This window comes from Panthera pardus, unplaced genomic scaffold, assembly GCF_024362965.1.
Source record: "Panthera pardus isolate Hobbes unplaced genomic scaffold, ASM2436296v1 HiC_scaffold_13, whole genome shotgun sequence".
NCBI lineage: Eukaryota > Metazoa > Chordata > Mammalia > Carnivora > Felidae > Panthera > Panthera pardus.
The window spans coordinates 173,607,187-174,183,902 of NW_026526688.1; the positions used below are offsets into that span (position 1 = coordinate 173,607,187).

General features: G+C 40.2%; 3 protein-coding genes, 2 long non-coding RNA genes and 1 other non-coding gene across 9 annotated transcripts; 4 read left to right on the forward strand and 2 right to left on the reverse strand.

Annotated features, from left to right (window-relative positions):
- Positions 1-2,985: 2,985 nt before the first annotated feature.
- CUNH4orf19 (chromosome unknown C4orf19 homolog) lies at positions 2,986-89,524 on the reverse strand. 3 transcript variants are annotated; one of them, XM_053901627.1, is made up of 5 exons: positions 89,488-89,524; positions 47,256-47,309; positions 19,070-19,119; positions 5,729-5,782; positions 2,986-4,692 (listed from the first exon to the last, which is right to left on the reverse strand). In XM_053901627.1, exons 4-5 carry the CDS (start codon positions 5,758-5,760, stop codon positions 3,765-3,767), a joined length of 960 nt encoding a protein of 319 aa, XP_053757602.1. In that variant the 5' UTR covers positions 5,761-5,782; positions 19,070-19,119; positions 47,256-47,309; positions 89,488-89,524; the 3' UTR covers positions 2,986-3,764. The 3 variants fall into 3 exon arrangements, with proteins under 3 accessions (XP_053757602.1, XP_053757603.1, XP_019269984.2); XM_053901628.1 differs by lacking the exon at positions 89,488-89,524 and adding an exon at positions 44,208-44,259; XM_019414439.2 differs by lacking the exon at positions 47,256-47,309.
- LOC109246467 (40S ribosomal protein S27-like) lies at positions 57,987-58,350 on the forward strand. The gene has a single exon (XM_019414460.2). The coding sequence runs from the start codon at positions 58,029-58,031 to the stop codon at positions 58,281-58,283; it is 255 nt and encodes an 84-aa protein (XP_019270005.1). The 5' UTR covers positions 57,987-58,028; the 3' UTR covers positions 58,284-58,350.
- Positions 89,525-94,303: 4,779 nt separating the features above from the next.
- NWD2 (NACHT and WD repeat domain containing 2) lies at positions 94,304-279,380 on the reverse strand. Of its 2 annotated transcripts, XM_019414471.2 has the most exons (7): positions 277,853-279,380; positions 202,850-202,938; positions 186,406-186,522; positions 119,328-119,531; positions 110,976-111,120; positions 105,205-105,794; positions 94,304-100,523 (listed from the first exon to the last, which is right to left on the reverse strand). In XM_019414471.2, the coding sequence occupies exons 1-7, from the start codon at positions 278,001-278,003 to the stop codon at positions 96,591-96,593; spliced, it is 5,229 nt and encodes a 1,742-aa protein (XP_019270016.1). In that variant the 5' UTR covers positions 278,004-279,380; the 3' UTR covers positions 94,304-96,590. The 2 variants fall into 2 exon arrangements, with proteins under 2 accessions (XP_019270016.1, XP_019270023.1); XM_019414478.2 differs by lacking the exon at positions 202,850-202,938 and having other exon boundaries at positions 186,420-186,522; positions 277,853-277,965.
- LOC128776725 (U6 spliceosomal RNA) lies at positions 258,489-258,595 on the forward strand. The gene has a single exon (XR_008421903.1). It is a non-coding gene; the product is annotated as a U6 spliceosomal RNA (small nuclear RNA).
- LOC109246492 (uncharacterized) lies at positions 277,135-361,482 on the forward strand. Its single transcript, XR_002071367.2, has 3 exons — positions 277,135-277,904; positions 351,975-352,002; positions 361,298-361,482. It is a non-coding gene; the product is annotated as an uncharacterized LOC109246492 (long non-coding RNA).
- A 4,167-nt stretch (positions 361,483-365,649) lies between these two features.
- LOC109246495 (uncharacterized) lies at positions 365,650-420,882 on the forward strand. The gene is made up of 5 exons (XR_002071368.2): positions 365,650-365,875; positions 371,614-371,678; positions 392,940-393,089; positions 398,514-398,602; positions 420,736-420,882. It is a non-coding gene; the product is annotated as an uncharacterized LOC109246495 (long non-coding RNA).
- The last annotated feature ends 155,834 nt before the right edge of the window (positions 420,883-576,716 follow it).

The window sequence follows — 576,716 nt, forward strand, 5'->3', positions numbered from 1 at the left end:
CCTCTGTCTCCCCCTCTCTCTGCCCCTCCCATGCTCGTGCTCTGTCTCTCTCTCTGTCTCTCAATAATGAATAAACATGAAAAAAATTTTTTTTTTAAAGGCACTTGTTATAGTTGTTTTAGTTGAAAAAAAATTGCTAGCAGTCGACTCCAGGCAACTGATTTAATGTGGCAGGTGAGAATCATCTGGAATCAGCATATGTAATCGGTGCGCCTCAAGTGTTGTTTCTTCAAGTGGCCAAGAGTGCTTGGAAGGTCAGACTGTTTACAGATGTCTACTATAATCTCATGTGTTGGAGAAACTGACAAATTTAGTATACAAATGTACGACATATTTTTCCCACATATTCACAGGAGAAGCATTTACCATGAAAAACAAATGTCAGCTTGTCTCTGTTTAATTATCACTAGTTCCCAAATAGAGGATTTGAAAATAACTGAGGTTTACTCTGGAGTTAAAAATAAACAAACAGAAAGCAAGGATTTCCACATTTTCATCTGAAAGTCTAAGTAAGTCCAAGACTGGAGGCTTGGTTCCCATGACCACACAGACAAAACTAAGGGAGTCAGATCTTTGCTCACATACTTGGATTTTGTGCCTCCTTTACTCTTCCGAGGGCCTCCTGCTTGCAGATGCTGATGGAAAACTTAGGAAGAGTGAGTCTTATCCTTTGGGTCAGAGGCAGAGTGAAGCAGAAAGGGAGAAATGGCGTCTGGCCAGCAGTTGCTGAGCGTGGACAAATGGGTGTGTGTTAAGCAACCTCAAATTCTCTTTGTTCCTTTGAAGATCGGGTTTGACAGTTATAACAACTTGCTACTAATGGCCTTGGAAACCAGAGGAAAAATATCTACTTTCATATTTATATGACAGTTCAACTTCTGCCAGTAAAGAACGTGTGTGTGCATATACACATATATACACATACATGTAATATAGTAATAATCTTATATCACAATCACAGTCGAGATTTAACGTGGTAAATACCCACATGACGCAGTTTGCTAAGTTCATGGAAGACCAGGATGTCCACTCCTGACCACAGCCAGTGCCTCACGTTCAGGGCGCATTGGCGCTTTGGGGGCGTTCAGAATATTTGAAAAGTTCACTATTGGCAAGCATCACGTTTCTGATAGGGGGGTGCACCCGACTGCAGAAAGAAGACACGCTGCACGGGGTGGGACGCTTAGTCAGTTGCTAGACAACCTGGTGGCTAAAGCTACAGTCTGGAATTTCTTTTCATTTAGATTCTGACTTCCTCTGACATCCTTTGGTAGAGCCTGGATGTGGGGTTAGACAAAAGGAGCCATGATAGCTTTAAAAACAAACAAACGTAAAAAAAAACAAAAAACAAAAAACAAAAAACCTTGAAAACCTTGGCCATCTGCTAACCTTTTTGAAGCAGTTATTCACACAAAAAACAATCTTTAAAACTTAGGAGAACTGCTGATCATGGTGAATATGCAGCCGTCTCAGGATGTAAAATCGTGCACATGTTCCAAGTGCAGGAGTGGGTTTCTGTGCAAGGTACAGAGACCTGTCTGCACTAACTCCTCACCTTACCCTCCTTCTGTCTGAATTTCCTTCTTTCCTTCTTCTGTTTTAGAGACGGCAGGGGAAGTCAAGATGCCCATAGCTGTCCAGTCCTCCTTCCACCGGACCGAAGGTTGAATCCCCTTTGGGGTTATACTAAATGTAAAATATGGCCTTTCGACCTTTAGCAAACTGGCTCTATTCTGAGCTCTATTCTGAGGCTGTAAGCTGACCACCTCAACACTCAATGTCTCAGCGTGGAGCCCAACGCGGGGCTTGAACTCACGACCCTGAGACCAAGACCTGAGCTGAGATCGAGAGACAGACACTTAACTGAGCCACCCCAGCGCCCCTTCCTTTATTCTTTTTTCTGCGTGGAAAGCAAATGTAATGATTGGACTACACAGTGATCTTGAGAAGGAAGCCAAGATGATAGGAGCACTGGTTGCTGACAGAATGGGACACTCTAGCACCCTGGACTGCTACTTCCGGCCTCCTTTTACACAAGAGGTAAATACGTCTCTATTGTATAAGCCATTTATCACATGCAGCCGAATCTAATCCCAATAGATACACTTGGGGAACTGAAGGACTCATTCTCAAACATGAAGCATTGGGTGTACGAAGTAAAATAACAAACACACATACAACGCATGTAACAAGGACAACAGTTTCTATTTTAGGGGCTCTGTGTGACCTTGTAGGTACAGATGGTATGTCCCCAAACAAACCCAGGGTAATGTATGCCTGTTAAGCATTTGTCAGGGTGCCGTCCTTAAAGATGCTGGGAAATCATGTTTTCTATTAAATAATTACCAATACGCGGTGATGACGTTACAGACATTTCAGTTGTGAGGACATAAAGCCATTTTTAAAGGATTTGTTTTTAGCTAATAAGACTTATCATTTTATTGAGTGTGTCTTCTGTGCCAGGCACTGTGATAAACACCTGCATCATCTCGTTTAATCTCTACAAACACACACCATTATTACTCTGACTTAACAGATGGGAAAGGAGAAGGGATCAATTACTTGTCTAAGGTCGCATGGCAAAGCTGGAAACCAGACCAAGGTCAGTCGGATTTCAGAGCCTGTGTTATGAAATGCCATCCTAAAGCTCTTCTGGGTTCCCGTTTCTCTAGATGGACTTGACCGTGCTTTAAATTCTCCACTGGGCCATGTCAGAACGGCAGTTCTCCTTCCTATAAATTACAAGGCGGAAATGCAGAGGGGGCTGTTGTTCCTCCTTAGGGGGAGATCGGCGCGTGCGGTCACGCTGTCACGTGTTTCCAAGCAGGGACAGCCAGCCAAAGCCGTTCTCAGCAAACTGACTTGCTCTCCTCCTCACCTGTTAACTTAGTAGTGCGGCTCTTTACATGGAAGCAAACGTCAAGGCTTACTGACACTCAAGGCTGGCACATTAGAACCGCCTTGGAGTTACGACAGACACACTCACATGTTGTTATGTTTTAATCGGAATCAGACATTAAAGTGGCATAGAACACTCCATCTGATCTCTTCGCTGTTCCCAATCTCATGAATTTACAAGTCAAATGGTCACAAGCAGGTTTAAGAATTATTTTGACCGGCTTCCCCAATCCCAGAGGAGATTAAAAAGTAATAATGTAAAAAAAGTTAAGGTCAAGGTGTCTTCATATCACAGCTAACAACTAACCATTTGTTCACTAGTGGCTTCTGCCCCATCCTGAAAGCTGCTGAGCTTAACTGGATATCAAACAAGTGGTTAGTTATTAGTTCCCTGGGAGACCGTCCCTGAAGGTAAGCCACGCTCTGGGGACACACGAGGCACTTTCAGCGGGGGTAGTTACCTTTTCCGGGTTGGGTACAACGTCTGGCTCTCAGAAGCGAGACCGTGAATTTACCAACAGAACGTTCTGTGACTATGCACTCTTGGGATTCAGCACTGGGATTTCCGAGCGTTCTCAGAGGGGGGTTTGTGGGTTGATGAGCAGGCTGTTTAATTTCTGCCTGTGCTGTGGGCACCGGCGCATCGTCCCCTCTGATTTTTATTCCGGCCTCCTGAGTGACACCCCGTCTACACAGCGGGGCTTCCGATACTTCGCAACAAGCGGCCTGGCGCAGGCACTGCCAATCGCCAGAACGGACGCTGTTGCAAACAGTCGGCGAGGCTACCCGTTAAGGCTGCAGGACGCCAGCTGCGCGCAAGGAGCACGCGCACCGGGCATGCGCGGCGCGACACCAGCTCGGGGGTCCTATTCTGCCTCTTCCGTGTCTTCTCCTGCGGTGGCCGCTTCCAAAGCCGCAAGGGCTTCGGCCACGGCCGCGTCCTCGTCCCCCGCATCCCCACTCCCGTCTGCGGTGGAGCCGGGCGCATCCTCCCAGCCAGTTCTCGAATCGACCCCGGGCACGGCCTGAGCAGCGTCCTCTTCTTTGAAGCCGACACTTAGGGCTTCTGTTGCCACGGCCTCATTTAAGGAATCCCAGCTTCTCTTCAAGGGGAAGGGCATATTCAAGCCATGCCCCCCGGCCCTGGGGTGAAGGCCCGCCGGGGGTCCCTCCTCACGGTGGCTCTCGGGAAGACCGTCCTTTTCTTCCCCGTCAACTGTGTCTCCAGCCGAGCCCCGAAGGGGAGGGTAATCCGGGGCCGGCATCTGGAAGTCGTGGTCTTGTACTTCCAAGGCAGGACCTTCTGCCCTGAGAGCAGCTCTGGGGTCCCCACTTTGGACGACGTGGGTCTCTCGCAGGGCTGGCAGCAGCACACTGTCCCGTCTGCCGGGGCCCCCGCCTTCCCGGAAGGGTGCAGTCGGGGGGGCGCTGTTGGCGGTACTGACCCAGGAGCCCCTCTCGCCCTGGTGGGGCCCACGGTCCCCAGTGGGCTGCGGGGGGGCGGCGGGGCCGATGCCGTTGACCGCACTGCCAGCCTTGTCCGCGCAGTGTCCCCCCACCGTGTCCCCCAGAGGGGGCGATCCCGGAGGAGGCCAGCGGGGCTCCTGCCCGCTGCCAGCTCTGCCCCTGCTGGCGGTCCTCTTCAGGCCCTCGCTCTGCAGCTCGTTTTGATGCCCCGGGACTTGGCTGCCCTGTTTGCCTTTCCATTTACCAGCGCCCCCTTCATCCACCTTGCAGCTGTTCACCTCGTTGACGTAGCCAGAGGAGGGCACTTGAACTGGATCGAAGAGATAGCTGGCGGCGACAAGAATGAAGATCAGTCAGTTAGACATTAACTAAGGTTATTCACGAATCCCTCTATGAATAGCTTCCATTATCAACACTCTATGCTTCTACCTTCTGCTTCCTTCTACCATTCCTGTTAATTTCTGCGATTATTCCGTGAAGCCTCTGTGTATGTCTAAACCAAATAGATCTAGTTGGTATAAACCTGTTTTACCACTGGAAATAGGTCTCAGGAAGAGATCGAAGAGACCACAGAACAGGATGCAAAGTGGTTGATGGAACTGAAAACAACCAAAAAGTAAATAAATGTCCAATAACAGGGGAATAGGTGGTTAAACACTGATGGCACATCTCCTCCACAGAATAGTATGCAGTCATTAACACGATAAATAAATATGAAGTCTGGACTAGCACGAAAGACACTTACAACAAATATTTATGATAATAAATGGTTTTTGAATCACGCCCTACCATCACACTGTGAGTACAATGGAATAAAACATACACACACGTATGACTAAATGGATGTAGGTGTACAGCTATAATGGAGATCTAGAATAATCAAAAAAGTGCTATTTGTTAAGGGAGCAAATTAGTTAACTTCTTCCCCTTTATTTTGTGTGGAGTTCTAGTCAGGTTATCCAAATTTTTCTGAAATAGAATCTGGACAGAATTAAAACCCTGTATGTGACTGGGGTGATTTATTTTCAGTGATGCCAGGTCAGGCATCATCTCTGCAACCCCAGCTTGTCTTTGCACTGAAGGTCTCTGGAGAACTGCAAGGTCCACCTAAACCAAATTCCGTCTCAGAGCATGACGGCATTCCCAATGTGCTCGGAGCAGTGAGCAACAATAACAAAAAAGTTTAAATCTGGGCCACATGTCCTCTGAAATGATATCCGAGCAGTTCCAAATGCATAATTTCTTGGCAATGCTGGTCACGCTTGAGGTCGGATAAATGCAGCGAACCCATGCGGGGTCTTTAGGGGGGCCTCCACGGTAGTCCCAAAGTCCTCCTCCACTCAGGGTACTTTTCCAACTTTACCTTTGTATCATTTTACAGCACTTGCACCCCATCTGGATGAGTTTTTGTTACCATCTGGAAAAGAGAGAAAGGACAGAACATAGTGAATGACATCTGAACAGGAACTAAGTTTGCTCTTTCCTTCCCAGATACTCCAAGTTGGGAGGGTCACAATTTTTGGCAAAAGCAGAACACGTGAGGCAGGGAGACCATGGTTACCGGGAACACCTTCACGTTTCTAAAATCACCAACTCAGAGTTCTCAAACATTTACCGACGCTCGTCTCTGTGCCAGGCCCTTTCCCCATCCCGGGGCGATAGGTAGGTTGTCTCCATTTGGTGAAGGAGGAAACACAGGCTGAAGAATGCTAGGGAGAGACCTTCGGGATTGAAAAGGATCCTTGCCATTTCCACGTCAATCAATGGCCTTATGCTGGGGGCTCAGGAGCCTAACCAGGGCACAGCCATTGTGCTGCTCCAGGGGGCAGGGGCATAAGAGAGGACTCCTTACCAGGGGATTAGCTACTCAAGTATGAAAGGACATCTGGGTTGGGGTGCCTGGGTGGCTCAGTGGGTTAAACGTCTGACTTCTGCTCAGGTCATGATCTTGCACTTTGTGAGTTCAAGCCCCGTGTGGGGCTCTGTACTGACAGCTCAGAGCCTGGAGCCTGCTCCCGATTCTGGGTCTCCCTCGCTCTCTGCCCCTCCCCCACACATGCTTGCTCTCTCTCAAAAATAAATAAACATTAAAACATTTTTTTCAATCATTAAAAAGAAAGGGACATCTGGGTAAGGTGGCCGACCTGCATGCTCCACAACACAGACCCAAGGAGGTGACGGCTGTGGTCGTCATTCCAAGCTTTACGGGACTAATTGGCATCTGTTGCGCCCCTGCCGTGACTGGCCAACCCTGGCAATTCCCCAGGGGCTCCACTCTTGCAGCTCAAGGACATGGCCCTTGGGGCGTCCTGGCAGCAGATGGGTTCAGCTGCTTCTTTTCTCCTACCTGCCCCTTCCCAAGTTTCGTGTTTCCTGATGCGTCCTCTCCCACTGAAATCTTCCCTTCACGTGGAACTCACCGGGTTGTTCTGATCTCTCTTCTGAAGATCCTAAAAACTGGTGTGGAAGAATCTCTAAATCATTTCCCTTTTCTAATAGGAACAACCTTTAAAGTGACAAACCAGTAAGAGAATCTAGAGCCCCAGTCCTCCGTCTCTGTAAGACGTGTGCACGAGGAAGAGGGAGAGATCATTCACTGTTGGCGGTGTCGCTGCCTCCCTGGCCTGTCTTCTGTCTTCCTTCAATTGTAATTGAACTCCCAGGATGCCACCACAGAAACCTTTACCCACACGGAAAATGACCGGTGCTCTTTAAGAGGTTATGGACTGGCAGGTTATGGGTTTATACCGATAAATAAAGTCTACAAACAACCTCCTATGGGGGGGCTGAAAAATGGTCTCCAAAAGATATCCCCAACCTAATCTCTGGAATTTGCATGTAACAAAGAAACAAAAAAGGTCTTTGCAGATGTGATTACAGATTCGAGATGGGGAGATTTACTTGGATTATATGGTTCAGAGCCCAGCTCTGCTTCTTACTTGGCTGTATGACTTTGGGCCTCGGCTATTTCATCTGTAAATGGGGATAATGGTATGTCTACCATACGGTGTCGTTGGGGATTATATAAGTTAACATTCACAATAAGCATATACTTATTACTCAGATCTGTTTGGACATAGCACGTTCAAAAAAAATTTCTCTTTCCTTTCCTTCCTTTCTTCCCTTCCCTTCCCCTTCTTCCTCACTCCCTCCCTCCCTCTCTCTCTCTCCTTTCTTCTTTCCTTCCTTCTTTTCTTTCTTTCTTTCTTTCTTTCTTTCTTTCTTTCTTTCTTTCTTTCTTTCTCCTTCCTTCCTTCCTTCCTTCCTTCCTTCCTTCCTTCCTTCCTTGTTTCTTTCACATATGAGCAGGGAAGAGACAGAGAGAGAAGGAGAGAGAGAATCCCAAGCAGGCTCCACACTGTCAGCTCAAACCCATGAACCATGAGATCATGACCTGAGCCAAAATCAAGAGTTGGACACTTAACCAACTGAAACACCCAGGAGCCCCAACATGTTAAAAAAAAAAAAAGTATGGAGGTCTTGCACCTAAGAAAGATGTAATGTAGTTGCCACAACATACACACAGGAACAAAAGCATTGTGAATACCAAGTAATACTTGTTTTCTGGGTTAAGGGCCAAATGGTATATTTCTATTAACTGTGGCACCGACTGAAAGTCAAGTGCCACAAAACCCGAGTGCCACAAAAGTTCCTCAGAGGGAGAAATCATTGGGAGCTTGGCCAGCAGTCAGTGTGCACAACCACTTACTGTTTCAAGGCACTCTCCGTTAAATGATCCCATGTTCAGAGGCCAGAATTTTGTTCCCAGCCTCTGCTCCCACTTACGCCTATTTTCTGCTAGCAATTCCTAAATCAGCTGGAAAAACAGGACCAAGAAACAAGGACGATGTGCACCTCCCCCGCCTCCATCAGCCCCTCTCCTCCACCCTCCCCTCCCCACCATCCTGCTCTAAAACTCTGCCCCTCTACATGCTCGCAGTACCTTTATTTATCTTGGACTCTGTTTAAAAACACAATCAGTCTGGAGGATAGGAGGAAAAAAAAAAGTCAAAGGAAAGAAAAACCTGGCTTTGAGGTTTTTGAGAGGGCAGACTGTGGGTCATCATAATGTAATTGAAGCCATGGTGATCACTGTAAAATATCTGGTCGGTCAATTTTAGGATGGCAAGTTAAGAGGAATAGCAGGGGAAGGTTTCAGGAAGGAAGGAAGGAAGGGAAGAAGGAATGAGGGAGGGAGGGAGGGAAGGAAGGAAGGAAGGAAGGAAGGAAGGAAGGGAGGGAAGAAGAAAAAGGGAAGGAAGGGAAGAAGGAAGGAGGGAGGGAGGGAAGGAAGGAAGGAAGGAAGGAAGGAAGGAAGGAAGGAAGGGAGGGAAGAAGAAAAAGGGAAGGAAGGGAAGAAGGAAGGAGGGAGGGAGGGAAGGAAGGAAGGAAGGGAGGGAGGGAAGAAGAAAAAGGGAAAGAAGGGAAGAAGGAAGGAGGGAAGGAAGGAGGAAGGAAGGGAAGAAGGAAGGAAGGAAGGGAAGAAGGAAGGAGGGAAGGAAGGAGGAAGGAAGGAAGGGAGGAAGGAAGGAAGGAAGGAAGGAAGGAAGGGAAGAAGGAAGGAGGGAAGAAAGGAGGAAGGAAGGAAGGAAGGGAAGAAGGAAGGAAAGAAGGGAGGAAGAAGGGAAGAAGGAAGGAAGGAAGGAATGAAGGAAGGAAGGAAGGAAGTGAGGGGAGGGAGGGAGGAAGCTAGGAAGCATCAGGCCTTGAGCCACACCTTGTGTTCCCAGCATCTCAGAGGCTGACGGGACCCTGGGGAACCCTGGCCCAGCCACAGTCCCCACCCTGTGCCGCTGTGGCCAGGGCCACGTGAGCAACACGTTCTGCACTGAAATGACTGCAGAGCTTTAACAGGCCAACTGGAGAGCCACCACTTCCCTGTTTCTTATAGAATTTATAAGTCATCTGTGGCTTTAGGCTCCCCTCCTCCTCCCCCAGAAAAACCACAAGATCTATATTTTCCTTCAGAGCCATGTAATAGAAAGGATGTTGTAAAGGTTTTCCCCTTTCAGGATCAAGTTTCTGGTTTGGCTTCTCAGCCCAGCCCCCACTGGCCTTTGGGGCACAGCACCCGGGTTTCTGCCTGGCCTGGTCCCTCACCTGAGGGCCCTGCTCCGGGCCTCTCCCGCCTCTCTCTGCCAGTGGAGACGGCCTCTTCCTGGTCACAGGCTCTGCCTTCTCCCACCTGCCCGGAGTTTTCCCTCCCCAGGGACATTCCTTCTCTCACTGAGGTGGCTCCAGTGTCCACGGCTGTGTAACTGCGTGACTGCTGGCGGAAAGGGTGGGGACTAATGTATTCACATCCAACCTCTGCCTGCCCATATCCACGACTTCCTTCCTTCTATGAGGATTCCTAATGTCAAATTCAATTTATTCCTCTTTTCATATGTCACTTTAGTGTCCACATCTTGCTTTTGGCAAGGAGCTCTCCCATTTCCAAGAGCGAAAAGGAAATACTCCTTGTCCAGTGTGACACCTGGACATGGGGACAGGGGAGGGTGGGGTACACGCTCTTAATTAACACCTTCACAAGGGGCAGTCTACCTGCCTTCTCCCTGCTCCCCCGCCTCACTTGGACAATGGCTAACTTGGAGGTTAGAACTTAGCTGTCAGGTGCCTCGTATTACTTAGTAGAATCAAAATTTGCTTTGTCTTTGGAGTATAAAAAATCAGTCGAGAGGCAAAGGGCAAATCCCTTGCAACCATCGGCTGGTTTATACAGGAGGAAAAGCAAATACCATTAGGAGGGTATGTCCACCCACCGCGGGTGCCCACCTGCTTCTGGAGTCCTGTGTTGGGGGTTAACTCTGCCCTGTGTTTTATGTTGAAGTTAAACAGTCCTGTGTTTGAAGATGGACATGCGAATGCTCTGTCAGTTACTAATCAAGTCTCGTTGCTGGAAAATCCTGTTCCACAGGGGGGATCGTGGGGGAGGCGGGGTGGGGGAGGGGCGTGGAACAGGAAGACCACAGAGTCAGGCGTTTTCCAACCAGGCAGAGAAATGGAGTATTCATCAGGAAGACAAGACATACAGAAAAAGGCTCAAGCCGGCTGTCAAGGGCTGCCTTTGAACAGTGATTGTCCCGAAGAGTGACAGAGGCAGGTCAAAGGGCACAGGAACCAGCTTGTAAAGGTTCTACTGGTCAGATCTGGAACTATTGGAGCATCAAAATAAATACTACCGATACAAAGCGTTAGAGCCCCCTGAATAAAACGAGGATCTGTGTGTCCACGTGGATATAAATTCAGGGAAAGCTCTGCCTTATAAGTAGAAAGCCAGCTAACCCGCACACAAGGAATCATGGCACTAGAAAAATCTCCATCATAACAGTAACTGATTCAAGCAAGGGTCATCAGTGGATGCTGACATTAGCGGGCAAGGGTTCGGGGAGAACAGAACGGTTCATCTCTAAGCACGCCACCTGCTTACGGGTACAACAGTATCGGTACGGTGGAGGAACTATGCACACAGCACCTGCACCCGATACCCAAAGGTGACATTGCCCGTAATGAGACTGAACAGCTCCAGGGGCCCCTGATGGGAGGCACTGAGAACTCAGCATCACTTCTCTGGTTTTCCTGCCACGAGAATGTAACCTGGGTGGAAGCCTGAAGCCATGTCAGTCAAACCCAAATGGGGGGATATTCTGCAAAACAAACTGGCCTGTACTCTTAACGAAATGCACGACTGTTGTGAAAACCAAAGACTGCGGAGCTAGTCCAGACTAAAGAAGACTAAGGGGATAGGACAGCCGAATGAAATGTATAAGCTTTTGGCTAAAAGGTCCTTACTGACAAAATTGTTGAAATCTGAATAAGGCCTGTCGATTAGGTAACAGTATTAAATCAATGTTAATTTCCTGATTTTGATCAGTGCACTGGGGTATATAGGAGAATGCCCTTGTCCTTAGGAAATACACGGGAAAGTATTAAGGAGGAAGGGTATGATATCTGTAATTTACTAAAATGATTCAGCAAAAACGCGCACGTGCATGCGTGCGTGTGTGTGTGTGTGTAGGAAAGAGAAGAATAAAGCAAATCTGGTAAATGTTAACTTTTGGGCACAGTGAGAGGAGGGTATTTGAAAATTCTTTGCACTTTTCTTACAACTTCTCAGTAAACCTGATGTAATGTCAAAATGAAAAAAGAAAAAAAAGTGGGAAATTAAAAAAAAAAAGCACCAATCTACTGTTAATTGTTGTTCTGTCTGTCCCTGGGCTAGGACCTAGCAGGTGTGGGAAATCACTGATAATCATATTCCCTACAAAGCAGCACAGGGGGAAAGGTTGTAGAAAGGAGCTCACCAAAAGCCCCCCGATTTCTCTGGATGTAGCTGTGATCCTGAGTGCATCCTGAAGACCTTTACTCAATAGCCAGTCCCAGCCTCTGAAGGCAAAGAAGGTCTGGTTCCTGTCCTCAGCTGCCCCGCCTTCGAGAGGGACTTACAGCCTGGTGCTTGGGGGTCCATCAGCTGTCTGCCTCCCCTTCTAATCCCAGGCGCCCCTCAGGCAACACCTAACTCAGGGCGGCGTCCAGCTCACACGGAGCCCTACACACTTGACATTCAAACAAAGGGATGACTGGTGAGTGACAGCTGTGAGTGAATAAGAGGGGACTATGGGATTTTACCAGTCACTCCATTCAGGGGCCTGCCTCTTCCCGTGATCGCACTACCCAGTGGTCCAGAACAAAAAGCCAAGCGCAGGAGCTGAGAGATGGGAAGGACTGCGTTCCTCCCTCAGGTCTCGGGAAATAGCACCCACCACCCTTTGTGCAATTCCCAGGGTCAAGGGCGTTCTGCTGCAAGGGTTCTAGTCAAGGAGCTTTAGAGGCAGCCAGGAAGTGGTCTGAGTTTACAGAAGTTGGAATACTTGGAAGACAGACACCATAAAATCAAACACTTGAATTTCAGCTCCGTTTTGGAAAACCAGCTGTGTGTTCGGAGAAGAGCTGTGATTTCATGTCATGTGGTCAGCAGGTGAAGCTGACAGACATTTAGTGAGTCGTTTCTGGAACCGAGGAATGAGTGAAAATAGTTGCCAGGTGCTGAAGAAAATTACCAGGTGCTTTATACAATAAATAAGAGATGGTCTGCCCAGCTTCAGCACAGGCGCTGGATTCGTAACCGGAAAGGGACAAGAAGAGACATTCTTAGACTGCTCAATCCACTTTCTCAGCAGAACCACTGCCTCCTTCCTGGACAGCCCTTGAAAACTCTCGGTGAGTTTCCTTTTCTCCTAAAGAGGCTGAGCTTCAGTGATGGTGGAGAGCCTGAAAGCCTATATGAGGACCTTTATTATCACTGTCAATCACCTATTTTAGGCTACGATACGTGTTAGCATCACCTAGAGCTGGGCTTGATGGGATATTTATGTGCAGAGATGTGTTTTGTAGGTTTCCCCACTGAAACGGGTCCCTGGTCACAAAGGTTTGGAACAGCAGAGATTAAAGATGAACATGTTCATGGTTATGAAAAAGAGCCACTTCACCTTGTTTAGCTCTGCAGTTACCCAAATTATGTGAACACAGAATTTTTTTTTCCCCATAAAAGACTTCCTAACCACGAAACTTCGGTTTTGTGAAATGTTTTGGGAAAAACCACAGTTGAAATGACAGTCCTAATCATCTGGGGGGAGTGTTGTGCCTCAAGTGACAAGTGTAGTATGCTGTTTGGGCGACCCGAGCCAGGCAAAGTGTGCGCCAGGAGTCACGTGTTGGCAGTGGCTCCATCACCAACTGCTCATGCGTGGGAGGGTCGTGTGATCGCTTGAGTCCGCGAGGTCAAAGGTCTCTTCCAAATCTGACAACCTGAAAGGGGAATCAGTGAAGAACAGGAATGTCCCCCATAGACCCTCTATTCATCTTGGTTGACACACTGATAGTCCGGTGAGTGCCGAGGCAAGGCAGGCACCAACAGGACCCTCGTGCGGGTGAGGTTTCTCTCCAGGGCTTGTCAACCACCCCACGGTCATTCCGCCGACATGTGTCTGGGTCCCGGGGCCACATTCACCCAGCACATGATCCTGACTTAACATAAAAAGCTTCTCCTCCGTGTCCCCTGGCTCATTTCAGGTCTGCAGCTCTGTGGTAGGGGTCTCCTCAGCCTCTTTCCAGGGAGTACCGCGGGAGACAGCGTGTGTAACAGCAAAGCCCCTGGGAGGGCCGAGGCCGCAGATCACGGGGACCCTGTGAGGCTGGAAGATGTGCACTGTCGGACCCCCTTTTCCACTGGAGTGGGCTGGGGGAGACGCAGGCTACCGGTCTGGAGATTAGGGTCTCGGGAGCCAAAGGAACAAACTGGTCTCTGCGGGTGAGATGTCAGGGTTGAAATTGGTATTTCTTTTTTTTTTTTTCTGAATATATTTTTTTAATGTTTGTTTATTTTTCAGAGAGAGAAAGAGACAGAGTGCCAGCAGGGGAGGGGCAGAGAGAGACGGAGACACAGAATCTGAAACAGGCTCCAGGCTCCGAGCTGTCAGCACAGAGCCCGACACGGGGGTCAAACTCACGGGCCCGAGATCATGACCTGAGCTGAAGTCAGAGGCCCAACTGACTGAGCCACCCAGGTGCTGCGAAATTGGTATTTCTTGATGAAAGACTGCCCTGGGCCCACTCAAATCGTGCTATTGAAAGCACTGCCTGCCTGGCCTCTCCCAAGGCTGATCTTGCCAGTATATGCACCCGATGAGGGTGTCTACATGGTTTCTGTGGTGCTTCCATTCCCCGTCCCATAACTTTACTGCTGCTGGAGTCACAGGGTCCTCGGTGTCTGTATTATATGTGGAAAAACAAAAGACTTTTACAACAGTGAGAATGTCACTCCATTTTTCTGTTCTTGTGGTCCATATACTTGTATATCACAATCTTTTTGATCTTAATAACATTTCTTTTTTTATTAAAAATTTTTTAACAGTTATTTATTTTCGAGAGAGAGAGAGAGAGAGAGAGAGAGAGAGAGACAGCACAAGTGGGGGAGGGCGCGTGAGAGAGGGAGACACAGAATCCTAAACAGGCTCCAGGCTCCGAGCTGTCAGCACAGAGGCTGACGTGGGGCTCGAACCCACAAACTATGAGATCATGACCTGAGCCGAAGTCAGACGCTTAACCGACTGAGCCACCCAGGCACCCCAATCGATTTACAAACATTTCTATGACCTTTTCTTCTATTCAAAATCTAATATCATTTTTTTCTTTTCAGATGTCGTCATTAATCTGCTGTCCTTAAGACAGATGTTTTATGAGTGGTCACAGTCATCACATAGTGTCTCCACTGATACGACTCTCCATTGAATCCATGGTGTTGTATCAGGCACTGTACCAGGTTCTGGGGAAATAATGGCATTCCAGGTGCTCCCCATTAGAACTTATAGTCTTGAATGTGTGTGTGGTGGTGGGGAGGGGGGAGTATATGTGTGGGGTGGGGTGGGATGTATGCAAACATTCGGGAAGGTTCACCACACCGCACCAGCATTTCAGCATCGTGGTTAAAGGAGTAATTTAGGGTCAGAGCTGTGGGTTTCCATCTACCTCTGCACTTACTAGTTTTGTGACCTCCGGGCAGATTTCTTAGCATCTACGAGCTTCAGTTGTCTAATCTGTGTAATGGGAATGATAGCTGTTTCTGCTTGTGAAGAGTGTTCTGAAAATGGAATGAGCTAGGAGTTTGTAAGGCATTTACTATGGTGTCTGGGGGACTACCAGTAGTCTTTGACACTCAGAATAAGTAGATCACATGTGGGTGTTCTCTACTCATCAAGTACTGTTTTGGGGAACTTTCATGTACTCATTTATTTTAACTTTACAGCAACCTTTAAGGTGCGAACTGCTGTTTTACAGATAAGTAAATGGATCTAAGTTAGAAAATGGTACGATGTAGCTGTCAATGCTGTTGTTCTAGTTTTCACTAATATTAATATTTCCTGGCATCTGTCTTGGTGGGTCCTGTTGATTTCTGAGTCCACTGGATTACACAACAAGCAGCAGTTTGGGATCCCGTAACTTTTTGCACAAGGGAACTGGATCCTCTCGATCTGGGCTCTGACAGAATTTGGTAGGTGTGCTTGCTTCTATGACCACCAGATGGCAGTATACATCGGTCATTTAATTTAAATTAGAGGAAGGGACTTGGTGTGGGAAAGGCCTCTGAAACGAAAATTAGGGCACAAATAGTGTAGGTGCTTTGCCATGTGGCAAAGTTAGGGAGTAGGTGATGTGGTAAATATTTCAGACAGTGACGGTCACCTTTAAGTCTTGGTGGCCATGGCACCACCATACACGCCAGGGCCTCTTCTAGCTCTGGCGGGACATGAGGTTAGTTCTGTCATCTGGGTAGATCATGGTGGAGTCAAAAGGCTCCCACAGTTCTACAGAGAGCACTGTTGACACAATGACTGCCCGTCGGAACCCGAGATTGGAGAGTCGGCCTCGCTCCCTTCTAGTATGCTCAGACAGTGATTCTGTGGACGTTGCTGCGGAGGAAGACGCATGTGAGGTGTGCAGTTACCCTTCCTCCCGGGGGTTAGATATGATGCTGCTGGGCCTGTCCATTTGGCTGCTCCTCCTGGCCATCCTTGCGCTCTACCTAGACCCCATGGCCACCCATGTGTGAGCTGGCCGTGGGGACCCATCTTCTGGGAACATGAACAGCACGTTTTGGAGAATCTTTAGACAACAGAAATATAGTTTCTTTGGGAAGATCTTTAAAATCTGAAGTGAAGATGATGTATTTTTACTTAACACGTGCAGTTCTCTGTCTTTTCCACGGGGATCAGTGGACCCCCTTCTGTCATACCCTTGACCACCATGGTAACAGTATCATCTGACAAAACTCATCTCGACTCAGTTTGTTGGGTTGCCCTACTGACTTCGGTCCAAGCGGCAGAGGAAGCTATGTAATCTTTAGTAGGGCATCTGCTCAGAAACTTAAGAGACACCCTTGGCATTAGCACATGATCACTTTCATTTTTCTGGCCATTTTATCAGAAACCAGTCACAGAACATGTATGAAATCACAGAGGGGGTCTAGGAGAAGAGGAGGAAAAACTGAATATCCAGTACATAATGTAATGAGGGGATGGGCCCTGGCATCAAAATCTGGATTGGCCTGTTTAGAAGCCAGGTGACCTTGAGTAAGTCATTTCACTTCTCAGTTTTGCCAACCACTAAGTGGGGGGAAATAGTAACACCTAATCTCGCAGAGTTCCTATTAAGATCACATGATTAGGGGCGCCTGGGTGGCTCAGTCGGTTAAGCGTCCGACTTCGGCTCAGGTCATGATCTCACAGTCCGTGAGTTTGAGCCCCGCATCAGGCTCTGTGCTGACGGCTCAGAGCCTGGAGCCTGTTTCAGATTCTGTGTCTCCCTCTCTCTCTGCCCCTCCCCTGTTCATGCTCTGTCTCTCTCTGTCTCAAAAGTAAATAAACGTTAAAAAAAAAAAAAAAAAAAAAGATCACATGATTAGATCGTGTGCTAGGCCTGGCAAAGTGTGCCTGGCAAGTAGTAGGTTCTTAAATGTTGACTGCTGTCATGTTCACCGTCATCATCCATGAAAATATTCTTTAACCACTGGATGCTACTGAATTTTAGATACTGTGAATACAAACAAGCATTGTTCTGACCAAATCCTCCCTGGAAAGCCATGGGAATCAGGGTGCATCTCCAACACACGGTATGCCTCTTAATTGGTAAGTAGCTTTATCTGGCAGGTGGAAGAAGTCTGCATGAAACTTGAAGCATTTAGAAAAAGCCAAGTTTTGGAAAGGATGAGGAAGACTTAGAGGAGGCAATGTGGACAGAAGTTTATACAACGCAGTCTTGTAAGGCTACAAATAATGACAGCTTTCTTTTTTCTTTTACTTATTTTTTAAATAGGCTTCACGCTCAATGTGAAACCCAACACAGGGCTTGAACTCACAACCCTGAGATCAAGACCTGAGCTGAGATCAAGAGCCAGATGCTTAACTGACCGAGCCAGCCAGGCGCCCCAATAATGAAGCATAGCTCAGGGCTAGGTGCTTGGCATCACCTAGTTCTGAGTAAATCCCAGTATCCTAGAGTGCCCAAACCACAAAGAATCTTAGAGAACATCCCGCTCAATCACCTCATTTTATAAAGGTGCTCAGGACTCAAGGTTAGAAGCATGAACTGGTCATAGGATAAGAAAGATTGTCCCATACTTATAGATGACCCTGCACATGCAGAATTGAATCCCCAATGTTTCTTGGAAGTATAGTGAAAACGGCTTGTGCACTTGAAAAGATTGAACATGGTTCTAAGGCCTCAATAATCCCGAGGCATGTAACTGGGGGCCACTCTGCTAGTTATTAGGACACAAAGAGGCAGAGGACCTCTGCCATTTTGCTAAAGGGCTCACCACCCATTCATGCAACATACATTTTCTGAGCACCTATTATGTGCCAACTACTGAACTCAATTCCAGGGATCTGGAGAGAGTTTACAGTCTAGCAAGGGAAAAATACATAAATAATATCCAAGCAGATGACTAGTCTAGTGTTATGAGATTGCAAGACGTCATACGATGTTACATAAGGAGCACCTGAGTAATCTTAGGAAGATTAGGAAGAGCTTGTGGGCAGAGGTGAGCAGATAATGGTGCTGGTGGAGTTCGGAACCACATTCCAGGGTGAATGCAACGTGAAGGCAGGAATGCTATCCCTTATACTGTCTTAGACCCATCCTTTTCTCTCCTCGTGCACTGCCATTGCCCCCATCCTACAACATTATCACCTCTTTTTTTTTTTAAGTTTATTTACTTTGAGACACAGAGAAGGTGAGCAGGGGAGGGGCAGAGAGAGAGAAAGGAAGAGGGAATCCCAAGCAGGCTCCACACTGTCCGTACGGAGCCAGACACGGGACTCGAACCCACGAACCCCAAGATCATGACCCGAGCCAAAATCAAGAGTCAGATACTTAACTGACTGAGCCATCCAGGCTCCTCAAAATCACCTCTTTCTTATTTGAATTACTGCAGTTCCTCCGGCCACCTGCATCCACCCGATACATTTGCCACATGGAAGCCATGTGATCTTTTTAGGACACACATTTGAATCACATCATCCCTCATACCTAAGACTTCTCAAAGGTGCCCGATGCCCTCAGGATATTTAATAACATTTAACAACAATGATGATGATAAAAATATCAAACTTACACAGAGCTTCCTATGTACCTGGTGTTCACCTTCGTGCTTTATGGGTATAATTGATCCGCATTATTTGTGGATTTCGTATTTGTGAAATCCTCTAACTTGCAAAAATTTATCTGCAACCCCAAAATGAATACTCAGTGTGCTTTTGCAGTCATTTGTGGACAAGAGCTGAGTGTTATTGGAGTGGTCTGACGTGCACATTTCTCGCTAAGCTCAAACAAGGCAACGTTCTGCCATCTTGTTTCAGTTCCTCATATCGTAAAGCTTTCAGTGTCAAGACTCAGTTGGGTCATGCTCATCTCACATGTTTTAGAACTGCATCCCAGACCCACACAACTAGAAAGGAAATAACAAAATTCTACGCAAACCTGAACGAAGCCAGAAAGAAACAGACTTCGGGGATTGCTCTGTCTACTGGCTTTCGTGTGTCAGGTAATAAAAACTGCAGTGAAAGACCAAGTAATAGAAAATTTACTGGAAAATGGGAAGTACAGACTTTTCCCTCCAAAGCATAAAAAGGAAAAGAAAATGGCTTACCTGTTGTGGAGATTGTCCATTGGGTTTCTCTGGAAGTTTAACTTCTCTTCCTGCAACAACAAAAACGTTGCAGATTGAGTCTGCAAGTTGCCTCCTGTTCACAGCCAAGTTGTATCTTGAAAGTGACAGCAGACAGCATGTCCTGAGGGGGTGCGAGGCAGTGAGGTGGGGGAACGGAGTTCCCTTGCCTGGGAGACTAGTGTCTTGGGACTTGCCACGCCTTGGTTTGCAGCCTAGCTGCTGAATCAGCAATCAATTAACAACCACCCAACTTCAGTGTTTTCCTCTATAAAAAGGTTGTAGTGACATTTAAATGGCACAACATGTAAGTAGTTTATCACATGCTGGGCATGCTGGGATTATTCAATAACCAAAAGCTACTGTTGTTATTTATTACTGTTGGTAAATACCACATGACAATGCACTTCTTCTCTGATGGGTAAAGTTTCGACTAAACAGAAAAAAAAAGTCAAGGAATTTTCTCCCTGTAGACCTATCAAATAATCAAAGTTTCAATGAATACATATGCAGTATCTTAATAAAATACATAATTGAGAAAATAGCATTGCTTAGTGAAAATAATGGTGTGTAAGATTTGAGAAAGTAAAGCTAGTGTTCAGATTTTTACCAACTTCTCTGTGACTATTAGAATAATTCACCGACATCAAGACACGACATTTTCAGGAAATGCTCTAAGTCTGCTCCCAGGTAAATTACTTTGTGAGATACTGAATTCCACAATAGTGGAATGGTTTCACCCTTTTGGTAATTCACTTTCACTGTCCTGTAATGTCTTTTCACTCAGTATTATTTCTTATCGTTTAATTATTCCTTAATATCGAATACATTGCTGAAAGGTCAGGTGATTCTATTCTTAATTTTGACACAGCGTTCATAATTCAACTCAAATATTATTTGGTAAGAAAGACATGAGAAAGGCAAAGTCCACGGCCTCAGGGAGCTAGCCATCTGGCTGGGGAGGGCACGGAGACAACGAGAGTTTACAAGTCACTAAAATACTATGCAGGGTACAAATAATGCCATCAGAGGAACAAACAAAATCTCAGGACTGCGAGGTTGTGTCACTGGGCTGGCAGGCATTCGCTGACATTTGAGAGAAACTGTGGCAGATGGAAAAATAACGATGGTGAGATGTGGTGGGAGGGCCTTTCGGGTACAGGGAACGTGGCAAACAGAGGACAGGAAATGATGGGAGTTATTATTTAGTGAAATCACTGAATTCCTACTGTGTGCCAGGCTCCAGGAAACTGCAGGGAATGGTACACCCACATGGGGTGTACCCTATAAAATGACAGCCCTAGCTGCAAAAGAGTGAGTATTCTGGATTTCTCGGTGTTTAAGGAACTTGGAATCTGCCATGTGGTTGGTAGACTTGCCATGTGCCAAGTGCATTGAAGGAAACCAGATGGATATGGCAGTTTGGAGTTACAGTTAAGACCCTACTTAAGAGTAAAGAATGGACCTTGAAGAGGGAGCATTTAAACTGAGATCCACAGAATGAGAAGGAGCTCTCAACAAGCCATGCCCTTGTTAAGAAGCCTTAAGTGGTTCTGCATTGCCAGCCAATGTCCTTTAACGTCCTCAGCTCAGCATTCGGGACCTTCCACAATATGGCACGAGTGGCTCTGCTAGATTAGTTCTGAAGCTTCTCTAGCCACCCCTACTCTCAGCCAATCTGGATTTTCTACTCTTTTCTAAACAGGCTTACATTTTTCCTGTTTCTATGCCTTTGCACATATTATTTCTCCCAGCTGGCTTGCAAAATTCTACTGATCCTTCAAACCTCATTGCACACCACCTCCTCCATGAGATTTTTTTTTTTTAAACCTAAGTAATTACTCCACTATTTTCATTTCTGTGGAATCTTATCTTCTTGGACGGCTCCAATCACTTTTTGCCTTCATTATTACAGTGATTGGTTTATATAACGTTCCCTCCACTGGCCTGTAAACGTTTAGTAGGGAGGGGTCACGGCTTCACCATTGTTCACGCACATGTTGTGTCTTCTGACACGGTGACTTGCATATAGAGGTACACGGCATGACTTCTGAAAATATGAGTTATAAGTATCACTGGGAACTTTAAGATGCTTAATACCAATGTATTATATTATAAAACAACAGTGTACATATTTAATCAGATCTAAGATGCACATGTATTCATTCACTTTTTAACACTTCTGAAACTGAAATGCAACTTACATTCACTGGCACATCATGGTTAAATTTGAGGCATTATTTTCTATTTTTGTGGTATATAACAGTACATGTTATAATCTGTGACATCAAATATTCACTGAAATGTGGCATTTTAATACCATAATTTGTTATCTCAGGAATATATTATGTGTATATTTACTAAATATATCCTACGTTAAATAAGTGTCTACCTGGAACACAATTAGATGAATATTATATAAGACACGGTCCATTTACCCAAGAATCTTCATTTAATTAATTAATTTAATTTATTTGCTATATTTATTTATTTATTTAATATAATTTATTTTCAAGTTGGCTAACATACAGTGTATACAGTGTGCTCTTGGTTTTGGGGGTAGATTCTCATGATTCATCGCTTACATACAACACCTAATGCTCATCCCAACAAGCGCCCTCCTCAATGCCCATCACCCATTTTCACCCCCCCCCCCCCCCCCCCCCGCCGCCATCAACCCTCATTTGTTCTCTGTATTTAAGAGTCTCTTATGGTTTGGCTCCCTCCCTCCCTCTCTGTTTGTAACTAAAGATTTTATTTTTAAGTAATTTTTACACCCAATGTGGGGCTCAAACTTACAACCCAGAGGCCAAGAGTCCCATGTTCTACTGACTGAGGCAGCCAGGCACCCCTAACCGAAGAACCTTCTAAGATGAAAACTAACAATATCCAGAGATGGACTTAAGAATTTTACTTCTAAGCACTACATAAAGATCATGTATCAAAACAAAAATAATAACCAGAAATAAGACCCTTCAAATGAATTCTATTTTTTTTCCCAGAATGACTTTTTGAAACAAATTCTTTCCAAAGAAAATATTTTGGTACACCTGCTTTGTTGGTGCTTATTGGCTAATTTATTTGTTGGGCAAGATAGCATTGACATTACCTTGGGTTGTCCGTGGTGAGGACCCAGTGGCTGGTAAAACCAATCAGGCCTAAGTATTATGAGAGTTTGGGGGAAGAAGAAATCCCAGTGTGGTCGAGCTGCCAGGAAAGGCTTGATGGAGAAATGCAGACATGGGAGGTGGCAGAAATTAGACAGGGCAGGGGTAGGAGAGAATATGGGACTCGTGCAAAAGACAGTGGGGAGGCCCATGCTATGGATTTGGAGATGAAAATGGCATCTCTGAGGTTACCGGGGCCTCTGAAAGTAGGCACAGAAGACCTAATGTGACCTGATTGGTGATGCGGGTAGGTTCCCGAGCAGCAAGTGGCAGAATGGCAGCAATACATCAAAAAGCCTCCCTTGCTGGCAACAAACAAGGAACACCGCAAGAGTTCTGTGCAGAGACTTGCTAAGAGTTGATCCTTTGAATTAAGTGAGGAGATGGGACGAGCCTGGTATGTGGTGGTATCAAAGAGAAACCCAAAGGAAAGAGCAAATGTGGAAAACTAGCTTTTCAAGCTTTCTTTGGTTTTTGAGTTAGGCATTGATTTCTACTGTCCCTGGTTTCTCTTAGCGGTTTGGTGTATACACTTACTACATATAGTGTCTTGGGAAAGGTGTGTTGCCTCACTACCCATTTCACTGTGAGTAAAATAACAATTATATAGTACCTTTTTCAGAGAGCAGTTAGGGTTAAGTGAAAGAAAACAGTAGAGTATTGAGCACAGGGGTTGGTACAAACCATAATCTTAACATTAGCTATGATTTTTCATCCACTGTCATTGTCACCATCACCATGACCATCACCATCATCATCATCACCAATGAGTCAGTTTCTGTTTTTCTCCCTCCCACTCACTGGAAATTTCTTGAGTCCAATGGTCACATCTCATTATCTTTGTTTCTTCAACAAGGAATACAAAGTAGGACTTCCACAAATATGTACTGAGTTTTATGAAAAATAAAAAGCCAGATCTCCATGAAAGAAAGGATTTGCATGGCAAAAGGAGTTACTGAAATTATTCTCATTCTTGGAGGCTGGCAGATGGAAAGAATGGTGGTTCCATACACAGAACAGGTGGAAGGAGAACCTGTTATTTGAGTGCAGTATTTGAGAGTGCCTGAGTTCAGCATTTAGCCTTCTGAGTTGGAGTGATGGGTGGGGAGATGGTTAAGGGAAAGGTGGCAGACAGAACAAATGCAGCCAGCCAATTCCCATTACAAAGGAAGAGGCATGCATAGCTCACAGAGAGGGCAAAGGTCCATAAAAACAGAAAGCCCATGGATGTGAAGTTAACTAGCAAGTTAGTAGGGTAGGAAGCCAAGAATCAGCCCAATTTAGCAGAATCCTTAAAGGCTTTAGGACAGAAGGGAAAAAGAAGGGAGGGCTAGAATCAGCATGATTTGGAAGCTGTTTAAGAAGCAGTTAGGGGGGCGCCTGGGTAGCTCAGTCGGTTGAGCGTCTGACTTTGGCTCAGGTCATGATCTCACACTCCGTGAGTTTGAGCCCTCCATCGGGCTCTGTGCTGACAGCTCAGAGCCTGGAGCCTGCTTCAGATTCTGTGTCTCCCTCTCTCTGACCCTCCCTCGTTCATGCTCTTTCTCTGTCTCAAAAATAAATAAGCATCAAAAAAAAAAAAAAAAAAAAGCAGTTAGGGGGCACCGGGTGACTCATTCAGTTAAGTGTCTGACTTCTGCTCAGGTCATGATCTCGCAGTTCATGGGTTCGAGCCCTACGTCAGGCTCTGTGCTGACAAGTTAGGAGCCTGGAGCCTGCTTCAGATTCTGTGTCTCCCTCTCTCTCTGCCCTTCTCACGCTCGTGCTCTGTCTCTGTCTCTCTCAAAAATAAGCAAACATTAAAAAACAATTACAAAAAAAAAAAAAAAAAGCAGGTTCCTAAATCCCTTTCTGCACTCCCAGCTTTTGGAGTGGTTTCTGCTCTTTATCTCACCTAAAGAATGTAAGTTTAGTGTCTGGAAAGGGTAAAACAGGGTCTCTGGACTAGGAATATAGTAGAGAACACACAGCAGAGGGCAGGGGTTCTGAATCCAAAACTGGGGATTAAGTGAACGTGTGCACGTGGAGTGCTGAGAGCCTCAGCCTGCTCCCCTCCTTGGCTCTGGGAATGCTGGCAGTCACCCTCAAGTTGTCCTCCAGACATCTAAGGAAGTCTCTAATACGAAAGACAGAGATCGAAACCAACCAACCGACCAACCAAAAAGCACTTAAAACAAAAAGTAGGGAGAAGAAAACTAAAGCTAAAACAAAACGATTGACAATAATATCCTCACCATGTCACCTGTATCCAAAAAGAACAGGGGATCTTTAAAAAAAAAAAAAAATCAGAGAACAACAAAAACAACGAAAAGCTCTTGGAAACGAAATCAAGACAACAAAAATTAATATTTCACAGAATTTCAATAAAGAGTCTAGAAGAAAAAGAGGAAATCTTATAGAAGTAGGAAAAAAAAAAGATACAGAAAATCAAATGGAAGAGATAAAATAAATCTAGAGGATCAGTCCAGAAGATCCAACGTCCAAGCAACAGAAACTTGAAAAAGAGAGAATAAAAGGAAGGGAGGAATTCATCGACAAAATTATTTGAGAAAATTTCACGTAACTGAAGGACATGAGTTTCTAAATGAAAGCAGTCACCAAGTGCCCACCACAATAAATAAAAACAGACTCAATGCCAAGACACAGCATTGTGGTATTTCAGAACTGGGATGCTATAAGCTTCTAGAAAGAGAAAATCAGGTCGTATCCAAAGAGTTGGGGATCAGAACGGTTGTAGACTCCTTAAACACACACACACATACACACACGTGCGCGTGCCCACACACAACCCTCATTCTAAGCCAGGCCAAATGACCAGTTAAGTGAGAAGGTAGATAAAGATCTTTTCAGATATGAAAGTTCTCAAAAAACTTACCATTCACACAACCTTCCCCTCCCGGAAAGGAAGCTATTGGAAAATGTCACAAACAAATGAAGGAGTAAACCAAGAGGGGGAAGCAAGGGATACAGAAAACAGGACATTAAACACAGGAGAGGGACAAAGTGTCCCCCAGGATGAGAGTGGCCAAGATCCCAGAATGCCAGCAGTGGACACAGTCACAGGGACGGCTCATTTGGACTGGACAAGGCAAGAAGGCTCTGGGCAGTTTTAAGAGAGGAAATTGATAGAATCCCTGAAGGATCCCAAAGAGAAAGATATATACGATAAGAAAAGAACTTGGGGTGGGACACCTGGGTGGCTCAGTTGTTAAGTACCTGACTTTGAGTCATGATCTTGCAGTTCATGAGTTCAAGTCCAGCATTGGGCTCTCTGGTGCCGGTCACGGAGCCTGCTTTGGATCCTCTCCCTCTCTCTCTCTCCCCACCTTGCTTTCTTTCTTTCTTTCTTTCTTTCTTTCTTTCTCTCTCAAAAATAAATAAACATTAAAAAAAAAGAAAAGAATTTGGGGTTGAATCAGGATAAGTATGCAGAATATTTAACACATGAAAAAATGAGCCATTTGTTACCCCAGAGAAAATGGAATTATACTTTTCCACCTGGACTGGCTGGGAAGAACATTTACAGAGTTGTAACAGATACTTGGTATTCACCAAACTAAGACCGGAGGGGGTGCGCAGCAGGGACTGGGAACATTTCTGGTGTGCGGTAGGGCAGAGGGTAGAAGCCGAATCATCTTCCATAGCGGAATAACGTCTAAAACTGAGAGAATATCAAGACATGGTGCTAGAAACATTCATTGAGAGAAACAAATAACCAAAATAATCAGCTAAAAAAAACCTGCTTTTTCAAAAAAAAAAAAAAGTGTTTTCCTTGGAGGAAAGAAAAAATGTGCTCACAAGTGAGCAGTCAGGGCTCCCACGTATGAAGATGTGGGAACCGATCTAGTCGTAAAGAGCAAAATCTCGAGAAAGGGTACACCAGACGAGAGCAAGCAGTAACAAAGATGCTTTTGAAAGAGCTGAGTCACATCCATTTTCTTAACCTACATTAATTATTCAACATCTCGTACTGTGGGCCAGGCCATGTGCCAGTAGATGATCACAGCAGAATGAATAAGACGTAAAGCTTATAACCTAGTGAGGTAGGCAAAACGTAAACAAATAATTATGATCCAGTGATATAATAGAGCTTATAAGCAAAGTATTATGAAAATGTGGGCACCAGCAATGAGCCTTTCAGAATTTTCTAGAGTTGTGCTGTCCACATGGTAACCACTGGCCACCTGTGGCTAGTGGCTACCATACTGGGCAACGTAAGACCTAAAACATGTTCCTCGTGGCAGAAAGTTCTATTGGATGGTGCTGGTCTGGAGGTTCTTAAATGGTGATTCCTACAGTGCTTTTCAAGTACATTAAACCCCTGAAGGGATCACATTCCATGGGTCTATTAGTAAATAGAGCTTTGAAGAGCTTGATATTTAACCAGCTAAGTTATCTGTCCATGGAAAGGAATTTTTACTCTGTTACAGGTTTTGTTTTCATCTGGAGCCACTTGGGGAGCGAGGAAGGGGTATTTCTTGCATCTCCTGATACTGTTTGACCACGCACAGATGTTAGGGAGCAAATGCTACTGGTGACCAGACTCTGTGAGTCGTTGGGAAAGCACTTTTGCACAGTGGGAGGAGGGAAGAAAGAGCTCTGCAGAACTCCGAAACTCCTGAGTTTGAATTTTGGTGCCACTACTCGTTAGCTCTGTGGCCTCGAGCAAATCTCTCAACCTCTCTGGGCCTTTATGTGGTTTTTAGATGTGAGGGGCACAGGTAAAGCACGGATCAGGCTAAGCAGGTGGCAGAAACACAAAAATGGCGGCTGTCATTCTTCTCGCTGTCCTTCATCCCCAACAAGCAATAAGCACGCTGGTCAGGAAGGGCCCCATGTGAAGGAGAGGGCTGGCCCTCCTCACTTCTCATCACGACCCGGTTTCCTGGCTTTTGTTAAAGGATCTATCATTGACCAGGAAATGAAGTACCTACAACAGCATGGGAATTTTTTTTTTTTTTTTTTAGTTTATTTATTTATTTATTTTTTTTGAGAGAGAAAGAGAGAGCAGGGGAGGGGAAGAGAGAGAGGATGAGAGAGAATCCTAAGCAGACTTCATGCTGTCAGCGCAGAGATGCAGGGCTTGAACTCACGAACTGTGAGATCATGACCTGAGCCAAAATCCAGTCAGATGCTTAACGGCTTAACCCACTGGGCCACCCAGGCACCCTGGGGGATTTGTGTTCAAAGCGGGGCAAAGGGAAGGAACAGGAAGGGCAATGAGATTTGCCAAAAGCCCAGGACATGCCAGACCCACCGGCAAGTACTGTATGTCCTATAAATCCTCCCAGGGTCTAAGAGAAGTGGAAGGATGGGAGGAAGGCGGCTGGCAGGAAGGTTTGCGGGTGGTGGAGAGACAGCATGGTGGGACACAGACCCACGGGGACGGGCCAGAGTTCCATGGGGAATGCCACACCAGGGCCCCATGGGATGAAACACGCAGTTCATGATGACAGCTGGGGGCAGTGTGTGGGTCTCATGGGTGGGCCCAGGCCAGTGGTAGTGAGCAGAGGTGGCCTGGGTGACCTGAGCCAGCCCTTCACTTCTCCACAGGTGTTTGCTTAGGGTTTACACTAACCCTAAGTTAGACTGGTGGACAGTCTCCATCTCTGTTACCTTCTTCAACTTCCATGAGAAGAAAAACAAAGTTTCCAAGTGGAGTTAAATTTGAAATATGATAAGCCCGAGTTGGCATCAACACCCGGGTGCAAGAAGTAACTTTTCCTTGTAATTTGTAAGTGCATTCAGGCTTGTTTTTTTTCGGGTTCTCTTTTATGGGTTTCCCCCACCCCCACCCCCAGGCAGGGCCAATATCTGAATAGAGAGAAAAGATCCCCAGCTGGGCTCCTTTCTTCCAACAAGCTTTGCAAGCTTTGCAACATCTTCCTTGGATACGATTCAGCTGGGGGCCTTCCCTGTATTCCAGAGGAATTCCTGCGTCCTCACACAGGGGCCCTTTGTGGTCTGAGCTTATGAGAAGTTAACCAGGATTTCGCACAAGGAAGTATCTTTTCCTTGTGTGAAGCCGTGATCAAAGAGGAATATCATTGAAACCCAAACCCAAAAAACAACAACAAAAAACCCCACCAAAACAAACCCACAAAAATAAAACCCCACACCAAAACCATGATTTATATCTAGAATCTCTACAGAAAAAAAAGAAAGATCTGAGTTACGTCAGTAAAGCACAATCATCTGCAGTATAGAATGTATCATTAGCTAGTTCGTGTATTGATGGATTTTAAAGTTTAGTCCTCAGTACAAATTCTAAGTCCTGTATTTAAGCATTCAAACTTTTTTTGTTTGCTTTTGCATCTGTTTTGTTCACAAATATCCCCAATCTTTTCCAAATGCTTAAAGAAATTTTTCATTAAAAAATGATATGTACAAATATTTGTATGTATACATATTCATATAACGTACATATATAAAACTAGATATAATGCTACACACACATGCACACATATGTATCAGCACACAAAGTTTGGGAAAAGAGTGCAAAAAAAATGTCAGCAATGATCATAGCAACCTACCCATGTGCTATGTGTTCATTTTTCCCCAGATTTGTTGTGGTTTATGTCCATCTATACAGAGATTTTGCACAGTACGTAATATAAATAAGTTCACGCCATGCTTTCTCTCACTGAACATTTTGTTTCTAGCCTTTCCCGTGACAATACATAAGGTCCACAATGATTGTTACAAATGGTGCAAATTATTCCAAAAGTGAACCTCAGCCAGATAATTAACCATTCCTCGCCAACGCTTCATATTTCTAGAACTTTACATTTTTGGTAAAAGTCACCCTCCTTGCAGTTTCCAAGTTCAAAGTCTACAGTGCTGACTATAAACATGACATAATTATACTGGGTGAAAGGATTTTGATTTTCCTTGCCACTCCTTTTTAAAATTTTCTTCTGACACGAAGTAAAGAGGACCTATAGGGCCCAGCAGTTAGAGGACAGCCTCTTCATCACAAACCAGGAAATGCTGGCTCTGAGAGGCATCAGCATCACGACTGTTCCGATTCAGAAGTGCAGGAAAAGAGCAAGAAAAATCAGCCTAGCAATGACCTGTCCCAGGCAGAAATTCTCCTTTCCCCAATAATTAGAGACACTGCACACAACAGATTCCCGAGAATCAGACCCGGATTGTAACTCCTACTGAGTTCATCTTTTCTCTCTTTCTCTGCGGCACAAGCTCTTTCCGGTGGAGGCAGCAAGGTATGGCTCTCTTGGCAGCAGGGGCCCCAGAATGGGGCACAGTCATCCCACGGATGTATCCGTGGGTAGGCGCTCCAGTGCCCTTTGAAGATTATGTTTTCTATTTATAAAGTCTCATTCTGTCTCAGTTTGCTCACCTACGTGGCATAAGAGATTTGTGTCAGATGTGCAAACTGCCTCACATGTGTTCCTCTACCAAGGGCAGGTGAGGGGAACAGGAGAGGATGAGGGGGGCAGAGCCCCGGGGCCAAGTCCCTGCAGCTGTAGCACTGTCGGTACATGTGTGAACAGGAGCTCAGGGCCATGGGAGCCACAAGACTCTTCACTGGGCTCTGGCAGGCATTACCCTCAACACATTTTCAAAACTCAACTTGGGACTCTGGATCTGATGCATGAGAAAGAGAGAAAGAAAGAGAAAGAAAGGGGCGGGGGCGCTGACACTGGAGCATCCATTATGTGTTTGATACTATATACTCACTACCCCCATTTTCTTCCCAGCAACACTGTGTAGTACGTACTACTACCTCCATTTCATGAATAGCAAGCTTAACTAATTCACGTAAGTTTCATAACTGTAAATGGTAGGCAAGGGTTCAGAGTTTAAGCTTTTTTCATTAACACCATGGAGTCTTTAACATGACAGGATGTACGCAACCAAGCCTGTTATTGTGGGGGTAGGCAGGGAATATGGGATACAGGAGGTCAACGAACTTGGCCTTCCCATTCACAAAGGGCCTCAAGTGTAGACTCTTGACAAGTATCTCCAAGGACACACCCAGAACTATATTCACAGGCTTGAAAGAATGTTCATCACACAGCTTTGAACTTCAGTCTTATTTTGCTGTAACAATTCACTTGTAGTTCCCTATGAATTAATACTTAATCTTGAGAATAGGAAAATTCTATCACCTTTATGATTGTGTGCAAGATCACATTTGTACATGTAAGCATTTAAAATATTAATATTTATAATCTTGCTTTGTTATTATTTTACTACTTTAATATACTGAAAGCCTCAAAAACAACAAAAATTAAGTAACCGGGTCCCTTTCATTGCCTGAGAGATGATGATCCTATACTATACTTCCAGAAAAACCAGGTTGTAAGTTAACCATTAAGTATAATGCAAAAGTAAACATCAGGGACAGATTTCTGAAGAATTACCTTAAGAGAAATTCTTGGGTTGGGGGTCAACTCTCACCTCTTGTAGAGATTTCACTATTTGTGATTCCTTAAGTATCTGTATCTTAAGAACCTTAATAACTGATATCTTATGGATTATACACTTTATTTTTATTTTTTTTTAATGTTTATTTTTGAGAGAGAGAGACAACGTGAGCAGGGAAGGGGCAAAGAGAGAAGGAGACACAGAATCCAAAGCAGGCTCCAGGCTCTGAGCTGTCCGCACAGAGCCTGACGCGAGGGTCGAACCCACAAACTGTGAGATCGGGACCTGAGTCAAAGTCGGACACTTAACCGACTAAGCCACCTGGGTGCCCCTGGATTACAGACTTCAAATGGGCACAGGTAAACAATCAATCACCAGTAGCAATGATGCTACTGGACCTCCAGCTTCTGGACTTTTCTTTCTCATGTAGGGAGGCAAGAGCCGTGCAGCCGAGAGCCTATCACTCTCTGCTCCAAAGCTGGCCTGCCATACCATGAGTCACAGCGACTACCTGCGGTAATAGGAGGAACTTGAACATGTCAGTGAAGTTGTCCTTTAAATTTCTTCCATTCTAAAGCGAGATTTGTAAAGGATTTTGACACTCTGGTTAAGCAACTGATTTTAGCAGAGAGACAGAGACAGAGAGAACAACCGAATGACTATTAAATGGCTATGAATAAAAATTAAAGTTAAAATCACAGCATTTGTGAGTTGGGAAGTCCCCAAGAAAAAATATTAATCTAACCCAGTTGTATTAACAGATTAGGAACTGAGGTCCTGAGAAGCTAAGTGGCCATCAGTATAATTTTTGCTAAATCATGCTGCTGTCCTTGTAGAGATCCAGAGCAGGGTTTAGGCCACTTTTGTTGGTAAATCAAATTTTATTGGAATACAGCTCTACCCATTCATTCATGACTTGTCCATGGCTGCTTTTGTGCCACACAGTAGGGCCGATACTTGCGACGGACGTCGAACGACCCGCGAAGTCTAACATATTTACTATCTGGCCCTCTATAGAAAAAATGCTGACTCCAGCTCTCCAGGATGAACAAAGTCTGTGAGGAGGAACCAAAGGGTGCCGGCAACCATGCGAGCAAACTTGGAAGTGGATCTTTGGAGGCCTGCCAACAGGCACCTGAGTGAGCGTGGAAACAGATTCTCCTGGTCTTGTCCAGCCTGGAGATGACCACGGGCCTGGCCGACGGCTTGCCTGCAACCTCATGACAGACCTTCAGCCAGAGATGCCCCGTTAAGCGGTGCCTGGGTTCCTGACCCACAGAAACAAGAAACAAACGTTTCTTGTTTTAAGGTGCTAATTTGGGGATGATTACGCAGCCAATGGATAACTAATATAAGCGCATCTGTTGAGTTGGGCTCAACCTTTCAAGGTGAGCAAAATTCTATCTCTGAGATCAAAGTCTCATCGTGATCTGCTCTGTGAGGACTGTTGGACCCTTGGTCCCCAACTCCAAATGGAGTTGGCACATCAGTGCACCGTGCCAACTGGTCACTGTAAGTCTATCTCATGGCCACGTGGTCAGTTAAGATGTCTGTCTGTCTGATGCTGTGTCTTACTCAGTTTTGTAATCACAGAATCTGATTTAGCGCCTAGTAATCATGATAGAATAATAATAATACATATTCATTGAGTGCTTACTGTGTGTCAAGCACTTTATGTCCATTGTCTCATTTTACCCTTTTAACAACCCTGGGAGGTAGTACTATTTTTAAGCCCATTTAACAGGGGGAAAGGCAAAAATTACATACGTTAAGGAACTTGCCTTATACTGGCTGACAAGCAACCAGTAGAGCCAGGACTTGAGCTCTGACAGACCCTGAAGGGGCCACACTCTACTGGGATTCTGGGTCCCCAGATACATGGTTCTAGTCATGGTACTGCCACAGTTAACCGTGGACTCGGCAAAGTCGCTCATGGAGAGGAAACCAATTTCCTCACCCATAAAGTGGTGGTGATGATGATGATGATGCCCCTTTCCTATCTCTCAGGGCATATGTCCTAAAATAGTGATTTTTTTTAAGTTCACGGTAAATGTGGAATCAAAATAAAGTGACTTACTGATCTTTTGACCAAACACACCTTAGTTGGGGCAGACCTGAAAGAAGAGGAAAACAAGCAGAGGGTATTTAAGGGAAGAGCCTGAAGGAAGGGCAAAGGGCCACTGAAATCCATTTCCTACCCTTTCTCCACTTCCTGTTCTTCCCTGTCCTGCTCTTGGCATCACTATGGCTCCCGGCCCCATCTGCAAAAATCCCCGAAACAACGGTGGGTGGAGGTTGTCAGGTTAATGAGAAGAAATCCTCAATTATTTCAAACACAGCTCATGCGTTTATGCTGTGGGAGTTTTTTTTTTAAGTTTATTAATTTTTTTTGAAAGACAGAGACAGTCAGTGTGAGTGGGTGAGGGGCAGAGAGAGAGAGGAAAAGACAGAATTCCAAGCAGAGCCTGAAGCAGGGCTGGAACCCAGGAAACATGAGATCATGACCTCAGCTGAAATTAAGAGTTGGACACTTAACAGACTGAGCCACAGAAGTGCCCCTACACTGTGGGAATTTAAAAAAAAAAAATTTTTTTTAATGTTTATTTCTTATTGAGAGACAGAGAGACAGAGCATGAGCATGGGAGGGGCAGAGAGAAGGGGAGACACAGAATCCAAAGCAAGCTCCAGGCTCTGAGCTGTCAGCACAGAGCCGGACACAGGGCTCAAACCCACGAACCATGAGATCACGGCCTGAGCCAAAGTCGGACACTTAACCGACTGAGCCACCCAGGAGCCCCTACACTGTGGGAATTTTAACTGAGACTGCATATGAACAGTCTTCCCTGGAAAGAGATATTTATATTTATAGATATCTGTATTTATATTACATGGCTGACTGTGACTTCTCACTCCATCTCGGCCTCTTCTAGAAAGGAAAGAGTGCTGGATCCCTCTAGGCTGGTTTAGCTCTCACTGCAGGCTCTGCACATCTCATACAAAAGTCTGAATTTTTCACAGTTGAGCCTTTGGTATGTGGAAGAGTGCCTGAAATACAAAAGGCATTCAAACTTTTTTTGATGAATAAAGGAACGGATTTTTACCTGCTTCTATGCTGTTCTATGCTAGAATGTAAATGCCATAAAGTAGCAGGTATTCAATAAATATTTGTCAAATGACCCTAAAAATCTGGCCTCATGCTATTACATTCAGGGCAGTGTCATCGGTTTAAAAAAAGTAGAGTTCAAAGAAGGGTTTCAAGGTTAAGAAGACACCTGACTCCGGTCAAGGCCCCAACTGTGGCCATACTAGAATGGATGCCCAGAATATTCCTGAACATGAGTTCCTGGGACTTAAATTCTTGATGATGTCAAATCGCCAGTGTGGCAGGAAAAGGATTCTCTATCTATTCCGTGTGGACTGCAGCCAATGATTTAGGATTTAAATTGTATGTTTCTTGGAGCAGTGATTTCCAATAAAGAAAAAAGACTGTTACTTCTCTATGGACTTATTTCATCTTGCTTCCTTAAATGTCACCAAAAACCAACCAACCAACAAATAAGCAAACATCAATCAACACTGCTTTCCACCAACCGACAAAATCCAAAGAGACAAACACTTTGTCAGGGTTTCCTTTCAGCATTATTTGTGATGAATTAGGTAAAATGTACATCCCAAGAAAACAAAGAACCTGACATAGTCTTAATCATAAAACCAGAAAAACAATTCTGTCTAATAATCACCAGGAAAATGTGCACTGTAAGTATTTCCCACCCTTACTTGGCAATCCACCTACTTTTCTAAGAGAACCAAAGAACTCTGCAGACTTGTTCTGTCTCCATTAAGATGATCATTCAAACCTAAGTCAAATTTATATTGCAGCCATTTTTATCCCTCTACTTAAGCATTCCTCATCCTATCTAAGCAATTTCCACAAGATATTGGAAGGGCCCTAGTTGTTGTTTTTCCTTCCTTCCTACCTACTTTACTTCATCTTTTTTTCATTAGTAAATATTAGATGTTCATAATAGTAAGGTGAAAAGGACGGTAGTTCTCTAAATTTCGCATATTAAAGTTTGCTCAAAGAAAATAAAGTTCGGTCAAAGAAAACTTGCTTCTTCGGAAGCTAAAATCAACAGGGCAGCCCCACCTTGTATCGTGTGAGATGTTATGCAGAAACACACTTTGTAGAAACAGTCCAAAACCAATTACAGTTGGTTTAAGTAACTGAGAAATAAAAATATTCGTGACAATCCACAGATTTCTAGCGCATTTCTAGAGGGTGGTAGAGGGTAGAAGTAAAACAAAATCAGAAACTGGTAAGCTCTTAACCTGCTTTTAATTCACTCGACTCTGTAAATGTGAGACTGGCTTAAATTATTTTTTTTCCATCCTTAATGTTTCCTTAGTTTGATATACTAACACGTAATGTATATTAGCTTATTGTCTTCAGGGGGTAAATATCCTATTGCATAAGCCAGAGGCCGCTGGAAATGAGTCCTATAATCTTCATTAGCAAAAAAAGGTACATGTACACTCAGCAACAATGCATGACATTTCAGGAGACACTTATCTGTAACCTAGTTTTGGGTATTTAGAGATTTCTCGACAGTGTTCCCTTTCGCTGGGAGACTAATGCAGAAAATTCAATACCAGGAGCAGTCGGCATGCTTGTTAGCTTCTCTTTTTTAACAACAGGATAAAAAGCTGTGTAACTATTTCAATTATGTTCTAAAATGGTGTCCGTGTTCGGGGCGGGAGGGGAAAGGCCTGAATCTTGCCCTGTGGTTCTGGCAGGTGCAGGGGGCAGACCAGTTATGCCCTGCAGGCAGTGTTATTCTGGCAAGTATTTAACAACTGGTTCTATAGAAAAACATGTCTATCATAAATAAAGGCTGTGTGGAACACTGTTTGTATATAATAATAAAATACATTCTTTTTGTTATAAATTCCACGTAGGCAACTGGTTTTCACAGAATGCTTTCACAAGGTTTTGCCAGACTCTTCCATCAGTAATTTACTCGCGGCTACAACGAGTATAGTCCTGACATGAATGTTAGTTGATAGCATTGTTTAGCAAGGTAGACGAAAGTGAAACAATGAACACATGTGTTGGAATTTCATGTCTGTTAATGACACAAGCAAATTCTTTTCTGAATCAGAGAATAATAGTCTTTTGAACACCGGAAGAAAAAATTTCTTCAGGGTTTTTTTGTGCTATTCCCATGTAACAATTACAGACTCAGCAAAGTTCCATGTTGCATATTGAGTTAACATTTTATCATATTTTTTAAAATAAATTTTATTTATTTTGAGAGAGATTGTGCGTGCACGTGCGCACATGAGTGGGGAAGGGGCAGAGAGCAAGGAGAGACAGAGAATCCCAAGTGGGCTCTGCACTGTCCATGTGAAGTCCAGTGCGGGGCTGGAACTCAAGAACAGGGAGATCATAACATGAGCTGAAACCAAGAGTTGGATGCTTAACTGACTAAGCCACCCAGGTGCCCCTCTTTATCATATTCTTTTTTTAAAATTTTTTTTTAACGTTTATTTATTTTTGAGACAGAGAGAGACAGAGCATGAGTGGGAGAGGGTTAGAGAGAGGGAGACACAGAATCCGAAACAGGCTCCAGGCTCCGAGCTGTCAGCACAGAGCCCGACGCGGGGCTCGAACTCACAGACCGCGAGATCATGACCTGAGCCGAAGTCGGCCGCTCAACAGACTGAGCCACCCAGGCGCCCCCTTTATCATATTCTTAAGTGTAGTTGAGCAACAAAACCTTAAGTTGAGCTCTGACTTACAGTATTTGCTAATTCTATGGTGTAAATGCTCCTGTGTCTGATTTCGAGACAGAGGTTAAGTCACCCAACTCAAAGTTGGGAAGAGACGTACAGCTGTAAACCATTTTACGGTATTTCTACCACACAGACACAATAGATGTAAATATCCTCAACAGCACAGAAAACAGAAAAATAATTCGCAACTGATGAGCTTTGAGTATTTGTTAATTTTGTTTTCAATAGAAGTTTTTTTTTTGTTTTCAATATAATTATACTTTAATACAATTTAATTTTGAATATCATCTCACAAGAGTTTTGAAATTCCAAAATTCTACAGCCAGTCCCGGCTGGCTCCAGCACAAGGTTTCAGGGTCCTGAGCCCGAAGGGCAAATGCTTTTCATAGGCCGTTTTCTCTCAGCCACACACCAATAACCTCCAATTAACAGTCACCCTAAGACCCAACTTCCCCTGCTGTGAGTTAATCAGTCTCAAGAGGTGGATGTCTGGCCTTAAGTTCTCAGTAGAATATTAACATTTTGGGAGGGAGAAAACGACTTCAGGAAAGTGACATGACTTTGAGGCAGTACGCATTTTCCTCACCTGTGGAATGGGAACAACACTGTTACTAGGGTTGTCTTAAGGAATAGAGCTAACTGCGTGCAAGGCTCCTGAGTAATGCCTCAACTACAGCAGATGTGTAATAACTACGTGTTGATCATTAAGATGGGGGCAGAATCTCCGTAACAAACCTTTCTTTTCTGGACACACATGAGTCCGTCAGGCAAGCTGCTTCCTTTCCCATAGAGAAGCAATTTCCAAATATGATTGAGTGAAAAGCGAGTTTGAGAACAAGTCCAGTCATGCTCAGATTTCTTGAGTCTGTGGAAGATTGTCACCTGGCTTCCCAGGATCGCCATTTCCATCTCTTCTCCAGAAATATGGGGGTGGGGGGGGTGGGGGGGGAAGTGAGGGCAAATTTGTAACCAGAGACTTTTAGCAAGGACCCAAGGGGTAACTTCTGGCAGTCAATATTTTACGTCAGAATCATGGGCTAGAAGTTAGGGAGACTCATTTGCCTCCTGTGAAATCAGCACAGACAGCAGCAGTTTTGGGAGCATCCTGTTTAGATAAAGGATAAAATCTTTTAAAGAGTTTTTGATACTCTGAAAAATGTGGTGCTCTAGACCATTTATCCTTACTTTTGAGACTCGGGCCTCTTCAGATCCTTTCTTTTTTTTCCCCCTTAAAGCATTTTAAAAAAACAAAGTGAAACAATATAAATATAAAAAGGCTTAGCTTACCTTTTGAATATAAGGAATTGGGGTAATAATACCTATCTTACAGGTTTGTTGTGCTCAGTGAACTAAAGGACTTAGTGCATGGCACGTATGATGTGGTATATGGGGGGTGAGGGGGCATACACTCAAAGGGAAATGTATGTAGCCCAAGGCATTCTTTCCTCCTTTCAAAATCAACTCAAGGTTAACAGGTGGGGCGGGGGTTAGGAGGAGGAGTTGAAGGATAGGGTCCAGACAAAACAGCTATGCAGAGGTCACCTTCCTCCTGTCTTCTACGTGGTTGGATAAGCAGGTTGAATTGGTTCCATTTTTCCCTCTCTAGAAGACAGTATTTTCTTCCAAGAATAAAAGGACGGCCCTGTCGCGATGGTTATTAACTAGATCAAATCTCAAGGAAGTCAGAGATTCTAAAATCTCACTTGTCCTGTTATTTTATGTAGATTTATAAACCCTATTCTTTATTCAGATTTCAGGGACACCTAGGATTAATTGACAAGCCACAGGCAATTTCAGCAAACACTAAGCGTTTTGCACACAGAGATCATAAGGGAACAACCAGGAGTCAGTCTCGCCTTAAGACAGAAGATATTTAGGGGCACCTGGGTGGGTCAGTCGTTCAAGCGTCAGACTTCGGCTCAGGTCATGATCTCACAGTTTGTGGGTTCGACCCCCACGTCAGGCTCTGTGCTGACAGCTCAGAGCCTGAAGCCTGCTTCAGATTCTGTGTCTCCCTCTCTTTCTCTGTTCCTCCCCTGCTCACACTGTCTCTCTCTAAAAATAAAGATTAAAAAAAGTTAAAAAAAAAGATAGAAGATATTTATAGCATCAGTAATACACAATCATATGGTTGGGGAGAACATACAAAGGAAGGAATACGTGAGTCTCAAAGCAAGACATATTAAAAAAGAGTGGCTGTAATGTAAAGTACCTACATCTGTAATAAATATACTTATGTGGCACATTATTGAAGACTATCTGATAATGTGTTTCTGGGGAAATCACAGAATTTAGTCTAGAAACACTTGAAGGTATAAGGTTTTTAGATAACATCCTGTTAAATTCAGCATTACTCAAACTCAGTGATTTCAATCTGAGCTGCTATGTCATCTTGTTTCATAAAAACTCAAGCTAGGTTCCTGGGTAGAAAAGATCCTAAATGGAAAAAGTTTCAAAATGTGATAAACCAAATATGTCAGAATTAAAATCTCAAACCATGAGCACTGAACCAGATTACCTACACTGAATTTTTGAAAATTCAAAATTACCTACACTGAATTTTTGAAATTAATAATATTAAAATGAGTGTGTGTGTGCGTGTGTGTGCGTGTGTGTGTGTATGTGTATTTATATGTGCAAACTGAAGCTGGAACCAAGGAGGAAGGTTTTCCCTTCTGGTGGAGTTTATATAATATACACCAGGGCTAAAACTGTTCACGAGAGTAGTTCCTTCAACGGCAGCATTTTTAAATACTGCATACATACTCCTGTGTCCTTTTATGTGAATTTGGAAGGAATGCAAAGTACATTTACGGGATCAGTCTTTCTAATTCAATCTCAAACTCTTCCTTTCCTAAACTCATCGGCAGCTTTCCTGCCTAGGAGACCGCTTCAGTGAATCTGTAAGGGCTTCCTCCTCTCTCTGAGCCATTGCAAAAAACCGTTTTCTTCCTGAAGCATTTTCTCACCAGGTTTTTGACCTCATCAGACCTACAGTGCGGCTGTTCTGCCCGTTCTCCTTTCTTTGTGCCAGAGGCGCCCCAAAAGCTCACATCCCACGGCTAAAATCCTAGCAGGTTCTTAGGACTTTACACAGTTGTGCAATGGTTAAAAACCAAACAGAAAACCCAGCCCTGGGCCCTGCTGGCTGGGGTGTGGCTGCGGGCTGGCGGTGGGGCTGAGGGCTATTGCCTAACAAAACCAAACACTCAGCACTAACTGCTGCCAGGTGCAGTGATTACCTGTTAAACAGAAGGACCTGGATACCTTTCCTCCCTGGGGACAGGAGTGAAAACGTGGAAATCCCTTTAGTCAAAGCTCTTCCGGGTCAAATAGTACAGTGCTTTTCAACTATTAGCATTCGAGCAACACCTGGAATAAAAACAAATCAAGTACTAACTTCTGTCTCCCCGGAGCTGATGATCGACAGGATTACATTTGGTGGAAATGGACAAACTCAACTAAAAAAAATTCTGAAGCGAAGCCAGGTATTGCCACGTACATTTAGATATTAGGATTCATACGTTATGCTTATCACCTGATGAAGCTTAATATATCTTGGAACCAAGGCTGCGAATTGACATGAAAAGAAAACCACACAAAAAGTGGGGCGCCTGGGTGGCACAGTCAGTTAAGCATCCGATTTCAACTTAGGTCATGGTCTCACAGTTCGTGAGTTCGAGCCCCACATCAGGCTCTGTGCTGACAGCTCAGAGCCTGGAGCCAGCTTCGGATTCTGTGTCTCCCTCTCTCTGTGGCTCTGTCTCTGTCTCTCTCTCTCTCTGTCTCTCAAAAATAAACAAACATTAAAAAAAAATTAAAAAAAAAAAAAGAAAACCACACAAAATGTATAACATTTCCATTATTCGTTGCAGTCCTAAATTGCACTGGATCATTTCAAGTGAGCCAGGTGGTGTTTTGATGTCTCCGGGTTTTTGGTCCATTGAGGCACTTTAGAATTTCAAAGCAAATACAGAATCCTCAGGCCCAAACATTTGTAAGATATTGCCATAGATTTTAACAATGGAAAAGTATACATTCTACACCTCTATGTACCTGTATGTGTCTAGCACTGTGATAGCCATTGTGGAAAAATAAAAAAAGTATGTGTATGACCCACTCTTTCCAAGAATTTTATAATCTGATTAAGAAGCTTCACATGAAGCAATGTGAAGGTAACCGTACATCGAATTCGGTACTGGATTCCAACGGGATAGTATGTGTTGGTCCTCAACGTAGCTCTGCCTGTGTCCACTCTCTGGGCTGAGAATTTACAGGTCTTTTTGCTTTGATGTCTATAGCTTACTTCACCCTAAACAGTATGATGTAAATGTTTCGTTTATTAAACCCTAGCGGTAGTAAAAATTTTACACTTCAGGGGTGATCAACTAGTATCTAATCGGGAAGACCACCCCAAATGCAACTCCAGCTGCCCCCCGATTAAGATATGAGTGAGTGAATGGCATAAATGGGTTTTCATTTGTGAAATTTGTGGCTTATCGATCAGGGAATGAAATGTTACAAACAGACACCAGCTGGGTGACTTGAGGTTTGCAGGTGGGCTTCCCTGGCCCCTTATGAACAGGGAGCCTGACTCTAGAGAAGCCTGCACTCTGCACCCTTGGGCGTGTTGTCTGAAGCCAGATTCCCGGTCCTGTGACCCACACCATTGGATTCCCTAATTTCTGCTGCCTGGTGCTGACTAGGATAGTAACCGAATACTATGTCTGGAATACTGTCAGGTCATCAAGGATCTTTTCTGCAGGGTGATGGGACAATAACCTAAAAAGTTAGACAACCAGCATTTCAAGTTTACAAAACAGATACACGTATTGCTTTGCGGCTGCTTGCTAGTAAATGTGGCTTAAAAATACATGCGTGTTGGGGAGGCACCTGCGTGGCTCAGTTGGTTAAGCTTTGGACTCTTTGATTTTGGCTCAGGTTATAACCTCATGGTTCATGAGTTCAAGCCCTGCATCAGGATCTGTGCTGTCAGTGTGCAGAGCCTGCTTGGGATTCTCTCTCTCCCTGCTTTCTCTGCCCCTCCCCTGTTCTCTCTCCCTCTCTCTTTGCCCCTTCCCTGCTTGTGCTCTCTCTCTCTCCCTAATAAAAATAAATAAAGAAAGAACAAATAATCTAAAATATTATTTATTTATAAATAAAAAAATAAATAAATAAACATTAAAAAAATACATGTTTGGGGAATTTGGTCTGAGACTTGCTCTCATTGTATCTTGGGAGGGGAGATGTTGGAGAGAGGCTAGTTCTCACCCACCTTAAGCTTTCCTGTGGCTGCCCTTACCTATACTCGAACTAACTCAGTTTGATTTTTAGAGGCTGGGAAGGCCTATTTTAAAGTTAAGTGCAATTTTGGCCGCTACTAACAGGTTATGTGGCTGACCATAAATCTTCTAGGTTCAATTTTACTCCCACTAAATGAAAACAACAGCAGTGACCTCACTGGGTTCCCATAAAAACTCAAAGCAATTGTGTACCCAGCCGAGTTAGCTACTCGTTGGTAGCTTCCCTCCTCTGTGTTACTGTCCCATTGCTATTCTTTTCCTGTCCTAGAGGAAACATACAAATGTTTTGCAGAATTGAAATGAATAACCTCTTTCTATTGTCCAATTTTAGTGCCTTTGGACTGAACAAATGTTGGAACTGTTAGTTTGGCACCTGTAACTATTCCATCTTAAATCTGGATGTCTTGAATCAGCAGAGAGGCTGGAGTCCTTGGGCCTCTACCTTCTCTTCTCTTTTCTGGGACCAAGCGTCCTTCTTTACCCTCCTGGCACCAAATTCTGCTCCTTCACACTTCTTGGACTCTCCAAGAGTGACTACTGCTTTGGCCTCTGTCAACATGACCTCAGTCATCTGCCTTAGATACACGTGGGAAGAGGGTATCTAGTTAACCTTCACTTCTTAAACAAGTCCTTTCTTCACTAAGCAGTAAAAGGTGAGAAACTATAGCAGAACGGTTATTAGGTGGGGTAGTCAGCCTGCCCACTGGCCCACAGTGGTCTGTGCCTCCTGGTCTGCGTCCCTGCGTAGTTCCCTTCCCACACTGATCTGGGGCTGTCCTGTGGGATGAAAGGAATATGGTGGGAATGATGGTACATGATTAAGTCAAGGCTAGGTTAGGAAAGGCCTTACGGCTTCTGTGATGTTCTCTCCTGTTGTTCACTCTGAGGGAAGCCAGATGCTATGCTGTGAGGACACAAGCAGTAAAGAGGCCCCTTGAGGAGGACTTGTGCCATCTTGGAAGTGTAACAGTCAATCCTTAGTGACTAAAACCATGGCTGACAACTGACTGCAACCTTATGATATACCCTGAGCCAAAAATGCCCACTGGGGCCACTCTCTAATTCCTGACCCACTGAAACCATTGAAGATGATGTTTACTGTTGTTTTAAACCACTACTTTGGGGATACCTTACTGTGCAGCAATAGATAACTGATACATTAAGAATGCATTTCCTGTTCTCAAATGGCCTCATGATGGACATAATCCAATGCAGGTGAAGTATTTTCAAGCAAGAACCCACTTTGTCCCTCATCTTTACTCTTTCTGCCACTTCCTCTTTTTTGAAATGTCAGTGCTAATTCAGCTGTGAGGGAAGTGCTATGGGCTGAATATTTGTGTCCCACGTTCATATGTTCAAGTCCTAATCCTCACTATGACGGTATCTGGAGGTGGGGGTCTCTGGGAGGTGATTAGGGTTAGATAAAGTCAGGAGTGCGAAGCTGTATGGCAGAATGAGTGCCCTCGTGGGGCACCGTCTGACTTCAGCTTAGCTCATGGTCTCGTGGGTTCATCAGTTTGAGTCCTACTTCGGGCTCTCTGCTGTCAGCGCAGAGCCCACTTCTGATCCTCTGTCTCCCTCTCTCTCTGCCCCTTGCCTGCATTGTCTCTCTTTCTATTCAAAGAAAAAAAACTCAAATAAATCAATAGTTAAAAAAAAAAAAAGAAAAAGAATGAGTGTCCTTGTAAAAGGAAGAGATGGGAGATTGATCACTCTCTCACTCTGTCTTGTGCAGGAACCAAAGAGCGGCCATGTGAGCACATAACCCAGAAGGGGACCCTCACCAAGAACCTGACCAAGCTGGGATCTTGATCTTGCATTTCCAGCCTCTAGAACCACGAGAAAGAAATGTTTGTTGTTTAAGCCACCCTGTCCGTGGTGATTTGTTATAGCAGCCCCAATTAAGACAGGAATGCTACGTATGTGTGCACATAACACACGAGTGCGTAATTTCCATTTGTGGAGGAAAACATAGATGGCATATACCTCTCCTTTTGGTCTCTACTATACACCAGGTTCTCAACTTTGAGTGTTGCTCACTCACTCTCCCATCTCTCTCTGCCCTAGGATACAGATCATCACCACATTTTCCTGGAGTATCTGCTTCTTGCTATATGGTCTCTGGCCTTACCTCTATACCAAAATTGTCGGTACAGAGGTCATCCGGTGTTCAAGCACCAATCAAATGATGTATTTTCAGTCCTCAACTTCTGTTATGGACTGAATGTGTTCCCTCTAAATTCATATGTTAAAGCCCTAACCCCCCATTTTGGCTACCTTTGGAGAAAGAGCAGCTAAGGAAGTAATTAAGGTTAAATGAGAGTAGGATCCTGGTCTGATAGGATTCATGCCTTTATAAGAAGAGACACCCAGAGAGCTCTCCTCTCTCTCTCCATGCACAAGCTTAGGGCCACATGAGGTTAGAGCAACAAGACAGCCACAGCACGTCAGGAATAAAGTTCTTACCAGAAATTGAACCTCCCTGGGCCCTTGATCTTGGACTTTCTAGCCTCCTAAACTGTGAAAACACAAATTTGTATTAAAAAATTTTTTTTTCTTAATGTTTATTTATTTTTGAGACAGAGACAGAGCATGAACAGGGGAGGGCCAAAAAAAGAGGGAGACACAGAATCCCAAGCAGGCTCCAGGCTCCGAGCTGTCAGCACAGAGCCCGACACGGGGCTCGAACTCACGGACCGTGAGATCATGACCCGAGCCGAAGTTGGGTGCTTAACCAGTTGAGCCACCCAGGTGCCCCACAAATTTCTATTTTTTAAGCCACTCAGTCTCTGATATTTTGTCATGGCAGCCCAAGCTAATACAACCTCCGTGAACTCTTTCAGCAACTGCTAACAGACAGAGCAACCTTTGGAATTAGACTTCATTTTCAAACCAGGTGCTGGCTTATGGTGAACATAAAGAACTTATTTAACCTATCAGAGGCTTTGTGATCTTTGTTATAAAACATAACGGGATCCATTTCAAAGAACTGTGTGAAAAATCCGTGACTTTCTGGGGAGGGAGGTTACTGCCCCTTGGGGACACTTGGCTATACGGGAAGGACATCTGGAAATACATGGGGCGATTAGTGTTTTAGTGTCTCAGTGACAGGGCACGAATGGCATTTAATGTTTACATGCTGACCAGACTGTGACGCTTGGGCTTGTGCAGCGTAACAGAATTTTTTCTCATTCAAAATGCCAGTGGCACCCCACTGGGGAAAGAGAAAAAATGATAAAGTGACCGCAGGGCAGATAATAGATGCCAACATTCACTTTCTTGGCACTGTCTGTAGTTTAAGGAATAGTTTCTCTCACCTGCAAAAAGTCCCCAAGCCATTTTATAAATGAAATACAGTCTTAAACTTTAATCATTTGTGGCATGATAAATCTCAGTCGAGGGGTAGGGGCAAAGAGAGGGTTATAAGCTCTACAGAACAGGTCACAGTGCCATGGACCAAGCAGATATGCAATAAAGTAGTTGTTTGTTGAAAACTCCTAGAATGATTTTTAAGTTATATGTTAAACAGTGAGAGAGAAGAATTTATGTTCACAGGTGAATTAGGTTTTTGTGTTTCCTGATAAACAATTTAAAAAATCTTTTATTTGGAATCCTGTCATTTATCACAAATTAGAGTGGATAATTACATGTTCTTGGACCTCTGTGGTGTAATATGTTGGTAAATACTATCTGTATTTAAATATGTGTTGGTAGGACATCAGGTAAAGACAGTGGATCCAACATACTCACTTGGGCACCTGGGCGGCTCAATTGGTTGAGTGGCCGACTTCGGCTTGGGTCATGATCTTGCAGCTTGTGAGTTCAAGCCCCTCATCGGGCTCACAGTTGTCAGTGCAGAGCCCCCTTCAGATCCTCTGTCCCCCTCTCTCTGCGCCTTCCCTGCTTGTGTGCTGTCTGTCTGTCTGTCTCTCTCTCTCAAAAATAAACGTTAAAAAAAATACTATTCAGGGGCGCCTGGGTGGCGCAGTCGGTTAAGCGTCCGACTTCAGCCAGGTCACGATCTCACGGTCCGTGAGTTCGAGCCCCGCGTCAGGCTCTGGGCTGATGGCTCAGAGCCTGGAGCCTGTTTCCGATTCTGTGTCTCCCTCTCTCTCTGTCCCTCCCCCATTCATGCTCTGTCTCTCTCTGTCCCAAAAAATAAAATAAACGTTGAAAAAAAAAAAATTAAAAAAAAAAAATACTATTCAATTTTGGGCTACTCCTAAATCTTAATAAAACTAAAATAATTATATGTGTGTATGTACATGTATCTTTTTAACAACAGAACCAGGAGAGGTGACAATGACAGCATTTTGAAAGCTAGGAAGCAGGAGGACAGTGACCACTCATCAGGTGGACCTGAGAAAGCTAGGCCAGAAGCTGCAAGTGGACAGATGAGCACCACTGTTTACACTGCAGGGTCATCAAAAGGCTCAGCGATTGGTGGTGACTGGAGGCAGCAGGTGCCTCAGGCAGCGGGGAAGCTGGGGCCAGAGCAGTGGTAGTGGTTGAACTCTGTTTAAGAAGCAGCTGACACTCCCTTCCTTCCCCTACTGTCACCTGCGTGACAGCACCTCAGCAGGAGCCTGGAAGTTTATCCTGCAGAGGGGGCAAAACTAGAAGGTCTCTGAACTGGGGAGGGGGGTGGTGTACTGGGCAATGTTCAGGGTGGGACATCACACCAAGATAGGAGGATTCCTACAGTCTACTCCCCACGCTCATCTCCCAAACGCACACTGGCAGACAGGCTCTTACCCTCCAGGCAAGAGCTTAGAGGAGTTTTCTTAGAGGATGTGACCAATCCATGGGGAAAGCCCTGAAGATACTGACACTAGAAGTTCCCCAGCAACTGGCTCGGCCAGATCAGTATTACAAGTGACCCTCAGTGAATGTTCCCTCCCACTCCCCTTCATATTCTGAACTTCAGTTTTTACTTTCCTGCTCTTACATGTGAGCAGAACATCAGTGACTATCAAATAGCCGGAGGAAAACCAGAAACAATCTAGAGGGAGCTGGGAACTATGAGGCAAAAGAAAATTTCAAAAATTATTATTCAAAAACTCATGGATATAAGAGAGTACAGGGCATCATGAAGCAAGAAAGTGATGCTGTAAAAAAAAGGCATTCAAAAAGCAACCCCCCCCCCAAAAATAACTCTTAGAAATGAAAAACATAACCACATATATAAGAATCTCAGTTGAAGGAATCTATGTTGAAAAAGGATAAGAAAAGCAGATAAATAATCAAGGAATTCCAGAAGATCTAGAAAGTGAAGTAAAACACCCACAGGAGAAGAAAACATTAATAAAATGATTCAAGGAAATTCCTCAAAATTAGAGGGTAGATTTTCTAGATTCAAAGGGCCCACCAAGTACCCAGCACAATGAAAATAAATCCACACCTGAGGTATATTACTGTGAACTTTCATAATACTAGGATAAAGAATATTCAACCAACATCCAAAAAGAAAATACATTTATATATAAAGGACTGAGAATTGAAATGGTGGTATACCTTTCAACAGCCATATTGTGAATAAGGAGACAACGGAGCGGTGTCTTCAAAATTCTAAAGGAAAAAAAAAAGTTTTGAGTGAAAATGATTTCCAACATAGAAGTCTCTATGCAATCTATCATTCAAGCGGGGAAGTAGAATACAGACATTTTTAGACAGGCAAGTCCTTAAATAATTTTTTCCTCCATATACTTTTTCTTAGAAAGCTATTGTAGGACGTGGTCCATGAATGTTGAGGGAATAAAACAAACAAAAGTAAGGCATGACATCTAGGAAATAGGAGCTCCACCACAGGAGAGAAGGGAAGGGACTCTTTCAGATGGTGATGGCAAGAGATCTCCGCGTAACCAGGCTGAGAGGACAACCAGTCCAGATGAGCAGGTCTGAAGTCCCCGAGAGAGACATCTACCCAAGACCTCATATGAAACTGACAGAATCATGGAACATCTTGAGAGAGTATTTAGACAACTGGTAAATATTTAAGTACTGTATGGATAGTTAAATACGTAAAAAACACATACTCAAAGGGCACTTGTGTGGCTCAGTTAGGCGTCCCACTTCTGCTGAGGTCATGATCTCTCTGTTCATGAGTTCAAGTCCCGCATTGGGCTCTGTGCTGACAGCTCAGAGCCCAGAGCCTGCTTCAGATAACGTGTCTCTCTCTCTCTCTCTCTCTCTCTCTGCCCCTCCCCAGCTCAGGCATGTGCTCTCTCTCAAAAATAAATAAACATAAAAAAAAACCCACACACTCAAGAAACACAAACATACAAAAATAAACAAGTAAAAAGGAAATTATTAACTCTAGGGATAAGTTGTGCAAGAAAAAAAAAGTTTAGTATATGCCCCATTTCTGAATAGCACATACAATTGACCCTTGAGCAATGCAATGATTAGGGGCATTGGCTCCCCTGTACAGTTGAAAATCCATGTATAACTTTTGACTCCCCCAAAACTTAACTGCTAATAGCTTACTGTTTACCTGAAGCCTTACTGACAACTTAAACAGTTGATTAACACATGTTATATATATGTATTGTATTCTGTATGTTTATAATAAAGTAAGCTAGAGAAAAGAAAATGCTATTAAGAAAATCACTGGAAGGGGTGCCTGGGTGGCTCAGTCAGTTAAATGTCCGACTTCGGCTCAGGTCATGATCTCATAGTTTGTGAGTTCGCAGCCCTGCGTCGGGGTCTGTGCTGACAGTTTGGAACCTGGAGCCTGCTTCATGTTCTGTATCTCCCTCTCTCTCTCTGCCCCTCCCTCGCTCATGCTCTGTCTCTCTCTCTCAAAAGTAAATGAACATTAAAAAAAAATTTAAGAAAATCACTGGGAACAGAAAATACATCTACAGTACTCTATTCATGAAAAAAATCTGCATACAAGTAGACATGCACAGTTCAAACTCATGTTGATCAAGGGTCAACTATACAGTCAGTGTAAACCTTGCATATTTTTATAATTAAAACCAAGACAGAATTATACCGTGAGGATAGAAACAGATTGTTCATGGTGTGGATAAGAAGAAAGAGCTTAAGTTCTCATCATCCATTAGAGAGAGTCCATGTACAATGTCCCAAACTAACACAATCAGGAGGTGGCAATACTTGCTTGCCATGAAGGTATGTGGAGATGATACCAGGCTAAGAGTTGAAAATGGTTTCTCTGGGGAAGAGGAACTAAGGAGCAGGAGAACTGGGACCTGTTCTTTTTCCTGAGAACCCTTGCAGAACTAGGAGATCTTCTAACTGTACCCTACTACATAGCTGTGATGAAAAATTAAAACAATTTAAAGTGCAGTAGTACATAGAGAGCTAACATGGGACTGCTTTTTCAAAAATAACATCTATGTGATTTTGGTAAATAATATTTTGGGTATTGATTTTCCTTTTAAAAAAAATTTTTTTTAAATGTTTATTTATTTTTGAGAGAGAGACAGAGCACAAGCAGAGGAGGGGCAGGGAGAGAAGGAGACACAGAATCTGAAGCACTTTCCAGGCTCTGAGCTGTCAGCACAGAGCCCGATGTGGGGCTCGAACTCATGAACCATGAGATCATGACCCAAGCTGAAGTCGGACGCTTAACCGACTGAGCCACCCAGGCACCCCTTCATTTTCCTTTTTTTTTTTTTTATAAATTGAAAGGCTTGCATTAAATAATTTATAAGATCCCTTGACCTTTAGTGTGTGTGTGTGTGTGTGTGTGTGTGTGTGTGTGTGTGTGTTTGTATTTTGTATTTCTTTGAACATGTATCTGTACTTGTGAACCCAAACGCATAGAGATCTGATGACCAACAGTGGAATTCCTCTGATTATCGTGGTTATTAAAAATGTATCATCCACATATCTACAAAGACACAATGTGATCATACTGAATGAACAAAGTGGCACAACCATCTAGCTGATTTGCAGGGAAACATCTGAGGCTGCATTTCTGTCTTCCTCTGCCCATGTGAGAGAACACAGGAAGAGACTAAAGTTCCCTGGTATTTAGACTCTGGCCTGTGACGCATGGTGGTGCTGACCTAAAAGTTAATATTTATCCATCGTAGTTGGTTAAAGTCAGCTTGAGAACTTGGTGGGGGCGGGGGGGGGGGGGGAGAGAAGCCCTACAAAGCCGCTTAGAGATTTGTACTAAGACCAACGTTAATCTTGGTAGCAGAGCCAAGTCAGTCACATCCTCTCTAGTACATGCCAAAGAAGAGCGTGGCTAGGACTACAGACAATACCGACATTAACATGGGGAGCGGGGGGTAGAGGGCTCTGAATTAAAGAGAAAAATGAAGACTGCCCCTTCCAAACCTCCCATTACTTCCTAGCTTTGGTTGGTTAATCACCCAATCTGTCTCTGCCTTGGGTTCTTCATCCATAAACTGCAAATGGTGATACCATTTCATATGGTTGTTAGGGCAATTTTATGTGTTAACACCTGGAGAGTACTGAAAACAGTGCCTTGATATTTACCTTCCCTCAAAATAGATGCAAAGAACATAAAAGATTCACAAGGGCCTTAGATTCATGGCATCCTCTCTCTCTCTCTCTCTCTTTTTTAAAGATATGTAACCTGGTCTTAGAATAAAAGAAGACCTAGGAGGAGAGAAGGTCTCATGACAAATTTGGTAAAGTCAATCTCAAGAAGTCAAGGAACGTATTGTTCACTGACTATAATAATCCTGTTTGGTAAAATCTCAGATTACTCATGTGCACTGACGTTTTGGATCTGACACTAAAGCTTTCCTTTGGTTGCCAGATGTACTTGGCACCCTGGATTCACTGAACAAACTCTGTGCTAGTTCTGAGCCCAGGAGGGTCCAATGGTTGCTTTAGGGACGTCCTTTCATTCTTTTTGGTTATCCTGGGTCTTTGATAATATTTCACACACAGAGAAGATGCCCAATAAATGTTTGTTGAGTTAAAAATGGAAAAACACATCGGTGTGCCTCTCAGAGTCAACAATTATGTAACCATACCTCACAGTCACCCACAATTCTTTCATCGAAAAGTGTAGCCTTATTCTTCTCATTCACATTTTTGTTTGCACTAAAACTTATATAGGCTAACCCCTATTTTAATTGAACCGTAACCATATCACAGCACAGTGTGTATAACGTGCACTAAAAAATAAAGAAAATTGTCACCCTAGAGAAGTGGTACTCTTAAGTGGTGAGCTATTTTTGCCTAAAAACTCCCAAAGAGCTATGGTAAAAATCAGACATAAAAATAATATAAAATAAACATTTCTCCCCTCCCCTAAAGTGAGATCATAAGGTATATAAGCATTTAGTGTATAAAACGTGCAGAATTAAATCATGGATTTTATTTACTTACTTACTATGATAAGAACACAGTATGAGATCTACCCTCTTAGCAAATTTTTAAGAGAATAGCACAGTATTGTTAACTATATAGATCTCTAAAAGTTATTCATCTTGGAAAACTAAAATTTTATACCAATTCAACAACTCTGGAGGTCCCCCTCACCCCGGCCTTTGGCAGTCACCACTCTACTTCACGATTATATGAATTTGGCTGTTTTAGATATCTCATGTTAGTGCAACCATGCTACATTTGTCCTTCTGTGACTGGCTTATTTCGCTGAGCATAATGTCCTCCAGGCTCATTCATGTGGTCAAATTATGGCAGTCTTTTTTTAAGGCAGAAGAGGATTCAATTGTACGTACAGCTATGTATACTTTGTCTATTCATTCATCAGTGAACATTCAGGTTGTTTCTACATCTTGGTGATTATGAATAATGTTACAAAGAACATGGGGGTGCAGATATCTCTTCGAGATCCAGATTTCAATTCTTTTGGATAAATGCCCAGAAGTGGGATTGCTGGATCATATGGTAGTTCTATTTTTAAGTTTTTGGGGAACATCCATACTGTTTTCCATAGTGGCTACACCATTTTACATTTCCACCAAGTACACAAGATTCCAATTTCTATCATCCTAACACTCGTTATATTTTACTTTTTTTTTAGAACAGTCAGCCTAATAAGTGTGACTGGACATCCTACTGTGGTTTTCATTTGCATTTCCCTGATGATTAGTGGTGTTAAGCGTCTTTAAGCATCCATATACCTAGGTGGCCATTTGTATGTTTTTCTGAAGAAATGTCCATTCAAGTCCTTCGCCTGTTTTTGTTTTTTGCTATTGAGTTGTAGGGATTCCTTATATATTTTGGATATTAACTCCTAATCAGATATATGGTTTGCAAATATTTTTTCCATTCTGTCAGTTGACTGTCCACTCAGTTCATTGTTTCCTTTAGTGTGGAGAATCTTTTTTGTCTGATGCAGTCCCATTTGTCTATTTTTGCTTTTGATGCTTGTGCTTTTGGTGTCATATCCAAGAAATCATTGCTAAGACAAATGCTTTCTTCTTGGACTATTACAGTTTCAGGTCTTATATCTGTATCTCATTTTGAGTTGATTTTTGTGTATGGTGTAAGATAAGGGTCCAATTTCATTCTTTTCCATATGGATATCCAGTTTTCCCAACACTATTTGCTGAAGAGACTACTCTTTCATCACTGTGTATTCTCAGCTCCCTTGTCAAAGATAAGTTGACCATATTCTATGGACTGAATGTTTGTGTTTGTGACACCCCACATGCATGAATTTATTTATGGGCTTTCTATTCTGTTCCATTAGTCTATTTTTCTGTTTTCATGCCAGTACCACACTAGCTTAATGACTGTAGCTTGGTGATATATTTTGATACCAGGAAGTGTAATGCCTCCAGCTTTGTTTTCCTTTTTCAAGATTGCTCTATTCTGGGTCTTTTGTGGTTCCATACAAATGTTAGAATTGTTTTTCTTTTTCCTATAAAAAATCCCACTGGGATTTTGATAGGGACTGCAATGAATTTATAGATCACTTTAGGTAGTATGAACATTTCAACAATATTAATTATTCTGATCCATGAACATGGGATATTTTTCCATTTATTCATGTCTTAATTTCCTTCATCAATATTTTGTAGTTTTCAGTGTAGAAGTCTTTCACTTCCTTGGTTAAGTTTATTCAGTATTTTATTATTTTGATGCTACTGTAAATGGAATTATTTTCTTAATTTCCTTTTTAGATAGTTTGTTGTTAGCACAGCTGATTTTTATATATTGATTTTGTATCCTGCAACTTTACTGAATTTATTAGTTCTAACAGGTTTTTGTTTGCCTGCTTGCTTTCTGGTGGAATCTTTAGGCTTCTCTACATATAAGATCCTGTGAATTTTTATAATTGCTTCATAAGTGGTGCTGGGACAACAGGTTATTCAGAAGAAGTTAGATCCTGAATTACATTATATGAGAACAAAAAAAAAAAAAACTATTGGAGAAAAATATAAGCAACTATTTATCTAATTTAGGAATAGAGGGCCTTTCAGTTACTAAAGGTCTGGAAGAAACATCAAGATTAATATTAAAAGATTAATAGATTACATAAGAAGTAAACATTATTCACCTTAAAAGACACTGTTTATAAAAATGCAAAGACCAAATGAAACAATATTTGACACAGACAATAAAGGGTTACCATCCTTAACTTTAAAAGGATACTTAGTGCAATAGCATATTTATTAAAGACACCAATATAAAACAAACAAAAAACAAAGGACATGATCAATTAACAAAAGACTAAAATGACAGCCAATGAATATGAAAAATCACTCAACTATAGATATAAATAAATGTAAATCAATGGATAACACTTTTGTCTAATAAATTGGCACTTTTATTTTTTTATAAAAGCTAGTGTTAAAGAACCTTTAACATGTCAATAACTTTTGCTCCAAAATTCCAATTATTACAGTCTAACAAAAAAAAAAAACATAATCAGAGAATCAGAGAGGTGAACAAAAATCTCTGAAAAGGGGTGGTCCACTTAGTTTTTATTTTTAATACTATCAGATATTTTAAACAACTTTAATGCTCAAAAATAAAAGTATCTTTAATTAAATAATGACATATTCAGAAATTAGAGAAAGAAAAAAATACCACTAGGTGAAAATAAAGCAGGACTTTATATAAAATGTAACTTCAATTGTTTTTTTAACAATTAATAAATGTGAATATAAAGACATATGTAAATAATCAAGGAGGATATACCCAAATGAAAACAAAAAGCCACTTTAGGATAGATAGGATGAACTCATAATTTTTGTGCAAATTGACTCATTTTTTTTTTTAACCATGAAATATCTTTATTGTCAGTCTCTATATAAAGATAGCATGTGTCATATGATGCTGGTTGAGAATATTCTTCTAAAGCACATTTTGGGAAGAATTAATAAACATGATTTTTAAAATACTTGTCTATCCCACAGATTCAGGAATATCTTGGAATACTGGGAGAGTTGTGCTAAATTCTCCCTCCACATGTCTTTTTTTCAATTCCTTCTTTATTACTCTTTTTGGCTTGTATTTGAAACAGAGTTATTTGACATATACAAAACCATAATTTTATTTTGATCAAAAATTAAAAGAATATGTATGCTTTCTTTCTCCTTAAATGCATTTCTTCTGATATTAACATGCAGTCCCTAATTTCTTTTTGCTGTACTTATTTGCCTTATCTTTGCCTCCCTCTTAGTGTTTATTTTCTTCGTCACATTATTCTAGGTGAACGGCAATTGGCATTACTCCTTTCTGACCCAAGCTATAAGTCTTGGATTTTTGTTTATTTTTTTTTAAATGTTTATTTATTTTGAGACAGAGCATAAGCAAGGGAGGGAGAGGGAGAGAGAAAGAGAGAGAATCCCAAGCAGGATCTGCACTGTCGGCACAGAGCCCGATACAAGGCTAGAGATCAGGAACTGCGAGATCATGACCTGAGCCATAACCAAGAGTTGAATGCTTAACTGACTCAGCCACCCAGGCACTCCAAGTCTCTGCCTTTTAATAGAGAAGTTTAAACCATTTATATTTATACTATACACTGAATCTCTCTTTTGTTATTTTATTTTACCATTTTTTAAATGACTTCTAGTTGTTTCTTTTATTTTCAGACTTCAGACTACTTTTTTTTTTTTTTAGGTTTATTTATTTATTTTGAGAGAGATTGAGTGAGAGAGCAGGGTAGGGGCAGAGAGATAGGGAGAGAGAGGATCCCAAGCAGGCTCTGCACTGTCAGCATGGAGCCTGGTGCAAGGCTCGAACTCACTAACTGCGAGATCGTGACCTGAGCTGAAATCAAGAGTTGGATGCTTAACCGACTGAGTCACCCAGGCGGCCCTGGACTTCAGGCTACTTTTAATTTTTGCTTTGCATTTAATTTTCTCCAGCACACTGCAAAGTATAAGTTGTGTTTTAAAAATTCTCCTCATGAGATAAAACATTCTTTTTATCCTCTTCTTTAAAAAGAGTTATGCACATAAAGGGGTCCCCAAATGTAATTTTAATGCAAGCTTTCAAGTGCAGCACTAACTGGGTCACTTTTGAGGATAAAGGCAGAACTTATGTGAATTATGCAGGGACAAGGGTCCATCGGAAGCATCTTAGGTAAACAAGAACTGCGATTCACTCTGTCTCTGGGTGATAGGAATAAGGAAGTGCAGGCTTGGGAGTGAATAGAAGATTTCACTTTGGTATATTCTGTATCTAAAGGGACTGACAAGCATTCAAAGGTAGGTGTTTGTTGACAGTTGTATACACTGGCTAAAAGCTTAGGAAAGAACTGTGGGCGTGATGTAAAGATTTCACAGTTATCAAAAACACAGCTAATAAATAGGGCCATGAAACTGAATAAGAAAATAGAGGCAGTAGGTACACAGAGTTAAAGAAAAAACTGATTCCTGAAGAATACCACTTAATGTTTAAAAAAAAAGAGCCCCCCAAACTAAAACAAACAAAAAACACAAAAGAATTACAAAGGAAAGTCACAAATTGCAGTCAGAAGAGTAGGAAAAAAAAGGGGGAGGGGTTTGACTCCATTTCTTGCTGTGTCTTCTCACAAAACTTTCAGGATCCAGTGATTTTGGCCAAGAAACAAACAAAAAAAGGACTGTCCCATTCTGTAATGGATTTGGATGAAACCTGGTAAGAAAATCTGGTATAACTCCAAGAGGAGACATTGGAGAAGAACCCATGTAGGTTTCTAAGAATTGCATGTGTATTTATGCTGTTATCAAGGTTGCTAGCATCTGTCTTTCCATATCAAGCTGAAAACATCACCACTATATGGGCAGTTGGATAAGTCTTATTGGGAAAATGATTTTTTCTCTTTGTTTTTATGCCTCTGTACTAGTAGATTGGTTCAGTAACAAATATGTGAGTTCTTTTGTTTGCAAACAATTAAGGAGAAGTAAGTATAGTAATGGAAGCAGGTAAAGAGCTTTAGGGATTAAGAATTTGCCAGCAGTTTTAAATGACATTCAAGGGTCAAGTAAGAAAAGGACTGTACAGGAATATCTCCAAGATATTGCAGGTTTGGTTCCAGAACACCTCAATAAAGTGAATATTGCAATAAAGTGAGTCAAATGAAGTTTTTAGTTTCTCAGTGCATATAAAAGTTATATTTACCCCCTATTATAGCCTACTAAGTGTGCATGCAATAGCATTATGTCTAAAAAACCCATATGCATATCTTAAGAATACTTTATTGCTACAAAGTGCTAACCATTACCTGACCTTTCAGCAAGTCACAATCACTGATCACAGATCACCATAACAAATACAATAATAATAAAAAAGTCTGAAATAATGTGAGAATTACCAAAATATGACACAGAGACACGAAGTGAGAAAATGCTGTTGGAAAAATGATGCCAATAGGCTTGCTCGACATAGGGTTGCCACAGCCCCTTAATTTGTAGAAACAAAACAAACAAAACAAAACAAAACAAAATCCCACAGTATCTGCAAAGTGTAATAAAGAGAAGTGCAGTAAAGCAAGGTATGCCTGTAGATGTCTCTTAGATTTAGCACCAAGGAAGTAATTGGTAACTTGGAATAGGGGTTTTCCTGGAATAGTGACTCTGGAAGCTAGATTGTTACAGGTTAACCAGTAGGAGGAGGTGAGGAAGTGGAACCCAAGCGTAACAATCCTTAGAAGCAAACTGGCTGTGAATGAAAGAACTAGGAAGAAGGAAGTAGGATTAAGGGGAGGATTGCTTAAGTCAGGAAAGCTTTCAAGTTATTTGGATATGTTGTAAGAGACAGTGGAAAGAAAGGAGCTGAAGATGGAGGAAAGAGCATAATTAATTAAGGTCTATTAGCAGGCAGGAGGGAAGAGCAAAGAATTAACGAGCCTTAGATAGGAGAAGGGTAAGGAATAAGGTGGACCTTCAGGGGCTCAGTGTCTTCATCTGTGTCTTCCAGTTCTGCAGAGTCTAGACAGAAAAAAGGGAAGATTTCCCAGACTCTCTCGCAGTAGGGTTCCCATACAGACTTAGACCCAGACAATCCTCCGCAAGATGAGAAAGTGGAAGGAAGTGAGGCCGAGATTGTGCCAACGCTACTTCTGCTTTTCCTGTTGGCGAGTCCTTAGTGGACACGCGGATGTTTTTCTCTGACACTGTTCCAGTGTCCAGGTGCTTGGCTGATAGCAAAAGGCAGAACTGTTGCGCAGAACCGGGCACTGTTTTGTTGTTGTTGTTGTTCCTAGGTGGATCCATTAGGCATGGCATGACCCTGTGGCCACCACCTGTGACAGCTTACTGGCTAATACCAGCTAAGGCAGTGCTCCTGGGACCAAGAGTCCCATTGTCCATTTCCAATCCCCCTCTGTTTTGATTGTGTAAAAGGAAGAAGTTTCCTGGGAGGGTTAGTTCTGTGGTGGTCTTCTTAGTGTTACGAAGCTTGCCAGTCCAGTCCTTCCAGGGATATTTTGAGCATCCGGTTCCTGGTATTAGATTTCATTTTGCTTGAAACAGGTAATGTAATTTCTGTTTTCTGCAAGTGCACTCTGACAGCGAGGGACATGTATTCTTGCTCGAAGAGGGAAGGCAGAGAAGCTGGGTGTAGATATAGATAAATTCGTTTTTTTGGTAATCTCCTTGAAGGTAGGAGTTTGTAAGCTGGGGTGTGCAGAGCCGCAAGGGGTTCTTGGATAGGATTCAGGGCATCTGTGAACTTAAATGAGAAAAAAATCCCATCTCCTCTTCACGAACCACTAAAATTAGGCATTTTCTTTTATTCTAATGCAGGCCATCAAACTACAGCATCATCAGCAGTTCCTGTGACTTTGTCTCTAACAGAAATCACAGATGTTTTCACATTACATTAAGAGTTGTAATAAATACCTTTTGGCGGTGACGACCTGCCCACGAGAACATGCCCCTCGTGAAGGACCTCCTGCACCCGTCCCCAGAGGAGGAGAAGAGGAAGCACAAGAAGAAGTGCCTGGTGCAGAGCCCCAACTCCTACTTCATGGACGTGAAGTGCCTGGGGTGCTACAAAATCACCACCGTGTTCAGCCACGCGCAGACGGTGGTGCTGTGTGTGGGCTGCTCCACTGTCCTGTGCCAGCCGACAGGAGGAAAAGCAAGGCTCACAGAAGGATGCTCCTTCAGACGGAAGCAGCACTAAACGCACCCTGAGTCAACATGAGTGGGGAACTATCCCAATAAACAGATTTTGGATTCAAAAAAAAAAAGAGTTGTAATAAATAAAAACATTAAAAACATTTTTTAAAGGGGCGCCTGGGTGGCTCAGTTGGTTGAGCGTCCGACTTCGGCTCATGTCACGATCTCGCAGGTCATGAGTTCGAGCCCCGCATGGGGCTCTGTGCTGACAGCTCAGAGCCTGGAGCCTGTTTCAGATTATGTGTCTCCCTCTCTTCTCTCTGCCTCTCCCCGGCTCATGCTCTGCCCCCTTCTCTCTCAAAAATAAAGACATAAAAAAATTAAAAAAAAAAGAGTTGTTGTAGATTTCAAAATATTGTTTATCCTTGTAACTATGGTAGTTATTAGGCTTGCTGTTAGACCTTCCTTTTTAACGCATTTATAAAGGAGCAGGTGTTCCTATATCATAATTTTTTTTAATTGAAAATTACATTTCTGTTGTAATCCTGTGTATTTTATTCTGTGTATTTAAAAATATTATTGTGGGGATACCTGGGTGGCTCAGTAGGTTGAGCGTCTGACTCTTGATCTTGGCTCAAGTTGTGATTCCAGGGTTGCAGAGTCAGTGCTGACAGCACGGAGCCTGCTTGGGATTTTCTCTCTCTCTCTCTCTCTCTCTCTCTCTAAATAAATAAATAAATAAATAAATAAACTCTAAAAAAAATTATTCTGAGAAGGGGTTCATAGGGTTCAACAGACTAAAAAAACAGCCCATAGCAAAAAACATGCTAAGAAGCCCGTTCTAATGTCTTCTATTTTAGAAGCAGGGTCTCCAAACTTCAGCACTGTTGGCATTTTAGGATGGATAATTCCTCCATATGGGGAACAGTCTTCGCATCGTAGGATGGTCAGCAACCTTGTCCCGCTGTATGCTAGTAGCTTCTATCCTGACTGCGTGACAGTCAAAAGCATTGTCACTTGGGGGGCAAAAGTGACCCTGGCCAAGAACCGCTAGCGTGAAGTAGTGCTAGGAGCGAGAGGTGGAAGGTGACTGGGTCGGAGATCTGATCAGACAGAGGGTTTAAAACAGAGGCAACAGAGGATGGCAGAGGCACCTGACAAAAGAAATGTGTAAGTGGAGCGATGCTGACAGACCAGGTGAATTCGGCAGCTAAGCCCACAGATGAGAGAAGGAGGTTCTCTATTTGCTCTTTTCTGCTTGACATACCTGATGAATAGGATTCAAAGACAGAGTGTAGCATTAACAGTATTTGCGCAGTAGAGGCTACTTAAAAATGAGAGCTACCTACACAATGTCCAAAGAACTGTTTCTCCCATCAGTGCCCCCTACACCAACATGTCAACACAACGGTTGGGATATACACCATGTCCAGACAAAAGGATAATGAGAACGTTTAGAGCCTAAAAATAACTGTTATTGCCCTTTGTTCTGCTACTGTATGTAGAAGAGAATATTCTGGATTTGAATGCATGAAGGGGCTACTATTCTGAGAAAATCTGAGCCCAGTAGGCATGGATACGAAGGATAGGAAGCACCCTTGATTCGGCAATTTCACCCCTAGATATTTACCCAAGAGAAATGAAAAAAAAAAAAAAATACACACACACACATATATATATATATATATATATATATATATATATATATCTCCACATAAAGACTTGTCCAAGAGTATTGATAGCAGCTTTATTCATAATAGCCCCAAACTGGAAAGGATTCCAATGTCCACCAACAGTAGAATATGCTGGAATACTATAAATGAAATATTACTGAGCAATAAAAAAGAATATGCAGCAGCATGAATGAAACTCAAAAACATGCTGAATAAAAGCCTTACACAAAGGTGGACCTACGGATTGTATGATTCGTTTATTTGGAGTTTTGAACAAAATAGAGTGATTAAAAAAAAATCAGAATAGTGTCTGACTTGATGGGGGTGAGGAAGAGGATTAAGGGGAGAAGGAGATTTTCCTGGGGTGATGATAATGTTCTCTCTCCTGATGGGGAGTTGGGGCACACGGTTGTATGCAGCTGCCCAAACTCACCAAATTGCACACTCAGACTTGTGTATTTCACCGTATGTAAATGATACTAGAGGGACAGGTTGGGAAGCGGGAAAAGAAAAAAAGAGAACTGTAAGTAAAAATTGAACTCATGGTAATGAAATACATGCTACAATGTTTAAAATGAACTGATGTCTACAATACTCTGAAATAGAGTTTAAAGTGGGCAGTTAAAAAAAATGGATTGATGGATAATGAGGTGGTTCAAACAGAAAAGCTAACTGCAGATTCTAGGCGGTGAGTGTGGTTCGTGCGCAATTCTTCCAGCTTTTCTGCAGCTTGAAAAATTCTCATTCTGAAGGACGTGAAGGTGTGTAGGTAAACCTCTTTTTGCCTTCTGAAGTATTTCATTCATCTTTGGGCAAGGAAAGTACTTTGTGTTTTTTTTTCTTTTTTTTTTTTTTTAATTTTTTTAACGTTTATTTATTTTTGAGACAGAGAGACACAGAGCATGAATGGGGGAGGATCAGAGAGAGGGAGACACAGAATCTGAAACAGGCTCCAGGCTCTGAGCTGTCGGCACAGAGCCCGACGCGGGGCTCGAACTCACGGACCGCGAGATCGTGACCTGAGCCGAAGTCGGACGCTTAACTGACCAAGCCACCCAGGCGCCCCAAGGAAAGTACTTTGAAACAAGCAAAGCATTTCATTTGGTTCTTGCCCTACTTCAACAAATGGATCCTAGAATATCACAGGCATCGGCTCCATCCAGTGACAAGCAGCTTCGATCTCTACTACATGGCCACCAGGGCTCACGAGGGCTGTCCCAGGTGCTGCACTAATCACTTTACACTTGTTCTCTTCACGTAGAGATGCTAAGGGCGCCCTTGACTGCTTAACAAAAAGCTCTGGGCTGAGTCACATCCTCAGAAGCTGCAGACAGCCTTGGACTAGAACAAGCAGATGTCCGAGAGGAGGATAACATCTGTGACGGCAGGTATTTTTAGGAGAATGTATTATTTAAATATGTTACGAAGCCATGGCACGATGTGTGTGTGTATGTTTTGGGTATAGTGAGCTCAAGTGGGAGAAGAAGATGCACAGTGTAAGTCATAAAAAGGAACAGTAGCTTTAATCCAATTTCGACAGAGAAACAAACCTTCTTCCTTTTCGTTTTTTTTCTTAAGCTCATTCCCGATGTCATACGATATCGTCACCTGGCAAAGCGGTGTGACAAAAGCCGCCTGGATTGGACGCCCCCAGCTCTTCTGTGGCTTTCCTTTCTCAATAAACCTTTGACAAAAGTCGCGTTTCTGGTTGTTTGGTCTAAGTGTTTCTCACTCAGTAGAGTGATTCAACGTCTCTGAGTGTCACTAAATAAGGGGTTTCAGTGAAGCTTTTTGGAATCTACTTCCCTAAAGGCTGCTTGGTGGCGGGCCTGGGATTGTTTTGGTTTTGTGTGAAACTGGTAAATAAACAATGTAATTACCAGGCTGCCTAGTCCTCGTGACTCCTGATACCTGCAGAGCCACCCATGTGAGGAGAGGGCAGGGCTGTTACTTTCAACTAAGACTGACGAAAGGTCAAGGCACTAACGTGGCAGAAGCTGGATTTGAACTAACGAGACCTTAGGAGCCCTAGAGCAGTTGTGATAGCACTAAAAAGAATCTATGAAACTGGTATGTATTAGGAACAAAACAATAAACCAGCCTTGAACCAAGACAGGCGAATCTCTGATCTCCTTTATTCTGAGCCATGGTTAGAGGCCATATTCAAACCTGATCCATGAAACGGTGCCCATGAACACTGGCCACGTGTAGGGGGAACACATCAGAATTGGACTAGAGAGAGCAACCCCATGCCGAACCACTTCAGGTAGATCTGTTCCATTCATTTCATTTTCGTGGACCCTCCAGTGCTGTCATTACGGAGAGAGGCACGGTTCTTTGTAAAGCCAGGCCAAACAATCTATTCTTTTTTTTTTTTTTTAATTTTTTTAATGTTTATTTATTTTTGACAGAGAGAGAGAGAGAGAGACAGAGCATGAGCGGGGGAGGGGCAGAGAGAGAGGGAGACACAGAATCTGAAGCAGGCTCCAGGCTCAGAGCTGTCAGCACAGACCCTGACGCGGGGCTCAAACTCACAGACCGCAAGATCATGACCTGAGCCGGAGTTGGACGCTCAACGGACTGAGCCACCCAGGCGCCCCAACCAAACAATCTATTCTTGACTGAAGTGTAAACCAAGCATTTTCTGCCCGTCTTGTTGGACTAATACAGAAGCATTTCAGAAAACAACTCAATTAGTGATATCCAGGTTCCAAAAAGCAGCAGATAGACTTTGAGACTTAAGAGGACTGAGGAGGAAAAGAAATTTTGGCTCATTCCCTAACACAAATTGTATATAATCAGCAAATAAGCAGGGAGTTTTCATTGGTTTACAATTCATTTGGGACTTAATTCCAATAAAGATGATGTGATGACATTTAAAAGCGTGGATGAAGCTAGATACACAGGAAAACTGAAGGTGACTTTGGTGGAGAATATAAAATATAAGATAGTATACGAAATAATAAAATATTCACTTCTCAGGTGGCTTTTATGAGTTGCTGATTCAATACATCTGTACAGTTTTGACCATCTATACTAGTGACTTTTTTGTCTTACTTTTACATGCACAGTGTTCTGTTTAAAAACAAAAATTTTTTTAATATTTATTTTTGAGAAAGAGAGTGAGCGTGAGCGCATGGGTGGGGGAGGGGCAGAGAGAGGGAGGCACAAAATCCCAAGCAGGCTCCAGGCTCCTAGCTGTCAGCACAGAGCCCGACATGGGGCTTGAACTCACAAACCGTGATATCGTGACCTGAGTTGCAGCTGGACATTTAATCAACTGAGCTGCCCAGGTGCCCCTGTTTTTTTGTTTCTTAAAAACAGAACCATCTTTTGGCACCAACTTCTCGGCCATTCTCCCAGGAGAAGAAACAAAAACGTTGAATGACTCACCATCTGAGCAGAGAGGGAGCATCTCCCAAACTGCTTGCGTACTCCTCCCCCCCCCCCGCCCCCCCCCCCCCCAACCACACACAAAAGACCTGCCCTCACAGATGCCTGACCACGGGCTGCGGGCACAGTCCAGCTGAGCAGGACACTGCTCACCCGCCCTGGTGTGCTCTGTGCCTTCAAGGTGAAATGCTGGTCTCACCGGGTTAGAAGAAAAATCCAGAAACTCTCTTGTCCGCTAACATCTCCGTCTTTGGTATCTGGGTATGGGGTTGATCAGAGGAATGCTGAATGTTGCATTTTTGCTTACTTTTGGTTGTTTTTTTTTTTTTTTTTTATAGGGTTACTAATAAGTCTGAGTAACAAAAATCTTGCCACTGCGTGTACTGGGAGAGAGCTGATGACGGAAACATTTCAGGATGCCTCTTCATGACACAGGAACACCAGACCTTGGACGTGGTGTAGGGGTGGATGCTCAATGGTGGTTCGAGCTCTAGAAGAGAACTTTAAGCCTCTGGGGTTGTTGTGGGCCAATTCGTATGTGGGCAATTTGTATGTTACATCTATAACCCTCAGTGCCGCAGAATGCAACTGTATTGGGAAAACAGACCTTTAGGGAGGTGATTAAGGTAAAATGAGATGCTTAGGGTGGGCCTTAATCCAATCAAACTGGTGTCCTTATTAGAAGAGACTGGGACACAGACAAGCCGACTGAGGGATGAGCCTGTGCAGAGGCAGCAACAGGCTGCCACAGAGGCATCAGGAGGAGCAAAGCTGCCCACAACCTGATCTCTGACTTCCAGCCTCCAGAACCCCGAGAAAAGAAATCTGTCACTTAAGTCACTCAGTCTGTGATGTTTTATTCTGGCAGCCCTAGAAGTCTAATACAGGGGTTTCAAAAAAAAAAAAATGTGAAGAATATTTGGAATTGTTCAAAGTAAAAGCCCACGTAGGCTAACTCAATTGTCTGAACTACATTCCTAGGAAGTTTAGTAACTGAACAGGGGGATTCTGAGCTCAGATGAATGTGGGACATGCTGGCTTAGTTGCAGAACTCTGCAGAACTGTTGCAGAACTTCTCAGAGCCTTTCATGTGCTGATTTACACATTGGTAGGATTCATTCGATCTGTGTGTCATCCTCGACACCTGTCTTTCCCCCACATTTGATTTCCAATCCATCGCCAATTCCCGATGACTGTATCTTGAACAGAAATATTTCTTGAACTAGTTCACTTCTCTCTACTGAACTGCCACTGAAGCCTGGACCAAACTTCCCAGGTCTCTTGCTCAGTCCACTGTAAAGCCTTCCTGACTGGTCTGCCCACACTGGAGGGTACTCTCCCACGTGTTCTCCACAAATCCCACCAGAGTAGTCCATGCCAAGCACAGGCTGGATCATGCCAGCTCCCTGATTTTAAAGATGTCTGGGTAGCTTCCCATTGTTCCTAAGATGAGAGAGGACTAAATTCCTACTCATATCTTCAAGCTTCTCTTGAACCATCTTCCTTTCTGGGTTCCATATTCACAGCTCTTCTTTTAGACCCACATTATTTTGCTCCTGCTGTACCTTCTTCCTGGCCAACTCCCCTTATCTTCCTCCAGAAGCTTTCACTTCCCTCCTTTATTGGATCAAATCCCTCTACTACTGAGTTACACTGCACTTGTCACTATTGAAAGTTTACATTTGTGTGATTACTTGGTTAATACCTGAATCTCCCTCTTCTAAACTACAAACTCTGAATTTGTGGAACATCCTTTGTGAAATATCCAGTTAGTTTATTGATCAAGGTTTGGGAAGTACATATCTGAAATTCTGTGGCAGGAACTTTTATGCAGAAAGTGAGCAGGGTTACAGACAGAAGTCTTGGGTCCTTAGAAACATGTAGTTATTTGCTGAAATTTAGCATCCTTTGAAATAAACCACTGGAGAAGCTGAATATAGAGACGATATGACATTGGGGCTAAGTTCTGGAGATACACATAAGTGTGTAACTTTTTAAAATTTTGTAACAAAAGATTTGTATTTAGAACACACACATATCAGGGCACCTGGGTGGCTCAGTCGGTTAAGTGTCCCACTTCAGCTCAGGTCGCGATCTCACGGTTCATGAGTTCGAGCCCCGTGTCGGGTTCTGTGCTGACAGCTCAGAGCCTGGAGCCTGCTTTGGATTCTGTGTCTCCCTCTCTCTCTGCCCCTCCCCCACTTGTGCTCTGTCTCTCTCTCTCTGCCCCTCCCCCACTTGTGCTCTGTCTCTCTCTGCCTCTCAAAAATAAATAAACGTTAAAAAAAAGTTTTTTTTTTAAAAAACAACATACGCATATCATCTAACGAACCAAACATTTGTACCTAGAGCTCTTGCATTCAATAAGATGACGAACTCAGTAAAAAATGGGCAAATATGAACTGACTCATCCCAATACATGTAGAACAGCCATGAACAGAAACCATCCCAGGGGCACGTGATGCCAACGAAGGACCGAACTCATGCCTCGGCCTAAATGGCCTCTGAAGCGACACAAACAGCCCAACAGGAGGAGCGTGTCATAACTACTCCTTGTGGAGAAAACAGGCCAGAAGATCTGTCGGCTTACTACCCCTTAACGACTGGATCGCTCACAACTGTGTGCAGGTGTAGCCCACAGGGAAGTTTCATGATATCGGAAAATTCACGTACATCCACTAGGTGCAGAGCTTTTTGTTCTTAAACTTTTGATTTTGAAATGTTTCAAATCTGTAGAAGGCCTGGAAGACTGCTACAAATGAACAGCCACCTCACCACCTTTCAGCAGCCTGCCTCGTGTTTTGGTTTCGCTCTAAACAAGCTGCTTTTTCTTGCTTTCCTGTGGACAGGGTGATCCTGACCGTGCCTCCAGGAAGATAGGAAGGACTGCATGATTGGATCACAAATGCCCACAGTGCAGGAACATCCCCCCCAGGCCCACTGGCAGATAATTCATCAAGAAATATTTAGGGCTTGACCTTAAATAAAGTGCTATGAGAGATAAAAAGACATTTATGGGATATAACTTTAAGAAAAAAATTTATAACCATTTGAGAAAATAAAGCACTTTCCTGTAAAAGAATAACCAGCAATAAAAATATTAGATAAGCCTTGAGTGAGGGGGACATAGAAAGTGCTGACAGAGTTAGGATAAGATTGTTTCTAGTTATGTTTCTTCGTGGAAATGGATTCCCTATGGAAAGCAGCACATCTTACGATCAGTTAATTTCCTCATACTAAAAGACCAACTCAGGATAGTAATTTCGTAAGGTAAATTACAAATAAGTATTACAAATACTTATTTGTTCTGTTCTACTGTGAACAAACAGAAGTGTAAGAGGGCTGATGCCTTATCTGAACAATATTTACAATTATTTTAGGTCTTTACTGGAAGGATGATTCAAAGCTAGGGGAAGTTATTTGTTCCACGAAGGGCTAACCTTAGTTTGGTGGACTTAAGGCAAATAATTAACCCATTCTTCCCTCCTGACAAAGAATGGGCTACTATATTCCCCTGATGTATTAGGTCAGCCCCATGCCAAGAGCCTGCTGTGGGGACGGCATAATTCCCAGTGTCTCCTAGGCCTGGAGATCTCAGCAGTATTTCCCTAAGAGCCCATTATTTCCAGAGGTCTGCATCTAGGGCTTAGAGAAATCAGAAGCAAGTAAATACGGAGTAAGATCACAACCTGGTACAAATGTTAATAATATACAAAGAAAAACACTGTATGAATGGTGGGGTGGGGTGGGGTGGGGGAGCTCTCTAATGGCTGTGCAAAGTTAGCGGGGTGTGTTTTTAAATTAATACAGACGGTCACTGCATTTGGGCACCGTGTAACGTAGACTGGAAATTCGCCTTCAGAAGGATAGGGTTTTCAGGTTCAAGTGATCATTTTCGAGAAGGTTCTGTCAAAACGTCGTTCATGTAAGTACATGGTGTGAGAACTGGGACCTCTAAAACCTAAGTTCTAGATTACATTTTCCAACCTGGAAAGGACTCAGGAAGGAATATTGCTCTCAGAGTCACAAGGTTACCTGTTTTCTTTAATTTATGCTTTCACCTCCTTCTTTTCTGAGTTTTTCCTCAGTGTGTATATATCCGTTTTACAATCCGGAGATAAACAAAACGATTTCTTAAACAAAGACCAAAGCTGAAGCTTCTCACTTTTAAACTGCTGCTGTGGGCTAGAAAGATTATCAAAAGCTACTGGCAAGTCAAAGCCCATGGGTTGCTGGACACATCTCTGATGGGGGTACTTAACACATGTCCACTACCTGTACTCTAAAAACTTTCAAACGTCCAAGCTTACTGAAATGACTTAGAAGTCTGTTACTTTATTACCCTTTAACCGTTGTGTTGAGATATAATTCACATACCTTACCATTCTCCTACTTGTTGTGTACAATTCAATCATTTTTAGTATATTCACAGACCTGTACAGCCATCGCGGCAATTGATTTCAGGACATTCTGTACCCTTTGGTCATGAACTCCCAATCCACTATTTTCCTCAACCCGAGGCAATCACTAATCCACTTTTGTTTATTCTGGACCTTTCACATAAATGGAATTGTATAATATGTGGCCTTTTCTGTCTGGCTTCCTTCACTTCCCTTGATATTTTCAAGGTTCATCCATCTGTAGCATGTATCAGTTCTTCATTCCTTTAGTCTGCTAAATGGATGTCTCCCATTTTATTTGCCCATTCATCAGTCAATGGACATTTGGGTTGTTTCTACTTCTCAGCTATTACGAATAATGCTGCTATGAGCATTCATGTTCAAGTTTTTGCGTGGACTTAGGTTTTCATTTTTCTTGAGTGTATGCCTAGGAATGGAATTTCTGGGTAATACAGTTAATTCTATGTTCCTTAAAAGAGGAAGTGCCAGACTGTTTTCCAAACTGGATGCGTCATTTCACATTCCCACCAGCGGTATATGAAGGTTCTCATTTGTCTGTATCCTTGCAAACACCTGTTATTGCCCATCTTCTTGATTATGTAGCCATTCTCACCAGTGGCGATTATAAAGCGGTACACTTCATTATTTTTGACATGTGCTTTTAAGAATTGTTTTCTGATTACAGAAGTCATACAAGCTAACAGTCACAATTTCTTCATGTGCATGTGATGATTTGATTCCCAGCTTCTAGGCCAAAAATAATACCAGTTACGTGTTGGCACAATTATGATCCTCATTTTACAAAGAGATGGGAGGCTCAGGGATGTTAAGAAGTTCTAAAGCTGGGATTGTACCCAGGTGCTTTTCACCACAGCGTTAGCCTGTTTTCATGGCTGCTATGTGCATACATAAACACATGGAGATCAAATGGGATAATGAAGTGAACTTTACGAATTTACAGCATCTAGTACTGGAGAGTAAGATGTTGACGGGACATGGCTTTTGGATTACAGAAACAGGCAACATGTTTGTTATCTGTTGAGAGATTAAGGAACAGAGCAGGGATTTCTGTGACCACAGAGAAATTTAAAGAAGACCTGAGATTAAGGAGTATCGCATTAGTTAGGATAAACTATGGTCTCTTATCATCCCATCTGGAGAATGAGGACATTAATCATCCTACGGTTATGGTGATAAATAGCACCAAAACATGTGCTAAATGTGTTCACCTTTGGTCTGTGCACTTGAGAGAATGAGGCCGGTTTCTCTTGAATCCCTGTATTATCTGAATGCAGCAGGATAACCTTATTTTGGTTTTGTGATTATTTTCCACCTTACACAAAACAGCTCCTTTCTTTTACTCTTTGGAGTTGAGGAAAAATTATTTTGCTACAATTAAAGTTGTTTTGAGTTTTGGCCACAATCGCAAGCAATTCTAGAAATTAAAATTCCTCATGCTCTAGTTAAACATTACTAAAGTTCCCGCTCACTACAACCCCTTTTCTGGAAATTTATTCTGCAGCACTACACATATAATTATTATGTCTTTATCTAGACTCTTTCCAGTTTCCAAATTTGCGTATGTGACTCAAACAGAAGATTTAAAAAAAAAAAATTTTTTTTTAACGTTTTATTTATTTTTGAGACAGGGAGAGACAGAGCATGAACAGGGGAGGGTCAGAGAGAGGGAGACACAGAATCTGAAACAGGCTCCAGGCTCTGAGCTGTCAGCACAGAGCCCGACGCGGGGCTCGAACTCACAGACCGCAAGATCATGACCTAAGCCGAAGTCGGCCGCTTAACCGACTGAGCCACCCAGGCGCCCCTCAAACAGAAGATTTTAAGGGAACTGATCTTCTAAAAAACTAACGCATAAACACTGCTAAAGGTGGCATATTTTTATACATAATTTCCTGAAGAGAACTAGACAAAAGTTCCTCCAACTTCAAGAATCTTAGCACAAGAAACACGCTGGTTTGGGGTGGGGCAGAGTTAATTCAGGAATAAGAACTATAGACTAGAACTTTTTTTATTTTAAAGATGTATATTTTGAGCAAAGGATACTCATTGTCCCAATCTTTGGCTTGTACTTGGCAGTCTGTGTTTAGAGGGTTTATCCTCCCAGGGGGTGAGGGGTGGGGCTATGGGTGGGGTGGATGCAGATAAGATAGCAATTCCAGTTTTATCACTCTTATGAATTTTGTGCTAGGGTTGAAGTGCTCAGCAGGAGGGAAAAAAAGGAGCATTGTTTCTATGGACTGTATAAAGGAGAGGGAAGGAGGAAATGTTAGAAGGATGATTTCTCAATTTTTATTTCTTAAAAGGTGCCCTTGAGGCTGCATTTCCTCTAAACCCAGCATTTGGTGTCCACTTTGAGTGAAATGCATCCTTTTTGGAAAGAAGGATTTTTCCTGAATCAGCAGAAGGTCAAGCAGGAGAGCTGGGAGAACGGATTCCACTGATGGATCTTCAATAAGTGACAGTATTGATTTTTGAAATCATTAAACTTTGGTATTTTGATCCGTCGACAAAAGTGAAGTGAATTCTCTTATAAGGAAATGAAAAACTACGAGATGATTGTCAACTAATTTCTCGGTTTCCAGGGGTCATTTGACCTTTACAGTTACATCAGTAAGGCTACTGCATAAAAATCAGGGACATCTCACCTAATGTGGAAGCAGCCGCTCTGAAGGGTGGTGGCTAACACTGAGGAAAGAGCTGGTGAACTTGATGGAGTCACCTTGAACAACTTGCTTAACCGCTCTGAGCCACCCCTTTAAGTTAGATGCTGTAAATCACTTTGAGTGCCGGGCACATAGGAGGCGCTCGATAAATGTTAGCTATTGGGCTCACCTGACAAAGAGATTTTTTTTTTCAATTTATGAAATTTATTGTCAAAGTGGTTTCCATACAACACCCAGTGCTCATCCCAAAAGGTGCCCTCCTCAATACCCATCACCCACCCTCCTCTCCCTCCCACCCCCCATCAACCCTCAGTTTGTTCTCAGTTTTTAAGAGTCTCTTATGCTTTGGCTCTCTCCCACTCTAACCTTTTTTTTTTTTTCCTTCCCCTCCCCCATGGGTTTCTGTTAAGTTTCTCAGGATCCACATAAAAGTGAAACATATGGTATCTTTCTCTGTATGGCTTATTTCACTTAGCATCACACTCTCCAGTTCCATCCACGTTGCTACAAAGGGCCATATTTCATTCTTTCTCATTGCCACGTAGTACTCCATTGTGTATATAAACCACAGTTTCTTTATCCATTCATCAGTTGATGGACATTTAGGCTCTTTCCATAATTTGGCTATTGCTGAGAGTGCTGCTACAAACATTGGGGTACAAGGGCCCCTATGCATCAGTACTCCTGTATCCCTTGGATAAATTCCTAGCAGTGCTATTGCTGGGTCATAGGGTAGGTCTATTTTTAATTTTCTGAGGAACCTCCACACTGCTTTCCAGAGCGGCTGCACCAATTTGCATTCCCACCAACAGTGCAAGAGGGTTCCCGTTTCTCCACATCCTCTCCAGCATCTATAGTCTCCTGATGTGTTCATTTTGGCCACTCTGACTGGCGTGAGGTGATATCTGAGTGTGGTTTTGATTTGTATTTCCCTGATAAGGAGCGACACTGAGCATCTTTTCATGTGTCTGTTGGCCATCCGGATGTCTTCTTTAGAGAGGTGTCTATTCATATTTTCTGCCCATTTCTTCACTGGGTTATTTGTTTTTCGGGTGTGGAGTTTGGTGAGCTCTTTATAGATTTTGGATACTAGCCCTTCTGACAAAGAGATTTTTAACTATTATCAACACGATATGGGACTTTACCCCTCCACTCATCCTAAGACACATATCATGCCATCTATATTTTATTTGGCCTCCGCATTCACGGATTGGGGTTTGAGTGCCTACTGTTGTCAGGTAGTGGGCTTTGAGGAGCAAAAGATGCCTGACCCACAGTCCTTGCACTTGATGGGAAGGAAAACAAGGTGATGTCATCAGCTGAGAGTAACAGGAGGGAGGGAGAGAAAGAGAGCCAATTGGCGGGGGGTTGGCTGTGAGGCAGCGGTGAATGCGGTTTCTGATGGGTTAAGTTTAAAGGGCTCTGGGGATCTGCTAGTGGACCTTCCCTGCAGGCAGCTGTTACCAGGGGGTCTGTAGCTGTGTGGGGAGGCGGGGGGCTGCAGATAGGGCATTCGGTGCCATGTGCCTTCTGAGCCATGAGCGGCGCACACACTTTGATGCTGCCAGAGGTCGGTCAGGGAGCCAGAAGACGGCGATGAGGAAGGAGCCCAGGGGCACACCAATGCTTGGGGTGGAGGTGGCAACAGGGGCGCTGGGGAATTTCCTAGGGCCCCAGCTAACACGACGTGGGGCTATCTAGGTTTTTTAAATTAATATAACATAGCTAAAAAGGTAGCTTTCTCTTGAGTTATCTACAAATCTTCTATTTACTGTTCTCTAAATCCGGTCAATCCTTTTAAGAGCAGTTTTTTCAACTTGGTAATCAAAGGAAAGGACAGTTTAAATGTCTTACTTACAAATGTAACATATTTGATTTTTAAAAAGTGTCCCACTGACCAATAAACAAACCCTTTTGCGGTACTTAGGTCATTTTATAAAACGAGTAAACTCGTAAATAACATAAATCTTCAGTTGCCTTAAACATTTCAATCCAGTAGAAAACAAAGCAAATCTGAAAAGTTTCAACTTAAAGATCCCAAGTCTAAATCAATCAGCTAATGACATGACAGTTTAAAGTGGAATCACGAGATTTAACATGCTAATTAACGAAGTCATCTTACACGTTGTGAATACTGTATGTAGTCAGAACATTGAACACAAACTCTTCCACAAACTTATCTAAAAATATAAATGCTTGCGAGTTGTATTTAGTTCATCATATCTATGCTTGATTCTAAACCTTCCCAGGGTTAAAACAATATCTCATAAGAAAATAATTTGCTTTAACATGGAATCTGTACCTTACAAAGGGCTCTCAGTTTTCTCCGCTCTGTCCCCAAGATTCAAATTACAAGTTACCTAACTCTTAAGCCCTCTGATTCTTCTGCCTCCCACACAATCTGCCATTGACCCAAACTGATGAATCCAGGCACCACTTGACAGTACTCTGAATTCTTTGTACACCCTTCCCTGCTGACAGGGTCAGAGTTCCTAGGTATGCATAGGACCTGTGATTGGATCCTGCATCATCAAATCCCAGGGTCACGTTTGATAGTAGATGGCAGGCAGGGACGAGTCATGGAGTAGATGAGAAACCAGGAGTAAGAAGTATAATAGTATAAGGGAAGGCAAAGGAAGGAGAGAATTTCAAAAGGGAAGTCATCATCAATGTCAGTTTAAAATGCCACAGGGAAGTTTATAAGCTAAGGGGATGAAATACGACCGTTAGTCTTAATGGTCATAAATCTAAGATTTAAATTTTATCAGTGAAATTTTCATTACACAAAGTGGATAGAAAATAACTATAAATTAAGAGTGAACTAGGAAGTGAGAAACTGGGAACTGCATTTAAAGGCAGCAACGAGTCAAGAATTCTTTAAGACTTAAATTTCACTTAATATTTTAATAAAGGAAACTGAGGCCAGGGGGTGGGTGACCAAAAAGGAGAGGAATGAGGCTCAAAGGAAGAGAGGTCTGTTCTGTGTTTTATTTTAATTAAAAAAGAAAAAAGAAAAAAAAAAAAAAGGTTTGATGGAGCACCTGGGTGGCTTAGTTGGTAAAGTGTCCGACTTAGGCTCAGGTCATGATCTCACAGCTCATGAGTTCAAGCCCTGCATTGGGCTCTCTGCTGTCAGCACAGAGCCTGCTTCACATCTCTCTCTCTTTGCCCCCCGCCCTCCCCCCCCCCCCCTCCCCGGGTCTTGCGTCTCTCAAAAATAAATAAACATTAAAAACAAAGTTTGTTCACCGAAGAGAGAGTTGATTCCTTTTTTGAGGAAGGAGGGGTACCGACAGCTTGAAGATTTGGGATAGAGGCAACATTACTACCTGGTGAGCAGTGTCTCAGAGGATCCTGGCTAAAAGTGAAGGAGTCCATGTGAAAGGCTGACCTTGAACAGGAAAAGGAACACCTTATCCTCTGAGAATGGAGGGAATGAGGAAAGAATTGATAGGGAGATAGATAGCTGTGCGGCCTGGGCGGGGCAGGAAGCTGGGCAGCTGGGCTGAACTGCCTGAATCTGGCCCCCGTGGCCCCAGCCTGGCAGGGACACAGGCAGCACACAGTTTCTGGGAACAGACTGAATCCGGGCTGGGATGGTGACAACTCCAGAAGTGGCCCAACGGGAGCCATCAGAGCTTCCGGGTAAGGGAACAGTTCATATTAATCACAGATCAGAGACAAAACCCCAGAGGTTTCTGTGTTAAAGAAAATGAGACCAGAGGTTAAGACGTGCTCAAGAGTAGTCACCAGCGTCTCTTAAACTAGAAACTGGGTTTCTTGGCTCCCAGAATCACGCTCTCCCTGTCTCAGCACGTCACTTTCTCTGAGAAACCTTCCCTGACCCCTCTCCCCTCCTGCCTAAATCAGATCCCCACAAAGCCTGCTATCCATCCTTTTCACCCTTCCTTTGCTGCACCACAGGCTGAAATTCTAGAGTTATTTATGTGATTATTTCATGTTCCTCTTTCCCAGCTGATATCACAAGCGTCATGAGGACAGGGACTCTATTGTTCACCTCTGTATCCTGGTCAGCACACAGCTTAACGGCTAGCATGTAGTTAGCGCTCAATATATATGATGAATGAATTTATATTCCAAGTGTATGGTGTGGGAGCATGGGATTCGAGAACTCCATTTGCCCATTAAAGCCATACATTTGTGAAAAATGCACACTGTGGGGGTCCCAGGAAGGCTGACTTACACTTTCTCTGTAGGTCTGGCGTCTGGGTAATGCTCAATACATATCTGATGAGTGATTAAGACTTTTTGCACTATTGGAATTTTAATTCCCTTAAGGAAACAAGCAAAACATAGCTGCCTCCAAGCCACTCAAAAATAATTTAAAGATATTACCTGAACATGAAAAAACTTGTTTAAGAATAAACAAATTCAAAATTTCCAAACAATGTCACTCAGAATAAACATTAGAGTTCATCAGTACTTTGTTACAACCTAACTTCTAATAAAAATACTGATCATATGATAAGGCAGCTTCTGGGATAATACAGAACTAGAAAACCCAGGTTTAATTTTTGAAGTTTCACACTTTTGAAGTGTCTCAGAGACATCTTCTTAGATCCCACCCTGATACTAAATGAATTTACCAAATTTTAGTGCAGAAATTCATGCATTTGCAAACATTTAAAAACAGAAAGTATCACCAATGAATTGTCTGCCACCCTTCTCACGGAAGGAAATTTGCGAACACACGCATGAAGGTTAGTACCATATGGTAGGCAAATATTTTTCCATGTCCCACCCAAAGCAAACAAATGAAAAGAGAAACTTAAAGGACAATTATAAAATATCTCCAAATTTAAAGACACAGCATCCTTTTCTAGATTAACAACAGGGGGCAAAAACTGATTTGGAAGAGATTAAAACTGTATATAAACATGGGTGAGTGTATAGAGTCTAAAAAAATCATAAAACATGGTAATTAAAAAATGGAAATGTTTAAGATATGGAAAAAGCTGAGTTAAAATAAATTAATAAAACACTGGAAACAAGCTCACCAAATTTTTCTAATGGGAGCAGAACAGCTTCCGAAAGACAGTGGCTCATTTAGGTGATGAACGCCAGATGCCAAGTGTAGTTCATTATAGACAAAAGTATTCTGATTAGCTTCAGGGGAGAAGGAGAAAAGAATCAGGCACCAAATGGGGGAAAGCCAAACACAGCCCTCAACAGACCGCTGCGTGTGGCTCCCCAGTTGCCTCTGGGTAACTCCTGGTCTAAGGACAAAGTAGTTCTCTATCCCGCTTCTGGTCAGTGAATCCAAACACCCGATTCTATGGGTCACCACCACGCACTGTGGACAATCTGCACTCAAGTCAGGCCAGGGTCAGCTGCATTTCTGTAAGGTAAGAGACAGTCCCTGAAACCCACTCTGTGAAAAGGGTCTATGACAGCCTTAGGAAGGGAGAGTTCAGAAGCCAGCTGTGGGAAATCACTGACATTATCAACTAATTGAAGGAATCCTTGAATAGGGATTTCTCCTTTGGAAAGTTCAGGATACTGGAGTATTGTCACAGGGGAGAAATGTACTCAGTGACACCCCCCCCCCGCCCCCCCCCCCCCAATCCAAAGTCCATTTTCCCAGCATAACCAATTAGGCAACGTAGCCGAATGTCCCTAATTTTTTCTCACTGTGTGTGTGTGTGAGAGAGAGACAGTGGGGGAGCAGAGATAGGGGGTTTGAGGGTGTCCTCCTCCCCAAATTTTAGTCTTGCTTCTTAGATCTGAACTCTAAAGTCTATCCATTGCTTCAGTGAGTGTTTTACAGAGTGTTGAGCACAGCCCTGGACACTGACTGAGTCTAAGCACATCACTCACTGGCAGACAAAGATTTATTTACTTGACAGTCCAATAAAAGCCAAGTTATTCACAGATAACAGCGAGTGCTAGAGAAGACGTCGCTTGCTGTAGTAGAAAGAATTCTAGACTAAGAGTTAGCATATCCCTGGATTCCAGTCTTGGCCCTACTGATTTAGGGTCATGTGATTTTGGCCAAGCCATTAACCTGTCCGGGCCTCAGTGGCCTCAGAGGTGAAATGGAGATATTGAATCAAATGACTGATAAGGCCCTTTTTGGATCTACTGCTCTGGAATGAATATGGCCTGTGTGTTCAGAAGAGGGGTAATCATTCTGGGATAGAAGGATCAGGAGTTTTCAGAACAGAAGTAGAGTAGTTTGCTCTTTTTCTACAAAGTCTGATTTCCCTGCTGCAGAAACCCCAGAGTACAGAAATTGTCAAAATACAGATTGCAGATGTCCCTAGTAATCTTTGCCTCACAGATAAATACTGTTAACTGTTTGGAATTTTTTTCTTCCAGATGTTTTAATTACAAGTGCTGCTTACAACCATTACTATTGCTAGGTTAAGTGCTAATTATCATCATTACCATCTGTATTCATATGGAGCACCGAGTGTATGTTTCCTCACCACATTTTTATGAATTTAAAACTGTATCCTGGACATCTTTCCACCATGTCATCTTGCACATCTCATTATTTTTATCAGTGTTGGGTGTCGCATCAGGTCCATAAGCTGTACTTCATTTGACCAATGTCTATTGACAACCTATGAAATTTTTTTCTTTTTGATTATGAACAACACCGCGACAAAGTGCCCTCAAATCCAATCTTTGACATTTCCTGCCTCACTTCCCATTTCCACCCATCACCGGGTCCTAGTGTTGTCACCTAGTATCTCAGGAAGCTGTGCCCTTCTCACTGTCTAATTACCCCCATTTCATTCAAGGGTAGGTTCGGCAACATCTCATGCGACAATAGCTCCTTCACTGGTCTTCTCTCTCCCCAACTCTGCAGCCAGGGAAGCAAATCTGATTACTTCCAAGTTCAAAATCTTTATTATTTAAAAAGATTTTTTTACTTATTTATTTTGAGAGACAGAGAGAGAGAGAGAGAGAGTGAGAGTGAGAGGGGAAGGGGCAGAGAGAATCCCAAGCAGGCTCCATGCTGCCAATGCAGAGCTGGATGCAGGGCTCAAGCCCACAAACAGTGAGATCATGACCTGAGCTGATGTTGGACACTTAACCGACTGAGCCACCCAGGCATCCCCCCACCCCCAAGTTCAAAACCTCCAATAGCTTCTCACAATTCTTAAGGCCACTGACTTAGCGGTGCTCGTGCTGTCTATAATTTGCCTTAAGATACATTGGCATAGGCTCTGGGATACAGGAGTATGTTTTTAATCTGCACTCTAGGATGTACGCTAAATTAGCTGCCCCAGTCAGGAATATGCACCTCAGAGATCTTTAGTAAGAATGTTAGCGCAAGGCCGCAATCCAGAGGTGGTTGCCCGCAGGTAAGTTCGATTCTTTATCTTCAGTCAACAGAAAGGACTTTATTAATTAGCATATGGATGTTGGAAGCTATTTCCCATTAGGGAATCACTTTCATATGAGATGTACAGACTGGTTAGAAATAGCGTAGAGCCATTCACTCTCGCACCAGCACGGTAGATGGTAGCCATCGAGTTCCCTGCACCCTCCCAGTGGATCCCAGTACTTGTTTCTGAAAAACGCCTGACCAGTGACCAGCACAAAGGAGGCTTGCTGCTAAAGTTAAACTCTTCGGTTAGCTCAACCCTGCCTCTAGAAGAGTGTCACGTTTGCTTCTACTGAACTCCCCACGAGAGATAGTTGGAGAAACTAAAGGAAGGGAAGGAGAGACTTCACTAAGCCTGCACCACGGGCTGCAGGACTGTCTTGATTCCTGCTCACTGATCAGTGTTGGAAGGTGGGGCTGAATTGAGCCTGAGATTTGCTTTGGGACCACGTGTGAGGCCGTGAAGAAGAAGACCTTTACCCTCACTCAACTCTAGATACTGGAGGTTTCAACATCCACCAAAAAAACCCCTAAATAAACAGGAAGGATCACGTCGGTGGAGGCCAGATTATGCATAGCACGTGGCCTAGGCACAATCTACCTCCTGCCTGCCTCTCCTGGTACTCCCCCGGCTCAGGACATTTCTGGGAACACTGCTCCGTCCGGACGTGTGACCACGCTGTTCCCTCTCCCATCCCTGCGGCTCCTGTGCCTCCAGAAATCTCACCTCCTGGTCTCATCCGGACATCCCTTCCTCAGGGAAGCCCTTTCTGCCTTTCAGTCCAGGTCGCAGCCCCCATGCCACCCCCGGTGGTGCAGGGGACCTTTCTCCCCGCAGTCCACACAGGAACGTAGAGTGATATGTCTGTATGCTTATCACACTGACACCTATGAGACTGTGTCCAGGTCTGTTCTGTTCACCATTGTATCCCCACCGGCTGGCATGGCCTCCACAGACAATTGCTCAACAGAAGGGCATTTAGGTTTTAGTCCACACAGCATTAGTGGTGGGGGGGAGGGGCAGGGAAGCTTTTTATGCCATTAGGTTTACCAACTAGAGTGGGCCCTCCACAGTGAAAAAGCTGACAATGAAGTTCTTGAAACAATCCGATCAAACTCACAAAGTAAAGGATGAAGAATATATAAAATACCAATGGTGAGGCAAAATGGCTTTCTCTTTTAAATACTTATATAAATGCCAAGCTGGTTATTATGAAAATCCTTCATGGAAATGAGGACTGTGAAAAAGTCATCTTCTTCATGTCTCATTTCTCCCTATTTTATAGATTTCTTTAGTCTCAGCACTTACAGAATGATCATTTCAGCATGTAACTAAATTCTGCTTTCTCAAAGAAGTCTAATTTTTTTAGTTAAAAAAAAAATTTAAGTTTATTTAGAGAGGGAGAAAGTGTATGCGAGCAGGCGAAGGGCAGAGATGGAGAGAGAGAGAATCCCAAGCAGGGTCTGCACTGTCAGTGCAGAGCCCCACATAGGCCTCGAACTCACAAACCATGAGATCCTGACCTGAGCTGAAACCAAGAGTCGGATGCTTAATTGAATGAGCCACCCAGGCGCCCTTCCACTTTTTTTTTTTTTAATCCAAGTTAGTTAACATATAGTGTAATAATGGTTTCAGGAGGAGAATTTAGTGATTCATCACTTATATACAACACCCCACCCAGGGCTCATCCCAACAACTGAGCTCCTTGACACCCATCACCCATTCAGCCCATCCCCCCCCCCCCGCCCCCCCGCAACCCTCAGTTTGTTCTCTACAGTTAAGAGTCTCTTATGGTTTGCCTCCCTATTTTTATCTTATTTTTCTTTCCTTTCCCGTGTACTAAGTTCTGCCTTCTTTTTTTTTTTTTTTTAATTTTTTTTTCAACGTTTTTTATTTATTTTTGGGACAGAGAGAGACAGAGCATGAACGGGAGAGGGGCAGAGAGAGAGGGAGACGCAGAATCGGAAACAGGCTCCAGGCTCCGAGCCATCAGCCCAGAGCCTGACGCGGGGCTCGAACTCACGGACCGCGAGATCGTGACCTGGCTGAAGTCGGACGCTTAACCGACTGCGCCACCCAGGCGCCCCTAAGTTCTGCCTTCTTAAAGAACTCCACTTTTGTCTCCTCAAATGAAGTCCATGTTATCCTCCCTACTTCCCACTAATACAAACATGGGATTGTAACTACATTCCCTGCCCCCCAAGGTTCTTTCTATGCTTGAGGTACAGAGAGCATTTAAAACAGACCCTGGACAGACATTTTAGTAGATGATTGTATAATAAGGAAAATTATATATCTGGTCAGAAATTCAGCGAAAACGCCACGTGTTTAAGCCTGATGCCTGCTGTTACTTCATGTGGCTCTCATGGAAGGTAAAGGTGGAGTGAGCTTTGGGGAGAAGTGGGTCGCCTGGTCACCTCCCCTAGCCCCATCCTTTCCTTCCATTCCACACCCCATGCTGCTGCTCTGGTCCAAACTTCTCATTCTGCATTTGAGAAAACTGAAGGCCACAAGCTGAGACTCAGATTTATCAAACATTCACTACGTGCAGACACATGCTGGGGGAAATGCTCAGTTTCCGGGTGTTACGGAGAAGGAAGCTAAAATCCAGGGAGATGAAGTGAAATTCCTGAGGTCCCACATCAGATGGCCGAGTGGGGATTTGAGGCTGATGACAGTCCAGCCCTCATTCTAGTCTCTCCTGGGAGAGTGGGTCAAATGACTCAGTGATGGGAGAAAATACAACCCCGCTCCCAGTTTCTTAAAGGGCTCGCATAAACTAAGTAGATGGTAAGCACTTGTAAACAGAAGTAAGTAAAGATGTTTAATGGGACCAAATCATGCACATGATGCTGTCATCTGTGTCTGAGAGGATGATTCTGAGGATTTCTGACTTACAGGCATGCGTGTACGTGTGCCTTAATGGGTCACACCTGCCATTAGGGGCCCTGCAAAGTGCTAGGGTGGCAAATTCCTGAGTTTTTGTTTGTTTGCTTGTTTGGCTTTCTGTTCGTCTAATTAACTCTTACAGGGCAACTGTCTGTCAAGGGTGCAATTTCAGTAATTTAACTTTCTCTAAAGATACTTTAGCTTTTTTTTTTTTTTTTTTTGATTACAAAGAAGGCACACTCCTCTTGCTCCATTAAATCTCTGAATTTAGGCAGGGTATTAAAAAAAACAACCCCCTAGGCTTCTCCACACCAGCGGGCTGTGACTTCTCTACATCTGCCTTTGTTTTCGGGCTCACCTCCCCAGAACCACTGCTTAGCCCAGTACTAGAGCACCAGGAAACACTTAGCTTTGAAAAGAGAAAGCGTCAATGGAGACTGAACTAACTGAAGGGCAGGAGGGATCAGGCCTCAGGCAGTGAGCTTCTGAAGCTGGACCTCTGCCTCGGTTACAGTGTGTCACTGAAGTTTTTACTATGTCCACTTCTAGAACATTTGGCTTCCTTCACCAAAACCAAGTCCCAGTGAGGATATAAAACCTGTCCTGTCAAGTTCAAAAGAGAATGCAGATAAATTGGACTTTGTAAACTAAATCTTGACTGTCTAGCCAATAAACTCTGTTTTATGATTCTTTTTAGAAACGACTGCAGCAGTAAATGCATCTTGTCACACGGTAGATGGCCAGCAAACCACAATTCAAACCCAGGTCAACTTGACTTTAAAACGGGAGCTCTCTCAATTTCCCCACAATGCCTAGCAGAGGCTGGGAAACACAACAGGCAAAGGAATTGCTTTGAAGTCTTTTAGTCAAAGAGTACAGGGCTTGGGGGTGGAGACAAGGGTTCCCACCCTCATTTTGCCAGGGACTTGCCGAGTATTTTTGAACAAGTTGCTTTCTCTCCCCAGCCTCGGTTTTCTTATCCATAAAGCCAGGTGTGTGGATCAGTGAGGCCTCTTTCCAGGTCATGATTCTGTAAACTACAGGTATTTTCAGAGCCTTAGTTTAGTTGATTAAGAAATGGGCTTAAAAATTTATTTGGAAAAAATAAAAATCTTTTATCATGAAAAGAATCCCAAGGAAAAGGTTGTAAAATTATGTCATTTGAAGTATAAAGTGTGGTTTGTTGCCACTGGAACCAACATAGGGATTCAATGCGATAAGAAAACCAGGTAAGGGAGGAAATATTTTTATGAGGTGTTTTTAAGTTTCCATGAAATAATTACTTCAAAATCACCAATTTAAACTTTCAAGCATCTTTCTGAGTGTGGCACGGTGTATATGAAAAAAAAAAAAAGCGCATCAAAAAACCCCAAGCAAAAATCGATTGATTTAATAATTTCCTTCAAAGCCCAATTAATTACAAAACCTGCAGAGTGCTTCACTGGTAGGTCAGAAGACTGAGCTTTGGAGTTAGGAGACCTGAGTTTAAGTTTTGGCTGACATTACAACCTCTCACTGTCCTGAACTATGAAAGGGACATAATAATCCTGTCTCTACAGATGTCCTAGGGAAGATCTAATAAACTGAAGAACTACTTTATATGAAGAACTGTTTCATTAGGACTAACTCCCCTTTCAAAAAAATTCTTTCAGGAGATACAGGAAATTGACAAGGGCATTCAGATTTGGAACTCTGTTTGAACTGCTTCTTAGCAAAAGTTGAAACACTGCTACAATTCAAAGGAATGGGAGGGGCACCTCAGTAGCTCAGTCCATTGAGCGTCTGACTCTTGATTTCGGCTATGGTCATGATCCCAGGGTCGTGGGATTGAGCCTCGAGTCTGCTTAAGATTCGCTTGCTCTCTCCCTCTGCCCCTCTCCCCTGCTCTCGCTCTCTCTCTCTAAAAGAAAAAGAAAATTAAATATACAATAAAATTCTCTAAGGCAGACGCAGCCTGAAAGCAAGCAAACAGAAAATCCAAACTATCGTTCATTACCACCAAAAAGTATCTTCTTTTTCAGCAGTAAAGAATGCAAAGGGAACATCCCAGCCTAAAGGTTGGGAACAGTTCAGAACTTGGCCGTCCAGAACCATCTTCACTTCCTTTTTTTTTTTCTTTCCTCAGAATCCAAGTTGGCATCAAGTCTTGAGGGATGTGCTTTGCTTCTCAGACTACTGTACTTACGAATCATCTGGGGATCTTGTTAAAATGCAGATTCTGATTCAACAGATCTTTAAGTAGAATCTAGCCTGCCTTTCTAACCATCTCCCAGGTGACCGCTCTGCTGCTGGTCCATGGACACCACCTTGAGTAGCAAAGCTACTGGCTTACTGGAAAAAAAAAAATGGTGGATGGTTGTTTTTGGAGACATGCAGACACGGGTTCGAATGCTACCTTTATCAGGTCTTAGCTGTGTGATCTTGGGTGAATAACTTTATCTGTATAGTGGGATTAGTATCTATTCTATAAGTGATTGGAGGATCCTTTGAGATATTAATAAACAGACACAGTTCTTTTCAAATTAGTCTTTCCCTTGGCTCTCCTAAGCTCATTATCTTGTCCCCCATCACTCTTCTCTGATGATCCAGTTGGCTTATTTCTCTTTACTCTGAATCTTATTAAGTAGCTTGTGTGCACATGCACACACACCATACATTCTTTGAGGGCATGATCATATCTGATTTTATTTTAGTACAGAAATCAATAAAAAGCATTCTTAAAGTTAAATTTTGTTCATACAAAATTCTGAGTTGTACAGTAATACTATTGTTTCCTGGTGCATCATGTAGGGGCAGGGAGGCAAAGCTGTATTTTTTTTTTTTGGTGGTTACAAAAACGTGCTTTGGGTCAGATCTGAGTGCCAGCTGCACTTCCTGCCTAACTCAGACTGACATGCCTGGGGTCCAGTGTCTTCACCTGTAAAATAGGATTTCTGCCTTAAACTCAAGGGTTGTTGGGAGAATTAACTTGGTTAAGTTACGCAAAATCCTTACCTAATGTGATTGATTACAAAAATGACCCCATTTCCCCACTCCTCCCAGAATCCTTCCTGTTTTCTAAGGCGACCCTGAAGCTCCTCCCATTGAAAGGCAGAGTCTACTTCTCCACCCTTTGAATCTGGGCTGGCCTCTTCACTGGCTTTTAAAGGGGACTGGAGGAGGCGGCTCCTGGGTGGCTCAGTCAGGAGCTTCTGACTTTGGCTCAGGTCAAGATTCTCAGGGTTCGGTTTGTGGGTTCAAGTCCCATGTCAGGCTCTGTGCTGACCTGTGCAGAGCCTGCTCCAGAATCTCTCTTACTGACTCTCCCTCCCTCCCCGACTGTCTCTTAAATAAATAAACTTAAAAAAAAATAAAGGGGACTGGAGGAGAAGTAACTAGGCCTCCTTTTACAATCATGCTGAGCCAACATGTGATCAAGCCCGACGACTCAGTACAGCTGTGCAGCCCAGCTACTCCCCGGTTGCTTTAGCTAATGGTCAGCCAATATTCAAGGGCAGGGTTGCCTTGGTGACCACACAGTAGCCATAAGGGAGCCTGGACAAGACCAGTGGATTCACCAGGTCCAAACTCCTGGTCCACAAAGTCATAAACTAAACAGTAGTCATTTTAAGCCATTACATTTTGGGGTGGCTTGTTCTGCAGCAATGGATAATTAATAGTCTACAGAAGTAATTTCTCCATATGTAATGGTTGGGGAAGAAGGTACTTAACAGAAGATGAATTTCCCATAGCACCAAAATTTGTACTTTTTGGCCAATAGTAGTAGTAGGACGGTGACCAGGCTGGGAATTGGGATGCTCAGATTCTAGTCCCAGCAGCTTTTCCACTGGACAGCCATATGACCCGAGGCACATCATTTAACCTCTTTGAGCCTCAGTTTCCTCAACTGTAAATTAAGGTGCTTAGAACCAATAATTTTTAAGGTTCTTTTCTGGTTCTAAAAAGGTCTGAGGGTACATTTTTCCAGAATGCCATACTCATTTCCTTGCTATGAGATAGTTCTGAACTCAATTTTTCTTGTCTTGTAGACTCAGAATGTAATCACAGACAACCTTGATGGTATCAGCTTTGCTGTTTACAGCAGTTGGTTGTGACATTTCACACTTATCGTAATAGCCTTGTGCTGAATCTGTGAGGTGGGCCTCCTTGCCGTGGACCAGGAAGCCACATGGCCAAGCTCGTTAGGAGTCTAAAGAGAAATAATGCCATGTACGTTCTGGTGACAATCTAAGTATGTGGCTCTTAACAATTCTTCATGGGTGCAGGAAGACTTCTTTAATTCATTTTTCGGTTGCACTAGTCTGGAGGACTGATGCTGTTGGCTATCTGACCACCGAAGAAGGGGGATAATGCTTCAAAGCCATGAAGTACAGATCCAATCTTTATCACACATAAATGACCCAAGGTATGTACTCAATTATCAAATGGAAGGAAGATTTAACACCCAAATCAGAAGAAATGTCAAAACTCTTGGGTGTAGAGGCTGCTATGGGCCTAAGAAACATGTGAATCACAAATACACCCAAATACATGTTGTATGACAAAGCTATGCATGTGGCAGATGCTAAGGACACCTCCTCCCAAGTACGGGGTCCCACCTGTGTACTGGTCGCACATGCTCAGACACCGTACTTCTGCAAATGCAACAGAGCCTCCTCTGCAGACACAGCGGCCAAAAAAAAAAAAAAAAAAAGGCTGTTCTACTGTCCACTTCTACAACTGCCATGCAATCAAGTTAGGGTATTTGCTTGTTTGTTTACTTATTTTTGAGAGAGTGATTGTGTGTGGGCTCTGCGCTGAGAACCGAGGGTCTGATGCAGGACTCGAACTCACAACTGTGAGATCATGACCTGAACAGAAGTCAGATGCTTAACCCACTGAGCCAACCCAGCTGCCTCTCAAGTCAGGGTATTTTTATTCCCAGAAGGAGTTAAGCTAAATCAGAGTGCATACACTACAAGGGCAATAGTCTATTCTAACTTAGCCTTCAAATCGACATATACAAGTGTACATGAAGAAGCACTGGGTTGTGGAAAGTGTGAAATCTATTTGGCTCATTCTTTATCAAAACCTTTCTCCGTGATGGAAACAAATGATGTGCAGCTGGAGAGTAGCAGTAGTCAGTAGGGAAAACACCGCAATGAAACACGGCTCACTGCTACCTGCCTGGAAAAAATGCAGTTTGAAATGACATGGAAATGAACTTTAGAGACGAGTCATCCAGTATTTTCTCTGACTTAATAGCCTAAATACCTTTGTCCTGCTACATATACATATCTTTAGAATCAATTCACCTCGCACTCTTCTCGTGTGGATTTTTATAGCAGCTACCTTGCTGGTATCTTTCCCATTTCATTCTTCTTCTTATAGCCAGAGAGAACTTTCTAAAACACAGATCTGCTTAAAATCCTTCAGTGGCTTCTCTGAAGGCTGTAAGATCCCCTAAGGCTAGGACTGTGTCCCGGGCACTTTGCTCAGTGTAGTGCCTGATATCTCTAGGTTTACAAGCATCCTGTCTCCAAGGTCGAGGAAAGGTTTCATTTAATTTTAGAGAGCCACTTGTACACAGAATAGAATTTGCTGCTCACGGTAAAATTTGAGACATACCCCTTTTCTTTTTTATTTAAAAAGTTTTAATGTTTATTAATTGTTGAGAGAGAGAGAGAGAGAGAGACACAGAGCACGAGTGGGGGAGGGGCCAAGAGCAAGGGAGACACAGAATCCAAAGCAGGCTCTAGGCTCTGAGCTGTCAGCACAGAGACTGACTTGGGGCTTGAACTCACAAGCTGCAAGATCATGACCTGAGCTGAAGTTGGACCCTCAACTGACTGAGCCGTCCAGGTGCTCCTTCCTTTTGTCTTTTAATATTCACTGTAGCTCAGGGTCATCCTTTCTAAGATGCTTGATGACACTGATTGCATATTTTGAGTTTTTTTTGTTTTGTTTTGTTTTTGAGAGAGAGAGAAAGAGGGAGTACAAGCCTGGGAAGGGGAAGGAGGGGGGGGGGGGAGAGAGGGAGAGAGAGAGAGAGAGAAGGAACCAACTCCAAGCTGGCTCCACACCAAATGGGGAGCCTAATGGGGGGCTAGATCCCAGGATTCTGGGATCATGACCTGACTAGAACTCAAATCAAGAGTCAGACACTCAACTGAATAAGCCACCAGGTGTCCCTTCAGTTCTATTAAGTATCTACTTCAGGACACACATTCATCTGATGGCTATGTTGTGTTTGAGGATAGGGTCATCTTGATGATATATAGTCCTTCTGAAGATTCCAATTTCTGTGGGATCAGAATATTCTCAGGTGAAAAAGGTGAGCAGATAACAGATTTCACTGTCACGTTATTCTCTTAAAACACCACTCAGGTGGTAAACACGCTAAGAAAGGCTACACCTCGGTGACCCATCTGACCTGCAGACAGGTGAAGGCTGAGATCTACCCTCCCCTAGGAGAGGCTACCGCGTCTTCTGACTTGTCTAGATAGAAAGTCTACCTGCAAACCAGATAATGACAAAAAAGGGGGGCGGGGCAGGCAGCAGCTAGGTACTATTTAATGAAGATCCCAAAAGAGCCCAAGATTCAGGATTTTTGGAAACATTGTTAAACTAGGGGAATTTGCAAGTCCTGGTGAAGAAACCCAGGTACTGGGATTGAATCCTGGATTGGTATTCAATCACTGTCTTTGCAAACGGGAGTCCATTCCAAGAAGCACAGCGAGTGGGCTTTTGCACCAAAGGCAGGGCAGTTCCAGGAGCAAGGACAGCAGTACCTGCTCCGCCCTTGGGCCGGACTCAATTCTGGCCAGAACTCAGCTAGGTTGTGTTTCCAGGCTCAGAGAGATGGTAGGTGGGAAGTCAGGGGGATCATTCCAGCTTCAGGCTATGGAATATATTTAGTTGACATGCAAGTTTTTGTTTTTGTTATTTTTAAGTGTTTATTTATTTTGAAAGGACGGGGGAGGAGAGAGAGAGGAAGAGAGGGAGAATCCCAAGCAGGCTCCACACTCAGCACAGAGCTGGATGCAGAGCTCAATCTCACAACCGTGAGAGCATGACCTAAGCTGAAATCAAGAGTCGGACGCTTAACCCACTGAGCCACCCAGGCGCCCCTGTTCTAAATCCAGATATGCAAAAGCTCTTAGAACACAGCTAAGATTGGTCATATTTATCTTTAGATGTCATTGGATATCGAAATCTTCAGAACCGTTAAGGAGCAGCCGCGGGGCCAGATGCCACGAGACATGCACTCATCACATACTTGCTGAACAGAAAGAACAGTACCAGGATGGACACAGAGTGAGCAGAGAAGAGACATAAACCCAACCCCGCCTTCCCGTATTCATGTCTGCTCCATTCCTGTTCTGTGATCAAGGCAGCTTCTTGTAACTGATTCTTTACACGTTAGGAAAATACAAATAACCCCGGAATTATACTGACCCTTTAGAGCTTCAAAACACTGTTTCAATGACCTGCCTTGTGACTGCTGGGGTATTCTAGAGACACTGCTGTTTAGCCCCAGAACCTTTAACATGTCTCCTAAAAATAGTATTAACTGGAGGATTAGATGTGGGAATAAGTGGAATTTGTGTGTGTGTGTGTGTGTGTGTGTGTGTGTGTGTGTGTGAGAGAGAGAGAGAGAGAGAGAGAGAATAGAATTTATTGTGTTTAAAAGCAGCGATCGCTTTCCATTTCCATTTCTACTTTCCATTTCTAGTTCAACTCTCAAAGGTTTCTCATCTTTTCTACAGCAATTACCATAACAGCTTGGGTACAACCACTCAGGACTTTCCTAAGCCAGGGTGAGAAGCAACGTAATTCTCTCACAGTGACAGGCAGATAATTAAAACACCTTCTTTAATGATCTGAACCACCTCATGGAACACTGACTTCTTCCAAATCTACTGGGCAAAAGTCTATACCACAGTGGAAAATAAAATGTACTAAGTTACTGAGGAGAAAATAAAATGTACTAAGGAGAGTTTTTGTTTTGTTTTTAAGGTTAATTACAGTCCTGGAGGGACTGTAAAAAAAAAAAAAAAAAGTCCCACTGATTTTGAAATTTGTCTTCTATCACTGAAAAAACTTATTCAGTGGTGGTTTGTGAAAATCTCACCTCATCAGGGCTGCCAAGGTCAAGTGAGACCCAAGCCATCGCCCTGGGAGATGCCTGCCTAATTATTAAATATTCAGCAAACAGTTTGTGACCATTTAACAGTTTGCACCTGGCACGCTCTTACAGCGTGCGGCTTCCTAGAGCTGCACCCTCCCCGCTCCACCCCTTCTCACCGCCGCCCAGGGCGCCAGCACCCCAACCGGAGCAAATCCTGGGACCCAAGGACGTTTCAAAGAAACAGCGGCGGCCAACACTCCATTTCCGTTTTATTCGAAAACGCTCCGATGCTTAAAAATGGGGGAAGGGGACACTTAGAAATAAGGGGAAAATCGCTTGCAGTTTTTCCAACTCAAGTTCTCAGGCGCCGTAGAAAGTTCATTAGTTAGGGATTTAAAAACAAAAGTGTTTCATACACCAACGAGATGCCAAGCTTTCCAAACTGTCCTGGTCTTTAGTTTGGGGACTTTTTCAAGTCCCGCCGGCTCCCGCCCCCTCCCCTTCTCCCTCCTCCTCCCCGACCCCCGGGGCTGGATTTCGCCTCCCTCCCCGTGCCTTTGTTGAATTCTGTGACTTTTCCGAAGTAATCAAACTGAGAATTGCCTCACCCCATTTTTTTTTTTTTTCCACCCTGGCAGAAGGAAGTAAAGAAATAAAAACGACCTGCGAGAGAAGTCGGGGAAATAATGCCCCCAAGCCGAGGTCGGCAGGAGGCAAGCCCGCGGCGGGGCCCGACACGCGGGGCGGGGGACCGTCCCTACCTGGGGCCGGGCGGCGGCGGCGGCGGCGGCGGCGGGGTCGGGGTCGGGGCGCCCATGGCTTCGCCGGCCTCGGGCGGCGGCGCCGGGAAACGCCAGAGGCTCAGCGCCGCCCGGAGCCCGCCGCGCTCGCAGCGGCCGCCCCGGCGCCGTCATTGGGCCGGCGCGTCACGTGGCGCGGCCGGCGGGCGAGCCTCCCCGGCACGCGTAACCCTTTACCTGCGCGCCCCGGACCGCGCGGGGCCCCGGCGGCTCGACCCCCCGACCCCCGGAGCCGGGCTGGCCCTCCCTCCCCGCGCGCGGAAGCAGCAAACCCGGGCGCTCGCGACGATCCGGGCGCGTGCCCACCGCCTGCCGGTGCCGGGAGACGTCTCGGTGCCTACTTTTCTGTCGCGCTGGACAGAGAAGGGAGCCCCCTGTGAATCCGTACGTGCACGTAAGCGCACCCCCTGGCAAACAGACCTGTACCCCTCACCCCCGTGTTTTTGTGTGTTTGTTTCCTTCTCAGTTCTGGTTCATCCGCTGAGACCCGCTGTGTGCACTATCGCCTGCCTGCACCATCAGAGATGATGGGCTGACACACAGCGCGGACGCTGCCACGACGTAACTCCTAGGGAAGCTGCACACACTCGCCTGCACCCTGGACACCAAAGTGGGAGTTCGGCGAGGCCACGCTTTCCCCCTTCCCTGTCTTTTCCCGGGCTCTTGGCACCGCGGCCGCAGCCCTGCGTGCACACCTGCTGAGCTCCACGCGGTACTTTGTTGCAGTGCGTGCACCTAAGGTGGGTGGAGAGCTGGGGGCTCTTCCTTAAAATAGTAACTACTTAGGTTTTGGAGATTCTTTTCACCTGTGCTCCCAAGCGGAGTTGGGTTTGACAGGAAAATGCGTTAAGCAACTGCGCCACCTAGCTCACCCTCTTCTCTCCTCTTCCAACCATCTAGGGAGAGCCAGGATACAATAGGATGCTGGAGAAGCAGCGGGACGGAATACTATTTAAAGACGGACATGCTGTCCTTAGTTGTTAATGTGTCCACTGCAGTGATTCCTGCCCCATTTACACGTATGTCAGGATTTGTGGGAGAAAGCTCATTTTTAAAAATCTTGCCAGTTGTCTAGTACCTACATGCTTTAAAATGATAGATGGAGAGAGAAGTTCTATGCTCTTTTGCATTATTTTCTGATAAAACGCGTTGTCATAATAGAGGCCCCTCATGCTCAACGTCTAGTGGACGCTTTACTGTCCACAGAATATTGGTACATTTCTCAGTTAATTTGTTCTGACCAAAAAGCCATTGGTATTTATCTTCGGTTTCAGAGTGTGATTGGTTCCCAGACTAGCAGAATCAGCTTCATCTGGAGGAATCTAGTAAAAATGCAAATTTTGGGGCTCTACCCCAGACATACTGATTCTGAAATAGGTGGGGATAGGGAGGGTGAAGAAGTAACCTTTTTTTTTTTTTTTTTTAAAACAAATCTTCTTTTAACAAATGATGGACGTTCTAGTTTGAGAACCACTGCACTAAGGGACTCAGGTACCTTCATCTATCAGGCTGGGATTCTATACAGTCAGAAGTGGTGGTGTTATTGATTGTCTTAATTCAGTGTTACATAATTTGTCCTATTGATACACTGAGACAAAGCCCTCCCATGTGTCTATACACGAGTCGTCTGTACTCCATGCAGATCATGTAGAATGCCTCATGGAGGAGGCCTGAGGGGATCCGTGTGAAAAACACAGGCAAAAAACCTCTGGTTTCTTGATGTCTGTGGAAGTGAAATACCATGATTCAGTTAGTATTTTTAGGTGTGTTCATGTTTCCACTGGCATAGAAATCCTTCCCAACCGATGAGTCGTGAAAGATAGAAAAACCAGGGGTGCCTGGCTGGCTCGGTCGGCTAAGTGTCCGACTGTGGCTCAGGTCATGATCTCATGGTTCATAGGCTGCGTCAGGCTCTGTACTGACAGCTCAGAGCTCAGCACAGAGCCTGGAGCCTGCTTCGGATTCTGTCTCTGTCTCTCTCTGCCCCTCCCCTGTTCACGCTCTGTCTCTCTCCCTCTCTCTCTCAAAAATAAAAAACATTCAAAAAATTTTAAAGAAAAAGAAGGAAAAACTGATTTGAGTGGATTTGTCAATATAGTTCTAAATTTGTCAGCATTGTTCTAAAAAAAAGCCAGAATTTAAAAAAGTTTATGGTATTGGCTTACGTTATAACCCAGAACAGCACCATATTTATGCATTTTAGACTTTTGGGAAAGAGGTCATGGTTGGATTCTTTCCCTTTAGCTCTGGTGTCTCCACTGGGTGGAGAGCACTTTTCCAGTTGCCTGCATGGATGTCTTTACTTTTGAACTCTCTAGGTCCACCTTTATTTTAGTATTTCCTTCATTTTTGTCTCCTAACCTATTCATTTTACATCTGTAATTCTACTGTCCACCCAGTTTCAGTTGGAGCTGGAATTATGTGTGTTCTCCGTTGTCTGTCACGTAGCTCTGTCAGTTAAGCCCTGAAATCATGCCTCCTCTTAGCGTCCTCACTGCTGCTGTCCTAAGATCGAGATCTTCTACTTTCTGCCAGATTATTGCAGTAGTTTCTTTACTGGTCCCCAGCTTCTGGTCTCTTCCATCTCTGATACACCTGACATCGTACTGCCTGAGTCATTCTAAAATACCATTTCATCCAGGCCTATCCCTGTCTCAGAACCTTTTCCACAATTCCCTATGAGCTACAGAATAAAGTTCAATTTTGTGGATGTATGTTTTTATTTAAATAAGCTCTGTGCCCAATATGGGGCTTGAACTCCCAACCCCAAGATTAAGAGTTGCATGCCCTACCCAATGAGCCAGCCAGGCACCTCCAGAGTAAAGTTTAAAAAGCCAACGTAGCATCTGAAGTCACCCACAGTATATGTTGACTCTTCCTGTCTTCCTTTTTTTGCTCACACAGATTCCCTCCCCTGAAATGTCTTTTTGACATTCTGACAGCTAAGTCCTGTTTATCCTTCAAGCCTCCGCTGTCACCTCCTCTCAGCCATCCTTTTTCAAGTTCCCAGTTCAAGTTCATTGCTCCTCTGCAGTGTGTTCTCAACACCTGCCATTCACTTTATCACAGTCTGTCTTACATCTAATTTAGCTGTGTCTCCTTTAGATTGTAGGATTCTGGAGGGCAGGGGTTGTGCAGGACTCATTTTCAAATCATCCTGGGGCATAAGCATAATGTCTTGGACAAAGCGAACACACAATATTTGTTGTGTCCTTGACCCTGGGAAAGAAGATGCTTCAGTTTGTTGAACAGCAAACTGCATGTATATGAAATGCTTTTATGAAAACGATAGCCAACTCCTGTACATTTTCTCAAAACTGAAAGAACAGGTGTAATCTTCAACCTAAAGGATTTAGATCAGAATCCAAGAAGGAATTCCCCCCATGGGTAGTGGAATTGGGAGAGTTTTTGAAGGGGGCAATTTTTTTTTAATGTTTACTTATTTATTTTGAGAGAGAGAGACCACAAGCAGGGGAGAGGCAGAGAGAGAGAATCCCAAGTGGGCTCCATGCCCTGACGTGGGGCTTGATCTCACAAACCACAAGACCACCACCTGAGCAGAAATCAAGAGTGGGATGCTTAACTGACTGAGCCACCCAGGTGCCCCTCGAGGCGGCTAAATTCTAAACAGAAATGTCTAAGCTACATGAAGATGAAACCCAATAGGTAATTTCTTAATTTTTTCCCTAATGCCTTGATTTTAAGTTTCTCTAAGAATGATTGTCATGAAACTAGACACAGTTTCATCTGATTATTCCCTACTTATCATCACTTAAGCTCATCATTGCTAACTTGTTTAAAAAAATTTTTGTGTGTGTCTGTGTGTGTGCGAGAGGGGATTCTCAGTTCCAAGAGGCAAGAAACGGAAAAAGGTGCATTTGGGAAGGCTCCCCCTTGGTCCTGCCCTCTCACTGGAGGCAGTTTATGAGTGGGACAACTCCTTAGTTATCCTTCTTCCCACCTCTGCCCCAGGCCCCAGGAGGAAGCACACTGTCCTTGCACTTGCCCATAGAATCTTTTTGTTTTTCTGTTAAGACTGTGAAATCTTAGAAGGCACAGGCTACTTTACTAACCTTTGCAAAATGCCATGACCGAATAACTATTTGCTGAATGAGTACATTAACAATTGTGGTATACCTGAAAGTCCTGGGAGTTTTCAGAAACTTCCAGTGACCTTCAGAGCCTAGCCTGGTCTCTAATCTGCAAGTCAGAAAATATGTTATAGGTCATAATCTGTCAGTGCCTACTGGATACTCAATGCTATACTTTGTGTGCTTTGGAAAAGTAAACATTGATGTTATATTGACATCCTATTCAGCTATTCCCCCTGGATCTTTGTTTCTAGGTTTTTACATCTGTGAATTTAGAATAGTAACTCTACCTACATCATAAGGCCATTGTGGAGATGGCTTAGTACATACCGAGCTCCAAAAATAGCATCTGGTATACAGTAACCATGAAAAATTACTACTGGGGGCGCCTGGGTGGCTCAGTCGGTTAAGCGTCTGACTTTGGCTCAGGTCATGATCTCACGGTTCGTGAGTTCAAGCCCTGCGTCGGGCTCAGAGTCGAGCCCCAAGTCTGTGCTGACAGCTCAGAGCCTGGAGCCTGCTTCAGATTCTGTGTCTCCCTCTCTCTCTGCCCCTCCCCCACCTGCACTCTCTCTCTTGCTCTCTCTCTCACTCTCAAAAATAAATAAACATAAAAAAAAGTTTAAAAAAATTACTGACAATTTCTACCCTTGCCAAAGTTGGGGAAGAAAAACTCCACACAAATCTAAGTAGTTTATCTTTTTATTCATACAAACAATACATACACAAGACTGTACATTGTTTGAAGACCGCAATAATTTTCTAGTGTAACAACTCTGTAATAAAATTTAACTAAATGTAACATTTATGAAAATATAAATCTCTGATTGGGTAATTCTTCCCAACAATACAAAGTTTACATAAAAACATTCAATATGAGCTATCAGTTGCAAACAAGGTAGGAAAAATCATTCAAGTCACTTGTTAAACTCTATTGGCTGTTACATAGAATATTCACACACTACATTTAATCCATCTAGGCATTTAATTCTTAGAAATGTGTGGCATGGCGGTCCAACTGATCATGACAGGAATAGGAATGTGTTGCCTCAGAAGGCAATTGACTCATATAATCAACTTCAGGTGATTTCTACGTGGACTGGGCCTTCTCTGGGCTACCCCCTTTCTGGCTGGTAGCTAGACCAGGAGGAATATACTGAAAAAAAGTCTTTCACCACGGAGTAGGGTGTTTATATCTGAATCCCATCTCTGTATGCTTATGTGTCAAACTGCTTTCCAAAGTGAAATGCAATGAGCTTGGATTCCCTGTGGATCAGATCACTGCTTCTCCCACTAGCAAAAACAGTCAAGACGTCCCTACCTTTTTTTCTCACACTGGTCCTCACCATTCCTTATATAACGACTAGAGCAGAAGCTATCACTACCTTTGTTTTGCCGTTTACAAAAACGGTATAGCAGAGAGGCTAAAGATCTGTCTAGGCATACTCGGCGAGTTCCTGGTAGAGCTGGGCTGACAGCGCATCGTTTCCTTGGCCATTATCCTGCTGACACGCGTCACTGCTGTCACTTCCGAGCCAAACCAGACCCCCGCTACTGACAGACACCCTTCGCACAGTCGTCCGAGGACATGCCACGTGGAGGATATGGAAGGAAGAAAATCACTTTCCCTCTTTGGAGACGTGATTATTTTCTTTTAAATAAGTGAAGTCGTGTTTAAAAAGTGTTTGATACCATTTCACAGCTTCTGCTTTGAATGGGTGCGATTATAAAAGAGCCCCAAAGAGCCCTTGAGCAGAAAAAGGCTGACAGAGGGAGAAGCATACATAGAGTGTGGGGAAGTAAGAAAGTGATTACAAACAGGGACAATCAGGAACTTCTGGACACCCTTAAGATTTATGGAATATTTTAGCACAAAGACAGGCATATTCAGTTGTCCCCGAGTATTTGGTCATCTATCTGCGTTTTACACAGGAAAGAGGAGGAGTAAGAATAAGGCAAATGTCATCAGTGTTTCATAAGACGGCGTGTCGAGAAAGCTTTCTTTCTGGTAGGATTTACTGCAGGGATTTAGGAACTAGTGTATGCTTCCATAGAACTAACCGAGCAGCACAGGCTTGTGTTAGTCCAAGGATGGAAATGAACAGATGTCTTGACCCAATCTGTGATGCCCTCTCTGTAATTCCTCTTTACACCTGGCACAAATAGTCATTCCAAAAAGACACGAGAAGATGGCGCGTCCGTATTCAGTGTGTTCTCCTGCAGCCCAGGAAGTCGTTTAAAAATCGTTAATGTTCCATGACAGGGAAGCCCTTGCGTGCAACTGTCCCAGCTGTGTCTTAACGAAGACCGACTCTGCGTGTTCGGTAGCCCTAGGATAGTGGTTAACTTAGCTCTCGTGCTCAGTACAATTTGTGGCCCCACGTTTCACGGCCTTTCCCTTGGGACACTGGGAGTACACTGGGGGCGTTTTGTTACGTTATTTTGCACCTCTGACCTCCCATCCGTAGACTGGGTTTACACAGTTGTCAGGCTGGTAAAATGTAAGGAGAGATTAAGGCTCTGTTTACTTACGGCCACACAATCGTTACGTTCACAGCTCCCAGTGATTTCTGTAGAACTAACCCCAGTCCGAGCAGTCTGTTTATAGTTCTAGCCTCTGTCATCTGAACCCGTGGTGTGGGTTCTGCGGCTGCTTCCCACAGAGCTGATTTAAAAAATATTCCCCTGACTTTCAGTTGATGTAGCCGATTAAACACCATTTTGAGACATTCTCGGTCAAGACTTCATTCCCGGATTAATTTTGACACCCCCCCCCCCCAAAAAAAAAGAAGAGCAAACTCCAAACCAGTTCCACATTTCTGTGCCTTTGTCAAGCACGTTAACACTGGAACTTCAGTATCTGTCCTGTCTTTCAAGAAATGAGTAGTTTATCATTTGGGATACAGAAGATACTTTTTCCCCCCCCTTTTGTATGTGTATCGTTCATGTCTGCTGAGCAGGAAAAGCGTTCTGTCAGTTGTCGGGGGCATAGCTGTGGCCCCTGGATTCCAGGGCGGAGCACCCGCGGTCACAGCAGGGATTGTGTTTCTTGGAGGGTGTCGCCTCACTGGGCTCAGTGGAGTCGCTCACCGTGATGGGACTGTCTCTGGCAAAGACCTCAGTAGACTCTCTCCATAAGCAATCCACAGACACTTTGAAACAGTAACTGCTACACTTCGGCCGGGAGGCCTGTGTCGCGTTGTTGAAAATCTGCCTGCTATTTGACGTGGCGATCTTGATTTTCAGTGCAGCATCCACACGGTCGACCACCGTGTATATCCCTATACTGCCATCGTCAAAACCCACTATGATGTTCAGGTGCCTCTGTGAGAGGGCAAGAAAAGTTGGCGTTTTGTAAAGGGAACAAGCACCGATAATTTTGCCGTCAGCCAGTCTCATTACAATCAAACTGGATATCACGCCGTTCTCGTCCTCTTCCTCCCCGTTTCGGAAACAAATGTATACCAGGTAGCGACCATCTCGAGACAGCCTTTGCCGCCAGATGACCCCAGAGGCGTGAACCACCCGTAACTTACCGCTGTGCAAATCCAGTACGTTGATATTATCGTCTCCCCTGGATATAATGCCTAGCTTTCCGTTGGGAGAAATTTCGAAATCCTCCAGATTTTTCAAGAAGTTGTTGGGAAGCTGCACACGGCGACAGATCACCTCATCGGTCAGACTCCAGATATTCACGGTCTCGGCCGATGTGATAAACACAATGATGTCAGGACAGTCAGGGATCAATTTAAAACTTACAATGGTCGTGCCATCTTCACAACAAAATTTCTTGGTGATGCTTCCGGTCCAGAGACTGACCGCCAGCACTTTGCTTTTGGTCATTCCCACCACGAAGGTATTCGCTGAGGTGATAAAGGCATTCTGCAAAGTGGTCAAAATGTTGCAGACCCTGTGGCCTGTGGCCAGTCTCCAAACCCTGGAGGCATTTTCCTCACACAGAGAGACCACAAACTGGTCATTGTGTGTAATTAGCAGCTGAGATATTCTCTGCCCGTTAATTCGGAAGAGGTTTTCGCCACTGCTGGTGTGCCAGACATACTGGCTGCTTTTGTCATCTGAGGTCACCATTACATCTCCAGAGGATGTCAACACGCAGTGTTCGACTATTCCTTCATGCTTAAACACTGCTTCAAGGAACCCACTGCTGAAATTCCACTTATGGACACAATCAGAGCCATCGAGGGAATAAATGATTTCCCCTCTAGCAGGTAACACCAGGCTTTGGATGGGCTTCCCAGTCTTATCTATGTTGGACATAGCCGTGATTATATCTATATCCCAGATGGAAAGAACACCACTGGTTGATAAAGATAGCAGCATGTTGTGGTGACTAGATTTCACCAACTTGACGATGGTCCCTGAGATTTCCTGTAAGCTTGCCATACATTGTCCCGTGTCCCGCCTCCAAAAAAACACAGCTGAGGTATTTTCCATGGTCGCGATGATGCAGTCTCCATTCTTGGACAGCACGGCAGATATAAAGCGTTCATTGTGCTTAGCTCTGAACTTTTCAGCCACCTTCCACATGCCAGTATCTAAGAGCTCGATGCTGAGGGCTTTACAGATCAGAATTGCGTTTTGGTCCTCTGAAAGTTCAATGCTGACCACCTCGCTGTCTTCTCTTCTGCAGTCAAAGTCGTCAGTCAGCTGGGGACTGGAAATGTCCTCAGTATTCCAAACAGAAAGGCTTCCCTCACTATCTACCATTACCATTTCTTGAGCTGTGTCCAAGATAAGAAGAAACTTCACAAACCCACCCGAAAATTCAGATGTCACTGTACATAACTTTTCTCCACTCCCTAAATGAAATATGGTAGTGGTGTTCAGGTACTGTCCACAGAAAGCATACATGCCATCCAGAGAGCACTGGACACAGGTCACTTCGTACCAGCAGTGGAACTGGTAAAGGGGCCATCCGTAGAGCAGATCGATGACAGTGACATCTTTGCTGGCTTCAAGCCACGCAAGGGCGTGGTTGACCGACAGGGTAAATCCATTGATGTAGGTGGAGCCGCTTCCGTGCTTGGTCCCTTTGATTTCCACTTCAGACAGAAGACAAGAATTCACATTGTCATAAACCAACAAGGTGTTATTTGTCGTAGCCACCACAAGATACTTCTCGTCACTGGTGAGTTTCATGCCCAGGATGACAGACTGGGCTGTGGTGATTTGCCTGAGCAGCTGACGAGTTTCCACATCCCACGTGCTGATGGAACCATTTTCTAAAGCTGCAAGGACAGTACTCGGGTTACAGGTGGGCAGAATCTCGGTGACATGCAGGTGACTAGATGACAAAGGAAGACGCTCCGGGCTATATGTCACGTCCATGGATGAATGTAACGGCACAATGGAGCAATATTTGGGCCCGTCTTTGTCACATTCTAAAAGGAGGTGTCTAAGTTTGGGCAGGGAACTCACGACAGGCAGCAGTCTTTGCTGAAGCTCTGCTGAAAGGGAGCCCGGAAATGCAGTGACCTTGTTTTTGATGCCACGGAGAGTGCTCGCCAGGAACTTCAGCTCCTTCTCTTGAGAGTAGGTGTAAGCCAGCTCGATGTCTGAAAGCACTTTGTCGAACTGGCCGATTTTGATCATGGTGTAAAGCCAGCTGAAGTTCATGATGATTCCGTAAAGCAGGTCTTCGGTTTTTCCACACCTTGTCAGGTGGTGCAAGAGCTCAGACATTTTCCGATGATTGACGAAAAAGATGTCCGGCTCCAGGGGATTACACTGGAAAACCCAGGGCTGGTCTGGAGCCTGTCTGTCAAAGGAGGCCTGTTCCATGAAGTGCTTTTCTTCCTCCAGCAGGCTTCTGCTCTCCAAGTCAAGGCAGCCATTCAAGTAGGGGTCTTCGAGGCAGAAAGCTTTCCTCCTGCCCCCTGACCAGACTCCCAGGAAGTAGTCTGCCAGGATGGTGTGCATCTCACGCAGGTCACTGTCGTCCTGCAGATACAACTTCTGGGCTATGAGGTGCAGGTGTCTGTTGGCCCAGACCAGGAGTGTGACGTTCTTCACGTGTCTTTCTATCAAGTATCCGCTGAGACCCTCCTTGAGCCTCGCGATGTACAGATAAGGTACTCTCAGGGGATTGCTGGGCCTAGCGTTCTCATTGAGCTCATTCATGACACTGTTGTCTAGGGCCAACACATCCTCCAGTTCCATTTCACTCAAACCCATTTTGGCCATGGTGATGTAACCAAGAGCCCTAGAGACCAGTTTCTGACCACACTTCTTTTCCAAGGACCAGAATAGCTGCTCAATACTTTCATGAACGGTGACACAGAGGGAGGATTCATCGACGTCTTTATGAGATCTCCAATGCCTCACCTCCCTGAAGGTCAGGTTCACAAACATGGGCAGCGTGCACTTGGAGAATGCGTTGTTCACATAAATCTGCTGGCCTGATGTGACCTTCCTTTTGACCCGCAGCAGCTGGTGTTTGAGGACCTGGCTGCACATCTTCCTGTCCCGGGGAATCAGCTCGATGTAGTTGGCTTCTTCGTGGATAAGGCACCTCAGTTTCTGTAAGATTCCATGTCTATTGGGCAGTGTGGACAGGACTATTCGAACAAAGCGGGGAAGGTGAGCTGGGAGCCACCAAAGCTTCCTGGCCTCATCACCCTCTGAGAGCTGCTCTAGGGCATCGAATATTATTACTAGAGGTCTCTGCAATGAAGACTCATTCAAAAGGTTTATAAATAAGTCACGAAGGTCATGGATTTTCTTAGGATAGCTTTGAACCAGACACCGGTAGTTAACTGCCAATTGTTCACAAACGCTTAGAAGGAGAGTCTTAAGGTCAGTACTCATGTCTGTGGTTCCTAGAAATCTCACGACGACTACTGGGTCAGATTCTGGTCCTGTGTCTTCATGTAGCCAGCCATAAGCCTAAAACGTAAAGGTAGTGTTTAGAATGGTAATATATATTCACATATATGTACACGTATAACACGTACAACAGCATTTCCTCTCTCCAGAGGTCAGACTGCTGGTAACCCTGACCATGCAGAGAGTGGCTTAGAACCAGGAAACCTTCTGAGAAGATCAAAGAGCTATCACAAAGCTCATGCACTAAAATCTATAGGTGAGACCCTCAGGATCACTGTACTGAAGGTAATAAAATAGTGATAAAAGTATTATTCAATCACAAGGCAGCACTTAGCTTGTATTCTAAAAGTTACAAAGTATTTCACAAACAAAATCTGCATATCCAGTATGGTCAGTTTTTCATCACTGAATCCTATTTCCTGGAATGGTTGTTGGCACACAGTAGGTGCTTAGTATTTGTTCAATGAATAGATTAAGTAGTGATTTGCACATTATATTGCATCAGATATTTTCATTAATTGAGATCACGTATGGCTGATCAAATTCCTAGTTAATTAGAATGCAGTAAAAATAATACTAAGATACTGAATATAATCTTGTATGATTCAGAGATACAGGGTCATCTTTATGATTATTTATCACTGTCATAAAAATCTATATAGGGGCGCCTGGGTGGCTCAGTCAGTTGGGCGGCTGGCTTCAGCTCAGGTCATGATCTCGCGGTCTGTGGGTTTGAGCCCCGTGTCAAGCTCTGTGTTGGCAGCTCAGAGCCTGGAGCCTGCTTCCGATTCTGTGTCTCCCTCCCTCTCTGCCCCTCCCTTGCTTGCTCTCTGTCTCTTTCTCAAATAATAAACATTAAAACAAATCTATATAATGCTGGCTAAAATTTTGTTAAATTTTGCATTTTTATAACAGACAGCTTACCATATATATAAACAGTCAGTTATCAGCCCTAGCATTCTGTCACTGTAGGATAGATGGATTATAGTATCATTTTACAGCAGAGTAAACTGAGGCCCAGACTGTAGAAATGACTTGCTCAGAGTTAAATGGTTACCAAGAGACAAAGCTGGAGTTATTTATTTTTTTTCTCTTGAAATTGTAGAGTTAAGGAGATAACATATATAAAGGGGCTGCTAAGTTTAGTATTTCTCTGTCTGGAAAGGCAAAGACAAGAAGGGATATGATCAAAGTGTAAAACAGATTCCAAAGTCTATTTTTAGGGAAATAATGTCTTTTAGGAACCCTTGGAATTTACCAAGGATACTCCTTAGGAAACATATTTTATAAATGAGTAAGTAAGTGTATGAAACTTGGTTCCTCAAGATATATAGTTCAAGGCACCTGGGTGGTTCAGTCAGTTAAGCGTCCGACTTCAGCTCCAGGTCATGATCTCATGAGTTTGAGCCCCACACCCAGCTCTGTGGGCTGTGCAGTGATAGTGCGGAGCCTGCTTGGGATTCTCTCCCTCTCCCTCTCTCTCTGCCCCTCCCCTACTTGCGCTCTCTTTCTCTGTCTCAAAATAAATAAATAAATTTAGGGGGGAAAAAAAAGATCTAGTTCAGGTTAAGGTATGAGTAAGTTTGGAAAAAAGTATGGATGTCAGTTTCAGCATGAGCTATTCAGGAAAAGAAGCAGCTTATTGTTTAGCCCCAACCTTTGAGGTTGATATGGAAGAAGATAATCCTGCCGTCCTACTACAACTGTCCTTCAGTGGCAAATCAGAGAACGCAGTATTTTGTCCCTCCGTGGATTGCTTATGATGATTATGTGCATTGTCCTCTCTCCTGCTAGTCATGCGTTGTTGAGAGTATGATATCTGTAGAGAGTGCCTCTCTGATCATGAGCTTGTGTCCATGGAAATGTTAGGCATGTAGGAGATAATCTCGAGATAAACACAAGATGTCTGTCTGCATCCTGACAAGGGACATGAAGTCACAAAGAGAGCACAGGTTGTCATTGGCGGGACAGACATTCCCCAGGAGAGAGGCGAGTGGAGCAGAGGCAGTGGACGTAGAAACAGGTAAGGCTTCTTGTGGCACCAGGGTCCTGGACTGTGAGTAGACACACTGGTGGCTGAACAAAACGTCCAGAAGAATGAGAGCTCAGAAAACCATTTCTCGGGGCACCTGGGTGGTGCAGTTGGTTTAGTGTCCAACTTTGGCTCAGGTCATGGTCTTGTGGTTCGTGGGTTCAAGTCTTGCATCGTGCTCTGTGCTGACAGCTCAGAGCCTGGAGCCTGCTTTGGATTCTGTGTCTCCTCTCTTTCTGCCCCTCCCCTACTTGCTCTCTCTCTCTCTCTCAAAAATAAATAAACATTAAAAACAAAACAAGACATTTCTCAAGTTGACCAACTCAACTGTCACCACACTCTGCCCCTGGGGGGACTGTTTATCTCTACAGGCTCATCAGCACATCCTTCACAGTTCTTTACCTCCTGGGCTACAGCACGCACAGTTGCATCCCATGCACATTTAATATAGTCGAGTCCAACAACATTTGTCCCTTCAACCACCTCACCCTTCCCTCTTCCAGAGTAAAAGAGCCCTCAAGTGAACGTGAAATGGTGTGCATGGTTGTTTTCTCCTTGGATTTCAGCTCCTATGTGCTCCTCGTAGCGTTGCTGTCTTGCTTACTTGGAACAACTCTAAAGTTTGAAGGTTCACATACAAATTAGTATTCAAACATACACGCACACAAAACTTACTTTGACACAGCATGGGTCTTAAATGCAAGCCTGCCACTGCTTTTGGTATTCAATTAGAAAAGAACTATGTTATTTAACGCTAGAGGAAAAACCAGCAGCTGGGCTTGGCATATTAAGAAATGGCAAATTAACTTCCCTAAGGGCTTTTAAAAAAATGTTCATTTATTTTAAGAGAGAGAGATTGAGAGGGCGCGTGCGGATGAGCTGGGAGAGGGAGAAAGAGAACCCTTAGCAGGTGCCATGCTGTGAGCGGGAGCCTGACTCAGGGCTCGATCTCATCTGAGATCATGTCCTGAGCCCAAGTCAAGAGTTGGACACTTAAACCACTGAGCCACCCAGGCGCTCCTCCTGAGGACCTTTTAAGAGTAAGCTCATGCACCTGATTTTTGCCAGTGTGCTTACTCAGGAACCTAATCTCGATATAAGTTGGAACACAACTGTCCCCGCTCTTGTCCTCAAGATGACCTGCCTGAGATTGTGTAGCATGTGACAGATGACAAGGGTGTTTTGTGAAGGTGAAGGAAGCTGTGTTCTCGGGAGAGTAACCACAGGAACGACAGTATAGGGACGCTGAAGTAATGCCAGGATAATGTAGACCATCAGGCTTGGAGAGCAAGTGCACAGGAGCTCAAAATGGAACTAGTTTCATCCAGTTTAGACTGACATGCCAAGACAATAGACACCGCATTCCAGAGTGAGGTTCCAGACCATCATGCAAGATTTGTAAGGGACTTGTGAAAACCAGTTTTGCTGCCTTTAGTGGACTACTCACCTTCAGCCTAAAGAGGCGTTTCAAGAGGCCAAGAAAAACACTGGAGGTTAGGGTGCTGGGGGGCATATCTATGACCACTCAGTCCCAAAGGGGAGGGCTGAGAGATGTCCCCACTTCTCGCCCAGGGAAAGGGGCAGTGATGGACCACTTATGGGGTGTCCCCCAGAGCTGGGGAGACAGATGTCATCAGATGCCTGAGAAATATGGAGGTTGACCGACAAGACTGGCTAGCTGCTGGGATGGAGGAGTGATGGAGAGCTGCTGTATTGCAACTGGAGTTTCACAGGGCAAAAAGTACCTGCGTGTCCCCCATGGGTCAGATATGGGCCACTGGCAAGACTGAGCTGACAGAAGTTTTGGTTGGTTCTGTTTGCCCCAGGTCCTGTCCAAGGGAGCTTACTGGGCCATGGACCTTGGCAGAAAGGTATTAGAAGTGTGGCTGCATGTCCAGGAGCCATGGAAGTGACCAGCTGGAAAAAAAAATGCATCATCCTGTGTTTAGGGAACTGTAGGTAAGATGCTCAGTGAGTACAGGTCAAGGGATGTGGGAGGGAAAGGACATTCAGGAAACTAGAAAAAGGCCTCAGAAGAAATAGGAGGCAGCTTTGTAAGCACCTGCCAAGACTAGAGAGGGTGGAACCCAATATTCAGAACACTACTGTTCACGTAAGAACTTTCTGGCCACCTTACCTTTCCTATATCCCCGAAGCCACAACCCTATAGGAGTCACAGCCCTACAAGGGTCTAGTGCTTGAGGTTAGGGATGGAGGGGAAGAAGTACTATGTGGTGAAAGAAGGAGAAGACAATCACATCCCCACTTCCCACAGCAGGTGCCATGCTTACAGTGAGCCCCAGCTGCGGGAGAGAAATATAAACTCAAGTTTTAATTATCACCTTAGACTGGACATATTTAATTTCTGAACTGAGAATGACTCAGTGTCCAGAGTGACTGGAGGGCTTGTCTGTGGTGATAGAGCTGAGAGGAGCTGTGAGATCTGCCCTGGTTTCCATCCAAATGGGAATGAGCCCCACAACATGAGTTTGACCAAAGAGAGAAAAAAATAAAGCTGTTGCCTAACTGCACCCGATGTGCCTTATTCTTTCACTCTGACTGTTACACCAGCATAAGAGAGACACTGAAGTATCCATTCCACAAAGACGAATAAAAATTCACAGAAAATGGAAATGACTGTGACCAACTCATCTTCTCTGCAAAGTAAAAGATTGTTACAAACAAGCAGGTGAAAGAATAGGCTTTTACCTTCTTTGCCACCTCAGCCAGCAGGAGGGTCTTCCCGGTGCATGGTCCACCGTATATGACGAGAGGGTTGATGGGCCCAGTTTTGCTCGGAAGAACATATTTATGCACTATGTTGAGAGACTCACATTTGTACTCGTAGAAGGAGGCATATGTCTTACATAATGACGAATGCTGGAGGATTTCATCGTAGAGCGTGTCAGTTTCGGTGTCAAAATTCTGTTGAACGGTTGCCTGAATTATATCGATCATGTCCTCATAAAATTGCTTACCGAGTCCTTCTATGTAATGATTTTCTATTTCTTGGGAATATCCCAGTTTCATGTCGCAATGAGTAACCGACGTGTACACTCTCAGATTAGATGACGCAACAATAGTAGGAATAAATTCATCCCTGAGTTTTATCAGCTTCTCTTGGGCTTCTGCGTCCCGCATAATCCTTGGTTCTGCTCCAGTTATATCCATGTACTTTCCCATCTCTGGGATTTTCACAAAACGTTCAATGTTCGCAATTTTCCGAATGTAGCAGACACACTTCTTTAGGAATGCTGGAGTTTGCTTTCCTAGAGCAAAGTCAAACTCGTCCTCTATCGCTGAAAGAAAACATGGCACGGGGTTTATTGTCTAGAGCAAAGGAGCGGTGGGCCTGCACCCACTTATCTCTCTAGTCGCTGGGGGAGACTGTTTAGCTTGCAGTGTGGAGCAGAGTTGTCTGTAGATTACTCTCTTGACTCCTTAATTTCCTATCTGCCTTTTCCTAAACAGCTGGGAACCTAGGGGCGCCTGGATGGCTCTGTGGGTTAAGCGTCCGACTTCAGCTCAGGCCATGGTCTCACAGTCTGTGAGTTCAAGCCCTGCATCGGGCTCTGCGCTGGCAGTGTGGAGCCTGCTTCAGCTCCTTTCTCTCCCTCTCTTTGCCCCTCCCCCTTGCACGCACACACATGTGCATGTGCTCGCTCTCTCTCTCTCTCTCTCTCTCTCTCTCAAAAATAAGTAAATAAAATGGGGTGCCTGGGTGGCTCGGTCGGTTAAGCATCTGACTTCGGCTCAGGTCACGATCTCACGGTCCGTGAGTTCAAGCCCCGCGTCAGGGTCTGTGCTGACAGCTCAGAGCCTGGAGCCTGTTTCAGATTCTGTGTCTCCCTCTCTCTCTGCCCCTCCCCTGTTCATGCTCTGTCTCTCTCTGTCTCAAAAATAAACGTTAAAAAAAAAAAAAATTAAAAAAAAAATAAGTAAATAAATAAACCTGGGGGAAAAAAAAAACAAACCAGCCAGGAAACCGGGACACTGTGGGCTTTGCTTAAAATTATTTAATTGCCTTCCCAGAGAAGTTGAACATAAGCATGAAAAAGAAAGGGTACCAAGTTTATGGTTGATTCTTTTAAGTTCCTGTTCAGCTTCTCTGACCTCAGGGGTTCTAATAGCAAAGACTAGGGACCTGCTGGAGCCAGGCAGGAATGAGGAAGAGGCCAAATGACACATCCAGTTTACTTTTTGCTTGTCAGTGTCTCCTTTCCAATGTGGCTTCACCATTGTGTTTGGGGTGCATTGTACCCCAGACAGGTATGTGTAAATACTAGTATAAGAGCATGTTCAGCATATAATCATGTTCTGATTATTGATCAATATGAATTACCCATATCACTGTAAATTCCATTATATCCATTGGAGCAGGTACAGAAAAGGGACTTAGTGTGTACATTTATTTATTTGAAAATAAACCGGGTTATGGCTTACAATATGCTTACAAGTAAATACACATTATAAATCACTGAGGCCTCATAGCAACATTTGAAACTGGAGCATTAGTAACAAAAACATCACTTGTGCATGATTTTAGGGAGGAAAAATAAAAAGAAATGAAATAATTAAACCAATGGCAAGGAACTTTGAGGCAAGTAATCTTTTAAAACTGGCTCCCTCCCCACCCTCCTCTGCTTTCCTTCATCCAGTTGGTCTTAACTGAGTGTCTACTATGTGCCAGGTATGCTGCTAACTGCTCAGGATACAGTGTTGAGAGAAAATAGACAATGATGAGAGAAAAAGCCATTATGGCGTTTACAGTCTAGTAGAGGTTGGTGGACTTGAATCATTGAATCCCACAAAGAAATGTTTTATGACTTTTTTAGTCTTGTGAAGGAGAATAATATGGTACAATAAGAGCAAACCATTAGGAGGGCTACCCTACTTAGAGAATCAGGGAAGTCCTCCTTAAGGAGGTGACTACTAGGCTATGATCTGATGGAAGAATTGGGGTTTGGGGTGGGCCATGAATATGCAGGGTGCGGGTGGCCAGAAGCTGAAAATATTCTGGGATGCCTTGGTGGCTCAGTCGATTAAGCATCTGACTTTGGCTCAGGTCATGATCTCTCACAGTTCATGAGTTTGAGCCCTGCATCAGGCTCTGCACTGACAGTGTGGAGACTGCTTGGGATTCTCCCTCTGTCCCTCTCCCACTCATGCTTTCTTTCTCTTTCAAAATAAATAGATAAACCTAAAAAAAAAAAAAAAAAAGAAACTGAAAACATTTCAATGTGCTTGCTGGCCACAACTCCAACATCAAACAAAACCCAGAACATACATGTATTCTATACAGTAACTATGAAGGAAGTCGGGAACTGTATTTTTAAGTGGTGCCTTTTTGTGGAACTCACATGATAATTTTTTCAGTAATGATAGCAATCAATCAGAAGCGATGACTCAAGTAAAAAAGATATGTTTATAGCCAGCAGTGTGGAGTGAGCTGTGCTATGGTCCTCAGTACATAATACAAAGGGTTTTGATCAAGCAAGTTGGTTAATGAGGCCTGTTAAAGGACCTTATACAATCTACATCTACTCTTCTTTTTATGGGAGTAAGAACTTACTGTAATGTAGATGAGGAAGGCTGTAAGAAACCTACAGAAGGAGCCTTTGGCTCCTCTTTTCCGGCCATCTGTGTAACATGCCGGGGGGCACCCTGGATCAACCAGGTGCTACCTTCTGTGCGTCATGAGGAGGAAGGAGATGTCAACCTATAGCACGTATACCTAACAGATGATAACCAGAGATACGCACTGTTACCTCTGAGGCCCAGAAAACAAATCAACTGTAACCTGACATTGTTATCATTCCTATGGAAAGAATGTTTCAATCTGGAGTGTTTATTATAAAGGGATTGTAAGAAGAGATAGAGACAAACCAAGTTGGTAGAACCCATCTAAGCTTGGCTCAGGGGGGAAAAAAGAGGCTGTACATAAGAATGCCTGGTTGATGGTATAGACTTACTAAATACACCTGAATAAGTGAGTCACGTGAGACAAAGAAAACTCCATAGATATATTTCTAGAAACCAAGTGTATTCTTGTGATTTGGGGGGACTTTTATTAATAATTATTGATATTTATTTGCCTATAAATATTATAAATTTCTCCAGAAAATTCTTCCCGGAACACCATATTTGTTTTCTGTCTTTGCATTTTTCTAAATATCCTAAAGTTTAACTGGCCACAGCACCTGATGAAGATAACATTAGGAGAGTTCCAGCCCTGGCAACTGTCATTCACGAGATATAAATCCCCAAAACTACTGTCCCTGAGACCACTCAGTTTTAATGTTCATAGTTGGACACTGTGTTGGGGTCTAGTTTATCTCTCTTCCTCTGCTGTTATTTTATGAAGGAGAAAGTGGGAGTGTGAAAAATTACATTCAGATATAAAGAGTTCACCTTCCCAGATGCTACCAAGTATTCATATTCCAACATTTCTGAAAATATTAATCTACTATATCCCCTTCAAAACACCGACACTTCCCTGGCCATTCTTATTTGTGTAGACATGGTCTTAAAATGAGCTTGAAATATAAAACAAATAAAATTGTTAGAAGCATGCATATCTTTAAGAGATGTCTTCCAAGCAGAGAACAGTCCACAAGGAGTGTTTGTACTACATAGTATGAATATGAAGTTATTCATCTTCCTATGGTTGGCCACATGGACAGAGTTCTTTAGAGAAAATTAGGGGACAGTTTTTGCTGGTGAAATACTTGAACTGTATGATCCTAAATAAGAGGAAGCCTTCCCCAAATTGGCATCTCTTACATCACGAATAGGAAGGCTTTTGCTCTGGGCATTTTCTTCCATTACAGCACATTTTTAGGACCAGGTTTTGTTCTTGATAAACATGAAGAACTGGAGCCTCAAAATTGGATCAAAAAGATCCCAGAGGAACAAGGATATTTGTCAATCTGTGCATTCTAAAGATAGTACTTATTCTGGCCAATTTAAATATTTTCAGAGAGACCTAAAATCAGACCTAATTTTTGATAGCTTCCAGAGAATGCATTTCTCAAAAATACTTATAATTTCCCTAAGCTTGAAATACACGTATACAGAGAGAATGGTTTCAAGTGCCTTTTAGGTTTTCATAGATTCTTTGTCACGTCATTCACAAAACCAACCTGCAAACGCATCTGCCGTTGCTTTTTCCTCAATAATTCTTCATTATCAGTTTTAAAAATAAATGTTCTATATCTGATTATTTTTACCCAGTTGTGTTTGTCCCCTGGAAACTACAGCTGACATATTCCTTCGATCTGTGGCTTCCTGCGCATCCTTTAAAAATAAAGTCTCCTGGGGCGCCTGGGTGGCTCAGTCGGTTAAGCGTCCAACTTCGGCTCAGGTCATGATCACACGGTTCGCATGTTCAAGCCCCGTGTCGGGCTCTGTGCTGACAGCTCGGAGCCTGGGGCCTGCTTCGGATTCTGTGCCTCCCTCTTTCTCTGCCCCTCCCCTGTTCATGCTCTGTCTCTGTCCCTTAATAATAAATAAATGTTAAAAAAAAATTTTTTTTTTAAAAATAAAGCCTCCTTTCTGTGGCTGAGAAAGGCTGACAAGTGGGTCTCTGCTCATTTTTATTTTAAGGTTTTCATTTTAGATTTTTATTTTATTTTAAAGTTAAATGAGATCCTGCCACCACCTTCTTTATTTCTCAACCTCTAATGGCTTACCCGCTTACCCAGAAGAAAGCATAAGGTTCTTATTATGCTTCACCTCTGCCTCCCCAGGCCCGGCTACCTTTACCTTCTTCCTGCTCCCGGAACTTACTAAGCACATTCCTCTCTCTGGGATCTTGAATCTGGTAATCCCTCTGCCCGGAATTCTCTTAGAGTACAGCTGGCTCTGAATCCCATCATTCAGCTCAAAGTCCTTTCCTTACTGCCCACTCTGTCGACATCTGAACCCCCACATCGTTCAACAAAACTAAAAGGCGACTTCCTTAACCAGACCCAGTTACTGTGTCTTGTTTATTCATCCTATGTATCCTTTCCAAAATGATCCTGTTCATTTACTTGATAACTTGCCTGTCATTTATTTTCCCACACTAAAAAAAATAAGTTCCAGGAGAGACGGATCTGCCTTCTTATTCATTGTTGTATCCTCAGTGCCTGGCACATAGCAGGCTCTCAATGTTTGCTGAGTGAGTGAGTGAGTGCATGAATCAATGAACAGAATGAATGAATGAACTGAGAACACTGGCAGAGTTTGCTCTATTCTGTGCAGCCTCCTCTGACTTCTTTTAAAATCACATTTTCTGGAGAAGTCATCAAATTAAGTAAAGGCCCATCTGTGGCTTAAAAGAAAAAAACACTTGCCTCTCCAGAAAAAGGAAACATTTAGAAAAGTTAGATTTCATCAGGCAGTAAATGAAATGAAATTCGTAGACCCATAAAAGGGAAGCCATGAACACATCTCTTACTGATCTCTTCTTTAGTTTACCAAAGATGTGTGACAGTTACCTGAGACCAGGTACCTCTTAGCTTGGCTATATTTCATTTTCCCCTTTTCATGTAACAGTTTTACAGCAGCCTTGAATATCTTCTTGATCTCATCTGATATCTCTTGCCAGGTCTTCTCATTGTTGGCTTTGGCAGAAGGCTGCATCTATGGAATTGTAAAAGGGAGATATTAGTCTTAAAATCATCAAAAGATAAGTCACTATTTAAGTGCAAGAAAAGCACTATTATTTGAAGGCCCACTATGTGCCGATATTATGATAGGTGCCTAACGGGCCATATCTCATTGAGTCCCCCTATAACCCTGAAAGTTAGAAATGATGTCCGTGTTATGTGTGAATTTACCCGAATTACACAGAATTTGTTTGTTGCGCTTTCTTATTATAACAGGTATTTCCTTTTTTCTTTTTTATATATTTATTTTAATTACATTGAGTTAACACAGTGTTATATTAGTTTTACACGTATGGTAGAGTGATTCAACACTTCCATACATCACCTGGTGCTCATCACAAGTGCACTCCTTCATCCCCATCATCTATTTAACCCATCCCCCCACCCACCTCCCTTCTGGTAATCATCAGTTCTCTATAGTTAAGAGTCTGTTTCTTGGCTTCTCTCTCTCTCTCTCTCTTTCACTCTTCCTCTCTCTCCCACCCTCCCTCCCTCCCTGTCTTTCCCCCTCCTTCCCACCCTCTCTTTTTCCCTTTGCTCATTTTTCTTCCTAAATTCCACATGAGTAAAATATTATGGTATTTTGTATTTCTCTGACTTCACTTAGCATTATACTCTCTACCTCTAGCCATGTTGTTGCTAGAGGCAAGATTTCATTTTTATGGCTGAGTAATATTCCATTGTGTATATTGCATTTTTATGGCTGAGTAGTATTCCACTGTCCAACTTCTTTATCCATTCATCAATCAATAGACACTTGGGCTACTTCCATAGTTTGGCTATTATAAATAATGCTTCAGTAAACATAGGGATGCATGTATCCCTCCAAATTCATGTTTTTGTATTCTTTGGGTAAATACCCAGTAATGCGATTGCTGGATAGTAGAGTGGTTCTATTTTTAACTTTATGAGGAACCTCCATACTGTATTCCACAGTGGCTGCACCAGTTTGCATTCCCACCAACAGCATAAGAAGTTTCCCTTCTCTTTTAACCGACAACACCTGCTGTTTCTTGTGTTGGTGATTTTAACCATTAACACTAACGGGTGTGAATATCTCATATTGGTTTTGATTTGCATTTCCCTGATGATCCATGATGTTGAGCATCTTTTCATGTGTCTATTGGCCATCTGGATGTCTTCTTCAGAAAAATGTCTGTGCAGGTCTTCTGCCCATTACTTAACTAGATTACTTGTTTTCTGGGGGTTGAGTTTTATAAGTTCTTTATATACTTTGGATACCAGCCCTTTATTGGATAAGTCATTTGCAAATATCTTCTCCCATTCAGTAGGTCACCTATTAGTTTTGTTGATTGTTTCCTTCCCTGTGTAGAAGCTTTTTGTTTTGATAGAGTCCCAATAGTTTGTTTTTCCTTTTGTTTACCTCACCTCAGGGGACCTATCTAGAAAATTTGGTATAGCCAGTGTCAGAGAAATTACTCTCTGTGCTATGTTCTAGGATTTTTATGGTTTCAGTTCTCAAGTTAGGTCTTTAATCCATTTTGAATTTATTTTTGTGTATGGTGCAAAAAAAAAGTGGTCCAGTTTCTTTCTTTTGCATGTTGCTGTCCAGTTTTCCCAACATAATTTGTTGAAGAGACTGTCCTTTTCCCACTGGATATTCTTTCCTGCTTTGTTGAAAATTAACCATATAGTTGTAGGTTTATATCTGGGGTTTCTGTTCTGTTCAATTGATCCATGGGTGTGTTTTTGTGCCAGTACCATACTGTTTTGATCACTACAGCTTTGTAATTATAACCTGAAGTCCAGAATTGTGATGCCTCTAGCTTTGCTTTTCTTTTTCAAGGTTTATTTGGTTATTGGGGGTCTTTTGTGGTTCCATACAGATTTTAGAATTGTTTGTCCTAGTTTTGTGAAAAATGCTGTTGGCATTTTGATAGGGATTGCATTAAATGTGTAGATTGCTTTGGGTAGTGTAGACATTTTAACAATATTTGTTCTTCTAATCCATGAGTATGGAATGTGTTTCCTTTTCTTTGTGTCATATTCAGTTTCTTTCATTGGTTATTTATAGTTTTCAGAGTACAGGTCTTTCACCTCTTTGGTTAGGTTTATTTTTAGGTATCTTACTATTTTTGATGCAGTTGTAAATGGGATTGTTTTCTTAATTTCTCTTTCTGCTGTCTCATAATTGGTATATAGAAATGCAACCGATTTTCCTACATTGATTTTGTATCCTGTAACTTTACTGAATTTGTGTATCAGTTCTAGCAGGGTTTTGGTGGAGTCTTTCAAGTTTTCCAAATATAGTATCATGTCATCTGCAAATAGTGAAAGTCTTACTTCTTCCTTACTGATTTGGATGCCTTTTATTTCTTTTTGTTCTCTGATTCGTATGGCTAGGACTTCCAGTACTATGTTGAATAAAAGTAGTGGGAGTGGATATCCTTGTCTTGTTCCTGATCTTAGGGGAAAGGATCTCAGTTTGTCCCTCACTGAGGATATTAGCTGTGGGTTTTTCATATATAGACTTTATTATGTTGAGGTATTTTCCCTCTAAGCCTACTTTGTTATCATGAATGGATGTTGCACTTTGTCAAATGCTTTTTCTGTGTTTATTGAAATGATCATATAGTTCTTATCCTTTCTCTTGTTAATGTGATATATCACACTGATTGATTTATGAATATTGAACCACCCTTGCAACCCAGGAATAAATCCCACTTGAATGTGGTGAATGATTTTTTAAATGTATTATTGAATTCAGTTTGCTAATATTTTATTGAGGATTTTTGCATCTTTGTTCATCAGGGATATTGGCTTACAGTTTTAAATGGTGTCTTTATCTGCTTTTGGTATCAGGATAATGCTGGCCTGATAGGATGAATTTGGAAGTTTTCCTTCCATTTCTATTTTTTGGGATAGTTTGAGAAGAATAGGTATTAACCTCTTCTTTATATGGTTGGTAGAAATCCCTTGTGAAGACTTCTGGCCCTGGACTTTTGTTTGTTGGGAGATTTTTGATTATTGATTTAATTTATTTTCTGGTTATCAGTCTCTTCAAATTTTCTAGTTCTTGTTTCAGTTTTCGTAGTTTATATGCTTCTAGGAATTTATCCATTTCTTTTAGGTTGTTCGATTTGTTGGCATATATTTTTTCATAATATTCTCTTATAATTGTATTTCTGTAGTGTCAATTATTTCTCTCTCATTTGTGATTTTATTTATTTGAGTCCTTTCTCTTTTTCCTTGATAAGTTTGGATACAGGTTTATCAATTTTATTGATTTTTTTCAAAGAATTAGCTTCATGTGTGTGTGTGTGTGTGTGTGTGTGTGTGTGTGTGTGTGTGTATTTATTTGTTTTGGTTTTTATATCATTTATTTCTGCTCTAATCTTCATTATTTCCTTCCTTATGCTGGTTTTAGGTTTCATTTGTTGTTCTTTTTCTAGCTCCTTCAGGTGTAAGGTTAGGTTGTTTATTTGAGATTTTTTTTTTGCTTCTTGAGTATGCCTGTATTGCTATAAACTTCTCTCTTAGAACTGCCTTTACTGCATACCAAAGGTTTTGGACCATTATGTTTTCATTTTCATTTGTCTCCATATATTTTTTTATTTCCTCTTTGATTTCTTGACTGAACCATTCATTATTTACTAGCATGTTATTTAACCTCCATGTGTTTGTGGTCTTTCCAAATTTTTTCTTGTGGTTGACTTCTAGTTTTATAGCATTGTGGTCAGAAAAGTTGCATGGTATGACTTTGATCTTCTTGTATTTTTTGAGGTTTGTTTTGTGGGCTAATATATGATCTATTCTGGAGAATGTTCCATGTGCACTTGAAAACGTGTATTCTGCTGTTTTAGAATGGGATGTTCTTAATATATCTGTTAAATCCATTCAAAGCCATTGTTTCCTTTTTTATTTTCTGTTTAGATGATCTATTGATGTAAATGGGTTATTAAAGTCCCCTATTATTATTGTATTATTTATTAGTTCCTTTATGTTTGTTATTAACTGTTTTGTGTATTTGGGTGCTTCTATGTTGGGTGCATAAGTATTTACAATTGTTATATCTTCTCGTTGGATTGTCCTCTTTATTACTACATGGTGACCTTTGACTCTTGTTACAGTCTTTTTTTTTTAAAGTCTGTTTTGTCCAATGTAAGTATTGCTAGTCTGGCTTTCTTTTGACATTTGTTTGCATGATAAGCATTTCTCCATTCTCTCACTTTGAATCTGCAGGTGATTTAGGTCTAAAGTGAATCTCTTGTAGGCAGCATACAGATATGTCTTGTCTTTTTATCCATTCTGTCACTCTATGTCTTTTGATTGGAGCATTTAGTCCATTTACATTCAAAGCAATTACTGATAGTATATATTTATTGCAATTTTATTACTTGTTTTATGGTTGTTTCTGAAGATTTTCTATGATCCTTTCTTGTCTTCTATTATGTTTGCCAATTTGTATTCCTTTCTGTTTATTCCTTGCGTATTTATTAGTAATTTTTGATTTGTGGTTACCATTAGGTTTGTATATAACCTCTTCTGCATATAGCAGTCTATATTAAGTTGATCATCATTTAAGTCTGAACACATTCTTTTCTCCTCTCTTCCCCATGTTTTAGGTATATGTTGTATTTTATACCCATTTTTTTGTGAATTCCTTGATTGATTTTTTTTACAGAAATATTCACTTTTACTGCTCTGTCACTTTTAGTCTTTCCTTCCCACTTAAAGAGACCCCTTTACTATTTCTTACAGACCTGGGTTAGTGGTTATGAAGTCCTTAATTTTTATTTGTCTGGGAAACTGTCTCTTCTCTCATTCTGAATGATAACCTTTCTGGATAGAGTATTCTTGGCTGCAGGTTTTTCCCATTCAGCACTTTGAATATATCATGCCACTCCCTTCTGGCTTGCAAAGTTCCTATTGAAAAACCTCCTGCTAGACTTATGGGTTTTCCCTTGTAAGTAACTGACTTCTTTGGTCTTGCTGCTAAAAAAAAAAAAAATTTTATCACTAGATTTTATCAATTTAATTACAATATATCTTGGCGTGGGTCTGCTTTTGTTGATTTTGATGGGAGTTCTCTGTGCCTACTGGATCTGGATGTATTTTCTTCTCCAGAATAGGGGAGTTTTCAGCTATTATTTCTGCAAATAAAGTTTTTATCCCCTTTCTCTCTTCTTCTTCTGGGACTAGTTCCCTAAGTCTCTTCTTGTTTTGCATAATTCTTTTTTTCTTTCTTTTGTTCAGCTTGATTACTTTCCATTGCTCTGTCATCTAGGTCACTAATTCATTCCTCTGTTTCTTCCAGCCTGCTGTTCATTCCATCAAGTGTGTTTCTTATTTTGTTTATTGAGCCCTTTATCTCCGCTGTTATTCTTTATCTCTGTGTTATGGGTTTCACTTATGTCCTCCACTCTTCTCTTAAGTCCAGTGAGTATCCTTATGATCATCGCTTTAAATTCTCTATTAGTCGGATTACTTATGTCTATTTCACTTAGATCTCTGGCTGTGGCCTTGTTCTCTTCTTTCACTTGGGATAAATTTCTCTGTCTCCTCATTTTGTCTGTCTCTTTGTGTCTGTTTCTCTGTATTAAGCAAGTCACCTGTGTCTTCTATTCTTGAAAGTAGTGACCGCAAGAAGAGGTCCTGGAGTGCCCTGCAGTGCAGTGTCTCCTGTTTACCAGAACCTGGACCTTGAGAAGAGTATCCTGTGTGTGTTGCTTATGCCCTGTTGTGGTGTCTGAGTCACTTTTTCTTTTAGTGCAGTCATCTGTACTGACTCTCTGCCTGTTGTGGGCTGTTCTTTCGCTCTGTGGTGTTAGTGGAAACCAGATAGGCCATCTCTGAGGGGGTGTGCCCGCCAGGGAACTTGGGATGGGGCGTCAGTGTTAGCAAAATTTGTGCTGGGCCCCTGGGCTTACGTCAGATCCTTGAAGTGCTAAGGCAGTCGGGGACTGTGCCACACGGTGGCCGGGGATGGGAGGCTGGGTGGGCTGTGTGGTGACGGCGAGGCACGTCTGGGTCTGGTGCTAGAGGGCGGCTGAGGGCACATGGCTGGGCATGGCATAATGGCAGCTGTGGGCCAGGCAGCGGCAGGGTGTGCAGAACTTGGTTTTAACAAAATTTTCCCTGAGCTCAAGGTGAGGCTAGTGGGCCAGTCCTCAGAACTCATGGGTATGGTGCACTGCTAGCAGGTTAGGCAGCAAGTGTCTCTTGGGTTTTGATACAAATTTCATAAAAAAATGATCCCTTCAATATCCTCTAAAGAGAACCGACAGTTAAAAGAGAGGTGCTCATATGTTTCCATTCGTCTTTAGTTGTTTCTTCTTCGTTTGTTTTTATGATTCTCTAGGCAATCGAATGGGAGGACTGCCTACCAAACAAGTAACATTTATAGAGTCTTGGTGATAATCTTATTCACACCTTCATTAATTTAACAAAAATTTATGCAGAAATACCTGCATGGGTGGGGTTTAGAGAATAACTTAAGTTCCCCTGGAGGATCTTAAAATCAAATGATAAAGGAGCATCTAAAGCCAATTAAATAGTAACATATGAGCAAGTGCTCCCAAACCACTATGTAAACCTGGTTTCCTGAGGTATTATGTCTTTTGATATCTACATTTACCAGCAACTACATTTCCTCCTGGCATATATATTTAACTGAGGAATGGCTTGGATATGTCCTAATACTCCCATCCATAGAAGCAAGAATCTTGCAGATAATTACTTTGAATAATGCATGGAAGGGGACGAAGAAAAATGAAGGATCCTGACATGATTTCATATTGCATGGAGAAAATGCTTTATGTTAAATACCAGGATGACAAATACATACGGTTCTTGAATGAAGAATTGTCGCTAAGCCAGGGCTGTTGTCCTCTCAGAGATGCCTGAGCACCAAATATATCAAGGATGTTCTCTTCGGAAGAGGGATGGATATCTATGCCTTCTTTAAATTGAAAACAATGTGTTTTTTTAATTAAGTAGGCCCCACACCTAATGCGGGGCTTGAACTCATGACCCTGAGATCAAGAGTTGCATGCTTTACTGACTGAGCCAGGTGGGCACCACCATGCCTTCTTTTCAATCTGTCTAGGAATCCTTAATAAGGAATAGGCCCATCCATTTTCTCTTCCTCCTTTATTCTGTTTCAGGGGACACATAGTAGATACATTTAGGAGCCAAACTGGAGAGGAGACAATGATAACTGTTTGCATCATGAATCAACCTCACTTGAAGATTCCACACGATATACAAGAATATAAGTTATGTATGAAATGTTTAAGGACAGTTACTGAATTAATCAATGAGAGACTGTAATAGCTAGGCAGACTTTAAAAAGACACCCCCCCAAAGAAACTTCCACAAATCGAAAATACAACTGTTAAACTTGAAAATTTTATGCATGAACAGAGTGGACACAGCTGAAGAAAAAAATTACTGAGTTGGAAAAGACCTAAAATAATCTGGAAAGCAGCATGGACAGCTAAGGGAATTGATAATGTAAAAGAGAATCAAGAGACGTGGAACCTAGACTGAAGTGGTCCAGTGTAAATCCAATTATAGAGTAAAACCGAAAGAACAGAGGAAATAGAGGAAAAACATTATTTGATAAGATGATAGCTGAGAAGTTTCCAGAACAGATAAAATACATAAATTCACACATAGAGGATGTATGACATATATCATTCAGAATAACATAGGTACATTATGGCAAAATGGGAAAAATAAAAATATTTTCAGATGAACAGAGTTTATCACTAAGAGACCTCCATTAATGGAACTTCTGAAGGTATACTTGAGAAAGAACCCCCAGGAGGAAAGTCTGAGAGGCCAAAAAAGAAAGGTAAGTAAAAACTGGAAACTTTCAGGGTGCCTGAGTGGCTCAGTCCATTAAGCATCCAACTGTTGCTTTCGGCTCGGTTATGATCTCACAGTTTGTGGGTTCGATCCCTGTGTCAGGCTCTGCACTGACAGTATGGAGCCTGCTTGGGATTCTCTCTTTCTCTCTCTCTCTCTCAAATAAAATAAACTTAAAAAAATTGGAAAGTTTCTTAGCTTTGGATTGTGTTGTTCAAAAGAAATGTAGGGTCAAGGGCAGAATAATTTTCTGTCTACTGTGCCTTTTCTGTGGAGGGAAGCATCTCTGGATGATGAACAGTGGAGAGTAATGGACACATATATACTTTGGAGAGAAAGATAACTCACTGCATTTTTATTGCTTTGCAGCATTTCTGACTTAGGTCTGAGGTAATAAGCCGCTGGCACCGAGTTCTCATCGCGACAGTACCACTCTTCCAGGAGCTTCGTCTCCAGCTTCGCCTCTATGGCAGCATCCAAGATCATTTCAAACTCCGAGGCTTCGACTTCTCCAGGGATTCGGATGTTCCCATATTTTTCTCCTAATAGTCCCTGTGTATCCACAAAAAAGTTCAGGTTAGTGTATCACCAAGAAAATTCATTCTGTCGTATTCACATCCTGTAGCTACTTGATAAATAATAAATAGACACCAGGTACATTGTTCCATCAGTTGTTTTCTTTTAATCACGGCATATACTTTTTTCCCCATGGATTATTTAATAAGTAAAATCAGATCGTTTATATTGTAATCATAATAAATTCATATACTGAGAATTGAGATTGCATATCATATTAGGCAAATTCAACATACAGAATTTTGTCGCAAATTTATTTTCCCAAAATTTACATGATACAGCAAAAGTTGTTCTATTCTGACGTTTTTTGTTTGTTCATGACAAAGAAAAATGACATGCTGCACTCTATGAAATATCAAACATGTAAACTCCCAAACAAAAAAATTGCCTTGTGAAGAGTAAACAGTATATGATTCCAAGCCCCAGATTAACACAGCTACAAATGCAAGTAGGAAATCATTGAATGCAATGCTACTGTGGACCCCAGTATAACTAAAAACAATTCAAAATGTAAACAGGACACAATTTTCTCCTTATGAAATTCCCAAAGAAAAACATGCTCAGTGTTATGTGAAGGTGTGAGGGACGCCTGGGTGGCTCAGTTGGTTAAGTGTCCAACTTTGGCTCAGGTCATGATCTCACAGTTCGGTTCATGAGTTTGAGGCTTGCTTTGAGTTCTGTGCTGATAGCTCAGAGCTTGGAGCCTGCTTCAGGTTCTATGTCTCTCTCTCTGCCCTTCCCTGCTTTCACTCTGTCTCCCTCTCTCAAAAATAAATAATAAACATTAAAAAAAAAAAGGTGTGAGAAGATACCCACATAGCCTTGACAGGGGTATAAATTGATACAATTATTTCACTGAAATATTTGATTCAGGCAGACTGTATTAAAAGCCTTAAAAATCTATATAACTTTCATCTTGGCAATTTTTCTTCTGCAAAATTATCTTTAGAAGATAATTAAGGTTGTACATATAAAGACTTACCAGAATATTTATGCTGATACTGTTTTAACAGGAAAGAACTGGCATAACAACCTAAGTGTCCTGCCCATGGGAACATTTAAATAAACTCTGGGACCTCTGTTCAAAGGATGCAGCAAGTCATATTCTAGAACTGTATTGATGTAAAAAGATTATTTTTTCTTTTTCAAGTTTTTGTTTAAATTCCAGTTAGTTAACATACAGGGTAATGTTAGTTTCATGTGTAGAATTTAGTGATTCATCACTTACATAACACCCAGTGCTTATCACAAGAGCCCTCCTTAATGCCCATCACCCATTTAATGCATCCCCCCGTCCCCTCTCCCCTCCAATAACCCCCGGTTTGTTCTCTACAGTTAAGAGTCTGTTTTCTGATTTGCCTCTCTTTTTTCTTTTTTCCCCTATGTTCATCTGTTTTGTTTCTTCAGTTCCACTTTTGAGTGAAATCATATGGTATTTGTCTTTCTCTGACTGGCTTATTTCACTTAGCATAATACTTTCTAGCTCCATTCACATCATTGCAAATGGCAAGATTTCATTCTTTTTTATGACTGAGCAATATTCCATTGTATATATGTACCACGTATTCTTTATCCATTCATCAGTCGATGGACACTTGGGCTCTTCCATAATTTGGCTATTTTTGATGGTGCTGCTATAAACGTTGGGGTGCATGTATCCCTTCGAATCAGTACTTTTGTATCCTGTGGGTAAATACCTAGTAGTGCAATTGCTGAATTGTAGAAGATGTTTATAATATATTATTAAGTGAAAAGGGAAGTTACAAAACAGTATGTATGATTCTAATGTTTTATATATATATATATATTACATATATATACAAGAGAAGATTGTGTATATATGTATGTACAAACATACATATACATGTAAGAAAGGTTTTATAAGAATGCACAGAAGTATTATCAATTATTATCTTTGGGTGGCTTTAAATTTACTTAGATTGTTTTATGAACTTCTTGGGTTTTTTTTAAAGTTTATTTATATTTTGTAGTGATCTCTACATCCAACATGGGGCTCGAACTCACAACCTTGAGATCAAGAGTTGCATGCTCCACCAACTGAGCCATCCAGGCACCCCTGAACTTACTGCTTTTTTATTAAGAATTTGTGTACACATTATCACTTTGTAATGAGAAAAACAACAAGGATTAAAAATTCTTGAGGCGCCTGGGTGGCTCAGTCGGTTGAACGTCCGACTCCGGCTCAGGTCATAATCTAGCAGTTTGTGAGTTCGAGTCCTGTGTCGTGCTCTATGCCGACAGCTCAGAGCCTGGAGCCTGCTTCAAATTCTGTCACTCTCTCTCTCTCTGTCTTTCTCTCTCTCTCTCTCTCTGCCTCTCCCCTTCTCATGCTCTCTCTCTCTGTCTCTCAAAAATGAATAATAAACATTAAAAAAATTTTAAAAAGTTCTTAAACCTAGTGATGCGGTCTACCCTGCTTTGTGGAACCATACTTCCAAGCTCCTCTAAATGTCTGCTTAAGCTTGCGGTTCTTGCAGTGTGGTCCTCAGACAAGTAGCCTTGGCAACACCTGGGGACTGACTAGGCCTGCAAATTCTCACGTCCCATCCCAGACCTGCTCGTCAGAAACTCTGGGGGTAGGGCCGAGCTGTCTGTGTTTTCGCAGGCCCTCCAGGTGCATGAACCACTGGCTTAAGCTAGTAAAAATGTTAGCTTCTCTAGCATCTGGTGTTCCAATTACTTTTCAGTCTTATCTAGTAGCAACAAGGAAGGGACATAATGAAACTCCACGACAAATCTATGCTATCCAAGACAAGTTTGTCTGCTTTATAGAATCCATGGAAAGATTTCTCCTTAATCCGTGGGCACCTTCATCCTTTCCTCCTGTTGACTAGTACCTTAACCCTAAACTTCAAGCCTCATTTACCCATTGGAATGTGAATTGTGGTTTGGCTTCTGACCTTGGTCCACTTCTGAACTACCTCTACTGCTTATCACTGCAGTATCCAGAGTGTCATCTCATACAGGCAGGTGAGAGAATTCAAGTCCTGGTACATCAAAGTCCCAACTAAATTCCTAACCTAAACTCTGTTACAAGATGGTAAGCCCCATAAGGACTGAGGCCCGAGGTGTTGCTTCCTAGCACATAGAAAACATATGTATTTTTAAAACCCTATTTATTGAATAAATGAATGAACCAAGGTAGAGAAAGAAATCTTTAGACTTTGCTCTCTTCTCAGCTGAAGCTTCTTCTTGTGTTCAGAGGTAATATTTCAGCTCTCAACAGGGGGACTGATAATTTGGGAAGGTACCAGTCTTGTCTGCAACCTTTGTTTCAGCCTGTGATCTTTTAATAATTCCTGTCTACCCACATTCCTGGTTGGGCCATGCCCTGTCTCCTTGGGACATAATCTGTCTCATCTAATTGGCTTACTCAAGCTGATTGTGGCTAACTGAACTCACCTTTTCAAGCTCAGGTTTTCTCAGTACTAGCCTCAAAGACCAGAGAGGAGGAAGATACAACCCGCTCGTCCTCTTTGGCTGCATAAAGGTCCTCTGGAAGGGCCTTGAATGGAGGGACACCACCACTTTATTATTTTAGCATGGTAAACAAGGGTCTTTGGAGGGTTCTGTTGACATAAGGGTGTTCTAACTTTGACTCACTGTATCAGCTTGAAGGCCACGTGGGAACACTTTCATTATAATCTGCATTTGTTTTGGGCTATTCTTGACAACAGGCTGTAGGCAACAAAAATAATGTTATTTTGAGTTGCTTCTCACTTTCTATTTTGTGAAGGAATAATTGACATACAATGTTGCAGGAGTTTCGGCTGTACAGCATAGTGATTCAATATTTGTACACATTACAAATGGTCACCACAATAAGTCTGGTTACCATCTGCCACCATACAAAGTTGTTAGAATATTATTGACTGTGTTCCCTGTGTTGTACATTATATCCCCGTATCTTATTTATTTTATACCTGGTAGCTTATACGTCTCAATCCCCTTCACCCATTTCATCTACCCCCTCATCTCCCTCCCCTCTGGCCACCATCATTTTATTCTCACTTTCAGGATTCCTCTTCTAAAATCTCTTATGTTAAACTTGGATAAATGAGCACGTATGACTTCTCATTCTGCCACAGATACAGAAGGAGATGACATTTTTAAGGCTAACCAGCCTGAGGATTATCCTATTCCTGTTGGCTAGTCTGGATAAGGGTAGTCACCATTTTTAGTCAGGGCTCTCTATCATGAGGAGTGAGGTTTTAGTGCTGGGATGAGCTACCTAGAAAACCCATATGGGCAAAATAGGGAATACGCAGACTTCTAAGTAGTAGCCACTGGAGGAATCCAAAAAGGCATTCAGTGGAGTCTGGCCATGGGTGGAGGATATGGAGGACAGCCAGAAAATTAAATATGGGGTTAATTGACCCTTCTCCAGCTAGCGGTCAATGAAGTCCAATACCATGGACCCAGCTATCAAGGTCCAGGGCAGGACTGGCTGGATCTGGGATATGGAGTCAGGAAGAGGACAAAATAATGGCTTAGCAAAGCAAGATGGTATCCTAGCACAGGACCATCATCACTGCACTAGCAGTGAACTAACTCCTGGCTCTTTATCTTTCTGCCCTAACTAAGGCTGGTTCCAGAGCCTAGGGCCGGGTCAAATCTATGGATCGGTTTCTAAAATGTGTGCCATGGATTACCCACACCTGGATCACTCAGGGTGCTTGTTAAAATGTACGTTTCAAGATCACTTCTCAGACCTGAAGAACACTGTGGTTGGCAGCCCAGGAATATGCATTCTCAAATGAGATCGCAAATGAATCTAGAATTTGAGAACCACTTCTACGGGCAATGCATATGAGTAATGGTTAGCAAGCACTGAAGGGGCAGGATGGGGAACACGGCAGGTCAACATAAAAATCGAAGGCTATTCAAAAATAATTATTTGAGTGGAACAGCTGGCACCAAATACTACAATTATTGGATCGATATAGTAAGGCAAAATGTTTTTTAGAGGAGAGATACTAAAGAAGAAAAAATATCCTCATCCAATTCAAATAGCAAATGTATATCGAGCACCTACTATTTATAAAGTGGTAATACAGAACTTCAGAAAAGTAATGATGTGCTACAGGCTTAGAGTTTCTTATTGGATTGTTCTCCCCAAGTCTTTTCCTTCTATTGATTCTTCCTTTAGGTGGAATGCTCATAAATCATGAAGCAGTTACTTTTCAGGAGTCCGGGACAGGATTCTGTCTTAGTCTTATCTTGCTATTTCAGAAATAGCAAAAAGAGAAATAGCAAAAGAGAATTTTGCCACCACATTTTTCAGGAAGACTTTATGGGGTTCTATGTGGCTATAGTTTCAAGGTAACTCACAAAGCATGCCTATATCTACCAGGGATGGACACAATCAATTAGAGTCGGTTAACCTGGTTGCAAAGTCCAGTACATATGGTTGATGGCTCAGAGTGGGGGTAGAGATACAGGACCATACTTAGGAGGCTAGCAGTCAGATTTGAGGTGGCAAGATGGAGTCCATCTTGGTTTTCTAATTCGATGATTCCTTAGTTCTGTAGTCACAGGCAGTATCCATGAATGACTTCAGAAACTATGAGCAAGAGTCCACCGGCAATAGAATATTCACTAACTCGTCCATATCCTTCTGGCCCCAGTGCTCAAAAGCTCATTTTTTGCTTAGTTAAATCAAATTTGCCCATGTGTGGGAGAAATTTGGTGGCAAGTTGAGGGACTACATTTTTTGCATTGAGGTCCATTTTTTTTAACTATACTATATAGATCAATCTACCTGTGTGACCCTGTATGGAAGAAACGCATCATGTCTGAAATAATTTTTAACTTTTTATTGAATTGCTTAACACACTGTCAATATACATATGAACATAAATCTATGGAATTTCTCCTGTCTGCAGAATCACCATAATCACCTCTCCCACCCCCTAATCAAATGTGAATACATTTAAATTGCCCATTCTTCAACACTGAAGATAGGTAGGTGGAAACAATCCAGTTGAGTTGTCAAATAGAATCTGGGAGTTAAGTTCATTTGTCTGAACAGCCTAAGATAATCTTCTACTATTTTCAAGGTAGTTTCTGCATGTAAAATCCTAGCATAAGAAATGCTTCAAGACAGATGCTTTAGAACTAGATAGAGGTGATGGCTGCACAACACTGTAAATGTACTAAATCGTTCCACTGAATCGTTCACATTAAAGTGGTTAATTTTATGTTCTGTGAATTTCACCTCCTGTGAAAAAAGGAATGTTTTCTGAATTTTTCAGTTCTTTGCAACCAGGAACTTGAATGTAAAAGGACTCTACTTTTTGTAGCTCCCTTTCTTTATACGCTGATATAGATACATCTAATCCCATTGCTTTTAAAGGCTTAGAACATTTTCTTTCCTTTTCGTTGATGTTTCTTTTCTACTGGGCAAACACTGATCCCCACCCCCACCTCTCTCTGCTCTTCAGGTGCACTTGGTTCTTCCTGGGCTTGCAACTGAGAATCCTTGGGCTCTGAGTCTGATGGTATGCAGCTTATGTTGTAATGGAAAGAACAGAGGGATTGAAATATTGGTAAAGGTGTCAGTAAGCTCAGTGTGTCTTTTACTCTGTTGTGGGGTGCCAGGAAAGGCATGTGAAGGCAGTCTTTTTGGGGTTATGGGTGAGATGCCTTGTAGGCAGGTGGACGACTGCTCTGGGCTGCTGTTTATGAGCCAAAACTCATGGGGGCAACTGGAAGGGAAAGGAGAGATCTTCCCCACACTGGCGCTATTACAGGCTGAAGCAATACTCATAAATGCCCTGTGACTAACCCAGTCACTAATGTAAGGCAGGTGCGACTCTTCCTTCCTTCTGTAAGATTCCCTTTTATTTCTTAAAATAAAACCCACATTCATATACACAACTTCCCCTCAGGATTCTGTGAGGTAGGTAGAATCGCAGAAGAAAACCCCATCTCACAGACCTCCACTGGCTTGCCCACGACCACCTCTCTAAGAAGATGTTCACGTACCGGCAGTCGAACATGGGGCTTTTCAGTCTTTCTACTTCATCAGGTTACTGTGCTATGCTCCCTCCTAACAGTGCCTTCCAGTGGCTGATTTGCCCGTGATGGCTCTTCCAGCCAGTGCCCTTGGCAGGGCCACCATCCACGGGCACGCAGTCTGTGTGCAGCACACCCCCAGGGGGCACTGTTCACAAGGACGGCAGCATGTTCAGTGTTATGGCCCTGGCTGTTGGCATTCTTTTTATCGGATGTATTGTTGGGTGGAGGGACAAGCACGGTCGCGATGTATTCCCAGGAGCTCATAGCCAACCTTCAGAGAGCTCTGCTGTTGAGTGGGGCCCCAAAACCAAAGGGTCAGTACCTGCTTTCCATACTTAATAGTATTTTCTCAATGTTTCTTTGAAGTCAACAGGCAACTTTACAACTGACTTTTACATTTTTTAATATAAATGTAATACAAAGTACTTTATTTAGAAGTGAATTGCAACTCAAATTACTCAAACATGACATTTCATATGTCATAAGAGGCAAGAGTAAATGCAGAGAAGAGAATGTGACGGTTAATTTTATGTGTCAACTTGACTGGACCGTGAGGTGCCCAGGTGTTTGACCAAATGTTATTTCTGGGTGTGTCCTTAAGGGTATTTCTGGATGAGATTAGCATTCGAATCAGCAGACTGAATAAAACAAAAAGGTGGAGGAGGAGAGAATTTACTCTCCCTGCCTATCTGAGCGGGGACATTGGTCTTCCACCCTCTGCCTGGGACTTCCATCAGCGGTAGTGCTGGGTCTCCAGCTTGCCGACGGCGGATTGTGAAACTTCTAACTTATCTGTTAGAATTAAATTATGTCCACACTAAACACAATCTGGATAAGATCTGCAAGAAAGGTTTATCTTTTGGCGCCAAAAGACAGAAAGGTAATATCTTCAGAAAACTGGGCTTCTCTTGGTCATTAAAGATGCACTCTTGCATACGGGGTTGCCAAAAGTGGATGTTAGCAGATATGTTTAGCACATAAAGCACTTAATTATCCAGATACCCATGTTGGAATTAACAGTATATTCTCATTAGACATTTACTGGCATCTGTCTATGGGCAAAAGGATCTATCCACCTCCCACCATTTGTACATAGTGAGCCCGTGTTTCACATACCACAAAAATGAATTTCTGAAATACGACCGACAAAAAGATACACTCTTGCACGCAAATAACCTGCATGTCAATAAAGAATATTTTGAAATTAGGAAAGGCAGATGTTAAGAATGACCTTCTTTCTCTGAGTCTCAGCTTTCACATCTGTAAACGGAGGTAATACTTGAGGCTTTGTGTATTTGTCTAGCAGCACATCCACTCTGGTTTATTGTGAGAATCAAACGGCTGCTACAGATGAAATGCTTTACATTTCACAGAATGCTTGGCACACTTGGCAATATATATATAAGGCACCACTACTTTACTCGTAGTTTATAGAGAAACGTATGTATGCAATACACTCAAACATACATGTAACGGGAATACATCCTGAGAAGTACTACCGGATAGGTAGATGAATAAAATACCTCTTTTTTTTTTTAATGTTTATTTATTTTTGAGACAGAGAGAGAGACACAGCATGAATGGGGGAGGGGCAGAGAGAGAGGGAGGCACAGAATCGGAAGCAGGCTCCAGGCTCTGAGCCATCAGCCCAGAGCCCGACGCGGGGCTCGAACTCACAGACCACGAGATCGTGACCTGAGCTGAAGTCGGACGCTTAACTGACTGAGCCACCCAGGCGCCCCAATAACGTACCTCTTGATTGCAAAAAGGAAAACAGAAGATAGCAAGGAGGAAAAGAATGGGTAGCTAGTTGCTTACAGGTGTAAGATGGTAAGAAAATATATAGCCCTGGGGCACCTGGGTGGTTCAGTCGGTTAAGCATCTGACTTCGACTCAGGTCATGATCTCACTGTTTGCAAGTTCAAACTCTGCATCGGCTCACTGCTGTCAGTTCAGAGCCCGCTTCAGATCCTGTGTTTCCCTCTCTCTCTGCCCTCCCCGATCTCAAAAATAAACATTAAAAGAATTGAAAAAAAGAAAATATGTAGTCCGGTAAGGACAAACTCCTCTGTTCTTGAGCAGGGGAGGAAAAGAGGTTTCAGTAAACTATGTGGGGTTCACCATATTAGCTAGTCAGAGTACACAGATGCACGGAGTTAACCTTTGTGGAGAATTCAAGCAGTGCTTTAGGGACAGCTGACAACCCTCATGTCAAATAAGTTCTAAAAAAATGGAGCAGTTTGTGTCATCAGTGTGTTCCTAACCATGTTTGGAGGAATTGAGTTACTTAGGTTCAATCATTCTACCAAAGAAGTCCAGCATTGCTTTGGACTGAACTGTGTCCCCTGAAATTCATATGTTGAAGCCCTAACTCCCCCATGTGATTCAGGTAGGGCCTTAAGGAGGTGATTAAGGTTGAATAAGGTCATCAGGGTGGAGTTTTGTTCCAACGGAACTGGTGCCCTTATAAGAGAGAAAGAGACACAAGCATTCTCTTTGCCTTACAGGGACACAGCCAGAAGGAAGCTGTCTTTGAGCCAGGAAGTGGTTTCAACAGGATCTGATTATCTTGGCACCCTGAACTTGGACTTGTAAACTCCAGAACTGTGAGAAAAGACCTTTTTTTCCTTTTTAAAAAAAATTTATTTAAATGCAACTTAGTTAACATATAGTGTAATAGTGGTTTTAGGAGTAGAGTTGAGTGAGTCATCACTTACATATAACACCCAGCGCTCATCACAAAAGTGCCCTCCTTAATACCCATTACCCATCTAGCCCATCCCCTCACCCAACACCCCTCCAGTTTGTTCTCTGTATTTAAGCGTCTTATGGTTTGCCTCCCTCTCTGTTTTTGTCTTATTTTTTCTGAAGCCTCCCAGTCTATGGTATTTTGTTATTCTAGCCCAAGCTGATTAATATAAACCTAATGAACAAAACGAAGCAGATTTTGTCAGTGTAAGATCTGGTATTTCTGGCAATTCATCACTAAATGTCCTGAGGGGGTAAATTCATAGATTAAATGATTTACCAATTACATAAAGTATGCAACAGAATAAGTTAATGCTTCCATCTAGTTTGAGAGTCTCAGCTCATAATCAAATTATAATTTTACCTTTTTTCTTTTATGGTTTAACTATGACTATTTACATACTGAAACCCACTGCTGAACTCATTAATAATAACATATCAATAATAATTCTGCTACCTTTTACTTATTATGATGTGCTTCTGTGTGTAGGAAGTTCCATTACCTAGAAAATACTGGACACAACTCTTGCTCTTTAGAAACACCCAAGCAAAGGAAGCAAGCGTAAGTGTGAGAGGATTGGGTAATAGAACCACAGGAAACACAGCCATCCTGGAGCTGGTGGTTAATTCGCATCAGTTTCAAAGTACAGATCGTAACCCCAACTGTGGCCCGTTGCCTCACAAAACTGAGAACTAAGAAATGTGTAAGGATTACTGAAATTCTAAAATGCTAAAGGAATAATTCATTGAAAAAGTGGATACAAAAGAGCCAGGGTGTTTGGGGGGGGTGGTGTAAAAAGGAGTGGGGAGAGCGTTCTGGACACAGAAGTGAGATGCTGTTATTTCAGTGGTGCTGTCCATGAAGCAGTCACAAATAAGGATCTGTAAGTCCCAGGACTAATCTGGCTGGAAAAGTGGTCCTGGAAGTCATCATGTATTCATTCAGCAAATATTGAGCATCTAACTTGCAGGGTGACCAACCATTTCGGTTTGCTCATGACTGTCCCAGTTTGAGAAGTGAAAGTCCCAGGCAACCTGAGACCATTGGTGACATGTAGGCACTCATGGTCCTTGCTCCTTTGAGCTTTTAAAGAGAGCACTCTGCTATCTGTATGAATTAGGTACTTTAAGGGAGAATTACAGAGTGGAAAGAGAACAGGGCTGAGGACCACCACGTTTGAGTGTGGGCACAGGGCAGGAGGAGGAAGAGTGGAACAGTGTCACAGAAGTCCAGAGGGAAGGGAATGATGCTGCTGAAAACATTCATACAGAGTTCTCATAAAGCCATGGGAAAATGCATAAAGGACATGAACTGGTAATTCATAGAGGCAGAAAAGCAAGGGCCAGTGAGCATGAGAGAGAACAGTGCTCAACTCTAGCTTTATTAATGATCACAGAACTGTAAACGCAAACACATGTGATTAAGGCTTTTTGCTAATCAAACTAATACCTAATAGTGCAGAGGCAGAAGGAAACAGGCACTCTGACACAGAGAACCAGTACAAATGGGTATAACCCTGCTGAGAATGTAATCTGGCAGTAGGTAGAAGATTCTACTTTGAGAAATCCATTCTACTCTGCATAAAGATTTGTTTACTAAGATGTTCAGCAATTTTTAGCTTATATTTTGGTTTTATTCTAGAAGATATATTAAATATACCAGTGTTTGTGTAAACAAGAAAACAGAAACAAATTTCCCATCAAAATCAATTCACCTAAGGTGTGGGACAGAATTCTGCTTGAGTTTCTATTTTTCTAACTCTGAGAATTTAAAAACTAGAGAAACACAAAACATAAAATAAACAACTATGCCTCCACAGCCTAGCTTGGCCACTCAACATTTGGTCATATTTTCAAGTGACTTTTTAAAAATAGGCTTTTCCTACTGATGAATAGACTCTTCCATTTTTTAAAATACAAATAATACCATACTAAATATCCTACCATTAAGTTAGTAGATACTGAGGGCATTATGTTCATGGAAATGACATCCGTTTATATTTAACATATCGAAAGTCCCACACTCAGACCAGATTGCTACCTTCATACTTAAAAATGTGGATTCAAGGGGTGCCTGGGTGGCTCAGTCGGTCAAGTGTCTGATTCTTGATCTTGGCTCAGGTCATGATCTCACGGTCTGTTGGATGAAGCTCCGTGTTGGGCTTTGTGCTGACAGAGCAGAACCTGCTTGGGATCCTTGGTCTCCCTCTCTCTCTGCCCCTCCCCTGCTTGCACTTGCCTCTGCCTTCTCTAAATATAGTTACATAGATAGATGAATGAATGGAGTCCAGTCATGTTTTAGTGCCTGTGGAGCCTGGTTCTTGCAGCCATTGTCCAGCAGGCTGGGTCTGTATCCCGGCTTGGATACATCGCACAACGCCTCGTCCACAGGGGGCTCTCCCTTCTCTTCCTGCTGCCCTGCAAGGGTCAGCCCCGGTCAGTGTGTCTAAGGTTCTTTTAGAACTGCCCATCCGTGTGCAGATCCTGTGAGGCTTTTCAGCACTGCTTTGAAAGCCTTCCCAAAAAAGCTGAATTGCCGATGCATGCCTCTGGTCCACAGTTCCAAGCAAAGTTTCTTCTTTTGAACTGGGGTTAGAGAAGAGAGGCCTAGAAGGAAGCCTGGCATCTGCACCATGGGCCCGAGGGCTGGACAGAAGGAAAGCTGGCTTGAGTGTTAACTGTCTAAATGGCAGCATTATTAACGGGTCCCCATTAATAAATAAGGCCTGGGCTCATGAAGGTCTATGGCGACTTACAAGTGTCCCCCTCAGTATTTGCCTAATTCATAACTGATGTTTTACATTTCGAGGTTCTCCTAATATCTTGCATAATAATCTCTCCTCTTAGATGGTAGTAAATTGAGCCAGTATTCTCTTTTTGTTGACCCAGTATTTTCAAATGCATTTAAGTGGTTTTCAGTAAAAGGAATGCACATTTGAATATTATCCTTTTTCTTTCCTGATGGAAAATATTGAGTTAAATATGGAATTATTTATGGCCATCCATATTTCCTAGGCTCTAGCAACTGGTGATAAACTAGAGTCAAAATTATTGCCACAAAATAGGATTGACCTGGCTTTCTATCTACCCTCCATGGAGCTCAGAATCCTGAGTTCCTCCACAAGAGTTCTGGGAGACTCAGGCAGGGGTATTTCAGATTTGCCCTGGGGTTTAGTGGTCATGCTACTCTGCCGTTTTGCCTTTGCAAAGCCTTCCAGTGTCTCCAGAAGCAGTGGGAAAGAGCAACAGCTGGGTTGTGGGGGCCTAATCAACACTGCTACGGCAGCCAGTACCCACCATGGACCATAATGCTAGAGCTGATGCCTGAAGACCTTCATGCCAAGGGTACTTGTGACTGATGTCAAAGCAGGTGTTAAAGAGCAGGTGTCCCTCTCTCCTCCCATCCCCCACAGATGCCAGTGTTGCTGTCTGTGGTCACTGCAGATGCCTGAGCTCCTGCCATCCTGAGTTCTTAGCTGTCCACAGCTCCATTTGCTCTGACCATCCTCTTTTCTCCTTTCCCAATCTGAGGACGTGGGCTGTACTTAGACCCACCCCTCCCTTCCATGATGGCCTTTTTCCCTGGGACCAAACTCCTACGTCTGGTTTTACCCTTCCTGGATGAGAAATATCTGGAGGCTTTTCGATGTAACCATTTTTGAAGGGACCCTCCACCATTCCTCTCATGGCTGCTAACTTGTTTGAATTCTCGAGTCAGGGCAGTTTCTTAGACTCATTCTAGGGTTCGTCTTCCAGTAATTTCAGTGATTGTGCCTATTGTACAGTAACTGATTGATCCAGCACCACTAGCTCTTCCACATGAGAGGGAGAAATACGAACCAATCACATGCCATTAACTCATCTGATCCTTGTAACACCATTGTGAATTCTTGCTTCCATGTTGAAGCCGAGAAACTGGAAAATCAGAAAGGTCAAGTAACTTCCCTAAGATCCCACAGCTGGTTAAAGATGGAGTTCAACTCTGAGCCCACGTCTTCCTAATGCAAGTCCATAATCTTTCTACCGTATCATGCTTTCTTTAGGGAGACTTCCAAATGGCTAGTTTATCCCTTAGGCATCTTAAAAACTCTTTAAAATAAATTTCAATAGGAAAAAAGTCTCAGCTGTATTTTATACTTTTATTTCACCTTGATGTAGATCTTAAACAGAAGACAATGGGTGCAATTTAACTTTTATTGATGAGGTGGTACTGAGAGTGGTTAAGAACACAGTCTCCTGCTGTGTGACCTCAGGGAAGTTACTTAGCCTCTCTGTGCTCCAGTTTCTTTATCTGTAAACTGTAGATGACAACAGTGCTAATCTCCATGGGTTGCCATGTGGATTAAGAGTATTAATTTAAGGGAATTAGAAGGGTAACTGATCATAAGCATAAATGCTCAGTCAAGGCTACATTTTCATTGATGAACCAGTCAATAACCTATCACTGTGTACTACGTTGATCAAATTCTTTTATACATTTTTATTCTGTAAATGTCAGGCTGCGAGCTCTCCTTTTTCCAGCTGTCACAATACCCATTTCTAGCAGACTTCCTTTACTAGATCTAATGGGGAATGAGAAACTGTACCAGCCAACCTTTTATAGAACTGTATATTAAAGTGAGTCTGACTGACATTTGAAGAAGACAGATTATTGGTGACTTTGGTATAGTTTCATTACAGCTACTTCTGGAGCATAAAGCTAATTTATCTTTATTTTGGAGTGTCAGATTTTTATTTTTTGAAGTGTTGAGGCCACTGAAAGACTGATCTCCAGATGAGAAAAATGTAATTCTCTATAATGTGAAGAAGTACAGTGCAGGCACCGGTCATTTACAAATAAACCTTATGAAGACTTTGAAACATCCCCCAAAGTAGAGAGACCAACATAATGAGCCCACAAACCTATTTCAAGGTTCAATAATTACCAATACTTTAATAATCTTGTTTTATCCATCTTTGGCAATCCCATCATTTTATCAAACAAAAACAAAACAAAAAACCCTCAGCATGTATTTTTAACTTGCAGAAAGTTTTAAATGTCATCATGGTGCTGTTATTATCCTCCAAAGAATGAAGTATAATTTATTAATGCCTCCTCCAGCCCATATTTAGATTTCCCCAGTTGTTTCAAAACCTTTTTGTAGTCGCAGGTTTTGAAAATCGAGATCTGAATACAGCCCATATATTGCATTGGGTTTGCATGCCTTTTAAATTTATTCTATAATAGCTGCCTTCTCTCAGGCAGGTCATTGGTTGAGTAGCAGGTTATTTGTCCCATAGACCAGTTTTCAAAGTGCGGGCCCTGGACAAGTGGCTTCAGCAACCCCTGGGAATGCAGTAGCAATGCTAATTCTGTTCCCAGGCCCCATCCATCCCGAGGCAGAAACTCCGAGAATGCAGCTTAGCCGTTTGCTTTAACAAGCCCTCCAGGACCTTGATGTGGGCTAGTCAACAACAGTGGTTGGTAGGAGATTTGGCTGATTGCCACCTCTTGTTGCCATTTATCTCTAATTAGCCTTCATATTTCCAATCAGCTGGCAATTAGATTTAGAACCTTGATTATAGTCAGGTTCAATCTTTTTTTTTTTTCCACTGATCATGCTGTGCTTTTCTGCTGCATCAACCATGAGGCTCGCAAGACCTCTGACCCAGCGCGAGCAGAGTAGCACTGAGACTTCCAGAGCCTGTGTGGCGCCTGCCTGATGCCTGCTTTCCTGAATAATTGTATCAACCATTGAGAAGTGTCGTCTAGACTTACTATTTCCTTTGGGATGGTGAGATGATGTCTAGTGTCTGTCCTGCGTTTATGAATCACTTTCAGCCCTTTGTTGTTGTTGCTTACTTGGGACTATGGCCACCTCCATGGCGTAGTTACAGTTTAAAAGCAGCAGGAATCAACGTAACTCGTTGTTCGCAGATTTAAAAAAAATCATGACTTTTTGGATGACTCTTAGGACAATCCATCGCAGACCCCTGATTTGCATTTGCTCAGAAACCACTCATTAGTGAAGAAATGATAACAACGTAACAGTTTTGAATATGGTCTCTGGTTTTGAGTCAATTACAGTCTGCCTGTGTACCTGTGCACAGCCACATGTGCTGCTCAAGCAAAATGTGGTACTTAGACCAGTGTTTGGATGCCTCAGTACTCTGTATGCCGTGATGCCAGTATCACCTGTTCCTACCTGCCTGATAAGAATTTTAAGATCTCCTGAGGTAATGCCAGAGTACTTTGGGTGAAATCATAAATATGTGACTCTTAGATCTGACTCATTTAACCTATGAGACAGAGCAACATTTCTCAAACCTTTTTTGACAGAGACCTACAGAAAGAAACAGTTTTATATTACGACCCTGTTCTCTCCCTCTCTCTCACACCCATACTTTGGAAGTGGAACCATCTGTGTCCACCCCAGGCCTATGGAATCAGAAACGGAGAACATCTCCGGTAATCTGTTTCATCAAATAATTACGTTACATGCAATGCATCCCGACGCTTTCTATTTCATTCCAGTTCTATTTTATCCCACTCTATGAAAGATTGCTGGTGGTAACCCGCTATATTAGAAACTAGATTAGAATGATTTCCTGGCCCACTCTTAGATAATAACCCACATTTAAAAAGAAAATGTGTAATCCTTTAAAGAAAAACCTCTTCTCCTCCATAGTTCTAAACTCCTCTCCCCCAAGACTGCTTCATTCTTCTTTGGTTGTCTATTGAATAGAAGTGCCCCTGATCTCAGGCACACACAGTAAGGTGGTGCTGCTAATAAAAGAGAAAAGCAAAAAATGAATTCACAGGTGGGTGCCATTTATTTGAATGGCACCTTGTGTCCTCAAGTCACAAGGAAGGTCTTATGCCGAGGATAAAACTTTATTCATTTATTCATAAATGAACAGGAAGGCACAATGAGTGAAGGACAAGATTCTTTCCCTGGTTATAGGCCAGATGGGAAAGAAAACAAGACAGGAGACAGGAAGGGACAGCATGGTTGGGTCGGTCAGGACTCACAGACCTCAGAGAAGATTGAACTAATGAGAGGTTGACTGTGGATGAGGAAGGAAGCAGAACTTGAACCAGCCCCTGCTAGACAAAAAAAGGCCAAACTGGGGTGAGGGTGGGGAAATACCTTCTAGATGCTTGCGGCTATAAATGAGACAACTAGAAGCCTGGCAACAATAACAGCAAAGCTTTTATTTCTATCAATAAGAACAGCAATTACTATGAAGTTACGAGTTCGGTACTATTATTCTCAAGGTTGAGAAAGTCTGATGAACGTGGTCACAGAGCAAGTGTGGGACAGAATAAGGATCTGAGCTCAGGTCTACAGAACTCCCAAGTTCACAGTCCTGTCCTTGTGTTCTGTAGTATGACTGGGACAGAACTCCCATTAAGAGCCAGCACGTGGTGGGATGTAATGACATTTAAGGGATGGGTAGTTCAAGTGTGGATTGGCTGCGGAATGTGGGCCTAATTCTACAGGTCTCTGATTACTATGACTTGATCAGCTATGAGAGGTCAAATATCACTGAAAAGGAATTACTAAAGTTGGTGAATGAAATATTATTTGGTCTACTAACAGAAACGGTCTTACTGATTTCCAATCTGGTGTACATTCCTGAATGGGACTAAAGGGGCAGAGTACCACAAATTGCCCATGACCTGAAGCCAATCTCTTTGACACCACAGGTCATAACTATACCTGGGTCTGCTCCCAGGAGGGCTGCATAGACATAAACCCCATCTTGAAGTGTATGTATTAGAAAAACAAGTGGAGAGTTGCTGTTGTAGGGTGTCAAAGATCTATACATTTTAGCTTTGCCTTAGAGAGGATGTGAGCTTTGCATTGGGTCTGAAGGTGCCTCAACCTAAGGAAGGTCTTCTCCACTGGGCAAAATGGATCTGACTCCCAGGAGTTTCCTCGTGGACCAGACCCACTGAAACTCTTACAGTTGGGTAGATTGCCAGGTGCCCCAGATTCTGCAGGAGTAGACTGATGGGAGTCATTCTAGTCTCTGCTCAGATGTCACTCCCTCAGCTAAAGCTGCTCTATCCATTTGTGCTACATTAGCCTTTCAAGTACCCACTACACCTTGCCATATCATTTCTCATTGTGCCTTACGTTTTGAAAATGCCTTTATTTTCTTGTTCATTATAGTTTCTCTGTTATAAGCTCCGAGAACGCAGCATCCTTATCTGTCTTGCTCATTACCATATTCTCATGCCTAGAATAGGGTCTGGCGTATAACAGAAGTTCAGGAAATCTCGGCGGGTGATTAGAAGGCAGCTCCTGAGAGTAGTGTGCTGTGGTTTTGCAGTCTTCCTAGTGCTTTTTTTCCAGTAGACTTTGTTGTTGGTGATTCCACGGAAAGATCAGGAAGAAGTCAACAGCCTAATCCTTTCTCCCAGGGGGCTAACTGACTTGGGTTGAGACCTTTTACCATCAAGAAATCCTCCTTGGGGCACCTGGGTGGCTCAGCTGGTTGAGCGTCCAACTTCAGCTCAGGTCATGATCTCATGGTTCGTGGGTTCGAGCCCCGTGTCGGGCTCTGTGCTGACAGCTTGGAGCCTAGATCCTGCTTCGGATTCTGTGTCTCCATCTCTCTCTGCCCCTCCCCTGCTCACACTCTGGCTCTCTCTCAAAAATAAACATTAAAAAAAAAAATCCTCATGGCGTTTAAAGTGGATTTGCTTATGCTGTGAAAATGGTTCATCAAAGTTAATAACCAGTAGGTTTTGTATAACAGCAGCTGACAAAAGGTAATGGTAATGGCTAATAATCTTAGACTTGGTAGGAACCTTAGGGAGAGTGTAGTTCCAACTCTTCACTTTACAGATAAGGAAACTGAATCTTTCCAAAAGTTGAAATGACATGCCAGAACCTAGGCAGCCGGATTAGCAGACAGAGCTGGGAGCAGAGCTTAGAATCTCCAATCCCGGCCTTACCTTCCTTCCACTTTACACAGAACTTCCATAACGCTTTCTTCAAATGAGAATTTAACTGATTACAATAGATGCATATTCTAGATAGGGGTGGAATACATTGCATTACTTTGAAGTAATATTGCAAAGGAAGAAAATGTCTGATTCAAAATGAGCTAACATTCTTCTCTATAATACTTCCGTATTACGTCCCTGGGATTAACAGCACACAATTGAATTCAGTGCTTAAACATCTAATTATGGTAAAACCCCACGTTTCTCAATGGGGAAGTTAAAAAAAAAAAATGCAAAGGACCTTGTTCCTGGTCTCGGGCATAGACAACCCCAGTGGAAGGCTGTGTTGTAATAGAAGTATAAAATGTGTACGGAGGTGGGTGTCCTAGGTTTTCACTAGAAGCACACCAAGGAGAAGAATTTCAACAAGCACAGAGAAGACACTGCAGATGGGGAAAAGGCAAGGGGTCTGAAGGTGGGCAGCTCGGAGAACTGCAGGTTGCCTTATGAGGCTGGAAAAAGAGGTGTGGAAGACAGTTGTTCTGGAATGGAAAACCAAGCACTCGGAGGTGGATTGTGGAGGGCCTGGAGATTCCTTAAGAATTTTTTTTTTTTTTTTTTTTTTGGATACCATGGAGTTTTTGAAGAGGGGACTAACATAATCACATCCACCTTGTAACAATCAAGTAATTATGGTATAAAATGCTGAGAAAAAGAAGCCACCACTGGAGGGACTAGTCAAGGGTCCAGGTGAGAGAAGATGAAGGTCTAAAGCAGGGCGGTGTCCAAAGTACTGGAATGGGGAGAAAGGGAGTACGTGAGCCATGCTGAGGTTCCAGCAGACAGCAAGAGCAAACTGGCAGAGGGGATCTGGGGGCAGCTGAGGCAGATTCAGGTGAATCTTTGGAGAACAGCTCTTCTTGCTGACTCAGTCTGCCAACTGGGCCCAATGGAGGAGAGAGATTCTGAGGTGGAGGGAGTTGGGCCTTCAGGGGGTTTACGGTGATCTCCCGTGTTTCTCAGCGAAGAGGGAAATGAGCTAAGTTGAAGAGGTAGGTTTTGTAACTGGTAAGTGAAAGAGCTACTAGACAAAATAAACATTATGGGCTCTTCCAGGAGACATGATCCCTAATTTAGGAAGTGGTTTACTGCTATTTACTTATATATGTGCATTTTACATGAGCGTTCTTCTCACTTGTTCTGCTTGGCAATTGTCAGCGCCTCGTACAAAAGGACTACACGATATCCATTAATGACAGCACAGGTCACTGAATCCTTAATGTTCCACTTTGCTAAATAAATCCTGTTGAAGTTCCCTTTTAAGCATAACTGTTGCAACTGTAACAACAAAAAATTTATACAGCTATCATTCCTTTAAGGAAAGGCTATCTGGCTTCTCCAAACTTCATTTCAAGAAATGCAAATTGAGATTAAAATGTATACATTTTGCATTTTGTTTATAATGCATCAGTAGTAACAATAAAAGCAAAGCATTCTAGGGGCACTTGGGTGGCTCAGTCAGTTGAGCCTCTTACTCTTGATTTCTGCTCAGGTCATGATCCTATGGTTCATGCGATCGAGCCCCCTGTCAGATTCTGTGCTGACAGTGCAGAGCCTGCTTGGGCTTCTCTTTTTCCTCTCTCTCTCTGCCCCTCCCCCACTCGTGCACGTTCTCACAATAAACACTAAAACAAAACAAAGCACTCCATCGTGGCTTCAATGGAATGGCCATCTGCCAGCCACTCCTCAAGAGAAAGTGTATAAGGCAATTAGTCACAAAGTTGAAATGAAGTGTCTGAGAATCGTTCATCAGCTTTCTAAACCTTGGCAAGAATCAAGACAACTTCTATGTGAAAAATGGCACTCCATTCTAGGTGAATTGATTGACGATGGCTAGGAATTCTGCCTCATGTGAGGAGGGAATGCATGCCATCACTCCCAACTTTCTGATTAAGGATGGGAAATTGCTCCCTACTTCAGTTTGGCTAACAGCCACAGACAGATGGAAAAAAAATCCATGCCGAATAGCAAGCCCGATACCCTAAAACACAATTCAGGAAGGCAATTTCTGTTTATTTTCCCAATGGAAGATTTGATGGGGGGGAACTGAGCTGTTCCCTCTGCACATCTTCATTTCTTAAGTTATATAGGACAGACGGAACTCATTTGGAGACTATACGAGGAATATTAGATCAGTTGGAAAGGCAAACAAATAAGGGATTTTAAAAGTAGCAATTTACCCATGGGTATCTGTTTAGATTCAGTCAATTTCCAAGGTTGTTGAAGCTCTCAAGTCTCAAGATCGTTGGGGGGTGAAGAGTCTACAGTCTGCATTAGCTCTTGTTACCTGCTACTTACTGATTTAGAAAATAGGGGACAAAAAGGAAAGGCTTAAAACCTCGAGTGAGGAAAACGGGGTGCTGTGGTGTTCAACTTGAGCCTGCTTCAGAATCACTTGGAGAGGTTGTTCAAACACCGATCACTGCCCCACCCCCCACAAGTTTCTGATTCTGTAGGTCTGGGGTGGGTCCAGAGAATCTGTTTTGAAGCAACTCTCAGGTGAGAGTTGGTTGCAGCTGGTATGAGATCATACCCGAAGAAGCAGCAGTAAAGTTAGTCCTGACCGTAAGCCTGAAGACTGGACTTGACTGAAAGGCTAAAGAAATTTAACTTTATTTTGGAAAAAGAGGATGAAGAGGAAAACCAGGTCACCAACTGGAAGGACCAGATCGGAAATTCAGTTCATGTCAACAACAGACAGAATAGGAGGAAGTGGTCTAAGGGGCAAGGAGATCTATTATAAGGTTGGGTATATGGGAAATATTGGGCCACCAGAGTTACATGATGGATTCTTCAAATGAGTGACCTAAAAGGGAAACCATCATTTTAATCCAAAACTACCAACTTTAAGACTTGTAGCTCATGAAAGAAGTGCATTCAAAAAGGCAAAAAAATAAAAATTATTTTAGCCAAGACATTTGGAATTAAAAAAAAAAAATAGAATTTGGCACAAGAAGTTTGTGTTGGCTGAATCCAAGTCTTTTCCTAGTGTCTTCCTAGAGCCAGATGACAGCCAGCCAGAGAGGCTTAAATAGTGAATCCATTCGCCTGAGCCCCTTATTAGCTGAAAATGTGATTGGCCCGACCTGTGAGAGAAAGTCTGCCTGAAGTTTTCTTGAGGGGTTGAGTAGGGAAATTACAGAGACTTAAGCTTTTCATTGACCTTCATATGTGGACATCTTCTGCTTTGTCTTAAAATTTCAACTGACAACACAACTATTGCTGGGTAAAAAAGCCCCACAAAAACAAAAAAGACCTAGGATAAGTTTCTTTCACAATTCAGTGTTCTCAGATGTATACCTTTTCCCATGAACTTCCATGCTTGCTTTATCACATGAGGAAAGATGCGAAATTTACTGTTCCTCTTTTGGTCACAGCAGCCAGGAACCTCAGAGCTAAGTTTTCTGTTCAAGTCTGGTAGCTCCCCCGAAATGCTTTTCTGATATTGTTGCCTTTCCCTAGCTTCTTCTTTCTTAGCAAGTAATTTCTTTTTCTTTCTTTTCTTTCCTTTTTCTTTCTTCTTTCTTTCTTTCTTTCTTTCTTTCTTTCTTTCTTTCTTTCTTTCTTTCACATTAGGAAAGAAAAACTTACTGTTCTCTGAATGTAAATTCTTATCAAAACCTTCTTGGTGTCGATATGGTTACACATAATGAACTTAAAAATATATGATCCAATTTAGTCATAAATACTTATAAAATATATAAAAGTCTTTGTTTAAAAAGACCAGGCTGACCCTGCAGTAGGATATTCTTTTGGGGGCCACAGCGTTGTAATAAAAAACATAGGCTTTGAAGACCTATCTCTGGGATTTGAAATCTGTCCCTGCCCCATTGGCTGTGTGACCCTAGATATGTTGTTTAACCTTCAGGAGCCTCAGGTCTCTCATCTGTAAAATAGCCTCAGTTACAGTACCAACCACCATAGGTTCCTGCAAGGATGATTTAGTGCTTTGAATAAAGTGCTTTGAACAGTGCCCGGAGCATAGTTAAATATTTAGTAAACGTTAGCTATTTCAATTAGAAACAGTGGTGATGAGATTGTGTAACTCCCTCAATTGTGGAGTTAAATGGTATCATTTCAATCACGGGTTCATGTTTCTGGGCAACAGGAGCTGTGGTTTTAATTTGGACTTAATTTGAAAGATCCGCTTCCACTCAGTGAGCGCTTATTATGAGAAATGTCTATGGCCGCGGTGTGGCGAGTGCCAAACCCACAGGCAGTGGACAGAGAGCCACAGAAAGATGCAGCTCAGCAGAGAGGGGGAGACCGTTCCCAGGGAAACAGGTTGCTAGGGGTAAGCATTTGGCAAAGGGCACCGGAGAAATGCAGTTTCTTTGAACCACGTCTAATGAAAATGCTCTGTACTTACAGTGAACCTTAAGCAAGCGAACCAGAGAATGTTAGGGAATTAGAAATACGGGTTCTGAAATCACCCTCACTTTGGCACGGGCTACTTTATGGCAAGAACAATGTGGGCACACGAGAAGACAGTGAGGGTCTGGGTGGCACCAGAGAAAATCTGGAACTGAGCATGATAGATTTAATTCCCTGTTTCTGAGAGAACAATTTGGAACCAAATGTCCCAATTAGATGGTTAGTATATGTGGCTGTACCAAGTTATATGCCAGACAATTAAGTACTATTCTCACTTTATCATATGGGTTGTCCCCCTTCTAAGATATCTAGATATATCCTTGTGATATCTTCATAAAGTTCCGAGTTGAAAAACGCTTCCAGGTACTGGTAAACAGATGCTGACAGAATAGAATACACGGACTACTGGAGAGGAGAGTAAGGTTATGGTGTCCAGAGTGAGCAAAACAAGTTGTAAGTCTTTGCAGAGCTGTTATAAAATGTTGACTAGGGCTGTATTGATTAGGGTTCTCTAGAGAAACAGACAAACAGGGTATGTGAGTGTGTGTATCTCCATTTTTAGGAATTGGCTTATATGATGTGTGGGCTGGCACACAGTCTGAGATCTGTAGGGCAAGCTGGAGACTCAGACAAAAGTCAACATTACAGTCTGTAGGCAGAATTCCTCCTCCCCGGAGGACCTCAGCCTTTCTCTATTAAGGCCTTCAACCCACCCAACGATATGAAGGGCAATCTGCTTTACTCAATGTGCTGATTTCAATGTAACTAAAAATACCCTCACAGTGACCTCTAGACTGGTGTTTGGCCAAATATCTGGGTTCTAGAGTCAATTTGACACACAAAATGAACCATCACAAGGTCTCTGCCTGAAACTTAGAATTTTCACTGAAACCCAAAGCAAGAGCAGTAGGCCATTGCCAACAATGTAAAAAGGAGTTGCTGGACATACCTCTGGGCTGACTGAAAAGTGGTGTTCTTGTTCCTGTGACCCTTGTTTCAATCACCCACCTCCAGTCTACATAACCGAGAACAGGAGACTAGAAAGATTCTTTGGAGGAAACTGGAGTAGAGTCTTCTCTGCTTTTTTTCTATTTTCAGACTGAATGCTGCTTCCCCTATCCACATCCCCACAAAGTGAGGAAAGTTCTATCTATAGACTGGGGAGACCACATTCTCCTCTCTCAGACCTGCTGAGCTAGAGCAGCCATAAAATCCTCTCCAGTGAACATTGGGGAATGCAACACACTTAAATATTTCTTGAGAGAACCCAAGATGTGGCCCCAGAAGCTTTTGAAGATTCACAAGTATCAAGATGGGCTCCTTCCATCTAAGAGAAGTGAACACAGCCTGATGGGAGCTGCCCATGACAGCAGAGCACACACAGGGAAGCCTGGGCCCCCAGAGACTGGCAGGTGACGGGTAGGGATGTGTGAGTTTCCCATAAACGAAGTGGAATCATAGCAAATAGCTGGGCTCTAGCCATTTTGATAAAACTTCATCCAAGAGGGCTATATGCCAAGGTGACGAAACCACGAGTAAGAGAAAATGAGGTGGACGGCAATGGTGGGGACTGGGCTGAAGTCCCAAGAGGGCAATCAGATAATGCCACTCATGTCAGTGTGGAGGTCCCACTGAAGGCTTCCTCACAATGAGCTCCAGGGAAGAGCCAGCTGGTAGACACTAGACATGAGGGAGTGCAAGATGGCAGGCAGGGTTGAAGAAGTTTTAGTTTTTGCTCCTTTTTCTCCCTTCCCCCTTCCTTCGACCTGAAGGACCCAGAAGCCATATTCTGAGCACCACAAGGCTGGTGTGGAATGAAGGCTGAGGAGGATTGGTGTAAGAACCGACCCAGCCCCTTCTCTTTTCCCGACCTGAGAAGCTGACCCGAAGAGAAGAAAACACTAATCTAGTAGAGAAGTAGACACTTTTAGTTAGATTGACCTGGACTTTTTAGTACTCGAAAGTGAGTCTTGATAGTGTCCGGCTGAGAAAGCTTCCAGGGCAGGGAAGGAATCCTGCAAAGTGCGTTTGGAGGCAGTGATGCAAGAAAATTCTCTCATGTGTCCTTAATTGCATTCAGCCCTCTGAAGACACTGGTTGTACACACTTAAAAAGACTCGGCCCCACCTGGGCTTAGTAGGTGCGGCCACTGTCCTGGTTTAGCACACGCTTTGGAATGCTTTCTAACCCTCCACGTGTCTGGGCACTACATCTCTGCCAACTGAGGACTAGGAGGAGGGTGAGGTCCGGGTCAAGAATGAAAGGCTCCCACGAGAGGAACATGGGCCAATTTGTACGCTGTTTCAGCTACATGAGCCAATCAGGGACAAAGTTCCCATGTGTCTCCACTGCAAACACTAACTTATAAGCTTCCTGTTCCTGTAGGGTTGGGCTAGCTTTCAGGTCGGCGAGAGAGAAGAAGGAATTAGATGTGACTGCAGGACACATAGATTACTAGTGCCACGGCTTATCTGTAGTCCCTCTTCTCCCCCCCACCCCCCACCCTAATGTTTATTTTGAGAGAGACAGAGTATGACCAGGGGTGGGGTGGAGAGAGAGAATCTCAAGCAGGCTGCATACTGTCTGCACAGAGCCTAACATGGGCTCAAAGCCACGAACTATGAGATCATGACCTGAGCTGAAGTCCAGAGTCGTTTGGTTAACTGACTGAGCCAACCAGGTGCCCCACCCCTCTTTTAATTAAACGGGAGGGGTCTGCCTCTAATTGAGGAGTACTGTCAGCAAGTACTTAAATGCCTATTTATGGGGATCACTCTGTCACGGGCTGTGCTAGACCCTATTCAAAACAATAGGTTGATTTTTTTTTTTTTTTTTTTTTTTTTTTTTTTTTTTTAGCTTATGTGAATCAATAACTTATTTATGTCCAACTTCTGTTCTGAGCCATCTGGTGTTAACAGATTTTACTATCTCCCCTGCAAAACCTTGGTCTCCTGCTCCTACCCCTTTTGAGGCTTCTTGTTTAATCATGTGACAATAATAGACAAATGAAGAAGGAAAACCCTGGCAAAGATCTCAGAATAAAAACAAAGGCTAACCAGGGAACAGTGAGGTGAGATGATCATTTACTGCAGGACTTAGGGTGGGTTATGTTAGGGGATGAAAAGTACTAGGCAGATAAGAGAAGTAAAGACTTCCATATTCACCTGAAATGTTTCTCTTCCTCTATTTTTCTTAGAAGATGTCTAAAATAACGAATACTCTTATTTGGAGGCTTTTCTTTGTAATTAGAGGATAATTCGTTTTGCAATTCTTTAATGAAGCAAGGAATTATTTTTCAAAGGTTAACCTTATATTCCCAGCCTGGGGACCAAAGGAATCAGACCAACTCAAGTAGCCCAAGGCGTGGCTTTAAGCCTTAAGGAGGAGAAAGTTGTGATAGAGGAGAGAGGGATGTTGGTTAAGAGGAAAACCACAGAGGTAGGACTTGATAAACCTCATGTTACATCAGGAGCTGGGAGGAGTGTAGACAGAAGGGAACACCAGTAACTCCAAGTTCAAACAACAGAGTGCTAGCTGCTGTGCAGGGTTCAGCTTTCCAACGTATTAAAAAAAAGAGACTAAAATAGTGGTTTCTACAAAGACACTGTGGTCCATTAATGTGTCTAGGGTAGTAATAGCATCCCTTTGCATTTTTTTTTTTTAATTTTTTTTAACGTTTATTTATTTTTGAGACAGAGAGAGACAGAGCACGAACGGGGGAGGGTCAGAGAGAGAGGGAGACACAGAATCTGAAACAGGCTCCAGGCTCTGAGCAGTCAGCACAGAGCCCGACGCGGGGCTCGAACTCACATACCGCGAGATTGTGACCTGAGCTGAAGTCAGACGCTTAACCAACTGAGCCACCCAGGCGCCCCTCATCCCTTTGCATTTTTAAAATATGCCGGGGCTATCTTCTCTGGACATTTCCAAGTTGTACTGGGTTTTTATGAATTTTCTGTACTCTTAAAGTGTATTTTGAGAGAGAGCGAGAGAACGAGAGCATGTGTGGGGGGGTGGTGGGGGTGTGTCTACAAGCAGCGGAAGAGGCAGAGAGAGAAGGGGAGAGAGAATCCCAAGCAGGCTCCATGCTGTCAGCATGGAACCTGATGGGGGACTTGATCCCATGAACCATGTGATCATGACCTGAGCTGGACACTTAACTGACTGGGCCACCCAGGTGCCCCAATTTTCTCTACTCTTTATGATGCTTAGGCATTTCTTATAACACAGAGCCCAGGAAATAATAGAGTCTTGATTAAAAATATAAAAATTACTAAAGTTCCTGGAGAACCTCTTCCAAAAATTTGCTTTGAAAAGGGTCAATTGCTTCTCTTGTAAATTCAGTAATGTTGATGGTTCTAACAGAAATGATAGGATTAAAAGGCCCAACAAAACGACACTTACTCGTGGCATGAAAGACAGTTTTTCCTGAATCCCATCTTTGAATATAATCAAGGTCAATCCCCACCCCCACATCCCCACCCTCCAGAAGGTTTCCTGCTAGCCTAAAGCCAGTCTCTGTTTGGCCTTACTGCCTGCTGCTTCCCACTTTCTGTGGCTCAGTGGTGTGGGGCCAGTGGTTCCCAGAGAGGGGAACCGAAAGACTGCCTGCTCCAGGTCTGCCACTCACTTGACCGTGACCAGAAATGATTTTATGACCGACCGAGATTGGGGCCAGCAGAATTCTGAAGCATCCACAACATTCATAGACATCTCAGTGAACGAGAGAATTCCGTGGTGCTTGGAAATTCTGTAAGGCGGAGACTCTAGAAGGGTCAGACGACTCCGACTCGTGGAGACCATGTTAAGGTGAATAAATTGCCAACCGCTGAGTCTCTCTTCATTCACAGAGAGGGTTATGGAGGACCCTGCAGAGTGCAGAGCTCTGTAGGAGCAGTGGCGAGAGCTCAAGCTGTCCAAAACTGAGACATCATCGTTCAGTGAGGCACCCTGCTGGCTACTCTCTGCCCACTTCTAATCAGGAATGCTGATAGAACTGTGCCCTCAGATATCTAGATATCTCTCACATCTATATCAATAGTTCTTAATGGGGGTGGGTAGGGATTCTGCCCCCAGGAGACACTTTTGGTTGTTACAACCTGGGGGTGGTGGTGGTGGAGGTTTTTTACTGGTATCTAATCAGGAATGGTCAAGAACGCTGCTAAACATCCTACAATATACACGATCGACCCTTGACCTAAAATGTCAATAGAGCTGAGGTTCAGAAACCCTGATCTCAATGGTCTGGTCTAAGCTGTTCATGATTGTTTTATTATCAATCCTCTAGTCTTTATTTTTTTTATGGGAGATGATTAGGCTCGAGCCTGTGTAATGCATTCTCAGGCATGTTAAAAATGACAGACCCAAAATGGAGTTGCTTATGCTAAGCCCCGCCTCACCAAACTGACACTTACAGTTTCAGCTGTCCCAGAAATGGAATCTTAAACTGGTCAGGACTTGTCTGATCAGCATTACTTAGGGAATCTGCCTGACAGACTCCTGCCATCCCCTGAAGGAAAGCAGCCAACCTGATTTTTTGCTCACTAGACTTTCTTGCTCCTGTTTCCTTTTGCTTTAAAAGCCTTTGTTGTGTATAGCTACTTGGAGCTCCAGTCTGCTAGACTGGATGTTGCCCAATTGAATTTTATTTTTGCTCAAATAAACTCTTGACGTTTTAAAAACTTTTAACGGGCATATGGATTTAAGAGCTTGTTCTTGCCTTTATGTATTCATACTTTATCAAATGAGTATTTTTGATGAAGATAGGCACAGAACATACAGATTCTTTTAAGTTTATTGATTTTGAGAGAGAGAGAAAGAGAGCTGGGGAGGGGCAGAGGGAGAGAGAGAATCCCAGGCAGCCTCCGCAGTCAGTGCAGAGCCTGATGCAGGGCTTAATGTCCTCAACTGTGAGATCCTGACCTGAGCCGAAATCAAGAGTCAGACCCTTAACTGACTGAGCCACTCAGCTGCCTCAGAACATACAGATTCTTAATTATTGTTCAAATTTGGTGAGGTGAGGTCATGTACTGGAGCAGGAGGAAGAACTTGGGGTTGGGGGAGGTGGGGCCACATTGTTGAGGTCTTCATATTTCCACTTCCTCCTGTGGATGATAAGGATGAGCTTTAGCTCCACGTTCTGTTAGGGCTCTAGCATTCTACCACTAAAAACTCCTGGTGATGATGCGGCATCTGGGTGGCTCAGTCGGTTGAGCCTCCGACTCTTGATTTCTGCTCAGGTCATGATCCGAGTCTCGCTAAGATTCTCTCTCTCTCCCCCTCTGCTCATGCGTGTGTGTGCTTTCAAAAAAACAAACACCTCCTGGTGACTGAAACCTGTATACCCATTTCCCTTCTTTGTATGTCTTCATACATATTTCTCTTTCCATCTCCCCCACCTACCAAAACACCTTCCAAAATACTCTCCTTTTCTATTAGAAAATATTTTTCTTACTCCAACTTAAGACAATTATTTGCTATTTGAAGACTTAAGTCTAAACACCTCACTTCCTCCCCACTCAAAATTCTTCTTCTTGAAGCCTCCTCTGCCCCCCACACCACCCCCATTGCTCCGATATGTGCATATTATGTCCTATCTGCTGGCTGTGAGCACCTTTAACATGTAACAAGCATGCTCGGGTTATGGTCTAACACTGTTTTCCACATCCTTTTAATTCTAAAAAATCTGTCTTCTCTTTCCACACATCACAGAACTCTGGAATACGAGCGCTACCACATTTAATCATTGTAATTTATAGGGTGTGAAGTTTTCTTGATGATTTTCCCAAGTGCTTTCCTACTTATTAGTAAGAGACAAGGCATCACCAACACCAACAGTTTCTGAGAGAAAAGCAACAGAAAGGTGAAGCTATCTTACTGAATTCAGGGCTGTAGGTGGCAAATGACCTCAAGCTGGATGTTGTGAAACCAAAGCATCAGTAATGTAGATGGTATTAACACACAACTCTAATTTGAATTAACTCTGTAAATGAAAATTTACAGACGAATCCCACAAATGTATTGAAATATACAAATCAGTTTAAAACTTGGAAAACAAATTACACCCATTCTCCATTTTATTTCCTTCTCTTTTTCTAAAAGCCCTCCCCAAAATGAAACCTTTCCTGAACTTCTGCCAGATTCCAAGGTATCAAGGTCCTTCCTAAAGTTTCTCTACCAGTTACAAGTGTGACTTTTGGCAAGTCATTGAAACTCTCCACACTGCAGTTCTCTCACAGGCAGAACACATTTTTGATGGTTCTAAAGACTACAGGTGCCAACCCTGGCTGCACAGGGAATCACCTGAATCGCTTAAAAAAAAAATCCCGACGCCCAGGTGAGACCCCCCCAGACCAAATAAATCCATCTCTGGAGGGCAGAACAAAGCAACAGTATTTCTATTTTATGTATTTTTAAAGTTTATCGTTGAGAGAGTGTGCATGTGTAAGAGGGGGAGGGGCAAAGAGAGAGGGAGACAGAGAATCCCAAGCGGGCTCTGTGCTGACAGAGGCTTGAACGTAGGGCTTGAACCCACGAACCATGAGATCATGACCTGAGCCGAAACCAAGTGTTGGACGTGGGGCTTGAACCCACGAACCATGAGATCATGACCTGAGCCGAAACCAAGTGTTGGACGATCAACCGACTTGAGCCACCCAGGTGCCCCAAAGCAACGGTATTTTTAAAACTCCCCAGGTAATTCCGAATGTTCTGTCCAAGTAGGGCCAATGTTCATCCCTGACTTATGACAAACCAAATCTCTTAGATTGGTGACGTTCTGGACGTTGTTTTTTTTTTAAATTTTTTTTTTAACGTTTATTTATTATTGAAATAGAAACACAGAGTGTGAGCAGGGGAGGGATAGAGGGAGGGGGAGACACAGAATCTGAAGCAGGCTCCAGGCTCTGAGCTGTCAGCACAGGCCTGATGTGGGGCTCAAACCCACAAACTGCAAGACCATGACCTGAGCCGAAGTCAGTCACCTAACCAACTGAGCCACACAGGCACCCTGTCTGAACGTTTTAAAAATGGCCCATTGTCAGAAAAAGCATTTCATGTTGTGCCTAAGTACCCACATGAATATGTTTTAAGATTAACAAAATTTTGTGGAATGTGTCAAATTCTATAAAGCCATTTTCATGCACTCTGACGTTTCTTATTGTATAAATTAAGCAATTAAAAAAAATTTCATGACCTGCAAATTGAAAAACACTGCCCTACCCACAGGCTAGGTCCTACAATTTAGCCACTAGATGGAACCCTCACATTTAAAGAAAGGAAAGCACAAATCCACACTCTGAACTCTGCAAAGTGAAAACAAACATCCCTATGATTGAATATTTCACATCCAGACAAAAATATATTTTGTACTAAAAGGAGCATTGCTGTTGGAAAATGAGTTATGTTAACAGGTAACACTGATGAATGATGAGACCCTGTGTGGAGTGCTTTCTGGCTGTTTTTACCCATAACCACCTGACGAGGTCAAGATTCTGTCCCTTTCCCAGTCAAGGGCACTGAGAACCAGAAAGCTTAACTAACATGATCAGCACTCGAAAAATGGCAGCCCTTGTGTATGAGGAATGAGCAGAGGGGAGAGGAGGGTTTGAAATCTAGTCACAAAGTTACAGAGAGAAGCAGAATGTAAGTCCAAATGTGTTGGGCTTCTGTGATAAAAGGTAAGAGAGTTACGGCTGATAACATCAATACATAGATTAAATTCGTACAAAATGGGAGCACACTGGATTCTTTCCTGGGCATCTAGGCTTCAAAGCACACACATTTCCAGAAAAGGGGAAAAAACAGCAAGCACCACAGGGGGCAGCAGAGTGGCCTGAGGCACAGGCTCAGGTTCAGGCAGCACTTAATGGTTTTATTCAAAGTGCATGGAAATCCCACTGCAGGGTTCTGGCAGGGGAAGAACTTGGTGGGATCATTCCTCTCTCTGGGCACACGCCTTTTCCTCGGGCTTTTCCTGATCACCAAAGCATTCCTGTCGTCCACCCCCTCATGAGGCTTTCTTGTTCTCACTAGCCTTTGGCTTTAGCAGACATCAGGTTAAATATCTTCTTGCTGCCTCTCCTCAGGTAGAGGTGGGCTCCGTGATGGAAGATGGAAAGTGGAGAACTCAGACGTTGGGGAAACGGGGAGTTGTTGCTTCCTGCGTCTAGAGTTTCTAACTGGGGTGACGGTTGCACAGCACAGTAAATCAGTTACTGCCACAGAATCGTGCAACGGTTAAAATGGCAAATTTAATGTTGTTTATATCTTACCACAATAAAAAAAAAATCAAAATCACTAGTAACCCCAAATTGAAACCTGCAGGGTGACTTAAAAAAATCTCGCTATCACTTATGGAGTGCTTGCGTTCTGTGTATCAGGCACTTTACATGTGTTAGCTAAGTGGATCCTTGCAGCAACCCCATAAGGTAGATACTATTATTGTTCCCATTTACAGATGAGGAAACTAAGGCACAGACCGGTTTAGCAATTTGCCCAGGGTCACTCAGCGGGTCTAGAGGCAGGATTTACGCTTGGATAGGTTGCTTTTAACAATTACACTGCTGCTGTATCTAATACCTAGAATAGAGTCTGGCCTGTAATCATTTAATAAATATTCACTTCAAGAGCAAATACTTCCAAACGCTTCCTTTGGTTGCTCGGTGGAGAAGAGGCGTGGAGGGGTGAAGAACTTGGCGGTGGGGGTGGTGACGGTAGGAAGTCTGTAGGTGAAAGATGTGAAGGCCCCGGAGGTACAGACAAGTGGACAGTTTACATATATTTTAAGACAGAGACAACAGGATATGCTAATGTAAACATGAAGCTGAGATCAAGATTGCACTGTCCAATATGGCAGCCATCAGCCCCATGTACCTACTGAGCATTTGAAATGTGGCTGGTAAGACATGAGGTGTCATTATGTTTACTGGAATTAAACAACTTAATTAAAAAAAAAAAGATGCAGAGGGGTGTCTGGGTGGCTCAGTCAGTTAAGCTTCCAACTCTTGACTTCGGCTCAGGTCATGATCTTATGGTTCGTGGGTTTGACCCTGCATCGGACCCTGTGCTGGAAGTGCAGAGCCTGCTTGGGATTCTCTCTCTCTGCCTCTCCCCAGCTCCTGCTCTCTTTCTCTCTCAAAGTAAATAAACTTAAAAAAGAGAGATGCAGATAACTGATCTAATTTCAGGGTCTCTGGTGAGTGTTAATGATAATTAATCCTTCTGATGTTCAATGAAGCCATCTATTAAAAATATTTATATTAAAAAAATCAAATGAAGTGTACTGATGGGCACAGAATACATTTGGGATTCCAGAGGGTTTGCTTTCCTGTGAGATGTTAATGATTTTTATATTGAGGTAGCAGTGGCAATATTTTCGATATATTGACTAGATACATTATATTATTAATAAATTTAATTGTTTTAAAATGGGATTACTAGAAAATGTAAAATGACTTATGTGGCTCACATTGTATTTCTCCTGAAGGTGCCGGTTTAGGATAATGCCCTAGTTTCTTGCTTGAATAATGTAATTAATGGTGATCCATTTACTCAACTGGAAAAGATGGAGAAGGGGCTTAAGAGTGGAAATACATTATGTTCAGGACATAGAAAGTTTGCAATGTTTGCGAGATATCCAGGTGGAGATGGGGTGCCTGGGGCTTGAAGCAGAGGTCAAAGCTGGCTGGCACTGCACATTTGGATGTCACCAGCCTGTAGATAACAACACTGAGAGCCAAGTAAGAGCAGGACAGAGCCAACACGGAGAGCCGAGTGAGAGTAGGGGACCCCTTCTGGAAAGCCTGTATGTAGGAGAGCGCCCAGTAAGGACCCAGGACCAAACCCTGAGACACTTCAACATTTAGGGGTTGGGCAGAAATACCTCACTAGATATTGCAGAAATGATACCACATTTCTATGTTCAATTTTCTAGCCTAAGAAAATACCTACAAATTTGGGGCACCTGGGTGGCTCCGTAGGTTGAGCGTCTGACTTCGACTCGGGTCATGATCTCACGGTTTGTGGGTTTGAGCCCCGTGTCGAGGTTTGTGCTGACAGCTCAGAGCCTGGAAGCCTGCCTCACATTCTGTCTCTCCCTCTCTCTCTACCGCCCTGCCTCCCTTGCACTCTCTCTCTCAAACACTAATAAAATAAAATAAAAAAATACCTACATGAAACCATAGGTTTCAATGTTAATGTCATGTACTTTTGTCTAGAATTCATGTTTTTTTTTGTGTGTGAACAGCAGTTTATTTCAATGCACACACTAGGAGTGCTTTTCATTTTTTAGACTACATTAGTACAGTGTAGCAGCAGAAATCCTTGGAAAGCTTTCTTTATACAGAAATAACAAAACTCAGTATGATGAACAAGTGCCATAGAGAAATCTCACAAAATCCCTAAATATCCAACATCAAAGGAAGAAACTCCCTGAACTCTTGAATGACAACTGCTTTCTGGTGAGCACCTTGGTAGGGTGGTTGGTGTGCTTGTTGAGAGAGGAACACGTTTTTGGAGATTTTAAAAAACCAGTTAATCTCCAAAGCAGTTCTTTAGAGAACTTCGTTTTAGATAACAACTAATGATCGTGCAGTTAAGAGCCCCAGCTTTGTGCTCGGGCCCATCTGAGTTCGTGAACACCCTCAGCTGAATTCCTGGCCTGCAGTGAACACTTTAGGTAAACGTTATCATTATCGTTCTTGTTCCTAAGACCGGAAATGCTTCTGCATTGCCCCCTGTTAATTCCTATCCTGTTAAGAAGATTGTATGTGTACATAGGTCCTATAAAATAAATAGATCACATATATCAAAGCAGTTTATGGGTTTCCCACCCTTGTTCTGAGATACAGCGTGTGCTTTCTTGGTGGGTGTGTGCCTCCACTTGGTGTTAAGGTAGGACTTTGTGCTGCTGTTGTTTCCATGCGGAGGGACCCTCATTTCTCGCCCTCCTCCATTCATGCCTCCCAGGGTGGGGGAAGGACTCTCTGGAGGCTTCAGGGGATACAGCCGGGCATCTCTTTTTGGAATCCACCTGTTGGCAGAGATCACGTTCGGCTCTGCTCCTCTGAGCAGCTAGTGGCATGAGGACAGGGGCCCCTGAGGGAGGCCTGAGGCTGTCCGGTGGTGCGTGGAAGGTAATGATTGTGAAATCTGACAAGCCCGCCTACCTGGAAATCCCAAACGGCTAGATTCACAGGAAAGGTGAGGTTTTAAAATGATACGTGATTCCTGTGTCTGTCTCAGTCGGTTCAGAACTTAAGCATGGGTAATGGGACTGTCACTTATCTCCCTAAATCCCCAGGGTCTGGTACCTTCAGCTGGGAACTTTGAGAAATCGACCAAGAGTAGAGAGGGCTTTTGTGGAGCCAAGGCACATGGCTTCAGGCCTCTAGGGTGGGCAGGGAGGGATCATGCATGTTAATGTTGGGACTTGGTATCTATATTGTGACATGCAGCTGTTTTTCAGCATTTTTAAAAAATCTTATTTATTTATTTACTTATTTTATTTAGAGAGAGGGAGCACAAGCGGGGTGGGGGGGCAGAGAGGAGAGACAGAATCCCAAGCAGGCTCTGCATCATCAGCACAGAGCCTGATGCAGGGCTCAAACTCACAAACTGAGATCATGACCTGAGTCGAGATCATGAGCCACCCAGGCACCCCTCACTGTTGGTTTTTAACTGGTACGGCTGAGCCAGAAGCCTTCAGGCTTTGGCAAATGTGGGTCTTGTGGGATTCCTGCAGTGGCTTAGGATGGCTTTATCTGCAGGTGAGTGGCTATTTTTGTAGGGGTAAGAAAATAATTTTATGTTGGCAGGAGCGTAGTTGCCCACCTTGAAAAGCAGTCACGATGGAGTCGAGATGGGGAAAGTGTGCAAACAGGTACAGGCCTTTTAGATATTCATGAGCTAAATGGCTTTTTGCTGCGATTTCTCAGCTGTGCCTCCTGGCCGGGACTTGTAAGAGTAGAGCTAGCTGAGCTCCGAGTGCACTAAGAAGACTGGTAAGTTCTAGCTTTAAATTATTAGTGTCAGGCCCAGGGAGGCGGCATTATTCTGGCGGTCTCAGAATCCATGAACTACATTCAGGACCCAAAGAGGGAATTAATATGGCTAATGTCTGGTGATTATGCGCTTGCCAAAGGCTCTCAAAGGTCACCTGTGAAAGGCAGTATATTCAGAATAAACAGAACATGCCATCTTCTTGGGTTGAAGTAGAGAACTCAATATTACTGCAAACACAGAGTCCCATCACCAGGAATCAGGGAATGCGGGAAGAACTCAAGTGCTTTGGAAAATGTGCTCCAGGTTGACAATCCCTTCAGGATCAATGGAAGATTGAAAAAATAAGACAAGCTGATTAAAGGATGAAGGACAAAAAGATTTTCTTGAAGGAAAGTCTGACATCTAAAACTAAATAGGTATGAAAATCTTTGAAGGCCTAAAAAGACAGCTCTCAAACATGAGATGGGCCTAAGTCTGTCTGCTTCTAAAACAGGAGATACCTTTAAGCTGATCAGAACGAGTGACTCAAGCCCAGTGAAGAGAACAGAAGGCGAGATCCCAGAAAACAACCTGAAATCAGGGCACCTGGCTGGCTCAGTCGGTTAAGCGTCCAACTCTTGATTTCAGCTGAAGTTATGATCTCATGGTTAGTGAGTTCAAGCCCCGTGTTGGGCTCTGGGCTGACAGTGTGGAGTCTGTTTGGGATTCTCTCTCTCCCTCAAAATAAACTGAAACAAACAACTTGAAATTACTCCCCTAGAGGGCACTGGAATCCAGAACACTTTTGCAAACACCTTAAGAGCCCTGCAAAGTCCAAAGTCAAGTCATTGAGGACCCACATTCTGGTTACGGGGTTGGTGTGGAAAGTGGGTACATATGTGGAAAGATTGGATATGTAGTCTGGGGAATGCAGAAAAGAATGCCTGGGTGAATTTTCAGGTGATAGAGCCACTGTGGGAGGCATGTGGGTGTTTCATGTGCTCTAGGGACTTGCTTGAGAAGCTTGTGAGATCAGAACTCAGAGACAGAGACGAGACCCGCTATGTGTGAACAGCCAGTGCAGCAACGGAACAAGTCCACGTCAGACTCCCTGCTGATCTGATGGGAGAAAATCACCTACGTGGAACTGTCCAACTCAGCGAGGGCCAGATAGGCATGATTTGAGAAGCAGAAGCCTCTGGTTATCGAGAACTCATAAGTTCATATTTCTCACATGATGAATCTAAAGAAAGATCTTAGAAAATCAGTTGTTTTGGCTATAAATTAAAGGTGGGGGGAGGCTGTCAAATTCAGTAAACAAGGCTAGTCCTAAGCATGTTAGGACAGGGAGGGAAGCCAAGGATTAGGTTGAACTGTTAGAAACTTCCCTGAGCTTTTTTTTTTTTTTTGAAGTTTTTATTTTAGAGCAAGTGAGAGAGAGAGAACGCACTCCTGCATGCACAAGTGGCAGAGGGGAAGAGAGAGAGAGAGAGAGAGAGAGAGAGAGATACGGAATCTGAAGCGGCTCTAGGCTCTGAGCTGTCAGCACAGAGCCTGATGCAGGGCTCAAACCCACAAGCTGTGAGAGAGAGAGAGAGAGAGAGAGATACGGAATCTGAAGCGGCTCTAGGCTCTGAGCTGTCAGCACAGAGCCTGATGCAGGGCTCAAACCCACAAGCTGTGAGAGAGAGAGAGAGAGAGAGAGAGAGAGAGAGAGAGAGAGATACGGAATCTGAAGCGGCTCTAGGCTCTGAGCTGTCAGCACAGAGCCTGATGCAGGGCTCAAACCCACAAGCTGTGAGAGAGAGAGAGAGAGAGAGAGATACGGAATCTGAAGCGGCTCTAGGCTCTGAGCTGTCAGCACAGAGCCTGATGCAGGGCTCAAACCCACAAGCTGTGAGAGAGAGAGAGAGAGAGAGAGAGAGAGAGAGAGAGAGAGAGAGATACGGAATCTGAAGCGGCTCTAGGCTCTGAGCTGTCAGCACAGAGCCTGATGCAGGGCTCAAACCCACAAGCTGTGAGATCATGACCTGAGCCGAAGTTGGAAGCTTAACTGACTGAGCCACCCAGATGCCACCCTGAGCCTTTCTACAATACTAGATGATGCTACTGCAGAGAAAGATTACACAGAGAAATGCTCCTGATGCTTCAAATAGTCAAAATCTGAGGGGAGTACTTTAAGGAGAATATGATGGAAGAAATGGTTCTCAATAGGTTCCTAAGACTTCCATAACATCTCCAGCTCAGGAATCTTCTTAGGGTAGTTCTCCAGTTGAAACAGATGTGTGGATGCAGCGAAAATCCTCTTCAGGCAGCATGCTTCATAGGTGGAAGTGATGCCATGGTAAGAGATCATAATAGACATTTGTCAATAGAGTTTCACAGAGGCTTGGTTATGTCACTGACTCCATACCCTTAGTGCATCACTGGCATGTCAGAAACATGGAGCTCAAAGGGGAGCAGGGGAGGGAGAGGTGGGGAAGAGCACCATTTTCCCCATTTATAGTGCCACTGGGGAAGAATGACACCTCTCACATAGAGCTTGACGTCCAGGGCTTGCCACCATTGGAGATGTCAATTGGCAAGGGAGGAGCCCGTCAATGTTCCGTCCCGTGAGGGGAGACGGTATGTGCAAGGAGAAATGTTTTTCTGACTGTAGTAGACGGAGTGCCAAAATTAGTCTCTGGATGGGAATTTTCTCCCAAATGAATGCAGGTCATAGTCACTGGAGTGCATGCACGGACCAGCTGGCATCCTGGCGAGGTGGAAAACAGGACTTTCCTATTGTGTCTCTTTCGCTGGCAACCACTAAATCCCTGCTATGGTTTCTGGCAACGTCAGGGTTCCCAGGCTAACTTCTCCAGAGCCTGGGGTTGGCTTGTTTTCTAAATGTCATGGGCGTGGGGACAGTACTAAAACGGCTGGTTATGTTCTATCATCTCCTTGGAAACACAGAATAATAGTTCATTTCTGAGATGCTGAAGTAATAACACCCATCCAGAGGAGGACAGCCCAAGCTTGTCCCAGGCATCAAGACTGTCTATGAATGAGACTGAGCAGAATAGGACGTTAAAGGAGATCAATTCTAAACTTTACAAAATTTTATCCTACAAAAGCAAGAGCATTTCCAATTATTTTGATATTTGACTTAACTATTTTTCACTTTAATTTTTTGGACGCTCATCTTTTACCTTTAATTTCTCCTTTTAGAATTCATAATGGCATGAGATTTATGTTAATAAATACAAGTGTCTGTTAGCATTTCATCACTGGAGTGGCTATTTGCCACCTTTTAATGCCATCACAGCCCAAGGGCCAAGTTGGATGAAGGGCTATGTTCCCTTCCCAGAATTTGGGAATATAGACCGAATTCTGGATTTAGGTACAGAGTAGCCTTGGCATTAATTTAATAATTACACGTTTCGGACCTGTTTTGGGACTTTTGAGGGAAAAGAACACTGTCTGGCTACGGTCCAGGGAGAAAACCCAAAGCAGCAGCAGCTGATCTAGGTGAGTGGCCTCACGATGCCCGGGAGCAGTCCTGCCCAGACAGACGTTAATCTCCTCACCTGAGAGGTGTAGTCACAGGCCTGGATGACCCACAGCCTTAAAGGTTGAACCCGGAGAAGCTGAGAGAACACAAATCCGGGAATGTTAAGTGTGATTCCCATGCCCCCATTCCACGTGTTTCTATTTGGAGGAGCTCCATGAGTGTTGACGCCCCTGGCCTGTCTCCACCCTCACCCACTCCATCCAGGAGAGACGTCACTTACACTTATCTGATTGGTCACGTGGGAGAAAGGATGGAATTGGAATGACCTGGCCTTCTCTCTCTGGGATCTGCCTGCAGCAAATTCTCACCCAGCTCCACTCCTCCCCAGGGCGGGCTCCATGGGGTGGATGTGGGGCTTGAGGTGTTAGGATGGCCAGGAGGGAGGTCATTCTGTCTCATGAAATATTTAATCACTGGCATCAAATCGAAGTCATGTTCCTTAACAGCTTTATCCCGTAAAAGGTGATCTGCCTGATTACTGCAACCACCTCTTAACTAGTACTGGTTAAGCAGGAAAATACGGGCATTTTTCCTAACCTGCTACAGCCCTAACGCTTGGGCTCCATCTAGACTAGGAGAAGTCGATCTCAACTGGTTTGTCAGAATCAAAGATTGGCGATGAGGCCTCGGACTCCCCTCTGCCTGGGCTCACATTCTGGCTCCAGTGCTTACTGGCTATGAACATTTGAGGAAAAAAAAAATTAACATTTGCAAAATGGAAATAATGTAGCACCCACTTCATATACGTTTTGGTGAAAACAAAGTGAGATATTTAGATTATTTATAAAATCTGCTTTTTTTGGTCTCCTATCCCTGATTCCTTAGCATGCAGTTCCAACTAATAATCACAGCTAGCATTTATTTAACACACGATATGGGTAACACCCTGTGCTAAGTAAACACAGTGTTTCGTCTGATTGTCACAAAAACTGTAGTAGGCGCTAATATTATTCCAATTTTATACACGAGGTAACTTGGAACCTAGAAAGATTGAGAAATTTGTCCGAGGTCGCACATTATGTGAATAGTAGAGGAGATATTTGAACCCTGACATTCTGAGTTCAGAGTCTATACTGTTCAATAACATACTGTCTCTCTAAAATAATACCTGCCGTTTACTGGTTGCCTGAAATGTGTGTGGCATATACCGGGATCTTTATCTCATAATGTCCACAATCCTGTGTAGGTTAAGAACACAGACTTTATAGTAAAAAAATGTAGTTTTGAACTCCTATTCTGCCATTTTATGCCTTAGTAAACTGGGGGAAGATAGCTAATCTCTTTGAACCTCAAGTTTTCATCTGTAAATGGAGGATAACAATACCTACGCCTCATAGATTTGCTGGAAGGATTAAATGAAAGAGTGCTTAGTACTTGGCCTGCTAGGATCACTGAATGGAAGGCAGAAATTCTTCTTCTCACTTTACCGATGAACAGACCAAAGCGTACAAGTGCTAAGTTCAAGTCCTGACTTCTCCAACGGAATCAGCTTGTTTTTTCCTAGATGTTATTCCTGTTGCAAGTAATTTCTGGCCTCTCCAGAACGAATTTCTCCTTATACCTTTCAGTCCGTCCAGGGGAGAACAAAACCAGTCCTTACCTGTTTGAAAGATAACACAGAACAAGACCATGGGTTCCCAGCTCTCTTCTATAGAGCCCTTCTAGGGGTTTCTGGGGTTGGCATGGAAACAGGTAGAAGTAGGAGAGAAGTCTAAGCACCTGGTCATTCTGCTTCAACAGGACAGTTCTGCCTTTATTGGTCTTCTATAAAGAGATAGTTTAACTTTTCATTGAATGAAATTGTTCCTTAGGAAAACAAAAACAAAATGAGAGAAGAGTAGGAGGCTTGTGGTCAGGATGCCTGGGATTGAGACGGCTTCACATTTGCTCATGTGTGGCCTTGGTCAGTCCTGCTTCACGATTCTAGGTCTCAGTTTATTCAAGTGAAGAAGCAGAATAAAAAAAACCTTAATATCTCCTGGAGCTATTAAGAAGAGTCAGTGAAAAAACATCATACTTGCTTTGTCAAACACAAGTACATGGCACAGGAATAAGCGGACCCTGGAGCTGGACTGTCAGGTTTTGAATTCCGGCTCCCTTTCTTACTGTGTGACCTTGGGCATCTATTCAACTTCTCTGTGCCTTGGTTTGTTCTGTGAAGTGAAGGTAACAAGAGTACCTTCCTCATCATGCTGTTGGAAGGACTAAATGATTGAAAGTACAGAAACCTACTCCACAAGTATTTTGTTATTATTTATTCTTTTTTGGGGGGGGGCATTTTTTTGAGTGCAGCTGACACAGGGTGTTCTATTAGTTTCAGGTGTACAACGTAGTGATCGCTGTCCTTATCCTTCGAGGTTGACTAACTGTAGTAGCTCCATCCATCACAATTCCTGTGAACACCCTGCAAAACACATCCTAAAATGCCGCCCTTTTCCGAACCTCAAATATAACAACATTGGGTGGATTCATGAACGGTCATGGTTTTCCACCGAAGGATCAGATAACTGCAGTAAAAGAAGCTTTGGGCCCGGGCACACAGAGGAATGCATATTAGCAAGCATTTGCTAAGCTTTGGCTTTCCTTTATACAATTAATCTGAAAGTTGAGTTATAAAATGGGAATTGAAATTGTAGCCAGTTTTATAGCCCCGGTACAAAGGAAATAAAACTATTCCACTAGCGTTAGAGTTTCTAATTGAAAACCTATAAAAGCAAATGTTCATTCCCTCAGCAGCTTTAAAACAACACAACACACAAGTCCTTGTGAATTTCAGCAAAATGCCCAATTCTTTAAACTTCTTATTTTTTAAAGAAATCTGCTGTTGAGCCCAGCATTACAGAGAAAGCAGTTTAAAAAAAATGATTTACAGAATTACATTTAGAGAGGACACATGGGGGGGGGTGTATTGAAAGAAACACTTTTATAACAGTCACCAAATTATAAGTCCCTCTGACTCAAAGGTCACTCAAAAAAATAAAAAAATCAGGAAAATAAGGCAAAACGTAAGGGTCAGCAGGAGGAAGGCAATTGCATACCAGGCCAAGGAATTGTCCCAAGATCCTGGCACAACCAGGCTAGAGTCTGGCTAGCATCAGCCATGGTTCCAAGGGAAAATGGAGTCCCCTCCTAACTTTCCTGAAATTGTGGGCTGTCATCCAAGATGAATGACAGCTAGAGGATGAACTAAATGACACCCTGTCACACTGCTCACTTCTTAACCAAGAGCCTCATCATTATTTTTTGGCTTGTGTTTCACTTTTCTCTTTGAGAAAGCTTGGATAATAAAATTGAACTTAAACCTGTCTATAAAGATGATTGTTGTGTATGTCCTTTGTTTCAATTCAGACATCAGTATAGAAGCACATAATGATAGAACATTTGAAGTTCTCCAAACCAAAGCTGTTGTTAGTATTTTGTAAGAGGATTATTAACAGGGGGGCGCCTGAGTGGCTCAGTCAGTTGAGTGTCCAACTTTGGCTCAGGTCATGATCTCATGGTTCATGAGTTCGAGCCCCGCGTCGGGCTCTGTGCTGACAGCTCAGAGCCTGGAGCCTGCTTCGGATTCTGTGTCTCCCTCTCTCTCTGACCCTCCCCCGTTCATGCTGTGTCTCTCTCTGTCTCAAAAATAAATAAACATTAAAAAAAAAAAAAAAGATAATTATTAACAGGGATGTTAAGCAAACGGGCCCTTAAGTTGAAGAGGGAGGGTTGGGGATGCATAAGGGGCACAGAGAGCCAACATTTGTTTTCTTAATTATCATAACCAAAAGTAGGCTTATGAATTTATATTTTTTATTATGAAAAAGATGGCCGCCTAAGCTAAAATAGGCTTTAAGTTATTTTATTCTGAAAAGTTTCCCCCTGAACTTTTCTAATGACTTTGGTCAGTGAAAATAATTTTAAAAATCATGTTGACTTTTGCAGGTCTTTATGAAAACTTAGCAGTGAGATTCGTCGTGTGTGTGTGCTTTACTATGCCAAACATTGTGAGCTATTTTTGAAAACATTTCACTTTGAATGGAAAGAGGAAGAAGGGGGTGAGGTGAGCACTTCTCCGTTTGCTGCGGTCCACACTGTGACCACCACATCTCTTTTCATCAAATTACACTATGGTGGTCACTATGCCCTAGAGTATGGCCCATATGGCACTGGCCTGTCATTGAGTTTGCCCTAAGGAAAGTAGTTAGCAAGTAGTTAAAACTATAAAAGCTGCCTTTAAGAACTTAAACTTGATTGCTTCTATTTTTAAAAATTCTGCAACAGGATAACAATAAAATGTTTTAGAGGCTAGCTAGATGGAATCATGACATTTATTCACAAATTGTCCTTTGGAGACACAGTAATTTCATATTCAGCCCAATATAGTAGATACGTATTTCAATATATACCCCACTTCGTGTCAGTACTGGAGACACAGGACAAAGATAATTCCTGAAATTCCATAATCTATTGATAAGTATATATAAAACTGTAATTCAAGTCTAAATAGAGCTCCACGTAAGTGACATGAAAGCACAGAACAGTGTTTTAAAATAGTTACCATTTGTAGGCTGCTCTACACTAAACACTATACACTTTGTACACTAAGAACTTTGTATTATTTAATATTGATAATAAACGAAATGAAGTATTATCCCCACTTTAAAGAGGAGGAAATGAGGTTCAGTGAGATTAAAGTTTGTGGGATCAGGATTAAGTTAGATTTCCAGGAATACCTGTATGAATTTTTCATGCCAGCCTTTGTGTGAAAACAATTTATCTAGTCTAGTGATGTTCTGTTTCTTAGAAGTTGAAAGCATCTTGATCTAGAGGCTGACAAAAATGACCATTCTTAACCATGAGCTATGCTGCTTTTTTCAGGGGCAGAAATAAACAGGTAAATTAGAAAACAATATTCCAGTGGCCAATTAACGTATGAAAACACGCTTACTAGTTGGCAAAGATGTGGAATAAAGTAAGATTCCCCTTTTTCACTTATTGAATTTGCAAAAGTTTTAAACACGGTGGTACTATTCAGAGATGGACATTCTCAGCTTCTCTGGGTAGAAACACAAATTGCACATTCTTTTTGGAAAACAAGCAAAAACTCAGGACAGTTCATAAATATTAATACTTTTCACCTAGTAATTCTGCATCTTGGGGTTTATCCTCAAAGAAGCAATTTGGTAGCCTGAATTGATATGAAAATGTTAAATGCATTAATATTTATAATAATAGAAATGACCTATATATTTAAAAATAGGCAATTTAAAAATACGTAACAGTTCATTCATATGCTAGAATGTTATACAATTATTAAAATCCTAATTTTAAAACCTAGCATTGAAAAAGGCTTATGCTAAAATATTGGAAAAAATTTCTCTAAAGAGACGGTATAAGGCAATGAATTGAGGGAGTGAATTCTAGAGTAACATTCCCAGAGGTCATACCTTCACTGTGTTACTGCTTGATCGGCAACCTTGACAAACTATACAACTGTTGTAAGCATCAGTCTCATCATCAGGAGAATGGGGACTACAAAAATAATACCTCTGGCAGAAGACTGGTAGAATTAAATGGAAACATGCCAGCACTTAGAATAGGGCCTGGTACATATTAAAAATATTAGTTAAAATATTAATGGTGAGTATCTCTGGATGGTGAGATTATGGGTGACTTATATTTTCTTTCTTTCTAATCATCTGCAAATTCCTGTCAATAAGCATTGAGTTTATAATAGGCATTCCTGGGGGCGCCTGGGTGGCTCTGTTGGTTAAGTGTCCGACTTCAGCTCAGGTCATGATCTCATGGTTCGTGGGTTGAAGGCCCATGCTGGGCTCTGTGCTGATAGCTCAGAGCCTGGAGCCTCCTTCGGATTCTGTGTCTCCCTCTCTGCCCCTCCCCAGCTCATGCTCTTTCTCTCAAAAATAAATAAACATTGGGGGTGGGGGAGAGGGGAAAGTTGGTGATGAGCATTGAGGAGGGCACCTGTTAAGATGAGCACTGGGTGTTGTATAGAAACCAATTTGACAATAAATTATATTTTAATATAAAATAAATAAATATTAAATTTTTTTATATAATAGGTATTCCTATAGTCATCACAAAGCTGGTTATTAATAGATGATACTCTTAAAATATGAAAAAAGAATCTTCCTATCGATAGATTTATAGAATTCATTACTTGTTAGAAATGGGTCTTGAATTTTATTAAATGCTTTATTTGGCATAAATTAACATTTTTGCATTGATTTACTTATTGATGGGCTTTCTCATAATCTTAAATTTCCTGGATAACTATGGTAGATATACTTTCCTAAACTTACTTTTGAATTTAGTAATTTATAAAGAATTCTTGGATCTACATTAAAATTAATGAGGGACATTAATTTTTGTGGTCTTTCAGGTTTGGGGTCAGGGCTGGGCAAGTTAGAAAGTGAACAGGATGGCTTTGCATCCTGCCTTCACAGTGGAACAATTAGCAGGGGAACATGTTCCTCGAAAGCCTGTAAGAACATACAGGTAAAACAACTTTCTTTTCTGAGTTTTTGGAAGCAAAAGGAAGCTTATTTTTGGAACTTCTGCTTTGATCAGCTTTCAATTTCTTTTACAACTACCAGTTTGTCCAAGTCTTGAATCTATTTTAGTAATTTACACTTTCCAGGAAAGTGTTCGTATCATTCAGCTTTGAAACTTTCTCAGCATTGAGTTTTACACAGTATTTCAATTTTAAAAGTTTTCTTGTGATATGTTTAAAACCTTGTATATATAATTCTTAGACTTATGGCACTTAGCACTCTATTAGTATCCTGTTATTTCTATACATGTGGCTAAATTACCTTTTTTATTTCTAATTTTGCTTGTATGTATTTGCTCTATTTTATTAGATTTGCCAAAGGTCTGTTTTTACTGCTACTCAAAATCATTTGTGCCTATTTTTTTCTTCAATTTTGTCTCTGATTATGGCTTTCTGACCCTTGTGTTTTTCCCTGAAAATGCCTGTACTACTTATTTTTTGGGGGGGGGGGGAGGAGTCCATTCTCTGCTTTTTTTCTTTTTACTTCTTATTGTTTTTTTCTTCTTTCAAGAAATTATATTGATGTTTTGCATCACCGACTTGATTTTTACTGTGTTAATTCCATTCTTTGTTTTCCTCGCAAATCACCCATTCCTACCATTTAGCTGGTTGCTTGTTGTTTTTACATTACTCTGTTCATATCATACAACTTTCAGCCTCAAGAGAGTCCTTTGCATGAGATGCCAACATGTTTTTTAAAGTCTTTGGTTTCCTGGGGCAAATTATTTACAGATATATTACCCTTCTTCTTAGTCTATTTCCCTTTATCCATAAAATCATTTTCAAAAGCTTTTTCGGAAACTTGATGAATATACAGAATGTCTGGCTTGTTCTCTTGTCCTGATCTCTGTCCATCTGGGTGTTGGTCAACTCTTCCTCTCCATCTGTTGTGGGAGGACAAATTGATGCCCTTTCTCCTAATTCAGAAACCAGTGTCTAATAGGCATTTAGTAGATTGAGCTGGATCTTCTATCTACCACTGTTGCTTATTCTCTCAGTGTCTTAAGTGATGGGGTATATAGGTATTTAGAATTCTCAGAATGCAGTGCTGCTAAGGTGTTTCCAAGCAGCAACTGGTCTATTGGGAATATCTATGCCAAATTACAGTAAGCTACCAAATCTCTATCATGTTCCTTGTTGATAATGATTTGCAGCTCCTGAATTTTTGCTGATCGAACTTTGACAACCTTTCTGGAAAGTATATATACATAACCGTGAATGGCTGCTCAGTGCATTTCATGTAACTGACCCGGATTTTGAGGCAAAGGGTAGATAGTGAGGTCAGAATGAATGAAGTATCTCAGACCAAGTGGCAGGAGAAATGTTTAGACTATGAACCTCAGAGTCTGTCTGTCTGGCTTCAAATCCCAACTCTGTGTGCCCATTTCCTTATCTGTAAAATGGGGATAACAGTACCTACGTCATTACTGCTGTTGTGAGGTTACACAAATTACTATATGTAACTACATAAATAATGCCAAGTAAATGCTTGCTGCTATCATTCTTTATTACCCACATTTTGTGCCTCTTAATTTAGCTCTCCATGTCTTATAACTAGTTGAATTTCCTCCTTGATTTGTCTTGGTTTTAGCATTGTAGATTTTTATCTTTGCCTTGGATCCTCAAAGTTCGCTGTAAAGCTGGGACAGTCAGGAGGTATTTATGATGTAAGTCTGCATTCTTTCACTCCCTTTCTTGCCAAGGATTAGAGGGATGATGGCTTCTGTGGGAGATAAGGAAATGTGAACTAATCACATTTAGAAATGAGCAGTTTTCTGTGCTGCACAGCACAATGGCACATGGATGGATGTGTCTTAAAACAGAATGAAAACTATGGACTGGAACTTTGAGAAGGGTGAAGTCAGGAATGCTTTTCTTTAACCTGGATCTATATGAACTGGAGTATACTGAAAAGGTGTTACTAGTAGACAACTGTGCTCCAAGGGGAGATTAAGACCCATTGATAAAGACGGACTTGGTTCCTTAGACTAAAAACACACGTTAATTCAGGGGAAACACAAGCTGAGCAAAGACTGAGGAGCAAGACTGTGGGGTGGTTAGATCAGACCAACTGAGTTTGTGCCCTGCGTTGTTCCTTCACCAGCAGGTGTGCTAGTGGATCAGGAACCCTCTACTCCCCCTGGGGTTACCTCATCTGTACAATGGTTGTAACAGGAGCAATTTCCTCATAAGTTATTGGGAAGAGTAAATGAACTAACCCACCAATTTACTCATAGTACAGCCCGGAAAAAGTGTCCCACTAATGTTTTACATGTTTATGTGATTCATAAATCTGTAAATATACTCTGGACATTTCTAAAAAATGAAGAATATGAGTCAAACAAGTGTGTGCTTAGTTTTAAATAATAGTGTTGAGGTAGAGATAATTAAAAGAGGTAAAAGAAGATACAAATAGTTATTAAACGTACAATTATTATTCATATAAAACTTATAATTTCACCGAACAATGATTTGAAAGGACTTCCTTGCACCAGCTTTTCAGTATGCTACAGGAGTATAATACCAATTTTCTTATTAAAAACACAGTATTTGGGGATTTTTTGATTCCCTAAAATTTAGTGCATTTTTTTCTTCACACTTTATGAATGTTATTACCATGAACACAGTTCTGCTTCATTCTAGAAGGACACTGTTAAAATACAGAAAGTTTTCCATTGTAAGAATTCATTTCTGTGCATTAGAAAGACTTCTAAGAAAGGAACAATTATTCTGCACTACAGGGTGAAAGAAGATAGAATAGGAATACGTATTTCAACGTTTTCTCCAGGGGAACAACAAAGTGAAACATCTATTCAGTTGACTGGTTTGTAATGTCAAAGAAAGAGAATTAGGCGACATACCTGGTGCCCTCAAGTAAACAAGAGCCAGTGTGTGTCAGCCACAATTATTGCTTGTACACGATAAAGTGAGGAAAGGGAAGCCTCTTGCCTCACTTCCTGAGAAACGTCAACATATTTAACTAGAATAAAAGCAGAAATCATGATCACATCATTGATAAAAATTAACAAGGAAAGCCTTCCGTCCTAAACTTTATTAAAAAGCCGTTTTGGCCGTGTATTAAGAGGAAATTCAAAAACACAGTGATTATGATTAATAAGAAAGTAAAGGAACATAGGTGGTTCCATGTGGGTAGCAAGACCCCCAGCTCACACTGTAGAGGTCCTACAGACAAACTAAAAACCAAGCCCTCTCATTGGTAGGTGTGTTCACATCTGTAGGTAACTGTAGGTAACACAGTTACAAATCTAGTAAAAACTAAGGCTGGGCTGAACATTTTATAATTAAGCTCTAGTCTCATTATGATTCTGGTCTTGAAGAAATGAGGTAGAGAGATGGATGTAATGACTGCGATAGATTCTTTTTTATACTTCTCTGCTCCATTTTGGAAAAAGTTGAGTCCAGCATCTCATGAGACTGGTGTAGGCAATTAAATACAACTGCTTCCCAGTTGGTTAATCGGGGTCACCTCTATATTTATAACTGGTTCAAGTTGGAGATCAATTAATATCCATTTTCAATTCAATTCAAAGACTCATCCAAATGCTTACTCAGCTGCCTCTTACAAAGCCAGGTAAAAATCCCCAAGTCCACACCCATGTTTGGACAAGAAAATAATTTTATAGTTAAAAAAAAGTACCATGGTTCATCCACAGCATGAAAAGATACCTTTAAAATTATGTATAATAATGAGAGGTATATGAGTATTTGATTCTAGTTCAGAAACACTAATCTTAATGACAGGGTTGGAAAACTTGGAGCATTCATTTATGCCTTTTTTTTTAAATAGTAGACAATTCAGTGGAAATGCTGAACTAAGTAAAAATAAGCAGAGATTCTCTCCAAGTTAAAAAGTTAAAGCCATCACCTCTTCCATAATCAGAGACGTTATATGTAAATAAATGAAAATGTTAAAATATTTAAATTGCCTCAAACCATTCAGTTCAGTTCTGCAGGATGGCTGGGAAGATGGTTTGTCAACTTGTCCTAGCGAAGCAGGGAGGGGAGGAGAGCAACAATGATCCTATGACTAGATCTGTATTTTTTCTAGCATCTCAGGTGCTAAAGAATGAAGACAAAACAGGAAAAAGGGAAGGACGTCCTGATATTTCAGGCGCTGCTACAGACAGCTGAGAATAAAGGGGCCATAAAACAGAGAAGGCCCACAAGGCTGTCCCATGTTTGTACAGATTTTCAAGCTAGGAGAGCACCTACTTTGACCTCCAACCACAGAGTTTTCTTCGCATTTGACCCATAAGAGATGTTTAAAAAATTGCTCCTTTCTTGCTGATTTAAAGAAGTAAAAACCAGTATGAGAAGTGTTCATAGAACTCTGATGGTCCACACTGATTTTGTGATTCCATTTGCTCCTTATTCACTCTTGGTTACTGGTTTTACTGCCCCCTGCCCCCAACATGGCCCAAGATAGGGAAGAATCAGGAAGAAAACAGATTGGAATACGTATTATACATTCTTGCCGGTCTTAGGTGTTATTTTCAGCAGATAATTAGCTTTTGTAAAGCTGGATTATAGGTTATTCTATAACGTGTGTCATTTCAGTGTCTGTGACAGTGGAATGGATGGAAGAGACAATACCCTGGGTATTAGCATAAGCACCTTTGGCTCTTCATCCTTCTTCAACCCCTCCCCCCATTCTATTTCTTAAATGTCTCTAGTCTATACCCACCCCTCTATTTCACCTCTCACCACACCAGATAATCCTCCACCTGGATCACGTCAGCTGCATGACATTAGCTGGGCTCCAGTGTCTCTAGCTTTTTCCCAACACTACCTTCAGAGCTACATATCTGCAGAGAATGTCCCCCCTCACTGCTAACAAGTGTAAGCTGCAACTTATTTATAAGGTCTGGCCTCAGACGACATTTCTTGCCTCGTGTTCCCCACGGCTCTGTCATGCTGCCTGTATTCTAACTGCATTCAGGAACTATTGCTCTCTGGACAATCAAGGCACCCTCCCATTCCCTGCGCTAGATCTAGAGATGGAAAGTCCTTCTAGCTTCTTTGCAAACATCCCTTCCTCTGTAGACCTCTTCCGACCCAGAGAGTCAGAACAAGCCCCCTTCTCCCTTTGGCTCTCATAACACTTGTCTAACACCATATTGACGTGTTTGTCAAACTGGATCATATGTAACTGCATACACATCTCTTTCTGTTTAGGCGAATGCTTAGGACAGAGATAGTATATTCCTTATTTTTCTATCTCTGAGCACAGAATATTAAGCTATTAATATGTTATTCAGAGAACAAAGCACAGAGTCTTATACATGATAGACACTCCAGGAATTGCTTTTATTGAGCAACACTGTGCATTTCTAGAACCACATGGGGACTTTAGGCTGGTTTGGTATAGCCGACCTGGACCTTGTACTGTGAGTAGATAGACACTGGGTAAGTGTAAGGGGAAAAGAAATCTAAGAAATCATTGTGTTGTTTTGACAGTGTGCATGTGTGGCATTTCCAAGCACAGACTTTGGCAGCTTCCAGGTCCTCTGTCCAGGGAAATTCGGTTAACAAGTCAAAGTTTATTATAGAATTTCATGGTTAGCTTAAGCAATTTTAATAAAGCCTTGGGCAAAACAGCTACATTCCCCACTGGACATTCTATTGCACACTGGAAAGTATATTGCACACTAGATCAGCGATTACTGTACCTGACCCGCTCAACGGTGTGTGAAACAATTCCACACAATAGAAACAGAGTACTATGGTACAATTTCCGTGCTTTTATAGCGTGAGAAGAGACCGAGAGGAAGGGATGTCATTTCTAGAGCTCACTATATCCTCCAAGTAAGCCACCTAGGGGCTTGGAGGGAGAGTGTGGCCTTTGGAGTTGCAGACCTGGCTGGAATCCTGGACCCATCTCTTATGAGCTGGAAGACTTCAGGCAAATTAAAGAAACTGCCTGTGTCTCAGCATCCTCACGGACAGAACTGGAAAAATAACGGTTGCAATGGGTTAGTGTAAGAACTAGTAGATGAAACGTGCTCAGAATAGAACCTGGCATATTTTAGGTATGCAGGAAATATTGGATTCCTTCATTTCTTTGGGTCTCAATTTTTACCTGTGTGTAAAAACGTTTTTTTTTTTAACCACTTAGTTACTTGATGATCTCAAGGCTCTTTCCAGTTCTAAAGTCACATCACCCTTTTATCTTTAGAGGTGTGAACAGTACTGAGAACCTTTGAAAGTGGTTTCAAAGCTGATGAATTCTTTAAAAAAATTTTTTTTAAGCTTATTTATTTTGAGGGAGAGAGCAAATGGGGTAAGGGCAGAGAGAGAGAGGGGAGAGAGCAAATCCCAAGCAGGCTCTGCAAGGTCGGCGCAGAGCCTGATGTGGGGCTTGAACTCACAAACCGTGAAATCATGACCTGAGCCTAAATCAAGAGTTGGACACTTAACCAACTGAGCCCCCCAGGCACCCGAAAGCTGACACATTCTGATGAATGTGCTGCTGTCTTTGGATTTCCTTAGGTTTAATTTTCTCTTCTTCGAGCTTCTTTGAGATGGACAATTAAATCATTAATTGCCAAACTCTCTTCAAATAAACACATTTCTGTGCATTTCCTCCTTTGTTCCTGCAAGCACTGCTTTAGCTGAACCCCACACGTTTAGTTATGTTGTGTTTTCATTTTAATTGGTTAAGAATATTATAAAATTTCCCTTGTGATATTTCATCTTTTTTCCCTGGTTCACTTAGAACTATGTTGCTTAACTTCTGTGTATTTAGAGATTTTGCAGTTCTCTTTCAGTGATTTTATTTCTTAGTTTTTAATTCCACTGAGGTGAGTGCACACATTTAGTGGAATTTCAGTCCTTTGAAATTTGTTGATTTGTGTTATTACCCATCATATGGATGAATCACACTTTCCACTTCAGCAAACATTCTCTGTGTCACTGAAAAAAGGTACATTCTGTCATTATTGGTTATAACAGCTAGGATATAAATGTTAATTAGGTCACTGCTGGTCACGTTATTCAAATGTATATACTTACTGATTTTTGTTTTCTACTTATTAACTCCGATACTAGAAGAAGTTTATGGGCTCAGGTCATGATCTCATGGCCCGTGAGTTCGAGCCCTGTATCGGGCTCTGTGCTGATAGCTCAGAGCCTGGAGCCTGCTTTGGATTCTGTGTCTCCCTCTCTCTCTGACCCTCCCCTGTTCATGCTGTGTCTCTCTCTGTCTCAAAAATAAGTAAACATTAAATTTTTTTTTTTTAAAAAGAAGTTTATAAAAATTTCCAGCTATTTCTCTTTTAGTTCTGTCAAGTCCTGCATACCTCACTTTATTGCAGATAACTGTTTTTTACAAATTGAAGATTCATGGCAGCAAACCTACTGGTGCCCTTTAGCCAATGGCATTTGCTCATTTTTTGTGTCTCTCGGTCACATTTTTGTAATTCTTGAAATATTTCAAACTTTTTCATTATTATATTTGTTACGGTGATCTGTGATGTTTGATGTTACTATTGTAATTGTTTTGGGGTGCCACAAACCCTACCCAAAGAAGACTGAACCTAATTGATATATGCTGTGTGTTCCAGACTGTTCCACTAACAGGCCTTTCCCTGTCTCTCCCTATTCCCTGAGACAGAAAAAATATTGAAATTAGGCTGATTAATAACTTTACAATGGCTTCTAGGTGTTCAAGTTAAAGAGTCACATGTCTCTCACTTTAAATCAAAAGCTAGAAATGATTCAGCTTGGTGAGGAAGGCTCTCTCAGCTTAGTGAGGAAGGTGTGTCAAAAGTCGAGACAGGCTAAAAGCTAGGGCCCTTGCACCAGTTAGCCAAATCGTGAATGCGAAGGAAAAGTTCTTGAAGGAAATTAAAGGTGCTACTTAAATGAACACACGAATGATAAGACAGCCTTACTGCTGACGGAGAACATTTGAGGGGTCTGGATAGAAGATCAAACCAGCTACAACATTCCCTTAACCCAAAGCCTAGCCCAGAGAAAGCCCCTAACTCTCTTCAATACTGTGAGGGCTGAGAGAGGAGAGGAAGCTGCAGAAGAAAAGTCTGAAGCTAACAGAGTCTGGCTCAAGAGGTTTAGGGAAGGAAGCTGTCTCTAGAACATGAGAGCTCAAGGGGAAGAAGCAAGTGCTAATGTAGAAGCTGCATCACGTTACCCGGAAGATTTAGGTAAGATAACTAACAAAGGTGGCCACACAAAACGGATCTTCGATGCAGACAAAACAGTCTTCTATTGGAAAAAGAGGCCATCTGGGACTTTCATAGCTAAAGAGGACAAGTCAATGCCTGGCTTCAAAGGGCAGGCTGGCTCTCTTGTTAGGAGCCAAGGCAGCTGGTGACTTCACGTTGAAGCCATTGCTCATTTACCATTTCAAAAATCCTTGGGCCCTTAAGAATGATGCTAAATCTACTCTGCTTTTGCTCTGTAAAGGGAACAACGAAGGCTGGATGACAGCACATCTGTTTACATGAATGTTTACTGAATGTTTTACTGAATGTTTTAGGCTAACTGTTGGGACCTACTGCTCAAAAAGATTCCTTTGAAGATATGACTGCATGTTGACCATGTACCTGGTCACCCAACAGCTCTGATGGAGATGGACAACGAGATTAATGTCCTCTTTATGCCTGATAACACAACCATTCTGCAGCCCCTGGATCAAGGGGTCTTTTCAACTTGCAGTCTTATTAAAGAAATACATTTTGTAAAGCCATAGTGCCATAGATAGTGATTCTTCTGATGAATCTGGGCAAAGTAAACTGAAAGCTTTTTGGAAAGGATTCATGGTCTGAGGTGCCATTAAGAACATTTATGATTCATGGGGAAATTAAGCATAAGTATATAAATAACACTAACAGGAGTTTGGAAGAAATTGATTCCACCCCTCATGGAAAACTTTGAGGGGTTCAAGACTTCGGTGGAGGAAGTCACTGCAGGTGTGGTGGAAATAACTAGAGAACCAGAATTAGAAGTGCAGCCTGAAGACGTGACTGGATTGCTGCAATCTCATGATCAAACTTGAACAGATGATGAGTTCCTTCTTATGGATGAGCAAATGGAGTGAAATGGAATCTACTCCTGAAGACGCTGTGAAGGTTACTGAAATGACAACAAAGGGTTTAGCATATGACATAAACTAAGTTGATGAAACACTGACAGGGTTTGAGAGGAGGGACTCCAATTTTGAAAAAAGTTCTACTGGGGTTAGAATGCTACCAAACAGCACCTGATGCTACACAGAAGGGTCACTTGATAGGGCAAACTTCATTGTCTTCTATTAAGAAATTGCCACAGCCACCCTAACCTTCAGCAACCACCTTCCTGACGGGTCAGCAGCCATCCACATCGAGGCAGGACCCTCCAACAGCAGAAAGATTATGACTTAGTGAAAGTTCAGATGATGGTTAGAATTTTTTAGCCAAATAAAGTATTTTTAAATTAACAATTTACATTTATACAATTATATGCTGTTTTATTTTTAAGACCTAATGCTATTATGAATAGACTACAATACAGTGTAAACATAACTTTTACATGCAGTGGAAACCAGAAAATTCATTTGATTCACCTTATTTTGATATTCACTTTATTGTGGTGGCCTGGAACCGAACCTGCAATATCTCGAGGTGTGCCTGTATTTTGAAGCCGTATTATTAGGTGCTTAAAGGAATATTACATCTTCGCACTGAATTGAACTTTTTATCTTATGAAATGTCCCTATGTCCCTATGTCTTCTAAGCTTAAAGCCTTAGCTTAAAGCCTGACAAAACTTTGTTTTTGTTAGTGGACAGCACATAGTTGTATCTGTATCTTAGTTGGAGTGTTTAGTCTATTTTAAATTTAATGAAATAGTTGGGGTTAAGGCTTCCACCTTTCTATTTATTGCATCCATGCTTTATTCTTTTCTAGCCCTCTTTTAGAGGAGTTATTCTATTTAATCTCTTACATGAAATTTTTATATCATTCATTATAATGAATGAATATTATACCTATGTTTAGGAGAACCTATATAGGTATAATATTCATCCTTCACTAAATACAGATAAGCTCTAAGTTTTACTTTATCACTTCCCAAGTAATGCAAGACTACCTTTAAAAGAGGTTAACCACATTTGTCCCTTTTGCCCTTTGAGCTATAATGGGCTTATATCTGCCTTTCATGTTACCATCCCTACACAGCATTATTAGTTGCTTAATACAGTCAATACTCTTTGACATTATCCTTTTCAGTGCTCTTAATTCCTTTTTATGGATTTGAACTTCTTGTGGTCATTTTCTCTAAGGCAGAAAACCATCTTTTAGTTTTCCTTTGAATGTGGATGACAAGGTCTTTCTGTTTTTGTCTGAAAACCTCTTAATTTATTGTGTTTGCAGGATACTTTCACTAGGTATAGCCATCTAGCTTGGCTGTTTTTTTTTTTTTTTCCTTTAGCTCTTTAAAGATGTTATTTCATTGTCTTTTGACTTCAAGAATTTCTCTATTAAAAAGTCAACTGATAGGCTCTCTGTTGTTTTTCTGAAGGTAATAATTTTTTCCTCTCTGATGGATTTTAAGGTGTTTTTTTTTCCTCTTTATTTTTGCTTTTCAGCAGTTTACTAAAATGTGATCAGGTGCAATTTCCTTGGAGTTTACTGAGCTTCTTGAATCTGTGTGGGTTGATGTCTTCAAATAGTTTTGGAAAATTCTCACTTGTTACTTCACATCTTTTTTCTCGGTGTCTTTTTCTGAGACACCAGTTATACTTCTGTGAGACGATTTGTACCTCACATGTCTCTTCTATTTTATTCTGTTTCTTTTACTCTATTGAAGAAAATCTATGCTTCAATTTACATATATTTTAACTGACTTCTCTTTGAGTTCACTAATCCTGCCTTCTACTGTGTTGAGTCTACTATTAGGCCCATCAAGTAAGTTTCAACTTTTAGACACTGTATATATTTTAATTCTAAAATATTCATTTGATTCTTTCATATTTTTTATAGATTCCATGTCTTTGTTGAAATTATCCATCTTCTCATTCATTTTACCTTTTCATCTATTTTCATTAACATTTAAAAATAGTTATCCAACAGCTTTTGCCTGTCAACTCTATCTAGTCATCTGGGGGTCTGACTTCTATTATCTACTTTTTCTTGCTTATTAATCATATTTTCTTGATTCTTTGCATGGCTTGTAATTTACATTGTATTCTGCACATTACATTTATTATTTTATTACTGAAGCATAATTAACATACAATATTATAGGATTTTTAGGTGTACAACATACGGATTCAACAATTCTATACTTGGTGCTCCCACAATAAGTGTAGTCACTATTTGTCACCAAATGCTCTTAAAATTTTGAGAGCTGTACTTTTCATCTCTGTGCTGTACTTTTCATCTCTGTGACTTATTTATTTTATAACTGGAATTTTATACCTCTTAATCCCCTTTATCTATTTCACCCACTCCTGCACCTACCTCCCCTCTGGAAACTACCAGTTCTCTGTATTTTAAGAGTCTGTTTTGTTTGTCTGTTTTTGTTTTTTGGGTTTTTTTGTTTTGTTTTGCTGATTTGCTTGTTCACATTTATTTAAAATTTTTTTAACATTTATTTATTTTTGAGAGAGACAGAGACAGAATGTGAGTGGGTTACAGGCAGAGAGAGGGAGACACAGAATCTGAAGCAGGCTCCAGCCTCCGAGCTGTCAGCACAGAGCCCAACACGGGGCTCGAACTCATGAGCTGTGAGATCATGACCTGAGCCGAAGTCAGATGCTCAACCAATTGAGCTACCCAGACGCCCCGTTCAAATTTATTTTAGATTCCACATGTAAGTGAAATCATATAGAGAAGATATTTTCAAAATACACCTATGACAAATAGTATCCAAAATCTATAAAGAACTTATAAAATGGAACACACAAAAACAAGTATCCAGTTAAAAAATGGGCCGAAGACATGAACAGACATTTTTCCAAGGAAGATATCCAGATGGCTAACCGACACGTGAAAAGAGGCTCAGCATCTCTCATCACCAGGGAAATACAAATCAAAACCATGATGAGATATCACCTCACACCTGTCAGAATGGCTTAAGAAAGGAGAACCCTCTCACACTGTTGGTGGAAATTCAAACTGGTGTAGCCACTTTGGAAAACAGTATGGAGTTTCCTCAAAAAGTTAAAAATAGAACTACCCTAGGATCCAGAAATTGTACTTATTAGGTATTTACCCAAGGGATACAAAAATACCTATTCAAAGGAAACATGCACCCTGATGTTTATGACCGCATTATCAACAATAGCCAAATTATGGAAAGGTCCCAAATGTCCACTGACTGATGAATGGATAAAGAAGATGTGGGATGGACACACACACACACACACACACACACACACACACAAAATGAAATATCAGCCATCAAAAACAATGAAATCTTGCCATTTGCAATGATGTGGATGATATTATAAATAGATAGAGAGTATTATGCTAAGTGAAATAAGTCCAAGAATGACAACATGATTTCACTCATAAGTGGAATTTAGGAAACGTGACAGATGAACAAGGGGGGATAAAAGAGGCAAACCATAAAACAGACTCAACTGAAAAGAACACACTGAGGGTTGCTGGGTTGGAGGGGATGTTGGTGAGGGGATGGGTTAAGTGGGTGGTGGGTATTAAGGAGGGCACATGTTGTGATGAGCACTGGGTGCTGTATGTAAGTGATGAATCATTAAATTCTACACCTGAAACTAATATTACACTGTATGTTAACTGGAATTTAAGTAAAAATCTGGAACTACAAAAAAAGGAAAATCATATAGTATTTGTTTTCCCTGACTTATTTCACTTAGCATAATGCCCTCTAGGTACATCTATGTTGTTGCAAATGGCAAGATCTCATTTTTTATGGTTCATATCCCATTGTGATATCTATATATCTCTATATATATTTCACAGAGTCTTTATCCATTCATTAATGGACACTTGTGGTGACTGTATATCTTGGCTGCTATAAATAATGCTGCAATAAAATACAGGGATACATGTAACTTTCTGAATTAGTGTTTTTGTTTTCTTTGGCTGACTACCCAGTGGGATTACTGGATTATATGGTTCTTCTACTGCTACATATCTTCTGCCCATTTTTAATGTTTATTTATTTTTGATAGGGTACAAGCAGGACAGGGGCAGAGAGAGGGGGACACAGGATATGTAGTGGGTTCTGTGCTTACAGCAGTAAGCCTGATGTGGGGCTCAAACTCATGAACCACAAGGTCATGACCTGAGCTGAAGTCGGCTGCTCAACCAACTAGGCCACCCAGGTGCCCCTCTTCTGCCCATTTTTAAATCCTATTGCTTTTTGCTATTTTTTTAAAAATCTTCATATATTTTGGATATTAATGCTTTATCAGATATATGCATATACCTTCTCCCAGTGGGTTGCCTACTTTGTTGATGGTTTCCTTTGCTGTGCAAAACCTTATTTCGGTGTAGTCCCAATAGTTTATTTTTGCTTTTGTTTCCCTTGCCTGGGGCACATATCTAGGAAAATGTTGCTAAGCTGATATCCAAGAAATTACTGCCTATGTTTTTGTTGTTGTTGTTGTTTTGTTTTTTAATAGGAGTTTTAGGGTTCCAGGTCTCACATTTAGTTCTTTAATCCATTTTGATTTTTTGCATATGGTGTAAAGAAAGTGGTCCAGTTTTCTGGACACCGTTTTTTGAAAAGACTATCTTTTCCCCATCGTATATTCTTGGCTCCTATGTCATAGATTAATTGACCATATAAGAGTGGGTTTATTTTTGGGCTCCCTACTCTGTTCCATTTATTTATGTGTCTATTTTTGTCTGGGTATTGTATTTAGAAGAGCTGTTATTTATGGGTTCCTTTTCCTGTTAGGAGGAGAGGCTGATCACGTCAGTCGCAGTATTTGAAATGGGTACAACTAGGTTGTAGGTTTAGTTGGATTCAGTTGACTTTGAATTCAAATGTGTCAGTGGCAAGACTTGAATATTCATGTTAGGTTTCAGTGGACTTTGTTTTTCTAAACAGTAAGAGATTGTGGAAGAAGACCACTCTGCTTTTCCATCCCAGCTTTCCATTATTCCATGTTGCCCACTGAGCAGCACATGTCCCATGGAGAAAACTGTGGATACTTTTGGCCCTCCTCCAAATGTAATGCCAGCTCAACAAGAAAGGACTTTTCTCTCTGGACATGGAACTTGTCTAATCATCGATGTCTTCAAGGCTCTACTATCTCTGTAAAAGCAGGATATTTATAATTTTTTAAGTGGTTGAAATCCCACTTGGAAACATAAGTCCTTTGGACTATAGTTTCCAATGAACACTTTTTCTTACCAGTTAAGTTATACAGAGGTTGACTGCTCTCCTGTTCTCTCTTCTGTCCATAATTCTTCTTAATGTGAAACTGTGCTTAAACTATATATATTAGCAAAAATGAACTAAAGGAATCTCTTGGATTCTACAAACAAGATAACTAGCTTCCTTTTCAATAATAATTTTCAGTGTTTGCTCATTCTATCATTACTTGGGTGATAACCAGGTAATTTATTGGAACCCAACTGGAACCTATTTTAGAGCTACGGTAACTAGTTGGTTTCAACTGGACAAGCTTAATTTTATAAAAATGTCTTTAAAAATTTGTTTTTTTCTAGAGGGAGTATGCAATTCAGGGTGAGGAGCAGAGGAGTGGGGGAGAGAGAACAGATCTCAAGCAGGCTCCATGCTCAGCGCAGAGCCCCACACGGGGCTCAATCCCATGACCCCGGGATCATGACCTGAGCCGAAACCAAAATCAGACGTTCAACCAACTGAGCCACCCAGGTGCCCCTATAAAATAAGACTTTGTGTTGAAAATCTAAGGCTTCAGATTAAGTTTTAATTTTTTTAGGGAAGGACATAAAAAAAAATCTAGATTGATTAAATGGTTTTCCAGCTCAGATCAATGACTATTTTTCTATTTTTCATATGTTTTGGCTAGTAAACCTATACCTATAAATGTGAGAACTAAATCATACACAACCCCTGCATATGTTTTTAAAGTACAAGCTGAGACTAAGCACTTGTATTCTTTTTTCATGTTTCTATTTAATTTAGTATACCTAAAACGGTAAATCAATCATATACTGGAATGTGGATAAAATGAAATATTTTGCAAAGCTAAAATGTTGTGCGAACACATCTTTCAAATTCAGTGATTTCAGAACTCTCACTGTATAGTTTTCCTTCACTGAAAATTATTAAAAAACCAAAACGATCCCAAATCTGAAGCATCATGGCAGCTGGAGGAGAGTGGGGGCAGGTGACAAGGAACGGATCCGTGTGCTGTAGGCTCCATTCAGTAGTGTCCCTCTGTGATGTGCAAATATGGAAAGGTTTCATTTTTACTGGTAACAACTATGGACCTTGCTGTCTCATCTTTATTCTTCTGCCTAGTGGAAAAACTTTAAATTGCTCAATAATGATCGATTTCTTGGTCCAACCCTTTCTTTCTGTTTTCGTATTTCTGTTTTGAAATTTAGCCCAGTTGAAAATGTCTATTTCCGAGCTTCCTTCTTCCCACTTTGTGCATAGTCTCAAGTGCAGCTGCCAGGAGCCGTCTGTGGTCGGCAAGAGTGCTCTCTGCAAGTACCACTGGTGCCAGTGACGGTAGTGTGTGTGTGTGTGTGTGTGTGTGTGTGTGTGTGTGTGTGTGTAGGGGTGGGTGGGGTGGGGTGGAAGATGGGTGTGGCATCCACTTACGCTCAGGTCAGAATGATGGCAGTAGTTCCGTTCTTTTGGAATGCTTCTCTATCCAATGCTGACAGATTATGTCTGTTTACGTCTGGTACCCCAGTGAGGATGCTATATGGACTATGGCTCCCTGAGACTTCTGGAAATTGACAAAGCACGCCGCATTCTCTTTGTCCCGACTCTTAAGATACGGGGAATGGCCCTCTGAATGTGAAGTCATGGAATCACCTCTTACCTCAGTCCGTGGTAACTGGAGCTGCCTGTATTGGCTGCACAGGCCTGGCTCGAATCCCCTAGGGTAGCCTGCCAATGCCTCTCCCTCAGTAAATCTCCACATCACCCACTCTGGACTGAGGGAACGTAGCAAGACGCTGTCTGCATCTCCCACGGCTCTGACACCCTTGGCGGAAGCTCTTCTAATCCTATAAGGAAGCTTCTCAAACTCCCAGTTCCTCAAGCCAACAGTTGCTTTAATGAACTTTGGCCAAGACATAGGCCTTCACCTAAGGTCCAGGGTCAATGCTGAAATGTCACAAGCAATTCTTTTGGGGTACTCCAAATTTGGAAGGATGACAATAACAAAATGCTTCCTCTCCATAAACACGCATCACGAAGAGGCCACGGATACGGGAACTCTGCTCAAGGGCATCCCCGCTCCCCCTTCATAAGAGGTTTTTCTGGACTAAGTGGGTGGGACAGGTTGTGGGGAAGATTCTGCTAAGCTTCCCACACTTGGTGGGGGCTGAGGCAACTCTCTGAAGATGAGGACTCTGGACTCCGGTGTAAGCTGTCTTCCTGTAAACAGTGCGGTCCTGGTCAACACCCCTCCTTGGGAGCAGGTCAAGGTCTAAGTAAATTCCAGCAAATTCCTATCCAGCAAATGAATATATACTCTACGTTTTACAACGTTTGTTAAGAATGAACTCAAAACCCCTATAACATTTGACTCTATTATCTGACGGTGTGAATCGAGTCTTAGTGCTTTTCTACATTTAGACTATCATCACCATTTTCAAAGGGAAAAATGTCCAGTATCGCATAAATGTCCATTACGGGTAAAAGCGTTTTATTCTCACTTGAAAATAAATCCCACTTTAATAATAACTAATGGTTGTGCATCCCTTTATCAAGAACTATCACATTTGGTTCCTACAACAAACCTTTGATATTTGTTCTATGTTTGCTGTAGCTCACGGTTATTTCCCCATTTTATGGATGTGGTAATCAAAGCAGGGTGAGGTTAGTTAATGGCTCTGTCAGAACCAGGGCTCTAACTCAGGTTGCGAAATACAAAGTGTGGCTTTTTCCCCACTGCGTGTGCTTTCCTACAAGAAAATGATGTATTCTCAGTATGACAGGTCTCCTGAGTGGATCCTCTGAGAAACTGGACACGTGTGTAGGCACCTGATGCCATCCCATCCTGTGATCAAACGTGCACAGACAGGTGTGGAGGATTAGCCTTCTTGACTGTACGACCTCAGGCCATATCCCAAAGGACCGCTTTTGGGAAAGGATGCTGGAAAGAGCCAAGCACATAGAACGTTTAGGTCCAAGTTCCCTTTGGGTCTCAGTTCCCTGGGTACTTAAAATGAGCTTTGTTTGGTTGCGGAATTTATCTGCATCTAACATAAGGCTAGTATTTGTGAAGCCTTTGAAAAGACACAAACTTTGTCATTCAGCAATAGCGAATTTTCCTGCCAAAGACTTCAGCACTAGGGGGAATAATATGCCATGGGCTGCAAGCCACAGGGGTCATGATGACTTCTAGAAGTAACGCAAGGAAGCATTGGGCAAGGAAACTGGAGCTCAAAGGCGACACATGCACGCCTGCTGTTACCATAGTTACAACAAGAAAGGCCATAAGAGACGTACTGTATTTCTTATAAGCAGGGAGAGAAGTCTTGCCTGGTTTAGGATCACTGGGGTGAGTAATCCTGGCTGTATCCACAGGGTTTCATCCTGGTTCCCCTGAGTTTCAACATGGAACAGGAGAAGGGGTAAATCATTTGTTTACATTCAATGAAGCTGTTCTTATGTTCTCTCATTTAACCTTTATTCTCGGAACCTGCTGAAGCTGGCAGTCTTTATTCACTCCCCTACCAGCAAATTGTGAGACTTAATGGCCGTGGCTAATTTTAGTAGTTTGGGTATGATGCTCTACAGGGAGACAAAAAAGGGGGGGGGGGGGCGTGTGGAGAATGTCCCTCTCATTCCTGACTTTTCTGAGGCTGAATCAGGACAGCATAACAACTGTGATTCCCCAGGGCGGACCTCCCCAGTTGGGCTTTCCAAGCATCACGGAACCTGGTCTAACTTGTCTTCCACTGAGTCTCCTGTACAGCACCCCTACTTCTCCTTTGATGACAACTTTCTTAACGATGCACTCATTGCAGTCTGGGCCGGATGATTTCATCTTTAGACAGTTTTGAGAGGTAACAGCGATACAACACTTACTGCGGATTCCGGATATGAGACACTACAAAGTGCTCTGGAATGTCATTTCATCCTCAGAGGGACCCCAGGAGACAGAGAACTATTATCATCATCATCTCCATTTCACAGATAAAGAAACTGAGGCTGAGGGTAGTAAAGAAACTCCTCCACTGTCAGGCAGCTATGAAATGTCAGAGCCCAGGGATATGCGACCCCCCCCAAACCAGTGAGTGCTGTATCTTCCAACTTCTTCACCTGGAGCTGAAGCCTGTCGTCTTGTTCCTTCCAGCTGCCGGTCCTAATTTTGTCCTCTGAAGACCCATGGAAAAGGTCTTAATTCCTCTTTCCCTACTAAATCTTCAGATATCTTACATGGCTTTTAGGACTGTCTTGTTCTGTTCAGACCACAGGACACTGTTGTTAGATGTCCACTCTTCAACCCCTTAAGTCATGTATTTTCGTTTGGCTTCCTGCATTAGCGCTCTAAGGGGGCTCCCCGCTCTGCCCTCTATGCTACACCTGGCAGCCGTGGTGGGCCTTAAGAGAGGTTAGGTCCCTTCAGTCTTCTCAAAATACTCTGTGGCTTCTCAGGTCATTGGAAGCAAAATCTCTGCAGCCAACTTCAAGATGAGCAAGCCCAAGATCATCCTGTCCTCCCCCCTCTTGCTCATACTGTTCCCTGAACATTCCAAGCATGGTCCCAACTCCTTTCCCTGGAACACTCTGCTCTGGAAATATACCTGGTTCTTTCCCGTCCTTCCTCCTATCTCCCCTCACAGGCGCTACCCACACCTTAGCAGTAAGGCCTATCTCCAACCACTCTACCGAAAATAACAAATCTCTCCCCTCATGGGTCTTCCCTCTTCTCCTTCCTTTTTGTATTCTTTTCCATAGCACTTATTATTTTCCTTATTTTCTTCTTTTTGCCTACCCTCTCCCTTTGGGCCCACTTAAGAACATTAAGCTCTCGAAAGGGCAAGGAGTTTTTTGGGTTTTTTGTCTGATTTATTTATTTTGGCAATTTATTCTTTATTTGTATGTGCCCAATAATTATTAAAACTTTTGAAAGTGGTTAGTTTTATCAGTCTTCTGCGAACACCCAGTGTTCATCCCAATAAGTGTCTTCCTTAATGCCCCTTCCTATTTAGCCCATCCCTATACCCACAACCCCTCCAGCAACCCTTAGTTTGTGCTCTATAGTTAAGAGTCTCCTCTATTTTGTCCCCCTCTCTGTTTTTATATTGTTTTTGCTTAAGGGCAGGGAGTTTTACCTTCTTAGTTCAAAACTAAGGTTAAATCATAAGTGGCAGACAAAATAACCATTTCACATGGGTCAACCCACCATATCCCCAGCACTAAGGCAAGGCCTGGCACAGAAGCATTAAGTAGTTGGCAAATAAGTAAATAATTTATATACTGATACTAAAAATGCTGCAGAACCTTTATGCACTTTATTATCCTCAGGAAGAACTTCACTATCGCGTGGCTGGATATCTGATATCATCTCTGTCTTCCTAACCCTTTGTGGAACTGAATATAAATAGAAATGCAAATAAATATTAAAAACTCTTGCTGACACACTAACTCTAGGCTTTTAACTGTATGATATTTTCTTCGAAGCATTCACTAGTTTCAGATTCATCTATCAGCCTCAACATCTCTGTGTTGAGAGGGGTAACTTCCATATCAATTGCTAAAATCTGTCTGGATTCAGGATAAGCTAATTCTTAAGCTAAATTAAGGCAGTGATTTGACACAATCACCTGCCAGAGAGTGACCCACATATCATACTACCACTGTGTGCACATAGAAGAATACGTATTCTTTGGAAAATATGTCTCACTTGAAAAACCTGTGCATTTGTAGCCTTTAATGAGCATCTAGCTGAAAATCACTCTGAAGAATTTTTTCCTCCCATAGGGCATCACTTTCTATTGGTGGATTTGACGTCCTACATTGGTTTACTTTAACAAATGTTTGTCAGTGTGTTAAAAAAACAAAAAACAAAAAACAACCTGCCAACAATTCCGGTGTCAAGAAAGGGAGACACTGATGTAATACATTATACCCTGTAAGGAAAATCGGGCTACTTACTGTACACGGACACAGTAATCCTTACTGCTAATCACAAGGTGTGGGGGAAACTGCTGTCAGACCCAAGTCACCCCTTCGATTACCACTGCGAATTATTCACCGTGAATTTGCAGTGCTGCTTATGGAGAAGCTGAAGGTTTTGTTCTCACACATTTAGGGCAAGGAGACAGTTTATAGTTTTTCAATACGTAGAGAAAAGCCAGGATTTGTTCCTCATTCAAAATAACTAAGATCCCTTAAGAATCACAAACCAACAACAATTCTCACAGTCATCTACAATTTAATATAAAGCATTAGTGTTTTTATACCCACAACAAAACATGGACCTGCGGAAGTTTTCAAACACTCCTCCAGCTGCTTCATGCGTGTCTTCTGGAGCTCGGGGCTGTCCCACTCGTCCTCATCGATGCCCCAGTAGAGATCTATGACCTGGGAACCAATGGACGAGGCAACATTAGTTTACCTGCAGGAAAACTTAATTTACCTTATTCTTACTTTCAGTGTTAAGCTAACGTGACTTTTAACTTTTCTCTTTGCAGCACGTTTTCCCTTAAGAGGGAAAATTATATTTAAGATCCATTCAAACAGATATACTGTTTTACCCCATGATAGGTGTGCACACTGTAATGTCTTTTGTTCTTTATTATACTGTTGACATAGGCCCAGAGAAGAATGAAATGTTAACTGTCAGCAGAGGTTTTGTGGAACCAACTTTTCCTTATATTGAAATGGTAACAGGAGTTCAAAAACATGTCTGGAAGCAACTGGGATATGGCAACCACATTATTTGAGACAATTAAACAATAGTGTATAATGGTGCTGTGCATCTTAATATGAGAAGGGAAAACCATAATGGGCATTAATATATACTGACCTAGAGGGAAACATCTACATTTCTTAACAGGTGTTTTTAGGTTTTATGTATTTATTTTTATCATGCTTTATCCCACGGGAATACATATTTTGTTTATGTCTGTTTCATCTGAGAGCAGTTTGGCTTTCATCAATATATGTCTGAGAAACATGTATTGGAAACAATGAAAGGCGGTATGCCTTAATGAGAAGTGAGGATAATAGGATCATCTATTTCCTTACTTCAAAGAGTATGAGGGAAGATGCTGAGAGTCTGTGAAAACTTCTGCAAGCACACTCTTTGAAAAATCTATGAAGAGCATTATGGGTTTCCTTCCCTTTACTCAACTGATGTTCTGCATACATAAGGTAAATGTTTCCAATTGTGGCTTTGAAGATTTCCTTTTTCTTGTTTCCCACAAGCAGAAAAAGAACCTCGCCTCCTTACTGGCTGTTCGTATGGCATTCACGGAGATGCAGGCACAGAGCGTGTGTCCTCCATGGTGCCCCAAGTGGACCTCAAGGGCTCGCGTACCTCCCGTCTCCTGGCCATGGCCCTGCATGGGTGTGTCTGCACCAGTTCTTTGTCTATGTGCATATGAGTTTTTAGATGGCTGACAAAGATATAACAACTTCTTAAAAAATATCCTTATGTTTTATGATAAACGATGAATATCATATATTTTGGGAGTTCTTCCCTTTAATCTACCTTACAAAGTTTAATCACAGTATTAAGGAAGGAGTCATCTGAGATGGTAACTTCGGTGTCCCGTATGAGAGCCTATAACTTTGGCTATTTAAAATTAAATATAAATTAAAATTAATTCAGTCTGAATACTCAATAGCCACATGTGGCTACTGACTCTCATGTTGGAAAGCACAGATACAGACTACTTCACCATAACAGAAACTTTAATTTGGCATAAGTGTAAGTTACTGAGATTATTAGAAAAAGACATTTTTGGCCATCTACCAATAACTTGTCAAACGCACAGATCTGCAATGTGAATGCTGACACTTAGTTGTACCACGCACAGATTAACAGTCATTCAGAGAGCCTGCTTTCCATCCTTTTGGCTGACACTGTTTGGACATATGTGAGGAAAGGTCTGATTTAGAACAAATGAATAGAAAAAGAAATGGTAAATATAAAGGTTGATATAACAAATGCTATCAATATATACCTGCTCTCCTCTCCTCTTTAAATGACATAAAATTATATAAAATATAATTGGATATGTAACCTATATAAAAAACAGTCCAAAAAGGGAATAGAGTTATAAAGAAGTATGCTAGCTCAATGAAATTAAGTTGGTATAAATCATAGTTTCTGAGAAGATGGGTCTTAAAATAACTATGAGTAACAAATATAGTGAAAAAAATTATTAAAGAAAATATTAAACCAATAGAGAAAATCAGTGAAACCAAAAGTTTGTTCTCTGAACACAGTGGAACAAAACTTTAGCTGCATTAAAAAAAATACTCAAAATTACCAAAATCACAAGTGAAAGAGAGGCATTAGTACTGACCTTATAGAAATAGAAAAAGGATTATTAGAGGATACGATGAACAACCATATGCCAATGAATTAGATTACTTAAATGGACAAATACCTAGAGAGACAAATCACACAGACTCAAGACAAAACAAAATATGAACAGAAATGTGAAAAGAGATTAAGTAGGAATTTGAAAGAAAAGCATAGGTTCAGATGGATGCACTGTTGTGAACTCTATCAATTCTTCACAGTCTTCCAAAAATTAGAAGAGAGAACACTTCCCAACTTATTCTATGAGACCAGTGTGACCCTTGTACTAAAGGCAGACAAACATATAAGAAAATGACAGAGCAGTATCTCATGAATATAAAATAAAAGGAGAAGATTCTAGAATACTCAAATATATTCAAGAACACTTGAAAACCTAATCCGGCAGCATGTAAAAAGTATTACACAACACAACTAGGTGGTATTTATCCCAGGAATGCAAAGTTGGCTGAGCACCAGTAAATTAACTAAGGTGATGCACTTTATACCAATAGAATAAAGGGAAAAAATCAAATGATCAATCTTAACAGATACAGAAAAAACATTTGACAAAACCTAACACCCCATTATGATAAAACACACAAAAAACTAGGAATAGAAATTAACTACCTTAACCCGAATAAAGGGCATATAATAATAGCATACTTAATAATTAGGAACAAGGGAAGGATATCCATTCTCACCACTTCTATTCAACACTTTCCTGGATGTTCCAGTCAGGGCAATTAGGCAAGAAAAAGAAATAAAACGCATCCAGATAGGAAAGGAAGAAGTAGATCTATCTTTATTCATAGATAACACGATCTTATATATTAAAATCCTAAGAAAACCACTAAAAGTGTTGGAACCATTGAGTTGAGCAAGGTTGTAGGATACAAGATCAACGTACAAAAACCAAATGTACTTCTGTACACCAGCAATGAGCAAACAGAACAGCAACAGAAAGAATAAAAAACTTGGGATAGATTTAACAAAAGAAATGTAAAATTTACACTCTCAAAATTATAAAACACTACTGAAAGAAATGAAAGATGATCTGAACAAACTGGAAGACACCCCAAGTAAATGAACTGGGAGACTTAAGATGGCAATACTCCCCAAATTAATATTTAGACTCACAGCAATCACTATAAAACCCAAGCTGGCTTACCTACAGAAGTTGACATGTTGATCCTAAAACCCAGAATATTCAAGAGCTATTAGCAATTTAGCTATGCAAGAGCTATTTAGCTATTCCAGAATAGCTAAAACAACTTGTAAAGGAAGAACAAAGTTAGAGGATTCTCACTTCCAGATTCAAACTTACTACAAAGGTGCAATAATTAAGACAGTGTGATACTGGCATAAGGATATTCAATGGAATAAAATAAATCCTCACACTTCTGGTCAACAGATTTCAACATGGGTGCCAAAATAATCCAATGAGGAATGTATGATATTTTCAACAAAAGGTACTGGGACAACTGGAGATCCACATACAAAAGAATGAAGTTTGACACCCTACCTCACATCATATACAACAATTAACTTGAAAAAGATCACAGACATTAGTTTTAGAATTAAAACTAGTTTTATAGAAAACACAGGAGTATATTTTTGTGAACTGGGATTTGACAATGCTTTCTTAGAGATGATAGCAAAGTACAAGTAACCAAAGAAAAAAGGTGAGAAGTTGGACTTCCTCAAAATCAAAGTTTTGTGCTTCAAAAGATGCTGTCAAGAAAGTAAAAAGAGGGGCACTTGGGTCTCTCAGTGAAGTGTCCAACTCTTGATATGGGCTCAGGTCGTGATCTTGCAGTTGTGGGATCGAGCCCTGTGTGGGGCTCCACTCAGCATGCAGCCTGCTTGGGATTCTCTCTCCCTCTCTCTCTCTCTCTGTCCTCCCCTGCTCGTGTGCACTTTCTCTCTCTCTCTCTCTCTCAAAATTAAACATTAAAAAAAGAGAAAGAGGACCCTTTATGATAATGGAATTGCAGTTAGAATACATAAGGAACTCCTACAGCTCCATCAATGACAAGCTGATCGAAAATGGACGAAAGATCTGAGTAGACGTTTCTTCACAGAATTTATAGATTGTCAATAAGCACATGAAAAGATACTCAACATCATCAGTCATCAGGGAAACACAAATCAAAACCACAATGAGATAACGCCTCACACCCACTAGGGTGGCTGCCATTAAAAAGACTGATAATAACAAGTGTTAATGAAAATGTGGAGCAGTGTCCTACGTTGCTAGTGGGAATACAAAATGGTGCCACCACTTTGGAAAAGAGCCTGGCAGTTCCTCAAACAGTTACACAGAGTTACCACACGATCGAGCAGTTCTCCCGGAGAAATGAAAACATACGTCCACACAAAAACTAATATTCGTAGCAACATTATTCATAATAGCTAAAGCGTGGAAACAGTCCAAATGTCCATCAAGCGATCAATGGGGAAATATAATGTGGTATATCTGTAAATGGAATATTATTTGGCAATAAAAAGTAGTGAAGTACTGATGCTACAACATGGATGAGACCTGAAAACATTATTCTAAGTAAAAAGTCACAAAGGAATCCGCTGTATGATTCCATGTATATGAAATGTCTAGCACATGCAAATCTACAGAGACAAACAACAGTTTAATGGTTGGCTAGAGCAGGGAGGGAGGGGAACAGGCCAATTTGAGAGTGACAGCTAAAGGGCACAGGACTTCTGTTTGAGGTGATGACAAGGTTCTAAAATCATAATGCTTACACAACTTTGACTATACTAAAAAGTACTGAATCACACACTTTAAGGGGGACGATTCTGTGGTTGTCATCTCAACGACACTCTGTGCATCCATTTAGTACTGTGATTTTCTACAGGTCTTCCGTCCCCTACTCACAGCAGAACTGAGTGCAACAACAGATGTTTAAATCAAGCGCCTACGATTTTAAGAGTCAACAATAAAATCTAAATAAACATATGTGGAACAAATGACCAGGGTATGAGTCAAAACAAGGATTTCACTTGTATTTTCAAATAGAAGCCTAAGGGACGCATGATTTATCTGCCACCAATGGAAGTCTTTTGTAATAAGTTTTGCACCTGTTACTTTCTTCAAGTTTGGCCACCATGGCCCTCAGCCAGGGCTGTCTAATGCCACGTCTCCTTACTTTGGTCACTTTGTTTAAATGTTCTCCTGCTTCCAGCTTTTCTCCCTTACGTTATTCTTTCTCAAACGTCTTTATGGGCAGAAAATGATGAAAAAAGATAAAATCAAGCAACCATGAAGGCAGAGAGGAAATAAAGGAAACATCCAACTTATGCAACACAAAACACCATTTCAGGCAGGCAAATCTGCTGTCTATTCGCATGATCAATAGCTGGCAAAAAGTGGTTGGAATCCAAAGTGCCCAACAAGACAAGATTTATTATATACTTACAAAAATTAGTTTAGCTTTTAGCCTAATGCCCAAGCACTGCAGACACTGAATCTAATTTACTATTTATTGGAATACTAACTTGTTGACAGCACATTTTATGTGCCTTTACTTATTTCATCATGAAATATAAACACTCAGGAAAGTAATTTGATTTTATCTTTTTGTACTTAAAGCCATCTAACTTGCTTTAAAATATTCCTAGGAAAGCTAATTTATCATGATTATAATGTGCTGAATTGGTCTGAAAACAAAAAGCCAGCAAATAAAGGCCCTAACAAATTTGGCCACTCGAATCAGACATAACCATTTAAATACCAAGACTGCCCAGCAAACACAAAGCAGCCTGTAAGAAACCAAACATAACCTTATGATTTACCAGAAAAAAGGTCAAATTGGCATTTACCATGGCTTCACACTATCATTTCTTCAGAAACAACCTTTGAGTTGAAATATTTTCCAAAATAGGTTCCTTCTCGATTTTCCCATGCTATCATATGACGCTACCTGAATGCAAGACAAAAGTGTAACTACAGAGACAGTACGGCCGATTTTGGTTTCGAATAGACACAGTACTGAAACGAAGGCTGTTTCTCAAAGTTATTATAATGGGAGGCTACCTGTTCATGCCAACGATTCTGCCACTGCCCAGGGCATTTCCTCTGCAGGAATTATCTTACTTTGTATTGAAAAAACCTCTTGTCACTCTATTGTTAGATTTGTTTTTATTAAAAATGGTATTTTCCCAGCCTTACTGGCCTTTACATTGTAAGACATGGCTTTGAAAAGGCCTTAAGCTCTTTCAAAAAAATCAGACCTATTCTTAAAGGGATTAAAATCTGCCACCACTAAAAATATTCAAAAGAACACACAGCAGGTCAGAAAGTTTTGAACAAGGGCAACGTTATGGTCATATGGACATAACTTCCAAGGTCAATACAGCACTCGTTTGATTTTGATTTAGTTGTGTCTTGTTACTAGAATGTTCACCTTGCAGGAGAATGTAAACAGGGAGGAGTCTTAAACCTCAGACTAGGTTCGCCAGAAACTGGGGAGGTACGGTTTACAGGTATGGTAATTCTCGCCCTGGTTAGAATGACTTCCCTAAGATGCATAGGATATAAGAAAAACAACCCTCTTCAGCTCCGCATCATCCACGGCCACCCTTTTACTAGAACTATAGCAAATCTTGACTTTAGGTTACCTCGCAATTATTCTCTTGGTCGTGACATATAGGACAAAGATATATGGGGACATGACTAAGATGGGACTTTTCTGGGAGAGTCAAGTGCTAAATCAAGTCCAGGGAGGACTGGCTGAGACAAGTGGTCATACACAATCACCAGAAGGCTCCAAGAGTATGACGTAGGGTGATGCCTCAGCCAAAGCCTCATGAGGATGACGAACTGCTCATACCTGAGGCCTCTATGTCTTGGAGATTTAGCCTCTGGACAGCCCTAACAATTATGATGTGATAGTGAAGAAAACTAAACCATGGAGTAAGGCAGCACCTTGGACTTTTCAGGCCTAATAAACGTGGAGGCAGAGGGAAGGGAGCAGTTGTTGTTGGAGGCAGAAAAAAGAACCACAAGCTAGAAGCCAGTGTCCATGGAGTAGAAGCTGGAGAAGCCCACTCCATGAAGGAACAGCAGCTAGGCAGCAACCAGGGACCGGCTTCCTTTGGTGGCAGGTCCACAGAGCAGGTGCCCGAGTGAAAGACCCAAAGTTGGCTCTGTTCTCGTCGCTGGGATTTCAGCAAGCACCGCATCGGAGTGCACCTGTGCCTGTCTTGCTACTCCGACTCCCTGCATTACCTTCATCCTTGCTCCTTCTAATCTATTCACGACATGGCAGGCAGAGGGAGCTTTTTAGAATGCAGATCTGATCACCAGAACTAAAATTTCCTCCTACTCTACCAGATACTACACAGAGTAACTTATTTACTCCTTAAACTTATGAGACAGACAAGAATATTGTCTCTCTTCTGTAAATGAAAAAGCTGAGGCAGAGAGAAGTAACCTGTGCAAAGCCCCGGAGGTCGCAAGTATGGAGGTGGGATTTGAACCTGGGCTGTTTACTTTATGTACTTCCCATGCTTCCTATCAGCCTGAAGATCGGATCTAGAATCCCTGACTTGCTCTATGAGATCCTCCATGATCTAGTCCCTACCCAACTCCCTACCCTCATTTCATATCATGTTCCCCCCTCACTGTTCATGTTCTAGCTACGTATATGCCCTTCACACGTGTTTGTACAAGTGTATAAATATATATTGAAATGTACACATTTACATAGATGTTTATATTTACATACCTGTACCTAGCCATACACATTTTTGTGAACATGTGAACATAAGAGGCTTTTTGGTGCAATGATTGAAGAGCATGGACACTGGGGCCAAACTGCCTTGGGTCAAATCTGACTCTGCGGTTTACTAGCTATGAGATCTCTAGCAGTTATTTACTTCTGTATTTCTAAGCGTCCCCAGGCAATAAAATGGAGAAGATGGAATTTACCGGCTAGGCTCACAGCAATGATTAAACACGTTAAAGTACACACAGCACTCAGGGTAAGTGCCTGGTAGGCAGTGAGTACAGCATAATGTTCAAGTTCTTTTCCAAACTTGCCTATGCAAATATGTTTTTTCTGCCTGAACTTTTCTTCTTTTCAACGTGGGCATCTGCATCTACCCATCCTTCAGGATTCAGCTTAGACATCAGTTCCTCAGCAGCCATCCTGAGGCCTCAAAGTTTGAGGAAGCCTCCCACTGCACACGCCCAGAGCACCCTGTGTTCCCTTTGCAGCCAGCATCACTCTGGTCACCACCGTTCACGACTCCACGGAGGCAGGGACTAGGTTCGTTTTCAATACTGTGGTATCTGCTGCACCCACAACTCTGCCTCGTGCAGAGCAAGAGCTCAGTCAATGTCTGTGAATAAATACATGAGGCCCATGGGACCAATGACCTAAATCTGCCCTGAGGACTTGAGGGTGAGACATTAGTGAGGAAGTCTGGACTTGAAGGTTAAATGTACAGGAGGCTGTTCTTCGGAGAAGAGGGACTTCTAGATAGAAGCTCCCCAAAGACAGAAATGTGACAGCCTGTCCATAAAGAGATGATGAGGTCACAGCATAATTAACTGTGGGAGCCAAAAGAAAATACAGATCAAGTAGAAGAAACAAGAAAACTGAGCTGAAGTTACTTTTTCGATGGTTTACAACTAATTATTGACAAATCAGATCTCTTAAATAAGAGTGCTCTTTCTACGGTGCAGTCTTGTTAAAAGGTCTCCTCTCTCTACTATAAGAAATAAAAAATGAGGATAGGAAGAAATAGGTGCCTTGTGTTAAGAATCTGAGAAAGGCTTCACGGTGATTGTACCCAACTGGGACACGTAAATGTCACCTGCAAATGAGGATCTCTCATTCTGCTTACTGGAGGACTAATCTTGGGTGATTTTCAGCGTTGGGGTAATCAGCCAGCCACAATTTAGCAGAATTAAATGTTCAGCAAAGTATATAGCTCCTCCAGTAAATTCTGGAGCTCCCCACAGTGCCACTGCTCTATATTTAGGAGAAATATTAGGCAGAAGATTGTCTGTGCACACCAGGTAAAGGAGGAACAAGAATACTGTCTTGGGAGGTCGGGCAGGAGAATTCCAGAAGAGCCGCTCCGTGCTGCAGAAATGGTGAGCCAACACTTACAATCACACTAGAACAATGAAGGTCAATTATGACATACTGCTTTCCTTCTCTTTCTCATCTCTATTAATCTTCCTTCCCTCTTGTAACCAATGGGCTCATGGATGGGAGAAAGATGATGTCACACACTTATAATACTTCTACGGAATATCAAGTTGGTAAGACCTGTCCAGGCACTGATGGGCAGAACTGAAATGTGAAGTGAGCTAGACAAATTGAAGTGCTTGCCTGCGTGAAACAACCTGTGATTCCATAAGAGGATATACATTTCACTTAAGAAGCACGCATTTGATTAACAGGAAATGGAAAAGTCCATCGGTTGACAATGTGGAGAAAAAACCAAGGGCATCACAACACAGCCTGTCAATTATAAAGCCAATGATGTATTCTGGCAACTCAGGAGGCAAAGACATTTTGAGATTTGTGAGCAGGCAGACGGCTGCAAGGAAAAAAATCAGCATAGAGCAGGAGGCTGGGCTCGACAGAGCAGGAGGGCTGTGGCGGAGGAAGAGTGGGTGGGGGCAACCGCGGATCGACCTTCAGTGTGAGACCAAGCGATTGTTCAACTTGGTAATCGTTAGCAAGGTGAAGGTAGTGTAAAACACATGGAATTTCACTCAACCTACAACTCAGATACATACAGACAGCGCAGCTTCTTAATTCTAAGACCAGTTTGTGCCTCCTCCTGTCCAAGTCTCCACCCGCTGGCTAGCACGAGACCGTGAACTTTCAGCTTTATCCAATTTAAACCTTAGTGTAAACTGATGTTTTCCAGGACTCTGTTAGGTGCTTATTCTCTCTTGGATCAAAATGCCGAGTTTCTCAAAAGACATGGCTTCCCTGTTCCCCTGCTTCTTTTCCCTAAGATGATATCCAGGTGACCTCATATCCTGAAGGGAAAACATGAGAGTGCTTGGGCGTGGCCCCCAGGTGATGCCCACTGGCTGCTGGCATCGTGTCACCCAGGGACTGGTCTTTCCCTCTCAGATGGGTCAGAGCCTCGTGTTGCTCTCCAGCCAAGCCAGGCCAGCTTCCCCTGCTGTGGATGAGCTGCCCCAAGCCATGGGCCCATGCTCCGTCCAGTTTCTTCACCACGGCCTTTTGTGCGGCCACCTCTTCCGGTCGTGGAGACTAGCACTGGCTCTTAACTCAGAATATACGACACACGATAACTGAGAGCAGCCTGGGAAAGTTAAGCCTAGTCGTCACTTGCTGCCACGGCCATGATGTGGCCAAGCCCAGGTCTGTTTGCAGGGTTGGGGTAGGGTCGGGGAAGGGTGGTTACTATCTGGCCATCCCTTTCCAGAGTCCCAAGTAGAGAGCACAGGCAAGGTGCCCTTAGTACTACCTATTTTCCCACTCATTTTCACTTATCTAACCCATGGCCCCTTCTCTGAAGCAGAACTCAGAGGAAGGAAAGGAAAGGTATACGTGCTGACTCTGCCTTTCTCTCTCCTTCTATCACTTTCCAGGAGGCTACAGGGGGAGGGTTCTGGTTCTGCCTTATGGACAAACTCGGCCCTTTTCTCTACACTTTAGACCTCCAGGCTCAGAGTCCTACAGTACTGGTCGATGTGCTAAAGGATTAAACGAATTTAGCAAAATCTTCTCTCAAGCCAACAGCCTGACCTTTAAGGTTCTGGTCTTTCTTGTATGCGGCACAGTATTTCCTAACCATTCTTCCCGTTTGTATTCCTTCTGTACCAGACATTGAGCACCTCTCAGACAGATAGATGCCTCTGGTCAGAAGTCTCCTGCTGTACTTAGAAAGGCAAAAGAAAATGCACATAAATCATTTCATTACACCGGGTTCTTAATCAGGAGAGGAGACTTAAAAAGGCGAGAGGCAGTAACAAATGAACATTGGCGGAGTGCCTTCCACGTGCCAGGGGCTTCGTGTCATCTCGTGCCTTCGCAAAACAATCTGGGAAGATAAACACTACCCCCCATTCATTTTACAGAACGGTCAACTAATGTCAAAGAAATCAAGCAATTTGTTCAGACTCACAGAACTGGTAATTTGCAGACCCAGCATTTGAATCCTAGTCTTTCTAACAGAAAAATTCATGCTGTTTCTACTACACTCCATAAATGACATAATTCACTGTATTTTACTGAATCCAAAACATCAGGAGTTGTAGGCTGCTCCAATACTGTATGTTCCACTAAAAACAGAAATGCACTGCCAATTACATCAGGATGTGCTATTTGTAAGATGAATTCTGATTTCTGAGAAGTAAAAATGTGAAAAAAAATCTTACAATGAATTAAATCTGATAAATACTGTTTAAGGAAGATGATCTGAGCAGCTGTGGACAGTCTGGACCAGAAGACAAAATGTCCAGTGCTGGGAGAGAATTGGAAAATGCCATAGTCATTCAGCATCTAAGAAACAGAAGGCTGAATAAAGACAGAGCCTTGTGAAATGGGAAGAAAAAGGTGAATTTCTAAGAAATGCTGTGGCAGGTGAATCAACAAGAATAGGGGCAGTTTGTAGATTATAAAAGGTGAAGAATGTGCTGGAAGCTAAGATCTTGAAGTTTTGAAGACTAGAAAACAATAGCAATTGAGAAACTGGACAAAAGGAGAGGGATGGCTTCCATTTCACATATATTAACATTCCAAAAATAGAGACTTATCTTCATGTAACTCTGGAGGGAAGAGAGCCAGATATGAGGACATGGGGATCACTCAGAGGCACCAGCTTAGGGGGAAGACAGCACTCTTACTGGGGGTCTAAGGATTAAAAACACCCGGGGTGTACTGGATTTTAAAGGTGAAGAAAAGGAACAGGTTTATGAACATTGGGGAATAAGATGAAGTGAGATAAATACTAGATGCCACTGAAGAAGCTGGCTATCAGTTTTTTTTTCTTTTTTTAATTTTATTTTTGACAAGCATGCACACAAGTGGGGGAGGGGCAGAGAGAGAGGGGAACAGAGAATCTGAAGCAGGCTCTGTGCTGACAACAGAGACCCCGAGGCAGGGCTTGAACTCGTAAACAGTGAGATCCTGGCCTGAGCCTAAGTCGGATGCTTAACTGACCGAGCCACCCAGGAGAGAAGATATTCTTCAGGAAGGATACCGAGTTGAGTGGCTGGACTCACACGAAAATCACTTTCAAAATGGAGGTGTCCTAAGTGCCCATGAGTCAAGCACCCCCTTTAGAGGTTCCTGCCCTAACCTGGCTTACTCCTAGTTCAGAGTAACAGTGGGCGCTGGGCGGGGCAGATTTATATATTCTTAGTGCATACTCCAAGAATGAATGAATGAATATCTTAGTTTAAATGAATAGATTAAGGAAACAGAGAAAAAAGCCTGACCAACAGGCATATATATAAGAGAGAGAGAGAGAGTTTTAAGGCCTTGTGTAAAACGTAACTGTATATTCTACCAATTTAATAAATATTTAACTCAACAGCCTACTATGTGCCAGACACATGACTCATCACTGGGATAAGATGAGTAAGACAATTCCAATCCTGAGAACTTGCAGACCTTAGAGACAGGTGATGAAAACTTGACCTCACCAGATGTCTCGTTCTCTCCGTCGCTCATTCTAGTCCATGCCGTGATCATTTCTTAACTTGCACTGTTCTCCTGCTTCTACCTTTTCCTGCACCCCTATTCCAGTCTCCTCACAGAGCTTGAGTGACTCTCTTACATGTCTTTTTTTTTTTTTTAACATTAATTCATTTTTAAGAAATAGAGAGAGACAGAGAATGAGAAGGGGAGGGGCAGAGAGAGAGAGAGAGGGAGGGACAGAATTTGAAGCAGGCTCCAGGCTCTGAGCTGTCAGCACAGAGCCAAACGTGGGTCTCGAACGCATGAACTGTGAGATCATGAACTGAGGCGAAGTCGGACGCTTAACCACCTGAGCCACCCAGGCGCCCCTTGAATGACTCTCTTAAATGTAAATCCTGTAACGTCCTCCTTTCCCTTCTTAACCGTACAAAGTCCTTAATCTTGGCCCACAAGGTCCCATATGATCTGAACCTGATGTCCTCTCCCACAAGGGTCCTCAGACCCTTTTCCTTGTTGCCTATGCCTGGAATTCTCCTACCAAGGCATCTGTAAGACTTGCTCCTTCATTTTCTACAGACCTCTGTCCAAAGGTCTTATTAAGGAGTCCTTCTCTGACTACCTGGCATTCCCTAACCCCCTTATCCTGTCTTACTTTTCTTAAAAGCATTTACTCAAGAAAATGCATCCATAACCACTGGGATATATTGTTTATTGTCTGCCACCCCCAACAATACTGGAAGCTCCACAAGAAGAGGGTCTGATTGGTTTGTTTTTGTGTTCCCAGCACTTGGCTGGCATGTGTTCATTGGTTAACAAACACTTCTTGAACAAACCGGATGCACTGTTGAGTTATGCCTAGGATTATAGGGGAGCCAAGAGGAGGGTACATGGCATATCCCAGGAGGGGCCAGAGGATCAGAGAAAACTTCCTTAAGCAAGTAATGCTGGACTTAGACTTCATTCATTCATATGCTCAGAAAGGCATTCACTTGTTCAACACATTCCTACAGAGTTTTACTATGTGTCAGGCACTATTCTAGAACTCGGAGGGGAGCTGTCAAGAAGGCAGAGAAGTCCTTATTCTTGTGAAACTTACAATCTAGTGGGAGAGAGATAATAAGCAAGCCAATATGTGAAAAAAGGCAAATATCCAGTGTTGAGACATGCTATGCAAATAACTAAAATAGGGTGACATAAAAGAAGTCTCCTAGGTGCTCACTTTAGACTGGGTCGCTAGGGAAGTATCTCTAGGAAGTGGCATTTTTGTGGAGACCTGGAGAATAATAAGGAAACTCCCACGTGAAGATGAGGGGGGTGAACATGCTTACAGAGAAAGCGCAGCCAGGGCAAAACCCTGAAACGGGAACAGGCCTGAAGTATTCAAGGAACCACACGGAGGACACATAGCTACTGAGCGGTGGTGAGGAGAGGGGCATGACTTAAGATCTATAGGCATAGTCTTTAGAATGAGTAGGACTTAGGGGCACCTGGGGGCTCCGTCGGTTAAGTGTCCGACTCTGTCTCCGGTCTGATCTCACCGTTTGAGACCCGCATCGGGCTCTGTGCTGACCGCTCAGAGCTTGGCGCTCACTTCAGATTTTGTGTCTCCCTCTCTCTCTCTCTCTCTCTGCCCCTCCCCCACTCGCACTCTGTGTCTCCCTCTCTCAAAAATAAATATACATTAAACATTTTTTAATGTATGTAACTGAATAAGTAGGACTTATTCAGGGAGGGAAGCAGGCTGCAGAGCACTGCAGGTGGAAAGGACAGCATAAACAAAGGCAAGGAAGCATAAAACAGATCGGTGCATATTTAAGTAAACCTAGGAAATTCACTTCTTCTGGGTTCAATGCACAGCCAATGATGAAATCCAGAGTAATATATAGAGAAGTTGTTTTTGTTTGTTTGTTTTCTTCACGAATCTTCCAGCATCATATTTTGTTGCACTTGAGGGAAGAAAACCATCTCACTAGAAAACATATCCTTAGGGAGATCTATAAACAACTTACTAGAAGAGACTATACTAAGAAGTATATTTTTAGAAGATTCAGGTATTATATATTTGAATTCCTGCTAAGCTCAGAAGGTGGGAAGCAAATGCGAACTAGCAAACTTTCGTTCCAAACACAGCCTCAGACACAGAAGTGGTCACCACCCCCGTGTTTCAGACACCGGACTAAAGGAGTCACAGTGGAAAGCCGGGCTTCAGTTCCAGCTCTTTTCTGCCCAGTGTGGTTTCCACTGCTTCCTGGCATCTCAAAGACTCGTTCAATGCACCTGACTCGTTCAATGATCCTTGCTGTCAATTTATTCTATGGACCCTGCCTTCTACAGTTTTCCTTTGGCTTTATTTCTCTTTTCCTGGGACTACTTATAATTTAGAAAAATATATTTTTCTTCGTTTTCCTCTCAGCTAATCTTAATACCATGTTGTATGCAGGCTGGTCTGTAGCTCAACAACTCCCTCCCTCTACTAAAAAAAAAAAAAAAATAATGCAAATCCAAACAAACTCAAATATGGGATTAACGTGCTTGGCCACATCTTTTTCTCTATAGTAACTGAGTCCCCAAGGAGTGTCTAAGTCTTTGGGAATCTTGACAGATCAGACTTTTTGTAACAGTTGAGATCCTGTTATCAGTAGAACCAGATTCCCCAGGGAAGGCAGTGCTGAATTCACAACAAGGGATTTAATTTAGGCTCACAATTTATCTAGCAATTCGTGACTTGTGAGTAACTGTTCAATATGTGTGTCATAATGGCCTGTTGCTGACTTACAGTATGCACAGAGAATGGAGTCATTTTGAGACCAACTAATTTATCCATCAGATGAGAAAGCATCATTAAGTGTACCAAGATAAAATATTCAGGAGGAAATAAATGAAGGGTGAAGTTTTCTTCCACTAACAAAGATGCATTTTGCACTCTTATACCACAAACCTCTGGTACATTTTATTCCTCACTTAACAGTGGAAACATGTAGTTAAGATAGCACTGGAGAAATAAGATGTCCATTGTAAATGAGGTTGAAAAATTATCTGTTGCAGGAGGCATTTACTTTTTAAATTTCTGGATATTCAAGATACGCCCAATGTTTTCTAATACTTTTTATTAGGTGGCAAAATCCGTGGTATCTATAAATGCCAGGGTGTTCATGAACTTTAGCAATGACATGAAGAGTTACTGTCTCTTGAAAGGTTGATGTAATTTTTTTTTTTTAAATGGCAAATCCCTGAAATAGGAAAAAGGACATTCTACAATGTGAACAACAACTAAAAGGCAAGATAGAAGGCAAGGACTGGCCAGTTGCTCAAAACAAAACAAAACCGAACAAAGAAAACAACCACCTGTGAGAAAGCTGGTCCCAATTTTTAGATGTAAAACCTTTCCAGAGACCACAGCCTAAGACAGGTGCTCAGCAACCTTCACCTTTTTGAAAATAGAGGAGATTGCCAAGAGGCAAATAAACATGGTTACAGGGAAAAGGTGAGCCAATACCAGGCAGGGTCCAACAAACAGCATAAAAGTGCAAAGCATCAAAAATAACTAAATATTTTATTTCCATTTTCCACTGTTCTTTTTACCCATGCTTAAAGAAGTAAAATTTTGGGGGGGGGGGGGCGCTTAAAACTTGGTTTGTAACACCGAAGCTGTGACAATAAATAAACACAAACATTATTTAGCTAACATTATTAAAAATGAAATTAATGTCAGAGTTACCTGAAATTCTAATCCATAGTTTTCTCTGCAGAATTCTCTCAATTTAGGATACACATTTTCTCTTAGTGCCTGTCTTTCTGCTCCTGTGTCTGTGGTAGAAAAACAAACACATAGAGAGGGAGTTATGTCCACACATATGTATTTCTGGAAAAACAAGGTAAACTTACAATTAATATTAACATTAATATAACCAGATTGGGTGCCAACTGTGAAATGATGGGATATCTGACAAGCTGGGGAGCCCTGTTCCTAATAGGGGACGGGGAGTAGTGGCCCCTCTTCCAGACACGCACAGGAAGCCTGAGGAATGGATGGGAGTCTCACTGGTCAGTTCCGTGTATGTGACAGGGCTGGGAATTCATATTTGAGCCTTTATGCCCACGCGGACCCTCACATGAATCTCTTAAATAGCCAGATGTGCTGTCTTTGGAAGAGACAGAAGAAAAAATCATAGGGCTATTGGCTATGACGTGTTTTAGCCCCATTAAGTGTAAAAGTTACAAAATCACACACACACACACACACACACACACACACACACACACACACACATTAATTTAGTTACCAATTTCCAAAAACATTCAATCTCTATCATCATGCCTATAGTACTTAGAACTAATTAGACTTTTACAAAATTCAGTACGGCATCCATGCAATCAACGCAACAGTGAGGAGGGACAAATTGTGGGAGCCAACATCCAAATTTGGTAGATTCCACTGGCCAATGGTTTAGCAGAGTAACGCCTGCCACCCTGGGCACAGGGACTGCCTGTTTATCAGAGAGGGGAATTGTGTCACATGTTCCACACCACGTAAAAACTTCAAAATCATGTTACAATTTACGTCATTAAAAAAAAAAAAACATACAAGAAGAAACAGAGAACTTGAAACCGGAAGAACCACAGAATATGTATGTATTTAATGTCAAGTGTTTTGCACAGAAAGGGCTTTCCAAAGCCACCTGTGCTGGGTGATTATCTGCATCGATGATGACGCTGTAAAATGCTTACAGCAAAGACAGGCTGTTCCCTGCCCAACTAACTTCAGTGAAAGAGGAGAACAGAGATTTTAAAAATTAGGTTAATGTCTTATCTCATAAAAATTACCATTTGCCAAATGTACCTCAATCCCAGCCATAACTACAAAACATTTGCATACTGCATTTATAACTAAGAGCCAGTTTAAAAGACTTGCCTTATTATTCTCAAGTTCGTCTGTCCATGCAAATTCAACCATATGATGTGCTGACCTACTCTACTTTCCTACTATTCTCAAGACTATTTTGAGATGTAAATAACCAATCTCAAGAGTCTGAAATGCAGCTGGAGGCTGACAAAGTGACAGAAACCCGTATTTACAGGGAAACCAGAAACTCAATACAAGCCTTCTAAATCACCATATGGTCCAAATGGTCAGAGTCTTTTCTAACCGTAGATCCAGCATGGACCCTCAGTTTAAAGGGAAAGCTGGAGGACCGAGTGGTACATTTGAGCAGTGCCCTCGGGCTGTTAAGGCACTAGTGGAGGCAGTATGCTAAGCTTTTACAGGGTTTATATCATCTCAGGATCAGAGCCCCATCCCCTTCACCCCATTTTAAGGGCTGAAAACACTAACTTTGCAGTAAAGCTGATTAATATTCAACCAATCTCTCTAAAAGGCTGTACATGTTTAAAACACAAGTAACAAAAGTCACTTTAAAAATAAACAAATATTGGGGTGCCTGGGTGGCTCAGTCAGTTGAGTGTCCAACTCTTGGTTTCAGCTCAGATTATGATCTCATGGTTTATGGGATCAAGTCCTGTGCTCTGCACTGACAGTGTGGAGCCTGCTTGGGATTCTCTCCTCCTCTCTTTCTGCCCTTCCCCTACTAGTGCGCACATGTGCACGTGGTCTCTCTCAAAATAAACAAACATTTAAAAATTAACATTAAAATTAACTACTACCAGATGTGGAAGCTGGAAATAACATGCATAATATGATTATATTATTACATAATTAAGTAAACAAGGGCTATTAAGGCATACTAACGTAGTATCAAAATAACATGAGAAACTATGAAATGATGGAAGGAGCAGAAATTATTTCTTTAATATGTTATTGTAACTCATTACTAGGTACAGCCAGCTGAACGTGCCATATTATGAGGATAAGACAGAAATATAGTCTCTAATCTCTAATATTTACCAAATGCTTACTGTAGTCGTGTATTAAGTATTTCTATGTGTATTTTCTTAGTCCCTCTGACAACAACTCTCTGAAATGGGTAAAATTATTATTCCATTTTTTTTACAAGAGAAAACTGAAATACAGAGAAGTTAAGAGACTTGCCTGAGTCATATGACCACTAAGTTAGAGAAGCTGGATTTGAATCTAGAGAGCCGTATGCTATATAGTTCACTCTAACCAGAGGAAATATGCAACGGTGCAAAGAAACAATCTTTGAAAATGACACATAGACTAACTTCATAGAATGGTTAAGGAATGCTGAACTCACCTCTCATCTGGACTCTGCCTCTCTGTTCTCATTCTTGCCCCCTTCAAACCATTCTCCACAGAGAAGCCAGACTCCTCTTTTACAAATGCCAATCAGATCACAGAAAGCCCTCCAGGGGCTCTGCAAGGCACTGGGAATGACATCCATGCCTCTTACCTTGAATGTTCTCCCTCCCCCAAAGGGATCTCTTACCACTATTGGATTACACGCCTACTCACGGCCTTCACGCTAGCTGTGACTTCCTCCTGTAACGGTTAGTCCTGTGATCATCTCAAGGCATCTCCTGTCATTCAAGTGTCAGTTTTACAGCCACCTCCTCAGAGAGGCCTCTTTGAGCCCTCCATCTACGAACCACTCTCTGTCACATCACCTCTCAAGTCTTTTGCACATTACTCATCACTTTACTGTTGCTATTCAGTTACTGTTTGTCTCTCCTACTGCAATGTGAGCTCAAAGAGTCAGAACCCTTCTGCTGTCTCGTTTACTGCGACATCGCCAGTGATCACAGTTGTGCTCGATTAAAAAATGAGTGAATGAAAAAAAAAAAACCCACACATGCACCAGTGACCAAAATGAGCTGACAGGCAATGCTTCCTTGTAATTACCTCCGGAAACAGAAGGGCTTCCTACATCACAATTTGTCACTGGATGGACCCAGAATCAAGACTAGGGGAAATTCTGGGAAATAAACGATGTGGCTTATAAAGTTGGTTTCATGAGGTAAGTGAATGGGCTGAAATACTGGTTTCTTTTTTGGTTTTTGTGTTTCTGGCAGAATGCTAATACATTTTACCAAGTCATGTTGACCTTTCCTAAAAATAGGAAGAAAACATATGCACATATCTCACAGACATTTTGTGTTACTTATGTTACAAAAAAGTCTCAGATTTTCCTATATTTGTATTAATAGGTGATGAATGGCTCTGGAAATGGAAAAGTAATTAAGACAGAATGGATTAGTTATAATGGGTGGCAGATAAGCTGGCTTAATTATATTAAAAAACCTAATTCATACTAACAGCAAATCCGGATGGTTGGCAATTAAAAAAACATTAGAATGTCATAAACAGGAAAAATTAAGTTACAAAATGTCACACATAAAAAGAGACCTCTTTAAAAAGTGTAGGTCAAACACAAGGTATGTCATCATTTACTCTTTCTACATAGTCATTGCATCCATTTGTATCTGCCCAGCTCCTTAGCTCTTTGAAAAGATACATTAACACTTGGGCAGCACTACTAGGTTTTTAAGAAGTTGTTTTCTACAATTCTTCAATGATCTCAGAGTTAATGATCGTTTCTAATGCCGTGTCTGAGTTACCCACAGGAAAAGCCTTAGTCGAGGGAGTATTATTAATCAATACCATGTATCCCACTTCATGAGGGATTTAGATTAATGCCAAATTTCTATCAAAAATAAAAGTGCCAAGGGCCGCGCCCTGGGTGGCTCAGTCGGTCGAGCGTCCGACTTCAGCTCAGGTCATGATCTCACAGCTCGTGAGTTCGACCCTGCACCGGGCTTTGCAGTGACAGCAAGGAGCCTGCCTCGGATTCTCTGTCTCCCTGTCTCTCTGCCCCTCCCCAACTCGTTCTCTGTCTCTCAAAAATAAACATTAAAAAGAAAGAAATAAAAATGCCAACATGACCATGTTGCACTGGGACTTCTTACTGTCCCTGCCTCACCCAAACTTAAGGCCAGGGGCATTTGATTAAGTCGCTTCCATCCAGGCAGCTCAGAAAATTCATTTAGGATCCAGCCCACACCCTCTGCTACAACTGTTGTTCCAGCCCGGCCTCCCAGATTTCTGTACATCTGCTCTTGCCTGGGTTCTCTTTCTTCCCCTGGCCTGTCAGCCAGTGATTCCTCTGGACACCCTACCTGGCTTCTGTGTTTTTGTTTGGGTTGATTTCTTGTCTGATGGCTTCCAGAGGTTGGCTCCTCTCTATACCCTCTAAGCCCTCTGTGCCCAACCAGCCACGCTTACCCTTATATGTATCACCAAATCCTGTCAATTTGATCACAAACATCTTTTGAATCTGGCCACTCTCTAGTTTTGTACTCACCATCTCTCAACCCGAAGGGTCCCCAAGTCTCCTATTTGACTGACCTGTTATCTGTCCCTCCTCATTGCAGTCTTATACTCCAGAGAACAGACGGAGAGAAATCCAAGACAAAAGAAAAGCAATAACTAGTTTGATCAATGCAGGTCTTGGCTGGAATCTGGTGGCCCAGAAGATAAAGGCTGTAAAGTTCAGTAGACATAAATGTGTTTTCTAGCTAAGTTCCATGTTCTACTGCTCTCTACCATGGACCCTCCTGGGTCCATTTTCAGCTATTACTTGAACCCAACCCTTGTCCTTAATACATACTGCTTTCCATGCTCAGAATTCTTTATCCTTGCATCCCCTTTGCCTGGCAGACTTTGACCTTTCTTAGGCCCAATCAAAGGTAGTATACTTAGTGATTTCTTACTACTCAGAGGCCGGCATGCTCTGTCTAGCTCATCCCACAGCACTGTGCTCACTCCTATGTATCATCGTATACTATGTTTTAATTTTTAATTTGTCTCCCCTAATAGACTTGTGAGTTCATGACATGCTGGGACTTTCTCATTCACCTCTGCAATGTGGAAATTAAAGCAGACCCCAGTACACAGTCAATAAGTGAATGGGCAAATAGATGCTATCTACAATGAAAACATTGATTAATCCCAACTAAAGAATGTGTCTCCACAAAGCTAACACAAATCAAAATGCAATATCGTTTTCAAGTAATTCACCAAAGACCAAAGGCATAAAGCAAACTGGGAAATGACTTTCATGAAAAACCACTCAACTCTGGGTGAGAACAGTGAGAATCTATGGGACTGTCCCATTCCTCTTTAACTGCCACACCCCTTCCCATGTCAGAGAAGGTCAAGCTGTGAGTATCAACAACTTCATTGCCAGAGAGCGCTTGCTTGATCTGGAGCGGAGCATGGGAACGCTCCATGGCCATCCGTGTTGTTGGCAGCAGCCGTGGTCTCAGAGGTAGAGAGACCTCTGTGGCTCAGCCAACCTATAGTTTCACCCAAATGTAAAAAGGAGACCAAGGAAATAAACAGTCATGGAAGGCCTTGTTAAGTTCTCTGCAAATTCCTAGCTGATGGGAAGGCTACCCACAAACACAAGAGAGACTGAAAGCTACCCCCGTGTTTGTGGCTGACTTTGAGCCTCTGTACATAGGCAGTGTAAACATAAGCCTGGGTGGAAAGTAAAAGTTGGGATAGACTTAAACACTGGCTAAGCTTTGCATGTGTTCCCCAGCCCACACAAACTGGCAGAGAACAGAAGCCCTACTGGCTTGAGGCATTTGAGAAGAAACTCTTGAAGTCATTGACAGACATTAAGCTACAGGGAAAAGTGGGTGATCCCTGGGAAGTCAGGCATATCTTCATCATCACCACCATCACCATCAAATAACTGGGCAGAGACAGCAGCAGCCTGCACTGTGGGGAACCGATGCCACGGATTTAGTCCAGGCAAGTAACTAAACAGACAAACAAAAAATGCCAACAAATTAAAAAACACCACTCAGAAGTAAAAATCAGAATCCAGATTTGTTACAGTGTATTACCTAAAACGTCTACTTTTTAACAAAAAATCTTGAGATATATAAAGAAACAGAAAAATGTGACACCTATTCAGGATAAAAAAGTAGTCAACAGAAATGAGCTGTGGGTGGTTCCTATGTGAGATTTAGAGAACAAAGACTGCAAAACAGCTATTAAAGATGTATTCGGAGAACTTCAGGTCACCATGTTTAAGGAAGAAAGAAAAATAAACAAGTTCCCAGAAACCTGTGGGCAGCATCTGCTGGAGTGGTACATAGTTGTAAAGGGAGTCCCAGAAGGACAGGAGTAAGAGAAAGGAGGAAGATAATTTTGAAGAAATAATTGTGCAAATGTCCCAAATTTAATGGAAAACAGAAAACAGTAATCTACACATCCGTGAAGTTCAAAGAACCCAAATATGTAATGACTAAGAGATCCACAGTTAGACACCTAGTCAAACAGTTGAAACCAAAGATAAAGAGCAAATCTTGAAAACAGCAAGCAAAAAATGACTCATCACACTAAGGGAAACAATACAATAAGGGCTGACTTCTCATGAGAAGGCATGGAAACCAGAAGGCAATGGAATGACATACTCAAATAATGGGGGAAAAAGGTCAACCAAGAGTTCCATATCTAATAAAACTATGTATAAAGAAAAAAAGACCCGGAGGACATGATGTTAATGAAATAAGACACAGAAAATGATTCCACTTACAGGTAGAATCTAAAATAGTCAAACTCACAGCAGCAGAGAATAGAATGATCGGTGCCAGGGGCTGAAGGGAGACATGGGAAGGGGTTGGTCAAAGGGTGTAAAGTTGCATTTAGGCAAGATGAAAAAGTGGATCTAATATATAGAGAGAAACGTGAATATAGTTAACAATACTGTATTTTAGGCTTTAAATTTGCCAAGATCCTAAGCATGATCACCAAAAAAAAAAAAAAAAAAAAAAAAAAAAAAAAAAAGGAAAAAAAGGCTATGTGAAGTGATGAATATATTAATTGGCTTGATTGTGATTAATTCACAGTGTGTGTCAAAACATCAAGTTGTACATCTTAAATATTTACAACTTATTTTTGTCAATTGTACCTCCATAAACTTGAGAAAAGAAAGTGAAATAAGAACATTAACAAATTTAAACAGATTGAGAAACGCTGCGGCTAGCAGATCTGCATTAAGAATTTACAAAAGAGGGGCAGCCAAGTGGCTCAGTCGGTTAAGTGTCCAACTTCGGCTCAGGTCACGATCATGCAGTTTGTCAGCTCAAGCCCCGTATCAGGCTCTGTGCTGACAGCTCAGAGCCTGGAGCCTGCTTCAGATTCTATGTTTCTCTCTCTGTCCCTCCCCTGCTTGCACTTTCTCTCTCTCTCAAATAAGTAAACATTAAAAATTTAAAAATATTAATTTAATATTAAAAATATTAAAAATAAAGAAAGTCCTCCAAACTGAAAAGAAATGGCATCAGACGTTAACAAATCCATACAAAGAATGAAAAGCACTGTGAAAAGGTAAATAAGCATGTAAAAAAAAGATTACATAATTATGTATTTTTTTCTGTATTCCTTTATATACTTTTTACAAATTTTTAATCATTTTATCTTCTTTTTCAAAAATTTTTTTTAACGTTTATTTATTTTTGAGGCAGGGAGAGACAAAGCATGAATGTGGGAGGGTCAGAGAGAGAGGGAGACACAGAATCCGAAGCAAGCTCCAGGCTCTGAGCTATCAGCACAGAGCCCGACGCAGGGCTCGAACTCACGGACCGCGAGATCATGACCTGAGCCGAAGTCGGACGCTTAACCGACTGAGCCACCCAGGCGCCCGTCGTTTTATCTTCTTTAATCACGATAAGTGTACTCTTTAATCCCTATCCCCCATTTCCCCCATCCTCCCATCCATCTCCCCCTGGTAAACATTGGTTTGTTCTTCACAGTTAAGAGTCTGTTTCTTGGTTTGTCTCTCTTTCCTTTGTTTTGTTTCTTAAATTCTACACGAGTGAGATCATATGGTACATGTCTTTCTCTGACTGACTTATTTTGCTTAGCATTATATTCTTTAGCTCCATCCATATTGTTGCAAATGGCAAGATTTCATTCTTTTTTGTGGATGAACAATATTCCATTGTGAATATATATCACAGTTCCTTTATCCATTCATCAATCAATGAACATTTGGGCTGCTTCCATAGTTCGGCCATTGTAAAAAATGCAGCAATACCAACAGGAGTGCATGTATCCCTCTGAATTAGTGTTTTTGTATATTTTGGGTAAATACTCGGTGATGTGATTACCGGATTGTAAAGTAGTTCTGTTAATTTTTAAAGGAACTTCCATACCGTTTTCCAGAACGGCTGCATCAGTTTGCATTCCCACCAATGGTGCAAGAGGATTCCTTTTTCTCCACGTCATTGCCAACACTTGTTGTTTCCTGTGTTTTTGATTTTAGCCATTCTGAAGGATGTGAGGTAGTATCTTATTGTGGTTTTGATTTGTATTTCCCTGATGATGAGTGATGTTGAACATCTTTTCATGTGTCTGTTGGCCATGTGGATGTCTTCTTTGGATAAATATCTGTTCATGTCTTATGACCATTTAAATGGAATTATTTTTTTTTTTGGGGTATTGAGTTGTAACAGCTCTTTATATATTTTGGAAACAAACTCTTTATCTGATATGTCATTTGCAAATATCTTCTATTTAGTTGGTTACCTCTTTTACATGCTTCTTGAAAAAAAAGACTGTAACACTGCACTGTTCAGTTTTAACAAACATACATATATATATAACACATGCCAATAGTAACACAAAACAGGGAGGAGAAAATGGAGCTATAGTGGCACAAAGTATGTTTTACCAGAATTAAGTTAGTATTCACCTAAAGTGTAATAAGTTAAGATAGATTTTATAATCCCTAGAGCATTAAAAAAGTAAATAAAAACAATATAACAAAGGAATTAAAATGACACACTAAAAGGGGCGCCTGTAGCTCAGTTGGTTAAGCACCAAACTCTTGATTTCGGCTCAGGATATGACTCCTGGCTGGTGAGACCGAGCCCTGCGTTGGGCTCTACACTGACAGCATGGAGCCTGCTTGCGATTCTCTCTCTTCCTCTCTTTCTGTCCCTCCCCTATGTGCTCTCGCTCAAAATAAGTAAATTTAAAAAAAATAAAAAGATACACTCAAATATTTTACAAAGAAGAGTGTAGAGTGGGAACAGATGAAGAAGAATGACACGAGTTATGTAGAAAACAAATAGCAAAAGGAGAAATAAACCCAAACGCATCAATGATTACTTTAAGTAAGAATAAACGCTCAGATGGAAAAAGACTGTCAGTCTCCTGGATATGGATATTATCTATGGATAATGAAACCATATTCAATTATATGCTATCTACAAGTGACACACTAGGTTTAAAAACACCAATAGGTTGAGGGACACCTGGGCGGCTCCGTTGGTTAAATGCCCAACTCTTGATTTCAGCTCAGATCATGACCTCACAATTCATGGGATCAAGCCCTGTGTCAGGCTCCAGCTTAGCCTGGAGCCTGCTTAAGATTCTCTCTCTCTTTCTCCCTCTGCCCCTCTCCCCTGATCACTTCCTCTCTCTCTTTCAAAATAAATAAGAATTTTTTTAAAAGAAAAAAAACACAAGAAGTTGAAAGTAGAAGGATAGAAAAAAATAACATGAAAACAGTAACCAAAACCAGACTGAATATATAAAATCAGACAAGACAGATTTTAAGAAACAATACTAGAGAAAAAAAAGAGCCATGATATAACAATTATAAACAGAGATGAAAAATATATAAAGCAAAAATTGACAGAAGTAAAAAGAGAAATAGACATTTCAACAACAGCTAATGATTTCTATGGTCCATTCTTAATAACGGATAAAACTACAAAACAGAAAATCAACAAGGATACAGAAGATTTCAACAACACTATCAAACAACTTGACCTAATTGACATTTGTAGAACTATCCCCCGCAAAAGACAGCAAAACACATTTTTTCTAGTGCTCTGATAGGTCATATGCTAAACCACAAACAAGTCTTGTAAATTTAACAGTACTAAAATTGTAACAAATATGATCTACTATAATAGAATAAAAAATCAATAACAAAGATTTTTGGGAAACTCTCAGGTTTTTTTTTTAAGTTTATTTATTTATTCTGAGAGAGAGGTGGGGTTTAGGGGTAGAGAGAGAGGAAAGAGAGAATCTCAAGCAGGCTCTGTGCTGTCAGTACTGAGCCTGATGTGGGGTTTGATCATGACCTGAGCCAAAACTGAGTCAGATGCTTAATGGAGTGAGCCACACAGGCACCCCTGGAAACCTCCAGATATTTGGAAATTGAACTTCTAATTTCTTCTAACTTCTAAAATACTCATGTACCAAAGATCAATGCAACAAGAGAAACAAATGTTTTGAAGTGAATAAAAACACATGTTAAAAGCCATGAAATGTAGTGGTGAGAAAGAAATCTCTATCTTTAAATACCTATAACAAAAATGAAAGGTCTCAAATCAATAACTCAAGAGTCCACCTTCCCAGCAAAAGAAGAGCAAACTCAACCCAAATCAAAGAATAGGGGAAAAAATTAAGCATGAAAATCAATGAAATAGAAATCAGGAAAACAAAACACCCCCCCCCTCCCCACCAGAGAATCAGTAAAGTCAAAAGCTGGTTCTTTAAAAGATCAGTAATATTTATGAACTTTTGGCTAGGTTGACTAAGACAAAAAAAGACAAATGATCAAAATAGGAATGAAGGAGAAACCATATGGCATACTGACACTACGGAACTTTTAAAAATCGTCTCATGAAGAAAATCACCATTCTGGAGTGTTTAAATGGTAAATTATATCAATAAAGAAGAAATAATCCTTTACAAACACTTTCAGAAAACAGAGGAAGGAAAATAGTTTTCAATTCCTTTTTTAAGTCTGCTGTATTATCCTAAACCCAAAGCCAAACATATCGAAAGGAAAAAAACACAAAACAAAAATTACAGACTAATATAACCCTCATGAACATAAATGCAAAAATCCTTTTCAAAATACTAGCAACCTTAGTTCAGCAACCTATATATCATGTCCAACGGGGGTTTGTTACAAGAAGGAGAGGTTAGTTTTAATATTTGAAAATCATTAATGGAACATGCCATTACATTACACGAGGACATGACCATATGATCACTCCACAGATGCAGAAAAAAAAAAATCATTTGACAAAATCGAATACCCATTCAGGACAAAAACTTGGCTACAGGAACAGAGAGGAATCTTCCTCATTCTGGTAAAGGGCATCTGCACAAAACTCTACAGCTAGCACCACGCTTCATGGTGTAAAAACTGAATGGCTTCTACCTGTGATCAGGAACACTTCCTTGTCACATCTATTCAGCATTTTACTGGTTCCAGTCAGTGCAGTGAAAAACAATAAAAAATAAAAAATAATAAAAAAGAAAGGCAATAACATTGGAAATAAACAAACATAACCATTTTTATTCTCAAACGACAAGATCTTCTATATGGAAAGTCAGGAATCCAGAGGAAAAATTTCAGTAACTGATAAACGAGTTCAGCAAAGTTGCTGGATATTCCATACGAAATCAATCATATTTTTTTATACTCACCCCAATCCAGAAATGAAATATAAAAACTGCACTTACAGTAGCATTAAAATAATAAAACACTGAAAAATAAATATAACAAAAGAAATGCAAGACATATTGCATTTATAAACTATAAAACCTTGCTGAGAGAAAGATCTAAATAGACATTTCATCTTCAAGAGTTGGAAGACTCAAAATTGTCAGAATGACAATCCTTACTAAATACTGGCCTGAGATTCTCTAAAATCATCTACAGATCCTACACAATCCCTATAAAAATTCCAGCACATTTTGCAACTATTTTTCGAGTACCATCATTAACATGAAATAAAAGGTACACCTTAGTCGATCTTGCCCATTACCTGCTCTGGAAGGTACACCAACCGGTATCAAACAGAGAGGACAGTGGACAGACTGAGTGTGGTTCTGGAGCCAAACTTCCTAGGTCTGAATTCCAGCTCCTTCATGCACCAGCTGTATGATCTCTGCCAAATTACTAAATCTTTCTGGGTTTCCGTTTATTGTTCACTTGTCACATGCAATCAACATTACTAATATCAGCCTTATGAGGTGTTGGGAGTACTTAAACACACCTGTTGTATGATAAATGCTCAATAAATGTTTGCAATTACTTTATCACACAATTCGAGGGTCAAATATTTATTAAAGCGTTTTTTTTTTTTAAAACTTATGACAATTTTCAGTACTGAAAGAGTAACGGTAAAGTAGCCACAACAATCATGATATCTTGTCCCACATCATATTACTCAAAATGACTGAATTTTCAGGGTGCCTGGGTGGCTTAGTCAGTTAAGTATCTAACTCTTTTCTTTTTTTAATTTTTTTTTTTTTAATTTTTTTTTTTTTTCAACGTTTTTTATTTATTTCTGGGACAGAGAGAGACAGAGCATGAACGGGGGAGGGGCAGAGAGAGAGGGAGACACAGAATCGGAAACAGGCTCCAGGCTCCGAGCCATCAGCCCAGAGCCTGACGCGGGGCTCGAACTCACGGACCGCGAGATCGTGACCTGGCTGAAGTTGGACGCTTAACCGACTGCGCCACCCAGGCGCCCCCTTTTTTTAATTTTTTTAATGTTTATTTATTTTTGGGAGAGACAGAGCATGAGCTGGGGAGGCGCAGACAGACACACACACACACACACACACACAAAATCTGAAGCAGGCCGGATGCGGGAGTCGAACCCACAGACTGCGAGATCATGACCTGAGCTGAAATCGGCTGTCCAACTTACTGAGCCACCCAGTCGCCCAAGCATCTATTAATTTTGGCTCAGATCATGATTCCTGCGGGGCTCATTTGGTTGAGCATCCGTCTCTTGATTTTGGCTCAAGTCATGATCTTGCAGTCGCGAGATCCAGCCCTTTGTTGGGCTCTGCATGGAGCCTGCTTGAGATTTTCTCTCTCCCCCTTCCTCCACCTTGCTCATGTGTGCTCCCTCCCTCTCTTTCAAAAAAAAAAAAAAAAGATTAAATTATCTATTTTTTAAAGCCTTAGAGAAAACCATTAAAATATATATTTTCTTATTTTATTTTTTCAATATATGAAATTTATTGTCAAATTGGTTTCCATACAACACCCAGTGCTCATCCCAAAAGATGCCCTCTTCAATGCCCATCACCTACCCTTCCCTCCCTCCCACCCCCCATCAACCCTCAATCTGTTCTCAGTTTTTAAGAGTCTCTTATGCTTTGGCTCTCTCCCACTCTAACCTCTTTTTTTTTTCTTCTTCCCCTCCCCCATGGGTTTCTGTTAAGTTTCTCAGGATCCACATAAGAGTGAAAACATATGGTATCTGTCTTTCTCTGCATGGCTTATTTCACTTAGCATCACACTCTCCAGTTCCATCCACGTTGCTACAAAGGGCCATATTTCATTCTTTCTCATTGCCACGTAGTACTCCATTGTGTATATAAACCACAATTTCTTTATCCATTCATCAGTTGATGGACATTTAGGCTCTTTCCATAATTTGGCTATTGTTGAGAGTGCTGCTATAAACATTGGGGTACAAGTGCCCCTATGCATCAGCACTCCTGTATCCCTTGGGTAAATTCCTAGCAGTGCTATTGCTGGGTCATAGGGTAGGTCTATTTTTAATTTTCTGAGGAACCTCCACACTCTTTTCCAGAGTGGCTGCACCAATTTGCATTCCCACCAACAGTGCAAGAGGGTTCCCATTTCTCCACATCCTCTCCAGCATCTATAGTCTCCTGATTTGTTCGTTTTGGCCATTCTGACTGGTGTGAGGTGATATCTGACTGTGGTTTTGATTTGTATTTCCCTGATAAGGAGAAAATATATATTTTTTAAATCTAAGATTTTTTTAAAATACAAATTTAGTTTTAAAAATATATAAACTTATTCTTCTAATTATCAGTTTATGAAAATACTCTTAAAAACTTCCAGTAGGAATTCAGTATTATTTCTATACCTAAATACATTTTAGGAAAAAAGAAATCATAAAAGGTAATAATGCTGGACTTGTTTCTGATAATGTTTAATAAAAGAAACCTGTACAAATATCACACTAAACACAACTAAATGCAGCATAAAATATTTAAAAATATTTTTATATGTGTCACACAGATGGAAAAAACTAAGCAATGCACAGAGGTCCAAGACATAGTGAATCTCAGAAATTAGGAGCTCCCTGAGGTCAGCTTTTAGTTATTTGCTGTTAAATCACAGTCATCTCTACTGTTGGGTATTCGGTCAAAGCACAGAGCCCCAAAGTGATGGGTATAACAGGATAACTATGCAAAAGGCTATGACCCCACAGACCTGTATCTTCAATGTGAGGATGACTCAAAAATAAATCAGCAAGAAAACCTGTGACCATCATATCTGCGTAAGGTGAAAGAAAAAGCAATCTCCCTGATGCATGTAATCACAAGCTGGGCTTCCTACAGGTAGGTAGTGCAAATTCATCTTATTTACAGTCTAATAAATCTTAAGTCTATAATTTATTTTTAAATAGTCCCACTCTGATATTGACCCCTGGTGCCTGAGAAGCATACTTTTTAACAATGTCTTAATGAAATCCAGAAAATTAAATGTTCTAAGGAATATTAAGCCTTACCCATTTCCTATCAACACATATGCAAACAAAAATCAATAAAAACACGAAGAAATAACGCACCATGAATTGAAACAAACAACCCAGGTGAATCAGATCCACACAGCACTACAAAAGTATCTGGAACACAAAATAAGTACTTAATGTATTTAAAGAAAGAAAAGTAGGTGTTGAATAAAATAAGAGTATGAAACCAAGAAAAACAGTAATACTGAAGAAAGAATCTCTAAAAATGAAAAATATTTGGGGTGCCTGGGTGGCTCAGTTGGTTAAGCATCCTATTGTTGATTTCGGCTCAGGTCATGATCTCATAGTTTGAGAGTCTGAGCCTCGCATCGGGCTCTATGCTGACAGTGCAGGGTCTGCTTGGAATTCCCTCTCTCTGCCCCTCCCCTGCTTCTCTCTCTTTCTTTCAAAAAATTAACTAAAAAAAATTAAAAATAAATAAAAAAAAAAATTAAAAAATATTTAAATTTAAAATTTAATAGAACAGTTAAACAACTGAAGAAAGGTAAGTGGGCAAAAAAGTATGAATAAATCATCCAGAATGCAGTACAGAGATATAAAGAAAAGAAAAATATGGGAGATTAGCAGATAAGGGTGAAATACTGAAATCTAACAGGCATCTCTCAAGTCCCAGAAGGACAGACAAGAGAGATCAAGCAGTCCTTGCAGAGATCATGGTTAGGTATTTGCCAGATTTGTTGAAAAGATACCAGTCCTCAGGAAGGTGAACAAATCCTAGGCATGATAAGTATAAAGAATTCCATATCATAGTGAAAATGCAGAACACCAACAACAAGAGAAGATCTGAAAAACAGCCAGAGGAAGACAGATAGGTTACGTACAACATAATGACAATTATATTTGTAGCTGACATAACACCAGCAACAGTACTGAAGCCAAAAGACTGTGGAATATTTTCTTCACTCTGCAGAGAGAAAAATCAACTGTCCGCCTGGAATGAAGTAACCAACAATACTATCTTTCAAGAAAAAGGGCAAAAGGGGAATGCTTTTAGAATAACAGAAAGGGAGTTTCTGCCATCTTCCTTTAGAAGGAAATTAAAAAGAATATATTTCAGGTAGAAAAAAAAAAAAAACAAACCAAAACTGTCCCAAATGTTCAGTTTGAGATGCAAAAAATGTTGGTGTGCAAAGAAAGTGGTACATGTATAACTAAGCCTAAAAAATTCGTTGCATAAAATAATGTTTAATTTACGGAGTTAAAAAGAATTATGATCTTAAGCTAGCATGTAAATCAGAGATGGTGAAAATTAAAACCTTCATTCCCTCCCCATGTTTTCTGAGTGTCTCTATACTTTGTCTAGTCTGTTTGTTAAAATTTCTAGGAGAGCCATTAAACTGAATATTAAAGTTAAAACCATGCATGTTGTTGAAGAAGCTTAAATACCTCTTTGTGGTTTATTATAACAAAGTAAGATTTTTTTTCTTTTCAAAAATAGTTCATATTTATTACAAAATGATTCCCTAGTAACTCCGTAGTAAACAGAGTTACTGCAAAATTGGTGGCTTGGAGTTGTCAGTTTCTTTGTAATTAAAAAAAAATTCCTCAAATTGGCATAATTCATCTCTAATTATTCTCTTCCTTTCATGCCAAAGTCTATTTAAAGAACATTCAGTAAGAACTATATGTGGCATCTCAGATCTACTCAAATAATACATAATTTGAATTTCATACTCCACTAGACTTCACTCAAATGTAGTTCTCGACAAGGGCTTGCCACATTGAAATTTACTGCTATGTTGTTTCTTTCAAAATAAAAGAGGGAAGGCACAGCCTTGCTCTCAGCACTCACATATTGGATGCAGACAGCCCACTAGAATGGGATTCCTAATAATGTACAGGAAGTTCTAGATTCGACATACAAGCAAAATGTTGAAGGGCAGAAGAATTTTTTTCGGATTATCAGAGACCGTTTAACAGAGCAGACAACCATTATATTAGGCCTTGAAATATGGACAAGATTTTCCCAGGCAGAAAGGAGAAATATCTTCTAGAAGAGGCGACAGCAGGAGCAAATGAGGAAGGCTTAAAAAGCACGTGTGTCTGAGGAACATCAGGCAGCACAGTTTCCTGTAGTACAAGGTACGGGCATTACATTAGTCTATTACGAATCTTTTGAGGTTCTTCTGTGTGCTGGAAATTTGGGAATGTGACAGCTATTCTTTCTCATAATCAAATGGGAAAGAAAGTAATACATGCAGAGGAACATAAAGAAAAAAAAGTAATTTATTACATATTCCAGTCAACTATGAGAAAAATGTCTTTCATACCACGTCCAAAACGCAGCTGTTCCATTTCTGAAAGGGGTCCACCTACACCTGGCAGATCTGTCTGCTGAGAGTAATTTATCAATCAGCAGTCCTCCATCTGCCCAGACTCCATCCTGTACCCAGCACTCTACCGGGTGTCAAGGAATCAACAGAAACACCATGTAGTCCCCAGTGCAAAGGAACTTGTATTTTAGACAGAGTTACAACTAAGGTACCCGTAGAAAACCAAAAAATGACTCCACGTTAAACCAAATAGAATGTATTCTAGACCCAAGACTGACACTGAAGCCCAAGTTAGTGAAGCCTTTAGGGTAGCTATGACTTGAAAATAAGTAGAATTCAGAATAAGTAGGGTAGAAAAGAGAGCTTTACTAATGGATAAAAAGACTTAGAGCTTATTATAGGAAGAGGGGAGTGAGTGAACAAAACTTCTGAATGGAATAGGAAGAAGAAGTTATGGCATTGGGACCAAGTTACTGATGGGCCCGGATTCGATGAAGGGGCAGGGCGAGGATGCGGTAAATGTGATCTCATGGAAAGGTACAAAAGGAAACAATCGTGTAGCAGATGTGACAAAGAAGAAATCAGAGTTGGGGGGACTACTGGAAACAGGTACAGTAATCCATGCATGAGGTGAAGAGAGTTTATACCTTGATTTCAGGAGGAAAAGAAGGAGTGCAAGATAGATTAGATAAATAAAAAGGAGATGGCATAATATGGCTGTTCTTTAAGAAAAATCCTGGGTTTGAGTACTGGCTTGGTTAAACATAAGGTGCATGTCTAAGGGCTAGTTCATAAGCCCTTACAAACCTAAGGGAATGTCCATACTGTCTACTGCATCAGGATTCAATCAGTGTTTAACTTCTCAGTAAAAGTTGGCTCCACCACCACCATCTTCATCATATTAGAGTGATTAAAAATTTTTCTTGTAATTGATAAGTATCTTGTGGGGGCAATACTTTGAGACTATATAACTGTCCTATTCGCTCCTCAACCTTTCACCCACCAGAGCATCCAATGAAGATCCCTGCCTGAATAAATTGTTATAGTTGGTAAATAATGATTTTCTATTTCCATCATCTTTCACATTTACCCTTATATTGTAAGGAAGAACTCTCCCCCTTCCCATCCATCCATCCTTTCATTCACCCATCTGTGAGGAATAAGTTTAAGAATTCCCTGAGCTTGCATCAGTGGGTGAACAAGGCTTAGGACGAAAGCATCCAGAATAGGTTACCAGGGCAAAAGCGCCCCCAGCATAGAACAAAAGCATAAGAGTGGGAAGCTGCTTTCACAAGATGGAAGCATCCAGAATAGGTAAACAGGTAAACAGGATGATAGACCACCGCCTGGAAATTGTCTGGAGTGGAGCTAATTAGCAAAAGAAAGGTGCCTTGTTGACCCTGAGGTAGCATGCTCTTATTCCCTAGGCAAGTTAAGATAAACAGACAGGTGCCTGGTGCCTGCCATAAAGAGACATCTGCTTGGGGCTGGGATTTTGTTTTGTATTGACCTGCATATGCTAGAAACTCCCTCTCTCTCACACACGAGTTAATGATCACTGTTTCATTGTCTTTTTCTGCATGTCCATCACGTTTGTAAGCCTCTGATCCTCTGATCCTAATAAATATGGAGCAAGAACCCTTACTCGGGGCTCTTGTCTCCTCCCGGACATTAGCCTCTCTCGTATTCAATTCTGCATTTGCTCTCTTGCTGGACAAGAGAGAACTCCAGACTCAAAGTCTGTGACACCCACTCCATCTACCCATCTATCTACCCACTTCAGAAGGGATACTTACATTAATCAAAAAGAGAAAAAAATAGTAATAAGAAAAAAAAAACTACCCCTGAAACTGTTATCAAATAGGAGCTGACCTAGTTCTCACAGCTAAATGATGGTGTTCGATTGGTGAATGTAAATAATTTCACCTAACACCAGTATTAGACACGGTTACTCTGTGACTGTGATGGAATAGAAGAGAAATAAAACCAGTCTATAAACATAGATGGACACAGGAGAAGAAAAACAATACTGTGCAAATTATAAAAAATGACCAATATCCATCCTCTGCCACTGACATGAGTGACTGTTGCTTATCAAATACAGGTTTAGCTTTGCTCTATTTCTCTTGCCTTCTAGATACAGATTATTAACCAAGAATGAAACTACCTGTTTCTTTTCTTAGTTTTTTTTAATTTTTAAAAATTTTTATTTAAATTTCACTTAGTTAACATACAGTGCAATATTGGTTTCAGGAGTAGAATTCATGATTCATCACTTACATACAACACCCAGTGCTCATCACAAGTGCCCAAGTGCCTTCCTTAATACCCGGCATCCATCTAGCCCATCCTCCTACTCACTTCCCTCCATCAACCTTCAGTTTGTTCTCTATAGGAAAGAGTCACTTGCGGTTTGTTTCCTTCTCTTCTCTTCTTCCTTCCCATATGTTCATCGGTTTTGTTTCTTAAATTCCACATAGGAGTGAAATCATGTGTATTTGTTGTTTGCTTTAACACAATACATTCTAGCTCCATTGACATTGTTGCAAATGGCAAGATTTCATTCTTTTTGATGGGTTAGTAATATTCCACTATTTATATGTGTGTATACACACACACACACACACACCCCACATCTTATTTATCTATTCATCAGTCCGTGGACATCTGGGTTCTCTCCATACTTTGGCTACAAACCACCTTTTTCTGAAAGCATCCATTCTAGAGTAAGACCTCACTTCCCTGAAACCACCCCCAAATAATCAATTGTAAGTCTAAACCTGGTAATAAGCACTCCTTGAGACCCTTTTACTGAGATGTCCCAAAGTTCCTCATGGTATGGGCTCTCCCTCTTACTGGGAGGTTGGTTTGAAGCCAACAGACCCAGGTGTGTTCAAACACAGCTGTATTCCTGGGGGTGTTTGGCTGGAGGGCATCAGCAATAATTCTGTAGTAGAGACACCTAGAAGACACCACCTTAACCAAGCAATCAATTAGCATTACCAGACATGGAACCAATCAACGTCATATTCCTCCCGATATGGCATGCTGAGGAGAACACTCACTTTTGTAACATTTCTGCCAAAAAAGCACAATATAAATTTAATCACGAAGAAACATCAAATCACACTGAAGACAGTCTACAAAACAACTGATGATATACTCACATAAAGGGCTAAGGAACTGGACTAAATCAATGATGGCTGGAGAGACATAACGGTTGAATGCAACACATGATCTGGTATTACTGGGACAACTGGTAAATCCTACTAAGATCTGTAGATTAGATACTAGTGAATTCATGTTCATTTTCTGATTTTGATAAATATAGTGGCTATAGAAAACAATGTGCTTATTTTTAGAAAATACACACTGAAGCATTTTGGTGTGGAGGATATACATCTATGTTGTAATTTTATGTGTATATATACACACATATACACACACACACACAGAGACAGATGTGTAAAGTGAATGTTGTAAAATATTAGTATCTGGGGCACATAGGTGAAGGGTATACAGAAATTCTTTTTACTCTTCTTAAAGCCTGAAATTTTAGCTGATTCTCATTATTTGCAGTTTTATATGTTCTATGGTGTTGCTATGAACCCAAAATTAGCGAATACCAAAGCACTGCCCCTAAGAGAAACACGGGGTCAGGTTCCTGGGAGCTGCTGGTCACAGTATTTTCATCAACCAATCAATACAAAACCTTGTTTTATGGGTGTTCTCTTTAAAGACACCTTATTTAATATCTATTGTTGATTCATTCATGCTGGCCAACAGCACTAGAACTCTTGTCTGAAAGAAGCTTATCTGGCTCATAAGTGTTCTCCCTAAGGCACTTCACAGCCCTCCTGTGCTTAGTAACACTATATAGCCATCAGCACTGTAATTTGGGGCCCTTTTACATAGCGATGCCAGTGAGAAAAAACACAAAAATGTGGAACTGTGGCACTAAACGAACTGTGGAAGGAATCCTTGCTTACAGGAGCGCTGAAACAGGAAAGCACGGCATCGCCTTGGTCAACGTCAGCGGGGAATGGGGCACACTGGGGGACGCAGATCCTTCACTGCTCCACACGGGTCTACAATGGTCACCAAAGCCCTGCAAGTATTGGTTCTGGGGTTACAAATAAATTTTAGTAAGTGAATGAATTTGCAAATGTGGAATCTTTCAATAATGGAGACTACCTACATATCAAAATAAAAAATTCAGAATATATACTTTCAACCTGGAAAACTAGAAACATGGTGGTATAATAAAATGAATTTATGACCACTGGGCTGGGGAATTGTTCTGGGAGGGAAGATACTATTTAATTCAGGATAGGATAGGTCTGGAAGGTTGACCCCCAATGCCTTAGGGACATTTGGAAATCCAGCAATTGAGGAAGGCCGAGAAAGGGTAGGAGATGAAGTTTATGGGAATTATTGGTCAGAGTAGAGATAATTGATGCCATGAGCAAGGGAAAAGCCAGATTATGTGCCTAACCAGTAACACAGATGAGGATTATATAATAAGGCAGGCAGAATCAAGGCTAATGTATCAGGAATGGGGCACACAGTGATGCCTGCTTTGTTGTACGTAAGTTATTAAAATACGCACACCGAATAAGGAATGGCAGGCAGGTTTCAGTGAGAGTGTTCCAATCCAAAGAGAGAGAAAAATTTGTCTAGTTAGAGCTTTCCAGGCCAAATGGGCTGCTTTACTCATTTTAAGTTTATCTTGAGAGAAAGAGAAAGTGTGTGTGCCCGAGCAAGGAAGGGGAAGGGGTAGGGGGGAGGAGGGAGGGGGGGCGGGGAGGGAGGGAGGGAGAGGGAGAGGGAGGGAGGGAGGGAGGGAGGGAGGGAGGGAGGGAGAGAGAGAGAGAGAGAGAGAGAGAGAGAATCCCAAACAGGCTCTTCCCTGTCAGCACAGAGCACAACATGGGGCTCAATCCCACAAACTGTGAGAGCATGACCTGAGCCGAAATCAGGAGTCAGATGCTTAACTGAATGAGCCACCCAGGCTGCTTTAGAAGATGGACTTGTTCCTACTGGCAGTATTCACAGGGTTCAGGATCACTGACTGCAGTCGAAGCATCTATGTAGTACTTGGGATCATCATTAAGACCTGTGTAATTCTAGCTTTCAATGACTAATTTTTTTTTTGCTGACCCTCTGGTTTTTATACAAAGGATTCCCATACTTGATCAATCGTGAAGCAGGTCTGACATCCTTAAAAACAGCCAAGCCTATCAAGTTAAGCAAAACAATTTTTTATCACAGACAAAACCATAATCCATCTCACTGGAATATCTGGAACACAGAGAAAAAGGCAGCAGCCACATCTTAACCAAGCTGTCCACCTTGTCCCTCAGTTTGCTATCTTATGAATGGGCAAATGGCGAGGCGGACATCTGGGGCCTGGGCCACATCCTTCCAACCATGAAATGAGTCCTACAAGGTCATTAAAAAAGATTCGGACTTCAGAAAACCTGGAGGAAGCCTGTTAGTGAACATTCTTCTCCATTCTAAACTATCAAAAGCAGTTAAAGGATTGTAAGTTTATTTTGTCTTAAGTTTACTTATTTTGAGAGAAAGAGTGTGTGCAGATGTGGGGGGAGAAGCAAACAGAGACGGGGAGAGAGAATCCCAAGAAGGTTCTGCTCAGTGCAGAGCTCAATCCCATGACCCTGAGATCACAACCTGAGCTGATATCAAGAGTCAGATGCTCAGCCAACTGAGCCACCCAGGTTCTCCTTGGTAAGTTTAAATTACCTTGATCGTTACTTATTTACGGATGTGTTTATCTGGTCTCATCACTAAACGGGTGTGCTTTCTTGGTCCTATCACACCACACGAAGCACATTAATTAACGTTTACGTGGAAGGAAACAGCAAAACAACGTCTTTGTAAAGTTACCCCCTCACTCCAGTGCATTTATAAATAATATATTATTATTAGTGTGAACTTCAAACTACTCCTCACAGCTAGAGGTTGCAAAGGTTTCCTCGTAATCCATTAAAGGATGTTTTCACTTTACTTTTCTCCAGAGTATCAATATTGAATGTTACAAAAATATTTTTGCCATTTGCTTTCAAATAAAATATTCAACACTCAATGCTTTCATGGAGCATTTTCCCTTAAAAATCCATTATACTAAAAGTAAATATCTTCATGGAGCCCACTAGGCTGATGTAATTAACATTAAATTCACAAAAAGGTAATGGAGATTTTATCAGGAATGGCACACAATTCAATGCAGCAGCTCAATGACTGTGGAGTTTTTCCTACAGAATCTCACCATGTGAACAAAACATCGCATTTAAGGTATTTTTTAAAAGCCTCACGACAATCCTTATATTGGACTATTATTTTTGTTATGGGAACTTAATTTTATTATAAGGTATTAAGTAACGCAAGAAAATCAAAGTGATCCGAAGGTAAGAACTTGGCCATGTTATTTTCAAACTGCTGAACTAACTCCCCAGGGAAGACCTGCTAACAAAGTGGGGATCACTGCCCTATGCCCTGGGCGGATTCTGGGCCTCGGAAGGAGAAGGCTAAACTCAAGGGCTCTGGTTGAAGGATTCCTGCTGTCCCTTACTTTGCTCTCAGGGTTCCGGACTCAACACACAGCAGCTTATTTTAAGAAGTCTGATTAAACCAAAATCTTGTCCTATCATTCCTTAGTTCCAGAACTCTTTAGCAATCCTTCTAAGCGTTGCTTTTTTCTCAAACCGTACAACCAGTTGTAGATGATGCTCAGAAGCTAATCCAATGTATTGGTAATTGATCTGGGGTACGAACAGTGAAAATGATGATGGCTCAACTCACACCTTCTCGTGATGAACATCGTTAAGAATCTACTGGATTTGCCCCATCTCCTTCTCCAGCCTCTACTTTCTGTCCCTTTCCTCCTTGCTCTTACCCTCGACTTCCACTTTTCCAACATGCCAATGCTGTTTCCACATGTCTGTGATCAAACTTCTGCACAGCCCTTTCCCCTAGTTTATTCGTGCTTGTCCTTTAAAGATCAGCTTAGAGTCAGTTTCTTCCAGAAAGCCTTTTCTGACTATCTGCATCCTTCCAGAGGGCCTAGGAGGCTATCTCTGCCTACTGTAAGCTCCCGCAACACGCTGCACTTCTGATTTTGACACTCGGCACACTTGGAATCACTAAGGATTGCCTTTGACTCCAGCCTAAAGCTCTGGAGAGCAGAACCAAGTTTATCTTGTCTAGGGTGGTATCCCCATTGCCTGACACACAGGAGAGATTTAGTAAGTATCTTCTGAACACAGTAAGTGAATAATAGTTTCCCTGTACTGTGAGTTCTTCGTGTTTTATTCATCTTGGTATCTGCTCTGTCTAGTCCGTACCCGGCACAAAGCAAGCCCTTAGTACATACTGGTTGAATTTATTTCTGAAATGGTGTCTTGAGACGGGCACCTGGGTGGCTCAGTCGGTTGAGCATCTGACTTCGGCTCAGGTCATGATCTCATAGTTTGTGGGTTCGAGCCCTGTGTCGGGCTCTGGGCTCTGTGCTGACAGCTCAGAGCCTGGAGCCTGCTTCGGATTCTGTGTGTGTGTCTCTCTCTGCCCCTCCCCCACTATCAGTCTCTCTCAAAAATAAACATTTAATAAATAAATAGACAAATAAATAAATAAAAAGGTGAAATGGTGTTTTGGACTTCCTAAGAACTTTCCTCTTCCCTTCGCTTACCCGTGAACTAGGAGGAAGGAATTGGAACACAGTTGGATTATTAGGGAGAAGGGCAAGTGAGACATCAGGAGAGTGGAAATAAGAGACTCAAAAATTAGACCAATGTGAAAATGGAAAATGGATTGTTCATTCAACCTTCAGCCAGGGTACCTGTGTATGCTGGCCAAATCTAACCAAAGTTTTTGTTTTTGTTTTTGTTTTTAACGAGGGAAAAAGCATTTGTTACTAACTGGTTGCTTGAAGTTAATCTACAGCGGAATAAATCAGAACAGTGGTGGCCTCTGGGGGTGAGTATGGGGACTAACTAGGAAGGCGTACGAGAGCACTTCCAGGGGTTGGCGATGGATTTCTCCCATACTGATGGCAGCCATTTGTCAAAACTCATTAAGTGGTGCACTTAGGATGTGTACATTCCACTGTGTGTTAATTTTACCTCAAAAAAACAAACATAAGGTCAATATTGAACTCTATTTTTTTAAGATTTTTATTTTATTTTTGAGAGACAGAGAGCATAAGGCAGAGAAAGAGCAGAGAGAGAAAGAGGGAGACACAGGATCTGAAGGAGGCTCCACGCTCTGAGCTGTCAGCATCTAGAGCCCAACCCGGGGCTGAAACTCACAAACCATGAGATCATGACCTGAGCTGAAGTCGGTGCTCAACGTACTGAGCCACCCAGGTGCCTCATACCGAACTCTATTTAATGGCACACCAGACGTGATACACTAAGGGTGGAGTACCCGCATGATGGCAATTTACTTTGAAATGCGTGTAACAGGAAAGATGGACAGAGAAACATATGAGAAAGCGAATATGTAAAACTGTAATTGTAGGAACCGGATGGTAGGTATATTGTATTTTTAGTATATAATTCAGCATCCCTGTACGTTTGAAAATTTTCATTAAAAAATGCTTGGGAAAATGGTTCTTTGGCCTCATTTAGATGCAGGTACATTAGCACCCAAAAGTACTGAGTTGTCTTCAGGGAGTCCTTCAGCTATGTAGTCAGAAATTAAGGTCATGGATGAAAGGTTAAGATGGATAATGAAGAAATTCTAAAAGTCTCAGGAAAATAGGAAAAGTTCTTATTATCTGTGACCGATGGACTCATTCATTCATTCAATAAATATTTATGGGACTCCTAGTATGCACCAGAAACTGTTTTAGACACACTGAAGAGACAAAAACTTGGATCTTCTTGGGAGTTGCGATTTTCATCATGATTTCAAGGGGATCCCCTCCAAAGATGGGGAGAAAACTGGGGGAGGGGCAGGGGCTTAGCTGCAGACAAGGGGGCATTTCTGTTCCTGTTTCAGTCCTGACTACCCTCTGCAGGGAATACTACCACACAAGGACATTAAATGGATAGAGGCATTGTGATCTGGAATGTACTGGCAATCCACTGAGGGTAATAACACTTCCACGTGAGACCACCTTTTCGTTCACAGTGGTAAATTAGCATGCCTTCCAAAGTAGAAAGAATCAGGGTCTTTCATTTTCTTAACTCCTGTTATAGTTGGCCCTGGAAGAACGTATCATGTACAATATAGAGAAAGCTATGTGTTGCAACCTTCTAAATCTAGACATAACTGCATATTATACAGACTCACGTTCTGCTCCCTCAAGGGAAGGAGGCAGAGAGTAGTGGTCAGTATTTTAGCCACATTGATGATTTATTTCTTTAAAAAACATCTGAAGCTTATGTGGCAAGACATTTATTAAATCTGGGTGGTACATTTTCTTTATGTTTAAAATGTCTCAGAATTAAAAATGTCATAATTAAAGAAAAAAAGTTGATAAATTAAAATGGGAGTACCAATGATATCAACTAACAACACTATATGGGGTTTTCTGGAATGCACTTTAGGGGTATTCTGGAAGGCACTTTGGGGGTAAGGGAGGTGAAAAAAAAGAAAGGAATATGCAACTGTCAAAATAACATTGTAAATAAAGGTTTTTTTTTTTTCTTTAAGGATTCATTTACAAAAAAGTATTCCTTCATACAGAACAATACATTGGGGGGGAAATGGGTGAAGTGACCCTATTTAGTTAGGAAACTATAATCACTAGTATTGTACTTTCTGAAATTACTAAGTGAATTAAATCAAAATATTAATTTGTCAGTAAAATGCTTATTTTTGAAAAATAGGGCTTCTGCACAGATATGGGGTATAAGCACATTACAACTGAGACTGCAGGGGACTCATGAAAAAATACAGAAGTCATGTGGAAATTTCTAATTTATATCATCCCAAGCTAGATTATTCTCTGGAGTAGTAAAACTGGAACACTGCAACCATGTTGGAGGTATTTGTCCAAATATCCATCAACATTTGAGCACCAGCTTGAATTCTAGGTTAAGAGATTTATCATGAAAAATCACGGGAAACTTTAGCGATGAAAAAAGAAAATCAGGTGAGGCTAAAATCCTGATGTAAACCACATATGGAATTAACAAACACAATATAAAAGATCATTATTAATAATTCAGCACAAATTTATAACCTTTTTTTCCCCTAAAGCTGTTTTATTTAAATAACAAACGATTCATCCAGTATCATCAGGCCCATTCCTGTATGTTCCTACAGCAATTGGGTTCCATTAATCCCATAAAAACCAACCACTAATTTACTTCTATTGTTAAGCCTTGTGTAACAAATGGCCAGCTCACAGAGATTTCTACTTTTCTACACATTCCATGGCTATGCCTCCAGACTCTGCCAGAGGCAGCAGAAGAGACTACAATGCCTGAACTCTATTCCAGAATATAACCACTAAACCTCCATGGAAATAACAGGTTGCTGATTAAATTTCTGCACATGTGATCTTGAAAAACTGTTACATAAATCAGGGTGACAATTAGAAATGCTATAAATAACATGTTTAATTTGATAGCTCAGCTATTGTAATAAATTGAACAACTGTTTCTCCCTCTTGGTATATTCACTTTCACCTTGGGGTTAAGTGATACTGGTTTAAATGATCCTGGAACACGAGGCATTTGCAGAAGGCTAGCGTGTGAAATTAATTTTCCTCGCAGTGGCTTTATTCCTGTTGACATAAAGGATCCACGTAACACAGTACACACTAGAAAATATCCTATCTTCTTTGTACTGATTTTTTTTTTCTTTCAGTGTCATTTAAGTTAAGCTGTGTGAGAATACGAGCAGTCACGATTCAACCAATATTTATTAAGACCTCCTCGGTGACTGCTCCAGGTTCTAGGACATAAACCTCACAGTAATCATATGAAAGATGTATCTCATGATCTGTATTTCACAATGAAGAGACTCAAAGTTGCTCATCAACTTGACCAAGCACACACTAGTTGTGTTGGTCAATTCAGTGTTGGTCAATTAGTGGGTTTTTTTCCAGGGTCTCAACTCCGGAGTCCACGTTCTTTCTATTGCCCACAAATGGATTCGAATTCTTTATCCTTTCTACCCCACGTAATTGTCTTGGCACATGCGTACTACAGTGTGAACTGGCCTTCTATCTGATTAATCCCTACGTTAGAATCTTACGTAGGTAATTTCACATTCTAGGGCGCGAGGACCCATTCACAATAAGGAAGAGTTAAGGCCCTTCTCCATTTCAGACAGTGGGGGAAGCCTGACCCAATAAGCACAGTCTAATTTGGATGATATTTCAACACTAGACTATCTTGGGGATTTCATCATCATAGCTGTTATTGTTAACAAAAGTGCTACGTGAAGAAAACCCTCTAAAGCGGATGCTAGATAAGACAACACTACATAAAAATGATTAACTTGTCCAATCGTATTAGAAAGTTAATTTTTTTCACAGATGGCAATAAAAGTTTTATTTGAAAAATAACCATTATTCATTAAATGATACTCTGCAATGCTATATCCTATTTGTTCAGTCACTATATGCAGAAAATTGTTCTCTATAGATTTCTGTTGGCAATACCTTTAAATGACTTGCTTCCACACATATGGCCTAAGGCCAATGGGTGACATGATCCTAACACCAAGCAGCTCCAAAATCCTTACATGCATCTGATGAGCTTCCAAAAAATTGGAGTGAAATTCTTTTCCAGATCAGTTTGATACTAAAAACTAATTTTAAAAAATTGCTATCACTTGAATAACATAGACAGTGACACCACTGAACAGAATTATACCCTGTATTCTGAGCATTAAAGAGAATTTTCTGCACAGAAAATTTTGGATGAGAAAAATCAGCTTACTGCAAACTTCTGCATATAACTTCCAACAGAATAAAGATAAACACATACACATATATTAGAAATCAGAATGCCAAGTGATAATGTATTGTTAACAAAAAATATTTTAGAAAACACTGTCCAGTCCAAATGAAACCAAGATCTATACATTTTCTCAAAGAAAACCGTTAGGAAATAGCATCCTTCATGTGTTAATGAAGACGAATGTGTGAAAACAATGCCTATTTTTCATTTAATTTTTGGGTACTTCTAAAAATTATAAATCAGAATGGGCCTATACTCTTGTATGTTACCATAAAGATATTATTATATTGTGCATTGCTCATTACCAGAAAGTCCGGGAGATCAGCCAATGAAACCGTATTTCAAAATACAGGAGACACTTTTAGGATAATTATTTACAAATTGTTTTAGCAAGCCCAGTGGTGTTTTTTTTTTTTTTTCTAACATTCCAGAGATTTAGAAAAATAACCAAAGGTTTTTGAATTACAGGGAACACATATCTGAGATCATTAAAAAGACACACAAAATAAAAAGTCTACCTTCTTAAAAGTTACATAGTGTGCTATAAAGTTGGCCAGAAAGGGAGACACAGTTCAAGTTCTGCCAATAATTACTGTAGCTTGATCAGACTTCTGTTCCCCACTGGTAAAGGGAGAGCATTGGCACGGTGGGGGGGGGGGGGGGGGGGAAGGTTTGAGGGTAGTACATGCAAGAAGGAATGTTAAACTAATATGGCATCCAAGGTCGTATACCATTCCAAGATTTTTTTAAATCAGTCCTATCCATCTGTAGATACTGAAGTAAACGTCTACCCGTAGAACTGGCTGAAAGAGAGGTACTTCATTAGTGACACAACTACTAAGAATATCATTCCTGAAGGCAAACAGGCTACCAGCATTTCCTCCGCATCCCTCTCTGATATCCCAGCCAGCCGGTCTCCAGTCACTGAAGGGACATGAGGCAAGTACACAGCTGCAAAGACATATACCTGCAGCCTCGTTTCTGGAGCCAAGTCAACACAAGGGCTATCACAGCATCCTGGGGACCCGATACACATTGGGGCCGGGCACAGAGGTACGTGTACCACATCTACATTCTGTGTTTCCAACTGAATGTCTTCCTTTATTCCCTAATTTTACAGGATTCATGCTAAGAGCAAGTTTCCTGAAAATGGGCTGTAGAGATAGGGCCATCGGATGCACAGGGTTACTCAGGCCAAAGGAGAATCTGGAGGTCTGGGGCCCTCTAAGGGAGTCCAATGGGAACTGGAGGAGTGAAGAAGTGGAGAGCTCCTCAAGATGGGCTGTGGGCTCTTGGCTCCTGGAATACAGGCGCTCTACTGATTCACGGTAACTCAATGCTAATGACCTTCCAGGGGAGAATGCCAAAATGTTTCTTGAAGGAATTTAAATAAAACACTTGCATTGTTCCTTCACTTTTATACTGTATATACAGTAAACTAACCAAGAGCCAACCACTTAGTTTAAGTGAAAACACTGAAACCCAAGAGCTTTGGGGGCATTCTCCAGAATCTTGATCTCCTGAGCACATACCAATAAAGCACACAGAAGGGTGCTAAATATACTTTCCAGAGATGACAGTTCTCTTCATCACTTTATACCTCTCAGGCGCTCTTGAGATATATCAAGAGAAATCTCGGTCAAATTATCTGGCTTGCCCTACTACATGTAAATTTCCACATGATTCACATTAATGAAATTTAAGTTCCAATTTTTATAAGTATTATCCAAATTGTAAGACCTGTGCGTTACCGAGTCTCATTCTGTTAAGTGTAAAGTCACTCTGCTAAACGTGCAAGGTTTCTTAGAAAGATGGGATATCCTAGGCTCAGGAAGCTTAGGATTTCAATAAACCGCACTAATGATACAACTCTACATTTGTAATTGATTAAAACACTGACTGCCACAATTACCAGAAGACAGAACTCAAATCTTCCAGTATCATTAAGAGCTCTTAGCTGACATATACAAGCACACTGAATTAGTAAAAAAATTAAGCAAACACATTCAAGAGAACATAAGTGCCATATTTCAGAAATTATTTTGTCAAAAAAGTGGATTGGTCCTCACAGAGAATTTTTTCCTAAATCCATTATGTACTGAGCCAAATATTCCTCCAGAATGGTGTAAAACAGATTTCTGCCTATTACAATATTACCAATAAGAATTCCGAAAACACATTTTAGGTAAGGGAAGCCTCTTCACTGATTGCAGAAGGCTGGATCTGAGGCAAGATCAGCAGATGATTCTACAATGTCCCAGTCCAACAAGGAGCCTGGAGCTTCAGAGTCCTACTATGAATACATACGGAGTATGTGAGTCCTACTTTCACCACACCTTAACTGTGTGACTTTGGGCAAGTTACTGAACCTCTCTGAGCTTTCAGAGTTAACAGGGTTAACAGTAGTGTCTTTCTAATACTCTGTGAATAACTTAGTAATCATGTAATGTCCTGGGATTTAATTAAACAGTACCCACTGTAATGACATTACTGACATGTGTCACTTAATTTCTCACAACCCTAAAAGAGAAACTGTAATACAACATTGAAAGTTATGACAATGGGAATGTTGAGAGATTAAGTAATTTCTCCAAGGATGCTCATGGTGTAAGTTTACCCACAATATTTAGTAAATGCTAAATAAGGAGACCCAGGGAAAGAAAAGCTTGTGCCTCAAAACCAAAAAGAGAGATAAGTTACAGGAACATGCCTAGCACGATAGCTGGAGCCAAATACAAGTCCAGTAAGTGGTGAGTATGAATGATGGAATGGCACTTAATATTTTTACAACTCAGATTGTACAAGGATTTAGACTGACTGGAAGGTCAGTGGGTCTGACTTACTGAATTACCGATGCTTAACAGGGAGAGGGCTTACTATTTTTACAGCCCCAAACTGCATTCGCTGCGCAGCAAACAGTATCCAAGTAGACTAAAGTCTTAATGTGCCTTCCTAAGCACCTAAATTACTTCAAGTCCAGGAAATAAAGCAAGCTCAGTGGAGAAAAAACATTGTTATTCTATAATTTTCTTCCTACCTTAGAAATAAAATATGGCTACACTGTATGCAGTTTATAAGCAGTAATTTTTTTTTTCAGTCTAGGCAATAGATTGCATACCCTATACTTGGGGTCTTGGGAATGTTTGCGGTTTTTGTTTTGCTTTTCATTTTTAACAGTCTTCCACTGAAAGAACTGTGATTTCTACAAGAGACGTGCTAATGATTTTAAATTGAGAGACGATTAACTTATGTTATTGACCACTAAAGGTCTATACACAGCTGCTCTAAAATCTTGCCCGAGAAAAGCAATATTATACTCACTGTAATGCAGAGAAACCCTGAAGACAGTGTAGATATGAAGACAGATCTTTCTATTTCTCCCTAGGGAATTATAAGCATTGTGGAGACTTTAGGAAGCTACATTTAGTCAACTACTTTGATTTAGCTACTGGAATGCTACTGTGTGTGTGTAAAGGAGGTAATTTCTGTTATTATTTTTACATCCATAAATCCCTTTAAAATAAAAATATCTTCAGGGGTGCCTGGGTGGCTCAGTCAGTTAGGCGTCTGACTTGATTTCCACTCAGATCATGATCTTGCGGGTTCCTTGAGTTCGAGCCCTGCATTGGGCTCTGTGCTGACAGCACAGAGCTTGCTTGGGATTCTCTGCCTCTCCCTCTCTGACCCTCCCATGCTTTCTCTCTCTCAAAATAAACAAATAAACTTTAAGAAATAATAAAAATATCTTCATATAAACTCTGAGAAGGGAGATGATTTTCAGAAATAGTAAATAAAAAAAAATTGTGCTGTCCAGTTCACAGTAGTCCCCAGCCCACTAGAAATATGTACAACCCCCCGCACCCCCACCCACATGATGGAGTCCCAAACCTTTAGACACTTCACTTTCTGGTTCTTCTTCCCCTCTCTGTTTCATTGGCTTGTTTTCATGGGCTTTGCAATGAGCATGCGCCATGGAATAAAGGGAGGAGGGACTGAAAGTCTCTGTGTCACCTCAGGGAATGTACATTTGTTCCAATTAGACTACTTTTTGCCTTACGTGGGCATAGGTGACGTCCGGAAAAGGCTGGAACCTCTGTAGGACCCAGCCAATGAGGAACCAGGGGAAGGCCCTGCGTGCAAGGAGATAAATTGCCTGCTGTAACTGTCCTGAGTATGTCGGTCCTTCAGACACCCAGTCTTCCAAGAAAGTTGATTAAAGCCTTGCTTCACTGTGCTCTGAGCCTCCACGTCCCTTTGACTGGGTCAGTGGGTTTCTTTCTCACATGAACTGTGATGATTACATAGGAGATAACAGAACAGACCAAAACTGTGTAAGAAGTTGGCAGTTTTGGGGCACCCAGGTGGCTCAGTCGGTTAAGTGTCTGACTTTGGCTCAGGTCATGATCCCATGTCTCATGGGTTTGAGCCCTGCATTGGGCTCTGTGCTGACAGGTCAGAGCCTGGAGCCTGCTTTGGATTCTGTGTCTCCCTCTCTCTGCCCCTCTCCAACTCACACTGTGTCTCTCTCACAAATAAATATTAAAAAAGTTTTAAAAAAGTTGATGGTTTTTATATTAACCTTAGTATTTTATTACTAGTGTTTCTATTGTTAAGCAGTGATGAATCTCCTTGTATCATCAAATATGATGGATAAAAGGTACCCAATGCAAAGTATTCACAGAGATTTAGGGGAAGATGAGTGAATCATTACTTCATGCTTTTGACCTTTTTATTACATAGGTGGTTTGACAAGATTAAACAAACATTGATTATTTGGCACTGAAAGTTCTTGTTGAGTTACAAAGCGTAAAAGCGGTTACCACAATGCTGGGGGCATACTACAGCTGACCTTTGATCAACTTGGAGGTTAGGGGTGCTGTGCCCCCACCTTCCCTGCACTGTAAAAAATCTGCATTTAACTTTTGACTTCCCCCAAACTTTGCTCTTAGCCTAGTGTTGACTGGGGGGAACCTTACTGAAAAGAAACAAGATGATTAACACAGAATTTTATACACATATCATATACTGTATTCTTAAAGTAAGGTAGTGAAAAGAAAATGTTAGGAAAATCAGAAGGAAAACAAAGTATATTTACAGTACTGGCCCTGTATTTATTGAAAAAAAAAATCCACATACAAGTAGACCTGCACTGTTCAAGCCCATGTTATTCAAGAAGTCAGCTTGGGTTCCTCCTTACATCCTGGGAGCTATCATCATCATTAAGGACATTCCTACCACTCTTCTTCTTTTCCTCTGTGACCTTTCAGCCTTGAGTGGGCGGGAGGGCCTTGTCAAGGTCAGAATGTGGGGAGGGGCTGGGGCAGCACCACCCAGCTCAAATCGCACCTTCCTTGTTTACTGTGTGACCTTCTGTGTTACTTCGGGGATGATAACAGAATGAATCCCATAGGTGCAGGCAAAGAAATCATGATCTAATACAATAGTACTTTAATAAATAAAGAGCTTAAGAGGAGAAATGGGTCTCTGTCCTCCCCCTCTGCCCCCAAACCCCTGCATGGCTGCTCTAGTCTCCCTTGAGGGTCATCCAGACATGGCTTACAGATGCCTTTCTTTCTTCTCCTCCCATCAGGACTTTGAGGGAGTCTTTATTTTGCCAACTTTATATTATCAACTTTTAACAAAATGTCTGGAACAGAGCAGCTTTAAAAGAAAAAAAAGGTAAAATCTACCAACCCCCTCAACTGGTCCCAGAAATACTTGGTGTGGTGCAGAAGAGAGGAGGCCAAGACTGCCCCATGGGACATCCACTGTCCCAGGTAAACAGGAAGGAAATCCTTCGTAAAAACGTTTAATCAGAGTCCTGCAATAGGCATTTCTGCTTTTCTCTTTTGCGTTCATATTTAACTGCGCTGAGGTTGTTTTTACCCACATCCTTTCACTGGACTGGAAGCTCCACAGGAGCAGCGTTCTGAAATAGCATGTGGGTCAGCCTTCCTCCACCGTCCTCCAATGTCCCCCTTCATTTTTTCCCAAGCCAGGAGGTCGATCTGTAGAGAGTGTCAATTGATCCCTTGGTTCCCCTCCAGCTTCCTGTGATTTGTGGACCCTGGGAGCCACAGCAAGAGGCCAGGGGGAGAAAGGAGAGAGAGAAGTCATGTCTTTATTTCGCAGGGTCCTGCCCTGTAAAGTCCCCTCAGGAGGGGGCCTTCTCTTTGCATGATCCTGTAAACATGCTTCTCCAGGATCCTTTGGACAAGGGGTGGGTACAGCTCTATTATTATTGGCCCCAGGGGGCTGCACCACCCCTTGTAATTTCTCTCCACTCCTCCCAAAGCTTTGTTAAAAGTGCCTTTTGTAAGCCCCCCAAGAAAGGATCTAGTGTGTGCCATCTGTTTTCTGCTGGAGCCCTGACTGATACAGTACTCTAGGTATACACACAGAGAGCCATAAAACAACCATCTTCTTTCCTCCCACTAGGCAGCTAGACAGCAATGTTTCCTCTCTTAATTCCTATTTAGGACCCAGGTACTTCCCCCTTGCTGCTTACCACCTATTCCTACAAATACTTCCGTGAATTCTAAAATGATCAAGACTTCTCCATTCTTTTTCTTCCTTTAGGAAATTCTTTTGAGAGAAACAATCTTTGCTATAACTTCGGAATAATTTTCCGTATCTTAGTTTTAGTTTTAGTTTTGTTGTGTACTTTTTAGAGGCATCATTTCACTTGATGATTATACTCTGCTGTCCATGTTTAAATTTAGCTACGGGTGATAATATAATCTGAATGGAAAGCGGTAAGTTTTTCAAGATAAATTCTGCTCTTAATAGCTAAATTTTTTCAGTGAATAGTAAGAGTTTTAAATAAACTCACAAACATTCCATTAACAAGAAATGTAATATAAAATAAACTATTTTTGAGATAATTCAGATACAACAGAGATGCTTCTACTTTTCACTTCATTTTTTTTTTCAATCTAGTCCAGATATTACAGCAAGTTTAAAACGTATTTGAGAATAATCAACAGATATTTAGTTACAATAAAATTCTGTCTCTACATACCATTTTGGGAAATTCTACTGCTGAATTGTGAAATGAACAGCTAATTACTATGTTAACTTTTTCCTTCTGCAGGTACAGTCTTAGTATTACAGAATTCTTTTTTTGTTGTTGGTAAATCAACCCTCCCATTTGGTGAGGATCATTTTCCAGCAAAGGTTTTGTCCTATTTCTATTTATTTTGGCTTCCAAAGGGATGGATATTCAAAAGGAAAGCAGAGAAACATAGAGCTGGAAATCTGTAAAACAAATCATAATGAAGTTCCTTGCACAAATAGATCTAAAACCCAGAAAAGTCTAGCAGTGAATTCTACATCTTCTCTATTTAAACATATAGTCTGATATTAACCATGTGTATTTCTCCTTATTATTTTCATCTTGCTTTGCATTCTGTCTTCCTTTTTTGACTGTTATTCTTGATATCATATAAAAGAGCCAAATGCAATGGAAATAAGTGCCTATACTAAATTAGTCTGGTTTGTCCTAATGTTTGGACAGAATTGACAACAACAGAAGATTCAGGAAGCTGAAATCTTAATAATAATAAGCTGCACTTAACTTACCAAGAACGTGCCCTCCTATTTTGGGTGAGAGGGCTATAAAGCCAATTGTACATAATGGGATGGGTGAGGATGCCAGTTAAATCAGAAAATGGGCTATTCATCTTGTAGGTGTATGTGTTTTGGAAAATAGCCCATTTCTCTTGTGCCATGGCTGGGTCAATTTCACTATACATATGAATGGTCAAGGAAGTGAGTGCTAGTTTCCACAAAGATTCAGAGGATGTCAGAATGATCGAAACCCTCCCAAAGGCAGCAATGCATATGACGATTCACTTAAGTGCACTTTTCCCAACCCATATGGCCATGTTTCATCAATTTTAAGTCGCACATTTGATGAAAAAGGTCACTTAAAATTACTGGTGTCTCACAATTGCTGTTGACCAGCAAGGTGGCCATGGAGGTTGTGCCAGGGCAGGGCAGGCCGTGGGGGTGACATTTTATCTGCTGCAGGTAAAGGGGATCGCTTGTTTTGGAATACTGAGTGATGGATGGGTATGGCTCATTCCCAGTGGCGTGTTTGATGGAAATGATCATCTCAACAACAGACAAGTGGGAAGGGCCAACGGTTAGGGAAAGTCATGGCTGAAGAAAGCATAATTATGGCTACAGCTACATGTGCATCCAGGGAATACCAGACAGGACCCAAGCTATTCACATACTCCTAACCAAACCTAAGGTTAAGCAAATGTACATAAAAAACCTCAAAGGGCCTAGAAAAAGTAAAGGTCAGAGCAGAATTTAAAATAGCCTGAGCTTTGAATGCATTACTTACACCACACACAGATGCACGGATCATGGACAGAGGACTTACTGGCAAGGTGGTTGAGCATAACTTCGCACCACCAAGCTACAGAGATACATGGGAAAACCCCCAGAAAAGCAGACCTAAAAATTAAAACAAGAGAATACCTATGGTCTATGTATACATACAAACTGAGCAGTGGTATCAGTGGAAGCGTATGACAGAGGAGACAAATTTCACAAAATTAGATCCAGTAAATTACTACACAATGAAATAAAACCCAGTGACAATAACAATCTTCAGATTATTATTGTTATTATTATCAGTGGAAATATCTAAATACAGAGTTGCTAATATTATCTAAATCTCCAGTCTTCAACAAAAATATTGTGAGACATGCAAAGAAACTGGAAAGAGTGACTCGTACTCAGGAAAAAAAAGTAGTCATTAGCAAAGTTCGAACATCCCCTAATACTAGAGCAGACAAAAGCTTCAAAGAAGCTCTTAGAAAGAAGTCTCAAGTAGTAAAGGAAACCATAGTTAATGAATTACAGAAATGCATGATGGAGGGGGGGGGTCCAAAACGGTGACACAGGAACACCATGGACTTACATCCTCCACTGGGTGACTAAATCTACATGCACAAATAAAGCAATAGCTCCTGAAGAACAGAGAGATGACTGAACAGCTTCTGCACAACAAGGAAGAGAGTGACCACACAGAAAATAACAGAAGAGATGACACAAGGGAATGATGGGTAAACTCACACCTAGCACTGTGACCTGCAGTAAGGAGGGATAAGACTAAGGGACCATCAGTAGATTCACCATCCTGGGCCACAGAAAAGTGAACTAACCTTAGAGAGTCTGCCAAACAGCAGAGGAGCTGCTAGAACACTTTCCAGGGGTCAGTGGTGCTGGTGAACACCACTGTTTACATTGCCCCTGCACCTTGATAATAGATGGAAGCAGAGTCTGGGTGCCCCAACCTGCCTACTGCCCCAGTGAACGCTGGGTCCATAGCCCACACCAGCCCGAGCTGCTCCTCAAGGTCGCCCCCAACCTGTGCCACCCAAGTTCCACCTCTCTCACCAAGGTGGCCATAGTATGGCACTGACTGGGACATTCCAGGACAGAGCCCACTATAGCGTAAGTAATCTCATCAAGGCAGCACAGGTACAAAGCAATTCCAGGACCCTCTAGCCTGCACCTGCTTCAGCTCCAGTTGTCCCAGTAGGTACCCCCTCACCCCTATGTAGAGCTTCCTGAGATCCCTTGGCCTGTGCCTGCCTCAGCTTCATCCATCTTGCCACAGTTGCTCCCGTGTGGAGTGCCCGGAACCCCCCAGTCTGCACTGCCTCAGTTTTTGCCATCCTGCCAGGCATGCCCTGCATAGAACACCCTGGAACCCTCTAAGTCTGTGCCTGCTTTAGTCTCAGCCATCTTGCCAGGGTGGTTCTGGGGCAGACTGCCCTGAAAGCCCAGCCTGTGCCCACTATAACTCAAGCCAGCCAACTAAAGCTGTCAGGTATACACAGTCTATACAAGGGACATTACTACACAAGGCCACTCCCCTTTAAGACCAGGAGAGATAACTGTTTTGCCCAATTCATAGAAACAGGAAGACCAACAAAATGAGGAGACAGAGGATTGTGTCCCAAATGAAAGAACCAGGCAAAATAACTAAATGAAACACAGAAAAACAGTCTTCCTGATAAAGAGCTCAAAGTAATGGCTAGAAAGGTGCTCATAAGACTTAAAAGTGATGAACTCACTGAGAACTTCCACAAAAAGATATAAAATATAAAAGAGAACCAATCAGAGTTGAAAAAATACAATAACTGAAATAAAAAATACACAACAGTGAATCAAGAGCTGATTGGAGGATGCAGAATGGATCAGTGATTTAGAAGACAGGGTAATGGAAAGCACTCAAGCTGAGCAGAAAAAAGAAAAAAGAATTAAAAAAAAAATTAGGATAGGTTAAGGAACCTGTGAGACAACATCAAGCATGTGAACATTCATACAACAGAAATCCCAGAAAGAGAAAAAACAAGGAACAGAAAAATTATTTGAAGAATAACGAAAAACTTCCCTAACCTGAGGAATAAAACTACCATCCAGGTCCAGGAAGCAAAGGGAGTCCAAAACAAGATGAATTCAAGGATGTCCACACCAAGACACATAATAATTAAAATGTCCCAAGATTAAAGATAAAGAGAGAATCTTAAAGGCAGAGGAGAAGCAACTAGTTATGTACAAGGGAAACTCCATAAGGCTATCAGCTAATTTTTCAACAAAAACTTTTGCAGGCCATAAGGTAGTGGGAATATAATCAAACTTCTGAAAGAAAAAAAAAAAACAAAAAAACCCTACAACCAAGAACACTCCACCTGGGAAGGTTACCATTTAAAAACTTAAGGAGAGATAAAGAGTTTTCAGACAATGGTGGAAACAATCCCACTTACAATTACATCAAAAAGAATACCTAGGAATAAATTCAACCAAGGAGGTAAAAGAGACCTGTAATGTGAAAACTATAAGATGGTGACAAAAGAAACTGAAGAACACACAAATAAGAAGATACACTATACTCATGGATTAGATGAATATTGCTGAAATACCCATCCTACCCAAAGCAAGCTATATATTCAATGCCATCCCTACCAAAATACCAACAATATTTTTCAGAGAACTAGAACAATCATAACATTTATGTGGAACCAAAGAAGACCCAGAATAACCAAAGTGATCTTGAAAAAGAACAAAACTGAGGGTATCCCAATTCCAGATTTCAAGATACACTACAAAGCTGTAGTGATAGAAACAGAATGGCAGCGGTGCTAAAAAAAGACACGCATCAACAGAACAGAGAGACTAGAAATAAACCCATGTGTATGCGGTCAATTAACCTACAACAAAGGAGGTATAAACTGAAGACAGGTATCGGTTGAAGACAGTCTCTTCAACCAATGGTGTTGGGAAAACTGGACAACTACCTGGAAAACAATGAAACTGGACCACTTTCTAACACAATACACAAAAATAAACTCAAAATGGATTAGATACCTAAATGTGAGAGCTGAATCCATAAAACTCCCAGAAGAAAACAAAGGCAGTAATCTGACATCAGCTGTAGAAAAATTTTCCTAGATGTATCTACTTTGGTAAGGGAAACAAAAGCAAAATTAAACTATTTGGATTACATGAAAATACAAAGCTTTTGCAAAACAAAGGAAACCACCATCAAAAAGACAATCTACCTAATGGAAAAGATATTTATAAATGATATATCCAATAAGGAGTTAATACCCAATGTATATAAAGTCCTTATACAACTCAACTCCAAAAAACAAAACCAAAAAAAAAAAAAATGCAATTAAAAATGGGTAGAAGACATGAACAGACACTTTTCCAAAGAATACATGCAGATGGCCAACAGACACATGAAAAGAGGCTCAACATTACTCATCATCAGAGAAATTCAAATCAAAACCACAATGAGGTATTACCTCACAACTGTCAGAATAGCTAAAATCAAAACCATAAGAAACAACAAGTGTTGGTGAGGATGTGGAAAAAAAGGAACCCTCATGTATTGCCGATGGGACTGAAAACTGGTGCAGCCAATGTGGAAAACAGTATGAAGTTTCCTCGAAAATTAGAATTACCATATGTTCCAGTAATTCCACTACTGGGTATTTACCAAAAGCAAATGAAAATACTAATTCAAAAAGATATTATGTACTCTTATGTTTATTGCAGCATTATTTATAATAGCCAAGATATGGAAGTCATCAAGTGTTCATCCATACATTCATAGATAAATGGATAAAGAAACTGTAACATATATATCCAATGGAATAACACAACCATAAAAAGAATATTGCTCTTTGAAACAACATGGATGAATCTAGAAGGTGTAATGATATAAGTGAAATAACCAGAGAATGACAAATACTGTACAATTTCACTCATGTGTGGAATTTCAGAAACAAAAATAAATAAGAGACCAGCAAAAAAACCACACTCAAGGGGTGCCTGGGTGGCTCAGTCGGTTGGGCATCCGACTTTGGCTCAGGTCATGATCTTGTGGTCTGTGAGTTTGAGTCCTGCATCGGGCTTTCTGCTGACAGCTCAGAGCCTGGAGCCTGTTTCAGATTCTGTGTCTCCCTCTCTCTCTGACCTTCCCCCATTCATGCTCTGTCTCTCTCTGTCTCAAAAATGAATAAACGTTAAAAAATTTTTTTTCTTTAAAATAAAATTAAAGAAAAAACCACACTCAAATATAGAGAACTGGTGACTGCCAGAGGAGAGGTGAAGGATTGGTGAAATAAGGGATGAGCACTGAGTACTGTATAAAATTGTTGAATCACTTATTGTACACTTGGAATTAATATAACACTGCATGTTAATTATGCTGAAATTTAAAAAACAGATTAAAAAATTTTAAAGTGAAAAAAAATGAAATAAGTCTAGAAGGTGACTAGAATCCACTGAATAAAATGGAAAACACTAGAAATGGTAAACATGTGTGTTAATAGAAAATACTCTATAGGTGTATTTTTTCATTTTGTATCTACCTACGTTAAAAGATATGTTATATAAAGCAAGAATCAAAAAACTTTTACTGAGCTTATTACTTATAGAACTATAACTACATATGGCAATATTAATGCAAAAGGGGAGGGAACAGAATTATTTTCAAGTACATTTTCTACATTTTAGTGGAACAAAGTTAATAGTAATCTAAAGAGATTGTGAAAAAATAGATTTATCTTATGATCCCTAGAACAAATGCAAAGTAAACAATTTTTCAAATATAGTTTAAAAATCAATGGAGGAATTAAAATGGCATACTACAATATTTACTTAAGACAAAAGAAGGCAGTCAAGGAGGAACAGAGGCATAAAAAGACAGAAGGCACATAGAAAACAAGTAGCAAAATGGAAATCTGAATTATGTTAATTCAACTACATTTATTATTATTATATATCAACGGTCCAAAAACTCTAATTAAAAGGCAGTTGTCAGACTTGATTAAAAAAACAAGACTCAACCAACTGCATGCCGTCTACAAGAGACATACTCTAGATTCAAGGATACAACTACGTTGAACGTGGAAGCATGAAAACAGGTATGAATGCCATGACTGGCCTGGAATGGCTATAGTAACATCAGGCAAAATCAGCTCTAGAACTTTTACTAGATACAAAGAGATACTTTGAATAAAAGGGTCAATACATCTAGAGGACTTAACAATGATAAATATGTACCTAAAGTGTGTACCTAAAACAGGGCAAAAATTAACAGAATTAAAGGGAAAACCAGTAGATTTCAGTAATTGATAAGACAACTGGGAAGAATAGCAAGTCAGCCGACAGAACACTTTGCCCAATGTATACAAAATATACATTCTTTTTGAGCTTACATGGAACATTCTCTGAAACAGACCATACACTATGCCATAAATGCTTGGATTAGAAAAGTGGTTTAAAATCAATAACTTCAGTTTCACTGTAAGCAGATATATAAAGGGTAAATTAAATCTCAAGTAAATAGAGTATAGAAAATAAGAACAGAAAGGAATAAAATAGAAAGCAAACAGAGAAAATTAACACAGCCAAAAGATGGATGTCTAAAAAGATTAGTAAGATAAATAAATAATACTAAAATGATTATATTAGCAAAACTGATTAAGGATAAAAAGAAGGGAAACTCAAATTATTAGTATAAAAATAAAGGTCATACCACTAGGCACCCTATGCTAATAAATTCAACAACTTCAGTAAAACAAATTCCTTGCAAACCTCAGTCTACCAGGACTGACAAAAGACAGAAAACCTAAATTGTCCTGTATCTTTTCAATAGTTGAATTATAAAATATTCTCACAAAGAAAACACTGGCTCACATGACTTCAGTAACATATTCCGTCACACCCACTTAATGAAGAAATAGTATCAATCTTATATAACTATTATAAATAAACAGAGGTGACGGGAATAATTCTCAATTCTTTTTGAGGCCAACAGTACTGATATTCAAATCAGACAAATACAATGCAGGAAAAGAAAGCTACAGATCACTATCCTTCATGAGCACAGACTAAAGGTCCTGAAAATATCAGTAAATCAAACTCAGCCATAAATATTAAAAGGTAATATATGATGACCAAGTTAGGTTTATCCCAGAAAGGAAAAGACTAATTTAACATTTGAAAATAAACATGCAATTAACCACAACAACAGAATTAAGGACCGAGAACCCATAAGATTTTAAATGATGCAGAAAAGTCTTTAATAAAATGCAAACCCATTCATAATAAAAACCCTCAGAAAATTAGGAATTGATTAGAAAATTTTAAATCTGAAAAAGAACAACTGCCAAAAACCTACATCTAACATCACACTTTATAGTGAAATATTGAACATTTTCTCATAAAATTGGGAACAAGGAAAAAATATCTTCTCTTACCATTTCTGTTCAAGAAGTTACTCTGAAGTATAATAGGCTAGTGCAATAAAGAAATAGAAATAAAATGTGTAAAGACCTGAAAGGCAGAATTGTAACTTTTTATTTCCAAATGACATGATTACGTATCTAGAGAATGCTAAGGAATTTACAAAAGAATTATTTGAACTCATAAACGAACTTGGCATAATCATAGGGCATATAAGGTTAACGTAAAAATCAACTGTATTTTTGTATACTAGCAGCAATTAGAAAATTATATAAAATAGTTCCACTTAAAATGACATATTAAATTTTTTAAGTACTTAGGAAAGAAATTTTAAAAATGTATAAGACCTAGGGGCACCTGGGTGGCTCAGTTGGTTAAGCCTCTGGCTCTTGATTTTAGCTCAGGTCATGATCTCATTTTGTGAAATTGAGCCCCAAGTCAGGCTCTGTGCTGACAGCATGGAGCCTTCCTGGGATTCTCTCTCTCCCCTTCTCTTTGTGCCTCCCCACTCACACTCTTTCTTAAACATTAAAAAAAAAAAAAAAAAAGAAATAAAAATGTGTAAGACCTGTTCACTGAAATCTATAACGCACTGTTCAAATATCCATGTTCATAGATTGGTAGACTTAATATTGTTAGGATATCAATTATCTTTAAATTCATCTGTAGATTCAATGGAAACCCAATCAAAATCTCAGTGGGCTGTCTTATAAAAATGGACTGATTTTAATATATACATGGAAGTTAGAAAGATCTGAAATGGCCAAAAGAATCCCAAAAGAGAAAACCATGATAGAAAACTTACATTACCTTATTTCAAGACAATATGAACACATAGTGTGATACTGGAATAAGGACAAAGTGACCAACAAACCAGAACATAGTCTAGAAACATATCCACACACATGGGGTCAACTGATTTTCAACAAAGCTGTTAAAGCATTTCAGTGGGGGTAAAGAACATGTTTTAGACAAATGGCACAGGATCACTGGATAATGTATAGAAAATGAATGCTAACCCTGGTCCCACACCTTATATAAAAATTGATTCAACCTGCATCAGAGACTGAAACCTAAAAGCAAAAATTACAGTTTTCAGAAAAAAAAACTGTAAGAGAATAATTGCTATCCTGGAATAGGAAAAGGTTTATTTGGACAAAAAAAAGCACTAAATATAAAATTGGTAATTTTTCACCAAAATTAAAAACATCTGCTCATCAAAAGATATTTAGAAAATAAAAGGTACATGTTATAGACTGTGAATAAATATTTGCTATATATATATTTGATATATATATATTTGATATATATCTGACAAAGGACTTGTATCCAGAATATATAAACAATTTTACCAATTAATAAAAAGACAAAAACCCAAGCTGTTAAAGACTTGGAATACACCTCACAAAAAAATATGTACGAATGGCCAATATGCGTACGAAAATGTGCTGAATATTAGTATTCCTCAGAGGGATACAAATTAAAGCCTCAATGTGATACCACATCACACTCACTAGAAGACTGACAATATTGACTGATGTAAAGTACCTAAATCACAACCAGTTTTTACAAATTGACAGCCTTTGAGTCAGCAATGCCACTCTTGGGTATTTAATCAACAAATGAAAATATATACAATGAAAGACTCTCAAAAAATGCTAACATCTCAATTCATAAGAGAAAAAAAAAACACTGGAAACCTCAATGTCATCAAAAGAATAACAATAATATGTTTATAAGACAGAATAGTACTTAGCTGAGTGAACTATACCACACAATGATGAATCTCCAAAACCTTATGCTGAGTGACAGAACCCAGATGAAAGAGTACCTATTGTATGATTCCACTTGAATGAAGCTCAAAAATAAACAAAACTAATCACTGGCAAAGGGATTAAGAGGAGTAGTGCTCATGAAGGGTGGAAACTGACGGGTGAGGAGTCCATGAAGAGCTTCTGGGGGCAAGGGATATGTACAGCTCCATTAGGGTGTGGATACACAAGGCAATACATTGTTAAAACTCATTAAACTGTACCCTTAAGATCTACATATCTTAATGCATATAAATTTCACAAAGGATTACTGGATCATTCATAGATAAGACTGTAGATTAAACTTCCACTTTTTAGTTTAATATTGTAGACCTCAGTCTTGTGTAGCTCAGATTCTCCTTAATTAAAAAGTACAATCAACCATTAAGAGCAGCACAAGAGGAGACAGCATCTGGATGTCCAGGATCAAACCAAATTGTGACTGGCATCACCAATTTCAGTATACTCCTCTTTTTAAAAACTTATTTGTGATTGTAAAACACTTACATGTTATTTATTCTAGCCCCAGATACAGGCTATTATATTTAATTCCTATAAAATCATCCATGCTCACAACTATGTAATACTAATAAATCTGGAATGCACTCTAACTGATCCTTACTTGGCTAAAAACAGACTGTCTTTCTTTCTTTCTTTCTTTCTTTCTTTCTTTCTTTCTTTCTTTCTTTCTTTCTTTCTTTCTTTCTTTCTTTCTTTCTTAACGATTAATGGAAATAAATCCTGAGGATTTATGCTTTAACAACATTTAAATAATTATGGATGCAATTGGTTATGCTGGGTTTTTGGGAGAATCCTGGCGCAGATACTAATTTGCCGCTTTTTAAAAAAAATTTTTTTAACTTTATTTACTGAGAGAGAAAGAGAGAGAGAGAAAGAAAAAGAGAACACGTGCATGCACAAGTGGGGGAGGGGCAGGTAGAGAGGGAGAGAGCATCCCAAGCAGGCTGTGCACTGCCAGCACAAAGCCTGATGCGGGCTTCAACTCACAAACTGTGAGATCATGACCTGAGCAGAAGTCAAAAGCTCAACCCACTAAGCCATCCAGGCGCCCCCTAACTTGCCTCTTATGCTTAATATATTGCATAGTACACCTGTCTTGTGGCTCCTCTATTTGCCTCCAGTCTCTCTCACCTCATCAACTCACCATTCATATTGCTACCAGAATAATTTTCTTAAAAATGGATTTCCTCATACCAACAGTCTGCCTTCTCCTTTAAATATTACCAAGTAGCCTTTTACAAGCTCTTACCAATTACAGGACACATCACTAATGCTGATGAGTGACCTTACTGCATAAAAATATCATATATCAACCTAGTTTTGTAATTGTCTTATCAACATTCAAGCTACGTTTTGTAATACTGCATATTCATTGGATGACTTTCTGGCAAGGTACTAAGAATCAACACATGCATAGAAAAATCCCAGTTCTTTATAAGTTAACAATGAATTTGGGAAACAAGGCATAGACACTAGATAAAGTGAAGCAACAATGTGAAAGGTCTATGATTTAAAAATCAGCATTTAAGCAATAATTTTCCCAGGAGTTCATTCAGAATGGTTTCCTGCAAGTAGACCTTAAAACTGAACCACAGGGGCACCTGGGTGGCTCAGTCGGTTGAGTGTCCGACTTCAGCTCAGGTCACGATCTCGTGGTCCGCGAGTTCGAGCCCCGCGTCGGGCTCTGGGCTGATGGCTCAGAGCCTGGAGCCTGCTTCCGATTCTGTGTCTCCCTCTCTCTCTGCCCCTCCCCCATTCATGCTCTGTCTCTCTCTCTGTCTCAAAAATAAATAAAAAGGTGTGTTCCTATTAAAAAAAAAAAAAAAACAACTGAAACACAAATGCTTCATTTGGGGGAATATGTGAGGGTAGAGTACAGGAAGAAATCAGCTAGCTGGTATGATGATGCCAAAATATGAAAGCCTAGCAACTCAGATTCTTAAGTTCAGACTTTATTCCAGAGGTGGTGAGGGGTAATTTAGAGGTTTCCAAGTTGAGAAGGCGCAAGCATATGGAAATAGTTTCTTGAATACAAAGCTATAGTCTTTGTACAGAGGACTCCTACAGGAAGTAGCACAGGTCATAGGAACAGGTAAGGGTATAAGCAGATAAAGAAGAGTAGACAACCTAGGACACTGGGGTCAAATGGCTTTCACAGTTCTTATTACATGCAATTATTACTTTCTATTTCTTTGTTTCTCTCCCTCATTAGACACAAAATCCTTGGAGGCAGAATCAATTTATTATTACTTGTTACAATGCTTTCCATTATTGTTACAATATTAATTCCTGGCATATAGTAGGGACTCAACTCTTGTTTTAAAGAACACATTGGGGTGCCTGGGTGGCTCAGTTGGTTAAGGGTCTGTTCTTGACTTCAGCTAAGGTTATGACCTCATGGTTTGTGAGTTTGAGCCCTATGTGGGGCTCTGCACTGACAGGGTGGAACCTGCTTGGGATTCTCTCTCTTTCTCTCCCTCCCTCTCTCTCTGTCCCTCCCCCCTTTGCTTGCTTTCTCTCTCTCAGAATAAACTTTAAACAAATTTATAATGAACACATTAAGAGCGAGAGGTATGATTGCAGGACCCTGGTTCCAGGATCTTTATCACTCCAAACTTAAAGTCTTTAACTTTTGTAGGTCTATAGATTGTGGCTAGATGCATCCCTAGGTGAGGTGCTCAATTCAAAGGAAGAGTCTTGTCATCTACATTTTCTAGAGAAAAGGCATATAAAAAAAAAAATGGACAGAACCCCTTGATGTCTACACTAGAGGGTAAGACCTTCCTTTTGTTCTGATTAATAGATTCATAAGAATTCTTAAAAGCCACAGGCTCTGATGGAGTTGATACTGTCAAGGGCTGCAATGCTTTTCTCCTTTTCCTCAGCATTTTTCCTGCAGCTCCTTACCTCCCTCAGTGAAACGGCAATAGGTTCCTTAACATGAGTGACAGCTCCTACTATGCATACATAATCATAGTAAACCCTCAGTAAGTAATTAATTGGATGACTGCTTGTATGAATCATAGCAAGTTATGGAAAAACTCCTATTCTGCAATGACAATTTCTAATTAATGTGAACATGAAATATTTATGATTTATAGCAACACAGTCACAAGAAGTGGTCTCAGAATCAGGAGACAGTCTCCACCTAAAATTTAGTTTTCTGTTTCTGTTTCCTTTATGGTCACATGCATTCTGTAACAATTCATACTCTTTGCTATAGGTCTTTTTCTACCCTGAATTCTACTCATCTTCCAAGTTCCAGCTCAAGTGATGACATTTTTCAAGTCATCAAGCTCTTTTGTATACTTAATTTCTCTGAATTTTTAGCACTTATTTTAATTAACCTGGAGCTGCCTCAAGATATCTCTTCTTTTACCATGTTATTTTCAACTGCATTTAACACACTGACTATACATTTACTATCAGTATTGCACAGTACTAGGTGCCAGGTGGGAGGGGTGGGGTGACAATGAGAAAGACATATGCACTTCCTCTAAGGATTCAGTGTGTTGGTATAACGATCCAGAGTAATGTATGATCAATGTCATGAAAAAGAAGATAGAGGTGGTGTAAGTAACAGCAATATAAATTAAGATATATAAAGTGGGGTTTGAGAAGTAACACCAGGTTGGAGGCTACAGCAAGTATTTTTTTTCCAACACCTTTTTCCTTCTTTCACCTCTTGTGAGAATCTTTTCCCCATTTCCATTCTCCAGCTTCAATAGGTGACCATCTGGACACAGTGATTGGTCTAAAGGCTGAACATGTGACCAAAGCCAAGCCAATCGAAGTCCTTCCCACCCAAGTGTTTTCAAACTCTAGCTGAAGGAGACTGCTTTTTTTTTTTTTTCTTTCCTAGTTAAAAGTTGTAAAACTGTGAGACCAAAGTAGCCTGTGGCCACATCTACTTCCACCAAAGTCAGAAGTGCTGGTCTGAGATAATTTGGTAGGCGTGTGGAGAGAAGCAAAAAGCAGCAGCACACAGTCCTAATCATGTTCAAGCTCCTGACTGTTACAAACTGAATACCTGTGTCCCCCGAAATCCATGTTAAAATCCTAATCCCTAAATGTGCTGGAGGTAGGGTCTCTGTGAGGTAATCATGAAGTCAAGAAGGTGGAACCCATATTGGGATTAGTGCTCTTCTAAGAAGGGAAAGGGAGACCACAGCCCTCTTTCCCAGCCATGTGAGGACAGAATGAGAAGGCATCCTTCTGCAAGCCAAGATGAGGGCTCTCACTAAAAACTGAATGTGGGGCGCCTGGGTGGCTCAGTCGGTTAAGTGTCCGACTTCAGCTCAGGTCACGATCTCACACTCCGTGAGTTCGAGCCCCGCGTCGGGCTCTGCGCTGATGGCTCAGAGCCTGGAGCCTGCTTCCGATTCTGTGTCTCCCTCTCTCTCTGCCCCTCCCCCGTTCATGCTCTGTCTCTGTCTCAAAAATAAATAAACATTAAAAAAAATTTTTAAAAAAATAAAAACTGAATGTACTGGCACATTGATCTTGGATTTCCCAGCCTCCAGAACTTTGAGAAATGAATGTTTGTTGGTTTAAACCACCCACGCCTATGGTATTCTGTTGCAGCTGCCCAAACTAAGACACCGATCCTACCTATTTCTGAGGTCAGATCCACCCCTGACTTGCCCCTACACCATTAAATTGCTGGCATTAATACAACTCCAGTTCTGGCTTAAATTAGTTTGAGATAGGCTTCTGTCCCCTGCAGACAAAGTGTGCTGGCTAACCTGGGAAAGTCACAAGTACTGAAGGGAGAACAGTGCATTCAAGACCACTCTTGAAGGATGGGTAGGACTCCAAAAGGTGAACAAGAGACAGGAGGATTCACAAACAAAGGCAGAGAGGAGAGAAAGGGCAGGGCTGTGGCCAGAAACAACGCACTTAGGGAGTTTGGTGGGAAATGAAGCTGAAGGCAAAGACTGTTATTACAGCATCTTCAAATCTTGGCCGCAAGGGTGGTTTTTTGGTGGCTTAAAGTTGTGGTAGGCTAAGTAAGTAAGGCCCCTCCCCCAGAACATTCAGATTTTAATCCCTAGAACCTGTAACCATTACCTGACATGACAAAGGGGACTTTGCAGGTGTGAATAAACGCAAGAACTTGAAATGGGGAGATTATTTTGGGTTATCTGAGAGGACCCAATAATCACAAGTGTCCTTATAAGAGGCGGACAGAAAGGTCTGGTGAGAGGAGGAAGTGTGACCATAAAAACAGAGTCAGAGGCAGAGGTGTGACAATGGGAGCAGAGGTCAGAAACAGAGACCTGAAGGTGCTACACTACTAGCTTTGAAGCTGGAAGGGGCCACGAGGCAACAAATACAGGCAGACTCCAGAAGCTGGAAAAGACAAGGAAACAGACTCTCCCCTACAACTTCTAAAAAGAATGCAGACCTTGTCAACACCTTGACTTTAGCCCAGAAAGTCTGAGTTCAGATTTCTGATCTCCAGAACTTTAAGATAATATATTTGTATCGTTATAAGCCACTAAATTTGTAGTAACCTGTTAAGAAAGCAACAGAAAATGAATTCCAATCTTTTATGTTTGTTAGATACTTTCTAACTTCAGATGTCAGTGTCAGTAACTACACTGTAAGCTCCTGGATATAAATCCCATGTCACATACTTCTGTGTGTCTTTACACAGAGACTGTTCAGAGCTGGGTCAATTAAATCTCAGGAGTTTGTATAATTCACAGCAGCTGACCCTGTTTGAACTATAGCATTTGATAATCTGGATCTTGAGGACTTACTCTCTTTTTTAAAATATTTATTTTGAGAGAGAGAGGATGCATGTGTGTGCCGGAGGGGGAGGGGGAGGGGGAGGGGGGGAGAGGGAGAGGGGGGAGAGGGAGAGGGGGGAGAGGGAGAGGGGGGAGAGGGAGAGGGGGGAGAGGGAGAGGGAGAAGGAATCTCAAGCAGGCTGTGTTGTTAGCACAGAACTTGATGTATGGTTCAATCTCACAAACCAGGAGCACATGACCTGAGCTGAAATCAAGAGACACCTAGCTGACTGAGCCACCCAGGCACCCCGTTACTCTCCTTTTGAAAAAGAATTATTCAATACTTGACTATCACAAAGTATTCCTTTTTTTTTTTTTTTCCCTTCCACAGCTCCACTTTTTTTGGAAGGTAGAAAAGCTTACAATCAAGTCACGGAAGAGGCTGGACTGGGCTTGAGAGGTAATAACTTGCTTGGATCGGATTTTAATATTCTTGAAATTTGTATTATTTTGAGTATTTAATGGCAGGGAGACCTATTTTGAGATTCATTCTACCCTACAGATTCTGCAGTAAACACTCCTGCATATTTTGATAGTATAATTCTTATGGCAGAAATATTGTGCCCAAAACAAATGTATTTTTTTTAACTCTTGATGATTGAAAGATGGTATTAGAGGACTATAGTATTTTAAAATATACTATACACATCTAGGGGTGCCTGAGTAGCTCAGTTGGTTAAGTGTCCAACTCCTGGTTTTGGTTTAGGTCACAATCTCACGGTTCATGGGATCAAGCCCTGCATCAGGCTCTGTGCTGACAGCATGGAGTCTGCTTGGGATCCTCTCACCCTCCCCCACTTCCCCTATCTCCGCACGATCCCCCACTCACACTTTCTCTCTGAAGATAAACAAACATTAAAAAAAAAGATATACTATACACATCTAAATGTGATTCGTCTTTAGAACTTAAACGGGAATTAAACATTTTTATGTGTGCATAGAATATAGATGCATCAATGATACAGGGCTAGATCCTGCATATTTTGCTTATTTTATTTCTTATTTAATGAAGTCTCATTTTTCATCTTTTGAACATTTGAAAATGTCTGGTTATATGTTAAGGGTATTTGTTTTCATTTTGTTCTGTTAGGGCAGGGAATTTTAAATGCTACCACCTCACCAGCTTTCAAATATAGACTGAAATACCTGCTTGACATATGGACACGTCCAGATATAAATATATGCAGCCTCCTTGGGCAAAAATCTCCAGAACGCTGAGTTTACTGACTGTACAGCAAAATGACCTATTTAGAGAAAAGGTCAGCTGATTATAAAAAATCAAAATGATGAACAACGCAACTCCAGGATGGGGGAGGATAGAGAAACCTCATTTTACCTAAGGGAGAGAAACGATACAGACCACACATCCACCAAAAGCAAAGCAAACTCTTCTGAAGTTCTGGGAAGATACAAGGTTTATGCCAGCGATTTCACCTTCAGTGAGCCACTCAAATTCTCCATGTCTTCCTATATCATAGGAAGGGGCTGATAAAAAATCATCACCTATCCCATCTGAATTCAGCCAGGCACTAAATTAAAATTGACAGTTATCTGTTAGCTTTGGGAGTGGATAGACAGATTGAAGGAGTCCACGTCTAAAACCTCCCTGGGTCTGTTGGTGTTATTTCCATCAGAAATGAATAGAATGGCCGTTAACTGCCCTGCTGCCATAGTCTGGAATCTCCATCATAATAACGATCGGATACACCCCTAGCACTCTCTTTAATTGCTATCTTGTTTCAGGAATGCTCAGAAAGTGGTTGTTCGTCATCTCACTGTGTACAGGAACTCAGTAAACATTCAGGAATAAAAGCAATTTTTAATTAATTCCGATGATCATCCAAAGCCCTACTGGTAAAATCATTTCTTCTTTTTTTATTTTAAATAATTTAGGGCCCATTCCAGCCTATCATTCAAGGGTCTCAAATATTTTATCTTCACACACCTTGGCACACCTCTGATTTTTTTCCTCTGCTGTATTCTTCCTGAATATTCTCCCCTCCTCCTTCCCTCTCTGCTTTTTCCTCTTTTCCCCTTCTTTCCCACCCCTGATGCCATGCCACCCCCACCACGTACATGTACACACACACACACACACACACACACACACACACTCTCATTCTACTTCCGTTCTGAATTATCAAACCAACAACTAGCATTAGTGTGTCCACTACACCAGGCACAGTGCTAAGTGATTTCCATACATTATCTCATTAAACCTCACAGGAACTTTAAGTCAAATGCTATTTTCAGCCCGGTTCAGTGATGAGGAAACCAATGCTCGGGAAGGTTGAGGAGGAAGACGCACTGCCACAAAGTGGCGGAGCCCAGATACCAGACCTAGTGCTTTCGGATTCCAGAATCTGAAGCCACACAATTCTCTGTCATGGTTAACATCTTGAAATTTTCACAACCCGCGCTGCCTCAGCCTCCAAACCAGACTGGAGAAGGGAAAGAGGCAGACAGCTCCAGCCATGCAGGATTTCTCTAATGAATGAATCCACGAATGAGACTCTTGGTCACCTTGGGGATCTGCTATGAAACATGTGGCTTATGTGTTCTCCTTTGTGGACTGTTACGTTTTCTGGCCTCAGGTATAGGTCTAGTAGATACAAAACGCCCTGGGATCCTAGTAGCTGTGAAAGCTGCACCATGTAGCCCCTGGTTGTCCCTGATGGGGGTCACATCACAGCTGCTGCTGCTGGGCTGCCCGAGGCCCTAGGCGACACTCACTCAGGCCTCTAATGTTGACGGCCATCACTCTCATGGCTGCTACTGCCCTCACCGAGGCCGACGTGGTAGTGTTGATGGTCCTTGCCCCATCAACTTTATCATGGGCTCCTGAATGACTTCCCTGGTTTCTACTCTCAAAGAATTTTCAACAGGGTTCCTCAGGGCTTTAGTTCAAACACATGGCAGGGATCCACCTGAAGATATACCGAGAAGCAAAGCAGCCTGGGACGCTTTCCAGCACCCAGAGACTAAGACGGACCCCACCCTCTGCCACCTCACAGAGGACTTCCGATCTGCCCAGGTCACATGTGAGGAGGTGGCTTCTTCTTTTAAGAGTCTTATTCCCATGGTTTAGGGCACTCTGTCACCTGCTAACTCAAAAGATCCAGTAACTGTGTCTCTTATCCCCTTCTCTTTTAATTCCTAGAAGCCAGAGTAGGCAGGGGATGAAAGTTAGGTTCCACATCTTTTTACTCTAATAGGATGCTGAAGGAACTGCCGAATGAAAAACAAACAAGTACAGATCAGATTTGTAACAAATGTGCCTTGAAATTTTCTTACACTCACTTTTAAAAATAACCCGAGTCAATAATAAATGTACTCCCCCCCCAAATAGACAGTAATCCTTATCTTTTATGGATAAAGTTGGTTTCTGGAGCTAAGCCTAGAAATTATGCTAAAAGAACATGGTGGCCCCATGTGATCTGGCCTCCCTAAGTTCCCTCCAAAGACTGATGTTCAACAGAGATGCACTAAGCACAGCTTACTGGTTGCTTATAGATGGCATCTGTCCTGGTTGGTTGGTACCTGCCAATATGGGGGTACACACTTTTGTGAAAACTGCACTGCCTCCATCTATTCCCCACCACACTGATCTTGCTGCTCCTTGGGTCTCCAAAGGCATGCCTTGCCACAGGACCTTTGCACTTACTGCTTCCTCCTTCTACTTACTGCTTCCTCCTTCCACTTACTGCTTCCTCCTTCCACTTCTTGGCAGAAGTGCTTGGCTCCCTTCCACCATTCATGTTTCCGTTCAAATATTATCTCTTCAGACAGACTTTCTCTGACCACTCATTACTGGGAGACAGTCCCTGCCCAAATGCTTCCTCTTTATCTCACTCTACTTTTCCTCATAATACATACCATCACCTCCATAAACTTTACAAACAAATGTATTTGCCTTTTTATGTCATGGTCCCTCCATCTAAATGTGACAACCACAAGGGGTAGGGGTAATGTGTAGTTATTTAGCATTGCTAAATTCTATCCTCAAGGCTTAGAAGGGTGGCTTGTATGCAGAAAGCCATCAACAAACACTTGTTAAATGACTATTGTGACTCTGATTAAAAATGGGGTCTGAGAGTAAAAGGAAGAAGGCATGCCGATTCTTGTGGCTCTAAACTTCCTTCTGGTGATAATTCTATGAAAGCACTTTTTAAAACGTTTATAATAGTGCTGGCTTTGGCACCACATATACTAAAATTGGAATGATACAGAGAAGATTAGCATGGCCCCTGCACAAGGATGACATGCAAATTCGTGAAGCGTTCCATATTTTTGAGAAACTTAACAGAAGACCCTGGGGGAGGGGAAGAAAAAAAAAGGTTAGAGAAGGAGGGAGCCAAAAAAAATAAGAGGCTCTTAAAAACTGAGAATAAACTGAGGGTTGATGGAGGTGGGGTGGAGGGGAAAGCGGGCGATGGGCATTGAGGAGGGCACCTGTTAGGATGAGCACTGGGTGTTGTATGGAAACCAATTTGACAATAAATCTCATATTAAAAAAAATAAAACGTTTATAATAGCTATGGCCTCGTAAGATGTCAACCTTGATAGGCAGCTGGAAATAAACATTCTGGCTTAATACAAACAGAATATAAATGCTTCCTAATTGTGTCATCATGGGACACATCTTCCTTCTCCTACTGAGTGGGCAACAAAGGTACCATGGTGGATGAGTTGTTTTTGTTTTTTTTTTTTTTTGAATGACTGCCAGCTAGTTGAGCCAGGCTTGATGTCACTTCTTTACCCGCTGAGGTGTCAGCAACTCCCAGGTAAACAGATAATGGAGCTAATAATGGTAACAATCCTAGTTAACATTCAATGAAAGCTTATGAGGTTCCAGGCATGTGATAAGCATTTCACAAGCTTTACCTCATTTGAGCCTCATAAAAATCCCAGCATATTTTCAATTTTAGAGATAGGCAAATCTAGGATTAGAGGAACGGACTGCTTTAAGGTCACGGAGTCGGAAAACGGCAGTCAGAAAATGGCACACCGCAAGTGCTCCAACCCAAGTGTTTCCGACTCCCAATTCCGACCCCTTACCCTCTATTACTAGCCCCGGTAAGCGTTGTGTGCTGTACGTGTACACACAATGCATTCCACCACAAAATTCAGGGTAGAGAGCCAATCCCTTCCACCCAGGAGTTCACACACAACCATCTGACCCCAAAGCCCAATGATTTTATCATCCTAAAGTCTCATCTGTTGGCCTAAGGAAGGGGCCCTTTCTGCGTATTTCATCCTGCTCATGCTCCCCATCTTCCTACTGAAACTTTGGTCAGAGTTCCTAAATCCCGCCCATGTCGTCCACTGACTTGTGCCCTTTGTTTTACTTTCCACATTCAAATCAACAGGGCACATTCATGCAGTAGGTTCAGAAGGAGAACAGGCACTATTATCCCTCTTCTTCAGGAGATGGAATGGACATGGTCACCGAGTCAGGAAAAAGGGCTGTTAGACCCCACACTCCCTCTCCTTGCACAGAAATAAAACAAGACGGAATTGCCGGGGAGTTTCAAAGAAGTGGGATAATGTAATACTGGAGCTGGAAGATGTCCCAGAAGGTCCTGTTTCTCAGCCACTTCATTCTGCAGATGAGGCAAGTGTCCCAGAGAGGATGCCCAAGGTCACAGAGCTATACTGTCCAAACCAGACATTTCAGTCCCTGTTCTGCCCCCCACCCCTTACCACCTCGCAATGTCTCCAGGACAAGAACATTCTCCCATATGCGCACACAAGGCCATCAGAAGGCGAGGAGAAGGTCTCTGGTGAAAACACAGCTCTCCAACTTCTAAAGGGCTGTTACGCAAGCCTGATGGCACATGATTTAAATGGAACATAAAATGAAATTTGCCATAAAAAGGATGTTTCAGAAAGCGGCAAGGTGCCTAACTGGTCCTCAAAGACACAATGTCGCTAGCCCATACCACTGGCACTATTGCCTTCTCACTGTTCTTGTGAGAAATGCACGGGCACGTAAAGCTGCACGGCCACAGTCCGGGTTCACGACGGACCTCTCTTTACCTCACCCCCAGTCCCTGATCTCCCGGTGGGAAGGCACCCGTCTCCCCCTACTTCCTCCTCAGTGGCTACAGCAGGAGATGGGGAGCTATATGCGTGGAATGTGGCTTACTGGGAACTTGGGCCTCAGGGCTTGGGGACGCTAGGGCTGGGCCTCCATGGCCAGCCCAGTGGGCACCTAGCTGGCCTGTGGGTGAGGCCCTATCAGCCCTGGGGTGAAGGAGTAGGGGAGCCATACAGGCATGAGGAGTTTGGGTATAGTGACGGAGGGTTACTTCACGGAGGAGGGACTGGAGACAACAGGGACAGAACCACCACAGGAGGTATGGGATTTGGGAACCAAAGGTGGTCCTGGCAACAGCCGGACCTGCAGAAACACCCAGCATGGCCGGGGCATGAGGAAGACTGCCCCCACCTCACTGCCCTCTCCACTTCCATTTCTCTTCAGGGGTCTTTAAATTCAACAAGCATTTCTTGAGTACATACTATGTGAGCACTACTGTTAACACAGTTACTTAAGAGTCAGTTTCTAACTCATGTATTTGAAAGAGTTTTTTTTTTTTTTTTTTTTTAAAAAGGATGATTCTTTGTTTCTGCATCGGGCTCACTGTTTATATACTACAACAGAATTTAATGCTCAGAACTCCAGAAAAGAGACAATGGAGGGGTTTTGTTTCTGTAGAAAGGAAGACCGGGCGGCAATGCAAGCTGGTGCAGCCACTCTGGAAAACAGTATGAAGGTTCCTCATAAAACTAAAAACAGAACTACCCTACGACCCAGCAATTGCACTACTAGGTATTTATCCAAGGGATACAGGTGTGCTGTTTTGAAGGGATACATGCACCCCCATGTTTATAGCAGCACTATTGACAATAGCCAAAATATGGAAAGAGCCCAAATGTCCCTTGATGGATGAATGGATAAAGAAGATGTGGTATGTATGTATATATATGTATATGTGTGTGTATATATATATATATATATATACACACACATATACATATATATACATATATATATACACACACATATACATATATATATATATATACACACACATATACATATATATGTATACACACACACACACACACAATGGAGTATTACTCGGCAATCAAAAAGAATGAAATCTTGCCATTTGCAACTATGTGGATGGAACTGGAGGGTATTATGCTAAGTGAAATTAGTCAGAGAAAGACAATCATAGGACTTCACTCACATGAGGACTTTAAGAGACAAAACAGATGAACATAAGGGAAGGGAAAAGAAAATAATATAAAAACAGGGAGGGGGACAAAACAGAAGAGACTCATAAATATGGAGAACAAACTGAGGGTTGCTGGAGGGGTTGTGGGAGGGGGGATGGGCCAAATGGGTAAGGGGCACAAAGGAATCTACTCCTGAAATCATTGTTGCACTATATGCTAACTAATTTGGATGTGAATTTAAAAAAATAAAAAATAAAACAAGTTAAAAAAAAGGAAGGAAGATGGGGACTCATGGTTCTAGAAACCGCCTCAGTTCACAGCGCTGGTAGATAGTGGGCAGTACTGAATCGAGAACTCTGGGGTTATGATTCCTGGATGCCCGGACTCACATGAAACTCACAACCTACCAGTTTGCACGGCCATCCCCCTGGCAGACGCAGGTGCTGGCAGAGAGAAATCTGCATACCCATGTGAGGTCAGCTTATACACCCACCTGCTTACATACCCGCTGGGGCTGCCCCCCAGAGCAGAGGTCTGCTTTGATACTGCTCATGGGATTTGCAAAAGTGAAACCTGTTTTTTCCTCCCTGACAAGGTTGACACAGACTAATTTCTGAAAGGATAAAAAGAAGGAAAAACAAAACATTACACAGCAAGTACTGAATCCAAAAAAAAAAAAAAGAGTTTCAAATAGATTTTTACAATCTCAGTAAAAGAATGAAAGCACTTGGCTAAGCCCTAAATTTTGTTTTCTTCAGATAATCCTATGGGGCACATAAAGGGTGGCAGGCTCCTAGCCTTCCTCCACCAAGCACTCTGGCTCCCCTGTCCCGAGAGGGACCAGATTAAATAGCTAGCCCTTTTCTAGTATAACCCATCTCCAAACTTGAGAAACAAAACTATTTTGGTTTCAAGACTTCTAGATTCTGGAGCCTTCTCCTTCATTTCATTCTAGTCTGAAATCTGCAGAGCAGAATCAACAAAGAAATGAATGATAAGCACTCTCCAGATTGAAGTTAGCATCCGCCTGTCCCTGGACCTTGCACTGACTCAGTCAAGAGACCCATCTCCTCCCTCCCCTTCCCATCTCCTCTCTCCCCTCCTCCACCCCAAACACCAACACACAGGAATATCTAGATCATTTGCTTAGTATAACGGGGGCTTACAATGACCATTACACGCATACAATAAGAATTATCAGCTGATGTGGGGCCCCTGGGTGGCTCAGTGATTTAAGTGTCTGACTCTGGCTCGGGTCACGATCTCATGGTTCGTGGGTCTGAGCCCCATGTATGGCTCTGTGCTGACAGCTCAGAGCCTGGAGCCTGCTTTGGATTCTGTGTCTCCCTCTCTCTCTCTGCCCCTCCCACCACTCTCATTCTCTCTCTCTCAAAAATAAAAAAATAAACATTAAAAAAAATTTTTTTTAAGAATTATCAACTGACGTAACCATGGGGTCATTCTACCATAATGGCCACACAGAATGAAATAGTTTTCAAACATATGTTAGGTCTGTATTGAAATCCTCCCTAAAGAGGGATGTTCCTTTTTGTGAAGAGTGGTCCTTCTCACATGAATGTGGGCACCAAATACGCTTTGAACATTGTAGCAAACTGCACATCAAGGTCTAAAAGATTAACAGAGGTTAGAAAAAAGACAAGACTTTATGTAGATTAAAGCAACATTAAAAGGATTCTTTATGTGTGAAAGAAATTATGGTTTTTAGTTTAAGATTATAGCACACCCTACATTAAAAGGTGGAAGTGCTATCTTTTTATTCTTTCTGAATGTCATTTTATTGAAATCTGCTTGTTATCCATGGCTTTAAAAAGAGAGTTGGGGCTAATTTTTAAAAGCAGGTTTTAAGTAGATCTGCTCTATTATTTAGAGATGGAACTTAGTAATTTAATACCTTGTAATTTGGGCTGAATTCATATTTATGTGTTAAAACCATCATTTAAAAACGGTGTTTTTATGTAGTTGCCTCTAGCTAAAAGCATACGTGATTACATGGGTGGCATACTGGGAAAAGGGACCATTTCATGCTGCAATTTACAAAAAAGTAAGTTACTCAAGCAACTGTCATTCCTTTGAAACCTTTATCCCTCGTTCTTTTCTCTAATCTCCTAGGGCTTTTAGCAAATTCGGATCTAGAACTTTTGAGTCCTTGATATCTTTCAGGCATTGTGTTAGGTGCTTGCGTATTTCACTTCTTTCCCACAATGATCTTGCCAGGTAGTTATTGTGACCAACCTTCAGAAGGGAGAATGAAGTCTGAGGAAACTAAATACACAAATTTACAACAAATCTTGGGATTCAAAACCAACTGTAACCTCCAAGTTCTTTCATCTTACCCAGTACGTACTATAATGCATTTATTTTATTTTACTAATTTCTCTATTGCTGCAAAACATATCAAAATCACTGGCTTAAGACAACATTCATCTTCCCCTTACATCTGCAATTTCGGCAGGGTTCAGCAAGGAAGGCTGCCGTTTGCCTCACATGGCTTCAGCTGAACTGGGAAAGCTCAGTGCCTGTGGGCGGAGATGCACTTTCAAGGGGGCGCATTTTCCTTGACCGCAAGGTGGCTGATTTCCAGAAGCCTGGGCCCAGAAACTGGTGCGGTGCCATTTGTTCCATATTCTATTGGCCAAAACCAGTTGGGAGAGCCCAGATTCAAGGAGAAAAGTCATAGATTCTACCTCTCAGTGGGATGCATGCCAAAAAAAAAAAAATTGGGGGCCGTGTAACAAAACCCCCACACCTTCTAAGACTTCAGGTTCAATGGTGATTTTGTTAAATTGTGAGACTCCTCTTTTATGAATGCTTTCATCCTGCATGACTTTGCAGATGAATGCCCCCAAAGGCAACTCCTCCAAGGTGGGAAGGTCTGGGTCTTTTCCCTTTTTTTTTTTTTTTTACATATTCTCTCTATGTAGATTATTCAGGCTTCTGAATAGGGACCCTAGGCTTAAAAGGGAACTTTAATTTTCACATCTTCTTTTTAGTGTTCTCAGATTTTCTTTTTTCCTTTAATATGTAATATCTTTGATTAACTCTGTTGCTTTTTAATCACTGACCTCAGTAGTTTCTGAATTCTATTTTAATTCCAGAATTTTCTAGAACACTGTCAACCGAGCACGGTCTTCTGCTTGAAGCTACACCCTTTGCTTAGCAACTAACGAGCATGCAGGTCCTACCACATGCAAGTAGGTTTTCAGTCTCTTTTACAGCTAACACATTTTTCCTCCTTTAAAAAGTGGTGATTCTACCAGTTCTGTCACTTGGGCAAGAACATTTCTCACCGGTTATTTCTTGGGCATTTTTTTTTCCTATTTCACTCTGGCTTGTTCTCCTTGCTTTGGCCAAATGAACCAAAACTAAACCCTTCTGTTTGTTGCTTACCCCTTCCCCACTCAGGGTTCACAGTTGCAAATTCACTGCACAAAGAAGGATACACCCCATTTCTTACCCACAGGAGACATTACTAATCAATCCCTGAGCATGGGATGTGGCCCCAACGCATTTGTGGCTGCAAAACATTTCAGTCAACCACTAATGATTATAGCAATGAGAATAGCTTGCCTTCCAGGGTATATACTATTCTGTGTCTCTGTAATGCTTCGTCATCTTCAACTAGGCCAATCAAGTCTTTCTAATCTCTCAGTGCTCTGAATTCCTTGTTTGTATTGAATAAGGCTTCCTGCTGCCCAGCCCCAGCATGTACTCTGTGAAATATCCAGAACCACACTTCCTGCCACCTGCAGTGCTGTCTATTCTCAGCCAGGAAATGTTTCCTATTACTTTCCTAGTTCCTGTTTTCCCAACTCTCCTGAGACTCAGGGTCAGATCACTCAGACAGCAGCTGCGGCCCTGGCCTTGGATTTCAGTCCTGACAGCAGCCGGCACCTTTCTCAGGACCTGGGTCCCACCTAAAGATGAGGGGCTAGGATCCTGCCTTGATTTTGCCAGATGCTTCTTACTATCCCCTCTGTCTTCCCCAGAGTCCCTATCTTGTGCCCGAACCCCTCCAATTATTATCCGAGTAAACTCTGAAGTTATTCTGACACTCAAGGAAATGAAACAAATTTCAACATATATGTGCTCACTATGCCTCTTTGGTAACAAATGCTTTCTCTTCAAAAACAGTGCCTTTCTCTTGGATCTAGACTTACTCTCATCACCTACAACTGACCCAGTTCCCCACTGGCCACTCCTCTACAGCAGAGAGGTCCATTTCTTAGATTTGACACATCCTGGTCTTTCCCTTTTGACTAAATTTGATGAGCTCATGCCTGACTGCGATATCAGACACCACGGGTTGATCCCAATTTTTCCAAGTGCCTTTGTGTGAAATACCTCACAAGCATGGTGTTTTGTTTGTTTATTTGGGGGGGGGGGGGGGGAGAGAGAGAGAGAGTGTGTGTGTAAGGGGGAGGGACAGAGACAGAGACAGAGAGAGAGAGAGAGAGAGAGAGAGAGAATGCCAAGCAGGCTCCATGCCATCAGCACAGAGCCCGACAAGTAGCTTGAACCCATGAACCATGAGATCATGACCTGAGCTGAAACCAAGAGTCGAGTCGGACACTTAACCTACTGAGCCATCAGGGCGCCCTAAGCACAGTATACTTTTGGTAGTTATGCCTGTATTGCCTCCTAGCTGCAGGAGTCTCAAGAATGAAGACAGTATGTATCTCTTACTTCCTCTGTAACTCTCCACACCAACCAGTTAGGAGTTTGGCTGTACACAATGGATATCTAATAAATACTGCAGGTGACACTTAGAATAAACTCTGAAGGAAATCTATTCAGTGGCAAGAATCTGACACTATCCATAATGGATCAGATTAAACTTTATGAAAGATAGCTTTTTAATTTTGTGGTTTCATTTCTGAGTTAGATTCTGTAATCACTCTTGGAATAAGACACCTGACATCTGGGCTTTGCTCTTTGTTTTGATTGTACTCATGTCAAAGCCTAGCAAATATTTTGGATTGAAAATGAGATTTCAAGGAAGCATTTCATTAGAAGTGGGTATTATTCTCTTAGAAACTACAGCTTTGGATGCCATTCAATCTCTTTATTAACTTTCTATCATGTATCCTTTTCCTAATTATACATTAGCCTACTTACTTTAATTTGCAGAAGGAATCCTGTTTGATTTCAGTAAAAAATATGAAAGATAAAGCTTTGAAACAGCAACAGGAAGGAATCGGTCTTTAAGTTAGTAGCACCAGACTTTCTTTTAGATTGTCCATAACTCAGCATATACATATACTTTTGAACCACCTCCTAGGGGTTTTACATTGATTTAAATCACATGACCAGTAAGGGCAAAACATGTAAGAATTTTTTTGAGTTGCAAAGAACTCTAAGCCTTTATCAAACCCAATTACCCTGTAGATGAATTCCTGTCACACTACAGGAACTGTATCATTTGCCATTTTAAAAGGTGTTTGTGAGTTTGTTTTTTTTTTTTTTTTTTTTTTGGTTGTCTATTGCTGCCTATCAATCTACCCCAAAATGTAGTGGTTTCTAGAGAGATGAAGTGACTTACCCCAAGGCCACCTGGACCACTTGAAGCACTTATGAAAGTATCTGATACAGACAGCTGATATAGTTACTGCTATTACATACAAAGCATGTCATACCTTATAGCTTAGCATCACGTGTTAGATACCGGCCGGGATAGAATTTGGGCTATTTCAAACTAGACATCCGATATAAGTGATCCTGTGTACAAATGTTAAAACTGAAAGAGGTAAGTATCTGGGTTAGGGGAGAAGCCCTTCTTCCCCTAACTGGAGGCTTCTTCTGGAGCATGGGACTCCTGGGTTCCTTTTACCTCCTTCCTTACTTCCCGGAACAGGGGTGGGAAGGTTTAAGGGGTGACTCATTTGACTGAAAATGTGGGAAAAAATAAACCAGGCAAGCTCAGTCCACCCGCTCACTCCTTCCCCCAGGAATTGACCTGTCCACACAGAGATCATGCTCTCTTCTCCAGGCTCAGTGTTTTGTGGGGCAGACCCTCCGGTGCCAGTGTGTGGGTAGAAGAATGTCTAATTCTGGAGTTTAGTATCAAGAAGCACAAAAGCATTCTCCGTTATTACCTTTTCAGTAACAATGGTGGTATTTTAATCTATTTGCAGGCTCCGTTTTTCTCAGTTTAGAATTTGGAAGGTTCTACAAGGGCACTGTGCACGGAGTCCCCATCAGTGCTCAACAACTCACTGATCAGCACAGCTGTTAACACCTGTTGGGCACGTGCTACGTGCCAGGCCACCAGTTTACTCACTTTGCAAGCATTTACTCACTTAACCTAATTAGGACAACAACAGGCCAAAGAAACTTCACAATACAACTGGGGTTTTGGTAGCTCTTGAAGTTGGCCACCATTAACTCCTACCCCTCCCCCCACCACGTGCATCTACCTCTGCTCATCTGAGAGAGAGGGTCTATTTCCTCTCCCTCTGAATTTAGGCTAGCCTAGGACTTGCATGGACAGAACACAGTGAAAATGACATCCTGGGACTTCCAGGGCCTTAAGAGGCCTGGTGGCTGCCATTTCCCTTCTCTCGGGTAGCCAATCCCCTACAATGAATCCTGGGCTAGACCTCCGAGTGAGGAGAAAAGCTGGAGAGCAAGCCCTCGTGGAGGAGCACTGAGGAGCCGGGCACGGGAGTGAGGCCTTCCTGGACCTTCCACAGCCCAGTTCTGCCCAGGCTTAGCTAAGTGCAGTCAAGTGAGTGACTCTAGCCAACGCTCGGCAGAAGGTACCTACCTGTCTTCTTCAGGCCAAGCCCTACCTGGATTCCCCGGCAGGCACAGAACTGTGGGAAACCATAAATCATTGTTTTAAGTCACTAAATTTCAGCGTGGGCATCATGATACATGGCAGCAGACAACTGAAAAAAATAAAACGCATATATACACACACCCTTTAAAACAGTAAGTGGTGTCATTGCTACGGCATGACAAGAATCTTAAAAGAGCTGTAGATGATTGACTAAACCATAAAGTCACAATGTCTTTGTAGCCGGCCCTATATACTCTAAGTAGCACTCTTTTAAGTGGCTTTCTAAATGGGCCACCTTTAAGGGACAAACCATAGTTATCACCTCAACACATCAGCTCCATTCTCTTGTTCAAAGGGATAAAAGCTCTTCATTGAATAATAATCTCTTTCTATTCCCTCCAGAGAGCTCATCATCGCTTTGCCTCGTATTTGATTACCATGTAGGATAGTGTTTACACCCTGGCTCTGTTGGCTCCTCTGGGGAGCCCTCCCAACCCTCATTCTGAGCTCTAGGCTGGCTTACTCCTCCTCAGCGTCTCTCTACTGCTCTGCTCATATCTTTAGCACGGTGCTCATCGCATATATTATTTACATAAACTGCATGAGAACAGAGACCTGCCTGTTTTGTTACTGCTGTATTCTAGGCACCAGAACAGCCCTCCATGTGGAGTAAGTGTTCCATGAATGTCTCCTGGTTGAATAAGTCGATGCGCCTGCTTCCCCCCTGGACTAGACCCTGCGTGTTGGTGGTGAGTGTCCATCACCGCTTCCTTTCATTCTCTCTCTTGTGCTGGAAGCCTGGAAGTGCCTAGACTTACTCACTGCAAGGGTCCAAGTGCAATTCTGACTCTGCCAGGGAGCGGGGGGGGGGGGGGGGGGGGGGGTGCGCCTGCATGAGATATGGAGGACAAGGGAACAGGATAAGTTCTTCTGCCTTGAGTTGTGGCGGCTGATACGAGGCTTCAGCAGACGGGTGTGTTTGTACAAACTGGCCAGCTACACGGCTCGCAGCTAGGACAACTGGCAGTGGCTTCTACGGTTTCCTGCCCTCTAGGTGATGGCTTTTGGAAACTGCCTAGCAGTATCCCTTTCACTCCTCAGACTCTTAACAATGACTTTTGGGACTGCTGAGTTCCCTGAAGTATCTGGAGTGCTTCTTGTTTTCCTGTGGAATTCTAACTGATATGCTTCCATAGACTCCATTTCTATAAGGAGGGGAGGGTTTATCCTTCCATACCCAGGCCTGCACAGGATCTGGATCACAGTGGAAACTAATAGTGATAAAGAGAATAAGGGTGACCATGGCAAACATTTATTTCATGTTTACTATGGGCCCAGCCCTGTTGTAAGTTCTTTATTTATTCAGTAACCCTGCAAGGCAGGCACTATTACTGTCCTCTTTCTACAGATTAGGAAACTGAGAACAAAGTAGTTAAGCAACGTGCTTAAGAATCACAGCATTAAAAGGTGGACCGTGGAGGCAAGCCCGGGCAGTCCGGCTCTCTGGTCTTGTACCTGCATCTAACATCTTCCCCTGCCTGAATGATATTTGCTCCAGGACATGAAGATACAACCACTAGAAGTTGAGAATGCGGTATAAATGCTCTATGTGCATTTACCATAAAGTAGCAGTTCAGTATGTTCTCATTTAAGACTATTAACTTTGTGGTTCAAATAGCTGTGTGTATACGTGCGCGCACACACACACAGGTTTTTTTTGCTGTGATAACTTTTTTTCTTTTTCTTTTTTTTCTTTTTTTTTTTTTTTTTTTTAGCATGTATTCATTTTTGAAAGGCAGAGAGAGACAGAGCACAAATGGGGGAGGGGCAGAGAGAGAGGGAGATGCAGAATCTGAAGCAGGCTCCAGGCTTTGAGCTGTCAGCACAGAGCCTGATGCGGGGCTTGAACTCACGGACCACAAGATCATGACCTGAGCCGAAGTTGGCCGCTTAACCAACTGAGCCACCCAGGCGCCCCTTAACTTTATTTTTTTCTGATTACTCACAAAAACAATGAAAAAACAGGAAGCCTTAGATGGGGCACCTGGGTGGCCCAGTTGGTTAAGCGTCTGACTGGCTCAGGTCATGGTCTCATGGTTCATGAGTTCAAGTCCCATGTTGGGATCTGTGCTGACAGCTCAGAGCCTGGAGCCTGCTTCAGATTCTGTGTCTCCCTTTCTCTCTGCCCCTCCCCCACTCACGCTCTCTCTCTCTCTCTCTCTCTCTCTCTCTCTCTCTCTCAAAAATAAAAAATAAACATTAAAAAGAAAAAAAGAAAAACCAGGGAGCCTCAGAAATAATTGACATTTCAGGGAAGGTAAGAAGAACCACAGTGAAGAATATTCGTAGCTTTCATTTGAATTTCTTGATGCACATCTTTCTGCCTCTTGCCTGGGAGCACAAGATAAAGTAAAAGTCAAATAAACACTGGTTGCAACAACTGTAGGGAAAATATTTCTCTCTTTACTGTGGCTTCTGCCAGAACGGAGAACAAACGTTTCTACTAAGACCTCAAAAACATGGAAGAGAGAGCACGGGAACATGCAAAGACATACAAAGTCCACGTGGAAATGGACAAAGCAGCTGATCACGAATACTATGGACAAACGTGCACAACTCTCAAAGTCGACCAGTGGATAAATCGGAGCGGGTGTGAAAAGGGACAAAAATAGGTGTTGGAGAAGCTTTTTCTCCAATCCTGATGTCTCCCAACACACATAGGGAGATCCACTAGCAGAGTAGCCCTGGACAGGGCCATTACTTACTATTCAGGGCAGAAGCGCTTAATCAGATGGATGCATTTGGAAGGAAAATCTGAGCACAGTCTGTCCCCTTTGTTCTCTCTTGTAAGTGAACCTGTCATTCTTCTCTGTTCTTCCATGTCTTAAATTTTCAAAGGGCCAACTCTGTCCACCAGCGGGGGGAAGGGACAGGTTTATGCCCTGGTCCATTGCTGACACTGCCTGGGAGGATAAGTTTATGCAGTTCTGAGGTTCAGCACTGGAAAACCCTACTTGGCTCGAGTCCAAAGCCATATTTCCCCCAAAAGGTCCACAGTCCTTACCTGCACTTCCAGAATCCACAAAGTAATGAAAACAAAAAATTTTTCCCCGATTCATCTGGCAGCAAAACCTTAAGTGACCTGAGTCACCAGTGGCAAAACGTGACCCTAACAGACATGAAACTACTTAAATCCTCATTTTTCCCCTTAGAGCATTGTGTTGCATGTCGTAGCCAACAGCCCCATGTGCCTATTTAAATTTAAACTAAGTTACAATAGCTTCTCAGTCCTACCAGCCACATTTCAAAAGCTCAATAACAGCTATATTTAACTAGTACTACCACACAGGACAAGGCAGATGAAAACCTTCCAGCACTGCAGAAAGTACAGCTTAGAGTGAAGGCATGTTTCCTTACACACACATTCATACTTGCTTACGGGATATGACCCAGACCCTACATAATAAATAGCATATATACCATTTTCTTCCTAAACCTAAAAAATATGAAATTCCAAAATCGTATCTGGCCCAAAAGGTGATAAAGGAGCATGGGCCCACATCAGTTTTTACCAGTAATAAAAGCAATATCTTGACCTTCTATTTGCTTTAGACATTACCAGTTACGGACTAAATGGTTGTGTCCCCCCAAATTCATATGTTGAAGCCCCAAGCCCAAAAGTGATGGTATTGTGGGGTGAGACCTTTGGGAGGTAATTAGGTATAGACGAGGTCATGAAGGTGGCCTATGATGGGATTACTGTCCTATTTATAAGAGGAGGAAGAGACACAATAGTTCTCTCTCCACCACATGAGGACATGACCTTCTTGCCGGTGACCATGGAGGCAGAGGCTGGAGGGACAAAGCTGCAAGCCAATGGACCACACAGCATGGACCACCAGGAGCCACCTGAAGCTAGGAAGAGTCAAGGAAGGACCCTTGCCTAGAGCCTTCAGTGGGAGCACAGTCCTGCTGACACCTTGATTTGGGACTTCCGGCCTCCAGAATCATGAGACTATAAGTTCCTGTACTTTAAAACCCAGTTTGGGGCCAATGTCATGGCAACTCTAGGAAATGAAGACAGAGTTTGCTACCAAGAGGCAGGTGCTGCTGTAACAAACACCTAAAACATGGGGAAACAGCTTTGGAACTAGGTAATGGATAGAGACTAGAAGAGTTTGGGAGGTACATGCTAGAAAAAGCCACGACTGCCACAAAGAGACGGTTACTGGCAATTCTGGGAAGAGCTCAGAAAGGAAAGAGGAGAGCTGTGGAGAAAGATTCTTAGAGAATCCAGAAATTGTGAACAGAATATGGCCATTCTGCTGAACTGGCCATCCGGGCGACACCTAAGACTGAAACCAGGAACATGTTATTGCCCAAGAGAGCAGAGGCAAGTGCTGTAAAGTGGTCAACGATGTCGCTGAACTGTGTTCTAGTGTTTTGTGGAAGGTAGCACTGGTAAGCCAGGAAACTGGATGAAGGGGTGGCTTGGTTCCTCCTGCATGCAGAGGAAAAAAAAAAAAAAAAAAAAAAGGAGGAACCGAGAAAGGAATTGTTAAAACAAAAAGGAACCAGAACTTTAGGATCTGGAAAAGTCTCAGCTTATCCGTATCACACCAAAGGACAAACCGAAAGTTTTTGCTCTGAAAACCAAGAGTGTGGTCGAGCAACCCTTTGATACGGGTATAAATCACGGACCACCCCAGCAGAGGCAAGGTTCAGCTGGAACTGAGGAAGACAGGGGTTGCAAGGAAGATAGGTGGACCGAGATGCTGCAGGACTGAGCCGTAAGGCGATTCAGCTGTGGTTCTTCAACACAAAGGGAGAATGACCTCAAAGGAGATTTGGAGATCATCAGGGTTGCATCTTGGTTCAAAGGTAGGGGAAGGCATCACCTGGACTTCAACAGGGCAGATGGCGTCGTCCAAAGCCTTGAGGGCAGCGCCTCCTGGAGTCTTGGTGGGTAACTCCCTTCCACAGAGTTACAGATGTAGCACTGCCACCCCCAGGGGGTATGGAAAGCAGAGCATCAAACCAAAGACCATTATTCTAGCGCTTCAAGACCTAATGGTATTTGCCTTGCTAGTTTTTGAACTTACTTGGGACCCTTCATCCCTTTTTTCATTCCAATTTCTTCCTTTTAGAATGACAGAGTCAATCCTATGCCTCTCCCACCATTCCATTTTGCAAGCACACGACTTTTCTCGTTTCACACGCTCACAGCAGGAAAGGATTCCTGCCTCTGGATAAATCATATCTGGAATTTCACCCATATCTGATTTAGGTTGTATTTAGACGACACTTGGGGCTGTAGACTTTAGAACTGATGCTGGAGCAGGTCGAGACTTTTGGAGTTGTTGGTATGGAATGAATATCATTTGTATGCAACAAGGACATGAATTTGGGGAGGTGCAGGGACAGAATGTTATGGCCTTAATATTTCTGCCCCTCCCCCATTCGTATGTTGAAGCCCTAACAGCTAATGTGATGGTATTTTATTTATTTTGAGAGACAGACACTGCACAGGGGATGGGCAGACAGAGAGGAGAGAGAGAGAATCCCAAGCAGGTTCTGAGCTGTCAGCACAGAGCCTGACTTAGGGACTCAATCTCTAGAATGGTGAGATCATGACCTGAGTGGATATCAAGAGTTAAGCATGCTTAACTGACTAAGCCACTCGGGCACCCCTAATGTCAGGGTATTTAGAGGTAGACCCTTTGGGAGGTAATCAGATTTAGATGAAGTTATTAGGGTGGGGCCTCCATTATGGGATCAGCATCCTTATTAAAGAAAAAGAAGAAAGACCAGGGCTTGTGCTCTCTGTCATGTAAGGACACAGTGAGAAGATGGTCATTGGAAAATCACAAGGAGGTCCCGCACCAGGAATCACACTTGCCAGCACCCTGATCTTGGACTTTCCAGCCCCCAGAACTGTGAGAAATAAAAGGTCTGTTGTTGAAGCCACTCAGTCTATGGTATTTTGTTGCAGCAGCCTGAGCTAAGTAAGACATTACTGTGCTCTAAACTGATTAAGAGTTAAGGCAGGGGTGCCTGGGTGGCTCAGTTGGTTAAGTATTCGACTCTTGGTTTCAGCATAGGTCACAATCTCTCAACTCATGGAATCAAGCCTGACATCAGGCTCTGCACTGACAGCATGGAACCTGCCTGGGATTCTCTCCTCTCTGCCTCTCCCCTCCCTTCCTCTCCCTCTCTCCCTCTTTCTCTCTCTCAAAAAAAAACAACAAAAAAAAAAAACAAAAAAAAAAAAAACCAAAAAAAACCAAACGAACAAAAAAAACCAACAGGAATTGAGGCAAAGAGGATTATTTATTAGGCTCCCATGAATTTCAATACAGGGAGAGAATTATGCTGGCTCTTCTCCTCCACATATTCATGGACAATTCAGGCTCATCACAGTGGAAGATTTTATACACGTTTTAGAATCACTGTTCCAAGAAGGTGTATGTGCCATTCTGGCAGAGAAACATGGCTAAATAACTAGAAGACTCCCAAGGATTAATACAGAAGCCACAGATGGAATTTCTACCTTGGGTGGAAGGTGGGACTAGATGAAGTCCAAGGCTTATTCATGTAAGAGAATCTGGGACAATGCTATTGTCTCCCCCACACTGGTTCTTCTCCAGTGTCCTTAATGTGGCGTGGACTGGTCGTATGCAGATATACTTTTGGACCGAAACAGGTCCATTAGAGTCCAGAACATTCTGAAATTTCCTTGAATGCCCTTGAGGCTACCCCTCTGGTGTAAGTGAAGTAGGTCAGAGCAGCCATGTTCCCTCTCTGTTAGTCAGCTTCTGGCTGGCTGTCAGGATTCAAGAGTAAGGATAACACTTATCCACTATATATCCAGCTGATTGTCTTGTCCATGTGGGTGGAAGAGATTTCACAGAAATCTGGCATAAACCTAGGCTGGGCCACAGAGTACCAAGAGAGATGTTTTGAGTCCCCTGAAAGCTCCACGTTATTTTGCTATACAGGTTCAGGCAAGTAGCTTAACCTGGCACAACCTTAGTTTCCTTATCTGTGAAACAGGGAGAACAGCCCCTGGTCCATCATCCTGACAGGATTTGGGGATGGAAATCAAAATTAAAATACTGAATGAGCTAACACATGGGAAAGTAATTTTTATGTATTACCTTTATTATTGATAAGTAAAGTCCATACAAGCCTTTTAAAGCAATACGTATTAACACAATAACCTAAGGGAGACCCTAGCTGAATTCTTAAACATACTGCTAGGAGTTCAACACAAAGCAGCTTTTATCTAGAGCATGAATTGATTTCCACTTGTAGAGAAAAGCATGAGATAATGTTCTTTGTCTTAATTGGACAGTGGAGAAACTCTTGAGTATTGGCCAATAATCTAATATTGGATGGAACCAAAACACAACCATTTGCTTCCTGAATTGCATCCACAAAAATTTCGTGGTGGAGTGCTGCCTCTGATAGAGCATTAACCAAGATTGCAAGGTTTCACGCACAGGCCCCCCCAAAAATACCCGTCTCTGTCTCTTCTATTTAATATACCCTCGACTCTCCAATTTGATCAAATCTGGGTGCTAACACTGTTACAACTTCTCACATAGAAGTCACATTTCTGGTCCTTCGAGATCAATGTACAAGCTTAGCTCAAACAGTAAGCAGGAGACACGAAAGCCTCCCTTCTGTTTGCTTTCCTAAGAGTAACATATGGCAAAGCTTTTAAGAAACTAGAAAATTTGAAGAATCATATGGACAAGCTTATGAAAAAAATGACATTAATCTTAAATATTAATTCATTATTAACCTGACTTAACACACATTCATGATCATTGATTTTTATTTTAGAAATTACAAACTTAAAGGAAAAACAAACTACTGATATTAACATTTTCACAGTATTTTTGAAGGAACATGTTTAAAGAAAAACAGTAATTTTGCTGGTTCTACATCAGCAGACTTAAACACTTCTCATGAAATTTCTTTCAAGCTTAGGAGAAGTGAAAATTTTAAGACAACATTTTCTAACACAATTCTCCCAACCACTTAAAAAAATGTTTTAGCATTAAAAGAAAAACAAAAACCTTGAATACTTAAATTGCAGATTACCAGTAGTCTTTAAACAGGCTGCATATCTCCATGTTTTCCTTTATTCAGACTTAAGTAAGAATCCTGGAAGACATATCTGAGATTTTAAAAGGTTTTAAAAGGGTGGACAGTAATTTCCTAAATGCCTCAATTATTAAATTTTGTGAAAATGAGCTGCAAACTTTATTAGCACAGTTGTGCCTCTGTCTCAAAAAGTATACATTCTATTATTATAGAACTGTGAGTTACCTATTTGAGTCTTTCCCCAATGCCCTGACATAATGTAAAGTTTCCCTGAGATTTTTGTTTTGTTTTTTACTTCTTTAGAAAGTTATTTTTGTTGGTTCTCTCAAAATGCTTTTCAAAAGCAACCAGACTCTTGGGTTAAAAAGATTATATCTAGTGATTGTTAACGCTTACTTTTTGTCAGACTCAAAGCTTGTTAGAGTGCATGAAAAAGGCTCCTGCAAAACTTATCTTATGGCCACACATTTACTTTTTCTAGAAAAGAGCAATTCCTGCAGTTTTATCCAGCTTAAGTCAAATGCTTCCTACTTCTTCACTTACTAGTAAGGAAAGTTAATATTCAGGTCCTAAAACTCAAAGGCAGTGTTGAGCAAAAAAAGAAATGAACCATCCAGCGCTCAGCCGCTGTGATTTGCGAATGCGAGAAATCAACAAGTTTGCGTTTGGCGCCTATCAGGTGCCCAGCCTTGAGCAGAAACAGGCCTGAGTAGGTCAGGTTCCAAACCGGGAAATCAAGCCCGGGGTCCAGCTGTGGAGATGAACTCCTGAGCGCTCGCCACGAAACCAGCGCCGGGATGAACGCCCATCTATCCCGGGGCCCCACAGCGCGTTTCCTCTGCAATCGCCGCGGGCCTTCGATTCACAGAGGATTCTTCTGCCCTCCAAAGCGAAGGGCACCGTCGCACTCACAAGAGGCTAGTCTCAGGGAACCCCATATGCTCACCCCGCTCGGCGCGAACAAGTAGCAAGGGAGGAAGCCCTCCTTCAGGACCCCGCAGCTGAGCCGGGAGCGAGACGAACTACTATTTGCGTTCGCGACGACCCCGGAGAAGACACCGCTAAAAGAAAAGGTGGTAGTGGAAGCAGGTTGGCGCTTCCAGAAGCGTCTAATGCCTCGGACGTTTCTTAGCTCGATCTGAATTAGTAACCCGGGCGAGGGGCGCGAGAATGGGGGTCCCAGGGGAAGCCAGCGGGCAGAGGGGATGAGCGAAGGGAGAATAAAAGTGATTCAACTGAAATTCCCACGCGCTCAGACCATCCACGCTTTCAGCTGGAGGAAGGGAGATTGGGGCACGCACGGCGCGCCCGGCTGTGCTGCGGAAACTCTCCGGCTCCCGGCGCGCGCGGACGGACGGAAGGACTGACGGGCAAATCCGGGCGAAGGACTTACCTTCAGGGTTGGCGCTGATGAAGACCCGCACGCTTCGCCCGGCGGGCACGAGGTGAGAAGGCAGGGCGTTGAGGTTCCCGGAGAAAGCCGCCCGCCGGAGCGCAGAGTCCCGGGGACAGGGCAGCCTGGTGCCCGCGCCGGCCGGCCACATCGCCCTCTGGGAGGAATAGCCGCCGCCGCCTCCTGGTCCTCGGTTCCTGCCCGCGGCTCCGCGGAGCAGCTAGGTCGATCCCCGCAGGCGGCGCGGCTCAGAGCCGCCCCGAGCCCGAGGCGCCGCCGGCGAGCTCCGCGGCGCACACCACCGGCAGGCGCGGGGCGGCCATACGGACCCTCGGGCCGCTGACGCCGCCGCCTCCCGGCCCTCTGGGCGTCAGCCTTCGCCCGCCGCCGGGGGCTCAGCACAGCAGCCGGCGGGAGGTCAGCGTGGCGGTGGCGGCGGCGGCGGCTACGCGCGCGGCGCCTCTTTGCGCCGGGAAGCGCCCGCGCCGGCCGCCCAGCCCGCGGCCATCTCCCCGTCCGCGCCTGCCGCGGGAAGAGGGGTCGCCGAGGTGACGGGGACCGAGCGGAGGAGAGCTGCTCGAACTTTATCTGCTAAAGGCGTCCGACTTTATGGGAACGTCCTTCCGCGGGGCGGTGAACTCACCCGCGGCTTAATGGGCGGCAGGGGCGGGGGCGCGGGGGCCGCGGGCTGCCCGTGGGCCTCCCGGGCTTCTCTGAGGACGATCCCGAGCGCTCGTGGCTGTCTCCTTGGTGGAGAACATGAAAGAAACTAGCCCGAGATCCCTCTGACTCCTCCAACTCTCCTAAAGGTCAAACAAGCCCTCAGCATTTTGGGGAACGCACGCCTACCGGCGCCGGCGCCTCTTTGCCTACGTGCCGCCAATTCCGGCCTCAAAGTTAGACTCACGCACTGAGCCCGGCCCCCGAGGGTCCAAAGCATCAAAACTCGGCACCCTTTTGAGCGTCCTGGAGGGGCTGTCACCGTCGCCCGGCCTCAGGTGGCGCAGGTGACTGTCTTGCCGCTCCGCTAGCCTCACGCTCGGCAGAGCCGGGGGTTTTTATAGAGAAGCCGCGCCGCTCACGTGCTCCTCGCCGCGTGGTCGCGGAACCTTTCCAAGAGTGGGTCTCCGCGGGAAGCCTTCCCGAGGTCTGGAAGGCTCCAGAGGGGTCCTTCCTGCCCCCGCCCTGGCGCATTCCCGGGCCACTCCGCGAGCTGGGCGGCTCCAGGAGCCCCGTGCCGCCCGGTGTGCGCCTGGGCCCGGCAGGCCTTTGGGGGCTCCGGGGAGCGCTGTTTGGCGCAAGAGCCCGCAAAGTGCAGGTGGCCACGGATTGGGGCGGGGTGCGAGAGATCAGAGTTGGCTTTTGGCCGCTTTTCCAAGTCCCTGCAGGCTTCGCCTGACGCTGATCCGACGGGGCCAGAGCGGTCGCGGAACTCTGCTACCCTGGGGTTGGGAGTCGTAGCTCTAGGGGTCTGGTCTACGGCGGGGTGACGTAAGATGCCGAGGGACCCCAACGTAAAATCACCGTCTCCGGTGCACGCTCACTGCCCTTGCCAAGTACTGCAAATTCCAGGACAGGAAGAAGACCTCGTAGAATTAAAAGTGTGATTGTACTTGGGGTGAGGGAAGGGAGGAGGTGTGTCTGGAGCCTTAATTGGAGTTTGGCGTCCAAACCTCTCATTGTGAGCTTTGGGGCAGGAACTCCTGGCTCTTAGAGAGGAAGAACGGCTTTTCCAAACCTTTGGGATTGGAAAGGGGGTGCTTGGGCACAGGGTGCGGGCAGCTCAGCTGCAAATTTTATCTTCTCACCTGGGGCTTCTCCTGGCCTCCTCCTGGCCTGCACTTCTCCTAGGTCCTGCTGGTGGCAGTGAAGTCCTATGCACTGCTGTTTATTTTCTGACCCCACCCCGTTCCCAAAACATGCTTTCTGGGGTAACCTTTCGGAGGAATTGGGTCTCTGGGTTTTTAAGGCTGCCTCTCCACTACTGGGAACCAGGGGGCAGTCAACCGTTCGTACTCTGTAATAATTTGATGCAACCAGTAAAGTAACGTTGAACATACCCAGGCATTTGTTCAACTGATTCCGTTTAGCAAATTATCTCCTTCCCTCTCCAGCTTTATTACTCCCAGGTGGGAACATTCTCCAGCAGGAAGGAGGTCTCTGAAAGATTTCCTGATATCCCAGGAGGTATGGACTGAGAGTTCTGGAACAGGTCATGAATATACAGTGTCCGTTACAGTACCAGCCTTTATGAATATACAGTATTTATTACTGGAGAAAAGAGCCAGGACCACTTTATGCCTAATCTCAATGCTGTTTATAAGAAACTGATAAGAAGTTGCCGGATTGTCAGGGACCTGCCTTCCTTTCTTTCGTTTCCCCCTACTTATTTGGTGGTTTCTCTCTTAAAAATCAGATTAGTGTTTGTGTCTTCTGACCTTTGCTTCACATCTCAAAGTGTTGCACTTTCTTAAGATGACTTTGGGATTTTTGGCAGCCTCTATAACCTAATTAACTGTTCTAGACAGGCCGAAGTTTAGCATCTGCCAGTGTCACTGCAGACCAAGGATGCAGAGGAGAGAGACTTTCACATTTTTTGTGCGGCGGTGTTTTAAAGGGCTCCCTGCACAGCCAGCTTCACATAGGTAGAGCCAGCGCTGTCTTTGGGTTATCAGGGAGCTGTCTACCTTAGGACACCCAATCAACCACCTCCCTCCTCCATACACATACACACATACATCTCTCTCCTATCTTCTTCGAAGTCTTCTGTCTCTTGCTAACGTATGATCTCCTAAAACCAGAGATTCATTCATTAGTGTGGAAATGGCATAAGGGAAATGTCACCCTTGGCACTAACACTGTTAGGAATTAACTAGATTTATTTCCCACCCCAAGGCACTTGTGACTATACTAGTGGAGAGAGAAAGAAAAGAGAAAAGAACTGAAAACGGAAGGGAAGGAGCTGGTTTGAATGTGGAAGGCAGGCCCTGACTTCTAGCTGGGAGACTGTTTTGTTTTTATATCCATTTGAAACACTTTACAAACATTTTCTCCTCTTCATCAAATATTGAACATGTTATTATTCCTTCCATTTTACACATGAGAAAACCAACGTTCAAAAAAGAGAAGGGGCTTGTCCAAGGTCATATAACTATGGGATCTAGGTATTGTGGCCCCAGTCTTAGCACTCTTTGCAACAAACCTCTTCTATATTCTAATTTTGCCTGGGTCTGGCCCTGGCTGACATCTTTAGTAACCTGGAAAATAGATGTTCAGGTCTGTGTTCACAGGTGTGGAAGGCTGGTTATCACCTCTGCTTCCGTGTGGCAGAGAAGGTCTGTCTACAAGATCACACTGGACTAGACTCTCCCAATGTAATTGCAGAATGCCTTGTATTCCTGTTGTTTCCTCATAAGACCACAGGTAAACCCATATCATCCTTGCAGCTGGCTGGAAAGTTTAAAGCGTCTAGAAATTGGAAGATAAAAGTACAGGAAAAATGGGTTGGGAACCTAGCTTGTGACCAAGGACAGGTATTCCCCTCTTCATCCTCCCACACACCCCAGTTAACAGGACGGAGGGCCACAGAGAGGCATGGTCTTTAGGCAACAATGGTCACAGCCCTTGATAAAAACAGGACTGTTCAAAGGTTCAATTACTGCTAGGTTCTTCCTACTCATAGAGCTAGGAGGAACGGTGTGCTCATGGACTCCAACTCCCCTTGATATATGATAATGCCCCTCTCACAAGGTAGTTTTATAAAACAGGAGGAAGGAAACCTAAACTAATATATTGATATACTGAGCACTGGTAAGCTAGACACTGTGATAGATTCTTTAAATCGCACTGTATCTGGGGCCAGGGCCCAACACCTCTAATATCCCCACTTGATATCCCATTTTGGACACTGCTGTCCCTTGAATACCTTTTATGATGTGCACACATCATCTTTGGCGATGTATGTGCAGGTTCCCCCATCTAAGGTCCATGTTATGGAAATATACCTCACCTACTCCCCTTCCCTGCCCTGGCAGTGGTTTTTCACCCATCTGCATGGCTCTATCCCTTGGCCAGGTCATCCTGCTGAGATGACAGGGCTGGTGATCATAAAGCACACAACCAGAGCCCCTGCTGCTGACTCTGACCCAGCAGAAGGAAGGGCCACCCCTCAAGCTGTATTTACCTATATGTACACTCACTTTTCTGCATGTCAAATATCCTGGGTTCTTCTGGACCAGTGTTCTGTATTTGTCCACATGGACAGAAGTGGAAATAGAGCCCCTGGTGTTATAAAAATGACCAAATTATCACACCCTATTCTAACTATCTCAGGAAATCTAGCCAATGAAGCCAATGATGTGTTTTTGTGTTTCCCAGACTTGAACAAGAATGTCAAATTTAATATTACATTAATGTTCATGGTGGCCCTTGGATGTGAATGATAAAGGTTTGAATCTGCTTTGGGGATATGAGGAGTAGATTATACAGGTCCACTCAGATGAGGACTCTGCTTTCCAAGGTTCCAGCTCAGGAGAAAAGCTGGGCCATCAGGAACCCACTTACTTGTTTACAAAGTGGAAATTTTCGGTGTATGTGAGAATTTGTCAGCATAACAATTTGCCAACAGAGAGGGTTGATTCAGAGGTGTCTGTGACATAATAGAATTCACAGCAGCTTGGTTTTAAATAAAGTTACACCTTTCTGAAATTGCTATCTGATGTTTTCATGACTCAGAAATTCTAACTTTATATCCACCCCCTTCCAAATCTGTTTAATGTATTTTTTGATCAGTCTGCCTCTTACAACCTTCTAAATACTCACATTGTTTTGTAAGCACTGGGCATACCACACAAAGTAGAAGAAAGTAAGGTGAGTTGTTTAAAAATTTGTAGTTTATTTCATATTTCTCAGTCAGATATTTCATTTTCATTATATGATTGCCAAATATTTTCCCCCCATGCCATTAATCTTAAACACAGTACCTTCTCCTCTCTTGTCCCTTTATCTGATACTGGTTTGGAGAATTGCTTTTTACAAAGCTCTTTCACACATGTTAACTCATTTTGATTCTAACCCTGAGAGGTAGTTTCTGCATTAACTATACTACCCTTCTCCCCTCCCCCCCTTTTTTTTAATATGAAAAAGTAGATCAAGAGATTTAAGTGGCATGTCCAAGTTCATTCAGTTAGTGGTTGGCAGAGCCAGTATTAAAACTAAATCTCTGACCACCAAACCATGGATTTAATTACAAAGTATCACATGACTACCAATATATAACAAGATCCATCTGGCCAAATTGATGGACATCATTTGTACCTCTCTATGAAATTTATATGGGTTGTTAGGCAAGCCAAATCATACAGGGTATAAAACACTCCACCTGGATTGCAGTGTTACCTACATGGCTTATTTACATTGGTTTCCGTATTTTTTATTGAGCAAAAGCTAGGTTCCATATCCTTTAATTCTATTAACAGCTCAGTTTTACAGTAACAAGTAACAAGAGGTTCCGAAAGTTTAAATAATTTGTCCAAATTCAGGTAGCTAGTAAATAGCAAATCTAGAATGTGAACCAGATTTCTTTCCCTGTGTTACTAAATGAGATCTTTCTACCACAGAAGACTGAATCCACATGAATAAGATACAAAAAATATTCTCTTTATAGTATTCCATACTGACATGGCCCCAATATCTTAAATGTACTGCCCGGGTCAATCATCTTATTGTTTAAATGCTTGTACTTAACTAGAAGAGTATTAAACTTGAATGTATGCTAATTTTACTTTTGGTCCCCCAAAGTTTTAATGGGACCAAGTGTTCTTTTCCTGGATATTTTTCCTGTAAAAATTAAGCATAGATGATAATTCTATCACAGTGTCTCTAAACATAATTCTATGGATTCTATTTTCTAAAAAAATACTCTTGCAGTTCTGCTTTATATTTGTTATTTGATTGACATTACTTCTTCACAAAATAATGGTCCCCATCACAGTCCTTTAGCCTGAATTAGTGACAGAGTTACACCATGTTTCTGCTTGGGTCACATAATGTAAATGATCCTACTGACTAAATTTAGAAAACAATAGGCAGAAATTGACAGGTTATTTACATTTAGTCAGGGTAAAGAGTAGGCAGTTATTTATGATTGCTTTGAGGTTTTGAGAAACATTTACAAATCAAATGATTCACAAACAGGTTTAAATTCTGTACTCCTATCACTTGAAAAGTATGGGGCCAAAAGATCATTTGGCCATCATTTGGAGTCTTTGGAACAGATTTAAAATTTAGGGGACTTATTTTCTTCCTCTCAAAATAAATATGGTGTAGAAATATATCTATTATATTTATATATTTATTTATAACTATAATATATATTTTTATTGTAAAAATATAAGTATGTGTGGCATTTTTAAAAGACAGTGAATACAAATCTAATTCTGCATTAGACAAAATTTTTTTAGTGGTAAATAACTGAAACTAAGGAGGAATTTCTTTCAAGAATAGGAGGTTTAGGGGGCCTGGGTGGCTCAGTCAGTTGAGGGTCCAACTTGTGCTCAGGTCATGATCTCACGGCTTGTAGGTTCCAGCCCTGTGTTCGGCTCTGTGCTGGGAGCCTGGAGCCTGCTTGGGATTCTGTGTCTCCTTTCTCTGCCCCTCCTCCACTCAGGCTCTGTCTCTCCCTATCTCTCAAAAATAAATATTTAAAATTAAAAAAACATATATATAGGAGGATTTGTTTTGTTTTTTGTTTGTTTGTTTTTAAGAATATAGGATCTTAAAAAAAAAAAAAAGAATATAGGATCCTATACAGACTGCACGGGCAGAAGTGTAAATGAATCTCAGGAAAAACTGGAACCTAGAATTGGAAATGTGCTTAGGAAAAAAGATATTATTTTTCCACATTTCATCTCTGGTTCTTGCTTAGCATCATGAATATTCTCTCTCTCTCCCCCCCCCCCCCCGTCCCCCCCTTCCCTCCCCCCTCCCACATTTTTTTGGCATCTAATACTCATTCTGGGTATGGTCAAGCCTCATCTCAGGCCTTAGGTCATGGAAAGAGTAACCGAATCTTTTTTGAAATCTTTTTAGAAGTTAATGGACACAAAGTGATTGTACTCATTTTGAGTTGATATTTAAGTGTAGATCTTCCCACTCTTTTAAGAAGTTACCATACCTCAACACAAATACTAATGTCAAATTGTGGTAGATTGTCTAACAAGCAAATTTTAAGTGTACAATACAGTATTGTTAACGGTAGGCACTATGCTGTATAGGAGATCTCCAAACTTATTTCTCTTGCATAACTGAAATTTTGTGCCCTTTCGTCATCCTCTCCCCGTTTCCCCCTTCTCCTAGCCCCTGGAAACCCACCACCCTACTCTATCTATAAGTTTGACTATTTTAGATTCCATATTTAAGTGAAATCATGCTTTCATTTGTCTTTCTGTGTCTGGCTTATCTAATTCAGTATAATGTCTTCCAGGTCCATCCATGTTGTTGCAGATGGTAGGATTTTTTTTTTTTTAAGACAGAATATCATATTCCAGTATGTGTAAGGACCACACTTTCTTCAGTCATCCATTAATGCACATTTAAGTTGTTTCCCTATCTTGGCTATTGTGAACAGTGCTGTAATAAACATGGGAGTACAGCTATTTCTTTGAGATCCTGATGTCAATTCCTTTGGATATCTACCCAGAAGTAAGATTGTTGGATCATATGGTAGTTCTATTTTTAATTTTTTGAGAAACTTCCAAATTGTTTTCCATAAAAGCTATACCAATATACCTTCCCACCAACAGTGTACAAAGATTCTCTTTACATCCTTGCCAACACTTGTTATCTTTTGTTTTTTAGAGAACAACCTTCCTAATAGGTGTGAGGTGATATCTCATTGTAGTTTTGATTTGTGTTTCCCTGATGATTAGTGCTGTTGAGCATTTTTTCATATATCTGTTGGCCATTCGTGTGTCTTCTCTGGAGAACTATCTATTCAGTTCCTTTACCCATGTTTTAGTCAGATTATTTGTGGATTTTTTCTTTTTGTTTTGTTTTTGCTTTTAAGTTGTATGAGTTCCTTATGTATTTTGATTGTTAAAATTTTTTTTTAATATTTATTTATTTTTGAGAGAGAAACAGAGCACTACCAGGGGAGGGGCAGAGAGAGAGGGAGACACAGAATCCAAAGCAGGCTCCAGGCTCTGAGATGTCAGCACAGAGCCAGACACAGGGCTGAAACTTAAGAACCACGAGATCATGACCTGAGCCAAAGTCAGATGCTTAACCGACTGAGCTACCCAGGTGCTCCTATTTTGATGTTAACCCCTTATCAGATACATGTTTTACAAGCATTTTCTTCCATTCTGTAGGTTTGTCGGTTTCCTTTGCTTTACAGAAGCTCTTTAGTTTGATGTAATCTCACTCAGTTATTGCCTGTGCTTTTGGAGTCATATCCAAAACATGATTGCCAAAACTAATAGAAAAAAGAATCGTGAAATTCACAAAAACTCCAAATGGCCAAAGTAGTCTTGAGCAAGAACAAAGATGGAAGTATCACACTTCTTGATTTCAAATTATGTTGCAAAGCTACAGTAATCAAATAGTATGGTCCTGGCATAAAAACAGAGCAATAGATGGGGCACCTGGGTGGCTCAGTCGGTTAAGCGGCCGACTTTGGCTCAGGTCATGATCTCGCGGTCTGTGAGTTCGAGCCCCGCGTCGGGCTCTGTGCTGACAGCTCAGAGCCTGGAGCCTGTTTCAGATTCTGTGTCTCCCTCTCTCTCTGACCCTCCCCCGTTCATGCTCTGTCTCTCTCAGTCTCAAAAATAAATAAACGTTAAAAAAAAAAATTAAAAAAAACAAAAACAAAAAAACAGAGCAATAGAACAGAATAGAGAGCCCAGAAATAGACCCATGCATATACAGTCAACTAATCTTTAACAAGGGTACCAAGGAGACAAAAAGGGGGAAAGATAGTCTCTTCAATAAATGTTGTTAGAAAAACTAGATATCATGCAAAAAAAAAAAAAAAGGAAAGTTGTAACTTACCTTGCATTATACACAAAAACCAACTCAAAATGGATTAAAGACTTAAATGTAAGATGTGAAACCATAAAAATTGTAGAAGAAAATATGGGAGGAAAAATGATTTTTAATTTTTAATTTTATTTTGAGAGGGAGAGAGCGAGCATGTGAGTGTGGGCTGGGGGGGCAGGGAGAGGGAGAGAGAGTCTTTTTTTTTTTTTTAATGTTTGTTTATTTTTGAGAGAGAGTGCAAGCAGGGCAGGGGCAGAGAGAGCTAGAGACACAGAATCCAAAGCAGGCTCCAGGCTTCAAGCTATCAGCACAGAGCCTGATGAGGGACTCGAGCTCACAAGCAGTGAGATCATGACCTGAGCCGGAGTTAGACACTTAACCAACTGAGCCCTGGGAGAGAGAGTCTTAAGCAGGCTCCATGCTCAGTGTGGAGCTGGACACAGAGCTTGATCCCATGACCCTGGGATCATGACTTCAGCCAAAATCAAGAGTCTGATGTTAACAGCCTGAACCACCCAGGAACCCTGGAAAAAGTGTTTTTTTCTAAAAATGATCTAAATGCTACTTGCTAGTTTCTCAGGTACTGAGAAGAGTAAAACTAAACAGGAAGTGGTAAGTCAAAACAGAATTTTGACACTTTCTCTGAGTGTGTTAATAAGAATGTGAACAGTTAAATTTACTGACCATAATCAAACATATAGCTAAACTATGGTTTGAAATCAAGTGATTGCCTTATATTATGATTTCGATAGAAATACAAGAAATTACCCACATGTCCTACACAGGGTTCTTGGCTGAAAAAAAAAAAAAAAAACAAACCAGAACTAGTGCTGATAGGTTTAAGCATACAAGCAATTTACTGGAAAATTATTGCATTATTGCGGGAGGGCCGGAGAACCAGGCTTGTAAAATGGGAGCAGATTGAAGAGGTCAGCCCATTGGATCCACACTCAAAGTGCTACAGGAACAGACATCCAGGAGAGCATTTACACCATTGCTGCCACGAGTACCATTTACTGGATCCCACCATGGCTCCATTGCCATCACTATTGTCCTGTACAGTTCTTTACTCTGGCTTCTGGGACTGGGAACCTAGGAAGAGATACTGTCTGCCCTGTATCTAGACTTAGGCTGTGTAGAATTCTCTAAACACTAGAAAGAGGTTTAGAGGTTAGATTGTCAGACCATTACTCAGCTCAAACCAGCAAAATACACTTCCTGTGCTCGTAAGTGGCCCAGAACTTTGGATGCTATGGATAAGAGGTGAATTGAATGCTTTTTGCATTTCTTGTAAGAAAATTAGAATAATCATGCTCCACCTCTCTAAGACTCAGATGCCTGGCAAAGCTCACCTCTCTTGGACCACAACCAAAAATAAGAAAGTGAGCTAAAAAGAATTCTCTAAGCAGCTAGACAGCATGTTACAATGTTAACACACACTGACCCTCATTTACTGGACTCAGTGGGAAATCCCCAGAGGCTCTCTGTCAGGGTCTTTTCACACTTACTATGTACAAAATTCAAACAAGGTGGCTTTTCCTGGTTGGCAAAACCACAGCAGATTACAGACAATGAACAGCTGCTATCTGGAAGAAATGACTGCTCACAGTGAAGAGTCAGATAACATATGACAGCAGAGGAGACAGGTATTCAAACACACACACACACACACACACACACACACTACATCATGATCCAGAGGCCACTTAATTTCGGAACGGTAGAATTCTATATATCCCAAATGGGACAGAAAAAAAATCAATAAATCCTGGAGTTGAGACAGACTAAAGTGTTGCAAGTACTTAGGGGTAATTTTCAGCAGCAGACAACCCACGATAATTAGCATTCATGATATCCAGTAGTAAACATCAAGGAGGTGAAGGTAAACAGCAAATGAAGTAGGCAGAGATTCAGTTAGAACTGTACATCCAACAAGAACATTGTAGGTGTCTTTTAAGTACCTAAAGTAGTGGTATTATTATTCTTATTATCAGTAACGATAATAATATGACTTTTATGGGAATTATAGATATTACTTAATTCCAAGTTGGAATCTCTGAGAAGGAGGAGCTATTATTCCCATTTTCCAGATGAAGAGACGGAGGCAAAGTAATGTGAAGGTACTTGCCTAAATCACACAGGTGGGGTGCGGTGGGGCATAGACTTTAATGCAGGTAGTCAGGCTCCAGAATCTGAGTTTCAAACATTGATATACTCCATATGTAGATGCTAGGTAGCATACCAGGCAAAAGAAAACTAGCTTAAGACAAGGAAACTCAGGTTGCAACATCTGTCTTAAAGGAAAGAGAAGGGAAGGGAAGGGAAATAATGCTCAATGAATGTTTACTCTGTGTTGTGTTCATATGGCCTTCCATATGCTGTACGATTATTATTCATTTTACAAATGAACAATCTGAGGCTTAGAAAGGTTAAGTAATACATCCATCTTTACAGAGCTTGTAAGTGATGAAGCTGGGATTCAGTTTCCATGATGGACTCTGCCGTTTCTGCTAAAGGGTGACATTGCCTCTAAACAGTGCAAATGCCAGTTGCAAGAATGATCTATTAAATTTGTGCATTCATAAATTCATCTATTTCATTTATTTTTTTATTTATTCATCATTTGTTAAGCACTTCTTTGCTCTGAGCTCAGCCTTGTTCTCAGGAAATTGAATCTAATATGGGACTCTAAAAATGATTGTGCCTGTGTGGGGCAAGACTCTAATGAAATGACCATCAATCAGTTTAGAGGTTTCTCAAATACAAATAAAACCATGAAGACAAGTACATCCCTGAAAAGACATTGGTTAACACTCTAGAAAAAAGGATTGAAGGGAAAAGGAGGGTCACAATGAAAGAGTGTCACAACAATGCAAGAACAGGAATCTAAAAGGGGTTTGATGAACTCTACTCAAAAAGGCAGTAGGCTATAATATTAGGATGTGAGTTTTGGAGACAAATTAATTAATGTGGGTTCCAGTACTGTCTCTGACACTAATTGTGGCTGTAGTAGTAAATCTTCTTCTCTAAGCCTTAGCATCCTCTGTGAAAAGGCAGTAAGATGCCTACTTTGCAATGGTGAATGGTAAGCATGTTAAAGGACCAGCACATTGCCTGGTACTCACTGGTGGTAATTATTGTTAGAAGAGAGGCCCGCTTTGACTCACAATTATTGCTTTAAAAGAAGATCGTGGGGTGTGTGGGTGGCTCGGTTGGGAGTCTGACTTCTGCTCAGGTCATGATCTTGCCGTTCCTGAGATCTAGCCCTATGATGAGCTCTGGGCTGGCAGTGTGGACCCGCTTGGATTCTCTCTCTGTTGCCCCTCCCCTTGTGCTCTCTCTCTCAAAATAAATAAGTTAACTTAAAAAAATTTTTTTTTTAATTCAAAAGATCATGACAGCAAAACTCTGCCAGATTTCTAAAACTTTATAGTTTGTTATTTCTTGTTTATATCCATAGGTTGGAGTAAAAACAAAATCAAACCAACCAATTAACAAAACTTCATTTGAGGAATTTTGGCCCTTTTGTGTCTTGTTTTTGTGTGGATGGGGACAAGGGTTGCAGGGCTATCAGTAGCAGCTGAGGACATTGGGTTTTACTCCACAGGCAGTCTAGCTAGATGAGAAAACCTAGGTGAGGAATGAGCTAGAGCAATGTGAAAAACACAGGTGAAGCACATTGATTCCTAGGCCTCTGGTAAAGCAGAAAGATCACAAAATGGAAAGGCATTCTTGGAATTTGAAAGTGGAAAACCCATGCTGTTCCTGATATAGGGGTCCAGAATAGAAGATAGAGTCAGGGACAAGGTTCACCATTAGATTCATACTCAGTAGCTAGTAAATATCCTCTAGTTTGGAGCTGGGGGGTTCTGGAAACCTGAGGAGGTGGAGTCTAGCTACTGTTGGAGCTCTAAGTGTGAGCACTGGAGAGATCTTGGAACAGGCAGCGCTAACTAGCTATGACACTTGCTATTTCCTCGCTAGGCTTTTGCAGAAATCTCCAATTGATCTTTCTGTCTTCATTCTCAGTTCTCCAGTACAGCTTTTCGCAAAGATTCTGTTCCCAACTTATATTTCCTGTCTTCTCTCCTCTCTTCCAGTACAGATTTACTCTAAGTAAAGGCAGAGAACTCAATATTGTATTTTTTCATATTGAATGGTTTCACTTCAGTCCTTCAAGGCTTAGCCTCTCCAAGTCATTCTTAGAAGTCTTTCCTAACAACCAATGTCAAAATCCCAGGGATTCTTTTCTTCAGCATCATACTGGAGGTTCTAGATAGGGCAATTAGACAAAAGGCAGAAAGAAACAAAAGGCATGAAATTGGAAAGGGAGAAGCAAAACTATCTTTATTTGCAAACAATATGACTTTCTATGTAGATAAGCCCTAGGAATCCACTACAAAAATACTAGAACTAATGAATGAATTAATCGAATTTGCAGGACACAAGACCGATATTAAAAAATCAACTGCATTTCTATATACTAGAAATGAACAATGCAAAAAAAGAAATTAAGGAAACAATTTCATTTACAATAGCATTCAAATATTAAAACTTATTAAAAATACACTTGGCCAAAAAGTGTAAGACTTGTATACCAAAAACTACAAAACATTGTTGAAAAATTTAAAGATCTAAATAAATGAAAAGACACCCTATGTTCATGGATCAGAAGACTCAATATCATCACAATGGCAAAACTTCCCAAATTGATCTACAAATGTAATGCAATCCCCACTGAAATTCCAACTGGGATTTTTTTCTCTCTCCTGTTTTTAAGCAATTGACAAGTTGATCCTAAAACTCATGGAAATGCAATAATCTAGATTACCCAAAGAAATTTCGAAATAAGAATGATGAGGTTGAAGGACTTACACTACCAGATTTTAAAACCTATTACAAAGCTACAATAACTAGTACAGTGTGGTATTGGCATAGGATAGACACATGGAGAACAGAATTGGAAGAATAGAATTAAGAGACCAGAAATCAGCTCTTATGTTTATGGTCGGTTGCTTCTTAACGGAGGTACCAAGATAACTCAGCAGGAGAAATAGGAATCCTTTCAACAAGTGGTTCAGAGACAATTGGATATAAACACACAAAAGAATGAATTTGGACCATTACCTCACACCATGCATAAAAATGTACTTGAGGGGCATCTGGGTGGCTCAGTCAGTTAAATGTCCTACTCTTGATTTCGGCTCAGGTCATAATTTCATGGTCATGAGACTGAGCGCCATGTCAGGCTCCATCTCCATGTTGGGTGTGGAGCCTGCTTAAGATTCTGTCCCTCCCTCTCTCTGGTCTGCCCCTACTCACTCTTTCTCTCTTTCAAAAAAAAGACTTAAAAAATGTACTTGAAATGGATCATAGCTCTAAAGGTAAGAGCTAATACTATCAGATTCTTAGCAAGAAGTCATAGGAGTAAATCTCTGGAACCTTGGCTTAGGCAATGCTTTCATAGACATAACACAAAAATCATGAGTGACAAAAGAAAAAATTAAACCTTACAAAAATTAAAAAAAGCTTTGTCTTGCAAACCTATTATCAGGAAAGCAAAAAGACAACCCACAGAATGGGTAAAATATCCATGAACTATATATCTAACAAGGGATTTGTATATGGATTATACAGTGAACTCTTTAAACTCAATAATAAGACATATACACCTATTATAAAGTGATCAAAGTATTTAGTAGGCATTTTCTCCAAAAAAGATTTACAAATGATGAGTAGGTGCATGGAAGGATGTACAACATCATCACTTAATAGGGAGATGCAAATCAAAACCACGCAAGGTACCACTGCACACCCACTTGAATTGACTCTAATAAAAATGTCAGACGATAAGAATTGTTGGTAAGGAGGTAAAGAGATAAAAAGTTTTACACATTGCTGACGTGAATGCAAAATGGTGTATTCACTTTGGCAGATACTTTGGCGGTACCTTAAACTGGTGAACACGTTATCGTATGATCCAGCAATTTCACTCCTAGAGAAATGTTTGTAGCAGCATTATTCATAAACACCGAAAAGTGGGAAAAACCCCAATGTCTACCGCACAACGAATGGACACACAAAATGTGGTAACCACATAGAACGTATTCAGCACTAAAAGGGAACATGTCACTGGGATACCACAACCCAGATGAACCTCCAAAACTTTATGGGTGGTGAAAGTAAACAGTCATAAACAACTGCATTTTGTACAAGTCAATTTACTTAAAATGTCCAGAATACGTACATTTATAGGGACAGGGGAAGATTAGTGATTGCCTAGGGTTGTGAAGATGAGAGTGAAATGGCAAGTGATTGCTGACGGGTTTAGGATTTCTTGTTGATGAAATCGAAATGGTGTTGTTTTGATGAAAGCATTCTAAAATTAGGTTATGGTGATGGTTGTGTAGTTTTATAAATGTACTAAAAAACATCAAGCCACACACTTTAAATGGGAGAATTTTGCAGTGTATAAATTCTATCTTAATGAAGCTGTTACAAAATCATAGTAATTGAATACAATGAAAATGTATTCCCTCACTCATGCTACACACTCAGTGAGGGCTGGGAGAGGGGCTCTGATCAGAGTGGACACTCTTAAGACCCTGGCTGATGGAGGCTTCGCATTATCATATACTTCTATGATCACTAGGTAGGACCAAAGGAATATGGTGAATCGCCCATTGGCCCTTAAATTTTCACCGGGAAGTTATACACATCAGTTCAACTCATGTGTCATTGGCCCAAAGAAGTCTTATGGTCACATTCCGCTTGAGAGGTGAGTCATTTCAATTCAACCATATATCTAGGAGAAAAGAAGAGCTAGGATATTTATGGAGCGTCCTAATGAACAACATGTAAGGCCTAACTTCTTTTTCTAGGTTTGAATTCCAGAGAACAGTGACTCTGTATTTCCTCACTGCAATGGAAGACTAAGTCTCCTTCAATTCTTTTTTTAATTTTTGAATAACATGGAGGTATTTGCCTGAGTAAGATTAAAAAGAAAACACACATACATGCACATCCAGAATAGTGCTTTCTTTACTGCAAATGTTTCATCATTGTGTGCCAGATGAATCAATGAACATGAAATGATTAAGCACAGTGCAGAGTCGTGAATGATTAAGAGCCCGATGTGTGAATTAAGGATGAGTGTAGCAGGAGTTCAGAAGAGAGGAGCTCAAGGTGAGTTGAGGTGGCAGCAGCATGGCCATCCGTGTTCCCAACCCCGTGTCTCTTGTATCAGTACAGATGGATCACTGGGGGCTGCCGCAGTGACCCAGATGGACGGTGTTATCTGTGTCACTGTTTTCTTCTCAGATACGGCTTGGACAGAGCCCTACGAGCTTAATGAGGGCAGCAAAGAATAGGATCTGGAATCACTTCACCTTTCTGAATCTCCATTTGCAAATCAAGGCTGTAAACTGCGGCCATAGAACACTTGAAAGCCCTGTGATAAAAGATGCTGTGAGTATTGTGTGCAAAATCTATCAGAAAGCAAATGGTACTTCATAGATCTGGAATGTTGACTATGTCAGAGCCTGACTGGTCAGTGTGGAGGTCAACTCTGTATGCTGCTGAATTCAGAGTTTTCACAGCAGTGCTTGAACGAAGACCCCCTTCTTTCCAGAAATTCATTAGGCGCTACAGTTATACATAACTTGAGTCATTTTTACATTATGAAGAGGCTGTTAAATGAAAAGGAATCCTGAGTGTGGTTTCAAGGCATTGCTAATTCTGTCATTATATATGGACTCTTAACCCAAAGTTGAGCACTGTATTAGCTGGCAGAAGTCAAAATCTCTACTTCCTTCACATTCCTATTAAACATGTATCTTCATTAATTTCGGTTCTTTGGGAAAGAGACTTTTCCCTTAAGAAGCCTTTTTAATGTGTCCATTATCAGTATTGGTTGTTATAGGGACCAAATAACCTAATAGCGGCCACACTCTACTTTCTGGCTGGCAGACAACTCTGAACAGAGAGAACACTTACTCTATTCTTACGAAGAGTCCTTATTGTTTTTTTTTTTAATTTCAGTTAAAAATATTTCTTTCCTTCTGCCAAGAGAAGGGAACAATAAAAATTTCAGTTAAAAAGCCAGGAAAGAAAAAAAAAAAAAAGGCACTGAGCACTAGCACATGTAAATCTTTGTGTAAACTATTTTAAAATGAGAGAAAATAAATACGAATATGGGAGCAGATCTCAGTTTTTGAAAACTACTCTTATGATTATAGGAAGAATAAGGGATTGTGAATCATTTAACAACAGAAAAAGTGAATAAATCATTTCCTTACCATCACCAATTATGTTAGCTTTTTATTTATTGGAATTACACAGCACTTAGCACAGAGGAGGTGCTTAATAAAGGCTTCTGCAATGAATTGCCCACACCCTGGCAAATGATCTTGGAATATATTCAAAGTAGCAGACAGTCGGTTGCATCTAGCAAAGCACAAATACCTGCAGTAACACCAAGAAAGCCATATGTGGAGCAGAATATTTTTAGTCCCTCCCTAAGGGAACCACACCTACTGCTAATTCTGAAAAAAGAGAGAAAAAAAAAAAAAAAAAACCCTTCACAGCCTAACACTGCAAAGACAATAAAGAATAATACTTCTGAAATATCCATAAAGGACTTCTGATGTGTACTGATGAATGCTTAAACATTGATCTCCTCCCTATTTGCTGGGTCCATCAGAGGGGAGATGGCGAAGTCAGTCATGTGACCGCGCGCATGTTGGATAAACCCAGTTTATTTCAGAAAGAACTTATGGAGCACCTATTACCTTTTTTGTACCGTGAAGGGGATATATGTCACCACAGGATATAGAGTATTGAAGTAGGATCTTGAGGAAAGAGGAAGGAAGAAAATGACATTAAAATTTTTGTCTTAAAAAAAGAAGGAGCAGCAACTGATATTTGTTGTATCTATTGTTATTTTCCAATTCCCTTACTCCCATCTGGCTCAATGACATGAAAATTATAGTAAGTAAAGAAAGCTCTCCATCTGTTAAAAATGTAGCATAAAGCACTTGATCTTGTGGGCAACCACACAGAACACCAAGAAATTTCTCACAACTGAAATGATAAGAGCCGAATCCCATTTCCTGTTAAGGATAGCTCATGCAGATTTCTCAAAGATCTCTACTATATGGATAGGCATGTTTGCAAATGTTTCTAAGGGCTGAGTGCTTTTCTTTGTTCTCAAGTGAGATGAAATACACTAGGCAACTGGTATGATACTCATAAATCAGGAAGACAATTTGCCATGCATTATAAGTAAACTGTAGAGTAGATATCCATTATATGTGGTGTTTATTTTTTGTTCCTTGCTCTCCCACTCCATGACTTCCTGTCACATGGTTACAGGACTCTGCCATGTTCATGTGACATTGACTTAGCACCTCTCCTATTGATACTCCAAGGGTAGACCTGTCAAAACTTGGGTGACTTTCCCTGGGAATTTCAGTGGCTGGATCTGTAACAAGTAAATCCAAGAGGCATGTTTCTTTTCCACGTGCACTAGAGAAGCAGAGGAAGCTGGTCTAGTCAGAAATTTAGAGTAGGGTAAGGGGAACTATAATAAGCACCAGAAGGAGAGAAAGACCTGGAAAGAGAGAAGAGTGAGAGGGAGTGAGAGGCAACAGACACGGAGACAACAGGCAGAAAATGGGTCCAGATACGGCTTCGTGGGAAACACTTCCTCTACAATAAAGTCCCCCTTTCTGAGTTCCTCAAATGGTTTCTACTTGCAACCTTGTCCCTGTTATTTAGTAAAACCTTGGATTGCAAGAAATTTGTTCTGCAAGACACAAATATTTCTAATGAATTTTAACTTGACAAATGAGCACTGTCTTGCAATAAGAGTAGTGCATGACCCCAAATGTCACATGATCACAGCTGAACCAATGGTTCTTTTCGGTTCTTTTCTCTCTCTCTCTCTCTCTCTCTCTCTCTCTCTCTTTCTCTCGCTGCTGGACTGTGGGTGATTGTCTTCTATGCTCAGTCTCAGGCTGTGGTGTTTTGCAGAAATCAATGATTTTTCATAACTTTGGAAGGTGCCCACAACTGGCACTTAAAAGCATCTATGGACAGTTCTTTGCTTTTCCATATGTGAGTAAGCTTAGGAATGCTTTGCTTCATTGTAGGTCAGGCCGCCTGCAGATATAAACCCCTTCCTCTGCTGCCTTATTGCCAGTTACATTAAATACAGTATATGACAAGAGTTTATTAATACCGTACCGTGGCCAATATCTGTGTGAGCATATACAATGGCCCCCATGCAGAAAAAGGCTGAAAACAAAGGCGCTAAGAAGAAGGAGATGATTAGGGTGGAAGTTAAGAAGGAAATCATTGAGAAGTATGAACAGGGTATGCGAGTGGCCAAAACTTCAAGATTTTATAAGACGTCTACGTCTGCATCTCGTCCGCAGAGGGGGAGAAAAAAGGCAGAGGAATCCCTCACTTCAAATGAGATGAGGGAGATGTCTAAAATGTGGGAAGCAGTGCAAAATTTTGTGGAAAAGCACCATCCAAAGAAGGCTGTAGCAGTGTGAGTGATGGATCTGTTTAACAACAATGCAATGTCACATTTCCATGAACTCTTCAAAAGGAGGCAAAAGCAAGTGTCATGGGATAGGTTTCTTGTTAAAGCTGCATGAAGAGAAAAAGATTCCATTGAGCCCATAGACAGCAGTGATTCCGTTAGTGATAGTGAAGGTTGTGCTACACGATAACCCTCCCCTGTTTTGTCTCTCAAACCAGCCAGGAAGGTTTTCAAAGGTAAGTGCAGGTTAGTTTGTTTATTTTTCTTTATATTTTGTATTTTCTTTATTATTTTGTATTATATTACAGTATTGTAATCATTTTTATATGCATATTTTGGGGGTGTAGAACAAATTATCTGAGTTTCCATTATTTCTTATGGGGAAATTCACTTTGATATACAAGTGCTTTGGATTACAAGCATGTTTCCTAAACGAATTATGTTCAAGCAAACCAAGATTTTACTGTATCTCCAAGCAATAATGTAGTTGTTTCTGGGCATTTATTTGCCCTCTAGCCTCTCACTTGATCCAGAAGAAACTTTCTCCCTCTACTACCTCACAGCAAAGTAGAAACAAGGATTCAAACAATCTTCTATTGAAGTGACCGTTAAGAAGCTGCCTGATGGTCCATTTCTCCACTCCCACTTGAAGAGATTAGATGTCACTGCCCATGGGGAAGGGAGAGAGGGGACAGAAACCCGTCTAACAATCAGTGGAAGAGGAAGGATGGTTTAGAGGAACAAAGTGAAAACCTTCAGTCAGGAGAATCAAGAGCAGAATGGAAGAACCAAGAGGATGAACACTTTCCTGCCTGCTCACTCATCACGTACCATCCAATAGTCCTGGGCCCTGGTAAGTCCTCTGATGAAAGAGGGGGAGATTTGGACCTTTGTCGGAGTTTGGATTGCATTATGTTATCACGACTGTGACAAATTTCACAACTGTGAAAGGTTGTACCTCATACAAATTGCAGTTCACCACATCATGGCTATTTCTCCATTAGCGTGAATGATTATCTCAATATTTCAGATACTTAAAAGGAAAGTAGTTGTGACTGAAAAGTATTAATCAACTCATCACAACATTCAGGTCAAGGTCTATGATGGAGAGATTCTCAGTGGATGCCTGTTTTCCATTTGAGGACATGTTTGTTTGCAGCTATACCTGAAATCGGTTTAGCTCAATGCTAAGAGGAATCATAATTAACATAGGACTTTATTTGAAGGGAAAAAGTGCCATCCTTCCTTCGAACCTGTAGCTGAGAAAGCACAGATAACTGACACATCACTGGGACAATTCAAACCCAAATGTACTCCTCTTCCATTTGGAATACTCTGGGTCTTGAGACTTTGTATTAGCAAGAGGCATTAATAAGCATATGGATGTTTGAGCTAATCCTGTCGTCTTTGTGTCTCTAAGAAACAGATCTTTGATGAGACGCATGGTTTGTATGTGTCGTCCGCTTCTCTCTGCTGTGCTCATCCAGGAAGAAATGATGACTGAGGCTAGGCCCTGGCCAGAGAGCAAGTCAACTGACGTTGGATATCAACCCTGTATCCATAGCCACCTTTGTCACATATTTGCCCACTTAACTTCCGGCCTGCCTGACATCTCCAATCCTTCTTCCTCACCCTCCCACTCAATTTCTTCCAAATTCCACAGCCTTGCACACTCTGATCACGTGCTCAACTCCCAGGCTACTGATACCCTGCCTACACTAGCCACGGAGGGTGCCATCTGTTTCGAGGGAAGTGGGAGGTCCCATCTGCTCAAACACATGACGGGGAACTCAGTTAGGGTGCGAGGAAGTGGGGCAAAGGGAAGCCTGGAATGAAGCAGAGTGTGGAAAGAATTAAGCCAGAGGCTCAGGAATTTGACACTTGTTAATTGTCTAGGAATGGTTTTAGGCACTAGAGATCTAGATAAACATGAACCTCATCTTTTAGTAGAACAAATAGAAAATAGTTTAATAAACAGATCAAAGATAATCTAGGCATGGGTAAGAATTGATTTTTATTTTTATTTTATTTTTAAGTTTAAATTCATTTTTTAAAGAAATATGATTTTTAATTTTTTTAATGTTTATTTTGGAGAGATGGAGAGAGAGTGTGAGCAGGGGAGGGGCAGAGAGAGAGGGAGACACAGAATCCAAAGTAGGCTCCAGGCTCCAAACGGACAGCACAGAGCCCAACGTGGGACTCAAACCCAGGAACTGTGAGATCAGGACCTGAGCCACAGGCTCAGCCACTGAACTACCCAGGTGCCCCAAGAAATATGTTTTTAAAAGAGGGTATGGTAGAAAGGGTTTGGGAGGGGTGTCCAGTTTAGATAGGGTGGTCATGGAAGGTCTCTGAGAAAATGGTATTTGAACTATGACCTGAATGATCAAAAGGATCCATCTATGCACTGATTTGGGAGAAGATATTACAGGTAGGGAAAACCACGAGTGCAAGTGCCCTGAGTCAAAACAAGCTTGCTTGTGTTAGAAGAAAGTGGGATAGAGGAACAATTAATGAGAAGAAGGATGGTTCTAGATGCCTTGAAGTGAATATAAGCAGCAATCAGTTCTTTTAGGGTCTTGCAGGCTGTGGAAACCATTTGAGGATCTAAAGGCTGGAAATAACATCATCACATATATGTTGTAAAAAGCTCAACTGGGTATAAAAATGAGCTATTGGACAGCAAGAGTGGAACCAGAGGGACTCCAAATGGATGGATGGCTTGGATTAGAAATGTTGAGTAATTTACTCAAAGACACTCAGCTGGTAAATCAGGGCCAAGTGAGACGGGGTTAGCCAGAATAGAGGAGTTGAATGGAAACACACCATTTCCTGCTTATGCTCACGTTCTCCCTGACCTGGAATGTTGGCTGATATTCCAGCTTGGCCAAGAAATCAAGACAATGGACGTTTGTCATTCTCCATGGCAGTCTGGCACCTTTGAACATATCTACATTAGGGAGTTCCCTACTGTGTCAGCACGTCCCTGTGGAAGGTATTAGAAACTAATTTTTCCAGACTTTCTGCAGTTATGCACAAGCATGTGATCTAGGTGCTCCCATCCAGAGATCTGTGTGTAGGTCATAGATTCGGAAGGGAGTGATGGAGGGAAGCAGGCCCTGGGAAGAATCTGTGGTGAAGACAGCCTAGAGAGATGTGCAGTTTCTAGGGCCAGTGGAACAGAAGCCTCTGAAAGTGTATGCAGGCCCTCGTGTTGCTGATGCCAGATATAGTGCTGCATGTCTGTTGGGGCCATTGCTGTGGAGAGTTAACATTATATTTGGCCACAAAGCCTCAAGCCTGGTTCTCCCTCCTCCCAGAGATGCCAAATCTACCCAGTATCCTCAATTCATTTCTTTTCTGCTTAAATCAATTGGTTCTTTCTTTTGACTACTTAGGAACCATGACCGGTACCTCCATTTTCTGATAGAATGCAATTTCGTGGTGGAAAAGTCAAAGGAGAGAGACTCCTCATCAAGGTTAAGGGCTATAGTTTCAAAAGACTCTCTCCTGACCCAGCTTGCCTACAGGTTCCGCAACATTTCCCCCTTCCCGTTACAAAATAAAACCTGAGAGCTGTTTAACATGCCTAATGTACTGACTATATATAAGACAAGGCAAAGTGAAATTTGTCAGTGGGCTACAAACTGGGCAGATAAGCCCTACCTGTTAGTAAAAGCAATTTCCCATGAAATGGACAGGGCAAATGAAAACCAGTAGCCTTAGTTTTGGACTTTTTCACAGAAATCATTTTGCAAATGGTAGTATTCACTTAATACTTGGCTCCTCGTCGATATTACCAGAGAATGTGTAGTTTCTGAATCATCAGAAATATTTGTAAGCAATTTTCCCACTACAATTGGAAATCACACACACACAAGTGAGAAAAATCCTACCAATGACCCCTTGTGAAGAATTCTAGTGAATAATAAGCTTAAAATATACCCCGAGCTCCCAACTTCCAGGGTCTGGGATGGTTGTTCCTTACAAATTACAAGGAAATAATAGAGAAAAAATTGAGAAAGACTTTAACAAGATTTACGAGTGTGCTTTTTAATATTAACCTTAATTATTCATGACTTCTAAATAGATTTTTCTCAGAAAATCGAAAAGGTACGATAAATCTGAATTTCAGATGCTGGTTGTATCGTTTCAGTCGGTTGCTCCCTCCTCCAGGGGTCTAACTTCACTGTGATGATTAGCCAAGGCCTTGGGACTGGATTTCCCTTAGGCCACAAAAGAAGAAAGGAACTGCCTCCACCTCCCCGATCAGATTACCGCTGACCAAAGTCTTCCTCTTGGAGCCATTTTTAAGTAGTATCCAATGGAGTCAGGTTGCCTTCCATGTAAAGTGTTTCAGGAACTCACATCCATTTATCAACGAGAAACACTTATTTTACACACTTGGCTTTATAACTAGATTGTGAACAGAACTGAAGTCTTACGATTTTGTCTTCATTTTCCTTACTCCTCCACCTCACTTCTCAACAGTGCAGTGGATGCCAGCCTTACTGATAACTGCCATGGAGCAAACCTGTGATACAATCTCCTTGGGAGGATTCAGGGCCAGGAGTGAGGAGGTGCTTTATACGCTTGCGAACGGCTTCGTGTGGCATCTTCTGTGGACATGTATCCAAAGTGTACTTTCCCTTTACGTATGACACACTCCCTGATGGATTAGTTCATTAATTAGTTTATTATTAATTGACCATAGTGGTTGCTATAGACCGAATGTTTGTATACTCTACAATTCAGATGTTGAAACCTAACCTTTAATGTGACAGTTTTAAGAATGGGGCCTTTGGGATGTGATTAAGTCATGAGGGTGGTGCCTTCATGAATAAATTTGTGTCCTTGTGAAAGAGGCTCTAGAGAGTTCCCTCGCCCCTTCTGCCTTGTGGTGACACAGGAAGAACATGGCCATCTATGAACCAGGAAGTGGGATCTTGCCAGACACTGAATCTGCTCGTGTCCTGATCTTCAATTTCTCAGCCTCCGAAACTGTGATAAATCAATTTTTGTTGCTGAGAAGACCCAGTCTATGGTATTTGTGTTGTAGCTGCTTGAATGGACTAAGACAGAGGTATAATCGAGTGCTTTGAAAGTTGGCCTCATGGATTATCCAAGGCTTTCTAAAGGCAGTGACTTTGAGCTAAACCTTGAATGATGAAAAAAGTTGCAAAGGAAGGGGAAGACTCTTCTTTGATGAGCAAAGGTAAAGAAGCAGAAAGATTAGTGGATAGTTGTGGACTTGTATAGATGTATGGAGTTTGTAGGTCAGTCTGTGGGAAAAGTGTAGAGAACTGATCCCCGAAGCTTAGTGTTTGCTGTGTTCTCCCTCCTACTTGGCTGAGAATAAATATTCCATAACTACTTGAATGAATCATGCTTTGTGTAGGGGTTTGAAATTTACTGTGAGGGTAAGGAGGGAGTCACTGAAAGTTATGAAAAACATTTTGGAAGCTCTATTTAACATGAACAATATTCAAAGTGTTTCCTTTTCCTCTTCACAAACTTCATTTTCACTACCTCCGTTAACCTATCTTTTCAAATACTGCTCTTACTGCCGAATTTGTAATCTACTTTTCAGTGATGTTTGACATTGCACTGTTATTCCCGTACAAGGGTGTGCTATCATTGACTTCTGTTGACATCCTGCTATTCCAGAATATTCTCTATCAAAAATTGTAAACTCATTGAAGATGGATTCAGGAGAAACTCTTGAGGATACCTCTGCACAATAAAGGCACTCTAATGTTTTTGACAAATGTCTGGGCTCACTTTTGGTGGCAATCCTGGGCCAGACATTCTTAGCTCAGAAAGATAGGACAGCAGGAAGTAGGACAGAATTTCTGTTTCCTCTCCGGTCAATCAGATAAGACACACAAAGATAAGAATACCCCATGTGGCTGGGAGCGCTGATGAGATGGTATAACCCCGAGTGCTATAAATTTTAGTTGAAGTTTTGATGGTTTGGATGGCAGATAAACTTTATAAATACAATTTACACTTGGGCCCATTTTGCCCTCTAATCTTCACTTTGATTCTGCTGGCAGGTCTTGCTTCCATACAAACAGCAGCTCTGGATCAAACTATTCAGCTGAGATGGGAATTGAGTTACATGCTACGGTGATTTATTTTATTAACATTTGGCTTAGGAATCAAATGCTCTCTCGAGTTACGTTGGCTAGAATTTCCTGTCTCAAATTATGTTGTAGAAATTTGGAAATACAAATCTGATGGTGCGATCTATAGCAATAGTCACTGATTTTACCTTGTCAGGTGAAACAAGATGGGAACCTAATTAAAATGTGAGGGGGCTAAAAATAATATTTACATGGGAATTAATTTACTAAGAACAGTCACATATAGTCTCCTTAATATCCTGCCATTACTCTGGCTGATGATATTTCCATGTTTGTCAACCTGTAGCTCATCTCATCAATGGGAAATGATGCTTTTAGGCACCATGATAGAACAAATAGGTTTTGGTTTCTTTGCTTTGTGAAAGATAATATTGAGTAGGAGAAAAGAAAAGTCACGGATGAAGAAAAGTTGTGGATGAAGGGAAGACAAAAGGAAAAAATCAACTTGTGAAACAGATGGTGCCTTTTAAACAGCGGGTAATCAACTCGTCTCTCCCGCTTGACTTTGCTATATGACAGTGGGTGGGGCCAATTTCCTCTACAATATATCAACTAAACTGATTAGCCGACATTTTTCCTCCACAGGCCAATATGTTGAAAACCATAAGTGTTATTTGCTTTCATTAGGTTATTTTGTAGAGATGAGAGATGGTGATGGATGAAACTCAAAGTTAATTGCAGTGGTTCTAGAACCATCCTTCGAAGCATCCAGCCCAAGAATGTCTCTCAAGGACTTCCTGGGACACTGTTGGCGTGACGTCTGGGAGAGTGTTCCAAGTGGCATGTTTGGAGTCATGCCTCTCCAATGCCCTCACAGCCCAAATTTTATACCTGTATGAAGGCAAACATAGTCATTTTTACAGATACACCAAAAAAAAAAAAAAAAAAAAAAAGAAAGAAAGAAAGAAACAAGAAAAAGAAAGGTACTTTTTTTTCTGAGTAAAAGAAGAAAAATGTAGTTAAATACCAGGGACTTGATGACAAGAATACTGCTCGCATTTGGATGTTAGGTATTAGGCAACCTGGATACTAATCCCTACTCTGCCTAGCTCCAACTAACTAGTCCTTCTGTCACTAATTTGCTCAACTTGACTTTTTTAACTCTGCTTTCTCAACTGAAAAATGGGGCAACTCTTTTTAAATTAAAGTCAAAGTATGATAGAGCGGCCTTTGAAAGGGTGGTCAGGGAGCACTGAGTCTTTCCCCTGCTTGCCTCATGAGACCTCACATTAAGCCAGAATGGGAACATGGATGAACTGATACAAAGGGTTAAGGAAAATTCACACTGGGAACAAGGGTCAGAGAGGACCTCCAGCCTCTTGAATAAGAATTGTCATGGGGCACCTGGGTGGCTCAGTCGGTTAAGCGTCTGACTTTGTCTCAGGTTATGATCTCATGGTTTGTGGGTTCAAGCCCCACATCGGGCTCTGTGCTGACAGCTCAGAGCCTGGAGCCTGCTTCTAATTCTGTGTTTCCTTCTCTCTCTGCCCGTCCCCTGCTCATGCTCTGTCTCTCTCAAAAGTGAATACATGTTAAAAAAATTATATAAAAAAAAAGAATTTTCTGAGCTTCCATCTCCTGACTTATAAAGTGAAGAGACGGGGGTGGGGGGGAGGGGGGTGCCTGGGTGTCTCAGTTGGTAAGCGTCTGACTTCAGCTCGGGTCATGATCTCATGGTTCGTGAGTTCGAGCCCCACTTGGGGCTCTGTGCTTACAACTCGCAGCCTGGAGTCTGCTTCGGATTCTGTGTCTCCCTCTCTCTGCTCCTGCCCCACTCACACTCTGTCTCTCTCAAAAATAAATAAACTTTAAAAAAAATTTAAAAAAATAAAGTGAAGAGACGGGACACAATGGCTCTTAACAGCAATTCTAGTTCTAACAAATGTTAGACTTTATGACATCATCATGACATTGGATTTGTGTGCAATGGCAATCTTCTAGAAACCCTTGAAAGCTGTGACCCAGCATGAGAGGTTTTGCAAACACATGTCAGGTGATGAAAATATTTCTTTATGCATAAACACACACACACGAATGGGGCTTTATCATGTATATGAATGATAAAAAACTCAAACGTCAGTCTTCATGCACTGACATTTATTGCTGAGAAACTTCAGTGTTCCATGACTTGGAAATGATTAGCATAACTGAGAGTTTATGTTTACATAGTTATTTTTTAAGGCAGTTACTTGAATTTAATATCTATTTACATCTTCAGTATTGGGTGCCTATGATTATAGATATACAGCACCATCATTATATGCTTCTTCTCAAAACAATTGAAGAAGGAATTGCTCCTGACAAGATAACATGTTCATTACAGTTTCCCCCTATTTATCAGAGAGAGAAGGCATTCTATTTTTGGTTGTGAGCATCCCTCCCTTCCCCCCTGCCAGAGTACAATGACAAGAAAATGATTAATGAATGCACTCCACGTTACTGTCAGCAGGAATCCAGTCCAGGCATGGGGGAAGCCTGAATAATTGAAGGCAAGAGGTAACGGTGGTAACATTAGTTATAACAGGTCAGAGAAGCTTTATTCCTGGGCTTTCTGCCCAACTTAAAGGATCGTTTACACATTTCAGAGTGTGGTTTGCTTTGCTAATTGGTAAGCAACCCTTACCGCTCAGAATCGCAGCACAAGGCTCCTGGTAAAGTTAGAAAGGGAGGCTGGGCAGCATTACACGTCCTCCTGATTACTGCAACCTTTCGTGATAACACTTCCAACAGACGTTTTACCTAATGGGTGATAAATGACTACATTCCAGATGGGCACCTTATCTCATTTATCACCAGCTCTGGAGTGGAGTGCCACTAGAATCAGAATCAAAACTATTGAAAAGGTCTATACTTTGCATTTACTTGGGATTTCTTCTCATCTCCTTTTGTTTTGTGTTTTCTTTATAACAGAAAAGACTGTATTGTATGGCTAAGGGAATTGGGGCCGTGTGAAGGGATATGTGAGAAAAAAGCACTTCACTGACTAACGCGCCTGAACAGAACCTATTTATGCAATTGTATGAAGCCAAAACTGAATTCAACCGCAGCCTCAAAGCACTGGGGGCAGATTAATCCATGCATTGGCAGTGCGAGAGGAAGAGGCATCTCTGTAATGACCCACATGGGTGAGCGGTGGACATCAGGCAGCCTGCAATGCAGGACTTGCTTGACAAGGGTCCACATGCATGCCTGTCTCCACGTTTTGGGTCTTGTTAGCTACTTGGGCGCGTGGCTAATGACCCTGTCCTCAACGGTAACTTGAAATCTGAAAGAGATGCCTTATAGCCATTCATACACATATACCCACACATGAACCCTAAGAATAGAAGGAGCTGTCGAGGGGATATAGAAGTTGTTGATGCTGGGTTAAAACAAGATGAAACCCATGATGACATTTAAAGCAAAACAAAAGCAACCCTGGACCAAATAGTAAGTTACTGGCTGAACACAAAGGGAATGTGATACCATAAAGGTCAGCAAAACTATAGATTCTTCTTTGGAAACAGATCTTCAAATTGTGGCCCTCAGCCCGACATTACCTTTTAAGGAGCAATGATCAAGGGAATTTTGTTATTTTTGTAACCTAAAAAATTTACATTCAGTGCTTAATAACCTATGGGAAACTATCCTGTATATATTAATTAAAAATAGAAACTATATAAAACTTGAAAAAATAGAAACTATACAAGAGGGTCAAGAATTCTTCATAAGAAGTAAGGTATTTCATAAACATCAAATTCTAATATAAACTTGAATTGCATTGAATATTAAAAAAAGAAATAAATTCAGTGAAAGAACAGATTTTAAAAAGTTGTTCTGAAGCTGAGAATTAGAAAGAGTCTGGAGATTTCCTTTCAAAACCCAGAACTCAATTTATGTGTTTGAGAAGTGAATAAACCTTAGGTTTACTTCTAATTCTTTATGTTACAATATTTAAAAAGTCAAGCCAACACAAAAGGAGCAACTTAGAAAATGCTGCACATCCAGCATGGCTTGGAAAGAGTTTGCTTTTATTTTTATTCCCGTGTCAAGTGATGGTGAAGTCCTGATTCAGCTTAAAAACAGACATTTATAAATATAAGGTATAAATGAGAGGCAATTAATTTAACTTATAACCTTCCCATTTTTGTTATTAATATGCTTCAAGATCAAACATTTTTAGATGTTCTTAGCTCACTTCTTTGTTGCAGACCTAGCTAAAAACCATATCTAATACATCTAAAACGATGTGACTTCTAACTATGACCCCATCAACCAGTATATTCCCAAATAGAGGAAACTCTCTACTGAGCCACAAATCAGAAATGTCCTTCTGGAGCAGGATTTTGGAAACATGTTTTACCTTTCTCTTCTGAGGACTACTTAATTTCAGCCTGCCCACAAAATACTGAAGCATGCAAAGCCCCTTTTATTCAAGGCAAATAATCTTTAAGGTGGAAACTGGTAATTAATGGTCAAGGAGTATAATTTGCTCTGCAAAACTGGATTCATTCCACTCTAACTGGATTTCGAGCTCAGTTTTTTTTTTTTCCCCTCAAATCCAGAATGGTGATTCTTTCTGTGACATGTGTCAGACAGGAATCTCCATTTTGTTGTGTCATTCTTTCTATGACCAAAATCTCCATATTGATCAAAATTGCTCTGTCTATTGCCACCAGAACTTTCCTTGGAAATCCAGTATATCCTGAATTCTACTCAACACTTCCTCAGCAGGTTTCTTTTCCTTAGGGCTTCATATATACCTCTGTGGTTAATGCAGTTGCAAACAGAGAAGATTCTGGAGGTACTATGTCTGTATCCAAATCTGTGTCCATCACTTATAGATAGGAAACCATGGGAAAATTTCTCCGTAGCGGAGATTCCTCATTTTTAGTGGAAATGTGAACTAGTACAACCACTCTGAAAAAGCAATTTGGTGTTAGCTTGTAAAGTTGAATATTTGCATTCTCCACAACCCAGTGATAGCTTACTGATGTATACTAAGGGGCATGCCAAAGAATGTTCATATATGTCACTCGTGTCCCACAAAAATGCCGTGAGAGTTAAGGTGGGTACATAGTTAGCACCTTTTTTTACCACCTCCTCCCCCATCCTTCAGTGTCTATGGCAGACATCACTAATCCATGTCAGATATCTTTTCTGCTGAGTCCAGTCTTAACCTCACAGTTCTTTTTTTTTTTTTTTTAATGTTTATTTATTTTTGAGAGAGAGCTTGTGCATGTGCATTAGCAGGGAAGGAGCAGGGAGGCGGGGCGGACAGGGGACCCGAGGCAGGCTCTGCACTGACAGCAGCAAGCCTGATCTGAGGCTGGAACTCACTAACTATGAGATCATGAGCTGAGCCTAAGTTCTAGGCTCAACCGATGGAACCACCCAGGTGCCCCGTCACCCTTCTTTGCAATCCAGCTCCACAGGTGACACTGCCACTCAGTTGGAATCTTAAGATAACTCTTCTGCCTTCCTGGCTTTAGGAAAATTAGAGGCATTAGGACTGAGTCTACAGCACTTGCAGCTTATGTTTGGTTTGGAAAGGAGGTGATGACAAAACAGATTTCTAACTGCTTATTTCCTCTTTCTTTGTATAACATCTCATCCTGAGAAGAGGCTTATTTCATTAACACTTGCTTGTTGTATTTTTCTTTCTTTTTCTTTCTTTTTCTTTCTTTCTTTCTTTCTTTCTTTCTTTCTTTCTTTCTTTCTTTTTATTATTTTATTATTTTATTTTATTTTACTTTTAAATTTACATCCAAATTAGTTAGCATTAGTTGCACCAAATTAGTGCAACAATGATTTCAGGAGTCCCTTACATTTTTAAGAACTGAATTACATAACAGTTTTACGGTGAAAAATTACGTTCTCATCTCTTAAATGCTTTGTTTTTACAGACTCTTTTTTTTTAAAAAAAGATGTTTATTTATTTATTTATTTTAAGAGAAAGAGAGAGAGATGGAGAGGGAGAGAACGGGCTGGGGAAGGGCAGAGGAGATAGGGAGAGAGAGAATTCCAAGCAGAGCCTGATGCAGGACTTGATCCCATGAACCATGAGATCATGACCTGAGCTGAAACCAAGAGTTGGAGGCTTAACCAACTGAGTCACCCAGGTGCCACAAATGTTTTTGACTTCTTGTCTAAATGTCAGACTTATTTTGCTTTTATAATCCATATTGATCCATTACATAATGCAGCTAATTTTCAGCTGTCATTCAAGTGTTTAGGACATTTTGTCTTTGGATTATTGACACTGACTTTCTGCAAATTTCTTAGGCCTCTTTTGTGTGTAGCAATCAATGGAAAACAAAAATCTAAAAGGATACAGGGATAGGTTATATTAACATTCCTTAGAGCTACACATGGGTTCCCAAAATATGCACAGAAATTGCCAAATCTGTACTTTCATTCTTCCCAAATGTTGATATATTATCCTTAGCCACAGTAGATATTGTAGTTCTTTCTGGAAAATAGGTTTAGAAGGAGAAACACTGAGTCACTGTGCAATAATTTTAAATTATGAGGGCAAGGGAACAAGAAAAAAAAATAAGGCTTTACATATAATATAATAATTTTCAATGTTTCCTGTGGCTCATGGTCTAGGCTTTTTATTTTCTGGAATTGAGACCCTGGTTTGTAAGGGATTACTATAGAAACAGTGTAGGTGGCTGAGTGTCAATTTAGTTAAAAGATACCTTCCTGAAGAAGGAAAGAAAATCCTCACACCTTTAGATTAACTTTGCCACTGAGGCAAAGTTCCTCAACAAACTTCTCTTTCCATTAAGAGAACAAGTTTAATGCTTGGGAGACAACATGGATTAAATTGATGCTCTTGGAGGCAAAGGTCATATAGAATTTCATCCCCAGAATAATTTATGAGCAGTGTTTGTCTCCAGTAAAGTCCAGATCCAAGCCTTACACTGGAAGAACTAAGGTGACAGGCAAGGAGGCCAATTAGGAACACCTTCTCTTTGAGATGCCTGTCTTGCTTTTAGGAACCTGTACTCCCCAAAGATACCTCTTTTTTAAGTTGTATAGAGTACTTGACAATGAGGTTCACGAGCTCTAAGAAGTTCTTCACTAGGTCTAAAAGCTGGGGGAAGAAGGCAAGCACACTTCAGACCTGAGTGACGTCGCATAAGATTTCAAGAAATGCAGAGGTCAAGGGCATTGAAAATTAAGCTTCCTTCACCCATTTTGAGATAGAACAATGTTGGGAATGTTTGTCAAGATGAGGAGTTTTTCTCATGTGTTAGATCTGATAACACTTAATTTTAGTAATACTCCAAGGGTATATGTAAAATGATTTTTGATGGTGACAAACTAGAAGGGGAAGTACCAGTAACTGAATTTTATAAATACTGAAATTAAGGTGCATACATTTTAATTACTATTCTGAAGTGAACACAATAGACTCATGGCCTACCTAACCAGGATCCCTAATGCCATACTTCTGTCAATTTTCAACCATTTCTGTCTCCCTCCCTCCGTCCCTTCCTCCCTGCTCCCCCCATAAAAGGCAGTTTTGCATAATAGCTAAGAGCATTGGCCTAGAGATTCAAATGCCTGGCTCTTCTACTCTCTGGCACTGTGACTAAAGACAGTATCTTTGCCATCCTGTTGCTACAGGTCCTCATCTATAAGATGGGGTTAATGATAGTACTTACTTCAGATGGGTGTTGGAAGACTGAATAGGGAATTACAGGTGAAATGCCTGCACGGAGTCAGGCTTTCCATACATGTTAGATGGCAGAATCCACCCCCATAGCTTCCTCTGTGAAGAATTGCCTTCTCTCCTTCTGCGTGTTTTTTGTTGTTGTTTTGTTTTGTTTTAAATCCATAGTCACCATCAACTCTTTCACCTGTATTTGACCCCTGATCTCAGTCTTGGTTAACACCCCACTTTCCGGATTTCCTTCGTGTAACTTCACTATAATTCCTGGTCGGTAATTGTTTACTGGTCTGTGGATGAACAGATCATGTTGGACGGGGAGGTGAGAGTGTGGTATGTGCTTGGTAACGAGATCCCCTGGATCTGTGAAGAGGCAGCGTCGGAAGGGACAAGAATGGAGGCGAGAATGCTGGTAAGGAGGCAGTTGCAGCCTTCCAGAGGAAGGCCAGTACTAAGAGAATGGCCGTGCGGCTGGAGTGGAGGCAGGGGGAGAGGAGCTACATCAGGAGGCAGAACCTACAGAATCTGATTGCCAAGGATGTGAGGGAGGAAAGAGTCAAGGATAATGGCTGGGTTTCTGACTCAGAGAATTGGGTCTGGAGATACAGATCTGGAGGTCAAAGCCATACTGGGAGTAGCTGAAATAATGGGCATGGGTAGGATGGCCAGGGAGCTGTACCGTACAGAGGAAAAAGAGGAGATGGCCAGCGCCGATGTCTGAGAAGTACCAGCATTTAAGGGTTGGGTGGAGCAAGAGGAGTGTAAAGAAACTTGAGATCAAGGCCTAATGCAGAGAATGTGAGCCAAGTCAGTGATAGGACCTGAGGGAGGCCTGTGCCACTGAACTCTAAGCTGTACTGGACCAATGAGTGGTATTTTAAAATTTATCAAAACTTGAAGAAACAAGAAATAAATATTTGTTAAACCTCTGCAGATGCACTAAATTTCTAAGCGTAGAAGTGGCAAAAAGGAAAAAAAAAAGAAAGAGAAAAGAGAAAAAAGAAAATAAAAACATTCACATTGAAATAAAGAGGTTTACGTGAACACAGAGCTACCACTTTTGAATGTTAGCAATCAAAACCAAAAGGCAGGGGCCCCTGGGTGGCTCAGTCAGTTAAGTGACCGACTTCGGCTCAGGTCATGATCTCATGGTTTGTGAGTTCGAGCCCCGCATCTGGCCTGGAGCCTGCTTCAGATTCTGTCTCTCTCTCTCTCTGCCCCTGCCCTACTCACGCTTAGTCCCTCTCTCTCAAAAATAAATAAACATTAAAAAAAATACAAAAGACAAAACAAAAAGGCAAACATCAAATTGAGAAAAATGTTTGCAAATACTGATGGTCAGGGAAATAGCGTCTTTAGAAAAAGTCTTTATATAAATTAAGGAAATACCATTAAGACTGTAATAGCTCAGTGTGTAAAGGCCTTCATGGGAGAATTCATAAAACGTTCTCAGCACAAAAAATAATAATTATTGGACCTGGTGGAGGTGTTAGCTAATGGTAAGGTGATAATCATATTGCAATATATAAATGTATCAAATCAATGCACTGTACATCTTAAACAATATTATAGGTCAATTATATCTCAATTAAAAAAGGAACAAATACAACTAGCAAGCATGTTGGAAAGCATTTATTTTCACTACTAGCAAAGAAACATATTTTAGAATAAAAAGGTGAAATTTTCCTCTCATTAATCAGCAAAAAAAATAAATTTAAATAATAATAAAACGGTTGTAACAAGTATCTGGTGAGGCCAGTGCTAATTGTTGTTGACATGTGTATATTGGTTAAGACTTCAGGGAAACATATTTATTAGAATGAATCTGGAACTACAGATTGTTCTTACAGAAAGTTTTGCTAGTGTCTCCTAAAAAAATCCAAATGATAAAATACGTGTACAAAGTATTTTCGTTAAATCACAGGATCATAAGTAGTCATGAAAAGATTAGAAATCACCAGTAAGGCTGTTGTTAAATAATATACAATGTGGCCTATTATGGAGCTGTTGTAAATAAGGGTTTATAAAGATCAAGTAATAACCCTTTAAAATGACTATGAGATATGTTTGTGAATTAAAAACAGGGTCTATATCTATATGTCCACTGAATGTAGCTATGTAGAAAATGAATATTAAAATCTGGAGAGAGCAGTGATGTGTTAGCATGCTTGGGCTAAGTGTGATATTTCTTCTATTGGCTACCATTCTTGCTTTCTCATTAGGTTGCTTTTGGAACTGAATCACTGAATAGTTATTAGGTCTTCATTTATTTTTCTCTTTTCAGGCAAAATGAAACCGTACTGTTCAGTCTTCATTGGATATGCTGTTTTAGTTTTAAAACCATCCTGATGAAAATTATCCATAAGTCAAGAAAAATAATTCCGATGCTAATACTTGTTATCACATAACAGATTTACTGCCACTCGTTAAAAAAGTGACCCACTGATGATAATGACTGATGGTGATGTTGATGATCATTATGATTATAGCGATGATGATACAGTGAAGTTAGGTGAAAGTTTAAAATTTTCAAAGTTATTCTTTTGTGTTACCTCAGTTGATCCTTTTTTTTTTTAATTGAAAGGCTATTGTCTTTTATTTTGTTTCATTTTTTTAAGTTTATTTTTATCTATTTTGAGAGAGAGATAAAGAGGGCAGAGAGAGAAGGAGACAGAATCCCCAGCAGGCTCCACGCTGTCAGCACAGAGCCTGACACAGGGCTCGAGCCCATGAACCATGAGAACATGATCCAAGCCTAAGGCAAGGGTCGGACACTTAACTGACTGAACCACCCAGATGCCCCCTCCTTTGATCCTTAATAGAATTCTATGAGGTTGGCAGGACTGCTATTACAAAGTGAGGTGTTATTATTTATTGACTGTGTGGCTATAGGCTCTGGGGAGATCACTGTCCACATCTTCCTATTCTTTAAATGGAAGTATGACCCTAAAGAGGCCATTGATCAAACACGTTGGATATAAAATGTGTTGTTATAGCCTCATGAATGCATATACAGCATTCATTGGGAGGTTTATGGACCAGAAGTCCTGGCCCACCATCTTGGATGTTCTCAGGGTTCCCCTTTGGAGTTCCAGGAAGGGGATCATGATAATCCATTATTGCAGAAGAAACTTTTACAGTTTACTGAAATGTCAACCAAAAGCATTGGAAGAGCCATTCTTTTTTTTTCTTTTTTTTTAAATTAATTTTATTTTTTAAAATTTACATCCAAAGTAGTTAGCATATATGGAAGAGTCATTCTTAATGTTAAGTTTGCCTACCTCTCTGCATTTTCCTTAGACCTTCAGCACTGGCTGTCACTTGACTATACCAATGTAATATGATATCCAGTGTCACACACAATGTATTTTATTTTTAATATTTTGGCTTTATGGAACCATATTTGATAGCCCTCTTCAAAGTGGTCTCTATGGCTCCTGGATGCTCTGCCTGCTGAACTTACGTGAAAACTAACGGTCTAGGCCAGTGTATTCAGCATGATACTCATGAATATATTCACGTACAGTATATTTAGAAAGATTAAATTTTATAAGTGTGAAGATTAGTCCCAATTTCCTTCAAATACAAATCCTAAACAAAGACATGGGAAGACTTTTTTGCTTGAAACATATGTGTCAGGAGCTTTTTGAACGTAAATGGATGCATCTTGGAAAGTGTAAAGCCCTGTGTGGGTGTAAGGCATTATTACACTTTTGTGCTGATGTGTTCTATGATCTTGTTCTTTAACTTCTATATCTATGTGCTTCATCTTCTTAACTGAACCATAAATCCACAAAGGTAGGGATTATGGCTGCTACCCGTAGGGGAACCCTCACAGTGCTGAGCAGTTTTATGCACAGCTGTAAGCACCTGGAAAGCTCAGACTTGGTTTTTCTACTTTTTTTTCACTGTGTGACCAAGGGAAAGTTACTCAAGTTACCATACCTCTCTGAGTCTCAGTTTCCTTATCTACAAAGTAGATTTGTAATAATATAGAACTCAGGATTTCTGCAAGATTAAGTGTGATAAGAGACATATCAGATGAGAGTCACTTCGTAAATGTTAGAAGTCTTCTCCTTCTTACTTTTTGGAAACTTGTTGGGAAAACTGAAACACCTAACAACTTCTATTTATTTGGATTTACATGTTCCTGGATATACAGCACCAGAGATTCACTGTATTCAAATGACAATAACTTTTCAGCAGATGGTGCACTACTCAATTGCTGCTGTTACTTTGAGACCGTATTTAATGAATCACAGTAGATATTACCCTTTTGTTTCACAGAAATTACAGAGCTTTTTTAAAAAAAATTATTATAATTATCATTATTATTTTTTAATCTTTCAGGTCTAAAGCCAGGAAAATATGTCTCCTGTGATTAATTAATATGTGGTCATTAGTAAACCTGAACCCCAACTTGAGGTCTTGTTTGTAGGTGTAACAGGTGAGAGCTCCTGAGCTCATTATAAATTCTGTGAGTCATCTGGTTAATTCCTTCATTGATGATGCCAAATTACCCTGCATGATGAAGCATCTGTTCAGAATAACAATAAGATTCTGACAGAGTCTGGACAATTGACCAGCTCTCCATGTCTAGACAGAGGCTGTTAGGGAGCATTAACAGACAGCGAGCCAAAAACTTCCCTGAAATCTAATTCATCAAATGTTATTTTTACATAATATAAGGCACTACCCAGTTTTCCTGTATTGGATGATATCTTTCTATGGGGGTCTCTGACCCCATCTTTTTCTCCTCTAAACCACTTCAAGTTTGACTTGCTGACTTCAGATTTTTTTCTTTTTTTGCCTAATTCTCGAGGTGACATAGTGTTGACTAAAAAGCTGACTCCTTCCCAAGTTTACTTTCACCTAAGTTTAAAGTTCCTAACACTTAAGGCACATCTTTATGTCAGCATTGATGACCGTTGCCATTCTCTGAGATTATCATTCGGATGCTGGTGTGGGTGGGGGAAGGGTCTTGTTCACGGTACTTTGAGACTGAAGACGCATAGTTGACAATTTGAGTTTGACTTCACAAAAGACTTAAACTTTTCAATTATTTTCTGTGCCCTAGCCAGTTTTCCTCAAATAGTGTTAGAATATAAAGTCCACTAGAACACAGGTTTCCCAGGGGCAAAAATTGCCTATGTGTTTTTTGTTTTTTTTTTACCTGTGCCAAACAGGGCTTACCCCATGTTAAGCATGTGATGAATAATTGTTGAAGGGACAGGATCTAAAAATAAGAGAGAAAGATGTGAGCCTTCTTTAACGGGCTGTTTATTCCATTCCCATTTATTCTTGTCTCACTGCACTTTTCTTTACCTGGAAATAGAATTGTAAAATGTGTATAAAGAAGAGGAGAGAGCATAGGACCACTCCTTTGAGCTCATGGCTTGAAACTTGGAGTCCCCCCTGCAGATGGTGTGGTGAGTTAAAATAGCTCATAGAGGTTCCCAGGAAGGGCTGCTTTCCATGAAATAGTAAGAGGAAGTCTGCACAGCTCCTTTATTTTGAGGTAGCCTTCAGGAGGTTCCTATCCTCTAAGCTGAATGCAGCTTAATGTAGGAGATGATTACGAATCCTCAGCTGTGGTGGGCCTTTTCTAATAATTTCTTTCACAAACATCGATCCCACATTTGTAAACATGTGCCACATGCCTTTTTTTTTTTTTTTTTTAATTTTTTTTTTCAACATCTTTTATTTATTTTTGGGACAGAGAGAGACAGAGCATGAACGGGGGAGGGGCAGAGAGAGAGGGAGACACAGAATCGGAAACAGGCTCCAGGCTCCGAGCCATCAGCCCGGAGCCTGACGCGGGGCTCGAACTCACGGACCGCGAGATCGTGACCTGGCTGAAGTCGGACGCTTAACCGACTGCGCCACCCAGGCGCCCCTGTGCCACATGCCTTTTGAGGTGAAACTGGATTAACTTCAAAGTATTGCGTGGAGAGAAGATGAAGCTTCTGGAAAGTTGAGGAATTTCTTCCAAAAGACTCTCTGCTGAATGGGGTACCTTAGTCAGAAACGTCTCTGAGACACAGTTTCCTTATGTACGTAAAGAAAGCAATACAAATCCTGCTCAATAAATGTTGGTTGAATGAATGAAATATTTATTGTATGAATAAGAAAGAATATTCATATATTAGTGAGTCATCATATATGTTTTTGTTCTGGGAAGTGGATTGCAGGGTGTAGTGAGGGCTCATTAGTCTGAGGCAGAAGATGTGGGCTCAGTCTTGGTGATGTTACTCATCCTGGGACCATGGTGGGCACTTCTGGATTCCACCCAAGCATCTATTACTCAGAGCCCTAATTTCTCTTTGTGAAATTCAAAGTTCTCTTGCTCTCAGACATGTGATTTGGGTTGATTAATCTCTGCCAGCATCAAGGATACTTGCATAGGGTGTTGGGAAAGCTAAGTGAGTTAGCATATGCAAAGCACTTAGAACAATGCCTTCCTGGTCCTTAATAAATTTTGTTGTTACACAGGCCAATATTTTCTTTGTTTGTAAGTAATTGCTACAAGATCTTGCAGTAATACAAATCATTGGGATAAATGACATTCTGCTATTTTATATTAAACTTCACAGCCTCTCTTCTTTTTTATGAACTCATTCAACAAAGTAGCCAAACAGTTTTTATGATGCGGCTGGTACATGTACTATATTATTACATTATATTATTACAGTGGCATATAAAAGCAAAGCCAACATGGTTTATGTTTTCACGGAGCTCACAAGACACTTATCTTATTCAGAATTTTCACTCACCCAAGGAGTCTGAAGCCAAGACTTTCTATCATACTTGGTACAAATGAATAAAATGTGTATAGTTGCAGTGGGAAAAAGGCCCATTTTTACCCATTCATGATTTAATTGGATGTAAGTAGGCAATTTGATAAGTCTTACATTATGTAAGGTTTTCCCCCTATATTCCAGGGTCTCATATACAAAAAGGTAAGAGGAAATAGAAGGGAGGTCTGATATATGGATTCAGTTGCTTGGGATACTTTTAAATTGAGGCACATAAAGACCACCAAATATATTTTCAGTAATATTGGATGCTCTCGCAAAAGCCCTTCTTGGCCCCTGTGGGAAAATCTGTAATTTTTTATTCTGTTTTATGGAATCACATATAAAAATAGTACATTTGTCTTTCCTAACCATAGCAGCATGTTTTAGACGGCAGGCGTTTGAACTCAATATGTCTTACAAGTGAAGGTTGAATCTATTCTTATGCCCTAATTATCTCCCCTTATGCCCCATTTCTCTGGGGGAAATTTATTGGGGAAAAATCTAGTCATAGTAGGCTTATATAATGCCCCCATGATATTGATGCAATACATATCTTTAAATGTATTAAATAAGGGTTGATGAAACATATAAAGCTTGGAAAATCTTCAGATCTTAAATACTATGGATATTTCTTTCATTTGATTATAAGGATTTCTCTCCCAACCCTTTTATCCTGGCAAGCTCCTACTCAATCCTGCCATACCCAGTTCAAATATCATGTTCTCCAATCTCCCATCCTCTCTGCATTCCACACTCTGAGTGTTTCCTCCTCAGAGCAATAACTATAGTTTGTAAGTATCACTGTCATTGCTCTTGTCCCATTGCACTTAGATACTTGTTGATCAGTACAGATTTCTTCCTATGGTGTGAGTTTCTGGAAGGTGGAGTTGGTGCCTCACTTATCACAATTATAGATCTTGGACATAGCAAGTTGCCTATTCCAGAGTAGTGGCTCAGTAAACATCTGTGGAATGAATGAACAAGCATCTCCCATTCTGTGACCTGATCAGGCTTTGGGTTTACATGGAAATTAGATGTTGTATCTCTGGAGACTCGGGATGTTAAAGACTCAGATTATAAAGACTGCAATTATTGGTTTGGTGGAACGCCCAATCCTGCTAATCCTTTTGGGGAAATCTGTAATTCTGTGCTACTGTCCCTGAGTCTAGGTCAATGGATAGTAAGCCATACAAAAGTGGAGGAAATACATATACTTTGCTATAAAATAACATTTATTATTATATAGTATCCTCCTTAATACTACCTTTGGTGAACTATTAGATTTTTAAAAACAATTTGCCTGTCTGCATGCCCACGTTCATTGCAGCATTACTCACAATAGCTAAGATAAGGAAACAACCTAAGTGTCCATCATTATATTAATAGAATAGTATTCAGCCATGAGAAAGAAATAAACCTGTCATTGGAGACAACATGGATGAACGTTGAAGTCATTGTGCTAAGTGACATAAGTCAGACAGAGAAAAGCAAACACTGTATGTTATTTACTTTTATGTGGAATCTAAAGAAGCTGAACTCATAGAAACAGAGTAGAATGGTGGTTACCAGGGGTTGGAGGGTGAAGGAACTGGGGAGATGTTAAGGGTATAAACTTGCAACTGGTAGATAAATAGGTTCTGGAGATCTAATGAACAACATAGTGATTATAGTCAATAATACTGTATTATAAACTTCAAAGGGGCGCCTGGGTGGCTCAGTTGGTTGAGCGTCCAACTTCAGCTCAGGTCACGATCTCGCTGTCTGTGAGTTTGAGCCCCGTGTCAGGCTCTGTGCTGACAGCTCAGAGCCTGGAGCCTGTTTCAGATTCTGTGTCTCCCTCTGTCTCTGCCCCTCCCCCACTCATGCTCTGCCTCTCTCTCTCTCTGTCAAAAATAAATAAACATTAAAAAAAATAATAAACTTCAAAGTTGCTAAGAGATGAGATCTTGTTCTTACCACAAAAAAAAAAAAAAAAAAAAAAAAAGAAATGGGAATTATGTGATATGGTAGAGGTATTGGCTAACACTATGATAGTAATCATTGCAGTATACAAATGTATCCAATCAACACATTGTACACTTTAATGTTACATGTCAATTCTTCCTCAATTTTAAAAAAGGGGGAAAAGAGAGAATGGATGTGATAGTCATTCTATGATGCATAAAAGACAAAACAAACAATTTGCAAAAACCTGATATTCTTAAAAATCACATAGTAACAGAAACTGTGAATTAGCTACCCCCAAACCTCCTTTCCCTTATCTTCCTCTACTTTGGAGAGTACAAAGCTGAAACATCTTCCGAGATCTCCCTGCAGCTAGCACTGATCATAGCATGCATATCTAGCCAATGAGACAAAGGCAGAAATCTCCAAGGGTGCCTTCCTTCCCCAAAGTAAAAGACAAGGGCTCACCTCTTCTTCCTGCTTGCAACCCGGACATGATGCCGATAGGAGCAGGAGCCATATGATACCATGAGGACTAATGCCACAACCAGACATAATAGGGTAGGAAGATGGAAATAGATTTGGCGTGGAATATACTATTGAACCACCCAACAAGCCCTGCATTACTTCCTTGGGCATTCTAATGCTGTGAGCTAATTACCCTTGTTTGTTCTAGTCATTGCAATGGAGTTTTCTGCTTCTGTCAACCAAAGACAAACACAACTGATACATGTTGCAATCGGTTAGGCTGGTTTATGCTACAATATATGAACAACCTGGAAATTTCAGTGGCTTCCTACAAAAAGAGTTTATTTCCTGCTTATGGTATGCTTGCTGTGGTTTAGGTGATATCCATGAGTTAGCTCAGCATTGCAGGTATTATGGCAATTCTATGTCAACACATGCTACCATGAACACCGCAGCAGGGGAAAGATTGATTCAGTCAAGTACAGTTAATTAATCTGGCCAAAAGTGACACACTTCATATCTGCACATATTTCCCTGGCCAAACCAAATCACCTGGCCAGGACTAACCTCAAGAGTGTAGAGAACAAGATATCCTTGCATACCTGGAAGGAAGAACCTATAACTATGGGTGAGCAGCCCTGATGTCTTCCACACACATCAAATGTCTACCATTTCATTATCAGTTGCAAACTGAGGAAGTGATGTTGAAAACAATAACAGGGCAAAGATGTAAAGATGGCTTGATAAAATAAGTGTTGAGAGCAAGATCCCTCAGGTCTAGTATAGAAAATAATACAACCCTCTTATCTTTCCTCCATGGTGTTGTTTCCCGGTGGGCCTTTGCTAGTAACTGGCATGGAAGGAGGTGTGATGCTCACAGTGCAAACACAATGCGTAGAACTCAGAAATATTCTCATTCACTCACTGGCGATTTTCTGAGAGCTTTCTTATTTTTCTCCTCCAAATGTTGAATCTGTTGTGATTGTAAAGATGAAATAGGAGGAAATGCTGCTGACCTGTAATTGCTCAGGACACCTTCCAGCTGCCCTCTCAGCAGGTGCTTCTGGGTAGCTTGTTTTCTCATCATGGTAACTCCAGTAAAGTGATTTTTAAAAGTGTCTGGGAGTTTGGTAACAGAACTGAGTTGAATCATGATTCAGAGCACCAGGCTCTCATGTGGACTCAATGCAGAAGTCGTCCGCACGCTGTAGACAGGATAAATGGCTCAAACTGTGCAAGCATCAGCCAATAAAATGTGCCTTTTTAAAATAGTGCCCTGTTGTGTTATCATGGACATTTGGGGAGTGGAGAGGGAATGAGGAAGTGTGTGGGGGGAAGGTCTCTCTCACAGGGTTGGGTCTACTCCTGGGTACAGTGTTTCGCACTGTGATGATCTTTGAAGTCAGATACTTGGGGCTTCTATGCCAGCCTTGACTCTTTCTGGTTTGAGTGCCTTAGTCACATCCTCTCTTTAAACCTTAGTTGCTTATCTGTATAATGGAGATGATACCACCTATCTCACAAAATATCTGGGAAGATAGACAATTGTAAGGAAATTGAGATTTATTTGATTTACTGTTTCATTGCTTTCTCCTGTCCCCTGTGCGTTTCTTTTTTCTCAGTAGAGAGAAAATAATTATGGGTTAGTTGGTTTAAATTGTTTTGAGTTGATTTATTTATTTTGAGAGAGAGTGAGAGTGCTTGCAGAGGAAGGGTAGAGAGAAAAGGAGAGAGAATTACAAGCAGTACAGAGCTCGATGTGGGGCTGGATCGCATTAACTGTGAGATCATGACCTGAGCCCAAATCTAGAGTTGGAAGCTCAACTGACTGAGCCATCCAGGCACCCATGATTTAGATTTTTTTTTAAGATCAGAATAGGTCTTTTAAAGTTCTCACCTAAAAGTTCTCTTTTTAAAGTATTATATTTCATTAAAATACTTCAAACGTAATAGGAAAAATCCAGTTCCTTTCTTCTCAGAAGTCCTTAGAAAATTATGTGATAAAAATTAGCATTCAAATTACCTTTCTTTTTTTCTTCCTTCCTTCCTTCCTTCCTTCCTTCCTTCCTTCTTCCTTTCTTCTTTCTTTTTTTCTTTCTTTTTCCTTTCTTTCTTTCTTTCTTTCTTTCTTTCTTTCTTTCTTTCTTTCTTTCTTTCTTTCTTTCTTTCTTTCAGAGAGTGACCATGAGCATGAGCAGGGGAGTGGCAGAAAGGAAGAGAGGGAAAGAGAGAATCTCAAGCAGGTGCCATGCCTAGTGTGGAGCCCGACAGACGACCTGATCTCATGACCATGAGATCATGACCTGAGCTGAAATCAAGAGTCATATGCTTAACCAACTGAACCACCCAGGCATGCCTCATATTAGTTTTGTTTTTTGTTTTTTGGTTTTTGGGTTTTTTTTGTTGTTGTTTTTGAGTGGAGGTGTCCCAATGCAAGGTTAGAATACAGGGGGAAATGTTTTGATTAAACTCTGGCCTTGCTTTGTCTATTGGAGGCTAGATTCACTGGTGTCAGGGAAGAGGGATGAGTTCAGGCCAGATGCAGACACCAGGGAGACACAGGTGAGACACTGTTGGCTGGTCAGGATGGATACTAGATAGGATAACATCTTGAAATCCTCAGATGGTGGTTGTAATGGGTTCTGACCACTCCTAACTGCAATAACATACATATAACCAGGCAGATTAGGTTCAGTATATGGCCTTGAGGAACACAAGTGTGCAGAGAGAAAGAAGGTGATATAGATGGCAATAGTGACAATTATAGCTAATAAATAGTGACCTACAGCATGGTAATGTGTTAATGATAATAAAAAATGGCTGGTGTTTACTTAGAACTTATAGGCTGGGTGTCAGGCTTAGTACTTTATAATTTCTATCTCATCTAATCTTCAAAATAACCCCATATAATGATTTATATCATTACCCCTACTTTATAGACAAGAAAACTACAGCTTACCAATTTCAAGTATCTTTGCCAAGGAAGTAAATGGTCAAATCACAATTTGAACTCGGTGCTGCTTGATTGTGAATTCTGTTTCTTCTCCCCTGCTTTGCTATACTGTCTCCATATCAATGAGGTTGCAGAGATCAGACATGAGAAGGCAAAGAAATGAAGTAAAATAGTTATGAGAGGGAGTAGTTATTGGAGAGTTTTAGTAGATTATGTGAGGAAGATGAAATTGCCTTGTAGCTGACAGTTTAAGTCATCAACATGGAGACATCTCGAGCTCTTCCTTGGTCCTGTCTTTTTTGCTCCCTGTTTGTCTACTTTGGTTGAGCACAGATGCCTCCCCTACATTCAATATAACCAACAGAGACTTCTCCTTTAGTTGCTCATAAATGTGATTTTAAAAGTGATGAAAGCCGAGATCAGGAGTTGACAGTATTTGAGAAATATAATATCAGAATTGGTTTCTTCCTTTCTTCTTGCAATAGAGGGTGTTGAGGGAATATATGGGTAATGTCTTAAAACTAGTACCCACTCTATTCAATCCCAGGGAAATCTCATAGTTGATGGACAAAATTCCAGCAACCAAACGTAATTTCAAAGCAACCCAGGTGTTTCATATGTATTCTTATATTTCCTAAGCACCATGATTCTTAGACTATCCACTCAATTCTAAGTATTTCCAATTTTCTGTTCTATCCACTGCATTCAAATACTGCAGCTGTCCCCATATGTCTTGCTTCAAAATTCCCTCTGAGAGGTCCCTTCTAGTCTATGTCTACAAGCTCATGTCCCTTCCCTCTTAACTCTTTTCCTGCATCATAAAGCTCCTCTTCTCATGGTGGAAGACCCAAATAGTAAGAGGGTCAAAATCAAATCCTCAGCAGTAGGCTGTCTGAGGAGGAAGCCTGGAGACAGACACTCTTACATTAGTTAACTTTTGTCCCATAGTGCAAGCATTTGCTGACCACCAACTCTTAAGGTAGGGGGAGAGGGTGGGTAGGGCAGCTGTTTTCACATATGGCATAGAAAGCATTGTGGTGGTACTAGGTAGACCAGTTTGCCGTCTTTGACATGCAGGCCCTCGGTTTCAGATTATCCAGAGGGTCATGAAAAGCTATTAGTTTAAATTTAATTTGGCACTGGAGAACACTGTTAATGTGGGCAGGCTCACCGAGGCAGCTCTCAATTATGCTGAAATATTCAATGAGGGACATGTTTGGCCTCTAGAAGTAATTCATACTCAGTAGTCCAGAAAGAAGAACCCCCAGTAGGATAAATGAGAGTATCTTTCTACCATACAAAAACAAAATGTATTACTGCTTCAAGCCAAACACCTACAGTTGATAATTGTATCTCATTATGGTTCCTTAACCCTCACTTCACTACAGTCTTGCTCAGTGAAGAAGGCAAATGTTTATTAATTCGAGGGCAGATGAAAAGCTTCATAGATTTTACTATTATGCCCAAAAGAGCACTGTTTGAAAAATATAATTGGTGTCTAGCAAATTGTATGCAGACTTTGAGTGCGGGTACTTTCCTACTCAGGTTTAGTGCATTATTTAGTGCATTATTTTCTGAACTGTGGTCAAGTTGCAAAAACTTTGAGTCAGCTAAAAAATTCAAGATAAGAACTGCTAGATAATTCTAGAGTCAGGTATGCAATTTAAAAAAAAGAATATGATAACTGTATTTTTGGAAGAAGGTTTATTTTTAGGAAGCAAGATTTATACTATTGAAGTAGAAAATACGGAAAATAAGGTTGACTTAATTTACTTTACCATCTCTGTAAATAAGGGATGTACACAAGCTGGCCCAGAATTTAGTGGTCCCATAAAATAACAAAATTTACACGTGGGCTGAGGGATTGTGATCATATATATGCTTGGTTTTATGGAGGAAGCTGAAGCAATAATAACAGGAGATAATAAATGGAGCAATAATAAAAGGAGACCATAAATGACTAAAATGCCAGAGTAACCAGGAACCTGGCTGTGACCAATAATCCGACAGTTTTCCCATAAAACCTTTTATCTTCATGCTTCATATGTAAGTAAAATGGAGAAATTTGTGTTTCATGTTCGAGGTACCAAGTGTTAATTTATGTTCTGTCTCAATTTCTCCCCATTTCCCTTTAGTAATAGAACCTCTCAGATTTTGACTGGGCACATTGCTGACCAGGTAATGACTACCCCCCAGTAGGATACTGGGAGTTATACTGGGAGATACCAGGGAGCCTCTGGTGTGATTTGATGGGACCATTTGGCTAAGTTTTGGTCAAGGAAGTGTGAACAGATGTGATATGTGCAACTTCTACTAAATGCCCTATGAGTGAAGAAGCAGGCTTGGACATGGCCTCTCCTGCTTGCTACTTACATGCATGATGTTGGGAGTGGAGCAGACACTTTGGAAACAGGGATGGAGACTGGAGGTTGAGAACCATGGATCCACCCTCCCACACTTTGTCTACCATTCCTGGGCTATTGCAAGAGAAAGAAATAAACTTTTATTTTGCTGAACTCTCTTTAAGAGCTTAGGTTGTGCCACAATTAACATAGAATTCTATTATTTTGCGCCCATTCTTTGGGAGAGAGTTGTCAATGAGCAATCAAATGTTCTCAACAGGCAATTGGAAGAAGTAGTGTACAGTCCCTTCTAAATGGTGATGTGAATGAAACGTGTTGGAAGGAAGGAAAAGATGCCATTACTTCTATTTAAAGCATTGGGGAAAGCCTCACGGAAAAAAAATGGCATTACACTGAAGTTTGAATGATCATTTGGGGTTTACCAGCTGGGAGAATCTGAAGCAAAACTTGGACAAATGTGGCTAAGTATGTAAAGGTTCTGGTGAGATGCCTAAAGTAATTTTATGAAGCCATATTTGCAAGACTACCGTATGCTTTAAGGAATTTGGTCTTTGTTAGATTAAACAAAAAGTGTCAACTTAAATTATGGAGTTGAAAGGATCAAATCTTTGTTGAGAAAAAATACTCTGGCAGCTCTGAAAGAGAAAAGCTCAAGTGGGGAGAAAGTGGAGGCAAGGCATCATAGTTTCCAAATTCCTGGGGCACCTGGGTGGCTCAGTATGTTGAACATCCCGACTTTGGCTCAGGTCATGATCTCACAATTTGTGGGGGGTCAAGCCCTGCATACTCATTAGGCTCCATGCTGACAGCTCAGAGCTTGGAGCCTCCTTCAGATTCTGTGTCTCCCCCTCTTTCTGCCCCTCTTCTGCTCACACTCTGTCTCTCTCTGTCTCCTAAAAATGAATAAACATTAACAAATTTTTTTTTAAATTTCCAAATTCCTGTTACCCATCTAAATTTTATTAAGTGTTCTATCTATCTATCTATCTATCTATCTATCATCTATCTATCTATCTATCCATCATCTATCTCTATCATCTATCAGTCTTATCTATCTATCTAGTTTATACTAAGTATATTTCAAAATTTGGCCTTAATGTATTATATTTTTTAAAATGTAATAAAAATACATCTTTTATTTTTAAAAAGTTTGTATATGCACCTCTTTACCTGTGTATCTTAACAATACACAGGCCATACTCATGACAAAAATTCAGCTGGCATACACTGATGTGGCTTTTAAGTTGTTAAAATATTGAAATGCCACCTTACCAGTTGTTAAACAGTGACTGCCCTGAGCTCCTGAGTGTCCCCCCCCCCCCACCTGCCTAGAGCTCTGGCCACCTGCTGCACCTCTAGGGACTCAGGACCTTCTCCTGATTTAGCAGCTAGCACATTTCCAGAGCCTGTCCTGCATTACAGCTGACTTCTGTTCTGATTGGTCAAGTCGTCATAATTCATTTTTAAATATTTTGAATAGCAACCCTGGAAACATATGTACAGATCACAGATTATTTTGCCTATAGAAACAGCATGAGGAAAGGATATGAGAGAACAAATGTGAGACACATTTTGAAGTAAGTGTGTAAGTGAAAAAAAGGAAGTGTAACAGTTCTGGAGTTGTGCAAGCAGATGGTTGGTGATGCCATTAACTGGAAAATGGATACTGGATACACAAACTTGAGAGAGGAGATAATAAGTTTGGTTTTAGACATGTGGAGATTGAGATGCCATTCCAACTGATGAACATTCCATCTCCGTGTGGATGGATGCATTGATATGTTAGCAAATGTTTAACATCTGACTTTCAAACAATGAAGAAAAATATTTCTTTCTTGGGGGGGGTAGCATTTGTTATTTCCATGGTGTAAATACTCTCACCATGTATATTCTTAATTTTGTATATTTTGCATATATCAATGGAGCTATACTACTTATAGGCTTTTCTCATTGAACATTATTTTGTGATTCCCTCATTTCCATTTGCATAGCTGTAGTTCATTCGCTGCACTGTTTGACTAACCCAAAATACACCTCTCTCTTCTCCTATTGTTTATCTCTCTTCATGTTCGTTTTTGCTTGTTTCTTGGTCCTAATGTCATTTTGGCTCTATATTTTATCTTCTATACTTCTCTACCTCCTTGTTTGATATGTATGACCTCTGATTTGAAATACGGTTCATAGCTGTGCCTTTGGTACCTCTTCAAGACTTGTTGTATTTGTCTCATGCATTGCTTGGGTAAGATGTTCTACCCCATCTCTCATCTTGCCCGTTTCTCCAAGAGCCTACCTTCCGGATTCTTTTTATCTCATGTATTTAAGGTAATACTCACTTTATTCCCACCTTGACAGTTAAAGACTTATTTTGCCAAGAGAAGACTTGAGGATATGATGCAATTGTTTCTTCCTCTGGTTTAGGGGAATTACTATGCTTTTCATTTATAATATGTAATATATATATATAAGAGGAAGAACATACTGGTTTAAAGCTAAGTTTTCTTGGGGCACCTAGGTGGCTCAGTTGGTTAAACATAAGACTTCAGCTCAGGTCGTGACCCCAGGGTTCATGAGTTTGAGCCCCACATTGGGCTCTCTGCTGTCAGTGCAATCCCCCTCTCTCCATGCCCCTCCCCTGCTTGCTCCCCCACTTGAACTCTCTCTCAATAATACATAAACATTAAAAAAATTTTTAACTAAATTATCTTGACATTAGAGAGTTCACACACATAAAAACAGGTTACAGAGGGACTGACGATACTTATACAAAAGGATTCATCGTGTGATAAAATAGCAAACGTCTTCAGTACGTTTAATACATAACTTGATTTATTAAGAAACTACTGGCTAGAAGTGAATCTATTAAGTAAAGCACGATACATCTGAAATTATATTTGAACACAGAGTCACTCTTTCCATAGCTTGCTTTTTATTTAATGACACAAAACTGATTTTCCCCTTGAGGAACCAATGCAATAAATTTTATGACTTGCAGATTGCTAGCACCTTTTATTGAGAAGCAAAGATATACAGAGCTAAGAGAATTCAGAAAGAGTACAATGAAAACATAATTTTAAATAATTTCTAAAAATAGCAAGTGTTAAATCTTAGGAAGGGATTATGTTGTTGTGGACATTGAGAGTTTCATACCTGAATGGAGAGACATAACATTCTAACTGTGCCCATCTTGGTTCCAGGCTTCCCCCCTTCATGTCTCACATTCAGATGACACAAGGAACATATCCTAAACCATCAGCAGCACAGCTGGCCCGTCTACGCTTCATTGCCTATTGAGAAGTGCTTGTGAATCAATGAGAGAAAACATTAAAAAAAAAAAAAAAGATTTAAAAAAGAATATGTAGTCAATCTGAATAAATGATACTTAAAAATACATGGAATATCTAGTCAATAGGGTAAAGTCTCTCTAATCAGCAAAACTTCTTGTCATAATCATTCCGTGAATTCTCATACTTTAGATTAAGGTTGCAAAATTGAATGCAAACTGAAACAAAAGTTATATAATATTAAAAAAAAAACCAATTTCAATGTCAAGTGTTTTCTTTTAAAATTGTTTAATGTTTATTTATTTTGAGGGAGAGAGAGAAAGAGTGCGAGTGGGGGAATGGCAGAGAAAGAGGGAGACAGAATCGAAAACAGGCTCTAGGCTCCAAGCTGTCAACATAGAGCCCAATGCGGGGTTTGAACTCAGGAAACGTGAGATCAGGACCTGAGCCAAAGTTGGATGCTTAACCTACTGAGCCACCCAGGTGCCCCCGTCAAGTTGTTTTAAAGTATACTGGAAATTTAGATGGAGTGGGAAGGGAAGTTTTAGTAGGCTAAAATCCCTGGTTTTTAGAGTGGATAGTAAAAAGTGCTATTTCATTCTTGATGGTGTTAACCTTGGAATAACGGCCAAAGAAAGTTTGGGAATACCTTAGTGGGAAAAGTCTGTAAGCAAAAAATAAGCACAATTTGTAACTTTCAGATGATTGAAGTAGAAAAACATTCTATAGAAACAAAAGAGTAGCAATAAAGCATAGAAAATAAGAGCATAAAATGAGATATCTGAAGACCAAATATTTAAATTATGATAAGGGTTATGTATTAAAATCCTATTAAATGGCTAAGATTCTCAGTCTCACTAGATAAAAGAGTTAATTGTAAAGAAGATTTTTATTTATGGTTTTCCCCCCCTAATTTGTTAGCCTGATTTCAAGATAGGGAAAGACTTTCCATTCATAAAAGCATTGGAAAAATTGATTTTAAAAAATCAACATTTTGATTTTTTACATAAAATTATCCTACACTTCACATTTCATAGTAGCCAAAATGAAAGACAAATTATGAAGTGAGATACCTGTTACATATATGAATGTTACAATTCCTAATTTTTGGAATTTTTACAAATCGATGATTAAAATACAAAGGTCCTAAAATATGGGCAAAAAAATATGATAGAAATGCTAATGTTGAATAACTACAAGAAATTTTTCATTAACAAAAAATTGTTAAGTGTTCTTATTCATTTTTTGGGAGAGAGAAACAGCATGTGCAGGGAAGGGGCATAGAGAGAGGGAGAATCCGAAGCAGGCTCCAGGCTCCGAGCTGTCAGACAGAGCCCTACTCAGAGCTCAAACCCACAAACCGCCAGATCGTGACCTGAGTGGAAGTCGGCCACTTAACCGACTGAGCCACGCAGGTGCCCCAAGAAAATTTTCAATTCACTCTTCATCGTGGCAATGAATATGTAAAAAGTTACAAATTTTCATTTATCAGATCAACAACAACAACAAAATGGTATTACTTAATGCTGGTGAGGGTTTGTGGACGCTGTATTATGTTAGTGGAAGCATTAACTGGTACATGGTGTTTGAAAAGCAATTTGGCCATATGTATTAAGAAAACGTTTTCTGTTGTTTTACTTAGTAATTTTACTTCTAGGAATCTATCACAAAGAACTAAGTAGAGATGCGGGCAAAGATCAATATATAGGTTACAGTTAGGACATTCATTTTAGCACAAATTATTACAGAGAAAGTTGGAAATCATCTTAATTTTTAAAATTAAGAGAATATTAATGTAGATTATGGAATGACACATAATAATCATTAAAATTACATTTTCAAATAATATTTCCTTGTCATAAAACAACAGGACACCAACCTTTCTGCAGTTTCCTTTAGTATCTTGGGATATTTTTTTCTTGTTTACTATATATACATTTCAAATTTTCTTCAATGATCGTATATTATTTTCACAATGACCAAAATGTTGATGTAAATAATTAATGTCCAGTAGCTTCTGTGAGGGCTATTGTTTGTATTTATCCAAGTGATAACCCTGGAAAGTTTGTGGGAACGTGGAAGTCACCATCATAACACAACCTTCTCATTTAACCTGGTCTAGTGAGATTGTTAACTAGGTCACTGTATGACTGACTTTTCTACTTTTGCAATCCCTGATGTCACAAGATCTGATGGAGGCAGTAGCATAATCAGAGTTGGTAAAAAGCCAAACTTGTCCATTTTTTTCCCCTTTATGACTTTCCTCTTGTCTTGTAGATAGCAAAGTTTTGAGATGCTGTGCTATCCTGGGCATTTAAGGTTGATTTTGATTGCCATAATCACTAGAATAATGAGGTAGTCTGGGTTATGAGTCTTCAAGGTATTTTTGAGGTTATAAATAAATATCGAAGCTTGAATTATTTTGGTCATATGAGTCAGAAGAGTTGTCAGAGAATCATTAGAACCTCTGGGGTGGGGAGATGAACTCTGGCCATCATCCTGTTTCACTGGGACCACTCATCTTATGACATCATTGGAATATCTGGCCAGATCGTTCTGTAAGGGCAGCTTTATCAAAAATTATCAAATAGTAGGTTGATTGCATTCGCTGGAGATCAAAATAAGACTTTAAGATTTTTTTCTTCAGTATCATTTTCTGTTGATTAGGTGATAGTAAATGCTCAGTGTGACAAAATATTTTCCAAATTCTAATCATGTCATTTTCTTATGAGAAAATCAGCCTTCAATGAGTAGGCAGTTTAGATGAAATCAAACTATTCTCTTCCCCCTCTCTCCATTCTTCCTTCCTTTCATTCATTCCTTCTTAACTTCTTTTCTTTTTGGATTTGGGTTTGGGGAGGACTGTCCACTGCTTGGTAAAATTATACTCCTTCTCCAGGGCAAGAGCCACACTGCTTCTTTGCCTCTCGACCATCTGGGAAGAATAAAAGCTGTTCTTTCCGTGTTCCTACAAGACTTTGGAAATGATGCTAGGGTATTCCTTGCACAGTGTCAGAGCCTAGTTGCATATTTTCTACTAGATCATTCAGAGGGACCATGTTGCCCTCAGTTTTATATCCCAACCCAGAGCTCAACCCAGTGTCTGGCACATAGCTGGTCTTTCATGAATGGTGAACTTCTGTTTTTCTGGTGATGTAATGCCTTTCAAAAAATTTAGATCCTCCCTGTTTTCTCACTTGTGGGAGAACTTGAGAAATGGAAGAAAAAATATCCAAGAGCTTTGCAGTTTGCATTCTATTCCCTCTAAATATTTAAATATAAACTAGAAATAACAAATGCCCCTTGCAAAACCCAGAAATGATTAAGCTGAACAAAATAAGGATAAAGATTTAAAAGTATGTGGGAGTTTCTTTGTTAGATCTAGTCCCCACTTTTATCAATAAGGTTTCAAAAATATGTGAGCATTTTGGTGAACCTTAAATTACATCTGAGCTTCTGGTACAGAATTTCTCTTCTCACAGAATTTTTTTTTTCTTACTTGGGCATCGCATTTCCCTTAGGGGGAGTAAAGGGCATCAATGCAGTTATGTCTTCCCTCCATCAATAGAATAAATAAAAACAAAAATATTCTGGCAGGTAAAGGCCATGCGTCATTGGGAAATTATTTAATTGGCCATGATTTTAAAAATGTTTGTATTTGTATATTTCCATATATTTCTTCATCATAAAGATAATGAAATAGAAGCCTTTTTGAAAAATTTAGATATATATTGTTTATCAGTTAAAAAGAATTTTGTAGTAGGGCTGGCTGATAAGAGAAAGAGATTCAGGTTAGTGGCTAAGCCTACAAAATTCATCTTAGCCCGGCAGCCTGCTGACAGCCTGGCAATTGGTTAGCACAGACCTTTAAAGAATGTGCTCTAGGTAAGAGAGAACATAAGAAGCTTCAGTAACTTTAACAGTATGAAGCATGGTGGCCATTCTCTCTCAATAAGTTGCTGAATGGAGATTTCTGTCTTGATGGAGAAGCTGGGAAGCATTGTATAAAAGTCAGCTCACCTTGAAGGGTGAAGCTATTTCATACACTTACTATTTGTGTGGTAAAACAGATCCCCTATCTGATTAGGTATGATTTAGTGCTGCAAAAGAATCAGATTCTACTACTGTAGGACTCAAAAATCAGAAATAGGATGTAGAGGGAGACCATGCCAATAGTATGTGGGCATCAGGTACAGGTCAGATCCTTTCCATAGGAACAATGAGAGAAGACCCGTTGTAGAAGCTGTAAGGAGAATAGAATGTGTTGAAGTCAGTCATCATTTGCATGGGAGGGGGTGACGCAGAGAAGGAAAGAACCCCGAGGGAGAGTAAACCTACAGCTGAACTCTTCTACACACACAGAAAAGGAATGATAAACCAAACAGATTTTTTTTTTAAATTTTAGAGTGTCTGGGGAGGGAGAGGGCATAGGGAGACCGACAGAGAGAGAGAGAGAGAGAGAGAGAGAGAGAGAGAGAATCTTAAGCAGTTCCATGCTCAGCATGGAGCCCGAGTGGGGTTGATCCCACTACTCTGGAATCACCATCTGAGTGGAAACAGAGAGTAAGATGTTCAACTGACTGAGCTCCCCAGGTGCTCACAATCAAACAATTTTAAAAAGTAATGAAAGGGCTTTTCCCTAGAAAATCACTATATTCAAGGCAAATGATTTTTCATTTCCTCTAAATTTCCAGATAATTACCTTATTTCCCACTTTGTAATATACATACGTGCATGTAATTTTTCCTCCTTTGTGTAACGTTTATCATAACTACAGCAAGATGATGATTCAGTGGTTTTATGCTCACCCTCTTCCCAGAAAACTGCACTGAATTGGTAAGAAATTATTTATTCCAAGAATCCTGGGTTGCTGTAATTTTATGGGCTTTGAGAGTATATTTCACACCTTACAAGATCTGGAAACTTGATGGCCAATTTATCCAGAGTTGATTTGACCCAAGAGATATTTACCAATTTTATTCACTATCAAATGACCATTTATTCAAATCATTGACAAATATCCAAAAAGTGTGCTGGTTTAGGTGGTGGATTGTAGCAATGAACACAACAGACGAAATCCCTGTCTTCGTGGATCTCATCTTTATTTTCTCATTAATACACTAAGTATCTTTGGAAAACAATAAGACAATAGAGGTGACTCAAGATCTCGAGTTAGAATAGTTGTCAACTGATCTCAGTTTCCCATAAAATGGAATGGTTTGTTTTGTTTTGTTTTTTGAATAGTGAATCAGTGGAGGATATTGGTAAATAGCAAAAGCTCAGGGTTCAGGCTGCCAATGTTCAAGCCTCGATTTACTTCTTCCTAGCCGTAACCTTTCTGTGCCTGAGTTCCTAACTATAAATGGGATGGTAATGAATTTGTGTCTATCGTAGTGTTTCGTGAGGGCTTAAAACAGGGTTCAATAAGTGTTAGCAGATATTATGACAACTGAACTGCCCACATATGGAGGTGTCAGGATCAAATGAGATTGAATGTGAATCTCCGGGAAACAACAGAGCACTAGACACATGTTTTTTTATGAATTCACTCATTTACAGATACTCCATGAGTGCTAACCACTGAGCATAAGCTGGGGAGAAAATGCATGCAAGATAGTGCTCGCACCCAAGGAACTCACAATCTAATGCAGGATAAAAGAAACATTGTTGATTTTTTTTTCTTATAGTATATGATTCTAGAAATATTTCTTGATGTTACTATTCAAAGAACAGGATGAGAAATTTCTGGATTATATAAGTTAAATGGATATTTAGAAGCTAATATCTTAGTAAATGAAAATGAGCGGTATGGCAATGATAGAAAGGACGTGATGGAAATCACAAGAGAATTACAGACAAAGTGCTAGTGGCATTCAGGGAGATATTCTTTGCACCTAAAGAGGGCAGGAAGGTTGTTATAAGAAAAGAGAGATTTGAGTTAGGTTGTAACGGTTATATTATTTTTAAAATTTATTTTTTAATTTAATTTTCCTTGGGATCATATTTGACAGAGAGACTTACCAAGTTGTTTGGGTACTGTGGATGCATGGCCAGGGCTGTTCCCTGTTGAGCTTCCCTGTAGAGTGATTGGTGGGGAATAACTAATTCACTGGGGACCCACCCATCAAACCTCATCAAAAACCTTTTCTGTTGTGCCCATTAGTTTCTCCAGGGAGAAATTCTCCAGTCCTTTGCCTGGGGTATCAAAGCTTAACTTCCGGTGTTCTAGGAGCTGAGTGGACGGAGGTGCCTTGGATCATTCAGGAGAAGACCTTTACAATCCCCTTGTTTTCAGTCTCCTGCTTTCTCCCTGCCATCGCTGTGCTTACTTACAGGCTCCTGAGTCTCTCTGGTTCATGTGTCTGGAGAGTATTGGTGGTAGGCAGAATTCTAGAGGTGTCCTCCCAGGATTCCCAGCTTGGCTATCCCATTATATAGTAATCTATGCACTGTTTGGTACCTAGTTTAGGTACTTCTGTGAGGGGACTTTATAAATTAAATTAAATATACTTATTAGCTGGGACACCTGGGTGGCTCAGTCTGTTGAGCATTTGACTTCTGCTCAGGTCATGATGATATCATGGTTCATGAGTTCGAGCCCTGCATCGGACTTGCTGCTGTCAGCACAGAGCCCACTTCAGTTCCTCTTTTCCCCACTCTCTCTGTCCCTCCCCTGCTCTCACTCTCTCCCTCTCTCCCTCTCTCTAAAATAAATAAAAAAAAAGAATACTTAATAGCTGACTTTAAGGTAAGGAAATTATTCTGGATTTTCCAGGTTCATCAACAGAAGAGGAATACACAAGAGGAAGGCAGAAAATGAGACACAAGAGATATGGTAGAAGGGAGGTCAGAGGGATCTGAGATGTGAGAAGTACTCACTGTCCCACTGCTGGTAAGACAGAGAGGGAAACGTGAGGAAGAATGCATGGAGCTTCTGATTTAAGGGTGGCTCCCAGGTAACAGCCAGCAAGGAGATGGGGACTTCGCTCCTACAACCTCAAGAAACTGAGTTGTACCAATATCCTGAAGGAGCCAGGTAGTGGATTTTGCTCTGAATTTTCTGATGAGTCTAGCCAGTCAAAACTTTGATTTTGGCCTGTGAAATTCAGAGCAGAGCAACCAGTTGAGCCAACCTGGACTTGAAACCAACAGAACTGTGAGGTCATACACAGCTGTTGTTTTAGACTACTAAGTTTATGGTAACTTCTTACAGCAGCCATAGAAATCAACATAGTAAAAAACTGGAGACGTTTGAGACATATCATTTTGGTGAAACAATAGTCTTAAAAATGATGTTAGGAGTGGTGTCTATTGTCAGAACATCTGAGCATTTGGACTGGGTCTAACATTATGAAATCCAGAAATAGCAGGGGCAATGATGAGATTCTGGCAGATCTACAAATACATAGTAGAGGAATGGGGAAAGAACTGAGGCCCATAAAAGGGAAGTGAGAAGAGAAGACCCAAGTGATGTATTAGGACCCATTTCACTGGAACTGAGGTTAGGATAGGGCTCCAGTCCTATATGGTGAGACCACTGAGAAGAGTAGAAGTGCTTTGACTTGACCTGTAGGTCACATATATGTTCAGGGCTTGCTTGGTATTGTATATTTGAGTCCTAGGTCTGACTGGCAGTAAAGAAATCTAAACACTCAGCAATTATGCCTGGGTAGTGGCCCTCGGTATTAATTTTAATACCCAATATATTATAAAAGGAGAGGTAGCTAGAGACTATTACCGTATTTCTGAACTCTTTTGAGACTGATGATAGAATTGGTGAGGACATCTGGGGATTTGGGAGTGAAAATCTAGGCCAAACCAAATGGGCAATCAACGTGGGAAAAGAGGTAATTACCATTTTGGATACAACAAAATAGGGAGGAAGAAGAGAGAAGATTACTATTTGGTTAGTGACAATGACAGATAAAGAAAGATGAGTAGGATTGGTTTTGGGTGGGGAGATAAATGATTCTATTTATCTCATGAAATTTGCTTATATGTATTTGAGGTGTTGACAAGACATCAACCAGAACTAGGGTATTGACAAGTTGCCAATGTTGGAGACACAAATTTGAGTGTTTTCATTGTATGATAAATTGTTTGCAATGAGATTGCCAAAGCTGGAGATAATGAAAGAGTAAAAGACAAATATGTAATGTGTTTTATTATTTTTTAAGAAGCTTTGCCTCCACTTTGGTCAGAATGCTGATCATTAATTAGTAATGAGATGTGACTGCCAAGTGATCAGAATGTTCTTGTTGGTTCGTCAGTGTATTCTGTCTCTAATAATCAACAGAAACCATAGATATTAATTTTGAAAACAATGTTGGAAATATAAAATGAGAGACAAAAATAAGATGGTCTTAAGTGTTGTTTTTACCAGAGTATAGGAGCCCAGTGAATTAGTTTCCTATTAAATGGAAAATCTTTAAAGTATTGACATAAGTTCTTTGTCAGCCACATAAAACAACTTTTTCCTCCCAGTCATGTTTTAGGGAGACCTAACAATATCTCCTCTCAACTCTACTTTTTGTAGATTCCAGGGGTGTTGCTCCTTTTTGTTTGTGATGACTTTGCAACCTCATCTATCATTTCAACAGACTTTCTTGGCACATTATAATTCATTTTATACTGATCACCTTTTCAGTTAGCATACAGGTAAGTCCTTCATTTTTTCAGAACTAATCACATAATATAGTAGTTAGGGTTGGGAAGTTTTCTTGTAGGCATCTCATTTCATTCCTGTTGGGGAGCAGCGTTGGTCTTGGTCAACTTCATCACAGAAGGATGTTGGCTTGGCTAAGATAGGCTAGGTTATGCAGTATAAAAGACAATATAGAAAATCTCTCTGGCTTGCATCAACAATGTTCATTATGGATAATGTTCATTACGACTCTGTTCCATATCACCTTCACTCTGGGATCCAAGAAGATGGATCAGCTTCTATCTGGAACAGTGCCAGTTGTTGTGGCAGGGGGAAAAGAATACATAGGGAAGCACCTACTGGCTCTTGAAGTTTCCAGTGGAAGAGTCGTAGCTCAAATGGTCTCATCTAAGGTTACTAGAGTAAGAATCCTCACATAGGGCAGGGCAGCCAATATTGTTGAGTCAATCACAAATGTCTCTTTGCAATATCCTCACTCATTTACTTCTCTTGAATCAGTTTGTCATTGTCCCAAGAACTTAGGGCCCGAGTACTATGCTCTGATTACATTTTAGCTAATAAAAAGGTATAATGGTACATTATAGTGGACCAGTGTGATGTTTTGCACAGGGTTGAGATGATGGAGTTCTCTTCAGATTATATTTTGACAGTGAAGAGCGAATGTAATTGAGGCAAGAGAATGAATGTGAACTGCTATGGACTGATGCTAATGAGAACTCTTGATTCTCCTTCCTGATAGTATTTGAAAATAGTGCATTATATTTAGAAAACGCATTTACCAGATTAATTAAGGCCAATGGCCTGTTCTAGTGAAGATATCACATCGGCACACCAGCTGCAATCAGGGCTACCACATGGTTAAGTTTATGGCAGTATCTGATCATTTGCTTGATCTTCTGGGTTTATGCAGGGGCTTCACTGTGTGTCTTTTAAATTTTTGAGTGGTACTAATCTTTGATAATCCACCTGGTATTTGGTATTGCTTCAGATTTACTATCTTGGCCTATAAAAGGGGACTATTGTAGGGTTTGGCCATTGCTACCGTGATGAATCTTACTCTGCTGGTCAGAGATCTACGGGAAGTTGTATAGCAACTACAATTATCCATCTCAGGTACGCACTCAGGGACTAGGGATATGACAACAGTATGCATCCTTGGGACTATTGCACCTACTGTGATGTGGGCATGGGCTGAGATTCCATGTATAGCCTCCCTCTGTATGTTTCCATTTTAACAGATGGGTCACAATGTACTTTTTGTTCTCTTGTTGTCACCACTCAGGCCCTTTATCCAGCAGTCCTTGAAGGAACTGGCTGTTTTCCTTTCCCTACCTTGCTTCATCTAGTACGTAACTGTATGTTGTTTGGGGAAAGATTTTTGGGAATCCTAATCATATATACCTTCTGTGGTATTGCAAGATTCTTCTCTCTTTTTTTTTTTTTTAATGTTTTTTTTATTTTTATTTTTATTTTTTTTATTTTTGAGACAGACAGAGACAGAGCATGAGCAGGGGAGGGGCAGAGAGAGAGGGAGACACAGAATCTGAAGCAGGCTCCAGGCTCTGAGCTGTCAGCACAGAGCCCAACGCGGGGCTCGAACTCACGGACTGTGAGATCATGACCTGAGCCTACTGAGCCACCCAGGCGCCCCACAAGATCCTTCTTTAATGTTCCAAATTCAGTGGATGGGCTCTGGAACTGAAAAATCGGCCTCAGGTCTGAGAGGTGAAAGGGGGATCATGGCTTTTCCATGTAGCAGCTGCTCATCAGCTCTCGACCATTTTCATTTGTATAAGCCAAGCTACATCCTCCTTGCCTCCTCAGCTTATCTTTCTTTTAGTGACCCAATGGTCTATTAACCCCTTGTTGCCATCCTAACTTCTGCCTGTTGTAGTAGTTATATCCATTTTGCTTCTGATGATTGTGTGCAATACTTGGCCTCTGATGTTTCAGAATACCATCATCTGTATCACCCCATCAACAGGAGGGAGCCTGGCTCCATAGCAACATATCCTCCCATCGACCTTGGCTACAGAGAATAGACATTCGACAGATTCTCAGCAGTGCCAGTGCTCCCTCATTAATTCCCTATTGATTTAGTGAAGTAACTTGTTTTTTTTTTCCTCACTCTCTTGGGATCAGGCAGACTGTAGTTCTCTGGTCTTACATAATAACACACTGTTTGTCCACCGCTGTGAACCTACTGACCCCTTTTTCAATCCTCTGTCAAGGCAATTCTGGCACCTTCATAATGTGTACTGTAGGTCATCATCAGAAGCATACGAAGACCATCTTCAGGTGGATGTAACCATCCCACAATTCATATGTTAGAACAGTGGTTTTCAAAATTTAGTTTACATCAGAATTCCCTAAAGGGCTTGTTAGAACACAAACGGCTGGACACTATCCCAGAGTTTTATATATATATAAACATATGATGAACGTGTTTTTCTATTTGTGTGTGTGTGTGTGTGTGTGTGAGAGAGAGAGAGAGAGAGAGAGAGAGAGAGAGAGAGAGAGAGAAAATCTTAAGGAGGCTCCATACTCAGCACGAGGCCCAAGGTGGGGCTTGATCCCATGACCCTGGGATCACGACCTGAGCTGAAATCAGGAGTCAGATGCTTAACCCACTGAGCCACCCAAGCACCCCTAAACATGTTTAAATATACACTTTTTGCAGTATGTTGATGGATAAAACTTGCTTTGCTGTTATGATTCTTCCTATGCTCCAACAATTCCTCAGGTTTTATTCTCAGACAAGGTAGACAAGTGACAGTGGTAAACACTGTCTCTTTTAATGATGCCCAAGGTCTGCCCTGATTGACCTCTAGTTGGCTTCTGCATTTAAGGGATACGATGCCCTCAATAGGCATTCTAGCAATTTATGTTTTCAAAGTATAAACCAGAAAATATCATATCCCAAATTAAAATTTTGTTGCATGTTGAATTTTAAATACAATGCTGCGGTCACTGAATGAATTCTAAGATAATAAAATGAGCCAGAATAGAGTCTTTGAAGAAGATTGACAGTGAGAAATTCGCTGTCCAATTAATATTCAAATTTGGCTCCTCGCCCCAGCCCTCCACTCCCTCCTCATAAGTCAGTTTGTCTAAGGAGAGGCTACCAAGATCAATTGTTGTGAATTTCGAATGTTCAGCAAGCTGTCAGATGCTGCTTAGATGTTTCCAAGGAAACAGCTTTGCTTATCAGCAGTTGTCTCCACAGAAGGACCAGCTTTAAATACACGATTTCCTGAATATAGAAGCAATCAGCTAGGGTACTTGTACCACTGAAAAGCCCACAAACCTTATTTAAACTATACTGGAGGCAAAAATAAAGATATCTCATGGTCTTCTTACACTGAAAAATAGGTCCAGTAAGATAGTCTATAATTTAGATTCCTGCATTTTCAATACAAACGAAGGTCTTGCACATGAAACTCTTAAAATAGCGAATAATCTAGTTTAGGCATAATATTTAAATTTCATTTATTTCGCCTACACCATAGCATTACTTTCAGCAAAACTATTTTAAAATGTTATCTTTGAAAGCTTATGACATGATATTTTAATCTGTAGCATTGACCCCACCTGTAAATTAATTGTAGCTCTACGTCATATTCGGGAGAACAGGGTAAATTTGGATCATGATCTTGCACTTTGGTCAAATTTGAGAACCTGTGCTCCTGTACAATGTTGAAAATTGTCCATATGGAAGTGTATACTGCTGACAGTGAAGGACACTCTCATCATGGTCCCACAAGTCTGCCATGAGCACATTTATCTGGCCGCTAATCTGGCCAACAATGGCCAGCAGCCGCCCCGGAGGGTTACATGGGTGATCTGGTTCTCTTTACATCTGCTGTGGGTGTGTGGACAGATCTCTCCCCCAAAGAGCTGAGAATAAACTTGCAGTAAATGCACTTCAGCCTGTTATTGATTGGCTAACCTTTAAAATAACCTTTTGTCTTCGAGGTTTTAAAATTTCTTTACCTTTTCTTTTTTAGACAAGGCACGAATAAGCAAGGTAAAAGGGCAGGGAGGTAAATAGCACCAGTTCAGGGAAATGGTTTTAGACTAATTGAAACTAATGTTGGTTTAATATCCTTAGTGTGTTTGAATCATGTAAAGGAAAAATATGTATATAACTTCCAGGAGTTTGTAAAAGAGTTGGAATGTTATACCTGTTAGGATACAAAACACAGAATAATAAATGAGAGAATGCCACACTGTGGGGAAGGAGGGTTGTAAGACTTACAATCAGAGAAAGCTTCATGAAAAGGGAGAGATCCCAGTTTGGGCTTTGAAAAAATACAGGATATTTTCCATATCTATGTATAACAATGGGAAGTATCAAAAATACAAGACTTGTAACACTTACCTTAATACTTCTTTAAAAATGGATTTTTTCCCTAGGAATTGATTAAAAACATAATTGATGTGTGTACATGTGGGTTCGTGATATCTTTATTTATATTCATTTAAATGAGGTTATAATAATTAAATTATGATGTTATCACTCGATTATAATATTAGGCAGTGGTCAGAAAAGATAGCACAGATCCTCACCTTGATGTATTGAATGAAAATAGCCGGACATTAAAGAGCGCGAAATCTTTGCTAATGTTTCTGTAATCTGAAGACTTCACGCTGATATGATGAATACCTTTTCTTTATAGTAATAGAAACTACTACGACCGGGGGCTGCTACTACTACAAAATTTTTTGGCTTTCTGTGTGATGAGCATCGTGTCAAATTTCACACGTACCGCTTTTTTAAGTCTCAAAAACTCTCTGAGATGACTATTATTTTATAGATGAGTGACTTGAGAAGTGAAGCAACTTGCCCAAGGTCACGGTTAATGGCTTGTGGAGGTGGGACCCAAACTCAGGATAGCCTGGGCATAAATAGGATAAATCTATCTTACGAGCTAACGATGTCCTATCTTTTCCAAAGAATTTTTACTTTCATTCTCTCATTTAATTGTCACAGCAAACCTGTAAGATAAACTAAGCCAATATGATCATTTATCCATTTATGGGCAATTATTGTCTATTTTTACACTTACAGGTCTTCTCTTCTTTGTAAAGGGATTTTTTGTAGATTTTGTAGCACTCTGTGCTTTCTTTTTTGTTCACCCCTTATTCCTCTCTGTGAAGACTGCTGATCTTCCCTCTGCTGTTAGCAACTCAGATGCCTTTGGAAGGATGTATTCAACTCTGCTTCTCTGTGTTGGAAGTTTTACAAGGGCAGACGCCTTTACAGAGAGCTGCCTAGGATGGGGTGGCTGACTGTGTCATTCTGGGGTACAATATCAGGATGCCATTGTTTCTCTATACTTAAGTCACATTGACTATAATTTCTCATAAATCAAAGTACTATCTTAATTTACCCTCTGCGTTAGTTTTCCAAATTTAACTCCTCCTTTGGATCAGAATGGAGGAAGAGTAAATAGGGGTGCATGGGTTGGGTCTCCTTTAATGCCACCAGTCACAAAGATTCAAAGTGAACTTGGTAATGTGGCATCGGGGCAGAAGCAGGGCCAAGAAACTTGACGGTTGTAATCCTAACATTGCCTTCAAAGGTTAAATCTGTAATTAGATAAATACAGGAGGGTGAAACACTGGCGTGTTCAAAAACTAAGTCTTTGTGTGAAAAAGACTTAGAGGTTTAATTTTATCACAAATTCAGTGATTGGAAACTACTACACAAAATAGTAGCTATACAGCAGCTCTCTGAAACTTATTTCTCTTGCATGACTGGAACTCTATACACATTGAACAGCAACACCCCATTTCTCTCTCCTCCAGTTGCTAACAACGACCATGCTATTCTTTTTCTATGAGTCTGACTATTTTAGATACCTTATATAAGTAAATCATGCAGTACTTTTCCCCTGGTGACGGGCTTATTTCACTTAGCATAATGTCCTCCAGGTTTATCTGTGTTCTACCCATGACAGGGGTTACTTCTTTTTTATGACTTAACAGTATTCTGCCATATGTATCTACCCATATCTAGACATATGGGTATTTAGGCTGTTGCCATATCTTGGCTATTGTGAGTAATAAGGCAATGAACGGGGGAGTGCAGATACTTCTTTGAGATCTTGATTTCAATCCTTTTGCCTGTCTACTCAGGGGTGGGATTGCTGGGTCATATGGTAGGTGCATTTTTAATTTTTTGAGGAGCTTCCATACTGCTTTTAATAGTAGCCGCACCATATTTTATATCCCTACCAACATGGTACAAGGGTGGTCCTTTCTTTATAACCTTGCCAACACTTAACTAGTGATTACTATTTTTTTTTTTGTCTGATAATAGCCACCCCTACAGGTGTGAGGTCATACCTCATCGTGGATATGATTTGCATTTCCCTGATGACTAGTCATGTTCAGCGTCTTTTCATGCGCTTGTTGGCCATTTTATGTCTTCTTTGCAGAAATATCTATTAAAGTCCTTTGTCCACTTTTTAATCGGGTTATCATTCTTATTTTTGCTATTACGTTATAGGAGTCCTTTAAGTATTTAAAATATTAACACTTGGGGTGCCTGGGTGGCTCAGTCGGTTAAATGTCTGACTTGGGCCCAGGCCATGATCTCATGGCTTGTGAATTTGAGCTGGTAGCTCTGTGCTGACAACTCGGAGCCTGGAGCCTGCTTCAGAATCTGTGTCTCCCTCTCTCTCTGCCCCTCCCCTGCTCATGTTCATGCTCGTGCTCATGCTCTGTCTCTGTCTCTCTCTCTCTCTCTCTAAGAAGAAACAACATTAAAATATTAAATCTTTGTGAAATATATGGTTTTAAAATATTTTTTCATTCCACAGATTGCCTTTTTACTCTATCGATTATTTCCTTTGCTGTGTAGAGGCTTTTTAGTTTTCTATAGGCCCGCTTTTCTACATTTGCTTTTTTTCCCATAGGCTTTAGGTATCCAAGAAATCATTGCTAAGACCAGTGGCATGAAGATTTTCCCCTACATTTTCTTTCAGGAGTTTTACCATTTTCTGTTCTTATGTTTGAGTCTTGAGTCCATTTTTTAAAAGTTTATTTATTTATTTTGAGAGGGTGGGGGGATGCACAGAAAGAGGGGAGAATCCCAAGCAGCCTCTGTGCCGTCAGCACAGAGCCCAGTGCGGGGCTCAATCCTGTGAACCATGAGATCATGACCTGAGCTGAAACCAAGAGTCAGATGCTCAACTGACTGAGGCACCCAGGTGCCCCTTGAATCCAGTCTTAGTTTATGGTGTATGGTGTCAGGTTAAGAGTCTGGTTTCCTTCTTTTGGTTTATGGATATCTAGCTTTCTCAACATGATATGATGAAGAGACTATCTTTTCCCTATTGTGTGTGCTCGGTACTCTTGTTGAAGATCAGTATACTGTATATGCTGTATATGTATGGGCTTATTTCTAAACTCTCTTTGATTCCATTGGTCTATGTTTCTACTTTTATGCCAGTATATCATACTGTTTTAATCACGGTAGGTTTGTAATATATTTTGAAATCAGGAAGCGTGATGCCTCCATCTTTGCTCTTCGTGCTTAAGAGTGCTTTGGCTATTTTGGGTCATTTGTGCCTCCATATGAATTTTAGGATTGTTTTTTCTATTCCTGTGAAAAATGCATTTGGGATTTGATAAGGATTATATTACTTTGGGTAGTATGGACTTTTTAACAATATTAAGTCTTCCAATTCATGAACAGGGTGTGTCTTCCCTTTTATTATGTTTTCTCTAACTTCTTTCATCAATATTTTATAGTTTTCAGCGTGCAAGGCTTTTGCATTTTCAGTTAAATCTATTCCTAAGTACTCGATTCTTTTCGGTGCTACTGTGAGTGGTATTGTTTTCTTAATTTCCTTCTCAGGTAGTTTGTTGTTTATATACAGAAAAACAAGTGATTTTTGGACATTGAGTTTTGTATCCTGCAACTTTGCTGCCAATCGTGTCAGCACTCTGAGTGAGGTGGGACAGAAGTTGGCCCCCTAGGTGGTGCACCAAAAGGTTGGGACTTTGCAAGCCTGCTCCACTCCTCTCTCTCCCTCCTGGGAGAGAAGCCCGAGCTTCGGTACCTTCTCCCAGTTGATCAGAACCTTGCCAGTCGCAGCAATTCCTTTTAGCTCTGAGATGTGCCGGCTTGGGGCAGATGCCGGAAGATGTGAGATGTGCCGGCTTGGGGCAGATGCCGGAAGGGGCAGATGCGACTAAAGTGAAATGGCCCTTCTTACTCGTTTCAGTGCTGCTGTTCTTGGCTTTGATCTTGTCTAAGCTACTGAAACTTCACTGGATTTTGGGCTTCTTGTAAAGGTATGAGGGCCCATATATGATTGTCAAGTCAACGTTTTTGTCAGGGAAGGAGGTGTTGGATTTTCTATTCCACCACCTTGCGGACCTAAAGAGCTGACATTGCCTGTGTTTGAGTCCATAGTTTGTCACTTGACTCATTGTGTGACTTGAATAATTCACCTCATCTGTCTGAGCCTCACATTTCTTATCTGGAAAATGTGGATGATAGTCACACTTACCAATAGGCTTTTGTGAAGATTTAATGAATTAGTATCTGATAAGCCATTAAGAAAGTGATAGGCATGGAGTAAAATCTTGATAAATGCTAGCTATTATTATTAGTTTTATTATTATCATTTTAATATTCTGGGATGATGACATCTCCAAATTCAATTACCACTTATATACTGACTCATGTTAATGTCTTCAACTTTGAGATTACTACTTTTGCCCTCCAGGTTTGCTTACTTAATGTCACCTCCAGACTTAATGTGACCTCCAAGCTTAACATAGTAGAAATTATACTAAGGACTGTACCCTGAAATTTTCTCCTTTTTCAGTGTGGCTTGTATTCATGAATAGCATAATCATCCTCCTACTTGTACAAGGTAGAAACATAGGTGTCACCCTTAATGTCTTTCTTCTTTAACTGCCATATAAATCCTTCGTCAAGTCCTATTGCTTTTACCTTCCTAAAAATGCTCATATTTTTCTATTTTCTAATCGCAGCATCACTACGCTAGTATAAGGCCCCATCACACCTTGTCTAAACTATTGTACTAATTTCGTAAATGCTCCCTTTGCATCTACTCTTTCCACTTAGCCCCTTTGTTCTGCATACAGAAGTCAGAGTGATAAAAAGTCATATCTAATCAAATCACTTGCCTATTAAAAAAATCTTTGGGGGCTACCTGTTATTCTTACAATTAGACTTAAATCATTACTAAGATGCCAAAGATCTCAGTATGATCTGGTCACTCCTATATCTCTAGGTTCAATCTGTATTGCTCTGTCTTGCACCCTGGCTTACAGCCATACTGGTCCTCCTTCAATTCCTCTAATACAACACAAGCGTTTTTGCTTTAAGCCCTCTGCACAGTGCACCTGCTGTTCCCTTCATCTGGAATCTTTCCCCTCCATCACCCAGGAACACCCATAAATCTTCCAGGCTTCGGCTTAAATGTGATTTCTATGGGAGGTTTCCCTTGATCTCACAGTCTAGGTCTGAACCATATTCATGTTCTCAGCATAATTTATATCTACTTCTAAAACCACTTATTGTAGTTCTAATAAAACAGTTAGTTATATACTTATTGGTTTAACTTCATTGGTATGAATTCTTTTGTAAAGAGAAGGTAAATTCTAGGAGGCAGGGATTATGTTTGTCTTACCAATATTACGTCTTCCGCATCTACCTGGTGTTGAGCAAAGAGATTGCTCCTAAGAAACATTTGCTGAATGAATGAATAAAATATTTGATGATATGATGTCTGAGCTGAGTTTTGAAGAATGGGTATCAGTTAGCTATACGAGTGGGGATGGAGAGGGTAGCAGGGAACGCTGGAGGGAAGGGGGCACCAGAAGGAGGAATGCAAGAGGTAGGAAGATGAGATAGTCAAGAGATGAGCTGGACATTCAGGCAGAAGCAATGAAAAACATTGCTCACTATTCTAAGACCTATGGACTTTACTCTGAAGACACTTGTAAAGTACAAAAGGTATTTAAATAGTTAAGTACCTGGATCAGATTTGGACTTTGGCATATACTTAGCAGAAGTATAGAAATGTCCTAGGGAGAAGAACTTTTTGGAAAAGGAAGACCAGTTAGGAATCTGTTAGACTAATTGAGTTGAGAAATGATGGCACCCTGAACTAAGGCAGCAGTGTGGAGAAGAGAGGATGGAATCTGAAGATGTCAGAGAGGTGACACTGAGAGGAATTCATCACCGACTGGATTTGGAGCGTGGGAGGGGGTGCTATGAATTCGTTATTGATTTATAGTTTGGACAACTGGCTGAATAGTGTTGGAATTTATAATTTTTTTTTACATTTATTTATTTATTTTTGAGAGACAGAGAGAGACAGCCCAAGTGGGGGAGGGGTAGAGAGAGAGGGAGACACAGAATCCGAAGCAGGTTCCAGGCTCTGAGCTGGCAGCACAGAGCCCGACGCGGGGATCAAACTCAGGGACCGTGAGATCATGACCTGACCTTAAGTTGGATGCTTAACCGACGGAGCTACCCAGGTGCCCCAAAGTGTTGGAATTTATAAAGACAGAAGATAATGTATGAAAGACAAATTTAGTGGCGGTGGCAAATTAGTGATTTGCTTTTGTACTGTTGTGTTTGAGGCATTTGTGAAATATCAGGGGAGCTACCTAGTGGTGTATACAGGAGGCAGATGATGTCTTAGGAGTGGATGTGCTTACTCAGGGAACATTGTAGAACTTCATTTCAAGAATCTTTTGAGCCCTTGGGGTACATGCGAGGCTCAGTCAGTTAAGTGTCCAACTCGATTTTGGCTCAGGTCACAATCTTACAGTTTGTGAGACCCAGCCCCACATGGGGCTCTGCTCTGACATCATGGAGCCTGCTTAGGAGTCTCTCTTTCCCTCTCTCTGTGTCCCTCCCCCACTTGTGTGTGTGCTCTCTCTTTCAAAATAAATAAAATTAAAAACAAACAAAAGTAAAAGAATCCTTTGAGCTCTCAATAAGTACTCTTAAGTCCTAGAAGTATGCACACACATGTAGATACAAAATTTTGGATATAATTTTTTGGGATTCATAGATATCCAGAAGGACATTTGTCTTTTTTCTTTTTTGAGTAAAAATAAAGAAACAGAAAAGATAAACTCAAGTAAATATAAAGGAGTGAGCAAGTAAGATAAGTCCAAGAAGAAAACCACAATGGATTGACTGGAGACATAGGTGAGGATAAATAAAGAATTGTGTCAGAGAAAACAAGAGAGAGGGAAGTTTTCAAAGAAATGTGCAATCAGGAGTGTTCAAATATTTTAGAAATGTTCACTGATAAAGACTGAGAATAATGATTCTAGTGATGTAGTAAGGGCGAAAGCCCAGTTGCCTCTGAAGTTCATGGAAAGTAGGAAAGTAAAACAGTGTGTACAATATTCTTTTCTAGAAACTTAATATTATGGAAGAAGAGAGTTAAGGCAACAGTCTGACAAAGCATAGGTTCAAGGCAAGGATTTTTTTGGTTATTTTTTATTTTAATGTTTTAATTGCTGCATCATAAATATGTATCCATATTGAGGGTAAAGAGGCATTAAAAAGTTATTTGGAGAGTATTTGGTGATTTCTTTTCTAACTCAGTTGAGAAGAATTAAAAGGTTCTGAGAGTAAAGTTCAAACATCTGACTGATAATTTGTGAAAGTCAACAACTTAGTGACACCCTATAGTGCAGAATCGGGCCAGTGGGATCCTGCAAAAGAAGCAGGCTCATTGTTATGGGAAGTGTACAAGCAAAGGCTGGCGGCAGTTTGTTAGGACTAGTGTAGAGGGATTTCCCAATTATATGGAAAATTGAACTATGTGAACACCAATGTCCCTCCTAGCTCTGGGATTCTATGGTCCTTTTTTTCAGGAATTCCTAGGAAGAATCAGAAAACATTTTTTCTTTCTTGTTTGAGAAAACTGGTGCCCTAAATACAGAAAAGCAAGTTGCACTGCAAGCAGTATTTGAATAGTTTTGGGTTGATATGCCAGGGGAACTATCTGTCAGATCTAGTTACAAAAAACATGTGATACTTTAGATTTAATCAAAGGCGATATGTCAGCGCTTCTGCCTGGGGAGTTTGCTAATGATGATGTGTTATTTTTTTTCTCCTTGAAGCCATCTGACAAATTTTGGGAGCAGAGAGTGATATTTGCTACTTTCACCTTAATATTTAAAAATAAATGGTTCCTTTTATATTTGCCCTTCTCACGTATAAAACAGAAAATATTCATGATATTAATGGCAGCAAGACTCAGAATGATTCTCTATGTGCAAGAATTCAATATATGTTCACAACAAAAATTTTAAAGAATATGTTAGAAAAGTTTAAGACTATAATTTTATCATGAACCATTTTAGAATGTGAGATTGCTAATGTGACACTATGTCTAAGCATTGTTACAACACCGTTTCTTTTAATATAAAGTACCCCAAATGCCCCTATGGACACAATTTAATGAATCTGACAAAGTAGAATTAGTAAATATTCCAAAATTGGAGTTTAATAATTGAGTAACCCTAAATAGCAGACTCCATTATATCAGAAAAGAAAGAATTATTATTGTCCCACTTTTATTTTATGTATTTGTGTGAGTGGGTACATATGGGCCTTGGGAAACTGTGGTTAATGCCTGATTGTATAAAAGGAAGGACAGCAACAGAAAGAGACCCTTTTTAGCCTCCATTTTGTAATGGAGCCAGATTACCTTGTCTTACTGAATTTGAGCGCTAAAATAATGACAAGTGTCAGTTAGACCTGCCCAGCCCAAGCGTCCTAAGCGGTATATCCCACTCTAGACTTTGTAAGAATAGCCAACAGACTAGTTAATAAAAACCAAGGCCACTTGATGATGCAACTTTTTTCATGTAACTACTGAGTGCTTTTGCTAATAACTACCATTCTCTGCCTGCTAACTAAATAGATGGAGTCAATATTCGGGAGTAATTAGATTAGCATTGTAGATCCTAGCCTTTCAATAAATTGGTTCTGTATCTCCCTCCTGAATTATTGTTATTCATTCATTCATTAATGGAAACAAATATTTTAACGAATATTTATTGGACACTCTTAACGTTTGAATTTTGTCCTCCAGTTTTGTATGGTGAATTTCTAAGCCCCAGTGCCTCTGAACGTGGGAAGTAATTAAAGTTAAATGAGTTCATTGGTGTAAGCCTTAATACAAAACAACTATTGTCCTTATAAGAAGAGATGAGGACACAGACATAATCTGAGAAAAGACACTGTGAAGACAAAGGGAGAAGGCAGCCACGTGCAAGCCAAGGAAAGAGACATCAGAATGGAACCAAACCGGCTGATACCCTCATCATGGCCTTCTAGCTTCCAGATCTGTGAGGACATAAATTTCCATATTTTAAGCTGCCTAATCTATGGTATACCTTGTTATGGCAGCCTAACAAACTAATAAAGTGCTTCTCAAACTTTAGTATGCACAGTGTTTATTAAAATAGAGATTCTGGAGCCCCACAATCAGAGTTTACAATCTGGGTTTGAGGGGGGCCCAAGAATTTACATTTCCAACCATCTTCCAGGTGAGGTGATACTCCATACTTTGGGGAGCTGAGGTATACTTTGGGAAGTAGCATTGCTTTGCGAATGACTTTCAGAAGGGCAGTAAATAATCTTCATCCTTGATTTCGTCACTAACTGTTAAATTTTCAGGAATTTTGTAATCTTCTTGTTAAAAACCGCCATCCTTGAAATTGACAATGGAGGGAGTGTTTACATCACAGAAACTGGCAAATACTACAAAAGAAGGCTTTTATCACTGGAGAGCCAGTGAGTGAGTTTATTAGATTGCTTTTCAAAAGTTATGGGAAGTAGAGAAAAACTGAGGGCATGGGCCTGTAAGGAATCCCCTAATGTGAGAGAGATAAATAGAGAGAGGACACAAAGTAGGCAAAAACTTATATCAATGACTTCAAAGAACTGAAGGTCAGCAATTTCATTACTGGATTAAATAATTCTAGCAGATCACTTTCAACCAGGCAGGTTGAACAAAAAGATAATTTGAACTCCAGTCACTGGTCTGGTCACTGGCTGTTTGGGTATATAATTTAAACTTTAAAGCTGACATCTTCTTTTTTATATAAGATGTGGTGGGCACAATAATTTGATCTGCCTCTTCTGTTTTTTGAGATTTCTGAGTGCAGTAGCCTAATGAAGTACCCAATTCCCACGCACTCTAAGATGATTTTTTTTTTTTTTTTTTTTTTTTAGGTTCAAAATCTCTGGAGCTCATGATTGTGTAAGTACCTGGGCTGATGGGAGTATGGGCCCGTCCTAATTTCCTCTCAAGGTGGTTATGAAGGGTAAATGAGATCATGTATTAACAGAGCTTTGCAAACTCTACTGAGTTATTCAAATGCAAGGTCAAATCAATAAGAGTTTGTGATTTGGGAGTTTTTTGAGTTTGGGTATGAAAACTTTAAGGGCAGTGATTTGTATAGTACAAATATTGTATATTGGCTAATGTGGCTGTTCTTGACATATCTTCCTGTGCCTTCAGGAAATGGAGAAGTGAACTTTAACAATTTAGTTCAGTAGACTTCCAGAGAGATTTCTTCACACAGACTGAAAATACGCTCATGTTTGTAATTTACATTACTTTACAGTACACTAATGTATTCACTGTCTACATTAATTTCTTCACTATTCATTGTTATGACAAATATTTATTGAGCTTCTGTTATGTGCCAGCCTTGGGTTATATACTATGGACGAGCATAAGTCAGACATGTTCCTATACACAGGGTGTTTACAGGTCTAGAGAACATGAAGACAAAAGGACATTTGAAAAAAAAATTATGACATTTTATTGCAAAAAAACCTTGTATTGCCTATTAGCATTTGCTGTACTCTTCCCCCAACCTCCAAAAATCAAATATGGTTTCTAAAAGAAGATGCAATTATTTGGAGCAAGATGTTGAGATGATAGCTATTTGGGTATGTGTATGATACAGAATAATTACATATATTAGACTAATTGTAGTAATTGTGGAGGCACTACGTTTAATCTTGTTTGAGTGCAAACTGGAAAGTATCTCTTTATTCAGAGACTTAACTGACTATGCCTGCCTCTTCACAGTCCAAAGTCATAGCAATGACCTGGAAAATAAAGACGCCAGAACGGTCCAGCCAAAACAATCTGAATACTTGTATAATTTCATTTTGAAAAAAAAAATATGTTTTTAACCGTGAGTAGCTTACTTATTTGTAAGATTACCAGAATTTAACATTTACATGGCACGGAAGAAAATTTAACATACAATGGAAATACTGTAAATCAAAAACACAAAACTGGAGCCCAAGACTGTATCAGTCATGTTTTTATTTTCTGTATCTTATGAGACCTTGATGTCTTGGGGGCCTCACTGACCAAATTAATGTAGATAATGAATACATTAGCTAGACCAGGAAAAGGATGCCCCTCTCAGGCCTAGCTAACTCCTAGAGATAGGAAATGACTTGTCTATGAGCACACCCTTGATATGCAAACCAACCAATCCCAGAGCCCACACTCTGAACAAGCTTCTCTACCTCCTATACTCCAGGAGGCAATATTCCCATGCCCTTTTCATCCCAAGGCCCAGTACCAGACCATTAGGGACAACCTCTAGAGCCCAGAACCCATAGAAAATATTTAAACGATGCAATCCGAAACTGTTTACTCTGCCTCACCCACTCCTTCCCACAAAACCACAATAAAGGCTTTTGCCCATGTTTTTGCCTCACTCCTTCCACTTCCTGAGTGACCCTGGTGCTTCCCCAAGCAGCCCTGCATGGCGTGGTGTGTCCCTTTCTGTTAGAAATTGTGAAAAACACTTTTCAATGGCAGTCGTCTCCTGATCTGTTGGCTTCACTATATCTGAATAAAAACAAAATCCTGCGCAAAACAAAGTCACAGGAACTTGGGAGTATTTTCAGGAAGAAATCAGAAGTTAGGGTGAGTTAGAAACGCCTTTGGTTAGGTGGAGGGCATAATTGAATATGGAGTGAACAATCTAATAGGAACAGTCTGATGGCAAAATAGAGGTGACAGAGAGGAATGCTCCATGTAGATGATAAATAATCGTCAAACTGAAAAGCAGGTCTATTCAGGCACCCATCTAGAGCCCATATCTGATAGCTGTAAAAATTTTCAACCTGCATATTGCTCAGTCCCATCCCAAGAAAGGGACATATTTTGATCAGCCTTTCTTAATCCAAGTGAATTAACTGATAATACAGATCTATCTAGGAAATATTTGATAACAGACAGCCAGTATGCAGAATGCACAACTGCTTTTGGGTGTTCAGCTATTAGGATAGCAGCTCAGTCCCCTGTACATCTACGTGCACCTGCCATATGATGTGTTCAGTATTTTTTTTAATTAAGTTTTTAATTTTAATTCCAGTAGAGTTAACATACAGAGGTATGTTAGTGTCAGGTGTACAATATAGTGTTTCAGCAATTCTGTACATTACCCAATGCTCATCATGATAAGTGTACTCTTTAATCCCCATCACCTATTTGACCCATCTCCCCACCCACCTCCCCCTTGGCGACTATCAGTTTGTTCTCTATAGTTAAGAGTGTTTCTTGGTTTGCCTCTCTTTCTCTTTTTTTCTTTGCTTGTTTGTTTCATTTCTCAAATTCCACACAGTAGCAAAAGTGTATTGTATTTGTTTTTCTCTAGCTCTACCCGTGTTGTTGCAAATGGCAAGATTTCATTCTTTCTATGGCTGAATAATATTCCGCTATATATATATCTTCTTTATCCATTCATCAACCAGTAGGCACCTGGGCTGCTTCCATAATTTGGCTGTTGTAAATAATGCTGGAATAAACATAAGGGTGCATGTATCCCTTTGAATTAGTGTTTTTGTATTTTTTGGGTAAATACCCAGTACGGTCATTACTGGATCACAGGGTAGTTCTATTTTTAACTTTTTCGGGAAACCTCCATACTGTTTTCCACAGTGGCCGCACCAGTTTGCATTCCCACCAATAGTGCAAGAGGGTTCCTTTCTCTCCACATCTGCACCAACACTTATTAATTGCGTTTTTGGTTTCAGCCATTCTGACAGGTGCGAGGTAATATCTCATTGAAATTTTGGTTTGCATTTCCCTGATGATGAGTGATGTTGAGCATCTTTTCATGTGTCTGCTGCCAGTGTGCCCAGTATTGTTTAGCAGCGTCACCAGTGATAACTGTTTTATACTTAAAACTGTGCTAAGAAGTAAATTACCCCTTCTCCCACAAATGAGGAAACTGAGGTACAGAGAGATGAAATATACACAAGTGTAGGTATGTTGCAGAAACTTGTTATAAACTCAAGCATTCTGAGTCCAGTTCCCCTTAACCCCTAGACTTTACTGCCTCTGCCTTCCTTACACCTCACGTTTCAAATGCCAGTGTGTCTTGTGAAAACTTTCTTTGCTCCTTCTTTTGTATTTTATAGGATGAGGCATTCTTCTATCGTCATCTACCACAGTTAAACATGGTTTAGGGGCACCTGCAGGGCTCAGTTGGTTAAGAGTCTGACTCTTGATTTTGGCTCAGGTCATGATCTCACAGTTCATGAGATGGAGCCAGAAGTCGGCTCTGCATGACAGCATAGAGCCTGCTTGGGATTCTCTGTCTCCCTCTCTCTCTCTGCCCTTCCCTGCTTGTGCCCCCTTTCTCTTTCCAACACAAATAAACATTTAAAAAACCCACATGATTTAAACAGGTTTAGTTTGTCTTATGTGACAGACATTCTAGGGGAAGGCCTCACAGGGTTACTCAAGGATTTGCCATATTTCTACTCTACTATCCTTAGAGGTAGGATTTTCTCCTCATGCTTGTTGCCTCACAGTTGCACGGTGACTGCTGCACTTTCTGGTATCTTCTGTTCTTGAGAAGAAGAGGGATGAACAAAGGGGAAAGGAGCTAAGTTGTATTTTTAGAGAGATTTTTGACTTCTTATTCAGGAAGCAATAACCTCTTCATGGACTTCTGCCTTAATCTCATTGGCAGAACTATATCACGTGCAGGGGAGTCCAGGAAATCAAACCTTTTTAGTTGGTCACATTACTATTGCAATGAAAATCAAGAGTCTCTTATTAAAAAAGAAAAGAGGTATTTTAAATAGGTAGGTCTACACATGGAGTTCAACCCAGTGCATTCTAATTATTTATAAAAGTTTGTCTTTCCTGGGTAGATTGGGTCTTTTCCTACCTGTCCATCCTTCCTCCTGACACACTGTGACCAGAACTCTGCCTGGCATATTGAAGAAACAGCAAACATTTAATGAATGAACCACAGTGATTCTTGCCTTTGGCTTTAAGACCGTAGGCATTTATTGTTGTTTTTATCTCAAGCTGGGTTTTGAAATTCTCAGCTCAAATTTACCTGGAAATCACTTTCTACAATACTTGATGTCCTTTTGGAGACTGAAAAAAATGCACAGTGCCTGAAAAAATTATATGATCACTGAAGTAGGAACTTTCAGAAGCACAACTCAGACATTGTTCCAAAACGAATACATTCTGCATTGTTCTTTTAGACAGGGCCACAAAGAGAACAAATGGCCCACAGGGTGAAACAGCTGGGGAATCACAGAAAGAAGGATAGTGGACCATTCAGCTGCTGCTTCAGTTGACATTTTGGCGATTCATGAGATAGACTATGGCTGCTAGGGCAAATGATGGGAATGATCTGTGCTTCCTTGGGAATTTAGGTTTGTATAGACTTCACGTAAAAGAGAGAAAAATTGGATCCTTTATTATTCCTGATATGTTAGGGGAAATTTTATTTTCTTCAGTTGATATTTTCTAAAGGGTGAATCACCTAAAAGGGAAATTTTAACTATTGAGAAATGCTGGTAAAATATTGGCAGAGGTGTAGCTTTTAGCTAAATAGTTCTGAAGTGGTGGAATGAAAAGGTGGAATCCAAGCCTCAGTAGTGGTATTTCCAAGTGATCTTGACATTCTTTGAGAAGAAAACTGAGCTGGGTCAAAGTGACCTCAACTTTGGAAGGCAATGCCATGGTTTGAGGGTTATCCCTGACCACTACCCCCATCATCTTCTTCTGCAGGAAGAAGCTCTGTTTTACACACTTATATGTGTGATACAAAGTGTTTCCTGTACTACTTTGATTTAGTTTCAATTGCATTGAAACACCTCCATGACTGTATCATGAATTTTAGAAATGCTCAGGTATATATACAAGAAGATATCTTATGTATGATGAAGTTAAAAATTTATCAGAAATCTTGATCATATCTGTATTTTGAGAATTAAAAAACCCTTTTAATAAAGTGCTTTTTTGTGATTAATCTGATCACTCTCCTCATTGGAGACTAAAGAAGCCATAAACATTTTCCCTTAATAAGTACTGCAGACAGGTTGAGCACTGAAACACTGAAGACAGGTCGAGTACTAAAGCACTGAAGCACCGAAGTACTTAAGACAGGTCAAGTACTGAGGTACTGAAGACAGGCTGCTATAATGTTATGTAGGTATTACAGCTTCAGTCCCCTGTAGTGGTTAGTAGTTGCACATGTTAGGGGCTGAGCTGATATTCTCTGACACTCCAGATGTACCTTCCACCCCTGTCCACTCTTCCCTGTATCCTGGAAGACTGACTTCTCTGGACTGCATCAACCATGCTTTCCTAGGGAGAAGGAGTGGCATCTGGAAGAGACCTGAGGGTGAGTAGAGAAGGGGAGGTTGGGGTATTTGTTTTTCTGGTTCCCTCTCTGCTTGGCCATGGCCTGGCAGTTGCTTTATTCCTCTCTCCTATAGCCATACCTTTTGCCATATTCTGTTGGACACTTCTTTTCCCTCTTCCCTTTGCCCTTCAGGTCTTAAAGAAGAGTATGCCACAAGGAGCTTCTAGCTTTGGAGAGCGTCACTCTCCTTTGTCATTTTCCTGAAGCACTACCCACAGTGTTGTGAGCAGCCCATCGATTCAAACAATCAATCCTCCATTTGAATTATGTCATTGGATTTTTGCTATGGCCCCAACTGATAAAAAGGCACCTTATTTTATCAGCCTTGTGCTTCCATGAAGGGTCTTCAATTTTATTCCTCAAAAGAAGTGGTGGATAAATATTTGGGGGCCCATGTGTATTCTATTTCCGCACAAAAGGAAGAGTGGGGAAAATATCAGTGCAGGATCATAGTTTTGCATCTTGCCTTTGCTCTGGGATCAGCCTGCCTTCCAGCAATCTGTGTGTTTTCTCTTCTTCCTTCCTTGGAGAAGCTCCCTGGAATAGTGTTTTTATGACCTACTGATGCCTGTGACTGGGGAAAGGTCAATTTTGGGGGGCACAGTTTTGGAGTTTATACCCAAGTTGCCTTTTTTGGTCCAGCTTTACTAGCAATCAGGTTGATATTTTGAGCTCAGTGTTGCCTGTGTATAGTTATCAATTTGTTCAGAATCTAGAGGGAAAGAAAAGGTAATTGATTTGACTCATTTTAAATCCTAATAATAATCAAATTTTATATAGGAAAGTAAATAAGGAAGGAGACATTGGTGGTTTATTTCTTGCCACAAAACCTTAATGACTTCTACTAATCTATTTCGTTGGCAATTAAATGGCTGTACCTATCCATGAAACCTATGTTCACAATCCAAATTTGCCACTTAAGACTTTGTCATTTTACTTTCAAGCTTTTAGTGCTGAGGTTATTAATAACAACTTTAAGATGATAAAAGAGAAGGCTTTAAGGAAAACTAATATCCTAGAAAGTTATTTAGTGTTTTCATTCCATCTGAAAAGTTGATTTTGACTAATTAAATCCATCATGTTGGGCAAGCTAAGTAACCTCTTTGGACTTGGGTTTGCTGTCTGTTAAGCATGAGGCTTAAATTAAGGGAAGACATTTTGTTTAAATAAAATCTAATATGAAACATAACCATGGAAAAGAAATTCAACCAGTTGACCTTCGGAATCTAACCTTATTTTACTATGGAAACCACTTTGTTACCATTATTTTTGAGTATTCTTCTTTTCCAGTGTCTGTAAGCCGCCACCATTATATATCACTCATGCATCTAGCCCTATGAGTTTCTAGGCTCTCTCTTCTGTTCCATTGGTCTCTTTATCTTTTCCTACATGAGTACCACTCTGTTTAATTGCTATAGTCTTGTAATTTGTCTTGTTGCCTACTGGGAAAGTGGTTATCACACCTTGGGGGATATCAAAATCACCTGGGAATCTTGGTAAAAATACTGAGGCCTGGGTCTTGCTTCAACACACCAAGGCCTCTATGTTCTTTATAATCAAATACACACCAAATGTTCAAGAACAATTGTCCACTCACTAAAAACATGCAGACATGTTTTCTTTTTTGGGAAATGATTTAGCTATTTTTGCCCTTCTCACTTTTAATTAATTTTTAAAGTCTGTTTGCCAGTTTTATATGATTGCTGTTGGGATTTAGACGAGGAAAACATTAAATCTGAAGATCGTTTTGTAAACACTTGTCTGAAATTGCTCTTTCTTCTTCCTCACATGATCCACGTAAATAGGTTTCTGACCCGCCACTTCACTAGAAAAGACATAAATTTATAGCTCTTGTTGACCACCAGGGTCTACATTTCTCATTGTAGTATACACGTATTTGAGGAACAGTAGAAAACCAAAAATAAATTGCATGGAGAGGAAGATGCTCTGTGTACCTCACATCAATGTATTGGTTGTGAGGACAGTGCTGCTAAAGAAGCTGGGGAGAGATTAAGAGAATTTCATCCCTCAAATTCATCTTTTCCTCAAATGCTAACAAACACTAAAACTTGGGCAGCTCAGGAAATATATCACAGTTCACTTTCATTTACCCATAAGAGTCCAGAGTGAATAACGTGCTTAAGCTGCAACAGGGCAAATTTTCTCACTTTTTGACTTCCAGAAAGAAGTCCATAGGAGCATTGATTGACTTGACAGTTCCTTTACTCCTCAAGAAGCAAAAAAAAAAAAAAAAAAAAAATGGTGCTTAAAACTAGGATGATGAGAAACAACCTCATCCTTACTTGGATATCTTGCCGTACACGGAGTGGGAGAGCACATCGCCTCGATAGGAAGACACGTTTTCTTGAGCTACACGCTCAATTCCATGAAATCTCATGAGGAATGGCAAGGTGGTCACCATTTGCCTTCAGTTACTCCATCTGCATGGGGTCCGGGAATCTTGCTAGCTCTGACCTCCTCCTGAGAACAGAGAGGGAACTGCTGTAAGAGGCAAAAGAAAATGAATGCAGAGAACACCTCTATTTCTTTATTTTCTCTTCTGTTCTCTCTCTCTCTCTCTGTGTCTCTCTCTCTCCTTTTACATTTGGCATTTATTTCAACCAAGAAGTTGAAAAACAATAATTTAGTAGTTTAATCAGTTTAAAGTCCAGCTCTGTCATTTATGAATTGTAGAATGGAGAGTTGTTAAATCATGTACTTGATTAATAAAGGGGATGACAATAATTTCTTTGGGAGGTGCTAAATTCGTAAATACATGTGAAGAGTCTTAGCATTGGGTGGTGTTTTTTAAAGTGTACTTCATGATCATTAAGTATGAAATCAATATAGTGTACAGTGACCGGCTTAAAAACATTCAAGTAGAATAGAAAATATCAGAGTGTGTCACATTAATGAAGGTATGTATTGGATAGTGACATTTTCTTGCTTCAGTTTCGTGCATACACACACACACACACACACACACACCAAGTTACCATGAAAACTGTATTTCTTACTACAAGTTGAGGTAAAAGAAGTTTGAAAAGCACTAGTACAGGGCAAAGCAGTCAATAAATATTAACATCTTTCTTTCCTTTTTTTATTAAATTTTTTTAATGTTTATTTATTTTTGAGAAAGAGACAGACAAAGCATGAGCAGAGGAGGGGCAGAGAAAGAGGGAGACACAGAATCTGAAGCAGGCTCCAGGCTCTGAGCTGTCAGCACAGAGCCCGACGCGGGGCTTGAACCCACGGACCGCGAGATCATGACCTGAGCTGAAGTTGGCTGCTCAACTGACTGAGCCACCCAGGCGCTCCTTTCTTTTCCTTTTTTATTTTACTTTTTGCCAGCCTTGTATACTGGGATTTGGTCATAATAAATAAAATTGATCTTTGGAATTGGTGAGGGTACAATAAAACCCCATTGAGACGTGGCCACTGGGTAGACTCCAAAGCACTGTCACTAGTTGTCTCAGAATATGTGTGATGTAAATGGAACCTTTGTGGGTACAGAGTACTACATGTCACGGATCATCAGAGCCATTTGCCGATAATGAAGACATTGGTGGCATTCCAAATTTCAATGAGACCGACCTGATCAAAGTACATAGTTGTCCCAAGTTTAATATTCAAATCATCCTATCAGGCTTCACGTATGTCATTTAGCCTCTTTTAAACCTAAAGTTTTCACCTGTCATATGGGGATAATATTATTTTCAGTGAGCATTGAATGAATCAACATCTGCAAAGTATTTGGCACGCAGTAAACATTCCATAGATGTCAGCTATTGTCCCAGGTAAGGGGCCTAGAGAAACAGACTCTAGTTGAAGGTTTTTGTGCAGGAGCTGCTCTGAGGCTTGATCTCAGGAACATCACTACAAACAAATGAGGAAGGCACAGCTGGGCAGAGGAGGACGTCGAAAGTGGGGTTGCCACAGAGGCCCATGGGTTATCTGGTGCCGGGATGACCATTCAGATTGTCCTGGATTGAGGTGAGGATATCGGACCTCTTTTACCCTTGCATAAAACAGAGGTGAGTGGAGTTAAGGTAAGTCCTTTTGTTGAGAGAAAACCCCTGAAAGTGATTCGGTGGGGAGAAATTGTCCGCCCACGTTCCCAGTATCTATGAAAGTGGGCATGTTTCAGTCCCGCGGGGTCAGGCAGCACACCACAGTGCTCCCCCACCCCCACCTCATCCATGTAGCACTTGGGTCCACTTCACACAGAGGATGTGTCCCGTCTGGGATGAATGCCTCCAGGATTCATCCAGGAGTCTTCCGATAGTAAAGATATGAGAGGAACATTGGTGGAATAAACTCCAGTGCTCATTGCTGTGGCTGTCTCAAGGCCAGAGCCATACTCCTCATCTCCCTCCTCTACCACATGTCCAGAGCCCTCTCATACTTGGTCTAGGTGGCATAGCTGGTGGGCAACCCGGGTCTTCATTCCTAGTCTCCATGCCCATCTCAGGCCGAGGCTGTTGTCTTTTTCCGTTAGCCATCAAAATGGTGCAGGGGAGTGCCAAGAAGCACCCCTGTGGCCATCGGGGTGCTAAATCTGTTTTTCTCTGCCTCCTGTGTGTGACAGCTTTCTCCGGGTGATCACAATCCCAGCTCTGCCAAAATGGTGACTCCTTTCCACTGTTCTCTTGGCATGAACACCTTGAAATAACTTGGCAGAAGCTATAGCTTAAAGTTTAATGGGACCCTTGCTCTGTGCCTTCTAGAAACCAGGACATTTAGGCTCATGCAGCACAAAGGTATGGAAATGGGAAGCATGGAAGTCCCTGGGAACCAGATCCTTCAGGTGTTCTCATGGATCCTTGAGAGCGATGGTCAGTGAGGTCATTTCTAGTTTCACCCTCTGGTTCCCACGTACGTGTATTCTACCGACAAGGAATATTGCACCAGCACCCATAATCACCAATATCATGTATATGAGATGTCTTGGAGTGTACATAAGGTGGCCTCTTGTCTTTGCAAGGTATCATCTCAAGCCAGTGCCCCAGCAGTGCCTTCAAATGGCCATATCACTGCTTACTGGACCCCTGCTGCTAATTATCAGTGGTATGTGCTAGGACCAGTGTGTCCCATTATTATGTGCCCACAGCATTGCCTGCTTGACTGTAAAATGGGTTCCTTGGACATATTGTATGGGATTCCATGTCAGCAAATCGAATACTTTGAGAGTCCTTGGCTAGTAATAGTGTTAGCTACGTCCACCTCACTTGAGGGGTTGCCTAAGAATGAAGCCAACACAGAGGAGAACAAAACAGAGAAATGGAGAAATGCTCCTTTAAAAAGTTTTGTTTTTTTTTTTAATTTGAGAAAGAGAGAAAGTGTGAGTGGGGGAGGAGCAGAAAGAGAGAGGGAAGAGAGAGTATATCCCAAGCAGGCTCTGAACCATCGGCCTGGAGCCCCATAGGGGGCTCAAACTCACAAACTGTGAGATCACGACCTGAGCTGAAGTCAGACGCTTAACCAACTGAGCTACCCAGGCACCCTGAGAAATGGAGAAACACTTTTGATGACACTGTTTGAGCCCTTGTCTTTTTTTTTTTTAGCACTGGGAATAAGAGCTCTCCTGAATTTCCGGCTAAATGATGTGATAAATTACCATTATTATTATCACTGTTATTTGAATTGGGCTTCTGTCACTTGTGTCCAAAGGAGTTCTGAGGAAGCCACCAATGTGCCTTTCACAGATACTCACACATTCATTCTTTTACAAAATTAATATCTAAATCAGGCCTTATTCTGCCTTGAGGGTCATTTTATAACTTTAAGCTAACTCCGTGATTGGATCCAACGTTGTGATGATTTTAGAGCTGAAATCTCAGAAACAGATATTTTCAAGTTCTCGTGAGTCTCACAATAGTTCCCATGGCTAATATCCAGGACAAGGACCTGCGAGGCAGGAGGCAGCGACGTGGAGAGCCCAAGAAACACTACCATTTATTGAGCACTTACTCTGTGCCAAACACTGCTGAAACTGCCCTTGTAGTTGGCTAAGTTCATTCTCATTGCAACCTGTGAGACTGGGATTAGTTTTCTCATTTTGACATTGAGGAAACAGGATGAGAGAAGTTAGGAAGTTTACTTTAGGTCAGTCAGGGAATAAGTAGAAAAATCACAGACTCAAAACATGTTGTGCTGACTATATTGGCAGGAGGGGTCCAGGGATGTGCAAAATCAGTGCGGGCGGCAGGCATCAGAGAAGCTTCCTGGAGAACTGCGAACAAACCTCTTTTCTCCTTTTCACTATTTCACAGCCTGTAGAGAAACCGTGATCTGGTGTCCGGAAGGCATCCATCCTTCAAATTACTTGAACAATTATAGACATGTGTGGAAATTTATTTTTGATCTGTTTCTCAACCATGCTCATACAGGTACATGATTTTTATGTGAAAGGGATTATTTCAGACTTGCTTTTAAAATATTCTCCTGACTCACATTCCTGTAATAGTCATTAAAATCATGATAACACAGCTACACCTGCCTCAGACCCTTCCAGCCTGGTCTCTCTCCGTCTCTGACGGGCAGCGAGAGGAGGGTCTCGCTTGGCTCAGAGTCTCTGCCCTCGAGCTCACGTGAGCCCTGCTGTGGACAGTCATGTCGGACCCCTTGTGTGGGTTTTGAGAGTCTGAGGTATTTTCTTCAAAGCACCTCCCTTCAAGTAGTCCCTGAAAATCACAGACAATTTCATCTTATATTTAATTCCCCACATGCCAGTTTCTAATTGTATGTGCAAGGTTATTTTTAAAAATTTTTCTGAGCCCTTGATTGAAAGTATTTAGAGAACTTTCTAGGGACCGTGTAAGCTCAGGGCAAAATAAACCCATGGAACCTTGCATTCTAAGCTCTGCATTCATATCTAGTCTAGGTCAAGAATGAGTGACAGCAACAACTTTAGTACCCCTGGGGAGAGGGACTAATTCCATTTCTGGACCTAGTCAATTTGATTTTGTCTTTTGAGACTTTCAGGAAGAAGTCTCAGAGAGCCATTAAGCTTTGCTTGGGAGGTGCCATGGCCTTGTGGAATGAGACCATGTTTTAGAGTCAGTCATTCTGGGTTTTGTCCTGGCTCTGACTCATGCCATGTGACCTGAGAGAGAATGGCTTCACCTCAAGAGGACTTGATTTCCTCAACTATCAAATTGGTATAATAGTATAAACCCTGCAGGGATTGCTGTGAGGAGCTGTACACACACACACACACACACACACACACACACACACACCATTCACAACGTGCCAAGCACATTGTAATGTTTGCACTTTGCAAATATTACCTACTTTAATACTCGTTATAACTTATGGAGGGGGAAATATTACTACTATCCCCGTTTTACATATAGGAAAACAGGCTCAGGATAGTTGAGTAATTTAGCCAATGTCACACAGCTAATAAGTGGCAGACCTGAGTTACAAGTTTAAGCAGTCTGGTTTTGGAGTCTGTTTTCTTTACTGTTAGTATGCTGCCTCAAATGGTAACAATTTTTCAATCTACTTTTAAAATGTTTAATACAATGACTATAAGTTACCAGATGTGCGTGTACATGTTGCTTCTGTAGGAAGTTATATTACTTGCAAATAGGAAATCAACTGAGCTTTCCTTATCAGGCCTTTAATGAAAATAAAATAGAGCTACCACATTTAAAATAGGTTACTTAGTATTATTTGAAAAGTTCTACATTTCTTCAGACTGCTGCCTAAATTCAATATATTTGTCTTTGAAATTGGGAATGGCTGAATTCGTTGAGGAGTAAATTGAGGAAGCTCTTCTCCACTTAGTACCCTGCACTTATACTGACATTCTGAAAGACACAGCACCTCAGTACAAAGTTTTTTTCTGAAATTCACTCGTAGAACTATCCCCCCTCCCCCCAAACAGACATCACAATAATAAGTAATCATTGAGTTTCTACAATGAGTTAATAATCTCCAAAAGCAGTGATTCTAAGTGTGGGAAATCCTAGATCAGAGTTAAATATTTATTTTTAAACTTCAGGACTTGGCTGAGCCTTTAACACAGTAATGTGCTTGTGAGTCTTTCCGAGACATAGGGCATGTTGTGGTTTTCAACGGTGGGCTATGGGATATATGGTAGCTTTGTAATGTGTCAGCTTGGCTAGGCTGAACTACATTTCCCAGAATTCCCTTCTCTCTGTGTTTCCAGTTAGGGCAGGCCGCAAGTTACAAGGCGGAAATGGAGGAAATGGAGCGCAGCGGTTTGTAGCTCTCACGTGGTTGCTTATCTGCTGTCCCACCTTACTGATGTGGGGCAGCAGCTGCCCCGGCAACTTCTCTACCTTTCCAAGAATCCTCTCTCAGCTTCTCCAACCCTGAAGCCAGGCGTATGTTTAACTCCCACGTGCAGAGCACCAGCTTCTCCTACAGGAGGATGCCCATGCCAGTGTGGTAAGAGGCAGTGAGACCTGGGTTCTAGCTGTGCCGTTGGATTTTAGCGTATCTTTATTCCCCCCCACTTTACATTCATCTTTCCTTCTTCATTGGACTTCAAGCTCCAACAACAGACAGAAAGACAACGGCTTTACTGAGATTTCTTTAAAAGTTCCCAAATTATATAATATAAAATTTGTGTATTTATATGATATTTTTAAATTAAAAAAAATTTTTTTAAATGTTTATTTATTTTTGAGAGAGACAGAGACAGAATGAGAGTGGGTTAGGGGCAGAGAGAGAGGGAGACACAGAATCTGAAGCAGGATCCAGGCTCTGAGCTGACGTGGGGCTCGAACTCACAAGCTGTGAGAGCATGACCTGAGCCGAAGTCGGTCGCTCAACGGACAGAGCCACCCAGGCGCCCCATATGATATGTGATATTTTTAAAAGCAGAAACAAATGGAGACTAATCTTGAAAATTCCCTGAGCAGACAAAACCAGTTTATTCATACAAACAAAGCTTAATTTAGCTTATTTTGCAAGTCTAACTCAACCAGGGTCATTTCTTGTTTATGCCTCTGGAAATCATGAGGAAAACTTGAACTGTTTCCCAAGGTTGATATGAAATAACCACTGACTGATTCCCTATCATTTAAGAAAATTTACTATTACAACAGATCACTGGGAAGAAAAAACAGTCACTACTTTCTCACTATAGTAGCTGGTCTGTAACAATGTACCCTTGAGCCTCACTCCATGTTTTAGTTTGAATGCTCCCAGTTTGCAAAGTGCCTTTTAGGTGTGTGCACAATAAACTGTTACTAATTGCACTTTACTTTAGCCATCTCTTAATTTTTGACAATATATATATATATTATATATGCTATATATCATACTTTGTCTATGATACATAACATATAATATATATCATTTTTTGGTTTTGCTTCTGATTGGGGCCCTAATAGATACATAACCCTTGAGTCCTGGCACAGTTAATTACATCTTCAGATATGGTATTCTGCAAAACACTAATTAGGAAATTCTTTTTTTTTTTTTAATTTTTTTTTTTTTTTAACGTTTATTTATTTTTGAGACAGAGAGAGACAGAGCATGAACAGGGGAGGGGCAGAGAGAGGTGGAGACACAGAATCTGAAACAGGCTCCAGGCTCTGAGCTGTCAGCACAGAGCCCGACGCGGGGCTCAAACTCACGGACCGCGAGATCGTGACCTGAGCCGAAGTCGGCCGCTTAACTGACTGAGCCACCCAGGCGCCCCCACTAATTAGGAAATTCTAATGTAGTTGGGTCGTCTTTTGGATGTGATTTTCCAATAGTTGAGTAAAAACATGTATAGAGCAAGTTATCACATAGCATCTAATTTGCCACTTCACTGAAGGCTATGGTAAGAAATAACAAGATTCTGTTGTAGGTTGAATTATGTTCCCCCAAAGTTATAGTCTAGTCTGAACTCCTGGTACCTGTGAATGTGACCTTGGATATAGGGTTTTGCACGTGTAATTAAGATGCAAATTAAGCTGAGGTCATAATCGATTAGGATTGACCCTAAATCCAATCACTAGTGTAGGGAGACACAGGCCAACACGGAGAGGGAAGGCACATGTAACAGGGAGGCTGAGATGGGAGTTATGTTGCCTCTATCATGAAACCCTAAAAATTGCCAGCAACGATAAAAAGCTCAAAGAGGCAAGGAAGCATTCTTCCTGGAGCCTCTAGAGCGTGGCCCTGCTGGCACCTTGGTTTCAGATTTCTGCCCTCTGGAATGGTGCGATAGTAGATTTCATACCAGTTCTTACTGTTGTTTTAAGCCACCCAGTTTGTGTTAATTTGTTAGAGCAGCCCTAGGAAACTAACACAGGTTCCAAATGAACTTTCTGGATGCCCGTGCTGGTGGCCATAGGTTGGAACTGCCACTTTTCATAAAATCTGTTGCAGGAAATCACTGAAGGGGACCGTGGTGGCCCTTCAGACAGTCTCAGTAATCGTGTTCCTGTTCATTGTGTCTTGAGTTCAACCCAGGAGGGACCATGTTGGATTGTTTCATACCACTCTCAGGCCACAAGCATCCATGTCTGTCATACAAGATCTCTGGGTTGTAGAAGTCCAGGGTTGTCATGGTGGGCAGAAGCTAGGGCAGCATCTCCAGTGCCCTGACCAGTTATCTCCAGAGGGATGCTCCCTGGGCAGGAGGTAGACTCCAGGCAATTAGTCCTCCTTGGATGGGAGGAAGCATGACAACTTAGAACTAAGTCTGTCTTGACGTAACTCCCAGGTGCTCTCAAAGGAAGGTCTTTCCTCACCCTCCCGGTCTAAACCTTAGTCCTACTGACCTTGAGATTATTCTGTGTCTTCCTCTCTGATCTGAGAGCTACTCCTTCTTTTCCCCTTCTTTCTCAGTCAGGGTCATCTAGCTAATACCTGCTAGCATAAAAACTCACTCTGTAGATGTGTGCCTGAGTTCTGACTCAAGCTGATTTTGTTTTTGCTTCAGTTTCTATAGTGGGTTACAAGTTCAAGGCAGAGGTGGGGGTGGAGGGATGGTGGAGGAAGTGAAAAGAGGCCTTTGGAGAGAACTATAATTAAGATTCAGAAGTATTATCCCATTATATGGATCAAGTTCCTTCCTTCCTTCCTTCTTCCCTCCCTTCCTTCCTTCCTTCCTTCCTTCCTTCCTTCCTTCCTTCCTTCCTTCTTCCCTTCCTTCCTTCCTTCCTTCCTTCCTTCCTTCCTTCCTTCCTTCCTTCTACCTCCCTCTCTCTATCCCTTCCTTCCTTACTATACCAATCATCCACATATTGATGACATAATGTGAGTTACTTAGCTAACCAGTAGACCATAAGGATGTTCCATGATTCCTGGTTTCTGGAGGCTCCCAATCTATCAGGGGTGCTGATACACAGAACTCACAATGTGTCAATTACTTACTACAAGGGCCGCTCTACTTCCAGAGGTTCAGTGATGGTGGGAAGCAGAACATGCCAAACAGAAGAAATAGCATGTGCAAAATCCCTAAGGTAGAAGAGCATGTCTTCACCAAAGTAGATTTAGGGAACTGTGTGTAGTTGAGACATCTTATAGGAATCTGGAGAGATGAGACTAGAAAGGAGGGTGAGATCCTTGAAAGGACTTGAATGGCATACCAAGGAATTTGCAACTTAGTATCTTTACCGATAGGGTGGCGTAGGAATTTCCAAAGTTCCTGAACAAGGAAATAAATGATCATTACACCCTAGAGATGCCTTTCTACAGACCCTGTATGTAACATGTACTCCAGCCGGACTGTAATGCCACACAGTCGGGGAACATGAGGCTAGTACAGTGCTTGCTGCAGATACAGTGTTGTGTATCTCCCCAGTTGTGTGTTGAGTGAATGAATGAATGAGGCTTAGAGAAGTAATCATCTGCGGCCAAAGCCTGACGTTTGAATCATGATTCTGGGAGGTTTACAAAGGATAATAGAAGACAAATCAGAGGAACTGTCAGCTTTGTTGTTGCCATCATCTTTCTCACATTTACTCTAAATCTCTCCTGCTGTGATTCGGCCCAGAGCCCCTTGTCTTTTGTGGCAATGGGAGGTAACCAAGTAGCACCTTTCCTTGGAGCATAAAACATTGGTGTGCTGACGACCCACACTGAATTGTCCTCAATATCTCCAGAAGAAACAATTTCTATTTTTTAAAATCAATTTTTTCACGAATCCTTTTTCCAACTATTTGATCATCTTTGCAGCTGACCTGGATTTTCTGTCCCTTCCCCTCTGTTGGCTGCCAATATCTTGCCTGGAAGAGACACAGCTTGAGCTACATGGTCTCTAAGGGAGCAAAGTCTGGCCAAATCCTTTGGGCTGATAAGGAAGGGCTAGGAAATGGTCCATATCTAATATTCGGATAATGTTTGGGTCCCAGTCAATAAACTAATGAGAAATTACGGAAGTTCTATCTTGCTGACTTAAAAGGAATTAGAATTCAATAAAATACACAAAGCTAAAATGATAATAAACCGTGTTTTGAGGTTGTTGAGAAACCAAGGTGCATTGGCTATGAAGTGGGAGGGAAAACAATAGATGTTGAGGGCTTGCTTTGTATGAGAACTTTGCATACTTTCTTTTAATTCTTTAAAGAACTAAGAAGCAGACCTCTCTTCCTGTGTAAGGAGTGAGAAGATGAACATTGGTGAGTTTAATTAACTTGACCAGGGTCTCCCAGGGACTGACCAAGCCCGGACGTAGCCCACATCTGTCCAATTAAAAGACCAAGGCTCTTTGCCCATTGTCCTGAAATTGGACACAAAATCGAAGGACCATCCCAGAGTGGCTATTTATAGAAATCACCACCACCATTTATTGAGGACCTCTTAGACATCAGGTCTTTAGACTAGATAAATCTTACATAAAGTATCGGATAAAATTTAACCTACTCTTTGTTGCAAAGCTGTTTCCCAAGAGTTACTATTCCCATTTCACAGATAACAAAACAGGTCCAGAGAATTTAAGGAACTCTTCCGTTTTTACAGTTAGTAAGGGACAGAGCTGGGAGTGGAGGCCAATGGATGCCTCTCCTTCTACTTCATCTGAGTGCCATCAGTTATGGCAGTCAGGAAAGGCTGCCCCAGGCTCAAGAGCAGGGGTACCAGAGGGTGCCGACTGTGGGGAGCAGCCCCAACTTTTATTAGAGCAAGAGCCCTGAGGCAGATGGTAGCTAGATTTCACTTTACCAATCTGACAGTTTTACTACTGGGAGCATTCATACTCAAAGATATCAAAAGCTAATGTTCCTCCCTTAGATCATTTTTCCCCCCTGGAAGGTTGGGACAGTTACTTTTATCAATTAAAGTCCTTCTGAATGGCGTAGAGAGTGGAGTGTTTCTCCAAACTTCAGTGTCCCTAAGAATCGCCGTGGGTACCTGATTAAAATATGGTCCCTAGACCTGACCCCTATGGAGAATTTCTGATTCCATAGGCCTGGAGTGGACCTGAAGAAATTTGTATTTTTAACAAGTACCCTAGATGTTGTTGATGCAGGTGTGAATTCTGCCTGTTGAAACCCTTGTGTAGTGGTTGAGATTCTGAGTCTGGATCCCTGGTACCATCACTGTGAGCTCTGTGATGGTGAGTGAGTCATTTAACCTCTTAGCCTCAGTTTTACTATCTATGAAGTGGGAATAAAGATGATACCTACCTACCTGTCAGTCATGGGAGGATTAAATAAAGCAATGTGTGTAAAACAGTTAATGTCTTTCTGGTTCAAAGTAAATGTTCAACTAATGTTAGCTATTTTTATACTAATGAGAAGTTAGTCATTTACAGAAAAAAGATTGAGTCATTCTTTCCACTAGAAATTTTTTATGTCTTTGTGCCTATGAAGATGGGGGGCTGGGGAGGAATGTATCTGTTCCTGGAAAGGTGCATAATATAGGAGTTTTTTCTTCTGTAGTACTTATTTCAAATGTTCTTTTTTATTTTTCTTTTCTTATTTCTTTTCTTATTTTTCTTTTACCAGTATTTAAATAAATAAAATTTATTTATCGGAGTGCCAATGGATTCTTTGTAAAGGAATTCCTTGCACATTGATAATCACTAAATAGATCTCTGGTTGATGAGTCATTCATTTTCCTATGGGTCCTGTCAGGGCTCCTTGGAAAATTTCCTTTCCTCTGGCTTTTTAAGAGAAATGATAATGGAAGAAGCAAAACTCAGAAAGTTTGGAACAACTTCCTTTTTCCCTTCACACTCCCAGGTCAGAGATGCCCACACCTCAGAGAGAGCCCTCCCCTGGACTGGAGGTATAAGGACATGAGCCAGGTAGGTCTCCATTCCAGCCCTCTGACGTCAGGGCTGCAGCCAGACCCCCCAGGCACAGGATCTGTGGAAAAACACCTGTGCATCCTGGCTTCCCTGGAAATAAAGCCCAAGCTCTTCCATGTGTGTATATGACCCTTTAAATGTCCTTGTTCTGGTTCCTGTTTATCTTTACAGGTGCCTCCGCAGCCACCCCCCCCCCCCCCACCTCCTTGGTCCTCTTCATACTTACAGTTTGTTTATTGGAGCCTTATTTTTTTCTCCACTCTGGGATTTTCTAATGCTATTTCTTTGTCTAAGCATGTTTTCTTCTGTTCTTTCTACCTTCATATTTCCTGTAGATCTTACTTGGATGTTCTTTCCTATGGGAAGTCTTCATTAGGTATTAGTTGCCCTCCTCCATGTTTCTAAAACCTAACAATTATTGCTATGACACATTTAGCAAAATATAACATTATTTGCCTTTGTATTTGTCTCCTCTACTAGGTCAAAAGCACCCTGACTCAGGGAGCTTACCTTTCTTACTCACTTTCTACCCACAGGACCCCATCACAGGCACAAGGTAGAGACTCATTAAATAATTACTCAGTGAATAAACATGTTGTCTTTTAACACCTGCCAGAGCACTTCCAATGATGGGAAACTTATTATCCCCTGAGGCTACTGGATCCATTTTTGGAAGGATCTGCCCGTTTGAAAGCTTTTCCCGATGAATGAATAGAAATCAGTGGTCCTATAACTTTCCAGGAGAGCTGGAAGGTTTCCACAGTGTTGGAGGCCGAGATAAAATCTCGAGTCCTGTCATCATCTTACGGTCTTGGAAAGGCTCTCTAGTTAAGATTCCAGTGCAAAATGAAGATGGCATTTTTAAGGAAGGGCTACTGGATAGAGATAGAAATGTTGCAAGAGTCAAACTGATCACTCGTCTGAGATAGAGAACATTGTTGTTTTCTTACTACACAAGCAAGAGAGGTGAAAGGAGTACCTCTGGGCAACAGGGATGGAGTGGCCTCCCAGAGACAGGTGCTCTGTGTCTGTGACAATAGACTTAGGAATTTACTAAGAAAGTTTGAATCATTCTAAGATGTTCTGATTCATGATTGAAGCTCCTTGAGTGAAGGAGATAGTGCCTTTCCTTTAAAAATGGAAGGAGTACAGAGTGCCTGAGTGGCTCCGTTGGTTAAGCATCTGACTTGATTTCAGTTCCGGTCATGATCTCACAATTTGTGAGATCGAGCCCCATGTCGGGCTCTGCACTGACAGCATGGAGGCTGGTTGATATTCTCTCTCTCTCTTTCTCTCTGTCCCTCCCCTGCTCTCTCTCTCTCTCTCTTTCTTTCTCTTCCCTCTTTCTCCAAATAAATAGATAAACATTTAAAAAAAAATGGCAGCAGTACACTGAGGGTGTTAGCATCTGTTCTGTTCCAGGGTGGTAGTTGTAACTTATAGTCCATTGAATTTGCTTTTTTCACCCCAACCTCCAGAGGGAGATTTAATTATCCTCAATTTAGAGGAGAGAAACAAATTTCATGAAGTAATTGACCCAAGGTGACACAGTTAATCATTACTGGGCTGAGACCCTTTTCCCAGTATTTTCCCACCACTTAATGGAGTTTTGTATTTTTACAACATACAAAACATACGGTCACTTACATAAACACAGTATTTCAAAAGATAAGATTCCACCCTCACCTGCTTTTAAAAATCGCATTTTGTCTTCTAAATCGTCCTGACTTGAGAGGTCATGTACAGTGATATCTAAATGCTAAGTTACATAAAACAAAAGAATCTAAAATAGTGCCATTTTCTTCACTACTTGCTACACATTTTAACATTTTAAAACTGTGATTGAAGCACACACACGATTTCTCACCTCCAGTCAGAAGAGTATTCAAATTGCCTAAATAAGTATGTGCTTGTAATATGTCCTCAGAGACTATTTCCACATCAGGGATAAACGTATAGGTGTAATGAAACAACTAATTGAAAACTGATGGCAAGGGAGGCTCTATTATCAGAAATAGTGATCATTTTCTTCAAAATAACTGAGGTAAATAAAACCCCACTATTTGCTGTTCGTTATTCATCCTTTCTCTTCCAAGCCCTGAGACTCTGAGCCAGCCTCACTGGGCCGGTAATTTGTTAAGGGCACAAGCATGACAACTCTCCTTCCAGTCCAACCCCAACAACATCAATGGCACTTGATGAGTCTGAGGGGCATCAGAAAGCCCTGGCTGGATTGCAGCACTGAGATCTTCCTTGGAATTATGGGATCAGAGTCTATCTTTGGCATTAAGATCATAAGTTTTAGAGGGGTGCCTGGGTGGCTGAGACGGTTAAGCATCCCATTCGATTTCAGCTCAGGTCATGATCTCATGGTTCGTGAGTTTGAGCCCTGCACGGGGCTCTGTGCTGACAGTGCGGAGCCTGCTTGGGAATGTTGTTCTCTCAAAATCAATAAATAAACATTAAAAAAGAAAGTTTCTTTTAAAAAAAGATCATAATTTTTACAGAGCAAAATGTAGGTTTCAGAGAGAGAGCAAGAGTTGGGCAGAGGGACAAAGGGAGAGAGAGAGAATTGGACGCAGGGCTCAATCCCAAGACCCTGGGATCATGACCTGAGCTGAAGCCAAGAGTTGGATGCTCAATTGAGCCACCCAAGCGCCCCTCCAAACTTTAGTTTTTAAAAGAGAACTCATGAAGATGGATGTTTAGGGCCCATCCTGGGTACACTGTCACATCGGCAGTTCTTTTATTTTGCAGTGTCTTTCCAACTTCCTGAGCCCCTTCTTCTCTGGTAACCTGCCCAACTTCCTGTATCACCAAATGCAGCAGGCCATTCATTTCCCCCACCTTCTCTACCTGGGCTTGATTTTATCTGAATCTTTTTTTTTTTTTTCCCTCCTGCCTCAGCCCCATTCATTCAGGGCCTTTCCAGATGACTGGGCTAATTTCCGATAAATTCATTCAGAAAAGATAATGGCTTAATGTGTCAGACATTTACGAGGACTTGCATTTCAGGGGATTAATCCTAATGGTGGGAGGAATCTTGAGAATTTCAAAAGGACAAAAAAAAAAAAATGTTGATATTATATACCAGACTGTACAACGGAAATATAACTTGAGCCACAAATATAACCTGTACATGTAATTCAAAATTTTCTAGGGGCGCCTGGGTGGCGCAGTCGGTTAAGCGTCCGACTTCAGCTAGGTCACGATCTCGCGGTCCGTGAGTTCGAGCCCCGCGTCGGGCTCTGGGCTGATGGCTCGGAGCCTGGAGCCTGTTTCCGATTCTGTGTCTCCCTCTCTCTCTGCCCCTCCCCCGTTCATGCTCTGTCTCTCTCTGTCCCAAAAATAAATAAAAAACGTTGAAAGAAAAAATTAAAAAAAAAAAAAAAAATTTTCTAGCAGTTTCTCGAGAAAGGAAAGAGGAACAAGTGAAGTTAACTTTAAGAATCATATATTTAACCCAATATATTCAAAATATTATCCTTAAAAATATAATCTGTATAAAATTTATTAATTATTATTATTACCTTATTTTTGTTCTAAGGTTTTGAGATCTGATGTGTATTTTACACTCACATCTCAGTTTGGACTATAGCCACCTTTCAAGTGCTCAACAGCCGCATGTGGCTTGTGGCTACCATACAGGACAGCATGATTACATTCAGATAAATTAAGAGCACATTTTCTGTGTGTCTGTGTGGAGATGAGGCATGGGAGGGGAGTGGTGTGTGTGTGTGTGTGTGAGAGAAAGAGAGAGAGAGAGAGAGAGAGACTTTATTGAGAATGTAATGAGGTGATAGGACTGGAAACAACAAAAGAGAGAGAAGTGTGTGTGTGCTTAATTTCCAATTGAATTTAAGAGGCAGTGTGGTATAATGGGAAGAGTGTGTGCAATTTAGATTACAATTGAAACTCTGCTGTGTGTTATTGGACACATTACATAAGCTCTGTGAACCCCAGATTACTTATTTGCAAAAGAGATATAGTAATAACCACTTTAGAGGATTGCTGAATTTAGAATTTAACAATAAATATACAGAAAAGCCTGAGTGGAGAACTCTCAATGAATGCAAATCTGCCTGTCCAATCCCCCACCCCTCCCGCCCTCACCCCCACTAAGGCTCGGAAACCTTTACATTTTTCCTTCTCTTTTCCACACCACCTACCCAACCAACTCCTCCTCAAATGCTAGTTAAATTCTCAACTTCTCTGTGAAACTTTAAAGAAAGATACTTCTGCAGTTCTTACTAAACATCCTAAAGAAAAATTGGCAAGATCGTTGAGATTTGATACCAAGACATAGTTCAGCTCCATATTTACCAGATTAATTCCATTTCTATGGCTAACATTTTGTTATCTGTGAAATGCTTTTATGCTCTCTTTATCTTTCTAAATTCTATTTTCCGTATTGCCAGGCTCATATTCCAACTTGTGTCTGAAACATTGTTAGATCGCTTGAGTCTGCAATCACCTTGCTCTTGCTACAATCATATCACGTCTTCCCCAGTTTCTATCAAGCTGGATTCTATGAATGAAATTTGGTTCCTATGGCTAATTAATAGGTTTTCTTGAAAAAAAAAAAAAAGTTCTATGACAGAAAAAAAGTAAGCTGATGAAATTCTGAGTTAAAGAAGTTGAATTATTTTATTTTCCAGTGCTTCACAGGGAAATGTATATTGTGAAACTACAAAGGGGGAGGGGGACAATTATTTGCAGTATTTCCCAAATTTATCAATCAGGGTAAAAAGTTCCTATTTTTTCTTTTAACTACTTCATAAACTAGCATTTCGAAGAACTCATTTTGGGATACACTAATATATATTATGAACCATGGCAATTTAATATGTGCATCCTTAACATCTCAAATACACTTTACTATCATTTGTTTATGCCTAAACTTCCCAATAGCAGCATCGTGATGCACATTGGGGCTTAAAGCTTAGAAAGTTTTCATGAGTTTCTTTCTTTCGTTCTTTCTTTCTTTCTTTCTTTCTTTCTTTCTTTCTTTCTTCTTTTCTTTTCTTTTCTTTTCTTTCTTAATCCTTTAATTTGATCTTAACAACAATATTCTGAGCCAAAAATATTTGAGAAGACCAATATTCAACCAGTATTGGTTGAGGAATATGTAACAGGCACTGAACTAGGTTCTCAAATACAGAGGTAACCAAGAGAGACTTCATAGCGGCAGACAGACATTTAATGAAACTTTCACAAAATCCTTAAGTATTTTGAAGAAGAGTAGTAATTGCTAATGCTTATGCAACCCTAAGTCCAAGCCATTTTCTAAACACTTAAATAATTCTCAAAATGACCTAGAGACAAGGTCCTATTATCTCCATTCTGCAGATAGAAATTGAGACACAGAGACACAGTGACTTGCCCAAGGTCATACAGAGCCAAGATTAAAACTGAGGCAGTCTGGCTCTAGAGCTTGACCTATGTTGTATTACCTCCATCTATAGAAGTAAGGGAGTATAGCAAGATCATGTGGCTGGAGACCTTGCCTAGTGTGCATTTTCATAGAAAGAGCTAATGTTTAAACTGCATATTCCAGGGGCTCCTGGGTGGCTCAGTCGGGTGAGCATCCGAGTTCGGTTCAGGTTATGATCTCATGGTTTGCGAGTTCGAGCTTCACATCAGGCTCTGTGCTGACAGCTCAGAGCCTGGAGTCTGCTTCAGATTCTGTGTCCCGCCCCCCTCTCTCTCTCTGCCCCTCCCCCACTCACACTCTGTGTCCCTCTCTCTCAAAAATAAATAAACATTAAAAAAAAATAAACTGGGGGCGCCTGGGTGGCGCAGTCGGTTAAGCGTCCGACTTCAGCCAGGTCACGACCTCGCGGTCCGTGAGTTCGAGCCCCGCGTCAGGCTCTGGGCTAATGGCTCGGAGCCTGGAGCCTGTTTCCGATTCTGTGTCTCCCTCTCTCTCTGACCCTCCCCCGTTCATGCTCTGTCTCTCTCTGTCCCAAAAATAAATAAAAAACGTTGAAAAAAAAAGTAAAAAAAAAAATAAACTGAATATTCAATAGTGAGTAGGATTTGGCCAGCAACATGGGTGGGGAAAAAGCATTTTAAGCAAGGTGAAAAGCATGTGTGAAGGTGTTGAGCAAGGAACAAGTTTGGCACTTACAAGAAACTATATAAAGGCCAAAGTGACTTGGCTCTAGTGACCTAGGATGGAGAGCAGTTCATGCTTGTCAACCTTGTTGTGTAGTAAAAATATAATCTTTAGGAGACGGGTAGTGCTGATGGTACTCAATGCCATAGAATTGTACACTTAAAAATAGTTAAAATGGTAAATTTCATGTTATGTGTCTTTTACCACAATCAAAAAACAACTGAACGAATGAGAAAATAGAGGAAGGAAATATGATAAAATTGCAATTATTAAGGCTAGGTGATGGATATATGGGAATGTGTCATAGTATTTTCCCTACCTTGAAGTATATTTGAGTTTTTTTTATGATACAGTTAAAATAAATGTAATAAGTATTCTTTTCAACCTAAAAACAATGAATAGTGATTGAAAGACTTTAAGGAGAGCTATACGGTTTTTAAGATGCTATGTGGAGAATAAAAAGGATAGTTCAGATGGTTAGGTAGAGGAGTATTATTTTGTCTATTCAATAACCACGAGCAAAAGTGGATGCATTTAAAAATATTTAGGGCGGAGAATCATCAGACTTGGTGATTGGATATTGTGACATTTCTGGCATGAGCTACGGTATAAGAGGAACAAAATCAGGAGGGTATAACGTCATGGAAGTCAAAGAGAAAGGTAGTCAATGTTTGAATGCCGAGCAGATCGCAAGCGAAATGATCATTGAAATTAGGAACACAGGGGCACCTGGGTGGCTCAGTCGGCTGAGCGTCATGATCTCACTATTCTGTGCTGCTGTCAGCACAGAGCCTGCTTCAGGTCCTCTGTCCTCCCCTCTCTCTGACCCTCCTCCGTTCTCTCTCTCTCTCTCTCTCTCTCTCAAACATAAATAAACATTAAAAAAAAGAAATTAGGAATATAGGAATTATTGTAACTTTTACCTAGAGGGCTTTTGGTGGAGGGAATAGGAGTCATTTAGTTGTAGGTTACTGTTACAGACTAAATTCTTATGTTCTCCCCCAAATACCTATGTTGAAATCCTAACCCCAATGCGATGGCATCAGAAGGTGGGGCCTTTTGGAAGACATCCGGTTTAGATGAGGCCATGAAAGTGCAGATGGATTTGTTGATATGAGGTTGGGAAGTTACGGGAATTTCTATCCAGTGGCTTCATCTTTCCTGTGAAAATATAATTAGAATCATAGGAAAACTTTTACTGATGGTTTATTGACAGCCGATACTGTGTAAAACATTTACATGTACTGACTCACTTACTACTTATGAGGGAGGAACTATTACTATCTCTATTTTACTACTACAAACCTGAAGCCCAGAACTGTTAGGACATATATGCCTAAAGTTACATTAATTTTTAACATTTATTTATTTATTTATTTATTTATTTATTTATTTGCTCAAGTATAATTAACATATAAAATTAAGCTATTGAGACTACCCTAAGATGAAAAGCTTTTTGCACAGCAAAGGAAACCATCAGCAAAACAAGAAGACAGCCTACTGAATGGGAGAAGGTATTTGCAAATGATGCATCAGATAAGGAGTTAATATCTAAAGTTGCATTTAGATAAATTGCCGGAAGCTGAATAAAAGCCTGGACAGTTCGCTTTTAGACAGCTGGCCGAACAACAAGCCATGTTTTGTTAAGGCCATCCAGAGATGGTGAAGGGGATACGGGAGGGGTTGGTCATCTGAGGAGTGTGAAGGGCAAAAAGAATCTGCAGAAACTGATTGGAATAATGTGATAAGATCATAAGGGATGTTGAGAGCTACGTTGAGACTGGGAATTACAAATTGAAAGTGCCATCAATCAACCTGGTGATGTGATTTGTTCCAGAACATTTCAGCTATTTGAATGCAGGTACTGGGAAGACAGACAGTCCGGTTTACCTAAGGTTAGGACTTAACCGGGTGTGGCAGAGTGACAAAAAGACAATGGAGAGTGAGGGTGGCTGCAATATTCTATAAGGAAAGAGGCTTTTGGGAATACATCCCTCTCATTCAAAAGTCTTTCTACTATGGTAGTATTTTTCCTCTCACTGGTCTTTTCTGGCAAAGACTTTGGTGAATAGATCATAGCCTTGCAATTCAGTTAAATTCAACACACTGTTACAGCAACTTCAGTATCTGTTAGCCTCTCTGATGTGTGCTAGGTATTTTAAACTAGGACTTTGCTGTTTATGTACTATTAATGCTGTTGGTGCCAGAGATTTTGTCTAAAAGCAGTGCATAAGATACTTAAATGCCTTTGCTCTAGCCTACCCATTTATTCCACTTTGGTCACAAGGGCACATCATTGATTACTTTCAGATTTCTTTTACGTCACTTATGTCACTCCATACTAAAAAATGTTAATGTTATACTCACGTGAATAGACCCTAAATTTACACCTTAAATTTTATTGTATAATTTAAGAAGTTAAGATTCACATCTGAGAAAAAAAAAAATCAAGAGTCCAATTAAAAAAAAAAATTCTGTATACATCATAATGACCCATTTCAACAAACCTTTCATAATTAAGACTTGGGTTATTGGAGAGCGCTGAATAATCTTCATGGTTGGTTGGACATAAGCTGGTCATCAATACACTGTGAAAAACTTACTTTTAGGATGATTCTGATGCCCTGAAATAGTGGAATGGATTCTGAATCACAAAAATCTGGCATAGGTTAAGCAATAATGAGGTGGACCATTAGAAGTGATTTTATTTTGAACCTATCAATGCAATTGGTAGGCATTCAAAGTCAATAGAATGCAATAGAATTCGTTGTTAGAGATACAGAATCTTGTGCCCCATTCCAAAGTGACTGAATCAGAATCTGCATTTTGATAGGAACTTCAGGGAATTTGTATGCACACCGCAATTTGAGAAAGCACTGGTCTAGGTCAGCATTGTAGTAATTAAGTATTGTCATGGCTTGCGATGCTAACTCCCATAAACACCCATTTGGATTTTATGGTTTTGGTCTAAAGATGAGCTCATCACCTGTAAGCCCTGATGTTTTTTAGGTAAAAGGCTAGTTTGAGAGGAAAACAGGGAGGAAGATGTGGGCTTTATTTTATTCTAGACTTGATATGACTGGTCTGCAAAAGCATCCATTCACAATTCTGATATCCCTTTTCTCCAGTCTTTCTCCCCTCTGGCTCTCCTCTTTCCTTTTACAATGCTCGTGCCCCTCCATTTAAAAACCCATGATTTGCAAAAACACTAGTTTCTAGACTCTCAGCAGCCAAATATTTGTTGATAGAAAAGAGTTAACCTAAAGGACATATAAAGATGGCAGGATTCTTATGGTTCAGGAAAGTTTGAAAATCATCACATGGGGCTTTAACTATTGGAATGGTTGACAGGTTTTTGTTTTTGTTTTTTTTTTCCCTATGACATGGCAGAATGTTGACTCACAGGAATTAATGTGATTAACCTTCAGCCAAGGCATGTTTGAGGCAAAGAGGTGAATCAGACTCATTAGTTTTTGGTTCTGGAGCAATGAAGGATCATGGCATTTGCCCTGTCCGTGTCCTTCTGAACAGAGATCACCCCAATTCTGTCATTACTGCTTCTGAGCCTTTTTCTCCATTTTCCCCCCCAAAGGCATAAAATGCCAAGCTGAGTAATCAAAAGACAGTGGCTATTCAGTGTATGACGATGACTTCCAAGCTAAGGTTTTCATTTTGTCAGATATTTTCATCGAGAGCATTTTGTTTTTCCCTCTCCATGCTGTCTTCTTGAAAGAGAGATAATAAATGAGAGGTCAGAGCATCAGGGCAGTCAATGGAAGGCCTCCAAACAGGCAAAGGCAGTTTCTATCTCTTTCTCATGATTTCTCTCTCATCTTTAGGATTTAAGCAGATGCTTTTAGATAGACAATGCCCTATGGAGCAAAAGTGAGAATGCTCTATTGCTCAGTTATTCTAGCTATCAAAGCCCATTGTCAGGATTTTGAATTAACGTTAGATGTTTAAGAGAATGAAGTAAAGCTCCATGCCGTTGTGAATATAAAACTGACCCAATGGTTACATCACTGAACTGGCAAGGGCAAATTGTCCACTCTAATGATGATAATATTTCTTGACGATTATTACAGGCATTATCTCATTTAATCCTCCAAGTAACCCATATGAAAGTGGTATTATAATTCCCCTTATTCAGATGAGGAAATTGAGACAAAGAGGTATTATACAACTTGCTCAGGATCACGTAGCTGGTCGGTGGCATACTTCCTGTCCTTTACCCCACCTTCTCCCTCCCCGACAGCTAATCTACAGGTTACAAGGGACTGTGAAGGTATTTATCCATGATTTCTCGATCCTCTTCACTAACCCCTTCTCATATACCTTGTAAAGCCCTTTGGTACACTAAGAAAAGTTTCAAAGTGATGCTTCTCTTCATGTCCAAATACATTTGGGAATATATTAGCAATTATGAGCAGGAGTCATTTCTCTTTCTGACGGCCACAGACAAGATACTGATTTAGAACACATTATTATCCCTTCAACTCATAAAGTGAATTTAAATAAACATTGCCTGTGAAGAGAGTCCTAAAAGGAGACTTTTATTTTCCCTTAATATTCAAAATACCACCAAAGTGAGAAAAGCAAACAAACAAGAACTCCTTTGGCAATGCCCTTGCTTCAGTTTCCTAGGGATTTCACTCCGTAGTTTGCATCAACTATCTCCACCTATGGAAAGAAAATGACTACATCAGTAAGCTGTTGTTTGTTATGTGGGCTCCATCAGTCGTCTTATTTATTTGTCATGCTCCCTTTCTTCCTTCTTGGAGGTCTTGCCCCAACAATTATTCTCTTTGTATCCTGTATCTTTAGTATTCTTCTACTGACATTTAACCCTGATATTAATATTTAAACATACCAAATCTCTCCCTTCTTAAGCAGTAATGGGTAATAATAATAAATCAACCGTATATTGTTTTAGCTATGGCTCTTTTCTCTTGCTCTTTGCAGTCAAGCTTTTCAAAAGAATTGTTAAAAGGTTGTATTTCTTCTCTTCACTCCCCAACCCACTCTGAACTCTCCCCACTGCTTTACCAAACCAGCGTTTCCCAAGTCACTGGTGACTTTCTCATCTCCCAACTTATCTGGAAAAAAAGTTGATTGTTGATCTACTTGAAGTCAAAGCAGCATATGATGCGGTTGACCAGAGGGTTAAACTTTTTTGCTCTTTATGCCTGACCCCTCTGTCTAATCACTAAATTGTATTAATTTTACCTCTTAAGTATCTAATACATAACTTCTCTTCATTTCCATTGCCTTTAGCCTACTCCAGGGTTTCTCAACCTCAACACCATTGTCATCTTGGACCAGATCATTCTTTGTTGTGTTAGATCATCTTGTGCATTGTAGGATGTTTAACAGCATCCCTGTCCTCTACCAACTAGATGCCAATAGCAACTCTTCCTCCTTCCCCCTGGGTCCTGATGATAAGAAATGTCTCCATGCATTATAAAATGTTCACTGGGAAGCAATAATGCTTCCAGTTGAGAACCATGACTTTAGTCCCAGTTAATATCATTTCCCTTCTTATTTAATGCAACAGCCCGAAATGGTGAAAGATGCAAATCTGATTATGTTATCATAACTTCTTAAAAAACTTTATTTTGCTTTTCCATGACTTTAGAATAAAATTCAGAGTTCTTAAAAGCATTCTCAAGTGCTTTTTTAACAGCTTTATTGAGGCATAATTTATATACAAAAGACTGCACATATGTAATATATACAATTTGATGAGTACGACAGGCATACCTGTGAAACCATTACCATAATCAAGATAATAAACCTATCTATCAGTTCCAAAAGTTCCTTATGCCTCCCCCTTTTTTCTTCTTTTGTGATAAGAACACTTAACATGAGATTTACTAAATTTTTTTAAGAGTGCGCAATATAGGCACTATGTTGTACAGTAGATCTCTAGAACTTCTTCACCTTGCATGACTGGAACTTTACATCCGTTGAACAACAGCTCCCCTGCTAGCCTCTGACAACCACCATTCTAGTCTCTGCTTTTGTTAGTTTGACTGTTTTAGGTACCTTACATATGTGGAGTTATGCAGTGGTTATCCTTCAGCAACTGGTATTTTACTTAGCATAATGTCCTTCACGTTTATCCACGTAGTCCCATATGATGGGATTTATTCCTTTCTTTTAAGGTTGAATAATATCACATTTTCTTTATCTATTCATCTGTTGATGGACATTTAGGTTGTTTCCGTATTTTGGCTATTGTGAATAATGCTGCAATGAACATGGGAATACAGATATCACCTAGAGATAGTGATTTTTATTTCCTTTGGATAAATACCCAGAAGTAGGTTAGTGGATCATATGGTAGATCTACTTTTAATTTCTCGAGGAAACTCCATACTGTTTTACATCTTGGCTGCACCATTTTCATTCTCATTGGTAGTGTACAAGGATTCCCATTTTTCCACAACCTGTTTACATTTTTTTTTTTTTTTGGTTTTGTTTTTTTTTGAGAATAACCTGGTGTGAGGTGATATCTCATTGTAGTTCCGATTTTCATTTTCCTCATGATTAGAGATGTTTAGCAGCTTTCCATGTATCTGTTGGCCATTTGTGTCCTTGGAGAAATGTCTGTTCAAGCCCTTTGCCCATTTTTAAGTTGAGTCACATGTTTCTTATGGTTGTTGGTTTTTTTAGTTTTTGCTATTGAGTTGTAGGAGTTCCTTATATACTTTGAATATTAACTCCTTGCAAATATTTTCTCCCATTCCATAGGCTGCATTTTCATTCTGGTGATTGTTTTCTTTGCTGTGCAGAAGAGTTTTAGTTTGATAGAGTCTCACCTGTTTATTTTTGCTTTTGTTGTTTTTTCTTTTGGTGTCATATCTAAGAAATCATTGCAAACATTCCTGTCAAGAATTTTATTGGGGCACCTGGGTGGCTCAGTCAGTTAGGCATCCAACTTCAGCTCAGGTCATGACCTCATGGTCCGTGAGTTTGAGCCCTGTGTCGGGCTCTGTGCTGACGGCTTAGAGCCTGAAGCCTGATTTGGATTCTGTGTCTCCCTCTCTCTCTGCCACTCCCCTGCTCATGTTCTGTCTCTCTCTTTCTCAAAAATAAATAAACATAAAAAAAAAGATTTTCTCATATGTTTCCTTCTAGAAGTTTTATATTTTCAGGTCTTACCTTTAAGTTTTTAATGTATATTGAATTGATTTTTGTATAGTATGAGTCCAATTTAAATTCTTTTGTATGTGGATATCCAGTTTTCTCAACACCCGTTATTGAAGAGACTATCCTCTCCCCATTTTATATTCTTGGCACTTTTGTTGAAGATCAATTGAGTGTATACATGTGAATCTATTTCTGGGCTCTCTATTCTGTTCCACTGTTTATATGTCTGTCTTTATGTTAATACCACTTTGTTTTAATTAGCTAAAGAGATACAAAGGTTTAATGCTATGCCCATCAAAATACAAAGGCATTTTTTAACATAAAAATTTTATTATCCTAAAATTCATTGGAATTACAAAAGACCTCAAATAGCCCAAACTATCTTGAGAAAGAAGAACAAAGCTAGAGGCATTAAATTTTCTGACTTTAAAATATATTATAAATCTACACTAATTATAAAAGCATTCCTAAGTTTTAACCTTTACTTACCTCTTCAATTTTTGGGGGCTGTATTGGATTTCTTCATACTGGCATTTCCCAGAATACCAATTATCTATCCTGAGGCTTCACAGAGCTCTTACCTTTTTCTTTTGCTTGGAATGTTTTCACTTTTCCCTCTCCATTCACCTAGTCAATTGTCCATAATCCTTTAGGTCTCTTTTGACATGCTACTTCCTCAAAGAGGCCCTGTTTAACCAGTGTCAGTATCCCTCTCTACCCGACTAATGACTGGTAGATTAATGCTGCATAATGACTCATGCTACCCAAACTACATGCTTTCATATCAGATTGTATTTCCCCTCTCACAATATGTTTTTTTGGTGGAATTATCTATTCAGTGTTTCATTTTCCTGTCAAACCATACAATCTCTGAAGATAGTTTCCATGTCTATCTCATACTCTGTTGTTTAATTAGAACTTTCTACAATGCTGGGCACATAGTACAAAGTCAATATATATTTGTTGATTGAATGCTTTGGAGAATCTATTGGAAGAAAGCCGTGGTATCTCACAGACTATCTACATAAGAAATACAGAAAGTCTCGCTCACTACCAGAAGTAGAAACTATAAAGTCAAGAACCCAGGTCACATCTTTCATTTGTGGCGGCCAAATGGTCTTCTGTCTGCTTTTGCACACTTGCTTTATGTGTTTTTCTTTGCCCTTTACTCTCTCGTCTTACCTGTGTCAAATAAGCCCTAAGTCCACAAGACCTCCATACTGATTGGTCCAATACCAAGTAATAAGTACTTACTAAATCCTATGTTTTCTGTAGTGAGAAAGAAACATTAGTGGATAAATTGGTGGCCCTGTATTCTGAAATTAGTGAAGAACAGTGAGATGTATGCCCTTATTTCTATGACTCCTCCTGAGGTTTTTTTCAGAAGCATTTGAAGGACCTGGGACACTCAGATGAAATATCCAAGGTCGTTTTTGTCTTAAGGTCCCTTTGAGGATCACTCCCATCAGCAACATCTTCCTAATAAGAATGTCCTTGAATATCACAGCAATGAAGAGATGAAAATAATTCACGTAGAAAGTGGGAGACAGAGGACTTAGAAAATTTTCCTATCCTAAGCACTTCACAGACTGTCTTTCCCAGAGCATCGGAGTTTGGTTCCAAAAAAATAGAGCAACAACTCTCATAGTCCCTGAATGCTGACAGAACCACCATTGAATGTGGAAGCCAGCCAACATGAACTCTTCCCCTTGATAAATGGACACCACAGGAAATGATCATCAGTGGAAGAGCTAAGTTGATTTGTTTGATGGCCCTCCATAGACAAAGTTTTATTCGTTTTTTAAACAGAACTAGAAATAGTTTCTTAATTATTATTTTTTTTAAATTTCACTTTAAAGGTTTGCTCCCAGGCATAGGAAAATTGCGTGTCATTGAAGAGCATGTATGGTGGAGCAGATGCATTTATGCCAAGACACATTTGAAGAGGAAAAGTGGGCAAATTATGCAGGGGCATATGGGCTTTGGTGACACACTCAGCCAATTGTCCCTACATCTCAAGAGCGAGACACAGCTTATATTTTGGAACAACTGAAGTCAGACTTCTATTTTGTGGATGTGGATGAACGCTCAAATGTGATACATCAGGCAGCAGAGGCTGCCACTTGGAGCAATCGTGATTTATTTTAGGAAAGCTAAGCCAAGGGAAACCCATAATTTTCTAAGGAAGAGATTTTGCAATCATCTTTAAACTTTCAGATGCTAATTCCTATCTTATTTCTATAACCACCCGCTCTAGAGCATGTTTAATGAAAATAAGAGATGATGGCTGTCATATCTTAAGTGAGCTAAATTTTATCTATGCTGAAAATCACTGTGAAATAATCTCTAATTATAAAGCTGGGAAACAGAACATTTCAGCACATGTGCGTTGAAGTAGGCCCCCAGTTCTTACCACTAGAGCTATCTTGAAAATCTCACATCTGCTAAAAGGGGAAAAGATTGAGCTTCTTCATCAGTATTTTAAATAATCTAAATATTTTGCAATCACCATGAAGTTTGGCCTAAAGACCCATTTTTCTGTGTTGGTGATTAAAAACATTTTATTTTACATGAAAAATGTCTCTGATTAGTATAATATCAAATGAAGAAATTATGTAGCATACCATACATAATTTTACAAATGCTAAATGGATGCTATGTGCCAGGTGTAGTGCTAAATGCCTCAAATGTTATCTGCCTTATGTTTGTTTTCCTGCCAAGATAATGAAACTCTACATGGGATAACCTCAACCAAGAAACTTCCAAAAGATTCAGAAATCTACTTCCAACCTTTAGACAACAACGTAACAGTAAAAGGATTGAGAAAAGAACAGAAAAAAAAAAAAGTTTTTATCTGCTATATAGCTACTTTAAAAAATTTAAAGGGTTAGGTTTTTTATGGATTGGGAAACGTGGTAGTGTTCATTATTTATCCTTGTACTTAAATAACAAGTCATATTATTCTAACTCAAATCATTAATCTATGTATGCTATATACTGCTGGATGCTGAGCTACCCAAGGGAGGTTTCCACACAGAGCTCAACTCATAAACTCACTCCTTCAACTTTTCTGCCCTTTCAACTCAGTAATCCACTTTCAAAATTGCAATTATGAGGCAATATATAGCAAAAATAAAAGGATCCCCGACAATGTCACAAATAATTGTGCCATGTAACACCTGATGGTTTTTTTTTTTTCAGTGAAAAAAAAAATGATTTCTACAGATGTTAAGAGCTATCTTGAAGCTGAATGGACAAATGTTCATCTATACCATGTGGGTAATTCTTTCTAGACTGGTCATGGAATGACCAGCTTTGTGCTGGAATGTGTGTTAAACTTAACATGGTATGCTGATTTCAAAACAACTGTCAGATTTTTCTTTTGTTTAGAGATATACTTCGTGGAAATGTTGCCGTTAGCTTGAAATTCTCACTCAGGTCTCTTAAAAAAGCCTGCCCATAAACTTAAAAAATCCTAACCCACCTCAGGTGTCACTAAATAAAAATACATTTGTCACATTTATCTATGTGGGGGGGGGGGGTGGGAATTAACCAAATTGACTCTTATGAGGTTCTGTTAAGTCTTTTTGAATTGTTATAACAGGCATTAGTGGAATATTGATTAGTAACTAAAAGCCAAAATCGACTTAGTTGATCAAGGAATGACCAAAAAAAAACCAACAACAAAAAACAACAAAAAAGAAACCACCCTGGGAAACGTTGATCTTATTATTTTGCTTTTTTAGGGATATCCTTAAGTCTGGGTCAAATCAATCCATCATCAACAACTCAACTGAATACTTGGTATTCTACCTTGGAACAAGGAAACCCGATCCGTCGATTACTCTAATATTATCTGAGATACACTAAATTACTCTCACTTTAAAATCTGTTAAACAGAGAATGTCAAAATCTTTTATGCTAAGAAGGAATATTCTTAGCTGAAATTTCATGACTGAAATTTGATGAACTTTGTTCATTTCTTGGTGAAATGTTGCCTCTCAGTATATTTCAACGTCTTCTGGCTTAAAGAGTCAACTCTATGCTGCAACTTTTGAACCAGGATGTCTATTTTATATTAAAATGATATGTTTACTATTCTGCACCAGCACTGCAAGGCATGGGAAGGAAATGCACACCCTATTCTAATGCAGGCTGCCTTTAAGAAGCCACCTTAACTGACAATCATATTCCAGTGTATATTTTCATGAAGTCGCTTGGTCAGAAATGTGTTTCATTGTTTACCTACCATTTTAACTTGTCTTTTCAGTATGAACCCTAGGTCACTGAACTGTGAACAACATTTAATTATAGGCTCAATTCTTCATTGAAAATGACAGGATCTTATATATATATATATTTGTCAAATTGACTATTATGTGAAAATGAAGATTGAATATAAATCTGGAAGCTCTACAATAATTACCTAATAAAAAATGCCCAGCCTTTTCACTTAGAATAGTAAGTCCTTAAAAATCCCAAGATGTGATTCTATGGTATTTTCCAATGTCAGTCAATCAATAATTTCTTAAGTACCCACTGTATGCTTATGTTTTTTTGTATAACAGATTTCAATATTTTCATCTAAGATGAGGAGACAAAAGCCCAGAGAACCATTTGTCATAATCACATTTTTTTAATAAGAAAAATAAGGCTATGTCTTCAATCTTCAACTCCCAACTAAACTAATTTAATTTGTATTTATATTGATCTGAGGGTTTTGTTCTAGCTCCTTGATGCTCGAAGCTGGTCTGCAGCCCAGATATACACCTGTCATCTAGAGTTTGTTGGAAATACTTGTAAACCACCTATCTGATGAGAAGTTAATGTACAAAATATATAATGAGCTTATACAACTCAATAGCAAAAACCCAAAATAATCTGATTGAAAAATGGGCAGAGGGCCTGAATAGACATTTTTTCCAAAGGAGGCATGAAAATCACCAACGGGTACATGAAAAGGTGCTTGACATCACTAATCATGAGGGAAGTGCAAATCAAACTGAGACATCCCCTCCTACCTGTTTGGATATCTATTATCAAAAAGACAAGAGATAACAAGAACTGGGGGAGAATGTGGAGAATAGGGAGCCCTTGTGCACTGTTGATGAGAGCGTAAATTGCTATAGCTACTATGGAAATTAGTATGGAGGTTCCTCAAAAATGTAAAAAGAGGCCCACCACATGATCTAGCAATTGCACATCTGAGAATATACCTGAAGGAAATGAAATCACTATCTTGAAGAGATGTCTGCAACCCCATAGTCACTGCAGCGTCACTCACAATAGCCAAGACACGGAAACGACCTACGTGTCTATCAATGGGTGAATGGATAAAGAAGTTGTGTTATATGCATATATGAAATAAGTCAGACAGAGAAGGACAAGTACTGTGTGATCTCGCTTTCATGTAGAACCTAAAAATGTCAAATTCATAGAAGGGGAGAGAGAGCGGAACACTGATTGCTGGGGCTGGGGGGTAGGGGTAATGGGGAGATGTTGATCAAAGGGCACAGACTTCCAATTAGAAGATGAATAAGTTCTGGGAATCTAATGTACTGCATGGTGACAACAGTTAAAAATGCTATTATATACTCAAAAAGTATTGTTAACTAACTTGGATTTAAATTAAAAAAAAAGAAAACAGAAAAAAATCAGAAAAAAAATCATTTGAATAAACTGTGGATGAAAATTTTCCATATTTGATGAAAATTATAGAAGCACAGATCCAAGAATCTCAAAAACCCCAAGCAGAAGAAACAAAGAAAACCACATCAAAGCACATCATAATCAAATTGCTCAAAACTAATGACAAGACAAATACCATCTGATTTCACTCAGATGTGGAATTTAAGAAACGAAACAAATGAGCAAAGGGGAAGAAAAGAGAGGGGGGTGCAAACTAAGAAACAGACTCTTAACTAGAGGGAACAAACTGATGGTTATCAGAGGGGAAGTGGGTGGGGGGATGGGTGAAATCAGTGATGTGGGTTAAGGAGGGCACTTGTGATGAGCACCAGGTGTTGCATGGACGTGGTGAATCACTATATTATACACCTGAAACTAATATTACACTGTATATTAACAAAAAAAAAAGTGTTAAGAGAGTAAATCAATTATTTATTTATTTAATTTATTTAATTTATTTAAATTCAAGTTAGTTAACATATATGTAGTATCAGTTTCAGGACTACAACTTAGTGATTCATCACTTACATGTAACACCCAGTGTTCATCCCAACAAATACCCTCCTTGATGGCCATCGCCCATCTAGCCCATCCCCCCTGCCGCCTCCCCTCCAGCAACCCTCAGTTTGTTCTCTGTATTTAAGAGTCTTTTATGGGTTGCCTCCCTTGAAAAGAGTAAATCTTATTTTTTTAATGTCTATTTATTTTTTGAGAGAGGGAAAAAGAGAGCACATGTGGAGAAGGGGCAGAGAGAGAGGGGGACTGAGGATTTGAAGCAGGCTCCACACTGACAGCAGGGAGCCCGATGCAGGAGTTTGAACTCGTGGACTGCGAGATCATGACCTGAGCCGAAGCTGGAAGCTTAACTGACTGAGCCACCCAGGTGCCCTGGGTGTTCTAACCACCACACACATGCACACACATACACACAATTACACACAAAGGTAATTATGTGAAGTGGTGAAGATGTTAACTAACCCTGTCGTGGTAATCATTCCACAGTATATACGTGTATCATATTACATTGTTCACCTTAAAGTTACACAATGTTATATATGAATTATAGCTCAATAAAGCCAGAAAAAAAAGAGACACCATATCTCAGGCCCCACCCTGACCTGTTGAATCCTAATCTGCATTTTATATGATTACCAGGTGATTGATAAATTTGAGAGTGACTGATACACATTGTACCAGGAAATTAGAAGTTTTAAAATATAATTTTAATATTGGACGAAAGGGCTATTAAGATATAACTAATAACGTGATTAAACTATTCAGTGGCTGAAGAATGAATTATTCATTGTTATTAATTATTGGTTTATAAATAGATTGAGGTTTTTGCTTTGTTTGCTGATGAGCACTATTTACATGACAATGGAATAACTCCTTAAGGATTAAGAAATTAAGACATTTTTATATAATACTAAATAATTAGTTCGGATGACTTACTGTCTGAATTAAATATTTATTTTGGAGGGATGTATGTGAGCTTAAATGTTATGTCTCAATGCTTTTGTGTACAGACATGGTGGATACCATTGTTTCAATTCTATAGGTGAAGAAAATAAGCCAAAGAATTTAAGCAATCACATAGCAGGTTGGACACATTCTACCAGCTTAACATCCGCAGTGGAAAAAGGAACACTTGCCCGTCTTAGCGGATGGGGCAGAAAATCCTGGAGAGTACTTTCTCTGCCCCATTTTGAGTCACTTTGGCCAGAGGAATAGGATAAACGCTTGGACAGGGCTGGGTCATGTGACCACTCCTGTGGCCAAGAGGAGAGGAATAAAGAAATAATAGGATTCAGGGCATACAAAGTGGGAGGAAGAGGTTGCCCCTGGAAAGAGAGCTTCTGGTTGTAGAAGGCTAAACAAAAATCAGTATAGATGGTAAGTGTGTGAACTGCACCATGATCATACACTGAGGCCTTTTGATTTCTTTTCAATTACCCTTTACTGAAGCATTGAAAGAGTAGTTTTCATTTGGTTGTGGTGATGAGATGCATCACTATTGAAATCTCCTGGAAGAATATGTAAGCACACGCTCACCAGCATAAAGCCCTAGACTGATATAGTAAGAATCTTGGATGAGAGTGGGTGGGACAATATACGTGTAGGATCCCAGGTTTCAAGAGGTGTCTGTTTGCACTTAGGTATTTTAATTTATTCAAAATGTTTTCTGAATTGCATTTTAATTGGACAGTGATAAGTGATTAGGTAGTGTAAGGCTTCTTGGTTTTAAAAATGTTGTCTTTTTATTTCAAAGAAAATGAGTATGTGTCATATTTCTTCTTTAGGTAACCGCACCTGTGGAAAGTCCACCGGTTCATTTTGAGAATTCGTGTTAGTATTCATGCAGCAGCTGGGGCCTTACCTGAGAAGAGATAAATAGCCCCCAAGCATTTGCCTTGTAAAACCTTGCAAACAGCCCATCATTAAAACTCAAAGTAAATGTTTGCCACGTTTCTTTAATGCTCCCAGTATGTGTGATGACCAACATCAATGATTAAAATGAGAATTATCAATCTTGAGGTTATTAATTACTGATGTCTTTTAGCCCCATTAATAGGAATAAGTGTGAGAAAAATATCAATCAATGCTATCTTGCTTAAGTAATCTTTTCACTGCATGCATCTGAAGGTTAGGCTGTCGAAAGTCTTCAAGCCCTTACCAAAGTCCTCAACCTCTCAATAAACATGTATTAATGCATTCTTTATCTCTTCCTTGAGTGTCCCTCAATTCTAAGGTATTTTTCACTTTTGGATCTTTATCGTAAAGTGTTTTATTTAAATCTCTCTTTTCTAGTCTTTACAGGTGATAGCTACCAATCATCTCCAAATCAATTGCTCATTTCTTTCAATGTAACATGATTAATGATACCTCCAGTTCTTTGGCAATGACTATATCTGCAATAATAGAATGTTGCTTATTCTTGTTTGAAATTCCCTTGCCCTTTCTAATATCTGCCCTTCTATAACCTTTTCCTTTTTCAACAGGGTGCGTGACGAGATACCAATCTCTAACCATTTAGTTCATAGAAAAATCCCCTGAAGTCTTTTGAACCGGAGTTCTTTTTAACCCAAACACTGAAAGCCTCTTCTGTGTAGTACAAATCTTTCTTCATCTTCTAAAAGTCACTTCAAAAGGTGTTTCATTTTTCTAGAAAACTAGTAAACCTCATTATACTCAGATGCCATCTTGTTCAAAGCTTTTAATACTTTGTTTAAGGCATGTTACCACTGTGCTAGGGAAAGGCTTACCTCATGTAAAGATATTTACAGCATCTGAGTAGACCGTGTAATCCAATCACCTTGCTCAGTGTAGCCAGAATGTGAAAAAAAAAAAACAAAAACAAAAAAACACTCAAATTAAGCTGCTCTCTTTCTATTCCTTGACTGTAACTACTTTCAACCTCATACCTTTTGAAAACCAAAACCAACTATTAAAATTAAGTCATGTAGAAATAATTCCTTCTTTCCCAAGTTCCTAATAAAAACTGAAATTGAATTTTATTGATGGCCCTCAAATTAAGCTCTCTGTGGTTTCATTCTCAACATTAGCAACAAAACGACTGTTAAAAACGAAATCAAAATCCAAGATTCTGCTCTTAATCTTGCGTTGCTAAATTTAAGAAGCTTTATGTGTCATGGACATGAAATATGCCTGTGTATTCATGAGATATTTTAAGCCTAAAGGCAAGCCATCTGTCCACCTTTGTGTCTCCCTACTCTTCATGCTACTCTCCTTCCCACCCTTAGTATCTCTTCCTTTTACTTTTAAAGCAACAGACGGGTTTCAGAAAAAATACACACATGAGCTCATTTGTTGGCAAAAACTATGTGTGTATCGTTTATGTTTATACGATGTCTATTTCTGTTTACATACCCATATATCGATTTGGATACACAGAAAAAGCACTGGAAGAGATTCACCAGGTTATTTACATGAGGAGGAATGGGATGAGTTGGTGTGGAGGACAGGGTATAAAGACAGACTTTCCTGCACGTGTTTCATTTTCCATATTTCAGTAAAAACATACTTACGTTTAACTTGTGTGAACATTTTACAAAGTTAAATGCGCTTTCAAACTATTGCTTGATACTGATAAAGAACTGGGGGCATGGGCAAAATCCCAGTTCCTTGGTCATTGACATCCTACCCTGCCAAGCATTGAAGTGAAAAGAAGTGATTTTTAATAAGATAGAACAAACAACAGAAAACAGAGAAGGTGAGGAAGTTGAAGAATGGAAAGGAGCCGCGGCTTTGGTAGCAAGAATTCATGGGAGATTTTCAAGAACATAATTTCATCAGAGTAGAAAGCAAGAGTAGAAATCAGAAGTTGGAGTAAGCTGGGGGACTGGAGGAAGTGTGCGAAATTTTTCCAGCCAAGTGTGAGCTACCTGTTTTAAGACATTGACACTTTAGGAAATGAGAGAAGCAGAATCAGCCCAAAAGAATAATGGAGCAGGAATGATTTTTATCATATTGGGGTCTGAGGGGGATAAGAATATAGTCAAAGTCTTATGGAAATATAAGAATTTGGGTATTTGATGTAATAAACTCCAGGAGGAGGTCTTGAGATGACACAGGAAAAGTTTTACAACATGACTATTGAAAAATATGCAATGATGGCCAATTCTATTGAGAGACTGGCATCTTTACCCAGTAAAAATTTTGGCCAAGTAAACACTGGTCTTTTTTTTTAAGTTTATTTATTTTGAGAAAGAGGGAGAAAGAGAGTATGAGTGGGGGAGGGACAGAGAGAGAGGGAGAGAATCCTAAACAGGCTTTGCATTGTCAGCGTGGAGCTCAACGTGGGGCTTAAACTCACAAACTGTGAGATCATGACCTGAGCTGAAAACGAGAGTTGGCCCCTCAACCGAATGAGCCACCCAGGCACCCCAACGCTGGCCTTTTTTTTTTTTAACAAAGAAAAGAACTATAGCCAGATGTTTTGGTCTCAAAGAACTCCGTTAAGAGAGAAGGGCCACAATAATGACGTTTTACTTAAGCACTTCATTTGTGTCTACTTCAGCAATAACACAGCGATGATCAGACCCTCCAACAAATCCTTGCAACCTAGTTAGCTTTTCTGTTCCTCCTGGCATGTGATGCTGAAACCTCATGGGGAGAACTGTGCTACTTTTTAATAAAAACTATCTGGACAGCATTTAACTGGAGCATTAACCTGTTTTGGAGAACGATAGATCTGCTGACACTTGCATGTCTCTGGCAATTAAATGACCAGAAGAAAAATACAAGTGACACTTCTAAATTTAGAGAGTGAAGATAGATTAATTAAGGCCCCAAGTAGATACACTCATGTAAAATCATATAATATGTGTAATGAACTTGTAGGGTATCTACAAGATGCAAGGCGCTATGTTGAGTATCAAGGTAAATAAAAGCAGCTTATGTATTTGAGGAAGATGAACATCTTTTTAATATATTTAGGGTTATATATTTAAATTTGTAAAAATGTCTCTTAGAACTATAAAAGTACATTATAATCCTCCTATAAGAGTTTTACATGACCATTAAGCCTTGGAAAATACAGCAATGTATCAAATGGAGAATTAAAATCACTTTTAATCCCTCTACCACTCAGAAATGGTGCTATTCATACTTTGGTGTATTTACTTAGTCTCTTTTCCCCATCCATTGCCTTCTACCTGGCCAATAGCCTAGTATCTCCACTGGTTGGAGCCCTCAGAGTAGAATTACTGGATCAAAGGGTAGAGGTTTAAGACTCTTGAGATGTATTACTTAGTTGATGTCAAGAAAGGTTGATTCAGCTCATGTGCACTTGCCTGCATTAAGTGTATATATCTCTTAAAAATCTTCAGCATCTAGTGTGGACAAAACGTGCAATTTCATTGTTTTAATTTTCATTTTATTTATTTGAATAACCAACATTCATTGAAAAATCACCACGTGCTGAGTGCCAATCTGAGTGCCCCTCTTTAGACATACATGTGAATATGACAGTCTCTGTCCTCAAGAAGCCCAATATGGAGGACAGCGCTCACATAGGAGGTGGCTCGAAAAATAAATGCTTTGATGAGGCATTGTGTACACCCCATGTAGTGGGAGCAAAAACGAAGGGGTATTTAACTTTCCGTGGAGTGATGGGCTGAGTCGATTTTTATTTTTCTCATGGAGGATGAAAAGTGAACTGAAGCTGTAAACACCCTTTAATTTGAATACAAGTCTATGAAAGAAGGTTATCATTTCCATTTTACAGATGAAGAGACAAAGTTAAAGAGGTAATTATTTACTTTGGGTGACAGATTCAGCAAACAACAGAGAGAAAATTAGAATGTATGTCTGTCTTACATCAGAACCCCAGCATTTTATATCCTTCCTACATTGCTTCTCTGTATCTCCCAAGAAGATATTTGTTATATACCCCTTTTTTGTTAAGGTATTTAAGATCTCTATCTCTATCATCTATCTATCTATCTATCTATCTATCTATCATCATCATCATCTATCTATCTATCTTTCTATCTATCATCTATCCATCCATCCATCCATCCATCCATACACATCTTTTGTTTGTTTGTTTAACCTGGGAATCCTGGCCTACTTCAGAGATCAATTTGACTTTCTAGTCCTGTTCCTGCTCAGATGCTCGAAGCACTGAGGGAGCTCGAAGCTCAGGCCGAATGGTACACAGAGGCCACCAAGAGCCACCTGCTCTTGTTTCAGCGGAGGAGGCTGAGGCTCAGAGAAGGGGGCACCATAGTCACTTGTGGTGGAGAGAACACAAACACTGACATTTCTGATTTCTGCTCCACTGGCCTGCCTCCATACCACACTGTCCTTGGTGTTTACAGTTTGGTTCAACAAAATATGAGGTTTGGACCCAAATCAAGTGCAATTTAAAATTTGTGGGTCAGGATCCATTTTTGTTCAACTTCTCGCTCTTTGTTGGCTGAACCGTTCAGAGGTATTTAGACAGTCTGCTCTGCTCCTTCCCGTAGGGATGAGGAAGGGGAAATACTGAACATTTAAGTACCTCCTCACTATATGCCAGACACTTATGTACTTTACACCATGCAGTCCTCACAACTCCTTCATGTATCTATTATAAGCTCCAAGTCACAGATGGGAGCATAGGGGGAAATGTACAGGGAGTTTAAGGAACCTAAATTGCTCAGCGTAGAAGTAGAAGTGGGAGAATTGGGACTTGGTCTGTTTGACACCAAAGACTATGCCCTTTTCACGGAATCCCACAGCTTCCGAACCCTTATCCAAAACTGATGAAATCTTGCATATTGGGCATATACGTTATGATCTGGTGGTAAATACTAAGTTCTACTTCATTTTCTGCTGCCCCTAAATCTAAATGCCTGCCCCTGTCACCTTAGCTCCAAGCATCTGGAACTTCTTTCAGTTCCTGGAATGAGTCACTGGATCGCTTGCTTGGGACTGAGCAAGAGACGGTGCAGGGTTCTAAGGGAATTGTAGGAATTCTAGGGCCAGACTTTTTGGATGCAAGTCTATTTTCAACTACTTACTACCAACATTGTTTCGGGCAAGATCTATAAACTCAATGTTCCTTAGTTTTTCTATCTGGAAAATGCGATTGATAATACCTCACTGGGTTGTTCTGATGATGAAATGAAATCATGTATGTAAAGCACTTCAGCGTAAGACCACACATATTGCAAACGTACAGTAAATGGCAGTGATTTTCGCCGTTGCCTCTGCAGTATCCACGTTCTGTTGATCTGGAGCATGCTTTGTTCTTAAATCCATTTGTCTAGCTAATTTCTATACATTCTTCAGGTCTCAGTTTCAGAGCCAATTCTCCAGAGAAGCGTTCCCTGACCGTCTAACACTGTTTCTTCCATATAGTCATACAGGAGCCTGTATTTCTCTATCAATGAACATAAATACACTGCATTAAAATGAACTCTTGCTATACTCCTCACCAAACTCCAAGTTCTCTGAGGTGAGGACTGAATCTTTCTTGTTCACCATTTTCCCTCCTTCACCAAGTTCAAGGTCAGACCCAGAGTAGGTAGGCATGTTCCTGGGTAAGTAATGGAATTGCACGCTTGCTTGTATTTTACCAGTGGACTTGGGGAAATGTTCCCTCTCAGGGGAGATGAACGGGCATGAAGAGTGACAGAAAAGATGTTTTGGTTTTCTCGCCTTCCTGAAGGCACAGCTGTTAGGCTGGGCCAAGCTGCCTGGTTGTGAATCACACAGAATTTCGGGGCTACAGGATTAATTTATAATTGTGTACAATTGTGCGGTTGTGAGGTTCAGTAGTGAGCAATTCAAGGAGTGAAAACATAAAGGAAACAAATGGCTCCAGAGGCATACACTGAGATAAAACAGGGAAGAAAAAAAGAAGACATCACCTGGAAAGTGATCAACAGTAGTTGAAGCTGTTGTAATGGCTTCCGCCGCTGGCTGGGAAATCCTTGCAGATTCAGTCAGTCGCTTGGAACACTCAGATGCCTCCCTTTTCTCTCCGTATGTGGAGCCACTGTCACTATATTGATAGGTAGTGAATTAGCTCTCTATTGCTGCTGTAACAAATCACCTCATACTTGGTGGCTTAAACAATGCACATACACTCTCTCATAGTTCTATAGGTCAAAAGTCCAACGTGCGTCTTCTAGGCTAAAATTCAGGGCTGAGTCCTGTCTAGAGGCTCTAGATGGAAATCCATTTCTTTGGCTCTTCCACCTTCTAGAAGCCTGCCCACGTTCCTTGGCTCGTGGCCCCCTTCTTCCATCCTCAATGTCAGCAAGAACAGATGGAGTGCTTCTCATATTGTTATATCTCTGCATATGTGCAGCCTGTGAAGTTTCTCTGCTCTTAAGAATTCATATGGATGCGTTGGATATACCTGCATAATTCAAGAAAACCACTTCACCTCAAGGTCCTTAACTGTAATCCTGTGTGCACAGTTTCTTTTGCCATGTAAAGCAACACAGTCCCAAGTTCTGAGGATGGGGAGTGGACATCTTTGGGGTCCGTCATTCTGCCACTACAGTTAGTTCCATGCCTTTTTAAAACCTCATTGAGGCTGTCCCCAGATACATCATTGGAAACACCCTCTTGTGCTTGGCACAGTTTAGGGGGTGATAGGGAGGTACGCGCTGCCTATATTCTCTTTCCATGACGGGGAACCCATCCCTCCAGCTCCTGGGAATGATCATGGTGACTTCATGCAGCTTGGTCTTTTTTGGGAATTGTCATCTGTTGAAGATCATCATCGCACGTAAAGTCACTGTGCCTTCTGAGGGACAGCCTGCGTCTAGTGACTTGCCATTGGGGGAGTTACGAAAGCCCAGCTCCTCGGCCTTAATGTGGGGGCAACTCTGAGGTCATTTGAGCTTCAGCCCCACCCCTGCCGTGATTCACTGTGACTTCATTTCAGTCACTTCAGTGTCCCCTTGTATTCAAATCCACTGCCTTCATTTCCCTACAGGGGTTGATCCCAGGAACACTTCCCAGTAAACCGGCTGCAAATCACCCGTTCAGAGCTGGTTTCCTGGGAACCATCTGCAATATACCCTGATAGAAGATGTGTGGATTCCTGCAAGCATTTGGAGCTTTCCTAATTCTGAGTACAAATAGGAATGAAAAGAGCTTTCAACAGTGCACTCTCATCAATGAAGCGAAGATTGCCTCCCAGGTTTGCACCCACTAACATCTTAATACCCATGCGTCTTAAATGCGGTCAGTCCTCATTATTTGCAGAAACCCTGCTTGCACACTTGTCTTCTCCCTGAAATTTGTTGTAACCTCCAAGCCAGGGCTCCCAGCACTTTCAGGCTTTCCAGATATGTGCAGAGTGATGAAAACTTTGAGTTGTCTGACACAGACGTTCCCAGCTGAGGTTGAACAAGGTGACATTCTGCCTTCGTGTTCCAGCTCTCGCACTGAAAACAAATGTCCTTTTCATGGTGTATTTAGTTTAGTTGTTTTTTTCTTGTTTTGTTTTGTTTTTTTGCACATTTTGTCTTTTCTTTTTGTTGGTGATTTTGCTGTTTAAAGTGGCCCCCAAGCACAGTGCTGAAATACTGTCTAGTGTTCCTATGCTAGGGAGAAGCCTGTGATGTGCCTCTTGGAGAAAATACTTGTGTTAGATGAGCTTCCCTCAGGCAGAGTTATAGTGCTATTGGCTGTGATTATTGAAGTAACAACGTATATTGAATAATGTCTTTAAACAGAAACATACATAAAGCAAGTTTATGTGTTAATCGACTGATGAAAGTGTTATGACCAGAGGCATATAGGAACTTAGCCCGTATTTCCCCAAGAAGTAATGGTTCAGTATTTGCTAATTCAGTGTTCATGGTGACTTTATAGAACATAATCACCCTGAATAATAAGAATCAAGGGCACCTGGGTGGCTCAGTCGGTTAAGCGGCCGACTTTGGCTCAGGTCATGATCTCGCAGTCTGTGAGTTCGAGCCCCGCGTCGGGCTCTGTGCTGACAGCTCAGAGCCTGGAGCCTGTTTCAGATTCTGTGTCTCCCTCTCTCTGACCCTCCGCCGTTCATGCTCTGTCTCTCTCTGTCTCAAAAATAAATAAACGTTAAAAAAAAAAAGAATCAACTACACGTATAAATGTATTTTTCCCCTCACCAAACTAGCAGGTACCTTGAATTGCTTGTTTTGTTGTCCTGTACTTTCTGGAGGTCGTAGGTGTCCTGAATGAATGTTGTAAGCTTGCATGCCTAGAATTATGGGAAAAAGAAATCCTCTTACATGCCACATTCTATTCTGTTCCATACTCCTCCTCTAACCCCATTTGTGACCCAAAGGAATGAGATGATTATGGAACCTTTCTTTGCAGACACCTATTACACCTTGGGAAAGAGAACCCAAGTTCATAGGTGATGCCCTGAGCAGCTTATGGTTGGCGGTCTCTGTGGAGTACTTCAGTACCCTTGCTGTCTCACCTGTCACATCTCCAGGGGTTCAGGGCCTTCAGCAGCCAAGGCCATGCCCTTATCGCTCTTGACTACACGAGGAAAACTTCTGTGTCTTCCTGTGCCACAGTGGAAAGCAGAAGGACTCTATCAGACTGCTTTAGGTGTCTCTGCCCGACTGTGTTTTGTGGCCATTTTCATTGGCCTGTTCCCCAGTGATGGGGAGCAAAGGTGTCTTTTCTTTACCTGCAAGGCCAGGTACAGATTCCAAACCTTTGCTTTCAATTCTCCAAAGCTGCATCCTCATAAAAATGAGGATTTAATGAATCTGAGACTCCCAGTGCATATTATGTGTAATTGGAATGACAGACCTGCGATTTGCATAAATTTTTGAGAGGCTCACTTGCTTCTGGACCTCAGGTGAGAGGTAAGACACAAGATCCTTAACAGGGACACACTGAAGTAGCTTTCCTCTTTCCCCTGGCAACTCCTCCCCCACTAGTTTATAGAATTCAGAGGACAAGGTTACCCTGGCCTTTATCTATTCTCCCAAATGCATTTTTTTATGACATAAACTTTATGTCTTGAATCCTTCAGGGCTTCACTTTGATTCTCAAAACATCTTTTCTTTCAAACTAGTGCCTCTGCCGTAAATTTCAAGAGACTGTAGATTATTCAAAAATCACAGAAATGACTCCCTTGTGATCTTTGTTCAGCTGGTAGAATCTACCCTGTGGCGAGGGAAATATCAATCTAGTTTGAATGGGGAAGGATCAGGTACCCCAAGACAGTGCCTTAAGAACAGATTGGGGATGTATGAGAAACACTTATTCATATCGTAGACTATTATCCAGATACACGTGCTTTGATTACACATGTACCTTATATATAGAAGTTTTTATCATGGAAAAGTCTTAGAACATGTTATACTTCCTTCTATGTTTGTATTCTCTCTTTCATATCATATACACAATTCACATTTTCTCACAAGAAATAAATATTTGATGATGAGTTATTTATGTAATGGACCAAAGGTTTCTAAATATGCAAATATCCATCGAGGTCACCTGCCTTCTGCTGTTTTGCAGCATGCTAAATAAATTGAACCATCCATCATTATATGACTCTACTTGGGGAAGATTAAACAAGACAAAACATTCATTTCTTTTCATTTCTTTTATCTTTTTGCCTGCTTTCTTTCATGTCCCATCTCTTGATGAAGCATTGAATTCTAGCAGCACATTCTTGTCTCCAAAAACAGAGGCTTTTTTTTTTTTAATTGTGAAAAGGCTTAATGAGAAGTGACAACCTCCTTCCTTATCATGGTTTAATTTTTAAACTATCTGAAGTCTGCTAATTAATTTCTTTCCAACGTGAGTTTCATCCTTAGCATTTTATTGATTTATGGATTAATCAACTGCAACATTCCTATTGAAAGCAAATGTAGCATCAATTAAAATAATTTTTTCTTGTGGGAGCTTAGCTTCCAATGCTCTCACCCATAACCGAATTTCCAAGACACAGAACACAAATATTTGAATGGTTTTTTGGGAAGTAACATGTACTTCCCAGAGCATGTGTTCCCAATATGTTCTTTTCCAGCGGCTTTCTTTCATTTTCACTTCCCCCTTTGCCAGGGTAGACTTAACATTTGTCACCATAAAGATGCTCTCACTCCTTTGCTCCTTTTTCCTTTTGTCACACTTGACAGCTAAGCCACTACACAGACACACAAAAGTGACACTCAAACAGCTCCTGAAGCAGAGTGCCATAGCCACTGGAAAAGAGAAAAGCAGCCAGTATTAAAACAATGAAACATGAACCATGATATGGTACATGAAGCAGTGGGTTTAGATTTTAAAGCCCCACTCAACCACAACTATCGCAGCTAGAGATGTTGAGAATTCCCCTCCATTAGCCTATTGATATTGAAACAGGTAACCAACTGGGCCAGCGTAACCTTGACTGGGGAACAGATTCAGATGGGTTAGGTCAGGGACAGGAAATTGAGGCGATGAAACAGGAGATGGATATAGAACTAAGTGGAGTCAAGAGTGAACCGTAATGTCAAGTATGGACTTCGGGTGATAATGATGTCAATGTGAGTTCATCAGTTGTCACAAATGTACCGCTCTGGTGGGGAATGTGGGTAATGGGGAAGCTTTACTTGTGTGGGGGCAGAGGGTATATTGGAAATCTCTACCTTCCCCTCAATGTTGCTGTGAACCTAAAACTGCTTTTAAAAATTTATTGACTTTCAATAAAAATTTGAAAAAAGAACCCCCAACTAGATGGACTATTTACTAAATAGTTCTGTCCTGGATCTCCTATATTGTGATGAGTAGGACTTGAAAACTAGGATTAGCGTGTTGCATTAATCTCTCGAGTTTGGAGTTTGCCACATATATTTAGTATACATAAATTTAGCAAAGGATATTCAAACTGCTTACACCTTGCTTATCTCGTTCCATTTTAATGAAGTTTCTGGTTATTTGAGTTATTTCAATGACGTACTCCTGAATCAAATGAACCCTGGATAATTTTGGTGAACATCCCTCAGAAGATTGTTTTCCTTCCTTGACAGTAGCCCTGCAGAGCTGAAAGGAGAAGCATCTTATCTAGGGGTTCCCAGCCTAAACGTCTTCTGGTGCCAGAAGGGAAATAAAGTGAAAAGCTAATATAAGAGAAAAACAAGGGGGAGGTGGTAGGGTCTTGGATGACTGGGTGATGTGTAATCTACCTAAAGACATTCTAATTGCAAAAAGACCCAAAAAACAAAAGACAAAAACAAAAAACCACCACCAACAATAAAAAAGCAATTACATCAAACAAAACCCACTTGTAGACCTTATTTGGCCCACAAAGATCCAGACCATCTTTTTGATATTACAGATGGAGAAATACAGGTCTAGAGAAGTTAAGCTATTTATCAATATGGTGTGGTGTATAAGAACAGACCCTCTAGGGTCCAGTTCTGCCTGCACCACTTACTGGTCATGTGATGACTTGGGCAACTCACTTCATCTTTCTGTGCCTCAGTTGCCTCTTCTGCACTGTGATGATGGCGGTAATTTTCAGTTTGAAGGTGAAATGAACGAAGAGCATTCTTCAAGATGGCTGGCACATTCCTTTTATTTTTTCATCCCTAATTCAGTCCTGCCACCTAGAATGTAGTTCCTACCGTATTGAACCAAAAATCAAGGGCTCCAGCCTAAGAATGGTAGAGTTGTGAAGACCAAGGAGTTTGGGTTGCTGAAATTCCATGGAGTGAAGCTGTCTTGCCAGCCCTAAAAACTGGCTTCCAGACTCCATTTATGGGAGAGACAAACTTCGAACTTGGTTGGTCACTATTGTTTTGGCTTTTCTGTCACTCATAGCAGAATCCTATCTAATACGTAAGTCTTCTCTATCCTGTTACTTCCAACCATCTGTGTGGTTGTTTTATGTGTGTCTTTTCTGCATTATATAACTAGATTTTGTTTTATTTATCCATTCTGATAGTCTCTGTCTTTTAATTGGTATGTTTAATGATTATAATTTGTTTTAATTATACTCCACAGAACATCTTTCGTATCAATGTTTTTCTAGAACAATTTCCTTAACAATGCCTTCTTAAACCATTCCTATTTTGCAATACTATGCCTTCTGGCTGCTGTTTACGTATGAAGAAATTATGTTTACATCCAGTCCAATACTAACATTTTCAACAAATTGACGTATGAGAAAACTCTTGTGTTATATTCTAAATGCAATGAATAGAATTTCAGAATTATTTGGGGACATTTTGATAAGTGCACCAATGTCCACAAAGAGGAAATGTGACTCAGAGTTCCTGGCAATGAGGGAGATCATGCCATTGGATATAAGGCAACTGTGTGCTAACAATCATATTAACTGATCATCAGGAAGCAATGTTTTAAGCATTTCATCACCTATCATTATAATTTGTTACTTATACAAATAAGCTTTTTTTACTTTGTCATAGTTTCATTTTAGAAAATTGAAACTGGGTGAGAATTTTTTTTTAAACTTTTTTTAATGTTTATTTATTTTTGAGAGAGAGAGTGACAGAGCACGAGTGGGGGAGGAGCAGAGGGAGAGGGAGACACAGAATCCGAAACAGGCTCCAGGCTCTGAGCTGTCAGCACAGAGCCCGACGCGGGGCTCAAACCCACAAACAGCGAGATGATGACCTGAGCTGAAGTCGGACGCTTAACCGACTGAGCCACCCAGGCGCCACTGAGAATTTTTAATTGAACTGTACTATTCATATTTTTTTAGCCCTTAAAACAAAGGAGGATAGGCTTCTGGTTAGTGTTTTACATGGAATATCTGCTTTTAAGGACTGATACTGACTTTAGGAGAAAAATGTTTCTATTGGGATATTTTCTACCATCTTCAAATTTTCTGTTGATCATCCCTTCTCTTTTTCATTTCCTTTATTGTTTTCTGTTGCATAATAAATACTTTTATATATTTGTCTTTCCCTTTTATGGCTTGTAAATCATAGATTGCATTTCTATTCTTTTGGTGAATATCTTCCATTTCAAAAACGCATACTAAAAATAATTTTGCATTTTTGTATATCTCTGAGGACACTTTAACTGTTCGTTTAACACTTGCTAACATGTGATATTGTTTTCTATTGTTTTTCTTTTTAATACAAAAAGTGAGAATTCAAAAATTAAATTCACTGGCCTATTTTATTTATTTATTTTTTTTTAATATATGAAATTTACTGTCAACTTGGTTTCCATACAACACCCAGTGCTCATCCCAAAAGGTGCCCTCCTCAATACCCATCACCCACCCTGCCCTCCCTCCCACCCTGCCCTCCCTCCCACCCCCCATCAACCCTCAGTTTGTTCTCAGTTTTTAACAGTCTCTAATGCTTTGTCTCTCTCCCACTCTAACCTCTTTTTTTTTTTTTTTTCCTTCCCCTCCCCCATGGGTTTCTGTTATGTTTCTCAGGATCCACATAAGAGTGAAACCATATGGTATCTGTCTTTCTCTGTATGGCTTATTTCACTTAGCATCACACTCTCCAGTTCCATCCATGTTGCTACAAAAGGCCGTATTTCATTTTTTCTCATTGCCACGTAGTATTCCATTGTGTATATAAACCACAATTTCTTTATCCATTCATCAGTTGATGGACATTTAGGCTCTTTCCATAATTTGGCTATTGTTGAGAGTGCCGCTATAAACATTGGGGTACAGGTGCCCCTATGCATCAGTACTCCTGTATCCCTTGGATAAATTCCTAGCAGTGCTATTGCTGGGTCATAGGGTAGGTCTATTTTTAATTTTCTGAGGAACCTCCACACTGCTTTCCAGAGCGGCTGCACCAATTTGCATTCCCACCAACAGTGCAAGAGGGTTCCTGTTTCTCCACATCCTCTCCAGCATCTATAGTCTCCTGATTTCTTCATTTTGGCCACTCTGACTGGCGTGAGGTGGTATCTGAGTGTGGTTTTGATTTGTATTTCCCTGATAAGGAGCGACGTTGAACATCTTTTCATGTGCCTGTTGGCCATCCGGATGTCTTCTTTAGAGAAGTGTCTATTCATGTTTTCTGCCCATTTCTTCACTGGGTTATTTGTTTTTCGGGTGTGGAGTTTGATGAGCTCTTTATAGATTTTGGATACTAGCCCTTTGTCCGATGTGTCATTTGCAAATATCTTTTCCCATTCCGTTGGTTGCCTTTTAGTTTTGTTGGTTGTTTCCTTTGCTGTGCAGAAGCTTTTTATCTTCATAAGGTCCCAGTAATTCACTTTTGCTTTTAATTCCCTTGCCTTTGGGGATGTTCACTGGCCTATTTTATGAACTCAGTCTTCCCTGGTTCAATTTTGATCCCTGTTCTGGGTCAGATTTATTTATTTATTTATTTATTTATTTATTTATTTATTTATTTTTTAAATTTTTTTTTAACGTTTATTTATTTTTGAGACAGAGAGAGACAGAGCATGAATGGGGGAGGGGCAGAGAGAGAGGGAGACACAGAATCAGAAGCAGGCTCCAGGCTCTGAGCCATCAGCCCAGAGCCCGACGCGGGGCTCGAACTCACGGACCGCGAGATCGTGACCTGAGCTGAAGTCGGACACTTAACCCACTGAGCCACCCAGGCGCCCCAGATTTATTTTTTTTAATAGATCGTCTCCTTCATTATTTCTTTTTATAAAGGTACTTGGCAGGTAAATTCTCTTTGCATGCTGAATATGTCCTTATTTTGCTCTTGCTGTTGAATACTATGAGGTTAGATATAAAATTCAATATTGAGAGTAATTTTCTCTTCATCATGTTGAAGATATTTCTTCTTTGCCTTCCAGGATCTATAGTTGTTCATGAAAAGTCTGTTGTCAATCTGCCTGTCAAATTTTTGTAATTAATCTTGCTTTCCCCTCTGGCACTTTTTAAAATCTCTGTCTTCCCTTCCTCTACCCCTGTTCCCTTGATGTTCTGTAGCTTTGGTAAGAAAAATCTAAGACTAGATATATTTTTATTTGTCTTTTTTTTTAATTATTATTCTTGCTCTGTAATCCTACTGTACTTTTGATTGGGGGACTCATGTCTCCCTTTAGCTGTGAAAATGTCTTTTGTCTTGTTAAACATTGTGGTTTTTTTCTACTCTCTACATTCTCTTCTGGATCTGCCATTAGGTTTAGGTTAGAGTTTCTTGCCTATCCTCCTTCACTCCTAACTCCTGTCATATTTTTTGCACGCATTATAGGTGCACCTTTTTGCACCTTTTGCACCTGTCATCTCTTTTTGATGCATTCTAGGTGAAATTCTTATGAACGCCAATTCACCAATTCACTTTTTGTTTCCCGTTTCGAGTTTATCTTCTCTACTACATATTTAAATTTTTTTCAATGATGATTTTTCAACTCCCAAATTTTCTAATTTTCCCATATCTACTTCTTTTTATTTCATCTATCTCCTTTTCTAGTGAATACCTTTTTGTTCAGTGTTAGTGAATATTATTCCTTTATTTATCTCTTTAAGCGTCTTAGACATAACTAAGGATAATCCAATTTATAAACTAAATGCATTTTGAAGTGAATATGATCCCACATTAATACATGTGTATATATACACACAGATTGAAGAACACAAATATTTGTAAACCTTATCTAAATTGATCAAGTTTTAAGGGTTGATGGAGAGAGGTGGGTGGGAGATAGGTTAGATGGGTGATGGGTACTAAGGAGGGCACTTTTTATGATGAGCACTGGGTAGAGTTTGTAAGTGATAAATCACTGAATTCTACTCCTGAAGCCAATATTGCACTGTATGTGCACTAACTAGAATTTAAATAAAAATTTGAGAAGAGCAAAAAAATAAATCGATCAAGTTCCTCTCCTAGTTTTATGCAGGGCTAATACATGTCTGTATGGCCAGCATCCGTAGCTGTTGATTGTTTCATGCCTGTGCTATGCTAGTTGCCATATGTTTGGAATACCCCTCTGACTTTAGGTATAATAAGAGGATCATAGCATGAATTCTAGTTGCATTTTTTTAAATAACAGGAAGAATCATAACAGTAAAGAAGAAAAAAAACAAGCTGGAGAGAGAAGCACCATAGAATTGCTAGTCACCCATTAAGGACAAATTGACCCAAACTCTGGAATTCATGTCTACCTTGTTAATAATACTCAAAGAGAAAAAGCCTGTGTAGAGCCTTGGCATTTTTCTTCCAGAAGAGGAAATATTACACAGAACCATACAATATTAGAATGGAGAAGGATCACACAGCCCACCAAAAAAAAATGCTCACTCTTTAGAAAGAAAGAAATTAAGAAACAGAAGAGTTAACTTGTCAAGATCTTCTGGCTTGAGAGTGTACAGGGTCCAGGATGTGGTCCCTGTTTGTTCCTTGATGCCCAACCCAATACTCTTTTCCTATTTCATGGTTGCCTTTAATTCCAAGACAACTCTAGCCTCCCCAACATTTTTTTTTAAGATTCTGACATATGCCAGCAAAACTGTTCAAATATCTCAACTTATGCGTATCCTTGCTTCGCCAGATTTTTTGCTAACTTTATCTCACGTGAAAGAACCATGAGAAGTACTTCTTTTTAGCATGTAAACCAGCAAGATCAAGTCCCCAAAAAATGGTTGTTTGGTTTCATATGCTTTAAATAGCAGTGATTTTTTTCAGTATTGTTTTTCACTCAACTCAAAATCGTTTGAAGCATATCGTGCTTGTTTTCTAAAAATATTGAATGCACGTGGTACACACCTTTACACATTTAGTCTCAATATATTCTTATCTAACAAAAGTCCACTTCTAATAAACTGACACCTTAGAAATATAGGTAATGCTTCTTTGCGTGGTATTTTATGCTGCTTTATTAAAATAAAATCTTCCAAGATTAAGTTAGTATTTTGATACTTAAAACGTAAAGAGTACTTCTGTGTATATTCTATATATTGCGTCCATTGCTTTTTAAATATATTTGAGCATACATTTTACTTTTCGAAAGTTAAGACCTCTCAGAATTTATATGGTATCTATTACAATGATTATTGTTAATAATCACTGAGAATCTACCAAATGTCAAATTCAGTATTTTATGTATTTCACTTGCTTTATTTCTCACAGCAAGGCAGTAATGTAGACGTTCTTGTTTCCATGCTATATATAGGACATGGGGAACTGAGGAACATAGTATAAGGAAATTTTTCCAAGGAAATTTCTAGCTGATGCAGAGGTGACATGTAACCCATATCTGTCTAATTCTAATCATTTGTTTTCTATGTCATGCCTTTCCCCAACCTCTGTTGCTCTATTACTGAGTTCTTTTGTATTAAATAGATATTTTCTATTGTGTCATTTTAATTCTTTTGTCATTTCTTTTACTATATTTTAAAAATCATTTTCTTAGCCCTTCCTGATGATTATAATTGAAACTGTCAGTTTCAATTCTGAACCATCGTTCAGATTTTCAACAACTTAATTTAACAGTGTATAAAAACTTTGCTCCTATATAGCTCCAACCTTTCCCCCTCCTTTGTGTTATTGCTGGTGTACATATTACATCTTTATACATCAAATGCCTAGCAACACAATATATAATTATTGCTGTATGCTGTTGTCTTTTAAATTATATGGAGGGAGGAGCACCTGGGTGGCTCAGTCGGTTAAACGGCCAACTCTGAACTTCAACTCAAGTCATGATCTTGTGGTTGTGAGATCAAGCCCTGTGTTGAGCTCCATGCTGAGCGTAGAGCATTTTGGAGCCTGCTTGAGATTCTCTCTCTCTCTCCCTCTGCCTCTCTTCCCTGCTCAAGTACTCTCACTCTCAGTAAACGAACCAACCAACCAACAAATAATAAATCTTATGGAGGGGAAAAAAAGAAGAGCTGACAAAAACATACATTTAACCTGTCTCACATTTACCTGTAATTTCCCTTTACCAACACTCTTTATTTTTTCTTTATTTTATTTTTTCTTTATTCTAGTATCTTTTCAACTCCACTTGAGAGACTTTAATATTTTTACAGGGCTGACCTGCTAGAGAAAAATTATCTCAGTTTTTGTTTATCTAGGAAGGCCTTAATTTCTTCTTCATGAAAAAAATTAATTTTGCTGGATACAGAATTATCGATGGAGAATTTGTTTCTTTCAGCATTTTAAATAAGTCATCCTACCAACTTTTGTCTCCATAGTTTCTGATGACAAACTAGCTGTTAATCTTAGCGAGAATTCCTTGTATAGGATGAGTCACTTCTCTCTTGCTGCTTGTAAGATTCTTGTCTTTTGAAAGTTTGATTATGATTTGTCTAGGTGTGGATCTCTTTAAGTTTATCCTTCATGGCGTTCATTAAGTTTCTTTAATGTATGTATTAATATTTAAAAAAAAATCAAACTTGAGTGGGTTGACATTATCAAGCGGGTGACATAGGCTGTTCATGACTCAGTCCCCATCACAAGAAGATCAACTAGCAATGATCCAGAGCCAAGACACTATTGTGTTAATCCCAGAATGTGAGAGTGGAACTGAGGCATCCCCTGGACCACAGAGACTAAAAAGGACTGTATTAGAAGGGTAACAACCACTTTGACTGCATTACCCTTGCCACAGAGCAGTAAGAAGCCAAAGTAAGATGCCCTTCATGGGCCCACAGTTTCTCCAGTTGGTAAAAGAGAACCCAGGGTGGTCATCCAGCATCCCCAGCGCTGGGTGATGCTTCCTGGGAGGCTTATTAAGCTTATTAAGCTCTCACTTTATGGGATCACTGGGGGAAACTTCAGAGCTCCAATGTTGCAGACCAGATAGAGATGGAGAAGGGGAGCAGGGCTTAGAGGAACCAGTGCTGAGATCTTGGTGGACTATGTTCCTATTTATAGCAGTGCCCAAGCAGAGATCTCAGACAGCAGCCATTCTACAGAGCTGAGCTGGTGGTCTTGTCTGGCCAGGGTCTCAGTAGTTCTGCCTGATTTGGATCCCCACCCAATGAGCCCTGCTGGCTGGGGAGCACATCCTATGGCCTACCCAAGTAGGGAAGCAAACTTATAGTCCAACACAACTGTTCAGCATGGCCTTTAGTTCTGCCCCACTGGAAGGCATGGCCACAGATGCCCAGCAGCTGAGGATCATATCCTATGTCCCACCTGGGAAGAGAGCCAAGTCAACAGTCCCACCCAACTGTTCAGCATAGCTTCTGGCCCCAGATAACCAGGATGTTGACCAGTGACCCTGAGCAGTCTCAGAGACCAGTCAACTACCCTACCCACCAGCAGAGCCCAGCATGTAGTCATGCCCAGTTGGTGAACAGAGACTGTAGATATGCCCAGGCAGGGAGCTGAGTCAATGATTAAGCCCAGTCACAGACTATAGCTTGAAGCCCTATCAGACCTGGTATCCCAGACAGTGACCATCCCACCCCAACTCAGAACATAGTCTCTAGCCCCATACAACTGTGGGGTACAGCTGGAGGATCCAATCAGCCAGAGAGGCTAACCAGTGATCTTGCTCAATAGTGTTTCACTCACTGTTATAATCCAGCAGTAGAATAATGTGATCAGTTCATGTGGATAGGTTAGTGATAATTGGGATCAATTTTGTCTAACCTTCCTTACTCTTCTAGGTAACTCACGCGCTAAGTACGAATAGCTATGATCATAATATTTTGATAACACTTTAACATTTCAATCAATTCATGTAGATGCTCTCCCTCATTAGTATCATTAATGACATTCATTCTATTTGTAAAATAATTTCATGATTAGTCATGGACAAACATTTTGCCTAGAAAGTTATCTCCAACTCATTTTACTAACAATGGAAGCAGAAACAAATAAAAAGCCCTGATAGTTTCACATAAGGAATTGCTAAAATGTTATCTGCAAATAATTTTTTTTTTCCTAATGGACTTACTATTAAGTTGTACTGCAAAGGGTATACTAGGAAAAAAACCCATAACAAACAAACGAACAAAAAACCAAATGCATCATAAGCACCAGGGTACTTGACAATATTCTAGTCCAATGTGAATTAAGTAAAAATTCCAAAACAATACCTGAATTCTTTAAAAAAAATTTTTTTTAATTTGAATTTTTATTTTTGAGAAGGAGAGCACATGCAAGTTGGAGAGAGGCAAAGGGAGAGGAAGAGAGAGAATCCCAAGCAGGCTCCGTGCTCAGTGCAGAGACCAATGCAGGGCCCCATCTCATAACCTTGGGATGAAATCAAGAGTCAGACACTTAACTGACTGAGCCACCCAGGCACCCCCAATTTCTGAATTTTAACAAAGTACACTCATGGGACTTAAAAACAGAGACCAGATTATTAAAAAGAAAATGAAGCCCTTAAGAAGGTTAGGCAGACAAAGAAGAAATAGTGGAATGAAATGCTTATTAGTCTAATTCACTACCCTCAGGGCTAGAGTGATATATTTAATTACCTGGCATTCTCCCTCCAGTTGTATATGGAGGTTATATATCAGCACATTTCTGAATCCTTAGCTGTTGGTTCAACGCCTCCCTGAGTTTTGCTATATTTGCACACCTATAACTACCCCTGTAATGATTTTTCTCATGGTGAATATACCACATTGTTACTTGCTTAGGATTTTGCTTTTACAACGTTCTTGATTTTATTTAGAACGGAAATTTTGTACGATAGCTGGGAAACGGAGAACACATAACCCTTGCCATAGACATAAGATAATATAATTAAAACTGTATACTGTTCTTTTGGATACTATTGTGTGTGGAAGGCTCTGAGCCTGAGACCTATTTTCTATTGGTTGGAAGAGGAAGACAGCAAGGGTGTGTGTTAAAGGCATGCCAGCACTAGAATGAGGCACAATCGCAAGGATCGAGAGAAGGTTGAAAGAGAATGCTGATCTCACCAGACGATTCCGTGATGTTTAATGCCGTAACTGTGAGCGAGTAAAACCTGAAATACGTCATATTCTTCTGGCCTACAAATTTGGGAAATAAATCAACATGAGTTCATGTCCTTGCTCCGACAGTCTCAAGTTAATAAACTTTTTCTATTAAAGTTTTTTCACTTGTAAACTGAAATGTACCTCATTTGAATGGTGAATATTCGCGTGATAGCAAACAGAAAGCTTTTAACCGGCATGAGTAAATCTTCGGGAAAAATTAACTGTTACCGTTATGTTTTCTGCACTCTATTGCCACTGGACCTTCCTGAGCTTAGAAATGTAATTATAAAGTTGTTACCCCCACTCTTGAGGTCATTGAAATGCTTACTATAAGTCATAGCCTACTTGTCACATAAACAGTTAAAAGACATCAGCGAGGAGGCACATCGCATCAAGAAATATTTACTGAACAGGAGGACTGACAGGTAGGGTGATGCACTTTTTGGTTTGCACAAAGGTGCCTGGGACGGCGAGAGCAGGTGGGAGCTGAAACTCCAACTTTCGCTCTGCAAACTAATCCATGGGCCCTGGTGTGGGGCTGCATCAGCCTCCGTGAGTGCTTTCCCGGGATTTGCACAAAAGCACCTTATCAGTGGTAGGTGCTCCTCCTCCTGCCTGCCTGTTACGTATGCATGCGGTAATCTGCGCACTATGAGCGATAATAGAAGGATCACAAATAAAGAATCCCAAGAGGGGCGCCTGGGTGGCCCAGTTGGTCAAGTGTCCTCCTGACTTCAGCTCAGGTCATGATCTCACGGTTAGTGATCTCCAGGCGTGTCGGGCTCTGTGCTGACAGCCTGGAGCCTGCTTCGGGTTCTGTGTGTCTCTCTCTCTCTGCCCCTCCCCTGCTCGTGCTCTCTGTCTCTCAAAAATAAATAAACGTTAAAAAAAATTAAAAAAGAAGAAAAGAATCCTAAGTGAAGGAACTCAAATAAGGCAGCATGCCAGTGGCCTGGCCAAGAAGTACCAAGTCAGAGCTGGTCCCAGAGCCCTGCGCAGCTCTGTCTCCATCCAGGGTCGTCCTGCCCTTCTGTGTCTGCAGGGGCTCGAACAGGCTCTTTTTGTCCTTCCAAGCAATGGCAAAGTTCAGTTAATTACTCATGGAGTTTTGAAGGTGGAGCTGAAGGATGGATGGGGACTGGGTAAACAAGAGAGAGAGGCAGGATAGAGAACGAAATCCAAATTTAGCTGTGGCATAGTTGGGTTATTTTTATTTTGGCTAATAAGCAAAATGCAGAAAGGGATCTTTCCCCTTTTGTTAACTTTTAAAGAAAGAGACCGCTGCCTGTGTCACTGGCAGTAGTTTCAGGGGCCATCCTTCTTCTTCTCAGGGGAGGGAGAAGAGGAGACATCCAAGGGCTGGGTTTCTTTGATCTGGCTCCGCCTCCTTATCCTCATTTATTTGCACCCTCCCCACCCGTGACCCAGCATCACCGAAGGCCTGCGTCTCACCGGGAGGCTAGACATCTTGCTCCCGGGGGGGCCTCCTCTCTTTGTCCACCTGGGTAATTGTCATGGGATCTTGGGCGGCCCCTCCCCTGTCTTCCTCAATGGCTTTGGTGGAATTTCCACCATGTGCTGGACACCGTGGCCAGGAGTAGCCTTTCATACGCTCTTCAGAACAATCCTAAAAAACGATTAGCTTTTAAACTATTTAGCTTATTATTCCCATTTTTACAGAAGAGGGCAGTGAGGTAACTTGCTCAAAGAAATGCAGTGATTAAGTTACAGAGCTTCATCTGAAAAGTGGGCCTTGACCATTTCCAGGAAAGAGGCCTGTGTTCCCAGGGCTCTCTTGGTACTTCAGACCTTTCATTCTACAAGGTCTAAGCTAACAAATCAAGTGACTTACTATTAACCAGTGTAAAAATGCTTTATCTTGAGGGGGTTTAAATAAAGTATGTAAATATGGCACTTGTTCAACCTTATATTTTGTGTGACATTCTGTGTATACAGTGTGGCCAACTAGAGCACCCCCAGATGCGGGGGGCATTGTCAGCTCCAAGGTTGCCCTTCTGTTGTAAGTGCCTTGGGGGCAACGGGGGGTTTGGGAAAGCCCAGTTGAGGGTCTCAGGGAATTCATCCAGTGGGAAAAGGACTGGCTCAATCTCCTGACTTCCAGGAAGGTAAAAAAAAAAATTAAAAAAAAAATTGACATCATGGTCAGTAAAGGACAGACTTTCTGCCTGTGAATGCCTTGTTAGAAGTTGGAGGAAAAGAAATAGAGTACACTTACCAGCAAGGCACCTCTGAATTGCACCCTGCTGTCTCTGTAATGTTTTGTCTGCCATAAATGAAGATAAATTTGCAGATGGGACCCTAGAATGCTAGCCTGAAAACTCTAAGATAGTCTTGGGTAGGTGTGTGTGAGCTTCTATAGTCTGGAGCACAACACGAATCATTATTCATAGCCAATTTAAACGATGCTGTCTCCCCAGTTGCAAAAGGCAATTGCAAAAATAGTTTTCCTTCCCTCAGCGAAGTCTTTGCTCCTTTGGTAACTCCGTGAACCTTAGGGATTCTCAATCTAAGGTGCCATTTTTGGTTCCTATCATCAGGGAGAAACAACACTGGAGAGTCTGTCCGCTGTTGTGTTTGCAGACTCATTGGTGACCCTGCAGTCTGGTGCCACCCTGTCTGCTGGGGGCCAAGGACACCAGGCTAGGAAGCGTTATCAGTTGCGAGAATTTCTGTTCCTCCGGTATTAGAATTAATTTGTCTTATTACCATCCAGGGATACCAGGAACGAAATTCTCTCAGAGTTTCTCCCAAACGGGCCTCCCTCCAACTCTGTTCATCTTCTTCCCTATGCTTAAGGCGTTTGTTGATGTTAACCTATCATAACCTATCATGTTGATAATCCTATCATACCAGGATTTCTGGGTCAGTAGGTCTGTAAATATCCACAATGTTCAGTGCTTGGAGCTGGTCTTTACCAAAGACTTCAGGCATTGTCTCAGGCCACTCAGCTGCTATAACAAAATACCTCAGACTTGGTGGCTTAAACAACAGAAATTTCTTTCTCCTAGTTCTTGAGGCTGGGAAATCCAAGATCAAGCTGCTGGTAGATTCGGTGTCTGGTGAGAGCTCTCTTACTGGTTTGGAGATAGCATTTTGCTGTGTTCTCACATGGTGGAGTACTGGTCTCTTCCTTTTCTCATGAGAATACTAATCCCATTGTGGGGGATCCAGCCCCATGACCTCATCTAAACTTAATTGCCCTCCAAAGGCCCTACATCCAAATACCACCCCATTGGGGCGTAGGGCTTCAATCTATGAATTTGAGGGGGACACACACATTCAGTCCATAGCATGCATGACCCCTGTTTTCCTTGTTTACACCTGGTGGAGTGGGTATAAATACAATGGGATCTCTGTAAATTGGGGCTACAGCATCCTCTACAGTTGCTCCTACATAGGAAGCTGGTCCAGGGTTCCTTGTGCACATGAAGCCGGGGTCATCTACCTTCACCACTGTAATTCCTCGAAGTCAGTTCCATGCCTCTGGTGCAGAGGTCATTAGTCAAATGTTATTTTGTCCTCTAGTCTCATAGCTCATCTATTTCTTGTTCCTGTTGAATGGCCATTGGACTAATCAAGATATGTCTCCAACTGTTTGGCTGATCATTCTTCCCACTGGTCACTTGATTACATGTGGTTAATCTAGTTACAATGTTTTTTGTTTGTTTTTTTTTTGCTTGGCGATTGGTTTACAATAAAGCAATAAAGGACTTGCCTTCCAGTTGGAACCCTGGATCCTGCTCTGGATCTCTACCTTAGAGATTAGTCTCATGAGGCACTTGTCTGGGGCAGGGTGCTTGATGGCTACCTCTGTCTCTCTCACAGCAGGTCATCTAAACGGACTAGACAATAGCAACCTTAGATAAAAGAGGAGAAAGGAGAGAGAGGTCCACGCGGAATCGAGTGCCTGGTCACTCTGGGGTGTTAGACGTATACAAGATAATAGGAAAACCATTTGAAGATGTTGGGAAGAGGAAATTTCAGATGATTGTTGATAATATGGCTTAGCTGTAATGAGTTTAGTCCTGGACCTGATTATCTGGCTTAAGCAAATTGCTTAGTCTCTTTTAGGCTCCAACTTCTGCCCCAATAAAAGAGGCTATCTTTGCGGTACGGACTAAATAAGATAACATAAACAACACCCAGTGCCTGGCCCTCTCGTTGTTCTCAGTGCCACGTTTTGAGCCTATTGATGGGTTGCTAATGGAGACATGGATCTTCTTTGATAATCCTAAACTTTGAGCAACAACATTTGACATGACACTTATATTTCATCACAGATCCTGTCTCCAAAAATGTTCAATTTTTTAAAGAACGTCATTGTAAGCGAATCAGAAAGCCTGAGACTGACTTCATATTGACCATCTTTGGAAACAAAAATGAAAGGCTATACCTTAAACGAGAGGGCTAAAACAAATTTAGAAGAACAAATCACATAAATACTGCCCAGATAGTGATTCGTATTTCCATCTACATCTTCCAGTTTTAAGGCTCAGCCTTACCTGACCTGGGTCGGCTGTCCTGAGCCCTGCTCAGGTGTTTGAGGCAGGGCACTTGAAGACCTTTACCATCTCCCCCTGCTTGCTGCCCTTGTAATACTTTGTGGATTGAGAGAGGCAAGCAGCCAGCCACGGGAGGGAGAGAAGTGAATGGAGGTGAGTCAGAGGGCAGAGAAGGGGTTGCCAGGGGAAGAGGATGGCAGAGGAAGATGTACTCACTGAATGGTAACTAGGAAAACTCCCAGGCCCCATTCCTCCCTCTCCTCTCCACGCAGGGGGAAGAATCTCTATGCTAATGTGCTCAATCTAGCATCTGTTAACGCTTAACATCTCTCCGTAGCCCCCGTGCATTCTGGCACAGTCTCTGCCTCAGGCATGCAAATTTGCATTTTCCCTTGACACTGGTACAAGTAGCTTTCTAAATTTGCCTGAAATATAGCATTTGCAAGGTATTTTGGGAGACTTATGAAGAACTGGGCTGGAGTTAAGCTTCATTATTATTTTATAGACTTTCTCTTTTTTTTCCCTTCATCTAATTTAATTTCTAAGGAAATTGTGAAGCTACCCATAATTTGAGAAATTTAAAGTTATAAGACAAAAAGAATTATAACCCCAGAGACCACCTTTTACTGGCCGAAAGATGGAGGAGATGATTAAAGTTTGCTTTGAAATTAATTAAAAACATTTGTAACTGCTGAAAGTACTGTGCTCAGACTCCAAAGTAAAGATGTCCATTGTGTAAATAGATGTAACACCTCGAAGTCCTCTCCACTTCATAGGGATGGAGAGGAATTGGCTCTCTGGGATGTGAAGTCTAACTGTTTATCCTGATTAGGTTAATAGCTTCACAAATTTTATGTTAGCCCCTTGCATTCCCTAATTACTAATCAGTTTTACACTTTCAGAGGAGCCATCACACAATTTATAGAATTGAGTTAACAACAATTTAGGAAATCATTCAGGCTTTATTCTCAGATCCTCAACATAATGAGGCGAAATCGCTTTTAGTTGGTTTGGCAATGAGACCAAATGTTTTAACTAGGGAGGGGGTTGGAGGAGGAGGGTCCAGTTGGTGGGCCCCTTCTGAACCACTGCCTTGTCTGTTCCCTGGCCTTGCTAACTGCCCCGCAGACTGAGGAAGGGGTGGAGTGGAAGCTGAAATCAGAATCTACCTCCTCCCAATTGAGATGATTACAGCTCCGCCCATAGTCATTATGAGCCTCCATCTCCTGCTTCCTTAGCCCCTCACTCTGGCAGCCAGTAAGTTTGCTTCCTTCTTTCCCTATTGGTATGTTTCATGAAAACAGTGATGCTGCTCAGAATGTTTATTTGCTTATTTTTTAAATATAATTCATTGTCAAGTTAGCTAACATACAGTGTATACAGTGTGCTCTTGGTTTTGGGGGAAGATCCCGGTGATTCATCGCTTATGGACAACACCCAGTGCTCATCCCAAGTGCCCTCCTCAACACTCATCACTCATTTCCCCCCTCCCCTGCTCCCCTGCCCATCAACCCTTGGTTTGTTCTCTGTATTCAAGAGTCTCTTATGGGTTTGCCTCCCTTTCTGTTTAAAACTATTTTTTCCCCTTCCCTGCCCCCATGGTCTTCTGTTAAGTTTCTCAGAATGTTTATTTTAACCAAACATGGTTTAGTCCTTCAGAGCGTAGACCTGAGAATAAAGAAAAATTCTGAGATGGATTTCCATTTTTATCTTTTATCACTGCCTAGTTTTGTGATTTTTTTATGTAATTTTTTTTTTTATTTTAGAGAGAGAGAGAGAGAGCATGGGGGAAGGGCAGGGAGAAAGTGGGGGACAGAGGATCTGAAGTGGGCTCCCCACTGACAGCAACGAGCCTCACACAGGGCTCAAACTCACAAACCATGAGGTCATGACCTGAGCCAAAGTCGGACACTTAACTGACTGAGCCACCCAGGTGCCCCCTAGTTTTGTGATTTCTAAGCAAGTTACTGTAACTGGACAAACGCCAATTTCTTCATCTGTAAAATGAGAATAATGCCTACGTGACAGTGTTATTGTAGGGTATTAAAATATCTGAATAGAACTCCAAGTGGGATCCAGAATATTGTTGATTGCGGAGCTGGTAAATTAGTGACTCATGCACACGGGGCTTGATTTTCTTTTAAAGCAGAAAAAAGAAATTTTCAGGGGTGCTTCATAAGCAGAGGAAGATGAGTTGGAGGAGGCAGATGGAGAGGGAGTCAGGCCATTTGTCACCCTCTCAGTCCCTTGGTTTGATCTTGGTCACAGTGGACAGAGATGGGAGCTAGACATCTACAAAAATTCGCACTCGGAGTGCTGGTTACAGCGAGACACCATTAGAGAGAAAGGGCGTTCTCCTCCTCCTGCATGGACCACAGAACTACTATCACCCCTTGAGGACTGTCGGCTCTGAGAGAAGCAACGGTGAGTGTTTTCATGGTGAACGGCTGCTGTGGTTGTCGGAGGCACTGTCCCATGGCTCAGTGGATGGCCATCAGATGGAGATGGGGCATGAGGAACAAAAATGCCAGACAAGCTTGCTGGAAGATGGTTTGAGATTAGGACCAGTTTGTGAGCAAATGGGAGGCACCTTGTGAAAAATACTTTTGGGGGTGGAGGAGTGTTGGGATTTAAGTTGCTATTGCTGACCTCACCCCATTTCTGTCCAAAACCTCGTAAGGACATTTCAGGCTGCAAAAAATTAAATGAGATAATGTGTATAAAGTGCCTGCTGCTGAAACAGATTCACTGCTTCCTGGATGATCGTTATGGTTATTAATCATTCACAAATACCATAGTATTTTTTGAGAGTCTATTAGGTGCCAAACACTGTTCTAGGCATGGAGGGTACAGTGATGAACAACAATATTGATAAAACCCTGATCTCATGAAGCTGATAATCTAGTGGGGGAGGAGAAAAATAATGTGATTTCAGATAATGATTCACACTGTAGGAAAAAAAAAAGAGACAGATCGGAGAGGTTAGGGCGTTATTTATTTGAGGCAAGTTTTCATGTGTGCGTGAAGCAGAAGGGGGTGTGTGTGGGAGTGTGGGGGGGTCCCCAGTCATGCTGTTTGACTTGAACAGAACTGGGTGATGACAGTGCTAAAGGACACCTCATGTTCCACGTGCACACATTTCAACAGGTATAACCCAGCATTTTTCTCATTGCCCCAGTTTCATTTTCTTTTCAAAGAAGCCATTACAACCATCTTGGATACGTGCAATAGTTTGGTTACAATTCCAGCACCAGTGTCTTAGAAACCTATCAACCACCAGGAGATGACACGGAGCCTCTGGATGGGCCTGGAGAAATCGCAGTGTGACAGTCTCCACTGCTGTGAGTGGTTTTATTTTATCCGCCCCCCATCTTCTGATGTAACAACAGGGGTGGTCTTGCACAGCAAAGACACAAATTGTCTTGGGGCGCCTGGGTGGCTCAGTCGGTTGAGCGTCCGACTTCAGCTCAGGTCACGATCTCGCGATCTCACGGTCGGTGAGTTCGAGCCCCGCGTCAGGCTCTGGGCTGATGGCTCAGAGCCTGGAGCCTGCTTCCGATTCTGTGTCTCCCTCTCTCTCTGCTCCTACCCCATTCATGCTCTGTCTCTCTCTCTATCTCAAAAATGAATAAACGTTAAAAAAATTAAAAAAAAAATTGTCTTCAAGGGTTTGGCGATTTCTCCCCTAACAGTCGGCCTGGGTAGCCTCCAGTAGCTTCTGTTCCAGCACAACTTTCTCTTGCTACACAGTGTTAACAAGAGAGCAGGGTGCCTGCTGCTGGCTCTCGTTGTTAAAGCCAGATCAGTTGCTTAGACTCAGAACTTACTGAGTTTGTACCCAAAATGCACTAGTTGGTAAATATTTTGAATTGCACTCCTGCTTTTTTGTGTTAAAGCTTTTTTTTTTTTAATTTTTTTTAAATGTTTATTTTATTATTTTTGAGACAGAGAGAGACAGAGCATGAACGGGGGAGGGGCAGAGAGAGAGGGAGACACAGAATCGGAAGCAGGCTCCAGGCTCTGAGCCGTCAGCCCAGAGCCCGACGCGGGGCTCGAACTCACGGACCGCAAGATCGTGTCCTGAGCTGAAGTTGGACGCTTAACCGACTGAGCCACCCAAGTGCCCCAAAGCTTATTTATTTTTGAGAGAGAGAGAGAGAGAGAGTGCATGAGCAGGGGAGGAGCAGAGAGAGAGAGAAAGAGAGAATCCCAAGCAGGCTGGTTCCATGGTTCCATGAACTGTTGAGATCATGGCCTGAGCTGAAATCAAGAGTCAGAGGCTTAACTGACTGAGCCACCCAGACGCCCCTGCCCTCCTGCTTTTATAAAAGCACGTATCAGTGAAGCTAATTTCCAGCACAGTATATGCAAATACATCTCTACTTACTATGTGTCCACACTCTTGCCCATCTTATTCTACGACATAAGAAAACAACAAGTCAGCCCATCTCTCCTGGCGTTCGCACTTGAGATGTTGTCTTTCTCCCTGATGCTGCTTTCCTGTGGCTCTCAACAGGTGGTTGGTTTGTTAAGGGAGGGGCCAGCTCTTACTGATCTTTGCTTCACAGAAGCCATTTGAATGTCTTTCATGAAGAGATACCTAATGAACGTGCCGATTAAGAAACAGTGTCCCAACTTATTTCTTTCCCTGTAGAACAGATGAAGTGGAATTTTAGAGTAATTGTTGACAGGTCCTTAACACACTCATCTGATATGTGATTTGGGTTGTTGAGACTGCCTTTTATCTTTAAATTTGAAATGTTTCCCAGCTGGCAAGGGGCCACTTTCGGTAATAGCTTCCCTCCTCTACTTAGCTTTTCACCAAAGCCAGACTCTGAGGTAGTTTCCCTATTCTGCAGTCCCCTTCAGCCATAAATTTATTAAGGAAGGACACCAGGGCTATAAAATCGGGGATGGCAGGATGACATAGTATTTCCAAAGTCACTTCATGAGGCAGGTTGTAATAACAGCGGATCAACAAATCATTCACATTTTTCCAGTAAGTAGTACATGCATACGTGGTCTCGTAACACCCACATGAAAGTTTATTGAGTGGTACAAATGAATACAAAATTAAAATCTGCTGAAGGAACTTGTTTAGATTGCACATACTGTGCAAATATGGGAAACCTTTTTTTATTATGACAGATGATCTTGTCTTGTATATTCTCTTAAGGCAATTTATTCTTAAGCATTAATTGAAGTAGCAATTCACTTTACATTTCTGAACACCTAGAATTCTGCCCAAGTTAGCCACTCCTATAGCTTTAGGGTCAATATAAATACATATGAAAACAGTCTCTAATGGGGGCCCTGCTGATGTCTGTTCTTATTTTTTAATGTTTTCTTTATTTCTGAGAGAGAAACTGAGAGCATGAGCAGGGGAGGGGCAGAGAGAGGGCGACAGAGGATTCGAAGCTGCTTTTATGCTGACAGCAGAAAACCCGATTTATGAAAGTTAAAAATGCATAAATATGCATGTATATGTATATATAGATATAAAAAATACATTTATGCTTTATATAATTAAAAAAAAAGCAGAATGCTTCTCAAAGATACAGTTAGAATTTTAAAGTATGATTTTCTTAAGAGGTATGTGGCTCACAGTTGACCAAGTGTACATTCCCTTCTTCCTAGGCACACAGCAAGACTACATTTCCCAGTTTCCTTTGCAGTTCGGTGTGGTCATGTGACCTAATTCTCCACATTCAGTGCTGAATATCGAAAACCTATATGGGTGATTGATCTTTTAGGATTTCTTTCTCTTTTAGGATTGAGGCAGACAGCACAGTGCCCTTAGAAATTAGAACTTAAAGACAATAGAGATACATGACGTAAAGAGCCCAAATTCCTGACTCACTGATTAGAGATAATATCCATTTAAAATTTTAATGTGTAAGAATAAACTTTTATCCTATTGAATCACTGTAAATTTTGGAGTTTATTAGTGTAGCTAACTGTGCTATTTCTTGATTTCCAAACACCCTGCAAATATGAATAACAGCTGCCATCTGCTCTCCCTGATTTCCTTCACCATGGGTATACAGAGAGCTTCTGCTTTTTGTCTCCTCTCTCTTACCTCAACGTGTTAGGTGATGGTAACTTGCAAAGTGGTTCTTCTTTACTCATTGTCCTCTCAGAACTTGGAGAGAGAAAGAGAGTTCAGTCTTCAGAGCAGCTCAGGACTTTTAGTATATATATGTTATGAATTAAGTAAATTACACTTAATCAGGCTGGCCTGGATACCAGGGGGGGACTCTCTTGAATGACAGGTAGTACAAATGAACATCAAGGGGAGTGACATATGAAAATGCAGAATATATTATCCTTCCTTTTCCAGGTCTCAAACCCGAAGGAAAAGTTCTGGGTCATTGCAATTATTTAAATATGATTTCCAAATAATTAAATTTATTTTCTTTGGCCATCTTTCAGTGGTTACATCTTGCCTATAGTCTCTGCTCAAATGTCCTCTCTTTTTTATTTATTCCTTCTCTCCTGCCATTTGACTTTTCCTTCATGAGCTTTGAAATTGCTGAGAGAGATTGAATGGGGGCAACAGCTTTTTAAGGCTGGGAGAAACTCCAGCACCTTAGGGCACAAGGATTTTCTAGTACCATGGGCTAGGGATACTCTTCCTACAACACTCACATCAATTACATTCTTAAGGGGCTGGAGAAGTATGCAGTTGACCCTCTTTGTTGTCCCCCTAATATACTAAGGTGAGAATCTCTCATTTATTGCCTCAATGCTAGAGGAAGATGTATTATAAATTCAAAACAACTAACTCGGGGCGCCTGGGTGGCTCGGTCGGTTAAGCGTCCGACTTCGGCTTAGGTCATGATCTCGCGGTCCGTGAGTTCGAGCCCCGCGTCGGGCTCTGTGCTGACAGCTCAGAGCCTGGAGCCTGTTTCAGATTCTGTGTCTCCCTCTCTCTCTGCCCCTCCCCTGTTCATGCTCTGTCTCTCTCTGTCTCAAGGATAAATAAATGTTAAAAAAAAAAAAAAAAACCAACTAACTCTACTAGTTTCAGAAAACACAGATAGCATACATGCTAAAAACTGCCTACATTTCAGAAGTAATGGAAGCTAATAGAAAAATGTTACTCCCTAAACATGCCTTCATATTATTCAAATTTAGCCACATCTATGGCCAAAAAATACCTAAAAACCTTAATTGTTAGCTAGAAGACAGCTTTGTGTCACATAAGCTAATCTTAGGTAGTAAAGAAGTACTGAAAGGCTAGGAATAACCATAGAAGAAAACACTATCATTTCAGGCATGTGAAATCTGATATAACACTTATTTAGGATACAACCAATAACGACAATGGTAGTAGTAGTAATACATAACGTTTGTTTGAGAACTTACCATGTGCCAGGCATTGTCTCCAACAATCCTATGAATTTGGTATTATTATAAACATATAATCAGAATGTAAGTATCTATCTACCAAATGAAGAAATGGAGATACAGAAGGTTAAGTAACATGACCAATGTAAAAAACTACCAGGTCTTAAGGAACTAAGGTGTATTAAATATCATATTATTTTAGATAACCATGCAAGTTGGAGAGAAGTTACCATAAACACACTCATTGTAGTATTTGATCACATTTACTATTTGATTAGCCAGAGATGCAAAAAAAAAAAAAAAAAAAAAAAAAAAAGTACTGGAAATGGGTTGACCACTCAGAGAAGGAAGTGATACACTGTGTCACAGCAAAGCCTTTTTTGGCTGGCAAAATCTCTACTGGGTACACAGTATCTGTGAATACTATATGAGTAAGGAGGGAGACATTGGGATATGAGAAATCTTTTTCTTGCTGTGCCCAGACCTTGTATCATCAGGACATACATTACCATTCAGAGAGAACTTAGAACAATCTATACCTCTGACCATCTATATTTACACATATCATCCAAGAACTTTTTGGTCCTTGCTTTCTATACAGATCAACAAGGTTGTGTCCTTGCAGAAAACCTATTTCTCTGTCGCAAATCACCTCCCTCTGATTTAATGCCCTTTTATTAGGGAGGTTTCTGATACTGAATCCTGGGACCCCACTCATCAAGCCATTTCACTGTAGATCACACTCAAACTTGGACGGAGAGGTCATGTGGTCACCTCTGCAGCCATCACTGGTCATATATTTATGTTGTTGAAAATTTTTAACATAAAATAACCCATACTTTCTGGCAGAGTTTATACTGTTTATTCATTTTGAGCTTCATCATGAATTTATAGTTGTTCTCCACGTCAGTTGGTTCCAATAATTGAACTCTTTGTTAGGTTTTCTCATGGTACCGCCCTGTGTTCTAGTTGTGATAGTATAGCAATGGAAGCCCGTTGGATCTAGATTCTTAGTTTAGCCATAGAAAGCTGTGGAAGAATCCATGTTTCTTTGCAGTAACAAAATGTGATAGACTAACCTCAAGATTTTGTGCCCTGATTGAGTCAGCTATTCTGCAAGGAGTCCTGATTCCTCTTAGGGGGGGAATGATAAAAATGTACATTCATATAATGATTTCTAATCTACTCCTATCTTTACTAGGTTTAATTTCTTTTGGTCTTGCTTTAATATGAGGCTTTATTAATCTAATAGTCCTTCCTGCTCTCTTCCCATTTTTCTCTTTGATCCAGAATTTCCTTCACACTCCTCACACCCCCCACAAAACAACATGGGACAGTAGTTTATAACTGTTCTCTGGAGTCAAACTCCCTCTATTTGTTTTTCAGCTTCGTTGTTGGGCAAGTTATCAATCTGTGCTTCATTTCCCTCTCTATTAAGTACCTCATAGGATTGTTGCTTAGTGCATGTAAACCTCTCAGAGTCATATTTAGTTCTAAGTGCTAAATAAACAGTAGTTATCATTAATTTTGGAACTACATGTTTTACATTATGATAGGAAATCATGGCTTCAAACTGAAATATTGCCTCCAAACTTGAAAATATTCATTTCATTTTTTATTCTCATACCCTTGGCATCCTGAAATCGACTAAAAAAATGTACTGACCTAGATGATTTCCTTTGTCAGCATCACATTCAAAGAATAGTTGTCTAACAAGAGAAAAGAATCCTAAACTTTTTATAAGAGGGCATCCAAGCTGCACAGTAACAGTACCCCTGGATTCTTACAAAAATGTTAATAAAAAATAGCAATAACAAATATACTCTCTCAGGTCTTTATTAAAATTCTATTTTAATGACTTATTTTCTTGGCCATTTAATTATCAATTTTCTTTTACCACAAAAAGCTTCACTGTTAAATGCAAAATACTTAACTTTCAGCGGAACTATAACCATAATTCATTAATTCTATAGTTTTCCAAACGTTATTGACAAGTATCAAAATACTGCTACAGCAAAATTAATATAGAAAATCACTGGAAATTTTTAAAATTTCGACTTCAAACGTTTATGGGGACCCATTTTAGTAGGTTCATAAAGTTACATCTTGGAGCCACACCTAGGAGCCACAATATCTGACCGAAAAAAAAAAAAAATCCTAGGGGCATCTGGGTGGCTTAGGCGGTTAAGCGTCTGACTCTTGATCTTGGCTTAGATTAGATTATTTGAGCACTGCGTTGGGCTCTGCACTAATGGTGTGGAACCTGCTTGGGATTCTGTCTCTCCTCCTGTCTGCCCCTTCCCGGCTTGTGTGCACTCTCTCTCTCTCTAAATAAACAAACATTAAAAAATTTTGAAAATCCTAGATATAGAAAAAACTAAAATTTCCTTTATATTATAAAAATTTCCTTCATATTGTTATTTGCTTGTGTTCTAGTGACAAAGCAGCCTTAGACAGGGTCACTTAAAGAGCCATTCTTGTGAATTCGGTTCATCATTTGCTTCTAGTTGGTGCTATACAATCTTTCTACTACCTTTAAGAACTTGTGATGAACAACATCCATTTGGTTCCAGCATCTTTCTTAACTTTCATCACCGCATCTTCTATGCAAATCATATGCCCTGACAAAACTAGTCTTTTCATTTTTTCCCAACGATGCCTGTGATTTCCTACCTCTGTGTTTGTTCACATAGGTCTTTCAGCCAGATGGCCTCTCCTGAAGTCTATGCCCACTTGAAGAGCTGAAAATAACCATTTTCCTTAAAGATGTCCCTGTTCTTCCCAACTGGAAATGATCCTCCTCTATTATTATATGTGCTATGCATTACTTACCATTCACTGTCTATTCCATTTGTTCCCTTTCCAATTAGATTTTATTATTTTTTAACGTTTATTTATTTTTGAGAGAGCGATTGCCCCCATGTGAGTGGGGGAGGGGCAGAGAGAGAGGGAGGAAGAATCCAAAGCAGGCTCCAGGCTCTGAGTTGTCAGCACAGAGCTCAATGGGGGGCTCGAACTCACGAGCTGTGAGATCATGACCTGAGCCGAAGTTGGAGGCTTAACCGACTGAGCCAACTAGGCTCCCCTCTAATTAGATATTTAACTGTTTTGCATCTGTGGGCAACAAAAGCTAGTTGGGTATTTTACACCAGGCATGGCCTTCTAGGTGTTGAATGGGAATAAACCTAGATTTTATTTCCTAAGAATAGAGACATAAGCAGTGAAAGAGGTTGCATGGAATCGAGGGTCCACTTCCAGTTCTGGCTCTACTCTTTGGAAACGTCACCTTCTCTGATGTCCCTGTTCTCAGCTGTGAAAGGAATGGAATGTACTTGGTAAACTCTCAAGACTCTTCTTCCTCTAAAATTGCTTTGCTTGGTAATAACTTCCGGTTACTCTTTACAAATGAAAATGCACTTTGATTGTTCATCCATAACAGTTTTAAGTTTGAAAAATATTTTGCATGTATCATTTTTCATTTGACAAGAAATTATTGTTAGCAACTGAAAACAACTATACTAGGAAGATATATTTAAAAATATTTGGATTCCTGGGGCACCTGGGTGACTCAGTTGGTTAAGCATCGTGACTTCAGCTCAGGTTATGATCTCATGATTCATGGGTTCGAGCCCCGCATTGGGCTGTGCTGACAGCTTGGAGCCTGGAGCCTGCTTTGATTCTCTGTCTCCCTCTCTCTCTGCCTCTCCCTAGTACTCTCTCTTTCTCTCTCTCTCTCTCAAAAATAAAAATATAATAAACATTAAAAAATTAAAAATATTTGGATATCTTATAAAATGATTGAATTATCAGAAGTATCAGGAAAATTTCATTTTATTGTCATCTGTTCCAAAGACCTCAAAGATGCTGGTTTAGAAAAGAATCATCCAAACACTTAAAATCTATATTCAATGCCTATTGCTTAGGTTTAGTGACTTTGAAATATGACTGAAGAAAGAAGTACTCATCTAGCCCATTAACTTAAAGAAGTATAAAATATTCCTTTGATATTTTCCCAAGGTTTGTCAGCTGTGTCCTTAAAAAGAAGGATTAAATTTAATTTCTGGTAGACTCTCACTAACTTTTTTTTAATCTTTTCCAATTGGAATATATTTTAGTTCATGTGTTCAAAAAATCAAGTGAGGAAATGTAAAATTATGTTGATTTTTAATAACATTTTAAGACTTCGCCATATTTGAATTGCTTACTTTTATACAAATTTAATTCTAAATCAGAGAAGTAACTTTAATTGCAATTAAATAGAATCTTAGCTCTTAATGAATATAACATTGAAGATATGTTACCTAAATTACTTCATTTTCACGGAAATTAACATTTCAATGTGTCGTGCTCTGAAATGAAAATATCTTTGGAGAAAACAATTATTGATGAAATAAAACATCTGGTGGAGCTGACTCAGAGATTCTCTGTGGAAACAGACACCTTTATAATCAACAGTTCTGGCAAGCAGTTTTGATGAAACACTGACTAAAATAAAGATTTTCAATAGGCCATAGAGGTTTTTTTTTTTTCTTCTTTTTTTTCAGTGTTCTCTCCAAGCTACTATTACTGCAAAGTGAATTACAAGAAATTGAAACTATGAATTTTCCTCTTTAATGACTTAAGGCATCTATCTATATCTATATCTATATCTATATCTATATCTATATCTATATCTATATTTTTCCCATAAAATACCAGCCTTGCAAGGTTTTGTTTTCTAATGAGCTAAGTTTGTTTCTTTAGCTTACATGAAAAAGTCCTTCTCAAAGAGAATGGTTGCTCCTGCTCAGTTCCCTGCCCACCCTGCCACTAGTCTTCCAAAAGATTCTACAGCTCTCTATATTTTAGCTTGCAGGGAAGAAATCTTCTCTCATCTGGCCTGAGGGATTCTTGGTAATGTCAAACATTCCACTCCGATTTGCTATTGAATGAATTTCAGGTTTATGTTAAAGGTTCTCTCAACCTTGATACCACTGAGATTATATATATATATATATATATTTGATATCTCTTTGCTATAGGGTCTATTCTCTATATCTTTGTAAATATTTAGCAGCATCCCTGGCTCTCTGCCCTCGAGAGGCCAATAGCACACATCCCTTTGCCCCTCACTGTGACAAACGAAAATGTCTCCAGACATTGTTAATGTCCCCTGAAGGGTGGAGGCAAAATTATCCCTCGTTGAGAACTACCATTTTTAAAGTATTTACAGTAGTGCTAATTCTGAAGACAGAGTATTCGCACACATACGAATTTGAAGTCTCCTCTGTTGGGAAGTGTGATAAAAATGATGTGACCACCGACTGACCAGTGACCTGGACCCAGGCACTTGTTGGCTCCTTGTCCCTTCCCCATCCTTGGAATGTGGGTTCCACTTGCCTTTCCCACACTCAGAGTCTGCTCCAAGGACATAACCTTGAAATAGTGATGTGATCTTAAAAACATCTGCATGGTATATATATGTGACTGGGCACAGTTAGGGCTTCTACAAGCTTTTAAGATTTGGAGAGCTGCTGTGGGGGTCCATTTGTTTTGCTGCTGCCCAAGACGTGCCTCAAACGTAAATTCCCTTTTCTATTATTAGAACTGCCACTTAAACAACCTGGAGTGGCCTCTTTTATTCCCTTCCTACCCTCTAAGTAAGGGTGGGCTGGGGAGGGAGGGCGGTTTCAGATTACAACAGGAAAGTTCCAGAGAGGGCTGTGAATCTACACCTCCCCCTTCCCAAATTTGAAACCCTGCTCCTACACTTACCGACCAGGTTAATTGACTTCTCTGAGCCTCGCTGTCTTCATCTGAAAATAAGGATAATAATGACCTACCTCATGAGACCATTATCAGGATTAAATGAAATGATGCACAAGAACCACTTAGAAGAGGGCCTGGAACATAGCAAGCCCTTAACCAGCATTGGAGATTATTTTTATTCCAATCCCTAGAGCCTTTGAATAAAACTTTAATTTTTACAGTAATACAAGATGCAAAGGTTTTCTCACCAACTCTGAAAGTTACATAATTGGTACTAATTAGTGGATATTTTTTCTTTTTAATCCCAGTTAAAATAATTACATAGACAATTACTTTCTCTAACTAATTTTCAGAAAGGGACACGTGCCATAAGCCTCCCTAGGATGATATATTGCCCGCCACCCTGAGGATAGTATACAGATTGCATTACAGGGAAGCATTTAATTTTTTCTTTTTAATCACAGGCATCCTCAAGAAGGTCTTGTGGGCCAAACTTTTACTTTAACAGTAATTGATACAAATGCTAATAGCTCAACCCCTCTAGATTTCAAAACACAGCAGTAGATGAGGCTGCATTTAAAATCTCAGCAGGGCCTGCTTTCAGGCTTCCCATAAAACCTGAAGGCTATAATAGAAGAAGGTATGATTAAGATCAGTGCTCAATAACACTGCGGACCATGGCAACTGAACCCTTTCTTTAAATTGGAGCTCAGAAGAGTCACCCGATATCTTATGAAGATAAACACGGGTTGGGACTAAAAAAAAAAAAGTAGGATCCTATGTTAAGGACACAGATACTTAAATCATCTCCTTTGATCACATTATAAATTGCATTGAAATATAGATACTTAGCCTCCACTCTCTGACATTTGATTCAGTAATATCTAAGGTACAGCTCTGGAATTAGATTTTTATGAAGCTCTCTAGGTGATTGTCAGATTTTTTCAAACAGATTCAGAAGACACTGCCTAAAGAAACAGAGGAATGCCTGTAGAACTCAAACTAATTTCTATAAATAAAATAAAATTTTCTGATGACTCTGGTCATCAAGTGAGTGATTAATTTATTCACACATTTTACATATATTTATCGAAAGCCTACCGCAGGGCAAAAACTGAGCTAGCCAGAGGCAATTCAGACATGAACAAAATAGGTCTGGTCCCTGCCTTCATGGAGATTATTATCTACCAAGGTGGCCCCAACATGTCCTCAGCCTGACTAAACTTTAGATACATTTCTTTGTAACTACAAGCTCCTGACCTTCCTTATTAGAGCATTTATTTCAGAAAATTTGCAGTAGTAAATTTTTTTCTGCCCCTTTGAGATGAAACCTAGTCATGAAATATCTTTCTCAAGTTGCTGGGGGTCATCCCTTTGAAACGTAATCATCAAGAAAGAATTCTCTCTCCCAGTTTCTGTGGGAGGGTAGCGCCTAACTTGGATAAATGCCAATTAGCAAACACAGATGCCTTGATCACATTAACCAATCTCCTTCTTAATCTTCCATAGTACTTTTTCATGAGCTCACCCCTGCCTTTTGCTTCAGTGGAGCTGACTTCCATTTCTACCCCCTAAAATATTACTCCTGACCCCTACTACAATAGTCTTGAATAAAGTCTTCCTTGCCTGTTTTCTTCTTTTACATTATCTATGTCACTGATTTCTATCTTTATTGTTCATAAGAATCATCTACCTTTGCTAATCTAGTAGGTTTACTGAACAAAGAATTTGTAATTGTAAGCACCTAGATGATATGAGCAGGATATAGAGAGACCAGATACTGAAAAACATTGTGCCCATAGTCCTACCATACAAAACATTAAGGAATGTACCATCTCGGGAGCCAGATGCCAGCTTCAAGCATTGGCAAAGGCCAAATCTTAGACATTTGACCACAAAATAACTAAGTAGAATAATAAGTTCAGAAATACTGAACAAAATGGAAATCTATGAGTACACACTGATTGTAAATAAGTGAGTAAATAATTAGGGAGGAGGAGGAAGGCTCTTGATTGCTGAAGAAGGCTGAGTGATGATTGGCCACTGTGCAAAGAATTGTGGAATTTAAAAATCATCATTTTGCAACCATCACAGTAAAAATTAGAAGAGTCATCAATGAATGATAAATCAAGGGGGAAATTTTGATGCAGAGCAGGATATATGCATAGTCTTAAAGTGTCTCCTTATAGATTGCTTGTTAATTACAGGAGGAAAAAAAAGTACACAATAGAGAAACTGGACCATATCTTTGCCAGGTGATCGAAGTTAACACCAGGAATGAAGGACAGATGGACATAATGTGCCTTTACATGTAACACCCTGAGAAAGACAGAAAATTACTTGCATAATCTTTATACTAAGAATGTTAACCTAATCACAGAGCACCATTAGATAAACCCCAAATGATAATCTATTAAGAAAGGGCAGGGAAAGGATGTATTGTCCAAAGATGTCAATGTCATAAAAGATAAAGAAAGGCCAAGAATCTATTTCAGATTAAAGGAGGCTCACAAAGCGTGAGAATTAAACTCACTATGTGATCCCAGACTAGATCTTATACTGAAGAAAAAAAAAAAAAAAAAGCTACGTAGGCCTTTGTTCTATTTATTGGTAAAGTTGCAATATAGTTGGTAGACCACTAAAAGTTAAAAACTATATAATGATTATGTCAGAGAATGTTCTAATATTTAGAAAATACACATTGAACATTGAGGGGTAAATGGTCATATTGTATGTAACTTATACTCAAGTGGTTCTCAAAAAATGTAGACAGCAAATAATAAAGGTAAAGCAAATGGGGTAAAATACTAACAATGGATGAAGCTGTGTAAAATAGAACAAGTGTTCTTTATACTATTCTTGTAACTTTTCTGCACATTCACAATTATTTTCAAATGAAAAGTTTAAAATATGTCATTTTTTTATTAAATGCATGTTTATGTAACGAGAAAACCAATAATTCCATAAAGCAAGTTATCACAGGATCTTTACCTGGCTGCAACTAAATATTATACTCTTAGCCCTAACAGAGGATGGATTAAGGAGATGATTTCTGAATATCATTTATTCTGTTTAATTTAAAAAATGTACGCATTTCCCTAAGACTGTAGAACAAGGGAAGAGCTTGGTTAGCTTTACTAACGAAAAACCTAATAAATTTGTTAGACTTCCTTTACTTCATCATGAAGAGCCCCGTGGCCCTTTGGTATTCTTTGCCTTGACAATTTAGAGTCAGCTTTGTTAGACTGCAAAACTTCCCTTCAGCCCAGCTTGGCTGGTAGAAGAGGTAGTACCTTTTTTCAAAGCCCCACCTCCTTTCTTCTTATGTTTTTTTTGTTTTTTAAAAAAAATTTTTTTTTTTTTAACGTTTATTTATTTTTGAGACAGAGACAGAGCATGAACGGGGGAGGGTCAGAGAGAGGAGACACAGAATCTGAAACAGGTTCCAGGCTCTGAGCTGTCAGCACAGAGCCCGACGCGGAGCTCGAACTCACTGACCGCGAGATCATGACCTGAGCCGAAGTCGGACGCTTAACCGACTGCCACCCAGGCGGCCCTCTTATGTTTTTTTTATGTTAGGGTTTATACTAATGGGCTTCAACTTTAAAAAAAATTTTTTTTTTTTTTAGAGAGACAGAGAGCAGGAGTAGGAAGAGGGGCAGAGAGAGAGAGAGAAAGAGAGAGAGAATGAATCTCAAGCAAGCTCCCTGCCCAGTGCAGAGCCTGATGCAGGGCTCAATCCTATGACCCTAGGATCATGACCTGAGCTGAAATCAAGAATTAGATGCTCAATTGACTGAGCCACCCAGACGCCCCTGGGATTCAACTTTTTGAGTGACATTTTGGCAGTTATATGATAAACTGCATCAAAATGTTGAAATAACCACATTATAAATATACAAATGGAAACACTATGCTGAAATTAAAAAAAAAAAAAAAAAAGCACTAATTAGGCCTGTCCTCTGGAGGTTAAAGGCAACTTTCAGATTTGACTCAAATGCTGAAATCTGGGGAGGTTTCTGAGGGATATACCTCAAATAGCTGTGTCCTTCCCTACTCCCCCCTACTATGGTCATCCTCTCTCATTTTATCCTGCTTTATTTAATGGCTTGGAATTTGTCACCAACTTTTTACATTTATTTTTGTGTATTGTCTGTCTTCCTCTGAAACATAAATTCTATGTTCATAAATTCAGCAAGAATTTTGCCTGTCTTCTGCTTACTGCTAAATGTTTTGCAAATATGTGAATGGGAGGGAGAGAGACATATACAGAGGGAGACAGAGAGAGACAGAAACAGAGACAGAAAAAAAGTTGTATGTTGCCATTAATTCATTCTTGTCTTTTTATTTAAGAACCAAAGTAAAATTTCCCATTGTATCACAATTTTTACCTCTGTAACAAGATATAAATATTTAATGGACTTATGCACACATATGCATATACACACATATTTGTCTATGCGTATTTCAATCTTTGCTGATTTACAAGGCAGGTATTGCCTATCTCCCCATCCTTACCCTCGAGGGCGTGGAGATTGAAGAACTGTGTCTGTATGTGTGTGTTATTATTGTACTTATCTATTTATTTTCTAGAAAAGCTCCCCACCCAGGTCTCATCCCTCTGATTCTGATGATTTGTTTTGTTGTTGATGTTTTGTTTTGTTTTGTTTTGTTTTGTTTGTTTTGTGGCTGGTGAAACAGGACCATAGAGGGATGTGAGAAAGAACAAGATAAGGAGGAAGGGGAACAGGAACACAAGAGGACTCAAAGCTCCAAGTGTGGACAGAGAGTGAGGCTGTTGTCTGGGAAGTGCTGGGCAGAAGCGCCTAAAGAAGGGAGGGTGTATGAGTCCTAGAGCTGCGTTGGTTGGGGGTCCTCACCAGCTGATGGCCCATCAAACAGTTATCAGGGGAGACGGATATGTTCATTGGCTTGACTGTGGTAATTACTTCACAATGTGTATGAAGATCAAAATAGCAAATTGTATGCCTTAAAAATAGGCAATTTTTATTTTTCAAGTATATCTCAATAAAGCTGGATTGGGAGCGGGGTGGGGGGAAGCTGTCTGGTGGCAGGATGGAGAACAGTTTGGAGAAAAGGAAGACCAGAGGCAGGGAAACCAGGCTATTGATAAAAATCTAAGGTATTTTAACCATGGCAGCCCTTTTGTATACACATGACTGAGTTTTCTGAATTAAAAAAGAAATTATAGAAAAGATAACCAAATACAGATTTTTCTCTAAGTGGAAAAACACATACACGTTTTAAAAAAATCAATAATGTTAATATCTCTGTGTGTTGGGTTCATTTAGAAATTTTTTTGTTTCTATCCATGGATCATTAAAATAGCCAAATTTATTTTTAATTTACTAATGTCTAGGATACTAATCTCTTCTACCAAGCTACTGATAAATTTGGTTTTAGATCCTTTTCCATTTCAATTGATGGCATGATAAAATGATGAAATATCAGGCTGTGGCTGTTATTTTCTTCTGAAGAGTTAATCCATTTTGTTATTTGCTGTGAAGTAGTGAATCTATAGCTATAATATTTCATTGTTCTGTTGATGGTGACAGCCACATTCATTAGAAGCAGCCAGTAATCCTACAATGCTTCCTTCAGCTCAAGGATCAGTAAGTTCATCAGACACCATTCTGGAAGCCTGACGTTTGTAGCAAGCAGCCATGTTAAATGGGAACACAGATGCATCAGTTGAAAATTTGACTATTTTTGTAACAGAATTCAGAGCAAGCAAATAGAACTGGGACACACCGCCCAGTATATTATTAGGTAGTGACAGTGTATAAACCGACTAAGGAACCTAAGCATGATGTGAGGGGAGGACGGAGACTTTCCAAAATGAACGGTAAGCAAATTCCAAAGGTAGTGATGAGCATCTGACTAGTCAATGCATGATAATGATCTCAGGATGCCTACTGTTGTCTGTAGTGAAGCTTTTACCATTTTCTCTCTGAAAAGTAGGGAAAAAAATGTTCAACTAAACTATCAAGTCTCAATACTAACAAATGAGGAGTAACCAGAGGGTTAAAAAATATCCAAATAATTACTTTCAAGACTTTTCTTCAGTTATTTTGAATACTAAGTGCCTCTTGCTCCTTTCGAAGTTTAACACTAAATTTATGTCCTACGTGCATCTTAGTTTATTAACTTGTTTAAGGGCATCGACCCCACACAGTCAAAAATCTGCATGTAACTATTTTTTTTAAATTTTTTAAATGTTTATTATTTTTGAGAGAGAGAGAGAGACAAAGAGCAAGCAGGGAAGGGACAGAGAAAGAGGGAGACACAGAATCAGAAGCAGGCTCCAGGCTCTGAGCTGTCAGCACAGAGCCTGATGTGGGGCTCGAACTCACAGACTGCGAGATCATGACCTGAGCAGTAGTTGGCCGCCCAACCGACTGAGCCACCCAGACTGCCCCTGCATGTAACTTTTGACTCCCCCACAACTTAACTACTAACAGCCTACTGTTGACTGGAAGCCTTACCCATAACATAAATAGTCAATTAATGCGTATTATGTGTGATGTATGTGTTGCATACTGTATTCTGGCAGTAAAGAAAGCTAGGAAAAGAAAGTGTTATTAAGAAAATTATAAGGAAGAGAAAACATTTATTGAAAAAAATCTGCATATGAGTGGACCTGAACAGTTCAAACCTGTGTATTATCCATAACACATTTTATGAATGTTTCCTGTCATTACAAGGTACTATTAACCTACATTAATTGTGCTTAGCATATCTTATGGGTTTTATCTGTCCCATTTGTTTTCCTTATCCTCTGTCAAAACTGCAATTATTAAATAATGCAGCAAACACACATTGCAGTAGTTATTAAAAATGAGGTTTCTGATCATGTTATTGTAATTATTAACTGAGTCATAGCAGCAGTGACTAACAAGTTTAAGCAATTTAGATAATAAGCCAGAAAAGGGAGAATTATAGGATCCAAAAAAATACCCTTTTAACAAGATTTAAAACAATTTTGCTTCTATATAATTTCTCTTACCTAATGGGAAGGCGGCCTTATAATTTTTTTTCCATCTATTTCTTCAATTTTGTTTTAGTTGGAACTAAGTTAGCCTGACTGATGGTAAATACTCAAAATGACAGTGGCCTAAATAAAGTAAAAGTTTATTTCTTTGTCATGTGTGTGAAATAAGTCTGGTTAGCAGGAAAGAGGGAAGAAGAAAAGGAAGGCAAACCCTCTTCTAGAAAGTCAAAGTTTATGTCAAGTCAAAGTCAAGAAGTTTATATAAACGGCATCAGCTAGAACTTAGTCATATAAACATACTTAACTCAAGGGATGCTGGCAAATGTTGTCTTTTTTCAATTGGTTATGACTAGCTAAAAATCAGATTTTAGGGAAAGAAAGAGATAACATATATTGGAAGAGGAATATCAGGCTATGTCACAAAAGTCTCTGAACAAAAACAAAATTTCCATTAAAGTGTAAAAATGTGATTGACCTGAAAATTGGACAAATGTCCCGCCACCTTATCATTATCTCTACGATCTAAAACTCAATGTAAATCCAAATCTATGTTATTACAACTCCTCCTAAAATATGCACAATTATGATCAAGTTAGCATATGATTAAACATTTTTCTCTAAGACTTTAGATTCAAAACAACCAATAATTATCTTGTGCAGCACACTTAGCAAATGCATCTTATTACCATAATAATATCAAGATCATATCATTAAACCAAATATAAATCTTTGGAAACAATTAAAAATGAACCCAACACTCCCTCAACAGGTGCATGTTTTTCTTCTGTAAGTCTAAAGAACACTACACCTTTCTGTTTGTTTGGGTTGTTTTTTCCCCGTACTGCATTTTCAGAAAAGTAAATTACTTATCTGTCTTTAAACATGGGCAGAATAATCTGTTATAAGCAAGGGCTTCATATATGTCTCTTCTAATTGTTGGCTCTAGTCAATTTGAGGAGGTTGATCTCTAGATTTCCTTTGATCGTCTTCAGTAAGAAATGGCCTCCAGAGGACTTTTAATTGGTTTCCATGTGAAATTTTCATTCACTGAAGTTGCAGGCATTTTCTAACCTCTCAAGTGATGATATCTGCCCCAGCTGCTTTGGGAAAAAAGATCTAAGGTGGCTGTGTAAGGGGAGCTGGAGAGCTGTCTTCTTTGCACCTATAACCCCTGAAGTCTACAGGGAAGGATCTAATATTCATTGAAACAATTATTCATTGCTGGACACCATATATTAAATTTTTATTTGATATACATGAGCTGAATTTTTTTCTGAAACACTCATACACATTTCTTGTGATTCATATTCTTGGGTATTTTATGATTAGTTGTCATTGAAGTCTTTTCTCCATTATATTTTACACTTGATTATTCCTGGAACATAAGATAGCTATTGACTTTTATATATTAATTTTGTGGCTAGCTATCTCATATACACTTGCTTACTGTTTTCAGTGATTTTTTTCACTTGGTTCTCTTGGGTTTTCCAAATACACAACGGCATGATCTTCAGAGATTAATGTCCCATATTTTATTATCGTACCTATTTTGTTTTATAAATTTACTGCTAAATATCATGGGGAAAGAGAGTTCTTGGTTTCCAACCTCTGACTCTGTCTGAGATGTTGGGAGCTTCACCCTCGTTTGCTGAATTAGGCCCCACAACTACTTGCAAGGTGGGTATTATCTGTATTTCGTGAGGAAAAAATTGCCTAAGGTCACAAAAGTAAATAAGGGAAGCAAATATTTTTTGAACCCACGTTTGTTCTCAAATTTCATATATTTTCTACTATTTTACAGAATAGCCCCTAAAAGAAAAATCAAAGATTCAGTTAAAAGATAAAATTTGTTCTCCAGCTAATGCTGGAGATGGTCATCATTGGAAAATCACAAATCAGAAAAGGGCCTCTTCCAGTTATATATTGCTGTGTAATATGTAAGTCCAAACTGAGTAGTGTAAAACTGTATACGCTTTATTATACTCATAGATTCAATCGGACAGATATTCGGACAGGGCACCATGAGGACGGTTTGTCTCTCTGTAGGGGATCGCATAGCATGCCACGTTCTGCGAACACCACCGTTTGCTACAGCTGTTGTTCCAGGGTGTTGGTGGCAAGATGAAGGCTAAACACAAAGTGAGTTGATAGACTTTGGAGGATCTTGCCTCTCAGGCCATTATGTTTGGATGTTATTCCGCAGGCAACTTTTAAAGGGACATGAACAGATGAGCATTTCAGTTTATTCTAGCAGCCTTTTGAAAGCTACGTTGAGGTGGTTGAGGCATGAGCAGGAAATTGTGTTAAGAGAAGTGATGAAGGCTTTTACTGGGGCAAGAGAAATGAGAACTGCCGTGACCCACTGGTGGATTACGGATGGAAGGTTGGGAGAAAGCTTGAGTCCAGGAAGGTTGGGAGAAAGCTTGAGTCCAGGGAGATTCCAAGATTTCAGAACTGGATTTTCTAGCACATGGTGATGCCATGCAGGAGGCCAGAATGACATAGGGGAAGACAGAATGCCATGGGGGAGGGGGGGCCAGAGATGATGGATTTTATTTGGAGACATTCGATTTAAAGCTTTTTGTGTGTGGAAGATTTCCCCTGTTACAACAAGGGGAATGGCCATGTAGGTCGCTGGGTTGATGAGTCTGAAACTCTTGGGGTCAGTCTGTGCCATGGCGGGAAGGGTCAGCCAGCACATGTGTGGAAGCTGCAGCCACACGTGTGGATGGGATGGTCAGGAGAGGTTTTAGAGTAATAATAAAAGAGGAATAAGGACAGAGCACTGGAAAGTACCAATATTCCCATCCCAAGCTGAATGGGAAGGCCAGAGAACCGGGAAGAAAAACCGGGAGAAAGTGCTATCTCTAAAAGTAATCGAAGGAGAATTTAAAGGAATTTGGTTGGCGTTTTACTTGAACTCTATGGCTAAAGCAAAAAAGTATTCTCTCTCTTTATAACACGAAGGTTCCTTAAGTCAACAGAGGAAGAAATTTTCAGTGATGGCAAAGGATGCTATACTGGTTCTTGCTTTTGTCTGCCCATCCCTTTTCCTTCTGGGAAGCCAGCCTGCCTGGCTGCATTGGTGGAGTTATGTCCTAGACTGAGTCAATCACAGAAATCCATCTTGCTGGCTGTAGTGAGTAGTTCATGGTATATGGTATATGCCCTTGGAAAATTTAATCTTGAGAGATGATATACAGAGGCAGAAAGCAGTTAGAATGAAGTCATCTTATGGCAATTCCCAGAGAGAAGTTTGAAGATCTTTTGCTGCTATGACTCCTACACCTGCCCTTGTTCCGGTTCTCCAAAGGCTTTCTCATTCAATACTTGTTTTATTTTCTTGGCTGTGAGCTACCTTATTTTCTCTTAATTTTATTTTTTTTCCTCTTCCCTCTCCTCTTTTTCTGGAGTTGTTTCCTATTGCTTGCTATTAGAATTGCTATCGGCTGGTTTTAACAGCCAATATATTTTTTTTACCTGATCTGTTTCAATTGGCTAGTTGTTGAATATGTTGACACTGACTCTTGTTGCCACCAACAAATATTAACTGATTCAGATGTTTTGGTTAACTGAAAAGCAATCTGATTTGAAAGGAATCTGTAAAGTACCACAATAGGCAACTCTTCACTGATGACCCGATTATTTTCCAGAAATACTGCCCTAAGTTGAGGCTTTGTAAATTGGAAAATGCTTGAGATTTCCAGGGCTTCTGCATGAGAAGGGAAAATGAGTGAGCAGGTTGAGGGTGTTGTCCAGGTAGTTGTTGAAGTGATGTTTTCGGAGAGAAGTAGAGTCAGACAGGGGCTCTTTGATTTGAAAACAAATGTGGAATCAAGGGACTTGAGATTTCTATGTGGCCATAGTAAAAATAAGGGGGTACACGGATGGGAAAATGACCATGCATGGCCTGAGCATGAGGGGCTGGAGTGCTAGTATTTAAGGTGCATAGTAACCCTGGTTGATGATAAGTTCTAGGATGTGAGTAAGGAATGAGTTAATGGAATGGCATGAAGGAGAAGTTCACAGTGTCTAGCATAGCGAAAAACGGAGAGGGTGGGACTTTGGATGACTGACATGTGGATTCCCTACATCTTTTAGGATGTCTTGAGGAGAAAACTGAAATGAAACAGACATGTGAACTAAGAAATATGCATCATTACTGTTGCATCCTATCTCACTATGTTTTTACAGATTAGATTTCAGTTGTTTAAGACTATGTCCTGGACTGGTAACTTTCCTGAAGACGGGTCTCAATGTCTAGTTCCTCACTTATTCATATCATTAAAGTTATATTAATGGGAAAAATGGGAGAAATATAATGTGAATCTTGATGGTCGGATATTTTATAAATAAATATGCTTTTTCTCTTTTTTTAAGTATTTATTTTGAGAGAGTGCAGGAGAGGGGCAGAGAGAGAGAGAAAAAGAGAGAATCTCAAGCAGGCTCTGCAATGCCAGCATAGAGCCCAATGTGGGGCTGGAACTCACGAACCGTGAGTTCATGACCCGAGCCAAAACCAAGAGTGGGATGCTTAATTGATTGAGCTACCCAGGCACCCCAATAAACATGCTTTTTCAAGATTGAAGTTTAATGTTTCTGAATTTGTAATATGCTATAACAACAGTCTTTCAGAAACGAGGGTGAATGGATTGTCTGATGAATTATTAACTTTTGAATAAATATTTTTCCATTTTCTGCTCTAACTTACTTGAAATCATTTTCCATTGTTTTATGGAATAGTAGTGCAAGTATTTATAAGTTATGGAGATAGCAATTTCGTTTTGTGATGTAGCCACAAATTAACATGTCGAAGTGCTAAAACTGAGAACATTTTCTAATTTAAATAGTAACATCAGTATTTATTCAGGAAATACTGTCTTGAGGAGGCAATTACAATTGTAGTTGAAAGAATAGGAGTGAGTATCCATACAAAATGGAAATACAGTAATTCGGAGATAATGGGTAAATGTCCAGAGTAAACTAAGCATGCTGACCCAAAAATATTTGAGTCCTTACCCTAATGTTCTTTTTAACAAAGGCAGTTTAACATAAAGTCCATAGCTTCCTTTATGGATTAATAAACCCTCAAGAGATCATATACTTTTATGTTCCTGTTTCTGGGCTTAGCACTTTAGATTTTTTCTCAAAGTTTTATTAGGAAATTCCCAAGTATTTATCAAATATTTTCCTGTTTCCTCATAAGAAATTCTTCTTCCATTCTGTTTCAAAGTTTTCTGGTGTCATTTCAGGATATGGAAGGAGTTAGACAGATTTAGTGCTTACTATGGGACCAGTCTTTAAAATCTGCATAACTCATGGTACTGATTCAATAAATTAAGCAAAAAATGTTGAGTTTGCCTCTTGGTCCCTAAAAAGTCAGCAAATGAAGTCATTTATCTGGGTCCCTGATGAGCTGAGTGAAAAAGATGGAAAAGACCCGGGCAGGTATTTAAGGGGCAAGCACTGTAGAGCTACAGGTCTCTGAATAATGCTATTCTTGTGATGGCCTTTGTTTCCCAGGTCTGTGATCTCTTGGCACAAAACTCTGTGAAGTATTCATTCATTCACTTCCCTGGGCCAATTCATCCTCTTGCACACACCTTTTCATATATATGCATATGTAATCCATTGTACTGTAATTATTTAATGTTTCTCAGGCCATCTGGAGAGTGAGGTTTCTCAGGAGCCCTTTGTGTCTGGTTCAGTACTAGAAAAGCTAGATTCATAATAAAAGACTTATTATCATTAGAATGGTTACTTAACTCAACACATTAAAGAGCCAAGACAGCATACTTTCTTCAAGTGGTAAAAGGATGTGGGTAAAATTAGATGTTAAAGAAATTAGATATTCTTTACTGTAATGTCTTTTAGTCCACCTGTCAGAATAAGGCAAGGGTGGACATGGTCAGCTGACTCAGATATTGAGATTTAGGACTTCCAGAAATCACAGGGAGAGAGACTGGTATGGGCCAAAGATATATAATATTAGCTAGATTTTATAAAGGAATGGTAATCTGGGAAACATTTCTGACATTTTCTTGAGGTTAGGAATCAATACAGTTGTATGTAGTTTGGTATTTCCAATCAAAAGTAGTACTGTCAACATTTTAGCGAGTGTTTTTGTGGATAGAAGATTCTCATGGAATAATTTAAGAAATAAGAACCAGGAGAAGGAGCTAGCCTGGCGAAGTTAGGGTAGGTCATGGGCTTTAGTGTCAGATTCTCTCTCAGTGTGGCCATTTCCCAGACATGTGGATTTGAGTGCATGATTAATCTTAGCATCTGCGAAATAGGGAAAATATTTGTTTCAGCGTTCTGTTTTGATTATTAAATGAGACAGGTATATACAGCATATAAAGAACACAGTAGGTGTCAATAAACTTTAGTCTCCGTGTTTTATCTAAAATGTAACCAATATTTACTCCATAACCGAATAGTTCTCACCTTCAGTGTGCATAAGAGTAGGCTTGAATTCTTCTAAAATGCATATTCTTGATGCATGGTTTATACGGCCCAGCTTTCTGGTTTCACGAGTCTGCTGGGTGACTCTGATGCAGGTGCACTTGGACCACACTTTAAACAAGGCATTACCCAAGAGCCATTTAGGCAGACTGGTGGATGTGTAGTGTAGGGTGCAATGCATTACTAACTTTATGTAGGTTACAGTTCAGTGACCGTGTTATAAGTCTGTAGCGAAAAAGGAGAAGTATGGGTTTAGCTGAGTTCAAAACAATAGACAGTTTTTCAAGATTCTAAAGTGCAGTCATTTTTACTGTGACAAGTGTTCCCCCAGCTCTCATGTTATATAAACACAGCCATACTAGCCAACCTAGTTACCCTGGCCTGCCTTTAGCAAGAATCCTGTTTAGCAAGTATTTCCCCTATTCTTGATGTCTCCTCTTGGTAATTTTTTATCCACTGACCTCTCATTCTTTTCCTTGGCTGTAAATCCCTATTTTTCCTTGTATTTAGAACTGGGCTCGGTTCTATACTGAGGTGTCTTTTCTCCTAATCTGTTTTTTTTCTTTCTTTCCTTTCCTTTCTTTTCTTTTCTTTCTTTCTTTCTTTCTTTCTTTCTTTCTTTCTTTTTTTTTTTTTTTTTTACTGCTTTAACTACTGTTCAGCTCTGGTTCTCTTTAACAATATATAAATGTTAAATCTATTTTTGTACCCACAGAATGCTGCTCACCACAGTACCTACTGTGCTTAACACATGTGTACATTTTTATGAGTAAGTAATCCAGAGAAGGTGACTTCTCCAGAATTCTGTGTGGGCATTTTAAAACACCTCAAAACATTTAATTCTATTTTTTGAAACTGCCTCCCCCATGATCTCAGCACTTCTGAATGGCAAGAATAAAGTTTTCCTAGAAGTCTTTTTTTTTTTTCTTAACGCATTCCCCTGCGTCCCTCACTCCACATCCCTTGGCAACCACTTTTCTGCTGCCTGCTCCTGAATTTGACTTTTTAGTTTCCACATACAATTGATACCATGCATTATTTGTGTTTCTCTGTTTGACTTATTTCACTTAGCATAATGCTCTCTAGGTCTATCCATGTTGTTGCAAATGACGGATTTCCTTCTTTTTCAGGGATGAATAATATTCCAGTGTGTGTGTATATGTGTGTGTGTGTGTGTGTGTGTGTGTGTGTGTGTGTGTTCCACAACTTCTTTATCCATTCATCTGTTTGACTGACACTTACCTTACTTCCATATCTTGGCTATTTTGAATAATGTTGCAATAAACATGATGATGTAGATACCTCTTTGATATCCTGTTTTCATTTCCTTTAGATACATACCCAGAAGTAAGATTGCTGGATCATACGATAGTTACATTTTTACCATTTTGAGGAACTTCCATACTGTTTTCCATAGTGGATGTACCAATTTACATTCCTACCAACAGTGCACAAGGGTTCCCTTTTGTCTGTATTTTTGCCAACACTTGATGTCTCTTGTCTTTTTGATGATAGCCATTCTAACAAGTGTGATTTTGATTTTCATTTCCCTGATGATTAGTGATGTTGAGCACCTTTTCCGTGTACCTTTGCTATTGTATGTCTTTGTAGAAGTGTATATATAGTTACTCTGCCTATTTTTAGTCAGGGTTGCTTGTTTGCTTGTTTTGGAAAATGAGTTGTATGAGTTCTTTGTATATTTTGGAGATTAACTCCTTATCAGGTATCGGGTTTGCAAATATTTTTTTCCCATTCTACAAGATGTCTTCATTTTGTTGACGGTTTCCTTTGCTGTGCAAAAACCTTTTTAGTTTGATATAGTCCCACTTATTTGCCTACTTGATTGTTTATTTATTTTTAGCTTTTCTAGTCTTTTCTCTTGGTGTCAAATTAAAATAATCATTGCCAAGGTTTATATCAAGAAGGCTACCCCCTATGCTTTCTTCTTGAAGTTTTATGGTTTCAGGTCTTATGTTCATTTCTTTAATTCATTTTGAGTTGATTTTTGCATATGGGATAAAATAGCGGTTTGTTTTCATTCTTTTGCATGTAGGTGTCCAGTTGTCCTAACATCAGTTAGTTGAAAATTAACTATCCTTTTGTCATTGTATATTTTTACTTCGTTTGTCATAAATTAATTCACAATATATGTGTGAGTATTTCTGGGCTATGTATTCTGTTCCATTAATTTATTGTTCTGGGTTTATGGCTGTATTAGGCTGTTTTGATTACTGTGGCTTTGGAATATAGTTTGTAGAAGTCTTTTTGGGACACTTGCCAAGTACCATCATAATTTATAATATAATATCTGATAGTTCTTTCCTTGAACACGATATATTCTTTATAAAAAAGACTTTTTGGCTGGCAAGTGATAGAATATCAAGTTCAATGCCAAAGCGAAATTTATTGACTCATGTAGCTTATAAGTACCTGACTAAGGTCAGCTTCAGACAGGATTTTATCTAAGAGTTCAAAAATAAAGACCAGCTTTCTACTTTTCCTTGTCTTTGGCTCTGTTTGTGTTATATTGTTTTCATACCCAGGCTCTGCATAATGGCTTCCGGGAGTTCTAGGCTCACATTATCATAGCTACTGGCAATCCCACTGAAGAAAGGAGACTATCTCTTTTTGATAATTTTTACACAAGTCCAGGGAAATACCATGATTGGATAATTTTGAGTTATTTACTTATTACTCTACGGAAATAGGAACCTTTAATTGGTCAGGCTTAGGGTACATGTTCCATTTCTAGTCTGACATACATGGATGAAGAATGGGAAGAAAGGTTTTTCTAAAGGAATTTCAAGGTATCATCAGAAGAGACAATGGGCATTAGGTGGTAAGACAAACAAGCAAGCAAACAATCAAAGAAACAAAACTTATTTCTTTTGTGTCTCTGGGACTTTTCATTCCTTATTTTCTACGTTTAGAAATTACTTCTCTGCTTCTTTTTCTGATGACTTCCTATATATATATATATATATATATATATATATATATATATATATCCTTTTAAAACCAAGTCAAATATCAGAGCCTACTTGAATATTACCTTATCAAGGGGGTCTTTAACCATACTGTTTTTTATTTCCTTACTCAACTTTTTTATTTTACACAGCACTTGTTGCCACTTGACATATTATATATATTTTCTATTTCTCCCTACTAGAATGTCAGCTAAAAGGGCAGAAATGTTCTACTGTGCTGCTCACCATTGTATCCCCAGTGCCCGTGAACAGTACCTGGTCCCTCATGGGCACTTAGTAAATATCTGTAGAATGAATGAATGAATTCTTCACCTATCTCATTAGTGAAAGTTTGCAGCTCTTTTTTCTATGTCCTGTTAATACTTTATATACATTTCTTTTCTAGTCCTAGCACATTATACTCTATCTATGGTAATATATGTGTCCCTGGCTGTACTCATCAAACATTTGCTTCATCGTACCAACCCCTCTCTCTATTCTGGGGCCCTGAGGCTTCATGAGTTATACTCTGACTATGTATGAGGGCAACTGTCTTATTTTCAAGATCATTTTTCTTAATTGGCATCATTAGCCTGACTATCAGCTTCTGGAAATGTTGACATTTTCAATTACTTTTTGTTAATTTATTCCTGTTCAGTTGGTATTTATTGAGGCTATGGGAGAAAGTTGGAAGAGTTTAAAAGTTTAGATTACCAGAGAGAAAGCAACATTTGCAGCTATGATATATAACTGCAACACTTACATGTATTTTGGATTTTGTTCTAATCTCACATTAAAAACCAATCACCACGACAAGGTGATTATTAGCTTAATTTTTGAGACCACTGTTTTTCTATCACCAACTTTGCTATATAGTTAGCCAAAAAGGGGGGGGCGGTGACTAAGAAGGCAGACGACATGCATTTTAGTATGGATTCTACTCTGAATTAGCTTCATGGTGTACAATGTCACTTCATTTGTCTGAGTTTTCAGGTGATTTCCATCTCATTCCTCATAGCCCCTTATGCTTCGTTTTTAAAATTCCATATAACCCCTGCATCCATCTCTCCCTCCACCTTCTAATTTGTGCACCCTCTGAAGTAAATTCCCCTGTATTATCAATCTATTCCTTGAATGCTTACCAGATGTTCCAGCCTTAAACTAGCAGTCAGGGAATACCATTTCCCCAAGAAGATGGAGTCTGGAGAGGAGAGGCCTCCTTACTTCCTAATTCTATTTCTAAACCATTAGTCTTTCATTCATTTAAAACCCCTCTTGCCTTGAGGCTTATGGCATTTGGCACTCAAAACCTCTGACTTGCTTCTGTGCCTTCATTAGATACCATCTGTCAACTTCTTTTGATTTATGGGAGAACATGGCTCAGAACAAACTGTACCACCAAGTTGCATGTTGCCACCATCCTGGATGAGCTCATCATCCATATGGAAATCTCCCTTGACATGTGGTCTTTAACGTGTCACTCATTCATTATTTATTCGAAAAGTATGTACTGATAAGCCCTGAGGGTACTGTAATATAGAAGATGGATAAGATATTCAACCTCAAAGAGCTTACATTCTAGTGGAGAAGATAATTATCAAATCATCATACAAAGAAATGTAATATTGCTATTGTGATAAACACACAAAGTAGGTGTGCCCATTTGACCTGGTCAGGGAAGATAGGAAATAGGCCTGGTAAGGGAGGAATCTTTATTGTAATGAGTCAAAATTTGTTTCTTTGAAATTACCACCTATTGGCCTTTGTTATGTCTTTGACAATCACACAGGAACAGTTTTCCTGACACACATGGCAACAAGGAGGATAATGTGCTGATTTGACCTGGTCAGGGAGGTTAGGAAAAGTTTTTCTGGAGAAGCAACACTAGAACTGAGATATTGCAGGATAGAAGTAAATTCTGGGAAGAGGAGAGAAGAGTATTGCAGATGGGTGTAATGACATGACAAATTATTGTGTGACTACATGTGTGTGTTTTGGGAAGAGTGCATGATGAGTACGCAGAACTACAGGGGTGCCAGGATAGCTTCTTATTTCTTGACTTTTCTTCCTCAGATAGGTTCTTCATGCCGAGTTGCAAGATGGTTTCCAATAAGTCCTAGGTTGTAACATTTCTCTTTCACATCTAGTTGGTGGGAGTCATTTCTTGGTAGTCTTCCAAGACAAGGAGGTTCTTTCCCAGAAGTCCCACCAAACTTTCCTTGGGTCATTTTATTTCTGTGAGATAGTGTGTTCTGAAGGTAGAATAGACTAATGACCAGAATTAGTAATGGATGTGGTATCAAGCTTTCAATATTTGAGGAGTTGCCATGTGTGGGAGGAAAACTATGCCTGTGTGATTGTCAAAGACATAACAAAGACCGATAGGTAGTAATTTCAAAGAAGCAAATATTAATTCATTATAATTAAGATTTTTCTCATATTCTAAGCTGTCAACATGGAATGGGACCTCAAGAAATTGTGATGTTTGTAAAATTGTAAGTGTTTATGTATTAATGTAGGTAATTACATAGAAGCTGTTGGAGAAGGATTTTATGCCTCACATGAGGACTGTACTAGTGGACGTGTTTGTTATTCCCCCTCGACTCTGACATCCAGCTAATCGTTATGGTGGCCTCTGTGTAATGCACTTCTTAAAAGTTCTTTTTCTTCCATGGTTCAACCATAAGCCACTTACCATTCCTACTTTTGATGTTTTTATCCCCTGCAGCTTTCATTTTATCTTCTAAATTTTGACCATTTTTGCTTATTGTATTCTTTTTTCAGACCTTGTGCTTGAGGATGTAACCACTTGAAAACTTATAGATATTTGAAGTAAAATTCATTGCCCACTTCAGGAAAGACACATGGAATAAAATCCATGGTTAAATTATAAGTGCTGGATTCTTGCTTGCCTAAAATACATATTAATTATTTTCAATAGAGGGTCTGCATGCGGCCATGATTTTATAATATTCTGTTCTTTATTTTAGTTACAAATATCATTAACTTAGCAAGGACAGTGTCCTTCTAGTTTTGCTGCATTGGACAAAGTTCTAAAAAGATCTTGCATGCATATGTTGAAAAGCTTTAGAAGTGAATCAAAAAGCATATTGCTTTAGGGCCTATATTAGTTTTAAGTTAGAGCCATTTCTTCTGTCATTTCTAATAACTGATTAGCCTGCAAATATTTGTTGTAACTTCTGCTGTAGGCTAGGGACTTTAGAGGATTCCATAACAAATAAAAACAAAAACTTAGGAAATTTGTATACTAGCTGTTGAGAAAGAAAATCAAGTGGAAATTTGAAAAATTAAAATATTTAACCTCATTTAAAAATGTCTTTTGCTTTTTTTTCTCTGAATAACGCAGAAAGATATGATCTTACTTTCATCAGTGTTTGGGAGTATTATGAAGACCAGGACAGACTGAGCTATTTGTATTGGTGTTTGCCATCTGCTACTGTGTCTTTGTCTTTATTAGTGTAATTGGAGAGCAGTGTGTATCTAAGTTAGAGACTAGTTTACCCCCAAAACCTGTTTTGTAATATCTTTGGAGACATACATATTGCTGAACCCATGGTAAATAGTGGCAATGAGTTTTGGGGCTCTGATTTTGTTTAAAACTCCATTTGTGCTGACATCCATCAACTAGCAGAGGGAGATATTTTAGCTCGACCTCTGACAAATTTAGAAAAGAGACTGATTTTTTGTGTGTTGATCTGTCATTCTTCACTTTATCAACTAGCTCATACTTGACGGAAAAAGAATGATGTCCATTTTTTGGATTGGGGATCTCTCATTTCCATCTCACAAAAGGAATAATAAAAACTGAACTTTCTAAGTGTCTGTGCTATTACTGAGCCGACATCAAATTTTCTTATGCATTTGAAAGGGGGAAAAAAATCTCCAAGACAACGTGTTCAACCAAACTAATATACCTTATTTCAGAATAAAACAATTCAGAAACACTAGTATGGATTAATTATGCCTCCTTTTGAGGCTTTGCTATTAATAAGCCTTTCACATGGGGTTCAATTGGTCTTAATGAATGTATACCAAACTATCAATTTCAGATCTGGCATAAACAAAATATTACCACGATTATGTATAAATCAAGCAGATCCCTCCTCCACAGAACTCTAAATTCATCAGTTAGAACCCAGTACCCTGGCTACATAGGGTGTGCTTTGGGATCACTTAGACTAACTCAGGTTTAGAGCAACTGAAGACATGGTTCAGGTCCAAACATAGAAGATGAGAAAGAAGATGGTGTCTCTCAGATTAAAAGCATATATCATAAGCTGCAGTTCATGGGATTCTATATCCATAAAGACGTATAGTCATTCATGCCATTGAAATTTTGACCAATGTTAAAAACCAGGATTTTTAAACACAAAAATCTTGATTCAAGATTATCTTGGAAATCAGTAACATATAGCTTAGCAGGGCTGTTTGTTATTGAAACTTTCCTGTTGGCCCCATTTTAAACAACTCATAAATGTATTCACATGTTCCTTCACCTGATCTTGTGTGAGCATTTAGAAATGTGATCCCTGGCCTCGGGATGTGGGATTGGGAAGGATGGCTAGTATATTGCAGGTAATGCTATAGGACTGTTCATCTTGACAATGATTCTGTGGGTGGAGATGGTTCTCTAGGATAGTTACAGCTGTTTTGTAATCACCTAGATAGGTTTGTGAAGTTACTAATTTTTAAGTCTTACTCCCAGAGATTCAAAGGAAGTAGATGCCTTTGAAATGGTGGTGGTTGGAAGTAGGGAGAGTGGATAGGATCTGAAATGCTTAAATTCTCTCCAGGTCTATCTAAGAATTATTTAGACCGGGAAGGTACTCTGTATTCAGCAATCTTAGCATTTCCTTATGCCTTAATGTGCACAAGGAGGTCAGAAACTATAAAGAAAGTCTATAAATGGGAATTGGGCTCTCTGGGTCCTTGTTTGTCATTGATTTTAGTGCCTTGTTTACTATTTATTATTTATGGGACTTTGGCCGTTCACAGAACCTAAGTCTCAGTAATTACACTTGTAAAATGAAGTCAGGAATGTAAGTGTGTTTTACAGTGTTCCTAAAATGTCTATGAAAATAACAAAACTGTAGAAATGCAATTAAAATGAATCGAAAATTATCTATAAAAAAAAATTGAGAGTTTTGGATTAAAAAATGACATTTTCTTGTTTTAGAAGTTCTCATAGAGCCATAATGTAACATAAATATTGAACTGAATATATTTTTCCTGACTGATCTGTTTAAATGATTCTGGAATCATAAAGATTACTAAAAGGTCTTATATGACTTCTCTTATATCTCTTTCCCCTTCAACTTTATATCAGAAAACATGATCAAATTGCACTTCAACAGATTAGTATAAAAGCAAATACAATTGAAAGGAAAGATAAACATAGAAACTATCATCATGTCAAAATACATCTTAAAATAAATAGCATTAAGAGATTTAAAAAGTCTCTGGAAAAGATGTATAAGCTCTGTGAATACATGGTTTGTTTAAATTAACCAAAGGCAAAAGAAAGTATTGAAGACTGAAAAAATACAGTCAAACCACAAGAACAAGAAAAATAGGTCTAAATCTTAGAGGATTAAAATGTATTAATCCTTCCTTGCTAACATTGCCAAGTGCAATGATATAGAAAATTAGGAGTCACTCAGGGACACACAGTCAGATAGACAGAATAATTCAGTCCCCTTAATTCCCTTTCTTTTTTGTAATTGAGAGCAGTTATAGATTAGGACATGTGCGTATCATGTCATGTGCATTCCAATTTTTGATTAGATATTGCCCATTTTTAAATATTCTGTGATGAAAACTACATTAAGAATAAGTAAGTGACAAGAGCAGTATTTTTTAAAAATACACACCTGAACCCAATACCTTGGCATCTAATTTAGTTAAATGTAAATAAGATGGAATTTAATTAATACCTTGTAAATAAAAGTATGCCTGAAATCAGTGACAATACTCTTAATTTCTATATGCTAAAGAAAATGGGGGAAAAATCCAGGTCTCCTTGTAGTGAAAAATGTGTTTTTTAACTAAGAAAACACAAATTTGCAATTACAACCTTGCTGCCTATTAGATGTGTAACTTTCAGCATGCTATTTGCTCCCTCTGAGATGCAATGAAGAACAAATAGTTTTGAGGTGGCCTGACAAAAGAGGACAAATGGAATTGGTGATAGCTGTACTTACGAACTTAAGAGGTACAAATATGCTCTCACTCTGCTTTGGTATGTGTTTTTCTTTCATGAGAGTTTTTGGGAAGAGCGTAAAACATTTACAAATATATTGCATTTCCCTTATGTGCGAATTGTGAAAATTGCATTCCTTATTGTCTTGGAATATTAGTAACAAACAATGAAAATTATTCCACTTGGGTTCTAGGTCTTTGTTTGCTATTAACTATGCGTGGGACTGGGCAAATCACAGGTAACTAAATTATCCATAATTTTGTACCTTGGACTATTGAGGGAAAAAATGGTACAGACACTCATGGATGTCAGTGATATATTTAGCACCAGTATACACCTGGGAACTTCTTTGGTCCCCCCAGGTTGTTTCTGTAGCCTGGAACAGACCAGTTGCCAAAAATAAGAAGAAACTGCTACTGGATGAGACCTGTGAGAACAAAGATTGTGAACTGGATACAACATTGAAATTGCAGGCATACATACCTTCTCATTCATGATAGCATGAGTTATTGGGTAGCCAGAGATATGTCTGAAATGAAAAGGAATTCAGTAATTTGAATAAGAGTATACATTATATAAACCTCAGTCAGAATAAGCCTTGAGAAACTATATTAACAGGTTTTTCAATGCCTAAGGGAATCAAGTAGCTAATAATTTTTCCAGAGATAATGAAAAGTTAGAATGTTTTTGATAATTCTCTATACTACTGTGTGCAGAGAATACTATTTATCCCTATATAACCATTCTTCCACAGTAGTAAAACCCCTGATTTTTCACTGGGTTCATGACTACCAAAGTAAAGACACTGCTCAGCCAATGGAAAAGGTTGTGGAACGCAAGTGGAAATGTTTGGTAATTTCCAGCTGAGAAAATAATCTCCGAAGCAGACCCATAAATACAGAGAACAGATTGATGGTTGCCAGAGAGGAGGGGTGAGAAATGGGGAAAATGGGTGAAGGGGAGTGGGTGATACAGGTTTCCTGTTATGAAATGAATAAGTCATGAGGATGAAAGTTATAGCATAGAAAATATAGTCAATGTTATTGTAATAGCATTGTATAGCGACAGATCCAGCTGCATTTTTGGTGAACGTACCATCATATGGACCTGTTGAATCCCTATGATGTACACCTGAAACTAATGTAACATTGTGTGTCAACTATGCTTCAAGAAAAAAAAGAAAGTTCCACAATTTGGATTACCATTTTTTTCTACAAGCATGTCCATGTTTTTGCATTGTTATTACTTCACATGGTACATCCTCTTCCTTTCTCTGACCTCCCTTGGCCATCTCCAACTGTGCCCCTTCTCTCCTCCATGTCTTCCCATCTGATTCATTTTTATTCTTTTCTCTCACGGTCTATCTCCATTTCTTTTACTACTTTACTCCCCCAGTGCAGTTTTTATTTTACATTGTGATTATTTATATGTGTGTCCAAGTCCTAGCTTGTAAATTCTTTTGATACAGGATAAATTTTTGATTTGCTTTGAATTTGACAAACACATAGGTGCTGAACAAATGCCTGAGAATTTGTCCTCAGGTGGCAGAGAATTACAGGATACTCAAGCCAGCTGAACTAACCCAGGAATTCAGTAGAAAGCAATCCCAACTTAACAGGTGGGGAACAGGTCCAGAAAGAAATCAATGCCAAATTGGAACTGGAATGAAGTAAGCTTCAAGGGTGCCCTCAAAAAGATGAATGGGGAATCCAAGCAATAAACACAATGACAAATGAGCTGGATGATAGTGGTGACACAGTGAAGAAAGCATATGCTGCTTCTCTCAAAAATAAGAAATGAGACAAATAGAAAGTCCAGGAAAAATAACAGCTAAATGTGTCTGAGAAAGTCATTGTCCAAATGTGGGATAAACTACATAAGGCATGGTTTTGAGCAAATAGTAAAGTATAATTATGGAGAGTCCATTTGACCTGAATGCTTAGGATCATTACACATTGATTAGTAGTACAGGGGTGATGATATTGGACCTACAGTGAAGGAAATAGAATCTTTGCATATTAGTTGGCTCTCCACTGAATATTTATGTAGTCATTATGTTGTAACGGCTGTTAGTGTTCAACTCTCAGAACACCTCTATAGACAAAGCATGAAGATTTAATTACGGTTATAGAACCAAACCTTAGTGTTAATAATTCTTATATAATGATGTTTCCTGATGGAAGGTAAGAAGGTAAAGGGGATGTATAGGTGAGGGCTCAATAGAAAGGGGCAAGTAATTAATTAAAATCTCAGAATTAAATAGAGGGTTAATGTATTTTTTAATTCAGAAAGTTTACCAAAATGAAAAATAAAAATTATAGAATTACTGTTGTTTTCAAGGGGGCTTAATAAATAACACTCCTCATCCTTACCCGGGTTCCTAAATGACTGAAGAAAAAAATGAGTGGCAGGGAGAAGGAAAAATACCACTTTGGTTCCTGGTACAAAATGGATAGTCTAAATAGGCTTGCTAAGCGAACCTGAGTGATGGACAGACTAACCATCCTGCAGTGTAGGGCTGGGGCAGGTCCTTCCTCACAGTAGAGAACAGCAGAGAACTTCTGGAGCAGTCCAGAAACAGAAGCAAAGCATCAGGAGAGAACCATGCTAAGTTTATTCTTCCTAATTTTACCAATTAGATATTCATTCAGTATTCCTCAACTCCCGTGGTATGGAGTAAAGACACAGAATATGACCAGGAAAGTTGCAGTCAGTGGAACCACAAGAATACGGTAAGTCATCTGAAGTGGGAGCTAAGATCATCCACTCTCCACCACCATCACCACCCTGAGCTTCAGAGGAACGCAACGAGGCTAGTGGGGTGGGGCTGCTATAAATAAACTAATTCCTCATCTTTCATAATGGAGCGTTGGTAGATATCACCTAAATTGGATAAAACAAGAAAAAGCAAATTTTCTGTTTGGCAGTAAATTTGGTTTCCTCAGAAGAGCTGGATATTTAAACACATTAGATTTACTCCATAGATTGTAAACTCTTCCACTTGAATTTTTTAGTTATTATTTATTTATTTATTTATTTACTGTATGGATTTCTTACTATGGTTACAAAAGGACGATAAAATGATGTATTCTGGTAATTAAAGTCAAAATAACACTCTCTGTAATGGTAATATTTTAGCATAATAGAATTTTATCTGATCAAAGCTCACTTTCTTTCTCATCCCCCCACCAAGGTTAAAGGCAGATATAGAATGCATTAATAATAATAATACTTTTGTAAATAGGAAAAACCCTAACACTTGTTGTATGCTGTGCTGTCTGTGAAGAGATTTCTGTGGAGGAGATTCCTATTAATCTAGACAATACCTCCCTGTCACAGACCAGGGACTGACTAGGTGACACATCACTACACTCATTCCATCCAGACAACACCAGGGAACATACTCTGGAGAACAACTGAATTAAACTGAACACTTGCTTTCAAATGGCTTCATTGGGGCATAATTTACATATCATGAAGTTCATTCACCTGCTTTAAGTGTGTGAGGGGATCTGCTATTACAGATGACCTGGGAGCAGAGGTGGATGTTCCCAAGATCAACTAAATGGCCCATGCTCTAAGTGTTTACAATCTAAGTTGGGGAAACAGCCATGAGTACAACTACTAAAAATATAATAACACAGATATGATTATAATTCACTCTGTCAATGGAGGAGGGAAGTTTCAAAATGAACACTGCAAATACTACTAAGTAGTTGAGTGAGTCACTAGGTTGCAATTTTAATTTTCAATTAGTAGTCATCTCCCTCTTTAAGAGAGAGTAAATAAATCTCAGAGCTTAAGTAAGGGACTAATTCCACTCTTAAAATTACCCACAGGAAAGCAAGAGTAATGAACATGAAATGTCTTTTCCTTAGAACAATTATATTAAATTTTTAAGATATTTCCCCACAGGCACTAAATTAGAAGAATAATATATTATGCAAATTTTCTGGTAAAGAGAGAAACTCCTTTGGCATATATTGATTCAAGAAAATGAGGAAATGAATCCTCAGATGATTTTGAAGTAATCCTTCTTGAGAACTGAAACAAAATCTACATATAGAATAAGAGAGCATGGAGGCTTAATGATTCCATGTGATTAGAACTTATGTAAATGTACTGAATGCATACATTTACTATTTAGGATTAAATGGTTGGTTTTGCTGGGATTTTCTGGGAAAGGAGATCACATGTAATATCTCTATTTTGGGAGTTGATACCAAACCATAAGACACGTCATATAGTCCCCAGAAAACTAATTTTTAAGGAAACTTATTCTAGTATTCGGCATTTTTGTTAATTTTGGTGTGGACTGAATGACAACTCATGCTGCAAAGACCGTTATTGAAGGGCTAATATTCGGGTATTAAAGTTATATCATGAACTTACTCTCAATAGCAAGTATGAACATTTAATATTGAAGAACTTAACAAATTAGTAAAAAGAAAAAATTACCATTCTCAGTACTTTCCCAGAGCAGCACACTATGCTTTGATTCATACATATCATCTCATTTAACTGGCACAGTAACACTCGAGTGACATGTTTATACTTCCATTTTACATATGAAAAAAATGAGGCTGTATGTAGTGAATCAACATCCCTAAGTTTCTATAACTTATATGAGGCAAAGTATACCGCTTGGGTACATCCTGATTGGCATATTTAGAATTCTATTAGCATTTTCTAATTTATGGTATATGTTCTTTCTGTGCAAGAGTTCCCCAAGTCTCTGGAAGATGTTTGACAGCAATCTAACTTGCTTAGAAATTTGCATGTGATGGCAGGTGAAGAAATCTATCCTTTAAAATATACTTGGATTACTAACAGTTTACCACCTAACCCTCAAAAATGAATTCTAAGGGATGCATTTTCCTCCCCAAGGAGATCAGGGAATCTCCCCAGGTCTTGAATGTGTATTTTTTGCCAGAGCACGGCAGTAGGTGCTTAGTGTGAGTCTTACCAGGTGACCACACGTTTTGATGTCATCCTCCTGGTTCAAGTGTGAAATAAGCCCAGGTAGAGGTGAATGTCAGGGCGATTGTTAGAGCAGGTTGTGAAAGAAAGGCAATGCTTTACTGAGATCTGTTCCTTCCCCTCCTCCCACCCGCCCCCAGCCCAAGCCCCCTCTGGGCTCTCTGCCTTTGATGTTAAAACCTGGTTAATGCCTTTTCCTCTGGGTTGTTCTGAGGATTAAAAGGGATCATCTGTATGAAATGATTATTCCAGTGCCTGACATAATAAGAACTCAAGAACTCTGAGTCATTTTTGTAATCCTTGTGCTTCACAAACTACTTTCATACAGTCTCCTTTAATCCTGACTATAATGCAGTGAGGTAATCATTCTCATCCCCATTTTCCAAATAAGAAATTTGAGGCTCAGGAATGGTAGGTATCCACTAATTCAACACAGCCCATCCTAAAATCACAATCTTCTAACTCAATATTGGATTTTTTCCTTCCTCATCATAAACATTCTAAAAATGATCCCACATCTTCTTTTCTGGTTAAATTCTCATATCTTTTAAAATTAAATTTTATTAAATTACATTAAATTAAATTAAATATTTAAATTTTATTTATTCATTTTTATTCCAGTCTAGCTGACACGCAAAATTACATTTGTTTCAGGTGTACGATTTGGTGATTTGACAGGTTTATACAGTATGCTATGTTTACCACAAGTGTAGCTACTATCTGTCCTGTTATGTTCCTATTATAATATCACTGAATGTGTTCCTCATGCTGTGCCTTTTATTCCCATGACCTGCTCATCCCATAATTAGAGGCCTGTATCTCTCTCTCCCCATCTCCTATTTTATCCAACCACCCACCCCTAACCCTGCTGGCAACTACTGGTTTGTTCTCTGTATTAATAGGTATGATTCTGCCCTTCGTTTATTCATTTTTTATTAGATTTCACTTATGAGTGGAATCATACGCTATTTGTCTTTCTCAGTCTGACTTATTTCACTTAGCTTAATACCCTCAGGATCCATCCATGTTGTCACGAATGGCAAAATTTCATTATATTTTTATGGCTGAGTAATATTATATGTACATATAACATATATATATCTTACAAGTTTTTTATTCATTCATCCATCAATGGATTCTTAGGTTGTTCCCATATCTTGGTTGTTGTAAATAATGCTGCCATAAACATAGGGGTTCATTTACCATTTCAAATTAGTGTTTTCATTTTGGGGGGTAAATATCCAATATTAGAATTATTGGATCATATGGCATTTCTATTTTTAATGCCTCGAGGAACCTCCATGCTGTTTTCTACAGTGGCTGTATCAATTTACATTCCCACCAACAGTGCAAGACGGCTCTCTTTTCTCTACATTCCCACCAATACTTGTTATTTCTTGTTATTTTCATTTTAGCCATTCTAACAGGTGTGAGATGATATCTCATGTGGTTTTGATTTGCATTTTCCTGATGATGAGTGGTGTTGACCATCTTTTCATGTGCCTGTTGGCCATCTATATCTTCTTTGGAAAATGTCTATTCAGGTTCTCTGTTATTTTTTAATCAGATTTTTTTTTTTGGTGTTGAGTTATATAAGTTCTTTATATATTTTGATTAACCCCTCATGGGATATATTATTTGCAAATATCTTCTCCCATTTGTAGGTTGTTTTTTTGTTTTGTTGATGGTTTTCTTTGCTGTGCAAATCTTTTTCTCTGAAAAACTAAAAGCTTTCCCTCTAAGATCAGAAACAAGAGAAGCGTGCCTACTTTTGCTACATTTATACAACATAGTATTGGAACTCCTAGCCAGAGCAATTAGACAAGAAAAAGAAATAAAAGGCACCCAAATTGGGAAGAAGAGTAAAACTGGCAGTATTTGTGGATGACATGAATTATATACAGAAAACCCTAAAGACTACATAGGAAAACTGTTAGAACTAATAAATGAATCCCTTAAAGTTACAGAATATAAAATCAACACACAAAAGTCTGTTGCATTTCTGTACACTAATAACAAGCTATCAAAACATAAATTTAAAAAAAATCCAGTTTATAATTGCATCAAAAAGAATAAAATACCTAGGAATAAGTTTAATCAATGAGGTGAAAGATCTGTATATCAAAACTAATAATATTAATGAAATAAATTAAAGAAGACAGAAATAAATGGAAAGATTTTTTTGTGCTCACAGATTGGAAGAATTGATATTGTTAAAATATCCCTACTACCCAACAACTACAGATTCAAAACAATCTACAGATTCAATGCAATTCCTTTAAAAATTCCAATGTTATTTTTCACAGAAATAGAGTAAATTATCCTAAAATTTTTATGGAATCACAAAAGACCCTGAATAGAGAAAGAATTTTTAAGAAAAAAGAACAAAGCTGAAGGCATATGCTCCCTGACTTCAAAATATATTATAAAGCTATAGTAATTAAAATAGTATGGTATTGGCATAAAAATAGACACCAAGATCAGTGGAACAGAATGGAGAGTTCAGTAATAAACCCACACATCTGTGGTCAATTAACTTATTACAAAGAAGCCAAGAATATACAATTGGAAAGGAGAGTCTCCTCAATAAATGATGTTGGGAAAACTGAACAGCCACATGCAAAACAATGAAACTGGACCATAATCTTACACCCTAAACAAATATTAACTCAAAATGGACTCAAAAATTAACTCAAAATTAAAGACTTGAATGTTGGATCTAAGGCCATGAAACTCCTAGAAGAAAATCACATAGGTGGTAAGCTCTTTGACATAGGTCTTGGCAATGTGTTTTTGTTTTATTTATTTATTTATTTATTTATTTATCTGACACCAAAAGCGAAAGCAACAAAGGTAAAAATAAATAAGTGGGACTACATCAAACTAAAAACCTTCTGAACAGCAAAGGAAATCATCAATAAAATGAAAAGACAACTACAGAATGGTAAAAATACCTTCAAATCACATACCTGATAAAGAGCTAATATTAAAAATATATATAAAGAACTCATACAACTAAATAGCAAAAATACAAGTAATCTGATTAAAAATGGGTAGAAGATTTGAATAGACATTTTTCTCAAAAATGGCCAACAGGTACGTGAAAAGATGCTCTACATAATTAATCATGAGGAAGTTACAAACTGCCTTACACCTATAAAATGGCTATTATCAAATAGAAATAATGAGTGTTGACAAGGATGTGGATATAAAAGGAAACCCTTGTTCACTGTTGGTAGGAGTGTAAATTAGCACAGCTACTATGGAGAACACTACGAAGATTCTTCAAAAAATTAAAAATATAGCTACCATGTGATCCAGTAATTCCACTTCTGGATATTTATCTGAAGAAAATAAAAGCAATAACTTGGAAAAGATATATGCCCTCCATGTTCATTGCAGCATTATTTATAAAAGCCAAGATATGGAAACAACCTAAGAATACATTGATGGATGAATGAATAAAAAGATTGTGGTACACACACACACACATATATATGTATGATATGTATATGTGTATATGTATATGATATATATATATGCATATATATGTATTTATATATCACAATTGAGTGTGTATGTAATGGAATATTACTCAGCCATAAAAAGGAATGAAATCTTGCCATTTGTGACAATATGGATGGATCTTGAGGTTATTATGCTAAGTGAAATGTCAAACAGATAACGACAAATAATGTGTGATTTCACTTATACATGAAATCTAAAAAACCAAAACAAAACAAAAACAACACTCATAGATACAGAGGACAGATTGCCTACTGCCAGTGGGAATGGGGTTCAGGAGGACAAAATGGATGAAGGCCATCAAGATTTACAAACTTCCATTTATAAAATAAATAAGTCATGGTGAGGTAATGTGGAATGGGGAACATAGTCAATAATATTGTATTAACTTTGGTGACAGGTGGTAACTAGACTTATTGTGGTAATCATTTTGCAATGTATGCAAATATCCAATCACTATGGTGTACACCTAAAACTAATGTATGTCAATTACACTTCAATTAACAGAAGGATATGGCAAATAATTTCAATTTTTCAAACATTATTATTAAAAAAATTTTCTGCCAAATACACCCAATTTGAAATTATTTTAGACATCTTTGATTCACATAATTCGCATAAGTTAAGGAGCATGATATATTCTCTCACACCTTAAATTAAAAAAACAAATAGGGTATCTTCCATTTAGGGAGCTGTGAGTCAGCATGATAATTTTATGTGTTATTCCAATAATAAAAGTGATGCTTTGTTTGTATTTAATTTTGTGTGTTGTTTACCAAAATGTTCAGGATGCCCTTCTGAACAGCTCTTTTCTGTGATTATAATAGGTAATGATCTCAAGAGAACAGACTTCTAGGCAGTGTTGCAAAATCATAAATACATTTCACACAAATGGGTAAATAATTTAAACAAGGCTAATAGTGCTCATAGTTACCTTAAGTCATTTCTTAAAATAAATATGAAGAATTTTTAGAAAGATATAAATAATATGCAAATAATTCTTCCTTCTGGTGTTTGTTAGAGGCAAGAAACTTCAGGGAAGTTTCAGACATTAATCATTCATTTACTTCAATTCAACATTCTGGTACCAATTCGATATTTACAAAAGAATAAAGGTGAAGAGTCATATTTTATGTAATTTGTTAGTTTAAAGGCATTGTCAAAAGGATACACAGAGAAAGAATACATTTGACTTCCAACAAATGAAAACCACAGCTTACAATGAGTCTGTTTATCCTACCCAATGAGAAGTCTAGAAGTAAGCTGTCAGTGACTGGAGTTGTAGCTCTGCTATGTTATCAAATTTTTAGCCTCTTTCTAACTTCTTGCTCCACTATCCTAAGCACGAAGCTTTCACGCTCATGGTTGCAATACGGCTGCCCATCACCAGGTATTGTATCTGCATTTTGGGCAGGAAGAAGGGGAGAAACAAAAGGCAAAAGGGTCTTTGCCTTTTTATTTGGAAAGGATGCCCTCTTTACTGACTTGTGTTTGTATCTCAACACAAGTTGGTTAGAAAAGCGAGTTTTCCATCTGGACATCCTGCTGTCCCGATTTGGAATGCCTTATCCAATCAAAATCTAGGTTTTATTAATAAGTAGGATGAGGAACTAGATAGTGGATAGGTTGCAATAGTGTATGGCAAAATAGTACTCAACCTTTGCTCCAATACAGGTCATAGTCATATCCTGGGATCTGATGATAATGTTAACTAGCTCTCTGTCAGCTCCCAGGGTGTTCACTTATGTTTTGCTCAAATATTGCTGCACACTAAGTATGGTACTAGACAGACACTGGAGAGGCAAAGATTAATATGATACTGTAGGATGGGCATGCATTTTAGCTAATATGTTAGTTAAATTTGTTATAAATTTGATACAATTGTATTATTTGCTCAACTGTATTCTATATTACCTATGTCTGGTTGGTGATTTCCCTTCCGATGGGAACATAACTTTTAATGCATTAAAGAGCATAATTTTAGATGCTAGTTAACACATTCAACTCAGTAGAGCAAACAAACAAATATGCAAAAAAGAGAAACTAAAAGAGTAAATAGTAAATTTTCCACTAGCTTTTTGGGCATCATAAAATTCACACTATTTTTTTATGTTTATGTATTTTTGAGAGAGAGAGAGATAAAGAGAATGAGCAGGGAAGGGGCAGGGTGGGGGGGGACAGAGGATCTGAAGTGGGCTCCGTGCTGACAGCAGAGAGCCCGATGTGGGGCTTGAACTCATGAACTGTGTGATCATGACCTGAGCTGAAGTCAGATGCTTAACCAACCCAGGGTCCCCAGAATTTCACGCTGTTACTAAAATCTGATAGTCATTCTTAGTTTTTGAAATTTTACTGCTTTCCTGTACAGGCCATTGACAATTAACTGCTTTTCCTAATTGACTTTGGAATGAATGATTTCCAATATCTCTTTCATTTCTTCATCTCAATAATCTATTGCTCTGAGTCACTGTCCAGAAACCTGTTTCTTTTGTAAAGTGTGTCTCCAAATGAGACTGTCACACTTCTGTAGTACCTTTATGAGGCTGCAATTCATCGATTCAATTTGGGAATGGAAGAGCCCTTCGGGAAATATAGAAGAAATAGACGTTTTGGTTGGCGGGTGATTTGTTTCATAAGGGAAAACTGATGTTCACAATGGCCCTTAAGTTAAAACACTGCATTACCACAAGAGCAACATCTTAAACCTTCTGTAATCCAACGGCTTAAATCACCTTCTTATGGCAGGACAGTTAACATCATTCCTGTGAACCTCTTTCTATATAAATTCAGAATTTTCTTCTAACTGTTAACAAATTTTAGAAAAACAGTTGAAAAGATATGTTCCCATTCTCTAAGGCTAATAGAAGGAAAACTTAATAATTGGCTATTCTTTCTGTCTCTACTGGTTTGATTTTTAACAGCAGGTATATTTCATATTGGAGTTGGAATTATACAAACAAAATTTCCTAGCATTTTAATAGTTTCTCAAGTGCAATAAGAACACAGTTTTATGACTGTGTATTGTATGAAGTGCTTGGAAACTTGGAGAGAAATCAAATGGCTTTTTTAAAAAAAATTAAATATAAGTTAGTTAACATACAGTGTAGTCTTGGCTTCAGGAGTAGAACCCAGTGAATCATCACGTACATATAACGCCCAGTGCTCATCCCAACAAGTGCCCTCCTTAGTGCCCATCACCCATTTAGCCCATCTCCCCACCCACCTCCTCTCTAGCAACCCTCAGTTTGTTCTCTGTATTTAAGAGTCTCTTATGGTTTGCTTCTTTCTGGGTTTTTAATCTTACTTTTCCTTCCCTTCCCCTATGTTCATCTGTTTTGTTTCTGAAATTCCACATATGAGTGAAATCATATGATATCTGTCTTTCTCTGACTGACTTACTTCACTTAGCATAATACCCTCAAGTTCCATCCACACTGTTGCAAATGGCAAGATTTCATTCTTTTTCATCACTGGGTAGTATTCCATTGTATACCATTCCATTGTATAAGATATATCACATCTTTTTTTCCCCCAAGTATGAAGTGCCTGGAAACTCTGAGATACATCAAATGGCTCGTTTTTGATGTGCACCATTTTGCTTCCTGGTGGCACCTAGAAATAAGTTACTTCCTTTGGCATCCTAGAGATTGAATCTTAAGATTGAATCTCTGGCTGCTTTAAGGCGGTTAGAACCAGTAATTTAGCCAGCACTTTTTTCAACCTGAGGAAAATTCTCAAATAACCATCAGTAGGAATACATTATTTTATGCCTCTCCTGAGGGTATTAGAATTGAGCTAATTTTAAGGAGCTTATGAGCTTTCATAATTGTCCTTGTCCACAAGAAGCTTGGCTGGATGTCTTCCGACTAGAGCACATTGTCCAAGCTCCCCTGACCTCATGTTCCTGGAGCTGGTTCTTGGGTCCTCAACTTGTTTCATGAGTTTAATACATGTATTTATCTGCAGCATTATTTTCAGCAATCATCTTAGATTAAGCATGATTCATTAATGCTAACATTAGATAACAGAGATTTGACATCTGTGAACAGGCCTCCAACTCTTACTGAGCCATATACATGTGAATCTTACCTCCTAAATGATTCCTGAGATATCAAGCACCTGACAAAGAGGAGTTAAAGAAAGGTAAACCATGCGATCTTTGGCGTTCTGCAGTAGAACATGTGAGTTGCACGTTTAATGAACCTGTGCCCCTTCAGAGCAGATCTTAAGATGATTACGTCTTATCTGGCTGCCTGTGATTCAAAATAGCCTGTTTGCAGTCTTTTTGATTTGTTCCTCTAACCTAGAACATTCCAGCACTCCCCAGCTCCAGTTAAATTCTTCCTTTCTCCATTCCCATAGCACCTTGTTCATATTGCTACCCCAGCATCTCACCTTAAATTATGGGGATTGGTTTACATGGCCTATATTCCTCATTGGAAGGGGTTCCTAAGAGTGGAATGTAGTCTGCTGTGCTTGATACTTAAAAAGTACTTCATAAATGGTGCTGATTCCATATGGTGCTTCTTTTTCTTCTCAGTGATGTAGTTATTTCTTTTTAATGAAACTGAACTGTAAAAGAAAAATTGGAAACTTATTTCCCTATAATATACCTTTTTTGGTCATAATGGAAAAGATAAATAAAATATAATTTAAAACTTAAAATGTACTTAATAGTGTCTAAAAACAAGTATATAGTTTAGAATCCAACATTAACATAGAGATAATTATTTTTCTTTATTAGCAAGAATTGGAAACATAAAAGTTGGTCTTAGTCAGCAGTTCAAAAGCCTCAGAGATGCTGATGTGTGTATTTAAAAATCTAAGGGGCGTCTGGGTGGCTCAGTTGGTTAAGCATCTGACTCCTGATTTTGGCTCAGGTCATGACCTCATGAGTGTGGAGCCTGCTTAAGATTCTCTCTCTTCCTCTGCCCCTCTCCCCTACTTTCTCTCTCTCTCTCAAATAAAAAAATAAATGTAAAAAAATGTAAAATAGTGACTTCATTATATGATCATTTGGCATTTGCATTAGCAATATATCAGCAAAACCTAAACAAAAGAAAGGAATCCCATCCATGAAAGAAACTTCAGGGAATGATTAGTCAAATGACAGGTGTTTGTGTATATCACCATGAACCAGTCACAGAGATAAACACAGAAAGGTGAGGCTCTGTAAGCAAACCGTGGATCTTAGGAGATAATGAGGTACATGTGGTAAATGTCTATAGAAAGATGTAGCAGACTAGGAGGTGTGCAGCTCAGATCTTTCTTCAAGAAAGCCCCCGGTGTCCATTTGCAAGGAGTGTGGTTTGCAGACAGTCTCCAGCTGTTGAGTCTTAGTTTGTTCTTGCTTTAGTTTTTGGACCGAAGTTACACTTTCTCATGGTGGCTTTGGGACAATGACTGAGCAAGGTGGTGGTACAAAGGCATTTCCACCCATCATGGGACTCCTGGAATGAATAATCTTCACCCTGGAACTCCCCACTGGGCTGGCAGAGACCAAATAAGCCTGCATGGCCATCTGCTGGCTCCTCTTGCCCAAGCTGGCTTCTGTCTCTTTCCTTCTACGGGGGTTACTCTCTAATGAACTTTGTGTACTTCTACCAAGGCCTCAGGGCCTGCCTTTTGGAGAAATCAATCTGCCCTCTTCACTCAGTTTCAGTGTTTTCTTCCTAGAGAATCCAAGCTGCAACAGAGTATAGTAACACCATATGACAGAAGACCAAACCTGTCCCCTAGAGGTAGCTGGCATCCAATGACTGCTCCATGTGGGAAGCACAAAAGCCTGGTCCAGACTGCTTGCCTCAATTAATGTCACTTTGAAGCATCATCCCACATCCAGAGTTCCCTGTAGGATAGAATAAGGCCTCTGTTGCAACCACATCACAGGGGTGATTTCCTCACCTCTCTCAGCTGTGGTTGTTAAGAACATTCCACAGTAACCTCTTGCAGGAAATCTGAGTCTCAGAATCTGTTTCTTGGGGAACCACAATATTAGTAATGCTTTCCAATGTTAACAAACTACTCAAGAGGGTAGATATGCAGTAAGTTGTAGATAAACATATATCCCAATATCTATAATGAATTATTTTATTTATTTATTTATTTTGAGAGAGAGAGAGAGAGGAGGGAAAGAATGAGCGAGGGAGGGGCAGAGAGAGAGGGGACAGAGGATCTGAAGCAGGCTCCTTGCTGAGAGCAGAGAGACTGCTGTGGGGCTCAAACCCATGAACGGCGAACCTGAGCTGAAGTCAGACACTTAACCCCCTGAGCCACCCAGGAGCCCCTATGATAAATTATTTTAAAGTAGGCTAATATATCACCATCCCTCCCCATGATTTTGTGCCTTCCATCTACATACAGATCCTATGCTATGCTTTGTAATAGCCATACTGAAATCCTTGCAGTTCCCCAAGCCATCATGCCATTGCATCTATTTTAGGCGTTGGTTTGAATCTTCCTGTCTACCTGGAGAACTCCTCCTCTTGATGCAAGATGAAGTTCAAACATCTTCACTGAGGCTTTCTTTGATGCCCTGAAAATAATTTGATCATTTCTCTTTTCTGCCACAGTGTACCTGGTATATGCTTCTGGGTTTGTAATTAAACACTTAAAAACAAGGAAGTCAGAGGAGAACACAATTTTAGAGAGGAAATACAATAATTATTTTTTAAGCATCTTCAATTTCAGAAGACATCTAAGTGCATATGTTTAGAAGGCTGTTGAAAATGAGAATCCCAATATACTGGTTTCATTGCTTGTTAGCACTTAAAGATCATTATAGAAGGCATAATTGGAGTTTAATCCATTGTGAAATATATGTTGGAAGCAACAGCACTATAAATAGACTTTATGCCTGTTAAGTGATTAAGATGAACCGAAAACTGGAAACATCTAGCTCTGTTCCTTGAATCTAGTGACTAGTCGCCTAGAAACAGGAATCGTGATTGACATTACTAGGCAACTCTCCTTTGAGATTACTTTTAATAATCCAACTAAATTTGCAAATGAGTTTCTTTGAGGAGGAGATAGTTAAGGTTGAGAATTCCTAAAACCATAAATGATTTCAGGCTAGGAACCATTTAAAGCAAGAGGCATAATTGTGAATCAGCCAAGGCAGTAAGAAAAAGGAGACATGTGCTAACCGCTTTATATATATTTTCATTCTATCCCACACAAACCCATGAGGAAATATAACCAGCATATTGAATGAGGTCAACTTGGTAGCGGCAGGCCGAAAGCAATTTTATTCTTTCTCCCATCTCCTCAAATTTGCTGCTTTTCTCTTTTAGAAGCCTCGTGGAAGTATAACAGATACACAATTAACTGTACACATTTAAAGGGCAAAATCTGATAAGTTTTAGCATATGTCACATACTTGTTAAGCCACCATCATGATAAAAAATGAATATATTCATCAGCCTCAAAAGTTTCCAAATGCTCATTGTTAGTTTATAGAAATGCAGCTGATTTTGTATATTTAATTTTTCACCCTGCAAACTTGCTAATCATACATATTAGTTCTATGGAATTTTAATAGATTCTATAGAATGCTTATAGAAACAATCATGTCATCTCTGAATCAAGACCTGCTTTATTTGTTCTTTTTCCAGTCTGGATACTTTTTATTTATTTTTTCTGACCTTGCTGTACTGGCTAGAACCTTTAGTGTGTGGAATATAAGTGTTGGCAGTGGAGATCTTTGCCTTGCTTTCAATCTTAGGGAAAAGCATCCAGGTTTTTTGTTTTTGTTTTTTTAACCATTAAGGGAAGATTAGCTGTAGGTTTTTTATAGATACAAATATCAGGTTGAAAATGTTCCTTTCTATTTTTTGTTTGCTGAGGGTTTTCATTAGGAATGGATATTGGATTTTTTTCAAATGTTTTTCTGCATCCACTGAGATAATCATATTTGGTTTCTTTGGTAGTCTTTTAGCATGCTGAATTACATGGATCCTCACAGGTTAAACTTGCCTTAAAAAATTGCTTGCAGTTCTGTGCTGAAGAGCGAACATCTGTTATTTCATTAATTCACATACTATTGGGGCACCTGGGTGGCTCAGTCAGTTAAGCATCCGGCTTCAGCTCAGGCCATAATCTCACAGTTTGTGAGTTCAAGCCCCACATTGGGCTCTGTGCTGACAGCTCAGAGCCTGGAGACTGCTTCAGATTCTGTGTCTCCCTCTCTCTCTGACCCTTCCCCTCTCGAGTGTGCTCTCTCTCTCAAAAATAAATAAACATGACAAATATTTTTAAAAAATTCATGTACTATTTAGTTCATCCTTGAGAATCATGTATGATTTTAGTTGCTTGGGTGGACAATAAATAGGATAGAACAAAGTCTCTGCTATAAGGGAGCCCATATGCTAGTTGGGTAAATAGTCGACAAGCAAATAAACAGATATACACTATGTAAAGTACTAGTAAGTTTTATTAAGAAAAAATAGAACCACCATACTGTTTTCCACAGTGACTCTACCAATTTACATTCCCACCAACAGTGCATGAGGGTTCCTTTTTCTCCCCATCCTCCCCAACTCTTGTTTCTTCTTGAGTCTAGCCATTTTGACAGGTGTGAGTTGATATCTCATTGTGGTTTTGATTTGCATTTCCCTGATGATGACTGATGTTGATCATCTTTTCATGTGCCTGTTGGCCATCTGTATGTCTTCTTTGGAAAATGTCTACTCAGGCCCTCTGCCTATTTTTTAAATCAGAATGTTTATTTTTTGTGTACATTTTCTATATATTTTGGATATTAACCTCTTATCAGATATGTCATTTGTAAATATCTTCTCTCATTCACTAGGAAAAACAAAAACACTAACTTGAAAAGACATATGCACCCCTGTGTTTGTTGCAACATTATTTACAATAGCCAAGGCATGGAAGCAAACTAAGTGTCCATCAATAGATGAATGAATAAGGAAAATGTGATCACACACACACACACACACACACACACACACACACTGGAATATTACATAGCCATAAAAAAGGATAAGATCATCATGCTATTTGATATGACATGCATGGACCTAGAGGGTATTATGCTAAGTGAAATAAGTCAGCCTGAGAAAAACAAATACAAACACTCTACTCATAAATGGAATATAAAAAAATGAATAAACAAAAAGCAGAATCAGAACTATGAATATAGTCATGCCTGACAACTGATGGTTGCCAGAGAGGATGGGGGTAGTGAATAGGGAAAAAATGGGTGAAGGGAAGAGGGAGATATAGGTCTTCAGTTATGCAATGAGTAAGTCATGAGAATAAAAAGCACAGCATGAGGAACACAGTCAATGAAACTGTAATAACAAGGTAATGGGACAGATAGTGGCTACACTTGTGGTGAACATAGCATGACGTATAAACTTCTCAGATCACTAAGCTGTACACCTGAAACAAATGTAACAGTGTGTGTCAGCTGTATGCATATTGAAAAAAAAAAGAAGAAGAAGAAGAAAAGAAAAATACAGAAGAATACATGAATGAGTATATCGGCAGTGAGGCTGCTGGTGTGCTCTTTTTATAGTAGGAATGAGGAAAGACCCCTCCTACAATGTGACATTTGAGCAAATATCAGCAGAAAGTGAGACAGCAAGCCATTCGGACATCTGGAGGAAGGGAAGTTCAGTCAGAAGTAACAGTAAGTGCTAAGGTGGGGGCGTTTGTCGTGTCTGTAAAACTACAAAGAGATCACTGTTGCTGGGTAAGTCTGTGGAGACATAACCCATCCCTTATCAGTGTTAATACATTCAAGTAAAAGTTGAAGATAGAAGGCAATTCAACTAGATTCAAAATTCAAAGTGATACCATTTACTGAAATTGCACAGAAATATTCAAGTTGTTGATACAAATATATTGGCATGTATTTACTGCTTCTTCCTTACCTTGATCTCCTACTTCCTTAGTCTAAAGTTGAGATTTAAGAAGCAAAATGTAACATTAATGTATCCAAGTTTATATCTGGACCAGTCTTGGTCATCCGTCACTATTTTACCTCTAATAATGTTTTATTATGAAAATTTCCCATGTGAACATTTAGCTTTACTTGTCTGACATTACGTATTATTTAATAGATTTGCTGCTTCAAATTCAATTACCAAGGCTACTGGAAGTATTGCTTTGAAGAAAGATTGCAAATTGATGGTCATTCTCATACCCTCTTTCTCCAGAAGGAATTATTTAGATTGAAAAATGTGTGGAGAATGGGAAAGGTTCTGAGGGCAAATGAATGTAAGTAATGTAGCTTTAAAAAAAAAGCTAATTATTTTTCTTAGCTGTGGAACTTTTAGGTGTTTATGAAATGCTCATGTAGATTGTAAATCTTTGAGAGGAGGACATTTTATTGACAACAGAAAATTTACTAACAGCTCAAGAAAGTTGTGCTTACCAGAACAAATCCTGTAAAAATCTTTCCTGGAAAAGGCAAAGACAGTTCAGTCTCTTGAGTTTCTAAGTGGATGGGTGTGGTAAACAGCCGGGGTCTGGATGGCACAACGTGGCATCATAATCAAAAGGTTGGAAATGATACCATTAAAAAATTATAAGCAGAAGCTTATAAATTTTTATGACTCACTGCTTTTAATTAACCTTTAAAAGCTATTCATGTAGGAATGCATATGTCTTGGCTTTTGAAGAGAGCAAGGTTTAGTACAGCTATGTTTCTGATGAGGACCCATAGATGCATCTTTTCCAGTATGGCTATGACATTTCAATAACACCATGTTTCAATAACACCATGCCCAGTCAAAGTACCACAAACTGAGCTTCAAGATGGTCACCAGGTAGAAAGATGGCATTTTGCTTTCTTAATCATGTTTCCTTTGCTCTCAGACATTTCAAAAGATTCTTAATTATTTTTTAGATATTATCGGTATAATCGCATAATCAGTCAGACAGTTCAGTTCCAAACTGTCAAGTTTTCTGTAAACTTATAGAGTAAATCTTCAGCAATGAGCTACATAACTTATCTTCAAGGAAAGAAACAACTAAAAAGGAATAGTGTGTTAATGTTCTATTGCTGCCTAGGAAATTACCACAAGTATAGCAGTTGAGAACAACACGTGTTTATTACTTTGCTGGTCAAGAGTCCAGGCACAGCTTAGCTGGCACCTCTGGTTAGGGTCTTACTAGGCTGTAAGTAAGCTGTTGGCTGGGCTCGTTTTTCATCTGGAAGCTCAACTGGGAAGAACCTCTTCCAAGCTCACTTTGATTGTTGACAGAATTAATTTCCTTGTATCCATAGGACTGAGACCCCTGGCTTCTTACTGGCAGTCAGCTGGAGGCTATTCTCCACTCCTAGAGGGTGTTACAGGGACCTGAAATCCAGACAGAAAGTCTCTAGAGCAATCCTGTTCATGAGTTAGAATTTATACGATGCAATGCAATCACAGAAATGGCACCTATCACCTTTGCCATATTCTATTGGTTAGTCACAGATCCTGTCCACATTCAAGGGTAAGAGGATTGCACAAAAGCGCAAACTCTAGGAAGCGAGGATCATGAGGGACCAAACTAGATTCTGTCCACTGCTATTAATAAACAATTTAGACCACTAGATGGACTATCAATATTGTCCATTAAAAAAAAAAAAATATATATGGCTTTGCAACTAGGTAAGACCAGGATTTAAACTTGGCTTTAGTACTAACTAGCTGTGTGCTTTTGAGTAAGGCATTTACCCTCTCTGTATCTCGGTTTCTTCACCAATGAAGTGGGGAGAAGTATTGAAAAATTAAAATAAAATGAGATCACTTATGTAAAGTGTTTAATGTAGTATATAGTATGAAATGAGTGTTCAACAACAATAGCTTCTCATGATAGTAATGATAGTAATACTTGTATTGGTGGTGAAAAGACTTAAAAGCCCTTCACCTATTGATGAATTGATAATAGAAGTCTTTTTTTTTCTTTCCCCTTTAGAATGTGTTAAAATCTATTTGATACATATTTTATATTTATTCGTTTGTATGTAACAAATATGATATAAATTATAATTCTAAGATTTATTTGTTGTGTGCATCTATAATGCCTTAATTGTTGCATTTGTAGAATATTTCATCATGTGAGTATACTATTGTATATTTATCCATTCACAATATGCTTATGTATTCTCTGCTCAGTGGGCATTTGGATTGTTTTCAGATTTTTTTTTTACCTTATTAACAATGCTGTTATTAACAGCAAGGAAACAATGCATTAAATGAATGTGTGTTCGGACCTCAAAACCTTGTATCACTTTCCTTTTTATGAACTCTGTGAAAATAGGAATTCATTGATTGAATATGTATTAAGCATCAGGAAAAGTATTATATACCAGGGACCAGAAGCAAAATGCTGCCTTCAAAGAATTTAAGAGTTTAATGAGGGAAACAGACAAATTTTAAAAACTGCCTAGATAGGGAGTCAGAGCCCATTCTGGCAGGCTGACCAACCACCTTGATTTATCCTGTCCTGGTTTTAACATTGAACATCCAGCAACCCTTTGGTCCCAGTAAACTTGAGGCTTGAGGCAGGAGCCATTTATTTAAGACGAACAGTGTTCTGTTTTTTTTTTTTTTTTAAATTTTATTTATTTATTTTTGAAATCTTTATTTTTGAGAAAGCCCACAAGCAGGGGAGAGGCAGAGAGAAAGCAGGAGACACAGAATCCAAATCCAAAGCAGGATCCAGGCTCTGAGCTATCAGCACGGAGCCCAACGCAAGGCTTGAATCCATGAACCACGAGGTCATGACCTGAGCCAAAGCTGGATGTTCAACTGACCGAGCAACTCTGGTGGCCCATTATTACACTGTTTTTAGAATGGAGGCATAAGGGACACTGGTCAGCAAACAATAGGTGTCCACCAGAAGGGACATCTAACTCAGGATAAGGCTAAGTCAGAGAAGTCTTCCCAAAGAAAATGATATATGAGTAAGGAGTGGGGAAGACAAATAATATTACCTAGGCAAAGAAGGAAACCAGAAAAAAGATTCTGGGCAGAGGGTACCGTGAGGCAAGAAAGTGTTATGCAGTATTCAAATTCAGGGTATCCAACAGTTCAGTATTGTTGGAACATAGACCTTGTATAGGAAAGAGGCAAGAAATGCAGTTAGAGAGGTCAGTTGACATGATGTGCTTGTCATGCTAAGTAAGGACTTTGGATGGTAGGTAGCATCAAGTGTCAGCACTGTGTCATGAGCTCAGATCTGTCTTTAAGACATATTCTTGTAGCAGGGGGGAGAAGCACAGGACTGGGTGGCTGGGGTCTGACAGTTCTTTGTTTCCCCATAGATTGCCTACACAGCTGTGTAGCATTTCAGTCCATGCACATTGTTTAACATTGAATAGAAATTAACAATAAAAGTAAAACAAAGAAAACAACAGTGACAACAAAGACCAAATCTACCAAAAAACCTTAGTCGCTTTTTGCTAGACAGATTAAACAGGGATGGATATATATATATATATATATATATATATATATATGTTATGTACATATGTTTTATACATATGTATATACATATGTTTTATATATATGTATATATATATATACATATATAACACATAACACATAACAGGGATATGTGTGTGTGTGTGTATATATATATATATATATATACACACACATATATATGTGTGTATATATAATTATATATGTTTTGTTTTCTAATTACATTTTTGATAAACCTAGCTGACACTCTGGGTTCACATTCTAAAAGTCACTTTCATGTTCACTGAGCATTTTGTAGGGGATAAAATGAACCACATATGCACACACCTATAGGCACATACCCCAAATGGCCTTGGCCATAAGATGTATCAGTGGTAGCAGGACTCCAGGGCCCATCAAGAATCCATGTTTCTTGGGGAGCCTGGGTGGCTCAGTTGGTTAAGCATCTGACTTTGGCTCAGGTCATGATCTCGCAGTCCGTGAGTTCGAGCCCCGCGTCAGGCTCTGTGCTGACAGCTCAGAGCCTGGAGCCTGTTTCAGATTCTGTGTCTCCCTCTCTCTCTGACCCTCCCCCGTTCATGCTGTCTCTTCCTGTCTCAAAAATAAATAAATATTAAAAAAAATCCATGTTTCTTACAGGAGGATGCAATCTGCTGTGGCTTACAGGTACTTTTTTAGTTTTATTCCTAGGTTTTTAGTTTTACTAACCACCTAGCATCCATAGTGCCATGAGAGTCTGTCAAGGTCCCTGACAAGGTCTGACTCAGACTGGGAGAATCTCACAAAAATGTCATAAGCCCATCATCTTATTATGTTCTAGTCTGCTCCCAATTCTTCCTCTTTCCATCACCAACATAATACCTTTAAAAAAAAATGAGCCCAAAGAAAGACTTTTATAATTTATCTTGCCTTGGGATCCCTATTTCATCCTGTGCTACAACTAACAGGCCATATCCAGACTCCAAACTACTCCATGTCGATATCATACAATCTAAATGACCTTGACCTTATATGCCAGATTGTGAAGCAATCTTCCCTTTTCCTCATCTTTATCATGTTCACAGAAGCTGAAGCTGGTTGAACAAAAAGTTAAACACAGACCTAAACACTAGTCTAAATCACCTTCTAAAGTGGTTAACTAGGAAAAAATGAAATCCTCTAGGTAGGCCGGCAGTCTCTTGGCTTAACAGAGAATGGGAATGGAAACTACTTTTTCCCATCTTGTTTCACTTTGCTTCTGTTGAAGATTAGTCTATTGAAATGCCAGGCTTTTGCAAACTTAGCATTTTAATATTTTTTAATAACATAAAATGGGTCAAATTTTTGAGTCAGAAGAGAAAATGCCTGTTGTCTTTGTAAATGTTTCACCTTAGTTTTATGTATACAACGTACACAGTATATTTAAAGGGTGCCTGTGTGGTATGTGCTGAAGGATGGTTTGTTCAAGCACACCTGAATGTCCCTATTAATCACTGTCTTGAGGATGCAGAGATCCTGTCCTCCCGCTATGTTCCCACCAAGCAGAATGTGTGGAAGAACATGTTTTTGGCAGTCAAGTTCAGGGGTGTGGGCGTGGCCAACCGGGAACATCTCCCTCATAAGGAAGAATGTCCACTTGGCAGGGCTTGATCTCCTTGCAACGCTGGGAGGGTTACAGATGGTTGCGAGGCTAAGTTGCTACATGATAAGAGTTTGCTGCATATAGATCTCAGCAGCAGATGCTCTGTCCAGTTGGCTGCCCCTGGACTCCTTGTGGGTAAGTCCCCCGCCAAGAAACCTGTATCTTGATTACTGTCCCTGGGTCTTTTCTTTAGTCTCACTGGACCGTCATCTACTCTTGGCTTAGAGTCTGCTGGCGTGTGGCTGCACAGTAACTCTAAAGCAAGGTGGCGGTTTACCAACCAGAGGAGCACACGTACCTCCTGATGACCATTGCCTCATGTGGGATAGCCATCCCTAGCGATACTGCCATTGGATGAAATATATTTCAGAGCCTAGTTCCGCGTGCCTCCAATGTTACAAAAGCTGAATATCATAAAGGGGGATTTGGTATTTGTAAACAACCAAAGGTCAGTCATTCAGAGCTATTTTAATTAAATAAGATAGGTGACCATGGAAAAGAACACTATGTGTGACTGATATGGAAGTAAGTTTGATATAAAACTGATTATTGTATTTTGCTTCTAAACTGTCACTGAAGGCAAATACCAAAGATGAAGTGCATGTAAATTTTGATCACTGATAGCAGTGTAGAAATGAGTACAATATGTCCCTAGTTACCCTTTCGAGGAGACAACACTTAAAGTATAATTTAGATGTATATGCTAAAAGTATATTCCATTACTTTACGGATACTTTTATGCTATGTGTTGGGTGTAGTGTTCTGTGTTAGCTTACCTGCTTGCTTGCTTTCTCATTAGAATCATGCACACAATTTAGCAGTAGTCCTTTTTATCAACCTATATTCCATATGTCCAAAGATCAAGAAATGAATAGAATAGTGTAAAGTCTTTTTTAAGAGACTAAGTAAAGTAACATATAATTGATTTAGAATAGGAATTAGGGCTCATTAAATTAGCATGTATGAGCATGGGAGATTTTACATAACTGCAAAATTATGATTTTTGCTTTCTAAGTTGAAGGAAATGTAAAAGATTTTATTATAGTTAACTTCAAGGAAAAGTACATTTTCTTATTCCTTCTTTTGTGACTATTTTAAGTCCATCATAAAACTTAATTGCTTTTCATTTGTCTTAAGAACTCCTGGCTATTACTATTTTTAGAAAATTCAGAAACTCTTTCTGTTTCTACTTTCACATATTATGTTAAATGGTTTTAAGTTTGTTAATAATAGGGGCACCTGGGCGGCTCAGTCAGTTGAGCGTTGGGCTCTTGATTTCAGCTCAGGTCATCTTACAGTTTGTGGGTTCAAGCCCCACATTGGGCTTGGTGCTGACAGCATGGAGCCTGCTTAGGATTTTCTCTCCCCCTCTCTCTGCCACTCCCCTGCTCGCACTCACTCGTACTCTCTCTCTCAAAACAAATAAGCTCAAATTTTTTTAAAAGTTGTTAATAACAGAAATATTTAAAATAAGTAAACATAAGTTTGTTAAAAATATGCCTCTGTACACAAAGCATTTGGCTCTCAATCATTAACAAAATATTCATATAGAGTTGCGTAAAATTACCTGAAGTCTTTCAGATGACTTTTCTCATTTTATCTTTATATATTGGCACTATAATCTCTACATTAAAAGTTGAAGAGGGGCGCCTGGGTGGCTCAGTCAGTTAAACGTCCAACTTCGGCTAAAGTCCTGATCTGGAAGTTTGGGTTCGAGCCCCGCGTCGGGCTCTGTGCTGACAGCTCAGAGCTTGGAGCCTGCTTCAGATCCTGTCTCTCAATCTCTCTCTCTCTCTCTCTCTGCCCCTCCCCCACTCACTCTTTGTCTCTGTCTCCCAAAAATGAATAAATGTTTAAAAAAATTTAAAAAACAGTTGAGGAAAATAATGTTCCACGAAGTTCCATGACGCTGGATCACAAGGCCAGTTAACAGTGGAGTCTAGGCTAGAGTTGGGTGCAGTTCAGGATACTGGCTTTTGTCTTCGAGCATTCTTCGCTGACCCCGTTTATACCCCTAGCACCTTCCTGACTTCTCCCTGCCACAACTGGGTTAGTAAACTAAAGACAATATAAACTTAAAGGTTATTTTTTATTTACTCCTTGCCTCTACCTTAAAAAAAAAATGACATGATGGCCAATGTGTATGAAGTAAAAAATAGAAGCCGGAAAATTGGATAAAAAGAAAGGAGGAGTAAAAAAAATAAGGTTTTACATTGGTGTAAAATGCGTGTGTTAATGCTGTGCTAGCTCATGAAATTGACAGAGTAGGGGTTGAAAATCAATCTCTAAGCTTTCTAGCAATCACTGAGAGGATCAAGCCATAGTCCGCTATGCAATTTTCAGTACTCATAAGATGAAAAATAAACCAGTGGTCAAGGAGAAACACAAAATATCTCTAGTAGGAAAAATAAAACAAAACAAATAATTTCCCAGTGGAAATAAGAATATGCCATATCTACAATCAGTGATGGTCCTAACCAGAACCAAGCACCCTTGCAGACAAGGCCAGAGGAAAGTTTCTAAGCAAACATACACAAGACTGTACTACAACCATGAAATGAATTATATCCCATTCTTGTGTTATGTCTGCTTCCTTACAATGACAGGATAGTTCTTGTTCCTCCAGTTCTCGTTGTCCTGCCTCAGGAAAAAAAAAAGAAAAGAAAAGAAAAGAAAAGAAAAGAAAAGAAAAGGAAAGAAAAGAAAAACAAAAAAGAAAAATCATTGCAATACCCAATCACTGAATAGCATCCAACCCACTTTCCTAATCTGTCCTCAGAATTGCCCAGCTTTGCTCAAACTCTTTAAGAAGCCCCTCCCATTTTCCCTTAACTGAGATTCTCCTAATGGTCCCCTGGGTGCCTTCTCCCTTGTTATAATAGGTTAAATGAAACAACTGTGTAATTTGTACTTTTACAAAAGTGTTTTGTACATTTTTGTGAGTACAGGTGTTCTCTTGTTATCATTTGATGAGTGAGTTTTAGCAGGTGTCAAAAATACAAGACTGTTTAATGAAGTCAGAAGTACCCTCAACAATATATCCAGAGCAAATAAAATAATTTTCACACGCCATTTCCTCATACAACTTCTTAATTTAGGTGAGCATCATTATATGAAAGGGCGATACCTTTGGTAGAGCAAAGCCATTTTCAGGTGACCTGACCTAATCCAGAGAAACGTTTGATATATATGCCTAAAATGTTCCTTAAGAAAACTCAAAGAAACTTGATGGATCTTAGATTTATTCACAATATTTTTTAGGAGAGTTTTTACAGCTTAGAACATATCAGCCTTTAAAGCTTTCTCCTTATAGCAGAGTAATCAACTTTTCAGAACGTTATAACCTGGTAACTATCATTATTTTAGCAGGCTTACGTCACACTCAAATTTTCAGTATATACTGAGACTGGAGGATTTATTCCAAGGCCTTTGCTGAGATAAAGTATTTTTAGAATCAGATAAACATTCCTAGTATTCCTAGATCAAAACGGTGATTTTGAAATGGAAGCCATTTGATTCATACCATTGGGAAACAAAAATCCTAATACATCACCTCTGAAAAAATTCATAGAGTTAATTGATTTTTCAAGGCTGTGTATAAGCCTGGTTTTCAACTAAAACTTATTTTTATTTTTTAAATGGGAAACCATAATATTTGCTATATTGTGGGGAGTAAAATATTAGTATAAGGTTTTTTTTATTTAAATTTTTTTAATGTTTATTCATTTTTGAGAGAGAGACACAGAGTGTGAGTGGGAATGGGGAGAGAGAGAGGGAGACACAGTACTCAAAGCAGGCTCCAGGCTCTGAGCTGTCTGCACAGAGCCCGATGCAGGGCTCGACCTCACAAACCATGAGATCTTGACCTGAGCTGAAGTCGGATGCTCAACCGACTGAGCCACCCAGGTGCTCCAATAGTATAAATTTTTTTAAAAGTGAGTTTCTCTAACATCCAGAAATATTTCTCCTCTCTACAGAATGACTGAATTTCATTCTCATTATGTAATTAATGAATTCTACCATCAAAGAAAAAAGTTTTTCTTATCTGAGTTAGTCATCTATAACAAAGACTTTTATTTTCACAAAAATACAACTCATATCGTTGATTTAAACAATTCACCATTCTGTTTGGGATAGTAAATGGAGGGTGAGACACCACAAAGTAAGGAAGCCTTGGGAAAATATACAGGCTTATGAATTACCCACAGACTGAAGTTGAAAAAGTGGTGGACATTTGGTTTTTAATTTCTTTGGAAGTGACTCCCATTTCTCAAACATGCTTTCTGCTTTCCATAAAACACTTGCTAGCGTGTTCCATCTGCCTGTCCTTGTATCCATCCGTGATGTTCTAAATGTGACTTTTCTGGCTTTCAAGAACAAGTTTCAATGTCAAAGCTATTTTCTACAAACATATTCCAACGTTGTTCCCGCATCGTGTTAGTGCTTTACGCATTTATGCAGTCTCTTCAGAGGGAGTGTGACACAAATAAGTGACATTCTGGTTTCAGAACTGAATTCTCAAAAATATTTCTCACCTATTTGGGTGAGAAATCAATCCCTGGATAAATGTTTTGTTTTGTTTTTGGTGAAAACTGTGTATTTCAGTATCCAAAAGTTGGAAGTCAGCCTTACCTCCAACTTTTAGAAAACAAGATGAAATTTTTGTTTTGGCATTAGGATGCTATTATACCCAGGGATCCAGAAACACCCAAATCCTGTATCTGACCAAGCCACACTTTCTGACAAATCTCTGGAGGGAAATTAGGCACAAGTAACAGTGTGCAAAGAAAACAAATGTATAATTTCTAGAGACGTGAATTTAGTGCAGTGAAGCTTAGTAAGTGTTGGTTTGACTCTCTCCTGAGAGCTTCTCAGGTGTAATCTGAAACCAGATCCCATAAGAGGGGGGCCGGAGAGACCAAAGAAAGGGGCAAGCCACTTCAGGTTGTAAGTGGCAGTTTTAATAAACAAAAGGAACTTCCATAAGAGGCTTGTCTTGCGCAGCAAGACTTATCCCTGCGTCTGCCCGCCAAATCTTAAAAGTTAACTGGGTTCAGTCATGTCTACCATGCAGGTGTTTTCAACACCACTTCACTATCTCAAGACTTCTTACAGCAGCCTCTGAGATCAGGAAAGCCAAGTGGAACCCACACTCCAAAAACAGGGGAGGGTGTGAGGAGCCTCTGATCACCTTGCTTCATTCAGCTCACAGGTCAACTGGCAGTCACATCTTTTTGATGACCTTTCCCAATAGTAACCTGGCCAAAGATACAGAATATTCCTTCTAAGCTACCAAGTACTTGATGGTACCTGACAGCAACAGAGGGGAAGGAAGTTTGGATAGGCATTCATTTGCAACATAAAGAATCCTATTTATTATAAGATTCAGTCTGGAGTGGGTTTTCTCCACAGAGAAATCAGGGAGTGGCTACCAGAAAATGGGTAAATGGATAATACAGGAGCAAAGCAACAGTCGGAAAAATCAGCAGTTGAATGAGGGACAGAATGTATGTCTCAGAACTTGATTTAATGCTCACAGCACTTTGTTACCCTGCTACTACAGAGAAAATTCTATAAACCCTGAAGAAATTAGAGCATCTTATGAAAATACTTGAAAACATTTCACAACTAAATTGTCATTTGGTGGGATCTGGCATCATTTTGGGCCTCCAGAAAATTCTTCAAGAATGTGATGTTAGGGGCTTCTGGGTGGCTCAGTCGGTTGAGTGTCCGACTTCAGCTCAGGTCATGATCTCATGGTCCATGAGTTCGAGCCCCGTGTCGGGCTCTGTGCTGACAGCTCAGAGCCTGGAGCCTGCTTCAGATTCTGTGTCTCCCTCCATCTCTGCCCCTTACCCACTCACACTCTGTCTCTATCAAAAAATGAATAAATGTCAAAAAATTTTTTAAAAAAAATAATAATAATAAAAAAGAATGTGATGTTAGCAGAAAGTCACCACATACAAAGTGGCCAAATGCTCTCTCTTCTGAGTTTCTACTATTGTTAGAATACTTTTGAATTTCTTGTCATTATTCAGACAAAATGTAATATTGTTGCTTTGTTTGCTTAAAAGGAGAGGGACTTCTTAAAATGCTTTAAATCCTTAGAAGGATCTCTGGAGCATTAATAATTTCTGAGAAATATTTTCCCTTTTATTAACATTTTAGAACACAATATGTACTACCACGGACTATACCACATAGGTTGTTATTTGGGGGGGAAATAAAAACAATCCAAGACAATTTGTTCAGCAGAGCGCTCGAGGACATTCAAAAACTTTTTGAAATCAGTGTGACTACCCTGAGCAGCTTGATAATTCAACTTGTTAAAGTAAATGGTCTATGGAAAGTCAAAATGTTTGTGCACATAAACATAATCAGCATGAAATGGTCAGAGCAAGAGGACCATCTATTAATTTACCATTAATGATGAGGCTGCTGTGCCTCATCATTGTTTCATGATGCTTAAGTGTACCTGCGTGTGTTGCACACACATTCAAATGGGAAGGGTTGGAGAACTCTGTAGGAATACAACTTAGATCCATAGTGCCTTGAACTTGCATGTGTGGAAGGCTTTGCGCTGGCTGTTCCAGTTAAAATTGCCCCTTTAACTCTATTTTTAATATTCCTGACTTTCAATTCACATATAACCTCTATCCTGCCACCTTTTGCATTCTCTAATGCAGACTCATTTTGTATCAGTTCTGTTTTCACAGTGGGATATGACATTTATTGGTTTGGGAACACCGACTAAATTGGAATGCAATTCCACTATACATAAAGGTACCTACAACAGCAGGATGATATGAATCTGAATAAATAAGAAATTACAAAGGTCAGTTAGAATAAAAGTCAGAGCTGGTAAATAAAAATACAATAAGTTCCAGAAATAAAAATAAAAATCAGAATGCAATTACGTTCCACACAAATGAATGGAGCAGGAAATGCATATAAAATAGAGGCTTTGATGAGAAGGAGTTAGGCTCTGGTCATGATCTCAGGGTTTGGGAGATTGAGCGGAGCTTTGGGCTTTGTGCTAACAGCTTGGAGCCTGGTTGGGATTCTGTCTTTGCCTTCCTCTGCCCCTCCCCTGCTCACGGGGGTGCTCTCTCTCTCAAGAGTAGTAAATAAAATTTAAAATAAATAAAATGAATAAATAAATATCAAAGTTGATTACTGCTAGATAATTTTTAAATTTAGCAGCTGAAATAAAGCACAAATATGAGGTAATCTGGAAAAGTAACAAAAATCAAGATAGACTAAGAAATAAAAGAATAGGTGAATTTCAAACATAGATCTATATTAAAATGTGGAAAAAATTAAATCTAAAAAATTGTGAGCATTAAAAAGCACATGCAGAGAGAGCATATAACACAAATATGGGGAATTAAATAAGAGATTTAAGAGAAAGCCAATATTCTCTTGTCCACAAGAGAAGCACAATTAGAAAAAAAAAGGAAAGAAAGAAACTGCTGAGGTCAGGGACAGAGCTCTTGGGTGGAGGTAAATTTCACTTACAAGGCAAAATGGCAATATAAAGAAAATAGTGAACATTGTCAGAATGAACATTTTAATTAACCAATGAGCACCATGTCACTTGATTTAGTGGCCAGTTTTCCAAGCTCATTTCACTTGACCCATCATAGGTTTTAACAAAGTTGATCATTCTTCCTTGATGCACTTTCCTCACTTGGATTCTAAGAATACCCACCACACATGGCTTGTCTCCTAGCTCTCTGGTTGCTTCTTCCTAGGCAACTTTGTTGATGTTCTTTTTCATTCTGACCTCTTATTGGTTAAGAGACCAAGCTTGGTCCTTGGTCCACACACTAGCTCTTGATTTTCTCCAGGCTGGTGGCTTTCAGACTATCTGCATGCTGATAACCTCCAGCCTAGACCTTTCACAGGAGCTCCAGACTCACAGATCCAATAATTCACTTGCGTCCATCCTAGATAGACTTAATGTCCAAAGCCAAACTCCTGATCTTCCTCCTCTAACTTCCTTCATGTACTTTTCCTCCATTACCCATGGAATTGTGGGACATTTCATTCTTGGAAGTGCCTAGGCCAAATCTTTTGGAGTCATTGTCGATCCTTCTTTCTAGCACATACCCTTTTTAAATCCACTAAGTCCTTTTGTTCTAACTTCAAACTATATTCAGAATTTGGCCAATTTTAAGCACCTCTCAACCATTTCCACCCCAATCTGAGCCACCATCAGCTGTCATGACATGAAGGAAACGGCCTCCTAATTGGTCTCCCCGTGTTTATCTTCATCTTCCTGTAGTCTGTCCTATATACGCCAGTGGAATCATCAGAAACCTACATCCGGGTAGATTGTTTCTCTGCTTGGAATTCTGCAATGGCTCTTCACTAAACTCAGCAAAGCAAAAGCTCATGCAAGCATTTGTCAGGCTCTATAGGATCTAGCCTGCTCCCCCGTGACCCTTCCAACCTTCATTTCTATGACCCTACTCTGCTGCCATTAACTCAGAGAGCCACAGTTATCCCCTTGCTTTTCACCAAACACATGAGATATGCTTTTACCTTGGAGCCTTTGCTCTGGATGTTGTCTCAGCCTGGAATATTCTGCCCTTAGCCACTTGCTTGACCAACTTTTTCAACTTCTCAAATCTTTGCTCAAATTTCACCTTGATGAGGCTTACCTTGACCACTCCTTTTAATATTTCAAGTTGACAACAGCCCATACTCCTACCATTCAAAATTTCAAATCGCCTTACTTTGTTCTGCTTTTGATTTTGTTCCACAGTATTTACAACTTTCGAATATGCCACACAATCATTTATTAAATCTATTATTTATTGGTTGTATCCTTCCGCTGAGCTATAAGAGAGAAGAGGTTTGGATTTTTTTTAAGCCTACAGGAAGTCACTTTATTTACAGAAAACAGTAATTTGAGGAGTCTTGTTCACAGAGGGTGACGATCCCCCTTCCTGCTGGTGCTATTGGAGGGCTTGGGAGTGACATCTTCAGTCCTCCTTGATCTTCATCCCTGAACAGGCAAGGTCTCTGAGGGCTGACTATGATCCAGGCCCAGGAGTTTTGATTTTCTTTCCTCCTGTGTACTGGGGTTCTATGTGGAGGGCAGTGATGCCCAGCCTCTTGAACCTCTGTTCCATATCCTGGGTGGCCCACATGACTGCATATGGAGAAGACTCATCTTTGCCAGCCTTCACCTTCATCCTACCAATCACATGGGCAGGTGGCTTCTTTGCCAGAAAGGTGGGTGGTGCCATAGATGAAAGTGTTGTTGAAAGATATAAAGATATGGTAGACACTAAACACTTTTTCTTCTTTGGCCACCTGAGGTCTGAGACTGTTCTTTCTCCTTTTCCTTTTCCTTGCAAGGTGCTATTTCTGTGCATCTTCTCAGACTCCATCACCAGAAAGAGCGAGAGCAGAGGGTTTTGACTGTATTATTCCCTAACATATCCAAAGCACACTGGATTGAATTACTAGCTGAACCAAATGAGCTTATCTTCATACACTGAACTTTCAGGGTTATAATCCATGTACATATATTTTTTAAGACCATTGGGGATGGCTCAAAACATCCTCCAAATAACATGCATATTCAATATGGGTTAAAGGCGCACCGCTGTCATTTTTTAAGATTCACTCAGTGCTAGATTCCAAATAAAAGATCAACAACTTATATATGCCATTACATTTGCAATAATATATTAAGTATTTAGTATTCAAAACTCTGTGTTCTGAGAAGTACAATAATATAAAAACATCATCCCTAGAAATTTACTAGTCAGAAGGGAAGAAAAACATAAATTTCATATTTATCTGACCACTGAATTTCTTCTCAGCTATAATCCTCTATTGTAAAACCAAATAAAACAGTATCTTTTTTCAGGAGCTCAGACAAAAACATTTATTCTCCCTATCTTTTCCAAGGCTCTTTAGAATTGTAGTAAATGAAACGTCTGGTTACCTGGTTAACTCTTCCCTGGATGCTAATGGGATTACACATTCATTTAAATTTGGCTTTTTAAGGAGTTCCCTGGAGGCCAGGCCAGCATGCTGAGCTCAACTAATAGACTTTCAGCATCACAATCTAGGTACACATTTTTTTTTTTTAATGCCACAGGGACCTTAAAATGGTTTAAAGTAGATGAAATATTGTCATTATGTTCTTATGTGATGTTCTGTAGTGCTGGGATATTTTTAAAATGTTTGAGTGATATTTTAAACAAAGTAATAAAATACACAATCTGTCCCTGGTTGGTACAACTCAAACTATATCTATGGAAACGGGACTCAGTGACCATGAATGTTAATCCATCTGCATTTTCACAAAGAGGTACAAAATGAAAATCTCAATTCCAACTACATTTTTTTTTTTTTTTTTGCAAATGCAATCTCCTGTCTAAGCTAGTGGGTGACTTGATGTATTTGATATGCAGGAATAATGTTTTCTACCTAAGGTGTGGTTATTAATGTCCTATCATTTTCAATCTTTTAAAATCTAGGGGGCTGGCCTTGCTCTTAATGAGTAGACAGCTAAGAATGATGTAATTCTGGCCCTTGGTTGAGGATTTATGTAATACACCAATGCTCCCACTTACATCGTGATGTTTGATTTAAACAGCAAGATACCTGCCCCATTACTGTATCTGCTCCCCACTACCTATCAATCTAAAGGACTGACTTTATTTTGTTGCTGTTTCAAAATCAAATATCCATTTCTCACTAAAGTTGCTTTTAGAATGAACATCTCTGACAGCATTTTCTGATACTACTAGCTGACAGCAGATACCCAGGAAAAGGAGAGGTTTAATTGAGAAGAGAATAGAGAGAAGAGAAGTCCTTATATAAAATAGTGTCATGAAAAGATGCTCAATGTCGCTCTTCATCAGGGAAATACAAATCAAAACCACACTCAGATATCACCTCACTCCAGTCAGAGTGGCCAAAATGAACAAATCAGGAGACTATAGATGCTGGAGAGGATGTGGAGAAACGGGAACCCTCTTGCACTGTTGGTGGGAATGCAAATTGGTGCAGCCACTCTGGAAAACAGTGTGGAGGTTCCTCAAAAAATTAAAAACAGATCTACCCTATGACCCAGGAATAGCACTGCTAGGAATTTACCCAAGGGATACAGGAGTACTGATGCATAGGGGCACTTGGACCCCAATGTTTATAGCAGCACTTTCAACAATAGCCAAATTATGGAAAGAGCCTAAATGTCCATCAACTGATGAATGGATAAAGAAATTGTGGTTTATATACACAATGGAGTACTACGTGGCAATGAGAAAGAATGAAATATGGCCCTTTGTAGCAACATGGATGGAACTGGAGAGTGTGATGCTAAGTGAAATAAGCCATACAGAGAAAGACAGACACCATATGGTTTCACTCTTATGTGGATCCTGAGAAACTTAACAGAAACCCATGGGGGAGGGGAAGGGGAAAAAAAAATGAGGTTAGAGTGGGAGAGAGCCAAAGCATAAGAGACTCTTAAAAACTGAGAACAAACTGAGGGTTGATGAGGGGTGGGAGGGAGGGGAGGGTGGGTGATGGGTATTGAGGAGGGCACCTTTTGGGATGAACACTGGGTGTTGTATGGAAACCAATTTGACAATAAACTTCATATATTAAAAAAAAATAAATAAAATAAAATAGTGTAGAGTACTAGTGACCTACATATATGCCCATGGCTATTCCCATGCCTATACTCATGCCTATGCCTACTACCCATTCCCAAGCCTATGCTTATGCCTATACCCATGTCTATGCCCGTACTCATGCGTACACCTATGTCCACGTTTGTGCACATGCCTGTGCCCATGCCTATGCTTTTGCTTATGCCTATACCATTGTCTATGCCTGTGCCTATACACATTCCTATGCCCATGCCCATGCCTATGCCTATATTCATGCCTAGACCTATATGCATGCCTATGCCCATGCCAGAGCCCATGCCTTTGGCCATGGCTATATCTATACCCGTACTTATGTCCATGCCCATACCTATACCCAGGCCTATGCGTATATACCCATTCCTGTACCTGTCTGCTTCTGTATCTTCATCTGTATCTATATTTGAATGAAAGCCAATTAAAAAATGTGAACATTTTGGGACACCTGAGTGGCTCAGTCTGTTGAGCGACTGACTCTTGATTTCGGTTCAGGTCATGGTCTCACGGGTCGTGGGTTTGAACCCTGTGTCAGGCTCTGTGCTGACATCTCAGAGCCTGGAGTCTGTTTCAGATTCTGTGTCTCCCTCTCTCTCTGCCCCTCCCCGGCTCGCACTCTGTCTCTGTCTCTCAAAAATAAATAAGTGCTAAAAAATTTTAAAAAAAAATGTGAATGTTTTTATGGGCCACATTTTTTTTTTCCATTCTAGATAAAAATAGCTATACTGAGTCCTGTAGGGAAAAATGGATATTTTAAAAATTAGACATCATTCTTATTGAATAGAAGAATGCCAACGAGAAACTTGATATCGTTTTCTAGCCATCAATATATCAGCATCTTTGGGCACATTTGAGAAGTTGTAAACTCGAGGAGTGGTCTTGTTGTTCAATCTGAAATGAGATTCAGAGTGGGCTAGGCACATGCGGTCACTGGACACTGTGCATGGAATTGAACTGGGGAGCTGGAGAGCACCGTGGACATTTGCAGAGTGGGGAAAAGGAGGCTCCACGAGCTGGAGATGGGCCATTGGAGGGTTTCAAAGGCAGTTCCCAGCTATTTCATCATTTTCCAGTGTCCAAGTGTACTGCCTAATTCATCTCCCTTTTGTTTTAATATGTAATTTTAACCTTGAAACTTCTCCATTATAAACACTGAATATGTGGTTCACAATGTACATACACAGAATGGAAAACTTTCCAAGAAGCAAAATGTATTTACTCACCTTCAAAAATATAATTGCAAAATTTGCCACTCACCTTTCATCTTAACATATTTAGAAATTCAGGTGACTCACTCTTATTTTGTGCCTAAAACAGCTAAAAAATGGAACGAACATCTTACCTTATGAGAGTTCGGTGCCACACCTTGAGAAAAGTTAGAAAGTAGGTCAAAAGGTTATTTTGGGGTGGTTTGTTGTTGTACATGTGAATTATTGTTTTTAACATAATGGGTTTCTGTAATTTTGGCTAATTTGTAATGATAGCTATTTCTATTGACAGGTGGTTTAAAACCATTTGTGAATAATCAATCATCCTGCAAAAGAAGAAAAACTACCATGGTTTAACAAATAGTCCATATTTATCATTTTTAGTTTTATATATTTTTAATTTTTATTATTTAATAAATATTCCACAATCAATATTTGAGCAATCACAGTATTCAGGTTACCAACAAAAAATGTATGATACATTACTGATTTACTTTGGGGTCATAGTATTTTGTAGAATGCAAATAATTACAGGTAAAAAATGTGGTACATAAAATACTTATGTTTTTTAATGGTCCTCATGCCAATCTCTATCTCTCTCTACCTCTATTTATCTATATTAGTATATATTTGTATCTCTGTCTACATTGATATATGCTGATATCTATATCTGTATTGATATAGATGATAATACAGATGTAGATAGGTACAGATATAAGTATTAGGTCAAAGGTATGAGTATTGTTATCGATCATTGTCATAGTCAATTAAGGATGCTATAACAAAGTACCATAGACTGGGTGGCTTATACACAACAGAAATTTATTTCTCTCAGTTCTGGAGGCTGTAAGTCCAAGATTAGGATATTACATGATTAGGTTCTGGTGAGATCCCATTTTTGACTTGCAGACTGCCAATATCTCATTGTTCAGAAGAGGGAGAGAGTGGTTTGGAGCCCCTTTATGAGGGCACTAATCACATTCATGAGGGCTGTATCTTCATGAAATAATTACCTACCAAAGGCCCTACCTCTTAAAACCATCACACAGGGGGCTAGGAATTTCAACATATGAATTTTGAAGAGACACAAACATTCATTTCATGGCCTTCACCATTATCCTAGACCATTCTACATGTAGACTGAAGTAACTGAGACTGTTTTCCTCTTGGTATGGGTCTAGTGTAATAAGTGTTGAAAATATTTATCAGTCACCTTTGTCTCCTCTAACCTGCACAAGTATAGTTCTGAGGTCTTATGATTTGAAGTCTGAATCTTCCAAAATTTGCAGCTCATTTTTACCAAACCTGGCAATATTCATTCACTCATTCCCCAAACACATAATGAGCTCTCACTCTTTATCAGACATTGTACCAAATGCTGGGAATACAGAAAATGGGACTTGGTTCATACCTTTATTTATTGTCTGGTAAGGGAAATGCAAATTCACTTGTCAACATAAAATTAAAACACAATATGGTACAAATGAGGTGCCATAGAAGGAAAATAAGGGCTGGGAACTTAGACCTGACTTTTATAAATAGACTCTTTGTGGCATAAGCTTGATGTGCTAGGAAAAACCCTTGGTATGTGGGATCCAGGATTTACCTTTCCTCTACCTGAGGAAGAAGGGGATGAAAGCACAGTCAGGCTCAGAAATCATTTTTCTTTTTTTACTGAATGTGTATAGTGATTCATCTGCTGGGTCTAAAGCTGGTCTCTGAAGTTCAGCCTCCCTGCTCCTAATAGTACTCTCTCCCCAAGTACTAGACTCTGCTCCCCAAATCTAATCACACGCTGAGAGTCTGAAGGATGCAGGCTTCAACGGGAGAGGGAAGAAATTTGTTTCCCTTCTGAATTTGCAGGGTTCGCACAGAAGGCACTCACGTATCATAAATCACAGAGACTTCTAGCACAATATAATCTCCAGAACAACTGAATGGAACCACTTCCTGGAAGACCTTTTGTCATTTCTTATGCCAGACTGGGTGGTGACCCTATGCTGATTTATCTCAAGTTGGCTATACCTCTTGATCATGATAAAACAGAGATCCTAATGTTGACCCCCCAGGGATATGTGTGAGGATTGTAATGTGTCTGCCATTTAATAGGCACAGTGGTAACTGCCATCCTTTCCCCCAAACCATCAATTCCTCAACTATTTCTCTGTTAGCATCAAGAGTAAGTGTAGGGGAAGAAAAAAAATGTTAAAACATGTATTATTTGGTTTACTTATGGGGATGCTTTGGTAAAAGATAAAGTAGGGGAAAATGTTCAAAATTACTGTTAATAACTGTCTTTTTTATTTATTTAAAAAATGACGGATTACCAGTTTATCACTGGTAATCAAGTCAGTTCACACTGGCAGAAGTGAATTACAACTATTGTGTAGCCCAAATTTCCACTATGTTAAAACATCACTTGTGCTTATATTTGCAAGTTTTTCAGTAGAATAACTTTCTTCTGATACCCCTAACCCACAGTTCTAACACATTATCAAGTCAATAAAATATTCCTAGATCAGGTTTTGTAAAGGCATTCATTTTTTTACTGGTTATGAGAAATTATCACTGTATGGCCTATTTTGTAAATAAGCGTGGTTGGCAGTTACAAAGTACACAGAGACTGTAGCTTTCTTCAATTTAGAACATGTGTGAATTATCATATTTTTACTTGGATTTCTGTATTTAGCCGCCCTCTATTAGTCTGTTCCTTGTCTAAGCTCTATATTTGCCCCAAATCCAGAGATTTGTATTCTTAGAGTATTTATTTGAATTTCCTTCTGTGGACTACCTGAGAGTCATAACTCTTTCTGATATTCTGCTTCTATTGAACATTTTCTTTTTCTGTCCTCTGTCTCCCACCTAAGTACCATGGATTGCTCTTTTGTGTGGTGATTGCTGCCTCGTGGAGGCATTTCTCTTTTTATTTCCCTGTTAACCACAAACCTTGAATGGTAAAGCTCTGGTTATTCAAGAGCCAGTGTAGTTGAAGTATTATGAGCCCAGACGTTAGTGCTAGACTACCCCTTTCCTTCCCCAGCTCTTCCCCTTACTGGTTATGTGATTTGGGCAAAGTTACTTAAACTTTCATGTCCTTAGTTTTCTTGGCTGTAAAATGCCAATAATAATCATGTCTACCACATGTATTTGTTGTGAAGACTAAATGCGTTAATAATTTACAACATCCTGTGGTACATAGTAGGTGCTAGACAAGTGTTAGATATTATTTGTTTTTGAACCTCATCACGGCCACTGTTCTAAAACAAGATCTTAATAATTTACATCTGTGAAGGCTGAGCCTCAAATTCAAATTTTGACTCACATCCTGTTATTCAGTTATCCATACCATATTCATTGACCACCCCCAGGAGGAGCCAATCGATAGTTTCTTTTGTCAGGCACTCTTGGAGGTATCATTTTGAATCTTTGCCAGAATTGCCATTTCAAACATTTTGTTCTCTTTCCCTCATCAATACATTTATACTTATTAGGTACCTCATTTCAGTCTTCATTTAAGAAAGTACAATTATATTTAAGTAGATGAACATGAGTGTGAGATACTTGTCGGCAAAGTTATTTCTTTGCTACTTCTTAGTAGCCCATTACTACGCTCAATGATTCGATCTTTAACTTTCCAGGACATCCAAAACTTTAGTATTAGGCATTTCTGAGGATAATCAAAAGTGGGAAACTTTGGTTAGTAGCCAAAATTTACATGACAAGCATATATTAAAAAACAATGTAATTCCTCTTTTAATGAGAAAAGTATCAAGCAATTGATAATTCATATGATTTAATAGAGTATTACAAGACTTGTAAGGAAGGACACTGCCTGCCATATTCCTTTCTATCAACGAAGTCCTTTCCTTAATGTCTTATATCTATCCCTTTATGTATTTCTAAATAATAAACCGATAACAGTGCTTCTATATTTACCACTTCTAGAGTTCAGTCCTATCTTCGGGCTTCACTTCTAATTCCAGTTCTCTTGCTATTTCTGCCACATCCTCACGGAAGTCTTAAATTTTTCAAAATCATCCAGGAGGGTTGGAATCAACTTCTTCCAAACTCCTGTTCATGTTGATATTTTGCCCCTTCCCATAAATTATGGATGTTCTTAATGATCTCTAGAATGGTGAATTCTTTCCAGAAGGTTTTTAATTTACTTTGCCCAGATCCATCAGAGGAATAACTATCTATGGCAGCTATAGCATTACAAGATGTATTTCCTAAATAATAGAACTTACAAGCAGAAATGACTTCTTGATCCATGGGCTGTAAATTGGATGTTGTATTAGTCAGCATGAAAACAACATAAATCACGTACATCAGAACCATTGGGTGTCTATCAGTGAAGACTCATAGTTTGAAAGGAAAAAAAAATTTTTTTTCCTGAACACTATTTCTCATCAGTAGCCTTAAAATTTGGTAAACAGGCTTTGTTGTTCCATTTACAGAGCACAGCAGAGTAGATGCCGCATACTTCTTAAGGGCCCTAGGATTTTCAGAGCGATAAATGCACATTGGCTTCAACTTCAAGTCACCAGCTGACTTAGCCCCTAACAAGAGAGTCAGCCTGTCCTTTACAGTTTTGAAGCCGGGCGTTGACTTCTCCTCTCTAGCTATGAAAGTCCTAAATGACATCTTCTAATAGAAGGCTGTTTTGTCTACAGTGGAAACCTGTTGTCTAGTGCAGCCACCTTCATTCATTGTCTTAGCTAGATCTCCTGGATAACTTGCTGCAGTTTCTACGTCAGCGCCTGATGCTTCACAATGCATTTTATATTGTAGAGACAGCTTCTCTCCTTGAGCCTCTTGAACCCACCTCTGCTAGCTTCAAAATTGTTTCTTCCTCACCTCTCTCAGACTTCAAAGAATTGAAGAGAATTTGGGTCATGCTCTGGAACAGACTTCAGTTTAATGGAAAGTTGTGGCTGATTTGATCTATACAGACTACTCAAACTTTCTCTATGTTGGCAATAAGTCTGTTTCACTATCTTATCATTCATGTGTTCACTGGAGTAGTACTTTTAATTTCCTTTAAGAATTTTTCCTTTGCATTCACAGCTTGGCTGACTGGCACTGTCTAGCTTTCAGCCTATCTCAGCCTTTGACATGACTTTCTTGCTAAGCTTAATCATTCTTAGCTTTTGATTTAAAGTGATTGAGATGAGCACTGGGTGTTGTATGGAAACCAATTTGACAAATTTCATATTAGAAAAAAGAAAAAAAATTAAGTGGGAGACATGCAGCTCTTTGTTTTACTTGAACATCTAGAGGTCATAGTGCTATCCATCAGCCTAATTTCAATATTGTTGTGTCTCAGGGAATAGGGAGGCCCGAGGAGAGGAGAGACAGGGGAAGGGGACAGGCCAATTGGTGGGGCAGTCAGAACACATGCAACATTCATCAATTAAATTCACTGTCTTACATGGGCACTACTCATGACACCCCAAAACAATTACGATAGTAACATCACAGGCCCCAGATCACAGATCACCATAACAAATACAATAATAATGAAAACGTCTGAAATATTGTGAGAATTACCAAAAAAGAATCTGAGTCAATGCTATTGGAAAAATGGCACTGAGAGACTTGCTTGATGCAGGGCTGCCATAAACCTTAGATTTGTGAAGACAATATCTGCAAAGCGTAATGAAGTGAATAAGCATGAGTGAACCATCAAGTATGTAGAAACAGGTGAACTGATTTAAAGGTTAATTGGGTTAAGAAGGCATATTTGATGTGCCTGAAGAGTGAAGTTACCTGTAGATCTTTTTTTTAAAAAAATTCTTTTTAATGTTTATTTATTTTTGGGACAGGGAGAGACAGAGCATGAATGGGGGAGGGTCAGAGAGAGAGGGAGACACAGACTCTGAAACAGTCTCCGGGCTCTGAGCTGTCAGCACAGTGCTGATGCGGGGCTTGAACTCACGGACAGCAAGATTGTGACCTGAGCTGAAGTCAGACGCTTAAACGACTGAGCCACCCAGGTGCCCCACCTGTAGATCTTTAAAAAAATACCCATGACTCAGAGAAAGAAATACCATGTGATTTCACTCAAAGGTGGAATTTAAGGAACAAAACAGATGAACATAGGGGAAGGGAAAAAAAGAGAGCGAGGGGAACCATAAGAGACTCTTAACTATTAAAACAAACTAAGGGTTGGTGGAAGGGAGGTGGGTGGGGGATGGGCATTGAGGAAAACACCTGTTGTGATGAGCACTGGGTGTTACATGTAAATGAAATCACTAAATTCTACTCATGAAACGAATATGACACTGTATGTTAACCAACTAGAATTTAAATAAAAACTTGAAATGCAAGAAACAAAAATATTCATGGCTGACTCTAGTCCTCAAACATTCTGAATCAATCCATCTGGGGTGTGGCTTGGGTATTGGAATTAATAAAAGCTGCCCAGCTGATTCTAATGTGCTGCAAAGTTTAGAAGATTACACGGGAGGAGGGCTGTCCTGTTGATGGGGGGATTGGTATTGGTCACTGGAAAGGGCTGATAGGCAAGCTTGTGTGTTTTCAGCCTGAGGTATTTTGCAGAAGTGTCTTAAGAGTGAGTTGGAGGTGTGGCTGGGTCAAAGGATGGCCTTTAGTAGCCCTGAAGAGAGGAAATCAACGATGGAGCCCAGGAGGAGAGACTCTGGGGAGTGGAAAGGTACTGGAACCCATCAATAAAATGAACAGTGTCCTTTAAGTATGGTTCAAGGTTTCTGAGACTGTGGGCATTAACTCTGTAGTTGCAGGATCATAGGGAGAGCCAAAGCGGTCCCTGGCAAGGTGGAGCACCCAGGGTGGTAGGTGTGTGAGAGGGTAGGGATAAGGGCAGAAGTTGTTTACTAACCAGTAGAAACAGATCTCAATACTTTAATGAACTTTACAGTTGTCCTCATGTATACAGGATGAACGTCAGCCATAGGACACCAGTGTATTGATCTTGGACTAGTTGCTTTTGTGGTTTATTAGCTCAAGCCTCGTTAGAAATAAGTCTTTGGGCAAATTTTAAATCTGTATTTTTAAAAAGTGTGTAGTTTATTCCTTTTTTTGTTAAGTCCAATTGAATGCTATGAGGAAAATAGGGCAGAGTGATCAATAATAACAGAGTATGTGAGGGCAGACCACCTCCTAGAGCTGCCTGGGCAGGTTCTGCTAGAAATGAGACATTAAGGCTGAGACATAGAAGTCAAGGGCTGAAGTGCTGGGAAGAGTCAAGGGAATAGTGTTCCAGGCAGAGGAAATGGCAAATTCCAGGTCTCTCTGACAGCAAAGAGTTTGGTATTTTCTAAGAATTGATACAAAGACTGAATATGGGGAATAAAATTTTCAAGATCAGAGTTCTGTGCAGCAATAGTGTCACATATAGAACTCTTCAGAGTGTATTTGCACAGTCTGGATCAAATATATTCAAGGAGAATATTTTATAAGGTGCATAATGTGCTCAGCAGGGTATAGTTGCCAAATATCTCCAGTTTTAAAAAATCAGAGATTTATTTTGAGGGGGGAGGGGTAGAGAAAGAAAGAGAGAGAATCCCAAGCAGGCTATGCAATGTCAGTGCAGAGCCTGATGCAGGGCTTGAACTCACGAACTGTGAGATCACGACCTGAGCCAAAATCAAGAGTCAGACACTAAACCCACCCAGGTGCCCCATCTCTGATTTAAAATATATTAATAAGTTGAAAATTTATGTCACCCCAAAACCAACACGTGGGTATTTATACCAGCTTTATTCATAATTGTCAGAACTTGCTAGCAATCAATATATCCTTCAATACGTGAAGGGATAAATAAGCTGTGGTACATCCAGATAATGGAATGTTACTCAGCACGGAAAAGAAATGAGCTAGCAAACCATGAACAGACATGAAAGAACCTTAAGTGGTTATTACCAAACGAAAGAAGCAGCCTAAGAAAGCTACATACTGTATGGTTCCCACTCTATGACACTCTGGAGAAGGCAAAACTACAGGGTCAGTAAAGAGATTGGTGTTTGCCAGGGGTCAGGGGGTATGAGTAGGTGAAGCACAGAGGATCTGGAGTTCAGTGAAACTCTTCTATATGATACTGTAATGGTGGATGCATGTCATTATATCATTTGTCCAAACCCAAAGAATGTACAACCCCCAGAGTGAATCCTAATGTAAACTATGGACTCCAGGTGATGATGGTGTGTCCATGTAGGGTCACAAATGTACCACTCTGGTGAGGGATGTTGATGGGGGTGGGGGAGGCCGTGTGGTAGGGTGGGCAGGGGGTATGTGTACCTTCCCTCACTTTGGCAGTGAACCAAAACTGTTATAGAACAGTGTATTTCTTTTTAAATCTGTTTATTTTTCCTCATAATTATAAAAGTTAGATCATGTTCCATGAGTGTTGCTCTGGACAAACATTTCCTGTTTCTGTAGGTCACACCTGAAGTGAACTGGGTAGATGTTTGCACCGGTTAATGCTGAAGTTATCTAATGATATTTAGACAGTCTATGTATGACTATGTATGGGCATTTCTCAAACCTTCTCAAATGCATTTGAGTTCATTAAATCTGCCACCTACAATTACCACTCACAAGCATATCGGATTCGTAAGAGAAAAGCAATGCACAACATCCTTTAACGATAAAAAACTTCATCCACGAGTGTGAGCAGATACATTCTACCCTGGTTTATATTTTGCCAAAACAAATGGTTATCTGTAAATTCAGGGGAAAAGATAAAATTTTGTTGACACCATACATTTCAAATGGCTGCTTTGCCATTTTTAAACATAAGTAACCGAACTCAAAGAGGTTGTGTTCTGATAAACATAATAAAATTTCTGAATGGGTAAAATAATGGTGGACTTAGTGCTTTTACTTGATGACTGCCTCATCATGGATAAGTAGCCCATGTGAAAGCTACTTGAAAGCTATCAGGTGCCAGACAACCGTATCTCGAACACCTGTGCCAGGGCATCCTGCCAACACTTGCCAGGTAGTTAACTCATCAACTAAACCCTTGAATGAAAGCAAAGGTGTGCTGGTAAGTGTGTAACAACCAGCTCCCTGGAGATAATGCCTTGATGTGTAGCATTTTGCAATTTCCGTGGTAGAAATACAATAGTCTCCCCTTACCCACAGTTTTGCTTTCTACAGTTTCAAATACCAGAGGTCAATCGCTATCTGAAAGCAGATGATCCTCCTTCTGACAAACTGGCAGAAAGTCAATAGTCACAGTACCTATGTCACTCACCTAGCTTCATCGCATCACGTAGGCCTTTTTTCATCTCATATCATCACAAGAAGGGTGAGTACGGTATAAGATATTTTGAAAGAGAGACCACATTCATGTAACTTTTATCTCAGTATATCATTGTAATGGCTCCATTTCATTATGATTTATTGTTGTTAATCTCTTATTACACCTGATTTATGAACTGAACTTGATCATAGGTGATCTGCATAGGGAAGGATTTAGTGTGTATAGGGTTCTGTGCTATCTGTGGCTTCAGGCATCCACTGAGGGGTCTCAGAACATATCCCCCAGATTCGGGGGACTACTCTACTCCCACCATGCTAATTTGCAGCTACCAGTATGATGATATTGAACATAGAGTTGGGAAGAGAGGCACACAGTTGACTTCGCTGAGCAAGTCCAACCTGGTTCCAGCATAGCACTGGTAAAGAGGATCCTCTTTCTCAGCTCCACAAATAGGAAGGGGGTAATCCTTATTCTGTTTTGTGGAGACCATCTCCTTTCTCCTTCATAGACTGAAAATTCTTCGTTGGTTTAAAAAAATCAAATTTTTTGTTATTACTCCTTGAAATGAGTCTTCCTAGGAATTCCACATACTACCCTCCCTTGGTGCCCCTCTCTCCCCCGAATGCAGTGACCTGCATAATTTTATGTCCTCTGCTAGTTCTAGTGTGTAATTTAGCTGTCTAAGGTGGCTAAATGGAGCCAGTCTAATCGTGGCTGTGCTGTACATGTAACACTGAGCAGAGGGCAGATCAGTAATGACTTGGAAAAAGGGCAACATTCCCTGGTGTCTACACTGTCATCTAAGAATATTTCACTAATTCGTTCAATCAGATGGGAGAAAAACAACTTTTACAGTGCCATGGACACCGCGTATCTAGTGGGATAATTAATATCCATATTAACATGTCAATATCCATCATGTATACTATCCAGTGCAGAACAAGTAACTGATTTTTATGACATTACAAATTCAGGTTTCTATCTTCCAATAGTTGTGGCAGCGTTTGAACAATAGGTAATGGATACAGTTTAAGGTAAATAGAAGTAGAAATCAGACTTGTCTGTTCACTTCCAAACAATTAGTCACATATTTCAGAGGGAAGAATTCCCTTGAGGGATGGTGGAATTCAAATGCTGTAATGTAGAGAAAAAGGAGAATCTTGGGATTATAATATAGATAATGAATATCCATCATTTAGGAAGCCTTCCTGTTTCTCTCCACAATCTCCATTTGATTCTGCATATGATAACATTAAGTCTTGATTCTATATATTCTAAGCTTGGAAATCATAGCCCTCTTAAAAATCAGCTGAACATATTTACTTCTCCCGAGTGCATATTTTTTCTTGAAACAGGGTTAAGCTTGGCTCAAAAAGTTTTAGCACATATTTCAGAGTCTCAAAACTGGTTATGAATAATAGATATGCACTTCATAGCAAAAATATAGGATCATTTCGAAATGGCATGATATAGTGTTGATTATTGTCAGATGCATATTTTGCTTTTTCAGGGAGATAGAAAGCAAGAGAGAGAATGTGCATGACAGTGAGCGAGCTATTTAAGCATGTGGCTAGAGATATTTAAGAAACTTTAAAACCTTTAGACTTTAAAAACTTTAAAAATGTCACAGCAGAAATGTATAAATGACTCAAGTAGAAAGACATTTCTTTTGTTAAAAAGCATACGGTTTCAACATTGGTTTATTAATTAGATTTTGTAACGCTGCTGAAGTGTTCTCAACATGGCATTTTGGTATCACCTTTCTCCCTCATAAAACACTGCTAAAGACTGCAAAAATGATTTCTTAGAATCTTTGGAAAGCTATGCAATTTTCAATAAAAACACAACATCCCCCTTCACCATGTTTCAAGGATGGGACTAACAAGTGATAAATAGGGTTCATCAAAAAACTTAAAAGTCTATAAATTATGAGAAAGTATCAAATTCCTTCTGAATTTCTGGCAATTATCATACAGATGAATTCAGTGGCTGATTGGTAAGAAAAACTGTAAGCAAATAAAACTTTGATAAAAAGAAAACATTTCCTTTATAATTGCTCTCTCTCCATGTTAATCATTATGACAAATGGATTCATTATTTGGTTCAGATGAACACATTTCCAACATGAATTCTTACTGACCTTATCCAGTCAACTTTCAGGAAGACACAAGGCTTAGTTCTAATGAATATTTATGTCCTACACAATCTCATGGGGTGACTATGTCATTAGTGAGATCATGTAACTTTCTTTGGCTTCCAGGATAAATGTCAATAAAAGTAACAGCCCCATGAAATTGGAAGGCACATTAACTGATTTCCTGGAGGAGGCATATAAGAGGTCATCCTGGGGGAACAGCAGCCCTACAGTGGCCTGCACATAATTCAAAGAAAGTATGAAAGTTTGGGCCGCCCTTGTAGGAGACCACATCAATATTTCATTGAAACTAAAGATTGAATCTGTTGTTATAAAGGAACACTGGAGCAGGAGACAGGGAAGCAGGTATCTGTGGCCTGGGGGGAGAGCGTGGTAATGAAAACAAAAGATGAGGGTTAAGAAGACTGCTAGGCATGACCCATATTTTCTATCAATTGCCTCTGCTTTGAACCTAAGCCTCCAATATTCTATATAGGGAAGGCCAGCGTTATTGCTTTCTCTGCTCCATCTGAAGCTGGTTTGCTATAAACCATACTTCCTTATGAAGAGCAATGACTTTCTTTCAATTCTTCAAGGTCTCGATGAAGTAGAATTGTCGGTGGGGATATGGCTGTCCTGATTCTCTCTTAGCAATTTTTTTTTTTACCAGACACATGTCTTGATTTGAGTTCCTGTAAAAGCAGTGCTTGGGACAGGATTTAACACAGGTTAAAGCTAGTGTGCGGAGAAGGCAGAACTGAGAATGGGGGGGCTGAAGCAGGGAGGAGAAGGTGGAGGGTATTAGTGTGCAGGTAATCACAATGGATCCAATGGCTCAACTCTGCAGGTGACCTTCTAGAACAATGGGAACCTAGGCATCTCCTTTTTTTTTTTTTTCCTTTCTCTCGTTTTTTTGAACATTGCCTATAGGGGCATTACCTTTCTGGCCTTTCCAGGTTGCATCTGAGTGCAGGCTGGACACTCATGAGGTGCTGGAGAGAACTCTCAGGCAGAGAGAACAGGCCCTCATTGTGGGAAATCATCATTGACCCAGGAAATATCTGCTACCCTGAGAGAACTCAGGCGGGGAGAGGGGCTATGAAGTTTCAGCCATTCTCCTAAAGTATGCACTCCACAGCTCTGGTCTCAACTGTCTGGGAAACAATTAATGTTGGACCTGTAATGCACAGTGCTAATGGTTCTGTGATGCTTTTTTATTTTTTCCAATTTTCTCATCTGCAACATGGAGATGATAACATCATCTCCAACAACATCAACAAATAGGGCTGCCAGGTAAATTACAGGATGTCCAGTGAAATGTGAATTTCATATAGACAACAAATACTTTTTTTTAGTATAACTACCACAAATATTACATGGGACTTACACGAAAAAAAGTATATGTTGTTTATGTGAAATGCAAATTTCACTGGATGTTTTATATTTTAATTTGCTAAATCTGACGACTCTGTAAACAATCATGTAATAAACAATGTATATAATAATGTACAATAATGCTATAAACAATGATATTATAATAGAATTAGTGTTGTACACTTAACGTACCGTGCTCTTCCTTTAGTTAATTCTGTCACACCAAGCACATTCTTTTCCTATGCTTCCTATGCTTTCCTATGTGATCTGTAAAATGAAGATGAAAAATGAGTATTGGGAGTTCATTTGCTAATTTGTGTAAAACTTTTAGCATAATATGACTTTAGTGGACACTACACAGTATTATTGAATGTCTGGCTCATGGCCATCACAGAAGCCATCCCACAGACCATAACTTCTGTGTTTCTAATTTTCAAATGTTTTTGAGGGTGTGGATTGGGTGGGGGGAAAGACTATAGTTAGATCTCATAAAAACTTTAGGACAAGGCAATCCCACTCCACCAAAAGAGAGAAGGATTATGTTAAATGTTTCTTTCTGTTCTCAGTAGAAACAGATCATATCGGGTCAGTAGTTCAAGTTCATCAGTGCAGATTTTCACTTGCTGGCTGAGAAAGTAAGAGTTGGAGAACAGAAATTTCTATCCTATTTGCTTTGTCAGATATGGTTACCTGCCCACAAATTAATGATCAGTTTATTTTCTAGCTAGATGGTTAGTTTTAATAAAAATTGGTTTAGTGGCTTTGATAAAATAAATAGGCATAGATGAGCAAAAGCAAATTTGCAGCATGGCTTTTGATTTAAATTTTGTTAGAGTATGGATTTCCAGGTCAAGGCCCTGTATTATCAATGTTTATAACTGCGTGCTCAGTTTGTACAGAGGAGTTCCTAATTTTCATAATAGTTACCACTTTGATTCAATCTCAAGCACTGCATGTGATTCTTATACCTAATGGCATCTGACCTTCTTTTCCTGAGTTATTCTTAACCACATCACGGTTCTCCATGCATAAGCAGTGCACAGAATTTATGTTGGAGACTTTACACTGTTCTGAAATGATGAGCAAGGACTTCAGTGGCAGAACTTGGTGACAGCAGGCATAGATCAGATAGCACTTATGCCCACCTGGATCAGATGCTGGCACGAGAGTCATTGAACTTAATTCTGTTCTCACTACAGAATAGGACAGCATTACAAAAGGAAATGAAAAACTATACTTTCAGCTCCAACATATAAAGAGCTTGGGAGTCATCACTCTCCCTTTTACAAGAAGAAAAATCTGTACATACTGAAAACCAATGACTTTTCTTGGACATAAAATCGAGATCAAAGACTTCAATATGAGAGGTGGGGAAAAAAGAACTACTTTATAGTGGAGAAATCCAACAAACCCTACCTCAGCCAGGTGATCAAGATTGACATGGACAATGTTAAATCATGTTGATAGCATGTAATTTTGATATAATGTGATGAGAATGTCACCTTTTGTGGTTCTTCCTCCCCCAAACCCATAACCTTGGTCTTATCATGACAAAAACATCTGACAAACCTCAAACACCTGACCAGTACTCCTAAAATCTATTAAGGTCATCAAATCTCAGGAGATTCTAAGAAACTAAACTAACTAAGGGGAACCCGAGGAATCATGACCACTAAATGGCCAGGACAGCAAAGGGGCATTAAGGAAATACCAAGAAAATATAAATAAGGTATGGACTTGAATTAATAATAATGTATTGGTCTATTAGTTATGATAAAAGTATCATACTAATCATACTAACATCAGGTGTTAATACTGGGGGAAACTGGTGTGGGACGTAAGGGAACTCTTTATTATTTTCATGATATTTTTGTAAATCTTAAATTGTTCTAAATACAAACATCTACGAAAAATTAGAAACAAATGAGGGAGTGAAGCAAATGAAAAAGTATATGTGAATGAAATTCAGTGCAAAAATTAACAACTGTTTTCATATCTCAAATAAAGCCAATTACACCAGATACAGATTGAAATACACACAGATAATATTAAAAAAAAAAAATAAAAGAACAAAATAAAGAGGAAATGAGGCACCAAAAAGAAGAAAGCAGACTTCTTTTAGAAGTAAAGATAAGTACTTTTAGGAAAAAAAAAAAAGGTGATTACTGAGGTTAAGAACTTTATATTTTATGAGTGCATTTCATAGCATATGAGTCAAAGCTGAAGAAAGAACATAACTCAAGAAGTTTTCCAGAATTCAGGTCAGGGAGACTGAGGAGATTGAATATAAGAAGTTGACATAGGGATAAGAGAATGAGAGTGTGAAATATACAGTTACTCTGATTTCTGGAAGCATAGAAGAGACTGTTCTAAAAGAAATATTTGAGGAGCTAATGGTTTACATGAAAATGTTATCACTTTATTTATTTATTTATTTATTTATTTATTTATTTATTAAGTGTCTATTTTTGAGGAACACAGTGTAAGCAGGGGAGGGGCAGAGAGAGTGGGAGACAGGAGAAAGAATCCCAAGCAGGTTTCACGCTGTCACTGCAGAGCCCGATGGGGGGCTTGAACTCGTGAAGAGCAATATCATGATCTGAGCAGAAACCAAGAGTTGGACGTTTAGCTGACTGGCCCACCCAGGCACCCCAGTTCTATCACCTTTTAAAGCATTAATCAGATTCATCCATTAATGGCTATAAGCAGTATTAAGCATCATTTGTATTAGTGCTAGACCCGACTATAGCTGCCATGTGTATTTTTTTGTGAATACAACACTGATTCCTAAATGTTACTAGAACCACGTGACCTAACAACATGCAAAAAATGAATGCTTAGCACTTGTGAAAATGACATTTCTTTGTGCAAGAGACTGTTACATTCATGCCATCTAACCTGTCAAATTGTGTTTTCTCTTAAAAAAAAGTGTTAACAGGCATTGGCTAAGTTTAGGTCTCTCTGAGTTGACTCCATTGAATCGTCAACAATTTTTTTAATAGCTAATGAAAATGAGAAATTGCTCCAAAATGTCAATTTAATGCTTCTTGACAGTGAGCAATTTACCTGGAGGAAGTGTCAGAAAGATCTCCCCCCCCCCCCCCTTATATTTTCAGCATGTAATACTATTAAATGGGGGCTGCACAGATACTACTTAACCTGGTCTCTTGTCAGGTCCAGAGAAAAGAAGAAACAATTGAGGAATTACGATTAGAACCTATGAAGAAAGGTTGAAGCATGGCTAGAGCAAGCCCTGAGTAAAACTGAGATAGAAGATATTATATTAGGGGAAATTGGGAACATTGTTGTTCTGCGTCATTTACCAGCCATCCTTAGTATCCAGTGTTCAGGGAGGAATCACCTGCATCTTCCTACTAAGGCACTTGCATTTTAACAATCACCTCTATAAAGTGTTGCCTTTCATCCTTCCAAGGTGTAATTCTGTCAGTGTCGATTTCAGAAAGAACAAATGGAATTGCTAACTAGACCTGCAGGGTCAGCTCAGCTGTGCAATTAATGTATACTTCTGAAGGGACTCTTTGGAAGGTGAAGAAAGAATTAAGGTGAGCAGATGAATTTTTTGTTTGGTGTTCTCATCAAAACAAACAAAGAAACAAAAGGAGTAGTTTGTGGAATACTGGAAATGTTTTCAAGGAAAAGCTAGTTAATTATATTACCTGAATATTTCTGAGAAGAAGTATCTTTTTTTTTTTTTTAATGGTTATTTTTGAGAGTGTGAGTGGGGGAGGAGCAGAGAGAAAAGGAGACACAGAATCCGAAGCAGGCTCCAGGAGGCTCTGAGCTGTCTGCACAGAGCCTGATGTGGGGCTCAAACTCACAAACCACTAGATCATGACCTGAGCTGAAGTCGGATACTTAACCGACTGAGGCACCCAGGTGCCCCAAGAAATATCTTTTTTTAACATTTCTTTATTTTTTTTTTAATTTTATTTTTTAAAATGTACATCCAAATTAGTTAGCATATAGTGAAACAATGATTTCAGGAGTAGATTCCTTAATGCCCCTTAAGCATTAGCCAATTAGACATTTAGCTAATCCTCCCTCCCACAACCCTCCAGCAACCCTCAGTTTGTTCTCCATATTTATGAGTGTCTTCTGTTCTGTTCCCCTCCCTGTTTTTATATTATTTTTGATTCCCTTCCCTTATGTTCATCTGTTTTGTCTCTTAAAGTCCTCATATGAGTGAAGTCATATGATTTCTGTCTTTCTCTGACTAATTTCACTTAGTATAATACCCTCCAGTTCCATCCACGTAGTTGCAATGGCAAGATTTCATTCTTTTGATTGCTGAGTAATACTCCATTGTATATATATGCTACATCTTCTTTATCCATTCATCCATTGATGGACATTTGGGCTCTTTCCATACTTTGGCTATTGTCGACAGTGCTGCTATAAACATGGGGGTGCATGTGTCCCTTCGAAACAGCACACCTGTATCCCGTGGATAAATGCCTAGTAGTGCAATTGCTGGGTCGTAGGGTAGTTCTATTTTTAGTTTTTTGAGGAGGCTCCATACTGTTTTCCAGAGTGGCTGCACCAGCTTTCATTGCCACCAACAATGCAAAAGAGATCCTCTTTCTCCGCATCCTCACCAACATCCGTTGTTGTCTGAGTTGTTAATATTAGCCATCTGACAGGTGTAAGGTGGTATCTCATTGTGGTTTTGATTTGTATTTCCCTGATGATGAGTGATGTTGAGCATTTTTTCATGTGTTGCTGGGCCATCTGGATGTCTTCCTTGGAGAAGTGTCTATTCATGTCTTTTTCCCATTTCTTCACTGGATTATTTGTTTTTTGGGTGTTGAGTTTGGTAAGTTCTTTATAGATTTTGGATACTAACCGTTTATGTGATATGTCATTTGCAAATCTCTTCTCTCATTCTGTAGGTTGCCTTTTAGTTTCCTGATTGTTTCCTTCACTGTGCAGAAGGTTTTATTTTGATGAGGTCCCAGTAGTTCATTTTTGCTTTTGTTTTCCTTGCCTCCAGAGACATGTTGAGTACGAAGCTGCTGTGGGCAAGATCAAAGAGGTTTTTGCCTGCTCTCTCCTCGAGCATTTTGATGGCTTCCTGTCTTACATTGAGGTCTTTCATCCATTTTGAGTTTATTTTTGTGTCTGGTATAAGAAAGTGGTCCAGGTTCATTCTTCTGCATGTCATTATCCAGTTTTCGCAGCACCACTTGCTGAAGAAACTGTCTTTATTCCATTGGATATTCTTTCCTGCTTTGTCAAAGATTAGTTGGCCGTACATTTGTGGGTCCATTTCTGGGTTCTCTATTCTGTTTCATTGATCTGAGTGTCTGTTCTTGTGCCAGTACCATACTGTCCTGATGGTTACAGCTTTGTGGTATAGCTTGATGTCCGGGATTGTGATGACTCCTGCTTTGGTTTTCTTTTTCAACATTGCTTTGGCTATTCGGGGTCTTTTCTGGTTCCATACAAATTTTAGAATTATTTGTTGTAACTCTGTGAAGAATGCTGGTGTTACTTTGATAGGGATTGCATTGAATATGTAGATTGCTTTGGGTAGTATTGACATTTTAACAATATTTGTTCTTCCTATCCAGGAGCATGGAATGTTTTTCCATATTTTGGTGTCTTCAATTTCTTTCATAAGCTTTCTATAGTTTTCAGAGTATAGATTTTTCACCTTTTTGGTTAGATTTGTTCCTAGGTATTTTATGGTTTTTTTTTGTTTTTTTTTTTTTTGTGCAACTGTAAATGGGATTGATTTCTTGATTTCTCTGTCGCTTCATTGTTGGTGTATAGGAATGCAACTGATTTCTGTGCATTGATTTTATATCCTGCAACTTTGTGGAATTCATGAATCAGTTCTAGCAGTTTTTTGGTGGAATATTTTGGGTTTTCCATATAGAGTATCATGTCATCTGCAAAGAGTGAAAGTTTGACCTCCTCCTGGCCGATTTGGATGCTTTTTATTTCTTTGTGTTGTCTGATGGCAGAGGCTAAGACTTCCAATACTATGTTGAACAACAATGGCGAGAGTGGATGTCCCTGTCTTATTCCTGACCTTAGGGGGAAGGCTCTCAGTTTTTCCCCATTGAGGATGATATTAGCAGTGGGTCTTTCATATATGGCTTTTATGATCTCGAGGTATGCTCCTTCTATCCCTACTTTCTTGAGGGTTTTTATCAAGAAAGGATGCTGTATTTTGTCAAATGCTTTCTCTGCATCTATTGAGAGGATCATATGGTTCTTGTCCTTTCTTTTATTGATGTGATGAATCACGTTAATTGTTTTGCAGATATTGAACCAGCCCTGCATCCCAGGTATAAATCTCGCTTGGTCGTGGTGAATAATTTTTTTTTAATGTATTGTTGGGTCCGGTTGGCTAATATCTTGTTGAAGATTTTTGCCTCCATGTTCATCAGAGAAATTGGTCTATAGTTCTCTTTTTTAGTGGGGTCTCTGTCTGGTTTTGGAACCAAGGTAATGCTGGCTTCATAGAAAGTGTTTGGAAGTTTTCAATGTTTATTTCTTTTCAAGTGGGGACAGGCAGAAAGAGAGAGAGAGAGAGAGAGAGAGAGAGAATCCCAAGCAAGCTCTTTGCTGTCAGTACAGAGCCGTGCTCCATCTCACAACTGTGAGGGCATGACCTGAGCAGAAGTCAGAGGCTTAACCAACTGAGCCACCCAGGCGCCCCAGAAATATCTTAATAATGGAAGGACCAATGAGTTAGTATCTTTATAAACATTGCTGAGATTATTTCCTCACCAAGGACACAATGTGAGGTAATAAGATTTGAATACCCCATTTTTCTTTTTGAAGTCTAAACAAAAAACAAAGACACAGAACAAAAACGGGGGGAAAAACTACAGTATGCTTCATCTCTTCATAGTTCACAAGTCACAAAGGTTTCCACAAATTTTCCAAGAGGATATTACTGTGAGACCAGACACTTGGAGGTGCCTGAAAGGTTTTGAGGAGGCAACTGTGGTTTATGTTTCAATCGTTCATGCAGTTGACTTTTGGTGGTGGATACAACAAAGCATAAACATGAAGATACCCCATTTATTCAAAATAGTCCGCGTTCTAATTTTTCATTGATAGTTTGAAAGAAAATTGCAGCTGAAGGAAAAGCCAGGTTTATTCATGTCTTTATTTAATACACATTTATAGAGAATGTTCGTGCCACGCATGTGCTACCTCAGGCTTATAAGGATGATTAAGCACTCTTCTTCCCTCAAAGGATTCCTAGTTTAGTGGGAGAAATGGTCTCAGAGACAAGTGAGGTGGGAAATGCAGTGTGAGACCTTAGCACAAAAGGTTTAGGTGGGTTGAGGGAGGTAATGCCAGAGCTGTGACTAAAAGAATAAGCAGCAGATAAATATCCAACCTAAGGAGAATAATGGCAGCAGGAGGGAGGACCTTCCAGACTCTTTGACCTCTAAAGGTCCTTTCTGGCTCTGCACTTCTAAGCACATCAACATAATTAATTCATTTCACTATTCCCCAAAGTCCTACTGTTTAATAAGAAAAGTAGGAAGAAATTTTAAAACAATCAATTAACAGCTAGAGAACTGAAAAACTAAATTAGCAAGAGTATTAATAGATGTATGCCTCATTTAGCTAACTTCTTTGGAGAATAACATAGACTGACAAATGAAAATTTCCAATTAAATGAACACTTCTCTTGAAATATCAGCACTTTTAACATTTAAATATATTTATTAGGATATATTTTGAAAACGTACAGCTTGATTTCTTACCCACTTACGTGGAAGGTAAATGACGGCATTTTTGGCTTTGTGGATGTCCCAGGATCATAGTTATGGACTCCTGCCAGTTTCCTAGTGTGGACACAGCTTTATCCCTTCTCTCAGCAGCAGAACACCATCTCTATTTCTATTGGGTTAGCAGGCTTTAAACACTCTCCCAACACCCTTCCCAGTTTGCTGCTTCTGATCTGGTGTAGAGTTGCAACACTGGCTAAAGCATTAATTTAAGTTTATAATTTTTGGTAAGAAGACCTAACATTTCGAAGAATGAGGAGGAAAGGAGCACTGACACAAGTATTTATTGGGTGTCTAATATATGCCAGGCCTCATGCTTCGTACAGTAAAACCTTGGATTGCAAGTAACCTGTTCTGTGAGTGTTCCGCAAGACGAGGAAACATTTCTAATAAACTTTAACTTGATAAACAAGCGATGTCTTGCAATACGAGTAGTACGTGATACCGAAAGTCACATGATCACAACTGAGTCAGTGGTTCTTCTCTCTCTCTCTCTCTCTTGCTCTCACTGCAGGATTGTGGATGATCATCAATGCAATACCACATTTCCACAAAATCCTCAAAAGGAGGCCAAATCAAGTGTCATTGGATAGGTACCTTGTTAAATTAGAATGAAAAAAAGATTCCATTGAGCCAGTAGACTCCACAGTGATATAACTATAACTCCATAGTGATAGTGAAAGTTGCCTACACAGTAACCCTCGTCTCTTGTCTCTCTCACCCCAGCCAAAAAAGTTTTCAAAGGCAAGTGCAGGTCAATTTGTTTATTTTTCTTTATATATTGTATTTTCTTTATTATTTTGTATTATATTGCAGTATTGTAATCATTTTTATATGAATACATTTGGATTGTGGAACAAATCATCTGAGTTTCCATTATTTCTTATAAGGAAATTCACTTTGATTATACAAGTGCTTTGGAATGAATTATGCTCACAAACCAAGGTTTTACTGTACTTGTGTCTTAATCTGTTCAGGCTGCCATAAAAAAAATGCCACAGAATGGGTGGCTCAAACAACAGAAATGTATTTCTTACAGTTCTGGAGGTTACAAATCCCAGGTCAAGTTCCCACAGGGTCAGTTTATGGTGAGAGTTCTCTTTCCGGCTTGCAGATGGCCTCCTTCTTGTGTGTCCTAACATGGTAGAGAGAGAATGGGGCCTCTGGTGTCTCTTTCTATGAGGACACTGATCCTATTGGATCAAGGCCCCATCCTTATGATTTCATTTAATTAGAAACAAATTTAGATGGGTATTTATTTATTTATTTGCTTACTTATTTATCATGCACCTTAATTACCTCTATAAAGGTCTTGTCTCCAAATATGGTCACATTACAGGTAGGGGCTTCAACATGAGTTTGGGGGGGAACACAAATACCTTGTTATTTCACCTAAGCCTTATACTAGCCCTGAGATTCAGTTGTTATTATATGTATATTCAGATAAGGCTCAGAAAGTTGAGAGGCTTGCTTATGTCCTAAGAGCTTGTATGTGTCAAGGTTGGAACTTTAATCCCAATGTTTCAACTCCTTATCTGTCTCTTGCTTTACCATTCATTGTGACCTCCATGAATAGTACCACTGCTTCCAGTTGTTCATGCCACTAACCTCAGTCTCATTTTGAACTTCTTTCTGTCGCTTACCACCCTCCTCAATCCAGTCCATCCTTGTATATCAGAAATTCTACCCTCTAAATCTCTCTCAAGTCAAACCCATCTTTTCAGATACGTTACCTACCTTAACTAAACCCTCCTTTCTGTGGATTATTACAAAAGCTTTACAACTGCTCTTGCCACTTTCTACCTTCCCTACTTCCTATTAGCCTCATATCTATGACCAAACTGATCTTTCTAAAATGCAAGTGATAGAATCACTTCCTCTTAACCACTCCTCAATGAATCAATACCTTTAAAGTGAAGGTAGGATCCCTTTATTTAGCATATGATCAAGCTCTCATGCTCTACCACTTGGGGACATTTGCGCATGCTGCTTCTGCTTTCCAGAAACTCTGTTCCAAGTTCTTCATTTAGATAGCTTCCAATCATCTTTAAACTCGTCTTCAATGTCTGTTGTTCTAAAAAGTCTTCCCTAACATTGGCTAGATTAGACATCTCTTCTCTGTATTTTTGTATTTCATTGTTACAAGAATTTCTGTATTATATAGCAATTTTACTGACTGACCCACAGAATTTAACACTTTGATGTGGAAATCCTAATTTTAGAATACTTAAATTTTGTTCTCACTGTATGTAATAGAGAAACACCCCCAAATAAAAGTGGCTTTAAAAAAGAAAGACATAGATTTCTTTTCATCTAAAAGGTATGTGGAGGTTAGGAAGTCTTAGGGTTATACACTATCCTTTCCATTGTCAGGATGTAAACTTCCATATTCTCACTTTGCTCTCTTTTTCATGGGTTGGCAAACTAGTGCCCACTGGGTGGCTACCTGTTTTATAAATAAAGTTTTATTGGAACATGTCCATTCTATTAGGCATTGTCTGTGGCTGCTTTCTTGCTATGATGGCAGAATTGGGTAGTTATAATAGAGACCTTGTGGCCCATAAAGCCTAATGCTATTGATTGGCTTCCTTTTAGTATCTTAGAGAATGGTTTCATTGGTCTTAATGCCTCTTCATATTCCAAAGTGGCTGCTCTTACTCCAGCCACTCTTTTATATAATTGAAAGCAGGAGGAAGGAAATGGAGAAATGCCTGGCCTCTCCCTTTTTAGAACATTTCTCAGCAGTTCTCTGCAACAGTTCCCTCCTATCTCATTGGCCAGAATTCAGATACATGGTCATCCCAAGCAGCAGGGGAATCTGGGAAATGTAGTCTTTTCTTGTGGACAGCATTGCATTCATTAAATGTTGGTTAGGAGGAAGGATTGGAAAGATGGTGTAGGAAGCAATGATAGTCTCTGCTATGATTTTATTAAATATTTTCTCATTGGCATCAAGTACCTAATAAGTGCTCAATAAATTTGTGATGAATATTGTTTCCAGTGCTCAAGTCAGTGACTTCTGGCTTATGCTACAGGAAACCAAATTGTCAAAAGGTTGATCTCTGGATAAGTGTATTGTGGCAGCCCTGAAAAAAAAAGTTTCATTTGCTCCAGAGCTTCAGTTTGCCTTTTTATAGGGTACATTATTTTTGTTAGTGACTTTACTTATTTAAAATTGTATATTTCAGCCAGTAGTCTATAATTTAATGGCACAAAATTTAACATAATTACTCATTTGCTTCCAAGAGAAGCTCTCTTCCTTTCTCCTCTAAGTTGGTGATGTAAGGTGAATTTAGCAAAGGTAATGTTTCTGTGTTAGGCATGCAGAAGTGAGAGAAAGGACTAGCTAATGATTGTTTTCTTTAATCCATAGTGGAAGCAATATTACTGAAGGGTAGGAAGATGTCTCACTGTTGTCGGCCCTGTGGTTTCTAGAGTCCTCAGAACTCCATTGATGTTTCTGTAGATGCTAAAGGTGGCTCTGATCTTTAACTCAAGCAGTGTGGTGGTCAGCAATCAGCTCTCACAGATGGGATAGAAAACTGGGTTGTGTGCAAGGCTGTAATCCCACAGACATCTCCCACTGTTGTATTTCTACATCCCCTTTTCACTTATCCATCCTCCTTCTCTTCGGCCTTTTTCTCTCATAACTTTGTGTGGGTCCACCTTCTGGGGCAGTAGCAGATGGACTGAAAAGAGACCTGCATGTGATTTTGTCTGAGACTCCCCTAACTTCATGAGTTCCTATTGTCCATAGACAAGGACTCAGCTCTGGCTTCTTCACCTGTCAGCTTTTTTAGTACAGTTCTTCATGTAATGACTGCCTATACCGATAGGGCATTTTGCAATGATTACACGGGAGTGTTACTCTCTTTTCTTCACATGAGTGAAGGAAAGGTCACTACTGCACTACTTCATGAGTGCGGTAAAGGTCATGCTAGTCAAACGAACAGTTGAACAAAAGGGTGAGTAGTGCTGGGCTAGATAATCTAGTCTGGCTGTGGCTAGAACACAGCCTGCCAATTCATTCTTTTCTTGCTCTAAATGCACTGCATTGAAATTTTCTTTTCCACATTTGTAGCTTCTAATTAGCTTTGAAATGATTCTGTGATTCCGTTTAAAGTCTGCCTTCCCCCTTCAGTGATTCCTTTGGGACTGGTTGTTCATTTTTTTTAAAAAAAAGAACATTTTGCATTTTTATAGTTCTGTGTGCTGGACCATGGAGGGGCAGCAGATGTTGCTTGAATTCTCCCACCCACGCATCCAAATGCGAATAATCTTGGTGCTCCTGGCAAACTTCTACTTCACATAGCATTACTCTTCTAGCACTGGCAAAGACTGCATCCTGCAAAATGTTCACGAAGAACAAAGTCAAACACTAGCATTTAATGGTGAAATGTATATTATGTAGTTGGGGGAGCTCTCAACTTGAAATTGGATAACTCTTGATCTGCTAGAAAGCTCTGTGACCTTTAGGTAAATTTTAAATTCTTGGGGCACCTGGGTGGCTCAGTTAAATGTCTTACTCTTGGTTTTGGCTCAGGTCGTGATCTCATGGTTTCATGGGTTTGAGCCCCACATTGGGCTCTGTGCTGACAGCGCGGAGCTTGCTTGGGATTCTCTGTCTCACTCTCACTCTGCCCCTCCCATGCTCTTTCTCTCTCTGCCTCCCTCCAAAGTAAATAAACTTAAAGTCTTTTTTAGGCCTCAATTTTCTTATATATAAACTCAAGATAATGCTGTTCACATTATAAGATTGTGCTTGACACACATTGGCACTAAAAGGTTAATTTTCGTATTTAATTGGGACATACAAAATGCTTGGAATCACTTCAAAACTGCTGAACTATTTGGTATTGTGATATTGCAATTCATAGGAAGAGCTCTCTTCTGTGTTTAGTAGAATATCTTATATTTCAATAATGTGGATGATTCCTCTATTTTCTATCTTGATCTTTTTTAACATACTTTTGCTAGTCTGTATATTTCCTTCAGATCCTCGTATAGTTTATCCTTAGCCTTATTGTCTAGCACTTGACATTTCCATTGTAAAATAGGATCAAGATATTTATATGTTTTCCATTATACTTTTATGCCTCATTTAAACTCCAACTTTTATTCTTTTCCTTTTATCTCATTTTCTGTGGTAATTCTAACCCTCTGGCATTGTCTCTACCATTGCACACCTTGATCAATGAATTGCCAGTTGGTAACATTTGCCTGTTTTTTTCTATTATATTTTTCTGATTTTTTCATCTTTATTTTTGGGAATTCCTTATATAATCAATGCAACTTTTTCCCCCTCAGTTTTAGAGGTCACATTTACCTTATATTTGACTTACAGAAAAGTTGAGCAGATGATACAGGTAATTCCCATTTACCCGCCCCCCCCCCCCATCCAGTTTCCCCTGTTACTAACATCTTGCATTATAGTAGTTCTTTGTTACAATTAATGAATCAATATTGAAACATTGTTATAAAGTCCATAGTGTACGTTTAAATTTCACTGTGTGTTGTAGAGTTCTACAGTTTTTGACAAATGCAGATGTCATTTGATACCCTTATAATACCAAACAGAATAATTTCACTGTTCTAAAAATCCCTTGTACTTCATCTTTTCTTCCCTCCACCTCACCCATTGAACCCCTGGCAACCACTGATTGTTTTACTATTTCCACAGTTTTGTCTTTTCTAGAATGTCGTATAGTTGGAATGATATAGTATGTAGATTTTTTCACTTAGCAATATGCATTCAATGTTACTGTCTTTTGATGGCTTGGTAGCCCATTTCTGGATATAGAAACAATTTGTTTACCCATTTACCTGTTGAAGAACATCTTGGTTGGGTCCAGTTTTGCGAGGTTATAAATACAGCTGCTATACATGTTTGTGTGCAAGTTTCTGTGTGTACATGAGTTTTCAGCTCAATTGTGAAATACCTAAGAGCATGATTGCTGGATGATATGGTAAGACTATGTTTAATTTTGTGAGATATTCCAAACCATCTTCCATGGTAAGACATACCACTTTGTATTCCTATCAGCAATGAGTAAGATTTCCTGTTGTTCTTCATGCTCACCAATAATTGAGATTGTCAGTTTTTTAGGTGTAACCATTCTAATAGGCAGACAATATCATTTCATTGTTCTTTTCATTTGTAATTTCCTAATTACATATAATTGTCCTTTCATATACTTATTTGTCATCTATATATCTTTTTTTTGTAGAAAATCTGTTCAGAATCTTGACCATTTTTGTGTAGGGTTGTTTCTTATTGTTGAGTTGTGTTTTTTATATATTTGGATACAAGTCCTTTATAAGGTATGTGTTTGGCAAATATTTTCTCCAGGCCCGTGTCTTGTCTTTTCATTCACGTATGAGTATCTTTCACATAGCAAACATTTTTAATTTTATACAGTCCAATTTATCATTTTTTCTTTTATGAATCATACTTTTGATGTATCTAAAAAGTCACCACTAAAACCAAGGTTATCTGCGTTTTTTTCTATTCTATCTTCTATAAAGTTTGTAGTTTTGCAGTTTACATTTAGGTCTATGACCCATTTGAGTTAATTTTTGAAAAACATGTAAATTCTATGTGTTGTTGTTTTTTTTTTCATATGGTTATATAATTGTTCCAGCACCATTTGTTAAAAAGACAATTCTACCTTCATTGAAATGATTTTGTTCCTTTGTTAGGGATCATTTGACTATACTTATGTAGGTCAATTTCTGAACTCTCTGTTCTGTTCCAGTGATCTATGTGTTTATTCTTTAGCCAATACCATTTACTTTATCTTTACAATTTATAGTCTTTTACTTTCCCCTATAATGTTTAGATTCAGTTTGTCAGTATCCACACAATAACTTGCTGGTATTTTTATGGAACTGAATGTATAGCTTAAAGTGGGGAAAAATTGGCATCTTAACAGTATTGAGTCTTCTTATCCATGAACATGGATATCTACCCATTATTAAGATCTTTTAAAAATTTTGTTGTAACTATATATGGTGACAAATGATAACTAGACTTATTGTGGTGATCATTTTGTAGTATATATCAAATCATTATGTTATATACCTGAAGCTAATATAATGTATGTCATTAATACCTCAATAAAAAGTCCTTTAGAGTTTTATTGTCTTCCTACATATCCTGTATACATTTTGATAGATTTATGGCTAAGACTTATATCCATTTCACTTTTTTTGTGTTAATGTAAATAGTATTTTGTATTTAATATCAATTTCAATTGGTCATTGCTGGTATGTAGGAAAGTAATTGACTCTCTTATATTAACCTTGTATTCTGCATCCTTGCCAAAATTGTTTATTAGTTCCAGTAGGTTTTGTTGTCATTGTTGCTATTGTTGATTCTTTGGGATCTTCTACACAGACAATCATATCATCTCTGAACAAAGATAGTTTTATTCCTTCCTTTCAAATTTGTACACATTTATTTTCTTTTCTGGTATTCTTGCATTAGGTGGGACTTCCAGTACCATATTGAATAGAAATTGGGGTGGGGGCAGCAGGATTCTTGCCTTGTTCCCAATCATAGGGAGAAAGCAGGAAGTTTTTCAGTAGAAGATGTGATTTTTATCTGTAGGTTTTTTGTAGATGTTTCTTATCAAGTTTACAACATTCTTTTCTAATCCTGGTTTGCTGAGAGTTTTTATCATGAACAGGTATTGGATTTTGTCAATTGTTTTTCTGCATCAATGATATGATCATGTAGTTTTTCTTCATTAATGTGTTGAGGTGATAGATTACATTAATTAATTTTCAACTCTTTAACCAGGGTTACATACTTGGAATAAATTTTAGTTGGCCATGGTGTACAATATTTTAATATATAATTGGATTAGATTTGCTAGTATTTCATTGAGAATTTTTGCACCTATATTCATGAGAAATTTTGGTCTTGAGTTTCCCTTTTTTTCACGTCTTCCTTCTGCTTCCATTTTCTGAGTTTGTAGAGAAGTTGTATCATTTATTGTTTAAATATTTGGTAGAATTAATGAAATCATCTGCACCTGGTGCTTTCTTCTTTAGAAGATTATTCATTGATTCAATTTCTTTGAAAGATATAGGCCTGTTCAGATTATACTTTTTTTCCTTTATGAGTATTGATAATACGTTTCTTAAGGAGTTGGTCAATTTCATCCAAGTTATCAAATTTGTGGTATAGAGTTGTTCATAATATTCTTTTATTATCTTGTTTGTTTGCTTGTTTGTTTGTTTGTTTATGAGACAGAGAGAAAGAGCAGAAGAAGGGCAGAGAGAGAATCTCAAGAGGGCTCTGTGTGTTGGCAGCACAGAGCCTGATGTGAGGTTTGATCTCACAAACCTTGACATCATGACCTGGGCTGAAATCAAGATCAGACAGTTAATATTATCTTTTTAATGTCCATGGGATCAATAGTTATGACCTCTATTCCATTTCTGGTATTAATAAATTGTGTCTTTTCTATTTTTTCTTTTTAGCTTTGTTTGAAGTTTATAAATTTTACTGTTCTTTTCAAAGAAGAAGCTTTTGGCTTCGTTGATTTTATTGTTTTTCTGTTTTCAATTTCATTGATTTCTGCTATTAATTTTTATTATTTCTTTTATTTTGCTTGCTTTAAGCTTGTATTGCTCCTCTTTTTCTAGTTTCCCAATGAGGATGCTTAGATTATTGATTTTATATTTTCTTCTTTTGAAATATGTGTATTCAATGAACAGTAAGCCAAAGAATGACACGTTTATGTCATTTGACTAATTTGGATGAACTGTTTTGTATACAGTTGTATAGCATCTGACCCTAACATTAATTGCAGAGATCTGTTTTCACCTTAAGACATTGCATCTACTGCATAGATAGCCCTAGGATTTTGAAGGGTTTAGGTCAGATTCTTACCATATTCTGATATCTGATTTGCTTTATTGCTTTGGGTTAACTGCCTTATTGGTACTTCTGTGATGGTGTGGATGATGTGGAACTCACTGCCTTTCTTTTCCTCTTCCTTTTATATTTTTGATTTATGACCTGTAGCCTTCCAGTATGATAGGATTCTATAACCAACTTTGATTTATAGCTACTGACTATTCTTACCTTTGTACAATTGAAGTAAATGTAAAAATCATAAATTTTCTTTGAGATTGCAATTCATATTGCTAATCTTTGGTTTAGAGTATGACTCTAAATAACCTGACACTTATCAAATGCTATTATTGAAATTATATAATTCAAAATAATATGTTATTTTTACCTAGTGCAGCATGTGTGCACACATGTGAGTAGTGTATGTATGTGTGATTTTGACCTACTACATAATGTTAATGTAGGTAAACCATTTAGCACAGAGACGTTTTCTTCTTAATTGCCAGTGGTATGTATCTTTCAACTAAGATTCTTTCAATATAACAATTCATTGAAATATACTACTTGAAAAAATGTAAAGAAAGTTTATTAGTTACATTATTTTTCTTCTTAGGTGAAATTTCTTGGGAATTAATTCTTCATTCTATTAAGAGTGAGAGATGCATTTACTTAAGGAAAGAGTCTCATGAGATAATTTCCTTATAATTTGGTTCTAAGATCAGGCTCAGTTGATCACTTTTCCAGTGTTGATTTAATGGCAAGTCGCAGGTACAGAATGAACCAAAATCCTCCCTGATTTTCCTGGGCCCAGCGCGTTGATTACGAAGTTAGCCTGGTAAGAGTAAGCTGGAAAATAAGACATGTTGGAAAGGCTGATACAAGAAGCCACTACGTATGTCATCCTCTGAATCTGAGGGGCACAAACTTGAGAAGGCTCATGGGGAATATTAATGGAATAAGTAGCAGCTGCCCTCTTGAATTTACACTGTTGTTTCCTGCAAGATTTTGCGAGCACGTGTGATTAAAGTATCCTTCTTTGGGGAAGTTGCTTTTAATAAGAAACACATGTAGCAGATGTACAAAAAACATCTTAAATCTGTTTGTTCACAGGGCCACTAGAAGATCAAAACTGATTATCCTATTAGGAAGTACAACCTTGTGCAGAAAATGTCTGAATACTCTCTAGACTAATTGATTTTGCCAAATACATGAATATATTCTGTCCAATTTACATTTACCACTGATAGATTTTGTCAATGGTCTTGGAAATGACATTATTGATTTACCTAGTGCACAGTTTCTGGAAGGGTAGGCAAGTACAGTTTATTGCCAAAAAATAAAAATAAAATTGTATTAGAAGTCAAGTATAAAAATATGAAAAGTTTTAGTTATCGGTATAAAATAAGTTTTTGCTCTTTTGGTGGTAATATTTCAGTCAACACAGAGTCACTTTGGTTGGATGCTCGGTTCTTTGGAATTTCTTTATTGTCTGGCCTCCCATAAGATTTCCTTTTCTAATTCCCCTCTGTATGTCTCTGTTCCCTGGAGTCTCAGCTGCATCCTGCAGATTGTCTTTCCTGTGGGCTTTATCTTGGTATGGTAACAGTGGATCTCTTTGGATAATAATGATCATAATCTTATGTAACAGTAGATTCTTTAGAATGGAACATCTGTGAGGCAAATTGTCATTTATCAGTGTTTAATGCCTTTCATAGGATACCATCAATAAAATTTTGCACAAACTCTCCACTTTCATCAGGGGTTAGGAGAAAGGAAATGAGGTGAGAGATACAAAATCTCTCTCCTGTTGCAATTTAAAAAAAAAGCCCTTAGAAGGTTGTCATTACAATCCACACCTTTTAAAATATTAATATACAAGGCATTTGTCAAGGTATGGGTTTTGTGGAATAACGGAAATATCCTATTATCAGCCTTTTTGACCCAATAATGTAAGAAACCCAGAATGTTGCCAGGAGCTAGATATCATAGAGGAGTAAAAAGAATAAAAAAAGAGATTGGTGTAAGCAGGCAGGAATGAAAGAGTCTAAGCATTTTAAAAACTGTTTTACATGGATAGCATATTTCAGAAGTACAGTACCTTATAATGAGATTCTTATACATAAAACCTTTCAATAACAAGCTAATTTTATGATGCTTTATTTTTTATTTATTTATTTATTTTTAAAAAAAATTTTTTAACGTTTATTTATTTTTGAGAAAGAGAGAGACAGAGCATGAATGGGGGAGGGTCAGAGAGAGGAAGACACAGAACCTGAAACAGGCTCCAGGCTCTGAGCTGTCAGCACAAAGCCCAACGCGGGGCTCGAACTCACGGACCGCGAGATCGTGACCCGAGCGGAAGTCGGCCGCTTAACCGACTGAGCCACCCAGGCGCCCCTATGATGCTTTATTTTTTAATTGAAGTGTAGTTGGCATATAATATTATTAGTTTCAGGTGTCCAACAATGATTCAAAATTATATACATTATGAAATGTTCATGATAAGTGTAGCTACCATCTGTCACTATAAAAAATTATTGCAATATTGCTGACTATATAAGCACAGCACTTTTCTATGATAGAATATGCTAGCCTCTCCTGCTCATTTTTTTTTCTGAGTAATGTTGATATACATATTCTAAAACACATGAATATTTTAGCTCAAGATACTTTTTTCCCCGAGAATAAATTTATGAGCTAATGCATGTGACTTGCCAGAGATGACTTCCTTATATAAAGAAATATAGTATGTCTTTAGGTTTGTTAGCAAGCATTGGGATTAACTGCTTTTTGACTAATACAGATCACATATACTGGAGAAATACAGAAAAAATAGAATGGGAGGAGGGGGGAAGGAGGCACATGGGAAAGACTTTATAACTAATGAAAAAGTGAATTTTAGTATATATTTTTAAATATAGCAAACTTTGCTCATAACAAATCAGCAATGTAGCGAACATGAGGCGTATTATTACAATATACTTCAGTTAGAGATAAGGAAGGATAAGCAATGAAGCCCTCCTGAGCTAAATGATTAATTCATTTAACTGCGGAAGAGGCAGTTTGTTAATGAGTAGCTAAGATTTGAGAAGTAACTGTATAAATCCCAATTTTATTCGTATGTACAGCTGATAATCTCATTAAGAAATGGTCTCACAGGGTCAAAGAGGTGGATATATGAGATTGAAGCAGATTACTCCATTAGTTCACTATACTTTTTTAATATGCTGTCAAAACAGTGTGAATAAGTGGGTCTATTGCCTAATTAATACTTACAGGGAGGGGAAGGGAATTATGATGGCTTGTATTAGAAAATTTAGGATTAGAAAGAGCTTTAGAACTACAACGGCAGTCTTACTCAAGAACAATTCAATAACAAATAGTTTGTTGGTTAAGCAGTTAAAAGTGCTGAGTCATTTAGTAAGCAGTAAAAATGAAATCTTGGAATAGTCCCTCTTGTGCTGTTGGACTAACAGGCATCTCACTTCTCAAGATTGCAACTGAATTGAGTTTACTACTCAGGATAACATGGCGGTGAGAAAAATCCCATTGCAGAGACCACCATGTATGTAAATAATCTTAGAGTTGGCTATGAGTTGGTGGGTATTATTTATATAGGCTCTCACTACTTAAGAAAAGAGTTGGCCCTAACTCTGGCATGGCAGGGACAAGCTACTATCTCCTTTGCTTATCTCTCATTCACACATGTATTGAAGAGGTATTTATTGAGTACATTCTATGTGTCACAGACATTGCTAGCAACTAGAATGATCAACCAGAAGATGGCAAGTGGAGGTAGGAAACTAACATTAGAGCTTAGGCATTTCTGCAATGTCTCCAGGATGCAGGCTTTTGTTCTGAGACAGTTTTGATAGGCCAAATGCTTTGTTTCCTCTGTATTTGAAGAGAGTTGAATACTTTTTTTCCTACCTAGATTTACTATTTTTACTATTGATATATGCCCAGATTGGCAAGTTCTGACTCTCTTGTAGTCAAAGAATATTGACCTATAGCAGTTATTTGTTTTCAGCTTAGGTACATATTAACTGAAGGTGTGGCCTTTTGTAAAATTCACAATGTAGGGACGTCTTTTGTTGTCCTAGAGGTTGTCTTTCCTTGCACAATATTATTAACCAGACATAAATAAAACTTTTTATAAGTAACCCAGAATCAGAGAGTTATAAATCGCTGTCATGTCTCTCCTTATTCGTTTTCATTTAGCTTCATTTCTTCTCTTGGTATAACCTCTTTGTACAAAGACTACCACATAACACTGGAGACCTATAGTATTTTCAGTGAGATAGTGCCGGCAGAAATATCATGGGTGATTCACTCATAAAAGCCTCTTCCTTTTTATCAAGGCAGAAGCTGGGGTAAGCAAATAATAGGTACGAAACAGAGGGTGTATTTAATAATCAGAAGTTTAGCTATTTCCTATCGTTGGTATGATTTTTACATTCAGTTGATGGAACATTTAGAACCAGACTTCTGATATCAGGTTGATGATGAATGTGCATGGCATTTTACTTCAGAAACAACGAATAATTTAAGAAATGAAAAACTTATGATTAAAGAGCTGCACAGATATTTTAAGGACTAATTCTTCTCATCAAGCAAATGACCGGCTATCCTGATCACGGTAAATGAAGGCTCCAGTAGAATTAATCAATTACAATTAGATGGATCATTTGATTCCTTTAGTCCATTGGTCCTTAAATTTGGGAGGGTGTTAGGGAGCTATGTGAGAATCTGATAAGCTACAGCTCTCCATCCCAGAAAAATAGCAAAACACTCCACGTTTCATGTATAATTTAGGGGATTCTTGATCTTCCAAGCTCAACAGCTCTAAGAATTACTGCTTTTTTACAGATAGATTTGGAGAACTGTCTTTTTAAATTTATTTATTTATTTTGAGAGTGACAGAGACAGTGCAAGTGGGGGAGGGGTAGAGAGAGAGAGAGAAAGAGAGAGAGAATCCCAAGCAGCCACAATCTGCCAGCACAGAGCCCGACATGGGACTCGAACCCACAAACCGAGAGAGATCATGACCTGAGTCAAAACCGAGTTCACTTAACTGGCTGAGCCACCCAGGTGCCCCGAGAACTGTCTTTGAAATAAAAACAGGACCTTCCTGAGAACCAGTGGGTCTTTATTTGAAATCCCCAGTGGAGGAGGAATCAGTAGAGATTTTGACAGTCATTCTGAATGAAACTAGGAATCTGCATTTGAAATTTAGCGTTTCTCATGTAGATTGCATGCGGGCCACATCTTGAGAAACACTGTCTAAGCTTCACTTGGAATTTCTTCAAACCACTGGCCACCAAGGCATCTATCTCTCAGCACACCACCCTTGGAGCTCCTGTGTGTCCCGCTTTCCAGTGAGAGCTCACTTGGGCTGAGCACTTCCACGCTGAGCAAAATATAATTTTATTTTTCACTCTTCCACAGTGAACAAAATATAATGTCTCATTTGGAATAGCCTCTTGAAATAGCTAACTGTCTGGCTGAACTAACTCAGCCTGCCATTGTCAATTGCAGAGGAAATCATTCCCGATCATCCTGATAAGTTTCTTAATTAGCTATCAATCACTGGCAGAGCTTTCATCAATGTTTGAAAACACTAGATGGCACCAAGTAATGAGCAGGATGACAAAACCTCTAGGGGAGACATGTAAAGATGAATCCAGTCCTTCCCCTACATTACTGTTTCTTCCCTTTTCCACATGTATCTTTGGGGGTACAAATTGTGAAAATGGAAAAATATATTAATATTTAAATATGGTGAGAGGGGAGCCTGGGTAGCTCAGCTGGTTGAGCATCTGACTTCAGCTCAGGTCATGATCTCGTGGTTCGTGAGTTCGAGCCCCGCAACAGGCTCTGTGCTGACAGTTCAGAGCCTGGAGCCTGCTTCAGATTCTGTGTCTCTCTCTCTCTCTTCCCCTCTTCCACTTGGATTCTGTCTCTCTCTGTCTCAAAAATAAACATTAATTTTTTTTTTTAAATATGGTGAGAAGCCCATAGCTAATTTTCATTTTACCTTCAAATACAAATTAGAATTTCTATCTTCCAACAAAAGTTTCTTTCCAATAATTAGATCTCAATTAGTTTTCTGGCCCCAAGAGAGTATGCATATGTCCTTAGGCCAGTCTTTTAAATAATAATAATAATAATAATAATAATAATAATAGCAGCAATAATAATATATTCATAATTATTATATTAACTATTACTCTAACATATAATATAAAAATATAAAAATAACAATGCAGTATTACATTATGTAGTATTATAGTATTATAAACATTAATGCATTATGAATGCGTTGGTAATATTTTAACATATTAATAAATATATTATTAATTTTCTTCCCATTTTACTTGGTTCATCTGTTATCTTGTTAAAGAGATTTATAGAAGAGTTTCCTCAAAATAAAAACAGCATATAAAACAGATATTTTGTAAGGGTCTAAAGTTGAAACCACAGGGTTCTTTTATTTGACAGAAAGCATCTTCACAATTTCATGCTCTTCCTATGGAACTAATTCACCAAAGAATTTCCATCTGATAAGTCCTTTATCAAAATCTAATAGTCTCTTGATTGTTTAAATGTGCAAGCTGTCAGACTGTGGAATAAACAAAACTTGCTTTATACATTTCATTCTGTTTCATATGTCCAAAATAATCAAATCTTATTAACAGTCCAGGGGAAAAGCAAGTTTGTCTTATGAAAAAAAATATACATATTTTTTTTGCTAAGCATAAATGATGGAAAACCGCCAGAAGCTGAAAAGATCTTTAGTAGAAATATTGGAACACATTTAAGAGGCAAGGTTTGGTAAACCATTCTGGATAAAAGCTAACAAAGATAGCCACGTAAGGGGCATACAATCTCAAAATTGTATTGTTCATGGCTGCTGCTACACTCCAGCCGGACAGAGTTGAGCGGTCCCGACAAGAGCTAAGTGAATCTCAAAGCCTAAGTGGTTACGATCTGGGTTTTTATACAAGAAGTTTGCTGACTTGTATTCTAAAATTGAGTGGATGTTCAATTTTTGAGAGCAATGTAAGTAGAACAAAAACTCAGGGTTAAGTTACTTTAAAACTATACCTTTCGAAAAAATTAATTTATTTTTCAATGGTTATTTTTTTATTTTGAGAGAGAGAGAGAGAGAGAGAGAGAGACAGAGAGAGAGAGAGAGAGGAATAGAATGAGTGGAAGAGGCCCAGAGAGAGAGGGGGAGAGAGAGAATCTAAAGAAGGCTCCACACTGTCAGTGCAGAGGGAAGCAACACCTTTTTAAAGTTCAGTATAGTCTTTCAGGTGTGGAGTTTGGTGAGCTCTTTATAGATTTTGGATACTAGCCCTTTGTCCGATATGTCATTTGCAAATAATTTTCCCATTCCGTTGGTTGCCTTTTAGTTTTGTTGGTTGTTTCCTTTGCTGTGCAGAAGCTTTTTATCTTCATAAGGTCCCAGTAATTCACTTTTGCTTTTAATTCCCTTGCCTTTGGGGATGTGTCGAGTAAGAGATTGCTACGGCTGAGGTCAGAGAGGTCTTTTCCTGCTTTCTCCTCTAAGGTTTTGATGGTTTCCTGTCTCACATTCAGGTCCTTCATCCATTTTGAGTTTATTTTTGTGAATGGTGTGAGAAAGTGGTCTAGTTTCAACCTTCTGCATGTTGCTGTCCAGTTCTCCCAGCACCATTTGTTAAAGAGGCTGTCTTTTTTCCATTGGATGTTCTTTCCTGCTTTGTCAGAGATGAGTTGGCCATACGTTTGTGGGTCTAGTTCTGGGGTTTCTATTCTATTCCATTGGTCTATGTGTCTGTTTTTGTGCCAATGCCACCCGAAAAACAAATAACCCAGTGAAGAAATGGGCAGAAAACATGAATAGACACTTCTCTAAAGAAGACATCCAGATGGCCAACAGGCACATGAAAAGATGTTCAACGTCACTCCTTATCAGGGAAATACAAATCAAAACCACACTCAGATATCACCTCACGCCAGTCAGAGTGGCCAAAATGAACACATCAGGAGACTATAGATGCTGGAGAGGATGTGGAGAAACGGGAACCCTCTTGCACTGTTGGTGGGCATGCAAATTGGTGCAGCCGCTCTGGAAAGCAGTGTGGAGGTTCCTCAGAAAATTAAAAATAGACCTACCCTATGACCCAGCAATAGCACTGCTAGGAATTTATCCAAGGGATACAGGAGTACTGATGCATAGGGGCACTTGGACCCCAATGTTTATAGCAGCACTCTCAACAATAGCCAAATTATGGAAAGAGCCTAAATGTCCATCAACTGATGAATGGATAAAGAAATTGTGGTTTATATACACAATGGAATACTACGTGGCAATGAGAAAGAATGAAATATGGCCTTTTGTAGCAACGTGGATGGAACTGGAGAGTGTGATGCTAAGTGAAATAAGCCATACAGAGAAAGACAGATACCATATGGTTTCACTCTTATGTGGATCCTGAGAAACTTAACAGAAACCCATGGAGGAAGGGAAGGAAAAAAAAAAAAAAAAGAGGTTAGAGTGGGAGAGAGACAAAGCATAAGAGACTGTTAAAAACTGAGAACAAACTGAGTGTTGATGGGGGGTGGGAGGGAGGGGAGGGTGGGGGATGGGTATTGAGGAGGGCACCTTTTGGGATGAGCACTGGGTGTTGTATGGAAACCAATTTGACAATAAATTTCATACATTAAAAAAAAATAAAAAAAATAAAGTTCAGTATAGTCAATAATATACATCTACTAGAATTTTATTCCTGAAAATTTTAAAGTAACATGTTACTACTTACATATTTTTTCTAAGTATATACCTTGATTAATACCTACATTGATGTCTCGGGGGAGTGTTAGTTTCTTCCAGGGAGACTGAAGAGGGAGTTACAATAGCCTCTAAATATGCATGTCATGTGTGTGAAATGAAAGCCTTGATCACTGGATAACTAAAAGGTCTATTTCATTGGATGGACAGCAGCTATTTGAATTTGGTATTATCTGCCTTTGAAACCAATCTAATTTAAAGTAGTGATTTTTAGGTGATTCAACATTTGATGACTCAAATAATGCAATCCGTGTAAGTAAATAGAGAGACAGGGAGATTTGTTTTCATGGAGAAGGGGAAGGATTCTAATCAAGCAGTGTTATTTGCAAAGGATTAAAGGGAGAAATGAACAAATCTCATGCAAGAGACAGCAAAGAGCCAGCTGGACAGGATCAACCCCCTGCTCCAGGGCTTCTAGGTTGAGGGGCGTGCTATTTTGTTTTTTCCATTTCTGGAGGGAAAGTGATTTCCATTCCCCTCCTCAGCAGAGAACATATTGAGGGAACATTACTGTCCCTCCCTTCCTCAGAAATTCTCCCCCAGCAGGTGAAGTGATTGTTCTGATGACTGAGATTTGGGAAAGGGGCTGTGTCCAACTGAACTGTCCATTCTTGCCTCCCATTGCTTCTGTTTCCAAACCACCTATCTGTAGGATGAATAGGTTCTCTCTGTCCTGCCTGCCCCCCGCCCCCGCTGTGAGTTAAGCACAGAGAAGCATTCCATGAGGTACAAGGAGAGAAGGGTATGAGAGTCAAAAGTCAGTTTTTGCCTCTGCCTTAAATTATAGTCCGCAACTAGTTTTGTGAACAATAAAGCTTATATTATGATACTTATCTGAATCAACTATCACTCAAATGCTTTTGAATTCAAAGAGAAGCTTCATGAATTGGCCTCTCAAATCCTCAACACCTTTTTGTAAGGCTGTAAGGTTGTAGTTGAATGATGATGGCTGGTTTTATGTAGATTTGTAGAGATTTATTTGGTCCTGAACTGCTTGTTTACAAGGCTGAGGCAAGGAAAGGGTTGGCTCTGATTGTCTCACAGAAGAATCTTCCCCTAATGGCTGGTCTTCACAATATAACCAAGATTTCAAATGACCTTCTGAGTCTGGATTGATGATCTACCACCAATAAGACATCACTGAACAGAATTAATGTTCTGTTTTAGGCACAAAAATTAAGCCACCATAAACAATAACAACAAAAAATACTAGCAGGCATGAGAAAAGTTAATATGAAAATAAAGATGCAAACTCAATATAGGACAAGAATATCATATTAATGTTACCAAGGCTGACTAAACCTCAGCCAGCCTTGATATAGTAGAATGTGTGAATTAAAGGAGGTAATTACCCCAAAGTATTTTATGCTGGTTAGATTTATATTAAGTTATTTGCGATATTTTTTATAAGAGCTCCACATGCCTTGAATGTTCTTAATAGGAATGATCAAGATAAAGGATTTGATAATCTGCCATTGGCGAATAGTTGAAGTTATTTACCTTGTACAAGAAAAGACTCATAGAAGGACTAGCTAACTCTTCTCTAACCTTCGAAGGGCTATTGTGGGAAAAGATGAAAACATTCTTTTTTTCCCTAGACTCAAAGATTTAAGTAGCATATTTCAAATTAGAACATTTTATAAAAGTTAGAACAATCTAAAAATGGAGCAGCTGATTTTTGAAGTAATAAGATCCTGACCCATGGGTGGGTATAAGCAAAGGCTGAGCAAACCTTTTATTTATCTATTTATGTTTAATTTTATTTATTTATTTATTTATTTATTTATTTATTTATTTATTTTTTTGAGAGGGAGAGAGACAGAGCCTGAGCATGGGAGGGGCAGAAAGAGAGGGAGACACAGAATCTGAAGCAGGCTCCAGGCTCTAATCTGTTAGCACAGAGCCTGACGCGGAGCTCAAACTTGCAGACCGTGAGAACATGCCCTGAGCCGAAATCAGATGCTTAACTGACAGAGCCACCCAGAAGCCCCTATTTATTTATTTATTTCGAGAGAAAGAGAGAGAGAGTGAGTGGGGAAGGGGCAGAGAGAAAGGGAGGAGAGAATCCCGAGCAAGCTCCATACTATCAGCATGGAAGCTAGCATGGGGCTTGAACTCATGAACTGTGAGATCACGACCTGAACCAAAATTCAGAGTCGGACGCTTACCTGACTGAGCCACTGAGGTGCCGCCTGAACAAACCTTTTAAAGGAGATATTGCTGAAGTGATTCTGCTTAAAATAATACTGAGCAGGATGATCGCTCAAGACCCAACTGTTTCTTCAAGTGAAGATTCCTGTGTACTGACCCCGACTACACCACTGAAGCCTGGCGACCTTACCCTTCAGCTTCTCTAGGCTTCAGTTCTTACATCTAGAATGGGAAGCAATGTTACTGCTCCTTGCCTCACAAGGTTATTATAAAATTAAATGAGAAAAGTGATATTAAAGTATTTTGGAAAGGACCCAAATAGAGGCAGTCTACTATTATATTTGGAGTGGAGACTAAAATAGCAAATAATAAAATGATAAATGCAAAGTGAGGTAGAATAGAATTTCTTAAACTTTAATGCGCAAACAAATGTCCCGTGGAATCTCTAAATGCAAATTCTGTGTCAACAGTTCAAGAGTAGGGCCGGAGGGTGTACATTTCTCATACGTGCCAAGGTAAAGATGATGCTGGTCTATGGACTAATCTTTGCTTGGCAAAGGGCTAGAAGACGAGGGTCATGCCCTCGCATGCCCATTGAAGAAGCTCTCAGCCTACTCGATCTTTTAGGAATTCTACCCTGGCAAAATTTTCAATGAAGCAATAAACAAAATTTATGGTTCTAGCTTGGGCTGACAGTGAGGAGGTTGCAAAGACACCCACCTTCTGTATATATTCATTTTCAGAATGACTCTATTATGACTCCTGTATCTTAATTAGCTGTTTGCTATGATAACATATATGTGAAGCAGCAGTTCATGACATTTAAGTGTGAGAGCTATTTGCACAATGATTCAGAGGATTTAGAAGAAAAGTGAGTTTTAAAATGCCATGAAAACATATAGGTGTGATTATAGTTGTTTGCATGAGGACAGTAAAAATAGGTTGGCTAATTTAACTGAAAAGAAAATTTGTTACATATATATGGGGATTCTAAGTTAGGCTGAAGACAGACTGGCAGCTGCAGGAGGTTTTAAAAGCATAAGATACTCAGTAGTCATTGTTACGATGAATAAACTGCAGCCATTTCTTCTGTCCTTCTGTCATTAAAGTCAAGAGCCAGACTCACAAGAATGAACATTTGGTTGGCCAGCTTAGGTCATGTGCTTACTTCCTGCTGTACTGTAGAAGGCAAAGGAAGCATCTGGTGTCCTGCCAAGAGGAGAATGTGGGAAATCGGGCTGCTTCCAAGGGAAGGGACTATTGATGTTGAGAAGCCAAATATTGACATAAACATAACTCTCTGAATCATATGTGTGTGTGTGTGTGTGTGTGCGCATGCGTGTGTGTGTTTAAACATATAAACACATATGTATAAATGTAAATATATAATGTATATCAAGTAATCTTATATCTTGTAAATAAATATTTTAGAAATTCAATACTCAAATTAATTTTTCCTATTTATTTAGAATGTTAGTTCCTCTTTTGTGAAATGTTTACATTTTCCCTATTTACCTCCTAAACTTCAGTGGTTTTACTATCACTTGCCATTAGTTCTTTATATAATAAGTCATTAAACTTTTGAGTGTGAAAAAAAGAACTAGTTGTATGTAAATACTCATTTATGTATTTACTTATGTATTTATGTATTTATAGAAAGAGTGCACATGTGAGAGCAAGTAGGGAAGGGGCGGGCGGGCCGGGGAGAGAGAATCCCAAGCAGGCTCTGCACTCAGCACAGAGCCTGACATGGGGCTTGATCCCATGAACTGTGAAATCATGACCTGAGCTGAAACCAAGAATTGGATGCTTAACTGACTGAGCCATCCAGGTGCCCCTGTAAATACTTTTAAAAGGTAGAACCTGTTATTAATCATTTTTTGCTTTTGGAGGGGAAGAAGTGGCCAAAGAGACTGTTGGAAACCATTGCTTTCGAAGTTACCAGTACAACCAGATATAATGGATGGTTCATGTAGTAAGAGTTCTTATTCATAGAAACAGTAATCAGACAGAAAAATATGATTAAGAGATGTTTAAATCTCTACTAGGTATCTCAAGAAAATACCAGAGGAGACAGAGTGGGGTTTGGGTAGCTATAATACACTCTTAATGTTTAGCAAATGTCTTAAAATTTCTTCCACATCAAACATTCTATTTCTAACCAAGAGCTCTCTCCAAAGTATAGATAAGGTACTGTGTGTTTTTCCTAAACTTTCGCACTTACACTATGACAAAAAAAAAACATTCCCTTTGTCTTATCCATGAAGTCCCATTGCTGGTCCCTGGTCCTGTCACTTCCAGCCTAACCACCATACACTGTGTATCAAAACAGAACCCACCTCCCTGTGCTTAATCCCAAGGGAATGTGGGTTGGTCTTCAGCTCTACTTCTCCTGATCACTTGTCTACATAACAAAGACTAACCTACAGCTGACCCAACTGGCTAGAAAACAAGAGTGTGGAATAGGGAAGTTCTGTATGTTATTTTTATAACTGTGGACTATTGCATTCTTGAGATTATTTTAAAAGCTGAGAAAGGAGGTGTCTGGGGGGCTCAGTCACTTAAGCATCTGACTCTTGATTTCAGCTCAAGTCCTGATCTCACGGTTGTGAGATTGAGCCCACATCTGGCTCTGAGCTGACAGCATGGACCCTGCCTGGGATTCTCTCCCTCCTTTCTCTCTGCCCCTCCCCTGCTCACTCTCTCTCCCTCAAAATAAATAAACATTAAAAAAAAGCTGAGAAAGTTGGCAGAATAATTTGCTATTGAATAGATGTTAGTTTAAATTAAACTTCTAATGGCTTTAATGTCTCTAATGGCTTCTCTAGACTTTGGACATATCCGCTGTGGGCAGATGAATTTGCCTAGTTTTGAAAAAGAATATTGCTAAGCATGGGTCTTTTTGGAGACATGTTTCATATTATTGTTATCATTGTGGGTGTGTGTCATTTTTATTGGTTGGGTTAACTTCAATCTTTGAACCTCAATCTTTGGAAAAGAGGACAAAGTTTTTTTTTTTTTTAAACGTTTATTTATTTTTGAGACAGAGAGAGACAGAGCATGAACAGGGGAGGGGCAGAGAGAGAGAGAGACACAGAATCTGAAACAGGCTCCAGGCTCTGAGCGGTCAGCACAGAGCCCGACGCAGGGCTCCAACTCACGGACAGTGAGATCATGACATGAGCCGAAGTCGGACGCTCAACCGACCGAGCCACCCAGGCACCCCAAGAGGACAAAGTTTTAATTTGTTAACTCTCAGAAAAGAAGACACTATGAGCCATGCACTTAAATCTCAGTGATGTTTATACATCTATGGGCCATAGTACCCACATTATTCCTTTCAGAGATTCCTTTCTTTTTCTCTAGCTGAAGAAGGAAGGTCTTGGATATTCCCAACCAGTCACTATCCAGTCAGCCTCAAACTTCACTGAATTGTTTAGAACAGAAGAGCCATATTGCCTTTACAATCTCCCAAAGGATAAAAGAACTTTGAACCAGGGCAAAATAAATTCTATGTAATGCTAATACACAGGTAAATAGTATTTTATTTAGAAAGGGTATATTTTCATGGTAAATAAAATAAAACGTGTGTAGTTTACACACTATGCCCTGGTTTCCTTCCAGTTGGGTGAAAGATGATTTGAGTTGGGGTTGTCTGGGGTCATAGTTAATTTACTCTTTTTTTCCAGCAGTACACTCTGAAGCAGAAGGTGCTGAAGTCAAAGAGCTATTTATAAACAGTTTTGTCCGAGGTATAGGTAGCCTAGAAAGTTGTCTGAGTTGCAGCAAAAAAAAAAAAAAAAAAAAAAAAAAAAAGGAAATACCACAAAGACTTGTAAGCATAGGAATTGCAATTTAATGAAAGAAATTGTCATAAAAATGTGGCCAATTACAGATACCTGGCAAAGTCATTCTGAAGGCTATTGGAGAGAGAATAAAATATATTTGGACCACATTTCTCTCTAATTGAATTTCCCCTCTTCTACTGAGGATAAATTTGGTTGTCCGACGGGAATGTAAGCTATATGCACATTGTTGAGGATATAGATTTCTCCAAAGCCGTGGTCTGTGTGGATGGAATGAACTCTGCACAGTGGGTCTCTGACACACTTTTACCTCCTTAGAATATCTCTGCTGTGTAGCCTTGGGCTACTGAATGCCCAAGTAGGGTGGAAAAAGGAGACAAATTTTGATTTCAGGAGAAAAGTTAGCTTCACCTTTCTCCAACACTTCTCTCTGCTCTTCTGCTGAAATGTAATGACACTTTTCCTCATCCCTAAGCAAACAAAAGTCACCATATATGCAATCCCCATCCGATGGGGTGGTGAACTATGTACTGTCTGTTGTTTGTCTCAGAAACAATCCCATAGCTTTTGACAAATTTTTATCCTAAGGGATTTGGTTGAATTTTGCACATTAAATTTCTCTTCTGTGCATGTATTGCAGATGTATTGCATTAGTGATTCACCGTGCCCTTGTATGAAAGAGATACAGAGATGAAAGGTGTTTTGTTTTGTGTTTTTTTGAAAAGAATAACATTTGAGGAGGAGCAGAAATGAGAGGTAACAGGGATGAGAGTGTTATTTCAAAATGTACACCAAGTGATTTCTTAACTTGCACAGATACAGATTATAATAAAGAGACATAGATGCCAAGTTTTGGCAACGTTTCTTTCTTTTGCTATGGAGAATAGTACTGTTTCCTGTCTGAGCAAATGTCTGGCGGCAAAATCAGATATGGATGGGGAGCAGAATCTGGTAACTGATTGAGTATCTCTCTTATCATTTTTAATGACTCACAAATCCATTGGGAGTAGCTTGGGTTTGTAATAAGAACAATTTATCAGACTCTGGAAGACATATTGTATTTTAGACTGACATTTTCCTATATGGTGGTTTCTCTCATATAGCCCTAATGTGGTGTGGGTTTTGAAAAGTCATTCGGGAAACTTTAATTTAGAATTGTTCATGTTTTTTTCCTTGTAATATTACAGAATACTATTTGCTTAAGTCCAAAAGAAATAGCACTGAGCTGGCTTTTAATAAAATCTCTGCTATTTGCTATAGAAACTTGGGCATATTTCTCATCTTCTTGCCTTAGATTCTTAATATATATAACATATACATACACACATGCAAACATGTATATATATGTATATGCACACACATATATACATACACATATAAACACATACATACATATGTATGTGTATATATGTACATATTTGTATGTATGTATACATACATACATGCCTGCTGCTTTTGAAGGAAAGTTAAAACATTGTTCTGCTAAATTTTGGTTCCTTTTCACTACTAGCAGAGTTTCTGGTATTATTAAAACATGAATACTAATTAGTGATAATAAAAGTAACTGTAATTTAATAAACATTGACTCTATGCAATGTCTTGAACATACATAGCAAAGAAGCCATTATTGAATAAATGATGGAATGAATACAAGTCTTTATTTGCATTCCATCAGTAAATCCTCATAAAAACAAACAAAACAAATAAAAAATCAAAACTATTCTAGGTAGACAGTAGTATCATGATGCCCATCTTAGAGATGAGAAAATTGAGGCTGAGAGAGGTTAAGGCCAGTGGCCCTGGACAACACAGCTAAAATATTATGGCATTAGAATTAAGACCCATATTTGTCTCATTTAGATGAGGAAAGGATGGTGAGATGGAGAGAAGGGATAAAAGTAAAAAAAATTTATATAAGAACTGGAAACCAGCAGCAATAATAGCGTAGTAGTCATCGAGCACATGCGGACTATTTTTTTCTTCCCAAATGGATCTCCTGTCTTATAAATTTTCCTTGACTGGCATTATGATGACTGACAGATAAGTCTATGTAATGTCCAATTCACAACCCGAGTTAATGGCAGCTGCAAAAATGATTTGTGGCAGCATTTCACTTCAAAAATTATTACAAAGCAGAGCAAGCAATTTAATTACCTTCTAAGCTGACCCAACATCAGAAGTATCACGGCTTTATCTCTGTGCTCTAAGTGATAGACTGTCCATGATCTGTAAGGAGACCCTTGGACATGACTCTCTAAGTGGAAGGATGGGGCAACACCTTGGAGCGTGAGATATAGCAGAGCAGGAATAACACTGCCTAAGACAGAATTCTGAAAAGTGGCCTGTTCAGTGTGTGTGTCCATTGGGTGTGTGTGTGTATATGTGTGTGTGTTTGCATGTGTGCCTGTGCACTTCATATTAGGCAATAATTCCTAAATCAAATAGTCAAGATTTCCAGTCTGGGTACCTTCTGCTGATGATGCTTAGCTACCTGGAAGATTGATCTCAGGATTTGGGGATGACAAGAGAATTTGAAGGAAATGACAGTTACGACCATCTGGAAACAGGGACAACATGATACTTTTCCCAAATTACAAAGATTGTTAATAAAACATCTGTTTGCTAAATGTCAATTAATTTATCCTACTTCAAAGGGCTGTGAATTGGATACATATTTGAAAAATAATCACACTCTTAATGATTAATGCAAATATTTCACTATGTAGGTAGGACCTGTGCCATATTGTAAAGTTGGTAAAATCACAAGGTGTTGTGAAGCATGGAAACTTCAGTCTTCAGTGTTTTGGAAAAAGTTCCTGATTCCTTCTTTTGTATGTATAGACATTATTCTTATCAGAAATGTAGATTTCTGGCCCTTTATGTGGCTGGAGCCTTTTCTTCTTTTTTTTCCAACTGTTCACCTCCTTGGCCTGGCTCCCCCATTTTAAAAATTTTTTTTTTTTAATTTTAGCATTTATTTATTATTGAGAGACAGAGAGAGAGAGAGAGAGAGAGAGAGAGAGAGAGAGAGAGTGCATGAGCAGGGGAGGGGCAGAGAGAGAGACACAGAATCCAAATCCAAAGCAGGCTCTGGGCTCTGAGCTGTCAGCACAGAGCCGATGCGGGGCTCGAACTCACAACCGGTGAGATCATGACCTGAGCTGAAGTCGGATGCTTAACCGATTGAGCCACCCAGGCGCCCCCCAAAAAATTTTTTTTAATGTTTATTTATTTTTGAGACAGAGACAAAATGTGAGTGGGTTAGGGGCAGAGAGAGAGGGAGACACAGAAGCAGGCTCCAGGCTCTGAGCTGTCAGCACAGAGCCCAACGTGGGGCTCGAACTCAGAGCTGTGAGATCATGACCTGAGCCGAAGTCGGACGCTCAACTGACTGAGCCACCCAGGCGCCCCATGGCTCCCCCATTTAATCTACTTGATGGCAGTGTTCATTCATTGTCTTTTTGTTTGCAGATCTATTCCAACTAGAATAGTGCCTGGAATACAGTGGATCTTAAAAAATATTTGTAGAATGCATAAATAAATCTCAAAGTTTTACTTTTATTTTTTTTAAGTTTTTATTTAAATTCCATTAGTTAACATACAGGGTAATATTAGTTTCAGGTATAGAATAAAGTGCTTCAACACTTCCATACATCACCTGGTGCTCATCACAAGTGCACTCCTTAATCCCCATCACCTATTTAACCCATTCCCTCACCCACCTCCCTTCTGGTAACAAGTTTGTTCTCTATAGTTAAGAGTCCATTTCTTGGTTTGCCTCTCTCTCTCCTTCTTTCCTCTTTGTTCATTTGTTGTTTCTTAAATTCCACACATGAATGAAATCATCTGGTATTTGTCTTTCTCTGATTTATTTCACTTAGCCTTATACTCTCTAGCTCTATTCATGTTGTTGCAAATGGCAAGATTTCATTCTTTTTTATGGCTGAGTAATCTTGCATTGTGTGTATCACATCTTTTTTATTCATTCATCAGTTGACGATATTTGCAACTGACATACCTGATAAAGGTTAGGATCCAAAATATACAAAGAACTTATAAAACTCAACACCCAAGAAACAAATAATCAATTAAAAATGGGCAGAAGACATGAATAGACATTTTTCCAAAGAAGACATCCAGATGGTCAACAGACACATGAAAAGATGCTCAACTTCACTTACCAACAGGGAAATACAAATCAAAACTACAATGAGGTATCACCTCACACCTGTCAGAATGGCTAAAATCAACGACACCAGGAACAGCAGGTGATGGCGAGCATGCAGAGAAAGGGGAACCCTCTTGCACTGTTGGTGGGGATGCAGACTGGGGCAGCCACTCTCGATGTTTACTTTTATATCTCAAATGCTTGTGTTGCATTACAAATTCCCTTCCTTATTTCTTCTTATCCTTTTCCATTATTTTCTGCCAAATATTTCATGGTTCTTTCCTGAGAGTTTTCTCTTTCTTTGCACAGTGTTATGTTTCAGTTGTCTTGGTTTCTGCCTGTGCTGCTTTGTAGTTTTATGTTCTTAGCCCGCACAGAGCTTCTAGGGCTTTGCCAGCCTTCACAGGAGGCTGCTGCTGCTGCTTGTCAAACTATGTCCTGGTTTCTTAAAGTACCATCGGAGTCTGTGTTTGTTCGTGGTACCAGATCCTCAGTTCTCAGCATGGGACCCCAGTCTGATCTTCTTTTTGTATCAGGAATCCCAATTAAAGTAATATTTCTGAATCTGGGAGATGGTATTTGAAAGTTGCTAACCGTGTTCTGACTCTAGAGTTGAAGGCATCCTTTGCCCTTTAAAATACGCAACTTTTACGTCGAAAAAAATAATAGAAGTTTCCCTTAAGTTTCAAGAACAAAAATCTATTGTTTTTGGAGAAACTGTGATCAAAACGAATGAGCAAAGTGTCCTGCCATAAGCATAGCAGTAACGTAGTGTAAATTGGGTGACCTTTAGCAGATTTGTGTGTTTGCAGCAAGATAAAATATTACTTATTTCTTCTAAATATTGATTTTGACTGAATTCTCTTGGGAAACAATTCTTTGTATTTTGGAGAGGCATTTATCTTTTTATCCAACGATTTTCTCAGAAGTGATTATATGGCCACATTTCCCCAGGAAAGATACATATGCCTGATGTGCTTTGTGTCTTCTACTGTAGAAAAAACTGTGAAAGAAACAGATAGGGCTTACACAGGCATTTTGGTCTGCAATGCTACTGTCCCATCCATGGCCTTATATCAGCATACATAAACCATTCTTTGGCCAATGCAGTCTTGTGATGATCTGGTTTAAGGTAGGTAGGTCAGTCCACACCGATGTGCGGGTGAATAAACTTTTACTTCCACCAACAGTTACTGGGTTGAAGACTGAGGGGAACCTTACACTGGGAGATTGAAACTTTTATCTTCTCTCAGAGACCAAAACACAGTTGTGGGATCAGGATTCTGAAGTATAGAAATAACTTATAAGTCTATCCATCTATTTTATCTATTTCTATCTATCTATCTATCTATCTATCTATCTATCTATCTATCTCTCTATCTTTGACATTGAGTTAGACCATCATGGAGGGGCTGTTAAGAATAGCCATTTCTTTCAGTGCAAATGAGCCACCCTCTGTGTCAAACTTTTATTAGCCACATGGTTGCCATAAAGGGGCATCTGGGGGACCATTACCCAGAGAGCAAAAAGTCTTCCTGTGTATGGAGTTGGTTTTCTTTGAAGTACCTCTGCTAGTGATGACAGGGTCAAAGCAAAAATCCAACCTTCAAATTCCAATTCCACCAAGATCAGTGAGCATGTGCAGAATACGTGGCCTCATTTGCTTTTTTCCTGTTTTGCTCTCTCTTGCATATTTCTCTTTTTGCCTCCTTTCCTTTTGCACGGTTCACTTTCCTCTTTCTATTGTTTTCTTTTCCTTTACCTCCTTCCCCTCCCTCCCATCCCCCTTTCCTCCTGTGTCTGGGTCTTCTCAGAAGACAAAATTAGATGTGCAAGAAATGTATTAGGAGAAACACTTGGGAAGAATAAAGCCAAAAAGAAGCAGAATTAGTAGGAAAACCTTGAGAAAGCTGCGCCAGGATAGAGGGAAAGGAGGAGGAGCAGATGAGAGGTAGAAGCCACAGACTACAGCAGGTGTCTGGGAAAATCTTGGCCAGGCTAACAGAGAGCCCAGAGCAAGATCTCCCCAGTAGAGGAGGCTTAGGTGGGGTGGGAATGGCCCGGCTGTCATATCCCCACCTTACTTAATCACTGGCTGGGAGTGGCTAAGAGAGCTTGGCCAGACAGTGTGGACGATGCAGCACATCCAGAAATGAAGCGGTTGGAGGCAATTAGCCAACTGCCCTCTTTGCAGCAGTTCTCTCTCTTTAAAAAAAAAAAAAAAAAAAAAAAAGGTTATTTTTGAGGAGTGAGTGGGGGAGGGGCAGAGAGAGTGAGACAGAGAATCTCAAACAGGCTCTGTCCTGTTAGCACAGGGCCTGGCGTGGGGCTTGAACTCACGAACCCGTGAGATCATGACCTGAGCCGAAATAAAGAGTTGGATGCTTAACAGACTAAGCCACCCAGGGGCCCCTTTGCAGGGGAGGAGGAAAGGACACCTGAACAGCACAGTGTCCTGACTACGACGCCATCCTCCCTCCCTCCCTGCTTTCCTCCCTCTTCCTCTCTCCTGACCTTGTCCCCTTGATTAAACTGTAGGCAGGTTTCTTCCTGACTCTAGGCCCCTGACCTCTCTTTTCTTAGAGCACTTGCTTTAGAAAACTTGTAATGGTAAATTAGTGCTCTGCTCCTATGAGATGTATTTTGTTTTTAAGCTACTTTCTAGTTTTACAAGCCAGGAATGCCTTTTGCAAAGACCTTGGGACCATTCCTTTGAAATGCAATCCTGCCCCTATCTCTCTGTCTCTGTGAGAAGGTAGGGGCCAACCTTCAGTGGGCACCTTGCTCCAAACTGTACGAGTACCTCCTATTATAAAGATAGGAGACCGTGTATTTTTCTTTTGGGTAAAGCCAATTAGAAAACCATTCTTCCCTCATGCCAGCTCTTAAAACTGCTCCAGCCCTTGTCACCTTCACTGAGGTCACACTGAGCTGTGGCTTCTCTTGGTCCTGTCTGCAGTAGCCTTGAATAGAGTTTTCCTTGTGTGTTTAACTTTGGCACAGCTTCTGCTATGGCAGTTCCTTCCTTCCTTTCTTCCATCCCTTCTTCCCTTCCACTAAATAGTTCTGGGTGCCAGCTGTGTGCCAGGAATGAGGTTAGCACAAGGTATGTTGGTGGGAAAGATAGTTGTAGTCATGTTCCTGAGGGTAGACAGAAAATAAGTAAAATGAGAAAATAAGAAAATGAGTAAACAACAAATAAATGCAAATTTTAGAATGTAAATTTCCTTTATAAAAGGAAACCAAGTTTGTGGTGTGAAAATGAGAGGCGGGCCTACTTTGCAAAACATATTCTGGGAACTCAGAGGCATGGCCTTTTTTCAGGTTAGAGCCCATATTTTTGGGTGTAGCAGTTTGTTAATATATCACATACAGCATCATCTGCAGTCATGATTCTAGCTCTACAAATATCACCTTTCTCCACTCTAAAATGAAGATAATAGTAATAATTGTTTCATGGAATTATTTGGAGAATTAAATGAGATAATACATCAGACACTTGGTGTTCTGCCTGGGTACCATAAACGTTTGATAATATTGCTGATAGTGAAATAGTTTGCCAAGATAGTATTGGAGCAGGAGATATTGCATGGCTTTCCAATTTCTTTAAAACCAGAACATTAAAAAAATCAACTCTTTTTAAATATTTCTTGCATCACAGTCTGGGAGATTCTGGTCTATAGTCTTCATCTGGGCACTTATTCGTGTGCTGCCCAGAATTCTGATTTAACAGCTTAACATTTAGATGTTTTGTGTCTCTCATGAAAGTATAGTTTCCTTGAAGGCACTGATGATCACTTACGTGCTTTCTGTGTTCCAACACTTAGTATATTAAACCCATAGAAGGTACTCAATAAAAGTTTATAGAATTGAAATTCACAGTAATAGTGAAAAAATAGTTATTGGTGTGAGTTGCTAATTCAGAATTCTTTCTGTTCTTATAAATGTTTTTTTCTCTGTGAAAGAAAGCAATGTGGTCTTAGAATTGCTGGTTGAAATTAATTCTAGGAAACAGAGTTTTCTTTTTTATAATAAAGGATTGACATTCAGGATTTAAATAAAACACAAAGAGCTTGAGAATTAATTAAAAGCATTTTTCATATTCCAAAAATCCATAATACAAAATGTTTCGTACTGGTGAGGGGTTACACGGAGCACCGAATAGAGACATTTATTCCATTACATAATTTCACATTTCTTTGTCTAATGCGGCTCTAATTCTTCTCGATTCTGGGAGATGAAATCCTGTGCTCTTTATTGTCTTCCTTGTAAAAAACAGATACTGAGTAGGCTGTCCCAAGCAATATTCTGCATTTTTGCTTTTCGGTTTCCTGCTGGAAGTTGCATTCTCTGGAACAATTTCCAACTGCTGAGGGCAATATAGATAGCAGGGGCTATGCAATAAGGCTCACTTGGGTTAGAGTTCCAGCATTTGGTGCTTGAACAAATCACCCACCTCCCATGGTCATCTATAAAATGGGAAGGGTAACAGTTTCATCCTCATGGGGTTGGTGTGAGGGTTAGTAGGTTACACGTGTAAAGTAGCAGCAGATTACTCATGTAAAACACCCAGCTTATAGGAAACACTCCAGACACCCTGTGGTTCCATTACTTTCCTATTATAGATGGCACTGTTTGCAGTCAATTTGCTTTCTGTCCTGTCTTGCCATCAACGTATTTTATTGCATTAATTTTGCTTAAATATAAACTTGGTCCTGGGTATTTGGCCAGTTTGAATCTAGGATCAGCGTGGTAACAAAATTACTAGAGTGTCTGTTACCTGTCTTTTTATAATTAAAAAGGTCGATTTGATTTAATTCACACATTTTCCATGTATGGCAAGACATTGTTGTGCCCCTCCCCCAGGCATTGGGTGGTAAGACTTTTAATTAGCCTTACTTCAGTAATGTGCTCTGATGAATAACATCTTCTTGTCTACTGGAAACTGACCCTTAGAGCTCCTTCAATGGGAGAGTGAGATGCAGATACAGTCTCTTGCCAGCATCTGTCATCATCAATTGTTTATTAATTTTATTGCCCTCTTTTTGGAAACCAATTCCTTCTAGGTCATCTGACCTCTTACTTCCTGATTGTCTTCCTTACTAAAGACTGATTTTTCAAGGTGTCTGTGTGGCTCAGTCAGTTATGCATCCGCCCTGGGCTTAGGTCATGATCTCGTGATCCATGAGTTTGAGCCCCACGTCGGGCTCTGTGCTGATAGCTCGGAACGTAGAACCTGCTCCGGATTCTGTGTCTCCCCCTCTCTCTGCCCCTCCCCTGCTCCTGCTCTGTATCTCTCTCTCTCAAAAATAAATAAACATTAAAAAACAAAAGACTGATTTTTCCCCCCTATCTTTTCTAAAAACATTAGTCCTACAAAGGCCCTGAGGAAAACAGCTGATGTCGTAAAATGTTTGGAAAATGTTATTTCTATGTTATCCTTCTGAAAATTTGTTGTAACAGAAACAGTATGGCATAGATGTGTGTAAACTGATTTTAATCCAACGTCTAGAGGGGGTTAGTGAGCACAGCCTACTCTGGTCAGGAACCCACACTCCAGTGGAGGTTTGACACATTAGCATAAGATGTACTAGGGGTGCCTGGGTGGCTCAGTGGGCTAAGCGTCTGACTTCTACTCAGGTCATGATCTTATGGTTCACGGGTTTGAGCCCCACATCAGGCTCTGTGCTGACAGCCCAGAGCCTTGAGCCTGCTTTGGATTCTGTGTCTCCCTCTCTCTCTCTCTGCCCCTCCCCTGCTCATGCTCTGTCTCTCTCTCAGAAATAAACATTAAAACACAAAACTGTACTAGAAATATGTTTTCATTCATGCATTTACAAATTTTCCAAGCTCAACTAATCCTTTACAACAGTGCTCAAAATGAAGAGACTTAGCTCTGTGCACTCCCGCTTCATAAAGATCTCTGCCGACAGATCTGATGTGATGGTTGCTGAAGCCATGATGATAGCTCATTTGGTCAGCTTGCAAATAAATGTCTGTGTGTTTGGCAGAATTTTGTGTCAGACTTGCATTTCTTATAATGATCCTCTTGGTATTAAGGTAGTGAAGAAGGAATGTGCATCTCCTACTTACCTCTCATAACTGAATTTTATCAAAAGAACCCTAAAAAATTTTAAACAGCCAGAGTGACATAGATTAGTTAACAATAGTTGCAAAATACATCCCTCCTTTGGGAATTCATAATGTATATGAGACTGTCTCAGTTAAAAAAAATTGTTTAAATTTGTTTCTTGGTTAAATTTTTCTTTCAAAACTTATTTTAGCACAGTTTTCTTTTTTTCCTCAGTAAATGTCTATTTACATCTTGAGTGACAGTGTGGTGCCAGTGATCAAAATTTGGAAAATGTTTTTTAAGCCTATCCCCTCTTCTGCTTCTTCATCAAAATTCGCCAGTATTATAGTCTTTTTCTTTCTTTCTGAGGTCATTCGCTCTAAGGGAGTCCAACTGCCATGTCATGAAGAAACTCTAAATGTCCTGTGGAAAGGTTCATATGGCAAGGAACAGAGACTTCCTACCAACAGCCATGTGGGTCAGCCAACTCGGAAGTAGATTTTTCAGCCCCGGTCAAGCCTTCATTAACTACAGCCCCAGCTGACATCTTGACTACAACCTCATGAGTGACCCTGAGCCTGAACCACCTTGCAAAAACTCTCTCAAATCCCCAACTCACAATATGCCCGTTATTTAAGCCACAGAATCTGAAGTAATTTCTTATGTGGCAATAGATAAGTAATACAGATTTCAATGGTTTTATTTTTTTTTTTATTTTTTATTTTTTTAACATTTTGCAATTGTTTTATTTAAATGATGACATATTTTTCCCCTTCATATTGATCTACCTTTCTTTTTTTTTTTTTTTTTTTTTTTTTTAATATATGAAATTTACTGTCAAATTGGTTTCCATACAACACCCAGTGCTCATCCCAAAAGGTGCCCTCCTCAATACCCATCACCCACCCTGCCCTCCCTCCCCCCCCCATCAACCCTCAGTTTGTTCTCAGTTTTTAACAGTCTCTAATGCTTTGGCTCTCTCCCACTCTAACCTCTTTTTTTTTTTTTTTTTTTCCTTCCCCTCCCCCATGGGTTTCTGTTATGTTTCTCAGGATCCACATAAGAGTGAAACCATATGGTATCTGTCTTTCTCTGTATGGCTTATTTCACTTAGCATCACACTCTCCAGTTCCATCCATGTTGCTACAAAAGGCCATATTTCATTTTTTCTCATTGCCACGTAGTATTCCATTGTGTATATAAACCACAATTTCTTTATCCATTCATCAGTTGATGGACATTTAGGCTCTTTCCATAATTTGGCTATTGTTGAGAGTGCCGCTATAAACATTGGGGTACAGGTGCCCCTATGCATCAGTACTCCTGTATCCCTTGGATAAATTCCTAGCAGTGCTATTGCTGGGTCATAGGGTAGGTCTATTTTTAATTTTCTGAGGAACCTCCACACTGCTTTCCAGAGCGGCTGCACCAATTTGCATTCCCACCAACAGTGCAAGAGGGTTCCTGTTTCTCCACATCCTCTCCAGCATCTATAGTCTCCTGATTTCTTCATTTTGGCCACTCTGACTGGCGTGAGGTGGTATCTGAGTGTGGTTTTGATTTGTATTTCCCTGATAAGGAGCGACGTTGAACATCTTTTCATGTGCCTGTTGGCCATCTGGATGTCTTCTTTAGAGAAGTGTCTATTCATGTTTTCTGCCCATTTCTTCACTGGGTTATTTGTTTTTCGGGTGTGGAGTTTGATGAGCTCTTTATAGATTTTGGATACTAGCCCTTTGTCCGATGTGTCATTTGCAAATATCTTTTCCCATTCCGTTGGTTGCCTTTTAGTTTTGTTGGTTGTTTCCTTTGCTGTGCAGAAGCTTTTTATCTTCATAAGGTCCCAGTAATTCACTTTTGCTTTTAATTCCCTTGCCTTTGGGGATGTGCCGAGTAAGAGATTGCTACGGCTGAGGTCAGAGAGGTCTTTTCCTGCTTTCTCCTCTAAGGTTTTGATGGTTTCCTGTCTCACATTCAGGTCCTTTATCCATTTTGAGTTTATTTTTGTGAATGGTGTGAGAAAGTGGTCTAGTTTCAACCTTCTGCATGTTGCTGTCCAGTTCTCCCAGCACCATTTGTTAAAGAGACTGTCTTTTTTCCATTGGATGTTCTTTCCTGCTTTGTCAAAGATGAGTTGGCCATACGTTTGTGGGTCTAGTTCTGGGGTTTCTATTCTATTCCATTGGTCTATGTGTCTGTTTTTATGCCAATACCATGCTGTCTTGATGATGACAGCTTTGTAGTAGAGGCTAAAGTCTGGGATTGTGATGCCTCCTGCTTTGGTCTTCTTCTTCAAAATTACTTTGGCTATTCGGGGCCTTTTGTGGTTCCATATGAATTTTAGGATTGCTTGTTCTAGCTTCGAGAAGAATGTGGTGCAATTTTGATTGGGATTGCATTGAATGTGTAGATAGCTTTGGGTAGTATTGACATTTTGACAATATTTATTCTTCCAATCCATGAGCAGGGAATGTCTTTCCATTTCTTTATATCTTCTTCAATTACCTGCATAAGCTTTCTATAGTTTTCAGCATACAGATCTTTTACATCTTTGGTTAGATTTATTCCTAGGTATTTTATGCTTCTTGGTGCAATTGTGAATGGGATCAGTTTCTTCATTTGTCTTTCTGTTGCTTCATTGTTAGTGTATAAGAATGCAACTGATTTCTGCACATTGATTTTGTATCCTGCAACTTTGCTGAATTCATGTATCAGTTCTAGCAGACTTTTGGTGGAGTCTATCGGATTTTCCACGTATAATATCATGTCATCTGCAAAAAGCGAAAGCTTGACTTCATCTTTGCCAATTTTGATGCCTTTGATTTCCTTTTGTTGTCTGATTGCTGATGCTAGAACTTCCAGCACTATATTAAACAGCAGTGGTGACAGTGGGCATCCCTGTCGTGTTCCTGATCTCAGGGAAAAAGCTCTCAGTTTTTCCCCGTTGAGGATGATGTTAGCTGTGGGCTTTTCATAAATGGCCTTTATGATCTTTAAGTATGTTCCTTCTATCCCGACTTTCTCAAGGGTTTTTATTAAGAAAGGGTGCTGGATTTTGTCAAAGGCCTTTTCTGCATCGATTGACAGGATCATATGGTTCTTCTCTTTTTTTTTGTTAATGTGATGTATCACGTTGATCGATTTGCGAATGTTGAACCAGCCCTGCATCCCAGGAATGAATCCCACTTGATCATGGTGAATAATTCTTTTTATATGCTGTTGAATTCGATTTGCTAGTATCTTATTAAGAATTTTTGCATCCATATTCATCAGGGATATTGGCCTGTAGTTCTCTTTTTTTACTGGGTCTCTGTCTGGTTTAGGAATCAAAGTAATACTGGCTTCATAGAATGAGTCTGGAAGTTTTCCTTCCCTTTCTATTTCTTGGAATAGCTTGAGAAGGATAGGTATTATCTCTGCTTTAAATGTCTGGTAGAACTCCCCTGGGAAGCCATCTGGTCCTGGACTCTTATTTGTTGGGAGATTTTTGATAACCGATTCAATTTCTTCGCTGGTTATGGGTCTGTTCAAGCTTTCTATTTCCTCCTGATTGAGTTTTGGAAGAGTGTGGGTGTTTAGAAATTTGTCCATTTCTTCCAGGTTGTCCAATTTGCTGGCATATAATTTTTCATAGTATTCCCTGATAATTGTTTGTATCTCTGAGGGATTGGTTGTAATCATTCCATTTTCATTCATGATTTTATCTATTTGGGTCATCTCCCTTTTCTTTTTGAGAAGCCTGGCTAGAGGTTTGTCAATTTTGTTTATTTTTTCAAAAAACCAACTCTTGGTTTCGTTGATCTGCTCTACAGTTTTTTTAGATTCTATATTGTTTATTTCTGCTCTGATCTTTATGATTTCTCTTCTTCTGCTGGGTTTAGGCTGCCTTTGCTGTTCTGCTTCTATTTCCTTTAGGTGTGCTGTTAGATTTTGTATTTGGGATTTTTCTTGTTTCTTTAGATAGGCCTGGATTGCAATGTATTTTCCTCTCAGGACTGCCTTCGCTGCATCCCAAAGCGTTTGGATTGTTGTATTTTCATTTTCGTTTGTTTCCATATATGTTTTAATTTCTTCTCTAATTGCCTGGTTGACCCACTCATTCGTTAGTAGGGTGTTCTTTAACCTCCATGCTTTTGGAGGTTTTCCAGACTTTTTCCTGTGGTTGATTTCAAGCTTCATAGCATTGTGGTCTGAAAGTATGCATGGTATAATTTCAATTCTTGTAAACTTATGAAGGGCTGTTTTGTGACCCAGTATATGATCTATCTTGGAGAATGTTCCATGTGCACTCGAGAAGAAAGTATATTCTGTTGCTTTGGGATGCAGAGTTCTAAATATATCTGTCAAGTCCATCTGATCCAATGTATCATTCAGGGCCCTTGTTTCTTTATTGACTGTGTGTCTAGATGATCTATCCATTTCTGTAAGTGGGGTGTTAAAGTCCCCTGCAATGACCACATTCTTATCAATAAGGTTGCTTATGTTTATGAGTAATTGTTTTATATATCTGGGGGCTCGGGTATTTGGCGCATAGACATTTATAATAGTTAGCTCTTCCTGGTGGATAGACCCTGTGATTATTATATAATGCCCTTCTTCATCTCTTGTTACAGCCTTTAATTTAAAGTCTAGTTTGTCTGATATAAGTATGGCTACTCCAGCTTTCTTTTGGCTTCCAGGAGCATGATAAATAGTTCTCCATCCCCTCACTCTCAATCTAAAGGTGTCCTCAGATCTAAAATGAGTCTCTTGTAGACAGCAAATAGATGGGTCTTGTTTTTTTATCCATTCTGATACCCTATGTCTTTTAGTTGGCGCATTTAATCCATTTACATTCAGTGTTATTATAGAAAGATATGGGTTTAGAGTCATTGTGATGTCTGTATGTTTTATGCTTGTAGTGATGTCTCTGGTACTTTGTCTCACAGGATCCCCCTTAGGATCTCTTGTAGGGCTGGTTTCGTGGTGACAAATTCCTTCAGTTTTTGTTTGTTTGGGAAGACCTTTATCTCTCCTTCTATTCTAAATGACAGACTTGCTGGATAAAGGATTCTCGGCTGCATATTTTTTCTGTTTAGCACACTGTAGATATCGTGCCAAGCCTTTCTGGCCTGCCAAGTTTCAAAGGAGAGATCAGTCACGAGTCTTATAGGTCTCCCTTTATATGTGAGGGCACGTTTATCCCTTGCTGCTTTCAGAATTTTCTCTTTATCCTTGTATTTTGCCAGTTTCACTATGATATGTCGTGCAGAAGATCGATTCAAGTTACGTCTGAAGGGAGTTCTCTGTGCCTCTTGGATTTCAATGCCTTTTTCCTTCCCCAGTTCAGGGAAGTTCTCAGCTATAATTTGTTCAAGTACCCCTTCAGCACCCTTCCCTCTCTCTTCCTCCTCTGGGATACCAATTATGCGTATATTATTTTTTTTTTAGTGTATCACTTAGTTCTCTAATTTTCCCCTCATACTCCTGGATTTTTTTATCTCTCTTTCTTTCAGCTTCCTCTTTCTCCATAACTTTATCTTCTAGTTCACCTATTCTCTCCTCTGCCTCTTCAAGCCGAGCCATCGTGGATTCCATTTTGTTTTGCAATTCGTTTAAAGCATTTTTCAACTCCTCGTGACTGTTCCTTAGTCCCTCGATCTTTGTGGCAAGAGATTCTCTGCTGTCCTGTATACTGTTTTCAAGCCCAGCGATTAATTTTATGACTATTATTCTAAATTCACTTTCTGTTATATTATTTAAATCCTTTTTGATCAGTTCATTAGCTGTTGTTATTTCCTGGAGATTCTTCTGAGGGGAATTCTTCCGTTTGGTCATTTTGGAGAGTCCCTGGCGTGGTGAGGACCTGCAGTGCACTTCCCCTGTGCTGTGGTGTATAACTGGAGTTAGTGGGCGGGGCCGCAGTCCGACCCGATGTCTGCCCCCAGCCCACTGCTGGGGCCACAGTCAGACTGGTGTGTGCCTTCTCTTCCCCTCTCCTAGGGGCGGGATTCACTGTGGGGTGGCGTGTCCCGTCTGGGCTACTTGCACACTGCCAGGCTTGTGTTGCTGGGGATCTGGAGTATTAGCTGGGGTGGGTGGGCAAGGTGCACGGGGGCTGGAGGGGCAGGCTTAGCTCGCTTCTCCTTAGGTGATCCACTTCAGGAGGAGCCCTGTGGCAGCGGAAGGGAGTCAGATCCGCTGCCGGAGGTTTGGCTCCGCAGAAGCACAGAGTTGGGTGTTTGCGCGGAGCAAGTTCCCTGGCAGGAACTGGTTCCCTTTGGGATTTTGGCTGGGGGATGGGCGGGGGAGATGGCGCTGGCGCCTTTGTTCCCCGCCAAGCTGAGCTCTGCCGTCCGGGGGCTCAGCAGCTCTCCCTCCCTTTGTCCTCCAGCCTTCCCGCTTTCCGAGCAGAGCTGTTAACTTATGACCTCCCAGACGCTAAGTCGCGCTTACTGTCGGAACACAGTCCGTCCGGCCCCTCCGCTTTTGCCAGCCAGACTCGGGGGCTCTGCTTGGCCGGCGAGCTGCCCCTCCGCCCCGGCTCCCTCCCGCCGGTCCGTGGAGCGCGCACCGCCTCGCCGCCCTTCCTACCCTCTTCCGTGGGCCTCTAGTCTGCGCTTGACTCCGGAGACTCCCTTCTGCTAATCCTCTGGCGGTTTTCTGGGTTCTTTAGGCAGGTGTAGGTGGAATCTAAGTGATCGGCGGGACGCGCTGTGAGCCCCGCGTCCTCCTACGCCGCCATCTTCCGGAACCCCCCAGATTTCAATGGTTTTAATAAAACATCAGATAAAAGATTATATACAAGGGTTCTAATAGAAAGTGACTCTATCTTGCATCCTAGGAATAATTTGCTTTTTAGCTGTGGCACACTCTGTAAAAACGGGTAATGAAAAGAAAATTCTCAGACTGGAGAATCAGTGAGTCCTCAAAGCGCATCATAAAGTTGACTGGCTAGTCTGTTCTCCCCTAAGGCTACCCTGCTAATTCCCGTGACTTCCCACTCTCTTCTCTTCTCTCTTCTGACTCAAGTCTATACCATTCCTTCCAGCCTTCTTTGTCCCAATTCCTAATGGAAATATTATCAACTAATACTGCAAATAAGTTTTGATGTCTTTGAACAACTCGAAATGAAACGGAGAGGATATATGGTGGGTAAATATATTTTTGTGACCTAAAGTGAAAGAAATATTGTGAATCCAATGTAGTAGATTCAAAGACAGGTGTGTGGGGGGTTGGAAGAAAGGGTGAAAATGATTAATCTCCTCCATTGCCTCCGTCGGCCTCCCCCAAGCCACTTCAGTAACACATAACATCCTTGTACATGCACGCATACACACGTGTAATACATACACATACTTCTTATACAAATGAAGCCTCAGAACAAGTTTTCTAGCCCCTATTCCAAAAGGAATTGCCACTCCTAACCCCTTAGTTGTAGAAATTCCACGCTATTGTTAACCGTGATCATACTTATTTAAAGGCATTCCTAGGGGCGCCTGGGTGGCTTGGTCGGTTAAGCGTCCGACTTCGGCTCAGGTCATGATCTCATGGTCCGTGAGTTCGAGCCCCGCGTCGGGCTCTGTGCTGACAGCTCAGAGCCTGGAGCCTGTTTCAGATTCTGTGTCTCCCTCTCTCTCTGCTCCTCCCCTGTTCATGCTCTGTCTCTCTCTGTCTCAAAAATAAATAAACGTTAAAAAAAAAAAATTAAAAAAAAAATTTAAAGGCATTCCTAAAATCAGCACGAGTGTTAGAATACTTATAAATAAGTTAATAGGATGCTCAGCCTCTGATAGTCATTAATATTTTGACCAACTTAGTTGCTGGGTCAATGGTAAGTTTAATTTTCTGTGATCAATTAAACTGACTAATGCAAGAATCATCCCCCAAATTTTGCAGTAAACTATGATTTAAAATAATTAATGTACAAGAATGGCTTATTTCCAAGGAACTTTAATGATCTGAAGCTCTTTAAAAGTTTTGCTACTGATTACAAATTAATTGGCATCTAACCTTGAGTTATACAGAATCAAATAAAAGATATTAATTATGTCTCTGTGACATAATTTATAGCAAAATCACCATCACTGAATATTTCTTTCATTATGATATAAAACCTATATGCTAGGCTAAATCAGTAAGTGATAACTTTTAAGGAGAGCTATAGTTTCTGTCGGCTGTTTACCTGGACTTTTTCCCATGTACCTAAATAATTTTCATAGGAGTTAAAAATTTTTACTTTGATGGTAATTACTACCTGCTGAATCTTCTCATTAATACGTTTTCAGGCAATTAATTCTATCACAAATGGAAAGTATTGACCGAATTAAAGGCCATTTCCAGAATTAGACTATGGTAATTAATTTCCTGGTTTCTATGCTAATAAGTTTCACATACTGTTTGGCAGACATCGATTAGAGTCTACATCAGCCATGCAAATTAACACAGGTCTATTCGCCTCCCTGTTGGAAAAAGTAAGGCTGGGTTTTAAAAGGAAACAGACAGGAGGTAAAATCAGAACCAGCCACACTGTCCAGGAGGCTATATTTTCTCATTCCCAAAGATATATTATTCCTAAACACTGTCCAAATCCTTTCCAGGTCTCCACAAATTCAGAATATTTTCTTGGCTGCCCTGGATTAAACCAAAGATACTCACATTTCTAGTTTAATTGCAAGGTGTGTAATATTAAGCATGGGAAGATTTTTATGCCTGGGAAATTTTTGTGCTCTGATACAGAAAAGTTAGTACTATTTGAATAAAATATATTAAACTATTTGAGTTACATTGTATAAAATGAAAAATGTGAATTTATTTTTAAATTGTATTCACTAACATAGGCACTCTTATATAATAATTTTTTCAGCCATGTCTGTATTTTTGCCAAAAGAAGGTATGCAATATTTCTTTAGTTCCTTAAAAGTGGTTTGTAATTCATGGTTGTAATATATTTTCATGTACAGAGTATTTTAAACAGATGATAAAATCCAGAGAATAGGATAACAGATAATACTGTGTGTCTCATTTAGATTTAACAGATATAAACATTTCTATCTTTCTACTTCTAACCTTCATTTAAAAATAATAAATATAGGGGTGGCTGGGGGGCTCAGTTGGTTAAGCCTCTGACTTCTGCTCAGGTCATGATCCCACAGTTCATTGGTTTGAGCCTGTGTGGGCCTCTTCGCTGACAGCTCAGAGGCTGGAACCCGCTTTAGATTCTCTGTCTCCCTCTCTCTCTGCCCCTCCCCACCTTGTGCTCTATCTCTCTCAAAGATAAATAAACATTAAAATAACAATAATATTTAACGATACAGTTAAAAGTAGCCTTCATTCTTTCTCTACCTCTTTTCTCTCTTTTTCTAGAGATTTCAGTATCTGAAGTTGGTGCACATTATTTTTACAAACTTTTTACACATTCTTTCTAACTGATATGTACAACTGTTAGGTTTTCACATATTTGACTCTAAAAGGTACACATATTACACACTAGCTTTATTTTTTTATTATTATTATTTTTTTAATGTTTTTATTTATTTTTGAGACAGAGAGAGACAGAGCATGGGCAGGGGAGGGGCAGAGAGAGAGGGAGACACAGAATCTGAAACGGGCTCCAGGCTCTGAGCTCTCAGCACAGAGCCCGACACGGGGCTCGAACTCACAGACCGTGAGATTGTGACCTGTGCTGAAGTCGGACGCTTATCCGAGTGAGCCACCCAGGGGCCCCCACACTAGCTTTATATATGCATTTAAAAGTCTGTAGTCTGTTATAGGACCTGGGTGGCTGAGTCAGTTGAGCTTCTGACTTTGGCTCAGGTCATACCTCACGGTTCGTGAGTTCAAGCCCCACATTGATCTCTTTGTGCTGATAGCTCAGAGCCTGGAACCAGCCTCAGATTCTGTGTGTGTGTGTCCCTCCCCTAATCATGGTCTGTCTCTCTCTCTCAAAAATAAAAAATAAACATAAAAAAATTTAAAAAAATAGAAAGTGTGTTATAGGACATAGGATTAAATATATTAAATATATAGGATTAAATATATTAAATATATATAAATATTATATATATTATATATAATATATTATTACAGGACATAGGATTAAATAAATATAAATATATAGGATTAAATATATGGGTGTGTGTCTTTGTATATGTCTGTATATGCACGTGTATATGCAAATAAACATAGGATTAAGTATATATGTATGTGTCTGTCTCTCTCTGTATTTATCATCTATGTCTCTAGTCCTATATCCTATGTCTTATAACAAACTTTGAGAGTGTTGCCAATCCAATGAGTATCACATGGTCTAAATTTGTATTTTCAGTAATGAATTTTAGCATTTTTTCAAATATTTATTGAATATTAATTTTGTTCATCTGTGAACTGTTCATTTCTCTTTGCCCATTTTTATAGAAATATTTTCATCACTGATATTATAGCTTTATATATTCTGAATGCTAAGTCTTTGTTGATTTCATACAATGCAAATCCATATTCAGGATCTCCTCCAGGCCAGACTGTGATTCACTTCTTTTTTATGTCCTGAAACAAAGTAGAAATTCAGTAATTGTTTGTCAAATTGCCCAAATATCTTCCTGTGTTTGTCCACCAAGCCTTGAAATGTCACTGTTACAAACTCATTCCTGTGTGATTTAGGGTTTATTAGTTTTTAATAGCCTTCCCGGCAAAAGTAAACACCCTTAGTATGTTGTTATTTTAATTTACCATCCCTACCCACAAAGCATACCTCATACCTGCTTCTTATTCTATCCTAGTACTGGTACAGAACATTTGGTAAATTATGCCTGTTTTCTCATCTATTTAATTGGTATAATTAAAGCACTTTATAGTGTTGTTGTGAAAATTCGATGAAAGCGTATAAAATTTTAGGACAGTGCCCGATCTACAGTAAGCAATAAATAATTAGTACTTTTATTAACAAGTGATCACTATCATTGACCTCAAAATGCTTAGGGAGAAAATAATTACTCATTCTACATTTGCCTTTCCATTTATATGTAGTATAATATACTATCAAGACAAGTAATTTTCCTATAAAATAAGAATGAAATAGCACTTTGTACAAATAAGAATAATAAATAAAATAAACAAACACAAACATACACATATAGTATAGTAAAACTACTTTTTAAAGGTTATATTTAAAAGTATTTATGTAAAATAATGGATTTCCATCTATAACTCATTAACTTAAATCAGAACAGTTTTTCTGAAAAGAACAACTAGAAAAGCTGAATAAATTTAAAAAATACATATTTGAAGAAATTAGAGTGCTATCAAGACAGCGGAGTCCAGTGCTAAAGAACATAAGATTTCGGAGAGAAGAGAAAAGCAATGAAATGAGTCTGACATTTTACATTAATTTGCTCTGTAAGGATTTTGCCTATTTTGAAGTGTCAAGTCTGAGAGAATGAGAGAATAAGCAGAAAGGGGCAGGCAGAGGTCGAAGAATCTGAGCAGAGTTTTCAGCATTTCTACAAGGCTTAAAAAACAAAATTCAATTCAGGACTGAAAAGGCAACCAGTACTTATAGCAGGAGAAAACTGCAAAGAGAAGGAATGTAATGAGAAGGGAGCCCCACATTTGGACTGCTTTTTCCACGGAGGTATTTTTTGATTCTGAAATAGAGCAGATCAAAAGTCAAGAACTTAACCAGAAAGCAGAATCTAGGGGCACCTGGGTGGCTCAGTGGGTTAAGCATCTGACATGGTTTCGGCTCAGGTCATGGTCTCATGGTTTATGAGTTTGAGCCCCACATTGGTCTCTGCGCTGATGGTGTAGAGCCTGCTTGGGATTCTCTCTCCCTCTCTCTCTCTCTCCCTTCCTCCTCTTTCCCTCCTTCTCTCTCTCTTCCCCCTCCCCTGCCTCCCTCTCTGTCTCTCAAAATAAATAAGTAAACTTAAAAAAAGAAAGCAGAATCTAAGCAGGTGAGAAGCTGAACTAAAATGTTAGAAGTCTTACAAGGGTTGGAGAGACTAAATTTATAGTTTAATATGCACTAAGGAAAACAGACACTTGTAAACATCCTAAACTTTCAACTGAGATACTGAATAACTAAATTATATGACTACAAACAAACCAAAAATAAGTCCTCATAAAGACTAAAACCACATTTCATTTTGAGGTTGAAAGGGTCTGCTCCTACCTTTAATGTTCTCCGGAAGCAACACTAAATCCTCATTAAAGGAAAATAATGCCACCCAAATCCTTAAAAGTTTTTCATATGTCTATCAGATAGTACAAAATTACATGACAGGAGACAGGACCAAGAGAACGAACAGACACTAGGAAGAGACTCACAGATATATATATATATATATATATATATATATATATATATATATATATATGATATATATGATATATATGTGTGTATATATATATGTATACACACACACACACACACACAAAATTACATATAAAGATTAACCTATGCAATAAAATAAATGTCTAGATGAAGAATTTCAAGAGAGAACAAAATAGATCTATGAAAATATCAAATGTAAGTTCTAGAATTCAAAAATATAATAATACCTTAGGAGAAGTTTTACAACAGATCAGAGGAACTAAAGACAGGACTAGTGACCTACCTACGAGATATATAGAAAAAAATATTAGTCTGAAGCATGAACTAAAAATAAAGGAAGAAAATTCAGACTAGTGAATAGGAGACAAATGGGACATGGTAAAAATGTCTTAGCTATGTATAACTGGAGTCCAAGAAGAAGCAAGAGAGAAAAGTGATAGAGGCATATTTTATATGATGACCCAAAATTTGTTTTAATTAAGTAAAATCCAAATTCACAGAATTGAGACATACTATAAATTGGAAGCAGGGTAAATATTTAAGAAAACATTTCTAGACATACCATAATAAACATTTTTAGATAATACAATGCATATTCAGTTTGGCACATTCAGTATCTATTTTTCCAAAAATGCGTTATGAAAGGCCTTCTGTTCCTAAACTAGATATGTTTCATTTGTAGTTTATTTGAAATAGAAATTATCCAATTTGGAAGTAATCTTAGTTGTTATGCAATTAAACCTGCTCACTGTATCAGTGATGACACTGGAGTCGAGAAAAACTTGTGTGATTTACCTAAAAGTATTTCATCATAAAAAGCAATATTTTTAAAATAGAAATTTTTGTAACTATTGAAAATAATGCAATATAAGAAGGATATTTAAAATTTTAATTCAAGTCCTAGTTGTCACAGAAACCGTTATTTGTTTACCAACATATCCATTCCAATCTTCATCCTAAAAGGACTCTGATTTTTGTCTGTGCTCAACTGTTGGAAGACAATTGTCCATGAATATTTTTATATGTCTGCATGATTAGAGACTTCTGAGTAATAACTGACAAGGTTTGTTAAAGGATGATCAAAGAGCTTGTAAGTCTTGAAAGCTAGAAATAGTTTATCTCCTAGGAGAGATTTACAGATATATCTTTTCAGAGATAAGATTACCCTTACATTCCAGGGTAAGAAACCTAGAGAGATTTACCCTATCTCTCCCCTCCCCAGAGAATATTTGTTTATATTCTAGAGTAAAAGTCTATTTCTCTTTGAAGGAGAAGATTGGAAATTTTCCAGAATTCTTTACATAAACTCCGAGCCTCATGATTTTGGTGTTCTTCTCCTGTGATGTAAATGCACTGCATATTCAGATGTTATTTTAATTCTTAATCATATTGTCTTGTAAGGAATTGGGTCCTGGGGAACTGAGACAGTGTGTGAGTAATTAACGGTCTGAAATTATAATACAGAAATCTTGAAGCTCCTATCAGTACTTATATATAAAGCTTGGGCAAGATAATTTGATAGCTTGTACATATGGTACAATTTTCATCATTTTAATTTAACAGTGTCAATGCGCAACTAAAATACTGCATTTCCACCCTCCCTTGTGCTTAAAAGTAACCAAATGACTACATTCTAAGCACTGATATTAAAGTAAATGTCGATGTTTCAGACTTTCAAAACATGCCCTAGATTTTTTTTTTTTTGACCAAAAGAACACCTGAATTTGTAATCTCAGATGCTATATATATTGCAAGTGTTATTTTAAAATGTATCTAATTTGGGGGGCACCTGGGTGGCTTAATTGGTTGAGAGTCCAACTTTGCTCAGGTCATGATTTCCCAGTTCGTGAGTTTGAGCCCCACATTGGGCTCACTGCTCTCAGCTCAGAGGCCACTTCAGATCCTCTGTCCCCTTCTCTCTCTGCCCCTCTCCAGCTTGGGCTCTCTCTCTCTCAAAAATAAATAGAATATGAAAATGTATCTAATTTTTGTTATAGAATTTGGAAATTTGACAAAAAGTCTTATAAACTTAAATCTCAGTGTGAAAATGATTCATCAAACCACTGATCCAGAAGTAAGATACACTGTTTAAAGGTTCAATAAAGTGTACTTTAACAACAATAAGTGAGGAATCATATAGTACATTGGCCTCTGGGAGGATACTCTAATCAACAGATGAAGTAATGGGGCTCAGCAGGTGCTTAGAAAACCAGAATTTCATTGTGGTGCCTCATTGTACAGAAGTTAAGATGCAAATCAAGCTGGATTCTTTCAATGCCCATTTTAACTGATACTAAATATGTATCCCAAAGGGGAAATTTCAGCTAACTAGAAGTTTCACATTCCGAAATCCTGTCTTGTTTTTACGTAATCTTAATTATTGTTTTTGTTTGTTTGTCTGTTTGTTTTTTACTTCTTTGCTTGATATAACCTTAAACAGAATGCAAAGATGTTGTGTACTGTATGGTACATCCTTATCTGTTCAAGATCAGTGATTGTCTCTTTATTCCCCAGTGTCCAGAAACAAGCTTCATTATATGCTTTCCTTTATCACCTGACTAGTTTTCACAGCTTGATGTGCCGTCAATTTCAAGTTTCTTCTCAATTTAGAAAATGAGTTTGACCATAACTTGGTGTTGATGAGATCCTTTTCCTTTAGTTTTTAGAAACATGACTACTGAAGCAAATAAAGTACTATCCTATTTGCTTCTAAAAAGAGATAGGAAATAAGTGGAAAGTACATTGACTATTTTGCTTCCTCAAAAATATACTCTCTTGGGGTAATCATTGGGCTGTCTGCTAATGAGTCTGAGAGCCTAATCTGACATTGATGTTCTTTATGCATCATTTAATTGTTTCATGTTTAATTGCATTACAACAAAGCCAACATCTGTGGCAATGAAGATATAAAGGATATTTTGTAAACTCAGAAAAGTGGAGTGGAGTCACAGAGCAGACCTTCCCCTGAAAGAAAATTTCCATGGAATAGACTAACCATCTCGATTATATTAAAGACAGAGGAAGTCATAAGAAAACAAAAGCCAGGAAATTGGTAAAAGACAGAGAATTTTAGAATTCTTTAGAATTCAATAGATCTTAATTGATTGACAGCGTAAAGCATTCATTTCCTTTGTTTTAGAATAAGAAGAGGTTTTTAAATTTTATCCTCATTTCTTCTATCATTTGTTATATATCCTATTTAATGAGGTACCACAAAAATTTCAGGTAATAAAATGCAATAAAATGGACAGCTGATTGATGTTCATTCTTGGAGGTTACAGTGGTTTAATTTCTCCTTCATGAAATGAGGAATTCATTTTTAGATGACCTACATATGGAAATTCTAAAGTTAATACATGCATTTTCATCATGTGGAAATAAGTTTTATTAAAATGTACAGAAAAGAAATAGTTGGTATGTAGTAGAAAGATAATGTAGGTTTGATAAATGGAAAAAATAAATTCATAAATTGTCTTAAAGATCGACATGGGGTATGTAAGGAATACACTAGACCAAGATCCTGAATTTGAAAAGAAGCATTAAATCCTGAAAATCAAATTTTGATTACTCATATTTTTACAAGGACAAGAGATCTTATGAAAATTCTTCTAAAATAGCTAGTGGTAGCCCCAGGGAAATGATTTAAGGATAAATAAGTGATTAAAGTCTCTTAGTCTCTTAGACAAAGTTATCATTTTGGTGGGCCTAGAAAATAGGATCTCATATGAACACACTTCCGTTGGTGGCTCCTATAAGTTATTATATTATTTTTAACACCTAAATTTCTATACTATCAAGAAACCAATTTATTTGAAGTATCTCCTCTGGTGCATATAAACACTAAATTGTTGATTTTAGAGAAAGCTACAACACACGCAGGAATTCTCGACTTTGAACAAACAAGTCAACGAAATTGTACTCTCGGCTGGTAGGTAAGCAAATACAGAATTCTGCCCTAGGTGCAGCTTAAAGCTAAAGCAGAAGACAGATGTGGAATAGAATGTAAAATGTGCTGCATATATGTGATTACACTTACATGATTCATGAGGTTGTGTACCTGTCTTGCTGGATTCTCTTTCTCCATCATTGTCTTTGCAGAGGCCCGCTGCTATGAATACTACAGATGTGAGGAAATGAATATTGCCTACAGCCATGCTAGTGGGCAAGTGGGGCAAGTGTTCAGGAAGGGATTTTCACTGGTTATGGACAAACCGTGAGCTATTTTAGTAAGTGGCAAAATATTTGGTAAAACTGGGCCTGCTCTTAATTGAAAGACAGTATATATAGTGAATAATCTTGTAACTTTGATCTAGGTGCTATTGAGGCAAAATAGTGAAAGTGATAGCTGGTTGCAACTAACTGCGTTAGACAAGGTATTCGAGAAAAAAAAATAAGATCAGAGAAAAAATTTAGAGGAAACATAAATATTTCAGAAATTGCAGTATTGTAAATGACACTACCTCTCAACAAATCCAAAATGTGGCCCTTATGACAGTCTCAGTTTAAAGACCAAATCAAAGGTGTAGCTGAAATAGCTTTTTATAGGATCTGGGAAGAGTTTGAGACTAGATTTGTAGATTCTTTTAAAGAATTAGTAGAATTTTTTAATTGGAGAAAATTAAAACTTCCAGAAAAACTAAGGATATGGTCACACAAAAGGGAAAAGTGTCCAAAGTACCCTTAATTAAATCTACAGAAAGAGGCATGCCTGATAAACCACTGTGGGGAATATTTTGTTGCATATCATTGACTAGATTCAAATATGTGGAGAGCTGTGTTTGAGACACAAACGTTGGAGAGAGCTGTTGTGGCAAAACCTTTGCCAGCTTACACCAAGAGAAGCAGAGGTGTATTTGAGATACGAAAGGATTTCTTGTTCCCACCAAAAGACAAATGTTCTCCCGTGACCTCTTCAGAAGTAGATGTCCAAAGTGGGGAAAAAGGAGAGCAGAGCCATGAACTATGGGAACAATGGACCCGGGAGCTATCCCAGGTAGAATAACTGGCACCTAATGGAAGAAAATTACCCAGCTAAGAGTAGAGGAAACTTACATTTTCCGGCAGTACTTTAGAAGTCTCGGGGAGTGGAGATTGCTAACAAGGGAGTCTTCCGCTTTTTGAATGGCAAATATTATCATAATTATTCTGTCCGTCTTCCATACTGGATGTTGGGATTATGGAGACGTATCACTTGCCCCTTTAGTTTCCATGCTTCTGGATCAAGAAAAACTGAATTTGGATTTTAAATATATATATATTTTTAAAAAATGCTTGTGTGTATTTGTGTGCGTGTGTCTTACAGCATTCTGGACTTGAGGTCTGATGCCATAATTGGATTGTGACATTCAGGGTGTTTTTTTTTTTTTTTTCTTTCCTTTCCTTTCCTTTTCTTTTCTTTTTTTTTTTTTTGCTCTACAGTGGTATTTTGCATGGGGAAAGCACATAAATATTTTTGAACAAGAAAGTGGAGTACAGCAAAGTAGATTATTTAGTAAATATTCACTTCTTTTCACCCCACTTTCTTCAGAAAAGTGTATTTCCCTGCTCTACCACTGTTGGAGTTGGCGTTGTAACTCAGCTTGGCCAAAAGAATGTAAGCAGAGGTGGCAGTGTACGAGTTATAGACCTAGACTTTAGGAGGCACCAGATGTTTCTGCTAGTCCCTTGTGGAGCTCCAGAACTTTCCAATAAGAAGAATATGGCCCTGAGAGGCTGTTGTTCCTTCAGCCTAGGGCCAGAACAAATATACGTGAAGCAGAGCAGACTTGCAAGTGTAAGAATTAATGTTGTTGTTGTGGTTTGTTATCAGAAAAAGCTACCCAACACCATGCTTGCTTAAATTCCTTGATTACATTCTCGTTTATTCATATTTTGGCCCATGTCCTAATTGGAACAACCAGTCACCTAAATACTTAATTAATGCTTAATGTTTTATACATAGATTCAAAATGATAAACTATTGTTCTTTTATCCTGAACATTATTTATCATTACTCCCCTATATGTATTAAGTATATAGGAGTAAAGGGTTTATGTATGCGACCAACTCTGAAAGGGTTAAAAAAATGTGTGTGTGTGTGTGTGTGTGTGTGTGTGTGTGTATATAAATATATAAATGTGTATGTATATATATATGTATGTGTGTGTGTGTGTGTGTATATACATATATATATATATATATGTATATATATGCATGTATATGAGATGGAAAGGGAGAGGGAAGGAGAGGGAGAAGGAGAGGAAGAGATAGAATTTTGGCCACCTAAATATTGTTACCATTGCATCTCTCCATGTGTGCAACTCTAGGGGTGGATGGGGAAGAAGAACAAAAAGGTACAAGGAATTATGAAGTAAAAAGTTTTAAAATTGTAAACCGGGGAATACACTTGTAGTTACACTTCGAGCAACTGAAAACGGTCCTCATCTTTGTGTACCTTGGAATGAGGAGAAGTACACAGATTCAGTCTGCTCTGACTTCTTTTGTTAATGTTGTTAGTGTACTTCCTGAACAGGAGGAAAAAATTTTATCTCTTCTTGTCATGTTGACAGCTTTTGCTACATAAATAGATAGCTATGTAGGCAGATACCAAGGTGTGAACTTCCCCCATGCATTTTAATTGGATGTTTGAAATGTGGGATTGAGTGTTTAAATGGTAAGGGTGCCCATCAAATAAAGTCCAGATATCTACTTTAAGTCAGTAAAGTGGCTACTGCATAGTTAACAGTGGGACTAGTTTTTTGCATGTTAGTAACTAGCTTGAAGATCCCAGTAGCAGTCCTAAAGAGGGGTGTTTTTGTGGCCTACAGAGAAAACACTTCTCCCCACATCATTTTTTCCCCTTAAATCATCCCTGGAAAGGACTGCTTTGGAAAACAAACTTTGGACATCAAGTTTTCAGCAGACCAGAAATAAAGCCCTTTAATTAATTTTTCCCCTATGAGCTTTTTTTTTTTGACACTCATGAAATATTAATTAATGTTAACTTACTTGTGAATAATGAATTAACAGATTGAACACATTTTTATTTAGTATTTATAATGTTACAGGCCCTGGAATCACCAGGTAAAAACCGCAGAATTGGTCTTTGCTATCCTGAAGCTTACATTTAAAAAACCAATGCACTAGTAAAAGAGCAAATATGTGAAATGATTATAAATTGCAATGTTTTATAGAAATAAGGGATTACAATGAGCCGAAAAAGTTATCCCTGAAAAGGTGAAATTCTGACATTAGAGAAAGGAACTCTATGTGCATATTGGAGGGCAGAACATTTCAGCAGAAAGTGGGGGAAAGCATGATGTCTCCAAGGAAAAGCAAGGAGAATGATGACTGGGGCCCAAGGAGGAAAGTGGTGGGATTAAGGTGGGAGTAATACCTGGGGGCTAGGACAAACAAAATCCCATAGGCCATAGTAAGGAGTTTTAGTCAGTGTGTAATAGACAGCCTTTAAAAGGTTGGATGGGGCGCCAGGCGTGGCTCAGTCTGTTAAGTGTCCAACTTTGGCTCAGGTCATGATCTCACGGCTTGTGAGTTCCAGCCCTGCTTTGGGCTCTGTGCTGACAGCTCAGAGCCTGGAGCCTGTTTAGGAATCTGTGTCTCCCTCTTTCTCTGCCCCTCCCCCACTCATGTGCGTGCACGCTCTCTCTCTCTCAAAAATAAATAAAAACATTAAAAAAATTTTTTAAAGGTTGGATAGTAACATAATTGCTATGTGTTTTAAGATATTTTGGCCACTGTGTGGATGTTGTATTGGTGGGTCAAGGATGAAAATGGGGAGACCAGTTAGAAGGGTGGCTGGTAGGGGATGGTGACTAGATTAAAGGAGTAAAATGGAACAGAAGACACATGGATTCCAGGTATGTTTCAGAGGGAGATCTGATGGAAGCCATTGATGGATTTGTTTATCAAGGGTGATAGAGAGAGAAAGAGAGAGAAAGAGAGTATGCCTCATGGGTTTCAGATTTGTCAATTACTTAAATGGAAATTATAATGAGCAGCATTCAAAATTTCCATTTTAAGATGTCTGTGAAGCTTCTAAGTATTGAAGTCAAATAGTTGTGTGTTTCTATTAGGAATTCCAAGGAGAAGATCAGACTGAAGATTTAAATGTGGTAGATGTCCCATTAATCTGTATGTAAAACTATGGGCTGGTAGAGATAGTCAAGAGAGTAAACAGGTAAGACAACACCTGTGATGGAGCCCTGAGGAACCAGAACATTAAAAGTTTGGTTTTAGAGTGATAAACTAGCAATGGAGATGACATGGCTGGTGTAGGAAAAGGAAGGTAGTCTGGTGTGTTCAAACACATTCCTTTAAGAGAGTAAACTCGTGGGCAGCTGGAAAGTTACTGTATTTACAGAGAAGACACAGGGAAAGACAAATTCACTCTGAACCATAGATTTGGGCCTCAAAGAATAACTTTCTAAAGCTTTAGCTTGGAAACAGTCTAAGACATTTCTTTTCATGTCCACATGTAAAACTTTTCCTTTCCAAGTCTTCCTTTTCTCTTGAGAAGAGAAACCTAGAAGGGAAAGACTTTGATAGGCTGACCATAAAATTTATGGACCAAATTAGGACCCTTCTGAGAGTGAAATGGGAATTAATGATAATTAAAACTGGTGCAAACCTGGACTGTCCTGGGCAAACCTGAACACGTGCCCATACATATCTTTGGCTGTATTCGCATTGGGTATTTGTTGTCTGTAGTGCTCTCCTCACTTACTTTTCCACATTTTGGTTCTTCTTAGGGTGCTACACTAAACTCTGAGAGTTTAGTTTTCCTCTTCTGGACTATGGAAAGCTGTTTTAGAAGAATAATTGTGCCTTGAACATCTCCTCTGTGTGTGTGTGTGTGTGTGTGTGTGTGTGTGTGTGTGTGTGTGTGTTGAGATGTAACTGACATATATTAGTTTCAGGTGTACAACATAATGATTCAATATTTGTACATATTGTAAAATGATCGCCACAATAAGTTTAGTTAACATCTGTCACCATACATAGTACAGAATTTCTTTTCTTGTGATAAGAATTTTTAAGGTCTACTCTTAGAACTTTCAAACATATAATACATTATTACTAACTATAGGAACCATGCTGTACATTCCATCTTCCTGACTTATTCATTTTTAACTGGAATTTTCTACCTTTTGACCACTTTGACCCATTACCTATGTCTCTTTTCTAAATTTTATAAATCAAAGAGTTTATACCCAAATCTATCCTAATCTGTGGTTACTAATTGGTTAATGTATTTCTTTTTAAAAACAATAAAAAAATTTGTATTGTAAAGAGGACATTCATAGGCAATGCACTTAACGCAGGGTATGATTCATTGTGAAACATTCAGGAATTGAAAAGGATAGAAGATAATTTTGAGCAACCAGGCCTACTCAGGCTTCATTATTTCTACTGGAGAGTTTGCTGCCTATTGAATGTCCTTATAGCATCAGCTCTGGGCTACACAAAAGTTAGAGGAGACATTAAAAATGTCAAATTTACCCTTAAAGCAGAGATGTCTTTAAGCACATTGATATCAAACTATATTCTTTGTGAAGCTGGATCCTTTACTTATTGCAAGAAGTATTCCTGTTACTTCTTGTCCCATAACGATAAGGAACCCTTGGAGAGAAGAGCATCCATGCCCATAGTAAAGGTCTAACCTTCCGCAACAGGACATAGAGATAATTGTGTGGCCTTTTCACTGTTTCATTCCATCCTGTGATTCTCATTGTTGGCTATTGTCTGCCATTTCCTTATGCAGTGCTGCCTAATCCAAAGACTAAGGCTAAAGCCATTGTCTGGAAGCAACTTAATTTAATTCCTTTCCTTTGTATTCTTAGAATTCGCCCTGGACCCTCTCCTGATAGGCAATTTTTTTTTTTTTTTTTTTTTTGGCTGGAGGGGGGTGGTGGTGGTGTATTTTTCCTTTTGAAACAGCTGACTCTTGGTTTCTTTCATTGTCAATTTATTCTACACTCATTCTGTTTCCTCCCACTCAAGGGGAAAACATTCTGAAAGTTCAGGAAAGAAAGAAAGCCCAATGAAATCTCTATAGTTAAAAATGTTTAGGCTCCAATGATGAGGGTTTAGATTTGGGATAAGGCTTTAACTATAAAGTTTGGATTGGGGCTTGTGTATTATGTGCATAGAATAAAAGATTATTAGTTATTTTTCTAACAGTTCTCTAAAACACATGCCAAGTGATTAGGCAAAACTCTTGCATTTGTTCATTGTAACTAACTTTCCAGAATAGAATAAGCTTAAAAATAATTCATGTGTAGGCAAACCATTAGGAATGATGAGAGAGATTATAAAGTAGGTTAGAAGAAAATCTCTAACAACTGCCTTTGTCACTCGAGCCCATCCTAAACCTCATCATTAAAAAATAACAACAACAAAAACAAAAAAACCTGTCCCTTTTTGGATTGAGAAAATATATTAAAGTGGTATCAGCTGTGCACTGGTTTCTTTCTCTCTGTCTTTGGTCCAGATGCAGTCATTGTGACCATGCCACATAAGGATGTATTATTAGAAAGAAAGTTCATAAATCAAAAGAGCTGACTCTAGAATTTGTTAATAAGTATGGTGAAAACCCAGCCGAAATAATGTCTTGGAACTGAGTGTCACATTAAGGAAATGGAACTGTGCATAATTATGAAAAGTAGACAAGATAGAACTTCTAGAAAGACGCATCTCCATTTGAGAGGGTCTCAGGAATGCTGTGGTTACACTATTAACGAGGGAATTTAAAACCAGATGACAAGTTCTACGTGAATTTGATTACTGAGTGCATTGCAAAATCAGCAAGCCCTCCTGTCAGTAAAAATCTACAGAATGAATGCATGCTCATAAAAATGGAATTGAGATAGGAGTATTTAAATGTGGCTAAATGAGTGAACCAAGAGTGGAAAGAGCAAGTACAAGTTCCGGATTTGAAAATGTAAATCCTCCCTCTAAACCACAAATTGCTCGTACATGGTTGAGTTTAGAGGTCAAAAAAGCAGCCAGAAATTGTGTCAGTATATGTGTGATATTTTATTGTTTGGAGCAGAGGTCTATAGCCGTTATCAGATTGTCAAAGAATTGTTGTGATGTAAAAAAGGTTTGAAGTCTATTTGAGACTATAGATACATATACTTTTAAAATTCTGTGGCATTTAGAAAATATTTTGGGATTTAGGAAATATTTGTTTCAGTGCAACTCTCCTGTTGCTTAAAGACAAATTACTTCAGGGATAGAACTTCTATTACTCCAGTCTCGAAGGGGCACGTCAACTAAGGCATACCGGCGGTGGAGCGATTAGATTCGACACAATTTGACTTTGGGTAAGAAATGAAATTATTGTCTATATGCAACTGATTTTGCAGGTACTCTCATCCAAAACTTCTAAGAGTCTTCTACTGTCTATGTACCTCCTAAGCCATTCCCTTGCTCGGTGTTCACTGGTAATTACAGAAGGCAAAGAGCACTTCATATTTGTTTACACCTTCTCTTTATTGTAATACCAAATGACCCATAGACGGGAATGTGTAAAATGAGCCCTGGTGGTCATTGAAACCAGATCTTGCCTGTAAGCAAATGCTTCCTCTGGAAAATATAACTGACCTAGAATAACTTGGCTCTGGGCCCTTCTCCTTCCTACTCATAATGCCTTAGGGATGACCCTTCATCAGTCATTTAAATTCTCATATTCAGGAACTTTTAATGAAGGGCAAACTCTACACTGCATTTTCATCTTGCTGCATGTTATGGTACAGCTAGTCTTGTTTTATAAATGTTTATCAAAACTGTCAGATACTAGAGATCGAAATTGGCATTTCTATTCTTTACTCCCCAGTGACTCACAGAAACTTATCCTTTGACTCATCCATACACTTAAATCTTTTCACACATTAAAAAAAAATGTTCTGGAAATAAAAATGTAGGCTATTTGTGTTCTTTCCAAAATTAGTCCGAGAAGTAGGTACAAGAAAGCTGCATGTATCAGCATTCCCCAGATGGTAAAAGGAAAATAAAGTGCCAGATCCACATTCCCCCCTTCTTCTCCCTTTTCTGAATATATAGTATAATGATGGTTATTGATCTGAAAGTCAACAATATTTCATTCACCTTTAGCCGTTCTGAAAACAAGAATTCAATAAAAAATAGTATTACTTTGAGGGGCGCCTGGGTGGCTCAGTTGGTGAAGCGTCCGACTTCAGCCCAGGTCACGATCTCGCGGTCCGTGAGTTCGAGCCCCGCGTCAGGCTCTGGGCTGACAGCTCAGAGCCTGGAGCCTGCTTCTGATTCTGTGTCTCCCTCTCTCTCAGTCCCTCTGTCCCTCACGTTCTGTCTCTTTCTCTGAAAAATAAATAAACGTTAAAAGTTTTTTTTTTTAATTAAAAAAATATTACTTTGAGCTGGCTTTTGTTTTTTCCCTCTGTAACAAACTCATCCATACCCATTCATTTCAGTGACTTCTTATAGGGCAATGAATTCCAAATTTTGTTGCAAAATTGTCCTCTCTTTTTGAGTTGCAGACCAATACGTCCAAGTCTTTTCCTGATAGCCATATTATAATTAGAGTGATCTTGCACAAGTACAAATTAAATTACATCATTTAAAGTCATCCATTGATTTCCTATTTTTGGGGTATAATACAATATATTAGCAGACTATGAGACTTTATATCATGTGATACCTGCTTAGCTGTCTCTGGCCTTAGTTTTTATCTCTCTTCTCCTTTTGTAGCAAAGACTGTGTAGACGTGTACCTTTTCTAAGCATAAAAGGAAGATTATGTTTCTCATTCACTTTTCAGCTAAGTTGGGAACAAATGAACAGTTTTCATCAACAGAATGTGACTGGGAGGGATGTACCCCACTTGCAATACTAACTTTTCCCATTTGATCTACTTTGTCCCTTGGAAGACAATTCTGAAATGATAAATACACCCAAGGTGAAGAGTCTGTATGTTTGAATCACCACCTGGAGGTGAGATTCCTGAAGCAAAGAATAAACATTCATTAGGTTAAGTTGCTGAGACTTTGTGTTATTTATTAGAGCATTTGGATTTTTTATTCTAAATTCAATAAGCTTCCATTACAATATCTTTTAACATTTAGTTTCTTGATCACTTGAAACTCTTTCTTGCTACAGGGTCTCTGCACACATGAATCTTACTGCCAGGGAATGACCATTTATTTTCTCTTCATTGATGAATTCCTGCTTATTTTTCAGCTATCAGCTTAAATCTGAAATCTATATTGTTTCCCTATGACACTAAAAATATGTATTTTCCTCCTGCAAAAGTCATTAAAACTCACATCGCATATTTTTTTGCATTGAGACAGAAAACTATAAGCCCCTATTTTCTTTGGTTTAGCCCTACCTAGTAAAAATTCTGCTGATCCCAGAGACTGCAACCTTAAATAAGTAGTTGTTCACAAAGACTTTGGGGAAAATAAAGAGTTGTTGATTCAGCTACTGGGAGGAGACAGGATTTTGAGAGAAAGAAGCATTAACAGATAGTTGATAAAAATAAAGGATGAACTCTCAAAGCCCTTTGATTTAGATGTTAAGACTGCACATGCTTTTCCTGGTATTAAAGATCTCTTCATATCAAACATATACCTGTTCTGTATCTTGTAATCAAAAAAGTGTGCTAGATAATTTTTAAGAAGTCCGATTGAAACATCTGGAATTTATAAATTGAATGTTATTTTCTGTGAATATCAATATGCACTAAATGGTTGTATTGAAATAAAATCTGCACTTGACCAATGAGCTCCAATTTCATATACATGAGCAATTTCAATTCTTTTATTGGGTGGAAAATAGAAACTCTATCTAAGAATGCTTCCAGGGTTATTATAATAATATGGCATGTCCTTTAACATAAAGCAGTAGAAGCATGAGAAGTGTTTCTGAAAGTGGTTCCTTTGATCATGGATTTCTAAAGTCTCAGCAGATGGGAGTCAGGATCAGAACTTCTTCAGTTGAAACATACATTCACAAGGTAAGGAGACATCCAAAGCCATATATAGGCTTTAGTGAGAAAAGTTCTAATCTCTTATGCCTCTCCTGTTGGGCATCATATCAGTGTGAGACCACTTTCTCTTTGGGAATCCTTTTTACTCCTTAAATCAGTCAAGAAAAGAATATGCTTCTGCCTTGGAAATGACAGAGAAATACTGCCTCTTGAAATGGCTTACAAATACTGTATTTTTTTAACTTAATGGAAAAAAAAAAATTGGTCCATCCTCCCAGTGTGTCTATTTTCCTTTCTATAAGTCAAGCATTGTTGAGTCAAAAGATTTTATCTGATTGATTCAGTGGGAGTATGGAAAGTCTTTTGTTATCGAGTGGGTTGAGGTATAAAGCCTATGAACCAAGGTAGAAAGGAAAATCTTCAGGCTCTAAGGGATGATCCATACTCCAAGAGTGGTTATTTATCCTCTCAAGGGAATCTTGCCCTTTGAGAATGAGTTTCCAACTAAAGACTGTGATGTACAGGGAATACCCATGTTCTGAGTGTGCATGCTTTTCCTAAGATTCAGTTAAAGAAGGCATAAAGAAGAGAACATTATCTTTGACTAGAAAGAAATATCTGAATATGAGCAGAAGTTTCTTTGGTTAGAGTTAAATTTAGATATATACAAACTAGAGCCAGTTCACAAAATACAAAAGATAGAGTATGCTCATAAAAGAATGATCACCTTTTCAAAAGCTGGCTCTCTGAATTGAGTCCTAGCAAATAGCACAGTTTACTGGGCTGAGTTGATGGCACAGTCTTCTAACTATTCATTCATTCATTCATTCATTCATTCATTCATTCATTCAATTAATGCATATGAGTAACTCCAGGTATTGCTTTATGTATTATGTGTACAAAAGCATAGAAAACAGATGTAGTCCTCTGCATTCATGGATCTATTACTCTAGTAGTGAAAGACAATAAATAAAATAAAATAAAAAAATTATGACTAAGAAGGTAATAAGTGCCATAAGTAAAAATAAAAAAATAGAAGAAAAAGAAAAAATAAAAAGGAAATAATAATAACAGAGGTTTGTTGGAGGAGTTATATGTGAAATTTAAAAATCATAGCCAGGGGAAGGCCACACTAAAAGGTAAAATATAAGTAGGACTTCAAAGGGGTGAGGCAGTCACCTGTATAGATATATGGGGAAAGACAAAACCAGGTAGAGGGAATAGGATTTGCAAAATCCTAGTAAGGATACAAATTTCTGAAAAAATTATTGAGTGTCTTTTTTTCCTCAACAGGTTCACACAGAGAGTTAAAAAATATTGTGGATGTTCCTATTCAGAAGTTGATTATGGGACTATGGTTGTTCATGTTATAATTACCCTTCCTAATTTATATGTATATTGCATATGTTCTATTGCCTTATGTCATATATCTATATCTATATCTATATCTATATCTATATCTATATCTATATCTATATATATCTATATATATATCTCATTCCTTACACACACCCCCTAGCACACTCACTTATCACACTCACACTCATATTTCAATAATGCTAGCTGCTAAATATATATATATATATATATATATATATATATATATTTTTTTTTTTTTTTTTTTTTTTTTTTTTAAAGAGTGAAATGTGATGAGGGAGCATGGGGCAAGTTGAGAGCAAAGTACATGCTACAGCACTCCCACCCCACCCCTACTCCCGCCCCAGGTGGGATATGTGTGACATTCCTTGGACACCCATGGCTACCCAAGAACAAAGGCAAGGGTTTTAAGTGCTTGCCATGGTGATGTGGGAAACAAAGGCAGATGAAAAGATAAATTCCCTTACTGCCTACAGCCCATTGACAAGTCCTTAAAATAGGCAGAGTGACCTCCCTCTAGGAGCTCAGCTGTCTGCATGATGACACTTTGCTGGGGGCAAAAGAGAATCTTAGCTTATCATTATCCTGACCCCTCAGGAACCTGTAAGTCTGCTTTAACATAGAAAGATTCCTTTGGAAACTTCCTTTATCTCAACTCCCCCAAGATATATGCTGGCAATCATAGTCCAAGTTTATGGCCCCTAATATACATCTGATGGATCTCATGACTGAGGTTTTACTAAAGGGTAATAAATGGTGTTTCCCTAGCAACAGCTAACCCCTTAAGGTCCTGGAAACCTTGCTTCCAAAATTCCTTGGAGAAGACTTACTTTATTCCTGACTCCCTCCCAACCTGAGGGTACATAATGAAATACCATCATGACCTCAGTGCAGCTCTTCCTGCCCATGGGTCCTGTCCCCCTGCTTTAATAAAATCACCTTTTTGCACCAAAGATGTCTTCAAGAATTCTTTCTTGGCCGTTGGCTCCAGACTACCCTACCATCACCCCAAAACTTCATCAGTCACATCTACTATGTTAGTAAATCTCACCAATCACATTTTATAATAGGATTTAAAATTCTACTTTTGTTCTGTTGTATAAGGAACTTACTTCTTTTTCCACATATGCTCAATTCCTTAAAACTTCTTGAGAACAGAAATATACCGTTTACATTTATATTCAAACCTGGAGGACTGGGGTACGTGTACATGGTACATGATGAAGCAAATTTCTGAAAGAGTAGCTCCCTTTAATTACTGTCCTTAACTTTCTTCTTCTCACATTTGTTACTATAATGACTTGTCACTATGATCTTAACCACACTAGATTTCTGAATAAATATTAGTTTAATCTTCGAATCCTCCATGGTCCTCAAGATAGGACTAAAACTAGTAGACACCCAATATTCTTTTTTAAAAATAAATCTGTATCATTTATTTAAGTTTTGATTTTGAACGGAAAATACCTAGAACACTGAATTATTACTGAGCATAGAACATTAACTTGACCCTTTTTGTTCTTATTTATAAAGACTCATTTTACAAGTTCTGTCGTATGAAAAGTGCCGTCTTCCTTCATTATGTATTTCTGATCCATTTTATGCCCTCATGTCTGCTTTTTGACATGGCACTTCTGTTTTTCTTCCCCTACACTTATTTTCCTCTTTATCCAATTTACCTAAACATTTTCAGCTTTTCAATGATAATAAGAAAACCTCTACATCATCATGAAGAAATTTATATCTTGGAAAATGACCTTAACATTTTGACTTGTGCTTTTCTGTCACTCTAGTCAATTGCAAACTTTATATTAATCACTGGAGGGGTGGGGGTGGAATGTCGAGATTTCAAAAGCTCAGAAAGAAATGTGAGCAGTTTCTCTTCACTTTCGGTGCTGACAAGAAGCTACAACACAAGCTGCCTTTGTTGCAGGTAATTTAAATCTCAAACACCTACCGTGGTTACATTTTGTTCTGAATAGCAGTTTGTATTTTGAAACTATTTATAGCATGCCATTTCATTTCTGGGATTACCACCACAGGGGACAAAATGCCAGAAGAGGAAATGTATTTAAGAGGGTAAAATATGAGAGAAGGATGAAGCTGGATGGACTCAAATGGCTAGACTATTTAGCCTCGATTTAAGCAAACCCCTAAATCACCCAGATCAATGTTGAACTTCAACCTTTGTGTCCTCACAGTCTTCCAGCCAAGGTGAGATGTTAATCATGCTGCTGGTGAGGACATCCATGTTGGAGCAAAAATCAACTTGCTCTTACTCTCGTTTTGTGCACTAGAAACTAACATTATTTCTCTCCCATTCAATTTGGGGAGCTAGAGAAACAAAATGTAGTCACTCTCAGATTAATTTAAAACTTTTACATGCGGGGCGCCTGGGTGGCTCAGTCGGTTAAGCATCCGACTTCAGCTCAGGTCACGATCTCGCGGTCAGTGAGTTCGAGCCCCGCGTCAGGCTCTGGGCTGATGGCTCAGAGCCTGGAGCCTGCTTCCGATTCTGTGTCTCTCTCTCAAAAAACTTTTACGTGCATTTTGCCAGGCTTCCAAATCACTGTGCTTTGGAAATCTTGGTCGCTGCTCTCTAGACAATCTCCAGGTCTTTCACGTTTCTTCTAAGCAAGACACCAAATTTTATGCATTCCTTTAGAAGACTAGAGAATTCTTTCTGCCTTGATATTGCTTAGTCTGGTCATATCATATCACTTTTCTATTTTTTTTTTTTATGTTTTCCAAAAGAAATATCCAGTTATTCACTTAATAAAGTTATGGGTTTCAAAGTATTGTGGTCCCGTCACAAGGCAACTGAAAATATCCTTAAATGTTTGTAAAGAACCTAGGCCTGATAATCAAGAATTAAGTCCCTGACTACAAAATTCATTTTAACCAGTATGAGATTAAAGGTTCAGCCAGTCTATCTGGAAGATTAATGAAGATGCCCAAAACACCAACTCAGCCAACTAGCCCACTGGAACTGAGATGTGAACACAGATTTTTTTAAACTGAGTTACATTGTACACATAAAAGTAAGTAATATATATTTACATACACATACACAGGCATACACACACATATACACAATCCATAAATATAAATATTCAAACAATGTAGCATTGACAATAGAATTTTTGGATTCTGACCATTACTGGGATCTATTTTTGATGGAGCTAGCAATTAATTTCATAACTTAGTTATCAGATCATTTATGTTTGAGTAAAGATGATGCCAAACACAGCTCTGAACAGGTACTCCAAATGATGATGAACTGTATTACTTATTTACTTAAACAGGAAGTGTGGTATTTTGGAGTTGAGACATCTGAGTTTTAGCTTTTAGTTTTGAAAATGCTAATAATGTGTGAAATTATGCCAGGTCCCACGTTTGAGACCCATCCTATATCTTCTACCTGTTTGTCCTCAGCAAAGTCACTGAACATATTTGTGTTTCAGTATTTTTAATCTTAAAATAAGGAAATTAGACTATGTAAGTTTTTTTTCTAATCTTACACCTTTCTAATCTTACATGCCACTTGCTAAATTTAGGAATGTCCGGGGGCACCTGGGTAGCTCTGTCAGTTAAGTGTCTGACTCTTGATTTGGGCTCAGGTCATGATCTCATGGCTCATGAGATCAAGCCCTGTGTTGGGCTCTGCTTTGACAGTGAGGAGCCTGCTTGGGATTTTCTCTCTCCCTCTCTTTCTGCCCCTGTCCTGCTCACATGCTCTCTCTCTTTCTAAATAAATAAATAAATAAATAAATAAATAAATAAATAAATTTAGGAATATCTGAAATATTGGGCTTTATACTATGAAATGATAAACTGTGTTATGGTTGAAATGAACAAGCAAGGCAAATGAAAGTATCTTCAAGATATTCATTAAATGAAAAAATCATTACCTACTTGTTAGATTCCACATTTTTATGTACTTCCT

Coding starts and splice junctions, on each gene's coding strand:
- NWD2 (XM_019414471.2), bottom strand. CDS start 278,003: ATGTGGCCGGCCGGCGCGGGCACCAGGCTGCCCTGTCCCCGGGACTCT. Junction 111,121..119,327: donor TGCAAAGCAATAAAAATGCA/GTGAGTTATCTT, acceptor ACAATTCCATAG/ATGCAGCCTTCTGCCAAAGC. Junction 105,795..110,975: donor TAAGAGGTACCTGGTCTCAG/GTAACTGTCACA, acceptor GTTTTCTTTCAG/CGATAGAGGACGAGTTTGAC.
- LOC109246467 (XM_019414460.2), top strand. CDS start 58,029: ATGCCCCTCGTGAAGGACCTCCTGCACCCGTCCCCAGAGGAGGAGAAG.
- CUNH4orf19 (XM_019414439.2), bottom strand. CDS start 5,760: ATGGGGTGCAAGTGCTGTAAAATGATACAAAG. Junction 4,693..5,728: donor TGCTGTAAAATGATACAAAG/GTAAAGTTGGAA, acceptor TGTCGCCGCCAG/CTATCTCTTCGATCCAGTTC.